Below are 506602 nucleotides of genomic sequence, written 5' to 3'. Positions count from 1 at the left end.
CTTCTTCTGTTATCATTTCCTTTCTATCTGGAAAAATTACTTCAGCTATTCTTTAGTGGTAGGCGTGCTAGTGACAAATTCTCTTTGTTTTCTTTGGTCTGAGGGCGTTTTCATTTATTTCCCCTTCCTTTCTGAAGAATATTTTCTTTGAATATAGAATGTGCAGTTGACGTTTTCTTTCAGACTTGCAAATTGTCACGTCACCTCCTCTGGCCTCTGTGATTTTGGATGATTTCTGTTGTTATTTGGGTTGGTGTTCCCCTGCAGGAAACGTTTCATTTCTTACTGATTGTTTTTAAGATTGCTTTCTTTGTTAAAAAGTCAGGAAACAACAGGTGCTGGAGAGGATGTGGAGAAATAGGAACACTTTTACACTGTTGGTGGGACTGTAAACTAGTTCAACCATTGTGGAAGTCAGTGTGGCGATTCCTCGGGGATCTAGAACTAGAAATACCATTTGACCCAGCCATCCCATTACTGGGTATATGCCCAAAGAATTATAAATCATGCTGCTATAAAGACATATGCACACGTGTGTTTATTGCGGCACTATTCACAATAGCAAAGACTTGGAACCAACCCAAATGTCCAACAATGATAGACTGGATTAAGAAAATGTGGCACATATACACCATGGAGTACTATGCAGCCATAAAAAATGATGAGTTCATGTCCTTTGTAGGGACATGGATGAAGCTGGAAACCATCATTGTCAGCAAACTATCGCAAGGACAAAAAACCAAACACCGCGTGTTCTCACTCATAGGTGGGAATTGAACAATGAGAACACATGGACACAGGAAGGGGAACATCACACACTGGGGCCTGTTGTGGGGTGGGGGGAGGGGGGAGGGATAGCATTAGGAGATATACCTAATGTTAAATGACGAGTTAATGGGTGCAGCACACCAACATGGCACATGTATACATATGTAACAAACCTGCATGTTGTGCACATGTACCCTAAAACTTAAAGTATAATAAAAAAAAAGAAAAAAAAACAAAATAAAAAAAAAGATTGCTTTCTTTGCCTTTTGCTTTTGGAAGTTTGATTATGATGTGTCTTGGTAGGGACTGCTTTGGATTTATTTAACTTGGAGTTCACTCAGATTTTCTTGAATCTGAAGACTTATGTCTTTCACCAAATTTGGGATGTTTTCAGCTGTTATTTCTCTAAATTCTTTTTTCAGCTTCTTATGATGTCTTTTCTCCTTGTATGACTCCAGTGAAATGAACGCTAGAACTTTTGTTATTTCAAGGCTTCCTGAGACTCTATTTTTTTCAGCCCATGTGTCTCTGTTCAGATTGAGTCATTTCTATTTACCGTTCTTATCTTCATCATCTCCTTCTTCCATTGAGCTAATTCAACAAGATTTTTTTTTTTTACTTGGGTGGTTGTATTTTACTTGAATTTAACAGAAAAAAATGACTAAAGTAAAAGTGAAGTCAATGCTAATCTTTTTTTTTTCTTTTTTTTTTTTGAGACAGAGTCTTGCTGTGTCACCCAGATCAGAATGTAGTGGCGCAATCCCAGCTCCCTGCAATTTCTGCCTCTGGGTTCAAGCAATTCTCGTGCCTCAGCCTCCCAAGTAGCTGAGATTAGAGGCGTGTGCCACCACGCCCCACTAATTTTTGTGTTTCTGGTAGAGACAGGGTTTTGCCATGCTGCCCAGGCTGGTCTGGAACTTTTGGGCTCAAGCAATCCAACTGCCTTGGCCTCCCAAAGTGCTGGGATGACAGGTGTGAGCCACCACGCCCAGACTAAATATAATTTTCCTATAAAATTTTTGAAAGGGTTTTTATAGTATAGACCTAACATTTTAATTAATTTTTATTCTTATATTTTTCATTTTGATAGGATAACATTTTTTTGAGATCTGAAATGTCCTTGGAGGTCCTTATGGCTTTGTGGCCCTAGACACTGCCTGTTGTGTACTGCCCAGTGGCTCCAGACCTCTTTTCTTTGGTGGGAGCGGATCTGGCACCTGGATGGGCCTTGCCAACATTTTCTTTCCCTTTTTGTTGACCATCGTCTCCTTCTGAAGTTTACAGCCTGACCTGTTTCTGTGTCTGGTTACTCCAGGTGACTTGTGCTTTTTCTGTTGTCTTTAGGTGTTAAGAGAGGTAGAACTTGTTATTAGGCTTCATTTTGTCATCTTTAACCCAAAGTCTTACAATTTTTATAAAAGTAAAAGCCATCATTGTTGGTCCTTTGTCAGTGACAGCTATCTAAACAAAGACATTAGCAGCTTTTTAGATATTTAAGGAAGTGTCTGTCATTCTTTGGTTGTCATTTCTTCAGGAAACATGTTTTCCTAAACTACTCCAAATTAAATTAAATTAATCCTACAGTTGGTCTAATTTAATTTCAGTTACTTTTTTTTTTCTTTTCTGAGACAGGGTCTCATTCTGTCACCCAGGCTGAAGTGTAGGGGTGCAATCATAGCTTACTGCAGCCTCAAACTTCTAGGCTCAAGAGATGCTGCCACCTCAGCCTCCCAAGTAGCTGGGACTACAGGTGTGCGCCACCATGCCTGACTAATTGAAAATTTTTTTTGGAGAAGTGGGGCCTCACTATGTTGCCCAAGCTGGTCTCAAATACTTGAGCTCAAGTGATCCTCTTACCTTGGCCTCCCAAAGTGCTAGAATTATGAGCCACCACGCCTGGCCCAATTAGTTGCTTTTTAAATAGCTCAAAAGGTTTTTCATCCTTTTAACCAAAGTTGCGCAAACCTAAAGCATTATTCCTTTTGGTCATTGAGTAGATGAAGGGATGAATATAGTTCAGTTTGCTTATTACTAAAATATGTTAGTAATAACACCTTTTATTCAGATCACTGCATGTTGGCTCCTTCTCATTTTCCATTTTCATGATAAACACACCCAAAGCTCAGCTCACTGTATTTACTTTCTTTTCATGATACTGGTTCCTAAGTTTTTTTTCTGTTTGCTTCATCGTATTTTGAACAATTTTCTATTAAATTAGGATACTTTAAAAGTTTGTCTTTCCAATTGTCTTATTTAGACAAACTCTATAAAGTTATTTGTTCTGCCTGATATTTTTGATGTTTGATGATGTTAATAATGTATTATTTTCAAAGCAATTTGTGGTTTCTACACTGATATTGGAAAAAGAATAAAGTGATGAAGTTAACAGGTGTTTTTAAAAATGTGAATAACAGGAAAATTTGTTTTGTTTTGTTTTGTCTTTGAAGTCTGTCACAGGCTAGATTTGAAGGTTTATGAAGGATGGGGCAAAATTATCTGGGGAAAGTTGCATCCTATGACCTCAGGCTGACTTCAAGTAAGAGAGAATGGATTTGATAAAGGCATTGTCATTCTTGGAGTATTTGCATCTTGGCAGAGGAACCTGGAGAGGGAGCATAGAAGAATTGTTTAAGATGCTGGATCCCTGTAACCTCCATTTACATTTTGTTGGGCCATTGTCATTTGGGGGAACATATGAAAAAGAAAAGATCATTATGATGCTACAATAATGCACATCACATAGAATTGCAATGATTTGTTGGTTGTTCATTCCAGGCCAAGAACTGTGAGTTTCTCCAGCCAAAGGTCTTGTATTTATTGATCTTTCTGTCCCACAGCCCTAAAACAGTGGTTGGCCCATGGACAGTTTAATAAATGTTTGCTGAATAATATGTAGCATATCTAAAACCTTTTCCATGGCCTTGTATCTGGAGATTAAAATTTTCCAGCACTTGTACATAAAAGATGTTTATGCATAACTATAGGGAAGACATTGTAATTTCTGAAGAGGAGGAACCAAACCTACAAGGTTATTGTAGCATTGATTATAACGAATGGTAGCAATGGTAGCAATCTATTCTCAGATCTGTAGATGCCTATTTACCTGATGTACTGGCACCAATGCCCCTATTTTGGTGTGCCATCTTCCCTTCACCATTGTGGGGCAACACAGATAATAAAATCAGCTCCAAAAGCTTACACATGGTGGATCCCTTCACACCAGTTCACAGTACAAAACAACCCCTTGCTTGTAGAAAACATTATGATTATCATTATTATTTTGAGATGGAATTTTGCTCTCGTAGCCCAGGCTGGAGTGCAATGGCGTGATCTTGGCTCACTGCAACCTCCACCTCCTGAGTTCAAATGATTCTCCTGCCTCACCCTCTTGAGTAGCTGGGATTACAGGTGCGCACCACTATGCCTGGCTAATGTTTTGTATTTTTAGTACAGACGGGATTTCACCATGTTGGCTAGGCTGGTCTCGAACTCCTGACCTCAGGTGATCCACTTGCCTCAGCCTCCCAGAGTGCTGGTATTACAGGCGTGAGCCACCATACCCACCCTAGCAAACATTATTAAATAGCAAACAGTAGCAGTATACTTGGGGGTTTTAGGATTGATTATTTTCAAATCTCTGGAAAAGCTCAATGCATTACCCTAGGCTATAGTCCCAGGGGAGAGTCTCATCTGTTAATGAGGGGCTGGTCTAAGGTTTCTTCCAGCTCTTAGATTCATGGTTTCCCAGATTGATCTGCTCTCTGCCACCCACCCATCCTCGGTTTTGTTTGTTTTTGTTTGTTTTTTACAGAGACAAGTTCTCACTATGTTGCCCAGGCTGGCCTTGAACTACTGGCCTCAAGCGATCCTCCTGCCTTGGCCTCCCAAAGTGCTGGAGTTACAGATGTGAGCCACTGTGCTCAGCCCATCCTTGGCTGTTCAAGTGTGGAGGTAAATAGTAGATGCCAAGTTTCCTCCAGGTCAGAAGTGACAGATGCCCCAGGGCAGCATCATGACCCTAACTAAGCCTCCCACTGCATGAAGACCTTATTTTCTGAAGCTTAAACCTGGACAAAGGTCTGCCCAGTAGCACTGTGTTCATGAATATCAGGTCAAAAATTTAGAACTGGGACTATCCAGAAGAACCTGGTAGATGCAGGTGCAGTCCGCAGTCCAATGGTCAGCCACAAAAACAGGCTACTTGTGCTTCGTCTTTTTCACGGAGTCTTTGATGGAAAAATTGATGACACTTTCTTGCTTCTGGTGTGCTTCCCTTCCACGTTCATTTTCCATAAGAAGCTTCCTCCATCCCACCTCCCAACAGGCCACAGTCAATTGAAGACATTTAACTGTGAAAATGAGGCTCCATAAAAAGAATTTAGAGGCCGAAGCCGGGCACAGTAGCTCACGCCTATAATCCCAGCACTTTGGGAGGCCAAGGCGGGCAGATCACCTGAGGTCAGGAATTAGAGACCAGCCTGACCAACATGGTGAAACCCCGTCTCTACTAAAAATACGAAATTAGCTGGGCATGGTGGTGGGCACCGGTAATCCCAGCTACTTGGGAGGCTGAGGCAGGAGAATCACTTGAACCCGGGAGGTGGAGGTTGCAGTGAGCTGAGATGGGGCCACTGCACTCCAGGCTAGACAACAAGAGCAAAACTCCATCTCAAAAAAAAAGGAATTGAGAAATTAAAATAGAGGAGAGAACAAAGGGGCCAGTCCCATAAAAAATCCCCCAAACCTCTTTAACAGGAGTTTAGGTAATAATATAAATGTGTGGAGGATACTTTTTGCCTTCGTTGATGAAGGACTCCAGCGAGATTGTGCTGATGATATTGTTATACTTGGAATGGACTGGTCCTTCCATTTCCTGGATTTATCCCTTTATTCTTCTGAGTGCAGGCATAACTCATGTTATTACACTTTGCAGATATTGTGCTTTTCACAGATTGAAGGTTTGGCAACCATGCATGGAGCGTCTATCTGTGCCATATTTCTATCATCACATGCTGACTTTGTGACTCTGTCACATTTTGGTAATTCTTACAATACTTCAAACTTTTCCATTACTATTATCTCTGTTTTGGTTATCTGTGATAGGTGACCTCTGATGTAACTGTTGTAACTATTTTGGGGTGCCATGAACCAGGCCCCTATATGGTGGCAAAGTTAATTGATAAACGTTGTGTGTGTTCCGACTGCTCCCCTGCCCAGCCATTTCTCCATCTCTCTCTCCTTGGCCCTCCCTATTTCTTGAGACTCAACAATATTAAAATCATGTCAATGAATAGTCCTACAATGGCCTTTTAGTGTTCAAATTAAAGGATGAGATACATGTTTTTCATTTTCAGTCAAAAGCAAGAGATGATTAGGCTTAATGAGGAAGGCCATGTTGAAAACCGAAACTGGCTGAAAGCTATACTTCTTGTGCCAAAGTTAGCCAAGTTGTAAATGCAGAGAAAAAGTTCTCAGAGGAAATCGGAAGTGCTACTCCAGTGAAAATATATGATAAGAAAACAAAGCCCTAATTACTACGGAGAGTGCCTAGGGGAGTACTCCACATCCTCTGGACGCACGATAGATATTATCTGATGAATTGGAAAGAAGCAAACCAGAAGTGGCTTTATTTTCCCCCACGGACTCCTTTGGACTAATTTTTAAGCCTTGGTTGGAAATCACTGAGTAGGTTCATAATGTGTGGGACAGAAATAAGCTTTATAGTGGTTTACCTTCATTTAGTTTTGGAAGTTTACCTTTGCCTTAGTTTTGGAAGTAACCTCTAGTTTGTAGTTCTCATTTGTGATGAACACATTACAGACTAGATTAAAAAATTGCCTTCAAGATTGTTCTTACTTTTAAGACTTGCCCCTACTTCTATATGCTGAAAATTGACCCTGGAGGGAATATTGTAAGGTCAAGAGTTAGCTGGAAAATGATCAGATTAATAAATGTATATTGGTAGTTGAATTTAGCAAAGAAATGGAGATAATCGTGATTATACCTTTATTTTTACAGGAAGAGATGATGTAACTAGAGTATGTGTCTACAGGAGTAATAATGGTTTCCAAAGAGTATTTATTTATTTAATTTTTTTTTTTTTTTTTTGAGATGGAGTTTTGCTCTGTTGCCCAGGCTGGAGTGCAGTGGTGTGATCTCGGCTCACCCCAACCTCTGCCTCCCGGCTTCAAGTGATTCTCCTGCCTCAGCCTCCTGAGTAGCTGGGATTACAGGCATGTGCCACCATGCCTGGCTAATTTTGTATTTTTAGTAGAGATGGGGTTTCTCCATGTTGGTCAGGCCGGTCTCAAACTCCTGACCTCAGGTGATCCTCCTGCCTCGGCATCCCAAACTGCTGGGATTACAGATGTGAGCCACTGTGCCCAGCCAGGATTTTTTTTTTTTTTTTAATGTGCAGAAGATCAAAGCTACTTGGAAGGAGTGCCTATAATTTGCCTGTAAGCCACAAATTAAGATTGCATCTTATATACCAGCATAGTAGCTTTAGCTTAGGGGGAGGGTGGGAAGGTTGGGGGGCTTTGAAGATTTAGGGGGACCTTGATAGAGAACTTTATAAGCTTCTTTCTCTTTAATAAAGACATGTCTTACATCTTGCTGTCATTAAAGGCAGCTGTTTCTAGAATTTCAATCATTTAAGTACACCCACAAAACAAGAATATGGAGATCTTCTTTTCCCTCCAATCTTCTTTTCCCCTCGACTTTAATTTGCCCAGTTATACCTCAGTGTTGTAACAGTGCTGTGATACCTGGCACAGTGCTTTAATCTCATGATACCCTCTGTACTGACCTGAAGGAGACCTAAGAGTCCTTTCTCTTTTTGAGTTTGAATCATAGCCTTGATGTGGTCTCTCTTTTATGTCCTTGTTCCTAATGTGAAAGTGCTTAACTGCTTCTTCCTTGTATTAGGTAGCACTGGGATAAGATTTTAACTGGGTATTCTTGAATTACTTTTACAATAAACCAAGTCTATAATATTAAAAATAAAAAAGAAAGAAAACAAAGCCTTATTGCTGGTATGGAGAAAGTTTAAGTGGTCTGGACAGAAGACCAGGCCAACCACAACATTCCCTTAAGCCAAAGCCTAATCCGTAGCAAAGCCCTAATTCTCTTCAATTTTATGAAGGCCGAGAGAGATAAGGAAGCTACAGAAGAAAAGTCTGAAGTTAGCATAGGTTGGTTCATGAGGTTTAAGAAAGGAAGACATCTCTATGATATAATAGCACAAGATGAAGCTGCAAGTTCTGATGTAGAAGCTTCAGCAAGTTATCCAGAAGATCTGGCTAAGATCATTGATGAAAGTGGCTATGCTGAACAATGGACTGTCAATGTAGGTGAAACAGCCTTCTATTGGAAGAAGATGCCATCTGGGACTTTGGATAGAGAGGATAAGTCCATGCCTGGCTTCAAAGCTTCAAAGGAGCCAGTCACAGTGGCTCATGCCTGTAATCCCAGCACTCTGGAAGACTGAGAGGCTGAGATGGGAGAATTGCTTGAGCTTAGGAGTTTGAGACCAGCCTGGGCAACATGGTGAAACCCTGCCTCTACCAAAAAAAAAAAAAAATTAGCCAGGTATGGTAGTGTGTGCCTCTAGTCTCAGCTACTCAGGAGGCTGAGGTGGGAGGATCGCTTGAGCCCAGGAGGTCAAGACTTCAGTGGGCCAAGATCATGCCACTGCAATCCAGCCTGGGCAACAGAGTAAGACCCTATCTAAAAAAAAAAAAATTCAAAGGACAGGCTGACACTCTTGTTAGAAGCCAATGCTCATTTGCCATTCCATAAATCCTAGGGCATCTTTTAAGAATTATGCTAAATCTACTCTGCCTGTGCTCTATAAATGGAACAACAACACTTGGATGACATCACAGCTGTTTACCACATGGGTTACCGAGAATTTTAATCCCACCGTTGAGACCTACTGCTCAGAAAAAAAGATTCCTTTCAACTACTTTAGCTTATTGACATTGTACCTGGCCACTGAAGAGCTCTAATGGAGATGGACAGGGGAATGAATGCTGTTTTCATGCCTGCTAACACATCTATTCTGTAGCCCATGGATTGAGGTGTCATTTTGACTTTCAAGTCTTATTATTTGAGAAATATATTTTATAAGGCTGTTGCTCCCATAGATCATGATTCTTTTGACGGATCTGGGCAAAGTAAATTAGAAACCTTCTGGAAAGGATTCACTATTGTAGATGCCATTAAGAACATTCATGGTTCACGAGGGGAGGTAAAAATTGCAGCATTAATAAGAGTTTGGAAGAAGTTGATTCCAACCCTCACAAATGACTTTGAGGGGTTCAAGACCTTAGCAGAGGAAGTAACCACAGTTGTGGTGGAGATAGCAAGAGAACTAGAATTACCAGTGGAGCCTGAAGATGTGAGTGAATTGCTGCAATCTTTTTTTTTTTTTTTTTGAGACGGAGTTTCACTCTTGTTGCCCAGGTTGGAGCGCAATGGCGCAATCTCGGCGCACCACAACCTCTGCCTCCTGAGTTCAAGTGATTCTCCTGTCTCAGCCTCCTGAGTAGCTGGGATTACAGGCATGCACCACCACGCCTGGCTAATTTTGTATTTTTAGTAGAGACAGGGTTTCTCCATGTTGATCAGGCTGGTCTCAAACTCCCGACCTCAGATGATCTGCCTGCCTCGGCCTCCCAAAGTGCTGGGATTATAGGCGTGAGCCACAGCGCCTGGCCAAATTGCTGCAATCTTAATGGATGAAGAGTTGCTTATTGTGAATGAGCAAAGAAAGTGGTTTCTTGAGATGGACTCTACTCCTGGTGGAGATGCTGTGAACATTGTTGAAAGAACAACAAAGGACTTAGAACATTCCATAAACTTAGTTGATAGAGCAGTGGCAGGGTTTGAGAGGATTGATTCCAATTTTGATATAAATTCTACTGTGGGTAAGATGCTATCAAGCAGCATAGCATGCTACAGTGAAATCTTTTGTGAAAGGAAGAGTCAATCAATACGGCAAACTTCATTGTCATCTTATTTTAATAAATTGCCACATTCACTCCAGCCTTCAGCAACCATCACCCTGATCAGTCAGTAGCCATCAACACTGAGGCAAGACCGCCCACCAGCAAAACGATTATGACTTGCTGAAGGCCCAGATGACAGTAGCCATCAACACTGAGGCAAGACCGCCCACCAGCAAAACGATCATGACTTGCTGAAGGCCCAGATGATGGTTAGCATTTTTTGGCCATCAAGTATTTTCAAAGTAAGGTATGTACATTATATTTTAGACTATTGCACTCTTAATTGACTACAATGGTGTAAACATAACTTTTTTTTTTTTTTTTTGAGATGGAGTCTTACTCTTGTCGCCCAGGTTGGAGTGCAGTGGCATGATCTTGGCTCACTGCAACCTCTGCCTCCCGGGTTCAAACAATTCTCCTGCCTCAGCCTTCGGAGTAGCTGGGACTACAGGTGCGCACCACCATTTTTGTATTTTTAGTAGAGATGGAGTTTCACCATGTTGGCCAGGCTGGTCTTGAACTTCTGACCTCAGGTGATCCACCCGCCTCAGCCTCCCAAAGCGCTGAGATTACAGGCGTGCACCACTGCGCCCAGCAACATAACTTTTATATGAACCAGAAAGCAAAAAATGTCATGTGACTTGCTCTATTGTGATGACCTAGAACCAAACCTGTAATATCTCCAAGGTATGCCTTTACCCCTAAAAGCAGAGCTGGAGTACGGACTTAGGTGTGGGTGGTTTATTTGGGAAGTGATCCCAAGAAGCAAGAGTGAGAAGTGGGGGAGAGTGAGGCAGGCGAGAAGGAAAAGCCAAAATAATGGCATGCTATTGAGGCTGCTGCCATGGACTGTTTTGTGCAGGATCTTCTGAGAGGCTCAGGAAAGTTATCCAGAACTGTCCACCTGAAAGGGGAGCCTCGAGCATTTGCCCACTTATCCACACCGGTTGAGGTCTTCCCCTGAGGCTGTTAACATGCAAGTAAGTGTACCTGGGCTGTATTTGTGCTCAGGCAAAAATCCTACAATAATGGATTTGCCCTGGGGCAGAAAGTGTAGCTTGAGTTTGCTGGCAGCACAAGGGAAGCCTGCGCTTCCAAGGAGCTCCCCATGGTAGCTGAGGCTGAATGAAAGGTGCACTGAGAAGACATGAGGCAGTCGCCACTACACTGAGCAAACGGAGCCGTCCATCTCAGCAAGAGGACCCCTACCCTGAATCCTGCGCTTGAGAAGGTGCCTCTCTGGCCCTCCACGGACTGTCGCCCGGTCCACCCAGAGCTCGCACCCTCGTTTCTAGGCCACACTCCGGGCACTCAGGCCCCTGGCCAAATGTGCCTGAGCCTGCACCGCCTCTTCCCTGGGTCCATTTCAAAGGGCAAACTGTGCTTGTCCAAATGGTGCCCAAGGCTCTGCTGTCTGAAGGGGTGAGACTTGTGCATGGAGCTTGCATGGGGCCTAGGGAGTCCACACAGGGGTACGCCAGGCTTCTCAAGTGAGGACAGGGCTATCTACAATGAAAGGGAAAAGTGTCGCCTGGGGCTGAGGATCAGCTCTTCCTCTGCTATCACATTCCTGTGCAGAGCACCAAGGAGTCTGAGAATTCTACACTCGACTTTGACCTTGTGGGTTATTATGGAGGTATATTTATCAAAGTAGGAGAATAGAACATATTTAGCTCTTTGTTGGCTTGATTTATAACTCATAATTATTAGACATAATGCAAATATGGGCTGGAATTCATGTTCTGATTTTTATGGCCTTGAGCTAAGGCAAAGGGACCCAGGGAAATGGGCTTTATATGCTTGGATGGCTGCATAGAATCCCCAACTTCATTAGCTTCCGTGACGACTCACGGTTGTTACTAAAATCAACTTTGTATTATCTCTAAAAACCAAGGGATATTATTTAGGTCAGCAGTTAGAAGGCATTAGACTCAAAATATCTATGAGCCAAAGGATATGAATGACTAAAAGCAGGAGGATTATTACCTCAAGGGGTGGAGGGTTGAACCTCAGGATATAACCTGTGAGATCCTTCCTGCTGGCTCAGTGCTGGCTGAACGGGGGGCCGGAGAGTGCCAGGAACAGCACATATCTGGGACAGGAGGGAATTCAGGGAGGAAGGCAAAGAGAAACAGGCCCTTTTTTGTTTTTATTGATACATGACAATTGTACATATTTGTAGGGTACACGTGATATTTTGATACATGCATAAAATGTGTAGCGATCAAATCAGGATAATTTGCATATCAATTACCTCAAATATTTATCATTTATTTGTGTTGGGAACATTCCAAATCTTCTAGCCATTTTGAAATATATAATAAGTTATTGTTAACGATCGTCACCCTACTGTGCTGTTGAACACTAGAACTTCTTCTGTTATCTAACCGTATTTTTGTGCCCATTAACCAACTTCTGGGAAGGGTAAGGGGGTAGGGGGATGAAAAGGGCCCTTTTTAAGGCAAAGATAATCTTACCAGAAGGGAAGAAATTTTAGAAGGAAAAAAAAAAGTTGACCGTGGGCTTAGAGCGGGGACTACAGAAATTGAATGGCTAAAAGAAAAAAACAACTTAGCAATGTGAAACTACATCTCATTGTCATTCCTTTCACAGGTCCAATATCTGATATTCTTTTGAGAAGCTGGATATGAAGTAGGACTCTTTCTTTGAGTCATATATTTTTATGATTATGATTATTATTATTGAATGGTAGTTGACAATTATTGAGTACAATTATTGAGCTTTGACTCAATAGCTCTCTTCAAAGGCCTTTACATACGTTTTCTCCACTTCTCATTGTTAGATATTCTTATTATTCCCATTTTGTAGATGAGGGATGCACAGGCAGCAAGCCTATGTGGAGGCAGAGAGCAGCTAAGTAACCTGACCACGGCCCAACAGCAAACAAATGATGGGGCCACATGCAAATCCAGGCAGAACCCTTCTATTATATGAAGCTCAATGTTTTCTTGTTTTCATCTTGTTCTGCATACACCTATTTGCAAATGGGTTTTGAAGCTACTTTAAAACTTTTTGTAGCCAGGCGCCGTGGCTGACGCCTGTGATCCCAGCATTTTAGGAGGCCGAGGTGGGCGGACCGCCTGAGCTCAGGAGTTTGACACCATCCTGGCCAACATGGTGAAACCCTGTCTCTACTAAAAACACAGAAAATTAGCCAGGCGTGGTGGCATGCACCTGTAATCGCAGCTACTCAGGAGGCTGAGGCAGGAGAATCGCTTGAACCCGGGAGAGGAAGGTTGCGGTAAGCCAAGATTGCGTCACTGCACTCCAGCCTGGGTGACAGAGCGAGACTTTGTCTCTAAATAAATAAATAAATAATCAACTTTTTGTTTACTTTTAAGATTTCAGAGCTTAGCTGTTGAATAAGGGGTGAGAGAATTCAGCAAGCATTTGGTGAAGACCCACAGCACTGGGGGACACCTAAGGACAACACAAGCAACAGGCAGGAGTTTATGTATATCTAAGTCACTGGACAGATTATAACGTAAGGCAGAAAGTGGAGAGTATTTTAAGAGAAGAGGTACAAAGTGCTGTGGGAACTCTAACGTGGGGAAGATTATATCCTGGGGTTGTGGAAGGATCAGAGGAGTTTCAGGGAAAAAGTTGCATTTCACTAAGGGTCTTGAAAGATGGATATGGTTTTAAATGTTGAAGGCTGGATTTTGAGCTCCTGACCACGTCTGTAGATTGTATTCATACGTATTTTTATGTCTACTGATTTATTCTTAGTGCATTTTTTTTCTTTTTGAGATGGAGTCTCGTTCTGTCACCTAGGCTGGAGTGCAGTGGTGCGATCTCGGTTCACTGCAACCTCCGCCTCCTGGGTTCAAGCAATTCTCCTGCCTCAGCCCCCAAGTAGCTGGGATTACAGGCACCTGCCACCATGCCTGGCTAATTTTTTGTATTTTTAATACAGATGGGGTTTCACCATGTTAGCCAGGATGGTCTCGATCTCCTGACCTCATGATCCACCCGCCTCAGCCTCCCAAAGTGCTTGGATTACAGGCCTGAGCTACTGTGTCCAGCCCATGCATTTTTTTAAGTTAAAGTATTTATTGAGCATCTACTGTATATCATGTGCTGAGATAGGCACCAGCAGTGCAGGGAATATATGGCACAGTCTCTGCCCTCAATAACTTTCACTCTCATACATATGTATTAGGAAATCAATATGTATGTGGATGTAAGATAGTATGATAGACATTGCAACAAAGAATTATATGCTGTAAACCTATTTCTTAGGATTTTAGACTTAAAGGGCTTTCATCCTATTTCCAATAAAACCTACTGCATAACCTTAAAGGGATTCTCAGTTTGAAATCATCATATAAACTACAGTAGCATCTGCTGGTGAAATACCACTTTGTATCTATTAGAATAGTCCACATTATTAGAGCTGTAAAAGGTATTGTCCAGAAATCTCTGAAAACAAGAGAAAGTGTTATGGTAGGTTAATAAGATGACATCTAAACTGTTCTCTTAAAGCTATTGAAGTTCCAAGAATATCTCACAGCACAAAGCTCAAGTGTATGCCAACAACTCCTCATGCCACAAGATGTGACACTCTCCCAACCTCTTTTTGCAAAAGCTTCCAATTCTGTGTCTTATAAGACTACTTTTTATACCCACATATTCACAATTTTGTAGTGCAAGTAAAGACAAGATGGGAAGGGGGCTTCCACTTGTTGATGCCAGCTGCTCTGTGGACCAGGCCGTGCCCATGCATCCGTATTGGTTCTCTTTTATCCCCACGTCAGCCATAACACATAAGGGTTTTTTTTTTTTTTTTTTTTTTTTTGAGATGGAGTCGTGCTCTGTCGCCCAGGCTGTTGTGCAGCGGTGCGATCTCGGCTCACTGCAAGCTCCGCCTCCCGGGTTCACGCCATTCTCCTGCCTCAGCCTCCTGAGTAGCTGGGACTGCAGGCGCCCACCACCACGCCCAGCTAATTTTTTTTTGTGGTTTTAGTAGAGACGGGGTTTCACCATGGTCTCGATCTCCTGACCTCGTGATCCCCCCGCCTCGGCCTCCCTAAGTGCTGGGATTACAGGCGTGAGCCACCGCGCCCGGCCTTACACGTAAGTGTTAACATCTGTTGTACAGACGAGGAAACTGAAACTCTAAGAGAATATGCCATCTACCCAGAGTCATGCAGCTTGTATATGTAAGAGTTGGAATGAAAATTCAATCTGTATGAGTCCCAAGTCCCCTTACACCATGTGATTTCCATTTCATTTTGCAATCATCCTGGCTGGGATATGTCTGCCCTAAAAGATAGTAAGTAGGAATACTTGTCTCTATACCTTAACCTAACATCCATGGGTTTGCTTTTTGTATTTGGAGGTGTCATAACATTATAAAATTTGATTTTATTTGAATAGTGAGTATTATGCTACTCAGTCTAGAGATTTATGATATTCCAGTCTAAACTGGATGATAGCAATGAAGCTTCTTCGAGGTGACCAGTATGATTAATAAGGTAGAAATAAGTTGAATTGCTATGGAGTTGCTACTTCTGAATTTAAAGCTAGTTGAGATCAAGTATATGTTCAAAAAGATCTCTAGGGGTGTGTGTTGAAGACCAGGGCCAGAGGTGCACATGGCGCTGGGAAGACAGAGAATGTCTCTTCCGGGCGGAGGTCGTGGAGGCTTTGATCGAGGTGGTGGAGGTGGCGGTTTCAACCGCGGCAGCAGCAGCAACCGCTTCTGAGGTGCAGGCGGTGGAAATATCAGAGGTGGCGACAGGGGAGGATTTGGATGAGGGGGTGGCCACGGAGGCTTTGACAAAGGCCAAGGCCAAGGACCTCCAGAACGTGCAGTCTTGTTAGGAGAGTTCCTGCATCCCTGTGAAGATGACATAGTTTGTAAACGTACGGCAGATGAAAATAAGGTGTCTTATTTCAATGCTCCTGTTTACTTAGAAAACAAAGAACAAATTGGAAAAGCGGATGAAATATTTGGACAACTTAGAGATTTTTATTTTTCCGTTAAAATGTCAGAAAACGAGAAGGCTTCATCCTTTAAAAAACTCTGGAAGTTTTATATAGACCCATATGAGCTGCTGCCACTGCAGAGGTTTTTACCTCGGCCTCCAGGTGAGAAAGGACCTCCAAGATGTGGTGGCAGGGGAGGCCGAGGAGGAAGAAGGGGAGGTGGCAGAGGCAGTGGCAGAAGCGGTGGTTTTAGAGGTGGAAGAGGAGGTGGTGGTTTCAGAGGGAGAGGACGTTAAGTGAAACAGTTGACAGATATCACCAGTTGCCTTCTGCATTAACCTGCGTGATCTGTTTCTACTATGGATTGGAAACTTGTTTCTCGAGCAAGTCTTGAAGATCTTGGTCATTTTATGACAATGGATCTAAAATGTCAGCATCATGCAAAGTGCCACGGAATAGTGAATTTTGCTCTAAAAGAGCATGAACAAGTCTTTCTAATGTTTTGTACGGTGCCTGGCACTCTGTGGGTGCTTAATAAATGGACAGGAGTTTTCATTAGAAGCATATTTGAATTTTTATTTATTTTATTTTTATTTTTTATTTATTTTGTTATTTTTTGAGACAGGGTCTCGCTCTGTCGCCCAGGCTGGAGTGCAGTGGCGCGATCTCAGCTCACTGCAACTTCCGCCTCCTGGGTTCAAGCAATTCTCCTGCCTCAGCCTCCTGAGTAGCTGGGATTACAGGCACCCGCCACCACGCCCAGCTAATTTTTAGATTTTTAGTAGAGACGGGGTTTCACCATGTTGGTCAGGCTGGTCTCAAACCCCTGACCTCGTGATCCGCCCGCCTCGGCCTCCCAAATTGCTGGGATTACAGGCGTGAGCCACTGCACCGGGCCTGAATTTTTAAAATAAAGTGTTTTATTCCCTTAAAAAAAAGATCTCTATAATCTTCACTTGAATAATACAAACATTTTTTATTTTTTACATATTTATTTATGGAACATAGTTGTAATTTTAAAACAGAATTTTTGTAAATTGTATTAAAATATATTAAAAACATACTACATTATGATCCAATGGAGTTTTTCACGGTAACTCAGTGTTAGTTTAAGATGTGAAATTCAATCAATATAATTCACCATAGAATACAGTATGTCTGTCAGTATAATGCATATTGAAAATGGAAAGGAGTAAATTTATCTTTGTTTTTTAATAAGATGAAATTAAAATTTTAATTAATCTTGGCCGGGCCCAGTGGCTCACACCTGTACTCCCAGCACTTTGGGAGGCTGAAGCAGGCAGATCACGAGGTCAGGGGTTCAAGACCAGCCTGGCCAATATGGCATACCCCGTCTCTACTAAAAATACAAAAATTAGCCGGGCATGGTGGCAGGCGCCTGTAATCCCAGCTGCTCAGGAGGGTGAGGCAGGAGAATCGCTTGAATCTGGGAGGTAGAGGTTGCAGTGAGCCGAGATCATGCCATTGCACTCTAGCCTGGGCGACAAGAGCAAGACTCCGTCTCAAAAAGAAAAAAAAAATTAGTTAATTTCAATGTTTATTTTAGATTCGGGAGGGTACCTATGCAGATTTATTACACTGGTGTATTGTGTGATGCTGAGAGTTGGGGTATGAATGATCCCATCGCCCAGGTAGTAGGCATAGCAACCGATAGTTTTTTAACCCCTGTCCCCCTCTCCCTCCCTTCCCCTCTAGTAGTCCCTGGTGTCTATTGTTGCTAACTTTATGTCCATGAGTACCCACGCATAAGTGAGAACATGCAGTATTTGGTTTTCTCTCCCTGTGTTAGTTCACTTAGGGTGGTGTCTTCTAGCTGCACCCACGTTGCTACAGAGGACATGATTCTTTCTTTTTATGGTTGCATAGTATTCCATGGTGTATATGTGCCACATTTTCTTTTCCCAGTCCACTGTTGATGGGCATTTAGGTGGATTTCATGTCTTTGCTATTGTGAATAGTGCTGCGATGAACATACCAGTGCATGTGTCTTTTTGGCAGAATAGTTTATTTTCCTTTGGATATGTTTATGCAGTAATGGGATTGCTGAGGCAAATGGTAGTTCTGTTTTGAGTTCTTTGGAAAGTCTGAAAACAGCTTTCCACAGTGGCTGAACTAATTTACCATTCCTACCAGCAGTGCATAAGTGTTCCCCTTTCTCCTCCGCCTCACCAGCCTCTGTTATTTTTAGACTTTTTTTTTGAGACGGAGTCTTGCTCTGTCGCCCAGGCTGGAGTGCAGTGGCACGATCTTGGCTCACTGCAACCTCCGCCTCCCGGGTTCAGGCGATTCTCCTGCATCAGCCTCCCAAGTAGCTGGGACTACAGGTGCGTGCCACCACGCCTGGCTAATATTTTGTATTTTTAGTAGAGACGTGGTTTCACTGTGTTAGCCAGGATGGTCTCAATCTCCTGACCTCAGGATCCGCCCGCCTCCACCTCCCAAAGTGCTGGGATTACAGGCGTGAGCCACTGCACCAGGCCTATTTTTTGACTTTTTAATAATAGTCATTGTGACTGGTGTGAGATGGTATCTCACTGTAGTTTGGATTTGCATATTTCTGATGGCTAGTGATATTGAGCATTTCCATGTTTGTTGACTTCTTGTATATTTTCTTTTGAGAAGTGTCTCTGCATGTCTTTTGCCTCCTTTTTAATGGGGTTGCTTTTTGCTTGTTGAATTTAGTTCCCTATAGATTTGGATATTAGACCTTCATCAGATGCATAGTTTGTGAATATTTTCTCCCACTCTGTAGGTTGTCTGTTTACTTTGTTGATAGTTTCTCTTGCTGTGCAGAAGCTCTTTAGTCAGGTCCTGGCTGGGCATGGTGGCTCATGCCTGTAATCCCAGCACTTTGGAAGGCAGAGGTGAGGGGAATGTTTGAGCCCAGGAGTCTGGGACCTGCCTAGGCAACATGGTGAAACCTCATCTCTAAAAAGAAAAAAAAATTAGCCAGGCATGGTGGTGTGCACCTGTAGGGGGGCAAATCACTTGAGCCCGGGAGGCGGAGGTTGCAGTGAGCTGAGATTGTGCCACTGCACTTCAGCCTGGGAGACAGCATGAGACTCCACCCCGCCCTAAAAAGTTTTAATTAGGTCCCACTTACCAATTTTTGTTTTTGTGGCAATTGCTTTGGAGGACTTAGTCACAAATTCTTCCGCAAGGCTGATGTCCAGAATGGTATTTCCTAGGTTTTCTTGAATTCTTATAGTTTGAGGTTTACATTTAAATAATTAATCCATTTTGAGTTAATTTTTTAATATAGTGAAAGGTAGGGGTCCTATTTCATTCTTCTGCATATGACTGGCCAGTTATCCCAGCACCATTTATTGAACAGGGAGTCCTTTCCTCAATGCTTATTTTTGTTGACTTTGTCAAACATCAGAGGGCTGTAGGTGTGTGGATTTATTTCTGGGCTCTTTATGCTGTTACACTGGTCTCTGTTTGCACCAGAACCATGCTGTTTTGGGTACTGTAGGCTTATAGTATAGTTTGAAGTTCAGTAATGTAATGCTTCCAGCTTTGTTCTTTTTGCTTAGGATTGCTTTGGCTAGCTGGGCTCTTTTTTGGTTCCATATGAATTTTAAAATAGCTTCTGCTAACTCTGTGAAAAATGACATTGGTAGTTTGATAGGAATAGCATTGAATTTGTAAATTGCTTTGGGCAGTATGGCCATTTTAACGATATTGATCCTTCCAATCCATGAGCATGGCATGCTTTTTCATTTGGCAAACATTTTTTACATCAAACGATGTGTGATATAGATGTTTACATATGAGCAAATAAAACCCACCCTAAAATGCAAAGGTCATTTTCTCTGCTATCTCTTGAGAAAAAAAAAGAAAAAGATATTGAATAGCAACTGTTGGTATTAGGCAACCAGTATCATGTTTCAGGGAAACCAACTGACTTAAACAAGTAGATAAGATTTTCAAAGATGAATCAATCAGAAACCTGCCTACAGCACAGATTAGCAATTAGTGTATTCAGACTCATCTACTTTTTTTTTTTTTTTTTTTTTTTTTTTTTTTTTTTGAGACAGGGTCTCACTCTGTTGCCCAGGCTGGAGTGTACTGGCATGATCATGGCTCACTGCAACCTTGACCTCCCAGGCTCAAGTGATCTTCCTGCCTTAGCCTTCTGAGACCAGAGTGCCCGACGGTCTAAAATGAGCTTGCAGTATAACTTAGGGTTCATGTCTTAACTCAAGTAAATTTCAGAAAGGGGTCAAACCCTTGTTTAAAGATAAATGTAAGCTGGATGTGGAGGCACATGTCTGTAGTCCCAGCTACTCAGGAGGCTGAGGCAGGAGGATCCCTTGAGCTCAGGAGTTTAAGACCAGCCTGGCCACCACCACGTCTGGCTAATTAAAAAAACTGTTTTTTTGTAGAGACAGAGTCTTCTTATGTTGCCCAGGCCAGTGCATCTCCATTTTGACACAAAGACTGAGGACTATGTAATAGTGTTTTTAACTGAATCTGATCTGGAAGTCAGAAGACTCAAGTTCCATGAACAGTTTGTTTATTCTCCACATTCTTCCCCAAAATACCTAATATTATACTGTTCGATTTGTTTTTAACAGTGTGACTTTGGGGAAAAAATTATACATCTTAGGTTTTCTATCTGTAAAATAAAAATCATAGTACTGTACTTATTTTTTTCCTTCCTAAAAATATTGTAAATGCAGCAAAAATTCCTGGTAGACTCACTTGCAGGCAATATGATTTATTATTTTTGTTGTTGTTTGTTTGCTTTTTGTCGTAACCATACAGCCAACCTTCATGCTCTTCTCCCTTCTCATGCTTTATTTTTGCCTTCTCCAGAGGGCTTGACTCTGATGAAAGAAAAACAGACCCCAGTTGAATTTTTGTAGAATAGAGGAGCGTGGGAAGGAAACAGGTGGGAGAGATATGGGGTTAAAAGCAGGGTCAGGAGACGACAGGTCAGAGGTTTGGATTTTGGCCCTCTGTAAAGGCTCGTGTGGCTAATTTATGGAAATTTGGCCGAAACTCTCAACTAGAAACTTGCATGGTTTACTAGGCTGGTACCACCTCCCTCAGTTCCCACCCTGCTGGCTACAAGGAAGTTTTGCTAGAAGGAAAAAACAAAAATCAAATTACACAATTATAAATCACTGGTGATCTACAACAGATTGATTTTAGTGAATTTCATGGCTTCCAGGTGTCGTCACTTAAATACCATGATGAATGCTCTTCATACCAAGGGTCTTACTCTCCCTGCCACTCAGTATCTCCATCACCTCCACTTCTGCCTAGGTGGCCGCATTCCAGTTCCCGGCTCATCACAGAGCCTGGTGCCCTCCACTGGTGAAGCCACCCCTCTCCTGGTCTGGGCTTTGGAGTGGAAGACTTGTGTACCTGTCAGGAGCACTCAACCCATGAGCAGCAGATCTGAGCAGAAGGCAGATGGCCTTTCTGAACCACGTTGGAGACTTAACTTGCAATAAGCTCATGTCAGGCAGTGCATCCTGTCCTCAGTGGAAATATTTCTCATCTCTCCAGGAGACTGGCCAGGTAATAAAGCCTTGGGAGGCAATGATCAAATTATCTAGAGACCCTCGGAGGGGAACAGAAATCACTGATGATTTTCCTGCCATCTCCTATCCCAGGTGAAACTGTGTGATTGTAAAGCAGCAAAAAGTCTAGGTACCTTGGGAGCAGGCTTCACTTCTCCAAGGTCAGCACAGGGAGGGGGTAGTCTGGTCAGCAGAAATGACCAGGAGATATACAGTGAAGGGTCCAGACACTAGGGGAGACATGTCTTTGGTGACTGTCTACCCAGCATCCGTGTCTTCATATAGGGAGGGCACAGGGCTGGGAAGAAATTCAGTGATTCAGCCCCAGAAGGAGGCCTTGCTCTGTCCTAGGCCCCAAGAGAGCAAGATTTGCCCTGTTGAATCTCCAGAGGAGTTGGTAGGAAGGCATGAGTGCCTGTCTTGAACTTGCACCCAGAGCAACCTCCCCTGATCAGCAGAGGGTAAACTAACTTGAATTACACTTGAATTTCTTAGGAGATCAGGTCACAAACGGCAAATAGTGGTCCAGAGACCAAAATGTCTGATGGTCTAAAATGAGCCTGCAATATCACTAGGGTTCATGTCTTAACATAAATAAATTTCAGAAAGGGGTCAAACTCTTGTTTAAAGATAAATGTAATCTGGGTGTGGGGGCACATTTCTGTAGTCCCAGCTACTCAGGAGGCTGAGATGGGATGATCCCTCAAGCTCAGGGGTTCAAGACCAGACTGGGCAACATAGGAAGATCCCATCTCAATTTTTTTTTAAAGGATAAACTTAAGCATATTAGAATTTTAAAGAGTTTATTTGAACAGACAGAGATTCATGGATCAGGCAGCGCCAAACTGAAATTGGTTGGAGGATGCACTGGTGGTGTTTGTAGGGAAGGCTTTTATAGGGTGAATGTAGGAGTAGAGAAACTATTTGGTGAAAATTTGGGCAGTTGCATTATTTGAACCATCCTGGTGGAAGGCCTCTCATTACACAGGTAATATTCATCCGGACACTTGTGACGGGCTAAGCTTGTTTCATTTTGTCTGTGTAGGAACCCAGGCCATAGGAGCTATCTCAGCCTAATGGTCTTCCATTAAGTTATTTTACACCTTCTCTCTGTGTCAGGGTAAGCAGAGGTCTTCCCCGTGAGGGTTCTTACCACCCTGTTTCCCTCAGCAAAGTGAAACTGTCCCTTTTGCCTCTGTAGGCAACCTTCTGAACAAGGGCTTTCCTAATATTCCTATCTCATCTTATTTTATCGTATCCTCTTCTCGGTATCTTGTTTACATGCTTCTGGAACACTTGTGTGTCTTGCACTCATCCCCTGCATTATTTAGGCAGTCCTAAAAGAAGACTTCCAGGATGGATTGGTAGAGAACTGCTGGCATATTGAACCTTCTCTCTTTGTGTCTGGAACTTTCATAATTACCTTAGTTCTCCATGCCAATTTTGCAATTATCTTTGTTCTCCACTTCAAAATACATGGACCTCTGACAGAAGCTGAGCACATAAAAGGGACCTTGTCCAGTGGTACATATGAGGCAGGAAACATGATATATTTAAAATTATAAGCTAAAAGCTTTCTGACACCAAAAGCATGGGCAACAAAAGAAAAAGATAAGTAAACTGGACTTCATCAAAATTTAAAACTTTTGTGCAATCAAAGGACAACCTGCAGAATGGAAGGAAATATTTCAAATAATATATTTGATAAGGGATCAATATCCAGAATATATAAAGAATTCCTACAACTCAACAATAAATAAACAACCCAATTAAAAAATATTCAAAGGACTTACGTAGACATTTTCCCAAAGAAGATATACAAATGGCCATCAAGCACATAAAAGATGCTCAACATCACTGATTACTAAGGAAATCAAAACCACAATAAGATACTACTTCATACCCATTAAGATGGCAATTATCAAAAAAAACAGGAAATATACATTTTGGTGAGGATGTAGCCAAATCAGAACTCCTGTGCATTGCTGGTGGACTCTACGGTGGTATAGTCATGGTGGAAAAAGAGTACAGTGGCTCCTAAAAAAATTGGAACATAGAATTACCCTGTGAGTCATCAAGTCCACTTCTGGGTTTAAACCCATAAGAATTGAAAGCAGGGACTTCAACAGATATTTGCAAATTCACTTGCATAGCAGCATTATTCATGATAGCCAAAAGGTGGAAGCATTCATTGACAGAGGAATGGATAAACAAAATGTGGTACAGACATACAGTGGAATATTACTTAGCCTTAAAAAGAGACATTCTGACACATGCTACGATATGGATGAGCCTTGACATAAGGCTAAGTGAAAGAAGCTGGATACAAAAAACACTGCATGATTCCACTTATATGAGATATCTAGAATGTCATTTTCATAGAAACCAGAAGTAGAATGATGGTTCCCAGGTACTGGGAGGATAGAGTAATGAAGAGCTATTGTTTAATGGGTACAGAGTTTCAGTTTGGGAAGTTGAAAAGGAAAAAGCTCTAGAGATGATGGATGGTGGTGACGGTTGTACAATCAGGTGATTGTATTTAGTGACGCTGAACTATGCACTTAGAAATCGTTAAAATGGCAAATTTTATGCTATGTATGTTTTTCCACAATAAAAATTAAAAGCTTTTTTAAAATTAAAAGCTTTAGAAGAATTAATTAAAATAAAAGTAATTAAAGCTATTTTAAAATTAAAGCTAAAATGAATTCTTCCTCAATCCCAATAACTATGTGCCAGAAGTGCTATTTCTGCTCTGATTATTCTACCTACTGTGAGTATCCATGTGTGACTTTTTGGCTAGTTCATAAAATAAACTTGAATGAGCATTAATTTTTTCTAATACTCTTCCTCTATCCACAAGCTACATTCTACACCCTGCAACTTGCAGACCACACGTGCTACAGATGAATCATTTTTCTGCTCCCTCTCCTAATTCCCTCTAGTATTGGTGTTTTATATACTACCTCCTGCTGCTCTAGGTCCAATCTCTGTGCAGTTTGATGTCTTGGTATTGGTAACTCTTGACCTGGGTAAGCAAAAAACACAGTGAAATTGATGTTTTGTCTTTGGAGATTACCCTGGGATAGGAGCATCTTTGGGTGGTCCATCCATCTTCATTCATTCCTGTTAAAAATGTTAACAAGTGTTTTCTGGCTTAGGACTTTAAAGAAGGAGAATTTTATTAATTTATCAGCTGAATCGGCATTTCAGCGGCTTATGAAGCATTTGCCATTGTTTGGGGTTACAGTGATGATAACATGAAACACTTAATGAAAAACTTTCACAAAACCTGGTCTCTTTCCAACAGCTTAGCTATGTGAGAAGAGCTTTTGTAACATGACAACTCTAAAAATAAAACCGTTTTCAAGTTAAAGCTGTCCTTCCAGTTGCTGTTTCAAACTTTATCCCAAGAACTGAGGTACCATTCAGTAAAAGGCAACTCAACAATAAGGCTAAGTACTTGTTTTATGTTTTCTCGTGATGAATTTATTTCTTGTCTTTGAGTTTACAATGACAGCTATAAAAGTGATTGTCAATAATATTAGTATAATTTAATTTCTAATAGAATGAGTTTTCTATGTATGTGTTAGAGCTACGATATTCTTTTTTTTTTTTTTTTTTTGGAGATGGAGTCTCACCCTGTCACCTCGGCTCAATGCAACCTCCACCTCCTGGGCTCAAATGGTTCCCCTTGCTCAGCCTCCCAAGTAGCTGGGATTACAGGCGCCCGCCACCACACCCATTTAATTTGTGTATTTTTAGTAGAGACAGAGTTTCACCATGTTGGCCAGGCTGGTCTCGAACTCCTGACCTCGTGATTTGCCTGCCTCAGCCTCCCAAAGTGTTGTGATTACAGGTGTGAGCCACCATGCCTGGCTGTAATCCTCTTGCCTCAGCCTCCCGAGTAGCTGGAATTACAGGTGTGTGCCACCACACCCAGCTAATTTTTGTATTTTTAGTGGAGACGGGGTTTCACCATGTTGGCCAGGATGGTCTCTCTCTCAACATGGTGATCTGCTTGCCTCAGCCTCCCAAAGTACTGGGATTACAGGCGTGAGCCACTGCACCTGGCTGATATTCTTAATAATATCAGAATTTGTTTTGTGCTCTATGATGATGATACTAGTGAACTGTATTCTCAGCAATATTTTGCAATGCCTCACACTATTAATACACTTATTTGTGTTTTTGGCTGGGTGCGGTGGCTCACATCTGTAATCTCAGCACTTTTGGAGTCTGAGACAGGTGGATCACTCAAGCTCAGGAGTTCGAGACCAGCCTGAGCAACATGGCGAAAGCCCATCTCTACTAAAAATACAAAAATTAGCCAAGTGCGGTGGTGCATGCCTCTAGTCCCAGCTACTTGGGAGGCTGAGGTGGGAGGATCACTTGAGCCTAGAGGTGAAGGCTGCAGTGAACCGAGATTGCGCCACTGCACTCCAGCCTGGGCGACAGAGCTGGACCCTGTCTCAGGAAAAAAAAAAACAAAAAATCAACTATGTGCCATGCACTGGGAAGACAAAAAGATAAAATCACTCCTGCATTTAAGAGGCTCACCTCTCTCAGAGGGAAAAAATAGAAACAATGAGAGGTAATGACTATGTACAATGGGAGTGAGACAGCAATCTCCAACCGGCCTGTGCACCGGGGTGGACCCTCGGCAAGTTCACGCCCTTCGCACTGGGGAGGAGCCCGGCCCCACCTCTTTCTGGGTGGAATCTAGGATTCAAATTGGCAGACAGGAAGGGCACCAGCAGGGACTCTGGCTTCGCAGAGGGTCCCTTTTCCTCCCTTTTTTCCTTTTCACCCAATAAAACCCTGCTTTACTCACCCTTCAAACCGTCTGCAAGCCTACATTTTCGTGGCCGTGGGACGGACAAGGACCCCGTGGTTGGCTGAACTAAGGGAAAGTCCTGTAACAGGAACAGGGAAGGAGGTCTGCTGAGGGTCCGGAGATCTTGCAGCTGAACTAAGGGAAAGTCCTGCAACAGGAGCATGGAGGGAGGTCTCTGCTGAGGGTCCGGAGATCTTGCACAAGAGGCAGGGCTTCAGGTCAGACTTGCAGGATGAGTAGGTGATGGGCAGGGGCGTGGGAGTGGGGAGGGGAGGAAGTGGAAACAGCCCGGATCCAGGAAAGAGGCAGAAGGCAAATGCCAGGAAAACGCACATCATTCCCTGGAGCTGGAGGGAGAAGACCAGCACACAAGAGCCGGAGAGTACAAATAGGAGACGAAACGTGTGCTGGATCCTGGTCACAAAGGAGCTGCTGTTCCCTTCGAAGGAGGGGACACTACCTTGAAAAGCTACAGAGGGATTTCAAGCAGAGAAGAGCTGCAACCTGATGTGTCAATCTGAAGAGCACTCTTTGTCATTTATGAGTAAGGAAACGTTGGAACTTTAAGAGACACAGAGCGACGTCTGCATACTTCCTTTTGTATGGCAACTTCCTGTATTAAGGGTGAGAAACCCTTAATACAGATTCTCATGATTATGTGTATTGTGAGGTGGTATTGGGGTTCTCAAAGGAGAGGGTTATTCCTGGTTGTTAGTTGTTTTTTAAATTTTTGTTTCTTTTAAAATTATTTGTTTTGGGGCCGGGCGCGGTGGCTCACGCCTGTAATCCCAGCACTTTGGGAGGCCGAGGCGGGCGGATCATGAGGTCAGGAGATCGAGACCATCCTGGCTAACACGGTGAAACCCCGTCTCTACTAAAAATACAAAAAATTAGCCGGGCGTGGTGGCGGGCGCCTGTAGTCCCAGCTACTCGGGAGGCTGAGGCAGGAGAATGGCGTGAACCCGGGAGGCGGAGCTTGCAGTGAGCCGAGATGGCGCCACTGCACTCCAGCCTGGGAGACAGAGCCAGACTCCGTCTCAAAAAAAAAAAAAATTTGTTTTGGTTTTTCTGTTTTTTGTTTGTTGCTGGTTTTTTAGAGGTGGGTCTCACTATGTTGCCCAGGCTGGTCTGGAATTCCTGGGCTCAAGCCATCCTCCCCACTCAGACTCCCGAGTAGCTGGGACCACAGGTGCACACCATTGCTCCTGGCTTTGGTGCTGCTTTTTATTAAGGGGATTTTCAAGTGTATACAAAATCAGACAAAACTGAATAATGTACGCTTATGTCCCCCTCACCACTCTCAACAACCAGCATCCTCTGGCCTTTACACTGGAAACTGTAAAGATAAAGTCTCCTCAGCATTGTTTAGAATTATGACAGATGAAATCTCTCAGGCAGTTCCCTGGTAATTAGATAAAATAAACTCTGCATTTCCCTGGTAATCAGATGACCACCCCCGGCTACCAACAGCCCCACCCGAGTACTACTTCCTAGAGTACTGTACTTGCCCTGGGCTAGGCAAAGCTGGGCTTCCAGAGCCTGTCAAAACAGTGGGCGCGACAGACTTCCTCAGAAATGCTCTGTGTTCTGCCTTGATCTTTCACATTTGTTGCTTCCTCTCAACACTGAACGTTTGCTTGGGTCAGGGGTGAATAAACCATGGGTGAATTCAGGCCTCAAACTCCTTGGGAGGAAGCAGAGTTCATGCCAGACAGAAAGGAGGCGGGGGTTCCCCCAGTTCAAGGTGCACACAGCTGGGACCTGGGGTACACAGCACCTCCTTCACTCCTCTGCCGTCTCCGCAGTCGGACCTGGCCAAGAGGACTCTGCACTCTGCACTCAGCCTCCTGATTCAAAACTCCACATAGGGAGTGGCCAGCATAGCTTGATTACTGTCTATTGAGTGTTCATCATATGCCAGGTATTGTGTCAACGCTGTCAATCCTCATAATTGCCCTTTGAGTTAAGTCTTCTTAACACCTTTACACAGATGGGGAAACTGAGGCTTTAGAGTTTAAGCAGTTTGTCCCAAGCTACATAGACTGTAAGTGGCAGAGCTAGAATTTGAACCCAGGTCTGACTGACTTCAAAGCCCAATACCTATTTGGTGGATGGAAACGAGAGGTTCATTGGCTGAGCGTGGTGGCTCATGCCTGTAATCCCAGCACTTCGGGAGGCCAAGGCAGGCAGATCATGAGGTCAGGAGATCAAGACCATCCTGGCTAATGCGGTGAAACCCCGTTTCTACTAAAAATACAAAAATTAGCCGGGCGTGGTGGCACACACCTGTAGTCCCAGCTACTCAGGAGGCTGAGGCAGGAGAATTGCTTGAACCCGGGAGGTGGAGGTTGCAGTGAGCTGAGATCATGCCATTGCACTCCCACCTGGGCAACAGAGCAAGACTCCGTCTCAAAAAAAAAAAAAAAAAAAAAAGATGAGAGGTTCAGCAGAAAGACCACAGTGTCCTGACACTACTATTTGTGTGCAGTTTCATTGTGTGTTTGTCTGTCTTGATCCAGGCTATTTCAATGCTGAGTGGCTTTAAAACTCCCAGCTGAAACCATGTACATACACATGGGAATTCGTCTCAACAGTGCAACTGGAACTGTATTTCTGCATGTTGTCATTGATATTTGAATAGTCATCCGGCAGGTTTGCATTCATGATCTCATTTGTGTCTCTGGAACTGAATTAGGTTAATGTATTCCTGGAACCCAACATGGAGACTTTAAAAGGTAAAATGCATACAAAATAGGACAATGTCCATTGATGATAATTCTACACCAAAGATTTTCAGTCAAACCTATGTCAGATTCTTCTCTGGACAAACTCAGAACTCTCCATGCCTTAGATTAGCAGCCTTCCGTTCTGCCCTGTGCTGGAACACCCTGGCTCATGAGAACAGGAGCACGCAGGATCCCAGCCCTGCATTCAGGGGAGTCATGTTACTTGGCCAAGATGGATGGGTTGAGCATCCCCTATCTGAGACGCTTGGGACCAGAAGTGTTTTGGATTTTGGACTTTGGAATATTTGCATATGCATAATGAGAGATCTTGGGATGGTACCCATGTCTAAACACAAATTCCTTTATGTTTCACGTACACCTTCTAAACAGAGACTCAAGCGTCATTTTATGCAATATTTTTAGTAATTTCATGCATGAAACCAAGTTTTTTAAAAATTATTTTTACTTTTATAGATTTGGGAGCTACAACTGTAGTTACCTTACATGGCTATATAGCATAGTGGTGAAATGTGGGCTTTTAGAGAAACCCTCACTAGATGAGTGCATGTTGTCCCTAATAGGTGATTCTTTGTCTCTCACCCTGCCTACCCTCCTACCTTTTTGAGTCTCTGATGTCTATTATCCCACTCTCTATGTCCATGTGTACATGTTATTTAGCTCGCACTTAGAAGTGAGAACATGTGATATTTGACTTTCTGTTTCTGTTATATTTCACTTAAGATAGCAGCCTCCAGTTCTATCCATGCTGCTGCAAGAGACATGATTTCATTCTTTTTTATGGCTGACTAGTATTCCATGGAGTATACATCACATTTTCTTCACTCAATCCTCCACTGATCAACACTTAGGTTGATTCTCTATGTTTGCTATTGTGCATTGATTGCATTTTGACTGCGACTCATCCCATGAGGGTGGGTGTGAAATTTTCCACTTGTATCATGTTGGCACTCAAAAAGTTTCAGATTCTGGAACATTTTGGATTTTGGATGTTCGGAATAGAGATACTCAACCTCTATTTACACCATGTGTATTAGTTTCCTAGGCTACCATGGCAAAGTACCACAAAGTGTGTGGCTTTAAACAATAGAAATGTATTCTCTTCTAGTTCTGGAGGCCAGAAATCTGGAACCGGGGTCAGCAGAGCTATGTTTCCTCTGAGATCCTGGGTAGAAGTCTTCTTTACCTCTTCCTAGCTTCTGATGGGGGCGTCAATCCCTGCCACTCCTTGGTTTGCAGACATGTTGCTCTAATCTCCACCTCCAGAGTCACGTGGCATTCTTGGTGGGTGTGTCTGTCTGTGTCTCTTCTCCTCCTCTTATAAGGACACTAGTTGTATTAAGAGCCCATCCCACTCCAGTATGACCTCATTTTAACTAATTATATCTGCAATTACCCTATTTCCAAATAAGGCCACATTCTGAGCTTCTGGGAGTTAAGATTTCAACATATCTTTTTGAGGACACAATTCAAATTATAACACTATGGAAATCAGCAAACACTACAAATCAGGGCTTTAAGAAAAATAATTAAAATGTAGAATTTTTTAGAATTGGTTTCCAACACATCAGTGTGTTTGTCTGTCATATGACATCAGGACAGGGCCACTCACCTCAAATATCACTTTTCCATGGGAATTTTTCATCATAAATTTCCACATACTCCAAATGGACTATATGCTGTCTGTCAGAGTAAGATTTAAAGGTGACAACATGCTAGTTAGGATTTACCAGCCATTTCTCAGCCTTTTAAACATTTCTTATATGTGTTTCCACTATAGAAAACTTTAAAAATATGGAAGAGTAGAAAGAGAAGTTTAAAAAATTCATTCATAGTTTCATCATCCAAGGAGAGAGCTATTAATAATCCTTGAAAAATTTTCTTCAAAAATATTTTTGGAACTTTTTCTCACTTTTTCTTTTGCCATTTATATTTTTTCTTTTGTGATTAACCTGTTTGAGAACTTTGGCTTTTTTTCCTAATGCTTTTTATTATATATATATTTTAAATGTATGAGTAATACATGAACCCACTTTCAGTTAAAACAGTAAGATAAGCAAAATCCATCTTGACCACCGCCTCAATACCAGTCTTTCCCTCTGGAGGTAGACACTGTTACTAGTTTCAGGTAGATCCTTCCAGACCCTTTTCAATGCATTTTATGCGTTAATATTTTTGTTCATACATAAACCATATCATATGATGTATTTCTATGCCATAGTTTACTCCGCCCCCACTCACTAAATCGTATGTCCTTGACAACCTTTCATATTAGATTTAACTTGTTCTCTTTAACTGCTGCAACATATTTCATGCTATAAATAAGTCACAATTTATGTCATTGTTCTCCTGTTGCTGATTTTTAGATTGGTTTTGATCTTTCATGATTGCAGTTATGAAGCAATGAATGTCCTTTTACATGACTCTTTGTGCCCATGTACAAGCGTTTCTCTAGGATAAATGACAAGAAGCAGAATTTTTAACTTGAAGAGTATTTATAATTTCAATATCATGCCAAATCCCCTTTAAAGTAATACCAATACACCCTTCTACTCTATCCATTTCTCCACATCCTAACCAATATAAACATTATATTCTTTTAAAAGTTTGTTCATCTGATAGGAAAAACATGGCATTTTTCTGCTGCCGTTTTGGTTTGCATTTTTAAGAGACTGCTAGTGAGGTTTACTGGCTGCTTAATATCTGTCTCGGTTTGGTCAATTTCAGTGGGTCTTCATGCATATGGAACCCATCAGCCCCTCTTAATGGCCTAATCTGCAGTAGGTTTAAAGCTCAGGCCCTTGAAATGAAACTTCATGTATTTAATAATTGGTGCATTATGGAAATAAAGCTAGTGTTTCATCTGAATTCAGATGGTCTCTCAGTTTATTAATGAATCCATTTCTATCACTGATGCTCTTTTAAGGAGGTGTGATAGTGTCTCAGGATTTGAAAAAGTAGGATTGGATTTTTAAAAAATTTGTTAACTTAGAATTTACCGTGGAAAAAAATTCTGCAAAGTCAACTACAGAATCAAAAACTAAGCAAATCATCCAATAGAGTAATCAGCTTCACTGCCTAATCCAGGGGGAACTTCAATCCTAATTTCTAAATTCCTGAAGATTATTTTCAGTTATGTCAAAGAATACAGCAGAAGCTCTCTTAACTGATGTGATTTACATTAGTAGGTAGTTGTATAATTACAAAAGTTAGTAAAAATGGAGAGTTGAGAAATAGAAACAAATGTTAAACATTGTAACTGAAAATAAAAATACACTCATTTATCAATCTTTTATAGGTAGAGCCAAGGTGTTTTCTCTTTATATAGATCTGCTGACCTCATTTCTATGTAGTCTTTTTTTTTTTTTTTTTTTTTTTTGAGACGGAGTTTCGCTCTTGTTGCCCAGGCTAGAGTGCAGTGGTGTGATCTCGGCTCACCCCAACCTCTGCCTCCCGGGTTCAAGTGATTCTCCTGCCTCAGCTTCCCGAGTAGCTGGGATTACAGGCATGTGCCACGACACCCAGCTAATTTTTGTGTGTGTGTGTCCAGCTAATTTTTTTTTGGTATTTTTAGCAGAGATGGAGTTTCACCATGTTGGCCAGGCTGATCTCGGACTCCTGGCCTCAGGTGATCCGCCCACTTCGGCTTCTCAAAGTGCTGGATTACACGCGTGAGCCACCACACCTGGCCCTATGAAGTCTTTCTTGCATAAATCACCCCCATATGTATCATCTCCAATTTTCCAGTGTCTGTTTCTTTAAAGTGGATTGAAAACTTTAATGTATTTGAAAAGCATTCTTTGTATAGTCTAATTAAACAGCATTTCTCAGCCACTTAGCTTTCTTGCCTTTCCTCAAAGCACTCAATGATTATCATTGAAACAGCAAGTCTCTTGTTTTGAACTCATAGTTCCTTGTCTTGCATACAGCTTAATTAAATTACATGTTAACAGTAAGTACAAATGGTGCCAGTGGGTTTTAAGACAACAACTAACTCTGGAAAACTAACATCTCAACTGATGGAAGAAAAAGGAAGTTGGCATATTGGAGAAAAGCCTCCATGCGCCAGTGGCACTAGTCAGATATATTATTGAGGTTATGGGTAGAATAGGTCAACTGGGAGAGTCCATTAAATGGAAATCTTTTTAGCAGAGTTCACTCTGTTATAAAACACACTAAAGTAAATGTCTCGGTGCAAAATTAGTTTTGAAACACTCGAACTGAGAAAAGATAAAATTTAACTAGGCACAGAAAAACAGATTGGGTAATGTGGTCAAAGTGCTTTGATTTCTTGGGTAAAAAAGATACCATGAGGTAAGACATTGAATAGTTCAGCGGGAGAAAGGAAAACTAGACTTAAGTTAGTAGAACTGAGACTTAGTATGTTATTGGGAGATTATTTAGTTACGCTGGAAATAATAAAATTATTTAACCTCTTTGTGCCTCGGTTTCCTCTTGTTAAATTTGAAAAATCATTCCTAATTTACGAAATAGCATCATTATGATAATCAGAATATATATTAGTGGATGACGTGCTCCCAAAGGCAGAGACCACGCCCTGTTCATTTTTTGTGATCCGTGGCATTTGTGTGGAGACGACCCCTTTAAAAATAAAATGTGAACAAGATAATACTTGTCTTCTAAGTATCCACTGGCTGGGAAAATCAACCCATGCATAGGAGGGTTCTCAGGGCCCCCTGCAGTGTTGCCTCACCCACGAGGTGTGAGCTGCACTGGTTGGGAGTTGAATTTTTTGGCACTCAGCACACGACCCATTTCCATAGTGCACATTTCACAAGTGTTTGCTGAACTTTCAAAGGCAAAGTCACCATAGCAGCAGTAATTTTTTCTTTTTCTTTTTTTTTTTTTTTTTTGAGACAGAGTCTTGCTCTCTCACCCAGGCTGGAGTGCAGTGGCATGATGTCCGCTCACTGCAACCTCCACCTCCCAGGTTCAAGCAATTCTTGGGCCTCGGCCTTCTAAGAAGCTGGGATTACAGGCCTGCGCCACCATCCTTGGCTAATTTTTGTATTTTTAGTAGAGATGGAGTTTCGTCATGTTGGCCAGGCTGGTCTCGAATTCCTGGCCTCAAGCAGCCTGCCTCAGCCTCCCAAAGTGCTGGGATTACAGACATGAGCCACCATGCCTGGCTATAGTAGTAATATTTATATTAGACTTAAACTTTGCTGTTGATATAGTCAAAACAGAACTGTTTTAAGTTTCTTTTTCACTATATATATAGATATAGATTTTTTTTTTTTTTGAGATGGAGTCTCACTCTATCTCCCAGGCTGGAGTGTGCAGTGGCACAATCTTGGCTCACTGCAACCTCTGCCTCCCGGGTTCAAGTGATTCTCCTGCCTCAGCCTCCCAAGTAGCTGGGACTACAGGTGCATGCCACTACACACGGCTAATTTTTGTAATTTTAGTAGTGACGGGGTTTCACCATATTAGCCAGGCTGGTCTTGAACTCCAGACTCCAGACCTCGTGATTCACCGCCCCCCCACCTTGGCTTCCCAAAGTGCTGGGATTAGAGGCGTGAGCCACCACACCTGGCGTTTCACTAGATATTTTATTTGTGATGGAAGCTATCTCAGCAGTTCGGATGCCTGGCTGACAGCTGGGTCAGGATTCAGGTGCCATTGCCACTAAAAGCAAGGGCCATAACTTTCACCCAACTAGAGGGATTAATAATTCTTAATGATTTGTACTCGGCCTTCCCCTCCCTTAGTACAGATAATTGAGAATTGACTGTTACTGTTTTATTTCTTTGTTATCTTTTATGTAGTATTATTTGTTATTTATTATATTATTATGTAGTATTATTATCTTAATCAATATAATACTCCAATAAATCCAAATAACCAAATAATAGTATAAATATAGTATCAATAATATAAATACTACTAACAGCCAAATCTTAAGTAATTGAAGAAATAAAAATCACAAAAAAAGATGTTTTATGCTGGACTCCATATTTGGTTGTTTATACCTAACTTTTAGAAAATTCCAGCTTTCCCTTCTCTGAATTTCCTGGGTTTTATCTAAGTTCTCTGATTAAGAACCTCATCTTTTGGCTCCAACTATATATTCCTTGATTGTAGATTTAAATTCCCAGGTGGTTGTCTCACTAGAATCCACTCCTCCCCTCCCCTAAAAGGAGCTGATTAATTAGGTGAAAGCACAGTCCCAATAACTAATTTAACTATGTTCTATTTAAGTAGCAGGCTTTCTCTCTTGTGAGATCCTGCTATTTGATGTAAAGAAAAAAGGCCTTCTTGTCAAAATTTATCAAGACTTTATATATACCGTATAATCTTCAACCTCCTAGTTCTGCTCTGATATGTATTATTTCTTTCCTTCTTCTAATTTTGGGTGTGATTTATTCTTGCTGTTCTAGTTCCTTGAGGTGCATCATTAAGTTGTATATTTGACATACTTTTCTATTTTTTTGATGCAGGCATTTATTGCTATAAACTTCCCTCTTAGCATTGCTTTTGCTGTATCCCACAGGTTTTTGTATGTTGTTTATATTTTCATTTCTTTCAAGAAATTTTTGAATTTTTTTCTTAATGGTTGTTCTGAAGCAGGCTGTTCGAGCTCCCTGTATCTGTACAGTTTCTGAAGTTTCTCTTTTTATTGATTTCTAGTTTGACTCCATTGTAGTCTGATAAGATACTTGATATGATTTTGATTTAAAAAATTTGTTGAGCTGGTCATGGTGACTCATGCCTGTAATCCCATCAATTTGGGAAGCTGAGGCAGGCAGATTGCTTGAGCCCAGAAGTTGGAGACCAGCCTGGGCAACATGGTGAAACCCCATCTCTACAAAACTACAAAAAATTAGCCAGGCATGGTGGTGTGTGCCTGTAGTCCCAGCTATTAGGGAGACTGAGATGGGAGGATCACCTTAACCCGGGGAGGTTGAGGCTGCAATGAGCCATGAGTGCTATTGCACTCCAGTTCTGAGAGACAGAGTGAGACCCTGTCTCAAAAAACAAAAACACAGAGACATATACATAAATACTCTGCAGAATCTATGTATGTATGTATGCATTTCCCTGCAGAGGACAAAGGGCTACATAAGGGACACTACTTGTAAAGTTTTTGTTTTTTGCATGTGTGTTTTTTGGGGATGGAGATTTTTTGAGACTGGCTATCTGGCCAACTTCAAAATTCCACAAGAATGAAGATTGGGTGGCAGGCATTTGACTTGCACAGTTATGCATTTTATTTGGTCACCCAGGTCTTCCACACAACCCATTTCATTAGTCATTAGTCAAATTCAATTTTCTTTTTTTTTTTTTTTTTTTTAGACAGAGTCTCACTCTGTCACCCAGGCTGGTGTGCAGTGGCACAGTTTCAGCTCACTGCAACCTCTGCCTCTCAGGCTTAAGCGATTCTTCTGCCTTATTCTCCCGAGTAGCTGGGACTACAGGTGCGTGCCACCACGCCCAGGTAATTTTTGTATTTTTAGTAGAGACGGGGTTTCACCATGTTGGCCAGGATGGTCTTGAACTCTTGACCTTGTGATCCGCCCGGCTCGGCCTCCCAAAGTGCTGGGATTACAGGTATGAGCAATCGTGCACGGCCATAATTTTTTTGGTTTTCTTTTCTTTTCTAGAAAGAAACAGGGAGGAAGGAAGGAAGGAAGAGAGGAAGGATCTGAAGTAAATATGATAAAACTTTGTCGTAGATACCAAGGTGTTTAAAAATTGCTCTATGTGTTTTTCTTTATACTTATTTCAAACCAAAAAATTATTTCATCTTTGTAAACAATGAGGAAAATACACATAAGTTTTATAAAATGCAACACTCTCATCCAAAGAAGACTAATTTTAACATTTTGATGTATATGAGTCCAGACTGTGCCATACGTTCATTTGCCTACAAGTCCTAATATATAATATGCGTTGGTGCTTTTTGTTGTTGTTTTTTTTGGGGGGATAGTTTTTGAAGAAGCCAAAAATTTTTTAAAAAGTTCTATTTATAAGGTAGATGACTCTGAGGTTTGTTCTTTCTCTGAGTCTGCGTCGGCTCGCCTTCCTTGATTCTACGACGTTTTGTCACAGTTCCACAGTCCCGTTTGTAGATCGTGTGGGTTATTCTTCACCCCACTCTGTCCACTTGGGGGCTATCTCAGTCCATTTCAGATCTGAGACTGGACGGAGGCCGACACCCGTTTCCAAGCCAAGTCTTCCTGTGCGGCCGACATTCATCAGATCACCCTCCCTCTGTGAAACGAGGTCTCCTAACGGCACCCCCTGACTTTTTTTCGACACCCTCATACATTTGGCCCTCGGTATCCACAGTGTTCCCCACCGATGGATTCAATCAACCAGGAATCGAAAATATCCTTTAATAAATTGCATCTGTACTGAACACGTACAGACTTTTCCTTACCATTATTCCCTAAACAACACAGTATAACAATTATTTACATTGCATTAGGTATTAGAAATAATCCAGAGAAGATTTAAAGTACACGGAGGATGTGCGTAGGCGATATGCAAATATTACGCCATTTTATATCAGGGACTTGAGCATTCCGGATTTGGTATCAGCACAGGTCCTGGAACCAATTCCCCAAGGATGTGGAAGGAGGACTGTATCATTCAGGAAAAAGTACAATCCTCTGCGGTGCTGCCCCCAGCTCCCCGCCTTCACCACTGCGCCTGCGCCTCCGAGAACGGACTACAACTCCCAGGATGCACCGCGCCCGCCACCGCCCTGGCAGCCCGACTTCCTGCTGGAGGTTTCCTGTGGCTTGGGGCTCCGCCCGGTATGGGGAAAGTTTAAGGCGGAAGAGCCCTCGTTTGTCGGCTGCTTGGGAAGGTATTGGGAACAGCTTATGTTTTTCTTTCACAAAAAAGCAGCAGGCACCACAGAGAGAGACGGCTGTCTAGTTTTTTGTTGGGCACAGATCTTGCTTCTCTGAACCGGGAGAGAGGTGTTTGCCCCTCGCTGCGGGGGCCCAGCACAGGTGGTTCCTGCTGGCTGTTGTCCTTGGTCACATCGTCCTTGGAGTTGTAGGAATCCCTCCCAGACTGTGGGATAGGCTGACAATCTTGGATATTATTGTAGTGGTGAATGTTTTCTCTTTAAGGGATTTCAGTGGGAAATTTAGAGGAACGTAGAGGAGGCTGTTGGGTATTTTACCCTGCGTGCTTCCTTTAGAGATTGTTCTGAGCTGTGTACTTTGTAATCCTTGGGCCCGGGATTCTTATCATGTTCTTTTCACTGGTTTTGGTTAATGTGTTTGTTCTGAAGACAGTAGCCTGGGGGAATGAGACATCTCCTTAAGGCGCCGCTTGACTGACAGACACCCTTAATGTATGTAATTCATGGAAAACTACAGTCCCCACCTCACCCCCCTAAAAAAGCAAAACATCTGAGTTAGGGGGTGTGTCAGATTGAAATGGTTGAAGAGTGAATGGTGGCTGGAAGGTGAGCAGTTAGAAGTGATTGCAAATTCCTTTCCAGTATATTGTCAAGAAGGATAGGATGGTGGCCTGACACCCAGCTCTGCTATTTATTCTGTTATCTCTTACAGGTTAGTCTCCCTCTTTGAGTCTTAGTTTCTTGTCTGTAAAATAAGGGTGATATTACCGGTCCTCCCTGCTTGTCAGTTTTTGTGAAGGCAGTTCAAAATAAAGTATGTCAACATAGTTCCTAAACCCCACAGTCTCCCAAAAGTGAGTGAGTTGGTAATCAGTAGAGTGTCCAGTGTAATACAAGGCCAGGGCCGCTAGAAATGCCGTTCAAAGCAGACCGCATCTACAAAATACCTTCACAGTAACAGCTAGATTAGTGTTTGATTAAATAATTTAATTAAATAATAATAATTAATAATAGCCTAGCCAAGTTGACACATAAAACTAACCCTCATACCCCAGAAAGTCTTTGCTCAAATATTATGTTTTCCTAACATTTAAAATTGCAGTCCTACACACGTGTACATCTTCCCTAATATTCTCTCTTCCCGTTCCCCTAGCCTGCTTTCCTTTAGCATTTATTATCTTTGAGCCATCCCTGTATTTCTTATCTCTATCTTTATTGTCTTTTTGCCTTCTCTGGAATGTTAGCTCCACGTGGGCGGGGCATTTTTGTCAATGTTGTGAACCGATGAATCCTCAGCACCCAGCACAGCATCTAGCACACAGTGGGCTCCTAAGAAACCTTTGCAAATCACCGAATGAAGCATTAATGTGAGCACTCAGTAAATATTTTTTCAAATGAATTTAGAGCTGGAGTTCATCATGAGATATTCCTGAACAGCCTCAGTAGGAGAGAAGTAGGAAAAGGGTAGAAGCATGGCAGATTATAGGAAAAAAGAGAAAATTTTCAGAGTTTGACATCTAAGAAGTCGAAGATTTAGTGAAGAAGGAGCACAGACTTGGGTGTTAAGTTCCCTTTACCCCTTAGCTGTGTAACTTTGGACAGGTTGTCTAATCTCCTTGAACCTCAGTTTCTTCGTCTGTAAACTGGAAATAGTAATACTTATCATGTAGGGTTGTACCAGTGGTGACAAGTTGATGCGTTTAATGGGCTTAGCATAGGACCTGGCCCACAGTGAGTGTTTATTAAGAGGTGTCTGTTGCCATCACCACCATCATCATCATCATTATTCAATATCAAAGTGGGGAAATTTATAAGAAATCATTGAAGTGTACTAAAAGTAAAATTTTGGGATTTCAGTCTAGCCTGTGAAGTTGGGATGTTAAAAATCTGAAACAATGTTAACACACAAGTTTGGTTTGTACAGAGTGTCAGGGCATAGTCACTTTTGTGCCAGGTCCTTTTATTTTGTTTCAAAACAGAATGAAAATCTTTTCAGCATATATAGCCCATAAAACACAGTAATTGACATCAAATCCTTCAGTTTGCCCCAAGCTGCCACTTAAAGTGCAGAGTTAGTTGGTTCCAGGTCAGAGGTGCCATTCATTTATTTTCAACTGATACATGAGACAAAAAGTGCAGTCTTCACTGCTGATGTTCTGCTCACCAGGATTCTTTTGTTATCTCCTGAGGTTGTTGCTTTGGACAACAAGAGAGATGTTAGGTTCCAGCAAAGCTCCATAAAGACACTGACTCAACTCCACCATAAGTATAACCTGTCACCATAAGTAAAACTGAAAGGATACACCTTATCACCATACTATATATATATACTGTATACTATAGTATATACCTTATCACCATAAGTATAGCTGAAAGGTTTCCTGAAAGATCCAAAGGAATATACACTCACAGAACCCTCGATATGTCGCGTTGCTTGCATATCAATATCATTTCTGGTGTTCTAACAGAACTTTTAGGATTGGTCCCCTCTGATAAATGGTAATTTTCCTGATATGTGGGTTGCGTGTTTATCTGAGAAATGCTAATTCTGGAAAAGTGTGAACCTGGTCATTCTCCATGGCATTATGCCCAGTTTTAACTTCTTGAGAGGAGACATTTGTAGTTAGGAAGAAAAGTAGATTTAATGTAGAGGAAAGATGAAGGCCGGATGTTTGAGGTTTTTCTTCTGGTCTTTCTGTTTCCTGTAGTATCTGAATATAGCTAGTTACAATATTTCATGTCTATTTAAGAAGTGGGCAGATTGTGAAAAAATAGCTGCAGTGTTCTGAGTTATGATCTTGTTTCTTGGTTTCTGTTTTGCTCTGTTGTTATGAGAAATAAATGGGAGGGAGAGCCATAGTTTAAGAATGATAGATTCTTCCAGCAGTTCTTTTTTGACTCAAGGCCATTTCCTCACAGAGGGCTGTGGAATGTGTAGTAACATTCTTCAGAGTGTCATTCAATTCAGGATGGATGGACTTTAGTAGAGAACAGCAGTCACTGTGAACTTACTTCAGGATTACAAGATATTTTCTTACCTAAATGTTAGAGATGGAATCATGAAAGTACCACTGTTCTGTGCTCTGTTTCCCGAATGGAAAAAATACTGATTTAAATTGAATTAGTCTTTGTTCTTCTGTGTATTTATTAGGCATGCTTATAATAAAGAATTAAAACAATACTTTCAAATTTATTATTTATTTATTTTTATTTTTTTGAGGCAGAGTCTCACTTTGTCACCCAGGCTGGAGTGCAGTGGTACAATCATGGCTCACTTCAGCCTTGACCTCTGGGCTTAAGTAATCCTTATGTTTCAGCCTCCCAAGTAGCTGGGACCCACAGATGTGTGCCACCATGCCTAGCTAATTTTTTATTTTTATCTTTTGTAGAGGTGGAGTCTTGCTGTGTTGTCCAGGCTAGTCTTGGCCTGGCCTCAAGTGATCCTCCCACCTTGGCCTCCCAAAGTGCTGGGAGTACAGACATGGGCCACTGTGCTCAGCCCAAATTTATTATTTTCAAATTAAAGATGTACCTAATTGATGTCCTGTCTAAAGCATTAAAATATCTTGATAAATCCTTTCCTAATAGGAATAGCCCAGGATAAAATTGGGTATGACTCTGCCCCTCACTCTTTTTGTTTTGAAGGTAGCATGTCCGAGTCTACGTTCTTTCTGATAATGAATGCATCTGGCAGAGATGCAAGCCTTATCTTCTGTTGTTAACATTGTTTCACAGCCTCAGATCAGTCACTGCACAGCCCCAGGGGGGCCTACACATCAAATTGTGATTTTTTCGAGGAGGAGGCCATGAGTATGTATTCTCATCAGGTTCTTAATAGGAGAGGGGGATAATTCAGGTTCTATTTAAACATTGCTCTTTTTGTTCCTGAGGTATGTCAGCTGAGGTCACTTTGTAAGGAAAATTGAGATTGTGTTCCCAAGATTCCGGCCACTTCCCAAGGACACTGACTCAGTTCTTGTTCTCACCCAATTCAGTATCTCAGCTTCCAGCGGGCAGAACCTTACCTCACCAGATCCTTAACGGGTATCTTTTTCTCCAACTCTAGCCTCCTCCCACATTGCTTAGTTTCCCCATTTTTTCCCAACTCATCTGGAGCCCTGATTTTTTTTTTCTTTTTTTGAGATGGAGTCTCTCTCTTGTCGCCCAGGCTGGAGTGCAGTGGCGCGATCTCGGCTCACTGCAAGCTCCGCCTCCCGGGTTCATGCCATTCTCCTGTCTCAGCCTCCCGAGTAGCTGGGACTACAGGCGCCCGCCACCACGCCCGGCTAATTTTTTGTCTTTTTAGTAGAGACGGGGTTTCACCGCGTTAGCCAGGATGGTCTCGATCTCCTGACCTCGTGATCCGCCCGTCTCGGCCTTCCAAAGTGCTGGGATTAAAGGCGTGAGCCACCGCACCCGTACTTTTTTTTTTTTCTTTTTTTTGAGGCATGGTCTCACTCTTGCCCAGGCTGGAGTGCAGTGGCGCGATCTCGGCTCACTACAAACTCCGCCTCCTGGGTACCAGGGATTCTTCTGCCTCGGCCCCCCAAGTAGCTGGGACTACAGGCGTGCGACACCACGCTTGGCTAATTTTTGTATTTTTAGTAGAGATGGGGTTTCACCATGTTGCCCAGGCTGGTCTCAAACTCCTGAGCTCAGGTGATCTGCCTGCTTCGACCTCCCAGAGTGCTGGGATTACAGGCATGAGCCATGGCGCTCATAGATACAGGTATAGATTGAAGTTCTTTTTTTTCTTTCAGCAAATGGATATCTAATTGTTTCAGTATCATTGGCTGAAAAGACTATTGTTTTTCCACAGAATTTCCTTTAACTTTGTCAAAAATTAATCACCCACGTTTGTGGAAATAATTCTGTTCTCTCTATTCTGTTTCATTAGCCTATTTGTCTATCTCTATGCCAAGATAACACTGTCCTGATTACTGTACCTTTATAATAAACCTTCAAATCAGGTAGTGTTAGCCCTTCAACTTCATTCTCCATTTTAAAAGTTGTTTGGGCTGTTCCAAGTCCTTTAATTTCCCTGTGAATTTTAGAATTAGCTTTTCAATTTATATTAAAAACTTTGCTAAGATTGTAATTGGGATTCTCTTAAATCTGTAGATCAATAGATTTAACTGACATATCAACAATATTGAGTCATATACGTGCATGCCCATGAATAAGGTGTATTTCTCCATTCATTTAGCTCTTTAATTTCTCTGGTAAAAATTTCTTCAATAGGACATCAAAAGCACTAGGCATAAAAAGAATATTGATAAATTGGACTCACCCAAATTAAAAATTCTGCTTTTAATTTTTTTAGTTAAAATTTTATTACTAATATTATTTTTGATGGACAGATCTTAATTTTATACATTTATTGGGTACAATGTGATGCCTTGATATATGTATACAATATGACATGATTAAATCAAGCTAATTAAACATGTCCATCACCTTGCTTACTGTCATTTTTTAGGGTGAGACATTTGAAATTTACCGTGTTATTCTGAAATATATAACACATTATTATGACTCTGGTTACTTTGCTGTGCAATAGATCTCAAAGTCTATTCCCCTTGTCTGTCTGAAACTTGTGCCCTTTGATTAACAGCTCCTCATTCCCTGCATCCTCACCACCCTACCACCTCAACCTCTGGTAACCATCATTCTATTCTCTATGTCTATGAATTTAACTTATTAGATCCACATATAAGTAAGATTATTCAATATTTGTCTTTCTGTGCTTGTTAATTTCACTTAGCATAATGTCCTTCAGATTAATCTATTTTGCCATAAACAGTATTTTGGGACTAAATAATATTCTATTGTATATATATATCTCAGAGACGCTCTCAAGAGAATAAAGAGACTGGGAGATAATATTTGAAAATCATATCTGTTAAAGGATTGGTATCTATGATATTAAAAAAAACTCTCAAAAGCCAACAATAAGAAAGCAAACAACTCAATTAAAAAATGAGCAAAAGATTTGAACGACACTTGTTCAAAGAAAGCCTGTGGATGGCAAATAAGCACATGAAAAGATGCTCAACTTCATTAGTCAGTAGAGAAATGCAAAATTTTTTATGTGTATAAATTTACAGGCACAAGTGCAATTTTGTTATATGCATTCATTACATAGCAGTGAAGTAAAAGCTTTTACAATATCCGTCCCCAAATAATGTGTATTGTACCCATTAAGTAATTTCTCAGGGAAATGCAAATTAAAACCACAAGGAGAAACCACACCTACTGGAATGATAAAAATAAAAAAAATCTGACTATATGCTAAGTGTTGTTTGGATGTGGAGGATCTGGAACTCTTATTCACTGCTGGTGGGAATATAAAACTGTGCAAATACTCTGCAAAACAGTTTTGCAGTTTCTTAAAAATTTAAATGTACACCTGTCATCTGATCTGGCTATTCCATTCTCATATTTAGCCTGGACAAATGAAAGCATATGTCTCTACAAAGACGTGTATTTGAATGTTCGTAGAAGCTTTACTTGTAATAGACCCAAGCTGGAAATAACCCAAATGTCTATCAGCAGGTGAATGGATAAACAAACTGTGGTATATTTAAATAGTACTCAGCAATAACAGGGAGGGAACTATTGGGGCATGCTGCAACATGGATGAATCTCAAAATTATTATGCTGTGTGAGACAAGCAAGGCAAATAAAAACGTACATATTGTATGATTTTCACTTATAAAAATTCTACAAGATGCAAATGCATGTATAACAACAGAAAGGTGGTCTGGGAAGGAGGGGCAAGAGGGAGGGATTTCAAAGGGGCCCTAGAAAGTTTCCAAGGGTGATAGATATGTTCATTATTTTGATTGTGATGATGGTTTTACAAGCATATTCATGTGCCAATACTTATTACACTGTACATACAAAATACTGTCATCCCTCAGTACCCAAGGGGGATTGATTTCAGGACCCTCAAAGATACCAAATTCCATTTGCATATAACCTACACACATCCTCCCATATACTTTAAATCATCTCAAGATTACTGTATTAGTCCGTTTTCATGCTACTGATAAAGACATACCCGAGACTGGGTAATTTATAAAGAAAAAGAACGGACTCACAGTTCCACGTGGCTGTGGAGGCCTCACAATCATGGTGGAAGGTGAAAGGCACGTCTTACATGGTGGCAGGAAAGAGAGAATCAGAATCAAGCGAAAGAGGAAACCCCTTATAAAATCATCAGATCTCGTGAGACTTATTCACTACCACAAGAACAGTATGGGGGAAGCTGCCCCCATGATTCAATGATCTCCCACCAGGTCCCTCCCACAACATGTGGGAATTATGGGAGCTACAATTGAAGATGAGATTTGGGTGGGTGGGGACACAGCCAAACCGTATCAATTACTTATAGTACCAAATACAGTGTAAATGCTACATTACTATACTGTATTGTTTTGGGAATAACGACAAGGGAAAAAAATCTGCACATGATCAGTATAGAGGCAACCATCCATTTTTTTCCAAATACTTTTGATCTGAATTGGTTGAATCCATGGATACAGAACCCATGGATATGGAGGGCCAATTGTATATACAGTTTATTGTTTGTCAATTACAGCTCAATAGTCTTTCTAAATTAAAAAATGTAGCAAGAATAATATACGTATTCCCATCACCCAGCTTCAGTACTTTTCAGCATCCTGCTATTCTCTTTCAAGGAGTTTTTCTGTAAAGGGGAAAGGAGAGATGGTCTGTATCTAGAAAGAGATGTGGAATCACATAAGAATTTTTGTTTTTTATTAAGGTGGGAGACACGACAGCACATCTATATGCTGGGGAGGGGTGAGCGCAAATTGATGCAAGAGTAAGAGGAACTTCCTGAGTCTTTGTGTGGGCAGGACCAGCAGGGATGGTGTCTTGTGTGCAAAGGCAGGAAGGGCCTCAGGGGAGAGGACAGCTCATCCAGACCAGCAGGGAAGACAAAGACATGAACGGGGTTTTCTTAGTATCCCACACAGACTCTTTGTTAATATATCAATGACGACAACCATAGAATAGTTAATAGGCCTTTGTATTCGTTCGTAAGATGAGTCACACAAATCCAGCAGTACTTGAGTTCCTTGGATGAAGTTTTCAACAAGGACACCTTGAGGATCTTGTAGGTATAGATTTCTCTGTATCTCCAGCTAAGGAGTGATGCACCCCCAACCCAACTCTCCTTTGAAGCAATGCTTACTTGGTCTGAATTGATCAATTGGTAGAGATGATAGAAAGTCCTCCACCTGTGTATTCAGTAGAAAATTATACTGTCATTCTATTTTTTTTTCAGTGTTAATGGTATTCTCATAAAAGCTTCCATTCCCTGTCCCCTTGTCGGTACCACCACCATCACTCTAATCACCGTTACCTATGCAACAAAAATAGCAGTAACTACCATTTAATAAGTGGTGCTCTCTGAGGCCAGGAAGTCAGGAGGTCGAGGCTGCAGTGAGCCAGGATTCACCACAGCACTCCAGCTGGGTGACTCTGTCTCAAAAAAAAAAAAGGAGGGCTGGGCTCCGCCATCTCACTTCTCTTCACAACAGCCACATGGGGTCATGTATGACTGTATCAGCCCCTGTTAACATTTGTGGAAAGTTAGGCTTACAGAATTAGGCTACTGCCTATTGTCACATCTCAGAAGCATCAGAGCCAGAATTGAAATCCAAGTCCAGGTGACTCCAAAGTACTTGCCCTTAACAATAATTTTCTGTCATACCACCTCCCTTTATGAGTGAGAATTTTTCCTGGCAAGAGTAGATATATGCATGTTTTCCCTCCAATTCTCATTTATTGTAAAGACCACATTTTGACAATAATAAAGGAACTCAGAAGAATGAAAATAATTCACAGTTCCAACATCCTCTTGCAGCAACTGTTTTCATTTTTCTCCATTTCCTTTTGACCCGTATCCATACATACATCATTTACATAGTTGTAAATGCAATTTTATTTTCTGCTTTTATGCTTAATGTTATACCAAACATTTTTCTTTTTGCTATTTAGTCTTTGATAGATGCACAGTATTCCATGTTGTTTATGTGCCACAGTTTAAACAATCACCCACGATGGACAGCAATTTGTTTCCAGTTTCTTAGTTTTTAAACTATGCTGCAACAAACCATTTCGTTTTCCTCCCATCTTTTGTCATTTTTTTCTTAGAATAAATTCCCAAGAGTGAGATGACGGAACAAGCATTTGAACATGTTTATGGATTTAATACTTTAAAAGGAAGTGAAATTGGGAGAGTTTGTATCTTACATCACAGTGGATAACTTTCACAGCTGGCAAGAACAGATTAACTACATGAATTATCGTTTAGGTGGACCAAAATTAAAGACAAATGGGGAGTGACTGCTAAGGGGGACAGGGTGTCTTTTTGAGGTGATGAAATGTTCTGGAATACGATAGCAGTCATGGTTGCACGACTTTGCCAATGTGCTAAGAACACTGAATTGTATGTATACTTTAAAAGGATGGATTTTGTGGTATGTGAATTATATCTCAATAAAGCTGTTATTAAAAATTAAAGAAAAAATTTCAGACACTCCTAGTAATAGTTTTAACCATTGCTATAGGAGAATTCTAGATTTGTTTTTTTATGTGGAGGCAGCATATCAATAGTGTTTAAGAGCATAAAACCATCAGAGTTTGAATTGTAGGGTCATGACTTATCTGCTCTGTGGCCCTTGGCAAGTGCTATAGGTTGGGTCCTCCCAAAGCCAGTGCTGAGACAGAGTTTGGGGTGCAGGGTGTTTGTTAAGGATCAACACAGGACAGGCCAATGGCGGAAGCAGGACTGGGCAGAGAAAGGGGTGGAAATGAGATGCAGGCCCGACGCAGCTGCGCCAGCCCTGCAGGAGCTCCAGACAGTCAGTGCTCCTGCACTGGACTGAAACGGCCAGACCTTTATACACTGGCCTGGCTCCGAAGCGTGCTGTGGTGCGGCCCAGGAAGGGCATTAATGAGGGGCTCTGTATCTAGGGCTGACCTGAACAGCTGGCAGCAGAAGGCCCACTGCATTGGTCACCTCCCCACAGCCGGGCAACAAGGCCAGGTCTGACCAGGGGTCTGGGTGGCACTTCTTTGTGTCTACCATAGCAAGTTGCTTTCACTGCTTTTGCCTCTGTTTCCTCACCTGCAAAATTGAGATGATAACAGTATCTACCACTTAAGATTGCTAGAAAATTAAATGCAATAACACATATGAAGTACTTAGAGCAGTGCCTGTCATATAATAAATGTTCAAAACATACTAGCTATTGTTATTTTACTTTATTTATTTATTTATTTTTTTTGAGATAGAGTCTTGCTCTGTCACCCAGGCTGGAGTGCAGTGGCATGATCTTGGCTCATTGAAACCTCCTCCTCCCAGGTTCAAGCGATTCTCCTGCCTCAACTGCCCAAGTAGCTGGGACTATAGGCGCCTGCCACTGTGCCTGGCTAATTTTTGTATTTTTAGTAGAGATGGGGTTTCACCATATTGGCCAGGCTGTCTTGAACTCCTGACCTTGTGATCCGCCCACTTCAGCCTCCCAAAGTGCTGGGATTACAGGCATGAGCCACCGCACCCAGCCTGCTGTTGTTACTTTATTATTACTCTACTGAATAATATAGTCAGCTTTGCCCAGTCTATGCTAAAGAATTACCATGCAGCATATATACTGAGAAGTCTGTGAAGACTTAAAAAAAAGAGACTTTATTTTTTGAAGCAGTTTTAAGTTCACAGCAAAATTGAGCCCTTGCTCCCATACATGCACAGCCTCCTTCACTCTTCTGAAGACTTTTAAGAAAAGGAATGACAGCTCTCTGAGATGACTTATGTGTATGTTGAGGCCAGAATTGCCAGGACCTACAAGGAGCGAGGTGAATGATGTTGTGAAAGCTTCCCTGCCTCCAATTCTCCATGATCTGCCTATTCCTGACAGATATTTCTGTCTCATTCAATTATTCTTGGTTATTAACAGCTTTACATGGTGAGGATGGGTTTATTGAACCCTGCCTACTGTCACAATTAACTGAGAGCAGAACCTCAAATTGAGGAAGTGAGTTTTGATAAATAGATTAGGGTTCTAGAATGGGAGGAGCTGCCTAGTGCAGGGATTCGGAGCAGTGGGCCTGGCTGTCACAAAGAACAGAGCATGTGCCTAGGGATGACCAAATACAGTTCTAGAGAAGGAAAGATAGCCTAGATTTTTACTTTTAAGTTTTTGGGTCAATTTCAATGTCATCCACATTGGATAGCAGAAAATTTTTCTGTTGAAGCAGCTGTTTTTTAAAAAATTATACCACAAAATGGACTTTTCATGGGGGTGTGTGCTTTCTATGAATTTTAATACATGTATAAGTTCATCCCTACAAACCATCCCCACAAACAGGATACAGAACAATTCCACTACTAGAAAAAATTCCCTGTTCCCTATCCTTGTGGACACACTAAGCTTTCATAACCATGGATCTCTTCTCCAACACTACAGCTCAAGACAGCTCTGCTTTTAATAATCTTGCCTTTTATCTTGATGGAGTTTGCAAAAAAAATGTGGGCTTTGTCCCCAAACAACAGAATATACATTATTCTCTTTGCCACATGGCACTTACTCTAAAATTGATCATATAATTGGAAGTAAAACACTCCTCAGCAAATGCAAAAGAACTGCAATCATAACAAACAGTCTCTCAGACCATAGCACCATCAGATTAGAACTCAATATTAAGAAATTCACTCAAAACTACACAACTACATGGAAACTGAACAACCTGCTCCTGAATGACTCTTGGGTAAATGACGAAATTAAGACAGAAATCAAGACGTTCTTTGAAACTAGTGAGAATAAAGATAGAACATACCAGAATCTCTGGGATGCAGCTAAAGCAGTGTTAAGAGGGAAATTTATAGTACTAAATGCCTATATTAAAAAGCTAGAAAGATCTCAAGTTAACAACCTAACATTACAACTAAAAGGACTAGAGAAACAAGAGCAAACGAACCCCAAAGCTAGCAGAAGACAAGAAATAACCAAGATCAAAGCTGAACTGAAGGAGATAGAGACACAAAAATCCCTTCAAAAATTAACAAATCCAGGATCTGGTTTTTTAAAAAAATTAATAGGCCACTAGCTAGACTAATAAAGAAGAAAAGAGATAAGATTCAAATACACATAATCAGAAATTATAAGGGGGATATCACCACTTATTCCACAGAAATACAATTATCAGAGAATACCATAAACACCTTTATGCATGTAAACTGGACAATCTAGAAGAAATGGATCAATTCCTGGACACATACACCCGCTCAAGACTCAACCAGGAAGAAATTGAATCCCCGAATAGTCCAATAACAAGTTCTGAAATTGAGGCAGTAATAAATAGCCTACCAACCAAGAAAAGCCTAGGACCAGACAGATTCACAGCTGAGAATTCTCCCAGAGGTACAAAGAAGAGCTGGCACCATTTCTACTGAAACTATTCCAAAAAATTAAAAAGGAAGGATTCCTCCTTGACTCATTCAATGAGACCAGCATCATCCTGATACCAAAACCTGGCAGAGATATAACACAAAAAGAATACTTCAGGGCAATATCCTTGATGAACATCGATGCAAAAATCCTCAATAAAATACTGGCAAACCGAATCCAGCAGCATGTAAAAAGGCTTATCCACCACAATCAAGTAGGCTTCATCCCTGGAATGCAAGGTTGATTCAACATATGCAAATCAATAACTGCGATTCATCACATAAACAGAACTAAAGGCAAAAACCACATGATTATCTCAATAGATGCAGAAAAGGCCTTTGATAAAATTCAACATCTCCTCATGTTAAAAACTCTTAATAAACTAGGTATTGAAGGAACATACCTCAAAATAATAAGAGCCATATACGACAAAACCACAGCCAATGTCATGCTGAATGGGCAAAAACTGGATGCATTCCCCTTGAAAGTTGACATAAGGATGCCCTTTCTCACCACTCCTATTCAATATAGTATTGGAAGTTCTGGATAAGGCATTCAGGCAAGAGAAAGAAGTAAAACATATTCAAATAGGAAGAGAGGAAGTCAAACTATCTCTGTTTGCAGATGACAAGATTGTGTATTTAGAAAACCCCTTTGTCTCAGCCCAAAACCTTCTTAAGCTGATACGCAACTTCAGCAAACTCTCAGGATACAAAATCTATGTGCAAAAATCACTAGCATTCCTATACGCCAACAACAGGAAAGCAGAGAGGCAAACCGTGAATGAACTCCCATTCACAATTGCCACAAAAAGAATAAAATACCTAGGAATACAGCTAACAAGGGAAGTGAAGGACCTCTTCAAGGAGAGCTATAAACCACTGCTCAAAGAAATCAGAGAGGACACAAACAAATGGAAAAAATTCCATGCTCATGGATAAGAAGAATCAGTATCATGAAAATGGCCATACTGTCCAAAGAAATTTATAGAGTCATTGCTATCCCCATTAAACTACCATTGACATTCTTCACAGAATTAGAAAAAAACTATTTTAAAATTCACATGGAACCAAAAAAGAGCCTGAATAGCCAAGACAATCCTAAGCAAAAAGAACGAAGCTGGAGGCATCATGCTACCTGACTCCAAACTATGCTAAAGACTACAGTAACCAAAACAGAATGGTATTGGTATAAGAATAGATACATAGACCAATGGAACAGAATTGAGAACCCAGAAATAAAACTGCACACCTACAATCATCTGATCTCCAGCAAACCTGACCAAAACAAGCAATGGGGAAAGGAATCCCTATTTAATAAATGGTGCTGGGAGAACTGGCTAGCCATATGCAGAAAATTGAAACTGGACCCCTTCCTTACACCATTTACAAAAATCCACTCAAGATGGATTAAAGACTTAAATGTAAAATCCCAAGACTATAAAAACCCTGGAAAAAAATCTAGGTAATACCATTCAGCACATAGGCGCAAGCAAAGATTTCATGATGAAGATGCTAAAAGCAATTGTAACAAAAGCAAAACTTGACAAATGGGATCTAATTAAACTAAAGAGTTTCTGCATAGCAAAAGAAACTATCATCAGAGTCAACAGATAACCTTTGGAATGGGAGAACATTTTTGAAATCTATACATCTGACAAAGGTCTAACGTCCAACATATACAAGGTACTTAAACAAATTTACAAGAAACAAACAAACAGCTCAATTAAAAAGTGAGCAAAGGACATGAACAGACATTTCTCAAAAGAAGACATACATGCAGCCAACAAACGTATGAACAAAAGCCCAACATCACTGATTGTTAGAGAAATGTAAATCAAAACCAAAAAATCCAATCAAAATTCTCACTGGTGTGAGATACCATCTCACACCAGTCAGAATGGCTCTCATTGAAAAGTAAAAAACAAAAACAAAAACAAAACCCACAACAGATGCTGGTAAGGTTGTGGAGAAAAAAGAACGGTTTTTACACTGTTAGTGGGAGTGTAAAATAGTTCAACCATTGTGGAAGACAGTGTGGTGATTCCTCAAAGACCTAAAGGCAGAAATACCCAGCAATTGACCCAGCAATCTCATTACTGAGTATATACTCAAATAAATATAAATCATTCTATTATAAAGATACATGCATGTGTATGTTCATTGTAGCACTATTCACAATAGCAAAGACATGGAATCAACCTAAATTCCCATCAATGATAGACTGGATAAAGAAAATGTGGTACATATACACCATGGAATACTATGCAGCCATAAAGAGAAATGAGATCATGTCCTTTGCAGGGACATGGATGGAGCTGGAAGCCATTATCCTCAGCAAACTAACACAGGAACAGAAAACCAAATACTGCATGTTCTCACTTATAAGTGGGAGCTGAATGATGAGAATACATGGACACATGGGGTGGGGGGAACAACACACACTGGGGCTAATCAGGAAGAATAACTAATGGATGCTTCACATAATACCTAAGTGATGGGATGATCTGTGCAGGTGATCACCGTGGCACATGTTTACCTATGTAACAAACCTGCACATCCTGCACATGTACCCCTGATCTTAAAAGTTGGAAGAAACAAAAATATGAGCTTTGGAGTTGGAAAGAAATACTCCCTCCTTCCCTGCTATGTATGTGTATGTGATTCTGGGAGATTAACTTAATGAGATGTGGAAAGAAAAGGTAACATATGCATAGGGTCTCCTCTTCTGAGGGTAAGTCTGTCTTCGCCATCTTACTAACTGGGACTTGCTCAGCAGATCATGGTAAAGCTAAGGAGGTGGGAGGAGGTTAGACTAGTATGCTTTACAGTGGAAGGAGCAGAATGTTACTTGGAGAAAGAAAGTGAAAAAATTTTGCAGGTGAAATGAGAGAGATAAAATGAAAAAGAGCCATCATAGGCTGAGTAACTTTCCTAAGGTCATACAGATATGTCCTGGCAGAGCCAGGATTCTAATCCAGATGGTCTTGTTCCTGCTCTTGTGTTCTTGACTACTTTATTTTACCATACAATGGTAACACATGGAAACAATGAATGCATGTTGTCTTTAAATTTTACATTGCACTTGATTAGATTATCCCGACACTTTACTTTCTTTACAAAAAATATCAATTTAAACATTTTACTTAAATTTCTAAAATTTAAATAATGCAAACAGGCATTTATCATTACAAAATGTCCTTTTGAAGATTGAGGGTTTATAGCTCCCTCTCTATTCTCTGCATCTTGAACAAACACAACTCTGCCAAGTTAAGCCACAATACTTCTCTTGAGAAGGTCCAAATGAAGCATCTGTTTGCTTTTATAAGCATATGCAAAGCATTGTGGAAAAACCATTTTGCTAGTCTGTATGATTTTGGTATCATATTGTTTTTTATTTCTAGAGTTTGCCCTTTTTTTTCTTACTTTTACTCAACTTTGTTTTATAATCATGGTTCCAAAATAAAGTGTACAAAACAAGGTGTATTCAGAGGAGTCTAGTTTCTATCACTCACCTCTACCTGGTTCTTCAGTTGCTCCTGTAGGGTAATAATTTTGTTTATAATTGTGTAGTTTATTCTTCCATTTAGAAACATATATAAGATATATTTCTACCTTGCTTTAGTCACACTATATTCTGGAGATTATACCATAGAAATGTATGAAGATACTCTTTATTTAAAGGGTATTTTTGAGGAGAAAAACATGGTGTGCAGAAATTCATATAAAGTAAGTTTTCTGACCACATTGAATTAAACAAGAAAGTAGTAACAGAAATATATCTGGAAAGAATTCTAAATATTTGAATATTAATCAACACACTTCTAAATAACCCATGAGTAAAGGAGAAATCACAAAGAATATTAGAAAACACTATGATTTAAAGGAAACTGACAACACATGTCAAATTTGTGGGACACAGCTAAAACAGCGTTTCCAGAGAAATTTATGGTAGTAAAAGCTCATGTTGGAAAGGAAGAAAGTTTTCAAATTATTAATCTAAGTTTCATCTTAAGAAACCTGAAAAACAAAGCAAATTAAAACTAAAGCTTGCAGAAGGAAGGAGGTAATAAAACTAAAGGCAGAAATCAATGACAGGAAAAATAGAGAAAATGAATAAAACAATAAAACAAAAATCTAAATCTTTGAAAAGATCAACAAAATCAGTAAACTTCTCTCCAGACTGATGAACAACAAAAAAGACACAAATGACCAATATTAGGAATGAGAAAGGGATATCACTACAGATTCTTACAGATATTAAAACGATAATAGGGAATATTGTAGTAAATTTTTTTGCCAATAATTTTGAAACTTTAGATAAAATAGGCAAATTTCTTGAAAGACACAAACTGCCAAACTCACTCAAGAAGAAATAGATAGCCTGAACAGTCTTCTATTAAATAAATTGAATTCATAGTTAAAAACTTTTCCATGAAGAAAATCTTGACCCAGGAAACTTCAATGGTGAATTTTACCAAACAGTTAAGAAAAAATACCATCAATGCTTCACAAATTTTTCTGAAATATGGGACAACATTACCCTGATACCCAAATAAGGCAAAAACATTATAGGGCAAAAAACCTACAGATTAATATTCCTCATGAACACAGATGCAAAGATCCCTAACAAAATATTACAAAATAAAATCCAGGCCAGGTGCTGTGGCTCATGCCTGTAATCCCAACGCTTTGGGAGGCCAAGGCAGGCGGACCATGAGGTCAGGAGTTGTAGACCAGCCTGGCCAACATGGTGAAACCCCATCTCTACTGAAGATACAAAAAACTAGTTGGGCGTGGTGGCATGCACCTGTAATCCCAGCTACTCGGGAGGCTGAGGCAGGAGAATCACTTGAACCCGGGAGGCGGAGGTTGCAGTGAGCTGAGATCGTGCCATTGCACTCCAACCTGGGCGACAAGGCGAGACTCCATCTCAAAACAAACAAACAAACAAACAAATCCAACATGTAAAAGGACCAAGTGGGGTTTATCTGAGGAATGCAAGTTTCTTTAGATGTTTGAATTTAGATATTTGAAAAATTCATCATACTAACAGAATATAAAATATTAACTCTATGCATCAATAGATGGAGAAAAGACATTTTACAAAATTTTATGTTGAATCATGATAAAACAAAAAAATCATTCTCAGGAAATGAGGAATAGATCTACTTATTTTGATAAGGGACATCTGTGAATAACCTACAGGTAACTTTACACTTATTGGTGAAAGAATGAATGTTTTACCCCTAAGAATGAGGGCAAGGCAATTATGTCAGTTCTTAACACTTCTACTCAATATTGTACTAGGGGTTCTGCCCAGTGTACTAAGGCAAGAAAATTATACAAAATGCATATAGATTCAAAAGGAAGAAAAAATACTCTTTTTAGTCATGGATTGCATGATCATTTGCATATAAAATCCCAATAATCTACACATAAAGCTAGTAGAATAAGTGAGATTATAAAGTTACAGGTTACATGGTCAATAGAAACAATCGAATATTAAAAATAATTTACAATATCATAAAAATGAAATTCTTAGGGATAAATTTAACAAAAAAGCAAGACTTGTAGATAGAAAACTACAAAACATAACTGAAATTAAAGAAGACTTAAATCGTGTTCATGGATTAGAAAACTCAATTGTTAAGTGTCAGTCTCTCCAAATTAATATATTCAATGTAATCTCAATCCAAATGCCAGCAAGCTTTTTGTCAAAATTAACAAGCTGATCTTATCATTTATGTCAAATGCAAAGGACCTTATACAGCCAAAATGTTTTTGAAGTTTTACTAACCCGATTCAAGACTTATTTATTATAAAGCTACAGTATTCTAGATAATATGTTATTGACATAAAGATAACATGTATAGATCAATTGAACAGAATAACGAGACCTGAAATAGACCCACACATATATGGTCAATTGATTTTGGTAAAGGTACCAACATAATTTCATGGGGAAAAGATAGTCTTTTCAATAAATGGTGTCCTTACCAAAAGACCAGGGGTTCTGTCTGGGTCCTACTGCTCACCAAACAGAAAGCCAATCACTGAGATGACCAGTATTGCCAAGGAAGAAGGCTTTAATTGGGTGCAGCCAAGGAGATGGGAGCTCAGTCTCAAATTCATCTCCCTGACCAACTAAAACTAGGGGTTTATATAGCAGGGAAGAAATATAACAATGTATAAGGAAACAGGAGCTAGGGAGGAGCAAGGAAGCCATCATGATGAATGAGGGGTCTGGCATCTCATTGCCTGGATGTGGGATTTGGTGAGTTTCAGTTCTTTGATACCTTTTATGATAGGCCTGAAGGTCATTTCCTGAGGAAGGAACTCAGATAAAATAAATGTGAGATTCAAGCTTTAAGGTAAGACGCGTCAATTTCTATGTTTATCCAAAAAACTATCTGTGGGACTATTGGGTCAGTATCAGTGTTAGACATCCATAGGCAAGGGAATAAGCCTTGGCCTTTACCTTGCACCATATGCAGCTTAACTCAAAATAGATCATAGACCTAAAATAAATATAACAGCCCAAACTATAAAACATCCAAAAGAAGGGCCGGGCGTGGTGGCTCACGCCTGTAATCCCAGCACTTTGGGAGGCCGAGGCGGGCGGATCACGAGGTCAGGAGATCGAGAGCATCCTGGCTAACACGGTGAAACCCCGTCTCTACTAAAAATACAAAAAATTAGCCGGGAGTGGTGGCAGGCGCTTGTAATCCCAGCTACGGGGAGGCTGAGGCAGGAGAATGGCGTGAACCCGGGAGGCGGAGCTTGCAGTGAGCCGAGATCGCACCACTGCACTCCAGCCTGGGCGACAGAGCGAGACTCCGTCTCAAAAAAAAAAAAAAAAAAATCCAGAAGAAAATTCAGGAGAACATTTTTGTGAAGAACTTGTGCTTTTCAAAAGACACTTAAGAAAATGAAGCCTAGCAATAGATTTGGAGAAAATATTTGCAAAATATATATCTGATAAAGGACTTTTATTTAGAATATAGAACTCCCCAAACTCAACACAAAATCAACTACCCAATTAAAAATGAGCAAAAGATTTGAACAGATACTTAACTTAAGACAAATGGAGGCCAGGCACGGTGGCTCATGCCTGTAATCCCAGCACTTTGGGAGGCCGAGGCAGGCAGATCACGAGGTCAGGAAATTGAGACCATCCTGGTTAACATGGTGAAACCCCGCCTGTACTAAAAATACAAAAAAATTAGCCGGGCGTGGTGGCGGGCGCCTGTAGTCCCAGCTACTCGGGAGGCTGAGGCAGGAGAATGGCGTGAACCTGGGAGGTGGAGCTTGCAGTGAGCTGAGATCGTGCCACTGCACTCCAGCCTGGGTGACAGAGCGAGACTCCGTCTCAAAAAAAAAAGACAAATGGATAGCAAATAAGCACATGAAATAGATGCTCCACATGATTAGTCATTAGGGAAATGCAAATTGGAATAATAAGGAGATACTACTATATATATGTTAGCCTGGCTAAAATTAAAAAGGCTATCAATACTGGTAAGGGTGTAGAGCAACTAGAACTCTCTTTCATTGCTGGTTGGTATGCAAAATTATATAGCCACTTGGAAAACAGTTTGACAGATTCTTATAAAGTTAAGCATACACATACATTTTCTATACAACCTATGCCCCATTCCTATGTATTTATTTACCCGAAAGAAAGAAACATATTTACATAAAGACTTGTATGTGAATGTTTCTAGTCGCTTTATTCATAGTAGCCCCAAACTGGAAATAACTCAAATGTCCTTCATGTGATGAATGGTTAAACAAATGGTGATGCATGCCTGCAAAGGAATACTACTCAGCCATAAAAAGGACTCAACTATGGACACTCATAACAATATGGGCAAAATCAAAAGCTCCCTCCTAAGGGAAAGTAACCAGACACCAAAGGTTCTGTATTGTATGATTCATTTACATTTCATTATCTGAAAGGAAAAACTAGGGAAAGAAAATAAGATGAGTGATTACCACAGTCAGGAACTAGGGAAGGGGACTGACTGTAAAGGATCATGAAGCACTTTTTGGGGTGATAGAAAAGTTCTATATCTTGATCATCATGGTAGTTACACAACCATATGCATTTGTCAAAACTTGTCAAACTATACTTAAAAGGAGTGAATTTTACTTTTGTATATTATACCCATATAAACTCGACTTTAAAAAACATAACAAACGGGCCGGGCGAGGTGGCTCATGCCTGTAATCCCAGCATTTTGGGAGGCTGAGGTGGGCGGATCGTGACATCAGGAGATGGAGACTATCCTGGCCAATATAGTGAAACCCCATCTCTACTAAAATACAAAATAGTAGCTGGGCATAGTGGCACATGCCTGTAGTCCCAGCTACTCGGGAGACTGAGGCAGGGGAATCCCTTGAACCTGGGAGGCGGAGGTTACAGTGAGCCGAGATTGTGCCGCTGCACTCCAGCCTGGTGACAGAGTGAGACTCTGGCTCAAAACAAAAACAGAAACAAAAACAAAACATTATAAATGTAGAAAAGCCGCTAAAAAAAGTGAAGGCAGTGGGCAGAGGAACCAGTAAGGAGACTGAAGAAAGAATGAGGTTTACATTAGGGCAGAGATTGCTGAATTAGAGACACAGAGCTTCAAAATCCTCCTCTTTAAATTCAGAAGGACTTGAGCTTGATTTTTATTTATTATTTATTTTTTATTATTTATTTATTTATTTTGAGATGGAGTTTCCCTCTTGTTGCCCAGGCTGGAGTGTAGTGGTGCAATCTCGGCTCACTGCAACCTCCGCCTCCCTGGTTCAAGTGATTCTTCTGCCTCAACCTCCCTAGTAGCTGGGATTATAGGCATGCACCAGCACGCCTGGCTAATTTTTGTATTTTTAGTAGAGATGGGGTTTCACTATGTCGGTCAGGCTGGTCTTGGACTCCTGACCTCACGTGATCTACCCATCTCAGCTTCCCAAAGTGCTGAGATTACAGGCATGAGCCACCGTGCCCAGCCAAGCTTGATTTTTAGCTTTGCCATATACTGATTGTGTGATCTTAGGGAAGTTATTTAACCCCTGCAGCCATGTTTATTTATCCGTAAAATGCACATGATAACAATAGTGCCCATCTGTGGTGCGCCTACTACAGTGTCTACAGAAGAGGCTATTATATTGTTGGAGTTGTGTCTATGGGGTAAAAGTGATAGGATGTGGTGATTGATTGGATCTTGAGTGTAAGGGAGTAGAAGGGGGCAAGGGTGATTCACAGGTCCTGACTTGGGTGATTGAGTGCCACCAACTGACATACAAATTTGGAGGAAAGACAATGAGTTCATGTATAAACATGCTGAGATGAAAGAGCTGCTCTGAGGGACATCTCGGTGAACCTTCCACAGAGAGTTGCATAGAGATGTCCAGAGCTGAGTTTAAAGTGAAAGGCCCATTTTGATTGAACTTTTAAAGCAAACACATTTTAAAAATCACAATATAGAAATTTAGTTGTATTTTTAATTCAGGCTCGTGTTGAATATGTCTCTCGGGGGTTCCCAATGATAGTCCAATGGTTAATTTTATTGGGCTGATATCCATGCCAATTATTAGTGACTGGAATGTGGTAGGCGCTGAACAAATATTTGCTGAATAACTCTGTTGAATATTTCCTATTTTCAAAGTTTTGGAAACTTCTGGATTCCCTGGACTCTGGCTGGGAATTCAAGACAATATCTTATTGACAATATCTTAGGTGGGCTTAAGATGCAAACTCTGTGAAATGGCTGCATGACTGGAGACCACTTTAAATTCATGCTGTCTGATGGGAGGATGGGAGGAGTTGGTGCTACTTGCTACTTGATTCAGTGACTTTGCACCAGGCTGCTGGTTCCTCTTGTCCATTCTTCAGAAAGTTTCCCCGAAATCCAGCTGCAATCCTCCTTCTGCAGTCATTCCATTTTTATATCACACGAGTAGTTGGAACCATGCAGGAAAGCTCTAAACCGTCTCTGAAAATTGGTTTCTTGAGTTTCTTTTGTGACTTTGCAACAGGGCCTGGAAGTGTCACAGGGAGAATAAGCTTGAGCTTCTCTGCTTCATGGCAGGAAGCCATTTCAGCTCATTGTTACCAGCTCAATCCGGCCTGGGCACCAAAGTATTGTGTTCCTAATCATGCAGAAGCCTGTGCATTCAATTAAAATGTTGTGTGGCTTTCTGAAAACCACCAGTTAGGATGACTGCATTCCCTTAACTCAATTGGGCCTGATGGCACATGTCCTAATACTTGCTGTTGTCTCTTATTAGCAGTTATTCCTCATCACCCAGCATCCAAGAAAACAGTTCTTACTCTGGCCATTATTTCTTCTGTGGACCCTTAATTCTCACTGTGTGTTTTCACAGCGTCCTGTGCACAGAGCATGTTGGGTTTGAATGTCATGGTTATTGAGCAAATTTGAAAATAAGTGGGTTTGTAGGAGTCAGAGCGAGAGGAGTAGCTGGTCTGGTGACAGGAGTGGGAAGTTAACGGACTGCAGGAGGGATGAGTCACAGCTGCTCTGAGCTTCAGAAACAGCTCAGCCTGGCCAGCTGCGGGAACTTGCTTCGCCATTTCAGCAAGCGAATCTGTCCATCCTCCTTCTAGTGGGGTGGTACAGGAATGAGTTGGGAAGTCCTGAATAGGAAATTCCACATTTAGAAAATGTACCTTAACATCTCAGTTCCACTCAGGGACAATCTTTGAGGACTAGTCATTAGGCTGAGCTCACAGGGGGGACCTGGGGGAGGAGCTGCCAGGATGGTGTAGGCATATGCATACACAGAATCTCACCCTTTTTTGGGAGAGTTGCACAGAAGGATCTGCTGATATTGCATATTCAAAACTAGGACATTCCTGATGCTTCGTCATTTTCTCAATTCAAACAAGCAAAAGTTCACATGTACACGCTTGCACCACCCCCTTAAATGTGTTAGGAGGAAAGAGTTCATAATAAAAAGAAGCTAAAAAAAGAGGCATAAGCAATGTGGTTGGGTTTCATCCGTACCACCCTAAGATGAGTGATGTCACTGGAAAGAAGCTCAGAGATGTCAGAGATGTAAAGAAGAGAAGAGAAGAGAAGAGAAGTAGTGTCAGACTGGAGCAACCATTCAGTATGTCAAGGACATCTTTAGGCAGAAATTGTCCAGAGAGACTCCTGGATGTCACAGCTGCCTGAAGGACTCTCTGGTCTGTGATCTAGGTGAGGCTGTCTGGTTAGGTTCAAAGGAGGAGAGTGCATGGAGGAATGTTCTCTTCCCCTTCTCCATGGCTCTTCATCCTTCATCTTCTTAGTGTACCTTACAAGGATCTTAAATGATCACTCCCTTCCTGTTCGAAGGGCTTTATTGTAAAAGTCCCTTCAGCTCTTGGGCAAATGAAGTGCGATGAGGATTCCCTACAGATGCCTCCGAGTTACAGCTCTGAGTTAAGACATTTACTGTTGGGGTCCTGGTGTCCAACTCTGGGAAACTGCAGGCTTCAGTCCCACCTTGTCTCTAAGCTGCTCCACACACCAAAAAGAGATGCCATCGAACACTTACGTGACAGTTGGCTTTGTCAGGCATACAGCGTGTTACCTGTAGAAATTCCACTATGACAAACCACAGAACCTCAGGTTTGGGACAAAGAGAGGAAGGGAATCAGATGCAGCAGCTCTGTGCACCAAACCCTCTTGTATAACCTTGTGTCCTAGACCCCAAAGGTCACCCCGTCAAGGACCTCTTGGTTCTGTGGAAAGTATTTTGCTGAAAGTTGTCACCTTGCCACCTGAGTCCCATCTGGGAAGGGAAAAATTAAATGGCTATATATGACAGCCAAATGGCATAAAGCAAGACCTTGACATTTCGCTTCTATGCCATCTCTGACAGAAACAAAAGCAAGACAGAAGAGGTTGAATATGTAACAGAAGACAATGGCAATCATGACACGACTACTTTTCTATAGATTTCCATAGAATCTAGAATCACGACTCAAATATTCCTCTGGAACACAACTAAATACCATGATTTGACATTTGGTGTTACAGATAATTGGTGCAAGTATTTGGGATGTGGCTAACTTGGTGTGGTCAACTCCAAATAATTTGAAAGGAAGAAAAAGTGATAGCTGGGCAATAAACCAGCGTTTGGCCAATAGCTGTTCCTGAAGTGCATGAATAGAAGAGGTCACGGGATCTAAGGAAAGCCTGCGAGGACCTCTCATCCCATTAAATGCCAAGTCTCATCCCAGTAAGTGCCAGGTTTGGTGCAGCTAACCTGCCAGGTGGACTTCCAGGTGAGCCTACCCCTTCTCCCTCCATCCATCTACAGGTGTGAGTTGTGCTACAACTTTGCAGCTGTGTGGTTTTAGAATCATAAAGAACAGCTTGAACTCAGGCTGATGGAGTTTTGTAAAGAAAATCTCCTTTAAAGCTAAAGTGTTATCATTTTGTGGTATTCGTTAACTCATTCCTTCAATAACATGTATTGCCTACTGACCGCGTACACTACTTGTGAGTTGGGCATTCACTTCTAGATGTTCAACATTGGATAACAACACTGAAAAATCCAAACTTTTCTCTCTCCTTTTGCCTAGAGGGAATGAGGGCTTTGCAGTCCTCCTGAATGCAGGTGTTTTCTTGTTCAGAAAGAGGACCGAAGGCTGCTCTGAGGAGAGCTTTGTCTTCTCAAGAACAGCTTTTTCAAAGAGCAGCTCTGCTAACTTGCTGCCCCTTTCTTCTCATATTCAAAGTGGACTCTGTAGGTAGGGAGCTTAATTGGAGAAATATTTTAAATTCCTCTGATAGGTGGCCCTTCACCAATTCTTGGAAGCAGAAAATATTTTGCTTTTGGTCTAAAGCAGCTCCAGGGACAATGCACAACATTCAACCTCTTGCACAGAGTGGCCAAACAGCTGCAGGTTCTTACAGAAGATGGAACACATTTTGTATTTAAAATGAAATCCCTACACCTTACAGCAGCTGCAAAAGCATCCTTGCTTTGGAGAAAAGTGGCTCTCATGAGCTAGGGCCTTTGAAATGTTACACACCAGGACAAATCCCTCCTGCTGGGAGGAAGGGGAAAATTTGCCTGCATCTCACAATCATTTCATGTGAGATCGCTAATTAAATTTACTTATTTGGGTTTCCAAATTTCCTTCTCCAGGGGCTTCCATGACATCCACATCCTCTTGCTTTTGAGAAGGCCGGTCATGTGATGAGCCATAACTATTAATGAAGATGCTTATGAAATAAAGTACTAGATATTTAGAATTTCATCCTTGCTGAACTTTTCTTCATTAGCATCAAAATAGCTGAAACGATACAAAGCCATAACAATTCCAGATAAGGCTTTAATTGTAGAGCACAGGAAAACCAAAGTAACTATGTGCCCAAGGCACTTGAGGGCATATGTTTCTTGCCCAGCAAAAACAAAACCCTGATCCCTAAGAATTCTACACCTGACATTTCTCTTGATTTAATTAGATGCAAGAAAGAAACAAAGGCTGCATTCAAATGAATGAAAGCGAATGCCTAATTATTTTTGTAGGAAATTATCCGCATGTTTTCCTGACATGTGTGTGGCTTGCCAAGCCTTTCACAGTGTTCTCACCCACATGATCTTATTTGAACCTTATGGTCATTTTGGGAAGAAAACAGGTGACAATAGCTGCTGTCGCCATTTTGCAGATGAGGAGACTGAGGCTCCAAGAGGTCACACGTCTGAGAACTGACAGTAAGCTCTGCAGCAAAAGTAAGGATTTAACCATTGCTGCTTCCCGAAAAGAATTGAAGCAGTTTGTCAGCACAGCTCATACTTGTGTGAGAGTGCCATGGTATAAGCTTGAGGGGAAAGGGAGTAGAAAGATTTAAAAAGTAGTAAAAGGAACAGAAAATTGAAATAAAAGGGTGAAACTGATGCTATAAACTTTATTTTTATTTTATTTTGTTTATGTATTTTGAGATGGAGTCACGCTCTGTCACCCAGGCTGGAGTGCAGTGGCGCGATCTTGGCTCACTGCAACCTCTGCCTCCGGGGTTCAAGCGATTCTCCTGCCTCAGCCTCCCGAGTAGCTGGTACTACAGGCACCTGCCACCACGCCCGGCTAATTTTTTGTATTTTTAGTAGAGACGGGGTTTCACCATGTTAGCCAGGATGGTCTCGATCTCTTGACCTCGTGTTCCGCCCGCCTCAGCCTCCCAAAGTGCTGGGATTACAAGCGTGAGCCACCGTGCCCGGCCTGACTCTATAAACTTGATAAAATTAATCAGAAAATATGAAAGGGGGAGACATGAAAATAAACCCAGCTTGCATCACCTTCAGCATTGACCTTGAGGTCAGCCAGCTCAGACCTGCTTCCTCAGAGTTGTTTGAGGAACAACTATTGTTGTCCTAGGATCATGTAGACCCTGTTATGAGATTATACTTCCCCTTAACTGCTCTATAGAAAACAACTTGAGAATTATGAAACATTAAGTTTTCCCTTTGAGCTACTCCTTCAGTTCCCGCATATTGATGAAACTACTGACTCAGCTGGTCCAAAGGACCACAAAAGAGGCTGGCTCACCAAAGAATGCAGTTTTCACATCCTGATGATTTCATCCCCCTATGAGCAATCAAGGACCCCAGTTATCCAGCCCCTTCCCCTTCATGATCCCCTTAAAAGCCCCAGCCAAGAACTCCTTGGGGAGGTGGATTTGAGGGTCTCCTCCTGTCTCCTTGCTCGGCACCCTGAGATTCTTAAACTTTCTCTGCTGCAAACCCTGCTGTCTCTGTGTTATGGTTCTGTTACTGCATAGTGAACACATGAACCTGTTGGTCCTATAACAAGGGACTGAGAGTAACCAGAGGGGTTATGCTAACGTGTGGCTCAGTGCAGCCAATCAGCCCCATGTGCCTCAGAATGAAAATATTAGGTGGACAAGTACATGTGCGAAGCTTCATGTTTTCTCAAGATATGATACATGAACACCCTTTGTTCGGCACCCAAACAAGTCACTAGGCATTGCTTTTGGCTGATAGGTGGGACTGACCATGTATATCAGTTCATGGGGTGACACTAAGACAATCCCAACTCAGAGATAAGTTAACCTCTCAGACTGCAATGAAGAAGAATAAAAAGGTAATGAGTGAAGTCAGACTAATGAATAAACAGTAAACTACTGACTAAGGAGTGATGCTCCTGATGAATCAGTGTGTTGTATCGGGACATCTACAGGAACGTCTGTGAGACTGAACATAATAAGTGTACTGACCTGGAAGAACATGAATCTGTTGTGCTTGCTTTATCTAGGAAAGAATGACTATGAATAGCAGGAGATGGGTGGACATAAACCCTCTCCAGAACAAATGAGACAGCCAGCATTGGGGGTAGGGTGGGAAAAGGAAATGGCAGTCACTGGTGGACACAGCTTGGGGCAGGAGCTTCAGTAGGTGTCACCAGGCCTGTGGGTCTCTGTGCTCTGTTTTCTTATTCATCCAGTAGCCTTGAAGGGACCTGGATACCTGGAAGGGGCTGCCGAGGATGGAGTAAGTAGTCTTTGGAAAGACCTAATCTTTCTTATAAAGTAATAAATTGGCTTCCTGCTTTACAGTTCAGGTCTTTGGGGAGAGTTATATAGCTATTCCTTTATAACAAACAATCACAACTTTAGTGGCATAAAATAAAAAAATTCATTCATTCTTATTATCTCCTACAGTCTGAGGATTACTGGGACTAACAGGACTTCAGCTGGGGCTTCAACGTGTGGTGTGGGCTTCCTGACACCACGGCCACTGGTTTCCAAGAGTGAGTATCCCAAGAAAAAGCCAGTAGGATATGGCATTGCCTTTTATAATCTAGTCTTAGAGTCACAGAGTGTCACTTTTCCCATCCTCTATTGGTTAAAGCAGGCACAAAAGCCCACCCAGGTTCAAGGGGAAGGGACATAGACTTCACCTCTTGATGGGAGGTGACAAGATCACATTATGAAAACAGCATGTGGGCCGAGGGGTGCTCTCACACCATCTTTGGATCACGTTAGTCCACCAGCCTGTCCTCTGGCAAATAACTCACACCCTTCCCACATGCAAAATACACTCATCTCCCACCAAAGACCCCTAAGTCTTACTCTTTTATGGCATCGGGACAGGTCAGGATGGAATAAAGCCAGGTTTCCCTCACTTGCTCTGCCATGCAGGGATGCCTGTTCCTATTCCATTGATTGGAAAGAGAGAATTTCTCTTGAAATGTTTCCTGTCCCTGCCACTTAAGCAGTTCTGGGTTTGGCTGCCCTGAATCTATGTCAAGAGACATGGAAGGGGAAGAAGAGGAAACTTACCACCTTATTCATCTTTCTTGGAGTTCGGCTCTCCCTCTCCAACCCACCTGCTGTTTTTTCCTTGCAGAGTCCCTATTAAGTTGCTTTATGTATCCACTCTGGGGTTCTTAGAAGTAACCTGTTGGGGAGCTACCATGGCATCGGCTCACTCCATTTTAACTAGAACCAGATCCACAAGCCATTTCTTAATTTTTGAGATGTTTGCCATTTGGAGAGGCTGGGAATGGCAAACCATTTTTTTTTTTTTCCTTTTTTCAAATCCTGCAAGTCCTGCCACCTTTATATTTTGCCATGGGTTCCTTAGCTCATATCCATTCTCTCTTATTTTTTATTTATTTTTAATTTTATTTATTTACTTTTTTGAGATGGAGTCTCTCTCTGTTGCCCAGGCTGGAGTGCAGCGGCGCGATCTCGGCTCACTGCGAGCTCCACCTCCCGGGTTCACGCCATTCTCCTGCCTCAGTCTCCTGAGTAGCTGGGATTACAGGTGCCCGCCACCACAGAAGGCTAATTTTTTTTGTATTTTTAGTAGAGATGGGGTTTCAACATGTTAGTCAGGATGGTCTCGATCTCCTGACCTCCTGATCTGCCCGCCTCGGCCTCCCAAAGTGCTGGCATTACAGGCGTGAGCCACCGCGCCCGGCCTACTCATTTTTATTTTTATTTTCATTTCTTTTTATTTTTTTTCGAGACGGAGTCTTACTCTGTCGCCCAGGCTGCAGTGCATTGGTACGATCTCAGCTCACTTCAACCTCTGACTCCTGGATTCAAGCAGTTCTCCTGCCTCAGCCTCCCAAGTAGCTGGGATTACAGGCGTGAGCCACCGCGCCCAGCCTATTTATTTTTATTTTTTATTTTCATTTCTTTTTTTTTTTTCGAGATGGAGTCTTACTCTGTTGCCCAGGCTGGAGTGCAGCGGTACAATCTCGGCTCACTTCAACCTCTGACTCCCGGATTCAAGCAGTTCTCCTGCCTCAGCCTCCCACGTAGCTGGGATTACAGGCGTCCGCCACTAGGCCCTGATAATTTTTGTATTTTTAGTAGAAACGGGGTTTCTCCATGTTGGCCAGGTTGGTCTTGAACTCCTGACCTCGTGATTTGCTCGCCTCGGCCTCCCAAAGTGCTGGGATTACAAGTGTGAGCCACCGCGCCTGGCCCATTCTCTCTTATTTTATTGTGGCAGCTAGAAGTTAGGTGGCCCGTGTGCCTGTCAATTCCCTCCACTCAGTCATACAGCTCATTGATACATTTTCTATTTTCCAAGTTATCTTGGGTTTCAATGTTGCTAAACTTCCCACCGCTACACAAACCTGTCTTCCTTCTTCCAGGTTTCAACAATATTTTCATCATATTTATTGAAGGCCTCACTGACAGACTTCTCAAGGCCCCTCTACCTTCTATTCGCTGCCTGGCCCCAAAGCCAGTGCCACACATTTTAGGTTTTTAACTGCAGCAGCACCTATGATGTTTCCAAAATCTGTATCATTAAAGTTTGATCAGAGAAGCAAAACCACCTTGAGCAAAACAAGGAATTTATTAAAGAGATTAGGATACACATTGTTATGAAAGCTGCAACCTGCTGCCCCTGTGTCCAGAAGTGGGCCTGAAGTCAGCAGGGCTGGCAAATGGATGTGCAGTGGGAGAGAGTAGGCGTGAGCTGCACCTGCAGGGAGGAGATGGAACTCCTGTGGATGGACTGAAACTGATGTCTTCCACGTCAGCCTCTCAGGCCTCCAACACTCCAGCGCTGATGATGAAGATGACCTGCAGAGGAGCTGGTGCCCTTCACCATGGAATTGCTCATAAACCCAAGATTCAGTGAAGCTGAAGAAGCAGTTCTGGTGGGAGCTGGAGGAACTGCAGGCACAGCTGCTGCCCTGTACCAATACATTGAGCCAGTGGCTGCCTGGCATTGTGTGTGAGCCACCACAGCGCCTGGCCCTACACAGACTTTGACTGTAAATATGACTGCTGTTTCACTTCTGCCTTCCAAATTTTGCTCAGATTTTCTGAGAAACATAGTTCAGCTTAGGTACATTGACACAGTACAAAGCCACCGCAGTGGCTGGTTAGGGAGGGATTATGAATGCAGGCTGAGAATGCACGGGAAGCGTTTGTCTATTTATAGAGTAGGTACCATTCAAGGATTTATGTGAATCAGGTGCAAAGAACTCACACAAAGATGGGGAAAGTTAGTACTTAGAAATCAGTGATACTAGATAACCAATAAATAAAAATAAACTTATTTTTAGAAAATAAGAAAATAGAAAAGCTTTAATAAAATAGTATTGGGCCGGGTGCAGTGGCTCACGCCTGTAATCCTAGCACTTTGGGAGACTGAGGTGGGCGGATCACCTGAGGTCAGGAGTTCCAGACCAGCCTGGCCAACATGGTGAAACCCAATCTCTACTAGAAAAAACCACAAAAATTAGCTGGGCGTGGTGGTACGTGCCTGTAATCCTAGCTCCTCGGGAAGCTGAGGCAGGAGAATCGCTTGAACTCAGGAGGTGGAGGGTGCAGTGAGCCAAGATCGTGCCATTGCACCCCAGCCTGGGTGACAGAACAAGATTCTATCTCAAAAAAATAAAAATAAAAATAAATAAATAAAATAGTATTGAAATGGTGAATAATACTATTTCAGCACATCCTAAACAGATCATGCAGATAGTAAGAGGTTTTCTGCATGAGTTTGCTAGGGCTGCCGTAACAAAACACCATGGACGGGAGCTTTAACAACAGAAATTGATTTCTCACAGTTCTGCAGGCAGGGTGTTCAGGACCAAGATATTGGCAGGCTTGGTTTCTCTGAATCCTCTCTCCTTGGCTTGCAGGTGGCTGTTTTCTTTTCTTTTTTCTTTTTTTTTCTTTGAGATGGAGTCTCACTCTGTCACCCAGGCTGGAGTGCAGTGGCGCAATCTCAGCTCACTGCAGCCTCTGCCTCCTGGGTTCAAGCGATTCTCCTGCCTCAGCCTCCTGAATAGCTGGGATTACAGGTGCCTGCCACCACGCCCAGCTAATTTTTGTATTTTTAGTAGAGATGGGGTTTCACCATGTTGATCAGGCTGATCTCAAACTCAGGACTTCGTGATCCACCTGCTTCGGCCTCCCAAAGTGCTGGGATTACAGGTGTGAGCCACCACGCCCGGCAGCTTGCAGGTGGCTGCTTTCTTGCTGTGTGTTCACATGGTCATTCGTCTGTGTGTGCACACGTGTAGTGTCTGTGTCTGTGTCCTAGCCTCCTCTTCTTATAAGGACACCAGTCAAACTGGATTAGGGCCCACTTTCCTGACCCCCTTTTACCTTAATTCCCATTTTAAAAGGCTTATCTTCAAATACCATCACATTCTAAGGTACTGGGGGTTAGAGCTTCAATATGTGAGTTTTAGGGAGACACAGTTGAGCTCATAACATTTTCTATAGAACAATCAAGTTTGAGACATGCCACATGCTATATTTTCTTCTTGGAAATTTGCAAGGTATATATGCATATGAATGACTGTGCAAAGTCCTGGAAAACATCCAGTATTCATCTTTCACACTCTCCCTGTTTGATCCATTATTTATTGATAACCTTCCACTGGCTTCCTTTATGCATTGGCTGAGTGCATTGAGCTGCCGCATGGAAATATGATCTGCCGGCTGCCGCTGGCAGTCAGGAAGGGAAGGTGGACATGGAGAGAGCAAGCAAAAGCTGGAGTCTCAAGGAGATGAAGTGGAACCCAGGGCTGTATCTCATTAGAGCGCATGTTGGCCTCTCATCACTTCCAGGCCTCCGGCTTTGAAGATGCTCGGGGAGTTGCTTTGGAGGGCTACGTGGAGAGAATGGGATTGGTAAGTGGGCAAGAGGGTTGGTTCTTGCTGGATGGAATTGCGTCTTCCATCTCTTCCAAGGGGACTTCTGGATTGCCAGGGGCCTGGCATGTCCTGCCTCACCCATACTTGCTGGCCAGGGTGAGTGGCCTCTCACCTGGCCTAACCTTGCTGCCCTCTTTGTTGTGCTCTTTGTGGGTGAGGAAAAGAGCAGAGCTGCGGATGCCACTGGAGCGTGGCCAGGCTGGGTGAGGACCCACACAGAAAAGTGTGGGCAGGCGTGGTGGGTGGGGGCGGGGGATAAGGCATGGGCCCTGGGCAGTCAGCCAGTGCCCCCGTCACGCCCTGGCTCCAGGTGTCCAGCATCAGCCGTGTGCACATCCCACCTCGCAGGCCTCTCCCGGCTGCTGGCCCACTTTCTGCATGCTACTCCTACTTCTCTGACCTCCTGCTCAGCTCAGCTATCCTAGCTCCGAGTTTCGCCTTTCTTCTTGAATACAATCAGAATTCTCTCTGTTGGCCCTGGACCCCCATGCTGAACAATTCCCATGGTGCTGGCCTTCTCTCAATCCTCTGAATTAAACCCCAGACTCACTGCAAGTCTTCAGCCAAGTGAAGACTTCCGGTGGCCTCTCTGCCACCCTGGCACTCGAGGAAGCAGATGCTTCTCTCTCTTCCTGTAGTGCTCTTACCATGAATCATCTCCAGGTCCTCCCAACAGGATCAGTCAGCTCCTCATCTCAGCTGTGCTGTAACCCTGGTATCTCTGCAGCCTGGTGAAGATGACGGTGTTTTAATGAAGCGTACATCTCTACAGTAACTGGCCTGGCACATGCAAACAGGAACAGCAGCTTCCTCTCCTGCAAGGCACGGTGCAGATTGCTTTCCACGCATTATTTCTGCTCCTCGCACCACCCTCCCCAACCCGAAAGATAGAGCATATTGTCCTAATTTTACCAAGCAGAAAACTGGCTCCCAGAGAGCAGCTCTGCTCAGCTAGGGCATGTCAGAGCACTGCCTGGGACCCACATCTCCTGACTCCAGGGCCAAGGCACCTCTGGGCCCTCACACGGGCATTAATAGAGATACATTTCATGTTCAAACCAGCCCTTTGGCCAAGCATCATCCTCAGTCTCTCAGAACTTACTGCATTTTCTTCTAAACCCCAATTCAAAAGTTCCATATAGCATGGTGGTTCGTGCCTATAATCCCAGTGGGAGGCCAAAGTGGGGGGACTGCTTGAAGCCAGGAATTTGAGACCAGCCTGGGTAACAAAGCGAGACCCCATGTGTAAAAAATAAAATAAATGAAAAATTAGCTGGGCGTGAAGGTGCACTCTTGTAGTCCCAGCTACTCCAAAGTCTAAGGCGGGAGAATTACTTAAGCCCAGGAGTTCGAGGCTGCAATAAGTCATGATTGTACCGTAGCACTCCAGCCTGGGTGACAGAGAGAGACCCTGTCTCTAAAAAACAAAAGAAATAAAAAATTAGCTGAGCAGGGTTGCACATACCTGCAGTCCCAGCTCCTTGGGAGGCTGAGGCAGGAGAATTGCTTGAGTCTAGGAGGTCAAGGCTGCAGTGAGCTGTGGCCGTACCACTGCACTCCAGCCTGGGCGACAGAGCAAGACTCTGTCTCAAAAAAAAAAAAAAAAAAGTCCCTCAGTAGGCTCTGTCATAATACTCCCCTTGGTATTCACTGCACTTGGTAACCCTGAAACAATTCCTACAGTGAACCCCATTCACTGAATTGCTTTGGGAAACGTACACTTTCTAAATTAAAGCTGTCACATTAGTGTGAGAGTTATGCTTACCCAGGAGGTCTGGACGCATTTCTCTCCTGGTTTGGCCTTGATCTGTTATCCTTGCGGCTTCCTTTTTCAGAATCTCCCTCTCTCGTCTCTGCCTCCACAGTCGGTCCCCACCCCACATCTCACAGAATGTATTTGCATTCTAAGCAACATCCCTTCAAACCTCACACATGTCTTTTTCTCCTATATATATTTAAAAGTAATACATTTAAGGATGTGCCAACTTAATTAAATACTCTTGAGATACTCACAAAATCATGGGAGTTGTCCATGGTGGCATTTCTTCTTTTTATCTTGAGATGGAGTCTAGCTCTGTCACAGTGGTGTGATCTCGGCTCACTGCAACCTCTGCCTCCTGGGTTCAGGTGATTCTCTTACCTCAGCCTCCCGAGTAGCTGGGATTACAGGCGCCCACCACCATGCCTGGCTAATTTTTGTATTTTTAGTAGAGATGGGTTTTCACCATGTTGGCCAGGCTGGTCTGGAGCTCCTGACCTCAGGTGATCCACCTGCCTTGGCCTCCAAAAGCGCTGGGATTACAGGCATGAGCCGCCACACCCAGCCCTGTGGTGCACTTCTTAAGCAGAATTTTGTGTTCATGCCATCGAGAAAGGGCTAGTAAAATATTTTGTATTTCTTTAAGACTTAGTTTAAAAAGCGTTGTAAAAATATTTTCTCACCAGATCCTTAAACAATCTCTAAGAGGATTAGGCTGGTTGGTATTTTACAGATGAGGAAATAGGCTCAGAGTGGGTGGGTGACTTGGAGCACCCTGCAGCTGATGTGGAGGGAGGTCTTCTGAGCCAAGGTCCGTGCACATTGTCTACACCACACCGCACTACACGTGGTGTAGACCATGTGCACTGACTTTAGCTCGGAAGACCTCTCTCCACATCATGGATAAATGTAGCTTTTATCCAGAGGGCCTACTGACGCCCTGTTTGGTGGACCAGTGCCCTGTAATAAAAGCAAACCTTATCCTCTGTTGGAAGTCCCATGTCCACAATTCCGTTAAGAATTCTGGCCTGTGCTTGCGCCCTTGCTGGCTATAATGTGATGGAGATGTGGTTGAAACGACCACGGGGAGAGTTTCAGTGACATCTCGTTTTCTCCCCTGAGTCTGGGATATGGAACACACAGTCTCTTCCTTCAGCTTCTTAGTCTCCTGGGTGGGAGAGGGGAGGAACATCCATTTATATCAGGGGTGTCCAATCTTTTGGCTTCTTCCCTGGGAAGAAGAAGAATTGTCTTGGGTCACACATAAAACACACTAACGATAGCTGATGAGCTAAAAAGCAATCACATACCCAAAAAAATCTCATGATGTTTTAAGAAAGTTTACGAATTTGTGTTGGGCCACATTCAAAGCTGTCCTGGGCCTCTTGCAGCCCATGGGCTGTGAGGTTGGACAAGCTTCATTTACGCCAATTGCAGGAGAAATCACTAGGTTGATGGAGTTCAGAACCAATCGTGGCCTCAAGAAAGCTCTCATTGCCTCGCTACTGCCAGATAAAAATGTAGAATCTGAAACCAAATCTGTCTATGCAGGGTTTGGAAACTGGTCACTATGGAAGCAGATACAGTCTGACAGTATATGACCTTCTGCTGGTTTTGTCCAAGTTAAGCCAGACTTTATGAGAACAAACCAGCCACGTGAAAAGCTAGAGAAGAACATACCAGGAATAAAGACTAGGAAACAGGGAGCCCTGAGGAAGGAATGCACAGAGTGAGTTTCAGCAACAGAAAGGTCTTCATTGTGGCTAAAGCAAAATTGGCAAACTTCTTTTGTAGTGGGCCAGCTAGCAAATATTTCAAGCTTTGTGGGCCATTTAGCCTTGGTTGCAACAGCTGAGCTCTAAAAAATAAGAGCTGCTTCTTTAGCCTAAAAGCAACCCTGGACAATACGTAAATGAATGGGCATGGCTATGTTGCAACGTAACTTTATTTATCAACACTGAAATTTGAATTGCATCTCATTTTCATGTGTCACAAAATATTGCTTTTCTTTTTTCTTTTTTTCTAGCCATTTAAAAATGTAAAAATCATTCTTGGTTCAGAGGCTGTACAAAAACAGGGAGTAGGCTGGCTTTTGCCTGTGGGCTGTCGTGTGGAGACCTCTATGCTAAGCACAGTGAGCAGGGAAAAGAATAGTTGCAGATGAAATTAGAAAGTTAGGCAAAGGCCAGACCATATGCAGAGAGAGGTTTTAAGCCATTGAAGGGAGTGTGAATTTTATTCTAATTGCTATGGGAAATGTGTGAAGAACTTTAGGCAGGAAAGTGACATGATATATTTGAATCACACTCTGGTGCCTCTGAGCAGACTGAACTATTGGGAAAAAAAAAAAAGTAGAAGCAGAGATACCGGTGAGGAGCCTGCTCCAGCCGACCAGGCAAAGATGATAAAACACGACACTGGGAATTCCATCCCCAGCCTCAAAACGGATGACCTCTCAGGATGAGAGAGTGTTTAAGTATCCAAGAGTTCCCGGCACATACTTTATACTCAGAATGTTAGCGCCATGTGCTTTTTTCTCTTTCTTTGGTGGAAAAAGCTAAGGATACTTGGCTTTGTCCAAATTTCTAAAATGGGTCGTTCTACTTAAAGCAGGTGAGATAATGTCATTAAAAGCAAGTAGACATATGTTTAAGTTCTGTTAATGACTCTGTGACAGAATACAGGCACACACACACACACACACACACACACACACACACACACACACATATATATGTTAACTTTAGGTGTCAGTGACTAGGCTAAAGGATACCCAGGTAGCTGGTAAAACATTATTTTTGGGTGTGTCTGTGACTGTATTTTAGGAAGAAGTTAGCATTAGAGTCTGTAGGCTGAATAAAGAAGATCTTCTCTCATCCATGTGGGCAGGCATCATCCACTCTGTTGAGGAAGTGCCAGAATAGAACATAAAGCCAAAGGAAGGGTGGTCAAACATTCTCTGTTTGAATGAGAACAGCCATCTTCTCCTGCCCTTAGCCATCAGTGCTCCTGGTCCTTGGACCTTCAGACTTGAACCAGGACTTACATCATCAGCTCTCCTGGTTGTCAGGCCTTCAGACTTGAACTGAATTATACCACTGGCTTGCCTACTTCTCCAGCTTACACATGGTGGTGGGACTTCTTGGCCTCCATAAACACATGGGCCAATTCCTGTAATAAATTGCTCTCTCTCTCTTTCTGTGGTATATATATATGTGTGTATACACACATATATATGGTGTATATATGTGTGTGTGTGTACACAGACACACATACCTATTGATATATGGTATTAGGGTTCTCTACAGAAATAGAACCAATAGTCTAAATACCCCTGAGGGTCATGGGAATCTAAGCATGTCAATGGAGGCATTTTTACATTATTAACTGAAGAAAAATGTGGACTTTTAATGATTTTTTAAGATTAGGGAACAAAAATAAGTCAGGAGTCAAATCAGGACTGTAAGGTGGATGCCTGATGATTCCCTTTAAAACTCTTGCAAAAATGCCCTTGTTTGATGAGCAGAATGAGCAGGAGCATTGTCCGGGTGGAGAAGGAGTCTCTGGTGAAGCTTTCCTGGGCAATTTTCTGCTAAGGCTCTGGCTGGCTTTCTCAAGATACTCTCATCATAATAAGCAGATGTTATTGTTCTTTGGGAATCCAGAAGGTCAACAAGCAAAATGCCTAGCGCATTCCCCAGAATGGTCACCTTTGCTCTTGACCAGTCCTCTTTTGCTCTGACTGGACCACTTCCACCTCTTGGTAGCCATGGCTTTGATTGTGCTTTGTCTTCAGGATTGTACCGGTAAAACCATGTTTCCTCTCCTGTTACAATTCTTTGAACAAACGCTTCAGATTATTGATCCCTCTTGTTTGAAATTTCCATAGAAAACTCTGCTCTTCTTTGCAGCTGATCTTGGAGCAACAGTTTTGGCACCCATTAAGGGGAAAGTTCACTCAACTTAATTTTTTAGTCAGAATTGTGTAAGCTGAACCAATTGTGATGTCTGTAGTGTTAGCTATTGTTTCTGCTGTTAATTGACAGTCCCCTTTAATTGGGGGCATGAACAAGACTTTTTTTTTCCTTGCAAATTGATGTGAATGGTCTGCTGCTGTGGGCTTCATCTTCAGCATTGTCTCATCCCTTCTTGAAACAACTTTTTGGGGCTCCTGGAGGCAGCAGAGGCTGAGGCCTGGAGCCAGGCTGGGGCAGCCCTAGGAGGCGTCTTAGCCAAAGCAGGTGTCCTTCGGGGGCCACAGGCCGCCCACCTGCCTCAGGCCCTTGGCCACCCCTCCCCTCCCTGCGCCCAGTCCCCAGTCGTGCCAGAGAAGCTGTGCTACTGCCTGGTGGGAATTGGGGGAAGGGAAGTCGAGAAGAAGGTCCTGGGGTAGAGCTCGGGCCTGCTGCCCACACAGACTGCCGTGGCTGAGAGAGTAGGATCTGGCCGTCCCTGTGCCTGTCTTCTTGGAAGGAGCAGGGGCGCCTTGTAGCTGCACCTGTGAGGAGCAGGATTCTGCTGCAGGCACTCAGCCAGCAGCTGCAGGCTCTGTTGTTTTTACACCGGTGACAAATGACATGGCCAGACACACTGCAATGTCTGAAGAAACCTCTGTAGAAGAGCAGGATGCTGTGGACGCGCTGTGGCCCAGACAGAGGCTGCCAAGCAGATGGAACCTGCACTCGGCCAATTTGGCCAAAGAAGCCCCCATACTCTCCGTGAAAGAGTTCCACCAGAAGCTGTTGTGTCAGTAACAGTCTCAAAAAAAAAAAAAATCAAACAACAACAACAACAACAAAAACCCCACAAACCCACCAACACTAAAGATCAGTTTTGAGTCTGATTTGAAAGCTAGGATCCAATTCTGCAGAGGCATTGACATGGCGAGACACCATCCTAATAGCCAGATCTGCAGGTTCCTCCATCATGCCAGTGAGAATGCTCCATTCACCATTCCTCAGCTTCTTGTTCTGGTTTCAGAGTTCTGTCTGTATTGGAGGAGTGTTAAAGCTAGAGGGGTCTTTACCCACTTCCTCTTATGCCCAGATCTGAATATGGAGGTCAAGAGGGGAAAGTGACATGTCCTAAGTCTGAGTAGAGTGAACACCCTGCAGAGAGGCCTGGCCTGCTCGCTCGTCAGACTCTGGGACTTGTGCTGTGAGTTCTTTACCCCTTTATAGGTTCTATACCTACTTCATTTTGTGTATTTACAAAGATAAAAGCATTTAATCATTAGTTATTAATGTTAAGTACACAGCAAAAGCATAAATATGACCTTTATTCTTGGCTTCAAACCTGATCTAACTTGCTGAATTTCTTATGGGGTCATAGATTCAGGGAGATTCAGGGTGAATGACTGATTGTATTTGTTTTCTAGGGCTGCTGTAAAAGATTACCACAATTTGGTGGTTAAAAAAAACAAACAAACAGGAATTTATTCTCTTACTGTTCTGGAGACCAGAAATCTGAAATCAGGGTGCCAGTAAAAGGCCCTAATCCTTGCAAAGGTTCTAGGGAGGATCCTTTCTTGCCTCGTCCAGCTTCTGGTGGCTCTTGCAGTTCCTTGGCTTGTGGCTGCATCACTCCAATCCCTGCCTCCATCTTTACATGGACTTCTCCTCTGGGTATGCGTCTTCTCTTCTATCTCATAATGTCCTTAGATTTAGGGCCCCCACCCATGTAATCCAGGATGATCTTCTCATCTTAACATCCTTAATTGAATTATATCTGCAAAGACTCTTTTTTTTCCATAGAAGATTGCATTCACAGGTTTTGGGTGTTAGGACATGGACATATATTTTGGGGGGGTCACCATTCAACCTGTTGCAACTATGGACTCTGTCTTGGACAAAAGGTTACTTTAGGAAATCAGTGGCATAATTTGTCTACGTATAAGATGCAAGTTGATGCATTGCCCTGGAATCATTTCCTAATTGCTTCCAGTATGCAAATCTTACCTCTTTGATTAAGTTCTAAGTTGTATGTTCAGGGCTTTTAAAATTAAATTCCTGGATCTAATTATGAACTAGTGTCATCCCATTGTCTTGGCTTGCAAGATTCCGATAAGTTTGCTGTTAACTTTATTTTTGTTCCTTGTATATAATATGTTATTTTCTTCTCTGGCTGCTTTAAAAATTTTTCTCTTTATCATGAGTTTTCAGAAATTTGATTATGATATGCCTTATTGTGTTTTTTATTTGTTTGATTACCTTGCTTATGGTGTGTTGAGTTTCTTGGATCTGTGATCTTAATTACTTTCATCAGACTTGGAAAAATTTTGTTCATTATTTCTTCAAATATTTTTCTCTGGCCTCTGTTTCTCATTCTGAGACTTCAGTTATATATATTTTTCAGACAGCTTTGCATTGTCCCGAGAGTCACTCAGTCTCTGTGCATTTTTTCTTTCAGTCTTTTAAAAAAAAGTTCTGTGCTTTATTTTGGACACATTCGATTACTATGAGTTTCTGTCCCTGTGTCTTTTCTGTCTAATTTTCTGCTAATCCTATCCAGTGAATCGTGAAGAATAAAGTTTTATTTTAGAATAGTCATAGATTTATAGAAAAATTGTGAAGATATACTCTGTATATCTGCTTTGCTATAAAGAAATGCCAGAGACTGGGTAATTTATAAAGAAGAGAGGTTTAACTGGCTTACGGTTCTGTAAGCTGTACAAGAAGCATGAATCTGGCATCTGTTTGTCTTCTAGGGAGGTCTCAGGAAACTTTCAGTCATGGTGGAAGGCAATGAGGAAGCAGGCAGTACATCTTACATGGCCGGAGTAGGAGGAAGAGAGAGAGGGGAAAGGTTCTACACATTTTTAAATGACCAGATCTCACAATAACTCACTCACCCACTATTGCTAGGACAACACCAAGGGGGATGTGTTAAGCCAGGAGAAGCCACCCCCATGAGCCAATCATCTCCTACCAAGCCCCACCTCCAACTTTGGGGATTACAATTCAAAATGAGATTTGGGTGGGAACACAGATCCAAACCATATCACCCCAACCCAGTTTCAATTTTCTGCATATGGCCAGCCAGTTTTCCCAGTGCCATTTATTAAATAGGGAATCCTTTCCCCATTGCCTGTTTTTGTCAGGTTTGTTGAAGATCAGATGGTTGTAGATATGCAGTCTTAGTTCTGAGATCTCTATTCTGTTCCGTCGGTCTATGTGTCTTGTTTTTATACCAGTACCATGCTGTTTTGGTTACTGTAGCCTTGTAGCATGGTTTGAAGTCAGGTAGTGTGATGCCTCCAGCTTTGTTCTTTTTGCTTAGGATTGTCTTGGCTATACAGGCTCTTTTTTGGTTCCATGTGAATTTTAAAATAGTTTTTTTCTAATTATGTGAAGAATGTCAATGGTAGTTTAATGGGGATAGCAATGAATCTATAAATTGCTTTGGGCAGTATGGCCATTTTCACGATACTGATTCTTCTTATCCATGAGCATGGAATTTTTTCCATTTGTTTGTGTCCTCCCTGATTTCTTTGAGCAGTGGTTTATAGTTCTCCTTGAAGAGGTCCTTCACTTCCCTTGTTAGCTGTATTCCTAGGTATTTTATTCTTTTTGTGGCAGTTGTGAATGGGAGTTCATTCATGATTTGCCTCTCTGCTTGCCTGTTGTTGGTATAAAGAATGCTTGTGATTTTTGCAGATTGAACATATTTTTTTAAAAAGATAAAAATAAAAAATAACAATAAAATAATACAAATAAAAATACTGTATAACAACTATTTACATAGAATTTACATGGCATTATGTACTATAAGTAATCTAGAGATGATTTACTGTATACAGGAGGATGCACATAAGTTATATACAAATACTGCTCTGTTTTATGTAAGGGACTTGAGTATCTGTGAATTTCCTCATCCATGGGGTCCTCAAACTAATTGCCCTTAGATAATGAGGGATGACTATACTTTATTTATTTTAATGCTCAAAATTTTACAGCATTGACTATCCTTAGTTTGCTACTGTGTTCCTCTGACATTTTACTTTTTAGCACTTTCTTACATACTACCATTTTTTATTAGCACTTTTTAACTTCTGGCACTATAAGATGCTCCAGGCTCATCTTGTATATTTCCTGCCCCAGTCCTAAAATCAGTCATTTCTCCAAGGAGGCCTGGTTCCTTTTGTTGGAGAATGGTTTTAAAAACCAAGATCTGAGCACTGGCTCTACTAAGTGAAATTTTCATTTCAGATGGTGTACTTTTTTTTTTTTTTTTTTTTTTTTTTTGAGATGGAGTCTCGCTCTGTTGCCCAGGCTGGATTGCAGTGGTGTGATCTCGGCTCACTGCAAGCTCCACCTCCCAGGTTCACACCATTCTCCTGCCTCAGCCTCCTGAGTAGCTGGGATTACAGGTGCCTGCCACCACACCCGGCTAATTTTTCTATTTTTTTTTTTAGTAGAGATGGGGTTTCACTATGTTGGTCAGGCTGGTCTTGAACTCCTGACCTCGTGATCCACCCACCTCTGCCTCCCAAAGTTCTGGGATTACAGGCGTGAGCCACCGCGCCTGGCCCAGATGGTGTACTTTTATCTTAGAAATTTCATTTGGTTCTTTTTTGAAAATCTTCCATTTATTTCCTCATTAGCTTCATATTTTCCTTGAGATATGCATTCACAATCATAGTAGCTCTTTAAAAATATTCTTATCTACTAGTTCTATCATCTCTGGCTTTTATCCGTGATTGTCTTTATTGATTGATTTTTTCTCTCGATTATGGGTCATATTTTCTTACTTTTTGACATGTTTGGTAATTTTTTATTGGATTTTAGACATTGTGAATTTTACATTGTTGTGTGTCTGGATTTTTGTTTACTTGTTTTTTTATCTTACTTTCATAATATTTTGGTTTTGTTTAGGCAGGCAGTTATACTTGCAGATCAGTCATCCCTTGAGACCTGTTTTTTAGTTTTGCTCAGGCAAGACTAAAATAGCTTTCAGTCCAGAGATTGTTCAGCCTTACCAGAGAGACATGAATACCTTGGATAATCAGTAAGGCCTCTCCATTCTGGCTCTCAGGAGCTCGATCAATTCTAAGGCCCATGCGAGCTCTGGGAATATTTAGTTTAGCATGTTTTAGTCATTCTTTGTCCAGCAGAGTGGAATATTGTTGTCCACATACATGGCCCAATACTCAGCAAACGCTCAAGTAGACATACTCTGTATAATCACGGCCCAATACTCAGCAAATGCTCAAGTAGACATACTCTGTATAATCACGGCCCAATACTCAGCAAACGCTCAAGTAGACATACTCTATATAATCACTTCCCTTCCAGAACTCTGCTTCACAACTTCCAGCTGCCTCAGCCTATCTGATCTCTGATGTTTGTTTTCTCAACTCCCTTTCCTGGCTCTTTTTGAGTCCTCCCATCATTGCAACTGCAGTACAAAAATTGCCTCTGTCATAGATGATCACAGGGCTTACTTCGTTTGTTTCTTTCTTCTCAAGGATCATAGTCTTGTGCTGCTTATTACTTAATGCCTGAAAATAATTGCTTTATATGTTTTGTCCAGTTTTCTAGTTGTTTTCTCCAGGATTTCAAGTCCAGTGCTTTTACTCTCTCATGGCCAACGGTCCCTTTAGTTTTTATCGTGATGATGGTCTTAATCTCCACTTCTGATCTTCATTCTAATGTTGTGCTATACATTGGGATGCCTTTTAAATTTGGAAAATCATGCTCTTGGAAATTTTTTAGGAAACGTTCTTATGTCTTTGCTAACTTCCTGTCTATTGTCATCTAAATTTTCATTTTCTGGAATTTCCGTTGGATATTGGATCCCTTGGATTGAGCCTCCATTTTCCTTGGTTCTTTCTTTCATTTGTTTGTTTTGGATACTGCCCATTTCTTTATTATTTCCTTATATCTTATATGAGATTTACTTGACCTTACCTTCTGTATGAGTCCACTTTCACATTGCCATAAATAACTACCTGAGACTGGGTAATTTATGAATGAAAGAGGTTTATTTGACTCACAGTTATGCATGGCTGGGGAGACCTCAGGAAACTTACAATTATGGTGGAAGGTGAAGGGAAAGCAAGGCAGGCCTTACATGGCAGCAGGAGAGAGAGAGAACAAAGGGAGAAGTGCCATCCTTTTAAACCATCAGATCTTGTGAGAACTCCGTCACTAACACAAGTACAGCATGTGGGAAACCACCCCCATGATCTAATCACCTCCCACCAGGTCCCTCCCTCGACACGTGGGGATTACAATTTGAGATGAGATATGGGTGGGGACACAGAGTCAAATCATATCATCTTCCAATTATTCTATTGAATTTTAAATTTCTATCATATTTTTATTTCTAAGAGCTTTTCTTTGTTCTCTACTTATTCATTTTTATATTACTTTGCTCTTATTTCACAGATGCAATATGTTCTCTCATATCACTAACGAGGTTAATTAAAGTTTTTTTGCAGTCTTTTTCCTTGTATCGTCTTGCTTTTTTCTGGTTCTTCTATTCTGTTTGTTTTCATATTGGTCATGTAAGAGTTTTTCCTTGAGTGTCTCTTCACCCGGGGGTGGAGGGGTCACTTTTTAAAAGTAAGGCACCAAGGGCCAGTGCAGTGGCTCATGCCTGTAATCTCAGCAATTTGGGAGGCTGAGGTGGGAGGATCACTGGAGCCCAGGAGGTTGGGGCTGCAGTGAGCTGTGGTCATGCCACTGCACTCTAGCCTGGCTGACAGAGTAAGACCCTGTCTCAGTAATAATAATAATAAGAAGAAGAAATCAAAAAGGCTGACCAGAAAGCTCTGTGTACATGTGTTGGGCTTATGATGCTGGTGGCCTTCGTTGAGGAAAATTGAGGGACCAGCTCCACTGAGGAAAATTGAGGGTCTCCACATATCATGAGTTTGCAAGTATTTTCTCTGGCATAGCATCCTGCAATTTCTTTTCTGAGGATTTTACTTTGGTTGCTTTTCTGGGTCTGAGCAGTGGGAGGGGGATGGAGATATCTCACTATTTACTAAGCTGACTGTTCCTCAATTCTTTTGCCTGGAAAAAACTCCATTTTTGTCCTCTTCAGTATCTGCAGCAAGAGGAGTCAACCAGCCACTTGAGAACTGGATGGAGGTTGAGAATTGGAGAGACTTAACTGTTCCCTATTAGCTTAATCCTGCTGTCCTTCTGTTCAGTTTCCCCTGTTCCTGTGCCTTGCCTTTGAAGATTCTATGTGGAAAATTAGCTCACTTCCCATAGAAAGCCCCTCAACTCCCTTTGTGGGGAATGAGGTTTGACTTTCTTTCTCTCTGCTAAGTCATTTGTCATTCCTTTTTCCAAATTCTTTTTTCCTCATTGACACATAATAGATGTACATATTTTGGGGGGTACATGTGATAATTTGTTGCATTCATACATGTGCAAAGATCAAATCAGGGTAACTGGGATATCCATGACCTTAAATATTTATCCTTCTTCCAAAATTGTGTCTTCTCATTTCATGTTTACAGATATTTCTTAGTTTCCTAAGGATGGGGTGTATTTCCGTGACTTGTTCTCCTTGCTGTTTCTGAGTTATTTTTGAGACAGGGCAGCCGGTGAGTATGTCTTTACTCTGCCATTCTGAAACCAGGTCTCTTACATTTTTATAGCAGAAAACATGGCTCACCATATCATGGATTTCTGTAGTTCCTTTGTTTTTTAAAGTTTAAAACCTAAAGTTAGAGATAAACAAACTTTTAATCTACTTTGGGCTTTACATTGGCTAACTGGAAGAGATGAATTCTATAGAAAAAGGGCTATGGACACATACCACCAAGCATCTGGGTAGAATCCTACTTTAGTGCACAGGTGTTCTGCCTGTGTGACCACAAGGTAAACATCTGGATATTAGACATTGTCTTCGTTAGTTTTCACCAGATGTTTGGTGTTACGGAATAGGCATAGCCATGTAATTAAATTAACTCGCACGTGAAACACTGAGTTAACAAATAACCGGGCGCGGTGGCTCACGCCTGGAATCCCCGCACTTTGGGAGGCTGAGGCGGGCGGATCACGAGGTCAGGAGATCGAGACCATCCTGGCTAACACGGTGAAACCCCGTCTCTACTAAAAATACAAAAAATTAGCCAGTCGTGGTGGCGGGAGCCTGTAGTCCCAGCTACTCGGGAGGCTGAGGCAGGAGAATGGCATGAACCCGGGAGATGGAGCTTGCGGTGAGCCAAAATGGTGCCATTGCACTCCAGCCTGGGCGACAGAGTGAGACTCTGTCTCAAAAAAACAAAAAACCAAAAACAAAACAAATAACTTGAAGCTACTCTTCCGTACATCCTGCATGTGACCATGAATGAGTGAGCCTGTCATTACGTCAGCCCATCCACTGATGAATGCTATAAGAGGGGCCAAGGAATTCATGTCTGCGGGCACTGACATGAAAAGTTACTGACTGTAACTTTTCTCTTTCGTTCCTAAGGAATCTGTTAAAGTATCACAAGGAGATAGTTTTCCATCTATGCTTTCAGAGGCTGAAGAGCTGTCTTAGAGATTTGATTAAATGCACATATTTCTTCCACATGTTGGATCTAGGATTCCTCCTACCATCCCTAATTTAACTGGGAAACAACCCTTCTTTTATAACTCTACTGATATCTTGAATATATAATTCAGCAAAATCCCCTTGGCTTGAAAACTGAGCTGGATTGGACTAGAGGACCGAATGCGTTTGTCAGATTGGTGCTCTCGGTGGAGTGAGAAGATGTTTAAGTCTGAAGGCCACTGTCAAGGATTTTTAAGGCTGGATATTAGCAACAGATACATATACACACATAAATCTACTTTTGATTACTCTGCTCTTTATTTTCAACCTGTTCTGTAAGGTAGAGCTCAAATCCCACTCCCTGGCGGAAGCTTTCTGAGCCTTTCCTTGGGCGTCCTCACTGGCTTCCTTGTTTACGATTGGCAGTTGGTTAGCTCTGTGCTTGACTGATGCCAGTGTCACCTTGAAATGAGGGACCTCTATCTCCTGTACCTCAGAAGAGGTACAGTGGAAACTGGATGAAGGCACCTGCTCTTCCCAAAGCCTCTGAACTGGCGCTGTGGGCTTAGAGTAGTGTTGAGCAGAAATGTACACAGCACTTTGTTCTCCAAGCGCACTCAGTGCGACCGGCCCCACCAGCGGCTTCCTTCCTGGGGATGCATCCAGCCGGCCTGGAAGGTGCTGGGTCGGTTCTCCAAGGTGATGTAGGCGAACTCCATGGTACAAGGCAAAAGACCTCCAGAGTAGGTGCAGGATTCAGGCCAGCATGAGAGGAATGTCCCTCCACCCCTCACAGTTCTACACTTTAGGAAACTCTCATCCTTTAGGCAGCAGAGATACACAGGAAGGGCTAAGATGGGCTGCTGTCACAGGGAGAGCCGGCAGCCTCAGAGGGAACTGAGACGATTGCTGGTTAAAAGTCTCTGCGTGGGTCTGTTGGGTGGCTTTGGGTAAAAGGACTCCCGCGGTCAGATGTGGTGGCTCACGCCTGTAATCCCAGCACTTTGGGAAGCCGAGGTGGGTGATGGTTTGAGCTCAGGAGTTTGAGACCAGCCTGGGCAACATGGTGAAACTCTGTCTCTACAAAAAATACAAAAAATTAGCCAGGTGTGGTGGCACATGCCTGTGGTCTCAGCTGCTCGGGAGGCTGAAGTGGGAGGATCACTTGAGCCTGGGAAGTCGAGGCTGCAGTGACCTCCGACTGCACCACTGAACTCCAGCCTGAGCAACAGAGCCAGGCTCTGTCTCGAAAAAACAAACAAAAAAAGGGACTTCTGCCAGAAGGCCCTTGAAGTGATATAAACATAGTTGGCAGTAAAAAAAAAATTATAATTAATTGCCCAGGGCAGGTCACACACACACACACACACACACACACACACACCCTAATAAAACAGAAATCAGAAACTAATGATTTTATTTTCTCTTTAATTTTTTTCATTTTCACATTTTCATTTTGTTTTAAAAATTTTACTTTTTTCAATATAAGAAGAATTAATAACCGACCTGTCGTCAAGGTAACCAATATTAATAGCTTGGCATGTCCACCTTTCTATCTTTTTTTAATTCAAACTTTTTGGGGGGTGTCACTGTTGCCTTTGCAAAAAGGAGATTATAATATGAACATTTCTTTGCACCTTGACTTTCATTCTACAATACATCCTGTCCTCTTTCTAGATCGACAGATTTTTTTTTTCTTTTTGAGACAAGATCTCACTCTGTCGCATAAGCCGAAGTGCATTGGTGCACTCTTGGCTTACTGCAACCTCTGTTTCCCGGGTTCAAGTGATCCCCCCAGTTCAGCCTCCTAAATAGTTGGGACTACAGGTGCATGCCATCAACACAGCTAATTTTTTTTTTTTTTTTTTTTTTTTTGTATTTTTGTAGAGACGGGATTTCACCAAGTTGCCCAGGCTGGTCTCAAACTCCTGAGCTCAAGCCGTCCACCCAGCTTGGCCTCCCAAAGTGCTGGGATTACAGGTGTGAGCCACTGCACCCAGTCAACAGATATTCTCAATTTGTTCATTTTTGTTGGTACATAACATTCCAGAGAGTGGATCAACCACAGTTAATTCAATCACTTAGTTATAAACAGACATTCAAGTTTTTCCTAGTGATTTTGTCACTACAAATAAGTCTGTAGTGCTCTAATGTTCTACTATAATTATGTATTATTTATTTTAGAAAAACATTTAAAATATATTAATGAAAGAGATTAAAAGAAAGATAATTAAACTATGAAGCTGGGAAGCCCTATACTATATAATACTATACAGTCAATGATTTTGAATGAATACATAGATGAATGTACTAAAATGTTACCTGGGAATGTGGCTCCATGCCATTTGTCTCTTGCAATAATGATCTTTTCATTGCAGTCTATGTCTCCCAATGCACACTGCAAAGGCCTTAAGATCAGGAACTAGGCCTTTCTTCCTTGGCTCCTCCAAAGCTCGGAGCATAGCCGTGCCAAAGGCAAACAGTCCCAGGCCCACACATCCCAGGGTGCTCTAACAGTTTCTTCTAAAAAATAGCAGTTTAGACTTCAGAATGAAATTTTCCCAAGTATACAATGTTATAAACTGGTGTATTCTCATGCCAGCCCACAAACCCTTCTTTTAACCCATAATGAAGCTGAACTATGTACTTATAATATTACAGTTTCTTATTATTTCTGTGGGAAAAAATGTTCTGAATTCCAAATGAGGATCTGGGCAGAAGAGCCCTCCTCTACTCTGTGTGCGTGTGTGTCTGCGTGTGTGTCTGCGTGTGTGTGTCTGTGTGTCTCGTGTGTGTCTGTGTGTGTGTGTGTCTGCGTGTGTGTGAGAGACAGAGAAGGGGAGAGATCCTTTCCGTCATTGCCCTCAAACAAGATATTCTTGTCTTTCCTCTTCTGCCGATCTGGCTGGGTATGGACATTGAGCAAGTGAAGTAGGCAATATGATAAGTAAATATGAAAGTGCCGGAAAGAAAGCCGAAGAACAAATTTAACATAGATGTCTGATGTTTTTCTTTGAGTCCTCATTCATTTTTGAGATTTAAGAATTTGAATTTGATTGCTAAGAATATAGTAATTGAAATTTAATGTAAGCGAAATGAAATTTACAATTAGAGAAGACACTTTAGTTGTTACACATTTCTCAGAATTCTTAAGTATATTTAAAACATGATATTCATCAAAACAAAATGTTATTTAGATACTTATGATGAGCATGGGATGTATGATTTATTAATAGCTATTGAGCTGGTCACACATTAATTGATACATTATTTTTATACTTTGGGAGCACTGAATCCCAGAAAGTTTGTTCTTATATGTTATTATAAGTTCCTTTGGAGAGTCAGTATTTGAACTGCTAAGGTAAAAACAAATACTTCTAAAAAGGAAGTATTTTGATGAAATGAAAGACTGGGAGAAACTATACAGCATTTGTAGGAAAAAATTATCATCTATCTAGATTTAAAAATTCTTAAAAGACATGTTAATCAGTGCTTTCTGTTTTGAAGCATGGTAGAAAAAACAGCTAGGCATTACAGCCAGTGAATATAAAAAATCATAAGCATATCAGGAAATAGGTTCTGAAATCACCTATAAAATTATGTAATATTTTGTCTTTTTTTTTTTTGGAGACGAGTCTTTCACTGTTGCCCAGGCTGGAGTGCAGTGGTGCGATCTTGGCTCACTGCAACCTCCACCTCCCAGGTTCAAGTGATTCTCCTGCCTCAGCCTCCAAGTAGCTGGGATTACTTACAGGCACCCACCACTATGTCCAGCTAATTTTTTGTATTTTTGTGTTTTTAGTAGAGACGGGTTTTTTTTTTTTTTATTTTGTTTTTTGTGAGACGGAATCTCACTCTGTTGCCCAGGCTAGAGTGCAGTAGCGTTATCTTGGCTCACTGCAAGCTCTGCCTCCCGGGTTCATGCCATTCTCCTGCCTTAGCCTCCCAAGTAGCTGGGACTACAGGCGCCCGCCACCACGCCTGGCTAATTTTTTTTTGTATTTTTAGTAGAGACAGGATTTCACCGTGGTCTCGATCTCCTGACCTCATGATCCGCCCCCCTCAGCCTCCCAGAGTGCTGGGATTATAGGAGTGAGCCACCACGCCTGGCCGAGGCAGGCTTTCACTGTTGGCCAGGCTGGTCCTCAAACTCCTGACCTCGTGATCCACCCTCTTTGGCCTCCCAAAGTGCTGGGACTACAGGCATGAGCCACTGCGCCCGGCCAGCATTTTGTCTTAATAAAAGTCAAATCTCTTCTCAAAAATGTTAACTTTCCAATAGGAAAAAGAATCACCCATAGCCCATCACTCAGAGACACCCACTGTTAATGTTTTGATGTACTTCCCTGTGGTTTCATGTATGTGCCCATCTTTACGGTGGTCATACTCTGTTCCTTTTACTCTCAATGTATAGCAGAAATATTTCCAACTAACATGCTTAAGTTCATAATCGGCAAAAGTATCAACAAATGAAAAGATATCTGTGTGGTAAGATATTTCTAAGCATTGTGAGAGATGATAGAATGAGGGATAACATTCCTCCAATTTCTCCATCAGCAAAAAAGGTTTGTCAGAAACTGTCATAACAGTGTGACATCCACTGCACACATTGTGAAACAAGCGGCCATAATGCTGTTGGTTGTGTGGAGTCTGGATAAGTAAGTAACAAGGAGGAAGGGGCCCCATGTTGGGGAGGGCCCCAAGTGGAGAAGAACAATGAACAGTTGGGAGAGATGGCTAATCACAAACATCGGTGGGCACAACGACATCTGTTTTGTAGGTAGCCCTTCCAGCATGACCCTATTAGACTTCCCTCCAGCCTGTTTCTTTGCAGACAGCCCCTTCTCTGCTGTGCTGCCTGTTGCAACCTTGCAACATATTTTCATACTTTTTTCATACTTTCTCTAAAAAATCTGCCTTTTTTTTTTTTTTTACCTACAACTATCCTGGTAAATCCTTTACCAACTGTGAAGACTGCCCTGGCTAGTAGCACCCGTGGCACATTCTACATCATTGGAAAGACCAAAAGATCTTATCAAGATAGGAAATACAACTAAAGAAAAGTGGAGGCATTTTGAGCATAGTTTGACGATGATGGCCCTGTAATGTGGGTATCTCATAAGTGGCTGGCTCTGCCTGGCTGCCCAACACAATCTTGCTAACTAAGGTGATGCTGGCCAAGCCTTCTCCTGTTTGCAGTACTGTTTCTTCTCTCCTTCAGTCTTACAGCATTTCAGTCATGTTTGGCTGCATTTTCTTTCTTCTCTCCAATTATTTGAAATGAAGTGAAACTAATAGTTGATATTAAAGACTTTGATTTTTTTTCCTATATTTTTAAGCAACATAATCTTTTTCCTAAATGACATCCTACCCAGAACTTCAATATGTAAGACAGAAAAAAGCAGACCTTCTTTGTTTGGAAAGGAGCGGTGCCTAAAGCCAGAATCCACAGTTTCAGGTTGAGAAAATATATGACGGGCTGTTGAAACCAGTATTTTCTTTCAAATTACAGCACATTCAAATTTTACTTATGCTGATTGTTTTGCCAACAAAAATTCAGTTTCGCAGAAACCATTTATCACATAAGGAGTTTCTGATGGAAAAATCTGAAAATTTTTAGAAATCAAAAAAGTGCTGGCCAGGCGCAGTGGCTTACACCTGTAATCCCAGCACTTTGGGAGGCAGAGGTGGGCGGATCACGAGGTCAAGAGATCAAGACCATGGTGAAACCCTGTCTCTATTAAAAATACAAAAAATTAGCCGGGCATGGTGGCATGTGCCTGTAGTCCCAGCTACTCGGGAGGCTGAGGCAGGAGAATGGCATTAACCTGGCAGGCGGAGCTTGCAGCGAGCCGAGATAGTGCCACTGCACTCCAGCCTGGGCAACAGAGCGAGACTCCGTCTCAAAAAAAAAAAAAAGTGAATACATTTGAAACCATTACAAGTTTGAAATGAATGTTGGTTTTGTGGTGACACAATCTCTGAAAATTATTACTGTTCATTCAAGATGGAATGAGGAAAATAGTGTGTGCCTGAAATCCACAGTTGAATATACTTCTTCTTCTTTTTTTTGAGACAAGGTCTTGCTCTGTTGCCCAGGCTAGAGTACTGTGACACCACTGAAACCGACCCAATAGTTCCATAGACAGTTTTTTTCTTGGAAAACCGTATCAATTGATCCTTCTGGTCTTAAAGCTTGAAATTTACATTTGTTTTATCTGAGCTTCTTCCTCAGGAAAGGACCTCCAGGTCTGGCAAAAAGTACCTAAGAACTGAAACTTACCAGCTAATCATATCCAGACAATGAGATGCCAGGCCCTCATTCATCATGATTGCTTCCTTGCCCCTCCCTAGTTCCTGCTTTCTTACACATTATTACACATCTTCCCTGCTACATAAACCCCTAATTTTAGTGGCCAGGGAGATGGATTTAAGACTGATCTCCCATCTCCTTGGCTGCAACACCCGATGAAAGCCTTCTTCCTTGGCAATAATTGTTGCTTAGTGATTGGTGATTGGCTTTCTGTGAGGTGAGCAGCGGGACCTAGACTGAACCCCTGGCATTTTGGGGACATGGTCACGGCTCACTGCAGCTTTGAACTCCTGGGCTCAATAAATCCTCCCATCTAAGCCTCCCATGTAGCTGAGACCACAGGCTCGAGCCACCACGCCCAGCTGATTTTTGTAATTTTTTTGTAGAGACGGGGTCTATCTGTGTTGCTCAGGCTGGTCTCGAACTCCTGGTCTCAAGCAATCCTCTTGCCTTGGCCTCCCAAGTGCTGGGATTATACACGCGAACCATCACACACACCTGGCCTGGCCTAGCTTGTTTTTTTTTTTTCTTTTTAAAGTTGTTGTGTATTTGTGTGGGCGTGTTTGGTAAAAGAACATTAATTAATTTTATTTATTTGTGGAAATGGAAATTGGAGAGAAAGTTAAAGGGGAATAAATATTTTGACTTAGGAATTCAAAAATAGAATTAAAAAGACTGAATTGTTTTAGAGTGTTACAAATGTGTCATGCAATAGACTGAGAGGGCAATAAAGAACAGTTGAAAATTCCTCTAAGAAATCAACGACTTGGCAGGTGCAGTGGCTCACACCTGTAATCCCAACATCTTGGGAGGCTGAGGTAGGAGGATCATTTAAGGCCAGAAGTCTGAAACCAGCCTGGACAACATAGTGAGACTCTGTCCCTACAAAAAATAAGAAAATTATCCAGGCATGGTGGTGCACACCTCTGGTTCCATCTACTCAGGTGGTTGAGGCAGGAGGATTGCTTGAACCCAGAAGTTAAAGGCTGCAGTGAGCTGTGATTGTGCCATTGCACTCCAGCCTGGGTGACAGGGAAAGACCCTGACTCTAAAAAACTTTTAAAAAAATCAACAACTGAAGAAATTCTTGCATTTCATTGATGTTGCAGAGACAACTGGGAAATGTATAGTGTCAGTTTTTAAAACCACAAGTCGATCTTATTTAGAACCCTTTAAAGTCTTCCTATTGCTCTTAAAATAAAATGCAAACCCCTTATTCTGGTGTCTCCCACCTGTTCACCACATCCCTGTCCTCTTTCTGTCACACAACTCTGAAATCAGTCATTTCCTGTCTGTTCCCAGAATATTGCCAGACCCTCTTGCTTCCCAGACCTCTGGCCCCACTCTTTCCTCTGCTTCGGTGAAGTTGGTACCTGTGGAGGGTCGAATTGTGTTCTCCTCCTGCAAATTCATATGCTGAAGTCCCAACTCCCAGTACCTCAGAACATGGTCTTATTTGGACATAGGTTAGTTGGAGATATAATTAGTTAAAATGAGGTCCTATGGGAATAGGGTGGGCTCCTTATCCAATACGATCAATATAAGTGTCCTTATCAAAAAAGGAAATGTGGGCCGGGCGCGGTGGCTCACGCCTATAATTCTGGCACTCTGGGAGGCCGAGGTGGAGGGATCATGAGGTCAGGGGATCGAGACCATCCTTGCTAACACGGTGAAACCCCGTCTCTACTAAAAATAGAAAAAATTAGCTGGACGTGGTGGCGGGCTCCTGTAGTCCCAGCTACTTGGGAGGCTGAGGCAGGAGAATGGCGTGAACCTGGGAGGCAGAGCTTGCAGTGAGCCAAGATCGGGCCACTGCATTCCAGCCTGGGCGACAGAGCAAGATTCAGTCTCAAAAAAAAAAAAAAAAAAAAAAAAAAAAGGAAATGTGGACACAGACACATGTGCAGGGAGAACACCACATAACCATCAAGACAGAGATTGGGGTGATGCATTTACAAGCCAAAGAATGCCCAAGCATGCTGGCAAACCACCAGAAGCCAGGAGGTGTGGAAGTCTCCCCCACAGCCTTGAGAAGGAACCAACTCTGTAGATGCCTTGTTCTCAGACTTCCAGCCTCCATAACTATAAGACAATAAATTTTGGTTATTTAGGCCACTCAGTTGTGGGACTTTCTTATGGCAGCCTTGACAAACTAATACAGGACTACATCATTCTTCACGTCTTGGCTTAAATCTCATTTCCTCAGAGCAAGCTTCTTGACCACCTAGTTGACACAGCATTTTCTACCAAAGCGCCTGTTGATTTCCTTCAGAGCACTGAGACAAACCTGTGACTATTGTGTTGGTTTGCTTGTTTATTTGTCTGTTGCCTTCACCTTCACTAGAGCATCAGGGGCATGGGCGCAGGGGTCTTGTCTGGCTCTTGCTTTCTTCACAGCAGCTCTCAGAGTGCCTGGAGCATCCCAGTGCTCAATAAACATGGAGGGTAAATGACGCCAAGATGCATCAAAGGTTAAGGAGAATGCGCCAAGAGCTGTGTACGTGAATTGCCATGCACATTTGGTATTTAGCAGAGATAAAGTTTTTTAAGGAAGTGAGAACATTTCTAAATGTTCTCAATCCTTTGTTTTATGACACTCTGCTGTCTTTCTGACTGGCGAATTTCCAAACATTTTCAAATAGAATAAAGGTGTATTATTCAGAATGCTATGAAGTTTGGGAAGGAAGAGAACACACTGAACATCATCATGCTTCATACGCTGAGACCAAAGGCTTACAGAGAAATGGTGAAAGTTGCAGCAAATGAGCAAAGAACCTGAATAGACATTTTCCATACAAGACATACAAATGGCCAACAGGTGTATGCAAAAGTGCTCGACATCATGAATCATCAGAGAAATGCAAATCAAAATCACAATGAGATATATCTCCCTCCTGTTAGAAGGGCTATAAAAGGGAACCTTTGCACACTTGGTGGGAATATAGACTGTTGCAGCCATTATGGAAAACAGTATGGAGGTGCCTCCAAAAATTAAAATGGAATTACCATTAGAATGAGACTACCAAATGGAACCACCATGCGATCCAGCAATCCCACTTCTGGGTACATATCAAAAGGAAATAAAATCAATATCCTGAGGAGATGTCTGCTCCCTTATATTCACTGCGGCGTTATTTCCAATAGCCAAGACGTGGAAACAGCCCAAGTGTCCACCAATAGATGAACAGATAAAGAAACTGTGGTTCATATATACAATGGAATATTATTCAACCATAAAAAGAGAAAGAAATCCTATCTCATTGGCAACATGGATGAACTTGGGAGACATTATGCTAAGTAAAATAAGCCAGACACAGAAAGACAAATATTGTGTGGTTTCACTTACATGTGGAATCTATAAATGTTAAACTCAGAGAAGCAGAAAGTAAAATGGTGGTTGCCAGTGACTGGAAGTGGAATGGAGAGATGTTAGTCAAAAGATACAAAACGTTTAGTTATGTATAATATCAATATGTTGTGGGAGCTGATCATAGCAGGGCGAGTGGCGGATGTTTTAATTCATTTGTGGTAATTGTTACACAATATATGTGTATCAAATAATCATGTTGTTTACTTTGAATATGTTCAATCTTTATTTGACAATTACATATTTTATTTTTACTTACTTTAAATAAATTTCTTTATTTATTTATTTACAGATAGGGCCTCCTTCTGTCACCCAGTCTGGAGTTCAGTGGCATGATTATAGCTCACTGCAGACTTGAACACCTGGTCTCAAGGGAACCTCCTGCCTCAGCCTTTCAAGTAGCTAGGACTATAGGTGCACGCTACCACACCCTCTTAATTTTTTTTTTTTTTTTGTGTGTGTGTGTGTAGACAGTCTCGCTATATTTCCCAGGCTGGTTTTGAAATCCTGTCCTCAAGTGATCCTCCTGCCTTGACCTTCCAAAGCTCTGAGATTACAGGAATGAGCCACCATGCCTGGCTGACAATTAAATATTTTAAAATAAGAAAACAAATATAACAATATTAAAAATTTCTTCAAATATACAGATGACCAGTGAACCAAGTAGTCTCCTAAATTTAGGTTACAAATTTGAAATTTATTCTTTAAAATATCTTCAATACCTGAAACTATTATAGTAATTGCTCTGCAGAACGTCAAGGCAAAGCTATAGACACCATGTCCCTCTGTCTTTAAAGGTAAAAGGACTACTTTATAGTTTGTCACCATAGAGAAATAAGGAATATTTCACATATTCCACAGCCATTTGGGAAATTATGCCAAAAAACACTTCATGAAGTTTTCAAAGTTGAAAGCCTTCCTTTGGGAAAGGAAAAACACACGCACGCACGCACACACACACGCACACACACAGACACACAAACACACAGAGATGCACACACACACAGACATAGACACACACACACACACACACACACAGACACACACAGAAATCCAGGCAATTTTAGAGAATGTGTTTTCCCTTCAGAACAGGGCAGAATGAGTATCACCCAAAACTGAGCAATGTATTACTCAATGTAAACTCATGATTTTCAGAAAATAGTTGCAACAAAATGACCCCCACTTCCTAGTTTCTTGTAAAATGGAAGGAACCATTACATAAAGTAACAGTCAAACATGCTCAAGAATTTTTCAACTTGAGGCCAATGACCTTTGAACTTTGACTGATGGTTTTTTCAATCCCATTGCTGTTCTATTGCCGCAAAAAATTTAACTTGGCTGTGTGTTTATTCAACTTGGACTTCACAATAATGTTCTTTGCAACTCAGGACTGTTAATCTGTGGCTTTTGTATTGGCAACTGTTCTGGCAAGGGTGGAACCCTCGTTTTCCATGACTTTCTAACCTCCTGAATTGCAGCACCTTGGAGGGGAGCTCCAGTGGCCAAGACAGAAGTGGTCCCAGTGATTCTGGGGAGAAAACTGAGCATCTGCTTGCAGACCTGGGGCTCCTGATTAAATCATAGCTATAAATACTTAGGTTTTCATTTATATGCCTTCATGTTACACATTCCTAAGTTGCATGTACAGTTCTGAAGGCTGTGATTACAGGTGGAGATGATGTCGGTGCCATTACTGGGATGCCACAGTGGAAATCAACATGTCAACCTACAAGACTGTAAGAAAACGTCTTAGAAGGCTGGCACTTTCATTCATTTGGTTCACTGCTGTATCCCTAGTGCTGGGAAATGTTCCTGAGCACTCAACAGATTTTATTTGAATGATCATTTTATGAAACTTTGTTTCAATTTTAGGAAACTAAGTTAAAAACCCATTTGAAAGGGGTCAACTTTGAATGTGTCTTTACATTTCTTCCTTAGTTAAGATCCACTCAAGGAGAGATCCGGCACTATTGTGCTCAAGTAATATTGTCTGCACCCGACTCCCCTGAAAAGAAATGAGTCCTGAGGCAGCCAGGCAGATCTTTTAGGATATTCCATCCCACAGGTGAAATACAAACATGCTTCATCCAGGAGATGACTCTAGTTTCACTATAAAAGACCCTTCAACTTTTTTCACGTTAGACTGAAGTGTTTGGTCAGATTTCCTCAGTATGACAAAGGTTACTCTTTTTTTTTTTTTTTTTTTTTGAGATGGAGTCTCGCTCTGGCTCTGTCGCCCAGGCTGGAGTGCAGTGGTGTGATCTCGGCTCACTGCAAGCTCCACCTCCCGGGTTCATGTCGTTCTCCTGCCTCAGCTTCCCGAGTAGCTGGGACTACAGGCGCCCACCACCACGCCCGGCTAATTTTTGTATTTTTAGTAGAGACGGGTTTTCACCGTGTTAGCCAGGATGTTCTCGATCTCCTGACCTCATGATCCACCCGCTTCGGCCTCCCAAAGTGCTGGGATTACAGGCGTGAGCCACTGAGCCTACTTTCTTACCCAGGCTTCCAAAAAGGCTGGAGTTTCCACAGAGATTTATTACTATATGCATCTCATCAAAGGGCTAAGATACTTCTTGACTGTGTATATCAGTACCATGTGGCTGTTTTGGTTCATTTGTACATTTTTGGTTTGCAGTGACATGTCATCAAGGGCCTAAGAACAGAAATTCATTCTGTCTATGTTTTATGAGTTTAGGGGCCTGGAAAATTGCAAGCAACACCCATGCTTCAGGGAGGCCCCAGGACTCAGGAAAGGGGGCAGTCTGTGAGTCCTCCCAGTTTCCCAGCTAATCAATGAAGTGAACAGTGCAAGGCTGTGGAAAAGATGTTCTCTCTGACTTGGGACATGTATAATTTGTTGCACCTGAGACATGTGTAGGAGTTAATGTGGTCAGAGCTCAGAAGTTACAGATTTTGGAGTCATCAGCAAATAGTGATATCTGAAGCCCTGGGCGTGGAGGAGAACACCCAAAGATAAAGCATGTAGAATGAGAAAATAAGAGGGTTGAGGATAGAATGCCTGGAAACACCATAATTTAGGGGGCTGGCAGCAGACGAGGAACCGGCCAAGAACTAGAATAGGACAGCAGGCTGTCACATGGGCATCGTGGAGAGCAGCCTGCACAGTCAGCATTCTTAAATCCTACACACAGACAGAGGAGATGCGGATTGGAAACGGTCCCTTAGAAAGATCACTAGAAGGAAATACATAAAAATATCCACAGGTCTATTCCTGACTAGTGAGATGTCAGGTGGCTTATGTTCTTCTCTCACCATTCTTGCATCTTCCAAATTCTGTACAAGAAACATTAATTACATTTATATTAAAAAGCTATTAAAATATAAAACAAGGCTCTGATCAAGTCTAAAATATTTTATGAGAGCCTGATGAAAAGAGCAAGTAATTATTAATTCACAAGTATTTCAGTGCCTGTGTGCTGGGCACCATGCTAAAGATAAAACAATGAACAAGAGGACAGCTCTGTTGTTTGACAAAAAGGAGCGGAGGCTGGTTTGGCAAGGGAGGGATGTAGGGCTTGTGGGACACAATGGCAGGAGATGAGGCTGGAAAGGTCGTTTGGTGCCAGATTACAATGGACTTTATGTGTCTTGTCAAATAATATGGTCTTTATTCTGAAGGCTACAGAGAGGCTTTTGAGGGGGGCAGTGTTAGGTTTGGAATTGTGCTTTACCTGAAGTTAATTTTCGACTGGATTTTGGCAGTAGTGTGGCTGCTGGCCTGGGGGAGTCCAAGCAGGAGACCAGGAGCACAGGCAGCAGGCAAGTGCAGTAACTGAATGAAGGCAGTGCCCTGAGCACGGGCCAGGCCCAGAGATATTTAGGGGTAGCGTCAATAGGATATGACTGATTGGATGTATGTTGCACGAAGTAGGGCATTAAGAAAAAAAAGGAACAACAAACTTCTTCCTGCTTATCAAAGACCATAATGAGGGCAATGGCCTTTCCTGAAACACGTTCCTTGGGAAGTCAAGCATGAGCATCACAATAGTTTGGAAGCTATCTGCACCCAGCAAGTGAGTTTCCAGTTAGCCTCACGCATGGCAATAGGTGCTTAGGATGCAGGATGCAGGTTCGTGGCCCCGGCCCTGTCTGGCTCCCCTGAAATCACACCACAGAGGCAGCTGCCTTTCGTAAACACAAGGCAGGCAGTGTTAGCTGGTCCAACTAGACCTCATTCTTTCTTTCACCTGGGGCCTGTGCACGGAGGCTGCTGACATGAGTGGACTCCCACGTGTGTGGTGAACGAGAAGTTCAAAGTGACACTTTGCATTCTTCCCTTCTTCTCCACTCTCCTCTTCCCGCTCCAGGAAAAATAAAGGAAGATGATTGTTTTGGTACAGGAAAAAAAAAATGAATACTAGGTTTTTAACTTGTGTCCCGGGTTGGGTAAAGAATGACAACTATTCTATAGTTTGTATAGACTTTCCCTTAGTGGTCATTGCTATATGACATAAGAAAGTCAGTGCCTGGGCCAGGCACTGTCACAGGCCTGTAGTCCCAGCTACTTGGGAGGTTGAAGCAGGAGGATCGCTTAAGGCCAGGAGTTCAAGGTTACAGTAAGCTATGATAGCACAACCTGAGTGACAGAGCAAGACCCTCTCTTTTTTTTTTTTTTTTTTTTTTGAGACAGAGTTTCGCTCTTGTTGCCCAGGCTGGAGTGCAATGGCACAATCTCGGCTCACCACAACCTGCGCCTCCTGGGTTCAAGCAATTCTCCTGCCTCAGCCTCCCAAGTAGCTGGGATTAGAGGCATGCGCCACCAAACCTGGCTAATTTTGTATTTTTAGTAGAGATGGAGTTTCTCCATGTTGGTCAGGCTGGTCACAAACTCCCGACCTCAGGTGATCCTCCTGCCTTGGCCTCCCAAAATGCTGGGATTACAGGCATGAGCCACTGCACCCGGCCTACCCTGTCTCTTAAAAAAAAAAAAAAGTGAGTATTATAATAGAGGGGATAAGGAATAATGTGTATGTGAGGTCTATTTCTGAGACCAGAGCCACAAAACAGAATCCTGCACCTTAGCCATTTTCTTACCACACGCGTTTTCTTGGATACTTCCATTTTTCCAGTCTATATAATTCAATACTTCTGTGACAGAGAGGTGTTGGAGTTTTTTGTTTTGCTTTTGTTTTTTCGCAACTCTTTACATACAAACAGCTATGGTCTCCCAGGAAGGAACTTCCTCTGTTGAGTACAGAAGTCTGGGAAAAGACTGGTGAAATTGCATGCGAGGAAGAAACAGGTCTAACTAAATGTGAATCTATACTTTTAAAGCAAGGGACCACAAAGGGTAGGTCCCAAGGAAGTTGCATTGCTTGCTGCACTTGTCACACGGGCTGTACTTTCTTCTCTCATTTATTTCCATTTACAGCGTTGAAAACTGAGGCCTTAGGCTTTGGTTGAAAACCGAGGCCAAGGGTGACCAGCCAGTGAGTTAAGGAGGCCCCAGCCGAACTTTGCTGGAAGTGCTCCAGCATAAAGCCTCTCTCCAGAACCAGCCGCCACTGAGACGTCTTGAAGTCAAAGTAACTCACACCCTTGTCCACCTCGCCCTGCGGTGAAGAAACTTCGGTCGCACAGGCTCCAGAACTCATCTTGGCGTGGGCTGTGACTTACTGGGGGATGGGCCTCCTTTTCGTTCTAGCTCCTAAATGGAGCGGAGCGCCAGGTGGTGTCAGAGGGGGCGGCGGCCCCTCCAATGGTGGCACCCTCAGCCACGGATAAGGTTCCAATTAGGTAAGGACGCAAGTAATGCTGTCGTTTCGGCTGACTGCTCCTTTCATTCCTTGGAGGTGGTCGGTGTCACAAAACGAATTTTCATTTACTCTCAACAGTCACACCAGCCCTGCTAACTGGATGGTCGCAGCCCCGTGCCTTCGCCGGACGCCCTCCTGGAACCTTCAGGCCACCCTGAGGATGGAGACTCGGGTGCCCGCTCTCCTCCCCTACCGCCGCGGGCCTGCGCCCCCCGCCCCGGACCCCGACTCGGACGTTCTAGCCGCACGTGCGGGCGCCCCTGGGTGCGAGCCGCGGACTCACGAGCCGCTGCTTGTTGCTCCCGCCGCCGCGACCTGGGGAAGCGAAAATGAAATTGACTTTTCCGAGAAATGATGAAAGCGGCGCTGCCCGCCAATGAGCTGCTGCGGCGAACTTCCGCACCTCCCGGCCGGGCCGCTCGCGCCCTCCCTCCGCCTCCACCTCCCGGTTGCACAAGCTTGAAACAAACACTGGGGAGGAAGGGCGGAGGGAGGAGGGCGGAGAGGGGAGGCGAGGGAGGGAGCGCGGCCGGAGGAGGGCGGGGGGTGGGGGGATTTCCAGCCGCGGCTCTTCGCAGTTTCCTCTCCTTGTTTTGCTTTCGATCTGGACTGTTCTCAGGCAAGCCGGGGAGTAACTTTTAGTTTTGCTCCTGCGATTATTCAACTGACGGGCTTTCATTTCCATTTCACATACCCTAGCAACACTTATACCTTGCGGAATTGTATTGGTAGCGTGAAAAAAGCACACTGAGAGGTAACATTTTTCAAATAATAGTTGTGACTGTGTGTGTTTCTCTCGAGGGCATGTTTCTGGGGACTGTGGGGGGCCGTGTGTGTATGCGTGTCCTGATGCCTTGACACGATGTTTTGCAGACGGAAAATGCCGGGGTTCATAAATATTAATACTGATTTTTGGAGGAACAGTCGGCGCAATTATGGATCATCTGATTTTAGGGGAAGCAGGTTCTGCTGCTGTTGCTGCTGCTACTGGGGCTGCTGAGGCTGCGAGGAGGAGGAGGAGGAGGAGGTAGAGAGGGAGGAGGAGGAGGAGGTTGGTGGAGGTTTAATTTCACTTTTGGATTTGCAGATGCGGAGAGGTGGCTCCATGGACACAGACCTGCTGTGTGTGCTTCTGCGCCCCAGGTGTTGTGTGTGGGGGTGCAGGTCAGCTGGAGTCGGGCCTCATTTAAAACAAAATTGTGTGTATGTGCGTGTTTGTGTGTGCGCGCGTGTGTGTGTGTGCAGCCACCGCCGCCACCGGATCCGAAGGAGGGGAGCGGGTCCTTCTCGGTGCCCGCGGCGGCGCCTCTCCAGGCTGCCTCCAGCGTAAATAAGCAGGCACCGCTCCCCGGCCGGGAGGAGCGCCTCCAGCCACGGCCAGAGGAAACTTGCTGGGGCGCCCCGCGGCGGTCCAGGGGCTCGCCTGCCTGCCGGGCTCGGGGTCGGGTCGCGGGCGTCGGGTGCCAGCGGCCGGGGCGGGAGGGCGGGCTCGGAGCCGGGCCGGGCGCCGGGCCTGGCCGACGCGCCCTGCTTCCTGGGGGCTGGGCCGCCGCCGCCGCCGCTCAGAAGGGACGCCGCGTCCTCCTTCCCGCCGGCCAGCGCCCGGTCGGGCCCTGGGGCTTTGTCATTGCACTTGTCCCAGCGCGCCAGGGGCTCGGGCGGCGCGTCCCAGGAAGGCACCGTGCCGAGGGGTCAGCCGCCCGGGCCGCGGCCTAGCGCCGTGCGCCCCCGGGTCCCCGCAGGCGCCCCCGGCCGGCCTCGCGCGCTGGGCCTGACCCGCCTCGGCTACGGAGCGGGCGAGGTGGGGGCGGGGAGCCTCCGGGGACCGAGCGGCGCAGTGGGGGCCGGCGTCCCCTCGGGGTCCCGGGGCGCGGGCCGCGGCGGGGTGGGGACGCGAGTGCCCGCCCCGTGCCCTCCGACCCGGCTCCGGGCGCCGGGTGACATTCGCCCGCTGGCCGAACATGGTTGGTGCAAAGCCGCGGCGGCCGCCACTTCCTTTCCGCCTCGCCGGTAGGGCTCGCCCACCGAGTGAAGCCGGCCGCGGCCAATCGCGGCGCCCGCCTGCTCCCAGTGGCACGGCCTGGGGGCCGGCGTCCGCCGGGGCTGGGGAAGCCGTTCCAAGTTCCAAGGGTCGCGGGTGTAACTCATGCCCCTCCCAGCACGCGCCGGCGTCTCCCCTTGGCCCCCGGTCTGGGTGCGTTTGCCACCCTCTCCTCCTTGTTCCCTAAGAAGCGGGGGAGGGGAAGGAGGCGGGCAGCCTGGGCAGGGCGCCAGAGCCGTGGTCGGGCACCAGGTGAAACGCCCGGGTCAGTCTGTGTAGGCCGGACCCTTGGCGCTCGGCTGCGGATGTGATCCCGGGGACTGGCGGCCGAGGTAGCTCAGAAGAGCGAGGTGGCTTTCGCTCGTTTCTGACCCGCTACTGTCTGAAACTTGGGGACATATTGCCCGCCCCCTCCCTCTTCAACCTCCTCCCTCCGGTTGCTCCTTGTCCTTGGTTATGGAAGGAAAAAACTCAGTTGTTCTAAATGAGGAAAAGTGGTGCTGGCATTCGTCTTCAGCCACCGGCCTCCTTATGGCTGTGACTCGGTCTGCTTTTGATGAATGGCCAGGAGGTATGGAGGATAGTTAGATTTCCTGTTGTGGATTTTCAGGCATCACCGAGACTGCTGTCAAGCCTGCAGTCATTTACTAGTTTTCATATCGACTGCAGGTTCTCTTTGAGCAGTTCAGTTTTTGGTGCTTAAGGGCAGGTGCACAACGGGGTCTGGGGTTAGACCAGGCGGTGGATAGTCTTGATGCTAGGCAGATGCAGTTATCCCTACCAGGCCCAGAGGGTGACTCTGTTTAACTTCACCACGCACGCAGATTCAGGATTCTCTGATTTCCCCAACTTTCCTTTATTCTTCTTTTAGTGGGAGAAGGGGCAAAAGTAGAAACCTAAAAAATCCTGGGAAAAGGAGCCTTTTCTGAGGAAACTTCAGCAGATGAAATATTTAAGACTTGAACTGGGATCTCTAGGGGGAACGTTGGAACATCTATTGATTGATGTGTCAAAGTCCGGAATTTCACTGTAATTAGTGAACGATTATAACTTGTAACTTTGTCTGTTATGTAAGAAATTACATTTTGGTCTCTTAGATCCAAGAGTTCTTGTCTGTTACGATTTGTAACTGCTTGTTAAAATTAAACATTTACATATTTCATTCTCAGTGAGTTGTCATTTTTTTGTTAGAGAAAGTTCCAGTTATTTCAGATTTACTTACCTGTAAAAATGTCAGCATAATCAAAAGTAAGGATCTGTAGTCAAACTGGAAGCAAATTATGGCAAACACATGCGTGCCATGAAGTTCTGACAGCCTTATGAACAATGGTCCCACTTTTATCCCACTTTCTGAAACACTTTATTAGGCAAATAGTGCACCAGAGCAAAAGATGTTTAAACTTACTGGAAAAATAGACACTTTGGATGCTCCACATTTGATGTGCATCAATTTTCTCATGTTACCAACGATGTTATATTTTTATTCTTAACATCATCTCGTACAAAACTGTTGTTTTTAGAGCATTTTCACATAATATCCTTTTGATAGTGAAAAACCACTGTACTCTATCTAAATGGAGTATCTGGGTTATAGTTCCCTTATCTGCCTTATACCAAAAAGGGCTTAACGCAGACAAGAGAATTTATGTACACACTCAATAAATATCCTTAGAACATCTATTATAAGCCAGACACAGTGCTAGCCTCTGTATACTCAACTGACAGCGAGAAAGACAGCATCTTTACACTAGGTTGTGTTCTGGTGAGTGAGCTGACCATTAACAACAAAAAATATAGTTATTACCTTTTGGGGTTAGCTGTAAGGAGGATAATAATAATTTTTAACTATATCTCGTAAGTGTTGCTTTCATGAACAATTGAGATACTGTATATGAAAGAACATTGCATAAATTATGGCAGTCTACAAATGTGTAAGGCATTAACTTTCAAAATTATATCAGATTATTCTTAGTGTAAAAAGGCCAGATAATCATGACTGGATTAGACACTATCTTTCTCATAGAATTTCCAGCAAGGAGGGATTTTACTTCTGAGCATATATAAATAATGATAAAAGATTAAACATGGAATAACTTTTATATAAAGTATCAAAAAAATTTCACAGTGGAATCCGATATTGTCAGTGAATTTTTTCCTGTCAGAAGGAAAGTTAGGTGGTATCCATGGAGACCAAATGATATGGAAATAACAGTGATTGGACCAATGTATTTTCCCTCTTTATGTCAGATAAGAAAATCTTCCCAAGCCTCTCTGTGCTTTAGTCTGAATCTTCTTCACTCTCGTGTCAACTTCTTCATTATCTGTCATTGCAGGTGTGCACTGGGCTGATTGTAGTATTTTGCTTTTACCACCTTTTTTTTCTTTTCTTTTTTTTTTTTTTTGAGGCAGAGTCTTGCTCTGTTGCCCAGACTGGTGTACAGTGGCACACTTTCAGCTCACCGCAACCTCTGCTTCCAGGTTCAAGCAATTCCTGTGCTTCAGCTTCCCGAGTAGTTGGGACTACAGGTGTGCGCAGGCGTGCGCTACCATGCCTGGCTAATTTTTGTATTTTTAGTAGAGACGGGGTTTCAGCATGCTGGCCAGGCTTGTCTCGAACTCCTGACCTCAGGTGATCTGCCCACCTCAGCCTTCTGAAGTTCTGGGATTACAGGCATGAGCCACTGCGCCGGCCTGCTTTACCATCTTGGCTCATGTGCATTTATTGAATGCTTACTGTGTGCCCAACACTGTATATGTGACAACATACATGAAAGTAAATATTAACTGATAGCATATATTTATAACATATATTACAATACGTAATATATGCAAATAAACGAAACTGCGGTGAAATGTCAGTTATTATTAGTAAAAATTAGTTCTTCTTTTCATCTGTATGAGACATGATGTTCCTTCCTGCACAGGGGTAGGAGGTCAGGACCTTCGGTCTCTGCCTGCCCCGTCGGCCCCCTGTGTTTGGCCTGAGTGTAATCAGTGGTCGGTGCACGATGCCAGCTTCATGCACAGTGTGCTGAATTGAGGAGTGGCTCTGGTGGCGGGAGTGACTGATGGAAAAGTGGGTGAGGAAGTTCCATCAAACTTTAATTTATCAACAAAGAACAAAGAATGATGAATAACATATAGGGTCCAGATTTGAACATGAAGACAGTATTTTTTATAGAGTACCAAGGAAAACACACAAGCAGGAAACACAGCTCACAGGTCCCCTTTGTCCCTGGGACTCCGTCTGAGGCTCGTTGGATTCAGAGCAAGCAGCAGGCCTGAAGTCTTGGCATTGACCTTCAAAGATCCCCTAAAAATAATTTTCCCCCTCAGAAGCTCCATCTTATGACAAACTGTCTCTGAAACAAATTGTGTTTATTTAAGTAGACTTCATGTATCCTTTTTCTTTTATTAGAGTCAAAGTCTCACTCTGTCCACCAGGCTGGAGTGCGGTGGCTCGATCATAGCTCACTACAGGCTCAAACTCCTGGGCACAAGTGATCCTCCTGCCTCAGTCTCCTGAGTAGCTGGGACAACAGGCATGTGCCACCCCAAAGCCCGACATACATTTTTGTGTAGAGACGGGGTCTCGCTATGTTGCCCAGACTGGTCTCAAACCCTTGGCCTCAAATGATCCTCCCTCCTCAGCATCCCAAAGTGCTGGGATTATAGGCGTGAGCCACTGCACCCGGCCCTAGTGCCCATTTTTATTCCTCAGAAACACATATGACTTCCAGTCAGAACTCCTGATTGCCTTGAGAAAACTGGTATCATCAAATCTCACTGAACTCATTATAGCCAAAGGTAGAGACCCGTGGTGTGTTGGACAGGCTGGCCGGCTCCGTGTGAGAGAAACTCACCATCCCGTTAGGCTTTCTGAGGCACTGAAACTAGCCGGGACCCTCCATCAATAACTTGGTCTGCTTGGGGATCCAGGGACCCCATGCAATTATTTTAAATGAATAATTGATTTTGTTAAATGTAGTAACACATGCAATGGTTTTCTTAAATGCACACATTGTGTTATTATTTCATTTGTTTATTAAATATTTCTTGACAGCCAGCTGTGTACAAGGCTCTGCGGTGGAAGGTGCATGAACTCAGATGCCTAGAGTGGCCTTTTAGTTCTCCAATCACTTCCTCCTTTGGAAGTTTTCACTGTAAAATGTGGCTGGATAATTCTGTCATCCTCAGGAGACAGAACCTGTGTGTGTTGTGAAAATCACCTGGGGAGGGGACTTTTAGAAATTACACGGGACCTTTTAGATTTGAGACTATCTGTAGCCCCCTTTCCCTTCCTTCCCCTTCCTGCCTTGATAGCGAGCCTCTTATTCACCATTGGATCCCTGCTCCCCAGCCTCCCTCAGGTGTGTGGCCAGAGTAGAAATGGAAAGCCACTGAATCGAGGATCTCTTCCCAGGGCCAAATAGTTGATCTTTTCCTTGGCTCAGATGAAACCTCTTTCCACATTTTAAAAAGCACTTCGGACAGGGGCCTGTGGTCACTCTGTTGGCTCTGCCCACTTGCCCTTGCTTGCCATACAGAAATGGGACTCATGTTAAGTTTGTGATACATTGAATTTTCCTTTTTTTTTCTTTTTTGAGAAAGAGTCTCGATCTTGTCTCCTGGGCTGGAGGGCAGTGGTGTGATCTCGGCTCACTGCAACCTCCGCCTCCTGGGTTAAAGTGATTCTTCTGCCTCAGCCTCCCGAGTAGCTGGGATTACAGGCATATGCCACCACGCCGGGCTAATTTTTGTATTTTTAGTAGAGATGAGGTTTCGCCATGTTGGCCGGCTGGTCTCGAACTCCTGACCTCAGGTGATCTGCCCGCCTCAGCCTCCCAAAGTATTCGGATTACAGGTGTGAGCCACCGCGCCCAGCCCAGTTTTCCATTTTGAAGAGGCAAGAAGGACTTTATTTTATTTTATGTATTTGTCTCTTTGTCCAGGAAGGCCATGGAGAATTAGGCGTTTGGTTTTGTTTTGTTTCTATTTTGGTTTATAACTCCTTTATCAGTTTAGTATTCCCTTCTGATAAGCAAGAAAGAGCGGAGTTGACAAAGAATGGCTGCAGATGAGAAGCAGGTGTGTGAGGTTCCTTCTGATGATGGATTCTAAGTATTTTTATCCCAAAGGCAAGACTAATTTAGTTCAGCAAAATACCTTAATTTAGGATTTTGTGTGATAAAAGCCTGTCCTGTTTTCATTAAATGACGATTTTTGAGAATTAACTACTTGCTGTGTGATTTTCATAAATAATTTCATTTGGGCATACTTAACACTGTTGCTATCTGCTGAAGGCATTTGATACTCGCACACCTAATGCCATCAAAGGAGAGATGAGTATACACTTTAATTTGTTCTTATTGAGTGTACATTTTAATTGTTCTTATGAATGTCAGATTTTGGGAAGATCCAAAGAAGTACTCTGTAGACAGAATACGCTGTCCTGGCCCCCTAAGCTTAGAATCCTACCAATTTTCCCATTTCATGAGATTGACCTTTCAGATGAGGAGGGACTGCATACAAATTGCTTTATTTCAAGTAATATCTACCATGTTATTTTTGAAAGAATTCTTTTGTCCTTTTTACCCTAGATCTATTGGAAAAGATGAGAAAAATTACAGTGGTGATAAGAGTGTCTTAACACCTAGATATGATGGGTGTGTCGGGTGAAAGGATAGCAATGGGAGGCTGGTGGAAAGTGAGAGTTGGGGGATGGGGTGATGAGAAGGAAAATAGGTGACTAGTGACTCCTGGATTCTTGAATGGGAGAGAGTGAAGAGACAATCAGGCAGGGAGATTTTCTGTCTTTGCATAAATGTCACTGAAAGAGTTTTAGAGATCGGAGGGGTGAGGTGAAGTTGGTTAGGCAATTAGTGATAACTCAAGGACCAGTTGAAAGACTGGAGGACCCTCCACTGCTGACTGTGGGATCAGATCCTTTTATCCTGGGGATGAGAAAGGCTGATGGGAAAACTGCTAGGCAGCTGCTGACATTATACCACCAGGAAACATGAAGTTGTGAGTAGTTGTCACTTGGACATGGCTGAAGTCACCTTAGGGTACAGTGATGTTGCTGCATCACAACGTTTAGGTCATCAATGGGCCATACACATGACTGTGGCCCCATAAGATGATAATATCATACTTTTACCTTTTGCTATGTTTAGATACACAGATACTTGCCATTGTGCTACAGTGGCCTACGGTCCTCAGTACAGTAACCTGCAGTACATGTTTGCAGCCTGGAAGCCATAGGCCATACCATAAACCTGGGTGTGTAGGAGGTTATACCATGTAGGTTTGTGTAAGTACACTCTGTGATGTTCACACAATGACAAAATTGCTTAATGGTGCATTTCTCAGAATGTATAAGTGTGCTGATGTTGATGCATTGTTTGGGGATGGGGAAACTGATACTCACTATGTGAGGCCCCAAACTCAATCTAAAATTGCCTTTGGAGGCAACCACGGAAATACGGTAATAGCTCTCTTAGGCCTTCTCCCCCCGTACTGATCTTCCTTGGTACTGTTTTATTTTATTTTTAAACTCTTGAAATAATACATAATAGATGTATGTATTTTCAGGGCACATGTAATAATTTAATGCATTCATATTTGTAATTTGTAATGATAAATCAATGTAATTGTGCTATTGAGATTGTGGGAGGTAAATATGGAATCAGGGAAATAGAATGGGCTGATAATGTGTTTTCCTAAAGAACAGATGGGATTGGCCGTGCGCGGTGGCTCACGCCTGTAATCCCAGCACTTTGGGAGGCCGAGGCGGGCGGATTTCCTGAGGTCAGGAGTTCAAGATCAGCCTGGCCAACATGGTGAAACCCCGTCTCTACTAAAAATACAAAAATTAGCTGGGCATGGTGGCGGGCACCTGTAGTCCCAGCTACTCGGGAGGCTGAGGCAGGAGAATCGCTTGAACCCAGGCGGCGGAGGTTGCAGTGAGCCGAGATCGCACCAGCTTGGGTGACAAGCGTGAGACTTCATCTCAAAAAAAAAACAAAAAACAAAAAACAACCAGATGGGACAAGTTAAAACTGAACTATGAATTCCATAAGTGGGTAGTGTGGGTCACTGAGTGGGGCACTGAGTACTCCACAGTGACTGTAGTCAGGATTCTACATTGAAATAAACTTTCTGGAATTTACCTTGGTGCTATATACTTAAAGTCTTAAAAATGTTAAGCTCTCTGTTCCAGAAATTCTGCTTCTTGGAACCTACTTACGTGAAGTAACCAGAGATGGGAACAAAGATGTATGTACACGGATGTTTATTGAATTAGCTTTTGTTATGTAAAAACTTGGAAACAAGCTAAATATCCAACAATAGAGACACATTTGAACGAATTACGGCACATCCAGACAGACTATAGGTAGCTTATAAAGCTCGTGTTTTCGAGCAGCGTTTAGTGATGGGAAAATATTTATGATCTATGCTGATTGGGTGGGGAAAAAAGGATATGAAATTGTGCTTCTAGTTTTATTTTTAAAACATATGTGTATATTGGGGTATTTTTAAAAACCTGGAAGAAAACATATCTTTTTGATGGTGAAATTGTGGGTGTTTGGCTTTTTTTTTCCTTCTTGAAACATTTTTGTATTTTCCAAATTTAAAACAGCAAGCACAATTACCAATTACCCTTTTAACCAGAAAAATATTCTCAAGAGAGTGCTAATATGTCATCTCTGCCCTCACCTCTGGTCCACGTAAGGTTAGGAAAAACACACTGGGTGCTGCCGAGGAGGAGGCTGTGCATGGACGGGGCCATTCTCGAGCCTTTCTGCCTCCATGTGTGGAGCAGGCTCTAGAGCCAGGGCTTTCCTGGCCAGGCTCTTGGAAGCCTTTGTCCTCAGACAGCTGTGGCTACTTGGAGACACTTAGATTGGTGGCTTTTTGGTGAGGTTGGGACATAATGTTTTGTCAGTAACTGTGAAGGGCTTGAGATATGATTTCACTTCACAGTTAACATTCTTTATACATATGAATACTGCAGAAACACAAAACCCCTGGGTAGGAGAAAAGAGTTCCTTGTTGATATTTACAACTGGGGCAACAGCCTGAGTGACACTATTGTGTCAGGCCCCTAAACCTTGACCCTTAGGTGACACTGAAAACTAATGGAATGTACATGTGGGCTACACTTTGTTGACAGGGACAGAGCAGCTGTCCCTCTCCCGTCCCAAAAGGAGAGAGAGAGAAAAAAAAAAGAAGAAGAAAAAGGAAAACCAAACAGACAAACACCTTAGCTCCCCTGACATGGGATGAAAAGGTTCCAGGGGTCTTATCCTAACCTTTCAGAATGTGAGACACTTGTAACCTGGGGATGTCTCCAAGGTCTGTTTTTCATGCTTTTTGAAATACACATGCCTAGGGAGATACGTCTTCCCAGCACCTTGGGAACCAAGGTGAAATTATTTGGTCCTCTTGAGGAGATTAGAGGTTTTATTATCCTTTTGGAAAAGAGCATTTAATGTACACAAATGGCTACAGATCTAATTCTCATGGTAAGTGAAGTATAAAATGTTTGTAGGGGAAGTGAGAGTGAACATTCCCTGTCTTCATGTCCTGTATAGTCCCTATCTTCATGTCCTGTACATTCCCTATCTTCATATGCTATACAGTCGCTATTTTCATATCCTATATGGCTCCTATATTCATATCCCATACATTCCCTATCCTATACATTCCCTACCTTCATGTCATATATGGTCCTATCTTCAGACCTTTTATGGTCCCCATCTTCATACCCTATACATTCCTTATCTTCATGTCCTGAACAGTCTCCATCTTCATATCCTATACATTCCCTATCTTCATTTCTTAACAGTCCCCATCTTCATATCCTATATAGTCCCCATCTTCATGTCCTGTACATTCCCTATCTTCATATCTTCCTATCCTATACATTCCCTATCATCATGTCCTAAATGGTCGCTGTCTTCATATGCTGTACATTGTCTATCTTCATGTCCAATACATTCCCTATCTTCATGTCCTATACGGTCCCTATCTTCATGTCATAAACGGTCCCTATCTTCGCATCATATGCATTCCCTATCTTCGTGTCCTATACATTTTTTCCCTTTATATTCTATTCATTTCTGTGTGTTAGGAGGTGAAGGCATTTTATAGGAGTCTGGAAAGAAGCCTGAGAAGTTGTATTTTCCCCTCACACCTGCCTTTACCAGACCCCTGTTGGAGAATGACAGTAGAGCTTAATCAGAGTGTGACCTCTGACTTTTCAAACTGAAGACCTCAAATCTCCAATTTTTATCTGAAAAAATATTAGAATAGTTTCACTCTCTTTATGAACATGGAGACGTTTTTGGATTGCTACGGAAGTAGGATTGGGCATGACCATTATGAGTTCAGAGGCTGAATGCCGTACCACAGCCCATCAAAAAAAAAATATATATATATGCACGATATTGTCCAATACAAATATAATGTGAGCCACATGTATAGTTTTAATTTTCTAGTAGCCACTTAGAAAAGTAAAAAGAAGTAGGTAAAATTAATTGTAATAATATATCTCATTTAACTAATTTTATCTAAAATATTTCAGTATGTCGTTAATGTAAAAATACTAATGAGATATTTTGTATCCATTTTTCATACTGAGTATTTAAAATCCAATGTGTCCTTTGCACCTATAGCACGTCTTAATTCAGCCCAGCCACATTCCAAGGGCATGGTAGACCCATGTGGCTGGTGGCTACCATCTTGGTTGGTGCAGCATAAGGAAATCAATCAAGGTGTGAAGACAATACAGGGGAAAGTTGTAGTACAGTCCTGAAAGGACTGAAGGAAAGTAGAGTTGGAGTGGTTATTTTGGTCATAACTGTATGAATCTCCCTGTGGCTCTCCCCACAAACCATACCTGATCTCTTCAGCCTAAAACAATGAAATGCTCTGAATTTCTATAGAAGCAGCATACTCTACATCCCATTCCTAGGGTAGTTAGCTATCTGCATCTTGATGAGATGAATGTTTCATTCTAGACTCTTGAACTGTTATGAAAATCTTAGATTATTTGAATTTTTCCATTTGTATCACCTATGTGGTAAGTTATTTGAGAGCCAGGATCCAGTCCGATTTATTTGCATTCCTCACCGGTGTTTGACACCTTTAAGACCTAGATAAATATTAGTTTATTTGATTTTCAGCTGTAAAGCAAAGGTTAGCTTGAAAGGCTGAATTCCAGCTCAGGAAGGGTGGCACAGATCTAGTTTGTACTAGAAACCTAATGGTATATGAATTGAACACATAAACATTAGGATTTGTCACTTTGCATTAGGATTTGTTACTTTGTATTAGGGGTTCCACACCCAGAAGGTGAAAAATTGTTCGGTTTTTCTCCTTTGTATCCAGACCTTTAAAAAATATTATCAGTTTCTTCTTTTGATGTTTAAGTTCCAATGATGATCCTAATACTTTCTTGTAGGGATAAATAAGCTATATTTGGTGATGACCTGAAGATAAACATTTGGAAGCTGCTACTTTTTCCATGGGTTCTTTGTTAACAATAACTTTGTTATTAACAAACACAGCCCACAACATCTAGGCGATGAAATTCTTTTGAAATCAAGTATAGTATTTTACAGTTGCCTTCATTTGTTCTCTTTGACTGTAATTGTTGGGTTGAAGCAACAGACTTATCCAGAGAGCCAAGGCAATTTATTTTTACTGAAGACTACCTAAGAACTGCTTAGGTAGCTTTTCTCTGCAAGATTAAATGCGACCTTCATGGAATCATGTTAGCAGGGCCAGCAGCTAGAAAAATAAAGACTAAACCAAACCTTCAGCAGCGAAATTCCCAGCTGCTCAGTGGCTCAGAGCTTTCCTGATTGCTTTCTTCCAATGAAAACACTGTAGATTAGTTTTAAGTGAATTCTAGTAGGTTTGGGGATTTGCAACTGACAGAAGAACAGCAAAGTGTAATCTCACTTTAAAATAATAGTCCTGAAGGTAAATCTCTATTGGCTCTTTCTTAGGATGCTGGGATTTTTGTTCATATGGGAAAACTTAACTCATACACACTGTTTAGCTGACCTTTGAAGGTAAGGCCCTAGAAGGCAGACGGAGGCTGGACACCTGGGGATGTGGGGCAGGACTGCTGCTCCTCTTTCTTCTCTCCATTGTAGGCGGGTGGAAACTTGGGAAGCCTGCGAGGAAGGTCCCTGTAGGGAATGTAGCTGACCCATTTTTTCCACTTTTGGGTGTGGTCATCCTGACTATTGGTGAAGTCAGGGTGAATTGAAAATGTTACAGGAGAGGATTTACTTAACTTACAGGTGCTTTTAATGCATTGCGATTTTTGTTTTTCTTGAAAGTCCTCGCAGTTTGGGAGATGGGGGTTGGGGGTTGGGGGGCGGTGGGGGGGCGGGTAGAGGAGAGTGCTCAGCTGAAACCGTTGACTATTTTGATCATTCATCCATTCAGTCATTTATTTAGCAGGTGTTTATTCAGTGCTAACGATATGTAGAGGGAGGTATAAAACGAAAGAAAATTATCTTCGATTTGAGGTAGCCAGGTAGGTAGATGGTCTGCATTCCTTACAGTTAGGAGCCTAATTCTTCCAGATAGAGAAAACACAATTAGGCAAGTAAGATGACAGTTCCAGAAACGATTTTACTTATCTGTGAATCCCTTTTATAGTTCTTCCATGGGCCCTGTGGGGTTGTTTCAGATTGTAGGGGAAGCCGCAGTGCTAATGTGACAGATTTTTTTGCCAAGTGTATACATTTTATTTTTTTTAAAACAGACTCTTAATAGATTGTAAAATAGGCATAGAACAACATATTGTTTTGTTGTTCTTTCTGTTTTTCCACAATTCTCCCACATTTAGTTTGGAACATGGAACTATGGTCTGGTGTCATTAAGGAAAACTGATGGGGTTAAATCCTGATAATTATCTCCCCTCTCTACTTACCCTTCCCTTGTGGGGAGACACTGTAACCAGCAGAGCTGCAGAATCAGTACTCCTGCCCCCCGCGGTAAAGTGAAGGAAGCTGATGAAAGATATCCAGGAACTCTTGGCACTATTTTTGAAATTTTTATGTGGATTGGAAATAATTTCAAAATAAAAAGGTTTTTTTAAGGCTTCCCATTAGTGCTCTAGAGTTACTGTTGCTTATTTAAAATAACAGCCTAATAGAGTGTATTTGTAAGTTCCTTTGTTTGCTTCCCCACGTCGATCTAAAAGGGATTTTATGTAGCTCTTTTTCTACGTAGGTCCTACTTTAGATATCATTTAGTACCCTCTCCTCACAGGGCTTGAGAAGACATTGCCTTGAAGGGGAAACTGGTCCTTACTTCATTTTGAAAATGCTTCCTTTTCTCTCTTCGCGTGTGTGTGTGTGCGTGTGCATGTGTGTGTGTGCGTGCATGTGTGTGTGTGTGCGCGTGCATGTGTGTGTGTGTGTGCGTGCATGCGTGTGTGTGTGTTTGGCTATAGTGAATACTTTAAGTTGCCTGAAATTAAGGAATAATTATCATCCATAAAAGCACTGAAGGAAACAGTGGCAGCAAGTAGGGAATTCATAAATGCATGTTGAAGCATTCTTTTTAAAACTGTGGTAAAATTTACAAAACAAAATTTACCATTACAATCATCTTAAAGTGTATAATTTGGTGACGTTAATTACATTCACAAGGTTGCCTAAGCATCACCACCATCCATCTCCAGAACTTTTTCAGTATCTGGATCAGAATCTCTATACCCATTAAACAATAACTGCTTCCCGCAGCCCCTGGCAGCCAGCATTCTACTTTCTGTCTGTGAATCTGACCACTCGAGATGTCTCATGTAAGTGGAATCATACAGTCTTTGTCTTTTTGTGTCTGGCTTATTTTGCTTAGCAGAATGTTTTCCAGGTCCACCCATGTTGTAGCATGCATCAGAGCTTCATTCCTCTGTAAGACTGAGTAATATTCCTAGATTGTGTTCGTCCATTCATCTGTTGGTAGATACTGGGATTCTTATTAATTTGGCTATTGTGAATAAGGCTGCTGTGATCATTGGTATAAAAGTATCTGTTTGAGTCCCTGCTTTCAGTTATTTCAATTCTGTAGAATGGCTGGGTCATACGGTAATCCTATGTTTAACATTTGAAGAACCACCAAATTGTTTTCCATAGCTGTACCATTTTGCATCCCCATCAGCAATGCACACCGGTTCCAGCTTCTCCACACCTTTTACCAACATTTGTTATTATTATCTTTTTGTTTTGATAGGGCCACCCTAATAGGTATGAAGTGGTAGCTCACGATGGTTTTGATTTGCATTTCCCTGGTAATTAATGATGCTGAGCATCACTTCATGTGCTCCTAGCCATTTGTATATCTTCTTAGGAGGAATGTCTATTCAAGGGCTTTCTTCATTTTTGATTTTGTTGTTGTTGAGCTGTAGGTTTGAGTCATTCATTTTGTGGTTTTGAAAATGACACACTAGTAAGTCTGAAAAACTAAGCTTCTCCCCATTACAGTATATGTAGCATGTGGCAAAAAGTTCTGTTTTAGAATTTTGAGATGCTGTGAAGCTGATGAAGCACACTTTGAGGAATTAACTTAGGCTGGAGTGAAGTAAATCAGAGCGCATGGGTAAGTGAGAATCAGATAGAATCTCGCACCATGCTGGAATTGGGAGTTTCTGTAGCAACGATTGCCTGCCCCTTCCCTTCATTTTTTCAGCTGGAGAAATCAAGTAACCTGCTCAGTGTATTGTAGCCAGGTTAAGTACTTAGTATGTTTTGTTGAACTGTGCAGTAAATAATTATTTTTTTTCTGTTGTATTTTGAATCCAGAAATGTCTTGTGAGAGGAGAAATAGCAGTGCTTGAATATGGTAGTGGATTTATCCTCGCGGCTGCCCTTGTGGTAGCCTCTCTGCTTGGGACTCGGATATGGTAGTGAATTTATCATTGCGGCTGCTCTGTCTGCTTGGGACTCATGAAAAAAGCCTTAGAGTTCTTCACTTCTGTGGTATTTCAGGATAAAGATTAGTAAAAACAGCCTCAGAGTAACATTTGGGGACTTAAGAATTTAAATATAATCCATTCAATCATGGTTCAATAGTATTACTGAGTGGATGAAAAAAAAATATTGCCGTAATAACAGATCTGTTAAGTAAAATGGATAAAAGCATTTGTGTATTTATTGTGAATTGTTGACAGCAGGAGAAGCCATTCATTTGTTCTTACAAGAGCCATAGTAGATAAAGAAATTCAGTGAAATATCACAACTGTATGGAAGCAAATTCATTGTTGGTTTAGTTTTATGTCCTGCGGAAATTTTTCGTTTTGCTGAATCCTTTTGAAGAGTTGAACTTTATTGAAAACTATAGCCTGGCAAGGTCATGTGTGGATTATAACTGAGTTGTAAATAATTGGAAGAAGATGCATAATATATGTGAGAAACAGAGAAATAATATATGTGTTGTGAAGCAGAGTGGTAAGAGGAGTTGCAAAAATTTTTATTCTCTTCAGGCTTGGGGCAACGATTTTAAAAATCCTTAAAATTAGTTTTAAGTACTGTGAAAACAAACATGATAATGATGAAATTAAATTGAAGACTCTCTTCTACAAACAAATATCTTAAATAAAACCCTCAGAGGAAGTCATTCCTTCAGCAGACAATTTTGAACAGCTGTGTGTGAAGCCCTATGCTGCGAAGATGTAAGGTTGAAAATTTCAGATCCATGCTCTCAAAGAGCTTATCATTTGGTTAGAGAGACAAGCAGGTAAATAACCATTCCTGGTCATGAAAAGAACGAAAGATGGGCTTCATGGAAGCACAGCAAGCCAAAGGCTAAGGGAGAGAAGAGGAAGAAGCAGTATCTTCTTTTTATTCTTTTTAATTTACTGGAGCTACCCATCATGAACTAAGAATTACGTCTTTGACCAGAGAAACTGGGGCGTGCCTCACCACTGACTTCTGACTGGCCGGAAGGAGGGAGGCAATGTCATCTGGTGGCCAGTGGGTGAGCAGGGCATTTTTGGTTGAAAGAACAGCAAGAGCAAAGACATGAAGGGTTGACAGTTTCTTCCGTTCCTGGTGCATGGACCACTCTCCAGGGTGGCTGGAACAAACAGATGAAGGAGGGAGTGTCAGAGCCAGTTCCTGGTGGCCACAAATATCTCACTCAGTGCATGTGTTCCTGTTTCCCAGTAAGGAAGGGTTTTGTTCCGAGGATACAGCCAGCTTTTTTCTTTTTTTTTTGGAAGGTTTTTGAGGATTTGGAACATTTTCCCCTGTGCATTTCAGAAAATGATAGCTAATGACTGTTAGCAGCAGGGCGTGTCGCAGCTGTGCACCTGCAGCGTTGGAGAGGAGCTCTGAGGCGTGTGCATTTGTAGTCTGCGGTCCATTGCGGGAAGGACTGGGTTGTGCCTTTGATAATAGCCAGGCCTGTCTTTGAGGTGCTTTTATATAAGTTTCTAAGAGGAAATGATGAATAGGTACAAAAATATTTTTTGTACTCTCTTTTGTTTGTTTTGAATTGGTTTGTAAAGAGAGTGATTATAGTAAGTTTATAATCCTCAAGTGAGGAGGAATTAAAGACAGTTGGCTCAAATTCAGGTAAGAAACCCAAGTTAGAGAATCAAGGATAATGGCAAGACCCCCAGAAACAATGCCTTCATAGGGCAGAAGTTAGGACAGGGCTTCCTATCCGCCCAGAGTGTCCCCAGGTCTTCCGAGTGACGTCACGCCGGGCCACAGAAGGGCTGGGCGAACACCTCAGGTGCAAACCTTAGCCAGTGGGACTCAGGAACTGGAGGGAGCCCCAGAGCTGCCCGTGCCATATTGAGGCTTCTTCCCTGCATTGGGACCACATGGATGATCCAGGAAAATTCCCCTCTGTCAAGGTCAACAGACAACCTTTAAATCACCTGCCTCCTTAATTCCCATTTGTCACATAACACAGTCTATTCACAGGTCGCAGAGGCTAGCGTGTGGGATACTTGGGAGGCATTATTCCACCTGTATCATGTGTTAACCAAACCACCTCACACTCTTCATCCGACGCAGCTACAGAGTGTTTGGGGAGATGTGGCCATCAGGTGCCGAGGCCCTCACAGCTGGGGTGACCGGCTGCCTTGATGGCATTGACTGGATGTTTGCCGGACTCTTCACTTCCCTGGGGCGATAAATTGGAAGATGTTATTCAAAGGCCTAGATATTCCTGTGGTTTATTTCAGTATTTCACCGTCTCCACTGTATTATCACTAACTGCCGTGTTTGAACCGGTTGTATGTTGTGGAGGGCCGAGCCACAGGACTCGCGTAGACTCGGTACCCTCAGTACGTGTTGGCTGAATTCAGTTGCAGTGACTGACTTGGTCCTCCAATTGTTATTTGCTGTCCAGACACAGAGGCGCCTGCAGGACATTGGTGCCCCTGGGCTCAGGCACCCGGTTTCCCGGTAGGGAGGGCGGACCGGGCCGCAGGAAAGCGCGTCAGCCGGGTGTGTGCCCTGGCTGGACCGAGGGGTTTCCTCCGCTCAGTCGGCAGGGACCCTCGCTGAGGTGCGAGGACACATGGCTGACTCTGAACTCGCAGCTTCAGGGAAACCTTCCAGCAGTTTCTCCACCGCGGCTCTCACGTTCCCCGTGGCGCAGCTTCTTCGTATCACCAATGGCTCGGACACGCGGGCGCCACCCCTCTCTTGCCCTTGTCGTTGTTCTTCCTTTTGTTGGGAATGTTCTTTCTTCCCTTCCACCTGAGGATCCCTTGGCTTCCAGGCCCAGTTCAGATGCCCCCTCTTCTAGGAAGCCTTCCAGAGTCCTCTCTTCTGGGTTTTTACATAAAATATTAAAACTTCCCCATAGGCCTTTGAAAAAAATTCATCTATTTGAAGTGCAGAGTCACATTTTTGTGAGGCGAATGAACTAATGGGGGTGAGTCTGATGCAGAGAGGGAACTCGAACCCAGTGTGTCAGACGCCCGTGATCAGTGTGATCAGTGATGGTGGGTGTGCGGCCGCAGGGCAGGCACCCACTCCGGTGTGCTCTTCCTGGCAGGCTTCGAGTCTCACCTCCGGGACACCACGTCTTGCTTGAAAGCTTGCTTTAACACTGACGTGCCCACCTTCGTCTTTGCAGGGTAAGTCCTTTGAGGCCAGAGATCATGTCTTCATCATCTTTGTATACTCCACAGAGCTTTAGATAATGCTTGGCACACAGCGATTTTCATGCGGTTGGCTCGGGGTAAGGTTTTTGGAATGAAAAGTTGAACCAACGTAATTCAAAAGTGTATTAACATCCTTAGCCGGATTCACCCGGAAAATGGCATGTAAATAGTAAAATTTTTTTTTAGGTTGCATGCTTTTTGTAGTCATTTTATTTCCTTTGCTTATCATTTGTTCATAAGTTTATCCATCACAACGTATAGTTAATATCATCCGCCTTATCCTCCTCAGCCCTTGCCCTCAGTGAGTTTTCCAGGAGGGATTCATCCACTTTCTTATCAATGAGTGATTACTACATGTCATTATGTGCAAGCTACTGTGCTCGGTATTTTGGGATGAGTGAGATGGGACTCCTCCTCACAGGACTTTATACAGAGATAAGCCCGTTGCCAAGTACCTGAAGCTGTAAGCTTTGGTTGCATCAGAAGGTGGAAGGAGGCTGAGTGCGGTGGCTCATGCCTGTAATCCCAGCGCTTTGGGAGGCTGAGATGGGAGGATCACTTGAGGCCAGGAGGTTGAGACCAGCCTGGGCAACATGGGGAGACGCCTTTCTCTACAAAAAAAAAAAAAAAAAAAAAAAGAAGAAGAAGGAAGGGAGGGGGAGGGGAGGGAGAGGGAGGGAAGGGGGAGGGGAGGGGAGGAAGAAGAAAGGAATCAGTGGGATAAGAGGTTAGAAGAAGAAGGTGGAGGGAATCAGTGGGAACAAGAGGTTAGAAAGGTGGGATGGGGATGAATTATGGTGGCCAGGAGTCCAGATTTTATTCAATGGGCGTTGTGGAACCATGGAAGGATTTTCTGCAAGGTCAGGAGCCATTTGGGGAGATTAATCTGGCCAAGAATGTGCAGGGTGGAGAATATGCTTCTATTACAGAAGGTGGACCCTGGACATCGTCTTGCTCCTTGTGGAACACTGACTTAGTCACTGCAGTTAGGTGGAGCACGGGCCCTACTGTTTGGAATTTCTTTGGGGAAGTCTTAGGGGAGACCAAGGAAATCTCACCTCATACTTTTCCTCCTAACATAAACTAGCCTTTATCTGTTTCTTCTCACGGTAGCTCTGCTAAGTTGCTATTAAGATCTCTGTTTAGTGATGAGGAAACTATGGCTTGGCGAAGTTGAAGGTTGTGAGTGGTGAGGTTCCAGTTCAGGTGTGCTTGACGCCAAATCTGAGCTCCCACTACCATATTATGCTTTAACAAGGAGAGGGAAAGAAAAGAAATCATTGTGGTCCTGGGAGGGGTTGGCAGAGAGGGGAAATAGTGACCATCCAATGGATGCCAGATCCGACCCTCCCACCTCTGGCTACCATTCGGAAACTGGTGAGAGGCAGTAGGTATCTTCCAAAAATATTTGAAGACAGTTCTGCAGCTTGCAGAGGAGACATGGATTCTTGCTTCGGAGGTATTCCTGTACTTAGAGTGGTAGCAATTTTGGCTCTTTTTCCAGTTGGAATTCATTGGTAATTGGGATGGTTTATCCCAGGAATAGAATCAAACTAGCGGAAACTGTAGTGCGTAAGTTTATAGTTTGTGTGCTGGAGCTTGACCAGATTTGAACATAAAGAGTTAAATTGGATGTCTCCATAATAATTAATAATAATAACACCAAGAATAGCTGGTAACCTTTATGGAGAGCTCCCTGGCAGAGGGGACAGCTTAAAGGAAATCCTCAAAGGAAAAGTGGCAGCAAGAAGCAGATCCTGAGGGCCAGCCTGTGGATGTGGAGTGTGGGAGGAAATCATTTACTCTCATCCAGGGGAAAAGATAGTGCCCTTCAAATCAACCTTTCAGAACAGGTTATTTTCAGGCAACTGGTTTTTGGGAAGGCGTTGGTTTTCAAGGTAGTCTGCTAGTGATGTGATTGAAGTCAGAAAGCAGCAATTTTGTTGCTCTATGCAAATAGGTTTTCTTAGGTTCCAGTTCCAGTATGCTGGCTCTTTGAGTTTCTGTTATTTGACTTTTCACAAATACTGACCACATTGACATCTCCTCTCTCTTGTCCCCTTGTCTTTTCTGTGTTCCTGAAGGGGCAAAACACACCTTTTGAGGTCTGTGGAGCTCAAAAATGAAGTCAAAGGTGACTGGGTGACACAAACAGCTCAGGTAATTCAGGTCCTGCCGTTTCTGCCACGCTCCTCCTCCTCAAGCCAGCATGGCTCAGTTATCCACTCTGATGTCTACCCTTTTCCCACGTGCCTCCTCTTATTGAACTTGTTCTCTATACTGTTACGTCTCCAGTGTCTGCATCAGAGGACTGAGAGGTCTTTTCCGGCTTGCATACTGCAGGCTGACACAGTCTTAAAGGAACTTCCTACTGCACTCTGAGGAGGAGGAGCTGTGCCTTCTCGAGGTCATGTTACTTCTCCTGTACTGCAAAGGCAGTGCTCAGAGGACGTGCTGATTAAGGGAAATATAGGATCACTTCTTTTCCCGTTTTCCATATGGAAAGAAGCTTTGAAAATGCAGTATGTGCTCGAGTCCATATGCTTTGAAATCTGTGCATGATTCTTGCTTTGCTGAATTGCAGAGGCTGATGCCATCTAGATGCTGCGACCCAGGGCCAAACACACCTAAGGGTCCCAGCATGAGTTTCAATTTATAAAATACTTTTAAAAGTCAGTCTACCCTTTTAGGTCTTAATGGCCTTGCATAAATTTTTCTAGAAAATGCTCTTTAAAAAAATGATGGAGTAAAAAATACTCTTAGATTTTCATAATTTAAATGTATCTGGAAGGTAATTTATCTGCAATTCACAGTTTTCTCATGTTGTCTGTTTTTTACAGAAAAGAATATTACATGTGTATCTGCATCAGATTTCAAGATCATTGTAGTTTTTTCTTTTTTTAATTTTAAGACAGCATGTTTCACACATGATTAGATTACTTGGGAAGCATTCCTAGAAGTGACATGGCTGGGTCCAAGGGTGTAGTTTTAAAATTTTTAATACCTTGGCCAAGCTGCTGTTTGGAAATTTTGTACCTATTTTATACTCCCATAGTGCATGTAAGATGCAAAACACTATTCTAGATATTTTACATGTTTATTTGCTTTTTTCTTCTCTCTCTATTTCTTCTTTCTTTCTTTCCCTTTTTTTTTTTTTTTTTTTTTTTTTGAGACAGGGTCCTGCTCTGTTGCTCATGCTGGGGTGTAGTGGCATGATCATAGCTCACTGCAGCCTCTACCTCCTGGGCTCAAATGAACCTCCTGCTTCGGCCTCCCAAAGTGCTGGGATTACAGGTGTGAGCCACCGCATTGCCTTATTTTACATGCTTCTTCATTTAATCCTCACAAAGCCTGATGAGAACAGAGAAGGTCAGTAACCTGCCCAAAGTCACAGCTAAATGATAGAGCTGGGGGCGAAAGCAGGCAGTGCCGCAGAGCTCCACGGTCCATGTTGTTGCTGCGCCCGGTCTGCACTTCCATGGCAGCCGGCATGAGAACATGAGCAAAGAGAGGCTGTGATGAGACTCCTTCCTTCTGGGAGCCTCTGGATATGGCTATGGCCTCGTCTTTCACTCTGCTTCTTGATTCATCAGGTAGGACAGGTGCAGAATGCTTTTCCTGGGCCGAAGCCTATGGTCTTCGCATTCTTTGTGCAGCGGTATAATTTGGAAAGAAGCAATGGTCACTTTGGAGAGCCAGCCCCTTTGCTCAGCTCTCCTGTGCCCCTGTGCTGCTGTCGTTGCCCCTGTCACCTCTGCCAGCATCATTTCCCATGACTGCAGTGCTGGGGGGACTTGGGCCTGGCCTGGGTCCCTACATCACCTGAGGAGGGTCTCCAAATAGAGGTGTGAAGGTTTTACAGAGATTGTGTAGGGATTTCAGGCTTTAAACCCTTGCTTGTCTTTGCTGCTGCATTTGGTGTGAGAGATTGCAAAAAATGTGTATGTTTTTATTGGTGCAACCCTAGGGTCATACAGGGTCAAAAGGCTTCCTCTTTTAGGAAGAGTCCCAGACAGCTGCTAACTTATCTTCTTGTTCCATCCCTGTTTATGGGGGATTTGTATTTTTAATTGCCTTTCACTCTGAACAAAGACTGAGCAAGCAGAAAGTGTTGGGAAGGGCCCCAGGGAACATTCTGGCTTGTGTTTTCTTTCTGATCTGTGGGCCTGGGGGACTTCAATGTTCACTTTCCTGACAGGAGGAGACAACCATAGGAACTAGTGTGGTGTCCAGTGCCAGCTGGGGAAGGAAACCAGTTTCCTAGCATTTATGTTTCAGGATCAATGGCACATGTAGAAAAATACTATATCCCAGGGGTTCTATATTACCAAGAATACCCCTGAAGATGAAGCCCATTTTTGGATCCTCAGTTCTCATGATAATGGAGTTTGATGACCTAGAGTCAGCTTTGGCATGGGCTAAGCCAGAGCACCCTTTTAAAATGAGGATAGTAATGAGAACGACCCCATGGGGTTACTGTGAGGGTTAAATGAGATAATGTATAGAGTTTAATGCTGAGTGCATCATGGGTGCCCAGTGAATAGTCATTGCTCTCACAATCCCCACCACCACTATTATCTCCCTAGACATCAGGAGAACAATTTTGTGAAGCAACTTTGGACTTTTGCATGTATATATTTATAAACAATTCAGTGCCTGCAAATGTAGAAGCTGATTTAAGTACCTTGGCCCTTATGGTAGGAAGGTCTCTGGGGCCCCTTCACCTTGACCCTCTTTACCTTTAGAGTTTCTTCTTTCTTCACACTTTCATGAGGAAGTATGTGCCTCTTTGAACTGAATTTCTACCCAAGTACCATGGAATCTAAACAGTTCAGTGCTTTTCAACTTCTCACGTTGCATAATATTTGCCATTTGATTCAAAATTACGTGATAAAAGAAATGGAGGAGGTAAACTTGCCAGACAATTCCTGTGTCTGTTTTTGCATTTGTGCTTCTGGGTATTTAGTCTTTTCGGTTTGCACCAGGGCTTCCGTGGAGGAGGAGGGCATGTGAAATGGAGCAGTTGCTTACGTACTGGTCTCAGTGGACGGTGTGGATGTCATTCATAGGGCATGCACAGCAACAAACAAACAAACAAACAAATGCCATTTAACGTGATCCTTGGAAAGGTATTTTTATAATAACTTTAGTTTTTAAATCAAATATTTAGAATGTCATGGAGAAAGAACAATGATATTACAAATGCCATCATAAAGGAACCTTAGGGAGACTATTTTAAAGAAATTTTGAATCTAAATATTTAAAGCTTTTCTTATTTTATAAGTATTTTATGTATTTGATTGGTAAGGTAAAGCACATACGTATTGTTAGGTAAACTCGACTTAAAGGAAATAATACTTTTAAATGGCTACTTAAGATTTCAAATTTTATAAAAATATTTAGGAAAAGTATTTTTCCACTTTCTAATAAGCAGAAATAGTTTGCATTACATTTTTTCATTTCAGAACTAAACAGTGCTATTATTCACTACATTAAGCCTAGTGTGTGCCAGATTAATGTGTAATATAAATACAGTTTAAGGAAAATGATGCTGATTTTTCGTGTAGCGTGATAACAATAATATATTCCAAAGATTGAAATAACTTGAAATCTACTGCAAGCCCCAAATCCCTTATTTGCAATCCAAAATGCTCTGAAACTGAAAGTTATTATCATGACTCATTTGGCAGGATAGTCTGCCCTGAATTGACATGAAGCTATTCATAGCTTTTATTTATCCCAATCAGTGTGAATGTTCGTGTTTCACTGCAGAAATATTAACTGTGTTGGATTAAGGGGTTCTGCCCTAATTACTTTCCGGGGTGTTTTGTTCCTTGTGGTATATGGTATGTGTACCGCATTATCTTGCTAACATCCACACACTTTTGAATTCTGAAGACTTTATCTGGCCCCAAGATTTTGAATAGAAGACGGTGAGCCTGCGTCAGTATACCTAGCCCCTACAACCAGAGGCTTCTCACATCCTGGTGTTTCCAGGAACAGTCGCTCTTTATATCTGTTTCAGGTGTCAGTATTAATGAGACCCCATTCACATTCAGAAGTGCTCCATTTTGGCTTGGTCACCATACTAACCACATACCATAGTTCTTGGTAACGGCCAGCGCAGTGTTGGTGAACATCAGTACATTTCTAGTGAATTCCCATGTATAAAATAAACAAGATCTACATAAACAACATTCCAGATTGTATCTTGAAAACCTAAAGTCATTTAAAGCATTATTGGTAAGGTATCCCCGACTGCCTGTCTAGATGGCATTTCCCACGCATTGGTGCACGCTTCTTTTGATGGCAGTTCATCCTTCTCCTCACTGTGATTGCCTGTGTCCCTGTCTTCTCTTTCTAGGCTGCAAGCTCCTTCCGTCATTGCGTATCACTGTGCTGGGCGTATATAGCAAGTTCATTATTTAGTCAACTAATATTTATTGAGCGTTGGCCTCTGCCGTACTCTGGGCCCTGGGAATAGCATGGTGAACAAAACAGAATTGACTTTGGTCCTCATGGAGATTCTTGTCTACAGATTTGGGGGCCTGGCCTGGTGAAATGGAGAAGGTTTGCTGTCAAGTGACTTTGAAGCCAAATCTGAAAAATGAGTAAGAGTTAGCTTGGGAGAGGGGATGCTCTTGAGGCTGAGGGGTGACAGACGCAGAGACTTGGGACGGACCCCTCGCTGGAGGCTTGTGGGGTAAGGACAGGCTTTAGGCAGTGGAATGATGAGAGTCTGTTTGTGCTTTTGGAAGGGTGTTCTGGCTGTAGGGCAGAGCTGGGTTGGGGTTGGGGGCCGAGGAGAGCAGTCTGAATGGCTGCCTGGTCCAGGCTTTGTGGAAGGAAGGATCGGTTCTTCACCCCTGGTTTCGGTTTCTGTTCTCAGTGTGGGAGCTGTTCTTGGACAGTGCTGTGTGCTCTTCTCCGGAGTCCGAGGCCAGGGGAGTAACTGCAGTGTTCAGCCAAGTACGAGCAAGTGGAACTGACAGTTGTTCAGGCTTCCGTCTTGCACACGTCGAGGAAACGTTGTAAACAAGAAACAAAAAGCAAAGCCCTTACTCCTAGTGGGTCTTCCCTGAGCCAAGTGCTTGAAAAGCTGTGGGAGTGGGAACTGTTGTCATGATCGAAAATGAAACTATTCTGGGAATGCCAGATTTGGGGCGCTGGGAACCCTGAAGTGTCCTGCAGAGAACTGGTGGTGGAGGGGCCTCTGGAGGACAAACATCTACAATTTGCAAATCTATCAGTGACCCAGCGATGGCACTTCTGGCGGTTTTTCTTCCACCTTAACTTTGAGGTGAGGCAGAGTGACTTGGAAACCAATTCTGTGCTTTAAAATATAAAACATAAATAACTTCTATTGAATTAGCACAGAAGTTTGGCTGGAGGTAAATCTTTGGCGCCTAAATCTGAGCGCTTTTCTCTCAAATACGCACGAGAGCTCTTTGGCCGTCTTATTTCTCCTCTTCTACACAACTGAACAATTTAAATGAATTATGGACCATCACTCCTCATCTCCCCCAGGAAATGAAGCTTAGAGCCTCCTTGTTCAGCTAATTGTTGCTTGATTAAGCTGCCCCTTATGGATGGATAGATAAAGTGATTGATGCATGTGCTTATTAATACCATCCTGGTGCACGGAGGACGAATAAACCGCCAGCAGCTTCATTTAAGCACCACAAAGGGGGTTTCCTAGAGTTTGTTGTATTTGCAGAAAGGCTGTCGTCGTCTTTCCCTCTGTACTGGAAATTACTTACCTACTTGGTATTGTCTTTCTGGCCAAGTCGTTTTCTTTTGAGCTAATTTCAGACTTCCACCACAGTTTAACAATAGTACAAAGAATTATTTTTCTACATCTTTGGAGAGTAACTTGCCAATACTGATATCCCATCACTCCTGAGTACTTGAATGTGTCTTTGCTGTAACGAAGATAGTCTCCATTGAGACCCTGGCACGGCCATCAGAATCAGGAAACTAGCACCGCTGTGTGAGTCGCCTCCCACCCGCAGACCCTGTTCCTGTTGGAATGTCTCAGTCATGTCCCTTGCAGCAGGAGAATCTGATGCAGGGCTAGGTGTTGAATTTCGGTGCCCTGCCTCCTTCATTATTCCTTGACTTCCATGAACTTGACACTTTTGACAATGACAAGGCAATTTTCTTAGAGAATGTGTATCCGTTTGGGCTTGTTGACGTTTCTGGTTATGCATTTCTTACAAGAATATCACGGCGGTGAGACTTTCTTCTTCTTGCATCCTTACAGGTGATACATGCTTTTGATTTGCCCCTTAATTCGTAACGTTCATTTGATCTTTTAATTAAGGAGCCATCAGTCAGCCTTCTCCATGATAAAGTTAGTCTTTTTCCCTTTGTCATAAAAAATATTTTGTGGGAGGTATTTTTGAGGCTATGTAAGTATCCCATTTTTCACCAGCCTTTTACTCACTGGTTAGCATCCATTGGTATTTCTTGGCTGAGTACTACTTTGATAGCTACCAAATGTTGATCTTCTAAGTCCATCATTCTTCCTACATTTATTTGTTTGCATTCTACATTATGGGAAAGCTTTTTCATTCCCCTATTTATTTATTCGTAGATTCCAATTTTGTTCAATGACAGAAATACATTTCAGTCATGTATTTGGGTGCTCAGATTGTCTTAGATGTGGCCAGTGGGAGCTCCATCAGGTTGGGTTCTGTGACTTTTTTTTGACATGTTGCTATTATCTTTTGAGCCCTTCCTTATTTCCTTTCCCAGGCTTATCTTTTGCTTTCCCTGCCCCAGCTCTGGAGTCAGCCATTTCTCCAAGGAGCCCTGATTCCTTTTGGTGGAGGATGGTGTTTGGAAACCAAGATTTGTGCACTGCCTGTGCTCATTGCTGTTGGGGTCTTGCTGTTCCCAGGCCCTTTTAGTGTCAAGGTTAGAGAATATGTGTATTAGTTGCATATATACTTACACATATGCATGCTTTTTTTGTTTTTTTTGAGACGGAGTCTTGCTCTGTCGCCCAGGCTGGAGTGCAATGGCGCGATCTTGGCTCACTGCAAGCTCCACTTCCTGGGTTCAAGCAATTCTCCCTGCCTCAGCCTCCCGAGTAGCTGGGACTACAGGTGCCCGTCACCACGCCTGGCTAATTTTTTTTTTATTTTTAGTAGAGACGGGGTTTCACCGTGTTAGCCGGGGTGGTCTCGATCTCCTGACCTCGTGATCCGTCCGCCTCCTATGCATGCTTTTTTACCTCTGTATTTATTTCTGTGTTTATTGAGATATATGAAAAAGCACAAATTCAAATCAAGTCCTCCTATTCTAGTGCCACAGCCTGGGTTATTGTAGTTTTCTTTCTTTCTGTATCTGTAACTTCCTTCTCCAGTAGTCAAAAGCCTCACTTCCATTACCCTGGTATATAATATAATTTACTCAGTTGCCTGTGTGTATGTGGTCTTATGTCCCCACGGTTGCCCCACCACAATGACGATGCCCTCCTCACCTCCCTGTTCTGGCTCCCAGCCCCTGCACAGGGCTGTGGTCTCCCTCCTGTGTCTATCCTCACTGCCCACATGGGCTTTTGTATTCTGTGTGCCAGGTGGCTGCTGCCCCAGCCACCCTAACAGGTGCTCTCTTTCTGCCAATACCTACCCTGGCTGCACCTGCCCCTCTACCCCTAGTGTCTACTCTATTAGTTTCCTGTGGCTGCCATAACAAATTACCGCAAACTGGGAAGCATGAAACAACAGAAATTTATTCCCTCACAGTTTTGAAGGCCAAAAGTTGGCAATTAAGGTATGGGCAGGGTTGGTTCCTATTGGGGACCCTGAGCGGGAATCTGCACCATGCCTCTCTCCTACCTTCTGGTGGCTGCTAGCAATCCTTGGCTTTCTTTGGCTTATGGAGGAGTCACTCTAATGCCTGCCTCTGTCTTCATACAACATTCTCCTTTCTTCTATGTGTGTCTGTGTCCAAGTTTCCCTCTTCTTAAAAGGACACCAGTCATATTGGATTTAGGGCCCATTCTAATCTGGTATGACCTCGTTTAACTTGATTATATCTGCACAGACTCCATATGCAGAAAAGGTCACATTCACAGGCTCCAGGTGGACACGAATGTTGGGGGGCCACTGTTCAACCCAGTACATCTTCTTTGCTGCGTTGCATCAAATGGGCTTTTGGAGTAAATCATTCATAAAGGAAGGGTGGAGGAAGGAAGGGAAGAAGGAAACTCAGTTGTTTTGAGAAGAATGTTCTCTATTACTGTATTGTTCTTCTTCTTCTTCTTTTTTTTTTTTTTGTGATGGAGTCTCACTCTGTCGCCCAGGTTGGAGTGCAGTGGCATGATCTCAATTCACTGTAACCTCTGCCTCCAGGGTTCAAGCGATTCTCCTGACTCAGCCTCTTGAGTAGCTGAGATTACAGGCACACACCACCATGCCCAGCTAATTTATATAAATTTTAGTAGAGATGGGCTTTCACCATGTTGACCAGGCTGGTGTTGATCTCTTGAGCTCACGTAATCCGCCTGCCTTGGCCTCCCAAAGTGCTGGGATTACAGGTGTGAGCCACTGTGCCTGGCCTATTGTTCTTATTTTCTCATCTAAAATTAGGGCACCCTGCTGACATCAGGACAGTCTTGGAAAACTCAGGACTTAAGAGTGAGCACAGGATGGCACTTAGTGTGATGACACTGGGCTGTTCAGGAAACACGTTCACCTTCTGTTCTGTGCCAACCCGGGGTTGGGGCACACCCCCGCCCCCCAGAGGCCCAGTTCCAGGTCAAACAACTGTCTCTTGGTGCATGTTGTCAGCCCGGCGCATGCTCTGAGTTCTGTAAGGGTGAGTGAACGGGGAACTCTGACTGTCATTGGTGCTGTGGGGGAAGAGAGCAGCGTGTCAGCACGTGGACTCAGCTGGGGACTCATGGGGAAGCCACCATGGTACGGCAGGGCCTGGAAGTTTGCGCGTGGTCCTTGATTGCCCTGATGGTTAAAACCACCTGCTCCCCGACTTTTTTCACATTATGCTCTGTGCATTCCTGCACAAATTAAATATTCTAGACAGTAGTTCTCCCTTATCTGTGGTTTTGCTTTTAGTGGTTACAGTTACCCATGGTCAACTGAGGTCTGAAAATATTAAATGGGAAATTCCAGAAATAAACAATTCATAAGTTTTAAATTGTGCACTGTTGCAAGTAGCATGATGGAATGTAACATCCCACCTCTTCCTGCCCAGGACATAAATCATCCCTTTGTTGAGATGAGGGAATCTGCTGTAGTCCCAATACTCTATTATTTGACTCTATTACATTTTCTTTAAACATCTTCCCACTGTCTGGTATTTGGGTTAGTTTTGCTATATAAATAATGCTCTTTGAACAATGTTGACCATAAATTTGTGTCTGCAGAAACTATTATTTGTTAAATATCAACTATTGATGGATCAGGTACTAGGCTAGGCATGTTACACATCTTATTTAATCCTTACCGCAAACCATGCGGAAGTTATCCCATTTTACAGAGGAGAAAACTGAGGCATAGGGTCTTGGGTTCTGTTACCTTCTGCGTTTGGTTCCTGAAGCAGTGCCCTGGGAAGTGGCTATAGTTGCCGGATGGAGACCTGAATGGCTTCTACAGTTGTGGAGATGGTGACCAGCACCAGGGGATTTCTGAATTTTTGGGGCAATGGCTTGTTGATTTCTCATTTAAGGTCTCATTTTTATCACTATACTGTATATGAGATAAGGTTCCTCTCCTCATCTCATATACAGTATAGTGATAAAAAAGCGTCACTAGCCAAGGCTGGCTCCTGCCCACTTGTCATGGATATGGGAGCCGCCGAGGTCTTCCCTGGTCTCTGCCCTGCCCTTAGGGGGCTGTGCTGTCCTGGAGTCATGTGGCTGTCAGACCTCGGGTGTCATCCTGAGTCCTGCATTGCAGCTGCCATCCTACTCCATGATGAATAAGGGTAGGCCTATGAAGGGCCTAATCACTTATTAGGAATTTGCATGTTGCCAAATTAATAAGCTAAGGGTCAGACATGATTGATCACCATTAATACCCAAACCATTTCCTAGGGCTGTCATCTCAGCAGGAGTTGTGGTCATAGATGAGCTTACACTGGCTAGGGAAAGCTTTCTGGGATGGGTGGATTTAAAACTGTCTCCTGGATTTCTCAAAGAACTAAAAATAGAACTGCCATTCAACCCAGCAATTCCATTACTGGGTATATACTGAAAGGAAAAGAAATCATTCTAGCAAAAGATACCTGTACTTTTATGTTTATTGCAACACTATTCACAATAGCAAAGATATGGACTTAACCTAGGTCCTCATCAGCAGTGGACCGGATAAAGAAAATATGGTATATATACACTATGGAATACTATGCAGCCATAAAAACAATGAAATCATTCACAATAAGAAGCATGGAGCTGGAGGTCATTATCTTAAATGAATTAACACAGAATCAGAAAACCAAATACTACCACATGTTCTCACTTATAAGACGGAGCTAAACACTGAGTACACATGGACATGAGGATGGGAACAAGAAACAGTGAGGATTCCAGAAGGGGAGAGAGAGGAAGTAGGGCAAGGGTTGAAAAACTACCTATTGGGTACTATGTTCACTACTTGGACAGCAGGATCATTAGGAGCCCAAACCCCAGTATCATTGCAATATACCCATGTAACAAACCTGCACAGGTACCCCTGAATTTAAAACTGAAAGCAAAAACAAAAACAACCTGTAATCCCAGCACTTTGAGAAGCTGAGGTGGGTGGATCAGCTGAGGTCAGGAGTTTGAGACCAGCCTGGCCAACATGGTGAAACCCCATCTCTACTAAAAATGCAAAAATTCACCGGGCAAGGTGGCACGTGCCTGTAATCCCAGCTACACAGGAGGCTGAGGCAGGAGAATCGCTTGAACCTGGGAGGCGGAGGGTGCAGTGAGCAGAGATCGTGCCATTGCACTCCAGCCTGGGTGACAAGAGTGAGACTCTGTCTCAAACAAAACAAAACAACCCCTCCCACCCCGCTGCCCCCACCACCCCCACCCCCACCCCCACAAAGTTATCTTCTGAAGACCAAGAGAGAAGTACTTGGTATCAAGTGGTAAAAAACAAACAGGGCTGAGAGATTTAAGTAGGTTGGAGAAAGGAGTTTTGGGGCACAGGGTTTTTGTACTTCTTGGAGGTCCTGATACTAAAAATGAGGTCATTTTTAGAGTGGGAAGCAAAACGGCCCCATAACGAAGTGTTTGCTCTTCATATGCACTGAAACGGCAGGAGGTGGAAATTGACAAATATTGAGGATGCTTACTAGTTCACTGGTTTTCAGCACCTTAAATAAATGTTAATGTGAAATTAACATTAAGATAGTGGCGCGTTTGTCTTCTATGGGACTTACTTGTGCTTCTGAAATAGTTCTTCAGGTTAATCGGTTATGGGCTGGGCAGGGCACACTTTCCTCCCCTTCTGCCTTCAAAAGACCCTGGAAGCACCCAGGTGGCCCTGCTTTATGGCAGAAGCAGCAACTAAAATGAAACAACTGATTCATCTGCATCCAGGTGATGCAAAGCCAGGAAAAAGCCCCTCTGGTTCTCTCTTGTTTCCTTAAAGAGAGCATGGAGGTGAAGGGGTGGAGAGAGGGCGAGTATCTTTATTTTGGAGTATGGGAGTGTTTTCCTAGTCCGGACTACAAAAGGAAAGCTCGGGTTGGCCAGGAAACGCAGCATGTTTTGTTGATGCCCACTCGCTGGGAAAGTATTAAATGGGGCAGGAAGTGTGACTTTGGAAGGGGCTGCATAAAGGAGGCTGGGAAACTGCTTCCTGTGCACCCGGGCCAGCTCAGGAGCTGGAACGATGTTTGGCAGGCTGTGGGGATCTTGCTGCCCTGGCTGTGTCCCCTTCCACACAGGCTCCCAGTGCAGATGCCAGGTCAGACGGAGGTGTGGGGCCCTCTCTACCTCTTGATGTGAACCCCAGTTTGGCCTGCCTGTGCGAGCCTCATATCCAAATGCTAAGTCAGGGCCTAAGACTCCAGTTCAAATATGAGTTCTACCACTCAGTAGCTCTGTGACCTTGGGAAGTTACTTAACCTTACGTGCCTCAGTTTCTTCATCTATAAAATGGGGACCACAGTAGTACCCACGTTCTTGGGATGCTGTGAATCAGGTGAGCTTATCCTCTTAACGTGCTTAGAACTTGCCTAACACTGCTAAGCGCTTAATACTCCTTAGCTATTGTTAATACCCTCATGGTGGAGGATATTGACAACATCCTGGTAAGTGGGACACTCCCTGCTGGCCAGCTGGTATCATTTTCAAGGGTTTGCAGGTCTAGATCTGGATGAGGCAGTTACTCACAGAAAAGCTCCCTTGCTTACCAACAGGTTGTGTTCCAAAGGTGATTAAGTTTGCAGAGTGTGCATCAGGCTTTTTAAAACTAAGCTTTTCCCAAAACAAAGCTGTTTCAGTAGCAGGAACATTACAGGGGTGTCACGAGCAGGTATTTTCTTTCCACCAGACACCTGACCACTCACTGTGATTTGGAAAGATTAGAACCGGCCGGGAAACGATGTTTCCATCTTTGATGACAAAGCTTTCCTCATTCATGGTAGCCACATTTCAGGTATTCAGGAGCCACCTTGTTGACTGCCCTGATAAATAACAAGTTAATAGTTGCAAAATGTCTACTGGATAGTGCTGGTCTACATTCATTGGGTGTTTGCTGGGTGCAGAGTACAAGGCCTATTTAGGCCTAAGGAGCGTTGGTCTCAGTGGATTAAAGCACATCACAATGAACCAGTGACTTTAGGACAGTGTAAGATGCGTGCTAACTCACTGTTAGAGGCAGTGAGTTTTATGACTTCAAGGGAAGGGGGCATGTATGTGTCTTGTGTTGGCCAGGCCAAGTATTGTGGAAAAGAGACATTTGAACAATCTTTCAAGGTATGGCGAGACGTTTCCAGGCTAGGCCTTTCTCCTGAGCTCCAGCCTCGCACAGCTAGTAGCCCAGCCATCACCTCTTTTTGGGTATCCCAGAGATCTCCAACCCTGTAGGCCCCAAACCACTCTCAGTATCTCTCCTCAAACATCCCACATCTTCTGTTGCAGAGTGGCACTCCCACCCATCTAGTCTAAGAAAGGGAAAAAGGTCACACCCAAGTGAGTATGAAGAGGGAGGCGAGGTAGACATTCAGAAAGAAGAGCCTCGCAGATCTCTTTTCTCTGTGAAGCTGGAGGCAGGGAGGGATCTGAAATTGCACCTGTGGAAAATGGGAACAGGACCTGGGGAGAAGAAAGCAAAAAAGATCTGCAGAGGCAGAGACTCTGAGAGCTCAGATGAGGCGATCAGCCGCCCATCTGCTGCGAGGTTCTCCAGCCTCTCACAAATGTTTGCAGTGTGAGCAAACAAGACGGAGGCATGAAGGCCCGTTTGTAGTGGGAAAGTGGCCAGGCCACTGTGTGGGAAGGAGAATGGGGCCGGGGAGGCCCCTGGAGCTGGAATCCCATGTTAACGTTGCTGCCCACGTTAATATATAAGCCTACGTAGTCTTGTACTCTCACCCAGCAGACACGCAGTAAGTATAGGCCTCCGCTGTGTGGAATGTGGAAGTGGATTGAAGGGAGGGTGGCCGGGACAGGGACGCTGCAGCAGCTCGGGGCAGAGCGGAGAGCCCCTGAACAGGCTGCCGCGGGAGCATGGAAGGAGGCCGTGGGTAATGGGGATGGTCTGACAGATGGAGACTGCACCCCTTGGTGGCTGACATGGCAATGGGTGGGAGGGCCAGGGAAGTGGCTACTGAGCCAGGGAAAGTCAAGAAAATGTCAGCAGAGAGGTCTAGCTGCTTTCCCATTCGTGTTCTTGCACTGTGTTTCTTACATCTGCCTAGGGAACTGCCCTTTGAGAGTTTGTGGGGACCTTTCTCAGAAAAGTACACATCTGGGTGAACGTTAACACACTGCATGTATTTTTAAGGCTTGATCTCTGGACGAAGAGCTGCTGTTCTTGTTAGGCTGCATTGAGAACTGTTTTCTAGAGTGACCACTGGGTCATCTGCAGAACCAAGAACCAGTGATAGACAGGTGACTTTTGTGCACACACACATAGGGGCCCCAAGTCAGTTTGCTCGATTATGGTTCGGATGCAGCACACATTTCAGGTACCAGAGGAGTCTGTGGTCAGAGACAAGGTAAATTTTATAAAGCAGCTATGGGAATAGCTTCCGAAAGGATATAGAAAACGTGCCTAATAGGAAAATTGTGCATAGAATGGCAAATATGTAAAACTGTAATCTGGATGATTTTCAGCCTGGAAAACTAGTTTTGTGGTATTTGAAAGCATTTTAGACTTTTGATTTCATATACGTTTCTATTCCATTAATGATGAAATCTATTCACCACTGGCCTCCTGTTTTCCCATGACTCAACTGGAGATGTTTATTAAACATCTGGAATCTGGAAGTCCATTGGGTTAATGGATACTAAATAACAGTGATTTTCATACTTAATTGCTTATCAAAATTATTCTAGGATAATAAAAAAAATTCCCGGTTCTTATTAGAGTGGGGCCAGGGACCTTTTTTTTTTTTTTAAGTACCCCCGCTCCGCCCCGCTTTTTTTTTTTTTTTTTTAAAGTTTTAAGGTAATAGCATTGCAAGGCAGTTTTGGGATAGTGGCATGAACAGAACAGAAAAGAATAAAGGTGGGTTATGATGTATTTGGAGTAGCAGTCCTGCCTCATCATTCATCCTGAAAAATCTACGTAGTAGGAGAATTGGTGGTTGAATTGCTTGAAACCTTATGAGGAAGACTGGCTGGAGACTCCCATTCTTAAATGAACCTATGACTTTCTAAAGTTCAACAAAACATAAAAATCAGTTTTGCATTGGTGCAGATAATATGTACACTGAGAGGCATGGTTTTTTCCGTATCTAGCCCTCCATCCAAACGTTAAACGTCTTTCTGATTTCAGGACTGGCAATGGCTGACTTCAGCCGTCAGGGTCCCATGAGAGTCTGGAGAGTGATTTGAATGTCGCAGGCAGAGCAGGAGGAAGCGTGGCCGCATAGGAAGGTCTCAGGCCATGCTTCCTCTCTCATATAGGGGGTCCTGTTATCTTTGCTCCGAACATACTATTTTCATGCCATGAAGTTCTTGTACATTTTATTTCTACCTCTTAGCAGTCAGTACAGCTCTTAGGGTATGCTTCTCCTTGTTTCCCTGTTTCTACAAAAATGTTAAAAATATTAGGCCAGGCGCGGGGCTCACGCCTGTGATCCCAGGACTTTGGGAGGCCAAGGCAGGCGAATCACATATCCTCTTCTGCATTCTACTTCCCACAGTGCCCCCTCCCTCTCTCTGCCGTCCACATGCTCGCACACACCTGCACACACACTGTCGGGAGGCAGTCCAGCCTAGTGCAATGTTTTTATACCCCTTCAACCCCAGGACCAGTATAATATAATGTGACATTAAATGGAAGCAAACGTTTCATAAAACAATGCTTACCTCACTTTGTTCGGGGTGCTCCCTCATTTTCCATTCTATCATATTGTAAATTAAAATTAAGTTAAAAGTGCTGATCTTAATGCAACAAATGATCCCACGACCCTCTGGTGGGTTGTTAGCAGAGACTTGCAAAACACAGGTCTAGAGGTTTCTGGCATATTCTTTGGAGTCAGACGGATGTAGATTTGAATGTTTGCTTTACCACTTAATGGCTGTAAGTGGAGCTTTGTAAGTAGCTTCATTTCCTCATCTGTAGAATGGAGAGTAGCTACTCTGCCTCATGTGGCTTGTTGGAAGATTAAGTGAAATAACGCATGAAAGGCATTTGGGCTGAGGGTCAGGCTCTAGTTAGGGCTGGAATGGTATTAATGATGGGGATGATGATGATGATGTTCAACTTCTAACTCCAGCTTTCAATTTACATAACTTTCATGGAAATTCTTACTTTTGCTGAAAAAGCACACAGAAGTCGTTGTGAGGAACTTGCAGGAGGAACTTGCATTTGGGAAAAGACTATTGTGTGCCCAGGAAAAATTACTACTAAACACTGCTGTTAGATTCCTATACGCGTGTCATCGTGTGTGTGGGTTTTTTTTTTTTTTTTTGTACGTTCCAATAGCCACTGTCCTGACCCAGAGCAGTAGTTCTAGCTCACCTCCTTCCCTCCATTTGGCTCTGTATAGAGTGCTGCATGACTCGTGAAACTGAAGCATGGCTTTTCCCAAGTCGTGCACTCAGAAGTCATTATAGCAGCCTGCGTAAACAAGCTCAGACTCTAGCTGGGCATCTGAGACCCTCCTGAGGTTCAAGTCCTGCCTCCTCATCTAGAGGCGTGGGTGACTTAGACATTTTCTTTTCTTTCTTATTTCTTCTTCTTATTTTTTGTGGGGGCTGCCTTTTTGGCTATGCTTTTCCTAATCTCTAAAATGATGATAATAGGCTGGGCACGGTGACTTATGCCTCTAACCTTAGCAGTTTGGGAGGTTGAAGTAGGAGGATCACTTGAGGCCAGGAGTTCAAACCAACCCGGGCAACATAGGTAGTGAAACCCCTGTTTCTACAAAAATATTTTAAAAAATTAGGCCAGGCGCGGTGGCTCATGCCTGTAATCCCAGGACTTTGGGAGGCCAAAGCAGGTGGATCATCAGGTCAAGAGTTCAAGACCAGCCTGACCAACATGGTGAAACCCCGTCTCGACTAAAAATACAAAAAAATTAGCTGGGCGTGGTGGCGCATGCCTGTAATCTCAGCTACTCAGGAGACTGAGGCAGGAGAATTGCTTGAACCCGGGAGGCAGAGGTTGCAGTGAGCCAAGATTGCACGACTATACTCTAGCCTGGGTGACAGAGCGAGACTCCATCTCAAAAAACCCGAAAAACAAAAAATTAGCTGGGTGTAGTGGATGCACCTGTAGTCCTGGGTACTTGAGAGGCTGAGGTGAGAGGCTCTCTTGAACCCAGGAAGTCAGGACTGTAGTGAGCTAGGATTGCACCACTGCACTCTAGTCTGGGTGACAGAGTGAGACCTGTCTCAAAAATAAAATGAAAAAATAAAATGGGGATACTAGTATTTAACTGGTTAGAGCTGTTATGAGAGTTAAAGATGATTGATGTGAAATACCCAGTGCTTGCTTCTCACACACCAGTGACTCTTATGAAGACACCCCTGTTGGTGCATAAGACAGTTGCTCTGCTCACATCAGCAAACACATCTTCAGTCCTGCTTTGGCCGCCGATACCAACCTTTTACCTCCCCTGGCTTGCCTGCCACCTTCTCCCTGCCTAGACAGCACCTCCCCATCCATTAAGGTCTTCCTTTACCATAAAGCTTTCCTTTGCCATAAAGCTTTCTCTTATATGCCCATTTAACAATGATTTATGTATTCCTTATGAACTACCTAACTTAGTTGGCAATTAATAATACACTACCTTCTGATCTTTATTGCATAGTCTTTTATTATTATAATTATAGGATTATTAGTTAGCTTTATGTGATTTATCTCTCACATCCTCAGTTAACTTATTTGTTCCTTGAGGGTAGTGATCATGTCTTACCGTCTTTGAATCCCCCACAGCACTCAGCACAGTTCCTTGTAACAATGTGTGTTTAATGAATTTTTGCTGATCCATTGGGTGACTGGGTAATAAGAAAAGGCGTTCCATGGCCGGGCGCAGTGGCTCACGCCTGTAATCCCAGCACTTTGGGAGGCCAAAGTGGGCGGATCACGAGGTCAAGAGATTGAGATCATCCTGGCCAACATGATGAAACCCTGTCTCTACTGAGAATACAAAAATTAGCTGGGCATGGTGGTGGGCACCTGTAGTCCCAGCTACTCCGGAGGCTGAGGCAGGAGAATTGCTTGAACCTGGGAGGCAGAGGTTGCAGTGAGTCGAGTTCGAGCCACTGCACTCCAGCCCAACGACAGAGCGAGACTCTGTCTCAAAAAAAAAAAGAAAAAAGAAAAAGAAAAAGAAAAAAGAAAAGCTCCAGAGATAATATGAATCCTAGGGTAATGTTATGTTCCTCAAGATCTGATTTCTATTTACTTTTGGTAGTTCCAGGTCATTTTCATTAGATCAGGGATTGAGATGATTCAAAGCTGGGCTTCAGCCTTTGATATTAGTTTATTTCTACTTAGTTGTATTACTTACAAAGCTTGTGAGGGTGTTTCCAGGAACCCCTTTTCCTAGCTGCATCCTGATGTTCAATTTTTGTCTCCTCAGTCACCTGAGTGTGTCAAAAGCTCTGCTTTCAAAGCCCCACAGCCTCCTCTTCAGAAAGGAGCAGCTGTCCCTGCGCTAGGACGACAGCAGCCCTAAATGTCAGGTTCACCTTCCTGGGTTTCTTTTTCTCCTAGATCTTGCCCCCCTAATTTTTAACTACCTTGTTAGCTCTCTGATGCATTTAAATGGATTTTAAAAATATATTTTGTCCATGTTTCTTAGTTATTCAGCCTGGGAGTCAGGTCTGAATTACCTACTGTACCATTACCAGAAGCACCACCCCCCTCTCAGCTAAGGAATTTATTACCTTAAATCCAGCAGGCACATTTAGAAGTCTCTGGAACAGAGAATTAACATGATTAAATGGTATTTTAGGAAGATGACTGTCAGTGGTTTGCAAGACGGAGAGGAGTTTGGAAAGTCTCAGTAAGTAGAACAATTAAGAGGTCTTCATAACTCAGTGCTTTCTAAAGTACGATGAAGGCAGAGGTTAGAGTGGATAAGCCTGGGTGTTTCACGTTAGATAGGCCTGAATTTAAATGAGAGTCTTGGCTCTCCACTTACTAGCAGGTAATAAAGGATAATAAAGTCCCTATGTCCTAGGGTTGTAAGGGTTAAATGGCAAAACTTGTAGAAAACCCTAGGTTTTTTATTTTCTATTTTTAGAGAGGGGCTGTCTTTCTGCCACCCAGGCTGGAATGCAGTGGTGTGATCATGGCTCACTGCAGCCTCGAACTCCTGGCTTCAAGTGATTGTCCCACCTCAGCCTCCCAAGGAGCTGAAAAGACAGGTGTGTCCCACCACACCTAGCAAGAAAACCCTAGTTTTAATGCCCAGCACATAGTAGGTGCTCTGTAAATGGTAACCGTTGCTCTTACTATTCCAAGAACCAAAATTCAGTTATTTGGGTGAAAATTCAACCTCACTGTTAATAGCACTAATCATGGATAGTACTGTCAACTTCATGGGGGATCATTCGTGACTTACGAATCACAATGAATAGCTTGCATGCCTTATATAGCAGGCTTGGCACCAGTGATATTCTCAGTACCCACCATGGGCTGAATTGACTTATGGCCAGATGCCACAGTTTTGAAGCCAGTCCCAGCCTCAAATCTCAAAGGTGTAAAGGTAGATGATTTTACAACGTGCCTTTCGTCAGGCTCCAGGGTAGATGCTTCAACTCTTTTACTTACTTTGAAGTACAGGTTGCTCATATATTAGGTTTGCAGAACCATAAAATTTTAGCATTTTACTTCTAAAAACAACCTGATGTGCAAGAAGAGAAGCTTACAGAAAAAAAAACATCAGATTATGATTCATCGTATCATGGATAACCCCAGGAATCATCTGTTTAAAACGTCCCATTTTTCTAGATGATCAAAGTGTGGGCCGGGAAGATGGAGGGATTAGCCCAAGGACACACACCAGCAATGGCAGAGTCAAGGTCGCGACACAATGTCCTGATTTCTGTGCATTTTGGTTCTTAGACAAACATAGCCGCTCTGTGTCATCTCCACTGAGCTACCTGCCTTCTCTAACTCTGTTCGAGGTTCACGTGGCCTGACTGTTAGCGCCTGTGGGAGGCTTGCCTTACAGAAAGACCAGCGTGTCACCTTGACTTTCGATAATGGAAGCTAGACGATACATACCGAGTAAGCATCTTTCTTTCCAGTCCTCAGTCCTCTGACCCTCTGTGCCTGTCATCTCAGTCTTTTAATCTCCGGAAACATAATTAATCTGTTTATAGTGTCCAACTAAATGATCCGTTTCTGGTGCTAGGCTTGAGGTAGATTCTGCCTTTGCTGTTTTTCACAGAAGTAAAGATGTACGCTCACCCTCGGCTAGTCGTGAGAAACCTGTGTCAAATGGCAAACTTTGTACCGTGTCGCGAGGCAAGCGCACTGGTAATGCACTACCTGCCCAGGGCGTGGGAGATGGGTCAGGGGAGAAAAATCAAGTCACAAAGGAGAAGGGCCTTCATGTGACTGGGTTAGCTTTTCATTGAGTCTCATTGGAGATGTCCTAGCTACAAACAAACCAACCAACCAACCAACCCAAGCAAACAAAACCTGAAATAAGTGTAGCCCTTTTTAAGTTTATTTTTTACTCTGATGAAATACTTGTTCGATTTTTTGCTTTTTCTAAAAGTTACCTATAATTAGTAACAGTCCTGATTGAAGATTGTGAACTTTTCTAATAAGTTTGCGGTTTGGCTGAGCTGCATCCTTACTAGACAGGCATGTTGCGTAAGTGAGGAATGCACCCAGCCGGTGGATGACAAGCCCGGCACGCCGACCAGTGGAGGAGTCTATCAGAATGGCCAAAATGACCACACGGCAGGAGCATGGGAGAGCCAGGCCATTGAGCATGAACAATAAGGGGACTCTAGAGCTTTGCTTCTCAGAGTGTGACCCAAGGACCTAGGGGCTTGTCAGAGATGCAGACCACAGCGGTCGCCTGGAATCCACTGACTTGGGATTCCTGTGCACGTTCAAGTTGGCGAAGCGCTGGATTTCAGGATTTCACACTCAGCTCTTCCCTTTACGTTGGCCAAACTGACCCTATCATTCTTTTGCTAAAATCCTTCGGTTTCCTCTTCAGTCTTAGATCGTGGTCATGACCAAAATCCTAGGCATGGTCTTCTGGGTGAGCCGGGTCTCTGGGCCCTCCCTGTCACTGACTGCTGTCCACAGGGGCCACCTTGCCTCAGGGCCTTTGCAGCTCTCCCTTCTCTGTTGGTTGCTCAGGGCTGCCGTAACAGATGGCTCTCACACAACAGAAATGTATTCCATCACAATTCTGGAGGTCAGAAGTCTCAGATCAAGGCATCAGTAGGGCCCTGCTCTGCCTCAAGGGTCTTGGGGAGAATCCTTCCTTGCCTCTTCCAGCTTCTGGTGGCTCCAGGCATGGTTAGCTGCAGCAGCCTCACTGCAGTCTCTGCCTTTGGCTTCACGTGCCCATCCTCCCTCTGTGTCTGTGTCTTCACGCGGCATTCTTCTCTGTGTCTGTGTCCACACTTCCCTCTTCTTATAAGGACATCGGGTTCCTGCGAGCTACTGGTCACAATATTTTGTCAGCTGATCATTGTATAACCTTGTCTTATGTGTTTCTGTTTGAAGACACCCTCTGTAATATTTATTGTTGATTGATGAGCATTGAACTCACAGCACTATAATGCATGCCTGAGCAAAGCTTATCTAATATACGTATTTTCCCTGTAAGGCGCATCATAGCCTTCTGGTTCTTAGGAACCCGGGAAGGCACTTCAGCACAATGCCTGGGGGCCATTTTAAACAGCAAAGTCACCAAAAAAAGCACAACGATGTGACAAATGTCGCACTCTGTAGCCTGTGAAAAGAACACTTGTCTGCCATAGGAGAGCAAGAGCGGGAAGGCAGAGTGTGGCCTTGTCCAGCCTCAGCTGGGAACACGTGCATCAGATGACTTGAATTCAGCACATGTCCCCGAGTGACCACCAACGCATCTGAGTATTGATTTGGGGGTTGTGGATATATTTCAGTGAGTAGGCAAATTCACAGATACAGAATCTGCGAACAGTGTGGATCGAATGTGTCTTCACACACAGGCTTTAGTTTTAAAGACAGAAAGTTGGGTTTTTTGTCTTGGTGCTTTGCTTTACCTGACAATTGACTTTTTCAACTACTGTTTCCGTTTAAAACTGATCTTCGCTGTCTTTCAGAGAGATGCCTGTCTGTGAGAACTTTAAAAGCCATCACTAATATAAGAACGGGAACCACTGTGGGCTGGAGGGGGTCACCTGAATAGGAACCATACCATATGGCTTTTTGAACTATTTCAGATGTGACCATTGTTTTTTTTTTTTTTTCCCCCAACTGGTTATTTGTGAGAAACATAATGGAGGAAATATTATATTCTGAGTACTAGCTGGAGGCAGGGCCACTTCCACACGCCTCTCGTGTTTCCATATTGCCAGGCTCAGGCTCAGCTGCAGCGCCAGGGACCACGCACAGCACTTCTGCACGTCAGGCTGTCAGGAGAACTGGCGTCTGTTGCTCTCTACTCGTGACCACTATACCTACCCCTATCCTGTAACTACTCTTCCCTCGCTCTTCCCTCTATTTTCTTGACCGCTCTGGATTTAGTGGTCTCCAATCTGTGTCTTGAGGTCTTTTCCAGAGGGAAGATCAGGCTGGGCTGGTGGTCACCACCCTGGCGGGCAGAGCTCTTGCAGGGTGAGCCTTTGAGGGGTCACCAGTGCACTCCTCTGTGCACAGCTTTTCCCAGCACTCCCTAGTCTTTTCTGAAACTCTTTATCATCTTCATGGGGCATGGTACCTCCCTTCTTTCCAGTGTCCTGTTAGGTTGGGAGTTCCTAGATGGCAGGGAATGTCATCTTTCCCTGTTCCTGGAGCATCATTCTCAATACATGACCTTTGAATGGGTGGATGAACAAATGAATGAATGGAACAAATGAATGAATGAGACCAAGAGCAGCAGTATCTGCAACTCCTTGTGGCCATTCCGTGTTCTTGTGAAATATCTCTAAGGTTCCCGTTTGTGTCTCAAAGAATGGTGGCTGGAGCCTCCATATGAGTGGAGGAGGCCAACCTCTGACGGCACCCCACCTAGGCCCTCAGAGCCGTCTTCAGAGCTGGCCTGGGCCTGGCAGTGAGTGTTTCCTATGTGGAAGGCAACATTTGCGCTTTGTAGGACTAGCAAAAGACCTAGAAGAGGGCGGAGCATGGGAGCTCATGTCTGTAATCTCAGCACTTTGGGAGGTCAAGGTGGGAGGACTGCTTGAGCCCAGGAATTTGAGACCAGCCTGGGTAGCATAGGGAGACCCCAGCTCTACAAAAAATAAAAAAAAATAGCTGGGCGTGGTGGCTCACACCTGTGGTCCCAGCTACTGGGAGGCTGAGGTGGGAAAATCGCTTGAGCCCAGGAGGTTGAGGCTGCAGTGAGCTGTGATCATGTCACTGCACTCCCGTCTGGGTGACAGAGTGAGACCCTGCCTCCAGAAAAAAAAGGTGATGCTCTTCCTGCGGTAGAACTTAAATTTGGTTAGGAAAAGAGAGTGGACTATACACAGCTGAGAGGTGTATAGGTAAGGCAAGGGATAAGATGAAAGACTTTACTTAAAACAACTGCCCTAAAGCAATGTTTGGTTTTTCAAAGGAGCAGTGTAAGATCAGTGAGTAACATAGGAGCTGGAGGCAGAGGGACTACTTTAGGCGGGAGTGGTCTGGGAAGCCCTTGTGGAGGAGGAGGCTAGGTCTTAGAGGGCGGATAAGGACCTGCAAGGCCAGGGAATGAAGAGCAGAGGGCACGGGATGAGCACGGAGCAGGAGGTGTCTGCAGCAGTCAGTGGGCCAGACTGCAGGAGGCATACAAGGAAAAGGCTGGGCCAGACTGCAGGAGGCATACAAGGAAAAGGCTGGGCCAGACAGCAGGAGGCATACAGGCCCAGGGTGAGGCCCAGGGGCTGGGGGTCACGGAAGGATGCTTGTAACTCTGGCATGTTCTGGGCGCAGGGAATAGAGGAGAGAGGAAGTCCATGGCAAGCTGGGAAGGAGAGTTATTGAGACATCAGCCCAAATGCCAAGGAATAGAATTTTCAGAGCTCAATTTTGGAGGAAATGAACAAAAGAAGGAAGGGACCAATCAGGATTGAGAAGAGGATTACAGTGTCACACTGTCTGTGAGGTCCTATAGAATGGAGGCTTGCACCTGACCCATCTTTGCTTTTGGAGCCCAGATTAGATGTGAATGCAGGCATAGATAGGGTGAAGATGAGTGGGGGACAGTGTGGAAGGTACTTTGTTAGTGATTCCCCTCTGGATCTATTCCGATGGACCAGGAGAAGTCTATCTTAGAAAGGAATCTGGAAGCAGCAGGGAGGCATTGTGTGGACTGGCGGAGGAAGGGTGGTCAGACTATGAAAATGATTTTCAAAGGGAAAGTAAGTTAAAGGAAAAGGGGGTGATGTCAGGTCAGCGGGGAGGCTGGCATTGAAGAAAGACACTTGGGTGAGAGACTGCATTCGGGTAAAAGCAAAAGCAAAGGAGATACCTGTGCAGGCTTCCAGGGGCTCTGGAAGTAAAGTCAGGAGGGACGGGTAGTTGGTGGAAAACTTTGGGAAAGCCAAATTAACTGATTCCTTTCGAGCTTTAAATGTTAATATTGGGGGTTGAAAGCGTTTGTATAACCCAGATTCTCAAAAGGAATGGCTTGGCTATCATAATTTTTTCCCACAACTGCTTTGCTCTGCCCACCCCTTGGCTCTTGGAAGGATCATCCCCAAAGGCGTTGGGGCCTCTGAGCAACGGAAGCCTCAAAACACGGCCAGTGCAGTGGGGATAAAGCCTCCCTCTAGGCAAATTCCTGGGGAGGAGTGTGGGTCCTGGTCTCCAATGTCCATAGGACCCTCCCAGCGGAGGGCAGGCCTGGACCATCCTGTGTCTCCAGATAGCCCCCTGGCCGGTGCGAGGGCTGGGCTTGCACAGGTGGCACAGCCCCTGAGTACACCGACCCCCCAGCCCCCTGGTCCCCAGCCCCAGGAAAGGAGAGAAGGAAAGAGTCAGGCGGGGTGTAGAACTCTGCAGTGCAGACACCACACTGAGTGGCACCAACGCCTGACGCTGTGTTTCTCTCCCTCAAGGGCACCATGCCGGTGGAAAGGATGCGCATGCGCCCGTGGCTGGAGGAGCAGATAAACTCCAACACGATCCCGGGGCTCAAGTGGCTTAACAAGGTGAGTGGGTCAGGGTGGGTGTATGTGTGAGAGAGGTCCTGGCTGAAACACGCCCATGCGGACTGCTGAAAGTAAAATCGTGTGTATTCAAAATCTTAGGCTTATTCATGACAAAAACCAGCCAACCCAAAATGATCATAAAACATCAAGTTATCATCTCAAAGGCTTTTTTTCTTTTAGAGACAGGGTCTCACTATATGGCCCACGCTGGAGTGCAGTGGTGCAGTCATAACTCACTGCAGCCTCGACCTCTTGGGTTCAAGTGATCCTCCCACCTCAGCCTCCAGAGTAGCTGGAACTACAGGTAAACGTCACCACACCTGGCCAATTTTTGTATTTTTTTGTAGAGCTGGGATCTCGCCATGTTGCCCAGGCTGGTCTTGAACTCCTGGGCTGAAGTGATCCTCCCACCTCAGCCTCCCAAAGTGTGGGGATTACAGGCATGAGCCACTGAACCCGGTCACAAAAGGATTTGTATCCTGTACGACTGTAGCCTCAGCCTGGAGTCTCCAATGTCTGCTCACCTTTGGTGTTTTGGCTGACTGCCTCTCGAAAGCTCCTTGCTTTTTTTGGAAAGCTCCTTGCTTCTTTGAGGATTCTTACCCTCTTCCTTCTCCAAATTCCTTTTTTTTGCTTCTCCTGGCCTTTTAGGACTAGAGGACATGGAAACTCCAGGGTTTTATATTAGGAATGGAGCATTTCCTTTTCCATGTTCTCTGTTTAAAGAAAGCTTGTTTTTGTCTTTAAAAAAAGCCTTCTTTTTACCTCTGTAATGAAGCCCTATCTGTGTGTCCACCTTTCCTAAGAAAGCAGCCAGTCATTTACAACCTGCCCCTTCCAGGCACAAACACTCCCTTACTTTGTTAACCTAAAAACTCTTAATTTAATTGATCCTAGCTGTTAGGGGTGAATCAGAAAGAGATAATGTCGGCAAAAATGAAAAACTTCTAGAACTATATAATCTAGAAAAGCAACTAAATATATATCATGCCTTCTTTAAGGAGGCCCAGGAGAGAAGTTCCTCTCCTACCAGAACAGTTCTGAGTCAATGCCTTTTTCCTCTTCTCCACTCCCTCCCCTTTTCTTTTTTAATCTTAAGGACACAATGAATAATTTAGCTGGCCAGGCTTTATCTTTGTATCAGGTACAAGAGCTTAGAGCCAGATTGCAGATTGTAGCCTGCTTCCAACAAGGGAACAGGATATTGCAGTATAATTTTTTTTAACTAATATCATTCCTGGCCTTATTGGGTCTTTTCAGATATCTTTCAAATCTTATTTCTTTTTACTATTTTCCTTTTATCCACTTATTTTGATTTTTTTTTTGTTTTCTTTAGACAAGGTCTCCCTCTGTCACCCAGGCTGGAGTGCAGTGGCACGATCTCAGCTCACTGTAACCTCTGCCTCTGTGCTGAAGCGATCCTCCCACCTTTGTCTCCCAAGTAGCTGGGACCACAGGTGCGCTCCTGGATAATTTTTATATTTTTTGTAGAGATGGGGTTTCACTATGTTGCCCAGACTGGTCTGGAACTTCAGGACTCAAGTGCTGCCCGCCTTGGCCTTCCAAAGTGCTGGGATTACAGGCATGAGCCGCAGTGCCCAGCCTGATTTTGAATTTAATGTTACTGTGTTGAATATGTCTGTCTGAGCCTTTCTGAAACAAGGTGAGGCACTAAGTAAATAGAAATGAAGAAACCATCTGCTTATTTCCTGTGACCTGTCCCATATCTCAAGGTCTTACCACAATGTATTTTTCTAGGGTTGCTCTATCTATAGTGTTTTAGATTTACATATGTAATCAGCTTCTTCCAAAGAAACAAACAAGAAATGGAGTTGCTCCTTGGTCAGCTCAGTTAGCAGGGGTGCCGTGGAGGTATAAGGAAGGGGGGACCAGAGTAAAGGGGAGCTGGAGAGCCAGGGTAGCAAATGACACTGAATGAAAGCTGACTTGTACTCAGCACTTACTGTGTGCCAGGCACCCTTCTAAGCAAGGTACATGCATTAGCTCACGTTCCGCCACCATGGGGTAGGTACAGTTAATATTTTCCATTTTACAGACAAGGAAACCAAGGCACAGAGAGGTTAAGTAAGATTCTGTTTTGAGGAACAAGGTAGCATTACTGTTTGATGTGGAGTGGGAGAGGAAAGCAAATGCTCCTGTGTTCTAAAGAGAAGCAAGTGGTCTGCTTCTGCTTTTCCTTTTTCAAAAATACCTCCACTAGTTTTGGTTGGCAGGATGCAGTGGAGAAGAGACAGTGTCTCACACCTCTCCTGTTGAGCAGGTGCCTGATATGTTGACCGCTGTGGTTGGTTTAGACTAACCATTAGTCCCTTCTTGGTGCTGTAGTAGATGGAACTGTGGCTCCCGGAGAAGATATGTCCACATCCTAACCTCCAGAACCTGTGGATGTCACCTCATTTGGAAAAAGGGTTTTTGCAGATATAGTGAAGGACCTTGAGATGAAATCATCCTGGATTTTCTGGGTGGGCCCTGATGCCAATGAGGAGTGTCTTTATAAGAGACAGAAGAGGAGAAGGCACACACAGAGGAGAGGGGCATGTGAGGACTGAGGCAGAGACTGGAAATAGGCAGCCGCAGCCGAGGGACTCCAAGAAGAGGCGAGGAAGGATCCTTCCCAGAGCCTTGGAAAGGAGTGAGCCCTGGCTGGGCGCAGTGGCTCACGCCTGTAATCCCCGCACTTTGGGAGGCTGAGTTGGGCAGATCACCTGAGGTCAGGAGTTTGAGACCAGCCTGGCCAACATGGTGAAACTCCATCTCCACTAAAAACACAAAAATTAGCTGGGTGTGGTGGCAGGTGCCTGTAATCCCAGCTACTTGGGAGGCTGAGGCAAGAGAATCACTTGAACCTGGGAGGTTGAGGTTGCAGTGGTGGAGGTTGCGTGAGCTGAGATTGCACCACTGCACTCCAGCCTGGGTGACAGAGCAAGACTCCATCTCAAAAACAAACAAACAAACAAACAAACAAACAAACAAACAAAAACCGGAGTGAGCCCTGCAGAGACCTTGATTTTGGACTTCTGGCCTTCAGGACTGTGATGGAATACATTTCTGTTGCTGTGAGCCACCCAGTTTGTGTAATTTTTCATGACAGTCTTAGGAGATTGATGCACCCTCTAAGGGTCACTTCCTTTCTGGGACTCTCAGTTGAGATGCCTTTTCTTCCATCTATTTTGTCCATGTTTTTCTGATACAGGACCAGAAGGCAAATGGATTTCCCTTTGTGCAAATGAACACTTGGCCCCTTTCAGGCAGTCCTTACCTGCTGAGCGTCACTCATCTGGCTCTTGGCTCGAGAGTTCTCTTCCCGAGGCATGGAAGGAAAGGAGACCTCTGTGTCATCTCACAGGGCTCCTCCGCTACAGCTGGACCTGAGCCAGGCTGATGAAGGAGAGCGTGCCCGTGGCTGCCGGCCCGTGCCGCCTCTCAGCACCGCCCTGGAACAGAGGCCGAGGCCTGCACTGTGGCCCCGAGGCCCTGTCAAGCTGCATCCTGCTGAGGCCTAGCCAGAGTGGGCACGTGGCATTGCTCGTGCACATGGGCACTGCCATCACTGTCACTGCAGGCCTCGGCTGGGGTCAGGATCTCTTCTCTCCATACCTACACTCCCACAGGGCATTTTTTTATAGGTTTCCGTTAACTTAGGCTTGTTGGCATTCATCTGTCCATATAAATACTTAACTGAGAGCCTAATGTTCTTCCCTCCCATTCACAAGCATTCTGCCTGGGAATCCTTGTTTATATTTTGAGTGGTTTGAGGTCATTCCAAGATCTCTTTTGCCACTGAAGATTGTTGTAACTCTTAGAATACACTGTCCATGGGGCTGTGGGACTCACTTCTGCTTCAGTCGGCATTCAGGATGTGTTCATGTTTATTGTGAAGTGCTCCAGGCTGGGAGCCCCATGCACCAGTGCCTTGGCTATCTTCTTCATGTCTGCATGCTCAGGGCCAGGCCTAGTGCCTGGTAAGTGGGAGGCCCTCTGTCAAAATTGTTCTGGGAATACACAGATGAATGTCATGGATTTGAAGGGGAGCAACATTGGTGGTGTTTTTGTTCTGTTAAGATAATCAGATTTATGGACACTGGCTTGGCAGTTGTCACATGGCTCTCAGAAAGTCCATTCAACCTACTCCATTCTTAGTAAGAGAGAAAGAGTTGGTTAATTAATGCCTTAAATTTGTTTCCATCCTCTATTGTCTTAGTCTGTTCCCTGTTGCTTCTAACAGAATACCTGACTCTGGATAATTTGTAAAGAAGAGGAATTTATTTCTTACAGTTATGGAGGCTGAGAAGTCCAAGGTTGAGGGGCTGCATCTGGTGAGGGCCTTCTTGCTGGTGGGGACCCTCTGCAAAGTCCTGAGGCAGTGCAGGATATCACCCGGTGCGGGGAAAGAGCATGCTCACGTGCTAGCACAGGTCTCTCTTCCTCTTAAAAAGCCACAATCCTACCCCTCATGACAACTCATTAATCCATTAATCCCTGAATGGATTAATCCATTCATGAGGGCAGGGCCCTCATGACTCAATCACCTCTTAAAGGCCTCACCTCTCAGTACTGCCACATTGGGGATTAAATGTCAATATAAGTGTCATAGGGGGCAAATATTCAAACCATAGCACCTACTTTTAATAAGTTTGAAGGAGGGTGGGAATGGAATGGGTCCCTTGGATTCCTCTGAAGGAACAGCGAGGAAGTTTGGAAAAGTGCATTATAACCAGCTCATGAATGAGACCTTGGCTGGGGCAATTTACCTTTGGTTATGGGTATTTGCAAATGTGCATAGCATGTTTGAGTAGCCCAATGACAAAAAGAAATAGGATAGCAAATTTTCATATGCCTGTATCTAGATGTATGAATATTTTGCCTTATCTTTGTGTGTGTGTGTGTGTGTGTATCTGTGTGTATCTGGTATATTAAAGCAGCTCCCTGACAGCATACATTGTAAGACATAAGGGCATTTTCTTATATATCCACAATATACCATTGTTAATTGGACAAAATTAGTACTGTTTAATATCATCACTGCTCCATTCATATTAAGAATGCCTTGAGTATTCCCAAATAATCTTTTTACAGTTGATTTGTTCAAATCAGAATTCAAAGACTGTCCACAGGTTGTGTTTGGTGTTTATGACTCTAAGTCTCTGCTGACTGTGGGCCTCTGTTTTTTTCCTTCTCGCCATTGACTTGTTGAGACCAGGTTAGTTTTGGGTTTGTCCACATGCTTGCTTGTGGTTCCCTGGGCCATTTCTTGAGGAAGGAAGGAGGCAGTCACATCCGGGGTCCTGGTTTCTCTCGTGGCTCCATGTGACCCCCAACTCTGGTGGGGTTATTGATGTTCTTAGTTCTTCCTGGATCCATGCACTAAGGCAGGGGAATCATCAGATCTTTCCCTTTTTTTCACTTTGAGAGTAGACTTGTGTTTGTGTAAACATCAGGCTATCTCTGACCACGGTAAGGAGTCCAGACAAAAATAGCACACTAATTGGAACGTCTTGCAAATGTTGGGGGGAAGAAGAGGCAGAGGAGATAACAGAACTAGTTTCCATGTGGGGCCAAGGAACATTGTTCTACATTGCTCAAAATAATGTCAGATGCTTTTCTGAAGTCAAGCAGCGCTCATCTCTCCTGCCTTCCTTCAGATGGGCAGAGTTGTGCACACACGTACAAATGGTGGGCCCTGGCATGGCGCGTCTGTCTATACACAGCATGTACCACCACCACGTGTGCAGGACTGGTCACTCGGGGATGAGACACCTGGCACATACTGACGTCACGGGGTCTACACACACATAGCAACACCGTCATGTCCCATGGAACACACAACTTGTGACCAGAATGTTTACTGGTCAGAATCTCTTTCAGTTTTAAAATGAATCTTGCTTTCTCTTACCTTTTCATATGGTCTTCTTCAAAAAAAGAATCTGTGATACAATTTTAAAGATATTTCTGATAAGTTTATTAGTCTTTTCTTTTTTTTCCTGAAGTATGAAAAACTAGGTAAAGGTGACATGTAGTTTAAAAAATATTTACCATTTTAAAGTGACATTCACGATGTCATGCAGCCATCACCACTGTCCAGTTCCAGAACTTTTTATCCCTCCAAAAGGAAATGCTGTACCCATTAATCAGTCACTTCCCATTTCCCTCCCCCCTAGCTTGTGGCAACCAGTAATCTGCTCTCTGTCTCTATGGATCTCTGCTCTCTGTCTGCTCTCTGCTCTCTGTCTTTTCTGGAATATTTCATGTAAATGGAATCATTCAATTTTTGGCCTTTTGTGTCTGGCTTCTTTCATCCAGCATAATGTTTTCAAGGTTCGTCCACATGGTAGCATGTGTCAATACTCTATTCCTTTTTGTGGCTGAATAATATTCCATTGTATGGATATACCACATTTTGTTTACCCATTCATCAGCTGATGGACACTCGGGTTGTTTCCATCTTTTGGCTTTTGAAAGTAGTGCTGCTATGAACGTTTATGTTTTGGTTTGAATGTTGGCTTAGAATTCTTTGGGTATATATCCAGGTGTAAAATTCCTGGATCATCAGGTAATTCTGTGTTTCACTTTCTTGAGGAATGGCCAAACTTTTTCTCCAGAGTGGCTGTACCATTTTGCATTTCCACAGCGATGTGTGAGGATTCCAGTTTCTCCACATCCTCACCAACGTTTGTTATTTGTGTATCTTTTTTTGGAGACATGTCTGTGGGTTAGTCTGTTTCATGTTGCTACAAAGGACTACCTGGGGCTGGGTAATTTATAAAAAAACGAGGCTTCTTTGGGTCAGGGTTCTAGGCTGTACAAGAAGCATGACCTTGGCATCTGCCTCTGTTAAGGCCTCAGGATGGGAGGCAAAGGGCATTACATGGCAAGAGAGGGAGGAAGAGAGAATGGTGCAGGCGACAGGCTGTTTTGAATAATCAGCTCTCACCGGAGCTAATGGAGTGAGAGCTTACTCATTACCACGAGAACGACACCAAGCCATTCTTGAGGGATCCTGCCCCATGACCCAAACACCGTCCACCAGACCCCACCTGCAACACTAGCGATCAAATTTTAACACGAGATTTTGAGGGGACAAACACCTGAACTATTCCAGTCTACTCAGGCCTGTTGCACATTTCAAGAGGGTCCATAGTGTATGTTGCTGGGTTTGGTCAGCGCTTTTGTAGTTGCATGGCTTTTGCGGTTTCTGTGGGACTAGGTTTGGTTGTGTGTGTGTGTATGTGTATGCATGCATGCGTGCAGATGCTTAAAAAGATCTACTTTATCTGTATCAATTTTGTGTCTTGCAAGTTAGATTTCAGATTGTGTCACCCTAGAACTCCTTTGATCTAGAAAAAAGTGCAACAGCAAATTCTTAAGAATCTCGGTGTTTAAGCATAAAGCTTTAGATTCTGGGCATGCACTTCAGGAAAAGCTCTTTCACGAAATGAATTTTCACTTGTATTCATTTTCATGTGAACATCAATAAATGGCATTAAGTGATTTTGCTGTCGATTTTCATCTACATTAAAGCATAAAATGTCACTCAGCCCCTTTCTGATCACTGTCCTTTTGAAATTGGCTAACCCGAAGCCCTCTCTGTGGATGATACAGAATGAACACCGAGGAATTTATGAAAAAGTCTCTCACTTTCAGTTCTCCTTTAATAACTGACTTTTTAGAAGATGGTAGAATTTTCCTTTTAACAGGTTTTGGGAAACTCTCCAATGTTCTGAAATAGTCTTTGTTCTGGCTTTGTGATTGGTTCTGTGGAGAGGCGCTGAATCTCTTTGGGGACAGCTGGGACCCTTTCTGTGTTTCACTATGTGAGACTGAAGTGGTGGAAACTCCCTGCTGACATTTCCTCTCCTTCCTCAGCATCTAGTGCAGGGATCCGCATACCTAGCAATTACCAGAACTGCCTTGAGAGCTTTGAAAGAGTACAACCTCCTGGGCTTTAATCTCCACAGAATCCAGGTCTCAACTGGTCTGTCATAGGACAGGGACTCTTCCAAATCTAAAAGCTGGGAGACAATGAGTGGGTGATTAAGTAATAGCATATGGAGTCGCATGACCTGGGTTTTGAACTTAGACACTTATTATCCTGCAAGTTCCTTGACTAAATAGTTAAAATCTGCTTCTTGGTTTCCTCAGCTATAAAATGGAAATCGTAACATATACCTCACTCAGTAGGCTGTGGGAGGAAGACAAAACTGAGGTCCCTGTGGATGTGGGTAGTCAGATGCACAGTGCCAATGGGACCTTAGTACCTGCCGGTACCGCCACAAGAGCTGCTTGGGCCAGGTTCCTCATCTGTAGCTTTACTAAGAGTACGGCTTTGTTACTAAACCATGGGTTTCCAATCATGTGTTTTTCAGGGTTGCTTGAGGCGGTTTTGAGTTACAGACCTCAACACTGAGAGAGATGTAGAGATAGTCTGATATAAGGATTGTATTGAGGGATGTTTCTCCAGAAAAATGTGTCATTTCATAACCTCTACCTCTTTGTTTGCACTTCTTGCTATTTCTTGCAGGCAGTAGACCCACAGGGATTCGAACATTACTTTCTATTTCTGTTGGATGCACAAGCAAATGGAGATATTTGGTTTCTGTGACAGTGGCCTCAGATGTACCCGACTTTTCTTTAGTAGCATCAAGGGTTTTGGAAACTTGTCTAATTTTTAATTTACCTAAGATAGCTGGAGTTACTATTTACCAAACGACGAGAATAAATTATAAGAGTAAGCATTAGAAGTTTCGGTAGGTGGCCATTTTTCTGTGGTTTTATAAAAAAAAGAGGCACAGGGCCGGGTGTGGTGGCTCACACCTGTAATCTCAGCAGTTTGGAAGCCTGAGGTGGGCAGATCACTTGAGGTCAGGAGTTCGAGACCAGCCTGGCCAGCATGGCAAAACCCCATCTCTACCAAAAATACAAAACTTGGCCAGGCGTGGTGGCACATGCCAGTAATCCTAGCTACTCAGGAGGCTGAGGTGGGAGAATCTCTTGAACCCAGGAGGTGGAGGTTGTAGTGAGCCGATATCGCGCCACTACACTGCAGCCTGGGCAACAGAGCGAGACTCTGTCTCCAAAAAAATATATTGAAAACTAGAAAAGAGGCACAAATAATGGAACACACAAGGTCAAATCATCACCTTTGACCTTGGAAAACATTCCTGCTCTGCAAGACTTCACGAGACTGACTGTCACTCGGGGTAGTCTATCAAGATTTGGGATCCAGCGGGGGAAGTGGGTTTGGTTTACAGTAGATTTTCTTGTCAGCAGTCAACACATTCAGCGATGCTTGCTGGGGAATCTTGCTGGCTAGACCTTCACAACCTTTTGCAATGGTGGGCCAAAACCCATGACTCCAGTTCTTTACCTTTTTTTTTTTTTTTTTTTTCAGGAAAAGAAGATTTTTCAGATCCCCTGGATGCATGCGGCTAGACATGGGTGGGATGTGGAAAAAGATGCACCACTCTTTAGAAACTGGGCAATCCATACAGGTACTAAAACTCCCTGCGGCGTTTATAGAGGAAGGCACTCTTGCTTAGTTTTGTTTTTATTACACATAAAATAGCCTGGCTTATGACCTCATGAAGATGGCTCTGAAAAACCTGTGACTTGTCCCTAGGCACATCCAGGACACATGGGGTACAAACTGCAGCCCTCAGAAGTAATGCTCCCCTCATCCCATACACTCTTAGTCCTTCAATTTCCTATAAATGTGGTATTCTAAGAAGTTCCCTAGGTGTTACCGGGGAATAGAAACTCAGTTGTTCTGATGCTATAAACTTTGGTCAAATTTATCTCCCCCCCAAAAAGGTAGTCAGAAATACCTGTATTTATTACAACCTTTACGTAGGGAGCTGTTTACAGGAATGGACTTTGTTGGAGCGTCAGATGAAAAAGAGGCACTCAGCTTCCCTCTGCCTGTTGACTTTGCAGCCTCTCAGTCTTCTATATTTTTCTTACGCTGATGCTCCATTCTTCCAGCATTTATAGTTTCCTCAAGCTGTTCAGTAGAACCAGGGTGACCAACTTGTCCCAGTTTGACTGGAACTGTTCAGGTTTTAAAAACAAAATTCCCACATCCCAAGAACTTTCTCACCCCCAGGTACACCAGGACGATTGGTCACTGGAGGTATAGCATGGAGTGAAAAGGTTTCCTTATACTGCCTGACCAGCAATACTGTGTTTCCAGAAATTCCTTCCTCTGTATCTAATGTTTTCTCTCTTTTTCTTAATCTTTGTCTCTTTTGTTAGGAAAGCATCAACCAGGAGTAGATAAACCTGATCCCAAAACATGGAAGGCGAATTTCAGATGCGCCATGAATTCCTTGCCTGATATTGAAGAAGTCAAGGATAAAAGCATAAAGAAAGGAAATAATGCCTTCAGGGTCTACCGAATGCTGCCCCTATCAGAACGGCCTTCTAAGAAAGGTAAAGGCATTTACAGACTAAAATAAGGTAAATCAATTTGTGTCATCGTGCCTTCGTGATCTCTTCATTTCTACATCTGCAGTCAGTTTGCAGGTAGAATAGCCTGTTCATGCTGTAGGGGATCATTCCGCCCCTACCTGGCTTGGAAACAAGACTTTCGATTCACCAGAGGCAGTGAAAGATACATGTGGAATTTTGACCATGTACAGATTAAAGCAACAGGTTCATTGAGAGTTTCAGAAAGAATTTAATTTGAGGGAAATGTTTCTCTGGAGGCCCTTCGTGAATTAATCCAAAACTACATTTTTGTTGCCACAGGAAAGAAACCAAAGACAGAAAAAGAAGACAAAGTTAAGCACATCAAGGTAATCTTGGGTGATTCAGAGAGAAAGCCAAAGTTGGGATCCTATTAATGACTCATATTCTGCCTTGTAAAGATGAGTCACAGGACCTCAGTGTGTCCTCTTTCTTCCTTTGCTTGTGTCTTCTGTGCTTTACATGTTTGCTCTTCAGCATGTATCCACTTGCAGACATGGAGGTACACAGGGCCCTGCCTCATCCCGTTTCTCTGGGAAATTTATGAATGAAGTCACAGATTCTCACTGTGCTCGGCAGGCTGAGGCCTCCATCTGGCCACCACAGCCGTTGCCAGTGGTCATTTTGTGCCAGCTAAACTCCACAACAGCTTATTCTCATACTATTAAGTATATTTTCAGGCTATTAAGTATACTTTAATATGTATTAAATGTTATAGACCTCTATACAATGTATGAACTCTATGTTACAGACATTCCGTCACAGGCCCTTTGGTGGGGGACAGAGTGGTCAATGTCAGCACTCTATCAGAACAGCTCTCAATGGCTGCCTTCTGTCCACTGTAGAATCATCTCTCACACCCCACAAGGGTTTTCCATGGGATGTGCATGTGTGTGTCAGCTTCTCACTAGGCTGTGTCGTCTGAACTCCCCTACAGTCTGAGGATCTTTATGCATAGATTAGGTGGCCCTTGTTAAATAGTAAGAGAAGAGCCGAATATGCCCTGCAAAACTGGGGACGAGCTTCAGTGGCTGAGCAGAGAGCATACACTGCGGTCACAGACCCAGGGATCTCAGAGAGATTGTCGAGCTCCCTGGCCTCCCTTTGCAGATGAAGAAATTTAGGCGGAGGGTGTTTTTGCAGTGATGCTTTCAGTTTCACTTTTACTAGTTTTTATTTTTAACTAAATTTAAATATTGTACTGTATTAAAGGCCTAATTTTGTTTTAACTTTTCATTGTGGAAAGATTTTATGCACATAGGAAGGAGACAGTTGAGTAAAATTTACCCCATAGGCCATCATTCAGATTAATTTTAACCTTAATCAGCTCCTGGCCAGTTTTGCTTCATCAATAGCCCCTCCCATTTCCTGACTTCTAACATGAAATTGCAGCCCTTCAACCATTTTTGACTTACAGAAGTAATTTATTTATTTAATTTTTTTTAAACTGAGATGGAGTTTTGCTCTATTGGCACAGGCTGGAGTGCAATGGCGCGATCTTGGCTCATTGCAACCTCCGCCTCCTGGGTTCAAGCGATTCTCCTGCCTCAACCTCCCGAGTAGCTGAGACTACAAACACGTGCCACCATGCCCAGCTAATTTTTGTATTTTTAGTAGAGATGGGGTTTCACCATGTTGGACAGGCTGGTCTTGAACTCCTGACCTTAAGTGATTCGCCCACCTCAGTCTCCCAAAGTGCTGGGAATACAGGCGTGAGCCACGGCACTCGGCCCCAAAACAATTTTTTATAGTTCAGCTTTTTTTTGAACTATTTTTTGGAATTTGAAGCAAATTCCAAACCTCATAGCATTTCTTCCATAATAGTTCAGTATATATATTTAAAAGATAAGTGCTCTGTAAAAATACCATGATGTCATTACTGTACCTGAAAAAGTTCACAGTAATTTCTCAATATCAGTGAATATCCAGCCAGTGGTCAGAGTTTCAGTTGTTTCATACATGTTATAACATTCGTGTAGTTTGTTACTTAAATTAAGACCCATATAAAATCCACATGTGATTTTTGAATGTCTTTTAAGTATTTTTTAAGGATATATGTTTCTCCTATATTACCTCTTAAAACATTTTTTTTTTTTTACAATTGAACAAACCTAGTTGTTAGCCATATCGTTTCTCACAGTTTTTTTTTTCGTTTTTTTTTTTTTTTGTTTTTTTTTTGAGACAAGGTCTTACTCTGTCACCCAGGCTGGAGTGAAGTGACGCGATCATAGCTCACTGCAGCCCCAACCTCCCGGGCTCAGGTGATCCTCCCGCCTCAGCCTCCCTCTAGTAGTTGGGTCTACAGGTGTGTGCCACCAAGCATGGATAATTTAAAAAAATTTTCTTTTATAGAGGTGAGGTTTCATTCTGTTGCCCAGGCTGGTCTCAAACTCCTGGCCTCAAGTAATCCTCTTGCCTCGGCTTCCCAAAATGTTGGAATTACAAGTGTGAGCCTGGCTGAGTTTGTATTTTTAAGGCCTACGTTTTGATTCATGTTATTTAGTCAGAAAAGCACAGCTTTCTCACACATGTGTGAGAATTTGCTACAATTTCAAGTGTGACTGAATCGTATTTACTACTCTTTTCCCATTATCTAGCTCAGTGCCTGGCCCAGAACAGATCACTAATACGTATTTGATAACTGAATAGATGCATCCGCATTTGTTGACTAAATAGATGTATAAATAAGTAGGATATGTGGGGTGGGAGTGAGGGGTTTTCCATTAGGATGCAGATTTAATTTCATAATCGCAGTTAATGGAGAAATAAGAACGGAGTAACAGATGTTGCCTTTTCAACACACTTTGCTCACATGTACCCACTGTATTCCATCGAACGCCAGATGCCAATGATGCTAAGATGCACTGTTATTTTATGTATCTCTTAGAAAAACTGCTTGCAATGAAACCATGACACGTAATGGATTGAAAGGCATGTCCTCTTTCAGGGATGTGGCAATGCGAGGAAATGTACATCTTAGTAGTTCATGCCATGTGGTGGTCCCGTTTGTCTGGGATCTCTACAGCCACATGGGCACTGGTGGTGTCTTCACATGGCCCTGAAATGAGCAAGTTGTGGAAGGCACGGTCCTGGGTGGGCTTGACCATCCTGGCCCAGGGAAGTAAGTGAGAGATCCCGTTAGGTGCAGCCGTGTGGGTCAAGAGCCACCTCAGCCAAGTGTGTTTTATGAAATCCTTGTGCCGTGAAGATATGATTCATACCTGAAACTTTTTTCTTGAAAGGACCTGATTCCTTCAGCGGAAGGCAGGTGATTCATTAGGCCTAAACACAGCCTTACTTTTGAATTTAGATCTACTTGCATTGTGCTTTCCAGTGTAGCAGGGAAGCTCAGAAGAGGCCAGTGGGCTTCCCGAGTTCTGTGCTTCCTGGCTGTTCAAGCTATTGTGTGGACTCAGTGTCTCTGTAGAGTGTTTGAAAAGTGAACTCCCTAGGGCGTCTGGAATTGGAAAGTCAGAGGACAATTACTAGCTATTAATATATTACTTTTTAATTGTGTATCAAAACACCCAAGCACTGAGTTAATATATCCTGTGCAAATATACTAAACCTACTTAGTCTATCCAAATATGTAACTGGATACACTACGTAGGTTTCTTCTACTGAGGAAATTTGTCTTTCATATGGTAACTAGGTATGAATATTTGCTGTTGAAGCAAGCTTTTCCCAATCTTCAAGTTGAAGTTTTAATTAGCAAACAATGTTTACAACATGTAGGCCAAGTATTAGAATTTTCTTGGGGTCACTCATGATTTATCTCCATGCTATATGTCCCCCAACAAATAGTCTCCCCAAGACTGGAACACCCAAGGCCCATTGGCCATGTGGCAGGTGCAGAAACGGCCTCAGCATCCTCTGACATTTCGCTTTGTGAGCATATCCCTACAAACTCAGTCAGCCATGTTTTCCTTGAGCTAAGCCCCACCTGTGCGGCGGTAACTGGTTATCTAAGGAAATAAGAACAAGAAAAACAGCTGGGTACAGTGGTACATGCCTGTCCCAGCTACTCAGGAGGCTGAGGTGTAGGAGGATGGCTTGAGCCCAGGAGTTTGAGGCTGCAGTGAGCCGTGATTGCACCACTGCGCTCCAGCCTGGGCAACAGAGCAGGACCCCTTCCCCACCTCAAAAAAGAAAGAAAAACAATAATGAGAAATCCTGGATTCTACATCATCAGTGCATGTATATGTTTCAGAAAATATCATGGAACGGTTTGCTCTGAGACTTCAGACAAGGCCAAGAACAGTAAGAATAGAAGTAGTTAAAACAGAGGGGTGCTAGTTGATATTTTTGAGCTGATTCCAAGTTCCCAGCTATGATTTTTGTCTCACTGAGTTCTCCCTGTGATGGGCAGGTCATTTCCCTTTTATACATTTAGGAAATGGGTGCACAGAGAAGCTGATTCATTTTCCCAAGGCTGCATTGCTTTACAGAGCTGAGATTTGAATCCAAGTTTGTCCACCGGGTGCCTCGTAGCCTTTGGGGCCTAAGCCAGGCCTTGAGGGGTGGACAGGGTCAAACTGGTCCTTCCGCAGCACTAGGGGCATCAGGAATGAAGGCCTGGAGATTACAGTTGGTTTGTCTTTCCTGGATGAGACAGGAAACTGGCTTAATTAGAGCAGGAGTTTGTGTGAGAGGGCAATGGGAAATACAGGCATGTAGGTGGGGCGAATAGAAATGGGTACTTCCTGCTTCGGAGGGTTGTTTGCAGCTGAAACATACATGCTTGAAACTGTAAAGTGCTTCCGGATCAAAGTGTTAGTGTTATGAAGGAGACAGAATTGGGAAGGGCTGCCAAAGTCGCTTGGAAAAGATTAGGCCTGGTCTGTATTCGTTCTGAGCACAGACCTATGGGTAGAAGTTACAGAAAAGCAGATAGGGGTTCGGCTGCTCTTTCTCATAGAGCTGTTGGCTCTAACAGTGACCTGAGCTGGATTAAAACACAGCACACTCCCTGGCAGGGCTGCTACTGGAGTGATCCCTTCACTAGTTGGAAGAGGTCTTCAGTTTTTAAACTTTAATCAAATGAAAGCACACACCAGCAACTCACTTGAAAAACAGATAAGATGAGAGATGCCCTGGGTGAAGCAGGTTATCAGGCTTATTCTGCCTGCCCGGGATCCTCCCTTCCCATGTGGTAGCTCAGAACGGGAGCTCCGAACCCAGTTGGAAGAGCTTGAGGGACAGTTTTACGGAATGAGACACAGTTGAACTCCTTGTAGCACACTTAGAGCAGGCGGGAATTGATATGTAAGGGAGGCCTTTCTCACCGGGATGGGAAGGAGTGGGAGGCAGGAGAGACTGCTGTGGAAAGGCAGTAGCTGGTGCCACTGGCATGGAGGGAGGAGACATTTCTCCAGAAAGTGGAAGAGGGTACGGAGGATGCAGATAAGAGCGGCCTAAAGAGGAGGCCCCGGCGTTTTGCACCTTCAGAAGCGAGTGTTGGGAATGCAGGTCGTTTTGTGGAGAGGGTGTTTCGCTTTGGACATGCTGCCTTTGAAGTGACAGAGAGCCCTGAAGGTAAATGCCAGCTAGAAAGTTGGAGGGTACAGCACTTGAGTGAGTGCCCAACGGGCAGATGTGTGGTCATTTACTTGAGAATGGCGTTGGTAGCTTTGGAAACTGATGCCTTCTCTAAGAGATGCAGACAAAGGCCCGCAGAGAAGATGCAGAGAAAAGTGAGCTAAGGGAAAAAGTCAAGAGGGAAGCTGCAGTGAGAGAAGGGAGGAAGAGAATGACGATGGCCTCATTCCAAGCAAGGAGCAGAAGGAAGGTGGTTCTGGGACCGGGCAGGAGGCCCCAGCCTGTCTTACGAGAGCTTCTGTTGTCAGTGGCATTGCGCCTCTGTGCTGGGTGTGTGCACTCGCCAAGGTCCAGTTCCCTGACCTGCTTGTGAAGTCCAGCTGTCAGCCTACACGTTCTGTTAGCAGAGACTTAGAGATGTCCTTAAATTTGATGTCCTTAAATCTGGCTTCAAAGAGACTGGCTTTGCACAGATGAGTTAGAGCATTTTGGAAGGTGGGAGGTGGGCTGGAGGCCCATTAAATGGGACTTCAGGGACAAGGGGCATTAGCACAGGGTTGAGACAGCATGGGCTCGGAGCAGAGGGGAGTCCCTCTGCTGTCCTCTAACTCTGGTCTGTCCCCAAGCCCATTCAGCAAGTGTAGCTTCAAGACCAGCTAAAGGTGTATTATTTTACAGGTCTAAAGAAGTGTGCTCCTGCCCCTGAACTCTCTCTTGTGCCAGTTTGCTTTTGCTTAAAATCCCTTAAACCAGAGACCAAACCTTGGATTCTGTAATTATAGCAAAGGTTCTTGAGCGTCAATGTTTGGCGGAGTTCATGCACCCACGTAGATCAATCCTTGGATTCTACAATTAGAGCAAAGATTTTTGAACATAAATGTTTGCTGGAGTTCATGCACCGTGGAGAAGTCTGGACCCAAGCAGAGTCTTTTTTTTTTTTTTTTTTTTTTTTAATCTTTGGAGCAAGGGGAGAAAATTAAAAGCCAAGAAAGCTATGGGTTACTTGATTTACAGAAGAGTCTCTATCTAAAGTGAGAAAGGGAGCAGACAGAGGGGATGTGAATCCTGACCAGGATTAACCGGGCCAGGTTATGGTGCAGCAAAGCAGGAGTTGAGCCAGGGCAGGAGTGGGGCATCGGGGGTCCAGGAGAGGCTTCGGGCGAAGAGTGTTCAGGGCCTGCAGGATCTCTGTGTTTATTTTACATAGAGAACTCCACACCCCTTTTCTTCATTTGAGATCCTTGGATTTTTAATATACCTTAGATTTAGATATTCCTACTTCTAATCATTTCAAAAATTGTGACCCAGTTTAGTGAAGATCCTTCTCTCCTGGGCCTGTTCTGCACCCTGGATGGAGGTGTTTCGGGAGGTGCTGGCTCCGTTTTACTGTGCCATTGACTGTACTGTCTGTCCAGAGTGACGGTGTCAGTGAGATGATTGGCACTGATGGCTCTGAAATGACAGGGTTTCTTTTGAAGTGGGGTGAGGGGAGTAACACAGTGTTTGGAATAGTCTCTCCTAGCCTCCATCGGTGGAATATATGATGCCATTATAGAAGTGGTCAGTGCAGGATACAGGGTAAGAATGGAGAGAGTAGAAGGCTGGGCATGGTGGCTCATGCCTGTAATCCCAGCACTTTGGGAGGCCGAGGTGGGCAGATCACCTGAGGTCAGGGGTTCGAGACCAGCCTGGCCAACATGGTGAAACCCCATCTCTACTAAAAATACAAAAAATTAGCCCGGCATGGTGGCAGGCACCTGTAATCCCAGCTACTTGGGAGGCTGAGGCAGGAGAATCTCTTGAACCCGGGAGGTGGAGGTTGCAGTGAGCCAAGATCACGCCATTGCACTCTAGCCTGGGTGATAGTGTGACACCCCATGTCAAAAAAAAAAAAAAAAGTGTGGAGAGAGAGTAGAACAGTGTTCAAAAGAGTGTCTCAGTCTCCGCTGGAATTAGGGCAGGATACAAGGGCTTCTTAAGACAGAAAGCTCCTGGAATTGAACCATATTTCGTGACCAAAGACAGAGTTCAGTTCCGGTGTCTCTGCAGGCTAAAAGTAGCGTGATCTTGGAAAATTAATTTAGTCTCTGAGTCATCGTTTTCTCAAGTGATAAAAGTATCACTTGTCACTAATTAAACTGTAGATCATGTGTAACACTTAGAGGTCTTCAATGGAGAAATCAGAATTAATTTAGCTTTTTAAATATATGCAAGCCTGACTGCCTCATTACTTTTATAAGAAACCTAGAAACAGAATGACTAAAAAAATAAGGTCAGACAGCAAAGGAAGCCCATACAAATGAGCAGTTCTCTTGTAACTTCTTCAGAGGCCTGTGCTTAGTTCTTTTTGAGGGAGTTGAAGAGATGGAGGTGGACTAGTGAAAGGTGGGGCATGACTCGGGGTGGGGAAACTGACCAGGGGTCATTGAGGACGCCATTGAGAAAGGAGGCTGCTGTTGGAGAGATGGAGAATTGCAGCAGTGTCAGACAGTTCAGGCCGCCATGGAGGGATAGCATGGTCCATCAGAGGTCAGCATATGGGGCTGGGGGAAGGGATTTGAGAAAAGGCCATTGGATTTGGGAGAGCACAGTTTTGTTGGTGACCTTTGGTAATGGTGAGTGCTTATTTACTAGTAAGTGCCATGTACGTAGTTAGCTCATTTAATCTTCACCTTATCCCTATGACGTGGGTCCTATTATTGTCCTCAGTTTACAACTGTCCGCAGTGCCCTAGGGTGGCTTACAGAGGTTAAATAAGGAGCTGCAACCAGTGAGGAGTGGAGGTGCCAGGCTTTGCTCCAGGCCCTTCTGATTCCAAAGCCCGAGCTCTCAAGACCCTTCTGGGAGCTTGATTCTGCAGGTGGAGAGGAAGCGAGACCACAGGAACTAATGGGGGCCCAGGTGGAGAGGCGAAGTCCGGAAAGGCAGACAGCGGGTCGGAAGTTTGGTTGTGAAGGAAGGGAAAACCTGCTGACTCACCCAGGTCACAGGCAAGTGGGTTTTTTTTGTTTTTTGTTTTTTGTTTTCAGAAGGGGCAGACTTTTTTTTTTTTTGTCTTTAAGAATCAGGCTCTCGCTCTGTCACCCAGGCTGGAGTGCAGTGACATGATCATAGCTCATTGCATCCTTGAACTCCCGGGCTCAGGAGAGCCTCCCAACACCGCAGCCTCCCAAGTATCCAGGACAAGAGGCGTGCACCACCACACCCGGCTAATGCTTTCATTTTTTGTAGAGACAGGGTCTTGCTATGTTGCCCAGGCTGGTCTCGAACTCCTGGGCTGAAACGATCCTGCAGCCTCAGCCTCCCAAAGTGCTGAGATTCCAGGGTGAGCCACCGTGCTTGGCCCAAGAAAAGGCAGACTTCTTATTTAGAACTTGTAAGAGAGAAGAGTGCAAGATGCTGGGGGAGAAAGGAGTAAAAATCGTGCCTGGTAGGGATGGATATTCTGGGCCTGCCCTTACGCTGGACCTTCGGGACATCTGGTAAACCAGGCAGTGTATGGTTTGTTTAAAAACCGAGCTATACAGTGGAGTGATGCCTTTGAAGTCATGTTATTAAGGTGGGAGTTTGCCAGGTGGGATTATGAAGGAGGAGGTTATTTCCCCTCCTTCCGTTAGTGACTTTTTGAGGATTTTGGGGGGATTGATTCCAAGTAGTGTATAAATAAGCTGATGAGAACACCCACCATGTTTCAGAGCCGACCACTGTTGACTTTTCCAAGCACAGTCACGTCTACTTGCATGATCCTCTGCTTCCAGTCCTGTGTTCCTTCTGCTCTCTACCCTCTTCCGCTTTGGATTCCTTGGGTGTTGTCCTGTGTGGCTTTTGTCTGACTTGATTGCTATCGTAGCAGCAGATGCAAACTTACCTTGAGAGCTGAACGTCCACAGGCACCTCAGGGCTGGCTTTTGCAGAGCTGTTTAGTACAAGGGAGTGGAGGGTTCTGGTGCACTTGAAAAAAAAGCACACATTTAGAGCTCCAATAAGGGAAAGGAATTTGTTCTCATTATTTCATTAGTGTGCACGTGCAGAATTCTTGGGCTGGATGAGATATTCAGCCACCTGAAGGGCATTTATGTAAAGCCCATGGTGTGGGGTTGCCCGGCTGGACTCAGGCCAGGGTGATCAGCCAGCCATCCAATGCAGGGCCTCAGGTGGCCAGAGGCCATGGCAAAACTTATCTGCAGAGAATTCATCTACAATGTCCTCTGGGCTCCTGTTCTTGGGCCAGTCACTGAGGCAGAGCTTTTCCTAAGAAATAATTATGAAAGAGGTAGCATGATTCCTCCCTGGTGAAAGCCAGGCATTGATTCTTTTGAGCACCCCCTCAGAGGAGGAGAGTGTAGAATCCACGCAGTGCAGCATTTTACAGAGACAATGATGCAGCTCTGCGTAGCCCCAAAGCTATTGTCTGCAGGTGGAAGCATTTCCTAAAGGCAAGCCAGATGGGCCGGTACCGTTTCCTTGAAGGAAAATGGAAGGAGCTGAATACCCAGCAGTGCACCCTGGGCAGAAATGTGCTTTAAAACAGGCCAGTTTAAAGAAGCAGGGGATGAATGTATTCGGCAGCTGAACATGAATGACCCTAGCATTAAAGAAAGTAGGCAGAGGGTAGAATTTCAGCTAAGAGAAGGGAGGGGAAAGGAAGTGTTCTCAATTCTTTTTTCTTTTCTTCTTCCTAGCAAGAACCAGTTGAGTCATCTCTGGGGCTTAGTAATGGAGTAAGTGATCTTTCTCCTGAGTATGCGGTCCTGACTTCAACTATAAAAAATGAAGTGGATAGTACGGTGAACATCATAGGTAAACTGTTTTGACGTCTCATTTTTTATACATACCAGCAGCCCCCTGGGGCCTAAAATTTGTAAAACAGAGAACTTCAAATAACATAGTCAGTGGGAGGAGGTCTTGGAATCATCTCAGAATGCAAGTTCCAGCCCCCAGATTTCAAGGCTGAGAAACGAAGGCTTTTGAGGATCAGATAAAGGAACTTAGACGGGTCAGCCTCCGTGGAAGAAGGCTGGGGTGACCTCCCAGGAAAAATGTTTGTTTCCCGGCGGCTCGTGGCTAGCGATCCCAGTCTTTCACTATTTGGTTCACGTGGGCAAAAGAGTATTTATTTAACTCGGGAACCAAGGAGAGGGAAGATGGTCCTCGCGAGTCCTCTCAGCAACTGCTTCCTGGCAGACAGAGAAACTGAGGCACAGAGACATGTTGCCAAAGGGCCCACTCTGATTCAGCAGATATTTTTGAGCACCTTCTGTATATCAGACTCAGTACTAGGAGCAGGAAATAGATGGAGGAGGCCCAATTTCTTTTCTCATGGAGGGACAGAGATAGTAAACAAAGACACCCCCAGATAACTGCAGTGTTACCATGTGTGGTAAATACTGCAAAAGAAAAGAAAGGCGAGAGAAAAATCAAGGCACCAAATTTAGATTGGAGGTCTCAGAGGAGCAGTGTTTTCCCTCCTTCGTAACAGTTGAACAACTTCCAGATGTAGCTAGCTGCACCCCCTGTAAAGATGCAGGCTCTTTACAATGAAGACACATCTTCTGATGTTCCTTCTCTCCTGTATGGCCAGATGCACAGGAATAGTGCCCAAAAGACCTCAGCCTGCTTTCCCTTTAAGGGGAAGGAGAAGAAAAAACTCCTTTTTATTTTTACTTTCTTTCAGCATTGAATTTTTGTTGTGTGTATGGTGACTTCTGTTTTTGGGAAACGGAAGAAGCCAGCAGCATGCTGAATTGTCCTGACAGGCCTCCGCTGGCCTCTTGCCGAGGTTAGCAGTGCTTTTTTTGTATTTAAACCATCTCCCGGGCAGTGTAAAAAGTTTGCAGGTGCGGACATTCTGTCTGACTGGTCTCGGCAGTGCTCTATAACCCTGTTGTGTTTCTTGATAAAACACAGCCCCACCCTTTAATAAAGCAAAGATTGCTATGAAACCAGAGAGTCTATTCATTACTGTGGAGTAACTAGAGCAGTCTGTAGTGACTAGACATACGGCAATTAGGAAGTCATGGAGTTGGGATTTTTGTCTTAATTTTGGCTGCTCAAAGTGCCCCCTGTAGGATATTCTTTTTTCGGGAATTGTTTCCAAACTTGCCTGTCTTTATCTATGGTGAAACTCAAGCCGCTTTTTAAGGCAAGCCTGCAAACCCAAGTATCAACATGGGCTCCTGAAGGCACAGGAGAGCAGATTCACAGCTTACTGACCAGTGTTAGGGTCCCCACGAGGGCCACCCATTTGAACTCAAGGTTGGCAGACTCTGGCCCCAGCACTTGCCGTGGTTTCAGGATGGCCAGCGGTGACACAGGGCTATGGAACCCTGGGTCTTCATCTCTTCCCATATCCTTTGTTTCACCTTCTTTTTGCCATATTTTATTGTGCTTCAGATAGAAATTTTATTTATAAGATAAAAAGTAGCTCTGAGGCTGGGCGCGGTGGCTCATGCCTGTAATCCCAGCACTTTGGGAGGCCGAGGTGGGTGGTTCACGAGCTCAGCAGATCAAGACCATCCTGGCCAATATGGTGAAACCCTGTCTCTACTAAAAATACAAAAATTAGCTGGGCGTGGTGGCAGGTGCCTGTAGTCCCAGCTACTCAGGAGGCTGAGGCAGGAGAATCGATTGAACCCAGGAGGCGGAGGTTGCAGTGAGCCAAGATGGCACCACTGCGCTCCAGCCTGGGTGACAGAGGGAGACTGCCTCAAAAAAAAAAAAAAAAAGATAAAAAGTAGCTCTGGGTGAGTCTTTAGATGGAAGGCACCACCTCTTAGGAGATCACCCATGCTGTCAGCTGTGCCCATGCCTTCTTCCTGGAAGCTGAGTTGTTCACCCCTTAGGAGAAGGGGCCTGAGACAAGGCATTCGATTTTATCCACACCCCTAGAATGCTCTTAGCAAGATGAAACTCCATATGAGATGTGAACCCTTACATCGCAATATGCCCAGACACAGAACCCACAACAACATACTTTATTCTTGGCTGTATTGGACCTGGAGCACCTGGGCACTGAGGTGAGACTGTGGGGCCACTCCTCAGTCACCAGGTGCCAACCGAGAGACCTGGGCAGTGGAGTTGGGCTGCTGTGTTTTCAGCCTTAAGAAGTTTTTATTTACTCAAGAAAGCTGTCATCTTTGTGTGAGGCTATATATTATTTTCTCCTTCCCTCTCTCCCTGGCTGCCGCTGCCTCGTTTATAATTAGCTGTCAGCTCCTCCTATCTTCCCTCACCGTACTTCTCAAGTCCATCCCCTTGTTTCTGACACTGTGTGTGGGCCTGCCTTGGCTGTCACCTGGGCTCTGCTTCCATTCTGCTCCCCATTTCTTCTTCTCACAAAATAAAGAATGCCAGTGTCATCATGTCACCACTGCCCCTAAGAGAAGGAGCTGAGTTCCCCCAGGTCCCCGGGGTCTGGCATGATCTAGGCCCTGCCCACTGCTTTCATACCTGTCTTTGAACTTGAATTACTCTGAACGAGTTAAGCTCCCTGTGGCTGCTCATAGAGACAGTGAGGTTGGTGGTGGGTCTCCTTATGGTGGAGCAGCTGCAAAGGCTTTGTCCACAGGGCACAGTGAGGGGTGGACACGTGGCAGTTCCAGCAGGAGGTATAGCTCCAGCCCAACACGTCTCATCCACACTTCCGCTCCCAGATCATTGACCCTTGAGACACTGGTTACCTCTACTGAGTTTTGTTTTGTTTTGTTTTGTTTTTGAGACCGAGTTTCACTCTGTTGCCCAGGCTGGAGTGCAGTGGCACAATCTCGGCTCACTGCAACCTCCGCCTCCTGGGTTCAAGCGATTCTCCTGCCTCAGCCTCCCAAGTAGCTGGGATTACAGGGATGCGCCACCATGCCTGGGTAATTTTTTTTGTATTTAGTAGAGATGGAGTTTCACCATGTTGGTCAGGCTGGTCTTGAACTGCTGACCTCAAATGATCCACCTACCTCGGTCTCCCAAAGTGCTGGGATTACAGGTGTGAGCCACCGCGCCTGGCCTCTACTGAGTTTTTACTGGGATACATCCTGTGCTTCCCTTCGTGTAGTAGCCTGAGATGCTGTTTTCTCACGGGGTGCAAGGTGCACGCTGCCCTGTCCCACTCTTGCCTCCTCCTGCACTCTGTCACCCTGGTGAGGTGTATGCAGCCTGTAGTCAGGGACAGCCTGGCCCAGGCACCTACAGATCCCTGTCTCGGAGTCACCGGCCCCGCGGTGATCTTCTCTCCCACCATGGCTCTCGAGTGCCTAAACCAAATCATGGCTGTATTTTATACCGAAAGAGCACGAGATTAGAAGTCAAAAGGCGTGGGTTCTAGACCTGCTTCTGAAGTTTTTTATTTACCATGTGATTTTGGGCAAACTCCTTAATCTTTTGAAATTCAATTTCTATATAGATTGGAAACAATATATAATTATTTATAAAATGGAAATATTTAAAATTATATAGAAAATGGAAATAATCGTACTGATCCTGCCCATCTCGCAGAGTTATTGTGAGGATGAAGTGAAATGTACAGATAAATCACTCTGGGGCTAGAAGGGGGTAAAATGATATGATTATCATATTACCAAAATCATATTAAAATATATTTGATTAAGAAAAGTAGCCTCCATCTGTGCCATGTCATCAAGGCTGGTGTGAAGTTTAACTCCTGAAACTTTCAGAGGGGTCAGGGGAAATTTCCCTGCATGATGCTCTGCTGATGGCCTGATTTTTTATGCCTGCTAGTAAGTTTCATTCTTGACTCTGCAGCTACCTGGGTGACCTTAGCAATTTACCTGAGCTCTGGGTTTCAGCTTTTTTCAACTGTAAAATGGTAGGACCAAACCACCTCCAAGGACCCCTCTGTTTCTAATAATCTGCTTTTAAGCACTTTCTCTGAGGCATGGGAGCAAGTTGCTTTCTCAGGTGGAGACCTACATTAAGTCAACAATTGCTAATAAAGTGAGAATGACCTTTTAAAGAAGCAAACCGGTTCATCAGTAACCAGCCATAAATAATATTGTTATAATTCTCAGCAACTAGATTCAGATAAAATTGCATTCCTGTGGGTGACTCTTTTCAGATGTGCTGACTTTAATAAACTGGAGAAACTTAGTGGATTTCTAGTTCTTCTGTTTGAGAATTTCCCTGGCACACAATAGATAACTGTTGAAAAGAAATGTCACTATTAGTTCTGAGCCTGGAGACTCACTAAGGTGAGATTCAAAAGTTTTTATCCTGAGAGGGGCTAAGAAAGCCCTCAGTAACTCAGTTTGGACTTCATTAACTCTCTCTGTTAGGGAGAGCATATTATAAAGAGTTGAAATTTGGAGTTGGGTAAGGCTAACATTGAATCCCGGTTCTGCTGCTGATTGTCTGTCTGACCTTGAATTAGTCATGTAGTTCTGTCTTGTATGGTTGTTTCAGCATGTCTAGAATGGGGATCACTATTGTGCCTTCCTCATGGGTTGTGAGGTCTTGGGAGGTGGTAGGGAGAGGCAAAGATCAGTGCTCAGAAAGACAGGTTTTGTCATTATTCAGTCAGGACACTCTTTGGTACCCAGAGGAGTGCCACTTCTGACTGTTTACTGTAGCAGGTAAGTTTGTTATTCCTGTCTTTTCACCTGTCAGGAGTCAGTGTTGCTGTCTGTTTTGCCGCTTGGTGGTCCAGGGAAATCAGTTCACATGTCGAGAGAGAGAGAGAGAAACAGATAGAGACTGGTTAGTGAGAGTGTTGATGCTCATCTGAGAGCATTTCGATATTGGGATTTCCCTGCTTCTCTCATGGGCTTTCACTCGAGAGCTGGAAAGTTTCTAAAGTACCCACGATGTCTGGATGGAGAGAAGCCATTGTCCCTTACCAGGGCATAAAGCAACACACTCCTATGGGGGAATTTGGCCTGAGAGATAACGTAATTATATTAACTTGGTATCCAGATCATAGCCCAGAAAACAGACTGACTTTTCTCTCCTGGTCAGCCGCATTCAGGATACACCTAAAATCTGCATGGACGTGCTTATCTACTTTTTTCCCCAAGTCATGTATATTAAGTGAAATACGGTAAAATTCACCCCTTTTAAGGCACACGGTCCTATAAATGTTGACAGACGCACTCAGTGATGTAACTACCACCATAGTCAAGACAGAACATTTTCATCACCCCAACACGTTTCCTCCCTGGCCCCAGCCCTCGCACCCACAGCCGGCTGTCTTTATCACTTCCCAAAGGTTTCAAGAGTCCACTTGTCAGAAGTCTTGACATTTTTCTAGAAAACATTAATTGTCACGTCCCGTATTTGCAGATTGTCACAATCCCCTGCAGGACTCCACTCTGGCTCCAGTCAGTGAGCCTCGGCCCCATCACATGTCCATTTATTCAGGGGAGAGTCCCTGAGCGCCTCTCCGGTGGGAGTTGTGAGCATGTGTCATGACTGGACACAAAAAGTTCATACTTTGGTTGAGGAGAGATGCCATTGACCAACTCAAAGCTCCATACGGGTATATAGCGTTAACCAGCAACTTGAGGTCAGAAGTGTCACAAGGTCGCGGCCCATCGTAGTTTCGGCCGAGTGACGGGGACAGTGAGTGAGAGGCACCCAGGGGAGAGAGGCCAGTCTGTGCTGGCGGGTCAGGAAGGGGCTCCAGAAGTCAGGGGCATGGTGAATGCTGCCTGTTGCTCAACCCCCACTCCTGTGCCACTACCTCATTGAAGCCTTTGATTCCTCAAACTGGAAAAAACACCCCACTTCTCTAGCTTCCATTGTATGGCCCCCTTCTTTTTCTTTTCTTTCTTTTCAGTGCTCACGGCCTTAAACTGACTCTCTAGATGGTTAGTCGCTGGCCTATAGCCATGTATATGAACTTCTTACAAACCGGATCCTTGACTGCATCGATCTTCCGCTGCTCCTTCTAGCCCTGGGAGGCTGGGAGGTGCAAGCAGGTGTTCCATAAATCTCTGTTAGTTGAATAACCGACTAGGACGTCATGGGGAGAAGCAGTGAGAGAAAGAATTCCTGGTTGGAACAAAGGGATCTGACTAGGGGGATACTTGAGCTGCTGCCATTGTTTGTAGTCCCAGCTGGCTTGCCCTCTTTCTGTTAGGAGCAACGTGCAAAGGAGAGATGAGTTTTGAAATATTGGAAGTTAAAATGGCTTTGACTTAAGTCACATTTATCTAAGACCTTCACTGCCTTAGTATGCAAGGTATCGCTGCGCCCTCCCTCCTCAAACTCTCACACCCCATTTGGTTTCTACCTCCACCCACCAGCTGCTTCTTAGGACTTAGGATAGGGCAGGCCATTATCTTGTTTTCCTGCCATTTTATTTTACTTGGCTGGAAGAGGCAGAGGAAACTAGAGAGAGGTTGGTGTAGGTCAGCGTCAGTCTGTGTCTAGTGACCTGCATAATTGATGTCCTCACCCTCACGTAGGATAATCCAAAGGATGAAATAAATGGGCTTGGGAGTCTGCCTGCCATATATAGCCTGCCTGCCTTTTCTTTAATTTTATCCCCACCAGGAAAACCTAAACAGGATCCGGTTTCCCTTCCATTCTGTATGCTGTGGCTTTTGGACTCTTGTATCACAGCCCCAAATCCCCTTTCTGAGCCTCTTTTGTGCCTTTCCTTTCTTTATTAAAGAACCTATGAATTGCCACTGCCCTCTAAAACCTTCCCTGCGTAGAAATCAGATAATGTGCTTGTCACTCCACAGACAGCAATTAAAACAGGAACCTGTTTATAAACAAAAATACTTCAGAAAATAAAATACTTGGAGTGATTAAAACGAGCCTCTCCATGACGCCTGGCGTCTCAAGGAGACTGGAATGCGTTCTAACCTGAATACTTTGCCGATTGGTGAGAAAATGACTGCAACATAGAGCACCACATATACTCCAAGCTGTGCGAGTCTGGACAAGTCACTCTCCCTCTCTGTGCCTGAGTTTCTTCATCTATAACAGGATAACGATGCTTTCTCTGTCATCCTTATGGGTTAAAATGTTAAAATAACAGATACAGGTATGAGTAAAACGTTGATGATGGTGGCAAAGTGCTTTGAGGACCTTGGGAATTATTTCTTCACCTTTATTTATTGAAGCTAATTTTCAGGGACATTTCATCCAACTAACAGTGGTATGAGGTCAGTTTCATTCAAAATGAGGGCAGGACCTTAGGGACCTTCAAATTAAAATGGCCATGAAACATCATGACTTACCTATGAGAATGGCCAAAATAAATAAACAGTGATGACACGAAATGCTGCCGAGGCTGTGGAGAAATTTGATCACTCAGACACTGCTGGTGGGAATGTAAAATGGCACGGTCACTCCGGGAAGCAGTTTGGCAATTTTCTTGTAAAATTAAACATGAAATTACCATATGACTCAGCAATTGCATTCTTGGGCATTTATCCCAGAGAAATGGAAACTTATATTCATACAAAACCTGAACACAAACATCCATAGCAGCATTATTTGTAATAGTCAAAGGCTTGTAGCAACTCAGACATCCTTCAGAGGGGAGAATAAACACACTGGTACACCTATACCGTGGAATACTACTCGGCAATTGAAAAGGAACCGATGACTGATACACACAACAACTTGGGTGACTCTGCGGTGAATTATGCTGAGTAAAAAAAAAGCCAGCCCCAAAAGTCTACTGTATGAGTCCATTAATATAACATCCTTGAAATGAACAAATTAATGAAATGGGGAACAGATTAATAGTTGCCCAGGGGTCATGGACAAAGAGATGGATGGGGAGGTACTGAAGGAAGGTGGCTATGGTTACAAAGAGTAACGTGAGAGAGATTGGTCGTGATGGAACTGTTTGGTGTTTTGACAGTGGTGGTAGGTACATGAACCTTTATGTGTGATAAAATTGCACTTAGTCCTGGTGCAGGTACACACTCACACAAAAGAGTGCAAGTAAAACTGAGGAAATCGGAACAAGATGGGTGGATTGTTATTTATGTCAATACTCTGGTTGCGATATTGTATTCTAGCTTTGTAGCCTATAACCATTGGAAGAAGTTGAGTAAAAGGCACACAGGATCTCTCTGTATTATTTCTTACAACTGTATGTGAGTTTACAATGATCTCAAAATAAACAATATAAGAAAAATATTTGAGGCAGTTTTCAGAGCCAGGGTGGTCAGAATCCATCTTATCAGTGTTCCGGGGAGCTGATGCTACTAATGTTTGCCAGAATTGGAGATCTGACTCTATTCCATTGTGCTGATATTTCAGCCAGTTGGACATGTTGCCTGTAGAGCAGGAAGAGAGCTGGGAGCGTAAGCAGAGCGCCACCCAGCTAGATGGGGACCTTGGGCATTTATCCCAGAGAAATGGAAACTTATGTTCATACAAAACCTGAACACAAACATTCACACAGCTAGATGTGACACAATTGGGTAGATTTTCATGGCCCTTCCTCTTTAGTAAGGTTTGATAATGTCTCCCTGGATTGTAGAACCCAGAAAATAAGCACAGCGCCTTCTTTTGGAGCAAGAGCAGGGAGCAGAAATCGGTCAGGTTCAAAGTACTGTCATGTCTGGCCCTGGGGCTGGGGCTGGATGCCGCCTCTGGTCCTGTGGCCTCGGCTGTGACGGGGTTGACTGTGGAATTCTGCTGAGCTGGAAAGGACATGGCCACCGTGCGTGCCATTGGCAGGCATGCTGGAGATAGACCTGGGGAGCCAAGTGCTGGCCGGCTGCTCCCTGGGAGACATCACACCAGAGCTACAGAGCTCAGGCGTGTTCTTCAGCCCCATGGCAGGGGACAGATGGTGATGGGAGCCTGGCGACCTGGCTCTTTTGGGGAAGACTCTTTCTTGAGAAAGTGTGCTAGAATTGTGAGGTCAGCAGACTTTGCATGATGGCTGTCTTTTCTTTGAAGTTGTAGGACAGTCCCATCTGGACAGCAACATTGAGAATCAAGAGATTGTCACCAATCCGCCAGACATTTGCCAAGTTGTAGAGGTGACCACTGAGAGCGACGAGCAGCCGGTCAGCATGAGCGAGCTCTACCCTCTGCAGATCTCCCCCGTGTCTTCCTATGCAGGTAAGCGTCAGCGGGAGGCTCCGGGAGGCGTGGGAACCGGCCGCGCAGTCCTTTGGTCTAGGGTCACCCATCTCACCACCCCACGGAGCATCCCTCCTCTGTCCTAGGAGTTATTCTCCCTGGAGTTTTTCATACTTTAATTATCTTGATCAACATCTTCTTGGACACTTTTGTTCTCAGGTAGAGGACAGGATCACAGCATTTCTTTACTCAGTTGGCCATGACATTTTTTATTTATTTATTTATTTTTTTTTTTTTTGAGACAGAGTCTCGCTCTGTCTCCCAGGCTGGAGTGCAGTGGGATGATCTCGGCTCACTGTAACCTCCGCCTCCCAGGTTCAAGAGATTCTTCTGCCTCAGCCTCCTGAGTAGCTGGGATTACAGGCGCACACCACCATGCCAGCTAATTTTTGTATTTTTAGTAGAGACGGGGATTCACCATGTTGGCCAGGCTGGTCTCGAGCTCCTGACGTCAGGTGATCCGCCCACCTTGGCCTCCCAAAGTGCTGGAATTACAGGTGTGACCCACAGTGCCTGGCCTCCCATAACATTTTTATATATGGTTACAGATAAGATTTCTTTAGGGCAGTAGTTCATCAGAGTCTAATTTATTAGCCCAAGTTATTAGAAATTTGGCAGAGTGTTTTAATGGATTCTCAGTTTGAGCAGGCTGGATAGGACCTTAGAGATGATCTCTTCCTGTTCCTTCATTTCTGAAAGGGAAGGGGCTTGCGCAGGGTCGTACAGTCAGCAAGTGTTTGGGCCAGGACTTGACCTCAGCCTTCAGACCCCAAGCTCATTGCTAGATCCATTCCATCCACCAAGCGTACTTGTCCTTTCCACATATTTTCTCTTTCTTTTTATATCTAGTACAGGTTCTAATTAGGCCAGATGACTGAGCCATTTCCAATTCTCCAGGGACTTGGCTACATAATGACAGGAGTTGGCCCAGGCAGAGTCACAGGGGGAGGAACAGATCCAGTTGGTTCTTCCATTCTTCCAGAGTAAAAGGATGGCTCCTCTCGTTCGCCAACATTACTTCATCTTCTCCTCTCTTCCTGATGATCTCCATTGAATTTTGTGGAAATCAATTGTAATTAGGAAATATAAATTCTGAGTCAGTGTTACTGCTTGCAGATATTAAAAATAAAAAGCAGAGTCCCCATCCTGGGAAACTGCAGTTCAGCTCTAGCAAATAGTTCAGGGATTCTTCCCTGTGCTCTTTACACGCTGCCAAATGGGATGTCCTCCAGTAGGTGCCACCCCCAACACTGGCTCCGACCAGCGTTGGAATTAGAGTTGACTCAAAGGACTGTTGTTTGTGAATTATCAGCCACTAAGTCTAATCTCATTTTCCCTGAATGCCAACTTTCTTTTTTTTTTCACTTTTAAAAATTGTGGTAAAATACATTAACATAAAATTTACCATTTTAGCCATTTTTAGGTACACAGTTTAGTAGCATTCAGTGCATTAATGTTGTCGCAGCCATCACCAGCATCCACCTCCAGAACGTTTTTCATCTTGCGAAACTGAAACTCTGTCTGCATTAAACACTAAGTCCTCTTTTCCCTCCTCCACCCCAGCCCCTGGCAACCTCCTGCCTATTTTCTATCTCAGTGAATTTGGCTATTCTAGGTACCTCCTATGAGTGGAATCATAGTGCTTGTTGTTTTGTGACTGGCTTATTTCACTTAGCATAGGTCCTAGTGTGCATTTATGCTAGGAGCGTAAGTGGAATGTGAGAATAGACCTTGGCCACAGGAAGATTATAATCTGTCAAACAGGATAAGCTTGTCTTCGGTGCTTTATTCAGCAAATGCGTTTTGGACTCTTACACGTGCCAGTCCCTGTTTGGTCCTTGCCAGAGTGCAGTCACAAGAACTACTATGTTTTGCAAATTTATTGTGCCCTGGGAACCATGCTCAGTGCTTGGGTACAGTTGACTGTTGTTGTTGTTGTTTGTTGTTGTTGTTAATAGAAATAGGGTTCTGCCTTGCTGCCCAGGTTGGTCTAGAACTCCTGGGCTCAAGTGATCTGCTCGCCTCAGCCTCCCAAAGTGCTGGGATTACGGGCATGAGCTGCCATGCCTGGTATGATACAGTTGACTTGTTTAATTATAATTAGAGTAACCCTGTCAGCCTGGGTATCGTCATCATCCCGTTTTTAAAAGTGAGGAATCTGGCTGGGTGTGGTGGCTCACGTCTGTAATCCCTGCACTGGAAGGCTGAAGTGGGAGGATCACTTGAGCCCGGAAATTGGAGACCAGCCTGGGCAACATAGTGAGACCACACTTCTACAAAAAATAAAAAAAGTTAACCGGGTGTGGTGGCATGTGCCCGTAGTCCCAGCCACTTGGAAGGCTGAGGCAGGAGCATCCCCTTGAGCCCAGGAGTTCAAGGCTTCATTGAGCCCTGGTTGCACCATTGCACTCCAGCCTGGGTGACAGAGCGAGATCCTGTCTTAAAAAAAAAAAAAAAGAAAAAAAAATATATATATATGGATCTGCGGCTGGCGTGGGTAGAGCAGCGTGTCTGAGGGAGGAACGATTGGGAGCACAGCTAGAACCCATGAGCCGTTGATGCCAAAGGCCGGTCCTTAACGCCCGCCCTGTGTCGCTGCCCTGGACAGCGCACGGGCTCTGCCGTTCAGAACACAGCCACATCCCGTGATCTCATTTGATTTTCACAAGGACCCACCAAAGGAGGCAGAGCAGAATGTTTATGCCTAAATTTTACAGTAGAGCTAACCGAAGCGTGAAACACTCAGCCACTTTGCTTATATTTACATAGTTATGGCTAAAAACCCATGACTTTCTTCTATAGCCTGCTGCTGCAGGCATCGTTACACTCCATGTGGTTTTCTTTCTCTCTTCTTTTTTTAGGGGGTTGGAGCTTTAGAATAGACTTCTATGTTTATCTGTTGAGTAAGACTTTTCTGAGGTCTTCTTGGGGATTCTGGAAAGACCTCTTCTTGCTGTTCTGCCAGCAGTGGCATTTGCTCAAGCAAAAGATTCCGGAGAACAGCAGATCCATGCAGAGAGAAATGAACATTTCATTACTCTCTTCAGGACATTTGCATAGGTTTGAAAGGAAGGATTTCAGTGCCAGGATGGCAGTCAACAGGAGGTTTTGCTGGAGCCTGGCTTTTCAGCCTGGCCTTTGGTTCTTTCCGTTGTTTTCATTGTCTGGATTCTCCAGAACCTCGTGGAGGGAGGCTTACTGGTTGGAGGCAAAATGTTCCATCGCTGCTGATGTTCTAGAGCTCACAGTGGTGTAAAACATTTCCCTGCTACTGACTGTAGCTAATTTTAGTTCCTCCGTCAGAAATTGTATAACATGCTGTCAGGAAAGGCAGCTTTCTGCGTGTATTCACCTTTCTTGCTTTATGTTCTCCAGTAGAGTCGGCCATTTGCCTGTTTTTCATGATGGAGTTCCTTTGTTTGGGCTGTTCATCTGAATTTCAATCTCCTCTGACCACCTTTTTTTTTTTTTTTTTTTTTTTGAGACGGAGTCTCGCTCTGTCGCCCAGGCTGGAGTGCAGTGGTGCGATCTCGGCTCACTGCAAGCTCCACCTCCCGGGTTCACGCCATTCTCCTGCCTCAGCCTCCCGAGTAGCTGGGACTACAGGCACCCACAACCAAGCCCGGCTAATTTTTTTTGTATTTTTAGTAGAGACGGGGTTTCACCGTGTTAGCCAGGATGGTCTCGATCTCCTGACCTCGTGATCCACCCGCTTCGGCCTCCCAAAGTGCTGGGATTCCAGGCGTGAGCCACCGCGCCCGGCATGCTCTGACCACCTTTATTCATCTGTTTGGGAAACTGGTATTTGGAGGCTGCTGTTTGCTAGTTTTTCCCCCTACTGATCGTTGAATCATAATCCCAGTAGTATATTACAAAACCACATTCAGTTTTGCAAGTCTGTCTTCTCCTCTGTGGTCTAAATATTATGATGAGAAAGAGAAGAGATAGTACTTGCGTTGGATGTTTTAAGACAACATAAAATTCTAGTGTGATTTGTGAAACTTTCATACTAGGGAGGGACATTTCAAAGTGCCACTTTGGGAAGCTCTGGCGGAGAGACATGTCATGTTTAAAGGTGCATTACAAAGTGACCCCTTGCCTGATCTGTGGCATCAGAATTTTATTAGGTGGTTGATGGTTTAGTAGAAGAAAACCACAGTAGAATAATGGGGTGGGGGAGGATGGGTAAGAGGGGCTGGAGAGTAGACTCGAGAAGAAAACATCATCTGAAGGACTCACTGGCTATAATGAGAGAGTGGAGATCGCCTGCTGACCAGCAGCCATCAGTAAAGGCTTTGAATCCTTCGGGAAACCACACCAGGCTTGCATTTTGTTGGGCAGAGCAAAGACACAATCGCTTTGAGATTAAGAGGATTCCGATTTGAAAATAATTTACTCCTGGTGAAAGTAATTGAGAATATGATCAATAGAAAGAAATTCAAATCAAACTTGCTGAACAAGAGCCTTCCAGAAAGTGTAGCAGAATGTCAGAGTGCAAAAAGCCTTTCAGGTGAAAATGCATCCTCTCCCTTCCCGCAGTGTTCCTGCTTAGACAATATGTATATCCTCAGCGAGGCGTTAAAAACTGGACTGGATAGAGAGTGAACCTACAACCAGTGTCACCCTAGAACTGGAAGAGCTTTTGAGATCATCTAATCCAAATCCTCCCCTTCCCTCCCACCCTAGATGCTTTCAGGAAAACTGAGACCAGAAAGGTTAAGTGAATTACTCATGTGCCTGTTGGTACTGTACGAACACCTTCAGCTTCTTCATTTGTTTGGAGTTGCTGGAGAAGCAACTCCAGACTTCTTTATTCCATTGTATTCGAAGTAAGTAATAAACAAAAAGCAAAAACAAATTCAAACTAATCAAAAGGGAAAATGAAATGACAACGTATGTTGATAGTTCGATAGTAACACTGATCTGGAGGCCCAGCTGCAGTCAGCTCCCTTGTGTAAGAAGTCAGCGTGGAAGTGGCAATGGTGGTCAAACCAAGGAAACAGAGGACACGGGGCGCAGTGCATCCAACAAAGCACTTGGAGCCACCGATTCTGGGGTCACAGAGAGAACTGCTCCCCTCAGGGGGAGGTTCAGGGTTCTCTGCTCCTAAGCTAAGGTACTGAAGGCCCCTTTTTGAAACTGTCAGTGTCCTAATAGGGCGCATCTTCCTGACGACTTCAGATGCTGTGGAACTTAATCTAGACACGACGCTCTTTAACTCGCATTTGTGTCAGCTGAAAACATAAGTTCGGAGCATGTGTATCTTTTCTTATCTGCAGCTATTTCCCCGAAGCTGAAAACTGGGTACTTAAAGGAAGTTAGCATCCCGGTCACATTCATGGGCGGTGCAAGGTCTTACCCGGGAGCCTTACCCCAGGATCTGACTTCCAGCCCCTCCTGCACCTGCGACTGGGGCTGTGCTGGAATCCCAGCCCCCAAAGCATGCTTGGTTGCGTATCTTTGTTTGTATTTGGAGGGGAAAGGAAAAGAAGACAGTGATATTTATGGAGAGTCATTAGGAGTGAAGAGCATCTGAACCCGTATGAAAGGAAGAGAAAGCTTGGCTTTGGAGCACAAAGAAAGCTAAGCATAAAATGGAAAGCGGATCTTGAAATGTTGTCAGAGACCAGAACACCAGGGAAGCAGGGCTGCTGTGTGCAGTGCACAGGCCCTGGAATCAGAAGTACAGTTTTGTTTTCTCTCCTCTGTGCTGTCTCAGTTGGCAACTTTGGCAAGTTTCTCAACATCTCTGTTCCTCATTTTTCTTCTTGGGAGTGGCTGTTCCGATTCCTGCCTCCTCAGGATACTGAGCCAGCACGAGGGTTCTCTGAGGAGGGGAATTTTCTTTTTCTGTTGGTTTTCATGTGTTTCTGCGTGGAAACAATTCTTGTGCTCGGCAACGTCAGCTCATCTTCATAGCTGGGATCGTCGTCAGCTGAGGCTGAGGGCTTCTCTGGGTCTCTGTGGCTCCCAGCACGGGGTGTTTTGGGGAAACATGCCCAGTCCGAGGAGTGGAGAGATCTGTCTTCTGCATGCTCATGGCCAGCCCACCGCGATCACTCAGGTTTGTGTGAAGTTACTGGAGAACAGTGGCTGAGAAACAGGCCCAGAGACTCCAGGCTGGGACCAGTGGAGTCCACATTCTTACTTTCCTTGTTTAAGGAATGCACCTGTGGCACAGTTTGTCCATTTGTTCTTTTGCCTTTAATTGATAGAGAGCCTGGTCTGGGGCTAATGCTCTCAGTGGAAGAAAGGGCTCTGTCTGGGCTGGAGCCATCTCATCCCAGCTCTGCCACCAGGAAGATGTGAGACAGAGGCCAGCCCCTCAGCAGGGACCGGGTGGAAAGCTGGAAGGCACTGGAGCATAAGAGCTCTTCTGCGTAACGGGGGATGAGAGCAGCTGCTTGCTGACGTGGGACCCCTGTGAGACCTGCATGCAAAGCCTCTGACATGGCACTGACCCATAGGGCTCCCTAAATGTTTGCTTCTTTTAGAACACGAGCTTCACTTTTGGATTTTCTTGTGTTGTGAAATATACGTCACCTAAAATTTACCATACTTTTGGGTATGGGGTTATTAAATTCAGCATTGGAACTAAATAGGAGGAAAGGCAGTTAAAGGTTGCCATCAGGAAGAGAAGCTATTGCAGTTACTCTTTAGGCCTTGTCTGTAAAACGAATGGCTCAGGCTAAGTGATCTCTAAATGCCTAAATATTGCACAGGCTCTGCCCTCTGTGATTGCATTTCTCAATGGTTATGGACACTGGAATAATCGCACACCATTGATATTTTATTTTACAAAATCAAAATGTTTTTACGTTTAAAAAGCTTTTTATAAGCATAGGTCATGTGTAATCACTAGACTTCGATTCCATTAATCCAGCCTGTTGTGCAAACCCAGTGTTAAGCAGTGCTGATGTATGGAGTGTGTGCTGTGTGCCAGGCCCTTGCTAGGCCTTTCCCATGTACCCTCTCACTCACTCTCCATGTAATCCTCTTAGATGGTGGCAGTGCCCTCATTTTACAGAGGAGAAAACTGCAGCTCAGTAAAGGTGAGAAACTTGCCCAGTGTCTCACAGCTGGCAGGCCAAATGGGGATGGCAACTGATTGGCTGCCATAGCCATGCAGCCACAAACTTAGTGGCTTGAAGCGACACACATTTGGATCTTACAGTTTCTTTGAGTCACGAATCCAGGCGTGGCTTAGCTGGGTCCTCTGCTGCAGAGTCTTGCAAACCTGCCATGGAGGTGTTGGCTACAGCTGCTGTCTCATCTGAGGCTCAACTGGGGAAGGGTCCATTTCCAAGCTCATGTGGTTTTGGCAAAATTAAGTTTCTTGCAGGTTGTTGGACTAAGGGCCTCAGTCTCTTGCTGGCTGTTGGCTGGAAGCAGTCCTTAGTTCTTTGCCATAGGAGCCTTCCCAACATGGTTGCTTGCTTTATCAAGGCCAGCAAGGCAGAGTGTTTCCTCTCCCAGCAGGTTTCTGAGTTATGTAACATGATCATGGACACAGGATCACATCCATTTCATCCCCTTTGCTGTATCTTATTTGTTAGAAGCAGACACATTCCATCCACACTCAAGGGAGGCAATCCCAAAGAAAGTGAATCCAAGGAGGTGAGGATCATGGGGAGCACCCCAGATCTGTCCACCTACAGTAACCCACATGGCAGATGCAACTCTAGAAATCCAGGATCTAAGTCCTAAAGGGGTGAGAGGTAAAGGAAGGATCTGAGTGGGATGGGGATAATGTAGGAAGACCTTTTGGAAACGGTCAACTCTGCACTGGGAATTAAATGAATTGGTTGGCATGGATTGAAAGACAGGACCCATGTGGGCATTGTGGACAGAGCTGCAGTGAGGAGGGCCCCAGGGACCAGCGCCCCTTCCTGGGAGGTAGTGCCCAGTGTATACACAGCCCGGCCCTGGCCAAGGGAGCCTCCTCACAGCTCTCAAGCCTGGTTTCTCCGAAGATTACAGAGTTGAAATTCACTCTAGCTTCTCCCATGTAGAATGTTTCGCTTTACAAAGGGAGGGAGGTGATGCGTTTAGTTACTCAGTCTCCTTTTTATAAACACTGCCTGAGCCTGGGGACAGCTTGAGGGACAGGAATGATGGCCCTGTGTTTTTCTCTCTGTGAACAGAAAGCGAAACGACTGATAGTGTGCCCAGCGATGAAGAGAGTGCCGAGGTAAGCCACTGCCCAGCCTGCCCACGATGCTGCCAAGGAAAAGCCTCCCGACCAGCTCCGGGCTTTCCTTGCTGCTGGTTATGCACCTTTCCTTTAGATCACAAGCTTCACTTTGGGATTTTCTTGTGTGGTGAAATATGCATCACCAGAATTTACCATACTTTTGGGTTTGGGGTTATAAAATTCGGCGTTGGAACTGAAAGGAGGAAAGGGAGTTAAATGTTACCATCAGGTAGAGAAGCTGTGATAGCAGGAAAAGGGAATTGAAGTGGAGGCTGGGAAATGCCGATGCTCTTACCACTTAAACATCCTACTTCACCGGCAAAAATAGAGCAGCCTTCCCAGCCAAAAGCAGTGACCAGTACACGTCACAAAATGCTAAGCAAAAGCCTCTTCCACGTGTGCGTGGGTTCCCTCCCGCTGTGACCCGTGCCCAGAGCTGGTTGTGTGCCCCATCTCGATTCCGAGTGGGTCCCGTCCCCTCTCCCTCCCATAGATGGGGCGTGCACAATGGCAGAAAGTGGCTGGAATGGAGATGGAAAGCATTCCTGCTGGCCACCTGCTGGGGGTCTGCGCTTGAGTGAATGAGAGAGAGAGAGGGAGGGAGCAAGAGAGAGGGAAGCTCATGGTTGTTTGAATTAGTGGTTTCCCATGTACTAAACACTTTGAGAAAAAGTGCAGGGATTCTGAAAAGACAGATGTACACGCTCCCATACACCCTGGCCTGATTTCTTCAAGGTTGCAGCTCTAGCCACTTCTCTGAATGAAGCCAGCCCTGAGGCCGCTGCTTGCTGTACACCGTGGAGCTCTAAGCCGCCCCCATTTGAAAGCAATCAAGGGGCATTCATTGCCTGTCACTAAGTTCCTCGCTGCCTTTTCTCTGAAAATGCAGGTTGGCTCAGGTTGACTGGGCCAGCATTGAGGGACCGAGTCGCTGTGCCACACTGGCCATGGTGACCTGAAACCTATCGAATAATCGGGCCGAGCCGCAGAGCACAAGGGAACCAGAAACCAAGCTGCTGCCTTCTTTTCCTGCCTTCACAGAGTAGTCTGGAAAGTATTTCTGGGAGGTAGCAAATGGGAATTGATTTTTTAAAAAAAAAGAAAAGGGAAGAAAAACCATTACTTGGCATATGAATAGCTGGGTGCAATAGATTTCAGTTGAGGGATGTAGAGGTGCTAAGCCTTTGTTCATTCTGCAGTTCTTAAGAAACTCAGCTAAAGCACCAACACATGGGAACGACACATTTTTCATTTTAAAATTTTTTTTGTGGGTTGTTGTTTTGAGACAAGGTCTCATTCTGTTGCCCTGGCTGGAGTGCAGTGGCGCAATCATAGCTGACTGAGGCCTTGACTTACTGCGCTCCAGTGATCCTCCCGCCTCAGCCTCCCGAGTTGCTGGGGCTAAAGGTGTGCACCACCATGCCTAGCTAATTCTTACGTTTTGTAGAGATGAGGACTCGCTACATTGCCCAGGCTGGTCTCAAACTCCTGAGGTTAAGTGATCCTCCAGCCTCAGCCTCCCAAAGTGCTGGGATTACAGGCATGAGCCACCACACCTGGCCAGTGATGCATTTTTAAAAAGCCATCCAATAGAAGGAGAAGGAAATACATATCTTAATTACTTTCTTGAAAGGGGCGGCCACACTGGCGGAAGAGGAATATTGAAGGCAAACAGTACCTCAGCAACATGGGGACTCGAGGCTCCTACCTGCTGCCCGGCATGGCGTCCTTCGTCACTTCCAACAAACCGGACCTCCAGGTCACCATCAAAGAGGAGAGCAATCCGGTGCCTTACAACAGCTCCTGGCCCCCTTTTCAAGACCTCCCCCTTTCTTCCTCCATGACCCCAGCATCCAGCAGCAGTCGGCCAGACCGGGAGACCCGGGCCAGCGTCATCAAGAAAACATCGGATATCACCCAGGCCCGCGTCAAGAGCTGTTAAGCCTCTGACTCTCCGCGGTGGTTGTTGGGGCTTCTTGGCTTTGTTTTGTTGTTTGTTTGTATTTTATTTTTTTCTCTCTGACACCTATTTTAGACAAATCTAAGGGAAAAAGCCTTGACAATAGAACATTGATTGCTGTGTCCAACTCCAGTACTGGAGCTTCTCTTTAACTCAGGACTCCAGCCCATTGGTAGACGTGTGTTTCTAGAGCCTGCTGGATCTCCCAGGGCTACTCACTCAAGTTCAAGGACCAACAAGGGCAGTGGAGGTGCTGCATTGCCTGCGGTCAAGGCCAGCAAGGTGGAGTGGATGCCTCAGAACGGACGAGATAATGTGAACTAGCTGGAATTTTTTATTCTTGTGAATATGTACATAGGCAGCACTAGCGACATTGCAGTCTGCTTCTGCACCTTATCTTAAAGCACTTACAGATAGGCCTTCTTGTGATCTTGCTCTATCTCACAGCACACTCAGCACCCCCTTCTCTGCCCATTCCCCAGCCTCTCTTCCTATCCCATCCCATCCCATCCCATCCCATCCCATCCCATCCCGCTCTTTTCCTACTTTTCCTTCCCTCAAAGCTTCCATTCCACATCCGGAGGAGAAGAAGGAAATGAATTTCTCTACAGATGTCCCATTTTCAGACTGCTTTAAAAAAAATCCTTCTAATCTGCTATGCTTGAATGCCACGCGGTACAAAGGAAAAAGTATCATGGAAATATTATGCAAATTCCCAGATTTGAAGACAAAAATACTCTAATTCTAACCAGAGCAAGCTTTTTTATTTTTTATACAGGGGAATATTTTATTCAAGGTAAAATTCTAAATAAAATATAATTGTTTTTTATCTTTTCTACAGCAAATTTATAATTTTAAGATTCCTTTTCTTGTTTATCAGCAGTTGTTATTACATCCTTGTGGCACATTTTTTTTTTTAATTTTGTAAAGGTGAAAAAAGCTTTTATGAGCTCATGTAGCAATCAGATTTTCCTGTGGATTGATAATAAATGAATATGATATATAGTTAAATTTTTAAGGGGCATCACTCCTGGCTTTGTCTGTGTCTGCTTTAAAAGAGCATAATCACGGAATAGGACTGACAAAGGATTGTTTCTTTTTGGGGACCAAAATGTTTTCCCTTGTTGACCACAAGAAACCGTGGAGGTTCTTACTGTGAGGCTTCAGTTGACTTCTTCTCTTGAGTGCTCGCCTGAGCAGGGGCCCGTGCTGAGCGTTTTGCATGACTTCCCGTCTTCATTCATCACACTTGTGCTGTAGAATAGGCATTCATCTCCATTTCATGTGGAGGAAATGAAGACTGAATGTGAAGATGCCTTTACTTGGCTCATAGTGGCACTAAGAGGCAAGGGCACAAGTTGGGCACAAGTTGAGCCCAATTCTCTGTGCTATGAAGGGGGTCTTTTTTCTTGTAAGCATATCCGTTATCTCAAATGTCTGTCTTCCTCTGTGTTGGGAGCATTCCCTGTGGAGGGGGAGTATTTTAGCCACGCCACTGGTTTCCTTCTCTGCTGTGAGCAAGGTTCACCCCACTCTGTGTCTTTCCTGTTTTCATCCTTAGGCTTACACGTACGACAAACGTCTTGTGTTTATGTCACTTAGAGGGGTGCATGGATAAGACATTTTCCACAACAGGAAATATGTATTGGGCTCTAACACCATGTCCGTCACTCGTCTTTCTAGGACCCGAGGCCTTACACATAGACCGTGCCCTCAAAACTTGGGGTCTGTCTTGTGGAATAAAAGGGGTGACTTCAAGAACACCAGTCTTTATCAGCCACTTGGTGTTTGAAGGTATAGTCTTGGCCTGGAGAAAGCCACAGCACCAGCCTCCCCTGCATCCCCAGTATCTTACTCTGTAAAATCAGAATATGAAAACTTTGCTACCCGCCTACTACCTCTGGGGGGTTGTGGAGGAGATTGCTAAGTTAATATTTGAAGAGGTTCCTTTAATGAAAGGACAAAAGGCTATTTTTATGCCTATCTCCATGTGTGGCTGCAGATATAATTAGCGGTCATAAAGTTATCCAGCCCTGAATGGAAATCAACTGGAGCATTTTCCTGGCGGATGCGTTGTAGTTGAAATGCCACACACAGAGGCGGGGCTGCTTCTGGAAGGAGCACTTTCGTTGACTGTCTCAGTTTCTCAGTGGAAGGGGAGTTATCAGGAAGAAACAGATGCTCCCTGGCTCCTTGGCACCCGACTTTTCAGTTAAGACCTGCTCTTCCCCCAGGTCCTGAATGGAGAAGTTCAGTTCTTTGAGACTTACATCTAAAATGTTTTACTGAGTCATCCTATTTTAAATAAATTAACAAAACAGCAACGGAAGGTTGCCCTGAGTCACGTGGCCTGGTTATCAAAGGGTTTAAGGTAGCTCAGGTCTCCTCCCCCTTCCTTCTTCCCAACACAGACTCAGGGCTTCTTCCTGCATCTCGGTCCCGAATGCCATTCCTGCTGCCCTCCCCTTGCTTCTGTAGCGTAACTAGACTTCCCAAGGCCCATCAAGTGGAAGAAAATTCAGGACTTGGAAATGCACCATTTAAGTTCCAGAGATGATACTCCATTGCCAATAAGGCCATGAAAAACAGAATCATGTTTAAAATCCTTCTGAGAAAGCCTGTATTGTTTCTAAGTGATACTTGCCAGCAACGCAGGAAAACAAGCTAGTCTCAGGATGCCTGGGGTTGACATGGGGAAGGAAAACAAAGGCATTGGGGCAGCTCCTGGACCCAAGCCTCAGACCTTGTCGTCACTTAGAGGAAGTGCCAGGGACGCATGCTTCTGGTTGGTATTTGTGTGAGCTGATAGGCTTTGATGATGGGCTTGGGTGTGTGTGTGCACGTATGCGTTTAATAGCAAGTTCAAGTTCAGTGTAACTGCCTTTGGAACAATAGTTTCCATTCTCTGCAGCCAGTACCTGGGTCACTCCCTTGATAATGGGCTCACTGTACAGCTGTGAACTGTGAATTCAGGGACATGTATTTCTGCCCAGCCTTGAGGTTGCAAGCACCCAGCACATCCACACACCTCGATGAAAGGGGCTTCTGGAATGCCATTTGCACATCTAAATAAATCCACCCTCAACCGTACTGTTTTGTCCGTGTTTTGATGAACCACTGCCAAAGGTGGTATTTAGTCTATTTCAAAGGATTTGTAAAAAAGAAATACACATGGCTATGGAATACAAATTCTTTGGACATCAAAACCCTAAAACAATACCCTTTCCCCACCCAAATCCCAAGTGTACCGTACTATCATGTAACCACTACTGAGACAGAGATTTTAGAAGTGAAGGAGATGAGTGATTTGATTTCAGGAGTCTGAGTTTTCAAACTTGTGCTTTTGGAAGTGCTTTGCATGTGAATGGAAAGATGGTAAGCCCCAGCTGGCCTCCTGCCCCTAATTCAGAGAGATGGAACATGAGACGTTCCTTCTGCTTGAGGCCACTCTGTAACCTGCGTTCATTAGGCTTTAAAGGCCCCCTGCTATTGTAGTTTTGGACAAATAAGCCCAGATAAAAGGTTAAAAAAAAAAGAACCCCCACTATTCTGCCAGATTTCTCCTGATAAAAGACAAAAGCTAGGGAAAGGTTTACACACAGGTAGCCAAGATGAGTTCATTGGCATTCAGGGGTCAAACAGCTAATGTCTGAGTGCCAGTTTGGTTTGGAGGCACAAACTGGTTTTTACATGGTGCCGTTCAGCCGCCTACCTCACCCTGAAACTCCATCCCACAGTACAATGACGTGCCTGGGGCCAGAGTTATCAGAGCAGGTGGGACGTGACTCTGACCTCCCTCTGTCCCCAGGCTGCAGTGGACCCCTCCCAAGGGCAGTTGGGTGACACCATCAGCTTCTTGAGGCTGCTTCTCACTCATTTGCACCCCAGCATGTGAATCAAGGTTGGGTACTACTAGGCTGTCATCCCTGGGATCTCCTCCTCCCCAGAGCCCCACCATCCCGGTGTCAAAAGAACAGGGCTGGGACTGTTGGCTTCACCCCCTTAGGAATGTGTCCAACCACAGGCCTGGAGAGGAGAGCCCGGCCGTGCGAAGCTTCAGGTCAGGAGATGCAGGAAGCTGGCAGGAGTCAGGGGGAGATGCTTTTTCGTGAGGCTGTCTGGCCTCTGGGTCCCCACTGGCCCCATGGGACACTGGTACCACCCCCATTCCCTGTCTGGGCTTGGGCATCACTGGTCCTGCTGTGCAGACAAATGAGGGTTTTGTAGAGGTTTGCTTCTGTGGCCACACGAACAACAGGTGCAGAGGCACTGTGTCTCTGCTTCCGAAAATAGTGCCTGGAAGGAAGGAAGTGGTCAGGCCTAATAGCTGGTTTTAGCAAAAATGTTAAGTCTATCCAAGAACCCGGGTTGTGCCGTGGAAGGATCAAGATGTAGCACATTTCAGAGTTCACATAGTCTGAAAACAGCCTGCTCTGGAGTCTGACCAAGTTTCTTCAGAAGAAAAGCAGTGTGTGTGCTTCTGTTCCTGTAAGCACACTGCCCTTTGGAGGTTTGGTCAGTTTCCCCGTATCTGCTTTATAAACACGTTCAGACAGAGATTGCTGGTGCTGTGGAATGTAGTGTGCTGGGATTGTGCAACTGCTGCCCAGTTAACCCCTTACATGCTTGGCTGGAGAAACACCAATATCACATGCAACAGACTGTGTCGCGAAAACAGTTAATTTTAAAAACACAAATTTTTGTTTTGCAGGTGCAAAAAAACTCCAGAGTGATAGCATCTTTAAGTTTCACTTTTGGTTGGGAAGCATATTTTAAAATCTAAACACCCAAACATCTCTCCACATGAATCATCAGGGAGAGGATATCCAAGATGTTCTGGCAGCTTGGGTTGTGTGTCTGAGAATACTCTTATTCTCCAAATTTTCTCTAATATGCCAGTTCAGAAGCGTTGACATTTCGAATCCACACATTGCACCGGAACTCACTGCCTGAAGTTTCAGGATAATGTTAGCAGCGAGATGGGAGTGCGTTCCTTAATCGGGGGAAGGTGATGACTAAGCCTTTATTCATCCCCAGAATTAACATTGATCCATATTTTCTGCAGAGTTCACTCTGCTGGATCCCAAGGGGACTTCCCCGGTGCTGTGACTCAAGAGCACATGTTTATGCTGCAGTATCTTTTCTCTGGGAAGCTCATGTTTCGAATGTAACTGAGATGCAGAAAAGATTTCACAGGCTCAGCTCTGAAATATTCAGGGTACAAGCAATAGAAATTTTAGTAAAAAACATAAAATACAACCCAAAGCCATTGCTTGGATTTTACCTGATGGTTCCGGGGATCCTGTGCAACACAGCTGATATGGGAAGGAGACCACAGGTGGATTTGTGTCTTCAAACTTTTATTTGCAAAATTGATCTAAAGTAATGTAATTACAGTGCCTTTCTCAGCAACTAAGATATTTAATTAGGATAACCAATCATCTTTTTGCCCAGAACTGAGGGGATTCTCATGAACATGGGGCTTTTAGTGCTAAAACCAGGAACGTCTCAGGCAAACTGGGAGGGGATGTCACCTAAATGTAATGCTGAGTTACATAGCACAAATGATATTTTGTGTTTTTGGAGGATTTTTAAAACCCAGGTAAATGTTTCATGAGGAGGTGTTATTGAGGATATCTTGTCGATGACCCTATTAATGCATGAATTTAATGTGGTGTTTGGTTAAGAAAGGTAGATTTCGTTCATTCAACCCTATGTACTGAATTCCTGCTATTTTCTAGTACTCTTCTAAATGTCAGAGAGTTGTCACAGAAGTGAACAAAACAAAGTATCTGTTCTAATGGAGCTTAAATCCTAGTAAGGTGGACAATCAACAAATAATAAAAATAATCTTTGGGTGACAATCACTGCTATGGAGAAAAACAAAGCAGGATATGGAGTGATGAAGATATTCAAGGCTTTCATTTTAGAGCTTAAAGGATCGATTGCGGGGTTGGCTGTTGTGAAAACCAGCAGTTAGAGGGAAAGAAGGAAAACAGCATATATCAATGGGGCTTAGTTGCAGGAAGCAAAAACCACGCCAGCTATTTTAAGCAGAAAGTCATTGTCTAGAGAGAAGCAGGTGTTTACAACGTCGTTGGGAAGGCTGGAGGAGCCGGCTTGCGGGTGCTTCCACATCTGCCACCACCGTAAAGGGAGGAAATCAGGAGCCTGTCACTGGGAATAGTGACTCCGAAGACACATTGTTTTAGCTGAAATCTGTTCATTAGAAAGTTCTGTCACCACCACTTTAATGTCTCTCGACACCCATGCAATCAGTGGCTGAACTTTGAGACATGGCTTCAGAAAGCCCCGGTGTTACCACAATCATGCTTGCCAGTGTTTACAGCCAATCAGTAGGAAGTGGCTTCTGCCTCCATTCTGACTTCCAAATCTCTTGCAAATGCATATAATTGGTTGAACCTAATTCACAGTTAGAACCCCAGCTGCAAGTGAGACTGGAAAAATGGCTCTCAGAGTTCCCGCCTCTGCAGTAGAGGAAGACACTCCAGAAGGAGTTGAGAATGGGTGCTGAGTGCCTCTTCAGGATGTCTGTCACACCTCAGGAAACCTGCCAGGAATACCAAAGGGAGTGAAAAATCCAAGGTAAGAATATCCAGAGAATGAAATCTGCATCCCATACCTTCCAGAGTAGTTGGGAAAGCAACATATGTAGTGGGAAGAGAATACGTTTTTTGAAATCAGATAAACCTGGGTTCAGTCTGCTCTTATTTGCTGACGACTTTGGGCACATCTCTTTGTATCTATGAGAAAAAGTTTCTCAACATATAAAATGGGGGTATTGACACCTTACTTGCAAGGTGAGAATTAGATAAGATAATGTAAAGTATGAAGTACATTGCAAGCACTCAGTTATATCAGCCACACCATCTGCATATAAAATAGCTAAGATCCATATTTTGGAGCACTGATTCCAAAGTACCCATCTTCTCCCAGACTTCCATGAATTCAAGATTTGACCACTGAGGCTGTCAGAGCTCAGACATGTGACCCCAGTTTCTATATAGCTAAAATTAGTCTTTCCTTCTCTGAGCTATCCCTTTTTTGAGCAAGCCTCATTCTGTTGTCAAGTGGCATAAAAGGAGCTGAGAATTTATTCCTTTCTGGTAGAAGTTGAAGGGGATATAAACCTGCTGGCAGTTAATTCAATTTGATTTTTGTTTTTTAAGACAGGGTCTTGTTCTGTCACCCAGGCTGGAGTGCAGGCTCACTGCAACCTCTGCCTCCTGGGCTCAAGCCATCCTCCCACCTCAGCCTCCTGAGTAGTAGCTGGGAATACAGGTGCATGCCACCATGCCCAGCTAATTTTTTTGTATGTTTTTTGTAGAGACAGAGTTTCACCATGTTGCCCAGGCTTATCTCAAACTCCCGAGCTCAAGTGATCCACCCGCCTCAGCCTCACAAAGTGCTGGGATTATAGGTGTGAGCCACCGTGGCTGGCCAATTTTGTTTTTTAAACAACATAGATTCAAACAAACTTTTTAAGCTTTATAAAGCCACCCAGTAGAATTACATTAACTTTTGATTATTGAAGTGATTCTAATTTGCTTCATTCTGGCCGTTGATACAGTTTCCCTTGTGGACCAGTTTGCATTATAATTCCCACTAGATCCTGGGATTCATGACATTTTGACTCAGCAATTTTGAAATTGGGAATATTTCAACATATTCATAAAACAGAGCCACAAACGTTAAGCTTTTGTGCTTTCTTGGTATCTTTCTACCCTATGCTAGAATCTCACACTCAGGACAGGATGAGGGAGCTTACATGGCAGGTGCTTTGTCAGAACCTAACCTGTGCCAGGCATGAGGGCAGGGCCAGGCCTTCTGTGTTATGTTTGCATAAACAGATTAACGTAGGGGCTGAGGAGGCTCCTGGGAAAAGAGCTAGAAGAGCTTGCAGAGAAGGGATCCCAGGAAAAGAATCTAGCCTGAGGATGGGGCCAATTAGGCTCTGAAGGTGGTAGGAGGTGTTCTTGGTACAGTGTCTTGACGGCTGCCTGAACCCGTGAAGACACCTGCCTGCTTCAAGGGGTGTGTGTACCTTGAAGAGAGAATGGCTGGGAGTGTAAAACTGCCACTTCAGGTCCCAGTCACCCCTTGTATTAGCCCGTTTTCATACTACTATAAAGAAATACCCAAGACTGGGTAATTTATAAAGGAAAGAGGTTTAATTGACTCATAGTTCCACATGGCTGGGGAGGCCTCAGGAAACTTACAATCATGGCAAAAGAGGAAGCAGGCATGTCTTACATGGCGGCAGGTGAGAGAAACCCGTGAAGGCAGAACTGTCAAACACTTACAAAACCATTAGATCTTGTGAGAACTCACTCATTATCTCGAGAACAACATGCAGAAACCACCCCGATGATCTAATCACCTCCCACCAGGTCCCTTCCTCAACAGTGGGGATTATGGGGATTACAATATGAGATGAGATTTGGGTGGAGACACAGAGCCAAACCATATCACCTATATTAAGCAGAGTTTTCCCTAGCTATTTCTTAGTGGCCTGAGCCTGGGTGACAGATCAAGTAGAAGATGAGAACTTCCCCAGTAATGACAGAGGCATATGGCCCGGTAAAAGTTCCTAGACATTCTGGAATAGGACTGCATCAGTAGATGCTATGGTCTGAATGTTTATGTCCCCTCGAAATTCATATATTGAAACACAATCTCCAATGCAATAGTATTAAGAGGTGGGGACTTTGAGAGATGATTAGGTCATGAGGACTCCGCCCTTATGAATGGGTTGATGCTCTTATTAAAAAGGCCTAAGGACGCTTGTTTGCCCCTTTCACCATGTGAGGACAGATAGAAGGTGCCATTTATGAGAAACAGGTCCTCCCCAGACACTGAATTTGCTTATGCCTTCATCTTGGACTTCCCAGCCACCAGAACTGTGAGAAATAAATTTCTATTGTTTATAAATTACCAAGTCTGAGGTATTTTGTTATAGCATCCCAAAGTGACTAAGACAGTAGGGAAAGCAGAAGCCTTAGCTAAGGAATGAAAATTGCCTAAAGGCAGAAAGGCAGTAGGTAGGCCGTTGGCCCAAGCAGTGGCAGCTCCAGGGCTAGGGATGGCAGAAGTGTACTTAGTGGATTGGCACACAAAAGCAGAGAACCCTGGATACTAAAGGTGGGAGGGACCTCAAAAATGGTAGTGGAGGCTGGGCACAGTGGCTCACACCTGTAATCCCAGCACTTTGAGAGGCCAAGGTGGGCAGATCACCTGAGGTCAGCAGTTTGAGACCAGCCTGGTCAACATGGTGAAACCCCGTCTCTACTAAAAATACAAAAATTAGCCGGGCATGCTGGCAGGTTCCTGCAATCCCAGCTACTTGGGAGGCTGAGGCAGAAGACTCACTTGAACCCAGCAGGCAAATGTTGCAGTGAGCCGAGATTGCGCCATTGCACTCCAGCCTGGGCAATAGAGTGAGACTCCATCTCAAAAGAAAAAAAAAAGGTAGCAACAGGGGGTGCTGCTATTGAATTCCTGAGGTTTCATAGGCTGGGGTCTCAAGGTTAGGACTTGAATGTTTAGGACAGCTCATGTAGTAGTAATATGACATCATGTGTACCTACAGGTTGGGAAGCCCTGGGACATTGAAGTTACAACTGGACGATAAAAACAGAGTTTTTTCCTTGTGACGTGACCACTGTGATGTAAAGCTGTATCTCCTTCATTTCATCAAGAAATTCTTAAAATTCTCCCCCAACGTGCTTTCATCTTTCCCTTCATTGCCAACTCTGTAAGAAGTACCACGCCTTTTCTTTGAATCTGATTCTCCTCCAAGAAGCAATGCTTCTCTGAGGCTTTCACCTTTGCTCACATCAAAGCCCCCACACTGAATAAATACCATCCTTACATGCCCTTCCAGAGACTCCACTAATGGACGAGCTTCATCCAGCAAAAGATAACTGGGGAAACTTCAGCAAAAGGACTGTTGATGAAAATTTGCTGTATTTGATTATATAGCTAAGACTAAAACAGGGAACATGGTTGGAATTATACTAAGTAAATATGATATGTTCTCACAAAGTAGAAAGAATGCAACTAACTAATATAGAAGAAGAGGGAAAGTAAAATAGTATTGTTTACAATTTTATAGGTATTGGGTGTGAGTTAAATTATACCACTTAAAATGAACAGAACAGACAGTAAAAAGTGAAGTAAGAAAAAAGGACAGAGGTATCATAAAAGATACAAATTCAGAGGTATTGAAATACTTATGCATCAAAACAACTATGGCAAAATTTTACTGATTCAGTATTATGCCTATGAAAATTATTCAGTTCAGTGATTTGGAGAAGAGGGTAAAGAAATGTTTACACATCAGAATCTGTGGAGGGGAGAATGTGTGTCTGGAAAGAAAATGGTATTTTGTCTCATTGGTTTGATTTGTTTTTAGTTATAATATTTCATCTATTTTGAATTTTATAAAAATAACAGTAATGTATGTGATTTTTATGCTGATGAAGAGAAAATGGATTCAAAAAGGTTAAGAAACACTAATCCAAGGGAGCCTCCAGAATAATTGTGGCCATCTGAATTTGAACCTCCTCACAGAACCCTTAAATTCAACAGGAGCACAAGATAATCACCCATGGTCCATGCCTTCAGCGTTAGTGGAAGATGGAGGATACCGCAAATGTTAAGTGACCAATAAGTAGAGAAACAAACACCATATTCCCAATGAACTCCCATCACTTATACCCACTGTAAGCTGTGTGCAGAGAGTGGGAGAGAGAAGACTTAAAATCCCCAGGAAAAAGAGGAAAGAGGCAGAGAAAACTTAGACATAGCATAAACAAAATCACCTCCAGAAAGTAAAAGTTTCACTGCTAAGTGACACATTCACAGCACAGTTAAAGGGAAGGGGATTGAAAATAAGCAGAACCAGAAGTAGCAGCTTCAAAGGAGCATTGCTTCTTGGGGAGAATCACATAAACTAAGAAACAGTAGTGCTCCTTAGAGACTTGATAGTGATGAGAAAGAAGGAGCTAAGAGGGAAAAATAGAGGATCTTGCAGAAATTAGAGAGAAATAAGACATAATGGCCCACTATCCCATTACTACCCATTTCTGCACTGCACTGACAGGAGAGGATATTCCTGAATTAAGAACCTGTCCAAAAAATTTTAAAATAAATTTTAAAAAGCAACCTAATTCCAAAAAGAGCTACTATTAGAAGAACACATACACACACAAATGCGAATCATTACAGTTTAACTGATGAGAATTCTTAACCAAAACCAACCAAAGAGCAGAAGAAAACTGTAACCCAACATTCCAAACTGAAGTAGTTATCTTCAAACAATGGGACGTATTTAGAAAAAAAAAAAAACCCAGAAACAGAAATTTGATAACTAAGGCCATAGTGGGCACAAAATAGGAAGACATGCAATGAGTTGATTGAGCTATGGAATGAAATTCAAGAAAAATACAAAATCATTTCAAAAATGAAGAATAGATTACAAGGTAGTGAGGGATAGTAGATTTGAACATTGAACAATTTCAACATTGAAAAGGGGCAGTAAAATAACGAAGGGAATAAAGAAGGATGTAAACAGGGTTAAACACAAGTGATTGGAATGGAGGATGGGCAAATAGGATCCAACATACATATGATAGGAGCTCCTGGAGAAGAAAAACAAAGCAATGGAATGGAACTGTAATTCAAGAAAACTTTCCAGAAAGAAGAGAAAATATAATGTATGTATTGAAGAGGCCCACTCTATATCTAGAAAAACTGACCTAGAGAGAATAACTGAGATATTTTTAGTAAACTATGAGGCTTTAAAGGTAAACACACACACACACACACACACACACACACACACACAGATAATCCTCAGGGCCTATGTTATTTTCCTGTGGCTGCTGTAACAAATGCCCACAAACTTGGTGGCTTAAAAGAATAGAAATGTATTATTTCACTTTTGGCCAGAAGTCCAAAATCAAAGTGTCAGCAGGGCTATGTCCCCTCCAAAGCCTCCAGGGGAGGATCCCTCCTTGCCTTTTCCAGCTTCCAGTGCCTCCAGGTGTTATTTTGGCTTGTGAGTGCATGACTCCAAACTCCACCTCTGTCTTCACATGCACTTTTCCTCTTTATCCCTGTCTCTTTCCTCTATTGTCTCTCTCAAATCCCCCCTGTGCCTTTCTCTTATAGGAATACTTGTCATTGAAATTAGGGCCCACCTGGATAATCCATGATGATCTCATCTCAAGATCCTTAACTTAATGACATCTGCAGAGACTGGTTTATCAAATAAGGTAAGATTCACATGTTGCAGGGACTTAGACATAAACATATCTTTTTGAGGCCATTATTCAATCCACTACAGGGCCTCCAGGCAAAGAGCTCAAATTACTTATAAGGGTAAGAATACTAAACTGGCATCAGACTTCTCGTAAGCAACAGACAAAGCAAGTCAATAATGGAACAGCCTTTTAAAGGACTTATGAACAGAGTGTGAGCCAATGTTTTTATATCCAGCCAGGCTCTTTCAAGTATCAAGATTAAAGTAAAACAGTTTCAACATGCAATAACTCAGGGATACTGTACACATGTACAGGAGGACTCTCCTAGAGGTTGAGCTTTGTTTGAGCAAAACTAGAAAAAAATTAGCAAAAGGACTGGTGGTGAAAATATATTTTGTGGTTGATATGGTCTCGTTCTGTGTCCCACCCAAATCTCATCTTGAATTGTAATCCCCACAGTTTGGGGAGGGACCTCCTGGCAGGTGATTAGGTCATGGGGACAGTTTCCCCCATGCTGGTCTCATGATAGTGAGTGAGTTCTCATGAGATCTGATGCTTTTATAAGGGGCTTTTCCCACTTTGCTTGGCACTTCTCTCTCCTGCCACCATGTCAGGAAGGACATGTTCACTTCCCCTTCTGCCATGATTGTAAGTTTCCTGAGGCCTCCCCAGCCATGTGGAACGGTGAGTCAATTAGACCTCTTTCCTTTATAAATTACCCAGTCTCAAGTATTTCTTCATAACAGCATGAAATGAGCTAATACAGTGGAGTATATTGCATGGTGAAAATTTAATATTTTTAATTGTATAGTTAAAACACGGGCGAGGACATGGATTAAAGAGTAGTATATATATATTATATGTTCTGAAAAGCAAAAATTATGCAATCAAAAAGAAAAGAGAGGGGAAGAGAGAAAGAAAGGAGAAAGCAGAGAAGTAGAATTAACAGTTAGGTAGATAATGGGTGAAGGAGAAGAGTATAAATGGTCATACCAGACAATAGAATGTTCAGTAAGAAGAAAAGGAAGTTAGAAGGGATTAAAATGGAATAAATACAACCACTGGAACAAACATACAAACATTCTGAAATGCCAAAAGAAATGAAAAAAAAAAAATAGCAAATACAATATGGCAATTAAAGAAGGAAATATGGTAAGTATGACACATGCAGTAATTATAAAATAATATGATACTTGAGACCAAATATATGAGTCATACCAATAAGTGGATTGGGCTTCAGTGGTTTCTTCTCTTTTCTTGTTATAGCGATGAATAAGCCAATTCTCAAACTGGCCCACAAGGCAAAACCTGACCTCATGCTATATTTAATAGACATACATCAAACATGGTGATTTAAAAGGCCAAAAATGTAAAAAACTGGCAAATATATACCAGAAAAATAAAAACAATAAGAAGGTAGGATAGTGATTATTATATCAGATGAGTTAATTCAGGCCAAAAAGCCTTAAATGAGACAATGAAATATACTATGCAATATTGAAAACCAGGTTTCACAGTTCATGTACAATAATTATGACCATGCACCAAATAACACAGCAACCACCAATATAAAACAGAAATCACACAACGTGAGAATAGGAATAGAATATTAAACACATTAATAGGAGACTTTAACATCACAGCCAGTACAAGACAGATTGAATGGGAAGAAAATAAACAAAGTTGTTTAAATAACTTAATAATAAAGTAGACCTTATGCATATTCAACACTATGCCCTAGTAATAGAGAATGTATTTTCTTTTCAAATATACATTGATCATTTTGAAAAATTGGCCATATAAGGCCGGGTATGATGGCTAACATCTGTAATCCCAGCACTTTGGGAGGCCAAAGTGGGAGGATCACTTAAGCCTAGGAGTCCAAGATTGCCAATATAGTGGGACCTTGTCTCTACAAAAAAAATACAAAAATTAGCCAGGTGTGGTGGGTGCATCTGCAGTCCTGGCTACTCGGGAGGCTGAGGTAGGAGGATAGCTTGAGCCCAGGAGGTTGAGAGTGCAGTGATCTGTGACCACGCATTGCATGATTAGCCTGGGCAACAGAGTGAGACCCTATCTTAAAAAGAAAATTCATCATATATTTGTATTTATGGTTGCATTAAATTAACCTGGATAGGCTTGGTAGACCTCTGCTTTTACTCTAGCTTCTGCCATGGTCTTTTCTAGTATAGTCTGAGTTGCATGCACAAGAAAAACAGTTCTCACTTCAATGTGTGATTAAATCCAAAAGTTGACAAGTTATTCTCTCTGACCTTTTCCAGACACAGCATAACAAGTATCTCCTTTTTAAGCACAGGATGTGGGATGATTGCAAATAAAATGTGCTTTCAGACACAAGTTTCAAGGGATAGATAACTCCTTCACATCTGCAGGCCTAGTTGGAGAAGTATTAATATTTGATGCTTCTGCTCCTGCAAGCCATTTGGTATGCCAGTCAGCTGGGCTGTGTGTTCCGTGCTATGGCCTGTGAGATGTACAATGTCATCACATGGCTATTCGGCAGGGTCAGTGGGAAACATGAGAAATGATAAGTTAGTTGCATATGAAATATGTGCAGAAAAGAAAAGCTGAGCAGTCCTTCCACAGAGCATGCACAAAGTACTGCTGCTTGTGCTACAACAGTTATGTCATTTATTGTAAAGTATATGTTATGGTTAATACTGAACGTCAACTTGATTGGATTGAAGGATATGAAGTATTGATCCTGGGTGTGTCTGCTGAGGGTGTTGCCAAAGGAGACTAACATTTGAGTCAGTGGGCTGGAAAGGCAGACCCACCCTTAATCTGGGTGGGCACAATCTAATCAGCTGCCAGCACGGCCAAAATAAAAAGCAGGCAGAGAAATGTGAAAAGACTAGACTGGCTTAGCCTCCCAGCCTACATCTTTCTCCTGTGCTGGATGCTTCCTGCCCTTGAACATCAGACTCCAAGTTCTTCAGCTTTCGGACTTAGGCTGGCTTCCTTGTTCCTCAGCTTGCAGACGGCATATTGTGGGACCTTGTGATCCTGTAAGTGAATACTCCTTAATAAACTCCCCTTCATATATATATATATATACACATATATGTATACGTGCATATATAGGTATATATATACGTGCATATATATAGGTATATATATACGTGCATATATATAGGTATATATATACGTGCATATATATAGGTGTATATATACGTGCATATATAGGTATATATATACTTGCATATATATATAGGTATATATATACGTGCATATATAGGTATATATATACGTGCATATATATAGGTGTATATATATGTGCATATATATAGGTGTATATATACGTGCATATATATAGGTGTATATATACGTGCATATATATAGGTGTGTATATATACGTGTATATATATAGGTGTATATATACGTGTATATATAGGTGTATATATATAGACCTATATATATACACCTATATATACCTATATATACACCTATATATACACCTATATATAATATATACCTATATACACGTATATATACCTATATATGTATATATACACCTATATACACCTATATATACCTATATATACCTATATATACCTATATATATACCTATATATACCTATGTATATACGTATATATATACACATATATATACCTATGTATATACATATATACATACCCATATATATACCTATGTATATACGTGTATATATATATACATATATATATATACATATATATATGTATATATATATACACACACCATTAGTTCTGTCCCTCTAGAGAACCCTAATATGGTATATACCTACACCATTTATTTTGTTATTTAGTAATTCCTTTTTTCTTTTATGAGAAACAATTTTGGCAAAATGAGCTTTTAAAAAAATGCATGCATGCTCAATGAAAAAGTATTACTGTCTTTTGGCACTCAAGTAGTTCATAATAAATAATGTAATTTGCACAAAATGTTTGAAGATGTTTGCCATCCAACAGGGACTGTGGCTATATCGCTGACCTCAAGAAAACCTGCGGACAAAATCTGCTAAAGAAGTATCAGCATCTATTTCAAAAGTTAGCCATTATTTTAAGAAGACTGTGCTGGAAGACGGGTATTTAACACAAACAGATGCAAAAGGTACATTTACGTGTCACTGTGAAGCAGTGATGGCTCCTTATTTAATCAGACATCTGCTCTTCCAAGTGCATTTTTTCTGCTTGCAATAGTGGCTCCCAGGGAAGGGGTGGGGGTACTGATGGGCCTGACGGTGGGTGGAAAAACCCAGGCCTTCTGTGTGCCATGCAGCAATGTTCAGCAATGTAAAAAATGAGGCCTTTTCCTATTAAGGAAATCAACCCAGGTAAGTCAGGTTTATCTGAAAGTCTTTGTGCTGAGAGAGGGGTTACATGTGGAGGATTTCATGGCCAGAAATGAGAGGAAAGGGTTTCTAGCTGACCCAGTAGGCGGGGGTGGGGGGTGGTATTCTTGTTTTCTTTTGGAAGGGACAGGGTCTCACTCTGTCACCCAGGCTGGAGTGCAGTGGCGCCATCTCGACTCACTGCAACCTTCGCCTCCCAAGCTCAAGCAATCCTTCGACCTCAGCCTCCAGAGTAGCTGGGATTACAGATGCACGCTACCATGCCCGGTTAATTTTTGTATTTTTTGTAGATACGGGGTTTCACCGTGTTGACCAGACTGATTTTGAACTTCTGGGCTCAATCAGTCCACCTGCCTCGGCCTCCCAAAGTGCTGAGATTATAGGTGTGAGCCCCTGCGCCTGGCCAGGGATGCCGTTCTTCACTCTCCAGTAAGCAGAATGGCTCCAGAAGGGAGGGCGAGGGCTAAGGGGCAGAGGCCTGAAGTCCTGTTTGCTTTATCTTCTGGTTTCAGTGTGTGTGCAGGGCTGCGAGCGCTGGCAGGGGCATCTGGCTGCCCGAGGCACACACGGGTCATGCTCACTCTCATCCTGGGGCTCTGAGCGAGGGTGACACTGAGCCCAGATGCGGTGACTCTTTCTTCCACAGCTTTGAGTAAATTTCTTCCAGAGACATCTGCATCTTGGCGCGGCTTGGCTTTGCCCTCCTGTATAGGTTCTTATTATTTATTTCCGGAATTTCCGGAGTGGGGCATTTACTCTTCATTTTAAAGGACTGGCTGTGTGGGAATTGTTTCAGAGGCGGCAAGGCACAGCTCTTACTGGTAAAACAGAAAGGGAAGGGCATTTGTGTGGGGACTTTTAACCACAATGAAAAGGTTGTTTGCTTTATAGCCATTAAAAAGAAGGGGAAAACCTCCCACCAAAAGGCAAAATAACCACACACATGAGCACACAAAGCTGCAAAATTCTTGGATAGGATTAATTTCGAATTCCTTGATTAGATTCAAGTTGGTGTTTCACAATAGCCACATCATTACTAATTCAAAGGAAGTTCAAGGCCTTGGGAAAGAAAGCCTCCATCTCTTAGCACAGCCGTGAAAATATGCATTTTCCTGTAAGCCTTCAGAAAATGACGTCTGAGCTAGAAGAAATTAACCTAATGGCAGTTCAGGCAGGAAGCTTAAAATAAGCTTAACTGTTGTCTTCTTCCTTTTTAGGTTGGTTTCCCTCCAAGCTGGGATTTGAACTCTCTTATCTCCAGGGTTAGGGTTGCAGACGGAGTTGTAAGGACAGAAAGGGAAGAGGAATACACACATTTTTAGCTGACGGACTTGGCCCCAGCTTTGCAGGCTAACTGAAACTCCCAAGGCCTTGAGATTTTTGAAAACTGCCATATTTCCTCTAGTTGAAGACTCATTTTATATTTTTTCACATGTTAACATTTATGAAATTGGGATGTGTAATGTACGCCCTGTCAAAAAATTTTCCAGCAGCCATTTAGAGGAGTGACACGTCCACGTGGCCTACCTGGCCTGTGGCCACACCTCCTTAGCCAGCTTCGTGGAAGTATCTGTTCATCCATTTTGTCACTTTGTTTTGTTATTTTCATTGGTGGCACAGCACACTGTTAACTTAGATTCATGTCCCTAATTGCCACTGAAAGTGTCTTTCACAAAGATAACTCTGCTTTACAGCATTGGAGCAAAAGTCACCATGCGTGCAAAAGATTGCCTGGCACATGCCAGGCATTAGGCATCGCCCCCACTGCACAGAGTAAATGACACACTTTTCAAAGCAAGGGGAAATTGGTATGACTACTTCATGCACCATTAAAAAAAAAAACTATTATTCAGGCTCCAAAATCTTTAAAAGCTTCTAGTGATTTTCAAAAGAAGCTGCTTAATGTTTATCTTTAAAATAAGGAAAAACAGAATTATAAGTTTGGCCAAAGAGGAAATGCCAATAAACCACTAGGATTCTCTATGATGCCCTCAAATTACATTGTCAATCTTAAGTGTGCTGACGAGGCCAAGCTCATAAGCATGGCCGGAAACTGGCATTCTCCATACCGCTGTGAGTAACTGTGGGTGTCCAAAATCATGTGGAAGAGTATTTAGTCTCTGATAATGAAACAGGCCAGAGTTAAACTTTGGTAATGAAAGCAGCATATAATGGCATGGATAAGTGAATTCTAAAGTCATTTAAGAAGACACACAGTAAGATGTGCCTCTCTCTCTCTCTCTCTCTCTCTCTCTTTCTCTGTCTCTTCCTTTCTTTTCCTCCCGTTTTTCTTTCTTTTTTTTTGGCGGGGGACAGAGTTTCATTCTTGTTGCTCAGGCTGGAGTTCAATGGCACGATCTTGGCTCACCGCAACCTCTGCCTACTGGATTCAAGTGATTCTCCTGCCTCAGCCTCCCGAGTAGCTGGGATTACAGGCATGTGCCACCACGCCCGGCTAATTTTGTATTTTTAGTAGAGACGGGGTTTCTCCATGTTGGTCAGCCTGGTCTTGAACTCTTGACCTCAGGTGATCCACCTGCCTCAGCCTCCCAAAGTGCTGGGATTACAGGCGTGAGCCACCGCGCCAGGCCCCTCCCTTCTTTGTTTCTAATCTCTCTTCCTTCCTTCTTTTCTTTCTTTCTCCCACTGAAATGCTGCTATTAAATTGATAGAGTATCTTATAATTGATGGTATCTTGGAATTGGGGAAATAGAGTGTTTGTCAGGCTGCTTGACTTAGCAGCTGAGGGTTGAAGGGATGGAGATAATTTCAAATCAGCGAGATTACTGGATTTCTTTTTAAAAGGTGCTGGTGAGATAGAATCACCATAACAGAGTCAAGCGCAGATAAAAAAGATCAGCAAAGGCCAGATTCCCTCAACTTATTTTGAATGGATGGAGAAATGGTGAATCTTCGGTTTGTGAGTATGACCAGTGGGTCATATGGGCAGAAAAGCAAGCGGCAGTCTCAAAAGCAGAGGGCATTTAGAATCCAAGGTTCAAGCTGGAAGAGATCTTGGTCACCTCCTTGTTGAATGCCTTAATTGAATGGATGAGGAAAATGGGCTCATATGGCAGAAATAATCTGTAGAGCTAGGACAGGATCCTAGGTGTCCAGCCCCCTGTTCTATGGATTTTCATTTGGAGAAGTCAGTCATGTACCTGCCTCAGGGCCTTTGCACCTCTTTTCTCTTTGCCCAGATCATTCTTCCCCTAAATAGCCACATGGCTTTCTTCCTCATCTCCTTCAAGTTTTTGCTTAAATTTCAGTTTGTCAGTGAGGTCTTCTCTGACCATTTAGACCAGAATATGCCATCTTAAAATATGAGTATGGAAGACAAGAATATGCCACCCCAAAATATGCTTCTTGGGCATAAGGATTATTTTGAGCTGATTATTTTGAGAAACTGCAGACACAGGAGTTCTAATCTGAAAACAGATCCCTGTGCAGGGGAAATCTATACCTATCACGGAAGTCTCTGCTTGTAAGAGTGTCTCCCTCTCAGTATCAGGGCAAGAAGGATGCGTGGAAGTCACTGGAGACTTTTGTCAATGAAGCAGGTGCTGACTTAATTCTCCAAAACAAACCTTACCCTTGTCTACCCTGAGTTTCCTGTTGACTTCCCCACAGCACTCCAACCAGCAATGAAGGAGATCTGAGGTCTCGGCATCCTCATTCACACCTGGTATTGCCAGTTCTTTCTTTTTAATGTTAGCCATTCTCATAGGTGTTTGTATTTTCAACTTACACTTCCTTAATTACTGATGATGTTGATCTTTTCATGTTTAATAGGGTGGAAACAAAGTTAAACAGATTTCTCTACGGCAGCAGGACTCAGAGCTTTTTTGAATTGTCTGACGGGCAGATTGCTGGGAATTCTTTTTCTATGGTCAAGTAAAGATTACAAGGCTAGAATTCCAGCGAAGCTATTTTGGCAAATACTGACCTACATGATTGAAGGGGTCCAGAATATGCCACCCCAAAATATGCCACTTTGACATACGGCTTATTTTGGGCTGCAAGCGATTGAAAATGAGCAGATGCAGGATGAATCCTCTGCTCTCTTTTTCTACCTGAAACCAGGGCGTAACATTCCCTTTGTGGAAGGTGTTCCTCGACTCCCATAGCAGGAAGTGTAGAGCAACTCTTACCATCAAAGATGGACAGTCAGCATTGAGATGAGTCTGCATAAACAAACTTTTTTTTTTAAAGTTTGTTCCATTAATCTCCCCCATGTATTTGCTAGTCACTTTCCCACAATTTATCATCCCTTTCCTTTGTTAAAATGATATATACGTCCCTGAGCCTAATCACTTTGCATTTCACTACTTTTCTGTGAACTCCTATGCACGTAAAAATATAAATACATTTGTATTCCTTTTCTCCTGTTAACCTGTCTTGCGTCAGTGAAATTTACAGGCTCCAGCCATTCAACTTATGGGACAGAAGAAAGTTTTTCCTCCCTAACGTGATCAAACACATATTCTTCTAGAGAGCATTTCATCCCTTTCCGACCAATTCATTTCATATTACTTCCTTCTGATTCCTCTTCATAACAGAAACATTTTGGGGTTATCAACTATGCTACCTTCAAGCCTTTGCTCATGCTATTCTACCTGCTTGGAATGCCTTTCCCTTTTTCCTCTTCTCACTTAATCTACCCAGCCTTTCCAGTCTTCCTCCTGCCTCTTCTGTCAGAAATGAGGCAGGAATAATACAGGGTGGTCGCAGAAGAATAGAAAATTCTAGGCAGGCATTTCACATGACTAGCAAAAGGAAACTGTTGAAATAGCCACAGGAGCTAGGGGCTGATAGGACCCTGAAAAACTAGGGTGTGGGCCAAGCTGGCTAAGACCGACTAGACCCAACATGGTGCTGGATTTGACTCAGGTTTCTCTTAGGCCCTCATTTTTCATTCATTAACATACAAATCACATACCCACCAGTGCCATGACCGTTCCAGGAGCACCCATATTTGGTGTAAAAGTGGGTGGCACCACAGTTCTGAGAAATATCCACCTTTTTCGAGGAATTTTCATGAATATTCCACCCCTTGGTTAAAGAAACTCATAAAAGTAGCAGCTCCAAACACCCTTGCGCACAACTTTCTCTGGAGTCCGCTTGCCCTCCCCTATCTTGAGTGTGTACTTTCACTTTGCAACAAATCTCTGTACTTTCACTATTTTCTGACTCATCCTTGAATTTCTTCTCCCGATGATATCAAGCACCTGGGCACTGGCTGGAGTCAAGGTCCCACTTGTGTTTGGGGACCTGCCTAGCCCACCGGTATCATGACTGGGCCACTCATGGGACTCATGATCAGATCCTGACTAGCTTTTTTCTATATTTTCCCAAAGGAGTTCTGCTCCATTTTTCTAACTAAATAGTTAGTGGAAGGCCCTAGTACCCTAGACCTTTTAAAAAGTCCCTTGATACATTGAGCTGAGCATAGCTATTGCTTACAAACATTTACTGAATTCGTACACCGTAAATCAACAGGCATTTATGTCAGCTCACTTAAATGTTAGCTCTTCATTTAGCCAGCTACCAAGAATAAATGTCAAAAAGAGAACTTTGTAATTCCTGGCTAAAAGGGGAGAAGACATTTAATTGGAAATTATGGAGCTCACAGCTGGCTTTCTTGGAACTTATAGATGAAATTAAAAGTGTATGGCCAAGCCTACCAACAAAACCCCCAAACCATTACTTCTCCTTTGACACATCATTCATGAAATGAAGGAATTAGAGAGATCACCCAGTCCACACTTATCTCCAAGCTGAATTGCACCCAAGGCTGGAAGAAACAAATGGAGCCCATGGCATTCAAATTTCTGTGCCCTTCTCTCCTCTCCTTGGTTCTCTCCCATGTTTTGTCAAACTTCCCACACCCAGCTCCTTAACCAAAGGGACTGGCTAGGTCAGGCAGAGGTTGAGTCAAGAGTGCTCAGGTGTCCCAGGATGACTGTCAAGAGTGGTGGCAGCTCTCCTATGTCTCAGCCCCCCAGGAGCACCTCAGCCCTGCAACGGCATCAAACTGGGTGGCACACACTAGTATGGAGCCAGAAATCAGTCAGTGGGAATATGATGCACCCAATTTTACAGTGACTGTGTCCTGAAACTCCCTGTCCTTTGTTCTTTCAACAAATATAGATTGAGCAGCCATTATATATCAGGCACTATAGGAGTTCCTGGAGGATACTGGTCTGAAGTTAGCATGATCTTGACTCAAGAAACTTATAGTCCTGATAAGAACTTCCACCAGAATTCCAGATGTAAGTCATGTTTCCTAGGTTATGCTATTGGTGGTGATGGTGGGTGAGGGAAGGAGGGTGGGTTGAAATAAGAGCCTACGAGTAGTCACAGATTTGTATGGCTTTGACTCCCAGGCATAGGAGTTGGGAGTTTTGAGGGTCATCAGTATATGAAGTTCTTTGATCTTCTTGGCTTCCAGAAGGCAGCACAGGCCTTGCTGTTTGCCCATGCCCATGCGGTCAGCTCTCTTGGGTACCGTGGCATGCAGATGCAGACACTCACCCAAGACACCCTGTAGTGCTGATTACTGGCTGAAGACACTGAATATCTGATATAGTTTGGATGTTTGACCCCTCCAAATCTCATGTTGAAACTAGATTCCCAGTGTTGGAGGTGGGGCCCGGTGGGAGGTGTTTGGATTGTGGGATTGGATCCCTTATGGCCATCTTGGTGCCATCCTTGTGGTAATGAGCAAGTTCTTTATCTACTAGTTCCTGAGCGATCTGGTTGCTAAAAAGAGTCTAGCAGCATCATCCGCTCCCTCTCCTCCTCTCTTACCATGTGATATGCACACACCGGCTACCCTTCACCTACTGCTCCAGCACCACGCTTCATGTACAGCCTGTAGAACTCTGAGCCAAATAAACCTCTTTTCTTTATAAATTATTGACTTTCAGGTATTTCTTTATAGCGACAGGAATAGACCAAGACAATATCTATCTATCATCTATCTATCTGTCTCCCCACTCCCACTTCTGTGACAGGAGACTTATCACCTAGTCCTGCCCTCTACCCAAGCTTCTGTGACCATCCCCCACTCAAATCTGCCCCAGCAGTAACCTCAAGCGGGCTTGAGTCCTTGTCACCCCAATTTGCACTAATTTTGTTTCCTATGCTTCAGAATTGTACTTGTTAATATATAAAAATATTCAGGCTGCCCTAGTTCATGTAACACCTTTGAGAGGTGGCAGTGAGCAACCACTTCCGCCAGGTGCACACAGCCCCACACCAGTGTGCAGGGTCTGGTCAGTGGAGGACAGCCTAGGTTGCAGCTGAATCTTACCTCATCAGGGCACAGCCAAGCCAGGTCCTGAAGGCATGGCCCCTGGCTGGATTATTGTGAGGCAGTAGACACCTTCACAGCTATTTGCCTTATCTTTATGACTGTTTCCCAAAGGTGTCCCTGACTTGAGCTCAAAGGAAGGTCTCTCAGGGCCGCCCATCCTGACTTTCTGGTCACACCACAAATGACCCTCCCAAGGGTCACATCTTCACTAAACACACCTGGCCCCCTCCAGACCCCACCATTGCTACAAGCCTGAGGCAAGAGGGTACCACACTTCTCTTCTCTGTCTCAACTCATCCACATGGGCCTGGCTTTCACTAATTCCTCACAGCACGGCTGAGACCACAGTGTAATGTTTAACAGGGTTTCATCAGAGGTCAAGGCTAAAGGAAGGAATATAAAACCACGAGGGTACCACACTTCTCTCCTCTGTCTCAACACATCCACATGGGCCTGGCTGTCACTAATTCCTCACAGCATGGCTGAGAACACAGTGTAATGTTTAACAGGGTTTCATCAGAGGTCAAGGCTAAAGGAAGGAATATAAAACCACACAGGGGTGTTCTGGCTATACGATAACCTCACAAAGACATGGTATCAATATATTTCCCAAAGTCTGGTTTCAAAAAGTCTTGGGATGCAGCATTACACATGGGCTTGCTGTGACAAATACACATACTCCTGGACTTACGATGGGGTGCCATTCAGACAAACCTGTTGTAAATATCACAGCTTAGCTCGACTCCCTTAAACATGCTCAGAACATACATCAACTTTGCTGGGCAGAATCACGCAGCAACACAGGACAACGTAGACTGTCAGTTATTCACCCTCACGACTGTGGTGGACTGGGAGCTGCGGCTCACTGCCACTGCCCAGCATGGAGAGGGAGTATCATACTGCACATCACTAGCCTGGGAAAAGAGCAAATGGCAAAATTCATTCCAAGTATGGCTTCTGTTGAACGCATGTCACTTTTACACCATCATAACATCAAAAAATCGTAAGTTAGAGACCATCTACTTAACAGAGATTTCAATGAAATAGTGCCTTAGATTGTGAAGTATATATTAATTCATTGCATTATTAATTAGGATTTAAATTACTAATGTACCGTCATAGCAGCCTTTCTTGGTAGAACCTCTGTGGACTGGGCTAGAGGCGCTGTGCTGATTTTCAGGCAGAGCTGATCTTGTTCCTGCAGCTTCAGGATGGGTTGTAAGGAAGGTGAAAGAACAACGTGCAATACGGCAAGTTGCAACATGGTCACAAATTCTTTGGCACTTTTCCCATCAAGAGGTAGGGGCTGTGTCCACTCCCCTGGATTCTGGGTCTGCTTTGACCAATAGAGAATGGCAGAAGTGGTACCGTATGACTCCCAAGGCCAAGTCATGGAAGGCAATCTAGACTTGCATTGTTGCCTGGTAACATCTGCCCTTGGGGCCCTGAACTTCCCTGTGAGCGGTCCCTGGAGCCTGAGGCCGCCATGCTGCAGTGACCACAGGTAGATGCTCTGGTCACCAGCCCCAACTCAGCCAGCCGCCAGCCAGCCCAACTCAAAGACTGGACATAGGAGCCAAGATGTTGCCAGGTCAATGGGTCATCCAGCCCCATCCATCCTAGCCCCAGCCATGGGACTCAACATAGCTGAAGCCCCAGACATCATGGAGAAGAGCCATGCCTTCTGTTCTCTTTCCAAATTCCTGACCTACAGAATCTGGGAGCATAAGGATGAAGTGGTTGTTTCATGGTTTTTTATGCAATAATAGGTGAGTGAAACATGCAACCTCTTCTCAATCACTTCCTTAGCCTTAAGAATTAAATCCTACATCCTTAGCTCTCCAAGTAGAAGACTGGACAAGTCATGCTGCTTATTTTTCCTTCTTTCATTTCAGTTGCAGTGGGAACTAGTTTTGCAGGCCTGTTCGCTTCCCAGGGCTGTTGTAAGAAGTTACCACAAACTTGGTGGCTTAAAATAACAAAATGTAAGACCCTGGGAAGAACCTTAGAATGTGTTCAAATGGTCATAGGTTTATAAAATTTGCAAAAGTAAGACACTTAAGCAATGGAGACTGCTGGTTATTTCCATTCTTGCTTCCTCTCTGTTTCTGTTTTCTTTGCGTGGGTGCTGGGAGTGGCCCGGGGTGTTTTTCCATATTTGCTTTAGTGGAGTTCAAGTTAGAGATATATTTAGTTTTGGTTAAATGGGACCTATTTATGTGGTTTTCTGACAATTTCACATATAGCTGAGTTATGAATAACCATCCTGATGAGGAATGACTTCCAGGAATACTCCCTGAGCCCACTGGGCTGATTTTCCTGATGTCAAGACATAAATGTGCAGCGTCAGAGAACGCAGGGCAATTGATACCAGCCCTGGAAGTGTGTGGGGAAGGGGAGGAAAAACAATGTTTGAAATATGTGGAGCCAGCAGCTCGTCTGTGGGAAATTCTTCCAGCCATCACAGGATAAAACTGTTGGTAGAGGACTTGATTCTTAATGATGCTTATTCAAAAGTGTAGTTCTCCCCAGTTCAGAATAACCTTGGGGATATAGTTTAGATACATGTCCTCACCCAAATTGCATATTGAAATATAATTCCCAATGTTGGAGGTGGGGCCTGGTGGGAGGTGATTGGATCCTGATGGCAGATCATGAATGGTTTAGCACTATCCCTCTTGGTACTGTCCTCATGATAACAAATGAGTTCTTGTGAGCTCTGGTCGTTTAAAAGTTGTATCACCTCCCCCTTGCTCTCTTGCTCCTGTTCTGGCCATGTGACATGCCTACTCCCCACTCGCCTTCCACCATGATTGTTAATTGCCTGCGGCCTCCCTAGAAACTGAGCAGATGCCAGCACCATGCTTCCTGTATAGCCTATGGAACTGTGAGCCAGTTAAATCTATTTCCCTTATAAATTACCCAGTCTCAGCTATTTCTTTATAGCAATGTGAGAACAGACTAATATACTTAGTAATGCAGAGTATACAATTGTAAGTTCATCATACTTATATTTTTAGCTTTTGATAGGAATTGCATGAACCAGAATTGTCAGACTTTCTATATTTACTGGCCAGGAATCTGTAGCATTACTATAAATAATGAACATGTCTACAAAAGCTCCTGTATGAAAGGCCGTAGGGATTTCCCGAAACTTGACAACAACCCAAATATGTGTATGACATCATTAAGAATGAATTGTGAAGCCAAAAGAAACTTTTCCAAGCTTCTTGATAATAAAAAACAAATTTTGACCAAATATGCTGGAGAAAAGGCTGCGTTATATTTCCATTCTCCATACTTGGTCTTAGCCAAAAGTCTGAGAAGCAATTATATTTCTTTTATAATTTCTTTTGTAAATTATATTTACAAAATTATAAAATAGGCAGCTAATAAACATATGGAAAAAGTATGATAGAGATGTTTTAAGCAGTTATTTAAAGAAAAATCTTAATTTTTTGGACTTCACGTTTGTGTTATTTGCCATTTTTTAAAAAATTATTTATTGTCTTGTGTTCTTTTCTTATTCTAAATATTAACACTCATATATAATTTTATATTTATAATCTTACTTTTTTTCCTTAAACAGGATGCCTCAAATTTTATAAGCTTTGGGATCCCACAAATCCTGAATCTCCCTGTCTCCTTCTTTAACCCACCCAAACCGGACTGGAATTTCTATTTTTCCCTCCTCTACTTTCCCATATTGAGGACCTGACTTGGGAAGAAGGTAGCCTGCACTGTTATCTAACTTGACAGATAGTTGTTGACCAGGGCAAAACGTTTATGCTAGGTTTTCTTTGGATTTACGTTTTGGGAGCTCAAAGCATGAATGAGCTTTGATGTAGTGGCAGAAATGCTGCTTGGGCAGGGAGTCACGCCTCATTCATTCTTCAGTGGGGAAAGGGCTGATGAGTGGGTTTGTGGATAACAGGGGAGGCAATAGCATGGGTTCCCAGACTTTAAAGAGGCCTATTAAATCGAAAGTTATCCTGGGTTTTGGAGCAAGGGAAGTAAAACTTCCTTTCTATTTTCAAACAATTTCATGCATCCATGACAAAGAAATATTGAAGATGTGGCCTCTTGGGAACTGGGAGCACCAGAAGTTGATTTTATGTAACATTTTCAGAAATAACTGTGGAATAGAATTGTTCAGTGAATTTTCCAAGTCTACAGTGTCATCGAAATCTTTCATTAATTGAATAACGATGTTAAACTGTAGAAAGAACTTTCAAGATCCCAAGAATGGGTAAAATGATGTTGGATTCCCTTAGCCCTGCAATATGAAGTTAGGTGAATGAGGGAAAGCAGCCAAGCAGCTCAGACCCTGCCTCTAACATAATTTCACCTGTGACTCTTGTTATACCCTGAAGACATGCGCTGGAAGGAATCCTAACACAGGCCTGTGGGTATTATTGGGAAGGACAAGGAAAAGAGAAAAGGGGTAGCACTTAAAACAGAAAATCGATGAGTCCCTGCTCCTGACATGTTGCCAGTTGCCCCCATGAAGTTAGGGGAGCAGAGAAAGAAACCAGTGTGATTGAATGGATCTTCAAATGGAGAACAGATGTTGTTACATGTTTACTTGTTCACAGCAGTATCTTTAAGTCTGAAAAATGGAAAGCTTCCAGGTCACAAAGAATGCGAAGGAACTCAGTCAAAGCTAAGGATCCTATGATGTGTGGGAATTTATGGGCAAATTCTCGAAGCTCAAAGGAGGTAGCTTACAGGCCGATGAGGGTATGTACTATCTCACACTGTGGAGAGCAGGCTCTGGGGACTCTGGCACATAAACAACAACAACAACGTAGGGTAGGGAAGGGCTGTGTGTGTAAACAAATAAACAACCTCTGCGTACATATCATTATTTTTTCCTAGTCCCAAGGATTCCTCAGATGCCTCGGAGGGAGGAATAGGAACTTCAAAGTGATGCTCAGCTGTGCGAGGAAATGTGAAGTCTGTTATTCAGAGAAGTGAGAAAGAGCCTGTCTTTGGAAGCAGGACCTGGATTTGAATCTAAGCTCAGCCGCTTACTACCCTCTGTGGACTTAACCTCTCTGAATTTCAATTTTCTTATCTGTAGCATGGCCATGAGAATCCTTTTCTCCACAAACTCACAAGATGTTGTCAGGATTAAATAAGATAATATATCTAGGACTTGATAGACTGCAGTCAATAGATGACAAATCTTTTTTTTTTTTTTTTTTTTTTTTGAGACAGTCTCCCTCTGTCGCCCAGGCTGAAGTGCAATGTCACGATCTCAGCTCAGTGCAACCTCTGCCTCCCGGGTTCAAGTGATTCTCCTGCCTTAGTCTCCGAGTAGCTGGGATTATAGGCACCCACCACCACGCCCAGCTAATTTTTTTAGTATTTTTAGTAGAGATGGGGTTTCACCATGTTGGTCAGGCTGGTCTCGAACTCCTGACCTCAGGCGATCCACCCGTTTCAGCCTCCAAAAGTGCTGGGATTATCACAGTGAGCCACTGTGCCTGGCTGACGGCATATCTTATGAACTCATTTTCACCTATACCTTCCTAAGGCCTTTGTTACAAATAAATTATAAAATACGTGTATGTTTACATGCGAGCATTTTCATCTGAAGTCATTGGTTCATGGCCGTGCTCTATTTATTTATTATGTATGAGGGACATGCTGGCAGGGGTCCTTCCTGTAATTCCATCCCACTGCTGCCTCCAAATGCAATTGCAAATCTTCCATTCTGTCAAACCTTATGAAATTATTTCCATCAACAAATGTCAGCTTTGGAATTCTCCTTATAAAAGCTCATTTCAGGCTTCCTTGGAATTCTTAAATAACTAAGCAAGCATTTGAGATCTGATACGCACAGGAAAGCACTGGCATAGGAAGAGATAATCTGCCTTAAATGCATACACACTCACAAAACAGACATTGTTCTCAGCACTTTCTTTTAATATTTTGGGGGCCAGGCTACCTAGTCAAATGCTGCACAGTAGGCTTCTTCTGAAATCAGCCTCCAGCAAGGGATTAGCACCAATTCTGAGAGCTGCCATTTATTTTGTTTACAGTCCCTGTGCAGTTTTGGAACACTGTGTTCCCTTTCTTGTAAGGGCACAACAGCAACACGGCCATGTGGCACTGGACAGGCTCCCCACTTCATGCTAGAGTTTCCTTTGGGCTGGCATTTTTTGCAAACAGCTTTGGGGCCTCTAGCTATCTGGTACAAAGGAAAAAGCATGGGCTTTAGAGGCATTCAAACAAACCTGGGCTCACCTTCTGCTGTCGTGTGCTATGTGCTTACTTAATCTGACTCTTAGTTTGTTTTTGTTTTCTTCTGCAAAAGGGAAATAATAAAATTATAGTCTTTGTAGGAGCAATGTGAGGACTGAATAAGACAATGAGTGTAAAGCACCCATGATAGTGCCCGGCAATGTGAAACACTCCAATAAATGAAGTAATTATTTTAATAATGGCAGTTAGGGAATGTGCAATGTGCTTTTCTTTGTTGTGATTTCCAGTACCAAACTGCTCTGCCTTTGCTTAAAGAATTCAAAGACACACATAAAAATGTTTCACTGTACAAGGTTCTGCTCAATGATATGACTCTTAGCAGTAGTAACTATCTTTTCAAATGCTCTGGTGGCCTGGCAAAAAGGCTGTATTAGTGACAAGTTGGTTACTCTCTGAATTCCTGCGGCCTTTTTAACCTATCTGGAGAAAGACAAGGCACACTTCCCTGGTTTGTTAACTGTGAAGAAGCAGAAGTGAAGAGAAGTGGACCTCGTACTGATGATGACATGAACACTTACAAGAATCCAAAACAGCTGTTGTAACTCTGCAGCTCACCCTTGGCATGGCTAAAGAGGGGTGGGTGTGGCCAGATTATATGTTGTTGATATGCACAGTCATGTGCAATGGACACTCACTTTTCAATGAATATGTTTTCTACAAACTTCTTGCACACGGGAGTTACTCTATCAAGGTGAGTGTACCATGCTTACTGTTAGTGTCCTGAGAAGGCTTACTGCGGTGAGTCTCATCAGTGGGGATGAGTGGGTGGGTGTTCGCTGTGTGTGTGCCAGGCATTTACTCTAGGAGGCTGGTGGCAAGCATCCCACAGCATGGTGGTGGGGCATGCATCATATGGCACGTAGGAAGGAGAGCACAGCTTAGAATTGCATAGGCCAGGACTCCAGTCTTAGCTCGGCTGCTCATCAGCTACCTTGAAGGAGCTATCTAACCTTGCACCTCATTTTAAAATAAAAACAATAATGTCTACCTTGCAGAGCTGTTGTTACTATTATAAATAAAAACTGTACTGTATTTTGCACAGTGCCTAGTATAATGAATTAACAATAAATCATGGCTTATATTTGCCATTCCTTAAAAATAATCTAGATTTACATAGGAGAGTGATGGGGCCACAGGGCAAGCTAACTCATTATGTAAATAAACAGATCTCTGAGCAGGTCTGCTTACCTTCAGCATTGAATCCAGCCATTATATCATTAGTAGCTACTCACAGAGGAAAAAGAACACCTAGAGTTAATTACTAAGTGAAATCCTGGCCAGGGCCTAGTTCCACAGCAAATCTTCTCGACACCTGAGCCTGCCCTGGGCCCTGCATATGCTGAGGTGTTCATCTATCATTGAGCACCAGAGGAACATGCTTTCCTTTCATAAGGACCTCCCATGTTGGTTGGCCTCCTTGGTGAATGAGCACTGGAAACAGGATGAGCTGGGCAGACCTAGCCTCATCCATCTTTGCTGCATCCCCACAGGAAGGACCATCTCCCAGCTCCAAAGTACTGCTCCAAATGAATGTAATACAGATCAAGACAGCAAAGCATGGTCTTATGGACCTGCTGGGACTAGGAGCGGTTTGATCATCTGTGGAGCTATCCCACAGGCTGGGGCTGGGTAGAATCCATAGTGTAAGTGACATGGTGGCCAAAGGTTGGATGTTCATCAGGGAATTCTGCTCCCCTTCTCTGTTGCTGGGAAGTGGCTGCTCAGCCAGAGAAGATGTTTTCAAGAGACACCTGCATCTACTTAATAATTTGGGCCAGGTGACAGTTCTGGCCATGGGAAGCTAGGAGGAAGTGATGTATGACACTTCCACACCTGGCCCACAAAACGCTCCGGCCCATCCTTTGCTCTCTGATCCTATCTGTTGGCAGCAGTGCTGGGGACATGCCCGTAGGATGGCAGAGCCTGTCTCGGCATAGGCTCCACAGGATTGTCTGGCACGTCCCTCATTCTTGCCTTGCGCCAATTCCTGCATGAGTGGGAAGTGAATTTCTATTGTGTTTCATCACTGAGGTTTGGGGCTTTTGTGTGGTAGAAGCCACGTTACCTTAATTCAAGGTGATTTGTGATTCACTTTCTCCAGAATGTCAGCCCAGGCATGCTGGAGATTTGGCTCTGTAGTGACCAGATAATTGAGGGTATCTGGTAGGGGATTACCCCAGGTAAGACCAAGTTACTTTGAGCCAACACTCAGTACCTGTTGACACATTTCAGGACAAGAAGGAAGCTTGACGTTTAAAAGTTAATCCTGTGGCCTTGATGCTGAGTGAATTTATAATGCAGAATAAGCCCCAAAAAGAGACATCTATTTACTACAAATTTTTATTATTTACTTATTGTTATTATCTTTTGAGACAGGGTCTGCTTTTGTCACCTAGGCTGGAGTACAGTGGCATAATCACGACTCACTGCAGGCTTGACCTCCCTGCCTTAAATGATCCTCCCACCTCAGCCTCCTGAGTATCTGGGACTACAGGCTGGCTAATTTTTAAACTTTTTGTAGAGACAGGTTTTCACCACGTTGTCCAGGCTGGTCTCAAACTCCTGGACTCAAATGATCCACCCACCTCGGCTTCCCCAAGTGCTAGGATTACAGGCGTGAGCCATCGTGCCCAGCCTACTACAAATTTTAAAGGCTCTTTCTTGGAATTTCATTATCCAAGTAAACATTTTGGGAGTTACCTGCTCCATAATTATTTATTGATAGATTTATTTAACTGGAAAAGAAACACCAAGGCCTTTATATTCCCCATCCTAGTTTATGCAAAATTGGTTAGATGTCTTAAGCAAAGAAAAAAATAGTCCTAACAACCACTTGAATTTCTAAATGCCTTAAACAATACCTATAGGCTACTAAACTGGCCAGATAATATTACAAAATTGGCTGTGCTGTGTTTTTCATTTCAACCCTTTCTCTGTAAGGAAGGGTCCCCAGAAAAGAACAGTTCACTTTCACTTCAGTAACTGGTGGAGATTATCCTCCCTTCCTTTTTCAGACTGTCCCATAGACTTCTTGCACTGGGAAATTTGCCAAGTTCCTCACATTTTAGCCACATAAGGCAAAACTCACCGGAAACATGCATTTCCCTTCTCTTCCAGCAACAATGACTTTACCCAGAGTCACCAGGAAGTCCTGTCCACTGTCAGCTGTGCAGTATGTGTGTGTGTGTGTGTGTGTGTTTCACCCAAAATGTGGCATGAAACAGACTTACATAAAAAACAACAGAAAGGCCTTTTTGCAGCACTGCTTGGAAACCCCCATCCTGCTTGATAAGCCTTCTTCGCTGTGTTGCCCCTGCAGGGGCCACTCCTGCCTAAGCTGGGTGGTGGTCCCCCACCTCACCTGTGGGCAGCTCATCCTGGAGGACACAGCATGGGTGAGGGGGTGCCTATTCTCAGTTGTCCCTAGGCACAAAAATTCTGCTACTTTTCTTTTTTAGGAAAGTGATTCCCTTCCAGAAAATATTTTTTTCTTGCTTCAAGTAGAATACTTTTTTTTTTTTTTTTTTAAATACAGGGTCTCACTGTGTCACCCCGGCTGGAGTGTAGTGGCACCATCACGGCTCACTGCAGCCTTGGCCTCCTCAGGCTCAAGTGATCCTCCTTTCTCAGCCTCCTGAGTAGCTGGGGCTATAGGTGAGCACAACCACTCTCAGTTAATTTTTGTATTTTTTGTAGAGATGGGGTTTTGCCGTGTTGCCCAGGCTGGTCTTGAACTCCTGGACTCAAGCGATCTACCCACTTCGACCTCACAAAATGAGGGCTTACAGGTGTGAGCCACTGCACCCGGCCAGCACTCTCAGAATTGATCCTTGTCATGTTCCTCTCACCCATCACTGTAGCTGAAGCCCTGGAGAAGCCACTGATTACCCTCTAATCGTCCTAGGTGTTGGTTTCTCTGTTAACATAATGTCTATAATCGGAACTCTTAACCAGGAAAACTTCCCAAACAATATAAATTCAGTGAAAATATGTGCACTGCTCATACCTGGTTCCCCCGGTACTGTTGCTGCATAAGAAGTCACCCCTTAATTTAGTGGTTTAAAAAGATCATCTTATTTATGCTCTCAGAGTCTGTGGGTTTGGAATTTATTTTATTTTATTTAATTAATTAATTAATTAATTATTTAAGATGGAGTCTCACTCTGTCACCCAGGCTGGAGTGCAATGGCACGATCTCCGCTCACTGCAACCTCTGCCTCCTGGGTTCAAGCGATTTTCCTGCCTCAGCCTCTTGAGTAGCTGAGATTACAGGCAAGTGCCACCATGCCCGGCTAATTTTTTTCTATTTTTAGTAGAGACGGGGTTTCACCATATTGGTCAGGCTGGTCTTGCACTCTTGACCTCGTGATCCGCCTGCCTCAGCCTCCCAAAGTGCTGGGATTACAGGCATGAGCCACCACACCTGGCGGGTTTGGAATTTAGACAGCAGGAGTGGCTTGTCTCTGCTGCATGACAGCTGGGGCTGTGACCACTGTGGGTAACGCAGCAGCTGGGGTGTATTATGGTCTAACGGCTCCTTTCCTTATATGTCTAACCCTGGCCTGGAGCACTGGAGGATGAGGTCCGCTGACTGCAGCGTCCATCCTGGTCCTCCCCAGGCACTGTGGCCTCCCTCACAGCATGGCTGCCTTGGGTACTCGGACTTCACGTGGAAGGCCAGGGCTCCGAGAGCAAATGCCCCAGCAAGACAGAAGCTCAGCCGCCTTTGATGACCTAGAAGCTAGGCAGCATCCATTGTACTGCCTTCTATGGGTTGTGAGTGAGTCCCAAACCTGCCTTGACTCAAGGAAACGGAATTAGGCTCTACGTCTTGACTAGGTAGTGGCGAAGTTCTGGAAGCACATGAGTAGGAGATACTGTGACGGTTTCATCTTTGGAAAATACCATCTAGCACACCTGAATCTGCTTTCAGGGGGTGTAAGGGGATTTCCATGGCAAAATTTGAAGCCACATGTGGTCACTGCTTTGTACTGAGGAAACAAAGTGCTCTGGGCATCCAGAAAGGGGGTACGTTTTTTCTTACTGGGATAAATCTGGCTGCATTTTAGCTAATCCTGGAAAATTGATCGACAAAAGCAAAGGACCAAGAAAGCTGCTTATATCAGTGTCTCCTCCACCCTCAGCCTCCAGTAGCATCCCTACGTTTTACAATTTTATTTATGTCACTTTAAATAAGGTAAGCTCTCCTTTGCTGTTCTGGTGTATTTAGACATACACGTATTTTGCTGTCTTGGGTTCTCGTGATAATACTCTTACATCTTTGCACGCTTCATTTTGACCCCTTCCTACTACTTTGATTTTCCCATGACTTTATTCAAAATTTGGAGAGAATAACCCACTCGGCTCTCTTCTCCCTGGTTGCTTTCTCCACTCATTCTAGCTACCTCTGCTCCATAAAATTATGCTCAATCAAGTATCACATTATTTTTATCTTTAGTTGTATGTGTCGTTCCTGTGTCAAAGAGCTTACCCTGTGGGTGCTGTCCAGCCATCTTGAACATTTTGCAAGGCAAATTTATTTATTTATTTATTTATTTTGAGACATGGTCTCACTGTGTCACCCAGGCTGGAGTGCAGTGGTGTGATCATGGCTCACTGCAGCCTCTAACTTCTGGGCTCAAGCAATCCTCCCACCTTAGCCTCCCAAGTAGCCGGGACTTCAGGCAGGCACCGCCATGCCCAGCTAAGTTTTTAAATTTTTTTCTAGAGACGAGGTCTCACTATGCTGCCCAGGGTGGTCTTGGGCTTCTGGGCTCAAGTAATCCTCTTGCTCTGGCCTCTTAAAATGCTGGGATTACAGGCGAGGGCCACCGTGCCCGACCTGGCAAATTTATTGAAAATTGGGGCAATATTGAATCATCTTTGTATCCCACTGACTAGCAAGAAGGTAAGATACCATGGCTGGCTCAACACAGCTACTACCTAGAAATACACTTCTGTGTTATTCAAACCAGGAGTCAGGAAGGAAAACTAATTGAAAAATACCTTCTGAGTATCTGAATTGGGCAATTGCTATGGGGAACAGAATGACAAAGAAGCAGTACCCCACTCCCCAGAGGAGCTTCCCATCTGCTGGGGGTGCCAAAGCATGAACACATAGAAAGGTGAATAACCACAGCGTGGCAGGCAGGATAATGACACCCCTAAAATGTCCACATCCTGATCCCCGGACCTGTGAGCATTAGCTTACATGACAAAAGGGATTTCGCAGATGAGATTAAGTTAAAGATCTGAGATGGGAAGATGAGTCTAGACTATCCAGGTGGGCCCAGTGTAGTCACAGGGTCCTGATAAGTGGACAAAAGAGTCAAGATAGTTGGAGTTAATGCGAGTTAAGACCGGACATGGCTCTCTTTGGAAGACGAGAGGGGCCTTGAACCAAGGAGTGAGAGCATCTCTAGAAGCTGGCCAAGGCGGGAGGGAACACAGCCCTGTCTACACCCTGATTTTAGTCCAGTGAGACCTAACTTGGACTTCTGACCTTCAGACTGTAGGATAACACAGTTGGGTTGTTTTAAGCCACTAAGCTTGTGGAAATTTGCTATAGTAGCATTTGGAAACTAATACAAATAGCAAAGTTAAATGAGATAAGAATCCAGAAAAAAAGTGTCATAGGTCAATAAGCCAGAAATCGCCGCATACTGGAGCTTCTACTGCAATCTCATACGTTCATCCGCCTCATCGCCCATGAAAACTCTCGTTTCTGGAAAACGAAGGGTGAAAAATAATTAGCTCATGGGAAAAGTAGAGGTGGGCAGACCATTCAAAACTTAACGGAACTTATAACCAGAGCCTTGTTACTATTACCAAGAACAGTAACGATGCTAGTTGAAATATCAGTATAATCGATACAGTTAAATCTCCACTGGCGTCACATCTCCCTCCCACCGTACATCCTTTGCAGTTTTATACCCTGGGCTTCTGATTTCCTCCTTGCAAATGAAGTGTTCTTTTTTTTTTCAACTTTTATTTTAGAATTAGGGGGTACGTGGGCAAGTTTATTACAAAGCTGTAATTTCATGATGCTGAGGTTTGGAGCACACATGAATCTGTCACCCAGGTAGTGAGCATAGTACCCAATAGATAGTAGTTTTTAACCCTTAACCCCCTCTCCTTCTCCTGCTTTTTGTATTCCCCAGTATCTACTGTTCCCATTTTTTGACCATGTGTACCCAATGTTTAGCTCCCACTTACAAGTGAAAACATGCGATATTTGGTTTTCTGTTTCTGAGTTAATTAACTTAGAATAATGTCCTCCAGTGCATCCATGTTGCTGCAAAGGATGTGATCTCATTCTTTTTTATGGCTGCGTAGTATTCCACAGTGTATATGTGCCACATTTTCTTTATGACATTTCTTTCTGAGACCGACCTGCTTCATTAAAATAAAAAATACAACCTGAAGGTAGCCTGTTTGGCCAAGCATTTCTTTTTAAACACCGGGGGATACGTCTTTGCAGATTCTTCATCTTCATTTGCAACTTTCCCAGATTAAAAAAAAAAAGTCCAGTTTAAAAGTATAAAGCACTCATGGAAGACACTTCTGCTGGTAGTCCGATTTTTTTCTTAAAGTTTTCAAACAGTGCTAAAGTTTTCTATTTAATTCTGAAAACCCTACTGCTCATGGCCTCAAAATATTAATCTGCTTGGAAAAACTGATGAACAGCAAACTGTAATTGGTAGATGCCATGAGGGCTGTTGGTTTAAATGAGGGTGGGAGCAGGTTGGGGAGGCCTCTTGCTGGAGGTGGGCTCAAGCTGAGCCTGGAGAATGAGTCAGACGGGAGCTTACAGCATCACTTTCCAGGTGGAAGGAGGAAAATATGGTGCCCGATCCAACATGGGGTGTCCCTGGTGGGCTTTGTTTGGCTCAGACACCCCAGTTGGTGTAGTCCTATTGGCCAGAGCAGCCGCTCTCCCACACCCACAGCTGCTGTTGGTCCTGGGCTTGGGCCTGGAGAAGCCCCTCTTCAGGAGGCTGGGCCAGCCCTATTCTCACACCTAGAGATAGCGCAGCTCCCTCTCTTGGCGTTCAAGCCTCTTGGCCCCTAATTCCCCCTTCAAAGCAGCCTCCTGAGCTTTTGAGGGATTGTCACTCTTGGAGGAAATAAAAACGTAGAAAAATATAGCAGAGCACTCTAGGGAATATGTACTTTCTCAACTTTTCTAGCCACCATCCTTTAAGCAATTATAATGCTTCCGGCTATCACAGGACATTGAGAGGGAAAAGGCCTCATCGACATACCAACTACAGGCCAGGTGGACCTTCGGTGCACACACACCCCAGCGCCCACAGAGATCCAGGCCTCCTGTGTATGAATGTGTGCCATGAATTTAGACCTATTTCTCGCCTTCCGGGCTCTCTATTCCTCATCCTCCATCCAAGTGGCCATCTTGTGCAGGTAATTCTTTTCTCTCCCCTCACCCTTTCCCCCTGCTTCTCCCTACTCTCCCTCCCCCTGTTTCTCTCTGAGTCTCTTTCCCCCTTCTGCCTTCCAGTGCATCCTCTGCAATTTGAGGTGACCCTCTTCTCCAGCTGCTGCTGCAGAACCCCAAGTGTGGTCCCCACACCCCCTCACGGTACACTTCAGCAGGAAGGTGCTTCTGCGTCCCCCTGTCCTCATCCTCCACTGCAGCTGTCCTGCTTCATCTCTTCCTCCTGGACTCAGGTTGGCCTTGGGCCCTGCTCCAAAAGGAGCACATTCACCACAGCTTCAGACTTCCTCCTGCTGCCGCTGCTCCTCGGAAGCAAACCTGGTGACTGCTGATGTCCAGGCCTAGACCATGCCTGGCAGAGCAGCCATGGGGTGGAGAAACAAGTCCTCAAGAGGGCTGCGAGGAGAGGCACAGAGACGGTCAGGGAAACTGAGGTCACACAACTGGGAATAAGAAGGTGGGGTGCTGGGGGGCTTGTCAATGTGGTTCTTCCACAGAGGATGGAAAGCCCCTTCATTTCTGCCCAAGAAAGTATCTTCAGCATTCACCGAAATCTCCCCAAGAGGGAAGCGCCGCAGGAAGGGGAACTAGGAAGGAAATACAAGCTGGTGCTTACTCCATCCCCGTCACAAAGAGGCTCAGAGAGAGACTTGGGAACGATATGCATATGCAATTTTTTAAATCACTCATTCAAGAAATAATAATGAAAAATGAGTTATAGGCAATGGATTAGTAAGTGCTGATCAGATTGACTATGTAAGTGAATTACATTCAAATTACATGTGAAGGAGCTCTATCAAGGGCAATTATGGGTCCTTCGAGAGGCTTTAAAAAGAGGAGGGATGAAACTTGGTTAAAATGGGGGCTCGTTAAAGGCAAGAGGAGTACAGAATGGTTGAGGTAACTTTCTCTGTGCCCCACTGTCAGCCCTGCTCTGCCAAGCAGGCTTGCAGGTGGGGATATTTGCTTGCTCTGGGTTCAGCAAGTCCTTGTGCTGCCTTGCCTAACCTGCTTCCGAGGTATCGGGTTTTAAGCTGGTGTGGCAAGAATGATATTGGCCTTTGTGTTCTAAAGGAGTGGCATGAAGCACAGTGGACCTTGATCTTCAATTGACGCCACAGTCTCCCTAATCCACTGATCTCCAATCATCCCACTAGATTAGCCACCCTATCAGGCAGTATTTTTCCATGTCCCATGTGCTCAAGGACGAAGCTTTAAAAGCAAGCTTGGAAGCTTATGCGATGCAGTACAGTGTCGGGGGTTGGCAGGGGAGAGAAAAGCAAAGGACTTACATTTGTTTTAGAAATTGCTGCCAAAAGATAAGCTTGTCTGTGCAACTATATGACTTCTGACACTGAGGCAGGGAGGATTGTGAAACCAGGATAGACAGAATTTCAGCCAGCAAATAAGTACACGTTCACTTTAGCCAGGGGGTGGGGTGGGGAGGCGGCTGGGAAGGGACTGAGTTTATGAAGAGGCCTAGAGTAATAGTTTCTGAAGCATTACTTATCTAGTGCTAGGCGGCAGAGTTCATTTTGTTTGTATGCGGTGATTACTTGCAGTCTACATGCAGAAAACCAGTTTATCTAATGAAGCGCAGGACTACAAATAGAGGTTTCTTAATAGAACCAGGCGACTGCCATGGGCCTCACCCTGACCGCTGGGTCACAGAGCCTTACCATCGGGGACTAGGCTTTGGGAGGCACTGAGGCAAGTTGGAGAATTAGAAAAGGAGTCAGCCATGAGTTATGTCCTGGCTATTACCGAGAGATAATCTAAAAAATGAAAATAAAGCTGCATATCAGGAGTTGGAAGCAATGTTTTACTGAAGGGCAGTCCGGAGACATGCATTTTGTTTCCAGGTGTTCAAATGCACTTCCTCTTGCTGAGGGGGCCCGAAAGCCTCCCGCTGGCTGCTCTGGGTCCCAGGTGCGTCCAGACGTTGCCAGACACACCTCTGTCAGGTGAGGCAGGCTCCAAGGGAGGAGGCCTTGGCTTTGTTAATTTTGCAGAAGAGCAGGGACTTTCATGACAATTTTTTTGATCTAATGACAAGCTATTTCCTCTACCATTAGTGTCCCGAAGGGCAAATTCTAAAGCCAAGGCCATTTGATAAAGCCTGGGGAATTTATTGCAAGGCAGATGGACACAGCAGCAGCACATAAGAGCACACGCGTGGGGCTCCAGCCCGGCCACGGGGAGACCTTTTCTCAGCAAAGGGCAGCACTGCTCGCTTTGCTGGGGCAGCCCTCCCAGGAAGATCCCAGAAGAGATGGTCTGAGGTGTGTGAACACTGTGAATGTCATGGACAAAGCTCAGCGTGGGACCCCATGGGACTTCAGGTTATTAAGATGTAAATGTTGGCCAAAAGCTTATGTGTGAATTTTATTTTTAAGTTGTGACTTCCTTCCTCTCTGCCTGGGCCAGTGCACAAGCAGGAGGAGGGAGAGTCGGTATTACTCTGCAAGAGCTGTTTCTCCAGGTTTCTGGGTGTGTTCTTGAGTGAATAGAAATCTGACACCACTGAGAATTCACTGACAAAGGCTTTCCGTCTGCAAGGCAGTGTGTCACGCACTGGCCCTGACCAATCCCATTTGGAGCTGAAGACTCCAGAACATGGCGGAAGGTCATTTCTGCAGCAGTGTTAGCTGTTCCACAGCTCAAAGAGGAACTAAAATTAAAGACAGGAAAGCAACATTGTGAAAATGCCTATGGCAGCCACTGAGAGTTACAAAACAGCCTCAACTATCTCCTAAGAAATGATCACTGGGGATGCATGTTTTCAAACTCTCATTGGATGCCCTGTATGCACCTGTTGTAAAGTCGAGAAATCACACCAGCACCAGCACTGCTTTCCTGATCACCTGTTGAAAATGTAATGGACACGAAATACCAAAAACGGGATTAAATTCCCCACCAAGAGGACATCCTTTTCGTGTCAGCGGCTTCCCAGTAGCAGTTTTTCACAAAATCGTGTTTAAAAACATTTTTCTATAGGCAATATTCACCTAGAATGGAAAACGTGGCTAGAATAGCTTATTTTATGATCTTAGATTTTCTCTGTGTTGGTGTGTCTCTCCTCCCATTTCTGAGTTCTGTTTGGCTTAAATGTGTAATGATCTGACCACTGAGCTTTGTCACAGAACTAGGGTAGGAGGACAAAATATTGAGTTAGGAGAAGTTTTCAACCAGCAATTTCCCAATAGTACATGATTTCCTTTTTTGTCTTCTTTTTCTTCTTCAGAGGAGAGCAGGGTACATTCTGGAGTGAGGACATGACTACAAGTTGTAGGCAGGAAATACTGTTTCATGACACCAAATTTTAAAAGAAAGAGACTTTAGAAAATGGTCATATTTTGGCCGGGCACAGTGGCTCATGCCTGTGATCCCAGCACTTTGGGAGGCCGAGGTGGGAGGATCACTTGAGGTCAGGAGTTTGAGACCAGAGACATGGTGAAACCTCGTCTCTATTAAAAATACAAAAAATTAGCCAGGCATGGTGGTGCACACCTGTAATCCCAGCTACTTGGAAGGCTGAGGCAGGAGAATCGTTTGAACCCGGGAGGCGGAGGTTGCAGTGAGTTGAGGTTGCAGTGAATTGAGATTGCGCCACTGCACTCCAGCCTGGGTGACACAGCAAGACTATGTCTCAAATAATAATAATAATAATAAAATAAAAAAGAAAATGGTCATATATTTATAGTCTACTTTTTATATTTTGTTAGATGTCACTAACTACTTAATGCTTTTTAGTTATTTAAAATGTTGCTCACAAATCCCAGTGTAAGCCCACGAAGTTGACCTCAGTGATTACACTTTTCCTAAAACCCTGGGGATTTTGTTTTAAAAGGTTAATGTGTTTTTTCAGTTAGTGGGAAGATAATTATGGACCCTCTCCTGGGTGTAAGTGATGTAAAGGGTCTTCGGGGATATGAATTAAAGAGTAGGCTCTGGCCCTGACCTCTGTATTGAGGAGGGAGGCCTCCTGAGAAGGGAGTCCTTGCTTGTGCTGAAAGGAGCTTTTGCTACATGGGGTCCCACAGGTTTAGGTGCAGGCAGGAGGAGCGGCAGCAAGAGGGCCCACTGTGGGCCCAGAAACATTTGGCTGGGACCTCAGCCTTGTTGTACCTTGTTCTAGGGGAAAAATAAAAGCGGCTCAAGCCTTTCTTAACCCCTGGGAGACACTGGCAGGGAAGAGGCCACAAAGAGCAAGACAGCTGTGACAAGTGCACAGTCACCCCAGGCCCCAAGGCTCTCCTGTTTCCACACACTGTGTCCAAACCAATCATCCAGCTCTTGGCCTGCTCTGCCCAGCCCTCTTCCTGACCTTCAATGCTTACATCTCCACTCCCAAAATAGATCAGGAAGCTGCTGATGCCACAGAAAGATCTGGCTTTGGAATAAGTAAGCCCGGGTTCAAATCCCCTGCCTGTACACATTTATAACATTCGACTTTATGTTCCTACCCTGTAAAATGGGAACACCAGGACCTATGATTCAGGGTGCTGGGGAGGTCTAAAGTAGGTAACATATGTCAGACACATAGCACAATGCCTGGCGCATGACAGCTGATCAGTGAAGGTTATTTGTCCCTCCTGCTTGTCCTAGGAGGAGCTAGTGCCGGGATTCGCCTCAGGGGCATGTGGGTGTCAGAGACAGGGCATTGCGTCCTGGCTAGGTGGCTTGCCAGATGCAAGATCATCTGTTTTCCTGTTTCTAAAAAGGAGATAATGTCATAAGGTTACTGTCAGGATTAAAATGAAAAGTGATAGAGCATGCCTGTCCCATCATAGGAACTTGATACCTGTTGGTTTCTGTCTTTAAACTTCTTTGAAATATGCCATCCCTCATCCCTGTGATGGCCTCACAGGCAGCTGCATCCCTTGAACCCTGTACTGGACCACTGGCCACCCCTGCATCTGCCCCTACCTCTGCCTCATGCAACTGTCACTGCCATAGGAGGGGCCTACCAGGCACTGGGCGACTCAGCCAGGTGCGGAGGCAGACACGAGGCTCCATGGCAAGGCTGTGGGACTGTCCCTGGCAAAACAAGCCTCCCTTCACTTTCTGTCTTTATGACTACCCTCGCTGTTCTGTCACTTGATTTTACCTGAGGATCCAATTCTGGGGTAGGAACAAAGTTTCCTCCTGAGCTCTGACCATGCTCTGAGTTGGAAATCCGAAATACTGAAGGATTTCCAATTCACAGCAGCTCTATTTTGGATTTTGATTTATTTGTTGGAGTGGTTCTGAGCTATCACAGCCTCCCACTCGCCCCCTCCTCAGGGCTGTTCTTGGAGAGAGCAGCATGATTTCAGCCCATGAAGGAACAATCAGGCTCAATAAACCTAAGAGAAAATCGAAGAATAATCTAATGTTCTCAGTGCTCAGGTCTAAAGAGGAAGTGACCTCATTTCATAAGGGACAGCCATTGCTAGTTTAATAGAATAGCCTTTTGCATTATCACAGATGTAGCAGACTAGGTGTGTAATCATAGATAAAATAAAAAATCGTAGACAATTTTGAAGAAAAACCAGGAGCATCTTTTGAGATTACTTAAGGGAATACAAGGAATCTATGTATCCCTTTGCGTAAGATGTCCCATGCAATATATCCAGCCCCTTGGGTATTTAATGAAGCACTTTCAAGAGGATAAGAGGCAGGAGACCGGAAAGACTCCACTGGTGTTCTGCAAAGTGGAGTGTGAAACGCAAAGGTTTTTTTTTTTTTTTCCAGAATTTACACATCCAATGCCAAACCTAAGGAGGAAAGGAGTAAATGGCCAGAAGGAATAGGGATTTGATTGCCAGATGGTTAAATGTGGTGTGACAGTATTCCATTAAGAATTTTGAAACATTCAACATACATTCACTTTGCTTCAACGAGACCCAAACGGAAAGCATCTAGAGAGGCACACACGCAGCGGCGCTCTGCGAAACGTCTGTGTTTCACATGGTACTGCCTGTTTGCCTGTCGGCTCTCAATGCCACCCCACTCTCCCTGCCCTTCTCTGTAGGAGCTGGAAGCCTGCAAACTACATTTCCCAGAATCCCCAGCCAGCTTGCTTCCCAGTAGCCTCTGCCAATGGGAGACACTGGTGGGAGCTTGGAAGGAGGGTAGAAGGGAGAAAGAAGCTGATTTTATTTCTCCTTCTGTTGAAGTCTCTGGCAGTGGCAGCAGTAGCAGCAGTGGCAGCAGCTGCGGCAATAGCAGTAGCAGCGGCAGTAGGTGACTGAGTTTCTGCTCAGGTGGAGTTTCAACAGCAGTGGGGGCAGGGAGTGCTCTCGCAGCCTCTGCAGCAGGGCGTTCCTGGGCTCTGGATCTGGCAGCATCAGTGTCCGTGACAGGCAGCCCTTGGTGGGAGTTTAATTTCTCGGCTTCCTGAAAGATTTCCAATAACGGCCGTGGAGCAGCAAGTATCACAGCAGCTTCAGCCACCGAGCAATCACCGACTCTTTGTGGATCACACCATATTTCCTTTTGTTCAGCCAGCCTTAGGACGGTAGTAGTAGCTTCCTGCAGTTACTGGTCTCTGAATGATCTCAGCTCTCCCCTTTTATTCTCCTCCAGCTCTTCAACACATTTGCAGCCCATTTCCTAGGTTAACTTTCTTCTACTTGAAATTCCTAGGGTAGTTTCCGTTCTGCTGACTGGACACTGTCCAGTATACACGTTTATAAGGTAAACGCGAATTTTAAGGCAAATCAAATACAATCTCATTTTAATTCCTTACCCCAGCTGCATTTGTGGGCTTACAAAAGGAAAGAGTAAGCGAGTCTTTCTCCCAAAAGTTTGACAACAAAACTCAGTTCCTTGTCACATACCCTGCAGCCTCCACCAAAGAGGTCACCATGACAAGTATTCTTGAGCAAGAGACTTTCTTTTGAGAGATCTCTGTTCATAACCATAATGACATTAATAGTAGGTACCCGTTCAATAAGTGTCTTTTATATATTGGGCATTTCAAATACATTATTTCATTTAATTATCAGTTATAATAATTATCTATCTATCTATCTATCTATCTATCTATCTATCTATCTATCTATAGACAGGGTCTTGCTGTGTCACCCAGGCTGGAGTGCAGTGGCAAGATCTCAGCTCACTGCAGCCTTGACTCCCCAGGCCCAAGTGATCCTCCTACCTCAGCCTCCTGAGTAGCTGGGACTACAGGCATGTGCCACCACCATGCCCAGCTAATTTTTGTATTTTTTTGTAGAGATGGGGTTTCGCCATATTGCCCAGGCTGGTCTTGAACTCCTAGGCAGAATCGATCCACCTGTCTCAGCCTCCCAAAGTGTTGGGATTTCAGGCATGAGTCACTGCACCCAGCTTACTTGGCTTTTATTAGCAATTCATAAACTGGGCAGCACCTAGTTGATAAAATAGACAAGAGCTCCACTGGGAATGGCAGAACAGTAAGATTCTGTAAGGTAGTTTGAGCAGGAACAAGGAAACAGCATAGTACAAAAAGCATATTGGTTAATATCCGCTTACTTGGTTACTTCTGGTTATCTTGGTTACTTCAGGTTGCTTTCATTGTGTGGATTAAAACAGAGGGAACTTGCTTTATCATGCCACTCAGGTTGACTGGACTCCTTTTTTTTTTTTTCTTTTTGGCAACCTGGCCTGTTTTGGGATTTTACTGCTTTTTAAAGTTTTAGTTTGATTACGTGGCACTTAACATGAGTGACTCCATTTGGGTTGGCCTGTTGGGGCCCAGTGCAGGAATTCAGTCCAAAACAATGGTCTCTCCCAAGTTTTATTTAACAGTGGCTACGCACCCCTCTCTTTTTAGCATGCATACCTTTTGCCATGTGACTAAGCCATCCTTCCTACCCGGTGTCACAGTCTATTTCTTCACTCCCCAGAATTTAAGATGGTCTTGTGAATTACTCTGGCTTACAAAATGAGCCAGAAGAGGTATGTGAGTTCCAGAGGCCAGACTCAAGGGGTCTGGCAAATTCTGCCTTCACCCACTTGGAACATTGTCCTTTAAAGGCCCTGAAAGCAGCAGATCTCACCTGCATTGGAGGATGAGACGCCACATGAAGAAGAAAGAAGACGCCACAGACAGCAGCGCAGTACCACCTTCCAGAGATGTGAGTGTGACCGTCTTTGACCTTCTAGCCCAGCTGCTTTCCCTGAATGCAATGCATGAGCAGGCCAGGCAAAACTAGAGAGGGAAGCTGCCCAGCTAACCCACAGAATTATGAGAGATAAAAAATCATTGTCTTAAGCCACTAAGTCTGTTATGCAGCAATATATAGCATTCATTCAACTTTTGTCTCATGAATACTCTCATTTCTTTTATAAGTTCTTTTGTGGTTCAAATTAGCTCAAATCAGTTTCTGATGCTTATGACCAAATGCCCCTATGTGATAGATTTTGAGGGGTTAAGAAGCTTGCTCGGATCACACAGCGGTAAGTAGCAGCACTTCATCTTTAACCCACCTCTGGCCCACTCCCTTTCCATAGGTCCTTGTTGCCTCCCTCCCTAATCCCTTCCAGTCTAGTTTCCTCACTCATTTTAGCATCTTGAAGATGCCTGACCTTTTGTAACAGGCACTTAGAAGAGGCAATAATCAAGCTGTGAGCTGGAATACTGGGTTTCTCATCCAATAACCAGGTTGGCAGGTTGGTAACCATACAAGGGACTTTTCAAACTGGAGAATTAGTGTGCTGAGCACAAAGTGGTGAGTATTTTGAGAGTTACTGAAATATAATTGACATAACAATAAAAATACAATATTTAAGTGCATGTATTTCAAGTGTACGATTTGACAAGTTTGGTTATATTATATACACCTACGAAACCATCACCACAATTAAGAAAATGAGCATAGCTATCACACACAAAAGTTTCCTTGTGCCCCTTGGTAATTCCTCCCTCTCTCCTGCCCACATCTCTCCTTTTCCCAGGCAATCCCTGATCTGATTTCTGCCGCTATCAATTCGTTTGCATTTCCTAGAATTTTAAATAACTGAAAACATACATTAAGAACTCTTTTTCTCTGGCCGAGTATGGTGGCTCACGCCTGTAATCCCAGCACTTTGGGTGGCCAAGGCGGGCAGATCACCTGAGGTCAGGAGTTCGAGACCACCCTGGCCAACGTGGTGAAACCCTGTCTCTACTAAACATACAAAAATTAGCCAGGCATGGTAATGGGCATCTGTAATCCCAGCTACTCGCGAGGCTGAGGCAGGAGAATTGCTTGAACCTGGGAGACAGAGGTTGCAGTGGGCTGAGATCACGCCACTGCACTCCAGCATGGACAACAGAGCGAGACTCCGTCCCCAAAAAAGAAAAAAAAAAAGAACTTTTTTTTCTCCAGCTTCTCCCACTTAGCATAATTATGTTGAGATTCAGCCATGTTTTCCTGTGGATCAATAATTTATTTCTTTATATTGCCAAGTGGTATTCCATCGTATGTATATACCATAGTTTGTTTATCCATTCAACCACTGAAAGACATTAGGGTTGTTTTCTGTTTTGGGTTAATAAAACAAAGCTTCTGTGAACATTTATCTACAAGTCTTTGTGTGGATATAAGTTTCCATTTCTCTTAGGTAAATATCTAGGGTCATAAAATAAGTATATACCTAAATTTTGAAGAAACTACCAAACTATTTTACAAAATGGTTGTATTATTTTACCTTTTTGCCAGCCATATATGAGAGTGTCAATTCCTTCACATTCTTGTCAAAACTTGATGTGTTCAGTCTTTTTAATTTTGACCATTCTAAAAGCATGTAATGGGGCCGGGCACAGTGGCTCACACCTGTAATCCCAGCACTTTGGGAGGCCGAGGCGGGCAGATCACGAGGTCAGGAGATCGAGACCATCCTGGCTAACATGGTGAATAATACTAAAAATACAAAAAATTAGCCGGGCATGGTGGTGGATGCCTGTAGTCCCAGGTACTCAGGCGGCTGAGGCAGGAGAATGGCCTGAACCCAGGAGGCAGAGCTTGCAGTGAGCTGAGATTGCGACACTGCACTCCAGCCTAGGTGACAGAGCGAGACTCTATCTAAAAAAACAAAACAAAAATGAAAAAAAAAAACACACAAAAACATGTAATGGTATCCCATTGTGGTTTTAACTCACATTACTGTCAGAGGCATTGGAACCAGAGTGACTCCATCTTGAGCAGAGGCTAGATAAAATAAAGCTGAGACCTTCTGGGCTGCATTCCCAGGAGGTTAGGCATTCTTAGTCACAAGATGAGATAGGAAGTTGGCACAAGTTACAGGTCACAAAGACCTTGCTGATAAAACTGGATGCAGTAAAGAAGCTGGCCAAAACCCACCAAAACTAAGATAGTGATGAAAGTGACCTCTGGTTGTCCTTACTGCTCATTATATGCTAATTATAATGCATTAGCATGCTAAAAGACACTCCCACCAGTGCCATAACAGTTTACCAGTGCCATGGCAACATCAGGAAGTTACCCTATATGGCCTGAAAAGGGGAGGAACCCTCAGTTCCAGGAATTGCCCACCTCTTTCCTAGAAAACTCATGAATAAGTCACCCCTTGTTTAGCATAAAATCAAGAAGTAACAATAAGTATAAGCAGCTGAGCGGCCCATGCTGCTGCTCTGTCTATGGAGCAGCCATTCCTTTATTCCTTCACTTTCTTTGTTTTTTGTTTTTTGTTTTGTTTTTTTGTTTGTTTTGAGACAGAGTCTCACTGTGACACCTAGTTTGGACTGCAATGGCGCGATCTTGGCTCACTGAAACCTCCGCTTCCCAGGTTCAAACGATTCTCCTGCCTCAGCCTTCCGAGTAGCTGGGACTACAGGTGTGCACCACCATGCCTGGCTAATTTTTGTAGTTTTAGTAGAAATGAGGTTTCGCCATATTGGCCAGGCTGTTCTTGAACTCCTGACCTTAAGTGATCTGCCTGCTTTGGCCTCCCAATGTGCTGGGATTACAGGCTTCAACCACTGAGCCTGGCCTACTCCTTTGCTATCTTAATAAACTTGGTTTCAGCTTACTTTATGGACTCGCCCTAAATTCTTTCTTGTGCAAGGTCCAAGAACCTTCTCTTGGGGTCTGCATCAGGACCCCTTTCTGCCCTTTCTGGTAACAGTACCATAATAACAAATATTATCGAGCATATTTTCATGTAATTATTTGCAACTTGTATATCTTCTTTGGTAGAGTGTCTGTTAGAATATTTTGTCTATCTAAAAATTGGGTTTGTTTTCTTATTATTGAATTTTGAGAGTGTGTTATATGTTCTGGACACAAGCCCTTTATCAGAGATATGGTTTGCAAATATTTTCTTCTAGTCTGTGACTTTTCTCTCTTAACAATGTCTTTTGAAGAGCAGGTGTTTTAAATTTTGATGAAGTCAGATGTATCAATTTATGATTTTAATAAATCATGCTTTTAGCATAGTATTTAAGATACTTAACCCAAGGTCACAAGAGTTTTCTTTTAGAAGTTTTAGTTTTAGGTTTTGCATTTAGGTATATGATCCATTTTGAGTTAGTTTATATACATTGTGCAAGGTAAGGACTGAGGTTTTTAATTTTTGCATATAGATTACCACTTGTGCCAACCTCACTGTTGTGATGATATGATAGAAATCACTGTCTTTTCTCCACTGACTTGCTTTTGCATCTTTGTAAAAAGTTGGTCATGCCAATGAAACTGACCCAATTTTCCCATAGAACTGATGGGAAAAACTGTTTACAGTTTTGTTGTTGTTTTTTGTTTTTGTTTTTGTTTTTAATGAACATTGAAGTGGACTCTCCAGGTTTTAAAGCTTGAGAAACTTACATTTGTCTTATCTGAGTTTATTTCTCAGGAAACCAGCTGTCAGGCCTCCCAGATAGTATCAGAAAGCTGAAGATTTCCAGATCGCTGCATCCTAACAGCAAGGTGCCAGAACCCTGATTCAACTACCTACTGCCTGTTGAGCAACTCCTACATAAACTCCTAACTTTATTGGTTACAGAGACAGATTTTAGACTTGTCTCCCATATCCTGGCTGGCATCACCAGCAATAAAGCCTTTCTTCCTGGCAGTACTTGTTGTCTCAGTGATTGGCTTTCTGTGTGGTGAGCAATCAGACCTAAGCTGAATCCCTGGCATTCACCAACACATAAATGTGCAGTTCTGTTTCTGGACTCTCTCTTCTGCTTCATTGATCTGTTTTTCTAACTTTATGCCAAAATTGCACTAGTTTGATTACTGTTCCTTTATAATAAGCTTTGAAATAATGTCATATTAGGCCTCCAACTTTGTTCTTCTTTTTGAAAACTGTTTTGGCTATTTTAGGTCCTTGCATTTCCATAAAAGTATTAGAATCAGCTTATCAATTTCTCCAAAAAAAAAAAAAAAAGCCTACTGAGATTTTGATTGGGATTGCACTGGATTTATAGACCATTTTGGGGAGAACTGACATCTTAACAATATTGAGTCTTCCTCCCATGAACAAAGTATATTTCTTTATTTGTTTAGGTCTTCTTTAATTTTTCTCAACGATGTTGTATGGTTTTCAGTATATAGATCTTTCAGAGTTTTGTCAGATTAATTCTTAAGTATTTAATATTTTTGACCTAATTGTAAAAGGTATTATTTCTTTCCGTTTCAATTGCCAATGGGTTATTGCTAATATATAGAAATGCAATTGATTTTGCCTATAACTTTGCTAATAGTTCTAGTAGCTTTTTCATGTGAATTCCATTGGCTAGTCTACATAGCTCACTGACGCTCTGTTCATTAAAAGAATTTTTTCCCTCTGAGTTTCCTTTTAGGTAGCGTCTTTTGCTATGATTTCAATTTCACTTTTTTCCCCTTCTTCAATAGCTAATCTGCTACTAATCCTATAGTGTTTTTTTCATCTCAATATTGAACTTTCCATCTGTAGATGATTTGAGTCTTTTCTAAATCTTCCATGTCTCTATTTGACCTTTTAAACATATAGAATACAGCTATAGTAACTGTTTTAATGTCCTTTTCTGTTTATTCTACTGTCTGTGTCAGTTCTGGTTTGATTTCAGTTTATTGATTATTCTCTTCATTATGGCTAGTGTTTACCTCCTTCTTTTCATGATGAGTAATTTTTTATTTGATGCCAGCCACTATAATTTTATCTTGTTGGGTCTTGGGTTCTTTGCAATCTTATAAGTGTTCTTCAGCTTTGTTCTGCAATACAGTTAAGATACTTGGCAACACTTGAATACTTAAAGTCTTGCTTTTAAGATTTTTTAGGTGGTACTACAGCAGTGCTCAGTTTAGGCATAATTATTCCCCACTACTAAGTTAAGACCCTTCTGTGTACTCTATTTATTGCTTCATGAATCATGGTCTTAAATGTGGCTGGTAAGAATAGGTACTATTTCTAGCTGTGTCCGAGTATCAGACATTGTTTCTTCTAATCCACTCAGGTGGTTCTTTTGGCCTTGGGTAATTTTCTGTCATGCATGCACAAATCAATACTCAGAAGAATACTTAAGGAGGTCCCTCTGCAAAACCCTAGAACTCTGTGTGCACAAATCTCTCCTCTCTGGGAACCTGCTTGTGAGTTCTCACTGCTGTGGTTTTTCCAACCTTCAACTCTGTCTCCCCAACTCAGGGAGGCCTTGGGGCTCCACCAGGGTTCCCTCTCCCTATATCTTAGCCTCAAAACTCTTTCACAGTAGTAAATTTTGGCCACTGTATGGATGACATTATTTATGTCTCATCTCTTAAGTATCAAAGTATCATTATCCTTAATTGCCTGGTGTCCAGTACCTTAAAATTGCTATTTAATATATTTTGCTTTTTTTTTTTTTTCAGGGAGGAGGGTAAATCCAATCCATCTTGAATGAGCATATGTATTAGTTTTTATGCTCCTGATAAAGACATAGCTGAGGCTGAGCAATTTACAAAAGAAAGAGGTTTAATAGACTTATAGTTCCTTATGGCTGGGGAGGCCTCACAATCATGGCGGAAGGCAAGAAGGAGCAGGTCACATCTTACGTGGATGGCAGTAGGCAAAGAGTTTGTGCAGAGAAACTCACATTTTAAAACCATCAGATCTCCTGAGACCCACGAGAACAGCACAAGAAACAGCACGGGAAAGACGTGCCCCCATGATTCAACCATCTCCCACTGGGTCCCTCCAACAACATGTGGGAATTATGGGAGCTACAAGATGAGATTTCGGTGGGGACACAGAGCCAAACCATATCAGGGTAGAATGGTATTAAAGAAAAAGATTTTCTTACACTTATTAAGGCAGTAAGAAAGATTTATTCAAGATTATTGCAATAGGTATCAAGACTGTGCAATAGGAGACAGGAAATGGTTGAGCTCAACTCTGAATACAGCAAAAACCACTGGAGGTTTTTAGCCAGTGAGCAGAATGGGAGGAGAAGAGTCAGTGGATGGAAAATTACTAAGAGGAGAAATCAAAGGTGGGAGGATTTTCCCTAAACTGACTTAGCAGGACTCTTGTTACAATTGGACTAGGCAGGCTGAAGACAGGATGCAAGGACAAAGCTTGTTGAAAAGAGGCCTCAGAGGAGCTCATCTAAAATTTGGTCAAGGGGAGGGTCTTTCTTGGTCCCTCCTCTTGTTCAAGGGAAAAAGAGACATTCTTCTTTCCTTTGAACAATATAAGTCAATTTCTCATTTGGTGGCCTTTTTTTCATTAAGGACAAGCTGAGCCCCCTGCTGAAACTTGGTAGCAGGGCAGCCAGTTGAGAAGATTTCTAGATGTCAAGGCATCTTTAGATGATGGGGTGAGGACTGCAGTGGCCATCCCAGATCATGGATTTTCTGGTTTGCAGTTTGAATGTCCTTGGTGATGGCATAGACATCAGTGTCACAGTCATGGTTATTTTTCCGAGCAGAGTGTAGAAGTGTCCAACTTCATCTTGAAGGGCTTCTTTAGACAGTCACAATAAAGATCTGGGAAGTTAGGTTTTAGTTCTCAGTGATGCCAAATCAGGACAGTGGGAGAAAAATTAAAAACCTCAGTTTGGAGAGTGGTAGCCAGATAGTAAAGGGAACTAGAAGAACTGAGAATTTGGTAAGGACTGACAAGCTGTGCATGATGACAGGATCCCGTTCAATTTACAAGTAGATAACAAAACCTGAAAGACAAGTACAGGACCAGAATAATAACCCATAAGAAGGTGCTATAGTTTTTATAAAATATCTTTCTACAGTCATCCCCCTTTTTTGATCCAAATTAACCAAAGTAAGATTATTCTTGTTTACAAAATAAGTCTTGTCTCATTATATTTGACTTACTTATTTGCATAATTGCAGCAAGAATGGCAACTGACCAGGTAGGCTTATTTAAGTTTGCATTGCTGGAACTTTTTACAAGTAATCTCAGATTATGCTTTCAAGAGTTCTTGAAGCTATAAAGCCAAGTCAAGCACCACCAGGCCTTATCTGCAATGCCTAGAGATTCAGATGGGTTCTTCTCTTCTTGAGGTCCTAAAAACATCCTGAGTTTCTTTGGCCTGCCAGAAAGTCACCTTCCTGACTCACCTGTAAGGCTGGGAACTCCATAATCCAGGTACCAGGCAGACTTTCCGGGAGGGCTTCATATGCATTGGCTCCATAAAGTTAACCTTAGTTCCTCAAAACTGTCTGTTCATATGTGATTTTATGTCTTATTCTCAGTTGGAAATGCAGAAATCACCTGTCTTCTGCGTCGATCAGGCTGGGAGCTGCAGACCGGAGCTGTTCCTATTCGGCCATCTTGGAATGGACCCCCATGTCTTATTCTCAAATAAAACATTTTGGTCAAAGCCTTGATTATCTAATCAATTTTTAAAATTATGTTCTGTTACAAAAAGGACAGATTCTTATCGAACCCATATAAAATAGTATATCACCATTGATACGGTTTGGATCTGTGTCCCCACTCAAATCTGATGTTCAATTGTAATCTCCCAGTGTTAGAGGTGAGGCCTAGGGGGAGGTGATTGGATCATGGGGACATTTTCTCATGAATGTTTTAGCACTGTCCCCTTGGTGCTGCTCTTGTGCTGGTCAGTGAGTTATCGTGAGATATGGTTGTTTAAAAGTGTGTAGCAGCTGGACATGGTGGCTCACACCTGTAATCCCAGCATTTTGGGAGGCCAAGGTGGGCAGATCACCTGAGGTCGGGAGTTCGAGACTAGCCTGACCAACATGGAGAAACCCCATCTCCACTAAAAATACAAAGTTAGCTGGGTGTGGTGGCGGGCGCCTGTAGTCCCAGTTACTCGGGAGGCTGAGGCCGGAGAATCGCTTGAACCCGGGAGGCCGAGGTTGCCGTGAGCCGAGATCGTGCCACTGCATTCCAGCCTGGGTAACAAGAGTGAAACTCCGTCTCAAAAAAAAAAAAAGAAAGTGTGTAGCACCTTCCCACTCTCTCTTTCTTCCTTCTGCTCTGAGTATGTGATGCGCCTCACTCTCCTTTTGCCTTCCACATGACCGGAAGTTTCCTGAGGTCTCCGGAGAAGCAGAAGCTGCCACGCTTCCTGTGCAGCCTGCAGAGCCGTGAGCCAATTAAACCTCTTTTCTTTATAAATTACCCAGTCTCAGGTATTTCTTTATGGCAAAGTGTGAACAGACTAATACAACCATGAACATAAAAATACTCAGTAATAGTTTCTGAATTATGGAAGGATTAGGAAAAAAGATAAATGTTCCATTTTTGTTATAGAAATGTATCTACTAAATTGTTACATATTATAGCTAACTTAAGAGAAAAAGAAAAGGGGTTCCTTATGTCCAGAAAATAGAACATTAAGAACAAGCAATGTTCCAAACAAAAAGCCATAAAAATTATACTCCTTCTTTAGTTGATTCAGTCCTATGTAATTAATTCTTGTTTTGCTTGATCATGGGTTAGCAGTTTCATGAACTCAACTAGAGTTTCGAAAACCCTCACTCAGTCCAGCAGTATGATATTCAAGTTTTTTAGGCCATGTCAGTATCAGATGGGGGCTGGGGAGGTTGATGGGTAGAAAATTATTAAGAGAAGTAATTACCAAGAAAAATATCAAGGGGAGGGGAATTCTTGCTAAACTGACTTTAACAGGATTCTTGCTGAAGGCAGACCAGTGTGGTCAGAGGTCAAGGTTGAGGGACTCTCACTAAATTGGCTTAGCAGGATCCCTGCTAAAACTGGACTAGGCAGGCTGAAGCCTGGGTCCAGGGATGAGTCCTGTTAAAAAGAGGGCTGAGAGGGGCCTTCTAAAGTTTGGTCACTGAGACTGTCTTTGTCAAGGGCCCTTCCTATGTAGTATTTATGACGGTATTTTGTCTGGCATTAATAGAGTTAATATTGTGTGCCTTTCACAGCAAATCAAAAAATATCAGAGCATTTAAGAGTATCAAGATATCATGTTGACCTTGGAACTGATAGCTTGAAGCAAAAAAATAAAAAAATTGCTGCTTAATTCCTCTGATAAGCTCTTGAAATAACTGAACTCTAACCCTGGTAACCGTCACCTACTTCACAAGGTTGATGGAAGGCACAGGTAAGAAGAGAAAGCCATAACTGTTTGAAGATGGGCAGATTCTGACCAAGACTCCAGACTGTAAGGCCAGGAAAGAGAGAGGGCTTTCCTAAGTCTTGAGCCCAGGTGTATGCCTGGATCCCCAGTCTGGGCTCTGGCAAGAGACAATCAAAGATCCCAGCAAAAATATTACACTGTTCCAATTCATGGTTAAAAATGTTGGCATAGGTAGTGGTATTTATCTCTGGGTTTTTAATTGACAACCAGGAGCAGCGAGTTAATATTGAAGAGCCCTATTCAGGAATGAATATACACACTCCAGGGGTGGTCTGTTGGAATTTGAAAGACTATTAAGAGGCTCCTCCTTTGGGAGGCCGAGGCAGGCAGATCAGGAGGTCAGGAGATCGAGACCATCCTGGCTAACATGGTGAAAACCCATCTCTACTAAAAATACAAAGAATTAGCTTGGTGTGGTGGCACACGCCTGTATTCCCAGCTACTCGGGAGACTGAGGCAGGAGAATCGCTTGAACCTGGGAGGTGGAGGTTGCAGTGAGCCGAGATCATATCACTGCACTCCAGCCTGGGCGACAGAGCTGGACTCGGTCTCAAAAAAAAAAAAAAAAAAAGAAGAAGCAGCTCCTGCTCTAGAGAGTCAGCTATAAGAACTTCCTCTATCCTCAATGAACACCAACAGCTTTGCTATCTGGCATAATGGATTTTAGGAGTCATTTTCATTGGTGAAGTAAGAGTTGTTCAAAATATTATGGGCTGACTGGAAGCACTGTATCAGATTGCATCTCCTTGCATAAACAGGGTATTATGACCTAGAAAGCCTAGTGGATAATGTATGCCCTTCCAAATGCTGTCTCTGGTTTGGGATTTGAATCAGGACTTGTATCCACAGCTCATAGAAAGGTTCCTGCACCTGACCCTGACTAGACATGAAGCTAAATCATGCTGTTCGAGTACTGTCACATCTGCCTTAAGTGAATCTGTTATGTAAGGCACCTGTCAGTGTGCCAGCAGAACAAAGCACCAGTACTTGGTTGAGTTTACAGAACTGGTTGTACCACGTTTTTGAGCCTGCTGGCTTCTAAATGTTTATTTTATGGCCGAATTCCGTCTGAGACTTGCTTTCATTGTAACATACCACCTGGTATGAAGCTGAGGAGACCTATAGCCCTCACCTACATCTATTATGGGCCCACATACATGTGTTTGTGTTTCTTAGCTTAGGGAGGTTTCAGAAGCCCCGAGGCTGGAGTAAAGCATGGTTACGGACTCTTGTTGTAGCAGAAATGTTGCTTACTGTCTTTCTATGACCCTTTGTATTTCTGTGTATTGGTTCTTCACCACTAATAATAAACCGCCTCAGTTCTTTTCTTAGAAGGACGTTGAACACTAACTATACGGCATTGAGCTAGGGATGAATTAAAGGGGAGCTCCCTGGAACTCCAGGAACTGTTTTCAAAATGTGCCTGTTTGTGTTTATATGGTAACGTTTGGCTGAATCCATTTCACCTTCTGAGTAACACTTAAGGCAAAGCTGAAATTCTTGCTGTCAACAAAACCCCCAAGACTACAATTTCTACCCAGCCTCTTTCAAAAAGCATGGAAAACCTCCTCCATTCCAGCTTATTTTTGCATTGAGGCTGGTATTTCATTTGTTTGTTCTTTCGCTTTCTTTAAGCACCACTGCCCAGCAGTGTGGCGTGAGTACTGCTTGCTTTCTGCTCCCAGTCTCACTTTTTTTTTTTTTTTTTTTTGAGACAGAGTTTTGCTTTGTCACCCAGGCTAGAGTGCAGTGGTGTGATCTTGGCTCACTGCAGCCTCCACCTCCTGGGTTCAAGTGATTCTCCTGCCTCAGCCTCCTGAGTAGCAGGGATTACAGGTGTGCACCACCACACCCAGCTAATTTTTGCATTTTTTGTAGAGATGAGGTTTCACCATGTTGGTCAAGCTGGCCTCAAACTCCTGACTTCAGGTGATCTGCCTGCCTCAGCCTCCCAAAGTGTTGGGATTATGGGCGTGAGCCACCTCGCCTGGCCCCAGTCTCTCATCTTTGTACCACACATATAACTTTGGTTTTGTAAGTAAGAAAATGCTTACTCCTTGCTGTTGACTACACTGTGAGATTCCTTTTGAGAACCCCACAAATAAAGTCAATACAACCATCAGGAATCCTTAGACTCATTAAAATTCCAGACCCTGTAAAAACAATATTTCCTGTTGAATCTCAACATGAACAAAGAGTGATCAACTGAGAGTCAAACGTGACTGTGGGATGAGTGAGTTTGGACATTAACCACATGATGTGTAGAGGAGGCACATCTCTTGTTGACACTCGCTTGTCCATGTGACACTTCTGCTTTCCTGACACGCACTCATGGATACCACGAGTGTGTGTGTCATGGGAAGTGCACGCCACCGAGCGGGCGCGGGGGCTGACCGGGCTGGGTCACTGCAGTGAAAAGTCATGTGGAAAAAGCTACCATTCATTTAATTGTTTTCACTTCTCACCTTGAACTCAGCTTTGTGACCACTCTGTGAAAACAAAACCAACACAGGTATCCTGCCACAGAATCGCCATGTGTTAAAAGATTCCACAGAGGTGTGACTGGACAGCAAACAGCGTTTTTCAGAGAGCTCCCTGTTAGTGGCAAAATGAACATTCCCTTAGGAGGGCAGATCCCTTTTCTCAAAAGGCCAGAGGATGGGGATGCGGAAGGGGGTTGACTGTCTGATTGGGATTTATGCCAGTGGAATGCAGCCAAGTTGTGCTTATAAAGGCCTTATTCTTCCTCAGGTCAGAGCAGTACTACTGGGAGAGCCAAGGCGCTTCTCTGGATGCACTCAACTACAGGGATCTTTCTTTTGTACATGCTTGAATATTTACCATTAGGTTTGATGTAGTGGAAAGACTCCTGGATTTGGAATCGGAAACTCTGAACGAGAAGACACTTATTTTGTCACGGTACGGGAGGAAATGTATCTTCCTTGCCCATCTCAGGTTCAGGGCTGAGGCCCATATAAGAAAAGACAGATTAAGAAGAGAAAAGTATACACATTTAGTTAATCTAAGTTTTACTTGACACGGGAACCTTCATAAGGAAATGACCCAGAGAAACAGTTCAGCCTGGCTTCTTTTGTACAACAGGTTTGACGAGAAGTGGCCAGGTGTGCGGAAACGTGATTGGGGAAAGAGTGTGGTCTGATGGGAATAAACTGGGGGAAACTGAGCAAGGCCTGTTTGTTCAGCTTCTTCTTTGTCTTCAGAAATAAGGATGTTCCCTTTCTCCGGGTCTAGGGAGGGCACCGCTCACAGGAGGGTCTTACGATGACCTGCTTCAGGAGAAGGTCAGAAAATCCTTCTTAGGTTTTACGACCTGATTCAGCAGGCAAGGTGAGGGGAAAGGTGAGAGGGAGCTTCTTGCACGTGCCATCTCTCAGATTCCTTCAGCTTAAGATATTCAGTGTGTCAAGGTACCACAGTTTGGGGTAGCATGTCCTGAACCCTGTCATTACTTAACCATTCTGAGCCTAGAGCTGTCTTTTGTAAAATGCAGATAATATCCCACGCCTTACAGGACAGTTCAATCAGAGGAATAAATAAAAGTGCCTATGCAGGTACCTGGAGCATAGTACATGCTCAATAAATGTTTTTGCTCTCAATCTAATTTTAAAATTAATTATATCGGTGTAATCCTTCCATAGCTCTTATTTAATTTTTATGTTTGACTCCCCAAGGAGGTTGTAAATACATCCTAGAGGGAAGGGACCTTAGATTATCTTTTTATGAAAAGTCAACAGCAGTAAGTGAAAGAAATCACTGTACATTAAATTTTTTTGTCAAATGAATGTCACTGCTTTCTAAAAGTACTTAAAAAACACTGATATTATGCAACTTCCTCCTAGCTCTGGAGACATCCTGGAGGTTACCCTTATGACTCAACTAAGAAAGCCCCTCAGGACTGAGGATGGGACAACTGGGATGTAATTGGGAATTGAGGGGGTGATGGAGAGATCCACTCTCCATACTGTTCTCTAGGAACAGCGGGGACACACCTGCTGCTCTTGTTCATCAGCTCGTCAGCCATCAGGCTGCCCCTTTGCTCTTGCTTTTAATACACTAGCACCTGTGCAGGAAAACAGAAGAAAAGAACACACATTCTTCAGGCCTTTGTGATCCCTCCTGTGTTCATTCGAGTGAACTAGAGAACCAGAGCTGGGAAAACCCCCATGGCGATGCATGCAAAGACATGCACACAGGTGACTCCTGTCTGGGTACTAGCTGGAACAACAAACACTATGCTATACGTTCTCTGAGGTCCACGTGGTTGAACTTGAGTCTGAGAAAGCATCTTGTCTGATGGGTTCACCCAGAAGCATCTCAGGTCAGGACAGAAAAATCCTGACATCAGGAGCATCCATGCTGCTTTGCCTTGACCAACCGGTCACCCTGAGTGTGATGGAAACTAGATTTACTCTGGCTATTGAGGCATGGTCTTTCTCTTGCTCTCTTTAATAGAACTTCCTTCTTTCACTAACAATGAGGTTGAGAAAGTATGTTGAGGCTTAAATATTTCAACAAGACGGAGCGCCAAAAGCCAGGAGCTTCCCAGTATTTCTGAAGCTCTTTCCGCTTTTCCAGAATCAACCCCCTTTTTCTATTTACTGTCATCCATTAAAATATAATGCTCTGTCAACACCACTGTTTCTGTTTTGAATCTTCCAAGCCTGGGTTTGGTAAACAGTTTTCAATTCATTGACTGTTAATCATTCATTTATCTGCATGTTCAATGACACCAGCATTTGCTGTGTTCTTCCTATGTGCTGGTCGCCGGGTTTTACAGATGAACAAAATGAAGCTCAGAGGATAATCACTTCTCCAGTGGCAGCTGCTAAGCAGCAGAGCTGGGATTTGAAAGAAGCTACTCAGGCTTTAAGTCCCATGTATTTTATTCAATACACCTAATTTCAACATCTAGCAAAAATAGAAAACTGATGATAATCTACCTGTAATTATGGATACTTTCATTCTTTTTTTATTTTAATTTTTTTTGAGGCAGAGTCTTGCTCTGTGGCCCAGCCTGGAGTGGAGTGGTATGGTCTCGGCTTACTGCAACCTCTGCCTCCTGGGTTTGAGCAATTCTCCTGCCTCAGCCTCCTGAGTACTGGGACTACATGCATGTGCTACCACACCTAGCTAATTTTTGTATTTTTAGTAGAGACGGGGTTTTGCCACTTTGGCCAGGCTGGTCTCAAACTCCTGACCTTAGGTGATCTGCCTGCCTTGGCCTTCCAAAGTGCTGGGATTACAGGAGTGAGCCACTGCACCTGGCCTATCCTTTCACTCTTAAAGGAACTTTTCCAGCTATTCCACCCAACTGGCTGCCAGCGTTACCTTCCTAAATAACTTTGCCTTTATCATCTCTAGGTCAACATACCATCAGTTCAGGAGGAAAAAAATAGGTTTGAGATTAGAGATTGGGAATATTGGTTCAGACGCCAATTCTTAATTGCAAGATCTCCTATACTTTTAATTATACTTGTAGGGGAGGAAAAACATTTGTTCTCTGCTCTCCTGTGTTCAGTGGTTGGGGGCCCCAGGAATTAAATTCACACAAGACAGACTACCAAGAGAGAATAACAGATACAATTATGTATGCTGGCACAGGAATTCACAACGAAATGTGATTCGAAGAGGCATTTAGAATTTGGAGCTTATATAAACCATCTTAGGCTGGACAAAGGAAAGGGGATTTTGGGCTTCTGAGATGGGAGGTAAGTTATGGGAAGGTGAAGGGAGAAAATGTATAATAAACAAGTGTTGTTTAATAACGTTTGTTAGGCAGATAAGAGTCGCCTCAGGTGCTAAAAGTTGTCTCTGGAGTATTTCTCTTCCTGGTATGGGAAAGGGAGACACCCTTACAAATGGAAATTTATGTCCTGTTTTTAGACAGAATAGGGGATGGCAGACAGCGAATTGCCTTCAGCTCAAAACAATTCTTACGCCAAAGTGGCATATTTGGGGGTGGCACATTCTATTTCCCATTATACCCAAGATGCATGAATCTGAAGCCCTACTTTTTTGTTTTAGTACACATTACTTCCATTGTTATTTAGCTCTTTTCCAAGGCTATAAGCTACTTAAGGAGAAGAGAAGTGGTTTCTTTAGTTTTGTGTCTGTGGCATTCCCTCTTAAAAGCTACTGTTTATTTAGCACCCATGATATCTCATGTGCTTTATGTACATTACCCCCAGAACACTTTCAGTTAATATAAAAATCTCCATTTCACAGATGAAGACATTTACCCTCAGAGAGATTAATTGGTTTACTGAAATCATTCTGCAAATATGTCGCAGGGGACTCAGGATTTGTTCCTAGATCTTTGTATTAGTCAGCGTCTTCAAGAGAAACCGAACCAATAGAATGTGTATTTAGGTATATAGAGAGATTTATTTTAAGGAATTGGCTCATGTGATTATGGAGGCTGGCAAGTCCAACGTCTGCAGGGTGAACCAGCAGGCTGAAGACTCAGAGAGGAGCCAATCCTGCAGTCAAGTCTGAAGACTGTCTGCTACCAAAGTCCCTCTTGCTCGGGAGAAGGTCAGTCTTTTGTTCTATACAGGCCTTTGTGAACCCCCAACATTTGAGACAGGTCTAAGTTAATTTAGAAAGTTTATTTTGCTACAAAAATTAATCAGGCATGGTGGCAGGTGCTGGTAATCCCAGCTACTCAGGAGGCTGAAACAGGAGAATCACTTGAACCTGGGAGGCAGAGGTTGCAGTGAGCCAAGATCGTGCCACTGCACTCCAGCCTGGGCAACAGAGCAAGACTCCATCTCAAAAAAAAAAAAAAGAAGAAAAGAAAGAAAGTTTATTTTGCCAAGGTTGAGAACGCATGCCCATGACACAGCCTCAGGAGGTCCTGATGACATGTGCCCAAGGTGGTCAGAGCACACCTTGCTTTTGTACATTTTTAGGGGACATGAGACATCAATCAACATATGTAAAATGACTATTGGTTCAATTCGGAAAGGCGGGACAACTCGGAGCAGGCAGGGGGCTTCCAGGTCACAGGTAGGTGTGAGACAAACGGTTCCATTCTTTTGAGTTTCGGATTAGCCTTTCCAAAGGAAGCAATCAGATCTGCATTTATCTCAGTGAGCAGAGGGATGACTTTGAATAGAATGGGAGGGAGGTTTGCCCTAAGCAGTTCCCAGCTTGAATTTTCCTTTAGCTTAGTGATTTTGACGGCCCAGGATATTTTCCTTTCACACCTTCAGCTGATTAGATGGGGCCCACCACATGGGGAAGGGCAATCTGCTTTGCTCCAAGTCCCTCATTTTAAAGGTTAATCTCATCCAAAAGACCCTCACAGAAACGTCCAGATTCATGTTAAGCCACATATCGGCACACTGGCCCAGCCAAGTGGACAGAAAATTAACCATCAGCATTTTCTGGTAGGAAATTTCACACTCACTTCTTTTTATCACATTAAGGTTCTTCTCAACGTAGGTTAGTTGGTGACCTTGAGTCAAGTTCAAGCCATGCATGTTAACCTGGAGCAAAAGCCCCCCCTCCCCATCTTACGTGAAATGTGTAATCACCAATTTCAGGTCTTTGTTTACAGATAAAATTTCTAAGGGATTTTCTGTCTCTGGAAACTTAAAAGGCCAACCTGATGTGGGTGTTTTTTCATTTGTTTTGTTTTGTTTTGTTTTTGAGCGGAGTCTCGCTTTGTTGCCCAGGCTGGAGTGCAGTGGTGCGATCTCGGCTCACTGCAAGCTCCGCTTTCCAGGTTCACGCCATTCTCCTGCCTCAGCCTCCCGAGTAGATGGGACTACAAGCACCCGCCACCAAGCCCAGCTAATTTTTTTTTTGTATTTTTAGTAGAGACAGGGTTTCGCCATGTTAGCCAGGATGGTCTCGATCTCCTGATTTCATGATCTGCCCACCTCGGCCTCCCAAAGTGCTGGGATTACAGGTGTGAGTGGGTGTTTTTAAAGAGTAGAGACATTCTCAAAGGATCCTGTCTCTGGAGCCAGCTTTAGGGACCTCTTGGTTAGTTCTGGAAGACAATCTAATACAAGGAAGTGGAAGAGAAGAGAAGAGAGATTAGGTTTTTATATTTAAGCAAAGCCACTTTATTCTTACTTTCTGAAATGAGAGAAAAGGGAAATGTAGATAGATTGATCATGGGCCAGTACATTGATAGCATGTATAATTAAGTTTTCCTAAAGTTGCAGTTATATTTTAGCCTGCTTTAGATGGCAGTTTTGCTTTCAAGATATTTAATTTTTTTTTATTAAAACCAAAAGCAAAGGCTTTAAGAAAACTAATTTCCCAGAATGTGTTTCTGTGATTCTGGAAGCTTTTCCTGGTGGGGCTGAGATCGGAAGCAGAGCCGTCAGGCCAGCAGAATGGGGGGGAGGGGCCGTGGAGATGGAGGAGATGGGCTTGTGAGTGCTCTGGGATGGAAAAGCCGTGGGAACACAGTCTAGTCTGTCCTTTCAGCCAAAGACCCCCAGGCGGAACTCTATGGCTCAAGGTGTTCCAAGTCGTCATTTATTTTCATATTTGTACTTTTTATTGTGATGAAATAGACATAAAATTTGCCATTTGAACCACTTTTAGGAGGCCGGTACACTGGCATTGATTACATTCACAATGCTGTGCAACCATTGCCACCATCTATTTCCAAAAATGTTTTCATTATTTTCATCATCCCAAACAGAAGCTCCATATCCAGTAAACAGCAGCTCTCTCTCCCCTCAGTCCCTGGTAACGTCTCTTCAACCTTCTGCCTCTATGAAGTTGCCAATTCTAGGTTCCTTGTATGAGCAGAATCATTCAGTGTTTCTTTTTTGGGTCTGGCTTCTTTCGCTTAGCAGCATGTTTCCAATCAATGTTCATCCATGTCGTAGCCTGTGTCAGAACTTCATTCCTTTTTTTGCTTGTTTGTTTTTTGTTTTTTGAGATGGAGTCTTGCTCTGTCACCAAGCTGGAGTGCAGTGATGCTATCTCGGCTCACTGCAACCTCGGCCTCCTGGGTTCAAGCGATTCTCCTGCCTCAGCCTCCTGAGTAGCTGGGACTACAGGTGCGTGCCACCACGCCCAGCTAAATTTTGTATTTTTAGTAGAGGTGGGGTTTCACCATGTTGGCCAGGATAGTCTCAATCTCTTGACCTCAGGATCCTCCCACCTCGGGCTCCCAAAGTGCTGGGATTACAGGTGTGAGCCACTGCGCCCAGCCCTTCATTCCTTTTTATGGCTGAATAATATCCCATTGTAGGGATACATTTGTTTATGCATTTCTTTCTTTCTTTTTTTTTTTTTTTGGTTAGACAGAGTCTCGCTCTATTGCCCAGGCTGGAGTGCAGTGGCATGATCTCAGCTCACTGCAACCTCCACCTCCCGGGTTCAAGCGATTCTCTTGCCTCAGCCTCCCAAGTAGCTGGGATTACAGGCACCTACCACCACACCTGGCTAATTTTTGTGTTTTTAGTAGAGACGGGGTTTCACCATGTTGGCCAGGCTGGTCTTGAACTCCTGACCTTGTGACTCACCTGTCTTGGCCTCCCAAAGTGCTGGGATTACAGGCATGAGCTGCCATGACTGGCCTGCATTTATTTTTTGATCCGACATTTTATTTGAGAAAATTGTCAGTGATTTATTTTAAAAAGAGCATTTTTTTTTTCCTGATGGGTGTTAAAGTGGATATTCCTTTCTGTTGAATAGGATGTGGTATACAGGTATTAGTGTGAGGCTGATGACTAAGAGCATGTGGCATTTCTGTGAGTGGCACAAGAGCCTAATAAAAATCAGTATCTACCCTGAAATTCTAAGTGAATTTACCTTGTGCCCAGGGCTTTAACTTTTCCCTAGATTCTGGAAAAGCATACTGTCCATGGCCTAAAGTTTGTGGGATGAGAAAGTTTTCACCTGGTGAAATGTTTGTAGGTGATTACATTTTGGGGGCATTGAATTTTTTTAAAATAAGAAATCTAAAATGTGATACATACACACCATGGAGCACTATACAGCCATAAAAAAGAAAGAGATTATGTCCTTTGCAGCAACATGGATGAAGCTGGAGACCATTATCCTACGTGAACCAACTAACACAGAAACAAAACCAGACACCACATATTCTCCCTTATAAGTGGGAGATAAACATTGAGTACACAAGGACTCAAAGAAGAGAACAGCAGACACCAGGGCCTTCTGGAGGGTGGAGGGAGAGAGGAGGGTGAGGATCGAAAAACTACCTGTCAGGTACTATTCTTATGACCTGGGCTGTGGAATAATCTGTACACCAAACTCCCATGACACGTAAGTTACCTACATAACAAACCTGCATATGCACCCCTGAACCTAAAATAAAAGTTAAAAGAAAGAAAAAAATCTAAAAATCTTGTTGACATATTAAATATTATGTGTGTGTGTGTGTGTGTGTGTATATATATATATATATATATATATAATTTTTTTTTAGACGCTGTCTCGCTCTGTCACCAGGCTGGAGTGCAATGGCATGATCTCGGCTCACTGCAACCTCCGCCTCTCGGGTTCAAATGATTCTCCTGCCTCAGCCTCCCAAGTAGCTGGGGCTACAGGTGTGCACCACCACGCCCAGCTAATTTTTGTATTTTTAGTAGTGACAGGGTTTCACCATATTGGCCAGGATGGTCTTGGTCTCTTGACCTTGTGATCCACCCACCTCGGCTTCCCAAAGTGCTGGGATTACAGGCATGAGCCACCGCACCTGGCCAAATGTTATACTTTTTAAAAAAAATAAAAACAAACAAACAAAAAACTAAAATCTACACAAATGATTACTTACTCCTTAAAAATCAGGTAGGACAGCCAGGTGCGGTGGCTCATGCCTGCAGTCCCAGCACTTTGGGAGGCCATGGTGGGTGTCTCACCTGAGGTCAGGAGTTTGAGACCAGCCTAGCCAACGTGGCAAAACCCTGTATCTTCTAAAAATACAAAAATTAGCCAAGTGTGGTGGCAGATGCCTGTAATCCCAGCTGACTATGGGAGGCTGAGGCAGGAGAATCGCTTGAACCTTGGAGGTGGAGGTTGTAGTGAGCTGAGATAGTGCCACTGCACTCCAGTCTGGGCGACAGAGTGAGACTCTGTCTCAAAAAAAAAAAAAAACAAAAGATCAGGTAAGGCGACTTGAAGTTTTAAAACATTTATGCAGAGGACATATTACAGAAGAGAACATGTACTTTTCCAGTTGCAGAATGTTTTCATCTGATTTTCTGGAAGCCCCATGACATAGCAGAGTTCTTTTCTTGCTTATCCCCCTGGTTTTGTTCCATCTTTTGCTACAGCCCTTCTCAACCTACTTCATCATTATGCATTAATTAATCCATATGGTAAGTTAATTAATAATTATCACTGATAGATTAATAAGTATATTAAAAAGAATTATTTCATAATAAAATAAACAATTCATGGTATTCATTAATAATTTAACAATTATGCTACAGGAAATTATTCAGTAATTAATACAAATTAAAATGGATTTCTTTTTGTCATATTTATTCATGATTCTCCAAAAGACCTCCCCCTAGATATTTCTGATTCACCACCAATTGGCTTTATTCTCTTGACACCATAAGAAACAAGCTTTTTAATGCTGGAAACATTTATTAGAGTTGACAGCCGTGCTGCAGAGGCGCGGACTGAATGTTCCAGGCGGATGTTTATGCTCAACTCACGTGTAAGTAATCACTGTAAGTCATCTTACGAAACCCCATGCAGCCTCGGTGCTGGTTAATAACTAAGTTTGTGTGCAAATTTATAGGACTATTTATAGGACTAGGTATTAATGGATCAGACAAGAGAGGGAAGTGAGCTGTAGAGAATTTAAGTTGCAGAGAAGAACTTGAACCCAAGTCCTCACCCCATAAACGCTACTGTTTTCTTCTCTGAATAGTCCATTGACACCAGGGAGTATGGCTTTAAGAGGAGCTTTGCAAAGTTTAGTTGAATTAGCTGATAAAAGTGCTTCAGATGTTAGGAAGCCAGTAGCCACGTCAGGCCCCCATTTACGAGAAAGCTTAGACTAGCCCATCCACCTGGGCAGAATTTATCCTTTTTAGTGCATGGGTCAGGTCTGACATTGTTGGAGGTGTGTGTTCTCGCTGCAAATAGCTGGGCTTTGTTGCTAGAGTTGACCATCTTGTTGTAGGCTGAATATTAAGGCCTAGGTCCATATGTGCATGTGTGGTCTTTGACATGGATGGACTTTCCTGCTAGGAATTATATCAGATGACATGTCCTCAGACAGGAATGAGGACCAGAACTCCCAAATGGGACAGGAATGAAAAGGATTCTAGGTGGTAGGAGTTAAGTATGGCCCCAGGATCTTGGAGGAAATGTGGGGAACCTACACAGAAGACGGAAAAGCTGTGCTCCTGCCTCAGCCTCCCGAGTAGCTGGGACTACAGGCACGTGCCACCACGCCCAGCTAGTTTTTGTATTTTTAGTAGAGACAGGGTTTCACCATGTTGCCCAGGCTGGTGTCGAACTCCTGACCTCAGGTGATCTGCCCACCTCGGCCCCCCGAAGTGCTGGGATTACAGGTGTGAGCCACCACACCTGGCCAAAAGCTGTATCTTCTAGGGCAGAAAATTCGGAATTCTCTGTGTTCATTTGCTGTCCCATAACATTGGCAACATTTTGGTTAAATGGGCCAAGGTTGCATTGGCTGTGTAACTGGGGAGGTAGGCTGAGTGAGGAAGCAATGAGGGGAGGATATTAGAAAAAAAAATGAGGGAGAGGCACCTCTCCCTACAACCCTGCTGAGGTCAATAGACCTAAAGGGACACAGCCCTGTGACTGAGTCCACCTGCCCTTCTCAGTACTGGGGCATGAGGGATTTCCCAAAGCAGATACCTTTTTGTGGTTCTTTTAATATTTCAAGGTCAAACAAGAGAGATGCATTTGTGCCTCTATGCAAAGAGAAATTCAATATGTGTGACTTCTTTCATGGTCTCTTTTATGCCCACAGTGTGTCAGAGGTTCTAGTGCTATGGAAATTCCCCAGCCCTCCCACCATCATTTCGTTTATGACTATCTGCCTGTAAAGTTTTGGTTTCTATCTGTTATCATGTTCCACCTTGGGTCTATCGAAACACCAGCGACATGATGTTAATAGGTGCCCAAATTATAAGGTTAAAAAAATAATTTTATGGAAAAATTTCTAGAAAATTGACTCCTTAAAAATTGCAACCAGGGGCTTCCTAAAAGAGATTAAACTGAAATTTACCTTTGGGGCAGACTGTTCCTGCTTGACTGGGTCCTTACCATTAACTAGATGGCAATTGAACTTGCTTGTTGTGCAAGGACCCTGTCTCCACCAGTTTTTTTATGGTGCTGATAGAAGGTGGCACAAAGTGGGAAGGAATGATTCCCGGCCCCACATGGATTGAGGGTGAGTTCTGCTGCAACCTGCCGTGCAGCCTGCACTTAACCTGCCGGTTCTTCTTGCTGTGAGGCTGTATTCTTCTTTGTGCAGGTGTTTCTAGGAGCTGGAAAGCTCACGACAGCATTGTGCAGGAAGGACACAGAGACAGAATCGCTGCACCAAGCTGGAGGAGAGAATGGCACCAGAACGAGCTCTGGCCCAGCGCTCTGTGGAGTGGACCTATGAGGCCCACTGTAGGAGCATGGTCCCACCAATTCAGATGGCTGCAGGGGCTGGGAAGGCGATACACAGGACTAAAAGAGACCATGGGCATCTGGCAAATAGGAAAACATGGGCTCCATTTAGAGGAAGGAGCTGTGTCTTAAGCCATTTTGTGTTACTGTAAAGGAATACCTGAGGCTGGGCAATTTTTATATATATATATATATATATAAAATGGTTTATTTGGCTCACGATTCTGATGGTTGGAAAGTTCATGATCAGGCCTCTGCTTCTAGTGAGGGCCTTGCTCTGCTTCCACTCAGGGTGGAAAGTGGAGGGGAGCCGTGTGAGCAGAGATGGCAGAGATGGCATGGCAAGAGCAAGCAAGCGTGTGGGGAGGCGCCAGGGTCATTTTAACAACCAGCTCTCTTGGGAACTAATGGAGCAAGAATGCATTCATTACCATGAGGAGGGCACCAAGCCATTCATGAGGGATCCCCATGACCCCCATGGGACCCCCACGGGACCCCCATGACCCAAACACCTCCCACCAGGCCCCACCTTCAACACCGGGGATCACATTTCAACCTGAGATGTGGAGGGACACACATTCCAACTATAGCGAGCTGCTACAGAGCTTGAGCTGGTGACTGACATGCAAATCCAGAGGCTAAATGTTGTTTTCAAGAGAAGACAGAAATTTTTACTTTTTTATTGAGGCAGAGTCTCACTCTGTCGCCCAGGCTGGAGTGCAGTGGCATGATCTTGGCTCACTGCAAGCTCTGCCTCCCGGGTTCACGCCATTCTCCTGCCTCAGCCTCCCGAGTAGCTGGGACTACAGGCGCCCGCCACCACGCTCAGCTAATTTTTTGTATTTTTAGTAGAGACGGGGTTTCACTGTGTTAGCCAGGATGGTCTCGATCTCCTGTCCTTGCGATCCACCCGTCTCGGCCTCCCAAAGTGCTGGGATTACAGGAGTGAGTCACTGCGCCTGGCCAAATTGTGATATTTTAAGTGTAAACTATCTCAATGGGAATATTGATAACAATTCATATATATTTTTTAAACTGCATGACCCAAATGAAACAGGTCTGTGTGCCTGATTTGCAGCCTCTGGACTATTATGTGCAAGTGGAATCCTGTGGCTTGGGGTCAGGAAGCAATGCTGCAGGCCTCTGGGTAAGGGATGGGGACTTCCCCGAATGGAGTGGGAATTCCCACTGCCGGTCCTTCTGGAAAGTGGCCTGTCCTAGGACAGGAACTGAGGAACAGGGAGGCAGAGTTTGCCTCCCATGGGTGGAGGAGCTCCTTCTCTCACCGAGTCTCTGGAGGGCTGCCCTGCATGGTCGGGGGCAGGTGTGCTCACAGCACCCTGGTGGGGCAGGCCCTGCTCCAGGGAGGCAAGCTCGGGGGGCCTGACTGAGCGGCAGCAGTAGCAGCCCCAAGTCCCCCTGTTTTGAGCGTCCCTTCTGCTGACACTTCAAACAATGCCTGGTTAAAGGTTATAGCCCAGCTTAAGCTGGGTGCGGAGAGGAATGAGGTGGAGCAGAGGAGAAGGTGGGGAGCGCGTGCTCCTTCTGCAAGGCCTAAGTCAGGGGACTCAGTGGCACCAGAACAGTGGTCATCTTGGGAGTGCCAACAGCTGGGAAGGCAGTCCTGGTCGCTCAGGAGCGGGGAAGAAGAGCAGACGCTCAGGTACGTGGGAACCTATTCCAGAACACGTGTGACACAGCCCAGGGGAACCCCCAGAAATAATAGAAAGGTGCTTTGAGGGGTTTAACTTCCCATGTGGGCAGACGGGAAATGCATGCAATTGGTTGTAATTAGAGTATTGATGGAAACTTGCCCCCTTTTTTTGTAGACACACGTGGTTGAAGCCGGGCCCTTCGTTTGAAGAAATGACAATAGATGTTTGCCTGGAGTTTTAGCGTTTACAAAGTGATCCACTAACACCGTCTCATGGAATCTTCACATCAACGGTGGGGAGAAGGTGTTGTAGGCATTACGATCTCTGTTATAGATGTGGAATCTGGGGCTCACTGTTTGGGTAACTTGTCCGAGGTCATGCAGCTAGTAAGACTCAGATACAAATGCAGGTCTCAGAATTCTAAACCAGGGTTTTCCTCTCTGCCTGGCACTCAGGGACAAGGTGAGGGGATGAACTACTCTAGTCCACTGTTATGGGTTGAATTTTATCCCCCTAAAAGATAGGTTGAAGTACCTATGGATGTGGCCTATTTGGAAATTGAGTCTTTACAGATGTAACCAAATTAAGATGAGGTCATTAAGGTGGGCCTTCATCCAAAAGACTATTGTCCTTGTAAGAAAAGGGAAATTTGGCTAGGCATGATGGCTCACGCCTGTAGTCCTAACATTTTGGGAGGCCAAGACAGGAAGTTTGCTTGAGGTCAGGAGTTTGAGACCAGCTTAGGCAACATAGTGAGACTGCATCTTTACAATTAAAAAAAATTTTTTTTTAATTACCAGGGTATGGTGGCTGGCTTATGCCTGTGGTCCCAGCTACTCAGGAGGCTGAAGCAGGAGGATTGCTGGAGCCCAGGGGTTTGAGGCTGCAGTGAGCTATGATTGTGCCATTGCACTTCAGCCTGGGCCACAGAGTGAGAACCCCACTCTAAAAACAAGAAGATGAACAAGAAGAAGGAGAAGAAGAAGAAGGAGAAGGAGAAGGAGAAGGAGGGGAAGGGGAAGGGGAAGGAGAAGGAGAAGGAGGGGAAGGGGAAGGGGAAAGGGAAGGAAATGGAGAAAGGAAGAAGAAAAAGGAAGAAGAAGAGGAAGAGGAAAAGGAGGAAGAGAAACAAGAAGGAGAAGAAGAAGAAGAAGGAGGAGGAGGAGGAGGAGGAGGAAATTTGGACACAGGTGCTCACAGGGAGAAGAAGGCCATGTGGAGACAGACACAGAGGGAAGAAGATGTGAGACAGATGAGGGCAATGCTGCTAACAGCCAAGGACCTCCTGGGGCTACTACACACTGGAGGAGGCGAGAAAGGGTCCTCCCTTCAGGGCTTTGGAGGGAGCACCGTCCAGCTCACACCTTGATTTTAGACTTCCAGCCTCCGGAGTCGAGAGGGAATGCACCGGTGTTGTTTAAGCCACCCTGCTGTGGTATCTGTTATGGCGGCACAGGCAGAAATAGGGACACAAGTGCAGGTTCAGGGCAAGGTGTGCGAGCACACTCAGTCCCTGGCCTCGGAGTCTCTCTGGATGGCTTCTTGCCTAGGGTGACTGACAGAGGGATGGATGATATGAAAAGGCAGCTGTTCTCCTCCCGACCTAACCCCAATTCTTACTCCATGGGTTCATGACAGCCCATTCTGCTGGAGACTGTGTCTTAAAACTTTCTCCCCTAGTTTCTCTCAAGTACCCCTCGTGAGCTGTGATTTCACTGGGCTTTCAACTCTTAGGCCATTTTCTTTGTGCCTTTCTATCAAAGCTTTATATCAACTCAAACCATGTCTATAGTAGTTTTCCATTTTCCTTTTTTTCTTTTTTAATGATTGTAATTTTTTCAAATGGATTATGTATTTTTATATCTTTTTTCTTTTGAATTTACTTCTTTTTTAAGAGCCATTTTTTGTTTGGAGCAAAATTGAGCAGAAAGTCCGGGGAGTTCCTCGCTGCTCCCACACACACAGCCTCCCCGCTGTCGATATCTGGCACCGGAGGGGTCTGACCCTTACAAGTGAGGAGCCTATGTTGATGCACCATTATCACCCAAAGCTCATAGTTTACACGAGGGCCCACTCTTGCTGTGGAACCACGTTCCTTTTCCCCACGTGTTTTTGCATCCCTTTTCTTTTTTCTACCTTCCCAAACCCTGTGATGTTCGGAAGAGCTATGATCCCTATTCTATAGAGAGGACACTCAAGGAAGCAGCTGATAAGTAGAACCAGGACTCAAACCCAGATCTCATAACTCTAAATCCAGCAGTGGTAGTTTTTTCTCTTTAATACAATTATGACACTCCCTTTTGAACTTGTGATATATACCTGCCGCTAACACACACACACACACACACACACACACACACACACACACACACACCTTGAGAGGCTGTTGCCAATTGTTCTTTAGGCATCACACACAGCCCCGGCACACAGCAGGGGCTTAATAGATATTCCTTACATCGAAGTTGAAAGTCTTGTCTCAACATTCTGCTCTCACACACTCGCCTACAAACTCATCAAATAATAGAGCATCGATTCTCATTCTCTCCCTCTCCCTTCCTTTTAAATCTCCTGGGGCTTAGAATCCATAATTTGTGGAATTCCCGCATTCCCACAGGTGTCCTGGGAGGTGGGCAGGGCCAACACTTCAGCAGCTTCTGCAACGCAGCAGACTCCTGGGCCTGATGTGCTAGCTGCCCATTTGCTATGGGCCTTCGCTCCCCAGAAGCACCTCTCTGGGTATGGGGCAAACACCCCTCATTGCTGCAATGCAGCCTCTGCTGGAGTGAAACAGGATGCTTGATTTCTATTGCGTCAGTAGCAACACTGCCCAGAGGTCTAAGAGAGGAAGTCAGAGCAAAGCCCATCAAAGCCCACCCAGAACAGCAGGGAAATTCCAAGTCATCGGTTTCTAGTTCTCCCCATGCGTGTGGTGGCCCTGCTTTGTGGTGAGCCTCCAGGACTGTCCTGCTGTGCCTCTGAAGCACCTGCTCACAGAAGGGTGACCCATTGAGGCATGCAGTGGGTTGATACAAATGTCAACTCCAGCCCCTGTCATCAGCTAAAGGTCAGCAAATGAGTTCTCTGGCATTTGGGGTCTGCAGGAGCAAGTGAGTACTGTGAACACCTGCAGTGTGGAGACCACGTCCATCTAATTGGCGTCTATGGGGCCCAGTGCCAGGCTGGGCCCAAGTGTCGATTCAGGAAGGGTGTCTCAGGATGCAGAAGCCGCCTGATGCGTGCAGAGGTGGATAGGCCTTCAGCCTGCTCTCCTCCTCTGTCCTGCAGACCGGGTGAGTTATGTTAGCCTCTGCTTTCCCTTCCTGTCCTGAGCACAGCAATCGGGACAACCACACATCCTCTGAGAGATGATAAAAATAATGAGACCAAGAAGACTGCACCCAAATCGATGTTTTGTCTTTGCGCAGACCCCATAGTGTGTCTTGTGCTGCAGAGGGAAGCACCTGGCATCTTGGGGCCTCTTCTCTGCCCCCTCCCCACTTTGGGGAGGGGTTTTGTCGGGGGCAGCCTCCATCCTTTGGAATCCTGTCTGTGCTCTGATTCTCCCTGATGGTCTTTATAGCTTTGCATTATTTTGCTTTCAGAGAACAGAGAAATGTGAATAAGAACAGAAACATGGCACCGGTGTCCTCAGCTTCTTCCCCACCTTCACAGAACTGCTGCTGCAAACTAGTAGTTTTGAGAAATGATGAAAAACCTGTGGTTTTCCCCAAATTCCAAGAATCAGAGGCAGATTCTAGGAGGGTGAAGATGGTGTGGGCTCAAAAATGGTCATGCGGCACATCTTCTGAGGAGATATGCTGCCCATTAAAAGGGCAAAACAGGAGTTGGTGTGTGGGCAGTTCCCGCATCACACATAAAGGCTTCACCAGTGAGGCTCAGCCCAGGAACTGCCTGCCCTTGAGGCTGGGGGCTCACAAAGAAAGCTTTCCCCCAGCTTCTGATGTCCATGAAGAGCAGAGAGCATGCTGGTGGTGATTCATAACCCCCTGAAATGTATCCTCAGTTTGCCAGAGAAAAATTTCTAGGACCCACCTAATAAGTTCATTCATTGGTTCCCAGACTCGGCAGGTTTTACCAGATCCCTCACGACTGGTCCCAGCTTCTCTCCCAGCACATTACTTGAAGGTACACAAATAGTCCACTGTGCTTTGTTTCCTCTGTTTCTTCCAATTCTCTCTTCTGCTTGACCAGCTTGTACTTGAAGATCTAGGTTTTGGGAGATTCCCGGGATTGCTGCCAGGCACTGCCTGCCCCCATCTGAGTAAGGGGTGTAAACCCCAAGAGTATCTGAGACAAGTGTCAGTTAATCTAGGATTGTATATTGCCAAGGTTAAGAACATGCCCAGGACACAGCCTTGGGAGGTCCTGACCACATGTGCCCAAGGTAGTGGGCCTACAACTTGGTTTTATACATTTTAGGGAGACATAAGCCATCAATCAATACATGTAACATGTACATTGTTTTGGTCTGGAAAGTTGGGACAACCGGAAGGGGGAGCTTCCAGGTCACAGTCAGATTCAAAGACTTCCTGACTGGCAGTTGATTGAGTTATTATCTAAAGACCTGGAATCAAGAGAAAGGAATGTCTGGGTGATGGTAAGGGGTTGTAGAGATTAAGGTTTTGTCATGCCGATGAAGCCTCCAGGTAACAGGCTTCAGAGAGAATAGGTCATAAATGTTTCTACTCAGACTTAAAGAGGCTGTTCTATCAGTCATTCCTAAAGGAAGGAGGGTATCAAGAGGCTGTTCTATCAGTAATTCCTAAAGGAAGGAGGGTATCAAGACGCACGTCTGGCTCCCCCTTCCCCTCATGACCTGAACTAGTTTTATAGGTTAACTTTGGAATGCCTTGGCTGAGGGGCCATGCATTCAGATGGTTGGGGGCCTTAGAATTTTCTTTTTGGTTTACAGGGACTTGCACTCACAGTGGCCTGGCTGTCTGTCTGTCTGTCTAACCTGGCATTATGCACACACTTTGAGTTATCTTATTCCTGCTCTGTGTTCTCATTGCATGAGATCCTTGGGTGCAGGAACTACGTCTCCTCCTTGTTCTCCAGAGTACAAATTTTTCTTTCAATAACTGTGCACTGAGCTCCAATTTTGTTCCAATGGCTGTGCTAAGCTCTGTAGATGAAGTCGAAAAAAATAAAGAAGTAAAGACATCATTGCTGCCTGTGTTAGTTTTCTAGGGTACCAAAGCACCACAGATAGGGCAGCTGAAATCACAGTAATTGATAGTTTCACAGTTCTGAAGGCTGGAGGTCCCAGATGGAGGGATTGGCAGGGTTGGTTCCTTCTGACAGCTGCGCCTTCCTCCCAGCTGGTGGTTTGCTGGTGATCTCTAGGGTTCTTGGCTTGTAGAAGCCTCACCTTAGTCTCTGTCTTCATCCTCACATGGCCTTCTCCCTGAGTGTCTTTCTTCACATTTACCCCTTTTAGAAGGACACCAGGTTTTTGGATTAGAGGCCACTCTAATGACCTAATTGTAGCTTGATTTGCTCTGTAATGACTCTATGTCCAAAGAAGTTCACACCCTGGGGGACAAGACTTTAAGATATGAGTTTTTAGGGGACACATTGTCCTGAGGCTTGTGGTGTAGCCGGATGGGGGCCGTGGTGCACCAGGACGCACAGGTGCACACTGCATGTGCTCACCTGGGCAGCGCAACTTGCCTGTGCCTGGTAAGCAGGCAAGGCTTCCTGTGAACCGTGAGGGACTTCTGACACCAGAGGGACAAGTCAGAATTACCCAAGTGGTGGGAAGGAAGGGGTGGGGAAGGATGTTTGGAGCTGAAGAAAAGGCATGGGGGAAAGTCCTGAGGCAAGAGAGAGTGTGGTTCCTTTCAGAAACCTCAAGAACATAACTATGGACACAGCACAGAGCAAGAATGGGGACTGGCAGGGCTGAAGCTGCAAGGAAAGGAAGGCCCTGGTTTCAAAGGGAGCACCTTTGTGTCATAATGAGGAAAACTGGACTTTGTCCCGCGGGCAGGGGAGAACTACTGAAGGGTTTTAAGCAGTGGAAGAACATGATTCGTGGCAGCCTTCCAGAAGCTCATGGGCTCCTGGGAAAAACAGGCCTGGGAAGAAATCAGTAATGCTGGGCAGTGAGGCCGACTAGAAACATTCCCTGGGCCCAGTGAGCACAGACGCCAGGGCAATGCCTGTCCCTGGGAGGGCTCGGCCAACGCTGGGAAGTTTGGTTCAGGCCCTTCTGCCTACAGCAGAGAGGCCCAGCACGCTGCTCCTGGGGGTCTTTGCTGGAGGAAGCTGGGAGGCCAGTGCACACCTGGGCTGCGTGCATTTTTGATGTCTTTTAGCTTAAACATGGAGTTCATGTTCTCACTGCTTGTTGCCGCTGTTGCTGCTGTTGTTATTGTTGAGGGAATATGGGGCTGGACTGAGCAACGCCACATGCTGGAATGACCCTAAAAGCCTGCCACCAGTCTCTCTGGAACATCCCTAATATCCCTAGTGTGGGACTCGGGGAAGGGCATTTGCTCCCCAACACCAGGTTAGAAAGTTATCACATGAATAGAAATGGTGGCAGGGGGTTATAAGGAAGGGAAAGGGTGACACTGGCAAAGATCGACAGGAAGCTGGGGTGGGTTTCATGCCTGAGGGGCCTATGCACATCCCTACGGCCCCTAGGAAGGTCACAGCCCCTGAATGAGGAGCAGGACAGTGTAACCAGGGAGGCAGAGGTGTGCCCAGGACGTAACAATTCACTGCATGACCCTGAGAGTGAGTGCCTCCTTGTGGCTAGGGACGACACACTTCCTTTCCAGCACCCAGGGTGGCTGCAGGGCAGCTGAGGAAGGGACTGGGGCAGGCTGCGGGCCCACGTGCGGCCGTGGCCACCATTCACAGCCATTTCCTCTCCTATTGTTTCCTGGAAGCATCATATCCGCCCTGAGGTCGGTGGGGCAGGGATTGTTGACTCTGCTGCAGGTGAGAAAACAGAGCCGGGTGCTGCCGCTGCCCAAGGGGACCAGTGGTGACAGAGCTGGCCTGACTGGGCTGACCTCTCCTTGACCTCTACCTCTCTTCCCAGGGCTCAGGGCTAAGAAGATGCAGTGCCTCCTCTTTTTCCAATCCCTGGAAACAGGATTGGTTAACCTGGCAAGTTACTGTCAGTTGTACCTTAAAAAACCAAAATGGGGAGAATAGATAGGCGCAGGTGTGGCTGCACCAAAGGAATGCTTAGAAACCACGGGCCTCCTGTGCACACAGCAGCGTGGGTGGATCTGAACATTTCAGTGCTGAGTGAAAAGGGTAAGAAACAGCAAGAGACGCGTGGCAGAACACTCCTTAGGAAAATTAAAAATACACACATAAAGTCACTGTATTTTTAAAGAATTGGCACAAATAAAAATACATAAACACATTCCAATGGTTACCCATGAGGAGGTGAGGAGAGTAAAAGTCCATAAAAAACAAACCATGGGAAGGGCCTTGCCCAGCCCTATAGTGACTGTGTGCCATCGAGAGAGGGCTACACGTCCGTCCTCCACCTCTGCGGCCAGAGGTACCAAAACTCCAAACAAATGAACAGACAAAAACCAAGACAACACCCTGAAAACACAGCAGCAGATCATGTGGATCGTGTGCCTTAGGCATTGTTGACAGTAAGTGGCAAGGCAAAGCAGGCACCCCTGATGCTTTACTTTTGTTTGTTCACTTCACAGAGTGAAGCTCCTGATGCTGCCTTAATGAAGATTTATAACATCCATCCATCCATCCATCCATCCATCCATCCATCCATCCATCTATCCATCCATCCATCCATCCATCCATCCATCCATCCATCCATCTATGCATCCATCCATCCATCCATCCATCCATCCATCCATCCATCCATCTAACAAAAACACATATCAAGTGTTCCTAAATGTAAGACACTCCCCTTAGTGCTGGAAGGGAGGAAGAGATAAAGACATCATCTCCTTTCTAGAGAAGTTTTTAATCCACGTAAGGGTGAGGCATTAGGGACTTTGTACAGTTGGATTTTAGAGCTTGCCTATACATACAGCTTGCAAAAATAGCGCTAAAAATGCCACTTTGATCTATTTCTTTTAGTCACAATGAGGGAGGAGTAAGAGAGAAATAGTACAGCTGACCTAAGATCAACACGGGTTTGAGCTGCATGGGTCCACTTACACGAGGATTTTCTCTGCCTCTGCACCCCTGAGACAGCGAGACCAACCCCCTCTTCCTCCTCTTCAGCCTCCTCAACATGAAGACCACGAAGATGAAGACCTTTACGATGATCCATTTCTACTTAATGAATATAAATACATTTTCTCTTCCTTATGCTTTTCTTAATACTGTTTTCTTCTCTCTAGCTTACTTTATTAGGAGGATACGGCATATAATAGTCACACACTGCATAAGGACATTTCAGTGAGTGACACACCACACATACGACAGTGGTCCCATATGATTTTTTTTTTTTTTTTGAGACAGAGTCTTGCTCTGTCACCCAGGCTGGAGTGCAGTAACACGATCTCGGCTCACTGCAACCTCTGCCTCCTGGGTTCAAGTGATTCTCCCACCTCAGCCTCCTGAGTAGCTGGGATTATAGGCATATGACACCATGCCTGGCTAATTTTGTTTTTTTTTTTTTTTTTTTTTGAGACGGAGTCTCACTCTGTCGCCCAGACTGGAGTGCAGTGGCATGATCTCGGCTCACTGCAAGCTCCGCCTCCCGGGTTCACACCATCCTCCTGCCTCAGCCTCCCGAGTAGCTGGGACTACAGGCGCCCGCCACCACGCCCGGCTAATTTTTTGTATTTTTAGTAGAGACGGGGTTTCACCGTGTTAGCCAGGATGGTCTCGATCTCCTGACCTTGTGATCCGCCTGCCTCAGCCTCCTTAATTTTTGTATTTTTAGTAGAGACGGAGTTTCACCATGTTGCCCAGGCTGGTCTCAAATTCCTGACTTCAAGTGATCCAACTGCCTCGGCCTCCCAAAGTGCTGGGATTACAGGCGTGAGGCACCGTGCCCGGCCCCATAAGATTTTAATGGAGCTTAAAAATTCTTATAGCCTAGTGATGTTGGAGCTTTTGTAATGTCATAGTGCAACACGTTATTCACGTGTTTGCGGTGATGTTGGTGTAAACAAAGCCTCTGAGCTGCCAGTCATCTAAAAGTATAGCACATACAATTGTGTACAGTATATGATACTTGATAATGACAGTGGACAATGATGTACCGGTTTATGTACATAATATTATTTTAGAGTGTACTCCTTGTACTTATATTTTTAAAAGTTTGCTGTAAACCAGCCTCAGGCAGGCCCATCAGGAGGTATCTAGAAGAAGGATGCTATCATAGGAGATGACAACTCCAAGGGTATTACTGCCCTGAAGACCTTCCAGTTGGACAAAATATGGAGATGGAAGACAGTCATGTTGATGATCCTGACCCTGACCCTGTGTTGTGTCTGAGGTATTTTTTTTTTTTTTTGAGACGGAGTTACACTCTTGTTGCCCAGGCTTTAGTGCAATGGTGTAATCTCGGCTCATCGCAACCTCTGCCTACAGGGTTCAAGTGATTCTCCTGTCTCAGCCTCCCGAGTAGCTGGGATTGCAGGCATGTGCAACCACACCCGGCTAATTTTGTATTTTTAGGAGAGACAGGATTTCTCCATGTTGGTCAGGCTGGTCTCAAACTCTTGACCTCAGTTGATCTGCCTGCCTTGGCCTTCCAAAGTGCTGGGTTTACAGGTGTAAGCCACCGCACCTGGCCGTGTCTGAGATTTTACAAAAAAGTTTAGGAAGTAAAAAAATAAAAAAAATTATAAAAATAGAAAAAAGCTTATAGAATAAGAATATAAAGAAAAAACATTGTCTAGCTGTGCAACATGTTTGTGCTTTAAGCTGTGTTATTACCAGAGTCAAAAAGATTTTTTTAAATTTAAAATATTAAAGTAAAAAAGTCACAATAAGGTAAGGTTAATGTACTATTGAAGAAAGAATGTTCAAAGTAAATTTAGTGCAGCCCAAGTGTACAGGGTTTTTATGAAGTCTGCAGTAGTGCACGGTAACGTCCTAGGCCTTCACATTCACTCACCACTCACTGACTGACTCACCAGAGCCACTTCCAGTCCTGCAAGCTCCACTCATGGTAAGCGTCATGCACTTTCCCCAAAGCAACTGAGAAATGTTCACTTCTAAATAATAATAGCTACCCCAAGCCCCTTTTTCTTTAGTACTTTCTGTATTGCCAGTTAGAGCTCAGAGCATTTTCAGTGTTTTACATCATGTGACCTTCTGTATGAATGTATGAAGGTGTGTCCATATTATCTCCATTTTTACAGGTGGAAAAAGATGAAGCTTAGGTGAAATAATTTACCCAAGGTCACATGGTAATGAAGAAGGGATTAGAAGCAGGGATTTCAATTCAAAAGTATTCCTTTTTTAATCTACTAGATTAGGGGTCGGCAACCTTTTTCTGTGAAGAGCCAGAGAGTAGGTAAATATTTGAGGCTTCATGGACCACACAGTCTCTGTCTTAACTACTCAACTCTGTCTTGTACTGTAAAAGCAACCATAGGCAATAGGTAACCAAATAGGTGTGACTGTGTTCCAATAAAACTAGGTTTACAAAAACAGCTGGTAAGCCAGGTTTTAGCTGGAGGGCTGTAGTTTGCCAATCTTTGCCCTAGACAATGGAAATAGCTTTATTTCTTTTTTCATGATTCTATATTTGCCCCCTTCTAAAGGAAATAAGCTCACATGAGGTAGTATACAATTTGATATTATATAGTCACCTGTAAAAACAAAAACAAAAACAAAAACAAAAACATCAGCCGGGCATGGTGGCTCACGCCTGTAATCCCAGCACTTTGGGAGCTGAGGTGGGCGGACCACAAGGGCAGGAGTTCTAAACCAGCCTGGCCAATATGGTGAAACTCTGTCTCTACTAAAAAAATACAAAAATTAGCTGGTGTGGTGGCACATGCCTGTAGTCCCAGCTACTCAGGAGGCTGAGGCAGGAGAATTGCTTGAACCTGGGAGGCGGAGGTTACAGTGAGCCAAAATCATGCCACTGCACTCCAGCCTGGGCAACAGAGTGAGACTCCATCTCAAAAAAACAAACAAACAAAAAAACATCATTGCAATCAAGAAAACAAACATATCCATCACCCCCAAAATTTCCCAGTGTTCCTTTGCAACAACCTCCCTTGCCACTGTTCACTCACCATCCCTGAGCAACTATTCATCTGCTTTCTGTGCTATTGATGGTTTTCATTTTTATAGAATTTTATATAATGGAAACATGCAGTATGTACTCTTTTTGTGTCTGCCTTTTTCACTCAACATAATTATTTTGAGATTTATCCATGTTGTGTGTAGGGGACTTTGATGAATTCCAATTTACTGCTTTTCTGTTCTCTTATGGTCTATACTATTTGTGTTGTAGTTAAGAGATCTTTGCAAACCTAAACTCACTAAGATTTTCTTCTGTCTTCTAGAATTTTAGTTGTAAAATTCTAGAAAATTTGTATTTTTAGTTTTCTTATCTAGTCTATGATCCAATTCAAGTTAATTTGTTATGTATGGGATGAGTAAAAATGAAGATTCACTTCTTTTTTCTTTTTTGCATGTGGCTAATTTGTCCACTACCATTCACTGAAAAGATTTGCCTCTCCCCAGTCAGTTACCTTTGCACCTTTCTTAAAGATCGGCTGACCACATGAGAGACTATTTATGGACTTTCTACTTTATTCCATGAATCTGTTTTTCTATTTTTATGCCAATACCACATGTTCTTCATTATGGTAGATCTTAAACAAATCTTGATATTAAGTAATGTAGTCCACCAACTTTGTACTTTTTCAAAGTATCTATTATATTTGAAGTCCTTTGTATTTCCATGTAAATTTTAGAATCAGCTTGTCAATTTTTATGAAAAAGCCTGCTGCAATTTTAAGTGGGATTGTATTAATGTATAGATCTGTATGGGGAAACATGTAATCAAGTCTTCGATCTAAAAAAATGATACAGCCCTTCATTTATTTACATGTTTTTAAATTTCCTTCAGAGATGTTCTGTAGTTTTCAGGTACAGGCCTTGCATGTCCTTTGTCAGATTTTTCCCCTAAGTATTTCATATTTTTAGATGCTGTTTAATGGTATTTTAAAAACTCAATTACAGATAGTTGATTGCTAGTACATAAAAATACAATTTGTTTTGAATATTGTTTTCTTATCGTGCAACTTTGCTAAATTTACTTATTCAGTTTAGTGGTTTTTTTGTAGCTTCCTTAAGATTTTCAACAGAGATAATTGTGTCATCTATGCATAAAGACAATTTAATTTCTTCCATTCTAATCTGTATGCCTTTTATTTCCTTTTCTTGCCTTATTGCATCAGTTAGGACCTCTAGTACAATGTTGCATAAACATGGTGAGTGCGGTCATGCTTTCCTTTTCCTAAACTTAGATGAAAGACATTCAGTTGTTCATCATTAAGTAAATGTGAGCTGTAGGTGATTCAAAAATGTCCACTTCAAATTGACATCCATAAAGTTGAGAAATTTCTCTTTTATTCCTAATTTGCTGAGGGTTTTTTTTTTTAAACCAGGAATAGATGTTAGATTTTGTCAAGTGCTTTTGCTCCACTTATTGAATAATCATATATATTTTCTTTTTAAGTCTGCTTATGTGATGAATTACACTGATTGACTTTTCAATGTTAAACCAACCTTTCAAGTTTGTTAAACCAACTTATCCCAAGTTGTTAAACCAACTTAGGACGAACCACACTTGGTTACAATGTATTATCATTTTCATAAATTGTTGTATTAGGTTAGCTAAAATTTATTAAGGATTTTAACAAATCCTTATGGGAGATATTTGTAGTGCTCTTATAATGTCTTTTTCTGGTTTTAGCATCAGAGAAATGCTGGCCTCAGAAATTAGGCTGGAAAGTATTTAATTCTCTGTAAATTTTTGGAAGAGCTTGGACAAAATTGGTATTCTTATTTTCCTAAATGTTTGATAGAATTCACCACTAAAGCCATGAAGCCTTATGGATCTGGATCTTTCTTTATGAAAATGTTTTAAGTTACAAATTCACTTCCTTTAGTATATAAGAGGCTATTAATGTTATCTATTACTTATTGAATGACCTCTGGTAGTTTGTGTCTTTCAAGAAATTTTAAAATTTTATCTAAATTGTTAAACATATTGACACAAAGTTGTTCATAATATTTCTGAATTGCTCTTTTAATGTTGGTAGACTCTGTAGTGATCTAATTATCATTCCTATTATCAGTAATTTGTATTTCTTTTCTTTTGTTCCTGATCAGCCTTGCTAGAGATTTATCAATTTCATTCATCTCTTTAAAGAAGCAGATACTGGATTCATTGATTTTCTCTATTGTTTTTCTTTTTCTATTTCATTGATTTCTACTCTAACCTTTATTGTGTCCTTTCTTCTGCTTTGGTTTCATTTGCTTTTCTTTGTTTAGTTTTTTAAGGTAGATAGTGAAGTTCTTGATTTGAGATCCTTCTACTATTCTGTAATAGGCATTAAGTGCTATACATTTCCCTTTAAGTACTGCTTTTGCAGCATCCAGCACATTTTAATATGTTATCTTTTCATTTTCATTCAGTTTGAAATACTGTTTAAAATATTCCTAATTTTCCTTCTGATTTCTTCCTTGAACCTAGGTTATTTGGAAGTATGTTATTTAGTTTCTATTAATTTGGAGATATTCTAGATATATTTCCAATACCGACCTCTAATTCAATTACATTGCATTCAGTTCAATGAACATACCTTGTATGACATTAATTATTTTAAATTTATTGAGATTTATTTTATGTTCCAGAATATGATCTATCTTGGTATCAGTTCAGTGTTTACTTGGAAAGGATATGTATTCTGTTGTTGCTGGGTGAAGTGTTCAAAAAATGTCAATTAGGTTCAATTGGTTGATATTGTCATTTAAATCTTCTGGATCCTTACTGATTTTCTTTCTAGTTCTTCTATCAATTGTTGATAGAGAGTTGTAGACATCTCTGACAATACTCGTGGATTTCTCTTTGCTGTTTTCTTCATTTTGTTTCATGTATTTTGAAGTTCTGATGTTAGATGCATAAATGTCTATGATTGTTATTACCTCTTGATTAGTTGACCTCTTAATCATTATAAAATGATCCTCTTTATGTCTAGTAATAATCTTTGTTCTGAAATTTGCCTTGTGTAGTAATAGTCATTCCAGTTTTGATTAGTATTATCATGTTATATAATTTGCCATGTATTTTCTTTTCACCTACTTGTTTCCTTATATTTAAAGCACGCTTCTTATAGGCAGCATAGTTGGGTCTTGCTTTTTTATTCAATCTGACAATCTCTGACCTTTAATTGTGGTATTTAGGTCTTGACATTTAATTTTATTATTTATATTATTGGTTTTAAATTACCACATATTCAACTGTTTTCTATATATTTTATCTGTTCTTTGTTACTTTTTTCTTTTTTGTCCTTTTAGTATTTCTCTAAGGTTTATAATTTACATCTTTAACCAATCACAGTCTAACTTAAAATAATAACTACTTCATAAATAATATAAAAATCTTACATCGGTACACCTCCATTTCCTCCTTCCCTGATTTTGTACTAATGTTGACATACATTTTACTTCTATATATGGCTTAGATCCCACAATTCATTGCTACTAGTTATAATAATAAACAATCAATTATCTCTTAAAGAGTCTTTAAAAATAAGAAACAATGTTATATTTAATTACACATTTACTGTTTCTGGTTTATTTTATGTCTTTGAACAGATCCAGATTTTCTTCTCTTTTTATTTCTTCCTAAAAAACATCCTGTAACTTTCCTTATAGTACAGCTCTGCTGGTGATGATACTTTTAGCTTTTCTGTATCTGAAAATATTTTTATTTCACCTACAAATGTTTTATAATTTGTAGTATATTTTAGCTAAATATAAAATTTTAGGTTGACACATTTCTATTTTTAGTGCTTTTAAGATGTTGCCCCACTATCTTCTGCTTGCACTTTTTCTGACAAGGTGTCTGATTTATTCTTATATTTATTCCTCTGTATGTAAGGTGTCTTTTATTTCCCAGGATACACTTAAGGTTTCCTGTTCATCATTGCTTTTAACAATTTTGAATATGATGTGACTTGTAGTTTTCTTCACATTTCTTGTGCTTGGGGTTTACTGAGCTTCTTGGATCTGTAGTTTCACAGTTTTCATCAAGTTTGAAAATTTGTGGCCATTAATTTTTCAAATATATTTTCTGTCCTTTTTGATCCTTTATAGACTAATTACACATGTAGGAAACTACTTAAAGATGTCCCACAACTCACTGATGCTCTGTTCATTTTTATTGTCAGCCATTTTTCTCTCTGTGTTTATTTGCAGTTTCTATTGCTTTTCTTTAAGTTTACTAATCTTTTCTTCTTAGATGTCTAAACTGTGATTAATCCTATCCAATATATGTTTTATTTCAGAAATTGTAGATTCCAAAAAGCTTAATTTACATTTTAAAAAATATTTTCCCCTTCCTTAATATGTTCAATATTTCTTCTATCTTCTTAAATATATGGAATACAGTTATAACTATAATTTCTGTATAGTTCTCTTCATTGACTTTTCTCTTTATGAGTTATATTTTCTTGTTTCTTTGGCTATCCGGTGATTTTTTGTTGGGTGCCAGACATTATGAATTTTTCTTTTTAGGTCCTGGATAGATTAATATTCTTATAGATATTCTTGCGTTTTGTTCTGGGATGCAATTAAGTTGCTTAGAAACAGTTTTATTGTATTTAAAGTGATAGAAAAGACTGATGCACTCTTTAGCTTATACAGTATAGGCATACAGGCTATCAGAATCAAAAGAGCTTGAGGTAAGTTAAGCCTGGGGTCTACTTTAAAGGGAAAAGCTAATTTAATACTCTTCCAGAGTCAATCAGTGCTGATTAATTTTTCTTTAATTATTCAACTTTTAGATGTGTGGATCCTAAAAACAAAAAATCAGCTCTGCGTGTCTTTTTTTTTTTTTTTTGAGATGGTCTTACTCCTCTCACCCAGGCCAGAGCGCAGTGGCACAATCACAGCTCACTGCACTCTCAGCCTCCCAGGCTCAATGGATCCTCCCACCTCAGCCTCCCAAGTAGCTGAGACTACAACTGCGCCCCACCACGCCCGGCTAATTTTTAAATTTTTTTGTAGAGATGAGGTCTTGTCGTGTTGCCCAGGCTGGTCTTGAACTCTTGGGTTCAAGCAATCTTGGCCTCCCAAAGGGCTGGGATTACAGGTGTGAACCCCTTGCACCTAGCCTGAATGTCTGTGTTTTCTACTTACATTAGAAGAGGTGTGTGAGATTTGCAAATTTATTGCCAGCATAACAGTGATGCCAGTTTGTGAAGACCATTCTGTAGTAATTGAGACACTGCCTGGTTTTCCTAGCATTTTTCTTATTTTCTTTCCTTCTCTATGTGACTCTACCAGTCTGACCCCTGATTTATCCTCTGAAACCCTCAATGAGGTCAGGAACGTAGTCTGAGGAATAGCAGAACCTAAAAGATTTCTTGACATGCAAAATCTGTAATAGAGTTGAGATTTGAATAAGACTGTAATTAGTGTATTGTGGGATGTCTTCACATGTCTGTAAAACACATGAATTTACATAAAAGATTTATCCCACAATTTGGGGAACCCACTAATTGAGTTTACTGAAAAAATTATGCATTAGACCCTTGAACAACATAAATTTGAAGTGCACAGGTATATGCAATTTTTTTTTTTTTTTTTTTTTTTTGAGACAGAGTCTCACTGTCGCCAGGCTGGAGTGTAGTGGTGTGGTCTCAGCTCACTGTGGACTCCGCCTCCTGGGTTTGGGTGGTTCTCCTACCTCGGCCTCCCAAGTGGCTGGGATTGCAGGCACATGCCACCATGCCGGGCTAATTTTTGTGTTTTTGGTAGAGACGGGGTTTCACCATGTTGGCCAGGATGGTCTCGATTTCTTGACCTCGTGATCCACCCACCTCGGCCTCCCAGGGTGCTGGGATTGCAGGAGTGAGCCACTGTGCCCGGCCATAATTTTTTTTTCAATAAATATATTGGAAATTTGTTTGGAGCTTTGTGACAACTTGGAGAATTCACAGGCTGGGCATGGTGGCTCATGCCTGTGGTCCCAGCACTTTGGGAGGCCGAGGTGGGCAGATCACCTGAGGTTGGGAGTTCGGGACGAGGCTGACCAACATGGAGAAACCCCGTCTCTAGCAGAATTACAAAATTGGCCTGGAATGGGGGCACATGCCTGTGGTCCCAGCTGCTCGGGAGGCCGAAGCAGGAGAATTGCTTGGGCCCGGGAGGCAGAGGTTGCGGTGAGCACGACCACAAAATACACAAATCTATTAAAAGTTAAATTTTATGAAAACATACAGACTGTACATGTAAGCAAATTTAAAATGCAGTATTAAATCATAGCTCTATAGCCGCCACTGTCTGGCCACAGCCCCGCGCTCCTCGCTGTCGCTTGTCATCTCGCACAGGGTGGTTCCGTTTCTGGTATTTGGTGCCGGAATTAAGCAACCACCATGTTGAGCAAAAAGGCAAGACCACCAAGAAGCGCCCTCAGTGTGCAACGTCCAAGGTGTTTGCCACGTTTGACCAGTCACAGATTCAGGAGTTCAAAGAGGCCTTCAACATGATTGATCAGAACAGAGATGGTTTCATCAGCAAGGAAGATTTGCATGGTATGCTTGCTTCTCTAGGGAAGAATCCCACTGATGCATGCCTTGATGCCGTGATGAATGAGGCACCAGGGCCCATTAACTTCACCATGTTGCTCGCCATGTTTGGTAAGAAGTTAAATGGCACAGATCCTGAAGACGTCATCAGAAATGCTTTTGCTTGCTTTGATGAAGAAGCAACAGGCACCATTCAGGAAGATTACCTGAGAGAGCTGCTGACAACCGTGGGGGATCAGTTTACGGATGAGGAAGTGGATGAGCTGTACACAGAAGCACCTATTGACAAAAAGGGGAATTTCAATTACATCGAATTCACAAGCATCCTGAAACATGGAGTAAAAGACAAAGATGACTGAAAAGAACTTTAGCTAAAACCTTCCAGTTACATTGTCTTACTCTGTTTTGTTTCTCACACACTTCCACCACCCTCATAGAACCTGTTGCATGCAACTTAGTTTCACAGCTTTGCCTCTTTTTTTTTATGTATTTATTCCAGAACTTTCTGCCACTTAGCACTTGTATAATCAGACGGGAAATGAGGATGAGGGCATAAATTGTATTGAAAAAGAGATCGCCAATAAAAATCAACAAATGTGAAAGCCCCCCCAAAAAAACATAACTCTATAAACTAGTATGTACTGTACTGCTGTAATTGTGTAACTGCCTCCTGCTTTAGTGAGTCAGGTGTTGCCAGTATCTGCTTAAAACTCTGTGATGCTCGTCATCAGAGCAGTTCCTGTCTTCAGTAAACTGTGTATCACAATAAAAAGTGATCTCTTGAAAAAAAAAAAAAAAGAAATAGTTCGTTTTGAGGCCTGATTTAAGCTTTTTTAGGGAGAACAGAACAGCTTTTAATCCAGGGCTAATCCTTCCCCCATATGAAAGCTAAACCTTCTAATTAGTCTATGAATTATACGGTTTTCCAACATTGGCTGGTGGGAATACAAACTGTCCTGGCCCCTGGCTCCCTTTGTTCCTTTTAGGCAGTTCCTTTTCAGCCCTGGATAGTTTCCTCACAGGCCTGCTGCGATCAGTACTCGACTGAAGTCTCCAGGGTGACCCTCTGCAGATCTCTGGTGCTCTTTGTGTAGCTCTCTCCTGTCTAGTACTCTGTCCTGCCAACTCTGTCTTGGTCTCCTCCAATCCCCAAACTGTCTGCTTAACTTATGGAAACTGCTGATTCCCCTCCCTGTGTTATGCCTTGGATACTCTCTCCTGGCACTAAGTTGGGTGAATCATATGACTCAACTCTCTCAGGGAACACTAGGCTGTGATGCTTGATATTAAATATCTGAAAACCATTGTCGTATACATTTTGTCTAGTTTTTCTTTTTTTTTTTTTTTTTTTAGCAGTTTCAGGCAGAAGGGTAAATCTGGGTCCTGTTGCTTCATTCTGTTCATAAGTGGATGTCTTGGTAAATTGATTTATTTAGTCAAGTCATTTCCCAGTTACATCCCTAGGTTCTATGCCTATGTGCTGTAGTCCCTGAATCCTTGCATATCTGCAAATACCTTTATTTCACTGTCACAGAGAATGATAACTTGGCTACACATAAGATTCTTAGATTGTAGTCCTTTTCTTTCAGTATTCTATAATGTTTCCTAGTACTCCCTCTGATTCTTAGAGTTGCAGAAAAGAAGTCAAATGTCAGCTAATTTTTCCCTTTGTACGCAACTTGTTCAAAAGGTCAAGAAGTTTTCTTTAAAAAAAATTTGTCCTTGTAATTAAGAATTTTTAAAAGCTGGGTATGATCTAGGATATGATCACTCCAGCATGGAACATATTAAACGTTTTCCTTTCTTTTCTTTTCTTTTTTTTTTTTTTGAGAGGGAGTCTCTCTCTGTCACCCAGGCTGGAGTGCAGTGGCGTGATCTCAGCTCACTGCAAGCTCTGCCTCCTGGGTTCAAGTGATTCTCCTGCCTCAGTCTCCAGAGTAGCTGAGACTACAGGCCCCTGCCACCACACCTGACTAATTTTTTGTATTTTTAGTAGAGAAGGGGTTTCACCGTGTTAGCCAGGATGGTCTTGATCTCCTGACCTTGTGATCCGCCCACCTGAGCCTCCCAAAGTGCTGGGATTACGGGCATGAGCCACCGCGCCCGGCCACGTATTAAACTCTTTCAAACAAGCTTTTCTTCAAACAGGTATAATTTCCCCTTACTTCCTTCATCATTACCTTTCCCGTATGTGCATCTTTTTTCTTCTGCTGGAAATCCTAATACAGGCTCATAATCCATTATCTCAAATATTTTGTTTTTTGTTTTTATTTTGTTGTTATTTTAAAAAATAAATTTCCTACAAACATATTTGATGGAAAAGCATACCCTTTACTTATGCGAAGCTATTTTTAGCCATAAAAATATTAGTGTGACTCTATGTTTTGCTGCTGAAAAGCTAAAATGTTTGATTTCAGGATCTATCCTACATCCTGCTTGGGATGTTATATAGTATACACAGTATGTAATGTATATAACATGCAATATAATTTCTAGAAATTGGAAAAAATCTAAATTCCAAAACCCTTCTGGCTTCAGTGGTTTCATAGAAGACATTGTAGGGCTGTAATCACATATTTCTCTCCCGGGTCTATCCTCAAGGCTTTTTCTCAGTATTCCCCAGTCTGAATTTTCCCTCTAGGTTTATGTATTCTTATCCACTTGAATTTTCCAGCTACTAATAAAGTCTCATTCTTATAATCATTGACTTCAATTTATGTATCCTCATCTTAACATTTGAAAATCATACTTTGATTTATACTGCAATTAAATTTCTTTTATGCTCTTTCTCTCTTTTTGATAAAGATGTTATATGTTTTCTCCCAGAGTTCTATTTTACTAGGGATCTGTAATAGTAGTTATCCTGCATGAGAACTCCTGTACTAAGTCTTGTAGTAGTAAGAGTTTGGTTTGACTGCAAATGACTGGTTCTTTCTCACCACCATATGAGTAAAAACAGCTACTCAGGCAAGATAGATGTTTATTTTCACATAACCATGGACAATTCAGAACTGTTGGTATGTGGACTCCACAATTTTCAGGAACCAAATCCTTCTATTTTGTTGCTTTGCCATCTTTGACATTTGAATTCCATGTTGTGGGTGGGGTCAACTGTCAACATCAGCAATCAGGCCAGCAGGAATGAGGTAAGAACTGGAGCAGGACACAGCATTTCTCTTTAAGGACATTTCCTTGAAGTTGCATTTATCAATTCTCTTTCCATTTCATGGAACTTAGTCAAGTGACCACACTGACATGGAAGGCAGTCTGAGTAATGTAGTCCACATTTGAGTGGCCATGTGCCCAGGTAAAAAATCTTCATAGACTACGGGGAAAATAGATACTAGGAGACTCCTTGCAGTCTCTGCCACTGGCTGTTGGGTACCTCATTTTCCTCTCGCTTCTTATTATCCTATTCAATCTTCAATCAAGAGTCAAGATCAAGTAGTTGGGTCTCTTATGTGACACAGACCCATGAGTGATAGGGGGCCAGTGATCTACATCCCTATGGGGCAAGGACTGTAGTCAACTGTCCCTTAAGACATACGTCTTCTTGGAAATGGTAAAAAGAATGCAAGTGTAGCTTTGGCATTCATGGATACAATAATAAAATATTGAAATACAAAGTTTGGAAGCAGTGGACTTGAATCAAATGGAAGCAGAACAAATAACAGCTTTGATAATAATAATCTTCACATGACACTTTAACTTTTCAAAAGTGTTTCCACATTCTGAATATTATTGTACTTGACAGTGAAAATAATCATGATTTGTTGAAACTTATATTAGTTCCCTATTGTTGCTGTAAGAGATGATCACACATTTAGTGGCTCAAAACAACACACATTGATTATCTTACAGTTCTGGAGGTCAGAGTGTCAGAAATAGGCCTTACAGGGCTACCATTAGGGTGTTGGCAGTGTTGATTCCTTCTGAAAGTTCCAGGGGAGAATTCATTCCTCGCCTCTTCCAGCTTCTAGAAGCTGTCAGCATTCCTTGGCTCGTGGCCTCACCCTCCTCTGCTACTCATGCTGATCTCCTGCCTCCCCCTTCTAAGGATCCTCATGATCACACCAGGCCCGCCTGGCTAGCCCAAGATAATCTCCCATCTACAGATTCATGTCTTTTTCACACCCGTGAAGTCCCTTTTGCCATACAAGGTAACATTCACAGGTTCCAGAGATTGGGGCATGTGTTTTTACATCATGAGTGTTGTGGACTGAATGTGTGTGCCTCCTCCAAGTGCATGTATCACAATCCTAACCCTCAATGTGATGACTTTTGGAGGTGAGGCTATTCATGGGGGCTCCACCTATGTCACGAGGGTGGAGGACCTGTGAATGGATTAGTGCCATTATAAAAGAGACCCCAGAGAGTGCTTCGGCTTCTTTCAGCCACAGAGAAAAGCTGGATGTCCATGAGCCAGGAAGCGGGTTCTCATCAGACACTGAGCCTTTCAGTGCCTTGACCTTGAACTCCCCCACCTCCAGAAGTGTGAGAAATAAATATTTACTGTTGAAGCCACTCAGTCTATAGTGTTTTGTTATAGCAGCCCAAATAGGCTGAGACAATAGGTTTTATTATTATTCAGGTATGGTGAGGAAATGGGTCAGGAGATGACTGCCATTACGTACAGCGTGTGTTACTCACAATTCAAGAGCAGAGGTCACACCATGCCATGCAGGGCCACGTGGGGAAGCACCAGGATCGGTCAGGAGGCAGAGGGAATGAGAAGAAAATGTGGGCAAGAGACTTCATTATGGGTTGTGAGGGGGAAATGTAGGACAGGCAGGCAGGTGTAGTATTGCCCATTTTAAATAATTTCACTGGGCTCTAGGGCATCGTGGCTATTTCTAGTTGTTTAATATCTGTCCCTGGGGTGATTAGGGCAGGGGGATAGTGGCTCTGCAAGTGAAAGCTAGATAAAGGGGGTCAGTGGGGGCATGGGCTTTGGATTGGTGGCTTGCATACAAAAGGCACACTTGTAGGTGAGTCCCTTACTACTGCTAGGAACTGACCAGTCCTGGGAGGGGGAGTCTCTCCAGGATCAGCAAGACCCCAGAAGCCAAAACATCAGAAAACACAGAAACTAAAAAGACATGATTAGAATAACATGGACATCTTGTAATATAAGTATGACATTCAGTATAAGTGTTATATTCAGTTTACAGATGAGAAATTTGAGACTCAGATATTAAATAACAACTGTCACACAATCTCTAAGAGGTAGAAACAGAATTCAAAGCCAAATCTGCCCAAATAAAGCTCATTCTCCTGAAACAAATGTCGATATCCCCATTTTACAGATCACAACCCTTTATCAATGAAAACAACTCTGTACAGGTAAGGGAGGCATCCTTCATGAATTCTTCCTCCCGTTTCCACAATTCTTGCAATTAATCAAACAATCTGAGCCAGTCTTCACTTCATGAGAACAGCTGTCTCCAAAATGCTGAGGACATAAACAACTATAGAATAAACTGAGTTTATGGCAGAAAATCTCCTACGATGTGGAAGAAAGGAGACCTTCGTCATCTTTCTCTGTCGTGGACGTCTTCTCAGTGTGTTGAGGTGTGCTCTGTGACTTCCGTGGAAAGGGCATGGCTGTGTCCTTCTATGCATTTTGCAGTCATTCCCATCTGCAAATACCATTCCTTCCATAAATAACAATCACTCATTAACTCCAGGGACTATTGACTTCCCTTTCTTCAATAAACACTTCTGTGGGCTTGCTGTCTGCTTCCTCCTTGCAGCCACGGTAACCATTGTTGGGTAATGCATGGTTGCCAGGCTCCTGAACGGGAGTGAGATTTTTTTTAAACCTGATGTCACATCCAGGACAAACAAGAGAAGTCCTTTTAACCAAATAGGACTCCTATATAACAAGAGTCTTTGAGAAGAGAGTCGTATGACCTAAGATGTCCCCTCCAACTACTTTGGTAAGGGTCCTCCACCCACAGAGATCTTCCTCTATTCTGAGATGGAGAAATAATGATTAGAGACTTTACGCATAAAATGCCTGCTGTGCCAGCATCCATAGGTGGACCAAAATTCAGTTAATCCTCACAACTGCCTTAAACATAGGTACTAATATAATTGCCATTTTAGAGATGAGAAGAGCTAAAATTTGGAACATTGAGCCCTATGTCTAGCGATGAGAGTGAAGCTGGGATTTGGACCCGTGTGAATGATTCTAGGTTGGAGTGTGTGCTGTAAAACACTCTCGCTGGTTCACCTGAAGTTTAGGGCACACATCATTTTCATTATGTGTATTTTACTACCCACTGGCTTTCTTGTTCTAGAGGTGAAAGGATAGGCTCTCTTCTTCTCAATGAGTGAGCTTATACCCGGAAAATACAGACTTTCAGGAAACTGGCAAAACAAAGGCAATCTTTCTCTAACGAGGAGAAAGGGAGAACTCTTGACCAAAAGAGAAAGTGAAGGGCAGCTATGACCAACTGCAAGACCCCTCCCCTCCCCTCCACACACACACTCTCACACACTCTCACACACTCACACTCACACACACACTCACACACACACACAAAAACACTGAGAAAGTGAAGGGCAGCTATGACTAACTGCAAGATCCCTCCCCTCCACACACACACACACACACTCACACACACACACACTCACACATACACACTCACACATACACACATACACACACACATTCACACACACATACACACACACACACACTGTGAGAAAGTAAAGGGCAGCTATGACCAAATGCAAGATCCCCTCCCCTCCACACACACATACACACTCACACATACACACACACACTCACACACACACATACACACACTGTGAGAAAGTAAAGGGCAGCTATGACCAACTGCAAGACCCCCGCCCCTCCACACACACTCGCACATACTCTCTCACACACACACACACTCACACATACATACACACACTCACACATACACACACACTCACACATACTCACGCACACACATACACACACATACACACACTCACACATATGTACACACACTCACACATACACACACACATACACACACACAGACATACACACACACACTCACACATACACACACACAGACTGGGAGGTGCACTGCCCTGATTCCAGCTGGTGGACGGCAGGGGCAGTGCTGGGCCACTCTGGAGTCTCTGAGCCTTTCCATTTCCTATAAGCGGGGATGGTCCTGCTATGGAGGCTGGCTGGACATTCTGGCCTGTGATGGCATCATTCACCAATCATTTAACAACAAACAGCTAGAGTCTAATCACACTCAGACCAATCATTTAACAACAAACAACTAGAGTCTAATCACACTCAGACATTCAAAATCTACCACTTGATTGCAATGCTGCATCGGCCAGCTTTACAAGCGAGGTGTCAATATGGAGAGTGTGTTAGTCCATTCTTGCACTGCTATAAAGAAAGAAATGCCTGAGACTGAGGAATGTATTTTAAGACAGGTTTAATTGGCTCATGGTTCTGCAGGCTGTACAGGAAGCATAGCAGCTTCTGCTTCTGGGGGAGGCCTTAGGAAACACACAATCATGGTGGACAGCAAAGCGGGAGCAGGTGTCTTCCATGGCAGGAGCAGGACCAAGAGAGCAGAGAGGTGCCACAGACTTTTAAATAACCAGATCATGTGAGAACTCACTATCAGGACGATAGCTCCAAGGGGGATGGTAGTAAAGCATGAGAAACTGCCCCCATGAAAAGCATGAGAAACTGCCCCCATGATCCAATCATCTCCCACCAGGCCCCATCTCCTACGTTGGGAATTACAATTCAAATGAATCTGGGTGGAGACACAGATCCAAACCATATCAGAGACCAAAGAAGGACAATCTTCCCATGAAGTTATATTTGCTTAAGGGGCTCCCAAACTGCATTTTCCTGGGGGCCTCTTCTGTGGCAGCATGTCACTACACTGTGAGGCATTATTCCTTGACTATCTGCACCTTATTGACACTCAGATGTAGGCTGACATTCTTAACCTGTGTGAGAGTTTTTAGATTGGTAAGAACAAAAATAAAGGTGAACAACCACACACAGAATTAGTAGAAATAAAAAATAAGCTGTTAATCAAAAGAAAAGAAATGAACTGTCAAAAACGATATGAAAGTAGCCAGTCTTATTCTCAATGAAAGAAATGTAAAATCAATAAGATACTATATTTATTTATCTGCCCTACAAAAAACAAAAGTAAAACCCTTCTGTAGACAGTATAAGAAAACATTTATATATGCTGTAGTGAGAGTATAAATTGGCTTAATTATTATAGAAAGACACCTTGGAAAAAATACCACCTTAAAAGCAATAGATTAGATAGATGAGATAGGTAGGGCTAGGTAGGCGTGCGTGCACACACACACACACACACACACACAGTAAAAAACATACAGTAGTTCTCCCTTCTTCGCCGCTTTGCTTTTCAGTTACCTGAAACCATGCTGTCCAAAATATTATAACTGTGTTCAACTATGGTCCAAAAATATTACATACAGTAAGATATTTTGACAGAGAGAGAGAGAAAAACCCTACTCACACAACTTTTATCAGAGTATATTGCTACAATTGTTCTATTTTATTAGTTATTGTTGTTAATCTTCTACTGCGCCTAATTTATACGTTAAACTTGATCATAAGTATGTATGCAATAGGAAAAGACAGTTTCCAGAAGGTTCTGAAATGCGTGGTTTCAGCATCCACTGGGGAGCTTGGAATGTACCTACAGCAGGTGAGGGGAGACTACTGTGTATATATTGCATGTCCTTTGACCCAGCAACCCAACTTTCAGGCATGTAATCTGAGGTGATTAAGAATGTATGACCCGGCTGGGCCCAGTGGCTCATGCCTGTAATCCCAGCACTTTGGGAGGCCGAGGCTGGCAGATCACCTGAGGTCAGGAGTTTGAGATCAGTCTGGCTAACATGGCAAAACCCCGTCTCTAGTAAAAATACAAAAATTATCCGGGTGTGGTGGTGCACACCTGTAATCCCAGCTACTCAGGAGGCTGAGGCAAGAGAATCGCTTGAACCTGGAAGGTGGAGGTTGCAGTGAGCTCAGATCGTGCCACTGTACTCCAGTCTGGGCGACAGCGCGAGACTCTGTCTCAAAAAAAAAAAAAAAAGGAAAAAAGGATGTATGACCAATATACTTGAAAAGATGCTTAACCTCACTAGAAATCAAGGAAATGCAAATAAAACACAAGGTTCCATTTTTAATCAAAGTGGCAAAAATCAAAAGTTTGATCATATAAAGCGTGGGCGAGGTTGTGGTGGCACACGTGCCCTCAGCTGCTCTGCAGTGAGAGCGTTATTTTCCAGCTACTTTGGTGGGCAAAATGTTTCTCCTCTACGACCTAACAATTCCACGTTCTGAATCTCCCCAGAGAGACATCTATCTGCACATGTGCACAAGGTGAAGATTGAATGCAGCATTGTCTGTCTTAGCAAAAGCTAAACACAACCCAAATATCCAGGGATAGGAAAATAACTCAATAAACGTCGGCTTATCCTTATTATGGAATCCCACACAGCAGTTGCAGATCTTCATGTGTTGACGTGGAAATGTCTCCAAGGCATACTGCCAAGTGAATGGACAGCATGTTAACGTCTGTGCGCCACTCGGCCTCACAAATAAAAACGATTCAGCATATCTATCTGTCTATATCTCACTTAGGTATCTGAAAATATACGTACGTACATTTCAAAAAAGGGTACGCATTAACCAATAATAGTGGCTGTCTCTATGATGGCTATAACAACTCGATTGAAGCTGGTTAATGAGGACTTTAGTCTTACCGGTTTTAAGGAAGTTTTCAACAAGAACATGTTTGTTTACAATATGCGTAATTTTAAAGTGTTTTAAAAAATAACTGTGAAGATTTCACTACACTAATACTTACCAAGGCATTATTCGGTAGAGTGAAAATTTGGAAATAGCATAATTGTCCAACTACAAGGTATTTAGTTAAATATATTAGGGGAGATCTCATGATACATTACAACACAACCATCAAAATAATATTTAGAAGTCCAGTAAACAACCAAGAGGAAATGTTCAGAATAATGATCAAAAGAAAAAAGCAGATTACGAAACAGAGTGCACCTCATTAAACACCTGTCAACCCCAGGGTCCAGGGCAGAGAAGTCAGATTCCAAAATCAGAGCATGCTGGCCCAAAGGCTAAAGGTTCGGTAATGCCAAAGTCAGCAATGCTGGTGCAGACACAACAGAAAACTGAGGGCCAAAGAAATTGAGAAGAAAGCCAGGCCAGACGGCTGGATCAAGGATGGAGGCAAAGTGCTAAGGGTGCTGCCTTAGACAAATCCTGTCTGCACCTCTCCTCCTTCCACACCCTTCTGGAGTAGGCCCAGCTGTGCCCAGGGTCTGAACCCAGGCACTGATTGTCCCGAGTCTGGAGGAGGTCTGGGCCTCGCCCTCTAACTGCTTCAGCAGGGACTGGGTCAGGCCAAGGACAATGGCCTCCACCTGCTGGGAGATCTTTCCAGACCAGAGAGCGGAACCTGCAGAATGCAGAGGCCTTCTGGTTTGCTGGACAGTGGTGTACATTCCAGGCTCAACTCTTCATTCCTCTAGGGAGTGAAAAAACCCGCTCCACCTCCTGAGAGCAAGGCTAGGTTGTGAATACCCTTTCCTTTGACGTATTGAGAAACGGGTCCACATTCATTCAGTCACGAGAAATGTCACTCAAAATGGGAGTTTCCTCCTTGAGAATCAAGAATGAATGTTAGAAAATTAAGTGGCAGAATTAGTCAAAGAGCAACCCCTTAGTGGAATAGATTTGACATTACAGAAAAGGAACAGAGAGAAAGGAGAGAGAACAGAAAAAGGGGGTGGGTGGATAAACGGTGGGGAGAGAAAGAGAGCTTGATTTCTGCGTTTATAAATGACAATGCGGTTTTGTCTAACCACCTGCTGCAGCAGGGCTGGGACACAAGGGAACCTGTGCCCTCCCATGCGGTGGAGGGTAGAAGATCAGAAAGACGAGAGGCCGGGGAGAGGCCGAGATTTGTACATCCAGCTGAAAAATAATCAGGCTCCTAAGCACAAGGCAGTTATGGTTTTAAAAAATTAAAATAAGCAACGAAACCAACCACCCAACACATTCAAATCCCTGCATGAGTTTGAGGATCGAGAAGTGGAAGAATTGAACAGGGAGAAACAACGAAGACGCGCTTCTGCTGCAGGAGGCAAATGCCAAGTGTCAGAAATGATTCCTGAAGCTGGGAGCCTCTGAGTTCAACTCATTATTTCCATTTGTTCATTTGTTTTTTCTACTGTGTTTCAATACCTTTTCCTCCTCTGGCTTTTCTACCTGCATGAAGTACTTACTGGTGGTGAAGGGGAGACACAACTCCCAGCCCGTTGTTTGTTTTACAAGTGGACTCTTGCATGGAGAGGAAGCTCAGGAATGGGGTGGCTGGGCAGGAGGGCTGCTGTGTTCCAGGTTCCAGCAGACTTGCAGACCTGCCCAGGGCAAGAGGAAGAACTGGTGAAACCTGCACGCCTGCTTTGAAGATCTCAAGAACAATTTGCTTTGCTCCTGTGGCTAAGCCTGCAAACATATTAAAAGCTTTTCTGGGTGATTTGTCAGTGGATTTAGTTAAAGAATTTATAGCCTGACCCTGGGAATCGGTCTGTGCTTCAGAGCAACACTGACACCACGTGTTTGAATCTTTAGGACTAAAAGGAAAGTAAGATCACGAATGGAGGAGCAAGGAGAGATCCCAAACATAGCAGCTCTCATTATGAGGGTGCACTCATTTCACCCACTGAGGCTCTGAAAGGGTCAGCGCTGATGAGCTGGTCTGGCCTCTGCCTGCTCTACCCAAAAGTGAATGTGGGTGTCTGTAATTCTTGGAGTTCTTTGAGGTAGAAAAGATTATTCAGGGACTATTTTGATTTTAAAAATTAATATTCAACTTATTGAAGCTAGTTCTTAAGTTTTTAAAGTTCAGCTTCTAAATCTTATCACTTTATTTATTAGGAAAGTGCATGCTCAACATGCACTTAGTTTAGTATTTGGGAAAGTCTGCCAATCAGAAACGAAAATATTCAAAAAGAAACCTGAGTATAAAAAATGGAAAAAGTATACTTACAATATTTATGGGGGCTAATTAAATATGCTATGGGATCCCCTCAAATATTGACATTTCCTTTACAAATTTATTATATTCAGATTTTTTCAAGGGTATCTGACTGAGAAGCTTCCCCAAATACTTAGATAACTTTAAAAAATCATATAAAATAAACGTAAAAATAAAGCAGCGTATTAAGTTGCTGAAATGACCACATATTGTTTTCAAATTTTAAAAACTTATCCTTTCAATTTAATATCATAAATGTAAATAACTAAAAAACATGTAACATTAGAATCATAAGACTCATAAGACTCCCAGAGCACTTTGGGAGGCTGAGGTGGGCGGATCACCTGAGGTCAGAAGTTCAGGATCAGCCTGGCCAACATGGTGAAACCCCGTCTCTACTAAACATACAAAAATTAGCCAGGCGTGGTGGCGTGTGCCTGTAATCCCAGCTACTTGGGAGCCTGAGACAGGAGAACTGCTTAAACCTGGGAGGCGGAGGTTGCAATGAGCCGAGATCGCACCGCTGCCCTCCAGTCTGGGCAACAGAGCAAGGATCCGTCTCATAAACAAACAAACAAACAATTAAACAAAAGCAGTGCACTCCATTAGGCAATAAGTGGTCTATCCAACATTGAGAGGAGGTGCTGCCCTCCCTCTGCCTTAATTCTAAGTTTTGACTAATTTTCCTAAAATTGTTATCAAAAACATTGGTGATGCAGCATTTTTAAAATAATGCATTGAGAAACCAAAACTTCTGGTTCCGGCTCTTAAACTGGCAGAACAATGATGGAAAATCAGCCAACTTTTGTCTCCCCCTTCAGAAATGTTGCTGAGCACATCTGGTTCATCCTTTCCCTGGCCTCCTCCTCACAGCCGTTTGGTTCCTACGGCCTAAAAGTGTGTTGTGTAATTACTGCTAGGACTTTCTATCTAGTCACCGTAAGTTTTGCTGCTGGCACTTTTACTTGGATTTTTAATTTGGATTTGCATTTCTTTTACTTGCTTGTGTACCAGTGCCAATTAAATTATAATACAATGGTTTCTTATTACTTAGAATTTTTATTTTAACTTTGCTTAAAGTCTCTTTTGGACTTAATTAGATTCTTAATTATATAATCATTTTTATAATCATGTTAGCATTTCTGGGCAGTCAAGCTGTTTCATGACAGTTAGTTGACAAATATTGATTGTAGGGGGCTGCTGATTTTAAGATGTCCTCAATTTCATAGACGGCAAATTGTGGGTTGGTGGGGAACATGTCTCAGATTTGATGAAACATGGGACATCACAGAATATCTGAAAGACTAAATTGAGAGTCTAGCATACAGAACACTCATAGCGTCTATTTTTTGGTTCTTCATAAATGTTAATTCCCCTTTCCTTCTCCCAATACTCAACTTTAGGTGACTTGACTAACGTACATCTTCCTCCTGCAAAAAGCAATGCAGAGTATTGGGGAATAGTCAACAATTGTAAAGGTTCCCCAACTGCCAGTTTCTACAGACCCTGGTTCTTCCCTTATTCTTACCTGTGTGGGTGTCTATCTGACACGGCTGGAGGAGGGTCTGAGGTCTACCTGCTGCCATGAAGTCATGAACATGTGAATCAGAATGCTATTAGGTTTAGGTATAATATTGCTTCTACTGACGCCCTAACCTACAGAGTAACGCTTGACACAATCTCATTTTTTGGGGGATGTATTTCTTTTTAAAGAAATGTGTATAAATGTATGGTGTACAAGTGCCATTTTGTTACATGCATAGATTGCCTAGTGGCCAAGACAGGGCTTTAGGGTACCCATCACCCAAATAATGTACATTGCATCCATTAGGCAATTTCTTGTTATCTACCCTTCTCATGCCCCCTCACACTTCTGAGGACCTATTGCCTATCATTCCACTCTCTACATACATGTGGACACAATTTTTAGCACCCACTTATGAATGAAAACATGAGTTGTTTGACTTTCTGTCTGGCTTGCTTCACTTAAGATAATGACCACCAGTTTCACCCATGTTGCTGCAAAAGACATGAAGTCATTCTTTTGATGGCCAGATAGTATTCTATTGTGTAAATAACACATTTTCTTTATCCAGGGGATTTTCTTCTTCCATTGATGGACATTTAGGTTGGTTCTATAGCTTTACTATTGTGACTAGTGCTACAATAAATGTATGAGTGAAGGTATCTTTTTGATAAATTGATTGTTTTCCTTTTGCATAGATACCCAATAGTGGAGTTGCTGGGTCAAATGGTAGCTCTATTTTTAGTCTGAAAAATCTCCATACTGTTTTCCATGGAGGTTGCACTAATTTATATTCCCACCAACAGCGAATGAGTTCTTTTTTCTCTATATCCTTGCCAACATCTGTGATTTTCTGTCTTTTTAATAATAGCCATTCTGGCAGGGTAAGATGCTATCTCATTGTGGTTTGGATTTGCATTTCTCTGATGATTAGCAATGTTGAGCATCTTTTCATATACCTGTAGGACATCTGTATGCCTTCTTTTGAAAAAGGTCTATTCCTTTTTTTTTCTTTTTTGCATACTTTTAAAAGTACATTAAGAGGGGATTATTTGTCTTTGTTGTTGTGTTTGAGCTCCTTGTATCGTCTGGATAGTAGTTCCCTGTTGGATGAATAGTTTGCAAATATTATCTCCCATTCTGTTGGTTGTCTGCTCACTCTGTTGATTATTTCTTTTGCTGTGCAGAAGCTCTTTAGTTTAACAAGTCCCATTTGTCTGTTTTCGGTTTTGTTGCCTGTGCTTTTGAGCTTGCAGTCCACAATGTCATTTCATGTGAAATAGTACCGGGGAGAGCTTTCCAACCTTCTCCATGTCAAGGCACATACAAGAAATGACACATTAGTCCAGCCACAGGGGTCAGCGTGGAGGCTCCTGGAGACCCATCCTCCTACCTAGGCCGCAGGAGGACGCCTCTCACACTGCAATCCCCCTGCTCCTGCTTAGGGCAGAGAAGAAACTCGCGGTGTTTTTTATTGGAAGCACCGGAATTACTGGACTTAGGATGTCTGTCCCAAGAAGGGGAGGAGCAGGGGCGGGGACATCCCTGGCAAGGGTGACGTTTGAGGAAAAACGGCAGGCTGATCTGGCCAAGCTGCTGGGCACCCCTGGTCTACCCGGCCCGGGAAGCATCAGGAGCCTGTCAGAGGGGACCTGGTGGCGGGCACCTGGATGGCAGAGGGAGGCGGACAACAGTTCCGGGACAGCGCGCTCCCATCTCCTGCTGTTTTGAGAGCCTCTTCCCCTGCTTCCTGCCCCAGAAAGCCCCATGCCTTCCTCGGGAAGGTCACTCACGGGTAAGCTCAGCATGGCTGTGACGGGTCTGGGTCCGGTGATGCTCAGCTTGGGAGACTCCAGAGAACCCGCACGTGGGGCCTAGTGCCCGCAGACACCCGTGGGGTCGGGGGTACTGTTTGCTCTCCAAGCCACCAGCCAGGTTGTGCACAACGCCAGGACAACTCTTCAGGGCTGAGACACGTGGCTTCCCTGGGCCCAGCACCTGGGCAGCACGTTCCGTGTGTATGCCCTGAAATCACACCAACGCATGCAGCCAACCCCGAGACTCAACCCCAAGGCCAGGACACGGGGCCAGTCCTGGAGCAGCACAACGGGGTGCCCAGCTGTGACCCTGCCTACCCGGAACCCTGAGTCTGGTGGCACTGGAGGCTCAGCATCACAATGATCCTTTCTTGTGTTACCAAAAAAAAAAAAAAAAAAAGTTTAACAAATACAGGCCATTGTTCTTACTTTTTAAAAAAAGGACTGACTGCTTAGGGGACTGCAGCCATTTAGCCCTGCCTGACCTCCAAGAGTGAAGGGGCAGAGTCCCCACCTGTCACCATCTGCAGGACAGCCATGCGCCGCTGCACTCTCTTTGGCTGAGAACCTCCAGCATTGGTTATAGGCCCCACTGTGGACCCAAAGTGAAACTCTGAAAATAGAAATAAAGCAGCTCATGCTCCAGCAAACAAATACTATGATTTCTGTCTACTGAAAGAAATGAGTAATCAACCTCTCAAAAGTCAGAATTCAACTACAGCATGTTCACAAAACCACTCACACTGCCCCCAGATGGGCACAGATGTTGACTCTGCATCTGTTCTAATTTTCCTCATGAACCTGTGCCCACTGGGGTAACAGGAAAAACAAACTGAACTGTGTTTAGCATGAGCTGGTAAACTTAGTCTGTTTGCAATGATAGAAACTACTCCAGCTTAAAACAAACACTCAGCCCCTTAGCAGAGACGTGCAGATGTTCGGATTTGATTGCCCTCTCCGGCTCCATGGCAAGGTGAGGCCTGTGCTCTGGATAGAGTGACCATCACAAATCATCTTCCAAGACGGGCACTTTTTTTTCATTTTTAGAAACAAGTGCCTGGTTTAGAATGCAATGCGTGTAAAAATAATGCAGTGCTGTCCGTGTCCCCAAACCATCCTCAGGTAACCGTGGTTAGCAGTGTCCTTCCAAATATGCTCCCTGCATAGAGGAACCTTGCACACATAGGTGAGCTTTTTCTCATTATTACTTGGAATTACAGCATGCATCTTATTCTATAATATTTATTTTTTAACCACTCAGGTCAGATCAATCCGAGATGTGTTTGAGAGAGAAAGAGGGCACTATTAATAATTATGCCAGTAGAGCAGGTGATGTTTGTTCACCCTAGTTAGAGAGGAGAGGTGTGGCTTAGGAAAACTCATGGCAGAGCAGACAGTGAGGCCCAGTTTGTATCCTGTATTGACATGCCAGTCTGTGCAACAAAGCGGCTGGGTTGGGCCGCTTCCTGCACTGTTGCCCTCTGAGGTGTGACTGGCCTCCTCTGGCCTTTTGGGGTGATGCACTGCAGACCACGGTGGAGTCTGAGGACCCGGAAAGTGTTTTCTGGTTTTGATGACTGATTCACACTAAGGCTTGTTTGAAGCCGTCTGAGATCTCTGTGTGCCAAGGCATCTCAGTATGGCTGTGTGCCCTTCATGTGGCTCGGGGAAACTGTCAGGACTCCAGGGTGCGACATGCAGGCCCCTGCACCCTACAGCCCCGCCTTGGGTTTAACTGTCATCCACTTGCACTGTTTTGGGTGTGGTGCTGAGCTGGAATTCTCTGGGACCAGAAACTTCCCCTTCCTCTGCCCAGAAAAGTGGACAATCAAGGTTCCCAGGCTCACTGATCTGGGTATTTCTAAAGCCTCTCTCTTCCTGCTTGAGAGCTGTTTCTGTCCTCAGAGAAGGGATAAACTGAAATCCCAGATTTTGTCATCCTTGATCTCCCTCTCTTTCCCTTCCTCCTGCAACCTCTCAGTTCCAGAAAATGCAGGCTGTCCATTTCCTCCAAGTCAGAACCTCCTGCTAAGGATGCCACTGAAGGACTGGAGGGATTTTTCTAAACTGATCCGGGCCTATGATGTGGGTCATCTAATTTGGTTTTTGACCTACTAAGAAAACCAGAAAACCCTCTCAATAGCAATCTGCTTTCCAGCTGATTATCTTACTACAGACATAAACAGAAATTCAACGTGATGGTCAGCGTTGAGCAGAGATGCCACGGTGTTGGTGGGTACTGCTTTTCCCCTGAAGCGCTCCACTCCAGTCTGTCAAAGGGCAGCAAGCCTCCAGTAGTTACAGAAATGGTAACATTGCCAAGATCTGCTTCATCCTTTGGCTGTTGAACGGGTGGCTTATGGCCCCTGAGCTCACGACAAGGAAAGAGAGAAAGAAAAGTGAAAAAGAGGGCCCCCACCACCTACCTACCTGCTGCTGTTCCAGCTCATCAAAAACAAAAGTCTAAAACAGTGGCTGGAAAGTACCTTGCATGATCCCTTCACAGAAACAATAGAGAGGAGCAGCTGCACAGGGACCACGGGACACCAGGCAGACATTCTCCCATTGCTTCTCCTGCCTTTAGCATCCTTTTATCTTGCTTCTCCCATAATCCAAGCATCAGATCCCATTTCCCTCTGAATTCTCCTACTTCTCCCAGCACTTTATAAAACCGAGTCCTGTCCCCAGAGCCCCAGGTCAGTGCTCCCGGCACACCCAGCAGGAAACAGCAGGGTGGGGGCCAGGCAGTGGGTGGAAGGGGCACAGGAGTGGGAGAAGGCAGGCCTGGGGCTGAATCTCGGTGCAAATGCGTGAACTGCAACAATTTATTTATTCCGAGTCTCAGTTTCCTTATTTGTAAAATAAGAATATTATCATCTACTTAATGGGCTGTGGGAGTTAAATATGCTCAGGAGTGTGTAACTGATTCTCTGTGAAGAAACCTGTCCTTGTGTGAAGAAGCCAACCATGCTTTTGTGAACAAATGTGCACCTGAAAGAGCCAATCCTTCAAGATAGATCCTGAGCTGCTAACTGGGCCTACGTTTATAACAGAGCCAAGCGGCCCTTTGCTGGCTAGAGGTCACAGATGTACTCTGAGTTCTGGGGAAACCTACACCTATGTTTAACTGTGGACTTTCAGAGCTTGCCTGAACCAACCAATCAGAGCTCCCCCACCTTGGCCAATCAGGGCCTAGCTGTGTCAACCAATCAAAACTCAGCTGCATTGATCAATCAGAACTAAGCAAGTTTGAATCATTTATTTGCATAAACAGACCTGATTTAGAACCTACAAAAGCCAAACCCTCTCTTTGTTCTCTGAAATGCACACCTTCCTTATACAGGAAGACAGTGTCTCCCCAGTTTGCAAACTGTTCACTGTAAGAAAGTGTCTTTCCTCCAAATTCCTTTTCAGAAAACTTTTGTTCAAACTTCAAACTATGTAGCTGCCCACAAGTGCCACAGCTGAGCTCTGGGGACATAGCTATGGCCTTTATTGCTGATTTTTTTTTTCCAGGGCACTGCCCGCACAATTTCAAAAACAGAATTTAATCCATGGGAACAGTTTTTATATCTAATTAAATGTGTTAGAGTTAATTGATGCGAGAAACAACAAATATGTTCAACTGCAAAGAGCTCGGAACCACGAGTTCAAAAGCCAGCTAAAAGCCCTACCCAATCTTATGACCTTGAGCAAGTCATCCAACTTCCTGAATGTTAGTTTCTTTATCTGCAAACACAGGGTCAGAACCAGAGAGTCTCTGAGCACCCCTCAGCTATACATGCCTTGATTTCTAATAACATCTAAGAATGCAGCTGGCTGTTTTTCCTTTTCTAATATTCTCTGGTCATTACTTGGATCACTGACTTTTGAGTCCTTTACTGAATATGAGACTGTAATTCCTGGTCCTCAGTTCCCCAGGTCCCCTAGTCCCTTCCATAGACACAACCCTCCAACTTCCCTTTTCAGTTCATACCTATAAGGAGGGTACGCTAATGAGAGCTGGGCAGACTCAGCTGAAAGATGAGCCCAGAGGCTCCCCATTACTTCAATCCCCTTGCTCTTTTTCTTCTCCTGAAAAGAAGCCATTCATACGCTCCCTGCCTTATACTACAATCATGCCATTTGAGAACGGTTCCAAACAGAGGCTCCTTGGCTCTTCTGACAAATCCATTCAAGACACTCTTTTAAACAGTAACCAGATTCTTGATTCATTAAAGACCCATATAGAAATGTTCCCACTAGTGTCTCCCTGTCACCGTGCCCCTGTCTGTCTTAGAAAGGGCCTCATGTGGCACTGTCTCCAACAGAGCATGCACTGGCTGGATAACTCCAACCCCATCTCCAAAGCTAAGAGGAGCTGAGATCATCAGCCAAGCAGGGTTCCTGAAGCTTCCTGTATGTAACATGAGAGTTGCAACAACAAAAATAATTTTAACAACTGCACTGAAGTGTTTTGCGGGCAGTTAGAAAAAAATGAATAATATAAATCTTGCCATTCAAAGTGAGGTCTAAGAACCCGTGGCATTGGCCATCATCCGAGAGTCTTTGAGGAACACAGAATCTTAGGCCTACTCCAGAATTACTGAATCAAAATCTGCATTTTATCAGAATCTGTAGGAGATTCCAGTGTACATTAACATTTGAAAAGCAGTGATCTAAAATACTGTAAAAGAAACTAGAGGAACTCTGTGTTGAAAAGTCAAGAACTTATGTTGCCAGCTCTCAAGTAAAACAATCTCCAAGAAAGGTATCGTTACATGTGAATTTAGATTCATTTTTTAAAAAGGTTTATTTTATTTTATTTTTCTAGAGACAAGGTCTCACTATGTTGCCCAGGCTGGAGTGTGGTGGCTATTTACAGGTTGGATCTCACTACTTATCAGCACAGAATTCTTATCTGTTCTATTTTAACCTGGGCAGGTTCAACCCTCCTTAGGCTACCTGGTGGTTCCCCACTCCCAGAAGGTCACCATATTGATGCTGAACTTAGTGCAGACACCCAGTGGACATAGCACACTACAGCCCAGAACTCTTGGGCTCAAGCCAACCTTCCTCCCTTAGCCTCCTGAGTAGTTGGGAATACAGGCATGTGCCACCACACCTGGCATACATTCATATACTGTACGATAGAGACAAGTATACAAAGATCCTCTTCTCTTCCTCTTGCCTTTTAATGGTAATGGGAAGAGCTGTAGATATAAAAAAGCTTAGTGTAGGCAAAGAGACGCTAGAAGGTTTCCTTAGGTGGAAAAGAAAAAAATCATAAAATTGGAAAGGAAGAAAGGAAAAAGATGAAAAATGTTGGCAGAGCAGCTTCTGGGATGAATGAAATTTAATAAACCTTTGCTGAGATGGGTTATGACTTTGCTCTCTGCTTTTGGAGTTGATTTTATTTTATTTTTTTTAGATATAATGGCACATGGAAGTGTGTCATAAAGTGGGAGAAAAAGTGCAAGAATTCCTCAAGACCCATATGTAAGGTTTTCTATAATTCACTTTGTATGCTACAATTGTTTGCCCTGCATAGTGCCAGGAAGATATAAAAATGTGAAATGAACAAATATTGTTTAAGAGTTTAAAGATACTTTGGATGTCATGACTCCAATAATATTACCTTACAGATCAACACCTGTGTTAGTCCATTCTCATGCTGCTATGAAGAAATACCTGAGACTGGGTAATTTATAAATAAAAGAGGTTTAATTGACTCACAGTTTCACATGGGTGGGGAGGCCTCAGGAAACTTATAACCATGGTGGAAGGCACTCTTCACAGGCAGCAAGAGAGAGAATGAGTTTGGAGTGAAGGGGGAAGCCTCTTATAAAACCATCAGATCTTGTGAGAACTCACTCATGGTGAGAACAGCATGGGGGAAAATGCCCTCATGATTCAATTATCTCCACCTGGTGCTGCCCTTGACACATGGGTATTATTACAATTCAAGGTGATATTTGGGTGGGGACACAGAGCCAAACCACATCATTCTGCCCCTGGCCCCTCCCAAATCTCATGCCCTCACATTTCACAACACAATCATGCTCTCCCAACAGTCCCTCAAAGTCTTAACTCATTCCAGTATTAACTCAAAAGTCCAAGTCCAAAGTCTCACCTGAGAAAAGGCAACTCTCTTCTGCCTATGAGCCTGTAAAATCAGAGGCAGGTTAGTTACTTCTAAGATACAATGGGAGTACAGGCATTGGGTAAATGGTCCCCTTCCAAATTGGCCCAAACAAAGGGGCTACAGGCTCCATGCAAGTCCAAAATCCTGCAAGGCAGTTATTCAATCTTAATGCTCTGAAATGATCTCCTTTGACTCCATGTCTCACATCTAGGGCACACTGATGCAAGAGGTGGGCTCCCATGGTCTTGGCAGCTTTGACCCTGTGGCTTTGCAGGGTACAGCCCCCTCCTGCCTGCTTTCACAGGCTGGCATTGAGAGTCTGCAGCTTTTCCAGGAGCACAGTGCAAGCTGTCGGTGGATCTACCATTCTGGGGCCTGAAGTATGGTGGCCCAGTAGGCAGCGTCCCACTGGGGACTGTGTGTGGGGGCTCCAACCCCACATTTTCCTTTCACACTGCCCCAGCAGAGGTTCTCCATGAGGGCTCCACCCCTGAAGCAGACTTCTCCCTGGACATCCAGGCATTTCCATACATCCTCGGAAATCTAGTTGGAGGTTCCCAAACCTCAATTCTTGACTTCTATGCACCTGCAGGTCCAACACCATATGGAAGCTGCCAAGGCTTGAAGCAATGGCCTAAGCTGGATCTCGACCCCTTTTAGCCACAGCTGAAACTGGAATGGCTGGGATGCAGGACACCAAGTCCCAAGGCTGCACAGAGCAACAGGTCCCTGGGCCAGGCCCAGGTAACCATTTTCCCCTCCTAGGCCTCCAGGCTTGTGATGGGAGGGGCTGCTGTGAAGTTCTCTGACATGTCCTGGAGACATTTTCCCCATCGTCTTGGTGATTAACATTCAGCTCCTCATTACTTGTGCAAATTTCTGCAGCCTGCTTGAATTTCTTCCCAGGAAATGGGTTTTTCTTTTCTATCACGTCATCAGGCTGAAAATTTTCCAAACTTTTATGCTCTGTTTTTCTTGAACACTTTGTCACTTAGAAATTTCTTTTGCCAGATATCCTAAATCATCTCTCTCAAGTTCAAAGTTCCACAGATCTCTAGGGCAGAGACAAAATGCCACCAGTCTCTTTGCTAAAGCATAGCACGACCTTTATTCCAGTTCCCAACAAGTTCCTCATCTCCATCTGAGACCACCTCAGCCTATACTTCACTGTCCATATCACTATCAGCATTTTGGTCAAAGCCATTCTACAAGTCTCTAGGAAGTTCCAAACTTTCCCGCATCTTCCTGTCTTCTTCTGAGCCCTCTAAGCTATTTCAACCTCTGCCTCTTACCGAGTTCTAAAGTTGCTTCCACATTTTTCCGTACCAGTATAGCAGCACCCCACTCTTGGTACCAATTTACTGTATAAGTCTGTTCTCACACTGCTGTGAAGAAATACCTGATACTGGGTAATTGATAATGAAAAGAGGTTTAATTGACTCACAGTTCCATATGGCTGGGGAGGCCACAGGAAACTTACAATCATGGCAGAAGGCACCTCTTCACAGGGCAGCAGGAGAGAGAATGAGTATACAGCGAAGAGGGAAGCCCTTTGTAAAAGCATCAGATCTCATGAGAACTCACGGTCATGAGATCGGCATGGGGGAAACTGCCCCCATGATTCAATTATCTTCACCTTGTCTCACCCTTGACACGTGGGGATTATTACGATTCAAGGTGAGATTTGGATGGGGACACAGAGACACACAAACTATATCAACACCCTTTAGTCTTGACACTCACAGGTACTTGCCCAAATCCACAGGGAAAAGCTTGGCTCAGTTGCTGGGGTGTGCCATCCACACATTCATCACAAAGTAAAATAATGCCTAACAAAACTGAACACCTGACTCTTTTCCTGAAAACTTTTAAAGCATTAGGCCTATCAAGTGTCATGCACAGCTCAAGAGGAAATGCTATCTGGAAATCCCCCAACTCCCATGGAAATTCCCAGCTGGCTCCCTGTACACTGCAGATACCTGAAGTGGTTTTGAAGACTGGGCAGCTAAGACCTAAGTGAAGAAGAATTCCTCCCCTGCAAGGATGACCAAGAACCCAGCCGCTCTGTTTCCTTCCCGACTGGAGTCCTCTTCTCCACTGGTAGGCACTGACCCCTGCAGAAGCTGCCCCAAGCTTCTGGGACCCAGTAGCACCTTTGACGTGGTGGTCGGTGTTCCCAGTAACATCTCCTTTCTCTGCAGCACCCAGCTCTTAGACTGAAAAGCACAGAGCTTTCCCCACTTCCTTTAATAAACTCAGGAAAGAGTGGGGCTTGGATGGGCTATTTCAGCAATCCGGAACACTTAACAGGCCCAAATACTTTTCTATTTCATGCCTCAGCCCAACTCAGGCAACTCCTATTTTCCTCCTGGAAATGAGAAGTGGACATCCAGGAAGGGCTGTGGAAGAGGCAGAAGTCAGGAGGCTGCGGGTAACTGGGGGCGAGTCGAGTGGTTCTGAGGGCCAGTGTTAAGGTGTAGGCAGCAGAACAGCAGCGAGGGTGGGGTAGGCAGTGGAGTATTAAGAGGGACTGTCACCGAGGGGCAGCTCCACCTGCCCCAGCTGTTGGTCTCAAAAATAAACCAAGCCAGATGCTAGTTAAGTGGTAAAGAAGGATTGTAATATCTATTGCAATAGGGAGAAGGCCCAGCCCAGACTGAACTCCAGTTTGATTTGTGCAGTAGAGACTGGGCGTTTTAAAGGGAGAGTGAGAGAATTGGGCAGGGGTGACCAGGGCTCAGTGGGGTCAGAGAAGTGGAAAACTACAAACAGCAGAGCGGGCTTGGTCCATGAGAAACCCACCTGGGTTTGTTAACAGCCTCCCTCACAGACTGGGGCACAGGGGCCCGATCTCTGGGTGTTGGCTGGAGCAAATGGCAAACTTGTTTGGCAGCCTTGTGTGTCCTTGGGATTGCCTCCCAAGGACACCCAAGGTGGCTGGGGTCACCTAGGGATGCGGCCTTGAGCTATGAGAAGCCATGCTAGTGTTTGTCCAAGTCTTTCTAGGCCAGGGTTGAGGCCTAGTTGAGAAGAGGGCTCAGGGGAGCCTCAGTCGAGTTTGGTCCAGGAGAGAATCTGTCACTGGCCTGAAGTGGTCTCCTTCATACTGAGTGTCCTCAACAGTGGCTTTGATTCTGGGGCCAGGCTGCTAAACACATGGAGCTGATAGTCAGGGCTGTGCTGAGCTGGGAGCCTGACCACATGATTCAGTGTCCTTGGGGTAGGGCTCAGAAGGGTGATCACAGATTTCAGCTCCGACCCAGTATGCACAGATGGTGAAAGGGGCGGCCCACTCTGGAGCCACGGCCACATCCAGGCTTTGGGGTGGAGTTGGGGCTGGCTGTTGGTTCTGCCGAGCCCAGGGGGAAGATAAACCCTTTCCTCTGAGCCTCCATTTCCTCGCTTGCAAAATGAGGACAGGGCCTTTCTCCTGGGGCTGGTGGATCAGAGAGAAGCATTCCAGTAATGTGAGTAGCACTTAATTAGCATTCAGTAAATACTCATTCCTCTCTTCCTTCAGAGGAAAGTTCAGGCAGTGTCTGATTTAATAAACAGGTTAAAGACCAAAATGCCCCCTGTAAGTTGGTTGGTTGTAATTTAGAAATGTATTATATTTAGATTCCCAAGACCACTCATAAACACTCATTTATGCTGTGTGTAACTTAGAAACATGTTATATTTAGATTCCCAAGACCACTCACATTCATTTATGCCAGATATGGACACTTCACCACAGGCTTATAACAAAAAGTACAGAAGAAAAAAACAATCTTTTTGCCAGCTTGTTTCCATGTGCCAGACGTTTGTGAGTGAGGGGCCCGAACTGTGAAGGGTGCCCATGCTGGTGCCTCCTCCCGAGAGTGCAGAAGGCAAGCACCCGAGCTCAGCTCTTGTCGTCCTCACCCGGAGTTCCTGTGAATGTTAAGAGAACACAGCTTAGTGTCAGCTTTGAGTTCACATTTTGACTCCCCTGCTGAGTAATTCTGTGGCATGGGGCAAGTCATTTAACCTATCTAAGCGTCAGTTTCCTCATCTGTGAAATGGGCTAAGAACAGTCACTCCTCAGAGGGTTCTTTCGAGGGTTAAATGAGAAAACTCATGAAAAGTGCATGGTGGAGTATCTGGCCAATCACTAGGCCAAGTGTCCCCTTGGGGCGTTCATCTCTGTGCTGCAAGAGCTTGCTGGCTTGGCGTGGTGGCTCATGCCTGTAATCCCAGCATTTTGGGAGGCTGAGGCAGACCGATTTCTTGAGCCCAGGAGCTCGAGATTAGCCTGGTCGACATGGCGAAACTGCATCTCTGCAAACAATCCAAAAGTTAGCCAGGCATAGTGGTGTGCTCCTGTAGTCCCAGGTACTTAGGAGGCTGAGGTAGGAGGATTGCTTGAGCCTGGGAGGTCAAGGTTGCAATGAGCTGAGATAGATTGCAACACTGCACTCCAGCCTGGGCGACAGAGGGAGACCCTGCCTCAAAAGAAAGAAAGAAAGAAGAGCTTGTGCACAAGTGGTGTTCAGGGAATGTCTGGAGACCTGATCTCAAGTGCTGCCTTGGTGTATGGGCTGCCTCCCGCCTGGAGGCACAGAGCTCAGGAACAGAAGGTGGGAGGGCAGCAGGACTCCCCCAGCCTTCAAGACAGCCTCCTTTACGACAGCCACAGATAGGGATGGGATGGTGGGGTTTCTGCTGAGCAACTTTTATAGACTGAATAGGTGTGAAGCCAGAGGAAACAGAACTCTAGAAAACAACTGGCCTCCCAGTTGTTTCTGGAAACCCAGACGGGAAGCTGCATCAAGCTCTGAGGCTTCCTAGGAGTCAGAACTCTGGTCTTGGCTCACAGTGACTGAGAAGTGAAGGGTAGCCGAAACTGTAGAGTCACAAGGGACACTTTTATTTCATCTCAATGAATGCTTTTTGTTGGAGGAGGGATGAGATTCTAGAACCAAACTGCCCATTGTTGATGCATCTGTGAGGCCAGGAGAACCCACGGGTTTTGACCCGTAACCCTGGCGAGTATTAAATGTGATGATGGTGACTATGTACCCAGGCAGCTAGCCTCCTTATTGATTGATTGACTGACTGATTCATTGATTGATTGATTGATTCATTCATTCATTCACCAAACGTGCTCCTGTGGTATGCTGGACACTGTTCTAGTACTACAGGCACAGCAGGGACCAAAGCAGAAAAACGCCTGCCTGCCTTAGGGGACCAAGGGGACACAGATACGCTCCTGCCCTTTGGAAATAATTCCAGAGTACGGAGTGCAGGAAGGAATCAAGAAGAAGGAGGAAAAAGGACAGTAAAAGAAACATAAAAGCAGGAGGGGAGTGCAAGAAATGAAGACCCCCGGGTCAGAGCCCAGAGGAATCCACCACGTGGCTTGGGTGCTTCTGGTTATTACCATGGTTACCGGCCCTGATGGCCACCCCTGAAGCGGAAAGCCCATTTCTGTTATTTCTGTAACATTCATAGATGACAGTTCCAAAGCCTCTGTGTGGGTTGATTAAAATCTGCTAGTGAACATCCAGTGCTGAGGAAATGACCCAGAAATTCTCAACAGTTGATTTTTTTCTCCAAGACTGGGCATATCTACAAACAATTCAAATGTTTTACACAACGGGTGGTGGGGATTTCATTTGACCCTGTGATGTATTTATCAAAATATGGTTGCAGATTAGAAAGCAAGCCATGTACGTGGGAAAAGAGGGAAGCCAGAGGGTTGAGGGCCTAGGAAAGTCTGAACACGGGCATTGCTGGGTCAGGCCTTGGGGAGGGGAGCTCCCATACTAAGACGCCCAAGTCAGCAGGAAGCCTTGAGCCTGTGGGCACTGGATGGCCACAGTTTTGGGCAGAGCATGATTATGTGCCAAAAAGGTTAACTTACCCCTTTGCCATTTTCCCAGGGACCAGCTGTATCCACCTGACCTCCAAGAGCACTCTCCATGCCACGCACAGGGCACTGAGTGAACACCCACCTCATTTCTCCCAGCATGGAAAGTCATTCCAGGAATTCTGTGGGCAGTGGAGAGGCCCTTCCCCTTCCAGCATGGGAAAGCCAGGCTGGTTGGGAAGCAGCTCAACTCAAGCTGCTGCTGATACAGGTGCCCTCTCCTAGCCCCTCCCTTGTCCCCACCTGCATTTCACCTCAATTTCTATCTGCATATGTGTCAAGTTCTCCCAAATCCAGCAGCCACCATGCCTGGCCTCACCAAGGGCTTGCCTCATCTGAGCTATTTCAGTATAAATATTGAAAAAGAAAAGTATCCTTTTCCACTGATTTCAGCCAAGGCAGTTGAGATTTTTCAGAAGATTGCTCAGTAGAGCAAGAAGGAAATGGGAAGAAAAATTCAAAAGCTTAGACGTGGATGAGCTTACAAAGCATAGGTCTCTCTTACAAGCATCTAAATTCTCCTTCCAGGCTGACTTGGGCTCAGGGCATGGGCCCCAGGTAGTGGGAAACCAGACTAAGCTCTTTGCCTTTTAAAGCAAATTTAGTTGGCACGATTGGACTTCACGTTCTTTCAGAACCTGCTTGGAAAGTTAGAAGAGTGGGATTGGGGTCGTTTCCAGGCCATCCTGCTGCTTTGTGGCTATGCTGTAGTTTTGATCCCCCTGCCCTGGTTCTGTCCACTGGATGAAGACAATGCACTCTACCTGACCTTCTTGTCCTCCTCAGAGCAGTGTCTTATGGTATGCACCCCGCTCCCACACAGAATGAGAGATAGATGGATGGATGGATGGATGGATGGATGGATGGATGGAGAGATGGATGGATGGATGGATGGATGGATGGATGGATAAACAGATGGATTGATGGATAAATAGATAGATCAATACATAGATAGATAGATAGATAGATAGATAGATAGATAGATAGATAATAAACAGATGGATGGATAAATAGATGGGTAGTGGGACAGATGGAAAGATAGATGGATAGATGCGCAGATAGACGGATAAATGGATGGATGGATAGATGGATGGATAGAGGGATATATGGACAGATAGATGAATAAACAGATGGATGGATAGATGATAAATATATGGATGGATAGACAGACAGATAGGTGGATAGAGGGATAGATGGATAGATAGATGGATAAGTGGATAGATAGATAGATAGATAGATAGATAGATAGATAGATAGATGAATACATGGATAAACAGATGAATGGATAAATGGAGAGATGGATGGATGGATAGATAGACAGGTGGATAGAGGGATATCTAGATGGATCGATGGAAAAATTGATGGATGGATAGATAGGTTGATGGATGCAATGGATGGATTAGACAGATAGGAGAAATAGTAGCTGTTTGAATATTCATAATAATAACAACTCGGCAGAGACCCTGGAGTGCATGTAGGAATTGCTGGAGTGGTAAGAGGCCATGGATTTAGCACACAAGGGAAGCAGCAGCCTTCAGCAGGTGTGTGTTCAGGGAAGGAGGTGTGGTTAAGGCCGATCAGCCAGTGTTTGTGGAAGTTTTATTCTGATAGCTTCTGATTTATGATGAAATGATAACCCCTGTCAGGGGCTGGGCTTTGTGCTCGTGGAGACGCTGGTGGTTTGTAGAGAGAGAAGAGGTGAAATCAGAGTGGGAGGGTGACTGGATTAGGGAAGGGGTACAAAAAGTGCCCATCTGAGATTTATGATGATGAATTAAGGGGTGGCCTGCCAACAGGGCTTGGGGATTTCCTCCAGTCCCATTCAGCTGCAGGGTATGTGGAGAGTTGGCTTTAGTGAGGGTTGTGGTTTTGTCTAGAGTGTGACAAAGCCAGGGGGCAAGGGAGTTGATGGTGTACGGGTGGGGGGCGAGGTTACAGTGAATTCCCATGGGGTTAAGAGCTGTGGGAGAGGACAGAGGACAGAGGGCATCAGGTAGGTGGAGGACAGTGTAGAGATGGCAGGAGCTGTGTATTGAAGGACCTCACAGGGTCAAAGGACTATCTGAGTCTGGGTCCTAGAGGGAGTGAATGAAAAAGATAAAAAGTGGAGGCCCCAGAGTGGGCAGATATAATTGAGGTTGTCGGGGGTGGCAGTTATTGATAATGGTTTGATCACAGCTCAGGATATGAGCGTGAGAGTGGCCAAGGCAGGGAAGGGGGCATGGTCACTAGAGAAATAAATTCACAAACTGAGGGGACTGGTTCGGAAGAATCAACTAAATCAGTGGTTGGCAAACTGTGGCGCACTGGCCAAACCCAGCCTGCCACCTGTTTTGAAAATAACAGAGAATACAGACATGCCCACTCATTTGTGTATTTCCTATGATTGCTTCCATGCTACAGTGGCAGTGTCAATGCCAAAAATATTTATTATCTGACCCTTTATAGACAAAGTTCCCCAACTCCTGACCTAAGCGGATATTGCACTTACCATTGTTAGTGGGTTTAGGTGAACAAACAACATTCTACAACAAAAAATTTTAACTAACGTAATTCCTTATAATAAATACTCCTGGTGTAATGGCTATAGGCCAGCTGCCTTTGAAATTATGAAAACAAACTTTTCAACATACAGGAAAGCTCTTTGCCCTGCTTTGTATGCAGATATTTTGTTCAGCTTTGTGAGAACAAGAAACAGAGTAAGTATCAACTTAGCTTGAGTTATATGCTAACAGTTTTGTAAATAGTCACTAAACATTCCCCTATTTTACTATGAGACATAGGAGCTGCCTGTTCTATCTTCTGCGGCTACCTGTGTATCACCTAAAGCTGAATAAAGGGATAACCCGCTTTTAATTCTCGGATCAATATTGGTATGCGATCCGGTCCAACTGCGTCAGTACTGGACCTAATTAAATACTTTTGGAGTAATGTGTAAATGTTTTATCCTTCTTTCAGAGAACCTCAGCTCCACTTGCAAAACAGTCAGGAACGTGCAGCTATTTAGAGAGACCTTCTCAGACCTTTTTTATTTAAGTAGGTCCCCCTGCTGTTCTCAAACCATCACCCCACTCATTTACTCCATAGCAATTATGCAGCTATGCGAAACAAACCAAGTATCTTCACTTACTATCAAAATTTTTCATTCATATTTCCAATTTTGTAGGTATTCCAGATTTTTGATACAATTCTTATTAGTAGTATGTTTTTACACTGTATACCTTTTTTTGGTATTATTTACATTTCATTTGCTTAAAGTCTCTTCAGAAAACTTTTTTGACTTACTTCTATAACTAAATCTAAGATATTCTTACTGACTCCTTTTATGTCATAACTTTGTTCTGGAGTCACCCTTGTTAGATAGAGTTGGGTAAGGACATGTAGATGGTACATTTTCTTAGTTCTTGTAGATGTGACAATATCTTTTTGTTGCTTGCTCACATGAATAACAAGATCGGCTTGCTGTAGAATTCATGAGTCATACTTAAGCTTCAAAATACAGACACAGTTCCACTGTCTCCTGGTAATTGCCACACTGACTTTGCATTTTTCTCTACAAGTACGTTAAAATTGTTTTTTGATTATTCATTTAGGAAATTCAAGCGTTTCTGGAGGAAATAGTCATACTTTGGATTCTAATTTTCCTTGGCAAAGGGTGGACACTTTTAGACGCAGGTGCTCATTTCTGGGAACTGCATGTAAATTTCTGACTGTTGTTTTTCTTCAGTTACTCTGGTTTCTTTTTCAGAAATGCCAATCTGGTTCACAAGGCAGCTCTGCGTTCTCTGCCGCCTTCTTTCTCACCACTGTCATCTCTGTTCCTGTTTCCCGGTGTGCTGGGGACTCTCTGGTTTGCCCTCGGCATCGTAGTTCTGTTTTCTGCGCCTGCAGTTCTGCCTTCGCTGCCTGTAATGAGGTTTCGGTTTCGCTATGGCGTTGTGAGCCTCTCTGACCATCTTTCGTGGTCCTCTGCCATGCTGCTCAAGCCAGAAACCCAAATCACGCCCGATGCCTTGCTGCTCCTTATGCCTTCCTCTCGTCCATCCACGGCTGAGGTTGCTTCAACCTCTAGAATATTTCTCTCAAGGTCATTTTGTCTCCATCTTTACTGTCATCACTTCAGTTCACGGGGCCACCATCTCACCCTTCTTTTTGCCGCCCCCCCCCATTGCTCCTCCTAGTCTGTTCTCTATGCTGTAGCTGGAGTTATTGATGTTTATGCAGACATTTAAACATGTGTATGTACAGTTGACCCTCAAACAACATGGGTTTGAACTACGCAGGTCCACCTACACATGGATATTCTTCTGCCTCTACCACCCCGGAGACCCCAAGACCCAGCCCTCCTTCTCCTCCTCCTCCTCCTTAAATTTTCTCCATAACATTTCTTTTTCTTTGGCTTACTTTATTGTAAGAATACAGCATATAATGCATATAACACACAAACTATGAAGTAATCAACTGTTTATGTTATCAGTAAGGCTTTCAATCAACAGAGTACCTGAGGCTTTTGGTCAACAAGTTACATTTAGGGAAGTCAAAAATTATGGGTGAATTTTCAACTGCCGGGTGGGGGTTGGCACCTGTTCAAGGGTCAACTGTGTGCATGTGTATGTGTGTACAGATGTATACATGTGCATACACACACACATATACATACTGAATACACACACACTCACACTCTCAGTGGCTTTCTTTTGTACTAAGAATTCAAAGCACTTTTCCCAGCTGTGAAGCTTCTGCATGAGCTGACACTGCCTATGTCCCCAAATTCAGCTGTGCCATTTACCAGGCACATGGGTCTTTTTTCAGTTCTTCAGGCATGTGGAGCTCTTTCTCACCTTAAAGCAATTTGCTTCCTCTGCCAGGAATATACATGACTTGCTTTCCATATCTGGCTCAGATGAAATACTACAGAAGCCTTTCCTGCCTATTTTATCTGAGTAGGTACTACCTGCCCCCAATCAGCCCCTGGTTTGATTCATTACTAGCAATTATCATTATGAATTATTTATTAGTGCATTGTCTGTGAACCTCACCAAAGTGTAAGCTGCCTCAAAGGTGGCATCTTGTCCATTCTACCCATGTCTGGATTCTCCAGCCCAGCCCAGTGCGTGCCTCATAATGGGTTCTCTTTTTTTTTTTTTTTTGAGACAGAGTCTCGCTCTGTTGCCCAGGCTGGAGTGCAGTGGTGTGATCTCGGCTCACTGCAAGCTCCAACTCCTGGGTTCAAGTGATTCTTGTGTTCAGCCTCCCAAGTAGCTGGGACTACAGGCATGTGCCACCGCGCCCAGCTAATTTTTATATTTTTAGTAGAGACGGCATTTCACCATGTTGGCCAGGCTGGTCTCGAACTCCTGACCTCAAGTGATCCACCTGCCTTGGCCCCCCAAAGTGCTGGGATTACAGGTGTGAGCCACTGGGCCAGGCCTTCATAATGGGTTCTTAATAAACATTTGTTAAAAGCATTGGTTCATCACATATTAGTAATTTTCATCTTTACTTATTCCTTATGATTTTTTGTTTGTTTAATATAGGTTATACCTTTTGATATCCTATAGAGGAGTCCAGCGTGTTGGATCTCTTGGGTCCTCCTGTAGATTATTTTTAGAGTCTTCTAAAGTCTTCTAAATCATTGAGATGAAGTCTCTTTCCTATTTTCTGTAGCTTTACAAAAAACTACCTCCCAGACCCCGCCCCGCCCCATAGAGTTTTTCCTCCCTTATTTACTCATCCTTAAAGGAAGTGACATCTGTAGAGAGCCAGTGCTTGTTAAGAGCGAGGGTGAGCTCATCATCGAGGTCCGGTCCTCCTGTGTGGAGTCCTATCCTGGTGCTCTCGGGGTAGGACAGGTGGGCAGTGCCTGCTCCCAGCCTGTTCCTGATTCCTCACAGTTGCCTACGGAAGCTCTATTTCCCCAAACTTCTAACTTTTCCTGCCTTATCTGATTGTTCTCTGGTATTGTATTCTGAGTCCAAGGAGGGCACGAGAAACTAGTTTCTAACATGCTGCTAAGCGTGTTTCTTTCCTACTCTTCTCTTACTAAGACTGCTTTACTCGTGCGCATTGTTTTTCCTAAAATGCGATGAGCCAGCAGCAGTTTCTTCTACTTTCCGCACAGGTGATTTTTCTTTGCTTGCTTTTTAAGCTCCTTTCTCTGAATGAATATAGATTAAAAGAGGGATGGGACGAGGGGTGGACAGCACTAAGGGTAACTGCATAGCAGCAAGAATGACTCACGTCTGTGTTGCTGGTAGTTTCTGAGTTCAGGTCCTGGGTGCTGGGAGGAGACAGCTGCCTGCAGAGTGGTGAGAAATTCTTCCAATCTTTTTTAGATGCTTCCCTTTTCTGAAGTAAAGCCTGAATATGCCATTAAGAGAAGCTGTGGTAGGTTTTCCTCCCACCTAGTTCCATCTGCCGTGTGGTTAATGAAACATCTTTCCATATTTTCCATGTGGTTATTCATCAAGCCTAGTTTTGGGGATGGTGTGAGTTTTGTTTTGTTTTGTTTTGTTTTCTGGAGGGTGAGAAAAGTTGCATTTTAGGGTTGCTGATAAGATCTAATTAAAACCCATTTTTAAAATATTAGACACTGAGAGAATTTTCCTCAGAATAGCATAATAATGGCCATTAAATATGTGCTTCCCCCACCCTTAATCAGCTCTATACTAGGAATTAGCACTAAAAATATTAGAAGAGAGATGTTATATTTACATATTTGGTTGAGACTAAAGAACTTCTTCCTCTTAGCTGCAATAGACTCTTATTTTACTCTGGCTTTCTCTCCCAATTAAGCTAGGAACAATAACTATTGTCTATTTCCCTTCAATTTCAATCCACCGTTTCTTTTTTATTTTCAGCTATACGTGAACAGATATGGGCTAGGGAAACATAAAAATTAAATAACTTGAGTGGGTCAATAAAAAGGTTATTCTGTTTCTTTCAGGGTTTTTGAGGATTATAATGAATAAAACAGAACCAGAGAAGTTACGAAGCATGTGTTTATCACTCAGCAATAGAGAATTTTAAACAAGTACTTTAAATCATTATTATATATAAAATACATTTATTATATTACTGTACATATAAATATAATAATATATTTAATAGGTGTTTTAAATATAATTTGAGCTTTCAAGCATGTGTTTATCACTCAACAGAAAGAATTTTAAATATATAATGTAAACAATGCTATATAAATACAATAAATATGTATTTTATATACCTAAAAATATTTAAATATGTACTATATATAATTTTATATTAAAACATTAAAAATGTTTTATATTCTATTTATATGGTGTATATTAAATATGTACTGTATATGTTTAAAATATATTTAAAATTCTGTTGCTGATAATACACATTTTTTAACTTGTGTTTTTGTTTTAAGTATACATACATATATACATGATGTATTATCATATGTATATATATGTCACACATGTATGTATTTCTCCATTGTACCGTATTTACTTTTAAAACAATAATCTAGGGACAAAAATTGAAAGCTTTAGCTCCTAGTGACTACAAGCTGTAGACTGTAGGTTGGCACAAAATCTGAATGGGAGCCAGTGGATTTGGTGAGCAAATCCTTGCCACAAGCCCTTTGATGTTCTAAAGCTGAAGCCATTTCAGCTGAAAGCCGGTTGGGGCGCGGGGATTAGGACTGTAGTTTCTAGATTTTGGAAACAGCGCGCCCCCTTGTGGCCATTCACATGCTGACTTCTAAAATTGAGTTCTGAGAGCTCTTCCGGCTTGAGGAGCATCTCTCCCAGTTTGTTTTCTTTCTGCTTTTATACTGTGGCCCTGTCTTTGAGGAAGATTTCAGTCCCCGCTCGCCCCCTCGGTCAAGAAGCCTTGTTTATTGTTATTAGATATCGATGATGTTGACGGACCCTACGTGGAGGGTCTGTGATCAGACAGAAGGGTGATGGGTCAGGACTCACTTCTGCTGCGTTTGACGTCATGCCAGGGTTGGAGGCCAGTAGTGGGGAAGTCACCGGGCTAAGACTCCCAGGACACCAGGTTTGGGTCCCGGCTGTATCATTAACTGGTAGAGTTATTTCCGGTCCAGGGGTCAAAGCCGTAATTTATGTAGCCAAAGGCCTCAAAGATGATTGCTCTCCAGGACGCCTTCCCATTCTCAGAGTCTAGCTCTAGAGTATTTGGGAAGCGGGGTATGTTAGACCCTGGCTTCTGCCATTTTTCCTGGGAGCTTATTCCACAGCCTGGCCTTCTGCGAGTTCAATCATGTGGTTGCCTGGGAGCCTAGTGAGAAGAAAATCCAAGCCCAAGTCCACTTGGAGAACTCCAGCATCATTTTAGTGGGAAGGTGCCATGTCCTCTACATAGGGGCTGGCGGGATGGCAGCTTGTACTGGCGGAAGGGTTCTTGGAAGAGATCCCCAAGGGACACACATTCCTTAAAATGTGACAGGCACAACAAGGGACTCCATTTTAAATCGATCAGATTAAAGATTGTTTTACATTGTGCTCAATGCATGCAGGGTTTGGTTAGATGGGCAAGTTGATGGGAGGTAAACAGGTTGATTTTTGTGTGGGCAGTTTGAAAATATCAAGAGCTTTGAAAATGATGGTTACTTTTTTCTTGAAATTTCCATCACAGAGGCAGAATGTGAGCAAAGATGACTATACAGAGACATTTATTCTGGCTTCCAGTCTGTGGTTAGAAAAACTGGAAGCAACCTAAATGCTTAGCTTTAGGGAAGAGGCTTAAGATGGTGGTAACCAAGGGTTGCTTTTTTTGTTGTTGTTTTGCCATGGATGGAGCCTTTCTTCAGGTGCACTGTTATGTGAAACTCTAATGATGTACAAGGGGATTGATTCAAGTTGGTTGGTAGTGGGGGGTGGTTTCTGTTGCAGCATCTCACCCAGACTGCATGACCCAGCCAGTCCTCAGGCTCCCCAGTGGCAGCTCATGAGGCACTTCCATGGCAAACATACCCCATGACTCAGACAACTGTGGGATGTCAGTATCAGCCTTTCCTTCTGACTGGTGGAAATTTGCACAGCTCTCTCCCTAATTCTTCTGACTTTTCTGTACTTGCCAAATTTTTCATTATGAATATATTACTTATTGCAATAAAATATCTAAGATGTTAAAAATGATGTCAGTTTATTATTTTAGAATTAGAAGTATAATTGTCACAGAAACCACAAAACTTGGGTCAGCCTGGCCAACATATTCTTTCCTTTTTGGCAGATCTTCAGGCTCGTGTGGAAAAACCGATAAAATAGAAAAAGCAATCGGAAGAATATAAAAATCACTGATAATCCCGCCACCTAGAGAAAACTACTGTTAGTATTTTGAGTGTATTTCCCTCCAGCTTTTTTCTATATATGTGTATGTATTTATAATATATAAATAATATACTATATATTAATCAAATACTATATATAATAAATACATTATATATCTTACATAGAACACATTTTATTTATTGTATTATAAACACAGTTTTGTGTCCTGTTTATTTTTGTAAACGTTATATTGTATAGTCCCTAGATATTACCATTTGAAAACATGACATTTAATGGTTTCCTAATATTTAAATCTATTGACAAACATAATTTTATAACCAATATTTCTTCTATAACGGATAGCACAGGATGAACATACCTGTACGTAAATCTTGTCTATATTCGTACTTTTGCCAGTCGCAGTTTCCAAGAACCTATTCATGATGTTAGGTGAGGACTTACTGTACTTGAAAAAAAACCTCCCCAAAAGTAGGTAAGAGACTTTCTTGTAGTCATTTCTCTTGTAGTCATTTGATTGATTAGAAATATATGTAAAATATGGCTTGTTCATCTATTTAGACAATAATTACAAACATACCAAATTAATTTACATTTAAATGTTTTTCATTCGTTTCAAATTGAGCTATGATCTGTGGAATGTCAAGGCGTCTTTTTGCTTTTATTGGCTTGTTATGGACCATCAATATTATGTTGTTAATTAAAGGAAATAACTGGGCTAGGTGTGGTGGCTCACGCCTGTAATCCCAGCACTTTGGGAGGCTGAGGCGGGCAGATCACTTGTGGACAGGAGTTCCAGACCGGCCTGGCCAACATGGTGAAACCCCATCTCTACTAAAAATACAAAAATTAGCCAGGTGTGGTGGCGCACGCCTGTAATCCCAGCTACTTGGGAGGCCAAGGCACGAGAATCAGTTGAACCCAGGAAGCAGAGGCTGCAGTGAGCTGAGATGGTGCTGCTGCACCCAGCACTGGTGACAGAGCAAGACTCCATCTCAAAAAAAAAGTAACTGGTCCTAAGTTTTCTGTGAGCAGCTGTAGTCAAGCAAAGACTGAAAACATTCCATTTTGGAAGGAGAATTAAGATAAAAGCAAGCAAGCAAACGCCCCCTTCCCACCATCCACCCAAATGTATGCAATCTTTTGCTTCACATTTTTGTGTAATGCATGGTGTTTTCAGAATCCTCCTCAGAATCTTGCCTCTCCTATTGCTTTGTGTTATTGAACGCGGACTTGTGCAAGCAGAAGCTCTGCACCTCTTCCTCTGCAGAAGAGGAAAGGAGCTGGGTCCTTTCCTCTTACACACCGGGGCACCTCCTTATTGCCTCACCAACCAGTTTGTTTTACAACTTGCAGGAGAGTATTATTACATCTGAGCACTCAGAAATTAGATGCTGACACTGAGTATTGATTTACATAAAAATCTACATATTTGTGGTTTTTCGAGAGCTACTCACTTGGAACTTTACAAGGTCAGGCATCCCCTGAGCCTAGGACCATGCCTGATACAAAGGGCGTGCTCAACAAAAAGTTGCTGAATTAAAAATCATCTTGGAATGTAAAGGTGACTAGCATTATGGAAATAGTTTATATTGACATGATTATTATTATTTACTTTATTTTTTTTTATTTAGGTGCTCACTCTGTCTCCCAGGCTGTAGTGCAGTGGCGTGATCTCAGCTCATTGCAACCCCCGCCTCCCGGGCTCAAGCAATTATCTCCCTCAGCCTCCCAAGTAGTTGGGTTTGCAGACACGTGCCACCACGCCCGGCTAATTTTTGTATTTTTAGTAGAGACAGGGTGTCACCATGTTGGCCAAGCTGGTCTCGAACTCCTGACCTCAAGTGAACTGCCTGCCTTGGCCTCCCAAAGTGCTGGCATGAGCCCCCGTGTCTGGCCTATGTTGACATTACTCATCCTCCTAAAATAATAATAAAATAACTGGAAAAAATAGCTTGGAGAAAATTAAGCTTTTTGTCTGGAATTTTGGAGAATTTCTTTTTTTTAACCGCCTTAAGTGTTTGTATCTTTTCTTTGTCCTAATCACGAACAGGAAATTTCAAAGCATAACAAAGACCCAATTCTTGCAGCTCTGGTGTGTGGCTTTGGTGGGAATTTCAGCAGCGGTTCTGTTGATTGTCCTGACTGATGCCCCCACTTTTGAACACTGGTAAATTTAAACAGTGTAAATTGCATTTGCTGTTTACAAGGATTCTCTCATGCATATTTTCTCATTCAATTTTTAATTAGCTACAACTTGATTGCTACTTAACGCATAATTGCATGCTTTAAGTATATGTGTCCTTGTTATTTCCATTTTATAGCCAAAACTTGGACATGAAAATTTAGAGATTGAATAGCTTACTCACTCAAATGTTCAAGTTAGCAGTCGAAACCCCTATTCTCTGATCATTTTCCCTGCACCGTGAGGTTTCTAAAAATGTGAAATAAACTTGGTTTTATACGTAGAGCCAGACTCTTCAGATTCTTTCCAAGTACAGGAAGTTGTGAGAACGTCTTCTCCCTGGCTTTAAGAAGGTGAGAGGCTGCAGCCCTTAGAGAGTCCACGTGGCTCCCAGGGGCAGCCCCTCCTATGCTGTCCTTCAGTGGCCCCGTCTGTTGACCCGTGAGGAGCGGTTTACAAGTCTGCAAGCACAGGTTACACAGAGCCCAGGTCACAGACAGGATGCCAGGCTCCCACCCCATAGCCTTTTCTTCCCCCCACTCTCCCCTTGACTGGTGCCTTAAGAATACAGTGTCACAGTCACCAACACTGCAGTTACAGGGAGTAGATTCGAGCTTCTAAAAGTAGGGTGAGCCAATGGTTTATTGGCAGAAATAGGACCCTCTTACAGCAGTGTGGTTGTCCTGGCTGCTCATGGCAATGCACAATGAGCTGATCACTCAATTTTCTGCAGCCAGGTATGAAGCGCATCCATTATTAAATAATGCACACTGAGACGATGCTGTGATTCCTGCAACTCTATGAAGGCAGCATGATTGTAGTGAGTAGCGCTGCAGCTGAAAGAGGTTTCTGTTTAATGAAAATGATTTTCATGAGGATGAGAAATTGTTTAACGTTAGCGCACATATCAGATTTAGCAACAATAAACTTATTGGGAAAAGAATTAGCAGATTGGAATGCATCTCCATTTGACAAATCATGGTTGAATTACAACCACAAGTTGACTAAGAATACAAGGTTTTAGCAAAAATCAACCAAAAATTTTCACAGAATTGTATTCTATGAGAATCGATGGCTATGTGAAATTTACATTAAAGAAAAGCATATATTTTATTATTGATTGTAAATCATGTATTACACAGCCTTGATCTCAAATATGTGTATGTATGTGTGTATATATTGTCATAGTCCCTTTAGACTGCTATTACAAAATACCATAAACTGCATGGGCTAGAAACAACAGAAACGTGTTTCTCACGGTTCGAGAGGCTGGGAAGCAAGCCCAGGATCAGGGCACTAGCAGATTCTCTGTCTCATGAGGGCCTGTTTCCTGGTGCATACATGGTGTCTTTTCTCTGTGTCCTCACATGGCAGAAGGGGCAAGGGAGTCTCTGGGATCTCCTTTATAAGGGCATTAATCTCATTCCTGAAAGCCCACCTTCATTGACCTAATCACCTCCCCAAGGCCTCATCTCCTAACTTTGGGGGTCAGGATTTCAACATGTGAATTTTGGGGGACAGAAACATTCAGTTCATTGCATATACATACACATATATTCACATATATTCACACACACATACTGTATGTATAGATATAGTGTATATATAGTATATACATACTATATGTGTATGCATATATACATAATACAATACATATTGCATATATGTATACATAGACATATATTCACACACATTGTATGTATATATATGGTATATACATACTACATGTATATGCATATATGCATAAGACAATAATATATACTGCATATTGTATATGTATATGCAATATGTATTATTTTATTATGCATATGTGTGTGTATATATGTATTTGAAACCCTATTTTATACATTCACCAGCACACCACTGCTTTTGTGAATGAAAGGGGTGCCATTATCACATATGTCAAAATACCGGGTGAAATCAGGACAGTCCCAGGCAATCCAAGAACCTGTGGTCCTCACCAAACTTTCCAGGTCCAGTCCAGCACACAGTCTCCCTCTGGGCTGCCTTTTTCTTACAGCTCCCTCCCCCACCAGAGACCCTGCACAATCCCTCCAAAAAGGCTCTTTCTCGCTGAGTCCCTTTGCCACAGGGAGTCGCAGGAGCATTAAGTGACCTCCTGAGCAACTGTCTTCATCCTGCTTCATCCCTTTCCCAGGCCCTTCATGGAAGCACCATTTCTGGCATTTATGAGCTCTGAGGCTATAGAAGCATCTCATAAAGTTTGTGGGTCTTAATTTTCTTACTGCAAAACGGGACCAATAGCACCTACCATGCAAGGCTGCTGCAAGGATTAGAAATAGCACGTGTAAAGTGCTTTCTATGTGCTTGGCACAAGATACGTGCTCAATGAATGGCACTGTTTTTGCTATCATTACTGCTCCTGCCGCTACTTTGAGTCTCCCCTGGGGCTCTGATGGTTTCGACTCCTTTCACCCACTCTAAAGCTGAGGGTTTCTCCACCCCTTCCCGTGCCCAGTCCAGACTTGTGGGGTGGTGGTGACAGTGAGGGGTGACCAGTGGTCACTCTGCTCTTTTCCTAGAGGGCCTGATACTTAGGGGTGGGCCTCCAGAAGCAGCTCTGGGTCCTCAAACCTGCCCCTTGCCCTAGCTACATGATCCAGCTGTACGCATAATACCCAAGTCAGGCCAACCAGACCACTTCAGCGCTGCCATGGTGGTCAGTCCAGAGGGCCTCCTTGTCCAAGACAGGCCAATGAGAACCCCTCCCTGCACTTTTCTGAGTTGGAATGAAGGGACGGAGTCAGTGCCCCTGATTGGGAGCTGGAGGTTCAGGAGCTGATGGAGATATGTTGGCTATCTAGAAGAGCCAATGACAGAGTGTCTGAAGCCAATGACAGAGTGAACTAGACTCCAGATGGCAGAAGAGTCCTGCCAGGACAGAGGTCACTGAGGCCTGACTGCATCCTGACCCTCTCTTCAGGCACATTGAGATCTCCACTCCCATCACAAGGCAACATCACAACTCCCCTCCCCACTCCCACTCCTTCCCTCCTTCCCTCCTTCCATAGCCAAAATTTGGACATGGAAATTTAGAGATCGAATAGCTTACTCACTCAGATGTTCAAGTTAGCAGTCAAACCCCTATTCTCTGATCATTTTCCCTCCTTCCTTCCTTCCCTCCCTCCCTCCCCACTGCCTGCCTGCCTGCCTGCCTGCCTTCCTTCCTTCCTTCCTTCCTTCCTTCCTTCCTTCCCTCCCTCCCTCCCCACTGCCTGCCTTCCTTCCTTCCTCCTTTTTCTCAAGTCTCACTATGTTGCCCAGGCTGGGCTCAAACTCCTGGGCTCAAGAGGGCCTCCTGCCCCAGCCTCCTGAGTAGCTGGGTCTACAGGCACCCACCATGCCAGGCTCTCTGTTTTTCTTCATTGAGTCTCCAATGAATGGGAGGCTTTGAGCCTGAAAAGTGTGACACTGTATTTCTTTAAGCCCCAAAGACTCCAAATTACTACCCCTGTGCTTTTGAAGGGTTTCTTAAGGGTGATGTATTTCCAGAATGATTTATAACACCTTTGTGTGCCAGGCAAGACGACTTTGCATGTGTGCTTGTTGTCCAGCCCCTGAGGCTGTAGCAGGGGATTCCACAGGACTTTTTTGGTGGGGTATCACTACCATTTACTCTCAACCTTTGCCTGAGCTAATTCAAGTCAGCTTTCCTTCACTTACGTAACAACAAAAACATTCCTAATGAGTCCTCCTAGAGTCCCCAGTTTCAGGAGAGGGAAATCAGACAGGCTCTGCCCCTGCTCTAGGCAGAATAGGCCCCCATTTCATATCAGGGCTCGCTCTTAGTGGTCTGTGTCAAATGCTCAACAGAAGCACATGTCTTGACCCAAATAAAAGGAATGAGACACCAGGCCCAAGACCAGAGGAACCTGATTCTAGAAGGGTCCTGTGCTCTAGGAGGGTCAGAAAGAACTTCTACTACCATCTTGCTTTAGGAGTCCAAGTAAATAACTGACTGAATACACTTTGCTCTGAAGTAGACATATGGTGTCTGATTCGGGGGAACCTGTGCCTCTGCAGCCCCCAAGTCTGTGGCAGGCATTGCCCATCGATCATGACACGGTCCTTGCAGCTTGGGTGCGCCACCAGAGTGCTTCTCATCACAGGGCTGCCGGCCGGCCCTTCTCTGGTGCTCTTGGTCCTTCTTGGAGAAGGACTCAACGGAGCTTGTCTTCTTGGCTGAGTGGGCCTCCGTGTCGAGAGACCACAGCCTATGAAATGGCTGTTTTGGATGTGGTTTTGTGAGTTCTTGCATACGGATATTCTACAATCCACAAAGCCACTCTAGTGTCTCCAAGTCAAAGGTTAATACCCAGGGAAGGTGAAAATCTCCTTTAAAATTGCTAGTGAAAAGTGGGATAAGCCAGAGGAATATAGAATTAGGTTTATGTAGCAGCCTGGGTTTCCATAGCAACGAGATGCAGTTGCGTCAAACACACGACTAAACTTTTCCACACTGGTTTTTAGCCTGGAAGGAGGCTGGAAGAGGGTATTTACTGACCGTGCAGGCGCAGTGAAAATTTGACAGCAAAGCCCTCCGAAAAGTCTCAGTCAAAGCAAATGGCAATGACTCCCCACAAAAATACCACGTGTCAGCCCCCGCTACAGCCTCGCGGGCCGAACCAGAGTGGCACATATGCAAAAGTGTCTCGCTTGTGGGACAAAAGGTATTGTAACTCATCCTGGAAACACACTACCCTTAAGAAACCCCTCAGAAGCACAGGGGCAGTCATTTGGGGTCTCTGGGGTTTCATGAAATACAGCATCACATTTTGCAGCTCAAAGCCTCCTATTTATTGGGGACTCAGTGAAGAAAGCCAGAAGTGTGATGTTGCCTGGGTAGGAGAGCCCGGCCTGCAGCCTTCTGCTAGCAGCAGCAGGAAACTGCAGCCCTGAATCAGGGCCTTTGTTCTCCTGAAGCCTGCAGGGAGTAGGCCCTTCTGCTCACACTGCCCTTGGGCAGCAAGCGTGTGTCCCTGGGAGCCCATGGTGGCGGCCCCCTAGGTGCAGCAGGAGTTGGGCCTGGAGGCCTGGCTGGGGGCAGCTGGGGACAGCACTCATTGTTTCTGCCCCTGCTCCTCTCGCAGCAGTGAGGACTGGGCTCCCATCCAGCAAAAAGGGCTGGAAGCTTTCTGCAAGAAGCACCCAGGCTTGGTTGGTTGGTTGGTTTGAAATGTATCCATTATTTAATTAGGTTCTTTGCAAGAAATTGAGAACCGCAGTTGGTCAGGACACATTGCGTTTGTGAGTGAGAACACAGAATGAAGGTAGCCCTAGAGCTGAGGGACAGCTTTGGTTCGGGGCAGCATTTGTGAGTCCACAGCTTTCTGATCTGTCTCGCACTGCTGTGTAAGCCGCATTTCCTTCTCTGTGTGGAAGTGCTCACCTTCCTGGTGTCTGTGCGTGTGCAGCAGCCAGATGTGGGGGATTTTCACACTGCTCATCGCAACTTTGATGGAGGTGCTGATGACACATTTCCAGTATGTTCCACACAGAGGAACTCAGTTGAGAAGCAGAGGTCTAATTACTGCTCAGCTCAGGAAAACCACCCTCTGGACTCCGTGGCGCCCAGTGAGGATGATGGGAGCAGTCCCGGGGGAGTGAGGCTGCCTGCAGCCTTCCCACGTTCTGACTGAAGGGTTTTGTTTTGTTTGCCAGGGCTCCATGATTCCAAGGCGCATCTTGAGTAGGCACATAGGTAGGCATTTCCGGAAGTTTTACCATCCAGGCACCTCCATTCTTATCATCCTCTGCTGGTTTTGTGACAGTAGCAAGAACCATTTTTTTTTTTTTTCCAAATCTGGATTTAGCGGCTGAATGCTTCCTCTTGTACATGGCTTTTCTGGACTACAAGCAGGTCAGGAATATCTGCCCATACCCCTGATGGGACAGGGTTTCTGCTACAGAGGGGCTTCCCCATCCTGGGCTCTTTGGGTTTGAGATTACCCTTCTTAATCTTGCCACTGGCATGAGCCTTCTTGGCTACAGGTTTCTTTCCTTAGCTTCCCGCTGCTCAATTTTTCACTCATCATCTTGCGACACGGGAAAGCGTTGGGTCTTGTTTTGATGCAACTCACTACGGAATAGATGCAGAGGCAGAGGCAAAAGTATCAGTGTTTTATCAATTGCTTGAAAGGCTACAAATAGATTCACAGAATGTGTAGTGCTGGAGGAGACAAACATACAACACAAGAAAGATATTCAGCCTGCAAATATACTTAATGCCTGGCCAGTGTCAGGGAGAATGGCAGGACCAGCTCCTCTCAATATGGGAAGGAGTACTGAGGAACAAGACCCTGGTGTGTCCGGAATTGGTGGGTTCTTGGTCTCACTGACTTCAAGAATGAAGCCACAGATCCTCGTGGTGAGTGTGAGAGTTTACTTAAAGATGGTGTGTTGGGAGTTTGTTCCTTCTGCTGTTCGGACATGTTCAAAGTTTCTTCCTTCTGGTGGGTTCGTGGTCTCGCTGCTTCAGGACTGAAGCTATATACCTTCACGGTGAGTGTTACAACTCTTAAGACGGTGCGCCTGTAGTCATTCATTCCTCCCATCCGCAGTCGTTCATTCCTCCCAGTGGGTCTGTGGTCTTGCTGGCCTCAAGGGTGAAGCGGCAGGTCTAGGAAGTGACGGTTACAGCTCATAATGGCAGTGCAGGCCCAATGAGTAAACAGCAGCAAAATTTATTGCAAAGAGCAAAAGAACAAAGCTTCCACAGACCGGAAAAAGACCTGAGCAGGTTACCACTGCTGGTTGGGGCAGCCTGCTTTTATTCCCTTATCTGGCCCCACCCACATCCTGCTGATTGGTCCATTTTACAGAGAGCTGATTGGTCTGTTTTACAGAGAACTGATTGGTCCCTTTTGACAGGGTGCTGATTGGTGTGTTTACAATCCCTGAGCCAGACACAGAGTGCTGATTGGTGCATTTACAATCCTCTAGCTAGACATAAAAGTTCTCCAAGTCCTCACCAGATTATCTAGACACAGAACACTGATTGGTGCATTTACAAACCTTTAGCTAGACACAGGGTGCTGATTGGTGTGTTTACAAACCTTAAGCTAGAAACAGAGTGCTGATTGGTGTGTTCACAAACCTTTAGCTAGACATAAAAGTTCTCCAAGTCCCCACCCCACTCAGGAGCCCAGCTGGCTTCGCCTAGTGGGTCCCGTGCCAGGGCCGTGGGCGGAGCTGCCCACCAGACCCGCACACGGCGCCTGCACTCCTCAGCCCATGGGTGGTCAATGGGACCCGGTGCCCCTGAGCAGGGGGCGGTGCCGGTCAGGGAGGCTCGGGCGGTGCAGGAGCACATCACGGCGGGGGTGGGCCGCTCGGGCATGGCGGGCTGCAGGTTCCAAGCCCTGCTCTGCGGGGAGGCGGCTGAGGCCCTGTGAGAATTCGAGTGTGGCACGGGCGGGCCGGCAGTGCTAGGGAACCTGGTGCCCCCTCCGCAGCTGCTGGCCTAGGTGCTAAGCCCCTCACTGCTGGGGCTGGCAGTGCCAGCCTGTCACTCTGAGTAAAGGGCCGCCAAGCCCATGCCTACCTGGAACTTGCACTGGCCCGCGGGCACCGCGCGCAGCCCCGGTTCCCGCCCGGGCCTCTCCCTCCACACCTCCCTGCCAGCAGAGGGAGCTGGCTCCAGCCTCGGCCAGCCCAGAGAGGGACTCCCACAGTGCAGCGGCAGGCTGAAGGGCTCCTCAGGCGTTGCCAGAGCAGACTACCAGGCTGAAGAGGCGCTGAGAGAGAGCGAGGGCCACCAGCACCTTGTCACCTCTCACTGGGATCCACGTTCTAGAGTCTGAATCTCAGTTGGATGTGAGACTTCTGAGCTCATGGTACAAACGAGGCTTACTGGCAGGTCACTTCTGATTAGGAAGAGTGACTTCAACGTCTGTCAGTATTTCCGTTTCCTCCAGAAGAGCAAATACAGCATAAAGTTTCCTATTGCTGTTCTTAGAAATGTATCAGAAATTGAGCAGCTCAAAACAACACAAATGTATTATCTTACACTCTGGGTTGTCACAAGTCTGAAACGGGTCTCCCAGGACTGAAGTAAAAGTGTTGGCAGGGCTGGGTTTCTTTCTGGGGGCTCTAGGGGAGAATCCTTTTCCTTGACCCCTCCAGCTGCCCACGTGCCTTGGCTTGTGATCCTCTCCCTTTCCCACCAGACAGCACCAGACAGCAGCAGCTGTGCAAGCTCTTCCAGTTCTTTTCATGACACATTGCTCTGACCTCCTCTTCTCCTTCCCTCTTCCACATTCAGGGCCCTTGTGATTCCCCTGGATGGACCCCAATAATCCAGGATAATCCTATGGCAACTTTAATTCCATCTGCTACTTTAATTCTCCCTTTTCATGGAACCTACTTCATCTACAGGCTCTAGGGATAGGACGTGAACACTTTTGAGGGGCCATAATTGTTTTAGGAGTTATTAAGAAATTATTTTAGGCAGAGAGGAAGAGGGGTCCTTGGGAAGTTTTTTTTTTTTCCTTTTAAAGCAGCTCCAGAAACATTTCTTGTCTAGCAGGAAAGCCCCAACTCTTAGTATGGGAGTTGGGGGGCAAGCTTTGATACACAAATGCCAGCTGTTAGAAACTGGGTCCACCCAAACATGGCAATTCCCACTGTCTTCTTCTTGCCCCCTATGTGCCTGGCAACATGGCCGCCCCCACATATACCTACGTGTGTAGAACATCAGGGGGCCCTGCATTTGCATATCAAAGGACTAGGATGGGAAGGCCAGTTTTTTCCACTGGGCTATGTGAATGACATGCCTAGTGAAACCAATCCCTGAGCCCTATGCAAATCAGACACCGCCTCCTCCAGCCTCCTCATATAACTGGGGGTTTTCCACCACACCCAGGGTTCCCTCTTTCGGCTTGGAGATCCCTCCATCTGTCTCTGTACAGGGGGAGCCTCTTCCTTCTTTCTTGCCTATTAAATTCTCCACTCCTTAAAACCACTCCACATGTGTCCGCGTCGTTTTATTCAAACTGGCGCGAGACTAAGGACCCTGGTGTTCCTCCAGTCATGGGAGCCATATCGTTACGTCTACCACGGGGCAGCTCCAGTTTGTCAGGATACCTTTGACATTTATGGTCTCAACAGCTGAAGTCCATGTCTTCAGCTATCTGGGAGTGACAATGAAGGTGCATGATTTGTCATTGCTCGCCGTTTTACTTCTAAACGCTTGTGCCAAAGCCAGTAAGGTACTAGCGAGTAAGCCTCCCAGTTGTGACGTCTCAACACCTTGCCAACCTCCCAGTTGTAACGTCTCAACACCTCGTTGCTGATCTCATTTAGTGATACTCAGATTAGTTCTCACAGTAACCCTTTGAAATTGACATAATCCTTCCCAGATTCATAATGAGGGGACTTATGAAATTATATGCTACAGTGATACCTCCAAATTCAAGGACTCTTTCTATATTCCCTGCAAAGGTGTAAAGGTTTTATGTCCTTAGTGACTCCAGTCCCTTGCAGGGTTCTTTTTTTTTTTTAATCTTTGGCCACTAGAGGGAGACAGCTCTTTGAAGAACTGAGGCCATTTTGCACGTTTGTGGGTATAGATGGAGGAAAACACTGTGTTTAACAACAGTATCCAGGCTGGGCACGGTGGCTCACGCCTGTAATCCCAGTACTTTGGGAGGCCGAGGAGGGCGGATCACCTGAGGTCAGGGGTTCGAGACCAGCCTGACCAACATGGAGAAACCCTGTCTCTATTAAAAATACAAAAAATTAGCCGGGCTTGGTGGCGCATGACTGTAATCCCCACTACTCGGGAGGCTGAGGCAGGAGATTTGCTTGAACCCGGGAGGCAGAGGTGGCGGTGAATCGAGATCGCGCCATTGAACTCCAGCCTGGGCAACAAGAGTGAAACTCCGTCTCAAAAAAAAAAAAAATTGGTATTCAGGGCTGACCTAACAGGTCGAAAATGAAGGGGATCATGCCTGCCCTTGTGCTCCGTGCAGACCTCAATGGACAATTTTCCCCAGCATCTTCAGGGCTCATACTTCCATAGTAACAAGTGCCATTCAGACCAAGGTCTTTTTTTTTTTTTTTTAACCCAGCCATCGACGCTGTAACATTTTAAACAATCTTCTCTATCTTTGAAGCCTACTTCGTGGAAAGAAAGGCCAATAAGTGATCAGAACTGACACTATGTAAAAACATAGAATCTCCAAAATTCGAAGTCTCTAAGTGCTGCATGTAGGATCTAAAACGGTGGGCATTGCTTACCTAGACAAGGCGTGTTCAAACCAAATGTCATCTAAGATTGCTCCAAACTGGGAATGAGGATTCATTTTCTCTGTTAGAGAGTTCTGGGTTCCCGGTCACCAGATATGCTCCTGACACCTCAGAGTGTACAATATGCGACTTCTGTACTAAAGAGGTTGCTTCCAATGAGGTAAAATGTCTAATATGGTAATCATGTGCGTCTAATTAAGGCTGTATGCACAAAAATCAGCCACGATGCCAAATAGCCAACTTAGGAACACAGGGACCACAGAGAGAACTCAGTAAGGATGACGTGGAATGACTTTAGTTTAATGCTGCGTATGACAGATCTTTATGTTATTATTAGAAAAGTAATTATATACTTACCTTTTAATGTTGATTTAAAACTTAATTAGCTATGACCAGAGGATATTGGTTGTATGATACCAATTTTGAAATTTGTTATTTTATGGTCTATTTTTCATAGCTATTCCATGTATACTTGGAAAAAATATGAATTATCTGTGCATTTGGTGCAATGTTCAGTATCTATCCATAAGATTATTCCTGTTGATTATGCTGTTAAAATATGCATCTTCAATGATTTTGAACTATCAATTACTTGGAGAGGTGTTCTGAAATCTCGTCTTTTCATTACGGCTTCTCCTTATCTCTAGTTATGATTTTTCCTTAAACTCTATTTTGCCAGATGTTCATATAGCCATGCCTGTTGACTTTTGTTTAGAATCTATATGCTGTGGCTTTTCCTACCTTTTTATTTTCAATGTTACCAACATAGCCTTACATTTTAAACAATACTTATAAGTGGCATATAGTTGCATTTAAAAAAATTTTAATTTGGGGTACATAGTAGGTACATAAGTTTATGAGGTACATGAGGTATTCATCGCATCAGGGTAACTGAGGTACCCATTGTCTCAAGCATTTGTCATTTCTTGTGTTAAAAACAATCCAATTATACCTTTTAAGTTATTTATAAGACTGTAGTCAACCCTTGTGCTATCAAATACTAGATCTTATTCATTCTAACTACATATAGTTGCATTTAAAATATCCAATTCCGTAATCTTTGTCTTCAAAAGGGTGGATTTAGTCCTAGCATTGGTTATAAGTAATAATACATCTGCATTTATTTCTCTCATCATGTTTTGCCCTTACTATTGTTCAATCTTTTCTATTTTTTTTCTTTCCTTTTTGTCTTATTTTGGATTGATTATTTTTGCTCACTTTCTTCTTTTTCCTACTACCTTTAAGTTATACATTTACTTACAAAATTTAATGTAAAGTTTTCAATTGAGAAAACAATGACTAGGTCTTTTTCAATTTATATGCAATTATTGTAGTGTATTTTATTTCAATTTTTGATTCCATGGAACCTTATTATTAATATTGTTTTAACTGATATTTCTTTTGATTTGGTAGCATATTTAACATTTTTTAAAATTTCTTTTTGCATCTTAAACTTCCTAACTGGGCTAACTTGGCTCATGCCTAAAGCACATCCTTTAGAATTTCTTTTTAATGAGGATCTATGAGGCAAACTCTTTCAGTCTGTTTAAAAATACTTTTTCCAGGGCCTACTTGAGGGTGGAGGGTGGGTGAAGGGAGAGGATTGAAAAGCTACCTATCGGGTACTGTGCTTATTACCTACGTGATGAAATAATCTGTACAACAAACCCCTGTGGCACGCAATTTACCTTTAGATCAAACCTGCACATTTACCCCGAAACGAAAGATTAAAAAAAAAAAAAAAACTTTTATTTTGTTCTAATCTTCAAAGTTATTTTCCCTGAGCACACAATTCTAGGTTCATAATTATTTTTTATTTAGCACCTTGAAGATATTGCTCCATTGCCTTCTGGCTTCCCTTGTTGCTATTGAGTAATAATTTGTTATGTTAACTTTTGGTCCTGCTGAGTAATCTCTTATTTCACTATGTCTGCTTTTACAATTTTTCTTTTTGTCTTTGATGTTCTGCAATTTCACTGTGATCTGCCTGGATGAGTATTACTTTTCATTTCTCCTGTTTGGAATGTATTGAGCTTCCTGAATTAGACAGTTGTCCTTCATCCTTTCTGGGAAATTCTTAGCTTTCATCTCTTTGTATATTACTTTACTACTTTCTCCTCTACATTAGCAATTTTGCTTAAATGTTTGTTAGATGTTGTCAGTCTATCCTCCAAGTTTCCCAACCTTTCTTTCATATTTTCTTTCTCTTTGTCTGTCTGTACTATATTCTGCATAATTTTCTCAGACCTATCTTCCAGTTTATTAATGCCTTATTTAGCTTTGTGTTTATTGTGTTTATTTTACTTTTCAGTTTTGGAATTTTTATTTTTAAAGTATATGCTTCAGCTTTAAACAGTTTTTTTTTAACCACTTACTCATATTTTTACCTGCTCTTTTATTTCTTAAGCATATCAAATATATGTATTTTATATTGTAGGAGAGCAAAAATGGCTTCCCTCCAGCCTTGTAGGTTCTTTAGCTGAGCCATAAATTAAATTGACATAAGACAGATTAACAAGAGAAAAATCACATTTAATTATGTACATACACACAGGAGTCCCACAAAATATGAGACTCCAGGAAAGGTCAGATGATTGAAGTTTATACAGCATCCTGAGCTACAGAAAGGAATAGGAGCTCGGGGCTTCTGAGGGCAGGTGGTGACATAAGTTGAGCAAGGGTGAGGGGAGGCAATGTAAGATGAATAAAGATTATTTTGTTAGGCAGATAAAAGGTCTCTCAGGTGATAGGGTGGGGGCAGTAGCTCATGCTTGTAATCTCAGCACTTTGGGAGGCCAAGGCAGGAGGATCACCTGAGGTCAGGAGTTCAAGATCAGCCTTGCCAACATGGTGAAACATCATCTCTACTAAAAATACAAAAATTAGCTGGGTGTGGTGGCACACGCCTATAGTCCCAGCTACTCAGGAGGCTGAGGTAGGAGAATCATTTGAACCTAGCAGATGGAGATTGCAGTGAGCCCAGATCATGCCCCTGCACTCCAGCCTGGTGACAGAGCAAGACTCTGTCTCAAAAAAAAAAAAAAAAAAGTCTCTCAGGTAATAAAAGTTGTCAGGAGCAGCCGTCTTCCTGATACACATACTTTTACTAATGTAGATTTCCTTTATAAAGGTAAATTTCTTTTACTAAAGGACAAGACCAACTTCTGTGTCTGCAGTTGCTCAGAATCATCAGCTCAAAATATGCCAAAGAAGTATATTTTGGGGTGGCATATCCTGGTCTCTATTGGGAGGGATATTTTGGGGTGGTGTGTCCTGAGGCCTAACAATATTGAGTGACCAATAATTCCAACTTTTGATAATTCTATTTATTATGCCTACCACTCTTCAGTGAAATTCCTTGTTTCCTTTTGGGCTGTTTGTTTGTGTGTGTGTATGTGTATGTGTGTGTGTATGTGTGTGTGTGTGTGTTTAGGCTCCTATTCCTTGGAATTTTATGTGTGAGGATTCTTTGGGTCTCAAGTTCAAGGTGAATTTCTTCAGGGAAGGCAGGCACATGTGGGACCATCACCTAAGGGTAATCTAAGGCAGGGGTGCCCAGTCCCTGGGCCGTGGACCAGTACCCATCCATGGCCTGTTAGGAACGAGGCCACACAGAAGGAGGTGAGTGGTGGGCAAGTAGCATTACTGCCTGACCGCCGCCTCCTATCAGATCAGCAGCAGCATTAGATTCTCATAAGAGTGCGGACCCTATTGTGAACTGCATATGTGAAGGATCTAAGTTGAGAGCTCCTTATGAGAATCTAACTAATGCCTGATGATCTGAGGTGGAACAGTTTTATCCCAAGCCATCCCTACGCCCATCCTGGGCCATGGAAAAATTGTCTTCCATGAAACTGGTCCCTGACGCCAAAAAGATTGGAGACCACTGATCTGAAGCCACATTCTCCTCCTGAGGTTTATTTGACAACATGGTAATGTGAATTGGGGTTCAAACTCACCTGAGAGCTGGCTTGTGATTTGGAATTCTCAGGGGACTTTTCATCCCTCAGGCATCCAGTCATTCCACGTTAAGGCAGGTGGTTTTCCTTTCTTGTCTTCTCATGGTGACTGTTGTTGATGATGGTGTGAGGTGTGTGTGTGTGTGTGTGTGTGTCCCCCTTTTTGGTGGTGATGATTTCTAGAATGCTACCTTTATGATTTTATAAGATCCCCCATCTTTATCTGGCCTAGGATTTGTCTCTTGTTCCCTGCCAGGAGTGAAACTTTAAAAAGCAAACCTCTAGGTGATCAGCTTGACAAGTGTTTTCCGGTTGAGAACTGTTGTTAGTGCTCTGATCACTCTGGTTTCTTCTCTTTTCTTTTCTTTTTTTTTTTGAGACGGAATCTCACTCTGTCATCAGGCTGGAGTGCAGTGGCGCAATCTCAGCTCACTGCAACCTCTGACTCCCTGGTTTAAGTGATTCTCCTGCCTCAGCCTCCCGAGTAGCTGGGATTACAGGCACATGCCACCACACCCACCTAATTTTTGTATATTTAGTAGAGATGGGGTTTCATAATGTTGGCCAGGATGGGCTTGATCTCCTGACCTCATGATCCGCCTGCCTTGGCCTCCCAAAGTGCTGGGATTGCAGGCATGAGCCACCGCACCCGGCCCACTCTGGTTTCTTGTGTTCACTTGATTTCAGCCTCCAATGATTGTTTTCTTTATTGACAGCTTATTAATGCATATAACAATTATCTTAAAGAAACCACTCAGCATTTTAGTTGTTTTAGCCAGCAGGTCAGTCTTGGTATTTAATTCATTACATTCCTGGAAATGACATCGCCATTAGACTTTTAAAAAGTTTTATTTACTATACTGGATTTTTCTATAACCCAATTTAAAATTAAACTTCAGTTGCTAGTAGTACACATTGAGTTGGAATATATATTCTCTGTGATGTATGTATCTAGCTCTTTTATAACTTAAGATCTGAGAGTGTTGCACAAATTTTACATAATGACAGCATTTGGTGTTTAAAAACAGTCACTATTTCCAATACAATAAACTGTCTCTGTAATAAATTTGTATTTGCAAATTGCTTCAATCCGTGTATATCTTCAGAGGATAGGCTCCCAATAACTAGATGTTATGGTCCAGCCTCTTGCAATCAGGGGACAGCTTGGGTCAAATCAAGACCAAACTCTTTTGGCTGAATAAACATGGGCCTAGAGAGTGTATTTGTAGGTGATGTGGGCCACTTCCGGCTCCACTTGAATCAATTCAAGCAGATGTATAATTGACAACCTTAAAGTTTCTCAAGGAAGGAAACTGGAGCCCGCTTTCTGGAATCCACTGGTGAAACCCTGGAGAGGAAAGAGGTACTTTGTGTGGCTTGGCAGCTACTAGCCTTAGTATGTGGTGGTGGTAGAAAGATCAGAGTCTCACTCAGACCCCCTCATGAAAAAGGAGATTTACTGAAAAAATGACATGGGCTAGAAATGGAGTCGGCAAAGATCCAAGGCAAAAGTAGTCCTGGCTGCACCCTTCTTCTCTAGGTTATAGACAGTCTCTCCACGTACATCTGTTTCTCTTTCTTCATTTGCTCCTCTCTGCCATCTTAATTCCTCTGCTTATTTGTGGTTTCTGCTTCTTTGCGGTTTCAGCTCACATATGTCTTTATGTCTAACATGGATCCAAGTTCCAGTTCCCAGAAGAGAGAATTTGATGGTGATGGCTCATGGGATCCTATGAGGATCCTATCCTTCTCACACTGTTGGATTGGCTACTCTTGGATCAGTGGCCCACCCTTACCCAATCAGCTGTGGCTAAGCCCCCAGAAAATAGCCAAGTAACACAAAATGGCTACCATAGAATTTTCTCTGCAGTAGGGGTTCAAGGCTGAGCATGCCTACATGGCAGAGAATACTTAGAAGGGGATTGGCCTGTCTTAAGAGTGGCCAAATGCCTGTCACTGAGAATTAAATGAATATCCTACAAAACAAAGATAGTTGGTAATTTTGTCCTGACAGCCACGTACATGTTTATTGTTTTCCAGATTAGCAACTCCTTCCTTTTCTGTACTTGTTTCTAGGCATTCTTACCTTCTTAGTTTCCCATGACATGGCATCTCATTGGGATATAGGCAGGGCCTGCCCTTTCTAACCATGCTTTACATAGACAAGGCCTAACCAAGCCCTATGGACTAATAGCAAAGTATATATCCTTACCTGATCCATTTAGAATCTTCTAAGCACAAAGTTTATGCTCCTATCCACCATAATTCTGGAATTCAAAAAGCTCTGAAGGTACTTCTGGTTTCCAGTTCTGCATGTACAGAACTTAGAAATCACCACTCTGACCAGGTGCAGTGGCTCATGCCTGTAATCCCAACACTTTGGGAGACCGAGGTGGGAGGATTGCTTGAGCTCTGGGGTTTGAGACCAGCCTGGGCAACATAGTGAGACCTCATCTCTACAAAAAATTGAAAAGAAGTTAGCTTGGCATGATGGTTTGTGCCTACAGTCCTAGCTACTTGGGAGGCTGAGGTGAGAAGAGTTCTGGAGACTGGAAGTCTGAGGCTGCAGTGAGCTATGATCATGTACTGCACTCCAGCCTGGGTGACAGAGTGAGACCCTGTCCCAAAACAAACAAACAAACAAACAAACAAACAAACAAAAAACAAGAAGAAGAAAGAAAAGAAATCATGACTGTATCCACTTTATCCTAACAACAACTGAAAACCTGAACAGAATAAAAAATCAGCAACTCTTCTTGGATCCATAAGCTAGCTGAGGACACAGGGCAAATGGCTGCCCCCAAGATTGGAGAGACAGATAGGAAATACAGGGAGTTACAGCTTACGAGAGTAGACTCATGAGCAGAGACCACCTTGGGAACTGGTTTTGTGGTAGGGAAATATGAACTGTAATTGACAAATGTTGGAGACTCAGTGTGGACAAGCTAGGAGTTAAAAACCGCAAGCAGACCCAGTCATCAGGTGACCATGCCCCCAGCCACTTTCATGAATTTTACCTCCAAGAGCCCTACCAAGTTCTCACAGTAGATAATGGAGAAAAATCCTCTCGTTCTCTGGCAGAAGGAAAGGAAAAGGTACCATTTTGAAATATGCCAGAGCACTCTGTTCTTCTTCACAAGGCCTGGCCTCAGGGGAAACTACTTAACCAGACCCTCACCTGCTGGGGTACGACCAGAGCCTAACTGACCTGGAGGAAGGGAAACAATCAACTTCAGTCGGCTCTAGCTTTCCACATAGGAGAAAACAATACTGAACTCCAACCCACTCTAGCCATCCTGTCCCACCTACGGGGGAAGAAAAAAATGGAGAAACACAGTCCAAAGCATAGGCTTACTAAAGGACTGAGACCTTATCTTAGGTCTATAGAACATTTCCTCCACACATACACACCTCACCACAACATTACTAAAGGGCTGTTTACAGCAGCTTCTTTTACCTGCTACCATGTCTGGCTATTAAGAAAAAATTACAAGGCCTACTAAAAGGCAAAAGACACAACTTGAAAAGATAGAGTAAGCATCAGAACCAGGCGTGGCAGGGATGTTGGAATTCTCAGATTGAAAATTTAGAACAATATGATGAATTTGCTAAGGACCGTAATGAATAAAGTAGACAGCATGCAAGAACAGATGGGCGATGTAAGCAGAGAGATGAAAATCCTAAAGAAGATTTAAAAAAAATTATAGAGATCACAAGCACTCTAACAGAAATGAAGAATCCCTTTGATGGGCTTATTGGTAGACTGAACATGGCTGAGAAAAGAATTTCTGAGCTTGAGGATAACTTAATAGAAACCTCCAAAACTGAAAAACAAAGAGAATCAAGACTGAAAAAAGCAGAATAAAGTATCCCAGAACCGTGGAACAACTACCAGAGTTTTAACATGTGTGTAATGAGCATATCAGAAAGATAAGAAAGAAGGAACAGAAGAAATATTTGAAACAGTAATGATGGAAAATTTCCGCCAAATGAATGTCAGATCCAAACAACAAATCCTAGCAATCCCAGAGAACACCAAACAGTAAAAATGCCAAAAAAACACCCTATATATAGGCATATCATTTTCAAACCACAAAAATTTAAACATAAAGAAAACAGTCTGAAAGAAGCCAGAGGAAAAATACACCTAACCTATAGAAAAACAAAGATAAGAATGACATTGGACTTCTCCTCAGAAATCATGCAAGCAAAAAGAGTGGAGTGAAATATTTAGTGTTGAGAGAGAGAGGAAAAAAAAAGCTAGAATTCTGTACCCTGTGAAATTATCCTTCAAAAGTGAAAGAGTAATAAAGACTTTCTCAGACAAACAAAAATTGAGAAGTTTTTTTGCCAGTCGACCTGCTTTGCAAAACTGTTAAAAGAAGTTCTTTAGAGGGAAAGAAAATATGTCAGAAATTTGGAGTCACATAAAGAAAGGAAGAGCATCAAAGATAAAGTAAGTGGAGATAAAATAAAAACTTGTGGCCAGGTACTGTGGCTCAAGCCTGTAATCCCAGCACTTTGGGAAGCCAAGGCTGGTGGATCACTTGAGGTCAAGAGTTTGAGACCAGCCTGAACAACAACATGGTGAAATCCCATCTCTACTAAAAATACAAAAAACTTAGCCAGGTGTGGTGGCACGTGTCTGTAATCCCAGCTACTTGGGAGGCTGAGACAGGAGAATCACTTGAACCCAGGAGGTGGAGGTTGCAGTGAGCCGAGATCGTGCCACTGCACTCCAGCCTGGGCAACAGAATGAGACTTCGTCTCAAAACAAACAAACAAACAACCCCCCCCCCAAATTTTTATTTGTATTTATATTCAATTGATCTAACAGAAAACTGTTGAAAATAACAATAATGTATTTGATGATGTATGCTTATGAATATCTTATATGTGTACATATACATATATATTATTATGCAATTTATATATAAGTAGAATTAATAAAAGCAATGAAACCAGAAACAGGAACGAGGAATTTGGATTATTTTGTTATAATAAGGTAGTCACATGCCCCATGAAGTGGAATACTGTTATTTGAAAGTGGACTTGGATTCAGCCTAAGTGTATATTGTAAAGTCTAGGGCAACCACTAAAAGAAGTAAAAAAAGAAGTATAGATGATATGCTAAGAAAGGAGAGTAAATACAGTCATATAAAATGTTCAACTAAAACTACAAAAGGCAGGAAAAGAGTGAACAAAAAAAATAGGAACAAAGAACAAGGGCAACAAATATTAACAGAAAACAGTAACCAATATGGTAGACATTAATCCAACTCTATAAAAATATCACTTTAAACATCAATGATCCAAATCCACCAAATAAAAGACAGACACAGAGTGGTGTTAGTAAACAAGACCATCTCTATATTGTCCACAAGAAACCCACTTTAAAGATAAAGACATATATAAATTAAAATTAAGTGAATGGAGAAAAGTGTATCATGCTAACAAATCAAAAGAAAGCCGGGTAGCTATATCAAAGACAAAGAAGGCATTGTATAGGGTCAATTTTAAAAGAATACATAACAATCTTAAGCATACATACATCTAACAACAGGGTACCAAACTATGCGAGACAAAAGCTGATAGAACTGTAAGGAGAAATAGATAAATTCACTATCATGGGTGGAGACTTTAACACCCCTCTATCATAAATGGACAGATCCAACAGGCAAAAAATCAATAAAGATGACATACTTGATATCATCAATCAATTGAATATATGTATAGGCTACTTCATCCAACACCAGCAGAATGTCCATTCTTCTCAAGGTTACATAGAACATTCAGCAAGATAAATCACGTTCTGGGCCCTAAAACAAAGCATAACAAATTTGAACAAATAGAAATCATACAATGTCTGCTCACAGATCCAATGGAATTAAACTAAAACTCAATAACATTCAGATAATTGGTAAATTTCCAAATATGTGGACATTAACACACTTCTAAATAACACATGAGTCAATGAAGATATCTCAGGAGAAATTTCAAAATGTTTTGAACTAAATGAAAAGGAGAACATGACTTATCAAAATTCGTGGGATGCAGCAAAACAGTCCTTAGAGGGAAATTTAATGAATATACTAGGAAAGAAGAAAGATCTAAAATCAATTGTCTAAGTTTTCATTTTAGGAAATTAGGGAAGAAAAAGAGCAAATTAAATTCGAAATAAGCAGAAGTAAAGAAATCATAAGAATTAAAGGCAGAAATCAATGAAATGGAAAATAAGAAATTTATAATAGAGAAGACCAATAAAGCAAAAAACTGGTTCTTTGGAAAGATCAACAAAATTAATAAGCCTCTAGCCAGGTTAACTATGAAAAAAAAGAAAGAGGGCACAAATTATTACTATCAGAAATGAAATAAGGGACTTCACTGCAGTCCAGGAGCAACCAAGATGCGGCAATTCTTTGTCCAGGCATTTTCAGTTTACATGCTACTACATTGTTCCTTCACATTGCACATTTTAATGTCAACTCAAACATATTCCTTTGACTAACCATTTTTTTCCAGTTTTCTTTACAAATCACTAAGCAGTTTTTATTGGTTTTAAATGAGTTTTTACATTTCAACTCTCTTATAATTATTAAATAATCCATCTTACTTCCCTCTACATACTTAATGATTTTTATTTATCTGCCAAAGACATAAAGAAAGAACATTAGGTCATTTGTACCAGAGACTTTGAGCCAGGACTCAGAATTGCTCATTCTTGACGGCTGTGCTGAGATCACTTCCCCAGTTCTAGTTTGAAGATACAGTTCCTTTGTTACCTTGGATTATGGTTTGAATTAGGTTAACGTCCCTCCTTTTTCTGATTTGTATGATGAAGTGATTGCTTAAAGATGGCAGGTCTTCTAGAGTCCTGATCTTGACAAATGGTACCACTCTGTCATTTAAGGCAGAACCTTGGGAGTCACCCAATACCATTTCCTCTCCCTTACCACCCACATGTTCAATTAATCTCCAAGGCCTGCTGATTTTTTAAAAATAAAATTATAATATGTTTCTGGCCTATAGAAAATCAGAGCACATAGTATTAACAACATCAATGAACCAACCCTCACGTTTGTGAAATGGTAACATTTTTAATATATTTATATGTGTGTAGGTATATATATGTGTGTGTATATACACACACATATATATACCTACACACCACACTTCAGTTGTTTTTTAAAGTAAATAGAACATTATAGACAAAGTTGAAGCCCCCATTTCTAATTTTGGTGTTTATTATTTTCATAATGTTTGTGCAATTATTATAGAGAAGCCCCCAATTCTAATTCTGGTATTTATAATTTTCATGGTGTTTGTACTACTATTATAGAGTATTGTGCTGCGTGTTTACATGTTAACATTTTATAGTGCATGCATCCATCTGCAGCTTGTTTTTTATCTCACTTAACATTGGTCTTGAGATTATTCAAGAACTAGACACCTAAGTCTAGTTCATTCTCTTAAACAGATGTATAGTGTTCCATTATATAAATACTGATGTCATTTATTGATACCCTTGTTAATTGACATTTGGATTATTTCTAGTTTTTTGCTATTACAAACACTGCTGCAATAAATCTCCATGTGCCTGTCTCCTTGTGCAAGCGAATATATGAGAGCTTCTCTGGGGCACAGTGGACTGTGGTGTGCCAAGATTTTTATCTCCTCCACTGATGGGGACAGTGGGTGGGGCCAGAGATACAGAGTGGAGTCTGCCATTTTAATAGTGTCTACTATGGGGGGTCAGACACCATCTGTAAAGGACCTTGCTTTACATAAATTAACTCAGTCAATATCCATGATAACCCTGTGGGAAAGATGCGAATGTTATCTCCATTTTACAGACAAGGAAGCTGAAGCACAGGAAGCGATTAAATAACTTGACCAGAGTAAGCCATTTATAAGTGTCAGAAGCAGACCACGGTGCTTCTCTAGGTAAGTGCCCGGGAATGAAATTGCTAGATACAGGAGTAAGTGTGGCCTCAACTTTACTAGATAATGCCACATGGCTCTTCAGAAAGGCGTTATTAATTTACAGTCCCAGCAGCACTATGTCAGAACTTCTTGTGCCAATCTGATGGAGGAGAAAATGGTGTCTTTGTTGTTTGCATTTGATTTTCCTTGATTTACTAGGAGGTTGAATATCTTTTTGGAAGGCCTTTGGCTGTTCATATTTTCTGATTCTGTTGCTTCACGGTTCCTATTCGTTGCCCTTTCTCTTACCTTTTTCCTTATTGATTTTGGTGAGTGTATTACATATTCTGGTTACTAAGCCTCTGTGTTCTATTTTTTTGCATATATCTCCTCTCAGATGTCAAGAAAAACTGATGTACTGAGCTATAGTTCAAATAATATATGAGACACTATTTTAATTTTAAATTTACTTTGTTAACAAGAAGAAATGCCTATAAGCCATGTTCGATTTCTGAGAATATGTGTACCATCTTTTCATATACTGTCTGAGCAAATTAGGATGACATCAGTGTCAGACATCAGAAGAGGTTAATGACTCATCTTCCCACGGAAGGTGAGTGTGGCCAAACTTCTCTGAAAATTATAGCTTGTACTGCAAGTGAACAGCTTTCCACAGCACTCATGGTTTCCATTAACAAGATTTTTTGTTTTTGTTTTTGGTCACAGGACTATAAACTATTTGTCACAGGAATAAACAGATTGATACTACAGATAATCTTTTAGCCTGCTTTAGTAAAGAGATGTAGAAGCTTTCCTATGGCAAGACGCTGAGTGAGCGCAGATTTAATGTGGTAGTAGGTTGCATTTGAAACAACATTTTCTCCTAGCTTCTAAACAAAGGGCAATTGTTACTCAATTGTTTTGTATTCTCAAGGTTTCTGTTACTGATGACTAGGCTTCTGGTTTCAATTTAATTTTTTTTAGCTTTTAATTTTGAACATATTTTAGGTGTACTGAAAATTTGCAAAAGTAATGCAGAGTCTCAATAAACCTTTTACCCACCTAACCCCAATGTTAACATCGTACATAACCGTAGTACCAAAAACTAAGAAATTAACATTGGTACAATACTATTAACTAAACCACAGACTTTATTTGAATTCGCTGATGTTTTCCTTACTGCCTGTTTCTGTTCTAGCACCCTCTCCAGGACCCCACATTACATTTAGTTGCCATTTCTCCCTAGTTGCCTCTGGCTTCTTGGTCTACCCTTGTTTTTTATGACCTTGACAATCTTAAGGAATATTTGCCAGCCTGGGTTTTGCTGGCATTTCCCCTTGATTATGTGGGAGTTAGGAATTTTTGGAAAGAACATCACAGAACAAAGTGCCCCTCCCACCTCACTATAAGAAGAGGAATGTGACATCTACATGACACCACAGGTGATATTAACCTTCGTCATCTGGTTAATGTCGTGTTTGCCAGGTTTTTCCACTGCACAGTTGCTATTTTTCCCTTTCCCCATTCTGTTCTTCGGAAATGAGTCTCTAGCTCTGTCCCACCCTCAGTGGAGAGGAGTGGGGACTGAGCTCCTTCCCCTGGCTGGGGAGCATCTACATACATTGTCTGAAGTTCATTTGTAAGGAAGGTCTGTCACTTCTCGCTTGTGTGCTTATTTATTTATTCGTTCCATGGTTTATTGTGCCAGTATAGACTTGTATATTTATTTTATACTTCGGGTCATGGTCCAATGTTCTATTGTCTACGTGGTGGTTCCAGTGATTTCAGCTTTGGTTAGTGAGTGCTCTCCTAGCTTGGCTCCTGGGTCCCTTTGACACACCCCATCCTTTGGAGTTTTGAACGCTTCCTTACTTTCTAGTTCTCCCAATAATTTCAGCATCCACCCGTAGGTGCTGTCTGCGCAGTCATTTCTGTAGAGTTCTAGTGGTGATTTTTCCATTTCTCCCTCTCAATTTCATCAAGATAACTAAAGATATTTAACATATAGGCTGTCCGAGAGATTTGGGTTTGAATTTCAGTTCCAGCACTTCAAGCTATCTGCTGTTAGGGTTCTCTGAACCCTGATTTCCTTTGTGTCAGAAGGCAAAGTGTAAAACTGTTTCTATACTCACAATACTTCTGATACCAAGTGTGTAGGGGTTTTATCCATTCCCCGCAAACAAGCAAATTTCCAATTCTCTGTGGACACCAAAATTGGGCATCCTATAATTTAATGAATTTGATACTTACTCCCGGGAGTTAGTGGAGACCCCACAGGCTCAGTCCCAGAAGACTTCCCGCTACTTCAGACACCAACCAAAAGTCTCAGGTTACTTCTTGCACTTATGGCTGACGTTGTAAATTAAGGGTTCCCATGACCCCCTCCTCACCTTCAGTAATTTACTATAACAGCTCACAGAACTCAGGGAAACACTCCACTTACTATTACTGGTTTATTATAAAGGATGCAGTTCAGAAACAGCCAAATGGAAGAGATGCACAGGGCAAGGAGAGGGGTGCAGAGCTTGATGCCCCCTTTGTGGGCACCATTCTCCCAGCAACTCCAAGTGTTTACCCACCCAGAAGCTCTCTGAACTCCATTGTTAAGAGGTTTTATGGAAGTTCCATTACATAGACACGGTTGATGAAGTCACTGGCCACTGGTGATGTCTCCAGGTCCTCTCCCCACCTGGCAGTCCAGAAGGTGGGGCTGAAAGTTCCAACCCTCCAATCACAGGGTTGGCTCCCGGGGCAAACGGCCCCACCCTCCAAGAGTCACCTCATTAGCATAAACTCAGGTATGGTTGAAAGGAGCTTATTAAGGGTAACAAAAATAGCTCCTCTCACCCAGGAAAGTCCAAGAGTTTTTAGGAGCTCTGTGCCAGGAACTGGGGACAAAATCTTGCACTGTCCCACTCCACCAGCCTGGGAAGGGAATTATCCCTTTGGCACTGATACACTATCTGTCCTCTAGTCACTTAGTAGGCATCTGAGTTACCAGATCAAAAACCATGGTATATATAGGGTTCTGTACTATCTGTGGTTTTAGGCATCCACTGGGGGTCTTGGAACGTATCCCCTGAGGATGAAGGGGAGAGCTGTATGATTATTATTATTGCTTCCACCAGCACTGTTGTCACCTCCATACTTCTTCCAGAGCCTGCTTTCTAAAATGCAAATCTGATGATGACACGGTATTGTTCAGAGTAACTCATTGCTGCCTGTTATTGTCAGCAATGGTTCCTAAGCCTGACTTTTGATCGAAGTCATATGAGGAGCTTAGATAGATAGATAGATAGATAGATAGATAGATAGATAGATAAATGGACAGACAGATAGATAGATAGACAGATAGATATATAGATAGATGCCCAGTCTTAGTCTAGACCTTATTGAATTTTGATGGGGTGGGTCTCAGCCTTTAACTCTCCAGGAGAGAGGTGAGAGCAGGGGTCTGTGCAGCAGGAATGAGCCTGGGATCCCTGTAAAGGCTGACAGCTGGTCCCACCCAGTGATGACTCACAGCAATAAAGAGAAGACCCTGGTTCCCACCATGAAGTAGCCAATATGATGCCCAAATGTGAGATGAGGAGTCTGAAGAACTGTTTCTAGCTATTCCACTTAGTGCCTGTGCATTCCTATTTAGTCAGTTGGAAGATAGCTGCCTTTTATATAAGGAATGTGTTCTTAGAAGCCTTGTTCAATTTAAAACACGCACAAATAAAGACTATTATCCTAATAGGAATAAATATAAACTGTGTATTCATAAACCTAGTGTTAAATCAAGTTTAGCCTAAAGCTGCCTCCTTACATATTTTAAATTCAGCCTAAAAGTTTCTCTGTATACAGGGAGCCATAACCTAAATGGAGGTGTAAACAGATTGTAACCTATCTTTAAAAGAAAAACCTTAGCCAAATTAAATTTAAAAGAGTTTAATTGAGCAAAGAACAATCCATGAATCGGGCAGCCTCCTGAGCCACAGTAGGCTCAGAGAGATTCCAACACAGCCACGTGGCAGAAGAAGATTTATGGGCAGAAAAAGGAAAGTGACTCAGAGAAAACAGAAGTGAGGTGCAGAAACTGCCGATTGATTACCGGTCAGTGTTTGCCTTATTTGAACATGGTTTGAACAATTGACCATATTTGATTGGCCAAAACTTGGTGATTGGCACAAGAGTTGGTTACAGTCTGTTTACAACTCTATTTAGGTTATAATTCATGATGTACAGAGAAACCTTTAGGCCAAACTTAAAGCAGGTAATGAGGCAGCTTTAGGCTAAACCTGATTTAACACTTCTCTTGTGCCAATCACTGAATTTTGGCCAAAAGGGATCAACTGTTCAAAACGGGTTCAAGTAAATCAAAAGCTGATCTGTAACCAATTTGGCTGTTTGTGTACCTCACTTCTGTTTTCTGTACATCACTTTTCTTTTTCTGCCCATAAGTCTTCTTCCACCACCTAGATGCACTGGAGTATCTCGAGCCTACTCTGGCTCAGGAGGCTGCCCAACTGGCAAATCATTCTCTGTTCAATTAAACACTATTAAACTTAATTTGGCTAGGGTTTTTCTTTTAACACTAGAATGACTGTTGTGAACACTTTCTTTACTACTTCGTTTCACCTTGAACTCTGATACTTTGCAGAATGCTGTCCTCTTAATTAACAGTCTGGGACAACATGGTACTTATGTATGCCCATCTTCTTAGCACTTTAACACACAGAATTTCTATTTCAAAGTTGATTTTCCGAGTACACTTTCTTTTCAGCAGGAGCATGAGCCCCACCAATAAACACACAGATGGCATTATTAATATAAAAAGAATTTTAAATTATAATGTCACAGTGTATTAAAATATTAGTACAAAAGTGTTCCATTGTCTATGAGGTAAACTACTTAAACTACTTCAGAATAGAAAGTGTAACTTATGTTATATTAGTCAGGGTTCTCTTGCGGGACAGAACTAATAGGATAAATGTATATATAAAGGGGATTTTATTAAGGAGTACTGACTCACACGATCACAAGGTGAAGACCCACAATAGTCCATCTGCAAGATGAGGAACAAGGAAGCCAGTCCAAGTCCCAAAACCTCAAAAGTAGGAAAGCCGACAGTTCTGTCTTCAGCCTGTGGCCGAAGGCCCAAGAGCCCCTGGCAAACCACTGAGTCCAAAAGTCCAAGAGTCCAAAAGCTGAAGAACTTGGACTCTGATGTTCTAGGGCAGGAAGCATCCAGCACAGGAGAATGATGAAGGCTGGAAGACTCAGCAAGTCAAGTCCTTCTATGTTCTTCTGCCTGCTTTATTCTAGCCATGCTGGCAGCCGATTAGATGGTGCTCACCCAGACTGAGAGTGAGTTTGCCTCTCCCAGTCCACTGACATAAACGTTAATCTCCTTTGGCAACACCCTCACAGACACACCCAGGAACAATACTTTGCATCCTTCAGTCCAATCAAGCCGACACTCAGTATGAACCATCACATATGGGTACATGAATTACCTTTCATCTATACTCCAGGGGTAATTACTCAGCATTTGAACAGAAATTTATAATCAGAGGTGGTTAAAGAAAATGTTTTCTATTTTATTATTATAGATACTAAGTCTTCATTAGCTAGCATAAGGCATTTTAGAAATAATTTTCCACAGATAAAATAAGTGGTGTTCAAAAAATACAGTCACCTGAAAAGACTGAATGGATCCCAGCACCTTGCTTGGTTGAAGTATCAGAATCAGGCCAGATTCTGTGGGGGTGGGGCCCACATCCAAAACTCATGCCCTCTGGGCACCCCATGTTGCAGAGGACTCTGTCATAAGTTCTATCTCAAGGTTGGCTGATCTCAGAGTTCATGCAGGGAACTTGATTGTGGCCTGAAGACAGAAAGAGGAGATCTCACCAAGCTAAGGAGAACAGGTATGCAACTGTTTGTGTAATAAAGCACTGGACTGGCCTTTGTCCCTAGTTCCTGGGAGAGAGACTCTGAGTACTCGGAATTTCCTGAATAATAGGGGCATCTTTGGTCACCAGAAAGACCAACCATGTGATCTCAGGAGGTTAGGACTTTGAGCCAGTCTGATCTCCAGGGAGGGGAAAGGGGCTGGTGACTGAGTTTAATCCTTGGTCAATGGTCTGACTAATCATGCCTATGTCAGGAAACTATAATACAACTCTGGACACAAGCTCAGAGGAACTTTCTGTTTGATAAACACATTGATGTGTCAGGAGGGTGATGCGCTCTGATTTCATGGAAAGAGAGCGTGGGATCTCTGCGTTTGGGACCCTCTCAGATCTTGTCCTATGTATCTCTTCATTATGCTGGTCCTGATTTGCAGCCTTTATAATAAAACTGTAATTATAAGTCTAGCACCTTCCTGAGTTCCAGGAATTGTTATGGAGAATTGTCAAGCCTGAGAGTGGTTGTAGGATTTGTAGCTAGTTAGTTGGTCAGGCACAGGTGGTCTGGAGACCTGGAATTACAGCTGGCATCTGAAATGGGGACAGTCTTGCTGGGGACAGTGCTCCTAACATGAGGAATCTGACATTAACTCCAGATGGTTATTGTCAGAATTGTACTGCAGGACACCCAAACTATCTTTAGCCTGCTTACTAATAAATAGTTGTCCGCTTGGCAGAATATAGCCTTAACTTCATTTTGACAGACCAACTAGTAGTCTGAGGCTGGGCTTGTATAGGCCATACCTAGCTCTAACCTGGTAGGCTACCGGTGTCCACCACAACAACCTGACAGTTGGTAAAGGGACAAATTTGCTTAGACCAGCCTCACAACCACACACAGAAATCCCTCCTGGAAGTTCCAACACCTGAAATAGCAGCATGATTTCTAGGACACTGAAAGCGGGGGCTGGTATTTCTGTTTTCCTGTTCATATGGTGGTAGCTTGTGGCAACAGTATAAAAACATTTTACAATTCACTGGCTTTCAGCTTTGGAATTATGTAGTGTTTTATTTTTTCTGGGGTATTTGAATTCAAAATTTGCTTATACAGTGATTTTATTATAATTTTTGTGACACTATTTTAAGGAAATAACAGTGCATAAATGCAAGCACATTTAATTCTAGATATCAATGTTTTCATCTATAAACAGAGAAAAGTGAGAATGGCCCTACCTATTTGTATTGAGGTTCAAAAAAAATGAAAGAGCTTTGAAAACTATATACATGATTTCTCTAATGGAAAGATTTCCCTAATGGAAAGATTTCCTTATTTTTGCATATTGGAAACAATGCTTAGAATAAAAAAGACTTCCTTTTTTTTTTTTTCTTAAGATGGAGTCTTGCTCTGTCACCCAGGCTGGAATGCAGTGGCATGATCTCGGCTCACTGCAACCTCTGCCTCCTGGGTTCAAGCGGTTCTCCAGCCTCAGCCTCCCCAGTAGCTGGGACTACAGGTGCGTGCCACCACATCCAGCTAATTTTTTTCTTTTTAGTAGAAACCAGGTTTCACCATCTTGACCAGGCTGGTCTCAAACTCCTGACCTCAGGTGATCCACCCGCCTTGGCCTCCCAAAGTGCTGGGATTACAGGCATGAGCCACCATGCCCAGCTGGGACTTTTGTTTTTTAAAAGCAATTTATACTCGGAGGTGGAATTATTTTCTCTCACAAATGCCCAGGTTTGGGACCCACAGGATGGAAGGCAGGAGGGCTGAGCATTTGTGTATCTGGAAACCTCACCTCCTCCTGGGGGCTAAGGGCAGGGTTTAGTGATTTGCTGTGCCGAGCAGTGCGGTCTGTCTCCTCATCCAGGAGCTGCAGTGAAATGGCCCCACATTGCCCTCTCTGAGAAGGACTAGGGGACATTCTTTGCAATGAATGGGCCTATGTAGTCCCTCCAGTATCTGGGCGGGTAGAGTCCAGGGAGAGAAGGTGGAAGCTGACAACGGGCCCACATCTCTCAGATCCAGTGCTGCTTTCTGGGCTTTCTGGCTGGCCGGGGGCTGGCAGGGAGAGAGGGGCTCTGCGGTTTCGTGCCCAAACCCAGCATCTTCTGGGGACCTCACCCGTTCCTTCCCCGAATTGTGCTCCAGGTCTTAGTTACAGGAAGAAGCATTCAGCAGTCTGAGACTCTCTAAGTTCCTGCCCCCAGGAAACAGTGGTTACGGAAGCGGAGTTATTGCGTAGCTCCCTGGTCCTAGCCACGGTGCTGGAGGCTTGGCTTCCAGCCAAGCAAGAGTCCCACAGGGTTGAAGCCACCACAGAGAGGCTGCCCCGTGCGATCCAGAGATCATAGACTGGGTTGTTAGGGACTCTCTTTTCCTCCTTTCTTCCTTTGATCATACGTACTTGAAGCAACTCGTGAATTTGTTTCCCTTCTGAAGAATACATCTTCCAAGAGAATGTTCATTGTGTGTGTGTGTATGTGTGTGTGTGTGTGTGTGTGTGTGAGAGAGAGAGAGAGAGAGAGAGACAAAGAGAGTAAAGGGGTCTTGAAGGCTTGAGAACATTTTCATCAGACCCCTCAAATTTTCATGACAGTTTTAAGGCTAGCTTAATTCTTGTTCTTGTGTATACTATCTGCTTTTTATCTCTGGAAGCTTTTAAAATGTTCTTTGTGGCTTGCTGTCTTCAGTACTGAGGGGAGGGTTTCACTAGTCCTCCACTGGTTCTCCATCTATCATGCAATTCACAGAACAATTGATAGAACAAGCAGACTGCCCTTACAATCACCCCACTTCCCCCCAAATTCTAGGTGATCCCCCATCCCAGTGTGCCCGGGAGTGATGGCTTTCCTGGGACATGGGACTTTCAGTGCTATTACCAGGAAACTCTTAGGCAGATCAGAACAAGTTGGTCACCCCACCATACTACTTTTCTCCACTGGGCACCAGAGACCCTGATCCACTTAACAGATTCATTTATTCAACAAGTGCTTAGGGAGCCTTATTTTGTTCCAGGCTCTTGGAATACACAGTGAATAAAACAAAGATCTTTGCCCTCACTGAGCTAACATTAGAGCCAGAGGTAAGTGGACACAGACCATAAACAATAACCATAATAAAGAAGTCATCTATATAGTGTATTAAAAGGTGATAAACCTATTAAATATTACAAACCATAAAAAGCATTATAAGCTTTTCAGGATGTGCGGTTGCAACTTTAGATGGGATTAGACCTCATTGAGAAGATGACATGTAAACAAGGACTTGAAGAAAGTGAGGGAGCTATGTGGATGCGGGGGGAAGAGCATTCCCAGGTAGAGGAAATAGCCAGTGCAAAGGCCCAGAGGCAGAGAATATCTGGCTTGAGCTACTGTCAACAAGGAGGTTATTGCAAGTGGGACACACGCATGATTGAGATTAGTAGGAAAGGAGGTCAGTGTAATGGGAGGCAAGGTAGTATAGGGCTGGTTGACCACAATGAACACTCGGTTTTTTTTCTTTTCTTTTTTTTTTTAGACGGAGTCTCGCTCTGTCGCCCAGGCTGGAGTGCAGTGGCGCAATCTTGGCTCACTGCAACCTCTGACTCCTTGGTTCAAGCGATTCTCCTGCCTCAGCCTCCCGAGTAGCTGGGATTACAGGCATGCGCCACCAAGCCCAGCTGAAACACCCTGGTTTCCACCCTGAGTAGAATGTGAAGTTATTGGAAGGCTTCGAGCAGGGGAGTGACATGCATTGAGTTGAATGGTGTTTCCTGCCCCACCTCCAAAAAGATATATCCACACCCTAATTCCTGGAACCTGTAAATGTTACCTTCTTTGAGAAAAGGGTCTTTGCAGATGGAATGAACTTAAAGATCTTGAGATAAAGACATCATCTTAGATCATCTGGCAGGCAAAGTCCAGTGACAAGTGTCCTTATAAGAAGAGAAGGGCAGAGGGAGATTTGAGACAGACAGAGAGGAAACACGACACACAGAGGAGAAGGCACGGCAAAGATGGAGGCAGAGACTGGAGCAATGGGGCCACGAGCCAAGGAGTGCCAAGGATTGCTGGAAGTCACCACGAGATAGGAGAGAGGCATGGAAGGGATTCACCTTTAGAGCCTCCAGAAGTAATCAACCCTGCCAGCACTTTGATTTTGGACTTCTAGCCTCCAGAACTCTGAGAGAATAACTTTCTATTGTTTTAAGACACTCTATTTGTGGTAATTTGTTACGGAAACCACAGGAAACAAATCTAGGAAGCCAGATAGCAAGGGGCCCAATACACCAAACTGAGGAGACTTAAGGGTTCCACTCTGAGGGGAACTGGGAGCTACTGGAAGGTTTTGATCAGAGTAGCGACATGAACCTGATTCTTGTTTTAAATAGTCAGTTAACTTATCCAGCATATAACCCTCCTCCCTCACACATTTTTCTGCCGGGTGATTGGATACATAATTGGCTAGACATGGCCAGAGGCCGTCTCAACTTTCAGTTCAATTTCATTCCTTCAAGGAAGCACTCCTTTGGATATTAAGCCTCTAAACTGGCTGTGTCCATTAGAACTGGATTTGGATGCATTTAAGAGAAAACCTGGCCAGGACCCGTGGCTCCCACCTGTAATCCAAGCACTGTGGGAGGCCAAGGAGGGCGGATCATCTGAGGTCAGGAGTTCAAGATCAGCCTGGCCAACATGGTAAAATTATGTCTCTACTAAAACTACAAAAAATTAGCCGGGCATGATGGCGGGCGCCTGTAGTCCCAGTTACTCAGGAGGCTGATGCAAGAGAATTGCTTGAACCCAGGAGGTGGAGGTTGTAGTGAGCCGAGATTGTGCCTCTGCACTGCAGCCTGGGCGACAGAGCAAGACTGTCTCAAGAAGGAAAAAAAAAGAGAAAACCTAATAGTAGTTTAAGTAGGAGAGAAGTTTATGTCTCTCTCAAGCAATAGAAACTCTGAGCTGGGCAGTCCAGGGTTAGAGTGTGGCTCCATAGGCATCATGGAATTAGAGTTCTTCTGGTTTTTCATCCTATTGTCTTTAGCATGCAGTTTTTAGCTTCAAGGTTGCCTTATGGTCCAAGAAGACAGCTGTAGTTCCAGCCATTATTTGAAAATTGCACAGTCAAGGAGAACAGAGGAGCAGAGCATACTGGTTACACCTCCAAGAAGAATAAAACCTTTCAAAACAGATTTCCTGGAAGGCACAGTCAGTTACTTCTGCTCACATCTTATTGGCCACCCTGTTTTAAAGGAAGAAGGGATATCACATGCCATCAAGAAAAAGTTATGAGAACCACCACTCAAGTTAACAGATAGAAAGAACATTTCCAGCATTCCAGAGGCCGCTTCCTTCCCTTCCTAAGTCACCACCTCTCTCCGCACCTCCACCAAGGTAACTATCAACTTAACTCTTACTGGAATTACACCTTTACTTTTCTTTAGAGTTTTATTACCTGAATATGTATGTATTTTTAAATATTAAGATTTAGGTTTGCTTATTTGTTTGGGCTTTACATAAATGGAATTATTTAACAATAATTTTTAAAGCTTGTGTATTGCAGAAAGGGGAGAGAAAGGATATTAGGTGGGCAACTAGTAATCTCCACTACATCAGCAGAACCCAGAGTTAAGGTTCTTTCAACCATTGGCTTCATTAATGTATCTTCATGATTTACCTGGATCCTGAGCAAAGCCAGTCTATTCCATGGCATAAGCCTCCCTTAGTATTCTAGGAGAAAGTATTACAATTGCTTATCACCATCTTCCTATCAATCTAGGAAGACCAAGTGTTTTTGGCCGTACTTCCTTGCTCATTGAAATTTTCAGTGTGCTACATCTAGTAATTGTTAATATGGTTTGGTGGAAGTCTGCCATCTTGTTATTTGTTTCCTACCAGTCCTATCTGTTTTTATTCTTTTGTTTAATCTTTTCCTATCTTCTTTGAGGTTAACTGAGTATTTTTAGTATTTTTTCTATTAGCTTTTGTTGCTTTTTATTATAATAAACAACACGTAATATGAAATTTACCATCATAACCATTTTTAAATGTACAGTTCAATAATGTTAGGTATATTCACATTGTTGTAAAACAGAAGATCTCCAGAAATATTTCCTCTTGAAAATCTGAAACTCTCTATACCCATTAAACAAATCTCTTCTGCTCCCTCCTCCAACCCCTAGTGGCTACCATTCTACTTTGTGTTTACATACATTTGGCTACTTTAGATAATGAATGTATGTGTAATTATACATTATCTGGCTTTTTGTGACTAGAGTATTTCACTTAACGTAATGTCTTCAAGGTTCATCCATGTTGAAATCGTATGATTTCTTTCTTTTTAAGGATGAATAATATTTCATGTATGTGTATATCACATTTTCTTTATCCATTCGTCAACGGAAATTAGTTGTTTCTATAGCTTGGCATTGTAATAATCTGCAATACCGCGATGCTCCCAAAATACCTGGGAGTGCAGATACTTCTTTGAGATTCTAATTTCAATTCTTCTGGATATATACCCAGGAGTAGGATCATTGTATCATATGGCAGTTCTATTCTCAATTTCTGAGGAACCTCTATAGTGATTCCGCGGCAGGCCAATAGCTTGAACCCTGGAGGTGGAGGTTGCAGTGAGCTGAGATTGGGCCACTGCGCTCCAGCCTGGGCAGCAGATTGAGACTCCATCTCAAAAAAAAAAAAAAAAAAAAAATTAATTACCTGGAACTGAACTAATAACGGATTATTATAGTTTTTACTGAAATATTGCGATTCTTTTTTATGTTTTGTTTTCCAGATTTAAGGGAACTTTTTGTAAAGCTATATATAGTTTACAACAATTTGGTAAATTATACTTTTGTAAATAAAATTAAAATATTTACATTTTTTTCTGCTGACCTGATCCCTCTAGAATTTGGAAACTATTGTTGAATATTCTTATTTTGTATGGCAGTATAATTATTTGCATAAGTTCAATAAGAATCTGTTCTTGCAACAGTACATAATTGGAAACACTGGTTATACTATCAAGGCTATGAGTGGAACGTCATGTTTTCTGACATGAGCAGCCATCTTTAAAGAACTAGGGTTGACTTTCTGCAGCCAATACATCCTTTGGGGGGTAAAAACTGGCCTGGTACCTTGAATAAACAGTTCACATAGTTGTCTCACACATAAGAAAGGAATCTCACTTCCTGGCAGGCCCAAGATCATCAGAATATTTTGGGGACCTTGAGGAAAAAGAACTTCACCTATATATCTGCAGGTATTTCAGGCAAAGTTTGATGGTGACTTCTCAGCTTGGCTTCTTAGCCTTGAGAGCCTTTTAAAAGTCCCATCTGAGATTCCTTATTAAAAGTTCCAGCAAAGCCGACTTAAAAGCACCTATTTAATTATCACTATTCTTGTTGCACTTATATAAATAAACAGGCCAAGTTTAATGAAACTATTTTTCTTACAAATAAACTGATCTTACTGTGATTATTTTTTGTAGAAATGGGGGTGACCAAAGAGAGAAATTTATGTTTCAGAAGAAAACTATAGTTCACCCATTATTAAATTCTAGCTCATTGTTTTTGAGCATCTGTAAACTGGATCCTGAAGTCTTCTAGGTTTCTCCAAAATCTGGCGCTGACTTTCCAAACTAACATTTTCAAGTTTCCTCCTGCTCTTCTGACATGGAATTACTGAAATTAAAACTGGCCTTTCCTGAAGCCCTGAAAGCTGAAGCTGGATGACTTACTATAGAATTCAGATAAGTCACCATAATAACTTATGTATAAACAACCTTCATGTCTGTTGGTGTATGCATTACTCAGAAAGTTCCCTGAAACACATCATGCAAACTGCAAACCAGGAAAACCTGTCAGATTGCCATTGCCAGTCTCCACTGGCGATGTCAGTCACAACAGCTTAATTCCAACTGAAGATGCTTCAAACCCAGCATCTAGAAATCTCAACTGGATGCCCTCCAGATTCAGAAACTAGTTTATAGACTGCTTCAAACATTAATCTTTATTTTTTTGTTTCCCTAGAAATGCATCGTATTCATACCTATTTCCTTGCACCATACAGGTGCCTAACTTTGATGGGAACTCATCTGCAACACCACCTCCTAAAATGAGGCCACAACTTTTTCATTGGACTGACCTATTCCCAGGTCCCTTACCACTCAGCTACTAAATCCATTTTTCTCTCGACACCCACCAACTCAGCTTTTAGTGTGTGAAACTTCTAGGGAAGTTTCAGACAAAGGAAATGGAAGAGTTTGGGAAATACCATCCCAAAATACAATGCTTTGGTATGTTGATTATTTTGAACTAAGGACATGAGGAAGGGTGGATGCAGGCAGAAGCTTTCTTGAGCTCCCCTTATCTGCCTAAAGATGAATCCTCCAAAGGGAACTCAGTTGTCATAAATCTCCTCCCCCAAAATCTTACCACCAGGGAAGATTAACTTGCACCAAAGGAGAGGAGGCTGGAGCTTGACACCATGTCCAGAGATACTATAACCTATTCTTCTGAGGGCTGCTCAGGGGCAACATTTATTACTTGAGAGACTTTTTATCTGCTTAACAAGATAATCTTTATTCACCATACGTTTCCTCCATTCATTCTTCCATAACTTGTGTCACCACCTTCCCCAGAAGCCTTAAGTCCCATTTCTTTCTGTAGCTCAGGGTGCTATATAAGCTTCAATCATCTGATCCTTCTTCAGGTCTCATATTTTTAAGACTCCTGTGTGTCATATGTAATTAAATATGATTTTTCTCTCATTAATCTGTCTCATGCTAATTTAATTATTAGCCCAGCCAAAGAATCAAAAAGTGTGAATGAAAGCCATTTTTCACTCCCCTACAACACCTTTGTCGAATATCAATTGAGTGTAAATGTGTTGGCTTATTTCTGGCCTCTCTATTCTGTTCCTTGGGTCTATGTGTCTGTTTTTATACCAGTACCATGCTGTTTTGATAGCTATAGCTTTGTAGTATGTTACAAAGTCAGATAGTATGATGCCTCCAGCTTCATTCTTTTTATTCAAGATTTCTTTAGTTATTCACAATTCTTTCTGGGTCCATACACATTTTAGGATTTTTTTTTTCTATTTCTGGGAAAAAATATCATTTGAGTTTTGATAGAGATTGCATTGACTCTGTAGATCGCTTTGGGTAATATGAACATCTTAACAATATAAATTATTCCAATCCATGAACATGGAATATCTTTCCATTTATTTGTGTATTATTCAATTTCTCTCATCAGTATATTGTCATTTCGGCATACAGATCTTCTACCTCTGTGGTTAGATTTATTTTCAAGTTTTTGTTTGTTTGTTTGTTTGTTTGTTTGTTTTTTGAGACAGAGATTTGCTTTTGTCACCCAGGCTAGAATGCAGTGGCACGATGCAACCTCCACCTCCCAGGTTCAAGTGATTCTCCTGCCTCAGCCTCCTGAGTAGCTGGAATTACAGGTGCTTGCCACCACACCTGGCTAATTTTTGTATTTTTAGTAGAGACGGGTTTTGCCATGTTGGCCAGGCTGGTCTCAAACTCCTGACCTCAAGTGATCTGCCCGCCTTGGCCTCCCAAAGTGCTGAGGTTACAGGTGTGAGCCACCACACCCAGCCTATTTTCAAGTATTTTGTTCCCTTTGATGCTATTGTAAATGAGACTGTTTTCTTATTTTTATTTTTGGACTGTTTATTGTTACTTTATAGAAACACAACTGATTTTTGGATGATTTTATATCTTGCAACTTATATGCTCTGTGTGTGTGTGTGTGTGTGTGTGTGTGTGTGTGTGTGATCTTTAGGAGTTTGTACATGTAAGATCATGTCATTGTCAAACAGAGATGGTTTTATTTTTTTATTTATAATTCTCTTGCCTAATTGTCTGGCTAGGACTTCCAGTATGTTGAATAGAAGTGTTTAGATCAAGCATCCATATCTTATTACTGCTCTTAGAGGAAAAGCTTTCAGCTTTCCACCACTGGGCGTGAAGTCAGCTGTGGGCTTTTCAAATATAGCCTTTATTATGTTGAGGTATTTTCCTCTTTCGCTACTGACCTTTTAGTCGAAAATCTTTGTATTTTTTTGTTGTTGTTTAGTAGTTACTCTGAGGATTACAATATGCATCCTTATTACAGTCTAGTTAGAATAAATATTCAATCACTTTACATTTTGCTCTTGACATCTGACTTTTCCCATTTCATAAATTTCAAGGAACTTCACAACAGCTTAATTCCATTCAAACATTCTACCCCTTTCATTTAGGCTGTTGTCTTTATATCCTTTAATTCTTCGTAAGTCATCACTCGCAGCATAGTGTTATTCTTTTTACTTTAAGCAGTTATTTTTAAGGACATTTATGAAAGAAAAACATAGTCTTTTATATGTACTCACATATTGATCATTTATGAATTTTTTTCCCTTCCTGTGTATATTAATTTTCATCTTGTGTTATTTCCTCTCAAAGGACATTCTTTAGTATTTTTTTGTGGTACAAGCCTGTTGGTAACTAATTCTCTCATCTTTTGTTTATCTAAAAATGTCCTTATGTCGTCTTAAATTTTAAATAATATTTTTCCAGATACAAGGAGGGTTGACATGGACCAACAAAAGGCCAGCAGGGCTGCAAAAGCTGGGATGAATTAATTAATAGGACCAACAAGGGTGGATGTTGGCCGACATGGGCTGACTTGGGACCTCACTCTCAAATTGCATTGATTCTACAGCTAGAAAGTAGAAGCTAGAGCTTTGTCACTTTTCAGAGGTGAAAACTGAAGCCCAGAAAGGCAATTTCTTCAGAATCACACAATTGCATCATACCAGGATCTTGACTCTGGAATCACGTTTTTTTTGTGTTTTTTGTTTGTTTATTTTGTTTTGTTTTGTTTTGTTTTTCTGAGACTCTTTCCCTTCCATCTCACCTGTCTCTCCATAAAGGGGAGGCACCAGGGTGCTGACTAATCTGGACAGCACATTTCCTGAGAGCTCATGCATGTCCCTAGAGAGACTTGCAGCAGCTTTAGGACAAAGGTTCTTTCAACTTCTGGAGTAAATTTTTCATATTTTGCATTATCTAAGTGAAACCCCTGTGGACAATGACTTTACAGTATTGCCAACCCTTGAAAACAAGTTGCAATAAGCACTTATAAGCATTAGGTACTGATAACCACTCCCAAGTGAAGACATCCAGATCATAGACACATAGGTTTTGGATCACAAGACTTTGGGCACTTAATGTTAACCACCTGTATGACATATGGCTTTTAACTATTGCTTTTTAGCTTTCATTTCCAATCTTTTCTAGGTTAGACGGTTCAAGACCTGGAGACTGGCTTTGAGCAACCCTAGGATTACCTTGGCTTGAATTCCATCCAATACGTCTCTTTCTTCATATATTGGTATGTATATTAGAGATTCATATTGGCAATCATTTATTGATCCAAAGCTTTAGAGACATTGTCTAAACATGGTCATAACACAATATGATCATAAACATTATCATAAAACAATGATGACCCCACCCCAGATACATCACAACAATCTTTGTGGAGCCTTGGGAGCCTCTGGGGACCTGTGAACACGCTAATCTGAAGCAAGTTACTTCTGAGTTGACACCCACAACAGCTCAATGAGGCACTCAGGGAGCCATATTTTGAGTGTACCCTTGTTAGTAGTGGAGAAAAGTGGAAGTCCCTCTTATATTCATCTTTAACATTTGGAGTGCTTAACCTCTCCCAAAGTGAGCTCAGAAGCCATCCCAAAGTGAGCTCAGAGGCCATCCCAAAGTAAATCACTTGGACTTGCACTGTGACTCCAGCTTCGCAGTCCAGACAATCCCTGAGCCTCTCAGGAACTCACAGAGCACAGCTATCTGGGCCTCCTACCTCCATGGGCCCTCACCAGGGGAAGAAGTTCTCCTTCTAGCACATGTGATGTTCAGTGTCTAGGAGGCCCATCAACCCATCAGGCTGCATCTGCCTTTTCCCCTCCCCTCCCCTCCCTTCTCCTTCCCTTCCCTTCCCTCTCCTCCCTTTCCCTTCCCTTCTCTTCTCTTCTTCCCTTCCCTCCCTTTCCCTTCTTCCCATCCCTCCCTTTCCCTTCTTCCCATCCCTCCCTTTCCCTTCTTCCCATCTCTTCTCTTCCCTTCTTCCCTTTTCTTCCCTTCTTCCCTTTTTCCTTTCCCTTCCCTTCCCTCCCCTCCCTTCCATTCCCCTCACCTTCCCTTTCCTTCTCTTCTTCCCTTCTTCCCTTCCTTTCCCTTCCCTTCCCTTCCCTCCCCTCCCCTCCCTTCCCCGCCCCTTTCCTTCCCTTCTCTTCTTCGCTTTTCTTCCCTTCTTCTCTTCCCTTCCCTTCTTCCCTTCTATTCTTTTTTTTCCTTCCCTTCCCCTTCCCCTTTCCCTTTCCTTTCCCTTCTTTCCCTCCCTTCCCTTCCCCTCCCCTTCCCTTCCCTTCCCTTCCCTTCTTCGCTTTTCTTCCCTTCTTCTCTTCCTTTCCCTTCTTCCCTTCTATTCTTTTTTCCTCCTTCCCTTCCCCTTCCCCTTACCCTTTCCCTTCCCTTCCTTTCCCTCCCTTCCCTTCCCCTCCCCTTCCCTTCCCTTCCCTTCTTCGCTTTTCTTCCCTTTTTCTCTTCCTTTCCCTTCTTCCCTTCTATTCTTTTTTTCCTCCTTCCCTTCCCCTTTCCCTTTCCCTTCCCTTCCTTTCCCTCCCTTCCCTTTCCTCCCCTTCCTTCCCCTCCCCTTTCCTTCCCTTCCTCCCTTTTCTTCCTTTCTTCTCTTCCCTTCTGTTCTCTTTCCTTCTTCCCTTTTCTTCCCTTCCCTTTCTTTCTCTTTCTCCCTTCCTTCGTTTACTTTTCTTTCTTTCCTTTTTCTTTCTTTCTTCCTTCCTTTCCTCTTTCTTCTCTCTTTTCTTTTTCTCTGTTTATAGCAACAATACCACACAGCTCAAAGAAAAAAGAATAACATTGTTTTCAAAGTAACAACCTTTTAGGATAAACTCCCCTTTTCCTTATTTTTTAATAAGAAAAAAATTTAAATTTAATTATAAAAAGCATTACCTCTTATTGGAAAAAAGAATTCTGATCCTTGGCCAAGTCCCCTGAGAGGGGAGTGGTAATTTGGCCAATGTGTTTCTCTTTTGCAGCATAATTTAAAAAGTGACATGGTGATCCTGTGTTTGGGCTTGACTCAAATACAACAGAAAAAGAGAAGGAGAAAAGACACAAGCAGAGGGCAGAGGTGGAAGAGGGATTTTGGGGTTGACTGAGAGTGGCTGGTGTGGCTGGTGTCTATCTTCCTTCCCTGGAAAGTTTGCCCAGAGCCTGCAAGTTTCCTCAGGAGACAAGCAATGTTATAATGCGAATAACATCTAACATTTGTTCAACACTTGCTATGGACCATGCATGTTTTATGTCTTTTTTTTTTTGAGGCAGGGCCTCACTCTGTTGCCCAGCCTGGAGTGCAGTGATACAATCACAGCTTACTGCAGATATGACCACCTGTGCTCACACAATCCTCCCACCTCAGCCTCCTGTGTAGCTGGGACCAGGCACGTGCCGCCAGGCCCAGCTAATTTTTTAATTTTTTATAGAGATGGGGTCTTGCTGTGTTGCCCAGGCTGGTCTCAAGCTCCTGGCCTCAAGCAATCCTTCCACCTTGGCCTCCCAAAGTGGGCCACTGCACTCAGCCATGTTTTATAAGCCTTCACATGAATTGTGTTGTTTAATTTTATGTAGCATGACGGAGCCACTCTAGGGAACCCCTGGACTCTGGGTACTTTGTGCTAACTCTGTCTGCTCCCCAGCTCACATCTGCCTCCCTGTCACTAACCTCCTCCTATTTTCCACTCCGCCTAGTCTTCTCGGTCCCAAAGCCTGCATGGTAATTTCTAGCTCTGCTTTTCCATCTCAAGCTCTCAATCTCCAGCTCTCTATTTCATTTCCATCCTCCTGGGGCAATGCTGCTTCAGACCATTCTGCCAGTAATGATTTCCCATTGTCCAACTCTGGAAGCTTCTCATTGGCTCTAGGGCTCTTCTACGAACCACCTCCTCCTATGGGCACCAGCAGCTAAATCACATTTGAAAAATAAAATAATAACAAATAATAACACTGCATATAAAAACATAAGTGGCCAAGACATAGACAAATAACTTTTTTAAGTGCTGTGTCTACAGAGACACAGCTGGGAAGTTTACAAATGGGCCCACCGAAACGTATTGTTTCCTGTTTATGCACTGAGTCCAGAGGTTTGCGTTACTAAATTCTAAGTGAAAAAGAGTTTAAATGAGGCCATGATGTGGGATAACAGCAAATTAAAATCTTGCCCTTTTCCTTGGTTCCTCCCTTTGGTTAGCTCAACTGCAAAGTTAGTGTTGACTTTGTCATCTTCTAAAATTCCACCTCTGTGGGTGCTTGTATTTCTGGAACGTTCACCAAAAATAATAAGTTTGAACTCTCTCCCCTGGTGTTAATTCTGGGTTGTTTGGAACCCAGTTTATCTGAAGGAGTCGGTCTCTGGACTTTCTAGTAAAGGGTGAGCATAGATGTGTGGAAAAGGGGGTGCTGTTCCTTTAAATTCTGCAAGTGAACTTGACTCAGGAAGGCCAGCGGCTCAAGGTCCAGCCCCTGGAAGAGAGAATAGCTACAGATTCTCCATCCTCAGTCTTTGCAAGGCGACAGCTGTGCCAGCCGGGCTCTGGCAGGCTCCTGGCAGCATGGCAGTGAAGCTTGGGACCCTCCTGCTGGCCCTTGCCCTGGGCCTGGCCCAGCCAGCCTCTGCCCGCCGGAAGCTGCTGGTGTTTCTGCTGGATGGTTTTCGCTCAGACTACATCAGTGATGAGGCGCTGGAGTCATTGCCTGGTTTCAAAGAGATTGTGAGCAGGGGAGTAAAAGTGGATTACTTGACTCCAGACTTCCCTAGTCTCTCGTATCCCAATTATTATACCCTAATGACTGGTGAGTACCATGTCCTCTTCTGGGCAGGGAGGGGAGGGCTGGCATCCAGCAGGGAACAGTGAGCTCCTGGCATTGGAGTCTTATTTAAATGCTCTGGATTCTCTAGTCCTTTGGGACATCAAAGGTAGATAAAAAAAATCTGTGTTCTTGGCTGAGAAGACTTTTGTTTTCGTGGCGGTATTGTTTCCCAAAAGTTATCCCAAGGACCTGTTTTGGATTCTCAGTGCGGAGGACAGAGAACTATAGCAGTACATGATATTTGACGATATTAAAAGTGGTCGTTTATTTTAGAAAGAGAAATTCTAATGAGGCTCATATTTTCTAAGTTCAAGTCTGCAAAAGCAACAGGTGTCCGTGCATGTGTCCCAAACTCCTTCTGTCCCTTTTCTCTGTGGTCATGTCATCCTGGCACCCTGTGGGCTTGTTTCTCAGTGTGTTGGACTGTGAAAGTACCTGTGGGGTCCTCAGAGGGGAGTGGTGCTCCCGGATTACTTGGGGAAGGGGGGATGTTTAGGTCATATCCTTCCCTGTGACTTAGCAATGCCACCTTCCCCTTCTTTTGCCTTTTTGGCCAGGTAAAATGATACGGAGAAGAAAAAGCTTGTGTCGTTCAGGTTCCCCATTTGTGATTTGCAGCATCTACAAAAGACCAACCAGCAAAAACTCCACAAAACAAACAAAAACCTCGGCTAACCCAGACTGCCTGGGCTTGGGATAGCTGATTTTCCTAAGGACGGCCTTCATCTGAAATTGCCAGGACTCCAAACGCGACTGCATGAACCTGAGCCTCTATCCGTGCGATAATAGAATGTGCAGCCCTCTCTCTGCTCACAGAGTTGGATTCCCAGTTTCTGGTTTGTTTTTCAGCTATAACCTTTGTAAAGGCAGCGAGAGGCTCTCAGAAAGAATTTAGCAAACTATCCAGGGAGGCTGCTAAGAATGCACTGTTATTGCTGGTTATGCGGGACTCAGCTATGCACTCTGAGCACAGAGAGAGCTCTGCTAATTATGTTAACAGAAAGAAAATGAGATCTCTGATATCTCATGGACCTCCACAGAACACTAAAGCCAAAAGAGTCTAAAACAGACATTTATATCTCTGACTTTGTGCATAGATACTATATACACATGTACGGAAAAATGCCATAAACTGATGCCCCAAACTGAAGGGGAGAGATACTTCGGAGAAATAAAAATGAGGGCATGAGAGAGAGAAAAAAATCAGACTGCACACAAGCAAGGAAGTTATGTATTTGTTTTTTATTTCCCCCAGCAGACAAAAAAACAGTCTCTAAGATAAACAGAATTAACAAAATTCTCTGGCCCTCCCCTGGCATGTGTCTCCCCTTGCAGGGAAGCAGTTTGCAGGCTGCCGGCTCTCACATAGACGTGATTGTGTGGACAGCCGACTCCAGCTCTGTGCAGCGGCTTCACACACACAGCCCACCCCCACTCCAGCTGTCTTTCAGAGCCTTGCCAGGGGACCCAATTCATAAACTGCCACGCCACGTGCAGCTTCTGCAATCTTAGTGGAAAATGAACAAAATCCATCTTAGAAAGGACTCAAGTAAGTAAAAGGACCATTACAGACTCCACAGAGACACTAAGCCAATGACATGGCCTTTTGTTTGTCAGATCCACACTCCTGATATTGGCACAAGGAATAATTTGCACACAGCCTCCGTCATGCTGAGACACACCTTCTTTTCCGGCTGTGGGTGTTTTCCCTTGTGCTGTCCTGAGAGAAGGGCCCCTTCCTTTATGGGCAGCACAGGTCCCGTGAGTGTCTGACAAAGATCTCACCCTTGCTTTCAAACTGAGGCTGGCCCGAGGAAGCCACAGGTCTCCATATGTGTTAAGTCTCTGTATTTTCAGATGGCCAAATGTATTCACTGATGTGGAAGTCTGCTTGGTCTATATGTTTCATAGAAGCTACCCTGCACAAGGGAGGGATCTAGCAAGGCTCATGTTTCTGTACAAATGTCCTTGGGTATGATTTGTCTTGTACCTACTGGGCAGACTTGCAGACTTGAAGCAGAATTCGCAGGCTGGGAAATGCCAGGCCATGAACCTGGTATCACCTCCACTGTCTTGGAACTGACTCAGAGTTAAATTTAGACTATTTTCCCCAATACCCATACTTATTTTTCCACCTGATGCTGAAAACCTCCTCTTTTACTCATATAAAGAAGGATATAGCCATTGGGAATTGTAGCTAAACATATGGTTTGAGCATTTGAGCATTTTATGAACCAACAAAATTGCTATGCTAGATCTTTTTGGAAGCAAAAGATATGCTGTTTTAGGGTTCCTCAGCATTCACAAGAGAGGCTAAGCTCTCACTTCATTACCCGAATTATTGCTCAGAATACAGAAAGCCCTTGGTGTTCTTCCCTTTGCATAACGAGGAGTGATGAGTTGTTGGAAAGAATGCTGGCCCTTGAGCTGGGAGAACTTGCTTGGAGACTTCAGGCAAAATAAAATGAGATGAACTGCCGGGGCTGCATCAGGCCGGGATTTCAGGTGCTGCTGGATGCAGACATAGAACTAGGCAATGCATGGGGAATTTTATTTTATTTTATTTCACTTTAAATTCTGGGACACATGTGCAGAACGTGCAGTTTTGTTACAGAGGCATACATGTGCCATGGTGGTTTGCTGCACCTGTCAACTCGTCATCTAGATTTTAAGCCCTGCATGCGTTAGGTATTTGTCCTAATGCTCTCCCTCCCTGTGCCCCCGATCCTCCAACAGGGCCCAGTGTGTGATGTCCCCCTCCCTGTGTCCATGTGTTCTCATTGTTCAACTCCCACTTATGAGTGAGAACATGTGGTGTTTGATTTTCTGTCCCTGTGTTAGTTTGCTGAAAATGATGGCTTCTAGCTTCATCCATGTCTCTGCAAAGGACATGAACACATTCTTTTTTATGGCTGCATAGTATTCCATGGTGTATATGTGCCACATTTTCTTTATCCAGTCTATCATTGATGGGCATTTGGGTTGGTTCAAAGTCTTTGCTATTTGCACAGGTAATTTTAAAGTTAGGGCTGGACCCTCCTAGGAGGCCTTCGTGTAGAAAGTATGCAAATAGCGGAAACTCCCTTGAGACAGAGAATTTCACAGTGGATGGGGATGGGGAATCAACAGGCCTATTTGTGAGCAACCTTGAAACCATCTAGCCCAGTTGCTGCCATGAAGCCACCATGGCTGATTATTTATTTGCCTCAAAACATGTTTATATCAGGACAAAAGCAACCAAAATGCCAATCATGATCATGAAGATGAATCAAACAATTGAATGCCAGGAACATTGAATCTTTTTTCTTTTTTTTTTTATTATTATACTTTAAGTTTTAGGGTACATGTGCACATTGTGCAGGTTAGTTACATATGTATACATGTGCCATGCTGGTGCGCTGCACCCACTAACTCGTCATCTAGCATTAGGTATATCTCCCAATGCTATCCCTCCCGCCTCCCCCCACCCCACAACAGTCCCCAGAGTGTGATGTTCCCCTTCCTGTGTCCATGTGTTCTCATTGTTCAATTCCCACCTATGAGTGAGAATATGCGGTGTTTGGTTTTTTGTTCTTGCGATAGTTTACTGAGAATGATGATTTCCAATTTCATCCATGTCCCTACAAAGGACATGAACTCATCATTTTTTATGGCTGCATAGTATTCCATGGTGTATATGTGCCACATTTTCTTAATCCAGTCTATCATTGTTGGACATTTGGGTTGGTTCCAAGTCTTTGCTATTGTGAATAATGCCGCAATAAACATACGTGTGCATGTGTTTTTATAGCAGCATGATTTATAGTCCTTTGGATATATACCCAGTAATGGGATGGCTGGGTCAAATGGTATTTCCAGTTCTAGATCCCTGAGGAATTGCCACACTGACTTCCACAATGGTTGAACTAGTTTACAGTCCCACCAACAGTGTAAAAGTGTTCCTATTTCTCCACATCCTCTCCAGCACCTGTTGTTTCCTGAGTTTTTAATGATTGCCATTCTAACTGGTGTGAGATGGTATCTCATTGTGGTTTTGATTTGCATTTCTCTGATGGCCAGTGATGATGAGCATTTTTTCATGTGTTTTTTGGCCGCATAAATGTCTTCTTTTGAGAAGTGTCTGTTCATGTCCTTCGCCCACTTTTTGATGGGGTTGTTTGTTTTTTTCTTGTAAATTTGTTTGAGTTCATCGTAGATTCTGGATATTAGCCCTTTGTCAGATGAGTAGGTTGCGAAAATTTTCTCCCATTTTGTAGGTTGCCTGTTCACTCTGATGGTAGTTTCTTTTGCTGTGCAGAAGCTCTTCAGTTTAATTAGATCCCATTTGTCAATTTTGGCTTTGGTTGCCATTGCTTTTGGTGTTTTAGACATGAAGTCCTTGCCCATGCCTATGTCCTGAATGGCAATGCCTAGGTTTTCTTCTAGGGTTTTTATGGTTTTAGGTCTAACGTTTAAGTCTTTAATCCATCTTGAATTGATTTTTGTATAAGGTGTAAGGAAGGGATCCAGTTTCAGCTTTCTCCATATGGCTAGCCAGTTTTCCCAGCACCATTTATTAAATAGGGAATCCTTTCCCCATTGCTTGTTTTTCTCAGGTTTGTCAAAGATCAGATAGTTGTAGATATGCGGCGTTATTTCTGAGGGCTCTGTTTTGTTCCATTGATCGATATCTCTGTTTTGGTACCAGTACCATGCTGTTTTGGTTACTGTAGCCTTGTAGTATAGTTTGAAGTCAGGTAGTGTGATGCCTCCAGCTTTGTTCTTTTGGCTTAGGATTGACTTGGCGATACGGGCTCTTTTTTGATTCCATATGAACTTTAAAGTAGTTTTTTCCAATTCTGTGAAGAAAGGCATTGGTAGCTTGATGGGGATGGCATTGAATCTGTAAATTACCTTGGGCAGTATGGCCATTTTCATGATATTGATTCTTCTACCCATGAGCATGGAATGTTCTTCCATTTGTTTGTATCCTCTTTTATTTCGTTGACCAGTGGTTTGTAGTTCTCCTTGAAGAGGTCCTTCACATCCCTTGTAAGTGGGATTCCTAGGTATTTTATTCTCTTTGAAGCAATTGTGAATGGGAGTTCACTCATGATTTGGCTCTCTGTTTGTCTGTTGTTGGTGTATAAGAATGCTTGTGATTTTTGTACATTGATTTTGTATCCTGAGACTTTGCTGAAGTTGCTTATCAGCTTAAGGAGATTTTGGGCTGAGACAATGGGGTTTTCTAGATATACAATCATGTCATCTGCAAACAGGGACAATTTGACTTCCTCTTTTCCTAATTGAATACCCTTTATTTCCTTCTCCTGCCTAATTGCCCTGGCCAGAACTTCCAACACTGGGTTGAATAGGAGTGGTGAGAGAGGGCATCCCTGTCTTGTGCCAGTTTTCAAAGGGAATGCTTCCAGTTTTTGCCCATTCAGTATGATATTGGCTGTGGGTTTGTCATTGATAGCTCTTATTATTTTGAAATAAGTCCCATCAATACCTAATTTATTGAGAGTTTTTAGCATGAAGGGTTGTTGAATTTTGTCAAAGGCTTTTTCTGCATCTATTGAGATAATCATGTGGTTTTTGTCTTTGGCTCTGTTTATATGCTGGATTACATTTATTGATTTGCGTATATTGAACCAGCCTTGCATCCCAGGGATGAAGCCCACTTGATCATGGTGGATAAGCTTTTTGATGTGCTGCTGGATTCGTTTTGCCAGTATTTTATTGAGGATTTTTGCATCAATGTTCATGAAGGATATTGGTCTAAAATTCTCTTTTTTTGTTGTGTCTCTGCCTGGCTTTGGTATCAGAATGATGCTGGCCTCATAAAATGAGTTAGGGAGGATTCCCTCTTTTTCTATTGATTGGAATAGTTTCAGAAGGAATGGTACCAGTTCCTCCTTGTACCTCTGGTAGAATTCAGCTGTGAATCCGTCTGGTCCTGGACTCTTTTTAGTTGGTAAGCTATTGATTATTGCCACAATTTCAGATCCTGTTATTGGTCTATTCAGAGATTCAATTCCTTCCTGGTTTAGTCTTGGGAGAGTGTATGTGTCGAGGAATGTATCCATTTCTTCTAGATTTTCTAGTTTATTTGCGTAGAGGTGTTTGTAGTATTCTCTGATGGTAGTTTGTATTTCTGTGGGATCGGTGGTGATATCCCCCTTATCATTTTTTATTGCGTCTATTTGATTCTTCTCTCTTTTTTTCTTTATTAGTCTTGCTAGTGGTCTATCAATTTTGTTGATCCTTTCAAAAAACCAGCTCCTGGATTCATTGATTTTTTGAAGGGTTTTTTGTGTCTCTATTTTCTTCAGTTCTGCTCTGATTTTGGTTATTTCTTGCCTTCTGCTAGCTTTTGAATGTGTTTGCTCTTGCTTTTCTAGTTCTTTTAATTGTGATGTTAGGGTGTCAATTTTGGATCTTTCCTGCTTTCTCTTGTGGGCATTTAGTGCTATAAATTTCCCTCTACACACTGCTTTGAATGCATCCCAGAGATTCTGGTATGTTGTGTCTTTGTTCTCGTTGGTTTCAAAGAACATCTTTATTTCTGCCTTCATTTCGTTATGTACCCAGTAGTCATTCAGGAGCAGGTTGTTCAGTTTCCATGTAGTTGAGCAGTTTTGAGTGAGATTCTTAATCCTGAGTTCTAGTTTGATTGCACTGTGGTCTGAGAGATAGTTTATTATAATTTCTGTTCTTTTACATTTGCTGAGGACAGCTTTTCTTCCAAGTATGTGGTCAATTTTGGAATAGGTGTTGTGTGGTGCTGAAAAAAATGTATATTCTGTTGATTTGGGGTGGAGAGTTCCGTAGATGTCTATTAGGTCCGCTTGGTGCAGAGCTGAGTTCAATTCCTGGGTATCCTTGTTGACTTTCTGTCTCGTTGATCTGTCTAATGTTGACAGTGGGGTGTTAAAGTCTCCCATTATTAATGTGTGGGAGTCTAAGTCTCTTTGTAGGTCACTCAGGACTTGCTTTATGAATCTGGGTGCTCCTGTAGTGGGTGCATATATATTTAGGATAGTTAGCTCTTCTTGTTGAATTGATCCCTTTACCATTATGTAATGGCCTTCTTTGTCTCTTTTGATCTTTGTTGGTTTAAAGTCTGTTTTATCAGAGACTAGGATTGCAACCCCTGCCTTTTTTTGTTTTCCATTTGCTTGGTAGATCTTCCTCCATCCTTTTATTTTGAGCCTATGTGTGTCTCTGCACGTGAGATGGGTTTCCTGAATACAGCACACTGATGGGTCTTGACTCTTTATCCAATTTGCCAGTCTGTGTCTTTTAACTGGAGCATTTAGTCCATTTACATTTAAAGTTAATATTGTTATGTGTGAATTTGATCCTGTCATTATGATGTTAGCTGGTGATTTTGCTCGTTAGTTGATGCAGTTTCTTCCTAGTCTCGATGGTCTTTATACTTTGGCATGATTTTGCAGCGGGTGGTACCGGTTGTTCCTTTCCCTGTTTAGCGCTTCCTTCAGGAGCTCTTTTAGGACAGGCCTGGTGGTGACAAAATCTCTCAGCATTTGCTTGTCTGTAAAGTATTTTATTTCTCCTTCACTTATGAAGCTTAGTTTGGCTGGATATGAAATTCTGGGTTGAAAATTCTTTTCTTTAAGAATGTTGAATATTGGCCCCCACTCTCTTCTGGCTTGTAGGGTTTCTGCCGAGAGATCCACTGTTAGTCTGATGGGCTTCCCTTTGAGGGTAACCCGACCTTTCTCTCTGGCTGCCCTTAACATTTTTTCCTTCATTTCAACTTTGGTGAATCTGACAATTATGTGTCTTGGAGTTGCTCTTCTCGAGGGGTATCTTTGTGGCGTTCTCTGTATTTCCTGAATCTGAACGTTGGCCTGCCTTGCTAGATTGGGGAAGTTCTCCTGGATAATATCCTGCAGAGTGTTTTCCAACTTGGTTCCATTCTCCCCATCACTTTCAGGTACACAAATCAGATGTAGATTTGGTCTTTTCACATAGTCCCATATTTCTTGGAGGCTTTGCTCATTTCTTTTTATTCTTTTTTCTCTAAACTTCCCTTCTTGCTTCATTTCATTAATTTCATCTTCCATTGCTGATACCCTTTCTTCCAGTTGATTGCTTTGGCTCCTGAGGCTTCTGCATTCTTCACGTAGTTCTCGAGCCTTGGTTTTCAGCTCCATCAGCTCCTTTAAGCACTTCTCTGTATTGGTTATTCTAGTTATACATTCTTCTAAATTTTTTTCAAAGTTTTCAACTTCTTTGCCTTTGGTTTGAATGTCCTCCCGTAGCTCAGAGTAATTTGATCGTCTGAAGCCTTCTTCTCTCAGCTCGTCAAAGTCATTCTCCATCCAGCTTTGTTCCATTGCTGGTGAGGAGCTGCGTTCCTTTGGAAGAGGAGAGGCGCTCTGCTTTTTAGAGTTTCCAGTTTTTCTGTTCTGTTTTTTCCCCATCTTTGTGGTTTTATCTACTTTTGGTCTTTGATGACGGTGATGTACAGATGGGTTTTTGGTGTGGATGTCCTTTCTGTTTGTTAGTTTTCCTTCTAACAGACAGGACCCTCAGCTGCAGGTCTGTTGGAATACCCTGCCGTGTGAGGTGTCAGTGTGCTCCTGCTGGGGGGTGCCTCCCAGTTAGGCTGCTCGGGGGTCAGGGGTCAGGGACCCACTTGAGGAGGCAGTCTGCCCGTTCTCAGATCTCCAGCTGCGTGCTGGGAGAACCACTGCTCTCTTCAAAGCTGACAGGGACATTTAAGTCTGCAGAGGTTACTGCTGTCTTTTTGTTTGTCTGTGCCCTGCCCCCAGAGGTGGAGCTTACAGAGGCAGGCAGGCCTCCTTGAGCTGTGGTGGGCTCCACCCAGTTCGAGCTTCCCTGCTGCTTTGTTTACCTAAGCAAGCCTGGGCAATGGCGGGCGCCCCTCCCCCAGCCTCGCTGCCGCCTTGCAGTTTGATCTCAGACCGCTGTGCTAGCAATCAGCGAGACTCCGTGGGCGTAGGACCCTCCCAGCCAGGTGCGGGTTATAATCTCGTGGTCCGCCGTTTTTTAAGCCCGTCGGAAAAGCGCAGTATTTGGGTGGGAGTGACCCGATTTTCCAGATGCCATCCGTCACCCCTTTCTTTGACTCGGAAAGGGAACTCCCTGACCCCTTGTGCTTCCCAAGTGAGGCAATGCCTCGCCCCGCTTCGGCTCGCGCAGGGTGCGCGCACCCACTGACCTGCGCCCACTGTCTGGCACTCCCTAGTGAGATGAACCCAGTACCTCAGATGGAAATGCAGAAATCACCCATCTTCTGCATCGCTCACGCTGGGAGCTGTAGACCAGAGCTGTTCCTATTTGGCCATCTTGGCTCCTCCCACTGAATCTTAAAACAGGCCTTTCACCAGGGAGATTACATTCAAGCAGGGGAGGCAGAACACTCGCGAATGGGTGCCCACTAATATTCTAAAGTGTGTAGCAAGGTGTTGTGAGCCCAAATGTGTCCTCATCCTCCTGTCCCCCAGTTCAAGTTGGGTTTCCAGTACCTCAGAATGTAACCACATTTGGAGATAAGGTCTTTAAAGGTGACCAAGTTAAAACAAGGCCATTAGAGCGGGCTATTCCAATATGACAGTATAGGAAGGCGAAGAGACACAGGCATGCGCACGTGCAGAGAAAAGGCCATCTGAGGACACAGCAAGGCGGCCCTCGCAGGCGGTGGAGAGGGGCCCAGGAGACACCAATGCTGCTAACACCTTGCTCATGAACTGTGAACAAATAAGTTGCTGTTGTTGGAGCCACTCCATCTGTGGTACTTTATAATGGCAGCCCAAGCGAATGAATACACAGAGAATAGGGAGTAGGGCCCCAGCGTGCTGCAGAGGACCAGGGAGAGGAGGCGTTCCTTCCAGTTGGAGTAGTGTGAAAAAGCATTTTAAAGAGGAGAGATCTGAGCTGGAAGAAACAGCCACCGGCGTGGTGTGTGTCTCTACATCTTACTTTAGGCATAAGCTCTCTCTCTGAAGAGCGGTGTGTGGATCAACTAGTGAAAACACAACCACAGTTTAAATGCCCTTGGAATGCTTTCTGTTTTAGTGTATCTTACCGTGGATCTTTTCGTAAAGTTATTCTCCCTTTGGGGTAAATTCACATTTGACTGAAGTGGAGTTTAACATAAAGTCAAGGAAAGAAAGCAGTGATTTGTTCAATCCAGGTCATGGGTAAGAGGGAAATGCTGCATCTGTTTTGAGGCAGCGTAACTTAGCATCATTTTGCTAAGGCTAATGGTAACATTTGTTTGCAATTTTCAAACACTTCCGGTTAAGCAGTTGAGGAAAGTGGCCCAGAAACATTCTGAGTAGCGGGGAAGCCAGTCTAGAATTTTATCTTTACTGCCAGTAAACTACCAAGAGATGAACAGATGCTGAAATAAGTTTGTTCCACAGTATATTATTATTATTTCAACATTTAGACACTAGTAAATAAAGTGCAGGGAAATTCAATGTTTTGTTTCAGGCACCAAAGAACGTCGTGGCAGAGCTGAGATGGGGGAGCAGGCATCAGAGACCCCGTTCTCACACAGCAACTGGCCAGCGCCTAGGCGAGTAGGCATCAGAGGTCCCGTTCTCACACAGTAACTGGCCAGGGCCTAAGCCTGCATCTTAGAGTGGCCAGAAGGTTGTGCGAGTGACCTGAGACCCAAGGATAGAGATCTCCCCAAGACAGTCCGGGAAGCAGCGAGAGACCGAATCATCGTGCTCCTCTGTGGAAATCAAGGCAACAACAGGGATGTTAACTACTCAGCATTACTATTTGTGCCACGGCATTTTGTCTCGCACTCCTAGAAATCACCTGTGACACAAATTCTTACTAGATATCATGTTCTGGGGTAAAACAGCAGAGTAAGGTATACTTCCTACCACCCCACCTTTTAAGAAAACATCTGATTTAAATTAAAACTGGACCAAAGGCAATCAATGCAGAAAGTACTTGAACAATCGTGTTTCGAGAGAGCCCACATCCTCAGCCTTCTGCAGAATTCAAGCTTCCTGGCCGGGCGCGGTGGCTCACGCCTGTAATCCCAGCACTTTGGGAGGCCGAGACGGGCGGATCACGAGGTCAGGAGATCGAGACCATCCTGGCTAACACGGTGAAACCCCGTCTCTACTAAAAATACAAAAATTAGCCGGGCCTGGTGGCGCCCGCCTGTAGTCCCAGCTACTCGGGAGGCTGAGGCAGGAGAATGGCGGGAACCCGGGAGGCGGAGCTTGCAGTGAGCCGAGATCGCGCCACTGCACTCCAGCCTGGGCGACAGAGCGAGACTCCGTCTCAAAAAAAAAAAAAAAAAAAAAAAATTCAAGCTTCCTTTGAGGGGCTGTTCACAGACTCTGCATACGCACAGCTCCAGGTAGGGTGGAGACAGCCTCCCTGGTCCCCTCCGCCCTCCTTCCCCCAGGATTAGCATTTACATGGGGACATTGCCCCAGCTTGTGAGCCTCCTTCAATGTAGGTACCTCCTGAAATAAATGATCTCTGTTCGGCATGCCCTCTTCCTGTCTTCCTACTCTCTCTTGCACCAAATCCAGCGAAGCTTCTGTTTGGAACAGTGTCCTCCCGGGCGTCCTGGTCATTCCCAGCCTTAGTTCCCTGGCTGGGAGCTGCATCTGCCTGACGGCTCACAGGTCCCAGGACCCTGTCCTCTCTCAGTTTCCTTTTACTTTACTCACTCCTCCTTCATCCTTTCCCTTGGTTCCTCCTGATCTCCCTGACCTTCCTCTGTCTCACAGTGAAATCAGCTGACCTTTCAAGGTCGATCCTCAGCCTCTCCTCCCCCAACCTCCATTGCTGACCCCTGGCTGAAGCCACCACCCTGACTGCCTGGAGCCTCCTCTACTCCAGCTCCCTCTCGCTGCCTGCCCCACAACTAGAGCAGCCCTGTTTTGAAAGCAGTGCCTGCCCTACAACCAGAGCAGCCCTGGGAAAGCAGTCCTGATGACACCACTCCTCTGTTCAAACCCTCCAGCGGGTTCTGTTGTACCCCAAGTGGAATCTAACGCTCTTGCAGACCTGGCCCTATAGGTCACCCAGCCCCTTCGGGGCCTCGCTCCCACCACCCTTCTCTTCGCTTGCTTGTGTCCCGCTGGGCGTGCTTGAGCACGCTGCTCCTCCTGGCTGCTTCCCTTCTGCTTGTTCCCCAGAAAGGCCCAAGCTGGGCATCGCTGCATTCTTCAGATCTGCCCCACAAGGTCACCGTGGCGGATGCGTCTTCCCCAGCCACCCCACCAGCGCTCTCTCTCCCTCTTACTTTCTTTATTTTCCATCACGGCACCAGATTATTTATTTCTGTCTTCTCCAAATAAAACTTATTATAGTGGGCTGGGCACAGAGGCTGACACCTATAATCCCAGCACTTTGGGAGGCCGAGGCAGGTGGATCATTTGAGGTCAGGAGTTCGAGACCAGCCTGTCTAACACGGTGAAACCCTGTCTCTACTAAAAATACAAAAAAATTTAGCTGGTTGTAGTGGTGGGTGCCATAATCCCAGCTACTTGGGAGGCTGAGGCAGGAGAATCGCTTGAACCCAGGAGGAGGAGGTTGCAGTGAGCCAAGATGGTGCCACTGCACTCCAGCCTGGGCAACATGAGCGAAACTTCATCTCAAAAAAAAAATTACTATAGCGAAAAAGCATTATAATGATGATTAAGACATTCAGAGTTTCAGGGAAATGAATGATCACTTTGATGTTCGACACTTCTAAACTAATAAGGAGGAGAAAAAACTACAATCATGCTTTGCTCATATGAAAGCAATTTGCATTTAGTGAACTGATTACCCTTTACGTCTAGTAATCTTACATATCTCAAAATGTGTCTTTCAGTTTTGTTTTAAATTTTGATTATAAGGTTGGAGTCAGAAAGAGGCCTGGAAGGAGAGTCACCTCCAAGGAGAGCTGTGTCAAAGTAGGAGATGAAAGAGACTGGGGATGGTGGGAGAAAGTTTAACCAGGAACCAGTGGTCAGCACAGCCCAAGGGAGAGCCTCCTTGTAGTGAAGATCGCTGAAGTCGAGAAAGTGGAGCCAACAGCCACGCATGGAACCAGGCACATGATTCAGAACCAGCGTGGAACACTGTGAGGACGGTTCAGGCCTAGGTGCGAGTGGTCTGGCTGTCGGACCTAGGGACGCATGTGGCAGCTTAAAGGGACTTGCACGGCCACTCTTGTGTTTTCAGCCTCTGTCCCAGGCTGCTTAGGTGGCCAGGCTATGTATGCCAGCATCGCAAGGAGCTACTTAGATGTTTAAAAATATCAGGCCACGTTATGGGCTAATTTGTACACCCCCAAAACCCATGTGTTTATGCCCTGCCCCCTAATATCTCCGAATGTGACTGTATTTGAAGATAGGATCTTTAAAGAAGTAATTAAGGTAAAATGAGGTCACTAGGGTGGGCACTCATCCAGTATCGCTGGTATCTTTATAAGGAGAGGAGATTAGGACCCAGACGGGCACAGAGGGAAGACCACATATAGACACAGGGGGAAGGCGGCTGCCTGCAGACCAAGGAGAGAGGCCTCAGAAGAAATCAACCCTGATGACATCTTGATCTCAAACTCCCAGCCTCCAGAACTGTAAGAAACTAGATTTCTTTTGTTTAAGCCACCCAGCCTGTGTTACTTTGTCCTGACAGCCATTGGAAAGCAATATAAACGGGATCGTGACACTAGGCTGCTAATGGAAAAATGCAGGGTTTTTTTACACAGCCCACTTCCATGACCAAACCTACTCACTGAGAGTTTCTGGTGACTTCTGCCCTGAAATTGAGGCAGTCATGGTGTGTTAGCTTCCTAGAGCTGCTATAGCAAATTTGGATTCCCAAAGTCTGAAATCCAGGTGCGGGCAGGGCCGTGTTCTCTCTGAAGTCTCAAGGGGAGAACATGTTCTGCGCTTTCCCCTGCCTTCTGGTGTCACCAGCAATCCTCGGTATTCCTTGGCCGGTAGATACATCACTCCAACCTCTGCTTCCATTGTCACGGGGCATTCTCTGTGTTCCTCTGTGCTTCTCCTTCTTGTAAGGACACCAGCCATATTGAATTAGGGCCCACCTTAATGACATCATCTTAACTTGACTATGTCTGCAAAGGGCTTATTTCTAATAAGGTCACATTCACAGGTCCTGAGGCTGGGAACTTCAGTATATCTTCTTGGGGGCCACAAGTCAACCCATTACGCATGGTCCAGTGGAGAAAGTTACGGATTTAGCTGTCAAAGATCAAACTTAATCTATTCTGTCACTTTTTGACTTTCAGAATTTGAACAGCTTCTTTTGAGTGTTAATATTTTGTTTTGTTTTGTTTTAGAGACAGAGTCTCGTCCTATCATCCAGGCTGGAGTGCAGTGGCACGATCTCAGCTCACTGCAACCTCCGCTTCCCTGGTTCAAGCGATTCTCCTGCCTCAGCCTCCTGAGTAGCTGGGATTACAGGCACCTGCCCCCACACTTGGCTATTTTTTTTTTTTTGTATTTTTAGTAGAGATGGGGTTTCACCATGTTGGCCAAGCTGGTCTCAAACTCCTGACCTCAGGTGATCCACCTGCTTTGGCCTCCCAAAGTGCTGGGATTACAGGCATGAGCCATTGTGTCCAGTGAGTGTTAATATTTTATCAGTAGAATGTAGAAAGTAAATGTTACCCAATAGGCTTGCTGTGAGAACAGAATGAGCAAATATATGTGTAAACTCACCATTAGTAAGAGTGTACATATTACCCCCTTTATCAGTAAGGTGAGGCTGAGTTATGTTGTTGCAACAAGCAATTCCACACCACGTCTGTCTTAGAATAGCTCAGGTTTATTCCTCACTCATGTGCGTGGCCTTGAGGAATGACCTCCCCTCCGATTTCCTCTTCATTCTGGGACCCAGGCTGAAAAAAGCAACTTCTAAATGAGACATGCTGCTCTCATGGCAGAGGTAAAAGATAAAATAGAACATTGTGATCATGGATAGTTTGGGCAAAGGAGGAGAAGTGAGCGTGGTCAGGTCAGAAGGAGGGGTGCTGAGCCCATTTGCCATCTGGGTGTGGGTCGGGGGTTGCAGAGAATAGAGTGTGTCAAAAACGTGCAATTGATGAAAGTCTATGAAAGCCATACCAAAGGATAGTCCAACAGGCTCCTCCTCCCCTCCTGTTCCACTCCAGACTTCACCGCATCTATCCTTTATGATGGGCTGTAAGTGAGGGGGAGAGTTGAATTTGAAGGGCACCCATGAGGCAGAACTTGCTGATTGGCTGATGAGTGAATACGAAAGAAGAGCCTGAACAGATGCCACAGCTGCAAGATCTTCTGAAGTCTGAGTAAAGGGGCTCTCATTAGCACAGATGGGAAAGTTTGAAGGGCTATTAATCTCAGTGAGATTTATTTGGAAAAGTAATTTTCATCAAATTATATTTCAATTTGAGTAAGATATTCACTTGGCATTAGCCCTTTAGGGGATCAGAGACCATGTCTTAAAGGAGAGTTCAAGAAGCATGCAGAATACCACTGAGGCAAAGGAGAGAAATTGATCCTGTGGGTCCTAGTGGACCCCAGTAAATGGACTTCCTATCTCACTGCTTGCTACCCAGCTGGTAGAGAATATTTCTCACGGATGCACAGTTAAAATCTGTCTTCCCACCTGAATTAACTTTTGTCAACATTTTGTCATATACTTCCCAGAGACACCTAACAACATTTTTTCCACTTAAACTATACTCTCTGTAATGAGCCTCGATTAAGCTGCCTAAAGAAGCAGGCATGGTAGGCGAGGTGTCCAGCAATTGAAGCTAGAAGTGGGTAAGAGCACTACTAACCAGCCATGCCCTGAGGAAAAAAAAAAATGTGTTCTAAGAATTTACTAAAATAATGTCTCCCAGCACATCATTATTTAAGCTCCTATCAACAGACCTCTCTGCACTGAAGTGTCACTTTTCAAAAAGTATGTTTCTTTTGGCTTCCATGGTGACCAGAGGGTGTTCTGATTATATGGCATTCAGCTGCTGGAAACTTGCTCCATGAAGAAGGGAGTGGTTAGAGTAGGGGGCAAAGCTGTAAAATGTGGTGAAAGCTTTTGATTGTAATAACAGCAAAGGCGTTTCCAGAAGGCTTGTCCACGTGGAGCCACTGCGGTCTACACACCATGGCGATCTCACAACACCCCCCCGCCCCGCCTCCCTCACCCCAATGTTGATTGATAGGATCATGTGCCTCCTGCCAAGGCTTTGGGGATGGCTTGACCCCTGCAGCTCCAGTTCCTGCTCAGCATGAGTGCTGTGCCAAAAGTGGGTTAAAGGGCATTTCAGATTAATTTGGAGGGAGCCTGACTCAGCAGGTTAACATTCATCTCAGAGACACCTTCAGCAACACCTGCTCGAGTTTCAGAGCCCCTCTCCATGAATAGGTCCATTGTGTCCACACGATAACCAGGCAGAGACCTGGGGCAGAGCTGGGGGTCCTGGGGGCGCGCGTGCTGTGTTTGACTCTTGTTGGATACTTTGCTTGGTCTGAACCGACTCCCATCATCAGCCCTTTCGACAGCAAGGAGAGAAGATCCAGAAGGCAGATCATGGGAGGATGCGTGGGCCACCTTATTTAGACAAAGGGCTGTCGGGGCTGAGAGCAATGGAACTTTGGTCCAGGATACTGAAGATCTTTACTTCTTGATGAAGGAACTACCCAGGGCACCTTCAAGAGCACGTGCATGGGAGAATGTGTGTACATGTCTGCAGCAGAACAACCCAGGCTGAGTGCTAGGGACCAGGAGTGGGCTCCAGGTGTGCCAGGAGGCCAGGTCCCCCGGGAGTCACCTTTGGTGGTGAGCAGTCTCATCCACTCAACCTGGGTTGCCCAGCCGATTATCTGCACAGGGCAGGCTGCGAAGCAGTGTGGGCCACAGGGCAGGGAAAGGGGGCAGAGGAGCCGGCTTCTCCTGACTGCCACAGTCCGCAGGGACTTGGATACATTACATCATCTTCCTGGGCCTGCACTCTTGCTGTTTAGCGTGAGAAGACCAGACAAATGGAGCCCTGAGGTTGGTTGTGCATTTAGTGAGTGCGCAATTGATGTTAATTAGGTTCTGGCCAACTAGGTGTGCTAACCCCAACCGAAGCCAAAAAGGTTCACAGTGACTCGATAGCCAATTACATATGCTTGAATCCACCTTTTGTTGAGAGGCCTCCACGCACCACAGATCATGTAATTAACCAACACACAAGCAGTAATAACAGTGTGGTAAGGAAACGCGGCGATGGCTCGGGAGAGCAGCACACCAACAGATGTGCCGAGTGGGTCCGGACGTCCTTGGGACGCTGGTCAATGGGGTCCTCACCGCTTCTGGCATCAGATGCCAAAATTGGGAGAAGGCTTCAGAGCTCTCATGGGCAGAGGCTCTAAGGGTGTCTTGAACGAGGCCAGTTCTTGGCTGCTTTTATTGTCCTCCCAGATGAGTTTGCTCTCATCATCTAAGCCACCTTTCACTTTCTATTGGTCTGTTTCAGGGTTGGGTGGCACTGGGCAGCAGCAGGTGTCATCACTTCAGTCCATTGCATATGTGTATATCGCTTTGAGGAGGGAGACAGCTTCACAGTGGGCTTACTGATATTTGGCATGAGTGACTCCATTTTGAGACATTAGGAGCACAAATTATGATATCAGGGATGTGTGCTGGGAGTGTTCTAGGTGCTGGAAATACCATAGAGAGGTTCTTAGGGCCCACTGAGTGGGAGCAGACGGAAAGTGGGGGGACTGGGGTGGGCTCCCAGCGAGACGCTGTGTCCCTTGCCCTGTTTTATGATCACAGTAGCTCCAATTCGACCTGTTTTGTACATATGAAGAAAGTGCTCTATAGTTAATCCCACTGGACACTGATGGCCCCTAACAAGGACTGGCCTGAGGGAAGGGTGGACGGCAGCAGACAGAAGTCCTGTGTCTGTGGATGTCACGGTGGAGACACCCACAGAATTTGCCTAAGTGGCACCCAAGCCTTGGGCTCTCCTTCCAGGTTCTGAACACAAATCAATCACAGTAGCCCATCAGCTCTGCCGCATGTCTAGCTTTCCCTGAAAGATCCTCTGTGTGTCTAAGGATTTGGCTTTCACAGGTGGACTTGAGAAAACATTATTCTTTAAAGGTTGAAAGCAGCCACCGTACAGAAACGTAAATGTTTGGGAGAAAACCTCAAATATTGTGTTCTTCAGCCACTCACTAGCAGACCATGGGCCTAGCCTGGAACCTGCCCCCCAGCCCACTTCAACCCCTGCCTGGCAGCCCAGACTCCTGACAACAGCCCCCCAGCCCGTGAGATATCTCATCACAGAGCCCACCAAAGAGGGAAGATGGGTAACTTTGAGGCTGGGGCACGTCAAGGCATCAGGGAGCCTGAGAGAAGACGCCTCGGCTCCAGCAGCCCCTGGAAAATGCTGCCATGTCACTTAGCCTGAGACGTTCCAAGCAGCGTGATCTGTGTGTTGAGTAGCCAGTTATGTTAAAACCATTCATGCGTGTTCCCTTGGTCTCTGGTCACATATGCTTCGTGGCATGGAGGCGGCCTCTCTCCTTCTCTGTTCAGCCAGACTCTTCCCAGAGCCCCTGCAAGGAGACACAGCCATTCAGGTCATCAGGGCCCCAGCATAGGGTACTTGCCAGTTGGAGGGAAAACATACCTTTGAAGATGCCTAAGAAACCAGGAATCATGGTACCTATCTGGATGGCAACTGGACAGATGAGAGACAAGATGGGACACAGACATCTTGTTGCCTATGTTTTTGAACAATGTGGATTACTTACCTATTTGCAATATTAAGTGAAAAATTTGTATCAGATCTAATGAGACTTGCTCAACTCTAGTAGAACAAGCAGACATTTTGTTCAATATTGATTAAATCCCCATTTGTGATTTAGGGAAATACATTCACATTCAAAGAGTTTTGAAATACATGTTCCTCAATCTAGTGGACCTAAAGCAATGTTTTGTGCTTTGGTTTGGTTTTCTCAGTCTGCACTGCAGACTTGCAAACGGTGACCAGCCAGGGCTCAGGACACCCAAGCTTGAGGTTTTTGTCACTATCCTTCTCTCAGTGCCACCACCTCTGGGAGCTGCCACTGCCCCTCTGAGAAGCAGGACTAAAGGCCATCTATGAGACCTCCCCTAGTGTACAGCCTCGGAAGGGCTCCCATTTCGCAGGTGGGTCCCTGCAGGCAAGACCTGTCCTTGCAGTAATCCCCACTACTGTTGGTCTACACTCCCTCAGGGGCAGTGGAGTGTGGACCGTCTCCACGTTGGGGACCAGTGCTTACTCAGAGAAGACATTGATTTGTGTTTGTTGGACTGCACTGGCTCAGAGCCAGGGCCTGGGCTTTTCCCAGCTCTGTGGCAGAAGCCTTGGGTTCCCCATCTTTCTACAAGGCTCTGGAGTTTTGCTGCCAAGCCCCGTCTGTTGGCTGAGGTTGCACTCTTTTCTAACAAACTGCCCAGTGCATCATATGCCTGTTTTGATCTCACTGGCTTCTGGATTCTTCTGGCCAAGCTCCATGGGCCTCTAAGTCCTCTCCCCTCATCTTCATACTGGATGCCTCTCTCGCCCTTAAGGCCGACAGCAACACCACTGCTGTGTTCATCCTGTTGTCCTGGACTTCCCAGCACCCAGAGCTATCCCTGGTGTTCACTGGTCTCTGTGGGAGGATCTAATTCCAGGTTCCAGTTACTCCCAGTCTGGCCCATTCCCCTGCAGCTTAGCTGGCTGGCCTTGTCCCAAACCATGACATCCCTCCTTGCACATTTCTATGAGTGACTTTCATAGTCTATTTTAGCATGCATTTTTCTGTGTAAGATATAACACTAAAACTATATGAATGAGCTTGGGAATATGTAACAAAATCCACTACATCCCAATCCAAATTTCCCCCAAAGGCATTCAGAATTACAAAATGCCAAAAGCAGAGGATGACTTAGAGATGCTAGTGCATTTGTGTTATTGTGCAGGACACAGAGGCCAAAGATGCAGATCCGGAACCAGATAAAGGGAGAAAAACCACACCAAGTGCAGGTTTCCAAGCCGGGGCCAGCATCTGGCATCCCTTAGATGATCAGGGACGGAAGCCCAGGCATTCTCTTCCAGCCCCTCTCGCCATGTACCCAAGTTGCCCTTTTTGCCTGAGCTCTCGACCTTATTCTGAGTACTCTACTCTTTCAATGCTGAACTTCCCTGGGTTGCTTTTGCTTCTTTCTTCAGCCTCATTAACATCTCCCGGGAGGTACAATCTGAGATGGAGATGAGATTCAAAGCAGTGAGAGAGAGAGAGTGTGTGGTGCATGTGTAGATTTCATCAACAATTTGGCCCAGGGGGAGGTGGAGCCACGTAGAAGATTGTGGCTGGTTTCTGGACTCAGCTTGGCCATCCTCTCTATTTTCTAGTGCCGTGAATAATAACTGAAGACTGGCTGCTTACACCCTTTACATAATCCCATCAAGCTCTGATGGAACAGATAAGAAAAGCACATTCCAAGGAATTCACTCTCAGCCTGTGTCAACATGTATTATAACGTCCAGCTAAAAGCTAAAAGAATCTAATAAAAACAAAGAGACTTTACCCAATCCCCAACCACCTGTTTGCCTGTTCTTTTGAACTGACTGGCTAGCTGTGGGGGGGTCTTGAAAGTTGACCTCATGAGATTCCCTCAGGGGACATCAGACTGATCCCTAACCTTCAAACCAGAGGACCATCAGGGTTCTTGCAGCCAGTTGTGAGACGCCTGTTGGGATGGAATTTAAACCATGATCTCTTCACCTCTCCCTTTTCACCTCCTGGTTTTTGTTGGAGGCCTCTCTGGGAACTCTCAGTCCTTCTCTTTGTTGATACCATCTATTCTTTCTGTAAGAGCTTTACTCCCATCCTCTACCACACCCACAGCCCAAGCCCTGGCTTTCCTCCACCTGTCTTTCTCTTTCAAGCCAAAATAAGATGCCCTCCTTCCAAAAGGCTTTGACATGTAGATTGTAACATTTCAGAGATGGATGGTGCCTTGAGATCTTGTTATTTTCATCCACTTGCTAACTCCTTTTCCACTTACTGTCTGAACCACAGATTTTGGTAATTACACCAACATATAGTATTGACATACATAGTCATACATTGCATTCATACATGAATAATATCCATTCAAGAATATACTGAATTTCTACTTTGTAAGAGTTCTTAAGATGCCAGGACATGGCCTCTGTCCTGAACAAGCTTGAATAAAGTTGAAGCAATTAAATATGTGTCAAAATGAATATAATCGTCGTACAGGATAGAACAGGCACAGGGGAAGCACAGCTCATTTCTGAGAGTGTATGTGAAGAGGGAAGGTTCGCTGAGGCGACAGTTATTTGAGTAAAGCCTGAAGGATCCGGACAGCTTGAAACCTGGAGGAAGGGCCTCGTGGGTGAACAGCATGGCACAAGCCAAGGGGCAGAGATGGGGTGACAAGGAGCGTTTGAAGACCAGAGCTGGGCTTTGGGATGATGACTGTGACATCTCTGAGCAGGGCAAGTTTCAGGGCCAAGGGAGGCCACTCAAGTCTAAGTTGAAAATGATGGAGCCTGGGAGTTGAGTTCCCAGGGCCAGAATGAACCTCAGGTCAAGCAGTTGATCAGCTCTGTGGAGAAGGACCTGCAGGACCAGCTGGATGTGGAGGATTAGAGAGAAAGAAGTCTTGGGTCAGATGAGAGTCTAAGCTAAACCTAGGGGAAGATTAATAAATTACTCTGTGTGTACAGTGAATTCAAGTTCACAGACTTGGGTGTATAAGAAATACTGCATTTCTCAGTTTTTATTTAAATAAACCTAAATCTATCCATGATCCTTGAACACATTCATCTAAGTGAAATCAGCCAGAAACAAAAGGACAAATATTGTATGATTCCACTTATATCAGGTTACCTAGAGTGGTCAAATTCACAGAGACAGAGCGTAGAAGGCGAGTTGCCAGGGGCTGTGGGGACGGGGAATGGGAGTTAGTTTTAAGGGGTACAGAGTTTCCAGTTTAGGATAATAAGACATTCTGGAGCCAGACGTGGTGATGATTATACAGCAGTGTGAATGTACTTAATGCCACTGAAGTGTGCACTTAAAAATGGTTAATCATGTCCTTTGCAGGGACATGGATGAAGCTGGAGACCATTATTCTTAGCAAACTAATGCAAGAACAGAACACCAAATACCACATGTTGTCACTTATGAGTGGGAGCTGAATGATGAGAACACATGGACACATAGAGGGAAACAACACACACTGGGGCCTATCGGACAGCGGAGGGTGGGAGGAGGGAGAGGATCAGGAAAAATAACTATTGGGTACTAGACTTAATACCAGGGTGATGAAATAATCCGTACAACAAACCCACGTGACACAAGTTTGCTTAGGTAACAAACCTGCACTTGTACCCTTGAACTTAAAATAAAAGTTACAAAAAATCAATATACAAAAATAAATAAAAAATTAGAAATTAGAAATTTTTAAAAATGGTCCAAATGGTACATTTTTGTGTTACGTATATTTTACCATGATAAAAAAAATCTGACTCTGACTCCCAAGCCACTGGGCTTATCAGCATTTCAGTTTTGATCACTGCTGGTTAGGTGTGGGGCGTCTTTTTCCTGCTGAGGTCTAGGAAAGGTCCTTAGGTCATAGGCAGTCCCACGGAGTTGGGGCAGCAGCACTGGTCATTGCTCCATACTCGTTCCCACCAAACGCCCATGTGCCAGTCCATGTGTCTCCAGAGACCAGGTTCTGTGGCTTTGGGCTGGACAACCTTGTGCCATGACGCCAGCCTTCCCCATTGTATCTCACAGACATCAGTCCTCCCGTGTGGGTTCTGCCACCAAGCAGGGCGTGTCTCCTACACTCCCGGGACAGGTTGACTCCTTCTTTTTCCTCCCTGGTCTGGGAAGAAGACTTCTCACCAGGGCCACCCTCGCGGGTGGGACCTGTGCAGTCCCACAGGGGCTCTGTGCTTATTAGGACCCTGTGCTTGGTTTAATGCACTGTTGTCACTGTTTTGAAATTCTTAATAATTTGTGGATGAAGGATCTCACATTTTCATTCTTCACTAGGCCCTGCGAATTATGTAGCCTCTCTTGCCTTCTTGTCTTCTTGTCTTCTCTGAAAGGCATGTGGCTTTCTTTCCTCCCTGCCAGAAACATTGTCACGATGTGCTCAAATGCACTCAGGAGGGGTGCATCCAGCAGTCATCGTGACTGTTCGTTGCTCCAGAAACACAGGAAGATGAGGGGGAGCACGCAGGGAGAAACATGCTAATTAATGTGCAGTGAAACATCTCAGTACAGCATCTCAGTGAATCGTTTATATTCTCACACTGCGACGCTTGCGGGACATTCAGGTGGTGACTTCTTAGCAGCCGCGAAGGCCCGGAGATGCTGACCGAGGAGTGGGAAATCATCTGAGTAGATGAGGGACCATGATGGTAAGAAAGAGGAACCTCGGGGACCATGCTCACATTCAGTGGGCACAGTGTGGAAGAAGAGGTATCAAAGGAGACAAGGAAGAGGCAAAGAGCTATCAGGGACCGTGGCAACAGAGGCCAAAAATAGCATTAGGATCTCAGCAAGGCCAAAGCAATCAAGGAAAGGCAAAGCTTCTAATAGAAGAAAGTCAGTAGCATCAAACTGAACAATTAAAGAATATAAGAAATGAAAACACCCTTAGGTTAGGGGATTTGTACCTCAGCAGCAGAGTTTGCAAAACCCCTAGGGAGCTGGAAAGGAGGAAAAATGCTTTGTAGGTAAATTCTGCATTTGGAGCTTTGGAGGTTGGTATTTGCCTACATAGCTGGGAATCTGGAGAATGTAACCTAATTTCCATATGCTAATTAGATCCCATATATGGATCTATAGTGGTGATCTCAACTGATCTTTTAAAATGATTACTAATAGCTTTACTGAGGTATAATTTACATGTTATAAAATCTAGCCATTTTAAGAGTACAACCCAGTTATTTTTAGTATATTTACAGAGATGTGCAACCACTGCCACAGTATACTTTTATTTAGAATATTTTTATCACCCCAAAAGGAAACTTTGTGCCCTGCAGTTGCTTCCCATCCTCACCTCCAGCCCTAAGCAACCTCCAACTCTGCCTTTATAGATTTGCCTTTTCTGGACATTTCATACACATGGAATCATACAATATGTGTTCTGTTGGGTCTGGCTGCTTTCATTCAGTAACTCTAATGATTCTGAGGTTCGTTCATGTTGCATTAGTATGTTTCTCCTTTTATTGCCAACTATTGCACTGTGTGGATAGGCCACATTTTGCTTATTCATTCACCAATCGATGAACATTTGGGTTGTTTCCACTTTGTGGCCATTGTGAATAATACTGCTGTGAACATTTGTGCACAAGCCTTTGTGTGAATATATGTTGTCATTTCTCCTGAATAGATACGTAAGAGTGAAATTGTTGCATCATAGGATAATTCTGTGTTTAACATTTTGAGAAATTGCCAAACCATTTTTCAAAATGGCTGCACCATTTTACATTTTCACCAGCAATGTGTGAGGTTCTGACATCTCCACAACCTCACCAACACTTGTTATTATCTTTTTAAAATTAGAGCCACTCTGATAAAAGAGCCATTATTGTCTTTTTTATCAAAGCCATTCCAGGGTTATGAAGTGGCATTTCATGGTTGTTTTATTTGCATTTCCCTAAAAACTAATGATGTTGAGCATTTTCTTTTCATGTGCTTGTGGACTGTGTGATAATTTCTTTGGAGAAATGTTTATACAAATCCCTTTACTCATTTTAAAAATTAGATTGTCATTTTATTTTTAGTTGTAGGAGTTCTTTCTATATGCTAGATATAAATTCCTTATGGGATATATGATTGGCATGTATTTTTCTTCCAGGCTGTGAGTTGTCTTTTCACTTTCTTCATGGGATGTCTTGCTGTACAAAAGCATTTATTGTTGATGAAGTCCTATTTATCAACTTTTCCTTTTACGACTTGTACTTTTTGTGTCATAACTACAAAATAATTGCCTAACCCAACATCGTGATGATTTACTCCTATGTTTTCTTATAAGACAAAGAAAATTTCTAGCTCTTACATTTAAGTTTGTGACCCCTTTTGAATTAATGTTTATATACAGTGTGAGGTAGTTGTCCCCGCACTATTTGTGAAAAAGACTATTCCTTTTCCATTGACTATTTCTGACAGCTTTGTCAAAAATCAATTGATCATAAATATTAGAGATTATTCTTGGGCTCTCAATTTTATTCCAATAATCTCTTGATGTTTAGGTGTATCCTTATGGTGAGATCAGACTATCATGATTGCCACGCTTTGTAGAAAGTTTCAAAATCAGTATACATAAATCCTTTAATTTTGTTCTTTTTAAGATTGTTTTGGCTATTCCAAGTCACTTGTACTTTCATATTAAATTTGGGAAGAACATGTCAACTTTTGCCAAAGCCAGCTGGAATTTGGATAAGGATTGTGTTGAATCTGTAGTCCAACTTAGGTAGTATTGCCATCTTAACAATACTAAGTCTTCTGATCCATGAATATGGGCTGTCTTTCCATGTATTTGGGTTGTTGCAGTTTCCTTCAGCAATGCTTTGTAGCTTTCAGCGTACATTTGGTACTTCTTTTGCTAAATATTGCTAAATGTTTTATTTTTTTTGACGTTAATGTGAATGGAATTATCTTCAGAATTTTATTTTTGCAGTATATAAACTGTAATTATCTTCCTACCTTACTGAATTTGTTTATTAGTTAAAAGTTTTTTGTGTATTCCTGAGGATTTTCTGCATACAAGAATATACAAGATCATATTTTCTGCAGATAAAGGCAGTTACTTCTTCCTTTCTAATCTTGATGCCTTCAATTGATCTTTACAGTCACGTTAGGAGTTATGTACAGGCATTTTACAGATGAGAGAACTTTCATCTAGAGAAGTTAAGTGCCTTGCCTGAGGTCAACTAGTCAGGAAGTGAGTGGATCAGGACCAGAACAGAGGGCTTCTGCTTCCCCCTCCATCGCTCTGCGTTCTCAACACACTGCCTCCAGTTGGCAGAGTCAGGATCTGAGAAGACAATGGATGGCCTATCTCTGTAGCACTCCTATTGTCTTCCTTTATTACAAGTAGCCGGATTCAGTCAAGCAGGGAGCAGAACGTACATTTCCCAAATGTCTACCGTATTTTGTGCTATGCTCAGTGCTAGGTACGTTCAAACACTATTCCAATTAATCCTCATAAAACCCTATAAAGTAGTCACAATTGTTCCCATTTTACAAATGAGGAAACCAAGGCTCTGAGATATTAAATTACTTGTTCAAGATTACAGGGCCCATAAATGGAAGAACTATGAGTACAAAATCCTGTGCTCCCCACAACATCATGCTGCCTCTTCCTTCTGACTTCTAAGGAAGCAGCTCTCAGGGCCGCCATCCTGCATAGGCATCTACGTGTCTCTCCCTTAGACAGTGATCTTGTAGCTGCATATGCACGTGGCATACGCCTGCACACATAGACACCCATAGTACATGAGCCACTGCCTTTCCAGGCTTCCTTCAGACTAAGCAACCTCCTGGGTAACTATTTTTTAAACCCTCCTTTGTGTGTCTCAATGGACAATGTGAACAATAAGCGCTTCTGGGGTTGAGCATAAAAGAGAGGATTCAACATCAGACACTTAGCTACTTATCTCAAATGGTCAAGGCTGCACAGTTGTGAAAAATGGCTTAAACAGGCCTCTTTTGATAAGTCACATCTGGGATACTGCCCCAGACCACCAAGATGCAGCTCTGGACAAGTTGCTTCTGATTATACTTGGTTATGGGGACCTGGGAGGGCATGGTGGTCCCAATGAGGGCAGGGTCTGACTCACCCTACATCCCACTCAATGTGTCTCATGCTCCCTGACACTTAGTAAGCACTCTATAAATGCCTCCTTGTATATGTTTTAAAGTTTCTTGAAGCTGCTGTATCCTAAATAGTTAGCCAGCTTTCCTTTTTAGCTGTTCTCTTCCCCATCTCATTTCCACTCCAAACAGAAAAGAAATTCCTGCTGCCAATCTATCAAGGGTGATATGTTTAGTCTTAGAGCAGATGAAACATCCAAATGAAAATGAGGGAGATCAGCTCAGACATATCTCCCCGATTCTCTCTGCTCTCTTCTCCCCAGTGACAGTCCACACACAAACCAGGATAAGTTCTAGAAGCACAAAGCAGAAATGGAAGGAATTAAGTATTTTGCAAACTCTGTCAAATATTGTGAGGGGCAAGAAGGCACCATACTTAAACTCTATGGTTTACCTTTTCACTAAATTCCAGATCGGTGAGTAATCCAGTACTCTGGTGGTTTAAACAACTTCTTTTGTATTACCCAAGAGATATTAGGTTTGAGAGTTCAAGCCACTTATAACAGAGAGTCTGGAAAATTTCTCAGAGACGGCGGTTCCCTGAGGCGACATGGTGTGTGGTAGGTTTTCTATTTTAGCACCCCTGCTTCCAGGTGGTTTCATGGTCAGCAAGAGAATATGATTTTTAATAACATGAAATAAAAAGGCAATGCTTCTGCCAAAATGAGATTACCTTGTATTTTACTCAGCCATATTTTATATTTTCTCAGTTCTTTGCCAAATCCAACCACTTGTCTCCTCACACGAGTTCCCTTCCTTTTCATGCTCACATGCTGATCCTGGGCTCTGGCTGGCTCGCTCCTCTCCATCTCTTGGAGATATTCATGGGAGGAGAGTCAGGATGGACCAGAAGTGGGAGACACGGGTTCTACTCCGGGCTGTGGTGAGATCTAAACCTTGTGGCTTCAGACAAAGTCTCCTTGGGTTCAAGTTGCTTTTCTTTAAAAATGAGGACATTAAGGACTCCACGGAGTTTATTTGAACATTCCTGCAGGGTCCTCTCTTTCTTCTGCCCTTCTGGCCTCCTCTGGTCTGTTTCCTCATGAGGCTTCCTGACTTTGTCCGTGGAAAGGCAGGACTGTCATTGGTCATGAGCCCCGTTCACTGCCAGTGCTGCGGACTCAAACCGGAGCTTCAGCATTGCTTAGCACCGGAAGCCTGTCCATGCTTACCTTTACTTTTTAAAGCGTGAATTTAGTCTTTCTATACCCCTTTCCCTAGATGAGACTCAAAGTTATGATTTAAAAAGAGGGAAAGTGGCCTGATTTGAGGTAGGATTTGTGGGGTTAGAAATCTAGGCCAGGAATTTCTGTTGAAAATCACATCTTTCACTACCAGTTTCCCTGAGGGACAAAGTCTAATTCTTTTTGGGAACTATCTAATGGACACCATCCCCTCTGGTTTCAACACAGCACCCCTGACTCAGGAAACTGACAGGACTTCCTTTCCTTCCATGGCCAGGAAAGGAAGGCGGCTGAGAGGAGAAATCCCCTGGCATATACATGAGGAACTATTTATTATATCAACTCCAATCCACTTTCCCAGCACGGCCCAGCTCTCTTAGTGTGCAGAGCCACTCGGCTCCAAGCTGCAGCCCCAAAGCACTTGACAGACTTGAATGGTCACCCTGGTGGGTCACAGGTGGAAAGTCCAGGAAATTACATTTTCAAAGAATGGCAAATGCATCCACTTGCTTAATCACCTTATCTGTCATTTTGCTTCCTAGGAATCTTTCTAGATCTATTCAGGTTCAAGTCTAAGTGTTAATAGGGCCAGGGTTTGACTTCTTCATGGAAATCAGTACCTCCTCCGTCACATAAAATGCAAAGCTGGTCCTACCAGTAGGCCCAGGGGATTAACAATCAGTCTCTCATGTGTGAGCGTGAGACATCTTTATCTTGAATGAAGCCTCCCACATTTAATTGGCAATACATTTTCCTGAATCTTTTCTCAGAAGACTTGCTTCTCTCTCCAGCTAAACTGTTCATAAATCTGTAGCCCTCTGGAGCAATGTGGCATCGTCTCCCCACGTGGCTTCTGAACCAGCTTTCCCTCTCACGTGAGATGCCTGTGTGTGGTCTCATGGAGCTGATTCCTAGCAGCCATATGCAAACACAGCGTGGCAAGACTGTGACACAGCTTCAGGACAGAAGCTTTGAGTCGTGTGCCAACCCTTGACTCAAGCAGAGCGTGGGACCCCAGATCGTCAATTTGGGGGGATGGGGGTGAAAATGGCAGTTGGTGAAGAAATTACCTTCTTTGTTTGGAACAAAAACCTAGGACAATATTTTCTTTGGTTGAAGGAATTGGGTTAACAACATACATTGTAGGTCTTGGAATATACCCCACAGACGCCAACCTCCGTTGATGTTTTTCATAAAGAGAAACGACTGGGAAAGGCTTCAGGCACAACGGAAACTGACAGGACTTCTAGAATTGAAACATAAACATAAGGATGGAAACAAAACACCCCTGGGTTTGTTCAACCCATGGGCCATGTTATACTCTGTCCTGGAATGGTCTTCTGTAAGAGCATGCTACCATAAAGGTAACACACAGAAGCTGACTCCAAGAGGCCTGTGCTTCCATACATCATCTATCGTGACTCTAGCATCCAGTCATAAACCTTATTTTAATTAAAGAATGTATGCTCCAAGAGCAGGACTTGGTCTTGTTCTGCGCTGTATCCCCAGCTCCTGGACAGTCTGGTTTATTCTTCATTCATTCATTCTTCATTCAACAAAATATTTTCAGAGCTTGCTATGTGTAAATAATAGGTGTCTATTCATTCATTTATTCAAGAAGTATCTCTCACCTTCTATGGAGCCAGAGATACTCTTCTAGGCCCTGGAGATACAAATGAACAAAACAGGGCAAAGTTTCTACCCTCCTGAAATTTACATTCTTGTGAAATGTTGCAGACAAATAACACATATATAAACAATGTCAGGTGGTAATAAATTCTATGGAAAAAGTTAGACGAGGCACCAAGAATGACCACAGTGCCATTTTACCTAGGGTGGTCTGCAAATGTCTTTCTGATAAGATAAAATTTGAGCAGAGACCTGAGCAAGGCCCTGGAGCTGGCCTGTAGATATCCGAGAACAAAGCATTCCAGGCAGGGAACAGCGACAGCTCTGAGGCAGGTGCATGTTTGGGATATTGGAGGAAGCCAAGAGCCAGTGTAGCAAGAGCAAAAAAGGAGCAATGAGAGTGGCAGTGAGGTCTGAGCGGTGTGCAGTGGTGTGGTGGCCTTCACGCAGTACTGCCCAGATCTGCTGCAGGGAGCAGAGTCAACCAATGGTCCCAGCTGCTGCTCCTTTAAGTCCATCACCTTGGTGCCAAAGTTTCACTTCTCCCAAGCTGACCCTGACCAATGACCAAGCAAGGTCAGGCTCCTGGTGCAGGCCTTTTCCTCTAACAGGTGACCTTGGCCCAGCTTGAGGATTCCCAGCAATCTGGTCAAACCTCCTTAGATTTGCAGACATCCTTTCTACCCAGTCCTTTCCTTCCGCATCTCCTCTCACAGATGCCAGACCTTACAAATGGGAGATTTTACGGCCTGCTTCTGCTTCCTCCCCTCCCTCTGTGTGGAACGAGTGCTTTCTTAACACATTTCTCTTATGTTTAACCTTGTCTTGGCGTCTGCTTCTTGAAGAACCTGAATGGACAAGAGGCCGCGGCAGGTCCTGTAGGTCGTGGCGCAGACTTTGGATCTTATTCTGAGTGTGGGGCTCACCTTTGGAGGGTTCTGAGTAGGGGGGTAGTGTGATAAGACTTTCATTTTAGAAAGATCACTCTAGCACCGGGGCATGGAGAGCAATGGCCAGTGAGGCTGAGGGCGGAAGCAGAGAGGCCTGTAGGAGACTTCAGCCCAGGCCACGGCGGGGCAAATGCATGAACTGGGATTCCACTACTGATGTCATCCTCTACCCTTCCTGCTCTTCCTAAATTCACTCAAAACCTCCTAATGGCCAGACCCAATGGCATCTCTCAAGATCTCTCTGTGTATTTAACCTTTTGACCATTCCTGCCTCCTAGAAACTGTCTCTTTATTGGGGTCCAAGTTTTCTCCTTCCTCTCAACCTCACCTTCTAGAACCTCCCACTGACTTCTCTTTGCTGGCCCCTTTATATTGGAGCTCCTCAGAGCCTGGTCCTTATTTCTCTTTCTTTCTTGTTCTCTCTTCTCACCTTGTCGGTCTCATGCACATTTATTGTTAATTCCCATTTGCCACCACCCCGCCCCCAGAAAACTGCTAATCTACTTTGCGTCTTTTTAGCTTTGCCTTTTGTAGATATTTTATCAAAACAGAATCATTCAATCTGTGGTCTCTTGGGTCTTGATTCTTTTACTGAGCATACTGTTTTTGAGCTTCATTTTCATTCACACTGGAACATGTATCCATAGTTTTTTCCTTGTTTACAGCAGAATAGTATCCCATTGTATGGCTATTCCTCAAGTTTTTATAATAGAAAATTTCAAAGTACAAAAACATTGAAATAGTATTATGAATATCTATGTACGCTTTATCAAGTTTCTCAAATTGTTAAGGTTTGGCACATTTGCTTTATTTAATCACTGAGAAATATAGGTTTCTCTTTTGTTTCTGCTGGACCAGCTGAGGGTAAATTGCTAACACCTGACACTTCACCGCTAAATCCTTCAGCATGGGTAAGGGTAAGATATTCTCTACACAACCACAATGCTACCCAACAAATTTAACATTGATTCAACAAATCAACTAATTAGACTATTTTCCATATTTTCAGGTTTTCTCAATGGCCAAAAAAGAATCCCTTAGAACATTATTTGAAATCTAAAATCTAATCAAGTTTCAAGCAGTACGTTTGGTTGCCATGTTCCTTTGCTCTGCATTAAGAGAAATTGTTTTGCCTTTTTGTTTTGTATTTTGGTCCTTCATGATGTTGGCAATCCTAAAAATCCCAGCCAGTTGTCTTGTACAATATGCCACATTTTGGATTTGTCTGATTGTTTTTCTTCATGAATAGATTCAAGTTAAACCTTTTTTGTCAAGAATACTACAACTTTTTTGTTTTTAATCTAAATAAGGACAAGGTGTTCTGCAGGTTAAAGAGGGTGATGAGAGTGAAAGGACCTTGGGGTCTGGGCATGATTCTCGCAAAAGGACACGGCTCCTCCTCCCTGCTACCCCACACAGAGGCTGAGACCATGTGGCTCTAGAGCGCTGGCTGGGGTGTCCCCACAGGTTTGTGTTTTGAGGTTCACAGGGATGCGTTGTCCCTCATTTGGTTGTAGATGTTGCCCGTGGGATGTTGTTTCTGGTGTTTGTCTTTATGGGAGGGTGTGAATTTAGTGACATTCAAAACCTATGCAAATCAGGATGCTTTTCAGAACGCAAGAGGAGGTAAGAATCATGACAGGAGCAACCGGTGTAAACCAGGACTGTCCTGGGCAAACTCCACCCATGACCCTGTAGTTCTACTCCCGGCTACTCTGAAGACAGGGATGTTCTGTGTTCTCAATCCAGTTTAGTATACATTTAATACAATTTGACCTGCATTTGTAAAATATGCTATATTTACTTATCTCAGGATTCATACAATTCATCGGTTCAGAAAATTCTTTGATTATCTCTCATAATATTGTCCTACCTCTGTTGTCTCCAGTCTTCCTCCCAGCTGTCTCATTAGATGTGACGCAGCTCCTCTCCTCCCATTCCTCCTGTCTCGCAGCCTTTGTGTCAGCTCCCTAGGGCTGCTGTCACACACTCCACACGCTGGGTGGCTCAGACAACAGGAATCGACTGCCATGGTTCTCGAGGCAAGAAGTCCAAAATCAAGGGTTTTGCCTTCTCGGTGCTCCGAGGGAGAATCTGTTCTATGACTGTCCTCCAGCTGCTGGTGCCGCCAGAATTCCTTGGCCTTTTTGGGCCTGTGGACCCATCACTTCCACCTCTGCCTCTATTGACATGTGACTGTCTCCCTTCCTTATAAGACCTCTTGCCATTGGATGCAGGACCATTGGATCACCCAGGACGACCTCATCCTGAAACCCTTAACTTAGTGACATCTGCTAAGACCCTTCTTCCAAATGAGGTCACTTCCGCAGGTTCTGGGTAGACACAGGTTGTGGAGCCACGATTTGCTTTCCCTCATATTTTAATCTCTTTCCCACATATACTGAATTCTGCATTATTTTTTCAATTACATCTTCCAGTTCATTATTTTTTCAGCTGCATTGGTTCTGCTATTTAGCTTACTACCAAGTTTTAACATTATTATATTCTTAATATCCAAAAATCTATTTGATTCTTAATTCTACATGGTTATTTCTTAAAGTCTCTTGTTCCTTGCTAATTTTGATTCTATCTTTTATTTCTTTAAACACGTCATAAAGCTTGTCTTTTATTCTAAATATAATCATTCCAAACTTAAAGCTCTTGGTGCTAAATCTGTGGTTGTCGTTTCTGCTGACTCTCACAGTGACTGCGGTAGTTAAGATAAAACTTACCGCTGTTCACTCACACTCTAACATCTCAGTGGTTTAACATGCTAGAACTGTTTCCTCCCTCACATGATGTCCAGTTGGTGCATGGAGGTGGGGCTCGCTCCATGTAGTCATTCACAGACGCTGACGGATGAAGGCTGCACCATGTCCAACTTCCAGGATCGCCCTGAGCACCAACATCCTGCTGGTAGACAGGGAAAGGAAGGCTCTGGCAAATAGCAGGGGAAGCATCCATGGGCCAGGGCTAGAAATGGTGCATTTCACTTCTGCCTTCTTCCCATTGGCCTGAGTGCAGTTCAGGGCTTCACCTAGATGGAAATGTGGCTAGAAAATGCTTCTGCTGGTGAGGCAGTTGCCGAGTGTTTCCCAGCAACATCTGTTCACAGTGGAAGGACAGCAGAACACATTGGTTGAGAGCTAGCCACCTCTGCCATGTGACTTATTGATATGCATGTTTGGTAAAAAACTTTAGTTCATATATGATTGAACTTAGTCTGTGGGAAGCTTGGGGACTTAAATTGAAACTGTCCTGAAAAGAAGATATTCATTTGCTTTTCCAAGAAAGAAGGAACACCACTGACCTAGTGGGATCACTTGTGAGCTTGGCAATATTTTTAAAACTCTTGTGTGTGTGTGTGAATGTGTGTGTGTGTGTGTGTATACATGCATGTGCATGTGTGTTTTATCCAAGATCTAGTTAAATTGTAAAAGGAGAATTCTACCTACAGAATATCTAATCTCTCAGGCTCTACATCCATGTTCTTAACATACCTGTCAATGGTGGGAAGTGTCTACGCTTACAATATTCATGTTTAACCTACTCCATCAGCGGTGCAAAGGATGCCAATCTAAAATTAAAAGCTATTTACATATTTCTACATACTCAGTGTCTGCCTAATAGAATCAGATATCTGATTATGTTCTATTCATCTGATTATCTGGCTTAGAACTAATAGGAAGCATGAATCCTTCAGTGCAATAGCATATACAAATACGGCATGCACATCGTGCAGGCAAACATTGTGCTATGTTTCCATAGCACCTTTCTTCCAAAGAGCTCTCAAATATTTTCATATTTATAAACTCATTTATCCTTCAGATTTCATAATTTGTTGGAAAGAGATGAGATTCTATTTTATTTTATTTTATTAAATTCTAGGGTACTTGTGCAGGATGTGCAGGTTTGTTCCACAGGTAAACGTGTGCCATGGTGGTTGGCTGCACCTATCAACCCATCACCTAGGTATTAAGCCCAGCATGCATTAGCTATTTATCCTGATGCTCTCCCTCCCTCTACATTCCCCAACAGGCCCCAGTGTGTGTTGTTCCCCTCCCTGTGTCCATGTGTTGTCATTGTTCAGCTCCCACTTGTAAGTGAGAACATGTGGTGTTTGGTTTTCTGTCCTTGCATTTGTTTGCTGAGGATAATGGCTTCCAGCTTCATCCATGTCCCTGCAAAAGACAAAAATCTCATTCTTTTTTATGGTTGCATAGTATTCCATGGTGTATATGTACCATGTTTTCTTATCCAGTCTATCATTCATGGTCATTTGGGTTGATTCTCTGTCTTTGCTATTGTGAATAATGCAACGAACATCTGTATGCATGTTTCTTTATAATAGAATGATTTGTATTCTTTAGAATATATACCCAGTAATAGGAATCCTGGGTCAAATGGTATTTCTGATTCTAGGTCTTTGGAGAATCGCCACACTATCTTCCATGATGGTTGAACTAATTTACACTACCACCAACAGTGTGAAAGTATTCCTATTTCTCCAGAGCCTCCCCAGCATCTATTGTTTCTTAACTCCTAGTAATCGCCGTTCTGACTGGCATGAGATGGTATCTCATTGTGGTTTTGATTTGCATTTCTCTAATGATCAGTGATGTTGAGCTATTTCCCTTATGTTTGTTGGCTGCATGTATGTATTCTTTTGAGAAGTGTCTGTTTTTGTCCTTTGCCCACTTTTTAATGGGGTTGTTTTTTTTTTTCTTGTAGATTTGTTTAAGTTCCTTGTAGATTCTGGATATTAGATCTTTGTCTGATGGATAGATTGCAAAAATTTTCTCTTGTTCTGTAGTTTGTCTGTTCACTCTGATGACAAATTCTTTTGCTGTGCAAAAGCTCTTTAGTTAAATTAGGTCTCATTTGTCGATTTTTGCATTTGTTGCAATTGCTTTTGACGTTTTCATCATGAAATCTTTGCCCATGCCTATGTCCTGGGTGGTATTGCCTAGATTTTCTTCTAGGGTTTTTATAGTTTTAGGTTTTACATTTAAGTCTTTAATCCATCTTGAGTTAATTTTTGTATGAGGTGTAAGGAAGGGGTCCAGTTTTAATTTCCTGCATATGGCTAGCCAGTTCTCCCAGCACCATTTATTAAACCAGGAATCCTTTCCCCATTGCTTGTTTTTGTCAGGTTTGTCAAAGATCAGATGGTTGTAAATGTGCAGTCTCATTTCTGGGTTTCTATTCTGTTCCATTTGTCTATGTGTCTGTTTTGTATCAATATCATGCTGTTTTGGTTACTGTAGCCTTGTAGTATAGTTTGAAGTCAGGTAGCATGATGCCTCCAGCTTTGTTCTTTTTGCTTAGGATTGTCTTGGCTATTCAGGCTCTTTTTTGGTTCCATATGAATTTTAAAGTAGTTTTTTTCTAATTCTGTGAAGAATGTCAATGGTAGTTTAATGGGAATACCATTGAATCTATAAATTACTTCGGGCAGTATGGCCATTTTCACAATATTGGTTCTTCCTATCCATGAGCATGGAAGGTTTTTCCATTTGTTTGTGTCCTCTCTGATTTCCTTGAGCAGTGGTTTGTAGTTCTCTTTGAAGAAGTCCTTTACTTGCCTTGTTAGCTGTATTCCTAAGTATTTCATTCTCTTTGTAGCAATTGTGAATGGGAGTTCAGTCATGATTTGGCTCTCTGCTGGTCTATTGTTGATGTATAAGAATGCTTGTGATTTTTCCACATTGATTTTGTATCCTGAGATTTTGCTGAAGTTGCTTAACAGCTTCAGAAGCTTTGGGGCTCAGATGATGGGGTTTTCTAGATATAGGATCATGTCATCTGCAAGCAGAGACAGATTGATTTCCTCTCTTCTTATTTGAATACACTTTATTTCTTTCTCTTGCCTGATTGCCCAGGCCAGAACTTCCAATACTATGTTGACTAGGAATGGTGAGAGAGAACACCCTTGTCTTGTGCCAGTTTTCAAGGGGAATGCTTCCAGTTTTTGCCCATTCAGTATGATATTGGCTGTGCATTTGTCATAAATGGCTCTTATTATTCTGAGTATTTTCTATCAATACCTAGTTTATCGAGAGTTTTTAACATGAAGGAATGTTGAATTTTATCGAAGGCCTTTTCTGCGTCTATTGAGATAATCATGTGGTTTTTGTCATTAGTTCTGTTTATGTGATGAATTATATTTATTGATTTGTGTATGTTGAATCAGGCTTGTATCCCAGGGATGAAGCCAACTCCACTACGGTGGATAAGCTTTTTGATGTGCTGCTGAGTTCAGTTTGCCAGTATTTTATTGAGGATATTTGCATCTATGTTCATGAGGGATATTGGCCTGAAGTTTTCTTTTTTTTCTTGTATCTCTGCCAGGTTTTGGTATCAGGATGATGCTGGCCTCATAAAATGAGTTAGGGAGGAGTCACTCCTTTCCAATTGTTTGGAATAGTTTCTTGAGAAATGGTACCAGCTCCTCCTTGTTCCTCTGGTAGAATTCAACTGTAAATCTGTCTGGTCCTGGGCTTTTTTTGGTTGGTGGATTATTTATTACTGGCTCAATTTCAGAACTTTTTAATGGTCTCTTCAGGGATTCACCTTCTTTCTGGTTCAGTCTTGGGAGGATGTATGTGTCCAGGAATTTATCCATTTCTTCTAGATTTTCTAGTTTATTTGCATAGGGGTATTTATAGTATTCTCTGATGGTTGTATGTATTTCTGTAGTGATATCCCCTTTATAATTTTGTATTGTGTCTATTTGATTCTTCTTTCTTTTCTTCTTTATTAGTCTAGCTAGTGGTCTATTTTATTAATTTTGTCAAAAAAACAGCTCCTGGATTCGTTGATTTTTTGAAGGGATTTTCATGTCTCCATCTCCTTCCATTCTCCTCTGATCTTGGTTATTTCTTGTCTTCTGCTAGCTTTGGGGTTTGTTTACTCTTGGTTCTCTAGTCCTTCTAGTTGTGATGTTAGGTTGTTAACTTGAGATCTTTCTAGCTTTTCAATGTGGCCATTCAGTGCTATAAATTTCCCTCTTAACACTGCTTTAGCTGCATCCCAGAGATTCTGGTACATTGTCTCTTTGTTCTCATTGGTTTCAAAGAACTTCTTGATTTCTGCCTTAATTTCATGATTTACCCAGGAGTCATTCAGGAGCAGGTTGCTCAATTTCCATATAGTTGTGTGGTTTTGAGCGAGTTTCTTAATATTGAGTTCTAATTTGATTGTGCTGTTGTCTGAGAGACTGTGGTTTTTTTTGTTATTTCATTTCTTTTGCATTTGCTGAAAAGTGATTTACTTCCAATTATGTGATTGATTTTACAGTTAGTGACAAATATGGTGTTGAGAAGAATGTATATTCTGTTGTTTTTGAGTGGAAAGTTCTGTAGATATCTATCAGGTCCACTCGATCCAGGGCTGAGTTCAAGTCCTGAATATCTTTGTTAATTTTCTGTCTCAATATTGACAGTGGGGTGTTAAAGTCTCCCACTATTATTGTGTGGGAGTCTAAGTCTCTTTATAGGTCTCTAAAAACTTGTTTTATGAATCTGGGTACTACTGTATTGGGTGCATATATATTTAGGATAGCTAGCTCTTCTCGTTGAATTGAGACCTTTACCATTATATAATGCCCCTGTTTGTCTTTTTTGAACTTTGTTGGCTTAAAGCCTGTTTTGTCAGAAACTAGGATTGCAACCCCTGCTTTTTTCTGCTTTTCATTTGGTTGGTAAATTTTCCTCCATCTCTTTATTTTGAGCTTATGTGTATCTTTCCATGTGAGATAAGTCTCTTGAACACAACATGCCAATGGGTCTTGACTCTTTATTCAGCTTGCCATTCTATGTCTTTTAATTGGGACGTTTATCCCATTTACAGTTAAGGTTAATATTGTTATGTGTGAATTTGATCCTGTTATCATGATGCTAGCTGGTTATTTTGCAGACTTGTTGATGTAGTTGCTTCATAGTGTCATTGGTCTTTGTACTTCAGTCTGTTTTTGTAGTGGCTGGTAATGGTTTTTCCTTTCCATATTTGTGCTTCCTTCAGGAGCTCTTGCAACACAGACCTGGTGGTGATGAATTCCCTCAGCATTTGTTTGTCCAAACAGAATTTTATTTCTTCTTCACTTATGAAGCTTGGTTTGGCCAGATATGAAATTCTGGGTTTGAAATTCTTTTCTTTAAGAATGTTAAATATTGGCTCCCAGTCTCTTCTGGCTTGTAGGATTTCTGCTGAGAGGTCTGCTGTTAATCTGATGGGCTTCCCTTTGTAGGTGACCTGGACTTTCTCTCTAGCTGCCCTTAACACTTTTTCCTTCATTTTGACCTTGAAGAATCTGATGATTATGTGTCTTAGGGTTGGTTGATCTTCTCATGGAGTATCTTACTGGGGTTCCCTGGATTTCCTGAATTTGAATGCTGGCCTGACTTGCTAGGTTGGGGAAGTTTTCCTGGATGATATACTGAAATATGTTTTCCAGCTTGGTTCCATTCTCTTTGTCTCTTTCAGGTACCCCAATCAGTCATAGGTTTGGTCTTTTTACCTAATCCCATAGTTCTCAGAGGTTTTGCTCATTCCTTTTCATTCTTTTTTCTCTAATCTTGTTTTCCTGTCTTATTTCAGCAAGATAGTCTTCAAGTTCTGAAATTCTTTCTTCTGCTTGGTCTGCTTGGCTATTGATACTTGTGGTTGCATTGTGAAGTTCTTTTGTTGTATGTTCTAGCTCCATCAGGTCATTTATATTTCTCTCTAAAGTGGTTATTCTGGTTAACAGCTCCCGTAGTGTTTTATTATGATTCTTAGCTTCTTTGCATTGGGTTAGAACATGCTCCTTTAGCTCAGCAAAGTTTGTTATTACCCACCTTCTGAAGCCTACTTCTATCAGTTCATCCATCTCAGCTTCAGCCCAGTTCTGTGCCCTTGCTGGAGATATGTTGTGATCTTTTGGAGAAGACACTCTGGCTTTTTGAGTCTTCAGTGTTTTTTCATTGATTCTTTCTCATCTTCATGACTTTATCTGCCTTCAGTCTTTGAGGCTGCTGACATTTGGATGGAGTTTTTGTGGGGACTTTTTTGTTGATGCTGTTGTTGTTGCTTTCTGTTTATCTGTTTTTCTTTTAACAGTCAGGCCCCTCTTCTGTAGGGTTGCTAAGGTTTGCTAGGCATCCACTCCAGACTCCATTCGCTTGGGTTCCTCCCACACCTGGAGGTGTCACCAGTGGAGGCTGCAGAACAGCAAAGATGACTGCCTGCTCCTTCCTCTGGGAGCTCCATCCCAGAGAGGCACTGACCTGACGCCAGTGGGAATGCTCCTGTATAAGGTGTCTGGTGACCCCTGTTGGGAGGTCTCAACCGCTCAGGAGTCACAGGATCAGAGACCCGCTTAACAAAGCACTCTGGCTGCCCCTTGGTGGAGGGGGTGCACTGTGCTGGAAGGAATCCCACTCGTCTGGACTGCCCAGATTCCACGGAGCCAGCAGGGGAAAAGATCAAGTCTGCTGATCCATGGAGACTATGGCCACTCCATGCCCTAGGGGCTCCATCCCAAGGAAATCAGAGTTCTATCCCTAAACCCCTGCCTGGAGTTGCTGAAATTCCTGCGGGGAGGCCCCATCTGGTGAGGAGGGATGGGTCCAAGTTTGGCCTAAAGAGGTAGCCTGGCCATGATCTGCCACAGCCACTGTGCTGCGCTGTGGGGAGTTGTTCCTGAGTCCAAACCACCCAGTTTCCCTGGCACCAGCAGGGGAAATGGCAGACTGGGGCTACAGTGATGGTGGCAACCCCTCCCCCTGTGAACTCAGTAGTCTTAGGCAGTGTCTCCAGCCGAGTGGCCACTGAGAATCTGCACAGCTCTGTGCTTGGGACCCAAGGCCCTGGTGGCGTGGGTTCACAAGGGGATCTCCTGACCTGTAGGTTGTACAGATCCAGGGAAAACAAGTGGTTTCCCGCGCAGGGTAGCTCAATCACGAGGTGAGATTCTTTCAGCCCATTTCAGAGATTAAAAAACGGAGCTTCAGAAGGTTGTAGTTAGAGACAGAGTCTCACAAGGCCAAGGCCCAGGTTCCCACCTCCTGTCCACGTTTCTTCTGTATGAGCGCCTTCAGGGCCTGGGCTGCAAGATGACTTGCTGATAGTTCTCTCTTATGCTTTGATATTTTCATGGTCCTGTGCTAATTTCTCATGATTAAAATTCTTGTTATGTCACTTTCATAAAAGTTCAGTCAACTCTAGCAGGTTCTTCTACAGACCCCACCAGCATGAGAGTGCCTGAGGAGCCAACGTAGCTCGGTGGCCCCGTTCAGTTGGTGTTTAGGACTCGATCCTTAGCAATGCCTTCTCCCTCCTGCAGTTCAGTGCCGCAGGAGGTGTGCTCACTGCGGCCCACTGGAGATGCAATACGGCACACTGCTCAAAAGCCCTACCCCAAGTTGAATGGCCCACACTCACACCTCACCGCCCTCCCCAAGTCCCTGTGAGCAAGCCATTTAACACTTAACTTCTCACCGTTTCCATCTGCTTTCCTATTTAAGAAGAGGGTAATTATAGTGCCAACCTCACAGCGATGGTGTGAGGATTAAGCAAATAATGTTGGCAATGCACCTTGCATCCTATTTGGTATAGACTTAGTATTTGGTACCTGTTAGCTGTAACGATGAAGACGATGCTTGGAGAGGCCTTGATCTGTTGGCCAAAGGTGCTGCTTCTGAAGTTGGATTCCTAGCTCTACCACTTACCAACTACAAGACCTTGGGATATTGACTCAACCACTCCAACTCTCCGTTCAGTGGCAATAATAATGACACACAGCTTTTAAGATTATTTTGGGCTAGGCATGGTAGCTCACACCTGTAATCCCAGCATTTTGGGGAGGCTGAGGCAGGAGGATTGCTTGAGGCCAGGAGTGTGAGATCAGCCTGGGCAACATAGTGAGACCTCCATCTGTACAAAGAAAAAAAAAAGGATTATTTTGTACTATTTTTTACACAACACCTTTTCTCTCCTCCAACCTCCTTCTCCCTTCGTAAACACGTGCCACTTTTGTGGACATCTGACCCGGTGCACCTAGCAGGCCAAGACGTTATGTGGGGTGATGGTTCATAGCAGATCTGGCCAGGTCCTCTAATGGCCAGGCTCTCTTCTCATATGCCACACTGCTGTTTCCCTCTACCTTTGGGGTAGAATAAAGAACACGCTTGGTGTAAGTGGGACTCCTGTTTCTCAATACTCCAGAACAAGATCTCATCACAAACTTTCCAGTTGTTGATGGTATTTCCATTTGGGGAGACTGCCTAGTTTCTGGCCCACAGGTTCACAACATATAGATTTCTGTGCCTAGTGATGGCTGTGCTTCTTCCCAAAGGTGATAAAATGCCCCCACTCTGCGGTGGTAGCCCCAGACGAAGAGCTTTTCTGCCATAGAATCTGCCATGACATCAACTCATAGTGGTGTAGAAGAGAAGAGAGCAGGGAAGGTATGCTCTCTCCATTAATGAAAACAATGGCTGCCTTTCATTCAGTGATTATTATGTGATTCAGTTACATGAATTATCTGTCTAATCATCCCTCTAAGAGGGAAAAAATCATGTGATTTATGGCCCTGTACTGATTTTTAAGGGGAGCGGATCTTGGCTTGCTGAAGCAGGGAGATGTGTATGGGCTTGCTGGTTGGGAAACTGGGACTGGAAATGAGCTGAGGCCTCTACCAGAGAAGAGAGAGAAACCGAGAGTTCCGGGCGGCGGAGGAGAGGAGATGGACCTGGAGGTGAGGGAGTGAGGACACAAGGTGGGGCACTGGGCAAGGAGGGAGAGCGGGGTCAGGTCCTGGGAGCCAAGAGGAGAGACGGGGATACTACATCGAGTGGGGTCTTCCTGTCAGTGCTGAGCCCAGCGCCTTGTTAGGAATCTCACTGATGCTTTTGTGTGAGTCAATTATTTCCAGTCAGTAAATAGAAGTGAAAATTTCGGCTTCAAAGCTGTTGCAGAGTGAAAACAAGAGACAGTAAGCAGGGTTAGCAGATGCATGAATTCCATCTCCCACATTTTAAGATAAAGAAACTGGGAGTCCCCAAGGTGGCCATTGGGTCATTGAAGTTTGGTGCGGGCTTCCACTGACTTTCAGGCTTGTATATTTACACACTTTGCTAAATCGTGCAACGTCTCTGAACATGGGCCATCAAACTCAAGTACACAGACCTTATTTAGAAGTAATATCGTAAGATACTTTTGGGGTACAAATTAGACGTAGATTAGTTCCAATCCTGGTTCTGACACATACTGGCAGGGTACATTTGGAGAGTTTACTTCACCTGTCTGAGTCTCGGTTTTCCCTTAGGTAAAACATCTGCTTCAGAAGGTCAATGGGAGGATACCATGAGGTCATTCTGGAACCCTCACAGCACAGTGCTCACAGAGAGTAGATGTTTCCATTCTTACAAGGCTGTCATTGGTTATTGTTACATATGTTGCAGGTGATAGTATCTTGTCTATTTCACTAGCCTGGCATGGGATTAAAGCACCAAGATCTCATCTCTCCTTCTGTCATTGATTGGTTGGTTCACTGATGCCCCCACTTATTTCAAAAAAAAACTATACTACTAAAAATACAAAAATTAGCCAGGCGTGGTGGCGGGCACCTGTAATCCCAGCTACTTGGGAGGCTGAGGCAGGAAAATCACTTGAACCTGGGAGGCAGAGGTTGCAGTGAGCCGAGATCGCACCACTGCTCTCCAGCCTCGGTGACAGAGTGAGATTCCGTCTCGGAAAAAAAAAAAAAAAAAAGGATTTGGGACCTCTTCTAAGAGCTTGCTTTTTCACTATTTAGTAAAGCTGTGGCATCGGATCGTGCCTCTTCCGGCCTCATTTCTTCTCATTTCTAACTCAGTTAGCATTTCTCTAGAGTCTGAGACCCTCTCATCTCTTTCCTTCAGAGTTGTGGGAATTACGATCTGCAGTGTTCCCAGATGTGACCCACCAGGTGTCCCCCCGGGATGGATCTCCCACCCACCTCCTCACTCACTGTGGATCTGACCTGGCACTTCCACACTCAGCCTGTGGTGACGTGTTTCATTCTTCTCTTATGCCCAGGGCTGCATTGTAAAGCCCTTATGCACTAGAATCATGCCCTCCTATTCTCCGTACCTAACCTGTGCCTGGAAAACAACAGATACTCCAGAAATGGGTGGGTGTTTTAACCAGAATATCTCTAAGACCCTTTCAACTTGGACTCTGTAATTTGAAAGTAAGATTCCCACAGTGACCCTGCCAACACCTAAATGGAAAGACTATTTTCTCTTTCCTCAGACACTTTCAGACACTTCAAATTTAGCCACTTGGCTCTTTTGGGAGAATAGTAAACCCCAGAGCAAAATTCTGGGCACCAGCTACAAGTAGGCAAAAAATTTATTTCACAAAAACATTGCCCTTAGACCTTCTTGGTCGTCGAATTCAACCTTCTGCCTCAAGTAATTGTACCTGAACTACCTTAGAAAGATTGGAAAATGGAAACTTGCACCATTTATAATAGGTCAGGAATGAAGGGGGCAGAATTTAATACATCGTTTGTGTTTGGTTTTATGTTCAGATTGTTTCCAATATTGTGTTGAACATCCACATTCATGAATCCCACCTTTGATTTCTTTCTTTTGTTAGACTTCTTGAAGTGGAGTTACTGGGTCCAAGGCTCCAATGAACACTTTTAAAACCCTCGATAGGCCGGGCGCGGTGGTCCATGCCTGTAATCCCAGCACTTTGGGAGGCTGAGGGGGGTGGATCATTTGAGGTCAGGAGTTCGAGACAGCCTGGCCAACATGGTGGAACCCCGTCTCTACTAAAAATACAAAAAAATTAGCTGGGCATGGTGACGGGCGCCTGTAGACCCAGCCACTCAGGAGGCTGAGGCAGAGAATTGCTTGAACCCTGGTGGCGGAGGTTGTAGTTGGCGCTACTGCACTCCAGCCTGGGAGACAGAGAGAGACTTCATCTCAATTAAAACACACAAACAAACAAACAAAAAACACTGGATAAATATCGTTCTGTTGCTCCTCCCACAGACGGTGAACGAATGTACATTTCCTCTCGCTGGTATGCACGCCACTCAGGAACTATTTATTTTTGTACATCACAATTTAAAAAGCCAAGAAAAGTGAGATTGCATTACTTTCCACTTTCATCATTTTGACTACATCAAACCCTTTAAAGTCATATTACTTTTTATAAGCCTTCTGTGGGCCTTAAACTGAAATGGAGAAGATGCAGAAAAAAACCCACATTAGTCATTACAAATTGGAACCCAGCCACCGTTCACTGCGCCCACTGCTCACTCCGGTCCAGGCCGCCTTATGTCCTCCCAAGTCACCCTGCTTCCATCCTGACCTGCTCAGTTCATCCCCTATGGCTGCCAGCATTACCCTTCAGACCGCATGGGAGGGGCTGGAGCTGTTTTCTGCCAAAGTCACCTCAACCTGAAGTCACTGGGGGAGAGGAGCGTAGCTGGGTGCTGGGGGATGATGGAGGCTTGACTGCTAGCTAGAGGGTGGAGGCTCTTCAGGAGGCAGGTGTTGGCTGAATTTCTCTCCTGCGTGGAAGACTGAGGGTGAGAAATAAGATTTCCCCTTCAAACACCTCCCATCCTGAGAAGTCCCTAGAGGCACCTTTCTATAAGGAAGACCCGCCTGCATTTTCCATTATGCCTCGAGTAAAATCTAAATCCTCCCAACAATGCGCCACATCACTGGGCTCTACCTTTTTCTGCGACACCAGCTCCCCCATTGCCCACACTTCTTCCTTCCCACCCTCTCGCCCTGGATGCTCTTTGTTACACCGGGTTTCCCATGGCTGTGTCCTCGTCATTATTTCCGCCACCACTCAAGCGTCATCTCACCACCCCCTCCAAACCCTCCCGGCCGCCTAGCCAATGCTGCACCTCCCTCGCACACTCTCCACTTACTTCCAGTGCTGACTGCACCTCACTTCCTGAGACTGTCCTGTCTTTCAGCTTACATGTTCATGATCTGTCTTCTCCCGCCCGCGAGCAAGATTCCTGAGGACAGGGATTCTGTCCGTCTTCTTCTCTGCTCTATCTCAGCATCTCGAATCGTGCCGGATACACTGGGGTTTAAAAAAAAAAATCAATGTGTTTGTAACTAACAAATTATGTGAACACACAAGTTTTTAAATAACTAACTATATCAATATGTCTATTTATTCTATCAAGGCAAGAAGTGGAGCTAAACTACAGCCATGGTCTTGGAATAGTTTCTTCTTTAAATGGCTTAGACAAAGCTGTGACAAATGTATGTCAACTGTGATGTGTCTGGCTCGTGACACCGCTTAATTATTTGAATTTGTTTTCTCATGGTGGCAGATCATATTTTCCAAGAAAGCTGCCGTAACAAATCCCATTCTACTTGTTCTTCTTATATTGTGACATTGACATTCCCCCATCAAGTGGTGTCCCCTCTTTTTGAACCTGAGTGGACCTTTGTGACAGCTTTGACCAACAGATGCAGGAGAAGTGATGCTATGTAACTTCTGGATCTGGGTCACAATCAATGCCAAGCCTGTTCTCTTTGCTCTCTTGGGGTGCTCATGCCTGGAGCATGGTCACCATGCTGTAAGGATGCCAGGTGGCCATATGGAGAGGCCACAGGTGGATGCAGCTGCTGACAACCCAGCTAAGGTCTCAGCCAGCAGCCAGCATCAACTGCCTGCAGATCCTTCCAGCCCTCTGGTGTCAGGTTACCCCAGCCTCTGAGCTGCCCTTGCTGGTGCTGCGTCCAGCAGAGAGGAGCTTTCCCTTCCATGCTCCATCCAGACTGCATATTTGTGAGCTGAATACATGACTATTGTTTAAGCCACTTGAGGTTTGAGGTTGTCAGTTACACCAAAACAGATAACTGATCCACCCCCTCACTTCAATGTAAGGGGTATACAGTCCAAATAGACACGCCTAAAAGAACCTGCCTGTTTCAGAGAACACTTCTACTGGGAAGGGATTTTGTGACTAAAAGGAACAGATGTAGGTGATGATTATCGGTGGTTGCTAAAACCATTACATGCAGGTTGATAGGAACCTTGACAGTGGATAGATTAGGCTGACACCATCTAAACCCACCAATCCACTTTAACAGACACCACGAGCCACATGGCGTGACGCGAGAGCAAGTACATGGCACCACGTGCAGTGGATTCTTGCCTAAGACACATGGAACCTGAATCTAAGACCTGTAGATCAAACTAGGAGTCTGCAAGAAATACAGGAGACTAAGGAACATGCTAATGGCACCACGAGGATACAATCAGCCTAATCCAGAATATGGGATGTTTTCAGACAGATGACCCAGTTCCCTCCATAAATAAATAGACAAGAATTAATAAAATGGAGGCGAACCATTATCAGTTAAAAGACACTCAAGAAACATAAATAAAATGCATGGGTTTTGTTTGAATGCTGATTCTTTTTTTTTTTTTCCTTCTTTTCTTTTTTGAGACAGAGTCTCACTCTGTCACTCAGGCTGGAGTGCAGTGGTGCAATCTCGGCTCACCACAACCTTCAACTCCCTGGCTCAAGTGATTCTCCTGCCTCAGCCTCCTGAGCAGCTAGTACTACAGGTGCACACCACCACACACAGCTAATTTTTGTATTTCTTGTAGAGACAGGGTTTCACCATGTTGCCCAGTATGGTCTCAAACTCCTGGGCTCCAGAGATCTGCCAGCCTTGGCCTCCCAAAGTGCTGGGATTACAGGCGTGAGCCACCTTTCCCGGCCTGAATGCTGATTCAAATAAACGAATTTCACAGAGGCATTTTAAAGATAATTATGGAAAACTCAATATGGACTGGGTATTGAATGATATTAAATAGTTATATTCATTTTGTTGGGTGTGATAACAAGAGTATGTTTTTTTAAAAGTACCTCAGTACTAGAGACAGGCACAGAAGTATTTATGACTTCAGATGGGATGTCTGGTATTTGCTTTAAAAATATTCCAGTGTGGGGAGGAAGACACAGGAAACCAGGGCGGAGCACTGTCCCGTGTTATCACACTGTTTTGTGCATTCGAATATTTTCATCATAGATAATTTTTAAACTAAATGTAAGCTCTTCGTGAGAGGTAAACGTAGGTAGTCATCACTTTTAACACAAAGTCGCTTGTGAGATTTGCCACCGGTGATTGGCCTTGGAGAAAGGGGCAAAGTCAGGCAGCTAAGGCCCAGTACTCAGAAGCCTCAACTGCGGCCTAGAGCCTTCATCTATAGTGGCTCTCAACTGGTGCCCTCCACAGCCAGGACCCTGCCCAGGAGCTGTGAGCTCAGAGGAGGAGGGCAAGGTGGCCAGAAACGTGATGACGGCAGAGAGAGGAGCCAGGGACAGGCAAAGGAAGCAAGTGACAGAAATCCCAGGCCTGCTGCTCCAGGCAGAGAGAGGGCTGCTGGCTCCTGCAAAAAGAAGCAGGGGTGAGGCAGGAGCCAGGAGAGCAGAACTCACCCTCCCCTGCTGCCCTCCCCGCGGCCCTGGCTGTAGCCCCAGCGTCTCTTCCTGGGGCCATGTCTTCACATGGGGACATTTCTTCCCAGCTCGGCCACCGAGAGGAATGGATTCCTCCAGCATGAAGAATCCTCCCGCCCAGCCTGGATCCTGGAGCCACGGTCACTGTGGCAGGAATGCGGCTCCTCGCTGGCCTGGCTAGGGCTGGATGCCACACTTTGCCCTCTCCCCAGAGCCAGAGAGGTTGGGTCACAGACGCTCCTGAATGGGCCATGCAGGGCGCAGGAGGAATTTCGCCTTTGGAGGAACAAAGGGGTGTTCAAAGTTAAACGTCCACTGCAGTGACCATTACAAATTGTGGTTTAAAAAAATCATAAACTCAACCAAAAGAGGAACTAAGAGAAGGAGGGAAAGAAAGGGCTGGGGTCAAGAATAATAAAATCCCAAATAAGAAGCACATATCCTAAAAGGGAAAATGAAACACAACAAGGGTTAGGAGGGTGGGGTGGGGGAATGAGGAAGCGGGGGGCACAGCACGAGACTCCCAGCCAGGACAGCCCAGGCAAGGCCCCGGCTCCAGGTTCAAGGCCCCGAGGCTCGCGTTTGCTGCAGCGCGTGGCCGCCTGCCCGCCGGCCCTGCCCGGGCTCTGCCTACATTCTCGGCATCTTCAGCACAGTCACAAGCAGCTGTCAGATTCCTGCGAATCCTGGGGGTGGCCTTCAAACCGGGAGAAGCAAACCCAGAATTCAAGGCTGGCCCAGCCTGGCGCCTCTCGGCGGACTACGGGGACGGCTGCGGGCGGTGGTGAAGACCGCAGCCGCCAGCAGAGGGCAGTGGCGGGCCAGCGTGGCCAGGCTCAGAGGGCTCGCTCCTTGCTGTCCGGAGCCCCGCGGGCAGTGTCTGCCTGTAACTTTCACCCCCGTGCAAAGCTTCCAGCTTCCTGTGCAAGGCAGATGCAACGTGGTGCTGCTTTTCTTTTCGTCAAGGGGATTTGAGACTTTTCCTCTGCAAATGGTCTGTAGATATCAAGTAAGAAATGGACTGTCCGGCCCCATCCCTCCCTAGAAGAGGATTTTTCAAAGTGCCATTTTTAAAAGTGGCCTTTTAAAAGGCCCATTTGATAGGATTGGCCTTTTCCGCGCCAGACATCGTGCGGAAGACATCGTGCCAAAGCTTTCCCTACCTGAAACCACTTAACTCTGAAAAAAGGTATGATTATCTCCATTTTTCAGAGGAGGAAACTGAGGATCAATAAAGTGGAATGAGTCGTGTGAGGTGGCTGGGATGGGATTTGAACTCTGGTTTGCTGGGCTCCAAAATTCCTTCCACTTAGGCCACATGGTTTTCACAGGTCCTCAGTTCCTGCCAGTTCTCATCCTACCTGTTCCTTCTGTTTTTAACTCAAAAATCTCCCCTATTCCCGTGGAGTCTACCGCTTGGACTGGGAAACTATCAGAAGGATGCAGCCCCCTTGAGTTGCTCTTTGATCCCTAAAGCAGATTATCTGTCAACAGCTTTTATGCAAAGAGCACCCAAGGAGGATTATAGACGTGAATCACTGAATGAGACCCAGTGTCTGCTCCCAGCACCATCTGTTGATATGCAGATCACCGGTGATCATTGATCAGGACAAACCAGCTGCGGCTGCTGTGAAGTTAACTCCTGAGACTTGAGAGGCTGCTCTCACTTCTCTATGGGCGCACCTGGCCCGAGGCCGTGAACTTGGGCAGGCCAGCATCATACCTACGTCACATATTCTAGCAATGACAAACAAAACTAACCAAGCTAGCAAAAATGAGCTTGCTTCCACTTGTTTCTTTCCCCCCAAAAAAGCGGGCGGGGGATGGTTGACTGATGGGTTCGTACTTGATTGAGCTGGTAACGTCCCTGATTAGTTCACACTCCTTAAGAGCTGGGTTCCATCATTCTCTATCAATTCCCGGCATTAAAAGTTGATCCACTAATATTCTGGTAACTAGTCTCTTCTGTTTGAAATCATCACTCATTGGCCATTCTAAGTTCTACTCCAGTTGAAAAGCTTGATCCCACTTTGGGAGGCCAAGGGGGGCGGATCACCTGAAGTCAGTAGTTTGAGACCAGCCTGGCCAACATGGTGAAAGCTGTCTCTACTAAAACTACAAAAATTAGCCGGGCATGGTGGTGGATGCCTGTAATCTCAACTACTCGGGAGACTGAGGCAGGAGAATAGCTTGAACCCAGGAGAAGGAGGTTGCAGTGAGCCGAGATCGCACCACTGCACTCCAGCCTGGGCACCAGAGTGAGACTCTGTCTCAAAAAATAAAGAAAGAAAAGCTATCCTAAATGTGCTTTTTTTTACTGAGTTAAATTTCCTATCCTTACCTCCCAACCCCTGCCCCAGGCACAGGTGGGGCAGCTGCGGGATGAGTGCAGTGTCTCTGCCCATGGCATGAGGAGAATTTCTGTCCTGGGTCAAGACACGGAAAGAGACATAAAAGGGGTACTCCCACCACCTGCAGGCGGAGCCTGGTTTTTGCCAAAGTAGCCACCTACTAGTGTGAGGAACGCAGCCAACCTGGTCACTGGGGAGAGGAGGGAGCACAGTGGGTGGGAAAAGGAAGCTTTATCACGAGCCAGAAGACGGAGGTGCTTCAGGATGGAGATGTTGGCTGACTTTCCTGTATGGAGGTAGACATGCCCCAAGTAAGAAGCTCCTCCCTCCAAATATCATCTACCATCTTTTGAGAAGCCTCTGTAAGAACTCAATAAAATGGGAGTGTGCCTCAAAAGAGATTTCATTTTCAATGCAGTAATTAATTATTGCTCTTTTCCAACTTTGCACAGCGGTGAAGATGAATTGGATTGTCAGGAAATTTCTTTGAGCTTTGTTAAAAATTAGCTTTCTAAAAGTAAAAAGTGTTTAAGTCAAAACTTCAGGGCTCACATTTTTGTCCTTATGCAGGAAAATTATTTTTGTTTCCTTTTCTGTATTCTGCTTGTTAAATAATTGCACCAAGCTGGCAGGCGCTGCAGAAACATAAAGCAATGCATTTATTTTTAAGTCCAATGACCTCAAAACAATGAGTGTGAATGTTCCTAATCAAAGATGTCTCCTCTTTTGGGGTTATTTTTGTTGCAGTCCCTACACTTCACACTATAATCAAAGCCCATTATCTCAGCCTTACAATATTTGTGTCTCAGAATCTAACGATGACTGTGTCTGGCACATACATCAGGAGTTGCTTTTAAAGATGTGCAAATTGTGAGCTTTGCTTTCACCTCAATCTTGCATATTTCATTGGAAACCACTTCTTTAACATCCAAAGTGTGTCTTTGAACACATTAAAAAAATAAAATGGATTTCCCAACAGAGGTTATCTGCAAGGCAAATTTCAATTTTTAAGTTAGTTACTTTGAGCAATGCATTGTTAATTCTTTCAAGTCTCTTGGGTATAAAGTAGTTATATGAAAGTTCACTAATCTAAGCAGGGTCTAAACTAATCTTTACACCTCCAAATGCTCAAGGAAAAGTACTAAGGGGAACCTACTAGTGGGAATATCTGACTTATTTAACATTTTCTGGCTGCTTGGCTCTGAATCGAATATATAAAGTTGCTTCTTGTAACCATGTCAATTTGAGATAGTATGTGTACGTTCAGTCTCTAAAATGTATCCATTATCTTGAGACCCCTGATTTCAGAACTTTGGGAGCCTCTCTTTCCACAGCTGGCTTCTTTCCAGAGGAAGAGGAAGCTTAACATTACCATCTCCTTTGTTGATATCCCTAGTCTGAGAATATTCCTCCTTAGAGGTATTTACAGTAAACTTTGATGCATAATAGTTGATTGCAAGAGATAAGAGAATGTCTGGCATTCCAGAGATCTGTGCGTCTCCATGTGGTTACTTTGCTGAGAGTCTCAGAATCAGGCCTGACTTACGAGTTCATTTGTATTAAAACGGCAAGCCCTGGTGAACTGATGAGGCTACACCGTGGCTGGAGGGGAGCAGGTGCTGGTGCGGGGGAGGGCGGACGCTGAGTCAGAGACCTGGTTGGGACTGGGGTTCTGCCCTCTTCCTAGCTGTGCGGCTCCAGCCTCCTCACTCAGCCACTTTGAATCTTAGTTCTTAAGCATCAGCAAAATGGAGGTAATATTCTCCATCTCCTAGAGTTATGTGGAAGACTGAGATGCAAATGTAAAGCATTTAGTTCCAGATACAAAGGAGTTGGCCAAGGACTGGGAACTATTATAATTAAACTGATCAGTAAGTGTCCAGAAAATCGATTTCTGCCTTTGGCCCTAGGTTATGAGCTTCACCCCTCCAGAGTCCCAGGTAAAGCGCTTCCTCAGTGGGCTCAGCCCCAAGACCTTCCACCTGGACTGACGTGTTCCTCTGAATGCATCCTGTCCTTGAGGGTGGAGGCTTCACAGAGTGCATGATAGCAAGTGTAACACCAGCAGCTTCCTTCTCCTGTGGGCTTCCTGAGTGCTGGGAATCGCGTGGAGTGCTGGTTCATTCTGGTTGCACAAGTGTTAGTAGATTGCAGTGGTGAAGAGCTGAGCCTCGGGATCCAGGCTGCCTGATTTAAATCCTGGCTCCAGTATACCTGGTGGTGTAAGACTTCAGGCAACTCACCTTCTCTGCCCCTCAGTTACTTTACCTGGAAAGCGGGGCTAACAATAGTACTTATCCCTTAGGGCCACGGTGAGGACGAAATGTGGAATTCCTTTCCTAGGCCTGCTGTAACGAAGTACCACAAGTTTGGGTGGCTTAGAGAAACAGAAATGTGTTGTCTTTTAGTTCCGGAGGTCAGAAGTCAGAAATTAAGGTGTGGATGGGGCGTGCTCCCTCTGAAAATTCCTTGGTTCTTTAGCTTCTCGTAGCCCCAGGTGTTGTCTGGTTTACAGAGCCATCTCTCCCTCTCCAAACATCATCTTCCCTGGGGGCAGGTCAGTCTCTCTGTCCACATTTCCCGTTTTTATAAGGACACCAGAAATGTGGGATTAGGGCCCACCCTAAGAACTTCATTTTAACTTGATGCCATCTGTAAAGACCCAATTTCCAAACAGGGTCACATGCTGAGGTACCTGGGGTGAGGATTTCAACACATGTTTTTGGGGAAACACAATTCAATCCATAAGAGATGCCCTTAGAACACTACCTACAATATAGCAAGCGTCACTTGTGCATGGACCATTTTTATCTTTAATGCTCGTTGCAATCTAGCCCGGAGAGTATCATGAATCCCATTTTAGAGAGAGAAAAAGTGAGGCTTTGAGAAGCTGAAGATTAGACTCAATTGCCACAGCTAGAAAGTGAGAAGACCCTGACCCAAACTCCTCTGTCATCTCTCCACTGTAGCCACCATCTCCCAGAGGCGAACAGGACGCCCACAGCCCAGGTCCCTGTGCTGTCACACGTTGTTATAACCCAGGCTTCCAGCGGGTGGCCCCAGAGGCCTGCCTGCAACTCTGGACTCGGCGCTCCATTGAATGCTGCCTCTGGGCAAAAACCTGTAGGTTAGAAAAGAACGATTTCCAAGATCCTTCTTAGTGTATGGTAAGCCTCACTTATATCCCCACGTTTTGACTAAATTGATGTGCCTCAAATGTAACCCCATGTCTCCCTTTTCTGCCAGCTGTTTTGATCTCTGGTAGACACAACCACTGTCGCCTGACGGAAACACACATAGGCCTCAGAGAAATAAAATGAATGCCTTAAAAATTAAAGATTACTATCACTTTCTAAAGGTGGTTATACACCGGAATTAAGAAAGCGTTCATGCAATTGAGGAATTCCTCATCAGCTGTAGAACCTGATTGTTCAGCGATATAACCAGCTATGCAGTTGTTTTTCTGCATATATGTTTGGACACGTGAATACAATGTTGTGTTTTTTTTTAAACCGAGAGCTTTCACCTTGAAATCAGCATATGTTTCATATTCCAGAGTCCAACTGTAACCATAAATCTGTTATTGTCATGGAAAGTGAAGTGTGAAGAGTGTGATATGAGAAGCCGGGAGGTCCAGGTTCAGGTCACCCTCGTTCCCTTTACTTCTTCACCCCACCCACTACTTATTGGAATTGTGGCCTTGAGCACACACTCAAGCCTTTTACCCCCAATATATACAAAGGGCAGGGAGTTATTCCTCACCTCTGAAATTGCAGGGAGGGTATTAGACTAGGAGGCCGCCTGAGGTCCCTTCCATTCCTGAGAATGTGTGATACCATCAAAGCTCACAAGTACTTGTTCAGGGGACTCTCAGCTTGTGTGGTCTCTGATGTTTAGTGCAAGATCCTTGCCCAAGTGATCGACATGATTTTCTCAAAAAATCCACGTCTTAGGATTTTCCCTGGCCCTTGCACTGGAGAGCCTCTGTTTGCCTGTCTGCCCTCCTCTGGTTTCTCCAGCCTGCCTTGAGCCTCAGCAGGTGACCTTGAGGGATGGCCTCTAGGACAGTGGCTGGAGAGGCAGGTCCACTTGCTATTCACCACTCGGGGAGCGGAGTGGGTGGGTGGTAATGGCACGCTGCTGCCATTCCTCCTGGGTTGCTTCTTCATGCCATTGGCTCCCCTCAGCCCAGCCCACACCTTTGTAAAACCCCTGAATTAAACTCTGTGCAGCCTGTTTATTGCCAGGGCCTTGAGTGAGTCCAGCTGTGACCATCTCGAATTGTGCTAGCCCCGCATCTAGCACATCAGTAAGAGCATCTCACCTTTCAAAGAAGGTGAACTCTGAGTGTGGGGAATAGCAAAATGCCACATTTTACTGGCATGAGGACTATCCTAATTCCTACTTCAATAGGAAGCCCTCTGTCTTGGCTCATTCCCCTCCAGTCATTCATTCCCTCCCTCCCTCTCTTCCTTCCTTTCTTCCTTCCTTCCTTCTTTCCTTCCTTCTTCCCTCCCTCCCTTTCCTTCCTTTCTTCCTTCTTTCCTTCTTTCAAAAGTAGAAATAACTTAGGCTTCAAAATAGGCTTCCAAAGTTGAAATAACTTACTCTCCCATTTAATAGATTATTGAAGTTGTCTTTGTAGAAAAAGCAAACTTTCACATATTCATTCAAGTACTCAGGAAGATCAGGGTGATGAGAGCATTATCCAACAATAGTCATGCATTTGAAGTTTCTTCCTTCCTTTCTTCTTTCCTTCCTTCCCCCCTTTTTTCCAGCACCCTATGAGCCTGCAAATATAAGTTGAACAAGAACACTGGAGGGCTGAACTGCTTTTGAGAAAACTTTGAAGTTTGGAGAGAAATTTTGGAGGGGGTTGCTGTGGAGCAGAAAATAGGGAAGCAATGAGACAGTGAGATGCGCAGGCTGGGTCCTTGAGAGTGGTGGCCAGGAAAAAACCATGCGGGGAGGGGGGCAGTTGTTGCTGGAAAGACTGGGGATACCTTGGATGCCTTTTTTCTTATTATTTCAATAGGTTTTGGGGAACAGGTGGGTTTGGTTACATAAGTAAGTTCTTTAGTGGTGATTTCTGAGATTTTGGTACACCCATCACCCAAGCAGTGTACACTGTACCCAATGTTTAGTCTTTTGTCCCTCACCCCCTCCCACCCTTTCCCCCAAGTCCCCAAAGTCCATTACATCTTTCTTATGCCTTTGCATCCTCATAGATTAGTTCCCTCTTATGAGTGAGAATATACAATGTTTGGTTTTCCATTTCTGAGTTACTTCACTTAGAATAATGGTCTCTAATTCTATCCAGGTTGCTGTGAATGCCATTATTTCATTCCTTTTCACGGCTGAGTAGTATTCCATGGTATATATATATACCACATTTTCTTTATCCACTCATTGATTAATGAGCATTTGGGCTGATTCCCTATTTTTGCAATTATGAATTGTGCTGCTATAAACATGTATATGCCAGTATCTTTTTCATATAATGACCTCTTTTCCTCTGGGTAGATACCCAGGAGTGGGATGGCTGGATTGAATGGTAGTTCTACTTTTAGTTCTTAAGGAACCTCCACACTTTTCCACAGTGGCTGTACTAGTTTACATTCCCACCAACAGTGTAAAAGTGTTCCATTTTCACCACTTCCATGCCAATATCTATTATTTTTTGATTATAGCCATTCTTGCAGGAGTAAGGTGGTATTGCATTGTAGTTTTGATTTCCATTTCCCCGATAATTAGTGTTGTTGAGCATTTTTTCATGTGTTTGCTGGTCATTTGTATATCTTCTTTTGAGAATTGTCTATTCATGTCCTTAGCCCAGTTTTTCATGGGATTTTTTTTTCTTGCTGATTTGTTTGAGTTCCTTGTAGATTCTGGTCATCAGTCCTTTGTTGGATGTATAGATTGAGAAGATTTTCTCCCAGTCTGTGGGTTGTCTGTTTACTCTGCCATTTCCTTTGCTGTGCAGAAGCTTTTTAGTTTAATTAAGTCCCATCTATTTATTTTTGTTTTTGTTGTGTTTGTTTTTGTGTTCTCTGTCATGAAGAGATGTTGAATGTCTAATGTTCAGTTGGAAGTTCTTTGCATTGCCCTCAATATTCCCCTCCTCTCCAGACTGAATCCCCAATAAAATTCACCCAACTCATGAATATTTCATGTGAGGAGGTTCCTTTTTGTCATATAGGAGCAGGCTGAGCTACATTTCTAGACAACATATGTCCTGGAAGCAGGAGTATGGAGGTAGAGATGCCTGCAGTTATGTGCATCTCCTGGGGACTTGTGAGAATCTTGGTGGAAGTAGGATTGGAACCAGTCATACGGAGAGCTCAAGAGAGAGAGAGCTCCAGCTGATCTCTAGATTGCATTCATTTGTGTGACTCTCCCCCAATACTCATAGTAATATAAGTTAATATTAACAGTGCTCACTATGTGCTATGTATATGTGCATGTACACATATGTGCATGCACACACACTCTCTGCTTTGCACAATTCAGATATGCGCAAAACTGAATTACCACAGATTAAATAACGTCTGTTCTCCAAATAATCCCATCAAAAAATGGGCAAAAGTCATGAGTAGACAATTCTCAAAAGATGATATACAAACAGCCAACAAACATATGAAAAAATGCTCAATGTCACTATTAGGGAAATACAAATCAAAACCACAATGCAATACCACCTTACTCCTGCAAGAATGGTTATAATTAAAAAGTAAAAAAATGATATATGTTTGTTGGATGTGGTGAAAAGAGAACATTTTTACACTGCTGGTGAGAATGTAAACCAGTACAACCACTATTGAAAACAGTATGGAGATTCCTTAAAGAACTAAAAGTACAACTACCATTTGATCCAGTAATACCACTGCTATGTATCTACCCAAAGGAAAAGAAGTCATTATATAAAAAAGACACTTGCACATGCATGTTTATAACAGCACAATTCATAATTGCAAAAATATGGAACCAACCTAAGTGCCCATCAGTCAATGAGTGGATAAAGAAAATGTGGTATATATACACCATGGAATACTATTCAACCATAAAAAGGAATGAAATAATGTCTTTAGCAGCAACTTGGATGCAACTGGAGGTCATAATTCTAAGTGAAATAACTCAGGAATGGAAAACCAAATATCGCATGTTCTCACTTATAAGTGGGAGCTAAGCTATGAGAATGCAAAGGCATAAGAATGATGTAATGGACTTTGGGGACTCATGGCAAAAGGGTGGGATGGGGGTGAGGGATAAAAGACTACACATTGGGTACAATGTACACTGCTTGATGACAGGTGCACCAGGATCTCAGAAATCACCACTAAAGAACTTATCCACACAACCAAAAACCACCTATACCACAAAATCTATTGAAATAAGATATTTAAAAAATAAAAAATAATAATGTCAGTTCTCCAACAACATGATTCAAATTTCAGTTACCACAGTATATTGACTAAAATAAATCTGGCAACCCTAATTGTAGCTACTGTAGCATAAACTATAAACTTCCTTGCTAGTCCTCAGTCCACTAGGACTATTTATCACTATGCAAATAACAAATATGCATCATGATTGTTGGTCAATCACATCACTTCTTTCATAGTCTGCTGGTGATTGGCTGCTGCTTGTCTAATATTAGCTCATGCACAGACAGCAAAGCATGCAGCTGTGTTGCCTCCCTGTGTCCCACTGATAAACCCATATAGTTCAACTTCTAATGCATTACTATTGTTGGATAATGCTCCAGGTCCCGCTGACCCTCTTGAATACTTGAAAGAATATGAGCAAATTTGCTTTTTCTATAAAAACAACTTTAATCATCTATTAAATGGGGCAATAAGTTATTGCAACTTTTGAAGCCTATTTTTTAGATGTAAGTAAGCTGTATTTCAGACAGGTTATTGATGATACAATCGGAGATAATGCAATTTATTCAGCTAAGCTTTGGAAGAACTATGACATAAAACATGTAGCCAGAAACATTCAAGCATCACGACAGATAGGAAGAGCAAGTAATATGCATGGAGGATGGCAGAAACTCTTACTGTACTGGAAAATAACTTTGCAGGATTTGAATCAAATGTAAGTGGAATTATGGAAGAGATCATTGACCATGTGAATATTGACACTGACATCATTTACAAAGCTCTAGGTATGCAGCCCAAGGACCTTAGTGATGGTGAATTTATTGACATAAATGAAGAAAAAAGTTGTGAAAAAAAGGATGCAGTTGTCCCAGAGGAAGTGACACCAGCAAAAACTTCACATTAAAGAACCCCTGGAGCTATTTTATGACATTGAAAGCACAAAGGATAAGATGTCGAAAGCCAATCTAAACTTAGAAAGAAGATAACAATTCCCTAAGGCATAGAAAAGATGTTCACTCATATTTTGTTATATCTCTAGAAGAAGAAGCCAAGCACTATTCAAAGCATTCTTCATAAATTTCTTACAAAGAGATAGTGCCCTTTAATTCTCCATGTTTCTAATACTGTAAATTATAAAATACTCATAAATTATAATTGTACACTTCTTCCTTCATTTTCCTGTATAACTGAGAGTAGGAGAATTTTCAATATTTTGACAAACATTTTTAAGTGTCACAGAACAATCCTATTCCCCCCACCCCACCCCGCTGATTATTAAGATAGCTTTTCATGGTTTTGGCTTGCACAGCCATTTTTGTGGTTCGACACTGCCATGCAAAGGGATGACTGTTCACAATAATTGTTACGATACCCATTACTCAGATGAGGCAATGGAGGCTTCAGAGAGTCTAAGCTACTTGTCCAAGATCATGCAGACAGTAATTAGTAGAGTTTATACTTGAACCTATGCAATCTGGCTCCAAGATTCGTTCCCTTAACCACTGTGCCATATTATTGTCCATAGCAGACTGTGAGCCAAAGACAGAGACCATTTCTTTTTTATCTTTATATCCTTAGCATGCAAACATTATCTAATAAATACATGTTGAGTGGATGCAAAAAGAATAAAAGAGGTAAGGAACTATAAAAGGAATTGACATTGACTGTTTGAAAACAATGAGAAAAAATTAAGACTGATTGAAATCTAAGTAGTAGCAACCTTATAGATGTCCACTGTTAAAGAGAAACTTGGCTGGGCACAGTGGCTCATGCCTGTAATTCCAGCACTTTGGGATACTGAGGCGGGTGGATCACTGGAGCCCAGGAGTTTGAGACCAACCTTGGCAACATGGCAAAACCCTGTCTCTACAAAAAATACAAAAAAAAAAAAAAAAATTAGCCAAGTTTGGTGGCGCATGCCTGTGGTCCCAGCTACTTGGGAGGCTGAGGAGGAGGCTGAACCTGGGGAGGTCAAGGTTGCAGTGAGCAATGATTGCCCCACTGCACTCCAGCCTGGGTGACAAAGTGAGATCAGGAAGAAGAAAGAGAGAAAGAGAGAGAAAAGGAAGGAAAGAAAGGAAAGGAAGGAAAAAAAGGAAAGAAAGGAAAGAAAGAGAGAAAGGAAAGAAAGGAGAGAGAGAAAGAAAGAAAAAGAAAGAGAAAAAGAGGAAAGAAAGGAAAGGAAGGAAAGAAAGGAAAGGAAGGAAAGAAAGAGAGAGAAAGAAAAGAAAGAAAGAAAAGGAAAGAAAGAAAGAAAGAAAGAGAAAGAACGAATTTATTTATGATGCTTGTTAAAGATGGTAAGGCTAACTTTCTTTAAGGAGGAACCACTGTGATAGACGGAAGGATGCTGCAGTGGGATCCAGCAGTGGGAGAGAGATTGGGCTCCACTCCAAGTACAACAGACAAGTAGAGATTGACAGACAAGGAACATGGTGGGGTCAGCGGATGCAAAACTACTAAGAAGAAACATCAAGGGATTCTGGCCAATGAATTCTGGCTAGATCTACTCAACAGAACTCTTGCTGAAGGCAGGCAGGGTGGTGAGATATTGAGGGTGGTCAGATACCAAGCGTGGAGGATTATCACTAAACTGACTTAGCAGGATTCTTGCTCAACCTGGACTCTACAAGAAAAAGGAAGGAAGCCCAAGTTTGAGTCTAGTTGAGCAGAGGACTCAGAAGTCAAAGAGAAAGTCTCTGTGACCATGAGTTATAGGTAAGATGGACATATCCTCTACCTTCTCGTGAGATGTGAAGGCCAGCCATTTCTGAGATGAAACATATAACATGGTGCAGAAGTTTCTGGGGGCCTTGCTAAGAAACTTCTTGTGATGGTCACTACGTCGAACATGCTTGAGTAAGACTCTGTGGAATGAACACCGAAGGTGTCATATCCCACCCCCTTCATACAGCAGTTCTAGCTATGGGAACGATTCCAGGAGCTCTCTCTGAGAAAGGCAAACACATATTTCAAAGCCCCCAGAGTAGTCATTTGGAGGAGGAAGAGCTGTAGACATTCCTTACATCATACCTGAAAACCACTTGCAATTGTGGTGTTGGAGGATGTCAGGAAAGTTTCTACTCAAGCCTTGAGCAAAGAGACCAAAAAACCACACCACATCCAAGCTCTGTTTGGAAAGCACAACCAGAGAAAAACCCAGAACTGCAGTTGTATAAAAATAGATATGGGTCAGGCAGGAATATGGAGATGAGAGCTCGTGGGCTGCAGAAGCCAGTACATTGTGTTCTGTTCTGTTCTTTCAGCCACCAATTTTACCGAGGCAATAAAAATGAAAGAGCAAGAGAGGCAGAGGGTTGGTAGGGAAATCAGCTTGAGTCTGAGTCGACTTCGACTGTTCCAAGCACAGACTGCAGCCTTACTGTATTCATGGGAAGGCGGGACAAGATCTGAAGCAGCCTCCTCCTGCCAGCTTCCGGGAAAGGCTGCTCTTCCCAGAGCAAAGGAAGCCCTGGGGACAGCACACCCTCCCATCTCAGCTCAGGGCCCAATCCACCAAAAGAAGAAACCCAACTTTCTCCACAGGAGTCTGAGGTGACCTTCTTGAAAGCGCTCCACCTTATAGGAATTCTCTGGGAGAATGTTCTCTCCATCTCTCTCTCTGTCTCTCTCTGTCTCCCTCTGTGTTTCTGTCTCTCTCACACCTGTGCATGCATGCACACACACAATCCAGCCATACAACAGCTCTGCAATCCACAAGAAGCTCCTTATAATTTTCTACTCAGAGAGCAGAGAACAAAGAAGAATGAGTGAGTTTGGACACTTTAGAGTCCAGAGTGCTAAATATGTGCGTTGAAGAGAAGAGAGAAATTTTCACCAAATGATATGGGGTTTCTGAGATATACAAGTATAGATTATATGTACTTTAAAAACTGTTTTTTGGTTGCTTCATGCTTCCTTGTATGCAGCCTTGTGAAAACTACATCATGTGAAGCCTCCATTTATCTCTGGGTTTCATGGCCTTGTTCTAAAATGGTCCAAACAATTCAAGCTTGGAAGCAGAGATCCCTCCACCCCTCTCCCTCGGCATCTCTCCCTATTATTCCCATGTCTGATATCCCTGGTCCTTTCCTGATGATTCATTCAGAGGCTCTTCTTTGGTTCCTGACCTCAGGAATGATGCTTCCCACACCCCCTTCCAATTTTGCACATTTGCTCAGCTTCTTTGCACACCAGCTGCAGTTGAGATAACCTCCTGCACTTGGAAGGGCATCAGAGAACATCTCTCTATGAGGAAAGACTGTCCACGAAGGAGGCCTTTTCCTACAGATATGATCATGGTTATTTTGCCTTGTGAAAGGATGAGTAAGCATCATTAGGATAATACAATTTGTGACACAGAATGCAAAATTTTGAATAAAGGAAATAGATAAGTACTTTTACTTGTAAGAGGGGCTCTCTTAATATGATTCAACTTTCATATACTAAAAACGATAATATAGTTGAACCAATAGATTAGGACCCTACTTTTAATGAGTTGGTGAGAACATACTAGGAATTATCCTCTGCAACAGGGTGAGCGAGGGTCATCATAACTCTGAAGTTGTGGCTGCAACCTGTCCTCCTTCTCAGACCCAGCCCCGGGAAGCCTGGCTCTTTTACACAGAGGACCCTCTGTTGAGTATTAAATTACAAGTCTCTTGAGGATGGGCATGACATTTATTCAGATTGGAATCTCTACATCTATCACAGCCTACAATACATAGGACTATATATGTAAGAGCACTGAATACATGTTAGTTGAAACAATAAATAAAATAACTTCCTTAACCATTGCCAAAATTGCTCAACATCTTAATTTTATTTTATTTTTAATTGTATTAATCTTTTTAATGTGAAAGTTTTGGTCAAGATCAAAACACTAATTCTACAGCTTTGGGTGAAAACCATTTTTGCTGGGATCTCTGGGAGCACAGTAGCATAGTTTGTGGCCTGCCTTGCTTTCTGGGATGAAATGAAAGGTTTTTCCATTTGATATTTTTAGTGTCTATTTTCCAAATAGTATTTTATAATTTTTCTTTGTTTCTGTTTAAAAATAAAATTTTGGGAGGGGTGGGGAGAAGAAACAACAACAGTAAAACAAAGAAGAAAAGCCACTTGATTAAGCATAGTTAGGGAGCTCAGTGAAGCATGTTTCGTCCTGGTGCCAAATGACGCTCACTAAAATTGCAGCAATTTTTGATGCACTTGCCAATGTTTGTGTTATTTTTACTTTAAAGATGTAACAGATTGCTCCAAAATAAATAATTTAAGCCTAATGTTTCAAAAGAGTCCAAGCGTTTGCGTCTCTCACTTCTGGCTTGTCTTCTGGGACTAAGCTGTGCTCAACAGAACCAGCCCTCGTTTCTGTATAACACTGCATTTGAAGGGTTGTTTTCCTGCTTTGTTTTTCAAAGTTGAATCTATTTTTCGCTATTCTGTTCCAAACGTCATAGGTTTTATCACTGTTCAGAGCTGAAGCAACAACTCCTCTTATTTAAGAAAGGAAAGAATAAACGCTATAACAGCTAGATTGCTGATCTCACGGGAGGAGGGTTTGGAGGGTGCAGAGAGGGCTCTGGGGTGAGAATCTGAGACCAAGTCTCAGAGGAATCCACAGATGTCCATGCTAATTCATATTTAGACTTCAAGCTCTGCACAGTGTCCTCAGTGTAACTTAAAACAGCTGACTTGACAGGGTGACGTCACTCTAAATGACCCCACCCTCCATCAATTAGTGGACATCTAACTGGATTGTCTACCTTCATGGCACAGCTTAAGAAAAAAAAATCTGATTTTTTTTTAAAGTCAAAAGCAAATCTTTATGCTGTTCTGTACTTCCTAAACGAGCACGAATGGCTTATATGATCAAGAAACAAAGATAAAAATAGAAACCACCAGAACCGTAAACTGACAGCTGTGTTCTCATTGACATAGGCCGCCATTGTGAAGTCCATCAGATGATCGGGAACTACATGTGGGACCCCACCACCAACAAGTCCTTTGACATTGGCGTCAACAAAGACAGCCTAATGCCTCTCTGGTGGAATGGATCAGAACCTCTGTGGGTCACTCTGACCAAGGCCAAAAGGAAGGTCTACATGTACTACTGGCCAGGTGAGTGTGTGAACATCCATTCCAAATCTCAAATCATCATAGAGTCTCTGAGGACAGTCGGTGTCAAGTTACTGTTTGAAGACCAAGCCGTGGTTTGGAAAATGGGATCTTTATTTAAGAAATATGTATTGGCTGGGCACGGTGGCTCAGGCCTGTAATCCCAGCACTTTGGGAGGCCGAGGTGGGTGGATCACCTGAAGTCAGGAGTTCGAGACCAACCTGACCAACATGGGGAAACCCTGTCTCTACTAAAAATACAAAATTAGCTGGGGTGGTGGTGCATGCCTGTAATCCAAGCTACTCGGGAGGCTGAGACAGGAGGATCGCTTGAACCCAGGAGGCGGAGGTTGTGGTGAGCTGAGATTGCGCCATTGCACTCCAGTCTGGGCAACAAGAGCAAAACTCAATCTTGAAAAAAAAAGAAAAAGAAAAGAAATATGTCTTATGGGCACATTTTTGAAAAATGTGTTTTTAACTCTCTAACATCAGACCAGAGATAATGCTATTTCCTGATTCTCTTGACATAGCAAACACCACAGGATAGCTTGCTTTTTTTCATGTGCAAAATGTTGGATATACAGGAGAGAGAAATTATAGGGTGCTTACTTGCTTTACAAAAAAAAAAACAGTGTACCATTTCCATACGTCATTGAGCTCCTCTACAATATTGAAAAGAGAATTGAAAGCACTCGCTATTTTTTGGTAGTCCATGAAATGAAGTCCCTTTGTGTTAAGACTCCCATGCTACATCCTAGCTCAACGAGGTAAGTAGTCATGCAAACTGCCTCGGCTGCTGTGAGAAGTCCTCGGGACACCCTCATCTTGGTCACTGAATATCTTTCATTAAGGATGAGAGGATTCAGTGATAACAATACAACCCGCTTCCCATTGTCTTTCCATTGGTGGGATTCATTATTTAGGTAAGTGGTCAGTTTACCTTTCCCACGCCCGTGGCAATAGACACTTTTTTCCTGATTCTCAATGGTGTCATCCTGATGATGGCCATTATGGAGGAAGATACCAGGGGAGGCCTAGAACGTTGAAGGCATAAATGAAGAGCAGCCTGTAGGAGATGGGGTGAAGTGGCTGAGGGGGTCGAACTGGTCTGGATTGAGGACAGCGGCAGCCTGATGGGTCTGTGAGTGGGCGGTGGGTTGTGAGATGTGTAGTCTGCAGGGAGGGGGCAGTGGAGAGGGGGTGAAGGCCCACAAGGATTGCGTGGGCCTTCAGCAGGAGTTTGGAGGATGCTGGATAGAGGTGGGTGTGTGGGGAGCTGCTGGGGCACTCCAGGCTATGCAACTCTCAGAGGTACATGGAACACAGACACACGGAGACCGCGGAGGGCAGCCCACCACCCAGCTGTGGTGCGGCGTGGCGCGCACCGTACAAGCTGCTGCAGAGCAGTGGCCTCACCCGCAGGTGAGCTTCTGAAGGCCAGGGCAGGCTGCATGAATTCACAGCTGGGCCAAGCAACAAAGACATAGCCAGCACAGGCTCTCCCAGCAGACACAGCTTCAGGGGGGTTGATCACAATTTCTTCAGAAGACACCTAAGATTCCTTCCATAGCAGCCACCTCGGCTGACGCAAGACACCTTTGAGCAAAGGAAGAGGAAGAGTTTAGGAGGATTCCATTATCTTACAAGGAGATAACTTTTCGTGGAGTTGGACTAGATTTAAGGAAGGAAGTCACTGCACGGAGCAGGCTCATCAGGCTTGCTAGAGGAGCCAAATCCAGGGGTGAGTTTGACTCTTCTAGCAAGTGTGATGAGGTCAAAGCACAAAGATTTTGTTGCACTTTGAGGTCATTCTCAGAGGCATTATTATCAACAAATTCATACACAGGCATAGCAGAGGGAATGGATTGGGCACACTGCATTAGGGACCACCCGGAAACAAATCTGAGGAGCATCAAGATGAATGTGGCCAATACCATGAGGATTATCTTCCATGATAACTGGATAGTTTGACTTTCACTATCTTAGAACTTAAGTTTTTCCTCCTTTGAAGAACACACCCTCACACACAAAACCTTCCTGCCAACAACCCTTGAGCCCCCTCCACATAAGATCTCCTGGAGAGGGCCTTTCATCTGCCAGGATGCCAGTGCTACAGCCAAGTGGGAGGAGATCCTACTGAGGGGCAGTCGCCGTATTGCACACACTTCTCTCTGCAGCAGTACAGGGTATTATTATTGTGCTTTATCTCCTTTTGTTTTTGACAGAGTTTCACTCTTGTTGCCCAGGCTGGAGTGCAGTGGCATGACCTCTGCTCACTGTAACCTCTGCCTCCCCAGGTCAAGTGATTCTCTTGCCTCAGCCTCCAGAGTAGCTGGGATTACAGGCGTGCACCACCACGCCTGGCTAATTTTTGTATTTTTGGTAGAGACAGGGTTTTACCGTGTTGGCCAGGCTGGTCTTGATCTGCTGACCTCAGGTGATCCACCCACCTTGGCCTCCCAAAGTGCTGGGATTATAGGCATGAGCCACTGCTCCAGGCTTTTAGCTCCTCTTGGAGAATACAAATTTATATAGCACTGAGTGTCTAAAGAAATCTGAAAGCTAATTTGCATGAAAAATATCTTGTTGCTCCTCCAAAACAGCTCCTTCAGGATAAGAAGGGACCAATATCTTCCTCTGATTCACAGTCTAACAGCTAATGGGATGTGACAAAAATGCCTTAAGATCATTTACAGTGTTAACTGTCAGGAGGAAAGAAGCTATAAAGATAGCCTCCTAGAGTTTCCTCAGTGACCTAAATGAAGATTTGCTGAAGATCTGGCTGTGCTGAAGTCTTCATAGATATAGAATAAAGTCTCTAGTCTCTCAGACACTGTCTAGTCCTTCTAAACTGGATACTCAAATGAAACTCTCAGAGAGCCAGCTGTCTCTGCTGCCAGCCCAGCAAGGTGTGCCCTGGCACCCTCTCATCTTCCTGGGGGGCAGCTGCAGTATTTCTGGTTGCTGCTATCCTTTCTCTGTCTACCCTGGTTCCCTCCAGCCTCAGCCAATAGCCCAATGAGCACTCATGTGTCTCTGCAAGATTAAGTGAGGCGCAGGGGCATTTCTTCAAAACACAACTTGATTGTATTTTTCTTCTTAAATCCTCCTCTTCCTTCTCCACTCCCCACAGGATATTGTACAGACCTCTCGGTGAGGCCTGGAAAATCTTCGTTGCTCTAGTGAACTGGGTTATGACACGCTGAGTTTCGCCATTAAGTCAATATTTAGAAGTGCAATTTAGAAATGGCACTAGTTCAAGTCTTCCTGTCAGGTAGATAAAGCAGCAGGCTGAAAAATTGACCCACAGTGAAGAGTCCAACATACTCCACCTCAAGTCTTGAGGCGTTTAATATAGTTCAACAGGCCCTTTAGCACGCCACCCAGTGTTGCCATTGGAGTGCAGGGAGAAATATGCCTCTGGAAATGATCCCAGGCCCTAAGTCAGGGGAGGCCCCCCAAATCAGCCAGAAATTGTATATATGACCCAGTAGTGTACTGCAAGGAGTAAGAGCTGAGTGTGTGTTGTTCACTCACTTAATCCCTCCACCTTATCCTTCTAGTTGAATGTTAAAAGAATTGGCAGGGGTTGGGGGCGGTGAGGAAAAGACTCCAACATTCACTTCATATTGGAAAGAACCCAAAGCAGAGAATAACTATGGGAGGAAGGAGGGAAAATAGGGAATATGGGAGAATAGTAAGATATGGTGTAGAAATGCAGCTTGATTTCTTTGGATAAGCAGGGCCACCTTACATGCTGGCAGCAGTTTTTAAGTTTATTTTTACGACTATTGTAAAATACAAAAAAGGAATAAAAAATAGCAACCTTTTAAGAGTCTGTGCTTAAAACTCTTTGGAGTTCTAAGTTCACATCTCCCACCATGCATTTTGCAATGTTATCTCCCTACAGCCAAGCAGTAGGGAGGACTTGGATGCAACCACTCATATGCTCCTGGAATGGTGTTGGGTGTGGGTCTGGGCTCTTCTCCTGGCCTCTTCCTGCCCAGGGCAGGCCTTCAGACCAATAAGACACCTTCTATGTAGAGAAAGACACATTTCCACCTGGTTTCCAATCCCACACTTTCCAGCAGTGGGCTGAGTGGGGAGTTAGTGGGTGGGCATTTGACTCAGCTTCTATAAAGTTTTGCTTGTTACAATCAAGGTGACATCATCTGGATAATAGGAGGCATGCAGTGGCTATTGGTGAAGAATTATGGATCAGGTACAGCCTCTTTCTCTTTCCTGCCATGGTAGGTCCTTGACAACCTTCAGTCAGGCTGACCTTAGAAGCAGAGGCTCAGGCACAGGGAAAATTAGGAGCTCAGCATTGCTCATACAGAGGCGTGAGTAAACCTGATAGCTAAGTCACGGCCTCTATGCATGTGACACCAATCCTCTGGATAAAAACTGGAATTTTTTTCAGGCAGATGTCAAAACACTGCAAACACAAGTGGTCTGGATATCCACTATTTTTTAAATAACATTACCAGTTTGGCATTAGACTTTGTGGTTTATGTAATTTTAGGACTGGAAGAGGCCTTAGTCAAGGCATAATTTGCTGGTTCCTGCCCTCATTAGTCAAGAACCTCTTTAGGAAACTGATAAAAACTGTAAACGTCTTTCCAGAAGAATGCATCCACATCCACTACACTCACACTTTTGTTCTCATGTAGTATAAGAGATTACAATGCTGAGGACTGCCAAGCGGTCCTTGATGTGATAACATACACATACCTATGATAGCTAATTGATTTGGTTTTTTAATGCAATAGAAATGTGTTAAAAACTCATCAAAGTATCAACTGAAACCTAAGCTTCTGCAATTAATGTCTGGCAAGGGCAGGCTTGGGTCAAAATTCTGTAAGCCTCTTTGGGTTGAATTCACATTGCATCATTTCCTTTGTCAGTAACTTCGGCAAGATCTGCATCGCTGATGTTGTCTGTGTCAGCAAGAAAAGGATTGCAAATTCACATCTCAAGAGTGAGATTGTCTCCACAAAATGATCTTCAAAAGCATTCTGCAGGGTTTCTAGGCGTCGACCATTTCTGCTGCAGAGAAATAGAGGAGATGCTGCCTCTTTGGACTGCTGTCTGCAGAAGTGATTCCTGCAGTGTTCAAAAGTTTTTATAGCTGTCTAACCACATCCAATCTCCCTTTGCAGGATGGTATCTTGGCCAAAAGAGTGCATAGTTTTTTAGCAGCATCCATTATGTTGATTAGAAAGTTTTAACGAGAAATCCAGGGACGAACTTCCAACCTTCACAAATCATGGCAAATCCACTTCTTCACAAAACATCTTTAAAGGGTGTGACTCAAGGCCTTGGAATGAACTCTCAGGAGACAACCATGAGCAAAAGCAGATACAGACCCTCCTCACCTGCACCCCCTCCCGAGAACTTACCATCCAGTGAAGGAGATAGATGATCTAATACTTATCAAAATAAATGTAAAAGTACAGTTATCAAAAGTACAATAATGAAAAGCAAGCATGATGACATCATCTAATAAGGAGTCTAGCTCCCTCTGAGAGGGTTAACAAAGGTGTCCTTAGAAAGTGACACGAGGGGATGGGTAAGGTGGGAAGGAGACCCCAGACTCAAGGAGCAGCAGGTGCTAAGGCCCTGGATGGGGTGGGAAGCATGCAAGTTTCAAGACACTGAAAGAAGGGAGGAGAGGTGTGGTGTGGATAAGGTGGAGAGAGGCTGAGGCCAGGCCAGGCTCTAAGAGCCAAGCTGAATACTTTTTTTTTTTTTTTGAAACAGGGTCTTTCTCTGTTGCCCAGGCTAGAGTGCATTGGTGCAATCATAGCTCACTGCAGCCTCGACCTCCTGGGCTCAAAGGATACTCACACCTCAGCTTCCTAAGTAGGTGGGATGATAGGGGCACACCTCCCCACCCTGCTAAGTTTTTTACGTTTTGTAGAGATGGGCATGGGGTCGGGGGTGGCGGGGGTTTACTATGTTGCCCAGTCTGGTCTCGAATCCCGTACTCAAGCAATCCTCTTACCTCAACCTCCCAAAGAGCTGGGATTACAGGCATGAGCATCTGGCCCATGCTGAAGCATTTATTCTGATCGTGAAATGAATGAGAAGTCACTGGAAGGTTTTAAGGAAGAGCGTGATGGCATCATACTTGCATTTTGAAAGCACTACTCCGGCTGCAGCCTGAATGGAATGGAGACATCCAGGGTGGGTGAATGAGGGCAACTGACACATCAGGAAGTCACTGTAGAAACCCGGAGAGCAGGTGAGCATCGCTCAGACTGGGCAACAGAGGTGGTGAGAAATGGCTGGGTTGGAGGCACACTTAGGAATTGGAACTGCCAGGACCTGCTGATGGATTGGATTTGGGAGTAAGGGATTGGACGGTGACAGGCATGGCCCTGGGCTTCTTGCTCACAGAACTGCATAGATGGTGATTCTTCACTGAATCGGGTGGAGCTGAAAGAGAAGCAGTCTGAAGGCAGAGGGACATCAATTCGGAGTTGGCTCTGGGACGTCGAGCCGGCAGGTCTGAAGCTCAGAGAAGAGGGCTGGAGATACAAAGACGTGACTCAATGACGCATCAGAGGTCAATGCAGCTGTGGGAATGGAGAAGTTTACCCAGGGAGAGTGCAGAACTGGAAAGAAAAAAGGGTCCTGGACACAGCCTTGAGGAAATCTAATTGTTAGTAACCAGATGGAGGAGGGTGAGCCTGCAAAGGACACCAAGGAGGAGAGGCTTCAGAAGCAGGAGAAGCCCCAGCAGAGCTGTGAAAAGCAAGGGGAGGTAGTATCACTCTCTGCGTAGCCATCTGATGAGGGCCCCATCCCATCTGAGAGGCAGGGAGAGGCTTCCCTGAGACAGTGACACTACTTGACAACTGTTGACACACACTTGTTCCAGAGGCCAAAAGAATGCAAGACAGAGTGGGCATCGTGAGCATTTAATGTTGCTGAGCTGCAAAAAGAGCATCTGCATTTATTAACGGGGCACCCCGGCCAGCTCTGGACTTTGCGGCTATTTCATTTCTTTAACATTATAATTTCTGACTTTGTGTAGCAAGGATGCATTGTTTTTATAGCAAGAAAAACAATTCAGGTTGTTTCAACTAATTTCTTTCTTTCTTTCTTTCTTTTTTTTTTTTGAAACGGAGTCTCGCTCTGGAGCCCAGGCTGGAGTGCAGTGGCGCAATCTCAGCTCGCTGCAACCTCTGCCTCCCAGGTTCAAGCAATTCTCTGCCTCAGCCTCCCGAGTAGCTGGGATTACAAGCACCCACCACCATGCCCAGCTAATTTTTCTATTTTTAGTAAAGACGGGGTTTCACCATCTTGGCCAGGCTGGTCTTCAACTCCTGACCTCATGATCCACTCCTCCCAGCCTCTCAAAGTGCTGGGATTACAGGCGTGAGCCACTGCGCCTGGCCGTTTCAACTAATTTCTAAACATTGTTAGTCAACGCTTGAAAATTGGCTGAAAATGAACTGGGATATACACAAAAAAGAGAGGACAGGGTAAGTAACAGCAGACAAACTAAACCAAAAAAAAAAAAAAGAAAAAGAAAAACTTAAAATCACAGAGTCATGAATATTCCTTTTAAACCAAATTATTGTTTTGACCAAACTGGTGTGCTAACCAAATTATTTCCAGCCAGATTGCTTTGTTCCAAATTTGTTTCAACACAACTGCATAATACTCCATTTATTCTTGGGCAGTCACTGGCCCCTATGGGTTTACAGTAAGGAATTCCCTGACACGCATCGCACATCTATCGGAGGTTTTCAAACTGCATTCACTTGCCCTCAGCTTCCCAGTCAAGCTGCAGTGGCTCAGGGGCTGGGGAGGCAGGAGATGGCTGGAACTTCTTTGGGAAAAGAGTTTCTCTGAAAAAGAAATTTGGACATCAACTGCCTATGCCGTTCACTGATGTGTTCATTCCATGGTGGTTTTCTTGTGTGGCCTGTGTACATGGGGCACAGTCGGAATGTGCCACAGCCCTGCCACCGAGGAGCTTAGAGCCTAATTATGTAGCCAGGTGTGTCAAAAATAATCGCATCACAGCACAACGCGTGCAGCGGGCAAAGGAGACCAACCTCGGGCTTCATCACGTCTCCTTGCAGCTGTGTTGTGACCACTTCTTAAAATCAATTGAGCGCTGCCTCAGGAATGGAAAACAAAATGTGTCATTTGATGCTTTCATGTTGAAGGAAAAAATAAAGAAGAAAAAGGGGAGAGGATAGAAAGGAAGGGAAGGAAGAAAGAAAAGGAGGCAGGGAGGTGAAAGGGGGAAGCAGCAAGGCAAAGGAAGGAGGAAGGGCGGAAGAGAGGAGATAAGGCTGAAGGGACTCGGGAAGGACTGACGTTCCCTAGGCTGAGCGAGTCGTTCCACATGCAACGCTGCACTCAGACGCCTGCAAATCAGAACAAGTGAACTGTGTTTCAGGGTCTCTCCTTGAGGCAGTGGCTAGACCAGCGCATGAATGCGGGAAGGCCCTTCTCAGGCTGCTCACCTCCTCCTCCTCCTCCTGGCGCTCCACCTGGTCTGCCCTGCTGGGCCCAATCCTTCCCTGGGCCTGCCCTTCCTTCCTCAGTGCCCTCTGTCCTCCGCTGACCTGATCAGGAGATTTCAACCAGGGCCGGGGCCGTGGGCTGTCAGGCCACACACTATTTCATCCTAACAGTCCTCAGTGCCTTACATAAAGGAACGATGAGTACGGGATTGTACCCCAGGGTGGGACCCAGTGAAGAAGACCTTGTTGCTCTCAAGGTCAAGTGCCAGCTACACATCCTGAGGCCTCTCTCTGGGCTGATTTTGGGGTTCCAGTGTCCTGCCTGCTCGGAGCTTGTTTAGGGTGAAGAAGGTTCCTTCCCACGGAGAGTGCCATCTGACCTGGAGCAGGCGCTGGTAGCAGCGCTCAGGACCTGGGTGAGGCAGCCCTGCCACCTCCCTTTGCCTCCTACCTTAGTTAGGCCATTGGACTTGACGTCAGGCTCCCTGGGAAGCCTTGGCTGCTCCAGACTCCTGCAGAAAGAGGGGTCTCTCCAGAGAACCCCAGGGGAAAGGCTGCCCCCGATCCGTTCCACAGGGCTGGGGAAATGGAGTCTGAAGGAGCACGCAGAGGAAAGTGAGTGGCGGGGCTGCCGTTTGGGGCTGTCTGTCCCGTCCCGCCTGCGAGGTCCCTGCACTGGGACCTGGTTTCTGGCCAGGTCTGGAGAGGGCCTGGCACTGCTGGGGCTCCTGCTGGCCTTCCCAGCTGTGCCAGCCCAACTCCCCAGAGCACAGTCTGGGGGTGGTAGATTTGGAGGGAGGAGTCCTGGCAAAGTAACGAAGAGGGCTCCAGGTAGGTACCCACATATTAAATTAGCCCTCAGAGGAGAATGCCAGAGTCTGAGGTGTTTGGTGAGTGGGGCAGTCTGCACCCTTTCCGCATCATACGCCTTCCTCCTAGGCCTAGGCCCCATTCTCTGTCAGCACCAAACCCCTCCTAGAGCAGAAAGGTGGCTTGGGGGCCCGGGGGGCCCTGCCAGCCTCTGCTGCACCTTTCCTAGCTGAGTCTGTGGGCCCTTGGCTGTCTGATCCAGGGCGCTGTTAGAGGGACTTCGCTGTGGTGGGACAGAGAGGTGGCACTTTTGCCTCACCTGAGCCCTTGGTGTGCAGACAGCTGCGCCCCCTACCTGCCTGTCCCTCCTGTTCAGCTACAGTGTTTTCAGCACTTCACTGGAGCACTTGAGGAACTTCAGGGCAGAAGATGTTTTTTTAAAAAGCCAGAACATGGATTCCAGATCCATGCAGCCACTCACTCACTGCGAGGCGCGCAGAAATCCCTTAGCCTCTCTCTGCTCTTCCCTCCCCCTCTCTGCAGACCCCGCACTGGGCTGCAGAGGGGCAGAGGGCAGCAGGAGCCATGTTCCAGATTGCCCAGAGAATTCCGGGATTGGCCATGAGGGCCAATGAATGACAGAAAGCGGGGCTCCCAGGAAAGGGACGCACAGCGGGAGAGGCCACGAGGTCCATGGAGAAGGGGAGGAGGACAGAGCCTGATCGTGTCATGTCTCAGGGCTCACCCACAGAACTGAGGCAGAGGCGGAGCTGATTGACAAGGGCACAGGACTGGCTAGTCCAGGAGAGCTGGTGCCGGGCTGCTGCCCAAAAACTGCAGAGAAGAGGCTTTGCAGGGCCCACAGACACTGCTCCCGCCTTGCCTCAGCTCTTCCTATGAGTGGCTCAGAACCACCTGAGAAGGCTGGGAGACCATGAGACTCCAGTAGACATGAGGGATAAGGCCATTTGTAAGACTTGGGAATCAGAGATTCAAATTGGAGGGGTGAGGAAGGAATTCCTAGACAGGGGCAAGAGGTTCAGCAACCCTGATGAGCTTTGCATTAAAGGACTTGTCAGCATGTTGCATGCCAGGTAGGTTCAGTCTGCTGTGATCCAAATGCGAGGAAACCAGCTCCTCGGAGAAGGAGAAGGAGGCTTTGGTCAGGAAAACCGTGTGGTGCAGAAAGTCAAGAGGGCTTCCTTTGTGGGAAGCATGGAGTCACTGTAATCCTTTCAAGATTGAGAAGGTCATGAGGCACGTGCCTCAGACACAAAGACCCTGTGGATCGCTTATGTCAAGTGGCCTGTAGGGGCTGTAATTCCAGTCGTGGTCATTCATTCCTCTCACCTGGTCCCACTCGGAAGAAGTGCAGTCGCTGACCCTGGGCCAGGGATTTTTCCTGATCTAAAGCTAACCAGCAGATAGAGAGATGAAAGCGCGGCCTTTGGCCTCATTATGCCTGGCTGTAGTTTCACCATCTGCCTCCCTGAAGCTGAGACTCAGCCTGGGTATGGCACACGTTCCCTCTCATCTTGGTTTCCTATTAGTCACTTTGTGTGCCCAGTAGGTCATTTTCAGTTGAGTTTTCAGAGTCAGCGCTAATGGATGAGTTGGTTCTCATCTAATTTGTCTTCCTCAGCTTGCTCTCACCCCTGCACACAAGGCCAGTCTGCAGGGCCACCCTGCGCTCAGGCTAGCCCACCCTCTTCCTCCCTGCATCAGAAGGGAGCCACCGCCAAACGTCCCCCAGCCCCGTGGGCAAGGCCAACCCCAGGAAAAGTGTCTCTGAGATCAAAGGCCATGCTTTCCCCCAAGGACTTGTTCCCACAAGCTTCTGTGCCTCAGATGTATTTTCCTGGAAAAGGTTACGTGCTTCTAGGAGAGTTAATTGGCTTAGCTGTTTTAATAAGCTCTCTTGAGACATGCATTCAACAGTTGCACACCTGTCTCGCAACACATAAAATGCAGCGCACAGGGGTTATTGTTACAAGATGTGTCAAAGTTGGCAGGCAGCAGGAGCTACACTTGGAAGGGGAAACCTAGGCTCTAGGAAGTTTGGAGAAATGTAATTTTTATGGGCTCAACTTGGCGGTCCTTGGAGAGAGTTGCCAGGAAGCGAGTCTCCTTCAGGAAGGCAGTGCGCACAGTGGAAAGTACCAGAGCTAGACCCGATGGCTGGCAGGCCGGGAGACCTTGGGAGGTTCACCTCTCCCATAGGAGGCCTCTGTTTTCTCAGCTGTAGATGAAGGGGTTTGAGGTACGATGGCAGCTACAGCTGTGAAAGCTGTAAATTGCACAGGATGCCACATCTATGGGGGGCATCGTCCGTATTGTAGACGTTACAGATTTGCATATTTGTGTTGACAATTTTTGGTCCAAGCCAAAAAAGTGTTATAAAAAAATAAGTGTATCAAAATAATTTTCTAATGGGTGGAAGTTATATGTTTTGAAGAAGAAATACCTTATCATCATCATTATTATTATTATTTTGCACAAAAGCCTATGGGTTTAGTGACAGCTGTCATTGATTGTCCTTTAAGTTCTCACTAATGCTCTATTTTCCAATCAGGATGTAGAAGACTGCCCGAGATGGGAATACCCAGCAAGAAGGCAGACTCTAGACAGAGATAAGAGGAGGTCCTAAAAACTGAGCCCTAATTAAGGGCATTTCCCTGCGATGTTCCCTGGGAATGATGAGGAAACAAGACAGAATAAAGCTAAACCACGCCCTCAAAGTTGTCATGAAACCAAAATCTTGCCCCAAGTCCCTGATTAATGTTTGAAATTGTGAAAGGCAGCCCATCGCCCTTGTTGCCGCCTTCCCCACAGATCCCTGAGGCAGAGATTCAGAAAGCCCTGCTTTCCTCAGTCATGTTGGGGGGACTTGCAAGATCTCAGCTGACCAGATTCCATGCTCCCTGTGGAGCCATGAAAATGGCCCGGAGGCAGCAGCCTGCGAGGTTGAGCAATGCTCGCCCACTTCACAGATTGAGCCTGTGGGAGATACAGGAGAGGGGCCCACAGACTCCTGATTAGACAGCTGCCTCCTGGGATTCACACAACACTCCCCCTCCAGTCTGATTTCCATCAGATAAAAACTAGAGAAAACGAAACAAAGCTCCCACGCAAATTCACCTCGGTTAAATGTCTTCTTTTGAGAAGTGTCTGTTCATGTCCTTCGCCCACTTTTTGACGGGTTGTTTGTTTTTTCTTGTAAATTTGTTTGAGTTCATTGTAGATTCTGGATATTAGCCCTTTGTCAGATGAGTAGGTTGCGAAAATTTTCTCCCATTTTGTAGGTTGCCTGTTCACTCTGATGGTAGTTTCTTTTGCTGTGCAGAAGCTCTTTAGTTTAATTAGATCCCATTTGTCAATTTTGGCTTTGGTTGCCATTGCTTTTGGTGTTTTAGACATGAAGTCCTTGCCCATGCCTATGTCCTGAATGGTAATGCCTAGGTTTTCTTCTAGGGTTTTTATGGTTTTAGGTCTAACGTTTAAGTCTTTAATCCATCTTGAATTGATTTTTGTATAAGGTGTAAGGAAGGGATCCAGTTTCAGCTTTCTACATACGGCTAGCCAGTTTTCCCAGCACCATTTATTAAATAGGGAATCCTTTCCCCATTGCTTGTTTTTCTCAGGTTTGTCAAAGATCAGATAGTTGTAGATATGCGGCGTTATTTCTGAGGGCTCTGTTCTGTTCCATTGATCTATATCTCTGTTTTGGTACCAGTACCATGCTGTTTTGGTTACTGTAGCCTTGTAGTATAGTTTGAAGTCAGGTAGTGTGATGCCTCCAGCTTTGTTCTTTTGGCTTAGGATTGACTTGGCAATGTGGGCTCTTTTTTGGTTCCATATGAACCTTAAAGTAGTTTTTTCCAATTATGTGAAGAAAGGCATTGGTAGCTTGATGGGGATGGCATTGAATCTGTAAATTACCTTGGGCAGTATGGCCATTTTCACGATATTGATTCTTCCTACCCATGAGCATGGAATGTTCTTCCATTTGTTTGTATCCTCTTTTATTTCCTTGAGCAGTGGTTTGTAGTTCTCCTTAAAGAGGTCCTTCATGTCCCTTGTAAGTTGGATTCCTAGGTATTTGAAGACATTTATGCAGCCAAAAAACACATGAAAAAATGCTCACCATCACTGGCCATCAGAGAAATGCAAATCAAAACCACAATGAGATACCATCTCACCCCAGTTAGAATGGCAATCATTAAAAAGTCAGGAAACAACAGGTGCTGGAGAGGATGTGGAGAAATAGGAACACTTTTACACTGTTGGTGGGACTGTAAACTAGTTCAACCATTGTGGAAGTCAGTGTGGCGATTCCTCAGGGATCTAGAACTAGAAATACCATTTGACCCAGCCGTCCCATTACTGGATATATACCCAAATGACTATAAATCATGCTGCTATAAAGACACATGCACACGTATGTTTATTGCGGCATTATTCACAATAGCAAAGACTTGGAACCAACCCAAATGTCCAACAATGATAGACTGGATTAAGAAAATGTGGCACATATACACCATGGAATACTATGCAGCCATAAAAAATGATGAGTTCATGTCCTTTGTAGGGACATGGATGATTGGAAATCATCATTCTCAGTAAACTATCGCAAGAACAAAAAACCAAACACCGCATATTCTCACTCGTAGGTGGGAATTGAACAACGAGAACAACACATGGACACAGGAAGGGGAACATCACACTCTGCGGACTATTGTGGGGTGGGGGGAGGGGGGAGGGATAGCATTGGGAGATATACCTAATGCTAGATGACGAGTTAGTGGGTGCAGCGCACCAGCATGGCACATGTATACATATGTAACTAACCTGCACAATGTGCACATGTACCCGAAAACTTAAAGTATAATAATAATAAATTTAAAAAAAAAACTAAAAAAAAAAAATTCACCTCAGAATAATTAACTTTGCTCCCTCTAAAACTTTGCTAAATCTGAAACTGCTCTCTCTTCCACGCTCCATTTCTTTGCCATTGTCATTTATTGCTGGCCGTTGCCTAGCCAGTCATTTATTCACTCTGGGTTTTAACATTAGAGGTAAGGGCAGATGTTTTCCCTTTTGGGATTTCACTGTGGAGAGACCATTCTGCAGAGACGGAGCAGAAGGATTGCACCTGTCCAGTCTCCATCCACTTGGGTTGCAGTCCCATCCCTTCTCAGAGACACATGACTTCCACCCAAATGAACGGTGTCTGCAGGACTTGCAGTCAGAGCACCTCTGATGGGTGGAGATAGGACCTTCTCACCCCATTATCTGAGTCTGTAATCATCTTAGTAGATCGTAATTAGGATGTCCTATTTGCCCTGGCTTCGAAGTTTCTTCCTCTCTCTGCTCTGCACATAGAGCTTTAGTTGGGGGATAACCTTGAAGAGAATCCCTTATGCCATTGTCAGATGGATCTCACCTCTTACCTCCAACTGTCAACATCACTTCGGGCCCAGTTGCTTCCAGGATATCACAGTTCCCATAGAGTACAGCTTCTGCTGCCTAGTTTCTGAGTTCAGGAGTCTTCAGACTTAATTCCCAGGGATTTCCAAGAGCAAGATTAGTTTTAAAGAAACCAATTCTAAGATCCTCAACGTCCATACCTATTGCTAAAGTCATCCTGACTAAAAAATGTTCTTTCCTGTTATATGTAAGAAAAAGATACCTCTCACTCATCAAGAATATTCCTAAGATGCATTGACATGGTATATAAATGCCTTAGCACCAGACAGATGGTTCAAAATATTGATGTAAATGTTGGAAAGTGAGTGAATCCAGTAACAAAATAACAGAACTTAAAAGAAAAGATGTTTCCAGTGCTTGCTTTTTAATTATTTAAGAAAAACTTAATTGAGTTGTCAGCTGAAATGTTGTTTTCAAATGCATGATGATAGATCACTGTGTGATTTTGGCATTCAAAGAAGCAGTTCAAAGAATTAAATGACATTGGTACAAAAACTCCTTCTATTTCTATATATTTATTTATGTGAACAACTTTCTCAGCACTTACATTTAATGATTAGAAATAGCATTGATTCTAAACTTGTCTCATTCTAGAAATCAGTCATATTTATCCATGAATATACAAATTAATGTTTTAAAGCACACCTACTTCTTTCATTAAGACATGCATTTCTAATAAAATGTAAAGATAATTTCTAAAATTGTAACCTTTTATGTTTAAAAATTATTTATTGAAATGTGGGGTTCTAGTTGGTACAATGCCCAGCTAAGTTGTTTTGAAACAATGCATCTCTCCAGGAACAACTAGAAAAGCTGCTGGCCTGCATGCATGTGTGCATGTGATGGACCAGAGACATGCCAAGACCTGGAGAAAGAGGTGCATCCAGCAATGGTACCCATCTCTCCTTCAGTCAAATGCTGATCAGAAAAGCAGCAGTTGAGAGGTCAAGAGACATGGCAGCACTATTGGTTAGGGGAAAGGACAAAAATTGGAGTTCAGGGCCCACCAAGGAAAATAAATCTAGTAAAAATCCAGACTTTCAGTTGGAACAGTAAAAAGCAACACCCTAGCAGTAAGAATAAGCTAGAAATAGACAAGGGGCAAGCCTTCATAAAGACACAGCTAAGCTTCAAATCATCTTAATCCTTGACAATCCACTCTGGATTAAGGTAGTCTGCTCATAGCCTAAATCCTCACCATGAGCAAAACTGTGTGCTCACTGGAAGATAACTACATATCCTGTTAAGTGGTATTTACAATTTTATGCATATAATATGTAGTATTCAATTTAAAAAAACAGATTATAAGAAAACAAGGCCTGACTGAAAAACCAAGAGAGAGAAAAAAAGCAGAATAGACCCAAAACCACTATAGGCCGGGCACAGTGGCTCACGCCTGTAATCCCAGCACTCTGGGAGGCTGAGGCAGGTGGATTGCTTGAGGTAAGGTGTTCGAGACCAATCTGGCCAACATGGTGAAACTCCATCTCTATTAAAAATACAAAAATTAACCAAGTGTGGTGGTGGGTGCCTGTAGTCCCAGCTACTCAGGAGGCTGAGGCAGGAGAATTGCTTGAACCTGGAAGGCGGAGGTTGCAGTGAGCTGAGATTGCGCCACTGCACTCCAGCCTGGGTGACAGAGCGAGACTCCATCTCAGAAAAACAAAAAGAACTCTGATAAAAGACTAAATCACAAAATGGAGACCTGCAGTAGTAAATTAAAATCTTTTTTACAAAGGGAACTCTAGAAATAAAGACAGAGCTATCCAGCTTCAATGTGAAGAGGCAAAAGGATGAACAAGGCAGAAAAGAATGTAAGAGACATGCGGGATATAGTGAAGGGGTCACAGCAGGAGAGGGAAAATGGGGCAGAAGTAATATTTGAGTAATAATAATGGAGAATTTCCCCAAACTGACAAGAAATACCAAACTATACATTCAAGAAGTGCTGTGAAACAGGAAAGAGCATCATGGATTTCAGAACTGGTGAAAACCAAAGACAATGAGAAAATCTTAAAAGAAGCCAGAGAAAATTGTTCAGTGGGGCAATAATAAGACTGACAGCTGACTTTCCAACAAAATATTTGAATCCAAGGAGACAATGGAATGAGATCCTCAAAATGATATGAGAAAACAGTGATCAACGTAAAATTCTATATCAAGTGAAAATATTCTTCAAAAATGATAGCATAGTAAACTGAGACAGCAACCATAGAAAATATAGAGATAGCAAACTGAGAGAACTCATTGCCAGCTAGAGTAAAGGAAATATTAACTTCTTTAGACAGAAGGAAAATGATCACAGATGGAAGCACAGAGATGGAGGAGGAAATGAAGAGTAATAGAAAGGCTGAGTGTGTAGGTAAATTTAAATAAATAATAATACTAAAAATCCCTTTTTTGGATTAAAATCCTGTAGAGAATTAAAGTACATGACAATAGAAGCACAGAAGATGGGAGAAATGTAAATTTCAGAGTTAAAGTGTCTGAATGTTCTTGTATTTTCTGGGAAGTTGTGGAATGAAATTTATATTTTAATATAAATTTTATATTTATATAAAATTTAATAGACTAATAGACTTTAATAGACTAATATTTCCATTTTTATCATCGCTGGGGCCCTTTGCAAGGAAGAGGTTAATCAAAGTATACAAATAGCAAACTAATAGAGGAAGGGAAATGGCACAATAATAATAATGTGTACTTTATTCAAAAGAAATTAAAGAAGGAGAGGAAAAACTATCAAATGTGTGATGGATATGAAATGTAGTTAATTGGCTGATTTAAACACAAAAATATCAGAAAATACATTAAATGTAAATTTTAATTTTTTTACTAATATTTTGTTAAATATTTTAATGAATCAGAATTTATATAGTGTTCCATTTACATAAAATTCAAAACAGGTGAAGCTAATGTGCAGTGTTAGAACAGTATTCACCCTTGGGTGAACAGTGATGAGAAGGGAGCATGAAAAGGTGCCCACACGTGATGGCCATGTTCTGTTTTCTGACGTGGGTACTCAGTACACAGCTGCCTTTACCTTTTAACAATTCACTGAACAGTACCCTTATGAATTATTCACTTTTTTGCACCTATGTTAAATTTTGATAGAAATTTACTTTAAAAATGACTATCATCAGACTGGATAAAACCAAAAACTAATATAGGCTACTTATAAAGACATACATTAAATATAAGTATGCAGAAAGTTGAAAGTAATAGCATTTTTAAAAGACACATTGCACAAAACACTAAGAGAGCTGGTGCAGCTATAATAACATTAGGCAATGTAGACTCTAATGCTAGAATGTTTTTAAGTTAAGGACATTTCATGTTGATATCAATTTTTATCTGCTAAGAAGATGTAACAGTTCTAAATTGTAATGTTCCTAATTACACACTCTCAACATAAATAAGTCAAAAATGGGAAGCACTAAAAGGAGACACAGGTAAATTCACAATAATAGTGGATTTAAACACATCTTTCTCAATAACTGATAGAATAAGAGAGCAAAAAGTTAGAAAGATACAGAAAATTTACATAACATAATTAACATTTTTACCTGATTGAATTTACTAGAACTCTGCACCTAGCTGCTGAATGAACATTATTTTCAAGTATACATGAAATATTTATCAAAAATGGTCATATGTTAGCCATAAAACCTTTCTCAACAAATTGAAAAGGTCTGAAATCATCAGAATGTGTCCTCTGACTGTCATGTAATTAAACAATAATCAATAATAAAAATAAAAAAATCCTCATACATTTGGAAAATAACCAGACCTCTAAATAACTCCTGATTCAAAGAAGTAATTGTGAAAACTTAGAAAAATCTTGAACTGAGGTATAGTAAAAATGCTACTTATGATGTAGTGGCATAAGACGAATGCAGCTAAAGCCATCCTTAAAAGGAAATTAACAGGCATACAAGATGCATTAGCTAAGAAGACCAAAAGTAATTATTTGTCTCTAATTCAAGGCAAATTTAATTATCCCCAAATGTAAAGAAGAAAATCATGATGAGCAGAAATGAATAAAATAGAAAATAAACATACAACAAAGAAAACTGACAAAGCCACATTTGTTTTCAGGAAAAAAAAACTGTTAAAGTGGATGAAAACTTGACAAGGCTTATAAAGAAATAAAGAGAGAAGACACAAATAGCCAATAATAAAATGAAAAAAGGGACATCAACAGAGAACCTGTAGACCGTAAAAAGCCAGTAATACAGTGTGAAAATGTTACACCAATGTATTTGAAAGCACACATGAAACAGACAGATTGCTAGGGGAAACATCACCAAAACAGAAAAAAAGAAATAGAAAATTGGAATACTTCTGTATCAGTTTTAAAATTAAGTCTTTAAAAACCATTCCTAAAATAACCCAGTATTAGACACTCCACTAGTGAAGTTTTCAAACATTTAAGGAAAAAATAATAACAATCTTACAGAAATTCTTCCAGAGAATGCATAAAGATAAATCAAGCCAGGCATGGTGGTGCACACTTGTAATCCCAGCTACTTGGGAGGCTGAGGCAAGAACATCCCCAGAGTTCAGGAATTCAAGACTGGCCTGGCCAACATAGTGTGATACCAGCTCTAAAAATAAATAAATAAATAAATAAATAAATCACTTCCATAATGAGGTTAGTGTAATCTTGATACAAAAATGTGACAGACATTAAAGAAAGTAAAATTACAAGACAACCTTTTTCATGAACATAGATAGAAAAATTAGAAACAAAGTATTTGCATCCTGAATCTATCAATACATCAATAGAATAATATATGCCAACCAATTGGGTTTATAAAAGGAAAACCCAGGTTTAACATTGAAAAATCACTCCAGCCTGGGTGACAGAGTGAGGCTCCATCTCAAAAAAAAAAAAATCAATCAATATCATTTACAACAGTAATAGAATGAAAGAGAAAATCATCTAATCATTTCAGTAGATACATGAAAAGCAATTGATACAATCCTAAACTAGATTTATTAAAATAAAGTTGGGTAATTAGTACACTGCACCCTTAGTGTGATAAAGGATATCTACCAAAAAAAAAAAATGACAGCAAACATCATAGTTTATGGAGAAATGCGTTCAGGACTATGGTAAGGGTGCCTCCTAGCATGACTTCTATTTAGCTTTGAACTGGAGGGTCCTTCGGGGGAGCAGGGGAAGATGACAGGGATAAAACAATTAAAAAGGCAAAAAACTGTCATTATTCACAGATGACTGTTTTGGAAAAACCCCAAAGAATTCACTTTTAGAATTAATAAGAGGCATTTTGATATAAATTCAAAATTTAAAAATTATTGTATTGGTATCAACAGAAAACTGAGAAAAAATTAAAAGGTCAATACCATTTATAGTAAATTCAAATACGTGAAAGATGTAAGAATAAATCTAATAAAAATGGCTCAAGAACTTAATATCAAAAAGCATTTAGAGAAATGTAAAAAGACCTAAATAATTGGAAAAACATGTTTATAAACTGGTAGTCTTAGTATTTTATCAGTTTTCTCAGAATGGATCTACAGATTCACTGTAATCCCAATCAAAATCTCAACTGTGTGTGTGTGTGTGTGTGTGTGTGTGTGTGAATTGACAGGTTGATTCTAAAATTTATATGAAGTGCAGACTCCAGAATAGCTGAAACTATTTGGAGTCAGATGAACAAAACAGGAAGATTTACTCCATTAATAGATACAGACCTACTTTAAACTACAAAAAGTAAGACAAATTGTATTTCCACAAGAATAGTTAAATAGACTAAGGGTAAAGGTCAGAAATTCCTGAAATAAACCCACAAACATATGATCCAATACCTGATTTATGACCGTGACACTCCCACAAAGTGATAAAAGATAGTCTCCAAAAAATTATGATAGATCAATTGGAGATTTTATATATATATATATATATATATGTGTGTGTGTGTGTGTATATATGTATATATGTATATATATGTGTGTATATATGTATATATGTGTATCTATATATACATCTTCTGACTATCTAATACCATATATGAAAATTAATTCTAGGTAATTCCTGATGGATTGTAGATCTAAACGTAAAATGGAAAACATAAGGCTTCTATGTTTAGAAAAATTTGGAACTGAAGAAAGAAAACATAGGTGAATATCTTCATGACTTTAGATAAGAAGAATATTTCTTAAGCAGGAAAAGATAGCACTAACAGTGTAGAAAAATGACTGATGAAGTCATTAAAATTAGAAGCTTCTCTTTATGAAAAGACATTACTAGAAAGGACAAAAATAATTACAAAGTATGAGGAAATAAAACAAACAACGAGTTGATATCTGGAACATATGCACAATTCCTATAAATAAAAAGGAAAAAGTCAACTCAATAGAAAAATATGAGCTAACACTTTACATAATTGGGTATCCCAATGGTCAATAAACATATGTAAAGACACTCAGCCTTGGTAGCAAAAAAAAAAGCAAAATAAAACTACAATGTGAGAACTCATCATATCCACTGTGATGGTTATTTTTATGTGTCAACTTGACGGGTAGAGGGGTCCCCAGATTAAATATTATTTCTGTGTGTTTCTGTTGGGGGTTTCCAGTTGAGATTGACGTTTGCATCAGTGGACTCAGTAATGTATTTTTCCCTCCCCAATGTGGGTGGCCATCATCCAATCCCTTGAGGGCCTGAATAGAACAAAAGGCTTAGGAGGGAAGGGGTCACTCCTTCCTACCTAATCGCTTCAGCTGGGACATCCATCTTCTGCTCTCAGTTCTCCTGGTTCTCAGGCCTTCAGACTGAATTAGGACTGAATTAGGACTGAATTACAACCACCAGGTTTCCTAGATCTCCAGCTTGTGGATGGCGGATGGTGGGACTTCTCAGCCTCCATAATTGTGGAAGCCAATTCCTCATAATATACCTCTTTATATATATATATATGTGTGTGTGTGTGTGTGTGTGTGTGTGTTCTATTGGTCCTTGTTTCTCTACAGACTCTTGATAGTCACAGACACTGAAATGGAAAATGGGTAATTTTGAAAACCAACAAATCCAAGTGTTGATGAGGATGGAGCAACTGAGTCTTAGAAAGTGCTGGTAGAGGCAGGGCGTGATGGCTCACACCTGTGATCCCAGCACTTTGGGAGGCCAAGGCAGGTGGATCACCTGAGGTCAAGAGTTCAAGACCAGCCTGGCCAACATGGTGAAATCTCATCTGTACTAAAAATACAAAAAAAAAAAAAAATTAGCTGGGCATGGTGATGGGTGCCTGTAGTCCCAGCTACTCGGGGAGGCTAAGGCAGGAGAATCGCTTGAACCCAGGAGCAGAGATTGCAGTGAGCTAAGATCACTCCACTGCACTCCAGCCTGGGCGACAGAGGGAGACTCCATCTCAAAAAAAAAGAAAGAAGAAAGAAAAGAAAGAAAGAAAGAAGAAAGAGAGAGAGGAGAGAGAAAGGAAGGAAGGAAGGAAGGAAGGAAGGAAGGAAGGAAGGAAGGAAGGAAGAGAAAGAGAAAGAAAGAAAGAAAAGGAAAGAAAGAAAGAAAAAGAAAGAAAGAAAGAAGAAAGAAAGAAAGAAAGAAAGAAAGAAAGAAAGAAAGAAAGAAAGAAAGAAAGAAAGAAAGTAAGTGCTGGTGGAAGCAAGTTGAAACAATAGCTTTACAAAACTCTTTGACATTATCTTATAAAGTTGACTGTATACGTTCCCCAAATCGAGCTCTTCTCTTAATGCGTGTATCCTAACAGAAATGCATACCTATGAGCACCAAAGAAAGTGTACAGAAATGTTTCTGTCGGCATTATCTACTATATTTGAACACTGGCAATGACCCAAATGTTCAACAACTTTAGGATAGATAAATAGTGATACAGTCACATAACGGAACTTCTGTGTCCTAATTGGCATATTACAAGGCAGTTGGAAATTAACACTACAAAATAAGTTTTGGTTCCTTATGACAAAAGCAACATTTATTTTAGAAAAGTTAGTTCCATTAAGATAAGTAATAATAAGAATAGAAAGTCACCACTCTCTCTCTCTTGTCAGTTAGGACTTGTCTGCTGCAAATGATATAGAATGTAGTTTAGACTGGATAAACACAAAGGAATTGATTTGTATCATATAACAAGGAGTGCTTTATGTGGTTCAGACACTGACCAATGTCATTTTTAAAACCCAAGCTCTTTTTTTTTTGTTTTGTTTTGTTTGATTTGGAGTCTCGCTCTGTGGCCCAGGCTGGAGTGCAGTGGTGTGATCTCGGCTCACTGCAAGCTCCGCCTCCCGGGTTCACGCCATTCTCCTGCCTCAGCCTCCCGAGTAGCTGGGACTACAGGTGCCCACCACCACGCCCGGCTAATTTTTTGTGTTTTTAGTAGAGACAGGGTTTCACCGTGTTAGCCAGGATGGTCTCGATCTCCTGACCTCGTGATCCACCCACCTCGGCCTCCCAAAGTGCTGGGATTACAGGCATGAGCCACCGCGCCCGGCCAAAACCCAGGCTCTTTATATCCCTTGCCCATGTCAGCACATCGGCTTATCCTCATGCTTGTTGCCCTATAGTTTCAAGGCAGCTGCTGCAGACCCAGGGATCCTGCCCTCACAACCGCATTCCAAACTGGAGAAGAGAGTAGCTTGGCCAGCAGCACACCTTGTCTTTCATGAGGAAGCAAAGCTTCCCACCCTAAGCTCCGCACCCAATCTCAATGCCACTTCTAAGTCAAATGACAATTCCTACCCACAAGGGGACCTCAGGAAGTGAGGAAGTTTTCCTCTTTATATTCGACAAAACAGAAACAGAGAAGGGAGTTTAGAATCACTTAAATCAACCAAAAAAAGTCTGCCAAACCAGTCATTGAAATTGTGTCCTTTCTTCTATTTTGTTGTATTTACTTCTACTCTTTTTTGGACATAAACCTGCTTTAAATACTTCCAAAAAGGAGATCATCTGTTATATACTATTTTGTAGCTTTTTTCTTTCAAAATATTATGCCACTAAATAAAATGGCATAATTATTTTAACGCCTGCATATTACTTCATTATGTGGATATGCTATAATTTAACCATACCTCTATTATCAAATCTTTAAATTGCTTCTCAGTTTTATAAATAATATTGTAATAAAGATGCTTGTATATACAACTTTATTTTTTAGAGTATGTTTCTAGCAGTGATTTGCTAGGCAAAGCATGTAGACCATAGAAGTTGTCTGAGTTTCACAACAACCTTAGTCTCAATGGGTAACAGTGACCCTGAAATCCATGTCTAGGTGTATTTTTCAAACACAGGTCTTGATGCGTAGTGGATGGGAGTTCACTTGATCCATAAGTTGAAACGTACTTATGGAATGCTAATAAGCATTTTTTTAAAAACACAGAACAGAATAGAAGAAGAAAGTATTTGTGTACATTGCCTATAATTTGGTGAAATTTTGTTTCTGGTGTGTGTGTGTGTGTGTGTGTGTGTGTGTGTGTGTATGTTGGGGGGGTGTTTGTGTACTACGTCAGTGCATTTTTCCACGGATTACAGACAAAAAGTTTTCAAAACTTTCCAATAGAAGAACGCTTACATGCCTCCTGATTTCCAGCATTCATTTCTTATTTCTTTTTCCTGTTCGAGAAGTTCTAGAACAGTAATAATAAATTACCATGGTGATGATAGCATTCCTGATTTGCTTCTCACCTAAATGAAAATGCATCCCTTGAAGTTTTGAAAAATGTAGAGTTTTCACTGTTGTTAATAACTAGCCTGTCGGTGAAGTTTTCATTTCCTCTTTACATCAAGTTACATAAAGGTTTCTTTTTAATTTATAGGCAGTTAGATTTATTGGTGGTTAATTATCATGACTAATTCCTAATTTTATTACCCATGATCAGATAGTATGCAATTGTGGCCTACAAAAATTCTGCTTTTTGGAAGTTACTGAGATTTTCTTTTTGACCAGAATATGATCAGTTTTTTCAACAGTTATATTCGAAAATAATGCACATTCTATGCTAATAAGATAAACTTTTCAATATCTATTGAATCCAGCCTATTGATACTAACATTCAAATCCTCTAGATTTGTATTTATTCTTTATGTCTTGAACTGTCATGAAAGTTTTCCACCAAGTTGCAATTTTGCACGTTATATTTCCAAGATTTCTTTGTGTGTGTAGGTTTTTTTTTTTGCCCATTCTTTTATATCTATTCTTCTGTGTCATTTTATTTCAAATGTGCATTTTGTAAATAAAGTTGGATTTTATTTCTTACATCATCTTGACATTCTTTAAAAATAGGCTAACTGCCCAGGCATGGTGGCTCATGCCTGTAATTCCAGCACTTTGAGAGGCTGAGGCAGGCAGATCACTTGAGATGAGGAGTTTGAGACCAGCCTGGCCATCATGGTGAAACCTCGTGTCTACTAAAAATACAAAAATTAGCCAGGCATGGTGGCATATGCCTGTAATCCCAACTACTCAGGAAGCTGAGGTAGGAGAATTGCTTGAACCCGGGAGGTGGAAGTTGCAGTGACCCGAGATCGTGCCACTGCACTCCAGCCTGGGTGACAGAGTGAGACTCTGCCTCAAAAAAAAGTAGAATTTAATCTATTCACAATAATTTTGAAGTTAATAAATTTGGTTTTCTCCTTTTTTATTCATTCAGTATTAATGCTTCCTGGTTGCTTCCTTTTATTCACTTATATGTACTTTGATATTTGATCAATTTTTTTTGTTTTTTTCCTTGATGACTCAAAAGCTATGCTGTTCTGTATTTTCAAATCTTTTAAATCAATATCTAGAATGAAACATTATATATTGACTATCCCTTCCCTTCATCAACAATGAAAATGCTTTCTCTTCCTTCCCTGGCACTCTCTCCCAATTTCTGTTGACATAATTTGGAACTTTAGACCCAGATTATTACTTTAAAAATGCTAAGTATACACCTTATTCTTCCATAAAATATTTTCACATAACTACCTTAATAGTTATCACTTAGGCTTAACGATTTTTTAAAAATTATTTGGATATGGAGTTTCGCTCTTGTTACCCAGGCTGGAGTGCAATGGCTCAATCTCAGCTCACTGCAACCTCCACCCACCAGGTTCAAGGGATTCTCCTGCCTCAGCCTCCCAAGTAGCTGGGAATACAGGCACACAGCACTACGCCTGGCTAGTTTTATATTTTTGGTAGAGGCAGGGTTTCACCTTGTTAGCCAGGCCAGTCTCAAGCTCCTGACCTCAGGTCTTGCTTTTTTATTCAGCCTGACCCACCTCTGCGTTTTAAATAACATATTTAGTCCATTTATTTTTGATGTAATTATTGATGTTTTGGAGTTTAAAACTCTCATCTTCATACTGTTTTTTTACTTGTCTTAACTGTTTTTGTTCCTCTGTTTCTCCTTTCCTATCTTTTTTTCACTAATTGAGTACTTTTAGAATTCTACCATATCTTCTTTATTAATCTTAGATTTTATTGTTTTTTTCCTAATGGTTATTCTAGACATTTCAACACACATCTATAACTTATTTACATCTACTTTAAAATAATATTCACAAATGACATGAGTTTCAAAATTTTATTATATAATGCCATTTGTCCACATATGCACTTTTTATATTCTTACTGTCATATGTTTTACTTTTACGTATGTTGTAAAGTCCATAATATATTGTTATCAATTTTGATTTAGTCAATAATCTTTTTTAAAAATGTATTTTATGTTTAACCTTTCTCACTGACAATTGTGCCGTCTATGGATCTGATTCTGTTGATTATTTTTTCTCTTAATTATGGGGCACGTTTTACTGTTTTTAGCATGTTTCATGATTTTTTATTGTATGTTGGACATTGTGTGAGAAAGAACAATAGAGATAATATGGTAAATAATATTTTCCCCAGAAAGACCATATTTCTTCCTATTTCATTCCTCTAGGGTGGCATCCAAATCAATCTAATCTGTAGCTGAGCTGGGTCTGCGCTTTCCTGAAGATTTAGTTAGATTCATTTTTCCACTAGTGTCACAGGTGAGAAATGATAAGGACGATCACTTTAGCAAGTCTTGCAATTTGTCCAGTGCTTTACATAGAGAATTCATGCTGCCAACTTCTTGGGTCACTGAGGAATTCTTTTTCTCTCCAGCATTGTCTACAGCTTTCTGCAAGTTGGAAGATCCCTTTCCACTCTGATGTATGTCCTTAGTCTTTGATAAAACTGTTGCTTTGCACTCAGTGAAGAGTTTGTGTACTTTGGGGGAATTTCTCTTGATTCTCCTATCCTACCTTTAGCCTAGGTAGCCACGGTAGGCTGCTGCCATGATGTTTGTTTAAATTAAAATTAATTATAGTTTTCGAAAATACAGAAGTCCATAGCACTATAACAACAGCTCCACTTTGACACATACTGCCTCTACCTGTACTGTAGAATTTTACATGTAATTAATCAATAAAAAAAAGTTTGTTTTCTACTTTAACCTGAGGCAAGGGCAAATTACTCAGGTGAACTGTATTACTGTGCCAGTGTTAAGTCCAGATTCATTTTATTTAAGTAAAGGTATTAAGAGAACATCTGTTTGATAACATTAACAAACATATTTATTGTTGCTCGTACCAAAAACATTTATAGTTTTATATTATGTGCAAACACCAAAAAGGATGCGTTTCTCTTATCTGCAAAACCATGGTCATACTGCATTACTTACAATTTACATACAGATGTGTCAGAGATGCTAGAAGCAGACACCTGGTCACACTGTACATGACTGTTAAACTTTTAAAGGGTGGGTGATATCTTATTTGCTTTGGGGTTTCTGGCACTGAGCACAAGGTGGATACAGAAAAAATAGCTTTGAGAGAGCAATAACAATTCACAAATCACCTTCAACAGATAAAACACTGGTATCTAAAGTGATATAGTCATTCAAGATTCCACTGACATTTCTTACTCTAATGAATATTTTCCTGGAAGTCATGAGCAGTATTTATTTCTGGGTCACCTAGCCTATTTTTCCCTCTCAAAAAACATGTTTTGGAAAAGGAAACTTCCTGCTTTTCTAGTTCTGTCACAGTGATTGTAGGAGCCCTTGCTCTCCCTGAATCCAACATATCAAGCAGAAAGCAATAGGGTCTCTCATGACACACCCAGGTCTTGCTATAGTATGCCAGATGAAGGGATGCTTTCTGGAGGCTGCCCTGTCATCTTTTAAATCAGCTGTAACCAGCTGGCAGATGTACCCAGGGGTGGGGTTGATGTGCTTCCTGACAGGGACTCCTTCCTCCTTTCCTCCTGCGCTCCCTCTGCCCCACTTTTACTTACCTCACCTTGGAAATCATTTTCCCTGGGCTACAAGAAAGAGCAGCATCTGGTCTCCTGGCACCATTGTCTGGCATTTTATGGTACTTACAGTTCTCTACACATACAGTGTTGCTCAGAAGTTCTCTGAACCCTTGGTCAAGCTGCTGTCTTTGCCTGGGACTTCCTCCCAGCCCACCTGCATCCCACTGCCGTGGCTAAATCTACAAAACTGAGCCCAACATCGGGACCTGAGGAAGGCTTTCAGGAGGAAGTGATGCCTGAAGTCAGTGCCCTTCATCTGATTCCCACAACACCCAGGAAGCATGCACCTCCCTTTAGACTTCACATACCACACACTTTCCTGTGTCCCCTCCCACTAGACTAAACTCTGGGATGCTCCCGGAAGGAGACCCTACCAGATCCACTCCTGTTTCCAGTACGTCTGAACATAGTGACTCGGTCATAGTAAATGCCCAATAAATATTTACTCAACTAGCAGAAACCAAGGTGGGCACATCCCTCTCCTGTTCTATGTTCCCTAATATGGATGGGTGTTTCTCGGCAGAGCAACTACTTCTACTTGTCCAGGAGTCTGGGGCAGAAAAGCTGAGTCTGTTCACATCGGAATGAGTTTGATTCTTTCACTCTGTTTTGGGCCAGGCAAGGGTACGGCTCAGACCCCATTGCTTGAACTCACTGATTCTTAGCTTGCCAATTTGGCAGAGTACCTCTAAGTCCAGTTAGCTTTTGTATAATGCCACAGGATAGTAAAATATTTATTTTATAATCCTCTGACTAATCAGATGCTACCTAATACTTGATTCTAGAAGAGGCAAAAGTACACTAGAAGACTTTGTTTTCATGAAAGACTTAGATTCATGAAAAATCTATTGAAGAAATTTTCAATTGAGGTATTTGTGTATATTGATTAATTGTGTTTTGTTTCAAATTGGGAAAGACAGTTGTGGTCTAATTTTTGCCAGTCTCTGATGTGGGACACCAGTGTTGCATAGGAATGACATTTGAGAACCTCTGCTCTGGTTATGCAAAATTACAGTTAAATACACCACTTATTAGCAATAAGTTATTTTAGTTCATAAAAATACTCAACATTTTTATTTTTGATTTTGACTAATGGTGTTTGCTTCCTGAAATAGGCTCATAACTCGACATTACTTATTGAAGAGAGTAACTATTTGCCATCTTTTTCCTTCTCAGGCTGTGAGGTTGAGATTCTGGGTGTCAGACCCACCTACTGCCTAGAATATAAAAATGTCCCAACGGATATCAATTTTGCCAATGCAGTCAGCGATGCTCTTGACTCCTTCAAGTAAGTGTCCCAAACTCTAGCCACACCATTTTCTTCCTTGTTTCCAGGACTGATCATGGATCCTAAAGTGAATTAAGAGGGCTTTGTGGAGATGAAATAATGTCAGAGAGTTGGTGAGAGTCTTGCATAGTGATTGTTAACTGCTAGTAGGGAGTAATTGTGAGCAAGTGATTTCAGGCAGGGGCAATCTCTGGAAATGTTGAATTGAGAGCAGGAAAATCCCTAAGGGTTTGAATCTCCTTTTTTATGTTGTTAAACAACGGAGAAACAATATAAATGTCATCATTTCCCTAAGCATTAGTCAGTGAACAATTGTGTCTCTGAAGGTACTAATCAGTATTTGGCAAAAAGGAAGGATATGTGGTCAAATAAGTTTGGGAAAATTGCCTACCCTACCCCCTTCTTGTACCCATGTACAAAATGCATGGGTATATTAGAACACAAAATCTGTTTTTTCCCTCCCACATGGAACCATGACACACAATTTGAAAAATGTAGGAATTAGTAATGCTCTCTTGTATAGCACACAAGAGTCTGTCAAGGACACTGATCAAGACAGTTCAGGACAAAGCCTGAAGTCAGTCTCAGAAATCTCTGGAAGTGGAAGTCAAGATGGGAGCCCAAGTGGGAGTTTGCATTAAGTAGAGATCAGCAACCGAGAGGTTACAGATGCTGGGGGCTTTTGAGTTTCCAGGAGTGGACTTGAGGTCACTGTGGACACTGAATGGGTTTCCTGTGTGCGTCAGGCAGAAGACCCACCATAATCAGAGCAAAGAGGCTGGGGACAGGACCTTCATCCCCCCAAGAAAAGGAGCCTGGTTTCAAGCTGGGCATATCCGAGAACCAACATACCCAGGCACAGTGTACAGAGCACTAGCACGAGCCACATGAAAGGGCCTGTCCCTAAAACTGCCTCAGATACAGAGCTGACCAATCATAGATTTTCTTCTTGCCACGCCCTTCCGATGCCATGGTGAGCAGCAGCCACCCCCACAGAGCTGTGAAAGCAGAAAACAGCACCCTGCCTTCACTGCTTCTTAGAATGATTCCACTTCCACGAAACCTATCAAGAGGGTCCAGGGAGGTGGGGTTCATAAAGGTTCATGCTCTCATTGACAGGTCGGAGAGAAAACAGGTTTAAAACACATAGAAATGGAGAAATAATTGCCCGTGAGTGCTGGAGAACCACACAAGGATGAGCCGGTATATTGCGCTGCAGTCTAGTTTTGTGCGAGTGAAGCAGAATAGCACAGCACGTGTAGCAGATGAGTGGGGCTGGCACTTGGACATTGCTCCATGTCTAACCAGTGCTGTTTCCAACATATCCAGAATGCCAGCCATCCCCACAGGCCATGGCTGTGCCAAATATGAAATTTCGGGTTAGAGTTGTCATACAGATACCTCCAAATAACCCAACAGTCTGTTTGGCAATGTCATCCTTTTTGCATTCATCTTATCTTAACAGCTGATGGATTGTCACTCTGTACCACCCGGTGATTCACAGGTGGGTGAGCACAGAGCACACAGCCATGAGAATCCCAGGTTGGCACTGGCCTACTAAGCAGTGCCAGTGCAGGTTGGCACCGGCCAGTCTAAGCAGACTTCCCTGTCCTGAGAGACACCAGCATGCAGCGGGGAATAAGTGCTGGGCTCTGTTTCCTCTAGAGAAGCTATAGAAATGCATCTTTACCTTGGAGAATATTTAGGAATGGGGAAGGTTCTGGTGGTGGTGGTGGTGGTGGTGGTGGTGGTGGTGTATGAGTGTGTGTCTACCATAGGTATTGGGTTCCACCAGGAAGAAAGGGCTACAAAGAACCGGAAGCCCAGGAAAGGGTCCCCAGCTAGGCTGCCACCTAATGTGCCCTGGCATTACCATACTGCCCAGCTCCACGTATTTAAATTGTGGTCTATGTAGATGGCCTTGAGCTCCATGGGTTGGCATTCACATGGTCTGCAATAAGAATGATGCCCTGGAAGCAGTGAAGGCCTGGGTCGGATGGAAACCAGGTCAGTGTAATTGTCTCATGGGGTCTTCATATTGCCAAAGTTAACAGGGCCACCAGAAACAGCCCCTTTGGGTAGTAGGTGGAAAGATGGAGACCCACTACCTCTAAAGCTAGGAAGCTCTTGACATGTGAGAAAGAAAAGAATAATAATAGGCTGGATGATACTGCCTGTGGAAGACAGTGAGATGACTTGGGCCTCCCCTGAAGACACAGGAAGCCCCTCCTTCAGCCAACCTGTGTGTTATTATTAGAACATGTCTCATCACCTTCTTACAAAGAATAATAAAGGCCTGAAAGTTGTGGGTCAACATTTTTCTTTGAAAGAAATCTAACCTTTGTCTCCTTCAGGAATGAGGTGAGTGAAGAAGATGTCCAGTCTAGAACAGTCTAGACCAGTCAAGAGCACTTTGCCTGTAGCAGCTTGTCCATGCAATCATGTGGCTCAAAGGAATCATTAAGTCTCTTGGTATGTGTGTCTAGCAAAGATGTAGGCTTATTGGTCTGTCCATCAGAGACCCTTGAAAGAGGAGCATGTCTAGAATGCCACAGCTCACCTCTTGACTTCTGTTCAGCTCTACTGCAAATTCCTAACTATAATTTGAGGAACACTTGGAGTTTTCATACATGAGTGCCCAAACATGCACACACATTTCTCCAAGTCACTACAAGACTCACAGAGTGTGTTTTTTAATCCACTTTGCTATTAACTTGAGAGGCAGAGAGAATGGAACCCAGGATAGATGGGCTTTGACAGAAAGCAGGAGAGGCTGTTAAGATCTTGAACATAGAGGTCTGCTCAGGGACATTTCAGCAGAGGATCTATGTCAGCCTGTGGTAGGAAAGAGAATCCCTCGCCCAAGTTTGATTCAGGCATTCCTTCCAGTGCTCATAACGCATTACTGACCCCAGACATATCCTTGTGAAATGCTACCTTTGAATTTGGACAACTTCTAGAATAGGGAAAAGGAGGAGGGAAGGGAATTAGTGCTTTAACAGCCATTGGCTAGTATTGTGTCAATGGGCTTGATATCCAGTAACCCACTTGGTTCTCATGTCCGTGGTATTGTGTAGGCATTGCTCTCCCCACCTTACAAAAGAGGCCACTGGCTCTCTGAAGGTTAAATACTTCTTGGACCTCACAAGCCAGCCAGTGGTGGAGCAAGAGCCCAGCTCTTTCCACAGCGGCTTAGGGCTCAGACTCTGGAGGCCTCCTGCCTTGGGGACACGGTGCCTGAGAACCACTCCAGGGTCAACTCCTCAGTCCTCTACCCTGATCTCTGCCAGCTCACACCTCTAAGACACCCTGAAATTGAGACAGCGACAGGGAGTCCAGACGCGCCTCTTTGCAAGTGTTCTCTTTGGGGCCATCCTAAGGCCTGGGGTTCTGCAGCCTGCAGCCCAGGCACCGGAGCCATGTGCCTCCCACCACACATGGGCAGTCTGCAGGCAGTGCCCCCCACACACGGCCCTTTTTCCTGGCTGAAAAGGAAGCAGGGTTTGTGATCTGCATCACTTACTCCCATCCTTCTGGAAGTCCGATTTGCAGGATATTCGTGGTTCAGTGGGCAGGAAAAGGTGCATGGTGCTAAAGCTGAAATGAGCCTTGAATGGCTCATGGGGTTGGTGGAGGAGAGCAGGGGGTCACAGTGGGCCGGACAACTGCTTCCAGGCTTGTAGAGCAGACTCACTGTGCAGCTTCACAAAAGTGTCAGTCAGGAAACAACTTGGCTGCCGGAACAGTGGGCACAGCCATAGGCTGTGTATAGATATGGTCCTTTGTCAAGCTCCAGGCTACTGAAGACAGCTCTAAAGGACTGCCTTCAGGATCCCAGAGCCTCAGTGGTGCCTGGACTAATGAAGGAATGGATGACACAACTCTTTCCACGGGCCACCAGGAAGCCAGCTCCCCTGTCCTGGCCTGGACCCTCCTCCCTGTAGAGTACAGGGAAGAAGGAGCAGGAATCAGGCTGGGGCTAGGAGACTGGCTCCTCATGCCTGCTCAGCCACATACTCAGGAAAAGCGATCTAGGGCCACCTGGAAGGAGGAGAGAAATGGGAGGCATTTCTTCCCCTCCCCTCCCTTTTACTATGTGTCAAGTGCTTTATACACATCAGCTTGTTTAATACACCATGTTACCCTTTGAGTAGTGTATCAGTTCGTTCTCTTGCTGCTAATAAAGACATACCTAAGACTGGGTAATTTGTAAAGGGAAGAGATTTAATTGACTCGCAGTTCTACAGGGCTGGGGAGGCCTCAGGAAACTTACAATCATGGCAGAAGGGAAAGCAGACGTGTCCTTCTTCACATGGCAGCAACAAGGAGAAGTGCCAAGCAAAAGGGGGGAAATCCCTTTATAAAACCATCAGATCTCATGGGAACTCACTCACGATCATGAGAATAGCAATATCATGAGAATAGCCCCCATGCTCCAATCACCTCCCACTGGATCCCTCCCACAACACATGGGGACTATGGGAGCTACAATTCAAGATGAGATTTGGGTGGGGACACAGCCAAACCATATCAAGTAGGTTTTTCAGATGGGAAAACGGAGGCTTGGAGATAATCTTGCCATTTATCTGAGGCCTCGAGGTTAGTTAGAAGAGAAGCCAGAGTTTGATCCCGAATTTGTCTAGTTCCAATGACCCTGTCAAAAGAGAATTTTCAAAATTAAGACTTGTCATATGCTCAGCACATCTGGGTATGAGGAATATGCCAAGGTTCAACATAGTTTCTTGCTGAGGGGAACCAGGAGCATGACAAAGTTGCTTATAAGGAGTAAATGAGACACACACACACACACACACACACACACACACACACACACACACACACACACACCAAGAAACAGAAGGATGGAGAATGATGAGTGATAATTATTGTTTGATGCAGATATGCTTAATAATATAGAGGATAATCAAACCATAATGTTAGAGCTGCTTTCTCCATCAGACAAAAATAATTTTCATCTTATCAGTTTCCTACAAGCTAACAGCTACGTTTCCGGAGTCTGAACTCCAATCAGTAGTTCAGTCTGGTGACTCAAGCAAGCTTATTAGACAGTGCTCACCATGGCACTGAGAAGACAGGCAATCATACTGTAGGCTTTATTTCTAAGTTTTGGATCATTTTTCTTAACAGTCAGCCACTTTAGTAAGAAAAATGGAAAGAACATTAAGAACTTTTTACATGGCAAAGAAATCAGGACAGAATCATAAGGTGATGGGAGACTCAGGTGTCCCTGAAACCCCAGGGCTAGGAACCCCTTGCAGCTCTCAGGTGACTGTGCTGGGGGCCACATGTCCTTCTAGAATGGTTCCTGGACCTTAGAGCTGTCAATGGCCAGTAGTAGGTGGGCAGGCATGACTACTCGTCACTCCTCACCCAAACAATTCATTGCAAATGAGCTGACCTGGGATGGAAACCAGATCCCTGTGGAAAACAGCTGGCAAGCAAGCATGTGTCAGCTAAACTCCAGACAGGCAAGAGGTCTCAGCCCTTGAAGACATAGGGTCCTAATGAGTCAATGAAATGTCAACGTATCATCCTTTCACAAAAGACATGTGTATAATCCCTGAATCACAGGCATCACAAATCCAGGATTCCCAGCATCTGGGGTTGACAGCTTCCTGACCAAAAGCCACCAGGTAAATTGCCACACATAATGGATGATGTGGAGGTTTGTGAATAGAGTAATAGCCTTAAGGAAACCAGGACAGGAGTGCTGCACTAAGGAGAGGTATCTAACATGAAGAGACCTAGAATTAGTTCATTCGTTAAACTTTAATGCAATGGTAAACTTTATTCATGAAAACTCCTCACTATAGTAAGTCACCACTGAGTTTAATCGGATTTTTCCCTACATGTAAGCCCACTCTGGAAGTGTGGACACCTAAACAGATGCCATACTGTGTGAACAGGCACATCTGAAATGCTAAATGTGCACGTACCTAAAGCAATGAAATGCTGAGGCTTATCCAAAGGACAGATTTTATGGAAGCTTCACTATGTTCAAAGACTGCGAATTCTATGTTCAAAGATTGCAAAGAATTGCTCAGGACCAGCAATTCTTGGTTCAGTGTGTGCTTCTCCCTTGGAGATCTGACCTCATTTATTTTAGGGTATTGGCTTTGTCTGGCCCAGGGACAAGGTTTCGGGGGGCGTGAACACCTTCAGAGAGTGCTATGGGGGTGATAAGGGAGCAAGCTGGCGGGGGCCTCCCTCACCTATGCCTCTCTCCTCTGTCCCTCCAGGAGTGGCCGGGCCGACCTGGCAGCCATATACCATGAGCGCATTGACGTGGAAGGCCACCACTACGGGCCTGCATCTCCGCAGAGGAAAGATGCCCTCAAGGCTGTAGACACTGTCCTGAAGTACATGACCAAGTGGATCCAGGTGACCTGAAGCAAAGACACGTGGCCTGGCCTTCTCTCTGTCACCCTCTGTTTGTCTCCTCCACAGTCACTCCTGTCAACATCTTCCCTCTTACTGCTAAAGGCCAATTGGGCCAGCACAGGCTTTGACGAGTCCCTTGGCTTCACACAATGCCTCCTGCGATACCAAGTGATCCTTTGTTCCACAGCCAGGCCAGTGAGAGAGACTGACCTAGGTGTGCTTTCTCGCCTGGCTCAGCTGGAGAGACACCCAGCTCTGTGGACTCCTAATAAGTTTGGTAGCAGCTTGACATGTAGACAGGTTCCAGTCCTGATTCTACCTTACGCTTTTGCTGAATGACTACAAGTGTTCAGTTTTGTTTTTACCTTTGCTTTCCCTTCCTGTGCTTTATCCTGTACATCTGTAACATGGGCACGTGATAGTTCTCAAACCAGCACACAAATTTGTTGAAAGAGCCAGAGAAGATGCAGAGCGTCGACCTTAAAAAGCTGAAAGTGCTGTGTAAGGTGTCAGCACGAATTGAGTGGGACTGAGCCTCACAGTCCCCTCCGCAAAGGGCTTCTGTTGTGGTTTTGAACTGGGTCTCACCAGGGCAAAATAGTAGAAGATTAAACACAGAACTGAGGAGATAGCCTTTCTCCTATCATTTGTAGTTGACAAGGTTTTCTGAGTGCACGAGCCTCTCTGTTGGTGCCGTAATGACTGTCTTTTCCCACCCCACAGGAGCGGGGCCTGCAGGACCGCCTGAACGTCATTATTTTCTCGGATCACGGAATGACCGACATTTTCTGGATGGACAAAGTGATTGAGCTGAATAAGTACATCAGCCTGAATGACCTGCAGCAAGTGAAGGACCGCGGGCCTGTTGTGAGCCTTTGGCCGGCCCCTGGGAAACACTCTGAGGCAAGACAGACCCGTGGGGGGCGGAGGAGGGCCATGTGGGCCCTCGTGTGTTGCCATCTGCACTGTCTTTTCCTTGTAGTTTTTTTGTTTTGTTTTGTGTGTGTGTGTTTGTTTCTTTTTTTGAGGCAGAGTTTCACTTTTATTGCCCAGGCTGGAGTGCAATGGCGCGATCTCGGCTCACTGCAACCTCTGCCTCCCAGGTTCAAGTGATTCTCCTGCCTCAGCCTCCTGAGCAGCTGGGTCTATAGGCATGCGCCACCATGCCCGGCTAATTTTGTATTTTCAGTAGAGACAGGGTTTCTCCATGTGGTCAGGCTGGTCTCCAACTCCTGACCTCAGGTGATCCACCCGCCTCGGCCTCCCAAAGTGCTGGGATTACAGGTGTGAGCCACCACGCCCGGCCTTTCCTTGTAGTTTTAATACTGACATACAGAGCAGTGTCAGGAGCTCGGGTGCTGGAGACAGATGACCTAGTTTACCTCTCACTCCCTGAGTGACCTCTATCAAGTCTCTGTTTTTTCTTCTCTGAAATGGGCATGATGATACCTACTCCATTGAATGTCATGAGAATTAAATGAGATCAAGGAAGCATCATACAGGCCCTCACCAGGGCTGTTTGTTTGTTTGTTTTTTGAGACGGAGTCTCGCTCTGTCGCCCAGGCTGGAGTGCAGTGGCGCTATCTCGGCTCACTGCAAGCTTTGCCTCCCGGGTTCATGCCATTCTCCTGTCTCAGCCTCCTGGGTAGTTGGGTCTACAGGCGCCCGCCACCATGCCCAGCTAATTTTTTTGTATTTTTTTTTTTTAGTAGAGACGGGGTTTCACCATGTTAACCAGGATGGTCTCGATCTCCTGACCTCGTGATCCACCTGCCTCGGCCTCCCAAGATGCTGGGATTACAGGCGTGAACCACCGTGCCCGGCCTAGGGCTGTTTTGTTATTGGCCCAAATGCAGCACTTCTCAGGCACATCTGGGGAGCATCAGCAGCATCCCTAGGCTGCCCTTTCTCAGGAAAGAGGCTTCTGCCAGGCTGATCTGTTTCTGTCGGGGAACAAGAGGGTAAAGAATGAAGGGAGCTGAGGCTGTATGCAGTGCCCAGCTCCTTATGTCAGGAGCCACCGTTCCCAGCTCTGTGTTCAGTTGGAAGCCAGACAAGCTCCCCACCCTGGCCTCTCTGCCTCCCTGTACGTGAGCATGGTGGTGCTGTCATAGCTGCCTCCTGGCTGCTGTGAGGGATATGGAAGCACGCTGAGCCCACTGCAAGGACAATGTATGTGTCGGTGACCATGATGATCCCCACCAGAGGGTGTGGTTGAGTTCCCACAGTGCCAAGATGGGGGACAAAGCTCTGCTCCCCACAGTCACTGCCCTGCACCAGGGATGACTAGACCTCTGCTTACCCTGCTCTCAAAACAAATATTCTGCCTGGCAGTAGCTGGTGACCTACCCTGAGAAGGGAGGAGGAGCAAGTGGCACCTTCTGCTGGCTGCTTGTCCCCCGAGTTCCTAGTCACTTCCCAATATGGGCTTTGTGGCTTGTCCCACTCCCAGATGAAACTGATCTGGGCAGGAAGCAACTGTCTTCCTGGGGGCAGGCGACCTGCTGCCCCTGGAGGTTGCCAACCACAGGGTACCAGTAGTAGGTCCTGGCCAGCCTGCTTTCTCTCTCCATCCTCACTGCAGCCATGAGTTGACTCTGGACAGTCATTAGTAAGGATGAAGCACTGGTGGAGGCCAGGGTCTCACCTCTTTAGCCCAATCCTTCTGCAAATGCATCCTCCTTTCCTTAAGAACTCCGGATTTCCTTAAGTAGAAAATCATAACTCACGGAGCCTACTGCCCTATAAGATCTGTCTGTTTGGGGTTGAGGAACACAGATGCCCAGAATGCCACTGCTCCCAGCCTTGCTCCATCCCCAGGGGGACAGTCCTTTGTTCTCAGGCTCCATGGTCAGGGACTGCAGGTGCAGGATATGTTTATGCAGTGTTCCCATGAGCTCCCAAAATATGAAATCAGAAACAATATTTTACACATTGGCAGGTTCTTGAAAATACATTCTGGGTTTTTTCTTTTTTTCTTTTTTTTTTTTGGCAAGAAAGATCATCCTTGTGTCCAATTTGGCACTTAGGAACGTGCTGTCTCCAGAACTTGGGCATCAACAGCTTTTGAGCTAGGGAGAGCGCCTTCCAAGGTACTGTTCAAGTCAGGCATTGCAGGCAGCCAAAGCAGTTGGTAGAGTATTCAAAAGCGGGGGCCATGTTTGGGCGACAGTTTGTCATGTGACGGACACAACAGTTTGTGAGACCTGCTGTGTGTCGCTAGATTTTTCACTTATACAAAATCCTTCTGCAAATGCATCCTCCTTTCCTTAAGAACTCCGGATTTCCTTAAGTAGAAAATCATAACTCAGGAGCCGTCAGAAACCATCCACTACATTATTTTACAGAGTTGAGTTGATAAACTCAATCTTATATTCAGTGATGCCCAGAAATATATGCCTGATTTGGCTAAAGGCCAAGTCAATATCAGTCAGTCGATTTTAATTTTAGCCATAGATATTTAAGTGGCTGCTACTATTAGAAATATGTACAGGGCCAGGCGCGATGGCTGACGCCTGTAATCCCAGCACTTTATGAGGCTAAGGTGGGTGGATCACCTGAGGTCAGGGGTTCAAGACCAGCCTGGCCAACATGGCGAAAACCCGTCTTTACTAAAAATACAAAAATTAGCTGGGTGTAGCAGTGGGTGCCTGTAGTTCCAGCTACTTGGGAGGCTGAGGCAGGAGAATTGCTTGAACTCAGGAGTCGGAGGTTGCAGTGAGCCAAGATCTTGCCATTGCACTCCAGCCTGGGTGACAAGAGCAAAACTCCATCAAAAAGAAAGAAAGAAAGAGAGAAAGAAAGAAAGAAAGAAAGAAAGAAAGAAAGAAAGAAAGAAAGAAAGAAAGAAAGAAAGAAAAGAAAGAAAGGAAGGAAAAAGAAAGAGAAAGAGAGAGAGATAAAAAGAAATATGTACAGGGCCACACTCGGTGGCTGAAGCCTATATTCCTAGCACTTTGGGAGGCTGAGGCAGGCAGATGTACAAAGTATGTACAAAGTTTGCATCTTCATCATGAAATTAGCAATGTAGTTAATGGCAAACAAGTACTAGTGCTTTAAAGATTCACATGCAGGCAGGATAGGCTCTAGGTCAAGTTGAAGAACAAATCCTCTTTTTTGATCTTTGCAATATTTAATATCAGGTAGACCAATTTCTTACTTTCCCTTTAATATCAGCATGGGAGTTTTGACATAATATTAGAGCATGGGCGTTTTGACATTATTAGAAAATGAATAAGGTGTGAAAGGTAATGTTACAGCAGACCCTTTATACTCAGAACACCTGAGAAATAGGACATTACCGTTACCTGGGACAGCTGTATGTCCTTCTCAGACCCAATCCCCCTTTTTGCCCCCTCAGAGGAAACCACTGTCTTAAATTATTAAAACCTCCGTTTACAGTTTTACCATATATGCTGTTTAGTTTTGTAGTTGCTCAAACTATAATAAGAAATATAGAATTGGAATAATTTTGCCTGTATTCTTCAGCAACTTGCTTTTCCCCCCACTAAAGCTGAGATCCCTGAGAGTCTTCCAGGAGTGTTTGTAGCTATAATTCATTCATCTTCAGTGCTGTAGAGTATTCCATTGCAGAACCACACCATGAATTCTTTCTCTCCCCCACTATTGCTGGGCATTTGGGCTGTTCCAGTTTGCAGGGTTCATTCCTCCACATGGCTACAGGTGCACAGGCTTGAGGGATTTCACTCTATTCCTCAGAGTCAACTTCTTAGGTGAGAGAGTGTGAGGATCTTCAGCCTTCCTGGATGAAGCCACCTTGCTTTTTGAGACAGACAAAAGTTTTTTGTTTTTACATATTCAAATCTATCAAGTATTTGGCAATTTCTTTCTTTGGTCTTATACGTAAGTTCTCCTCTCCCCTAGCTCCAGTAAATATTCACACATATTTAAGAGAGTGTCAAACTGATCACTCTTGATTTTCTTTGCAGATATATAACAAACTGAGCACAGTGGAACACATGACTGTCTACGAGAAAGAAGCCATCCCAAGCAGGTTCTATTACAAGAAAGGAAAGTTTGTCTCTCCTTTGACTTTAGTGGCTGATGAAGGCTGGTTCATAACTGAGGTAATTATGAAATATGTGCCAATTTATTCTCTATGCAAATTCTATAAAACAGTCCAAAGTTAAATAATAGTTACTCAAGTTTTTATACATAAAAGATTTTTTCACTTAGGCATCGTTTGTTGCGTTATGTCTTTCTTTAGAGAATCAAAAGTCTTGATCGGGTAACTTTGTAGACACAACTGTAGACGCGAACCCAGAGTCATGGTTTAGACTTCGTGGCTCCAGACTCGCTGTGTTTTAACAAACGGGCATTAACTCGATTACCCGGCTTACAATGTAACCTGTTCGCTTGAAAGTGGAACAATTACTGTGAACCAAAGCAATTGCTCAAGGGCAGTCAAAAGCAGGGAGAGGCTCAGCTTAACTTTCACCTTCAAGAGAAATGTTTGGCAAACGAGACTGTGAGTCCCCAGTTTGCCAATTTGATCTTTCAGAGGAGAATATCATGCATTTTTTGTCCAAACCTTAATTGCCTCATGCCTGAATGACCTCCACAGCCTCCTCCTGGTTGGCCTGGACTCTAAGCTCATCCAGCTCTGGCATCAGCTTGTGATATCAGGCCACGGTGGGGAGGCCCTGCCCTTTAGGGGAGTCTGCAGTCGTGTCATGTTTACAGTTCATTCCTGAAGACAGCATGGGTTATTTTAGGAATTTGAAGGTGGGTTGCAATTATTAGCTTGGTTCAAAAGTAATTGCAGTATGACAAAAATCACAATTACTTTTGCACCAACCTAATAGAACAGGCTCCAGGGTACATGAGAGTAGCTGGTTGAGGCCAACCAAGTGTAAGACCTAAGACTGTCAGTAGTCACCCCGGGGCATGAGGACAGGCGATGATCAGCAGGAAGGCTGACTGGGCAAGTGAGTGGGAGTCCGGGACATGGGCATGGGAAAATGGGGGTTGTGTGACATGTAACACACAGGTTGTGTGTTATGCAGGAAGACTGCGTGGCTTCTGGGTGCTCTCAGACAGAGAGAAGCACCTGGCACCAAGGAACTGAGAAGAGAGCAGATTCGGTTAGGGGTGTGAGTTGCGCAGAGCAGAGACCAGCGAGGTCCTTCTCAGGCAGCTATGGCTTCTCTGCCACGTGGTTTACAAGGTGAGGGTCCCTCTGTTCCCTAATGCCCTCTCCTCTACAATCCAAAATGCTTCTCATCACTTCATCACAGAGTGTGAGGTCACCTGGAGTGAGGTTAGGTTGGGATCACCAAATCATCACTTAGAGTGGTTTGCTCAGGACCTCACACAGAGCACATATGTGGTCAAGCAAGTCACCTGTCTCACTGTATTCCACAACGCCAGCCTTCCAGATCACACCAAAGGGCTTACTGTTTGAACTTTTTTCAGTTTATAAAATTCTGGCAGAATTGCTTGGAATTTTTAAAAGCAAATATGCCCTGAAGGTTAATCCACAGCCATCAGTAATTTCTTAGCTGGCTATTTGCATCCGTCATTACTCTGTCGTCTTTAGCTGAAGTCACCCGTGCTGAGAGGCTGGGTGGTAGGGAGGGAGAGTATAAGAGCGCAGAAGTGATCGGGCATCTTGGTGGAAAACAGGCTTAGGTAGGGGAGTGCAGGGCCAGAGGTCACTATGGAGATGCTGGATGACTAATGAGGTGCCATCTCAATTCCAGCGAGAAAGGTCTTGGTCCCCTGCAGTAGGATGTGACAGGTGCTGGGGAAGCAGCTTCAGCCCTGAGTCCTCTCAGTGAAAGTAAACATGGTATCTCAGCAGCCACACGTCCGGCATGAAGATGCAGGGCCTTCCAGTGAGTGATGAAACGCAGTGCTGGGAGACCTCAAGGCATCCGTTAAGACGCTCTTGGTCATAAATCACAGCCCATTTGATAAATGTGGCTTAAACAAAAAGGATTTACTATCCCACATAACTAGAAGTCTGGAGGCAGGCAATTCCAGGATTGCTGAATCCAGCAACTCAATTATATCATGCCCCAAGCAAGCTCTTCTGCAATGCTCTTGGCTTTCTTCAACGTCACAAGGTGGCTGCTGCAGCTCCATGCATCACATCATATCCCGTCAGGACATTCCAAAGCAGGAAAGAAAGGGCGTGGGTTCTGTTTGTATGTCTCCTACTTTTATCAGGGAGAAAAATATACATACCAGAGCCAGGGCCAGACTCAGGTTTTGTAGGACTCTGAAGATTATGCTAAATGGGATCTCTCTTTAAGAAGAAAACATACACAGTTATGAATACAAAATTAGGTACAGGGATTTGGAAGAAGTTCACACACATGAGGAGCCTTGGTGCATAAGCTGTAAATCTGCTTCTGCCCAGAACCCACTAGCGGCTTCCCCTCAGTCTCATCAATCAGCTGACTAGTGGGGCTAGAAAATTCCTGCCTTGGGTCAGCTTTGGTTCTGAGATCTGAAGTTGTGCTGAAGTGCAGACCAGGGGGTCCCAATCACAGGACAAAAGTGAAACAGAGGCCAGGAGTCAGGTAGACTGGGGCCCCGAAACAAAGAACAGAAAGAAGGGGTGAGGGGAGAGCAAGAACAAACGGCAGCCTCTGCACCATTCTGACTGGTGCTGGCCCACTCAGGATGCCCAGTGACACGTCTGAGGACACGTCCTCCTTCCCCTGGCTCTGCTTCCATCTCCCCCTAATCCTTCCGTCCCGTACTCTGCTGTGGGTCCAAGTACCTTCTCCCTTCCATCTCCCCCACATCCTCCCGCCCCACACTCTGCTGTGGATCCAAGTACCTGCTCCCCTGTAGGAAACCGACAAATCAGCGTTGACCATGTTATGTTCTATTATATATTACTTTTGTATGCATTGACAAATCACACACACACACACACACGTTTGTCTGAATAAATCAGAAGTGAGACCATCAGTTAGCAAGGGCTAACCAGTACTGTATTGTATGTCTTAGGGAGAAGCCACAGAACAGAAAGGAAGAATGCTTAGCTATTGACAATTATTAGAGCAGCATTTTAACATATACAATCACTTCCAAAGGAAGATTTGAGGTAATTTCAAAGATAAGTGAAGTAGAAACTTTAAAAAGAAACAAAAGAACATCAGAAATAAGATAAATAGGGTATGAAAAAATAAGATTAGCTCTGAAAGATGAGGGTTGCTCACTAATACACTATCCATGGTGGCTCACACACCTTTAATTACTAATGATAAGGGCTGCGAAATTCATCTTCATGTATCACGCCCGGATCCGTAGCAGCTCTAGAATGACCCCTCCCCCAAAGCTTCAATGACATGCATAGAAAGTTATTTTACACCTTGCAGATAATAAATACATCAAGAAAAATGTCTGTTTAAATTTTAGTCAGTGACAACTACTGCATAATAATAGCTCTCTTGAATTAAGTGCATCCCAGTTCCTGTTTCGAATTCTCCTGATGACTCTGCATCATGGATATTGTTAGTTCTTTTTGTTTGTTTGTTTTGTTTTTTTTTGTTGTTGTTGTTGTTTTGTTTTTGAGATGGAGTCTCCCTCTGTCACCCAGGCTGGAGTGCGGTGGTGCGATCTCAGCTCACTGCAACCTCTGCCTTCCAGGTTCAAGAGATCCTCCCGCCTCAGCCTCCCAAGTAGCTGAGATTACAGGTGCCCACCACCCTGCCCAGCTAATTTTTGTATTTTTAGTGGAGATGGGGTTTCACCATGTTGGCCAGGATGGTCTTGAACTCCTGACCTCAAGTGATCTGCCCGCCTTGGCCTCCCAAAGTGCTGGGATGACAGGCGTGAGCCACTGCGTCCCGCTGCTATTGTTAGTTCTGAAAATAACATACAGCCAAACAAAATGGAACACACATGTGGTTCTGAGCTTCCAAGAAGCCAATTCAAAGAGAACAATCAGTTCCATTAACATAACTTACAGCACCTATGTCCATGAACACAAATGTCTCTCTGGAAACTCATAATCGTCCCTGAGTCCTGAGAGACACTGAGATATCTTTTAATGACTCTGCAGTTTCCTAGACTAAAGATCTTAATCATTTTACTTCTATCCTGGAATTTACAAATTTTTATTATTAAGACACCATATGTAAAAGCTATAATTTCTGATTCTACTTTAATATAACATTGGGGCTTTATTTATTTGTTTTCTGAGAAATCCCCAAAACAAGTGCCCATTCTTTCTTTATTGGCTTAAACTTCTTCCTTTGACATCGTTCGATTGTTCTTTATCCTTTCTTGACAGCAGAGAATTAAAAACCCCATTCTATATCCTCGTTTCTGCGTTGTGCCAAGGCTATTAATCTCTCACTTTCCTATTCGCTAAACTTCTCCCCAAATGGTAAAAGAATGTTAAGTTTTGCCCTGAAACCTATACACCCATCCACAGTGCATGCGATGACGTTTCAGGGCTGGCTTAGACTTCACATCTGTGGCATGGCAAGACTCTCGGCCCGAAAGCAGCCTCTCTGGGTCTGAGTTCGGCTGGCAGATGAGACTGGTTTCTGGTTTAGCCATGATTAGGAAAACAGCTGAGTCAGGACATGGTGATGCTGGGTGACAGCCACTAGAGTCCTGTCCCCCACTCCTTTCTGCCTGTAGCCGCCATCCCAGAAACATGGAAGATTTGGTTTCCTTGGTAAAAATGCCCTTCCCCAAAACACACCAACTTTCTACCATAAATTTAAGTCTTGCAGACTCTAAGGCGGCTGCACTAACAGGAAGACTTAATTGAGTTTATCTTTTTCTTAGGATTTCTTAGAGAGGCGTCACTGAAAAAGATAAAGACAGAAACAGATTTTTTTTTTTTTTTTTTATTGAGACTGAGTCTTGCTCTGTTGCCCAGGCTAGAGGGTAATGGCGGGATCTCGGCTCACAGCAAGCTCCGCCTCCCGGGTTCACGCCATTCTCCTGCCTCAGCCTCCCGAGTAGCTGGGACAACAGGCGCCCGCCACCACGCCCGGCTAATTTTTTGTATTTTTAGTAGAGACGAGGTTTCACTGTGTTAACCAGGATGTTCTCGATCTCCTGACCTCGTGATCCGCCCACCTCAGCCTCCCAAAGTGCTGGGATTACAGGCGTGAGCCACCACACCTAGCCCTGACTAATTTTTCTATTTTTAGTAGAGACGGGGTTTCACCATATTGGCCAGGCTGGTCTCGAACTCCTGACCTTGTGATCTGCCCACCTCAGCCTCCCAAAGTGCTGGGATTACACACAGTCATCCAGCGGGACTGCTGACCCTGCCATAGCAAAGCAAGGGCCCCCAGTTTGCCTCTGCCCCTGCACTCTTTAATAAACCAGCTGGATTTCCAACCGCTGTCAGTCCTTTCTCCAGCCTCCTGTCCTGAAAGGAGAGAAATCTGAAGTGTTCTTATTCCCATAGGATAAAACAGAAAGAGGTAAAGCACAGGCTGCCTCCACAGGTCCAGCCTGAGCCCGTCACCCCAGCCAAGCTCTTTGCTTCAAGGATAGGAAATGGGCCTTCCTCATGGAAGTCCTGCCTGAGACCTGTTCCCTGTCTTCTGGAAAGACTTTGCCCTGCATCTTCCCACAGGGGATGAAGATCACACTCTTCCCCAGAGCACGGAAGTCCCGCCCAGGTTGGCTCCACCGTGGTTCTCAGTGGGTCACCCTGCCACTCCCTCCCCCAGGGGCCTGGGGCAGGTTGGGTTGTCACAATGTCACGGTGGGCCAGGGACACTGAGGAGGCAGGCTCGGCGATGCTAAACTGTGGGAGAGTCAGGCACAACACAGCAAAATGCCAAGTGGAGAAGGGCTGTGGGTAGTCTGCAGCAGACTCAAGCACGCTCTTCCATCCCCGACCGTGAAGGCCGTGTGCCTCAGCAATCGTGCACCTAGCGAACCAGCAGATATGTGCTGAGTGCCGACTACAGCGACGGCCAACGAGAAGTTCTAATTCCACAGTGGGGAGCCACTGGGAGTCCTTGCCCCCACTCCTGCCCTCCCTGCTAGTGAAGGCACTAGACACTAAATAAACACGCATGCCACACAAATAAGTCGCCATGGTAAGAGCTGTCATGGACACAGAGAGTGCCATGAAAGAGGGTACTGGGGTGGGGGCAACAGGAGACCGATATAGATGAGGGGCTGGGGGGGCCCTCTCTGAGAAGGGAGCTTGAGGCTGAAACCCAGAGGAGGAGTGCTCAGTGGTCAGGCGGGAAGAGGAAGTGCTCTCCAGGCTGAGGGAATGGGCTTCTTGAAGAACCTGAGCCAGGAAAGACCTTTGAGAGTGAGAGGAATGGAAAGAATGGGCCAGGTGGCCAAGTGTGGGGAGCTGGGAGAGGGGACGTGGCAACAAGATGGGGCTGCTTAGGTAAGCAAGGGACCATTGGGCCAGGACTTGGTATTTTTTATTTTAAGACTTGGTATTTTTGTGGCCGGACATGGTGGCTCATGCCTGTAATATCAGCACTTTGGGAGGCTGAGGCAGGCGGATCACCTGAGGTCAGGATTTCGAGACCAGCCTGGCCAACGTGATGAAACCCTGTCTCTACTAAAAATACAAAAATTAACCGGGCATGGTGGTATGTGCCTGTAATCCCAGCTACTTGGGAGGCTGAGGCAGGAGAATCACTTGAACCTGGGAGGTGGCAGTTTCAGGGAGCCAAGACTGCGCCACTGCACTCCAGCTGGAGACAGAGAGAGATTCCATCTCAAAAAAAAAAAAAACAACTTGGTATTTTTGATCTTAAGTTCAGTGGGAAACCACAGGGAATTTTTACAGGGGAGGATCATGATCCATCATCTTCAGGGTAATGTAATTCATAGCTCATGGGAAGAACAGAGTTAAATAACTGAGGTCATGAGCAGTTCCACGAAAATCCTTACACTGACCCACTAAACAGACTGTCAATGTGATTTCATACACCTTTAATTAGTAATACTGGTTGCTGTGAACAACAATCTTAATTTTTCTTGCCTGGATCATCGTAGACTTTGGAAAGAGCTCCCTATGGCCCTCCCAAAAGTTTCAATGACATACACATCAAGTTATTTTATATTTTGCAGATAATAAAAATATGGGGATTTTAAAAAAAATTTTGGTCAATAACAACCATAACAATAGTGGCTATCTGGAATGAAGTACCTCCTCAATTCACTCTCTCTGCATTGTGGATACTGTATTTACTGAGTTAATGGCGGCTCAGCATTTTAGGTATCTTGCCTATGGTTACAAATCTCTGAGCAACTAACCCAGGACTTGAATTCAAGTCTAGCCATGAAGCACACAGTCCCATCCAGTTCTTCTAAGATGTTCTAAACATTTCAGCAGAATGTTCAATGTGTTTCTAACATCGTGTTTCCCAGTTACAGACTCACCCTTCTGGCTTCTGTGGGGTCTAGAGCTACATCTTGGCTCCTTCACACTTGCAGAAACAGAAGTTCTACCATCATCCTTTTAAATTTTCTTGCTCGTGTCATACTGCAAAAACCTCTACAGTTGTTCCAAGCCCAATTTATCTCCTTTTATTCTTCCTTACCCCAACCCCTTTCTTTCTTTCTTATCACCAACATGGATGATTTGCATAGACCCGAACCAAAATTTTTCTGGTTGTGAAAACAATTCTTCCAGTGCAAGACTTAAGTGTTGGGAATTTAGTGGTCAGGGAGGGGTAACCGTGCTCGCCCAAGTAACTTCAATCAGCCTAATAAATAATCAGTAGAATCTCTGGAATGCCCTCTCTGTGCCAATCCCTCCCTGTCCTTCAAAGCCCAACTCAAACACCATCTCTTCCAGGAAACACTCAAGAGTTGCTAATGTTCTCCAGCTTGGAATTTCTGTAAGACCTGATGCTACATTTGTTTGTCTGTTTTGGACTCTGCCTTGCCGGAGTGGAGGCTCCCTGAGGGCAGGTCTTTGGCATCTTGACCTTTGTTTCCCATCATAGAACTTGTACACAGTAGAGTCTCAGTAGATGTTAGTGGGTGGTATGAATTATTAAATATTGAGACAGTTGATTCCTGACTACTTATTGACAGATTGTTCACTTGGTTGGTGTGTAAACCAGTCACCAAGTAAACAGAGAAGAAAGCGAAGTCAGGCTTTCAAGCTTGGTTAATTATTAGTAGCCCCAGAAGAAATTTCAACAGGGAAGAGGTGTTGAAAGTACAAATTCTTCTGACCTCAGTTGACCCAGAGCTACAGTCCAAGGGCAGGACACAGCTCTCCCCAGCCCTGAAGGGCTAATTCCTGCAGCCTCTCCTGGACAGTGTCCATTTTATGCCACCATGCTCACAAAGGTAGGATGGGGAAAGATTTCCCCAGAGCTAGGTGAAAGATCGTAGAACATGGTCTGGACCCCTGCCTGACTTGAGAGAAATGCAGCAAATTCAGGCCCAAGCTTCTAAAGGAGGCCAATATTTTTCTCCAGAGGAAAGACTTATTTTGAAAACTGGAAAAGGATATGAAATGCCAGGCTCAATTCTAAAGCCTGTGGTTGAATGGCTGTGAGGCCTGGACTCAAAATATCTGGGGAAATCAAGACAATCTGGAAAACGTGGCTTCGGAGCTTTAGTGACAGCTAGTGTGGTATTGTCCAGGCCTGCCTGAGCTTCAGAAAGTCAGATGTGGGGTGGGAAGCTGCATGCGTTCTGATGGTGACCAGGGCCATCTGTGGGAGCTGTGTGGGAGCACAGGCATACCCTCCTCAGCCTGGGCGCACTGCAATCAACGTGATTCAAAAAAAGAAAAGAAAAGAAAAGAAGAAAGAAACCCCATCCACTAAGTGCTTTTCTCCAGCGCTTTGCTCCACTCCGAGAATGTCTGCGTCGCCAGATCCCTGCTGACTTGGCTGCCTGCATTTTCCATTTCGAGGATCAAGCAGTGTGTGGCCAGGGGCTCGCTGGGGTCAGGCCAGCAGGCCGAGGCCTGAGCAATTACATTCTGTTTCAGAAAGACAGAGAAAGGGAAATGGTTAGAGGAACATCCCTTTGGAGCGGCATGTGGCAAACACATCTCCAAGGCTCATAACCACCACTCCCACGGGCTCCAAAGAGTCCTGCTGGCTGGAAGCCTCTTTGCAGGACAATTTAAAATAGCAATGCCACAAAATATGAGAAAGCGTGGTTTATAATAGAAACCATATCTTGACCTTCACACTAGCAGCAAAACCATCCAAGCCAGCCAAACTGTCATCATTTCACCAGCGTTTTCACTGAAGCCACCCATGACTTGAACATTGTTGGTGCCTTTTCTTAGACTGGGAGGATGTCAGAAGTGTATTGTATTTTCAGGGAGGTGGGAGGCTTCTGTTATAACCGTGTCCTAGAAGAAAAAAGTAGATTTTTATTAGGCCTCTAATACACCTTAGATAGGTTTCACCTTTTATTTTAATCTGACCAGATTTCAACGGTGTTCCCCAGTTCCCTGGAGACCTGTTGTGATGCCTCAAGGGAGAAAGGGAAGAACTTGGGTCCCTGACCCCACACCCCATGAGAATTATACTTTCAGTAGTTGAAAGGAGACACAATAGTCAAAATGTGTAACAACCAGCATCCCATGGGCGCCGGCCTTTGAGAATGAAGCACCTGTTGGAGCAGCTGGAGGGCCACCCTGGCTCCCGCCTGTTGGAAAGCAGCCCTGTACCAGCTGATCCTGTGCCTCATTCTGCAGTCCCTTGAAGCCCTTTGAACTTTCTAAGAGGGAGGCCCGTGTTGCTTGCCCAGTGCCACACAAAGGGACATGAGGCACAGTCCCTGATCTCAGGCACTTCTCAGAAAAGGACAATCATCCTTTCACATGGCCCATGGCAGATGCCAGGTGAGCAGCTTCTAGGGGTTCTCATGGCTGACTGCACATCCCGACCACCTGGGGGACATTAAGAAGAGATTCCTCAACTCCTCCTGACCTGCTGAATGCAAATATCCCGGAGCCAGGTCCAGGCTGAGCTCAGGGTGGTCCTTGAGCAGCCAGCATGGGATGCACCGGTGTGGACGGTGAGCACGCTGGTTTCCAGCAGGGAGCGACACTGTGGCCTCTGTGGGAAGGCCAGAGGGGCAGCACCAGGCAGAGCAGGAGGCACCAGGCAAGGCCCTGCAACAGCGCCTCTGCTCGGGGAGGGATGGCAGAGAAGACAGATTTCAACCCTCCAGCCACCTCGGGAGGAGACATTTAGGGATGCAGGACACAGCTGGAGGCCGGATGTTGGGCAGCTGTTGGCCACCAGCCTCCTCCGTTATTCTCCCCAGCTTAGCAACCATTCTCCTGTATATGGTGGAGAGAAATAGGAAGGAATGGGCAAGAAATATATATGATCATGTATTCCAAAAATGCATCATGAAAAGACAAGTAAATGCCCCTAGAGTTTGCCAAAGCCACACCTTGCCCATGTGAAGCGGCAAATAATAAACATGGACCACTCAGTGCTCCTCGCCTCGTCCTGTCCTTCCACCCCTCCCTCTGCCTGCACCTTCACTCCCAGCGCAGCCTCGCATTTCTGAGTGTGCTCCCCAGACAGCACAGCTCAGCTCAGCACTCAAAGGAATCCTACAATGCTGAATGCAAACGGATGGGCCCTGGCAAGTGTCGAACAAACTGTATTTACTGGGTTTCTGATTCGGAGGTAAAGCGCAAATGTTGCATTTTCTTTTCATTTTAATGCTAAGGATGATTGAGACAAAGGCCTGGTCTAGAAATTATAACTCTTATCTCATAATTATTCCTTGGCTTCCCAAATCAATGCAAGCATATAACAGGCATTATCATGGGGAGCTGGCGATGGAGTGCAGGCGCCCAGAGAGAATGCAGGCACCGGCAGGAAAGCGCGCAAGCCTGAAGGCACCCTCGCAGCGGCTTCTCACCGCGCGTCCTGGTGTGGGGCGACTTGTTTCTGGTTCCTTCCTGTTAGAAATGATTAACTGGTTGAGGGGCTCATCAAGGAGGGTCCTGGCATTGCTGTCTACCCCTGTCTAGAGGAGGGGTCCTGGAAGGCACTGGGAAGTGCTGAACATATCACCCTGGGTGAAGATGTTACCTAAATTCCTAATATAGTGCTGACTGTACAATGGCCAACTTGTCCTGGTTTGCCTGGGACTGTCCTGGTTTTCAAACTGAAAGCCTTGCATCCCTGAAACCCTCTCAGCTGCAAACCAGGAGAGTTGGTCACCCTGTTTGGTTGGCAAAACCTCGCTAGCAAAACAACCCAGTTCCTCTCACCTCCTGGCTCTTCCAGCTGTCTCTCTCTGATGGCAGCTTTCTTTCCATCTTTCCCACCCAGGTCATTCAAGGGCTCCTCCGCTCTTGGAGTTCCAGGATTCTGTCACTGCAGGACCCTTGGAGCGACCCCACCCTCTTTATTTGGACTCCCTGTGTGGACTCCTCATCCTGATTTCTCCTCCCCATCTCCCTACCCCAGTGCTACACACACACACACACACACACACACACACACACACACACACACACAAGCTCACACACATAAACATTAACACACACGTGCAACACAGACACACATAAACACACACTCACATATACACACGCACACACATGCTTACACTCATGCACTCACACACTCTCATACACAGGCACATACACACTCATGCACACACACATTCACACACACATGCACACATGTGTTTACATGCATGTAGGTTGCATGCACACAGCTGCGTCCCCACTGACTGACTCTCCCCTCGGCCTCCTCCTGTGTCCCCACTGCTGAAGGCCTCCCTGGGGCCTGAGCCTCCCTCCCTCCTTCAGGCTCGGGCACCCACTCCTGGCACTGACTTACTCTGGAGTCAATGCCCAGCAGCTGCAGCCCCCTTCCTCCCTCACTAAAGCTGAGCTCTGTTAGGGGAAGGAGCCGCCCTCCACCTCTGTGGCCCCGACCCCAGAAGCCTAGCTGAGTTCCTGGCACGAATCCAGAGCTCAGTCCACATCCGTAGAACTGAATAAACCGGCCCTGAAATCATGGGCTTCTCCCACATGCTGGCAGGGACGTTCCACCATCGCCTGGGACTCCTCTTACCTGGGGCACCCCACTCCTTCTCTGCCTGCATGGAGTGAATTCCCTCCCCACCAGTTGAGGAGTGGGGAGACACCCCCTCCAGCACACATTGCAGGAGAACCGGGTGCTTCCTTTCACCCTGGGAGTTGGCTGCCCACCCTACAGTGGGATCCCACTTAGAGGCCCCACTCTGCCTGAACGCACACACACAAGCCCACCCTCTACCCTTTTTTCTCACCTTCGGCCAGATCTGGAGGGCTGGGGCGCCTCCCCGGATGTCACTAGGTGGCGCTGTGTGGCAGTCCCTGGGCCCCGCAGTGGCTGGATGGGGTCAGCAGGCCAACCAGGAGCTTGCGGATCCACAGATGGACATTCCCACTGTGGAGGTGGAGAGGTGTGTGGCGGGCCCTTCTTCATGGGCCTGGCCTCAGCTGTATGCCCTTGAGAAGATAATGTGAGGTACAAAGCAAAGGTGCTAAAAGCCACTGGCAGAGGAAAAAGAAGGAAATCATGGCTGCAGCATTGTGAAATGAAGGCTGAGTCCATCACTTACACCACACAGTTACCTGTGCACCTGACCCGCCAGGTGGCTATGATTTTTTCATCAGTAAGAGCAATTGTTTTTCTGGGGCAACTTGTTATTTTAATAAAAATGAGTGGATTTACCTACGACTAGAAAGATCCAAAATCACTTTCAGGGCTGGGGTTTTTCACTGCTTTGTGTGTTTATTTGTGGAATCTAGGCTGTAAGTCTTAAATCAGGCCATCAGTCTTCACCTATCTTGCTTCTGTTCTTTGCCATGGGGCACACACAGACTATGAGGTTCATAATTGGTGAGGTTGTTAATAGCAAAAGTGTTCTACTTCGTGCTTCAGTGCTCACCGCCTTGTAGACTGTGAGAGGGAGAAGCAACACATTAAATCAGCTGACGAGACTAAATTGGGATGTGTTGTGATCATCACCATGGACAGATAAGGAAGAAAAAGAGAAAGTTAGAGATGCAGTAAGTGAAAGAAACCTTCCCATGGAAAAACACGAACCACAGCTGGAGAAGGAGGGACGAGGGATGCGGGAAACTCAGGAAACAGAGAAACTTGGAAAGCTGCAATGCGAGGGGGCGATTTATGGGGTGAGAGCAGATGGCTGTGCAATGTGATATGACAGCTAAATAAGCACAAGCAGGCTCAGCCCTCACAACCCACACTGCCCGGCTGCATACTGCCCGGGCACCTGGCCCCATGGCCAGGGGCATCTGCGGACCAGACCGTTGCCACCTATTGAACACCTATTGTGTGTCAGGGACTTAGCACACAGTCATGACATCCCCCACAGACCCTGCAAGGTGGCCAGGACCAGCAGGGAGACTGCAGCTCAGAGAAGTGAAACAGCCAAGATCCCAGAGCTAGAAAGTAGCAGCTGGAATTTAACCCACCTAACTGCACCAACCCAGTTCCAAAATCCTGTTAGTGCTTTGTGTCTGGCCACACTCCGTGAGTGAGGATGTGAAGTGCAAGGTGACACCTCACTGGCCGCTGCCAGCAGGAGCACTGCAGTGACCTCTGGCAGTGTGGAGTGGAAGGGGCCCAGGCACCGGGAGATAGATGACCTGGGTTCCAATCCCAGCCCTGCCTTGCACTAGCTGTGTGACTCTGACTGTCACTTAACCTCTCTGAGCCTTAGTCCCTTCAACTACAAAATGGGGCAAATGGTATCATCCCCACTGGGATGTTGTGATGGTTCAGTGGACGTTGGTGTCAGCTTATGGCGAACTGCTTGGCTCACTAAACACATGATACTAGTCTTGTGAGCCAACCTGTAAATTGCTGGTAGCTTAGTGGTCTTGATTCTACTCATTCATCACGACCAGCAAATTCTACCTCCTGCATTTGAAATAGTAAATATTTGTAATATTGAAACCTGCCTAGCAAGGATGGGCCGTTCGTCCTTGGCGAGGTCTTAGAAGAATGAGTGGCTTCTGAGGTGCATGGCTAGGCTTGTGCTCAGCTGGCTGCAGCCTCTGTAGGACTTGCAAAGCCTTCTCTCAGCCCTCTATTTCATAGCAAGTGATCAGCTGTAGTCTAAGAAAATTGGGTTCCAAAGAAAAGAAGTGTGTCGGGAAGTGATGGTTCCGGAACCCATCCCAAAGGAAGAGTGGTTGAGGGAAATTAAGGTCTGTGAAGCCTGGACAAGGGGAGCAAAGGTGCCATCTTCCAGTGTGCTCATTAACGGAGGAGAGGAGGCTGGCTTGGAGTTGCTCCCAAGGGCAGGGCCAGAAGGAAGAAAGGCAGGGTGGGCTGCATGGGAAAGGGAGTTGGGATTTGCTGAGGAGACCCTTCTGGGTCCGGCTGCTTTGCTAGGAAATGTGATTAGATAGATACTGGTTCCCTAAGATTCTCCATCAACTGGATATCCCGCCATTCGGTTCAATGCTGACAACAATACCTGGAGTTAGAGTGGGCCTCACAGGTCAAGGGGCTCCATCCCACAGGACAGCCCCCACTCAGAGGCCAGCCACAAGTCCCAGGTCCCCAGGCTGCCGGCACCTGCGTGTGATTTGGCTACATTCGAGGGGTCACATGACCCTACTTCAGGTTTGATCACTCACTAGGACAAATCACTGAACTCAGGAAAGCACACTATATTTAAGATGGCTGTTTTATTGTAATGGATGGCCCTTAGAGAGGCACCACATAGAGAGGCCCGTGGGAAAGAAAGCATGGGAGGTGAGGCACGCAGAGCTTCCACTCCCGAGGGGCTCCGGAACCGCACGCCCCGTGGGCTTCACGTGGGGCTTCATCGCGCAGACGTGAGTGAGGAAATCATGGGTCAGGTGATTGGACTCAAGTCTCCAGCTCCTCTTCCCTCCCCCGGTCTGGTTCCTCTGGTGGCCAGTCCCCACCCTGAAGCTGTCTAGCCCCCAGCCCCAGGACCCCTCTCAGTAGCATTAACTCAGGTGTGGGAGAAAGTAGCTCCTTATGAATGAAAAGCGAAAGACATTCTTATCCTCAGGAAATTGTACCCCTGGTTTTAGGAGCTCTAGGTTAGAAACCTGGGACAAAGACCAAATACATTTTTATGACACCGCAGATACACTTTAACATCCCTTCTGCCACTAACTTACTATATTTAGTGGCTCTAAAACTGATTACGGGAGACAATTCAGCCCCACGTAGGAAAACACCTTGTTAACCACAGCGCTTAGCAATCGAATAGGCTGCTGCCCGAGGTCTGAGCGGCCTGGAGCAGGAAGTGCCGCAGCGGAGGTTGGGTCAGTCTGGGTCAGTCGGAGCGCAGAGGAGGAAAGCGCCCCCCGGTGGAGTGGCGGCTTGGAGCAGATGCCCGCTCAGCGCCACGGTCAGGACGTAGTGTCATGTGTCTGCCTTGCTTGGTTTCAGAATCGAGAGATGCTTCCGTTTTGGATGAACAGCACCGGCAGGCGGGAAGGTTGGCAGCGTGGATGGCACGGCTACGACAACGAGCTCATGGACATGCGGGGCATCTTCCTGGCCTTCGGACCTGGTAGGCGAGGAAATGACCAGATGCTCTCAGACCCCATTCCCAAGGAAGTGTCTGTAAGGGGGGCTACGGGTGCCAGGAGAGGCTGCAGGGATTTCCTTACAGACCCTCTTTATGAGCCAAGCAGAGCAAACCCAGCCGGTCTCCATGAAACATCTTTTGCTGGCTTCCTTTCAAATGCTTCTTGGGTTTGGCAAATGTAGCCAAATACTTTGCCTTGTAAATTTTAAATCCTGAGTGCAGTGAAGAAAATGTATTCCACATGTTTGTGATTCATTTTTTACCTAATTCATCAAAATGTTATTTCATAGCTATCTGATGTCCAGGAAAGCTTACTGGACACCAGGTTGCTGACCGCTGTGAGTCTCACTGTTGATGCGATCGCTTCTCGGGGTCTGGCTCTTCCACGGTCCTTCCCGTCTCGAGCACCCACCTCAGAGAGGCTCATTTAGTTTAGAGTCCAGCCAGAAGCTGGGATGTGCTCAAGGGCACTCGCGGAAATGACCTTGAGCCTGACTTTGAGAATGAGCCAGAATGACGAGGGTTGCCTTGCATGAGAGCAAATTTGCTGTGTCTTTCTTGACCAGATTAATTCCTAGGGCTGGAGGAGAGGAGAGATGGAGAGGGCCTATCTGGTCATTTGATTTAACAGATGGATCCCTGCCAATTCATACTTTGGAAAAGTTTGCCAAACACTCTGAAGATCTTACTGCTACCTGAACACCCTCTTCTCCCAAAAACAAAAATTAAAAAGGGAGAAAAATCATCCAACAGCCATCAACCATCAGTTGACTGGTTCATGAGCTATCCTTCTTTCTTAGCACAGTCCGTCCTCCTGCACTAAATATAAGCAGCTTACCCTGATACCTGTATTCTGAATGCCTTTTTCTAGATGTTGGTCAAAATGTTTCAGCCCACAAAAGTCCATGTTTGCCTTTCAAATTATAGGTTACACATCACATCTACAAGCTCTGCTCATCTCTTCAATTTAGTAAGATCAAAGACGTATGCCAGCATCCCTCATTCAGCCTACCATCGTTCACTCTACTTTCCACAAAATCCCTTTTAGGAACTATGAGGTGTCAGTTTCTGCAACCTCCGTGGGTGCCTGAGCTTAGGAAACACATTAGTCCAAATCCCTTTCCACATGTGATCCAGGTTCCCAAGTCCTCAAGGGAGCATTAGAAGCAGTAGCAGCAAATTCATGGAGCACTAATAGGGTTCATGATGTTGGCCTAAGAGAGGGTTCTGAAGATGCCTGAACATGCTACCTTTAACCAGTGATAGTTATCAGGTGCTCCCTGTCAGCCGAGCCCCAGGTCAGATATGCAGAGCCCCAAAGCTAAAGGAATTAGGAATGGAGCACCCCGAGGGTAACTACTGGATTACATTGGATACATTCCAGGGCCATGGTCTTTCTTTGTGAGAACATTAGTCAGCAAGGCTTTCATTCAAAAGCATGGCACCCTCCATTCCCAGATGAGGGAAATAGGATCATGAATGCAAAGCAGTGGTCTGGGAAGGACTATATACAAGTGAGAGTCTCAGGAATATATATATCTATATATATATATAGATATATTTTTTTTTTTTGAGACAGTTTCTTGTCACCCAGTCTGGAGTGCAATGGTGCCATCTCAGCTCACTGCAACCTCCACCTCCTGGGTTCAAACAATTCTCTTGCCTTAGCCACCTCAATAGCTGGGATTCCTGGAGCCCACCACCACGCCTGGCTAATTTTTATATTTTTCTTAGAGATGGGGTTTCACCATATTGGCCAGGCTGGTCTCAAACTCCTGACCTCAGGTGATCTGCCTGTCTCAGCCTCCCAAAGTGCTGGAATTTCAGACGTGAGCCACCACGCCCAGCCGAGTCTCAGGAATATTTTAAAGCAGAACCAAATCTAGCCCCAAACCCCAAATTTTAAACAAGGTCCCCAAAGCTGCATTAGCTTAAAGTTAAAATTTGGTGAAGAGATTCTGTCCATTAACAGAGGCCTCCATCACAGGTTCCTGTAACACTAAAAGCGCCCAGTCTTTTACAGACAGATAGATGACCCCTGATGAAAATGGACTGCGCTAATTGCAAAATGTTTCCAGGCAGATACAGCGTGGAGAGCCTCCCGCAAACCATCACGTTCTGGCTCCAGTTCTCATGAAAGATTAAACAGCTTTACACACTGGCTGTTTACTGAGAAGAAAATTTAAGAGCAAGGCCTTTAATAGCTATCTGGCTGCACTTTGAGATAAAGGTGCATCCCTCCTGATTAACTGTATGTGCTTCTCCCTTAGGGGGAAAGCTGGGCATCATTGCGGCTGCCCAGATGCAGCCTCAGAAGTCAGTGAGTCTGGTCCAGCAAAGAGAAAGGGAAGTAATTCTGCAGGAGAGCCTCACTCTTGTTAATCCCAGTTTCTAATTTGAACAGTCTAATCTTGCCCTGGAGAACTCCACGTTTGAGATAAGACAGCAGGAGTGGGAGTCAGTGAGCTGCCTGCGAGCTAGCAAGCCCCACTGGGAAGGCAGCCCCAGGTGGCCAGCCACAGTGTAAGCCTGCAGAACCTCCTCTCTGTAAGAGACACACCTCTCATATCCAAAAAAATGTAAACACGCGAGGATAACTTGGACTCTCTGTCCATGTCTGAAATGCCATCTTCAGCTAGTAGAGCCTGTCTGGGTCCTCAGTTGGATCAGGCATTGTTTTGCTCTTCAGGAATTTTCTAAAAGCTTTCTCATTCCAGCCTGGATTATTTCTGCACTGAGCCCAAAGCACTATCCCTGCGCAGCAGGAGGCCACGAACTAGGTGGGATGGGAAAGAAATCTCAATCCTCCTTTATGCTTAAATGCACAGAATTCGATTTCATATTTCCAGTGTAAAAAGATAATATTTTCTAATACTTTTGTCAGAAGAATTTGATCTCAGTTTTTCCTGTGAAGTGTTAAAGAAGAGGATTTTTGTTTTGTTTTGTTTTTTAGAGATGGTCTTTCTCTGTCATCGAGGCTGGAGTGCAGTGGCATGATGGCTTACTTGTAGCCTCCATCTCCTGGGTTCAAGAGATCCTCCTGCCTCAGCCTCCTGAGTAGTTGGGACTACAGGCACACACCACCGCACCTAGCTAATTTTTTATTTTTGCAGAGTTGAGGTCTTGCCATATTGCCCAGGCTGGTCTTGCACTCCTCAGCCTCAAGCCATCCTCCTGCCTCAGCCTCCCAAAGTGCTTGGATTACAGGTGTGAGCCATAGTGCCCAGCCACAAATGGATATTTGAAAGCCTGTGGGACACCTGGGCTTACTCTGGTCCACTGCCTCACATGCCCTCCCACCCACACACAGCAAGGCATGGCCCCATGTGGCAGTAGAATTATCACATCCAGGTCACATGAGAAGAAGATAGAAGAGTTGCTTCCATGCCGCTGGAACAACCATTCCACTGGATTCTCGTGCTGCACTTGATTCCTCGGATAGGGAAGTGTAACTACCATCCTCATCTGATTGTCTGATCTGCCTGAGAGGGGCTGGGATACTGGGGCAGCCCTTTCTTTCTCCTCTCTGGACAGGTTTTACATTATTATTATTATTATTATTATTATTATTATTATTATTATTATTTTGAGACAGAGTCTTGCTCTGTTGCCCAGGCTGGAGTGCAATGGCACGATCTTGGTTCCCTGCAACCTCCGCCTCCTGGATTCAAGCAATTCTCCTGCCTCAGCCTCCTGAGTAGCTGAGATTACAGACACCTGCCACCACACCCAGCTAATTTTTGTAAATTTTGTAGAGACGGGGTTTCACCATGTTGGCCAGGCTGGTCTTGAACTCCTGACTTCATGTGATCTGCCCACCTCGGCCTCCCAAAGTGCTGGGATTACAGGTGTGAGCCACTGTGCCTGGCCAGGTTTTACATTTTTTAAAACTAATTTTTACTCTGAGGAGAAGCTGACCCTTATCCTCCATGCCCCTGAAGAAAAGTAAACCCTCCAGATAATTTAGAAAGTGAATATATTCAAACCACAATTTGTCCTTGTCATAAATATTTATTAATAATAGTAGTGACCATTTACTGGGTATACACAGTGTTCCAGGAACGATGACTTTCTATGCCTATTTCCGGAGGTCACCCAGCTAGTGCATGCTGGGTGCAGGCTGGCGGTAGAGCCCACACACCTCTTTATATTGGATTCAACTTTAATTCTCCAAAGGGAGCAAAACGTGCTATTTGGGCAGTTGCCCTGGATCTAACATACTATGTGGCAGAAGTATCTATATTTAGCTTTTTTCCAATTTATAATTCCAGGATAAATAGAGGAGCAGAATTTGGTGTTGATACCTCTGCAATATATTGCTGTGTGTTGTTGTTTGTTTGCTTTTTAACTAAAGTATTTAGGATTCTTTAGCAAAGCAATTACAAAGATTATTTCTAATATCTTAAAAAACTTGGCTTTACGGCCCCCAAACAACTCATTTCCTTCAAAAGTTGTAGGGGAACTAGAAAGCACAGGCACAGGCCTTTATCAATGGCTTAAATCTCCTCCCTGAATTCAACCTTAATGTAGCATTGGGTATTTTGTTACAAGCTCTGGTTTGGGGCCTAAAAGTGAAGTTGCTTTTGTGTATTACTAAAATCTTACATTCACTCTTTAAATGGACAAGTGCTTTGAATTCTGCCTCTCATCTGCCCGCTGTAGAGAAGAAGAAATCCCTTGATTGAAATCCCTCCAAAGACTTGTGGAGTCACCCTCGGCGTCCCTCACTCACCGTGCTGCGTGTGGCCACCCTACCTGTGTGTTCTTGCGTGACTCTCGAGCTTGGGGCCACTCTGGGCAGAGGCACAGTGGTCTTCTCCATTAGATCGCTCAGAGCCTGCACATGGATCCCTGATTCAGATACCAGTTTGCTCATTTTCCACATGGCTAATGTATTTTATCTGTTGGTAAAATGCTCCCAAAGAGTGTTCCACTCATCTTCCAAATGTATTTAGGAAACCATCGCCATGGCTGCTGAGCTAGCGAGCACCGAGAAAACTGCAGTTTCACATTCCATCAAGACCTGTGACCTCGATGGGGCAGCAAAGTGAGAAAACATTCTTGAGTTGCCGTGCGGCCTCTGCAGTAGACGCTGGCACTCTGGCTGTCGGTCCGGGCTAGATAGATGTTCTGAAAAATGACATAGCATTTAATTTGGTTAAGGGCAAGACAGTCACTCTGTGACCATACAGGCTCTGCTGTGCTCTCTGCAGACATGGAGCAGCATCAGATGGCACTTCAGCCTCCCCGCAGCCCCCAAAGAAAGTGCTGTTGTCACAAAGAGAGCACAGTTATGCACAAAGAAAGTCTGTTTGCTGATTACCTTTTTTTGAGACAGGATCTTGCTCTCTTGCCCAGGCTGGAGTACAGTGGCACTATCATGGCTCACTGCAGCCTTGAACTCCTGGGCTTAAGTGATCTCCTTACCTCAGCCTTCCGAGTAGCTGGGAGCACACCACCATGCCTGGTTTAAAAAATTTTTTTTAGAGATAGTGTCTTGCTCTGTCATCCAGGCTGGTCTCAAACTCCTGGGCTCAGGCAATCCTCCCTCCTCGCCCTCCCAACTTGCTGAGACTACAGGTGTGAGCCCCCAAGCCTGGCTCTGCTGCTTGTCTTTTAAAGAAATTCATCTCCATGAGCCATAGAAAGCTGTTTCCCTTTCTAACCTACAGCCTTCCGGATACCCTTCTATGTTCACACTCACTAGGCCACACCCCACTGATGGAGCTGATTCCCTAATCTCAATGTCACCTGCAGCCTGAATGTAATTCTTCTTTATTGCGTTCAGCCCACCTCTGCCCTGGAGCTGCCATGACAACTTGTTTGTTTGCCTTTCCCTTTCAGATTTCAAATCCAACTTCAGAGCTGCTCCTATCAGGTCGGTGGACGTCTACAATGTCATGTGCAATGTGGTGGGCATCACCCCGCTGCCCAACAACGGATCCTGGTCCAGGGTGATGTGCATGCTGAAGGGCCGCGCCAGCACTGCCCCGCCTGTCTGGCCCAGCCACTGTGCCCTGGCACTGATTCTTCTCTTCCTGCTTGCATAACTGATCATATTGCTTGTCTCAGAAAAAAACACCATCAGCAAAGTGGGCCTCCAAAGCCAGATGATTTTCATTTTATGTGTGAATAATAGCTTCATTAACACAATCAAGACCATGCACATTGTAAATACATTATTCTTGGATAATTCTATACATAAAAGTTCCTACTTGTTAAAAAAGATACAAACCTTGTTTTTCCAGAAGGTAGGAAAATCCTAGCTTTCCATTTGTGCAGTTATATGTCATTTTCTCCTTTCTTTTCACGTTACTCAGGATGAACTCTCTGAGCAGGGACCTGCTCCTGCAGCAACCAAACTTGGAGTGGTTATTGCAGACAGACGTGGCTCTGGGCCCCTCTCTGTCCCACCTTGCACAAAGGACCCCCTCAGACCAGGCCCTTGTCTGTGCCCTGTCCACACCCAGGAGCCATCCTCAGTGTCTGTGGCCACAATCCTGTACTGTTCCTTCCATCCCTGATAAAAGGAGGTCTACATGAAAGCAAAAGCTACTGTCTATTTCTGACCCAGCTCATGGAATTTTTTCATCTTATACTGAGCTCCAGAAAGGACGTAACTTAGCATGGATCACCAATCAATCAAAAAATAAATAAATCACTAAGGATTGGAGAACTCATAGAACAAGGTGAAAGACATGAGTGCCCTCCCAAAGTCTGAGTGCACGAAAATTTCTCTCTTGCCTTGAGGAGCAGAAAAGCTTCTGATGGACATGGGCTTCTGTGAGACTTATCACACATAGTGTATCGTGGCATGAAGCCCGGCACATAGCAGGCCCTGCATATTGATGGACAAATGGATGGCCTGCCTGCCTTCCCTGTCCGTTCACCTGTGCAAAGGCTTCCTCAGACATGCCACTCTGTGGCTCCCAATATAGGGTGCAGACAAGAGCAATCCCTGACATGACATTATAGCCTGGGAAAGGGCTGGCTCACTGATGAGAATGTGGAGGCATCAGCAAGGATCTCGGTGGGTTGCTCAGAGAGGTGATGCACTAAGCCTTAATCCTGGACACCAGTACCCCTGCAGCATGGCTTGCTCAACAACAGTCTTTGAGTGGCATAGAATTCCAAAGAAAATGGTGCTGGGTGGAGAATGGAGAGAGCATGATGGAGCAGAGTCCCAGTCACTGACCAACTAACTGGTCGTTTGATTAGGAAACAGTTTGGCCAAAGTACCACCTTTGAGACCTAAGTTCTTTTGATACCTTTGAGAAGAGCCACTGAGCCTGAGTTGAAATATTTTTAGCTTAGTCATCTGTGTTTGCTATAGGAGAAATTGTAACACAAGAAATAACTCCTTTTTACATGATCATTTATATCTATATACATATATATACTTGCATACACTATCACTGCATTAAAAAATGAGTTTGGGCTGGGCATGGTGGCTCACACCTATAATCCCAACACTTTCGGAGGCCAAGGAGGGACAAACGAACCCTTGAGGCCAGGAGTTCCAGACTAACTTGGGCAACACAGGGCGACCCCCATCTCTACAAAACATAAAAGATTTTTAAAAAATTAGCCAGGCATGGTGGCACATGCCTGTGGTCTCAGCTACTTGGGAGGCTGAGGCAGGAGAATCATTTGAGCCCAGGAGGTCAAGGCTGCAGTGAGCTTTGATCACACCACTGCACTCCAGCCTGGGCAACAGAGCAAGACCCCATCCTCCACCCCCCCCAAAAAATAGAAAGAAAAAAAAAGTTTGCACTAATTGAGGTACATCTGCAAGTGAGACTTTTTGTCAGGAAAAGGCAATATATCAGGTCTCCTCAGGACGATGGAGGCCTTATATGGTGTGTTACCTTGAAAACTGAATATCAACGTTCACCTTGATTCAGGAAAGCTGGGTGCTGTCTCCATGCCATGAATCATGAGAGCAAAGGATCACTGCTTAAAAATACTGAATTTACCTTCACAAAAGATTTCTAAAGATTTATGTAATGTGTTTTAAAAGCGCCAGTAAACCATCGGATCAATTGGAAAGAAGGCAACTCTTCAGCCTTTGTTATCTAGCTGAAAACAAATGACAACTTTCAAAACATTGGCAGTAGTTGTTGAAAAAGACGTCTATTGTTCAAAGTTTCTTTCTCCTTAAAGGACGGTGTTCCAATGAATTCAGTAGAGCCCACTTTCCTCCACTGTGGAGGAAGAATCCCTAAGAGATACTCAAATGATTAAATTAAAATTGGATCATCAAACTCAAGAGAGGCATAAACTTAGACACAGTCTTGCATTTTTGTCTTTCCTGAACTCTTCTGCCATTTTCCTCCTTCACTCGTCCTGAAAATCTGCAAGTTACATAATAAAACTTTAGATATTTGTCTGACAAAGTGTAATTACTCAACTGAATAAATGACTGAGAACAAGTTACAAAAGGAATCATGAATCCTGGTAAACAATAAAGAAGATTCAGACACTGAGGGAAAAAAATAAAGCTTTTTACTTAAATAATGCATATATTTTTTATGGCTTAATTATTTGGTGAAAATTTGTTCCCTTTTATTTTTGTTTTAAAATTACATTGTTCTCCTTAGGAAAATTCCACTTTCTCTAAATGTATTTTTTTCCATAGGACTAAAATCTGCTAGGAATATGTATAGACACTTTGTCTCCTGGATTACTTTTCAACTTCACGGCTGATTCCAGGACAAAGATAATTGGGTTGGTCTACCGAGGACAAATGAAAGGAATGAGCCTCAGATTAAAGATGAGATGACTTTTTAATAATCGCCATTCTGACTGGCATGAGATGGTATCTCATTGCGGTTTTGATTTGCAGTTCTCTAATGAACAGTGATAATGAACTTTTTTTCATATGCTTCTTGGCTTCATAAGTGTCTTCTTTTGAGAAGTGTCTGTTCATATCCTTTGCCCAGTTTTTGATGGTGTTGTTTTTTCTTGTAAATTTGTTTACGTTCCTTGTAGATTCTGATATTAGACCTTTGTCAGATAGGTAGATTGTAGAAATTTTCTTCCATTCTGTAGGTTGCCTGTTCACTCTGATGATAATTTCTTTTGCTGTGCAGAAGCTCTTTAGTTTAATTAGATCTCATTTGTCAATTTTAGGTTTTGTTGCCATTGCTTTTGGTGTTTTAGTCATGAGGTTTTTGCCCATGCCTATGTCCTGAATGGTATTGCCTGGGTTTTCTTCTAGGGTTTTTATGGTTTTGGTTTTACCTTTAAGTCTTTAATCTATCTTGAGTTAATTTTTGCATAAGGTGTAAGGAAGGGATCCAGTTTCAGCTTTCTGCACATGGCTAGCCAGTTTTCTCAGCATAATTTATTAAGTAGGGAATCTTTCCCCATGGCATGTTTTTGTCAGCTCTGTTGAAGATCAGATGGTTGTAGATGTGCAGTGTTATTTCTGAGGTCTCTGTTCTGTTCCATTGGTCTATATATCTGTTTTGGTACCAGTACCATGCTGTTTTGGTTACTGTAGCCTTGTAATATAGTTTCAAGTCAGATAGCATGATACCTCCAGCTTTGTTCTTTTTGCTTACAATTGTCTTGGCTATACGGGCTCTTTTTGGACGATTATTAAAAAGTCAGGAAACAATAGATGCTGGCGAGGCTGTGGAGAAATAAAATGCTTTTACACTGATGGTGGGACTGTAAATTAGTTCAACCATTGTGGAAGACAATGTGGCAATTCCTCAAGGATCTAGAACCAGAAATACCATTTGGCCCAGCAATCCCATTACCGGGTATATACCCAAAAGATTATAAATCATTCTACTATAAAGACACATACACACATAGGTTTATTGCAGCACTATTTACAATGTCAAAGACTTAGAACCAACCCACATGTCCATCAATGACAGATTGGATAAAGAAGATGTGGCACATATATACCATGTGATACTATGCAGCCATAAAAAAGAATGAGATCATGTCCTTTGCAGGGACACGGATGAAGCTAGAAGCCATCGTTCTCAGAAAATTAACACAGGAACAGAAAACCAAATACTGCATGTTTTCACTCATAAGTGGGAGTTGAACAATGAGAACACATGGACACAGGGAGGAGAACGGCACACACCGAGCCTTGTTGGGGTAAGTGGTAGGAGGCAGGGGGAGGGAGAGCCTTAGGACAAATACCTAATGCACGCAGGGCTTAAAACCTAGATGATGGATTGATAGGTGCAGCAAACTACCATGGCACATGTAACAAACCTGCACGTTCTGCACATGTATCCCCGAACTTAAAGTAAACAAACAAAAAAAAAAGACAAAATAATAATAATAATAAAGATGAGATGAGTGACCACTCTTCCTGTCCATATGCCTAATCTCTGGAATCCAATTCAATTAAGTTGTGAGGATCTAAGCATCAACTAGATCTGGCCCAGGGGATTCCTTTTAGCCTCCAACAGTCCTCACTTATAAGGTCCTAGTTTCCTTTACTTTTAAAGGGACCTTGGGAGTCCACCTCAGAGCCGAGTTCATCATAGACAGTAGTTTGCAAACTTCCTGGGCTTTTAAGCCTCATCTGACCCACCTCCAGAGATGCAGGTTCAGAGGGTCTGGGGTGGTCCTGAGATAGCACCTTGAAGTCACCTGGACCCAAGGCTTGGGTTTGCTCTGATAAGAGGTGGGTTCTGACTTGATCCTGTAGACCCAATTCTCCTGAAAGCTATTTCATCATCAGCCCATATCTCTAGGGGCCTCGGCTGGGTCAAGTGTTCAGTCCTTCTAAACCAAAGTAGATCTGCAGCCCCAGTGGTGGAGGGAGGACCCACAATAGGCAGACTCAGTTTCTCCACATCCCACTCCCTGTGGCTCTGAGATCCCCAACGGTGCTACAAGACACACTCAGGCATTATTCAAGACTCACAGCTATTTTATGAATTTTCCAAGAAAGTGCTTTGCACTTCTGTAAATAGCAAGAGATTTCCAAGTGTGATTGTGGGTTTTATCTTTGTAAGCAATTTGTGATAGACCAAAGTCAGCTACTGTAAATGACTTGCTAGAAAAAAGGAAGGAGGTAGCCTCAACAGACTTGTTATAAAACATTTAAAACTTGGTCTCAGGTGCGTGCTATGGAAAATATACTCGTATGTTGCTGTGAAATCATAAAGTAGCACCTAGTACAGTGCCTCAAATGTTTAATACACGTCCCGTAAATATGTGTTGAATAAAAAATGAATCAATGTCATTAAGGGGACTTGCTCAAACCTCAGATATCCTCTCTGCCTGCAGTTTCTCAAATTAAATGAACTTTTCACTTTTGCCTTGCTCTCTTTTCTTATTACCCAACTAACAATATAATTACGCTTTATTTCATGGATCTAAACATATTCTATCTCAGGCTTATAAATTAAGCATGGGGGAGGAAGGAAGGAAGGAAGGAAAGAAGGAAGGAACTGGGGGCGGGGAGGAGGGAATTACATTTTAAATATACTATGCATATTAACTTTTTAAAAATATAGCGCTTTATTGAGATTGAATTCACACACCATACAATTCATCCATTTGAAGTGTACAATTCAACAGCTTTTAGTGTATTCACTGAGTTGTGCAACTATCACAAACTTTAGAACATTTTTATCACTCCAAAAAGAAACTCCAAACCCATTAGTACACTAGCAGTTACCCCCATTTCCTCCCACTACCACCCCAGGCAACCACGAAACTGCTTTCTGGCTCTACAGATTTGCCTGTTCTGGACACTTCATAGAATAACACAATATGTTGTCCTTTGCAGATGGCTTCTTACACTTAGCATAATGGTTTCAAGGTTATAGCATGAATCAGTACTTCATTCCTTTCATTTACAAAGAATTATTCCATTGTATGGATATACTTCATTTTATTTGTTCGTTCACCTATGGACAGACATTAGTTTTTCTCACTTTTTTGATTTTCATCATGTGTTTCATTCATGAACACATTTTTGTGGACCCGTTTTCATTTCTCTTGGGTCTGTCACTAGGAGTGGAACTTCTGGGTCAGATGGTAACTTTATGCTAAACTTTTGAGGAACTATCAGACTATTTTCCAACTTGGCTGCCCCATTTTGCATTCCCACAAACAGTGTAGGAGAGTTCGAATTTCTCTACATCCTTGCCAACATTTGGTACTAGCTGTCCTTAATGACAACCATCCTAGTGAGTGTGAAGTGATATTTCACGGTGGGTTTGTTTGCAGTTTCCCAGTAATGAGTCAGGTTGAGCATCTTCTCATGTGCTTATTGGCATTTGTCTATCTTTGCTGGAGAAATTCTATTCAAATCCTTTCCCATGTTTTTTTGTTTGTTTTGTTTTCTATATAGGTAAACTCGTGTCAGGGGTGGTGGGTGGTGGTCTGAACAGCTTTTTTCATCACCCAGGTATTAAGCTCAGTGCCCATTAGTTGTTTTTCTTGATCCTCTCCCTCCTCTCACCCTCCATCCTCCAAACAGCCCCAGTGTTTTGTTTTTCCCCTCTTCATATCCATGTGTTCTCATCATTGAGCTCCCACTTGTAAATGAGAACATGCAGTATTTGGTTTTCTGTTCCTGTGTTAGTTTGCTAAGAATAATAACCTCCAGCTTCTTCCATGTTCCCGCAAAAGGCATGATCTCATTCTTTTTTATGGCTGCATAGTATTCCATGGTGTGTATGTACCAGATTTTCTTTATTCAATCTCTCATTGATGGGCATTTAGGTTGATTCCACATCTTTGCTATTGTGAATAGTGGTGCGATGAACATTCACATGCATGTGTCTTTATGGTGGAACAATTTATTTTACTCTGGTTATATACCCAGTAATGGGATTGCTGGGTCCAATGGTCGGTCTGCTTTTAGCTCTTTGAACTTTCTCATTTTTTAATTGGATTATTTGTCTTTTGAGTTGTAAGCATTCTTTATACATTCTGCATACCAGTCCTTTATTAGATATATGGTTTGCAAATATTTTTCTCCTTCTGTGAGCTTTCTTTTCACTTTCTTGATGGCGTCCTTTGAAGCAGAAAATGTTTAAACTTTTGATGATGTCTAACATCGGTTTTCTCTTTTGTCAGTTCTGCTTTTTGTGTCATATCTAAAAAGGCTTTGCCTAAGCCCAGATTATCATGAAGATTTACTCCCTTAATTTCTCCTAAGAGTGATAAAGTTTTAACTCTTATGTTTAGGTCTGTGATCCACTTTGAGTTAATTTTTGTGTTAGGTGTGTGGAAAGAGCATGACTTCATTCTTCTCCATGTAGATATCCAGCTGTCCCCGCAATACTTGCTGCAAAGCATGTCTGCTTTTTAGAGAAATGTTTAAATTATTCTGTTGACCAAAACTTATTTAAAAACAAAAATCCAAATCACTTCAGAAATTTAAATTTTGTATTTCTGGTTACACAATACTCGGTATGGAACACTAAAATGAGTATCCCATAAATTCAAGGAGAAATATCTTCTATAGAAGGTGAGCCCTAATGTTCTTGAAAACAGCTCCATCACCTGGAAGCACTGCAGAGGACCCTACCTTAGGATTCTGCACCATCTTCCAGCTGAGCCTGTGTTGAGGCCCCATTTCCACCACCATCCCTGGGACAGCCCGAGTCCAGTCTCTATCCAGCTTCACCACCCAAGTTCACCCAGGCTGTCCCAGAGCACTCTTATGGCCTCACCCTAGAAGCCAGTAACAGCCCCACAAGCCCCTTCTCCCCAGTACCCCAACTAGAAGTTCCACCTTATCATTCCACTTATCATTATGCAGTGACCTCCTATCAGGCTTCCTTGAGATCTTAAGGTTTCAGGTCATTCTCCTCTCTTCCACCCAAGGGGTTTTCTAACATGCAAGTCAGGCCAGGCCATTCCTTGGCTCTAAACTCTTCAGTGAGCGTCCATGGTCTCGACTTAACACTTTCAGCAGGGTTAACCAGGCCTGGCATGTGTAGGTCTGTCAGCCTGTTCAATGAGCGAATGATGATTTATTTTACTTGCATTTTATTGCATTCCTCACCCCCTGCCCTATTGTTATCCACCCCTCTACCCCACTCCACTTCCACTTTTTTTTTTTTTTTGAGATGGAGTCTCGCTCTGTTACCCAGGCTGGAGTGCAGTGGCACCATCTCGGTTCACTGCAACCTCCGCCTCCTGGGTTCAAGCAATTCTCCTGCCTCAGCCTCCTGAGTAGCTGGAATTACAGGCGCACACCCCCCACCCAGATAATTTTTGTCTTTTTAGTTGGCCAGGCTGGTCTCGAACTCCTCCTGACCTCAGGTGATCTGCCTACCTCGGCCTCCCGAAATTCTGGGGTTACAGGCGTGAGCCACCACACCTGGCCCACTTCCACTATTTAAAGTCTCTGCTTCAACATTTTAATCTAAACTCTGACCTTCTTATTTAACCCCATTTTCCCTCAATTACTTCACTTTTGTTTCCCTTTAGCACTGGGTAATGCTGTGGTTCACAATTATCTTTATTTCTATTTCCTTGCATTCATACACATTTTACTTTGCATGAAGTTTATTGCATGCTAAATATGCAAATAATTCTGTTTTTCTTCTCTGTCTCATAGTTTCCTTGAAAACAGTAAGCTAGCTTGTTTTCTCTCTTTTTAGGATGTCGGGGTCTGAGGGACCCTAATAATTGCCACCCCTGCATCCTAACTAATTTGAAAACTCATGGAGGTAGACACAGGGTATGGCAGATGGAGAGTAAAATATCCTCTTTCTTAAAACAAAGCTGATGGATACTGGAGAATATGGTTTGTAATACCTCACCTCTGAATTACACACGGTTGCCCACCAAGGCCTTGCACCTGTGAGACTCAGAGAACAGAGGAGCAGGAGACACTGTGAGCTCTGTGTGCACAGCTGGCCCTTCAGAGAGAAGCAGGAAAGGGGCTCCTTCTGAAGCTCCCCAATAAGGTAAATCACTTCTCCTCTACTGGGGAGACGAGGGTGTGAAGAGTGGAGAAAGGCCAGAGGTGGGAAACGTAGCAAACGTCCCTGAAAATAAAGTGGTGCTTGAAGTGGAGGCCCCGCCCCCTGCCTGCTTCCCACGGAGCTTCATTGGCCCTGGGAATACGACCTCCATGCACATTCCTGGCTCAGAGGACTAGAAGGTGCAAGGCCCAGAAGCAGCTTCCATCACTGTGAGACCTACTGTTGAAGGATCCAGCAAAGGCAAGATCTGAACAAGGCTCAACAGCAATGGGAAGCTGGTGGGTGTGGAAACTGTTAACAGTTGTTTATGGATGAACCACAGGCTCACCCTGGAGAACTGCAGTGTGGCCACAGTGCCTTCATGGTGACACATCCCAGGCTCTGCAAAGACAAGGGTTACGCTTGGGCGTGTGGGCTAGTTGAGGGTCTGAATTTGATTGATCAAATTCAGCGCTCTATTTCTGCATGGGATGAGCAGCTCTGCTTCTCACACCAAAATAATTCAAGGCTAGTAGAGTAAAACATCTTGTAGAGGGCTTTCAGACAACATCACGTATATCTGCATTCTTCTGCAGCCTTTCAGTGAAAAGTTTACGTTGGCCACTTGCAGTAGTTTGCCCTGAATCCTGAACTTAAATGCACCGGACACAGATTTCTGTAGTTCATTTTCAAGTCTTAGAATTAAGGATTTAACAAATGGTATACAAATATATGTAACTCTCACACACTAATATAAAATAATATGAAACTACTTTTGATTGCTTGGGGAAAAAAATCCAGTCATTTTTTTCATAGTTGCCTGATATGTATTAATAGAACCCGGCCCAGGAATGATTAAAGGCAGAAGTCTGTTCATACCTTAAGTAGGAAACACCAGCCTCTGGTTCACCAGGTGACAGCCAGGATGACAGCTGCTCATTTTGTTGAATACTGAACTCTACCTGCAGGTTATGATGTCTCATAGTCCTCATACGAGGGGTGGGGGTTGGCAGTTGAGAAACTGGATAGGACTCTTTACTGTAACCACGCATTAACGATGGTGCTTGTAATTTGTGTGGGAACCATGATCTTCAAGATCCTTCCTTCATTCTCATATATATGCTGCGTGTCACCAAGTAAAAAAACTATGGAGAGAGGTAGCATCTCCCCCAGTTATTTGGGGGGTTATACAAAACAACCACATTTATGTCCATGTTTCACGTTGCATCTCAGCCTTCGTCCCTCATGGCTGGTGAGTACTCCAAGAGTCCCGGGCCAGAATGCAGCTTCTTTGCCTGCTGTCACTGTCTGGGTCCCTGTGGCCTTGGTCTGGCAGGAGGAGCTGTCCAGAGGTCCATTCATAGGTGTCAGCCGTCCCACCTCCGCCAAACAGAGGCCATTTGTTACACATTCTCCATATTGACAAAGGGAGACGAGTTGTTGAGAGTCCAAGGATTGAAATCAGAAGCAGGAGGCAGGCAGGGAGGCACACGGAGTGTCAGGCCAGAAGGCCCAAGGGGAAGAAGGGTGTGATGGCAGCCTGAGGCCATGCCACCTTTCGAGGAAAGCCACGAAGAGGAAGAAGGCACAAACACACAGCTGTCCTGGGGTGGTTCCCTGAGTGCGGAATGCCTGCTCCAGTGTGTTTCTTTCCTGTACCACCCAGGGTGCTCACTGGACCAGGAGAAGTTCCATCACATTGGTGGTTCCAGGGGCCACCAGGACAGCTCAGGAGGACTCCTGGCCTGATCCACTGTCAGGGCCCCCAGCACTACTGCAATCCATCCCGCAACTCCCCTTCATCTCCCCTCCCACAGACCACCCATCCTTGCTTCTGTATTTGTCATCCTGCTGTGCTCAGATTCGGGGCACTCCAAGCTGAGCTCCACAGTTTTGCCATAAGCCCTTGTCCATAGGCATGATCCTATAAGATGACATTTTCCCAGTCATGCATCTTAGTTTACATCTTGGCAAAAAGAAAAATGATGACTTTCCTTTCTCTTAAAACTATGTTTTAATCATGTAATTGCCAGAAGAGTCCATGATGCCCTTGGCAAGTTTAAAACACAAACAATTGTATTTGATCAGAGCTGTCTGGCTTACTCATCTCTCCACATCCAGATCCTGAAGCAGCATCAGCACACAGCAGGCCCTCAAACACTGAAAGAATGCATGAATCTAGCCCTTAGAAAACGGTGTGCTGACTGTGTAATATAATTATTTGAAGTTCTGGAGCTGCTTCCGGAATAACCTGCCCCATGTGGAAGGAGTCCCTCCAAAGAAGCTTCAGACCTGTAGATACAGAAGAAGAGCACACACAGCACGCTTTGTTAGTTAAGCTGCGGCCCTCCCAAAAGATATGTTCCCATCCTTACCCCTGGTAAGGTACTTGTGAATGTGAGTTTATTTGGAAATAGGGTTTGTGCAGATATAATCCAATTAAGATGAGGTCACAGTGGATTAGGGTGGAACCTCATCCAATGACTGGTGTCCTTAAAGGAGAGGGAAATGTGGACTCAGTGACACAGAGAAGAAGGCAGGGAAGTGACAGACACAGACTGGAGCAGTGCAGCTGCCAGCAGAGGAATACCAAGGCTTGCCAGCAACCACCAGACGCTGGGGAGGTGCAAGGAGGGAGTCTCCACTCGAGCCTTCGGATGACTCGTGACCCTGTGACACTTTGATTTCTGTGGCTTAAAGCTGCCCAGCTTGTGGTCGTTTGTTATCACGGCCGCAGGAGGCTAACACACCCTTCCAATTATTCAGGAGTCAATCCAGCTCATCAAAGATTTTTTTGAGTCAGGGTCTCACTCTGTCGCCTTGTCCCTTCCTAGCTTCTAGTGGTTGCTGGCAAGCCACGGCTGCCATAACAAACTACCACAAACTACCACTTGCCCAGAGGCTGGAGTGCAGGAGTGTGATCACAGCTCACTGCAGCCTCCGACTCCTGGATTCAGGCCATCCTCCCACTTCAACCTCCTGAGTAGCTGGAACTACAGGCACACTACCACACCCGTCTAATTTTTAAATTTCCTGTAAAGATGGGGTCTCACTATGTTTCCCAGGCTGATGTTGAATTTCTGGCCTCAGGGGATCCTTCCACCTCAGCCTCCTTAAGTGCTGGGATTACAGGCGTGAGCCCACTGCGCCTGGCCTCATCAAAAATCTATGGAATTCCTCCTTCACATCAGTTACTGTACTGTATTCTGGGGATACACAGAAGAGAAAAATATGGTTACTGTCCTCAAAGAACTTACACTATCATTGCATTCTTCCATTTTTGTTTTGATTTTTGTCTTTTTTTGAGATGGAGTTTTGCTCTTGTTCCCCAGGCTGTAGTGCTATGGTACAGTCTCGGCTCACTGCAACCTCCGCCTGTGGGTTCAAGCGATTCTCTTATGGCAGCCTCCCAAGTAGCTGAGATTACAGGTGCCTGCCACCACGGCTGGCTAATTTTTGTAATTTTAGTAGAGACGGGGTTTCACCATGTTGGCTAGGCTGGTCTTGAACTCCTGACATCAGGCGATCCACCCGTCTCGGCCTCACAAAGGGCTGGGATTACAGATGTGAATCACCGCGCCAGGCCACATTCTTGCATTTCTGAGCAAATTGAATTTTCATGTCTATGGGACAAAATGTTCCTGTTGCAACAGGCAATGAATAGAGAGCATTTCAGGGAAAACAGGAGTAATGCAATGAAAGAAGGAACCTGCTTTCACGCAGAGGGGCTGGTAACAGGAAGCTCAGTGACCCGTGTTCCTGCTGGTCTCCTCACCTGCTGCCTCCTTCAGGACCTCACTCTTGGCCATTGGACGTACCGCTGCAGTCGGCTCTTTGCCTTGCCTGTAGAATTGTCTCTCAGCAACGGCAGGTTGCTGACCTGCTTCAAAGCCACCTTTATCTCTCTCATTCCTATAAACTGAAATTCCAAATTCTGCCTCCAACTCATTTCTGGGGCTTGGCTTCCCCTATATCTCTCCATGCTCCCTGACAAGTTTCACAGATGAGCCCCTGGCTGTGCCATTCTCAACTCTCTTGCGCTGGCCTTGTGTCCAGATGTCCTGCCCACTCTGTCTAGCAAACGTTTATCCTTCGGATCTTAGATGTTCTGTAATGCTGGTGCGCTTTCAGGTTCTTGCTATTGTCTTGCTTATCACAAAACAACTCACACTATATTGTAACCGTTTGTTTTCAAGTTTATTCTGTAAACAAAACAAACACTGAGATAGTATCTTTTCATTTGGGGGGGTCTCCTTCAACACCCAACAAAGGCTGCCACAAAATAGTTGATACTTGTCTGTTGAATAAATGAATGAATGATTGAATAAGTAAATAAAGCAAAACAGGTTAGGATGCTCTGGTCAGAAGATCACCTAAATTTGGACAGTGCTCCTCAGAGCAGGGATGGGTTGGAGAAGTTGGATGCAGAAAATGTTTTGCAGAGAGTAGCAGAACTGGAGAAGTGACAGGCTGCATGACATGAAATCCAGAGGGCAGGGGTTTCTTTCTGACGTTCCAGCAGCCTCCCTCTTCAGGCATATACTAAAGGGAGTGGAGCCACGGGCAGAGAGAAGAAAAGATGAATGAGCTCTGTCTTTACCATACTTAGTTCAACTTTTCAACTAAACTCTGGTACACACTTGTACTGTCATTTTTCCTACACCTTAGAAGAGACAACAGAAAGGAGCTGAGTCCTGAACACCCAAGACTTAGCATATGGAGGAGGAAGAATCCCACTCAGCATCTCCTTCCTTCTCACATCTTCAGAGTCAGATTTGCCTTTTATTACCTTTCAGCAGCATCGGGAAGTGGAAATAACCTTGTTTCCACCTCTCCTCTCTCCCCTGACGTTCTGCTGGTTAGAACGTCTGGCCCCAGGGTGATGTCAGCAGACGCGCAGGGAGCTGAGCCTCCACCCTGTCTTTGAAGGAGGGGGTGCTCCAAGCACCTCCTGCACTCCCACAGATGTGGAAGAGTGGCAGACAGGGCAGGGGCGCAGGTCCAGAGAAAAGGAGACGAGGAGGTCTCTTCCTTATGATGACGAGGTGGTACCCTGCATCACGAGGGTGATGTAGGGTCTCTCCTGCATCGTAAGAAAGCCTTGAACAAGCGCCCTCGCCCTCTTCTGCCATATGAGGACACAAAGAAGTCTCCATCTATGAGGAACAGGCTCTCTGCAGACACTGACTCTGCTGATGCCTCTGTCTTGGACTTCCCAGCCTCCGGAATTGTGAGCAATACATTTCTCTTATTTATCAATTACCCAGTCTAAGGTATTTTGTTATAGCAGCATAAATGGACTGATACAAATAAGTCCAAACAGGAGGCTTGCTTTGCGAACAGCTTCAGACATACCCTCGGCATATCCCCCACCAAGCTGTCCCCCAGTGGTCCCACATGCTATTTTCAGATGACCCCAAAGCTCCCATCAGATGGCCTCTATACACTCCTAAGGAGGATTGCTGTCTCTCTATGGGTATTGTATGATAGTCATAATGAATTAAAATTTTTGAACTAGAGTCACTAGTTCTCAAACTTGGCTGTCCAAAATTACTGGAGGACATTACCTGTAAGTACTGAGGTCCAGGCTCCACCCTGCAGATTCCGATTCAGAAGGCCTAGAGGGGGCCAAGTGCTGATATTTAACAAAAATTCCCACGTGATTATAATGTTCAACCAGGAATGAAAAACAGGAAAAAATTTAATAAAAGAAGAAAAATATTAGTAGATATTAGGCCCTTTTAAGAATCCAAAGGGAGCATTTACACTTTACATAATTTTAATATTAGAATTTGTGCAGATTGGGAAATTAATTGTGTTCTGCTATGTTGCATAAACACATCTAATGCAGCATGCTACAAGTTCTTTAGTACTTTTAATACCAATGTAACCAAAAAAGGGCTAGAAAATGGCTTCGGCTTTGAAACAAACCACACTGAAGATGAAAACACTCCTTAGAGTGAATCACAACTCACTTGGAGCCATGCTGTGGACCGTTTGCAATAGTCCTGATCAGAAGTATCTACTGGCAAAACAAGAAACAGCTCATTGGCGTAGCCAGAACACAATATTTGGGGGAGTGTAGTTAGAGAGGCAGCAGGTCTTCTTCTGAGCCACAAGATATAAAATTCTGTGGCTGATGAGATTTTATTTGTCTTTGGGGAAAACTGTCTCACCTATTTTATTCATCAGCTTGAGCTAAGAAAATTCAATCTAGCAAACAAATTAACACAGATCATAGTAAGTCCAGCAGGGACCAGACAACTTAATGTTGAGAGAGCTATTTAGAGTCAATAAAATGTCCTAAGCAAATACTTAATGAAGGGCTTTTAGGTCATGCAGGGTCAGACCCCTTACTTTGTAGGGAAAGGCCATGCTGAAAGCAGCTCTCAGGGCCGGCTCAGCACCAATAACACATAACAGAGCTGCCACTGCTGGGATTCTCAAAGACTGGGAAGGGCCAGCAGAGCCACAGGACAGCCAGTGTGAGGGTTGATGAGGCTCTTCTCTGAATCACTTCTAGAGGTTCTGGAGCTCATTCACATAGGCATGCCCATGATGGCGGACAGAAGTATTGTCTATTTTCTCCCCTGCAAATGCAGAATGTCCTTATCCCAGCAAAAGGCAGCTATCCAAGTCAAGTGTGGTAATAAAATGTTTTTCATCAAAACTTTGGATGCCAGTATGGGTGGTGGGAGAGAGAAGATGAACTTTTAAATCTTGAGAAATAATGACAGCAACCACAAAAAGAAGTATAAAAATTCTGAACTTCTGTGTGTCAAAAATTAAGCAAATTTAAGTTGAATTGATTCTTAAACAAGAAAAGAGCAAAGTGGAAAAATTTATAGTAAATATAATAAGTGGTCAATTTCCTTAATCTTTCCATTTCTTTCTTCCTCTTTTTTTTTTTTTTTTTTTTTTTTTTTTTTTTTTTTTTTTTTTGAGACAGGGTCTTGCTCTGTCATTCAGGCTGGAGTGCAATGGTGCAATCACAGCTCATTGGAACTTCAAGCTCCTGGGTAGCCGGGACTACAGACTCACGCCACCACACCCAGCTAATTTTTGTATTTTTTGTAGAGACAGGGTTTCGCCACACTGCCCAGGATGGTCTCCAGCTCCTGGGCATGAGCAATCTGCCTGCCTCAACCTCCCAAAGTGCTGGGACTACAGGCATGAGTCACCATGCTCAACCTCCTTAATCTTTAAAAAACTCTTATGAATCAAAAAGAAAATGATTAATATCTCAGTAAATAAATGAGTAAAGAACATAGATTACTATATACAAATAGTTTATATACATTTTTAAAATCACATAACTTCAAGTGTAATCAAAATTGTAAATAAATAAGATGCTAATTTTGTCCATGAAATTGGCAAAGGTTCTTTTCAAATTGCAGCAGGGAGCTGTCAGGCGTGTTGCCCTGATGGAATTCCATCCACATGGAATGACACATCAGAGGTGATACATGATCTCAACAATGTTAAATTAATGTATCCTTTCTGAGAACAATTTGGCACTTAATATAAGAACCTTGAAAAGTACATAACCTTGTATTCAGCATGGTTTTTAAAATGTTTTTTTCCCAAATTATTAACAACGAAATAGTGCATGTACATATTTTAGAAATCAAGCCAGGTGCAGAGGCTCATGCCTGTAATCCCAGCACTTTGGGAGGCTGAGGCACGTGGATCATTTGAGGTCAGGAGTTTGAAACCAGCCTGACCAACATGGTGAAACTCTGTCTCTACTAAAAATACACACAAAAAACCTAGCTGGCCATGGTGGTGCCCGTAATCTCAGTTACTCGGGAGGCTGAGGCAGGAGAATCATTTGAACCTGAGAGGCAGAGGTTGCAGTGAGCCAAGATCTCACCACTGCACTCCAGCCTGGGTGACAGAGGAAGACCTCGTTTCAAAAAAAAAAAAAAAAAAAAAAAAAAAAAACCAGTAACTCCCTGTTCCATTCCTTTAAGTCCTCTGGGTTTGATCTTTTAGCAGTTTTTGTTTTTCTTCTGGTATATATCTCCATGTTTTGTCTGTAATCAATATGTTTATGACATTATTTCTTACATTTTTGGACAGCATCTATTGACGCCTAGTGCCCGCTGCACTCATCTTTTCCTCTCACTGTGATTATTTCACAAGTTGTACTTAGAGTGATAATCAGTGTTTCAAATATTATGATTATGTCAACATTGTTCACTTTGCAGTGATTATTTCTTTTCTTAATACCATGTGTTTTTTCCTGGGTTAGCAACTGTCCTGTTTTATTCACTCATGTAGTTTTCTATACATTTATCTTTAATGATTTCAAGTGCTCTTTCATATGTGTCATACATGAATACATGCATCTGTTTCTGTAATAACATGAGATATGTTTTACTGAAAATTTTCACCTTCTGTAAAGCTGTGTTACTAAATGTCATAGGGTTTATGGAAAAAATGAGGTTAAAATAAGTGTCTCAAAACCTGTGCAATTTTATAATCAAAGCATTGACAAAAATAACAATTGGCACCTTTAGAGATCCCCTGGAGAATGTGTGTGGGTAGCTCATTACGGCTGTGATCTGCTTTAAGGATATGGAAAAGAAATGGTGGCTTATGGGTGGGCACTGAGATAGTATCTGTGGAAATGCAGCTCTGAGCACCAGAGGAAGAGCAACCTGCTATCAACTGAGAGCTGTGCAAGGCAGGGGATGTGCCTGGTGGAGACAGAGCCCCAGGCTCATTATGCTCATTTTTAATTAAAAAGAAATAAAGTTGAAAGAGATTCTGGGAAGGTAATAATGGCAGCAGAGACTGTTTTTTTTAAATCTCCCTGAATCCCCATATTAAAAATATTGAACAACAAAATCAACCAGACAGACATTTATAACAAAACTGAGTGACAAAGTATCCCCAAGAACCCCAAGATACAAGTAGATGGGGTCAAGCTACCAATAGCTATAAGGCCTGCATCATGTCAGTGTCTGTGAAGAAGGAAGGAGTTGAAAGCATTCATGAGGATTGCACCCCATGACCCAAACACCTCCCACTAGGCCCCACCTCCCAACACCGCTACACTGGGGGCCAAATTTTAACATGAGTTTTGATGGGGACAAACTCAAACCACAGCAAGGGTCAAATACACAAGCTTTATCCACAACAGAGATATCGTGAGGTTCCTCCAGGCTGGAGGAAGAAACGGCCTCATCTTCTGGCTTTGTTACCCTTCCAAAGTAGGGAATTATTGATGTGGACCTCAGAAGTCGAGACTTCTAAGTTGGTCTTAGAAGTCAAGCTGAGTCATCATCTGTGCTTATGACCGGTATTACTGGGCACGTGCATCCACCAGAAGCACCATGTCTACCCATGTCCATTAAGAGGTCCTCTTCCATGGTTTTCAAGTACACAGGATTGTCAAAGATCACACCTTTTATGTTCTTGTGTTGCCAGTTCTGCCACTCAAGTATCCACCTACTGCTGCCATTGCTTAGAGCAAAAGAGGAAGGATGACCCAGACAGGAGAAGTCTCCTTTGGAGGAACACTGACTTTTGATACCAGAGTGGTCACAGTGATCCTTTGACACTCTCTGCCATTTTCCTTTAGATTGTACCCACTGGGACAGGAACAGGTATATTTGGGAAAGCAATCATTAATCTGTGGTGCTGGAAGGTGTGGGTATTCAAATCCTCTGTTCTCTATGTCTTCTTCATGCACATCTTTATCTGATGGCTTCACATCAATTTTTACAAGTTCATGAAAGATAATATAGTCTTGGGCATCAGTAAGGTTGTTAACTAGAGTGGACAGCCCCAATCCAGTGAATTTACTAGCACCATAGGCTTCTTTATTTTCTCCATCTATCCAGATGATCCTCAAATATTGTTAGTACAAGAAAATGAGCTGGGAAGCCAACAAAGCAAGAAAACTTTCCTGAAATTAAAAAGAAAAAACCTGAGACTACACACTAAAAGAACATGCCACATACCTGTGAATATCAACCAGAACCACAAATACCAAAACCAAACTAGACTTGAATTTAAGACAAGGAAAAATCTTTTTTGGGCATCTAAGCAAAAACAGGAAGCAATTTATAATGAAAAGTCTTTTCAAACACAATGCTTTATGGCAGAAGAAAATGGACTAACATGTTTGAGATACTAATGGAAAGAAAATGTGAACCAAGAATTTTATGACCAGCAAAATGGATTTTCTCAAGAATAAAAGGTACATACTGGTATCAACATGAAAGAATTTAGAAAATATTGTCCTCATGGATCCTTTCTGAAGAATCTACTAGAGAACAAGATTCAGACAATAAAAATGACCAGAGAAACATTGATATGAGTTCTGGTAATGAACAGTAAACGTACAGTCCACACAGAACAGAGGTGAGCATACATCATGCAGTGGTTGTGTCTTGACAGTGTAGACATAGTACAATCATTTTAAAATGGGGGAAGGATAAATAGGGAAAATATATGTAGTAAAAACACTGTTTTCAGTAATCACATTGGTGATGGGAGTATTTGTACTGTTATTCTGAGATGATTGTATAAGTAATATAGAATAAAGCATATGAATTAATATGGAATATTCTAATTATATTAATATGGTTTGGCTGTGTCCTCACCCATTTCATCTTGAATTGTAGCTCCCATAATTCCATGTGTTGTGGGAGGGACCCAGTGGGAGATAATTGAATGAGGGGGCAGTTTTCCCCATTCTGTTCTCATGTTCATGAGATCTGATGGTTTTATAAGGGGAAACCCCTTTCAATTCTCTCAATTGAAACCCAATTGAGAGAATTGGGTCTCAATCCTCTCTTGTCTGCCACCATGTAGGACATGCCTTTTGCCTTCTGCCATGATTGTGAGGCCTCCCCAGCCACATGGAACTGCGAGTCCATTAAACTTCTTCTGCTTTATAAACTACCCAGTCTCGGGTATGTCTTTATCAGCAGCATGAGAATGGACTAATACATATATCATTCCTGTGTCATTGAGAACCAGACTTCTCAGTGTGAAAGAAAGGAGATGCAGATATAAAATAGAAGAGGTTAAGTAAAAAAGTAAAAGAATAAGAGTAAAAACTCATGGAGATTTTATATTTAAATATCTATTTTCTAGCTGTCTTCACCAAAAAGACCTAGAAACAATTACATACCCATTGACATTCTCAAACACCAGGTCTGTGAATAAACATCACTGTCCAAGAAATGAACCAAGGTTTCTAGAAGAAAAAGCTGGTTTTTAGTCATATTGGTCATGTCAAATATGTTTTTTAAAAAGCAAGGAAAAAACTAAAGAAAACACACCAAAATAGTAGTGGTTATCTCTGTGGATGGTAAGACTGTAGGTAATTTTAATTTTCACCATTATACCTTCTGTATTTTACAAATTTCTATAATGAACTTACGATCAAAATGAACCTACAATTAAAAAAGAAGAGCTTTAAAACAAAAAGACAGAGAAGGAAATTATAGTATGAAAACACACATATAAAATACCTGCATTAAAGTATATGTTTTGAAAAAGGATCATCCAGCAGCCAAACAAAACACAGCAATTCAAACATTGCTGAAAGGCATCCTTCTCTGGGGTCGCTCTGCACACACTCCTCTCTCTTGACAGAAAGATTCCTCAAGTCTACAGGCAGCAATGGCTTTGGACTACATTAAGAAACGACAGCCCAGCATCCCCGTGTGAGACTCGATGCCCTCCCTGTGGCTGCCATGGCCCTGAGTGAGAAATGCTCTGTCAGCCCTGCTGGGAAGCAGAGGTAGAGAGAAAGGACAAGACCTCCACGCTTTCATTTCAAATGCTCATCACTGGGCTGCAGGGACTTGGGAGCTATAGATAACTTCTTTCCAGAAGACACGGTATCCCAAAGAAGTATCCTGTTAGCCTATTCTCACCTTGCTATAAAGAAGTACCTGAGATTGGGTAATTTATAAAGAAAAGAGGTTGAATTGGCTCATGGTTCTGCAGAGTGTATGGGAAGCATGATGCTGGCATCTGCTTGGCCTCAGAGGAGGCCTCAGGGAACCTTCGATCATGGCAGGAGGTGAAGGGAGAGCATACACATTACACAGCCAGAGCAGGGGCAAGAGAGTGAGTGAGGACGGTGCCATACACTTTTCAACAACCAGATCTCACAAGAACTCACTCAGTGCCCTGAGGACAGTGCTAAGGGGGATGGTGCCAAACCATTCATGAGACACTCATCCCCATGACCCAGTTGCCTCCCACCAGGCCCCACCTCCAACACTGGGGATTACAATTCAACATGAGATTTGGGCAGGGACCCAGATCCAAACCACAGCAAGTATGAAATGGAACAGCACACCTCCTGCCTCAAGTCTTCCAGCATAGCCCGGAAACAACCATCTTGTCACCTGAGGCAAGATGCTGACACATGCAGCATCTTCAGGAAAATGCTTTTATCAGAAGTTCTTCCCCATGGGTTTCAGTGACCACAAGAGTTTAGTGGTCAGGGAAGGGGCACACACGGGCATGGCTGCCAAAAAGAAAAGTGATTTAATCACTTATTTTGGCCCCCCAAAGTGTCTTCACAAGTCAACTATCTGATGCCTCGATTTCCCTCCTGCAAAACGAAGGCAATCTCACTTGTTATTTATTTTACAGGAGTGCAATGAAGATTAACGAGAAGGTGTTTATAAATATCCTAAAAGCCCTTGACAGAAAAGTGGCTAAGTTTCAGGTGCTGCACCATACAGAGCTATCTTGGCACACACAAAAATAGAGGGAAGAAGCTCAAAAGGAGAGTTCCAGTCTTAAAAATACACCGCAGAGCGGTTTCTCAGTTGCTGGGTGTTATATAGGTCTCTGCATGCGGCTGACTGTGAGCAAGGTGATTATAAAATATGGGACAGCGACTGAGCAGCAGCCTTGCCAAGGGGAGAACGGGGGCTGTCTGTCGCTGGAAGCTGAACAAAGACTGAGTGAGAAAGAACCCGAAGTTCCCAGATAAACCATCCTCAGTGGAAGGTCTATGCTAGTGTTCTCAAACTCTGACGTGTATTAGATCACCTGGTGATGTTGATAAAAGGCATATTCCCAGACCTCATCTCCAGAAATTATCATCAGTGCATCTGGAGGTGTGCCCAGGAATCTGCATTTTAATCAGCGAATTCTTACTCCTACCACACTTTGGGAATCAGCAGTCTAAACTTTCCATTCTGAAGGTTTGTGGTGAACTAACGGTCACATCATTCTCTGAAGGCACAGAAGAGCTGGGACTACCAGAATTCTAACTCTAGCTCTAAATTTTGGTCCAGAATGAGACAATGGAGAGAAAATAGCAGACGGCAGGGAATGCACAATTTTGTGGGGCAAAGTGTCCACCATGACTAAGTACAGTCACTCACATACTCATGGCAACAAAAGGCAACCAACTGAGGCTATGGAGTTAGTTGGAATAAATAAACATTCTAGATCCATGCTGTCTCACACAGTAGCCACTAGCCACATGCGGCTATCAAGCATTTAAAACGTGGCTAGTCAGAATTGAGATTTAATGTGTGTATAAAATACACATCAGATTTCAAGGACTTCATACCATATACATATATACATATACGTGTGTGTGTGTATATATATACATATATGTCTCAAATATTTCATGTCTTATTTCATTCATGTTGAAACAATAATGTTTTGGACATGTCGTGTTAAATAAAATAAATTTAAATTAATTTCACTTGCTTCCT

At 43.7% G+C, this 506602-nt stretch overlaps 3 protein-coding genes, 8 long non-coding RNA genes and 4 pseudogenes across 20 annotated transcripts, besides 75 other annotated features; 8 read left to right on the top strand and 7 right to left on the bottom strand.

The window, feature by feature from the left end:
• On the top strand, positions 15364 to 16309 carry LOC100129245 (GAR1 ribonucleoprotein homolog (yeast) pseudogene; annotated as a pseudogene).
• Positions 37279 to 37608: an enhancer, noted in NCBI's record as "active region_22230". NCBI's record gives its function as "activates an Ori minimal core promoter by ATAC-STARR-seq in GM12878 lymphoblastoid cells {active_cell/tissue: GM12878}" and the evidence as "EXISTENCE:reporter gene assay evidence [ECO:0000049][PMID:35858748]".
• Positions 37619 to 68742, top strand: LINC02427 (long intergenic non-protein coding RNA 2427). Its single transcript, NR_147158.1, has 3 exons — positions 37619 to 37700; positions 65877 to 65965; positions 67826 to 68742. It is a non-coding gene; the product is annotated as a long intergenic non-protein coding RNA 2427 (long non-coding RNA).
• Positions 37679 to 37888: an enhancer, noted in NCBI's record as "active region_22229". NCBI's record gives its function as "activates an Ori minimal core promoter by ATAC-STARR-seq in GM12878 lymphoblastoid cells {active_cell/tissue: GM12878}" and the evidence as "EXISTENCE:reporter gene assay evidence [ECO:0000049][PMID:35858748]".
• Positions 45487 to 46012: an enhancer, noted in NCBI's record as "NANOG hESC enhancer chr4:185450344-185450869 (GRCh37/hg19 assembly coordinates)". NCBI's record gives its function as "activates a minimal SCP1, AML or CMV promoter by ChIP-STARR-seq in naive H9 embryonic stem cells {active_cell/tissue: H9 hESC(naive)}" and the evidence as "EXISTENCE:reporter gene assay evidence [ECO:0000049][PMID:30033119]".
• Positions 60525 to 60684: an enhancer, noted in NCBI's record as "active region_22228". NCBI's record gives its function as "activates an Ori minimal core promoter by ATAC-STARR-seq in GM12878 lymphoblastoid cells {active_cell/tissue: GM12878}" and the evidence as "EXISTENCE:reporter gene assay evidence [ECO:0000049][PMID:35858748]".
• Positions 60695 to 60764: an enhancer, noted in NCBI's record as "active region_22227". NCBI's record gives its function as "activates an Ori minimal core promoter by ATAC-STARR-seq in GM12878 lymphoblastoid cells {active_cell/tissue: GM12878}" and the evidence as "EXISTENCE:reporter gene assay evidence [ECO:0000049][PMID:35858748]".
• Positions 60815 to 60904: an enhancer, noted in NCBI's record as "active region_22226". NCBI's record gives its function as "activates an Ori minimal core promoter by ATAC-STARR-seq in GM12878 lymphoblastoid cells {active_cell/tissue: GM12878}" and the evidence as "EXISTENCE:reporter gene assay evidence [ECO:0000049][PMID:35858748]".
• Positions 68129 to 68338: an enhancer, noted in NCBI's record as "active region_22225". NCBI's record gives its function as "activates an Ori minimal core promoter by ATAC-STARR-seq in GM12878 lymphoblastoid cells {active_cell/tissue: GM12878}" and the evidence as "EXISTENCE:reporter gene assay evidence [ECO:0000049][PMID:35858748]".
• Positions 70178 to 71377: an enhancer, noted in NCBI's record as "CDK7 strongly-dependent group 2 enhancer chr4:185424979-185426178 (GRCh37/hg19 assembly coordinates)". NCBI's record gives its function as "activates an origin of replication core promoter dependent on BRD2, BRD4, P300/CBP, MED14 and CDK7 cofactors, with strong dependence on CDK7, by STARR-seq in HCT116 cells {active_cell/tissue: HCT116}" and the evidence as "EXISTENCE:reporter gene assay evidence [ECO:0000049][PMID:35650434]".
• Positions 71085 to 71154: an enhancer, noted in NCBI's record as "active region_22224". NCBI's record gives its function as "activates an Ori minimal core promoter by ATAC-STARR-seq in GM12878 lymphoblastoid cells {active_cell/tissue: GM12878}" and the evidence as "EXISTENCE:reporter gene assay evidence [ECO:0000049][PMID:35858748]".
• Positions 71205 to 71294: an enhancer, noted in NCBI's record as "active region_22223". NCBI's record gives its function as "activates an Ori minimal core promoter by ATAC-STARR-seq in GM12878 lymphoblastoid cells {active_cell/tissue: GM12878}" and the evidence as "EXISTENCE:reporter gene assay evidence [ECO:0000049][PMID:35858748]".
• IRF2-DT (IRF2 divergent transcript) lies at positions 97898 to 100400 on the bottom strand. The gene has a single exon (NR_186573.1). It is a non-coding gene; the product is annotated as an IRF2 divergent transcript (long non-coding RNA).
• Positions 99614 to 99943: an enhancer, noted in NCBI's record as "active region_22222". NCBI's record gives its function as "activates an Ori minimal core promoter by ATAC-STARR-seq in GM12878 lymphoblastoid cells {active_cell/tissue: GM12878}" and the evidence as "EXISTENCE:reporter gene assay evidence [ECO:0000049][PMID:35858748]".
• Positions 100294 to 100483: an enhancer, noted in NCBI's record as "active region_22221". NCBI's record gives its function as "activates an Ori minimal core promoter by ATAC-STARR-seq in GM12878 lymphoblastoid cells {active_cell/tissue: GM12878}" and the evidence as "EXISTENCE:reporter gene assay evidence [ECO:0000049][PMID:35858748]".
• Positions 100514 to 100633: a silencer, noted in NCBI's record as "silent region_15839". NCBI's record gives its function as "represses an Ori minimal core promoter by ATAC-STARR-seq in GM12878 lymphoblastoid cells {active_cell/tissue: GM12878}" and the evidence as "EXISTENCE:reporter gene assay evidence [ECO:0000049][PMID:35858748]".
• IRF2 (interferon regulatory factor 2) lies at positions 100652 to 187473 on the top strand. The gene is made up of 9 exons (NM_002199.4): positions 100652 to 100823; positions 146132 to 146224; positions 155634 to 155733; positions 156494 to 156670; positions 156989 to 157035; positions 166927 to 167044; positions 176123 to 176287; positions 184453 to 184499; positions 186136 to 187473. The coding sequence occupies exons 2-9, from the start codon at positions 146138 to 146140 to the stop codon at positions 186442 to 186444; spliced, it is 1050 nt and encodes a 349-aa protein (NP_002190.2). The 5' UTR covers positions 100652 to 100823; positions 146132 to 146137; the 3' UTR covers positions 186445 to 187473.
• Positions 101444 to 101493: a silencer, noted in NCBI's record as "silent region_15838". NCBI's record gives its function as "represses an Ori minimal core promoter by ATAC-STARR-seq in GM12878 lymphoblastoid cells {active_cell/tissue: GM12878}" and the evidence as "EXISTENCE:reporter gene assay evidence [ECO:0000049][PMID:35858748]".
• Positions 101574 to 102263: a silencer, noted in NCBI's record as "silent region_15837". NCBI's record gives its function as "represses an Ori minimal core promoter by ATAC-STARR-seq in GM12878 lymphoblastoid cells {active_cell/tissue: GM12878}" and the evidence as "EXISTENCE:reporter gene assay evidence [ECO:0000049][PMID:35858748]".
• Positions 102324 to 102393: a silencer, noted in NCBI's record as "silent region_15836". NCBI's record gives its function as "represses an Ori minimal core promoter by ATAC-STARR-seq in GM12878 lymphoblastoid cells {active_cell/tissue: GM12878}" and the evidence as "EXISTENCE:reporter gene assay evidence [ECO:0000049][PMID:35858748]".
• Positions 117333 to 117392: an enhancer, noted in NCBI's record as "active region_22220". NCBI's record gives its function as "activates an Ori minimal core promoter by ATAC-STARR-seq in GM12878 lymphoblastoid cells {active_cell/tissue: GM12878}" and the evidence as "EXISTENCE:reporter gene assay evidence [ECO:0000049][PMID:35858748]".
• Positions 121637 to 121696: an enhancer, noted in NCBI's record as "active region_22219". NCBI's record gives its function as "activates an Ori minimal core promoter by ATAC-STARR-seq in GM12878 lymphoblastoid cells {active_cell/tissue: GM12878}" and the evidence as "EXISTENCE:reporter gene assay evidence [ECO:0000049][PMID:35858748]".
• Positions 129930 to 130079: an enhancer, noted in NCBI's record as "active region_22218". NCBI's record gives its function as "activates an Ori minimal core promoter by ATAC-STARR-seq in GM12878 lymphoblastoid cells {active_cell/tissue: GM12878}" and the evidence as "EXISTENCE:reporter gene assay evidence [ECO:0000049][PMID:35858748]".
• Positions 143754 to 144405: an enhancer, noted in NCBI's record as "H3K4me1 hESC enhancer chr4:185351951-185352602 (GRCh37/hg19 assembly coordinates)". NCBI's record gives its function as "activates a minimal SCP1, AML or CMV promoter by ChIP-STARR-seq in primed H9 embryonic stem cells {active_cell/tissue: H9 hESC(primed)}" and the evidence as "EXISTENCE:reporter gene assay evidence [ECO:0000049][PMID:30033119]".
• Positions 144406 to 145057: an enhancer, noted in NCBI's record as "H3K4me1 hESC enhancer chr4:185351299-185351950 (GRCh37/hg19 assembly coordinates)". NCBI's record gives its function as "activates a minimal SCP1, AML or CMV promoter by ChIP-STARR-seq in primed H9 embryonic stem cells {active_cell/tissue: H9 hESC(primed)}" and the evidence as "EXISTENCE:reporter gene assay evidence [ECO:0000049][PMID:30033119]".
• Positions 155982 to 157181: an enhancer, noted in NCBI's record as "MED14-independent group 3 enhancer chr4:185339175-185340374 (GRCh37/hg19 assembly coordinates)". NCBI's record gives its function as "activates an origin of replication core promoter dependent on BRD2, BRD4, P300/CBP and CDK7 cofactors, and independent of MED14, by STARR-seq in HCT116 cells {active_cell/tissue: HCT116}" and the evidence as "EXISTENCE:reporter gene assay evidence [ECO:0000049][PMID:35650434]".
• Positions 155982 to 157359: a biological region, named in NCBI's record as "MED14-independent group 3 enhancer GRCh37_chr4:185339175-185340374".
• Positions 157060 to 157359: an enhancer, noted in NCBI's record as "active region_22217". NCBI's record gives its function as "activates an Ori minimal core promoter by ATAC-STARR-seq in GM12878 lymphoblastoid cells {active_cell/tissue: GM12878}" and the evidence as "EXISTENCE:reporter gene assay evidence [ECO:0000049][PMID:35858748]".
• Positions 157550 to 157719: an enhancer, noted in NCBI's record as "active region_22216". NCBI's record gives its function as "activates an Ori minimal core promoter by ATAC-STARR-seq in GM12878 lymphoblastoid cells {active_cell/tissue: GM12878}" and the evidence as "EXISTENCE:reporter gene assay evidence [ECO:0000049][PMID:35858748]".
• Positions 161653 to 161947: a silencer, noted in NCBI's record as "tiled region #12125; K562 Repressive DNase matched - State 5:Enh". NCBI's record gives its function as "represses a minimal TATA promoter and a strong SV40 promoter by Sharpr-MPRA in K562 cells {active_cell/tissue: K562}" and the evidence as "EXISTENCE:reporter gene assay evidence [ECO:0000049][PMID:27701403]".
• Positions 179555 to 179764: an enhancer, noted in NCBI's record as "active region_22215". NCBI's record gives its function as "activates an Ori minimal core promoter by ATAC-STARR-seq in GM12878 lymphoblastoid cells {active_cell/tissue: GM12878}" and the evidence as "EXISTENCE:reporter gene assay evidence [ECO:0000049][PMID:35858748]".
• Positions 181575 to 181750: a silencer, noted in NCBI's record as "fragment chr4:185314606-185314781 (GRCh37/hg19 assembly coordinates)". NCBI's record gives its function as "represses an EF-1alpha promoter that drives an FKBP-Casp9 reporter gene in an ReSE screen in K562 erythroleukemia cells {active_cell/tissue: K562}" and the evidence as "EXISTENCE:reporter gene assay evidence [ECO:0000049][PMID:32094911]".
• Positions 184598 to 185331: an enhancer, noted in NCBI's record as "NANOG-H3K27ac-H3K4me1 hESC enhancer chr4:185311025-185311758 (GRCh37/hg19 assembly coordinates)". NCBI's record gives its function as "activates a minimal SCP1, AML or CMV promoter by ChIP-STARR-seq in primed H9 embryonic stem cells {active_cell/tissue: H9 hESC(primed)}" and the evidence as "EXISTENCE:reporter gene assay evidence [ECO:0000049][PMID:30033119]".
• Positions 185332 to 186065: an enhancer, noted in NCBI's record as "NANOG-H3K27ac-H3K4me1 hESC enhancer chr4:185310291-185311024 (GRCh37/hg19 assembly coordinates)". NCBI's record gives its function as "activates a minimal SCP1, AML or CMV promoter by ChIP-STARR-seq in primed H9 embryonic stem cells {active_cell/tissue: H9 hESC(primed)}" and the evidence as "EXISTENCE:reporter gene assay evidence [ECO:0000049][PMID:30033119]".
• Positions 188071 to 188829: an enhancer, noted in NCBI's record as "H3K27ac-H3K4me1 hESC enhancer chr4:185307527-185308285 (GRCh37/hg19 assembly coordinates)". NCBI's record gives its function as "activates a minimal SCP1, AML or CMV promoter by ChIP-STARR-seq in naive H9 embryonic stem cells {active_cell/tissue: H9 hESC(naive)}" and the evidence as "EXISTENCE:reporter gene assay evidence [ECO:0000049][PMID:30033119]".
• Positions 190348 to 191107: an enhancer, noted in NCBI's record as "H3K27ac-H3K4me1 hESC enhancer chr4:185305249-185306008 (GRCh37/hg19 assembly coordinates)". NCBI's record gives its function as "activates a minimal SCP1, AML or CMV promoter by ChIP-STARR-seq in primed H9 embryonic stem cells {active_cell/tissue: H9 hESC(primed)}" and the evidence as "EXISTENCE:reporter gene assay evidence [ECO:0000049][PMID:30033119]".
• Positions 190348 to 192124: a biological region, named in NCBI's record as "CDK7 strongly-dependent group 2 enhancer GRCh37_chr4:185304232-185305431".
• Positions 190925 to 192124: an enhancer, noted in NCBI's record as "CDK7 strongly-dependent group 2 enhancer chr4:185304232-185305431 (GRCh37/hg19 assembly coordinates)". NCBI's record gives its function as "activates an origin of replication core promoter dependent on BRD2, BRD4, P300/CBP, MED14 and CDK7 cofactors, with strong dependence on CDK7, by STARR-seq in HCT116 cells {active_cell/tissue: HCT116}" and the evidence as "EXISTENCE:reporter gene assay evidence [ECO:0000049][PMID:35650434]".
• Positions 192598 to 192687: an enhancer, noted in NCBI's record as "active region_22214". NCBI's record gives its function as "activates an Ori minimal core promoter by ATAC-STARR-seq in GM12878 lymphoblastoid cells {active_cell/tissue: GM12878}" and the evidence as "EXISTENCE:reporter gene assay evidence [ECO:0000049][PMID:35858748]".
• On the top strand, positions 192896 to 209641 carry LINC02362 (long intergenic non-protein coding RNA 2362). 2 transcript variants are annotated; one of them, NR_125933.1, is made up of 7 exons: positions 192896 to 193068; positions 198658 to 198761; positions 202722 to 202863; positions 203395 to 203533; positions 206735 to 206789; positions 209255 to 209376; positions 209556 to 209641. It is a non-coding gene; the product is annotated as a long intergenic non-protein coding RNA 2362 (long non-coding RNA). The 2 variants fall into 2 exon arrangements; NR_125934.1 differs by lacking the exon at positions 206735 to 206789.
• Positions 221155 to 221224: an enhancer, noted in NCBI's record as "active region_22213". NCBI's record gives its function as "activates an Ori minimal core promoter by ATAC-STARR-seq in GM12878 lymphoblastoid cells {active_cell/tissue: GM12878}" and the evidence as "EXISTENCE:reporter gene assay evidence [ECO:0000049][PMID:35858748]".
• On the top strand, positions 221225 to 234171 carry LINC02363 (long intergenic non-protein coding RNA 2363). The gene is made up of 3 exons (NR_040108.1): positions 221225 to 221889; positions 224924 to 225113; positions 233149 to 234171. It is a non-coding gene; the product is annotated as a long intergenic non-protein coding RNA 2363 (long non-coding RNA).
• Positions 227305 to 227654: an enhancer, noted in NCBI's record as "active region_22212". NCBI's record gives its function as "activates an Ori minimal core promoter by ATAC-STARR-seq in GM12878 lymphoblastoid cells {active_cell/tissue: GM12878}" and the evidence as "EXISTENCE:reporter gene assay evidence [ECO:0000049][PMID:35858748]".
• Positions 227305 to 227826: a biological region, named in NCBI's record as "Sharpr-MPRA regulatory region 724".
• Positions 227532 to 227826: an enhancer, noted in NCBI's record as "tiled region #724; HepG2 Activating non-DNase unmatched - State 2:TssF, and K562 Activating DNase unmatched - State 5:Enh". NCBI's record gives its function as "activates a minimal TATA promoter and a strong SV40 promoter by Sharpr-MPRA in HepG2 and K562 cells {active_cell/tissue: HepG2 | K562}" and the evidence as "EXISTENCE:reporter gene assay evidence [ECO:0000049][PMID:27701403]".
• Positions 227735 to 227784: an enhancer, noted in NCBI's record as "active region_22211". NCBI's record gives its function as "activates an Ori minimal core promoter by ATAC-STARR-seq in GM12878 lymphoblastoid cells {active_cell/tissue: GM12878}" and the evidence as "EXISTENCE:reporter gene assay evidence [ECO:0000049][PMID:35858748]".
• Positions 229884 to 229953: a silencer, noted in NCBI's record as "silent region_15835". NCBI's record gives its function as "represses an Ori minimal core promoter by ATAC-STARR-seq in GM12878 lymphoblastoid cells {active_cell/tissue: GM12878}" and the evidence as "EXISTENCE:reporter gene assay evidence [ECO:0000049][PMID:35858748]".
• Positions 246638 to 247197: an enhancer, noted in NCBI's record as "active region_22210". NCBI's record gives its function as "activates an Ori minimal core promoter by ATAC-STARR-seq in GM12878 lymphoblastoid cells {active_cell/tissue: GM12878}" and the evidence as "EXISTENCE:reporter gene assay evidence [ECO:0000049][PMID:35858748]".
• Positions 255534 to 255833: an enhancer, noted in NCBI's record as "active region_22209". NCBI's record gives its function as "activates an Ori minimal core promoter by ATAC-STARR-seq in GM12878 lymphoblastoid cells {active_cell/tissue: GM12878}" and the evidence as "EXISTENCE:reporter gene assay evidence [ECO:0000049][PMID:35858748]".
• Positions 257221 to 257720: an enhancer, noted in NCBI's record as "H3K4me1 hESC enhancer chr4:185238635-185239134 (GRCh37/hg19 assembly coordinates)". NCBI's record gives its function as "activates a minimal SCP1, AML or CMV promoter by ChIP-STARR-seq in primed H9 embryonic stem cells {active_cell/tissue: H9 hESC(primed)}" and the evidence as "EXISTENCE:reporter gene assay evidence [ECO:0000049][PMID:30033119]".
• Positions 260403 to 260562: an enhancer, noted in NCBI's record as "active region_22208". NCBI's record gives its function as "activates an Ori minimal core promoter by ATAC-STARR-seq in GM12878 lymphoblastoid cells {active_cell/tissue: GM12878}" and the evidence as "EXISTENCE:reporter gene assay evidence [ECO:0000049][PMID:35858748]".
• Positions 260693 to 260962: an enhancer, noted in NCBI's record as "active region_22207". NCBI's record gives its function as "activates an Ori minimal core promoter by ATAC-STARR-seq in GM12878 lymphoblastoid cells {active_cell/tissue: GM12878}" and the evidence as "EXISTENCE:reporter gene assay evidence [ECO:0000049][PMID:35858748]".
• Positions 260693 to 261382: a biological region, named in NCBI's record as "H3K4me1 hESC enhancer GRCh37_chr4:185234973-185235474".
• Positions 260873 to 276320, top strand: MYL12BP2 (MYL12B pseudogene 2). The gene is made up of 3 exons (XM_047416561.1): positions 260873 to 260897; positions 261054 to 261242; positions 275433 to 276320. Exons 1-3 carry the CDS (start codon positions 260873 to 260875, stop codon positions 276071 to 276073), a joined length of 855 nt encoding a protein of 284 aa, XP_047272517.1. The 3' UTR covers positions 276074 to 276320.
• Positions 260881 to 261382: an enhancer, noted in NCBI's record as "H3K4me1 hESC enhancer chr4:185234973-185235474 (GRCh37/hg19 assembly coordinates)". NCBI's record gives its function as "activates a minimal SCP1, AML or CMV promoter by ChIP-STARR-seq in naive H9 embryonic stem cells {active_cell/tissue: H9 hESC(naive)}" and the evidence as "EXISTENCE:reporter gene assay evidence [ECO:0000049][PMID:30033119]".
• Positions 263299 to 263368: an enhancer, noted in NCBI's record as "active region_22206". NCBI's record gives its function as "activates an Ori minimal core promoter by ATAC-STARR-seq in GM12878 lymphoblastoid cells {active_cell/tissue: GM12878}" and the evidence as "EXISTENCE:reporter gene assay evidence [ECO:0000049][PMID:35858748]".
• Positions 263399 to 263458: an enhancer, noted in NCBI's record as "active region_22205". NCBI's record gives its function as "activates an Ori minimal core promoter by ATAC-STARR-seq in GM12878 lymphoblastoid cells {active_cell/tissue: GM12878}" and the evidence as "EXISTENCE:reporter gene assay evidence [ECO:0000049][PMID:35858748]".
• Positions 267958 to 268007: a silencer, noted in NCBI's record as "silent region_15834". NCBI's record gives its function as "represses an Ori minimal core promoter by ATAC-STARR-seq in GM12878 lymphoblastoid cells {active_cell/tissue: GM12878}" and the evidence as "EXISTENCE:reporter gene assay evidence [ECO:0000049][PMID:35858748]".
• Positions 276321 to 278677: 2357 nt separating the features above from the next.
• On the bottom strand, positions 278678 to 287457 carry LOC124900825 (uncharacterized). Its single transcript, XR_007058413.1, has 2 exons — positions 287061 to 287457; positions 278678 to 281508 (listed from the first exon to the last, which is right to left on the bottom strand). It is a non-coding gene; the product is annotated as an uncharacterized LOC124900825 (long non-coding RNA).
• LOC105377582 (uncharacterized) lies at positions 281590 to 312573 on the top strand. Of its 8 annotated transcripts, none has more exons than XR_939552.3 (6): positions 281590 to 281653; positions 296568 to 296837; positions 297874 to 298025; positions 299156 to 299381; positions 310118 to 310204; positions 312397 to 312573. It is a non-coding gene; the product is annotated as an uncharacterized LOC105377582 (long non-coding RNA). The 8 variants fall into 8 exon arrangements; XR_939548.3 differs by lacking the exon at positions 310118 to 310204 and adding an exon at positions 303185 to 303382; XR_939551.3 differs by lacking the exon at positions 310118 to 310204.
• Positions 286240 to 286379: an enhancer, noted in NCBI's record as "active region_22204". NCBI's record gives its function as "activates an Ori minimal core promoter by ATAC-STARR-seq in GM12878 lymphoblastoid cells {active_cell/tissue: GM12878}" and the evidence as "EXISTENCE:reporter gene assay evidence [ECO:0000049][PMID:35858748]".
• Positions 286740 to 286879: an enhancer, noted in NCBI's record as "active region_22203". NCBI's record gives its function as "activates an Ori minimal core promoter by ATAC-STARR-seq in GM12878 lymphoblastoid cells {active_cell/tissue: GM12878}" and the evidence as "EXISTENCE:reporter gene assay evidence [ECO:0000049][PMID:35858748]".
• Positions 290727 to 290816: an enhancer, noted in NCBI's record as "active region_22202". NCBI's record gives its function as "activates an Ori minimal core promoter by ATAC-STARR-seq in GM12878 lymphoblastoid cells {active_cell/tissue: GM12878}" and the evidence as "EXISTENCE:reporter gene assay evidence [ECO:0000049][PMID:35858748]".
• Positions 291327 to 291376: an enhancer, noted in NCBI's record as "active region_22201". NCBI's record gives its function as "activates an Ori minimal core promoter by ATAC-STARR-seq in GM12878 lymphoblastoid cells {active_cell/tissue: GM12878}" and the evidence as "EXISTENCE:reporter gene assay evidence [ECO:0000049][PMID:35858748]".
• Positions 291407 to 291526: an enhancer, noted in NCBI's record as "active region_22200". NCBI's record gives its function as "activates an Ori minimal core promoter by ATAC-STARR-seq in GM12878 lymphoblastoid cells {active_cell/tissue: GM12878}" and the evidence as "EXISTENCE:reporter gene assay evidence [ECO:0000049][PMID:35858748]".
• Positions 291667 to 291926: an enhancer, noted in NCBI's record as "active region_22199". NCBI's record gives its function as "activates an Ori minimal core promoter by ATAC-STARR-seq in GM12878 lymphoblastoid cells {active_cell/tissue: GM12878}" and the evidence as "EXISTENCE:reporter gene assay evidence [ECO:0000049][PMID:35858748]".
• Positions 292327 to 292376: an enhancer, noted in NCBI's record as "active region_22198". NCBI's record gives its function as "activates an Ori minimal core promoter by ATAC-STARR-seq in GM12878 lymphoblastoid cells {active_cell/tissue: GM12878}" and the evidence as "EXISTENCE:reporter gene assay evidence [ECO:0000049][PMID:35858748]".
• Positions 293327 to 293476: an enhancer, noted in NCBI's record as "active region_22197". NCBI's record gives its function as "activates an Ori minimal core promoter by ATAC-STARR-seq in GM12878 lymphoblastoid cells {active_cell/tissue: GM12878}" and the evidence as "EXISTENCE:reporter gene assay evidence [ECO:0000049][PMID:35858748]".
• Positions 293497 to 293566: an enhancer, noted in NCBI's record as "active region_22196". NCBI's record gives its function as "activates an Ori minimal core promoter by ATAC-STARR-seq in GM12878 lymphoblastoid cells {active_cell/tissue: GM12878}" and the evidence as "EXISTENCE:reporter gene assay evidence [ECO:0000049][PMID:35858748]".
• Positions 293607 to 293736: an enhancer, noted in NCBI's record as "active region_22195". NCBI's record gives its function as "activates an Ori minimal core promoter by ATAC-STARR-seq in GM12878 lymphoblastoid cells {active_cell/tissue: GM12878}" and the evidence as "EXISTENCE:reporter gene assay evidence [ECO:0000049][PMID:35858748]".
• Positions 295969 to 296266, bottom strand: RN7SL28P (RNA, 7SL, cytoplasmic 28, pseudogene; annotated as a pseudogene).
• Positions 298803 to 300002: an enhancer, noted in NCBI's record as "P300/CBP strongly-dependent group 1 enhancer chr4:185196353-185197552 (GRCh37/hg19 assembly coordinates)". NCBI's record gives its function as "activates an origin of replication core promoter dependent on BRD2, BRD4, P300/CBP, MED14 and CDK7 cofactors, with strong dependence on P300/CBP, by STARR-seq in HCT116 cells {active_cell/tissue: HCT116}" and the evidence as "EXISTENCE:reporter gene assay evidence [ECO:0000049][PMID:35650434]".
• Positions 300940 to 301109: an enhancer, noted in NCBI's record as "active region_22194". NCBI's record gives its function as "activates an Ori minimal core promoter by ATAC-STARR-seq in GM12878 lymphoblastoid cells {active_cell/tissue: GM12878}" and the evidence as "EXISTENCE:reporter gene assay evidence [ECO:0000049][PMID:35858748]".
• Positions 300940 to 309556, bottom strand: LOC105377584 (uncharacterized). 2 transcript variants are annotated; one of them, XR_007058414.1, is made up of 2 exons: positions 309412 to 309556; positions 300940 to 301193 (listed from the first exon to the last, which is right to left on the bottom strand). It is a non-coding gene; the product is annotated as an uncharacterized LOC105377584 (long non-coding RNA). The 2 variants fall into 2 exon arrangements; XR_939557.3 differs by lacking the exon at positions 309412 to 309556 and adding an exon at positions 308716 to 309224.
• Positions 301400 to 301449: an enhancer, noted in NCBI's record as "active region_22193". NCBI's record gives its function as "activates an Ori minimal core promoter by ATAC-STARR-seq in GM12878 lymphoblastoid cells {active_cell/tissue: GM12878}" and the evidence as "EXISTENCE:reporter gene assay evidence [ECO:0000049][PMID:35858748]".
• Positions 306105 to 307304: an enhancer, noted in NCBI's record as "CDK7 strongly-dependent group 2 enhancer chr4:185189051-185190250 (GRCh37/hg19 assembly coordinates)". NCBI's record gives its function as "activates an origin of replication core promoter dependent on BRD2, BRD4, P300/CBP, MED14 and CDK7 cofactors, with strong dependence on CDK7, by STARR-seq in HCT116 cells {active_cell/tissue: HCT116}" and the evidence as "EXISTENCE:reporter gene assay evidence [ECO:0000049][PMID:35650434]".
• Positions 306105 to 307399: a biological region, named in NCBI's record as "CDK7 strongly-dependent group 2 enhancer GRCh37_chr4:185189051-185190250".
• Positions 306910 to 307399: an enhancer, noted in NCBI's record as "active region_22192". NCBI's record gives its function as "activates an Ori minimal core promoter by ATAC-STARR-seq in GM12878 lymphoblastoid cells {active_cell/tissue: GM12878}" and the evidence as "EXISTENCE:reporter gene assay evidence [ECO:0000049][PMID:35858748]".
• Positions 309300 to 309379: an enhancer, noted in NCBI's record as "active region_22191". NCBI's record gives its function as "activates an Ori minimal core promoter by ATAC-STARR-seq in GM12878 lymphoblastoid cells {active_cell/tissue: GM12878}" and the evidence as "EXISTENCE:reporter gene assay evidence [ECO:0000049][PMID:35858748]".
• Positions 310558 to 310627: an enhancer, noted in NCBI's record as "active region_22190". NCBI's record gives its function as "activates an Ori minimal core promoter by ATAC-STARR-seq in GM12878 lymphoblastoid cells {active_cell/tissue: GM12878}" and the evidence as "EXISTENCE:reporter gene assay evidence [ECO:0000049][PMID:35858748]".
• Positions 319881 to 320667, bottom strand: RPL6P16 (ribosomal protein L6 pseudogene 16; annotated as a pseudogene).
• Positions 357329 to 486496, top strand: ENPP6 (ectonucleotide pyrophosphatase/phosphodiesterase 6). The gene is made up of 8 exons (NM_153343.4): positions 357329 to 357623; positions 421469 to 421648; positions 450930 to 451041; positions 457302 to 457443; positions 458167 to 458346; positions 462393 to 462530; positions 477834 to 477957; positions 483820 to 486496. Exons 1-8 carry the CDS (start codon positions 357383 to 357385, stop codon positions 484023 to 484025), a joined length of 1323 nt encoding a protein of 440 aa, NP_699174.1. The 5' UTR covers positions 357329 to 357382; the 3' UTR covers positions 484026 to 486496.
• Positions 366096 to 366689: an enhancer, noted in NCBI's record as "NANOG-H3K27ac-H3K4me1 hESC enhancer chr4:185129666-185130259 (GRCh37/hg19 assembly coordinates)". NCBI's record gives its function as "activates a minimal SCP1, AML or CMV promoter by ChIP-STARR-seq in naive H9 embryonic stem cells {active_cell/tissue: H9 hESC(naive)}" and the evidence as "EXISTENCE:reporter gene assay evidence [ECO:0000049][PMID:30033119]".
• Positions 403957 to 404458: an enhancer, noted in NCBI's record as "H3K4me1 hESC enhancer chr4:185091897-185092398 (GRCh37/hg19 assembly coordinates)". NCBI's record gives its function as "activates a minimal SCP1, AML or CMV promoter by ChIP-STARR-seq in primed H9 embryonic stem cells {active_cell/tissue: H9 hESC(primed)}" and the evidence as "EXISTENCE:reporter gene assay evidence [ECO:0000049][PMID:30033119]".
• Positions 406319 to 406368: an enhancer, noted in NCBI's record as "active region_22189". NCBI's record gives its function as "activates an Ori minimal core promoter by ATAC-STARR-seq in GM12878 lymphoblastoid cells {active_cell/tissue: GM12878}" and the evidence as "EXISTENCE:reporter gene assay evidence [ECO:0000049][PMID:35858748]".
• Positions 406509 to 406558: an enhancer, noted in NCBI's record as "active region_22188". NCBI's record gives its function as "activates an Ori minimal core promoter by ATAC-STARR-seq in GM12878 lymphoblastoid cells {active_cell/tissue: GM12878}" and the evidence as "EXISTENCE:reporter gene assay evidence [ECO:0000049][PMID:35858748]".
• Positions 407019 to 407790: an enhancer, noted in NCBI's record as "OCT4-NANOG hESC enhancer chr4:185088565-185089336 (GRCh37/hg19 assembly coordinates)". NCBI's record gives its function as "activates a minimal SCP1, AML or CMV promoter by ChIP-STARR-seq in naive and primed H9 embryonic stem cells {active_cell/tissue: H9 hESC(naive and primed)}" and the evidence as "EXISTENCE:reporter gene assay evidence [ECO:0000049][PMID:30033119]".
• Positions 472412 to 472706: a silencer, noted in NCBI's record as "tiled region #1728; K562 Repressive non-DNase unmatched - State 13:Ctcf". NCBI's record gives its function as "represses a minimal TATA promoter and a strong SV40 promoter by Sharpr-MPRA in K562 cells {active_cell/tissue: K562}" and the evidence as "EXISTENCE:reporter gene assay evidence [ECO:0000049][PMID:27701403]".
• Positions 481967 to 495793, bottom strand: LOC124900826 (uncharacterized). Its single transcript, XR_007058415.1, has 2 exons — positions 493767 to 495793; positions 481967 to 483105 (listed from the first exon to the last, which is right to left on the bottom strand). It is a non-coding gene; the product is annotated as an uncharacterized LOC124900826 (long non-coding RNA).
• LOC100421006 (very low density lipoprotein receptor pseudogene) lies at positions 502003 to 502780 on the bottom strand (annotated as a pseudogene).

This window comes from Homo sapiens, chromosome 4, assembly GCF_000001405.40.
Source record: "Homo sapiens chromosome 4, GRCh38.p14 Primary Assembly".
Taxonomy (NCBI): Eukaryota; Metazoa; Chordata; class Mammalia; order Primates; family Hominidae; genus Homo; species Homo sapiens.
The sequence above is the reverse complement of the archived record's forward strand: the minus strand, read 5'-3'. Positions and strand labels throughout refer to the sequence as shown.

Excerpts from the sequence above, each read along its gene's own strand:
- IRF2 (NM_002199.4), top strand. The coding sequence starts at position 146,138 with ATGCCGGTGGAAAGGATGCGCATGCGCCCGTGGCTGGAGGAGCAGATA. Across the intron at positions 167,045-176,122 it reads TAGTACGGTGAACATCATAG|TTGTAGGACAGTCCCATCTG; the intron begins GTAAACTGTTTT and ends TTTTCTTTGAAG. Across the intron at positions 176,288-184,452 it reads CCCCGTGTCTTCCTATGCAG|AAAGCGAAACGACTGATAGT; the intron begins GTAAGCGTCAGC and ends CTCTGTGAACAG.
- MYL12BP2 (XM_047416561.1), top strand. The coding sequence starts at position 260,873 with ATGCGTGTGGTGGCCCTGCTTTGTG. Across the intron at positions 260,898-261,053 it reads TGTGGTGGCCCTGCTTTGTG|GAGCAAGTGAGTACTGTGAA; the intron begins GTGAGCCTCCAG and ends TGGGGTCTGCAG. Across the intron at positions 261,243-275,432 it reads TCCTCTGTCCTGCAGACCGG|ATGCAGTATTAAATCATAGC; the intron begins GTGAGTTATGTT and ends AGCAAATTTAAA.
- ENPP6 (NM_153343.4), top strand. The coding sequence starts at position 357,383 with ATGGCAGTGAAGCTTGGGACCCTCCTGCTGGCCCTTGCCCTGGGCCTG. Across the intron at positions 457,444-458,166 it reads ACATGACCAAGTGGATCCAG|GAGCGGGGCCTGCAGGACCG; the intron begins GTGACCTGAAGC and ends CCCACCCCACAG. Across the intron at positions 477,958-483,819 it reads CTTCCTGGCCTTCGGACCTG|ATTTCAAATCCAACTTCAGA; the intron begins GTAGGCGAGGAA and ends TTTCCCTTTCAG.